This window comes from Eschrichtius robustus, chromosome 1, assembly GCF_028021215.1.
Source record: "Eschrichtius robustus isolate mEscRob2 chromosome 1, mEscRob2.pri, whole genome shotgun sequence".
Taxonomy (NCBI): Eukaryota; Metazoa; Chordata; class Mammalia; order Artiodactyla; family Eschrichtiidae; genus Eschrichtius; species Eschrichtius robustus.
Window position 1 is genome coordinate 184,024,116 of NC_090824.1, and position 536,218 is coordinate 184,560,333.

The 536,218-nt window shown below is 37.2% G+C and overlaps 3 protein-coding genes and 1 pseudogene across 25 annotated transcripts; 3 read left to right on the top strand and 1 right to left on the bottom strand.

Moving 5' to 3' along the window:
* The first annotated feature begins 72,645 nt into the window (after positions 1-72,645).
* Positions 72,646-115,787, top strand: ITGB1 (integrin subunit beta 1). 2 transcript variants are annotated; one of them, XM_068560882.1, is made up of 16 exons: positions 72,646-72,666; positions 90,212-90,278; positions 92,423-92,508; positions 95,136-95,358; positions 96,896-97,066; positions 97,609-97,847; positions 99,964-100,119; positions 100,899-100,994; positions 101,308-101,397; positions 102,878-103,018; positions 103,190-103,389; positions 104,877-105,115; positions 105,340-105,562; positions 106,231-106,463; positions 108,519-108,685; positions 114,557-115,787. In XM_068560882.1, exons 2-16 carry the CDS (start codon positions 90,212-90,214, stop codon positions 114,620-114,622), a joined length of 2,397 nt encoding a protein of 798 aa, XP_068416983.1. In that variant the 5' UTR covers positions 72,646-72,666; the 3' UTR covers positions 114,623-115,787. The 2 variants fall into 2 exon arrangements, with proteins under 2 accessions (XP_068416983.1, XP_068416988.1); XM_068560887.1 differs by lacking the exon at positions 72,646-72,666 and adding an exon at positions 72,954-73,093.
* Positions 115,788-163,768: 47,981 nt separating this feature from the next.
* Positions 163,769-482,971, bottom strand: CCDC7 (coiled-coil domain containing 7). Of its 21 annotated transcripts, XM_068560909.1 has the most exons (48): positions 482,773-482,971; positions 480,006-480,335; positions 478,748-478,840; positions 473,594-473,677; positions 446,054-446,074; positions 445,715-445,747; positions 444,016-444,179; positions 436,930-436,991; positions 435,788-435,844; positions 423,784-423,859; positions 414,307-414,337; positions 413,292-413,381; positions 402,162-402,247; positions 396,894-396,948; positions 378,862-378,927; positions 376,651-376,869; positions 362,845-363,090; positions 361,888-361,960; positions 353,798-353,887; positions 353,333-353,440; positions 352,737-352,862; positions 330,999-331,109; positions 325,985-326,095; positions 317,660-317,755; positions 298,480-298,590; positions 293,456-293,554; positions 290,419-290,529; positions 288,362-288,472; positions 261,616-261,726; positions 257,470-257,580; positions 256,991-257,122; positions 253,295-253,396; positions 245,654-245,770; positions 241,919-242,026; positions 225,683-225,766; positions 222,551-222,634; positions 220,295-220,378; positions 218,348-218,431; positions 204,608-204,691; positions 200,630-200,713; positions 198,426-198,509; positions 188,762-188,881; positions 183,955-183,990; positions 183,056-183,148; positions 173,522-173,738; positions 172,669-172,807; positions 169,337-169,465; positions 163,769-163,829 (listed from the first exon to the last, which is right to left on the bottom strand). In XM_068560909.1, exons 2-45 carry the CDS (start codon positions 480,282-480,284, stop codon positions 173,692-173,694), a joined length of 4,374 nt encoding a protein of 1,457 aa, XP_068417010.1. In that variant the 5' UTR covers positions 480,285-480,335; positions 482,773-482,971; the 3' UTR covers positions 163,769-163,829; positions 169,337-169,465; positions 172,669-172,807; positions 173,522-173,691. The 21 variants fall into 21 exon arrangements, with proteins under 21 accessions (XP_068417010.1, XP_068417029.1, XP_068417001.1 ...); XM_068560928.1 differs by lacking the exon at positions 163,769-163,829 and having other exon boundaries at positions 169,198-169,465; positions 362,845-363,000; XM_068560900.1 differs by lacking the exon at positions 163,769-163,829 and having other exon boundaries at positions 169,198-169,465.
* On the top strand, positions 304,465-305,383 carry LOC137761628 (vacuolar protein sorting-associated protein VTA1 homolog pseudogene; annotated as a pseudogene).
* A 7,176-nt stretch (positions 482,972-490,147) lies between the features above and the next one.
* Positions 490,148-511,976, top strand: ARL5B (ARF like GTPase 5B). 2 transcript variants are annotated; one of them, XM_068538561.1, is made up of 7 exons: positions 490,456-490,468; positions 498,067-498,109; positions 502,408-502,468; positions 504,041-504,188; positions 506,665-506,748; positions 508,070-508,221; positions 510,406-511,976. In XM_068538561.1, exons 4-7 carry the CDS (start codon positions 504,045-504,047, stop codon positions 510,452-510,454), a joined length of 429 nt encoding a protein of 142 aa, XP_068394662.1. In that variant the 5' UTR covers positions 490,456-490,468; positions 498,067-498,109; positions 502,408-502,468; positions 504,041-504,044; the 3' UTR covers positions 510,455-511,976. The 2 variants fall into 2 exon arrangements, with proteins under 2 accessions (XP_068394655.1, XP_068394662.1); XM_068538554.1 differs by lacking the exon at positions 498,067-498,109 and having other exon boundaries at positions 490,148-490,468.
* Positions 511,977-536,218: the final 24,242 nt, after the last annotated feature.

Genomic DNA, 536,218 nt, shown 5'->3' on the forward strand with positions numbered 1-536,218 from the left:
TGCATCTTCAGGTTTGAGGTCTGGAACCTTAAGTAGCACATGATAATATGGCGAGGTGTTTTCCTGCCGTGAGTGCAAGAACTTCAGTGGGTCCTGCACCGTTTCTCAGAGGGTTTCCCTTCCTCCCTGCTCCATTTTTTGATGACTGACTTAAATGGCTTCTCTCCTGACTGCCTCCAAGTCTTCCTAACCCAGGGCCCAGATCTGACCACTCCAGATATTCTAGAATAGAGCCCAGCATTCATGGGATTATTTGGGTGGAATAATTACCTAGAGCTCCTCAGAGTTAAAAGGCTTCACACATAGAGACAGAGACTTATTCAGTACATGAGAAGTTAAATTTAGTTGAAGAACACTGCTTTGTAAAACCAAGAGGATCATTTTGGGTGATCTCAAGATACCCCACCAACTCCAACCACAACTAAGGATCAGTTAACTTGAGAAAGACATTAACCTTTTTCCTTTAAACAGCATAGCTTTGGGAGTCTGTGTCACAGGCACTTAACCATTACCCTAACAGACTCTGATTTTCAGACTCAGGCACCTTACATAGATTTTTACTTCATCTTTATGAAAGCATGTTGAGGTAAGTATTGTTCTATTTTTTTATTTTTTTATTCTATTTTATTCTCTCACTGAGGCTGAGAGACAGTTTGTACCTTGTCCATAAAGGTAGGAAGTGGTGGAGCTGGGACTGACTTGAATTCAGGTCTGTGTTCCTTCAAGACCCTGGACTCTCTCGCCAACACTATGCCCCCTCGCTAGTAAGCAGCTAGTGTACAAATCACACGCAAAAGGAGGTAAGCAGAGTTCCACTAGCTATCAGCCCAGGGACTGCCGGTTTGTCCTGTCAAAATTCAGCCCAAAGCCCATTTCTTCTACAAAGGCTAAGCCCCTGCCCTTAATACTTGCAGGACTGATTGTAACCATTGATGGATATTTAGCTTTCAGACTCATATATAGTGATCTTTACAGGGACTTGGAGTCTCCCTAAATGGACAGTAAACTCTTCCGGGGCAGGACTGCCTTTGTACATCACCACCCGCGCGTGCCAGGTCCCGTGCCTCACGTGGACCGCTGCTCTCGGTGGGTGTTACTCTCTCTATGCAGGTGGCAAACTGGCCGCTGCTCTGTGACCCTGACAAACCCCAGGGGGGAGAGGCAATGGGGGGATTCAATCTTTTTGCATCTCAGCGTTCTCACTAATTCTGGGAACCTATCTCAGGGGAAGACCCATGTGGCCAAGCTAAAGAGTTCACATGCTACAAGAATAGGACTGGGGTACACTGCGCCATGCCGTAGGCTGAAGTAAAGCAACCCTGTGGATATTCTGCCACCCCCTTGGCTCTGTTGCTGACAGACATCTACTTTGTTTTCCTCTGTGACATGTTTGCATTTCACTCTCAATGTGTGCCCAACACAGAATTTTCCCTTCATAGCTGGACTTGTTATTGGTCTAATGTAATTCCTTCTTTCTCAGATTTTCAAACTGTACTTTGTCGTGAGCTAAATGGTGCCCAAGAGGGATCTAATAGTAAGCAAATACCTGAGAACTGCTCTCCCAGACCTCGAGTGACTGGGTTCTGCCACCTTGACAATCCTTCTCGCCACAGCACCTTCCAGTGACCAGCAAATATATATACACTACCAAATGTAAAATAGATAGCTAGTGGGAAGCAGCCACATAGCTCAGGGAGATCAGCTCGGTGCTTTGTGTCCACCTAGAGGGGTGGGATAGGGAGGGTGGGAGGGAGACGCAAGAGGGAGGACAGATGGGGATATATGTTTATGTATAGCTGATTCACTTTGTTATACAGCAGAAACTAACACACCATTGTAAAGCAATTATACTCCAATAAAGATGTTAAACAAAAAAAAAATCCTGCCTCCTTCTCCATCTCAAAACCTATTTTGCCAGCCTCCTGTAAGTAAGGAACTACTAGAAACCAACTTCTTAAGTCACTATTGGTTTTCTCATCACCAATATTTCTAAACCAAAATAACTTGTCAATGAAAAATAAGTCAAAAACTTCAGAGACATTCCCTGAATTAAAACTTCTCATTACAGAGTGGGTTCTGACCCTTATTAATCTTTATACCTCTAGTGACTAGCCTGACATTTACTAGATGATCAAGAAATGTTTGTTAATCTAAAATGATTTGCATCATTCCCTGCATCAAAGCAAGACAGCTGCCGCAAGTGGGAGCACACCGCCAGGGCTAGCCTCTGGGGACAGCGACTTCCAAAACCACACACGGTCATCCCACCCCCTGTACCCCCAGGAATCACCTGCCTCTCGCCCTTTACCGTGCTAAGAACAAATGCTGCATGTTGTGGTTCAAGATGCTGAGAGGAAGTCAAACGCCTTTAAATAATTAAGGTGGATTAAATAACTGAAATAAAAGATTTCGAGTGTCCTGTTATTTAGCTTTCTATTTAAATCCTCGGTGACTACCTGTTCCTCTACAAGCCATGAATCATGCAGTGAATAAGTGATTTAAGGTGACTACTAGATTATGCCCAGGAGGGCCTGTCAATATGGCTTGCTATCAACTGCCACTTTATATCAAGGCTAATGGAATGAAATGTAATACGAAATTCGGGTTTGGAGAAAAATAAAACAGTGGTTGTCCATTGATTAAATTGGCCTGAAAGTCTGACATAGTCATCGACCAAATGTTGTATTTCTTAATGAGTCATGTGCTTTTAAGAGGCTGCCAGTGAAATACGGCTTGCGTTTCAGACTGATCCCTGAAAGCTTCCGTTCCCTAGGTTAACTCCTGTGACCCTCACCTCCAAACGTGCCCAGTCAGGACTGCAGGCCTTGATTGATCCTGTCCATCCCAGGCTGAGGACCCTGGGCTTACACCACAGACCAGAGAGGGCCCTGGGGATAAGCTGGTCCGAAGCTGACATTTCACAGAACGGGACACCTTTCTGCTACACCGTCTGTATCCGTTTCCTGTTGCTGCTGTAACAAATTACCACAAACTTAGTGATTTCAAACAACACAGTTTTATTATCTTACAGTTCTGGAGTTCAGGAGTCTAAAATAGGCCCACGGGACTGGGTTCCTTCTGGATGTTCCAGGGGAGAATTCCTTTCCTCTCCCTTTCCAGCTTCCAGAAGCTGCCTGAATCCACATCCTTTGGCTCTTGTGTGCCTCGTTCATCTTTAAAGCCAACAGCATAGCATCTTCTCTCCCCTCTGACCTCCTGCCTCCCTCTTATAAAGACCCTTGTGGTTACATGGGGCACACCCAGATAATCCAGGACAACCTCCTAATCTCAATACCCTCAACTTGGTCACATCTGCAAAGTTCCTTTTGCCATATAAGGTAACATACGCCCAGGTCCCAGGGTTTAGATTGTAGACATCTCAGAGGGATGTTATTCAGCCTACTATGTTGTCAAAAGAGAAAATGTTGTAAACAAACCACTGAAAATATTTCTGTCCATTGACATAATCTCATCAGTCTCCAGTGAGCGTGGCGGTGAAAGCACAAAGCATGGGCACAGGGATCACACAGGTTCCGTCTGACCTTGTTCTGCCATTCACAATCTCTGTAAGCTCGGACCAAATGATTCATGAATTGTCATGTTGCTTAAACATCAAAACCTTGAAGGAAGTGGCAGGAAATGAGGCAGGAGAGACAGGGTGAGCGAATTGAAATATCATGCTAAGGAATTCCATGCCCAAATGTGAGTTTTCCTCTGCCCTGTGTACCCCTGTGTCATGGGTACCTGGGATAGCACTGCCATGATAAATAATTGACGAATGAAAGAATGAGTCTTCAATTTCATGAACCTATACTGTGGTGGCTAATATGGAAATGCTTTGTGCATCTCTGTCTTGCCCACTAGATTCTAAGCTCCTTGAGCGAGGGGGCCAAATCTTGTTCTATTTTACATGCTCACAACCCCTAATGCCTAATAGGTACATGCTTAGATGAACCTTGTAGGTAAGACCCTACTATATCCATGCTCACATGCACTTAATAGACTGCTAATAGATTTTAAATTAAATGCTCTCTCTGTTCCCACAGATAAATGTAAATGTGAAAGAGACCATCTATTTAGTAGCATATTTATAAACTTTCTCACCTTGTCTCTTTAGGAAATCTTTTTAGAAATAGATCCACTAGTTGTAAATATAAAATGAAAACAGACTCAAAAGAGAAATCTTAAAAATGCTGTCGACTACAGCTGACGTCAGGTCCTGCCCGTAGCTCCTCCGTATTCTCTCCAGTGTGTGCCAGCACTGTGACTCCCAAATGCAAGCTCCCTCCACTCCTTGCTCAGGGCTTTCTCTGGCCTCCAGCTGGCTGGGGCTGTGCAGATGTGCCGGGGGGTTCATGCTTCCTGCAGCGGGCAGCCAATGACTGACGGTCCATAGTCATTGCAGGATGGAGCCTCCGTGGCCCATAGTGGCATTCTCCTCAATAACACATTTTTGTTGGCTTCCTTTGTCTCAATTCCCCACTCCCTTACCAGTGCCTTCTGGAATCACCACCCAAGTAAACTCCCTGCATCAAATCTTTGTCTCGGGGTCTGCTTCTGCGGCCACAAGTCAAGGCCTACCCGTGGCCACGAGCAGCTGGAAGAGGCAGGGAGCAAATTCTCCACCAGGGCCTCTGGAGGGAGCCCAGCCCTGCCCACACCTTGGTTTAAGCTCTGTGAAGCAGATATTGAACTTCTAAGCCTCCAGAACTGTGAGAATTCATTTTTGTTGTTTAAAGCCACCAAATTTGTGGTCATTTGTTATGGCAGCCCCAGGAAAGGAATGCACTTTTACACAGAATTAGTCCTTCCTTTTAGGAAAACTGAAGCATCTTAGGTACTTACCTCTTTTAGACACAGGATTTAATTTCTCTGTTTTGAAATGGAAACTTACATGTTCAGAAGTAGTTACTTGAAGCAGATAATATTATTCTCCTGTACAAAATACTCCAGTGGTTTGCGTCCACCTTAGACTAAAATCCTGTCTCAAAGGGCCACGTGGTTCCTGCCAGCCTCCCCACCTCTTCTTGTCTACACTCTCCAGACACATGGACCTTCCTTCAGATCCTGTTCAAGCCTTAGAGCTGCTACACCAGCCGTCTCCAGCTGGAACCCTCTCTCCCTGCCGACTTCACAGTTAACCCCTCCTCTCCCTTCAGAGCTCAAACACCAGCTCCTGAGAGAAGCCTCCCTGGTTTCCTCTCTGAAGTCACCGTCAGATCGCCCTGTTCTAATTCTCCACAGAGCACAGTTCAGCGTCTTGTGCTTCTCCTATGTGATCACTCTTTGCTTAATGCTTTCCCACCCTAGATTGTAGGGTCCATTGCAAGAACCTTGTCTGTCTGCTTCACTGAGCTTTTCACCAATATTAGAATAGGCTGCAGCATAGAGTCAGGGTTCAACAAATATTTGTGAGTGGGTGAATAAAAGAATACACGAATTCTGGTGGAGATGTGGTTTAGTGGCTTTTAATAGTTCCTCTTCAATAAGGATTGCAAACCCAGATGCCTGCAGTGGAGATGCAGGGCATGCCTCAGTAAGAGAATGCATGGCTGGTCCACAGGGCTCAGACCCTGACCATTCCGCCACAGGGAACTGGGGCCGAGTGTGGCCAGAATTAGCTGATTTTTTATTGAAAGAGACACACCCCAAATCCAGGTTTTCATATGAGGCCATTAGCTTTTCAGTATTGTCTCAAAATATTTTACATACTGTTCAAGCCAACCGAGATATGTCTGCCAGTCAAATTCAGCCCAAGGATCCCATTTTGCTGTGTCTCCTCTTCAGTCTTCCTTAACTTCCGGGACAATAAGAGGTGGATATTGGATAAGTTGAACTGCTAGCTTATCAGAATTTATTACATAAAGGGAAGAAAAGGAGAACAGCTTCAGGAACCCGCACACGTGTAGAATTCTACACGGGTCTTAATGGGAATATCCGTGTTGGCCCCATCCTAAAAAAAAAAAAAAAGAAAGAGAAAAACTGAGAGCAGAAAGATCACAGCTTGGAGCAGGCTAGGCCTACAGTGAGACCCCAGCACCCAGAAAACACAGGCTTCTCGCTGTGCAGTGCTGCCGGTCAGTGAAGCAGGGCCCAATGGCAACTGTGGGTACCAGAGCCCTAAATCCTCAACCTGTGATGTTTAAGGCAACAAACCCTGCCTAGACCTTGCTGCAGTGCACTCTCTCCGCGATCAGTGTGCACTATGTGTTTACTCTTTATAGATATATTTCGTTCAGTCATGTGTCCTTCCCTTCATCCTGGGATTTCTGATGCCGAGTGTTACTGATCCACCCCCAGAGGTGCCCAGCGTACTCTCAGAGTTTCAGACCCAGTATGTGGTGCTTCTCTTTCACGTATAGATGTAAGGGGATGGAAATTTAGATCGGATGAAGTCCCTGACATCCCCCAGCTCAGGATGGAATGGTGAAAAACCCCAGGTTGGAGTCTCAGCTTTTCTGGTAACTATCAGGTGACCACGGGCAAGTCAGTGACCCTTTCTGGGCCTCAGTTTCCAAATCTGTAGAATAAGGGAGCTGGTGATGAAATGGCCTGCAGACCCCTCCGTGATGTGACAGTCTCGGCTTGTATGACTGGGTCTCACAGGTGATGCCACCTGCTCCTTCAGGTGTCACTTATGGACTTCGGTGATGCCCACCACACCTATAAGAGTAGAAGCAGCAGGAAGTGCGAGGATCCAGGAAAGCAGGTAATAGGATGGGCTTCCTCCACCCTCTCACATGACCAGATCAGGCTGATGGAGAGCAGACCCTGACACCTATTTGTAGCAGGGCCTCAGAGCCGCATGTGTCTCTTGGAAGGAAAAGAACCTTGTTCTGGACAATTCTGGGAAGAACACTGAGGAGGACTATTTTTGATCACAGACAAACTCCAAAACATATTTGCTTCTTAATCCTTTGAATAAATGATTCATGGAATGCATGCATTTTAAGGAGTTGAATGCTTTTTGGTTGCTTTCCTGGAACCCTCCATTTCTGAGTAGTCTCTGAAGACCAGTAATAAATATACACAGCCATATAGCTAAGTGATTATGAGCATGCCCTTATGTGTCTGTTATATTTGCTTTAGGAAAAGTAATTAATAAATAAACATTTTCCATAAACACGCCAGATAAAATGAAGGTAATGAGATTCACTTTTAACAAGTCAATACTAAGAATAACAAATGACGACTTTTTAGGGGGTTTTCCTGTAAGTTTCCTGGAAGACTCATAAATCTCTTCCTTCACCTCCTTTTGTCCATGACTCTATTCTCCTGACTAAAAATGTACCCTCCTACAATTAAAAATCCACAGTCAATTACACAGAGTTACAGCAAGATGGTGAGTGGAAAATAGCAAATAATCCTGGGAGTGAGTCTTCTTCACTTACAAGTTCCCTTAATGCCCAGAATGATCCAAGGCTGCAACCCTATGTCTTTTCTCAGGGCAACTGGTGTGGAGGTGGGATCGGCAGCCAGGGATGAAGTGTTATTTCAGGAGAGTTGGAAGTGCTTTGTGCTGAAACGACTTCCCACACCGACCCTGGCTTCTGTGCCTGCAATCCCCACAGTGTCTGGCACATCCTAAGAACTCGAATGAATTACTTAAGTCTTAATTGGCCAAGGCACAGGGTCACATTTGTTTTGTCCAACAAAGTGTATGCAAAGGTCCAGGATGGAGAAGGGAATCCCACCAGGCTTCCATAGCTTGATGAACATACCCTCTAAATTTAAAGTGGTCCTGGAAGAGGAAGGATTTAGAATCTTACAGACCTGATTGAATCCAAGCTCCACACTTACAAGTTATGTGACCTTGCACAAGATATTTAATATCCCTGAGCCTATATTTTATTCTCATCCATCAAATGGAATACTGGCTAAATCAAAGGATGGTTGAATAAAATATCATGTGTAAATTACTGAGCACAGAACTGAACACAGCCAGTGCTCAAGATATGTTTAGCTTTTTCTCACAACTCACCCCTACACGCTAACCCCTTGGCTCTGGTTCCTTTTGTTTTAATTCAGATTCGTCAAGTAATCCAAGTAGGAAAATAGTGTTTAACAACATACATGGAATTTTTTTCTCTTATTAAGTTCTTTGCATAGTGATTTATCAAAGTTTGTATTATTATTTGTTTTGGAACTTGGTGGTTAGAATCTAGAAAAAGGAACCATTCTAAGCTACAAAGAATTCTATCTATAAAGAGTTTGGGGATATGCATTCACCTTTTTAAAGACTGGCCCTTGTTTGGAAAAAACCTCTAAGTGTTCCTTTAATTTTATGGATCTAAAAGAATGTACTCTATTATTTTTCCTAGTACTTGGACATAACTATTGACATGAATGCAGTTTTAACAATGAGAAGATAATTTGTTTGAAAAATTGAAACATTGCTAGAATTAGTTGAACCAAAGCCATTTAAGAATTTCGTGCCTTTCGGTGGCGGGGGGCGGTACGTGGGGAATATTGAGGGAAGGGTGTCTGCAGTGTCTCTCAGCTCTGTGTAACTTCAGAGGGCAGTGTGCTCTGGAAACTGAGGAAAATCTAGGTTGGAGAACATTCTTCCTACCAGAAGAGAGTTCATGCTAAGCGCCTGGCCTGCACTTTGCACAGCCCAATGTGGACTTGGTATCACCTGTCATAAAAGATGTTACTAATGAATAAATAATCCAGAATAGACTGATATCAAGCCATTACACCTGTGTGTAAGAATGGGCTGTCTCTATGGGAAGTGGATATTTCTCTTGTTAATTACTGAAAAAAAAGAAGTAAATTCTGGGGCAGGAACCAAGAGCTCGGGAGTGGATCTTAGACTGGGCTGCAGGCAAAATGTCTCTTCTCTCCCTGTGCCTCATGATAGCCGGCATCAACTGTCCTGGGGGCCATCTGTGGAAGAAGACCAGTTCTGGAGCCACGGCAGAGCTTGCCCAGGTGGGGGCTATGAAGAATCAGCACCCAGAGCAACGGCCAGCAGCAGTAGAGGTGCTGGTACCGTGGTTCTCAGAGAAGGTGCTGCCCGAGAACGCAAGGACCCATGGAGAGCACACAGCACACAGCATCAGGGGACCCGCTCTTGTCTTAGGAGGGTAAAGATTCTTCATACGTAAGCCGAGGCTCAAGCCAACATCATTTGGGTAATAAAGGTAATCTAAGCACAGGATATATTCAGCTTGGGCTTGGATAGTTTGTTTACACATGAATCATTTTCCTAACCGTGCTCACATCAATTGATTTGGTTGCGACAGTTTGCAAGCTGATTCTAAAGAGCAGATCCTTCCATACGTAATCACCAGCACTGGCATCCATATCAGCCCACCCAGTGAGCAAGCCTGGAGTTCTCGTGCTTGCTCTTACAAGAATTTTTTCCGCATTCTGCCTTTAACACAAAAAATATGAAAGGGAAAAATATGTGGAGCCACAGTTATGTTATTATGTTAGTTCAGTTATGATATTATTTATTCACCAGATACAAATTATTTCTCCATTATAAATACGGTCCTGAATTATGCTTTAGCGGCAGAACTGGTGCTGTGTTTTATCCGTGGAAGAAGCCCCTGAGATCCCCCCAACCCTTGGCTCAGTTGGAAAGCAGGACACTTCTGTGCGGCTGTTCACCCTTTGATCACATTTCCAGACAGAGCCCCAGCAAAACGAGGCAGAAAGAAAATCACCGGGGCATATCTAATGCATAAGATAAACATAAGCTACTGGAAAGACGCGTAGGATCAGTAACAAGGAGAGAAAAAAAAGAACACAGAGCCCAGTTGGAACGGGAAGGAATCACTCACCACTCAGCAGGGGAAATCACTGCACTTCACTCAGGCAGGTGCGCTGGGCAGGTTTGCCTATTAAATCATTACGGGGATTTAAAGAGCCTGTGTAAGGCAATGCCACAGATTGATTCGCATGCTATTTATAATTCCTTAACAGTGATGTTTTGTAGTCAGAAAAATAGATCATGGGAATGGTTCACTGAAAGAAAAAAAAGTAACATATTTATTTAGTTCTTTGCTGAATAAAGTGGTACAACCACCTTTTGCATTTTCTCCAACGCCATAAAAATGTGTTTTTGTCATGCATAACACTATGTAACACACTGTGTGAGAGGATTCCTGCTTCTCCCCTGGCGGGAGTAGAGGAAACAGCCTGAGGATGGAAATCGAGCCTCGGGCCTTGCACAAACTATGCTCAGGGGCCCCATCCAGGACTCCGAGGGGAAGACAGTTGTCGTGAGCCTAAGAGTCTTCAGACTCGCCCTTACCAGAGGCCTGGACACCAGGAAAGAGGTGCTCAAGTTGCTCTTAAACCCTATTTCTGGAGAGCTCGGCCTGGGCCCCTTCACGAGGCTTTCTTGAGAAAGAAATCGAGGAGGATGATGGCGGTGAAGTTCATATGTGACCCTGAACCACCGCCCACCCCCCAGGGAACTGCAAGCTGACCACTGGCTCTGTCTCAAGTCCCCTTGGAGCCCCAGCAGGAATTCCTGTCCTTTACCAGAGGTTCACCTGGGATAAGAGTCGCTGAAATTTTACAAAGCACCTTCCTTTTCTTACCCCAGGTCTGCAGAGCTTGCAGGTGGGCAATAGCTATGTTTTCCCATCGCTTCTGGAGAGAGTTGAAGGATCCCCAGCTTGAGGAAAGGTATGGACATCTGCCAACCAGAAGCAGGCTTCCGGGAAAGTGTGTGCTCTGAGTCACCCAGGACCATCACTGGCTCTTTCTGTCCCCTTCCCTGGGCCTCCCTGCTGCATTTGACGCCGGGGACCTTCCTCAGCCGAGCGATACCTCAATGCTGGGTGAACCCAAGGGAAGAAGAAGGAACCTCCGCCCTCAAGAAGCTCACAAATTACAGCATAAATGATAAGGGTGCTGCTACCGGTTTCACTGGCTAGTGTAGGGAAATAAAGACAGAACTCCAAATCAGGAAGAGGGGCTAGGAAATCAGAACTCCTCCAGGACAGGGGCAATGTTCTAATGCGTACCATAGTGCCCTGGGCATAATACGCCCCTAATATTTGTTACACTGAACTGACCTGGAGCCTTCCCTCTGCCCAAACACTCCTTTCCACCAGCACTGCCCACCCCCTCTCCATACACTCCCTCCCACAGTGCCCCCAAGAATATGAAAGGCATGATTTGAGAAAACATTGCTGGAATGTGGGTTCAGATTCTGTAGGTGTAAGTTCTGTCTCGACCACCACCTGCCCTTATAAACTCGGACAAGTGATTTCTCTTTTCTGGGTCTCTTTTCTCACCCACAAAATAACAGGACTGTTCTAGGATCTCCAACATTGTTTTCATATAAAAGAAATCATTGCAGGACTGCTAAGACAAGAGGCCGTGAGTATAAACACGTTTTATTAATCACTATCCAAGCATCAGGCGTTTCTATGGACACAGAGTCCATAACACAACAGAAGAGAAGCAAGGTCAGTCCTCCTTCAAGCATCCTGCCAGGTGTTCTACATTCAAGAACCTCTAGCCAATTGTATTTGAGCTCCATGATGTTTTTTTTTAAGTTGTAGGTAAGTTCTGCCCACCATTTTCATACACGTGCATAGTTGTGTATTTTGCATTAGGCCCTTGGCAGTATTTTTTCCCATGTGCTCTCATGCAGGAAATCATGTTGCTAGGGCCTCACCAACCGCTGCCTTAGAGGAGAGGCTGCCTGTGGGAGATTTCAAATATGACTAAGAATCACCAGAAGTGGCCAAGCTGAGCCCTGGTTCTGATTTCACACTGCTGAACAAATCTGCACGTCTGCCCATTTTTTCAGATAAAAAGAGACAATGATCAAAGACTAAACCCTACAGAAATGCTTTCCGCGTCAAGCCTTTTAAGAAGTAGCTCTTATTTTATGACCTATAATGGTTCATTTTTTCCCCTCATGGTTAATTCTGAGATATGATTTGTGTTGCTATCATAAATCTATCTTCTCTTCTACATGCTAGTCGGTTATTGCAGGTGTGGTGAAACGCTACCCACCTCCTATCCAGAGCCTTGATGAATTCCCTCCTAGTTCAGAGTTGCCCGTTGATGGTCCAAGCAGAAAGTGAATAGCTAAAAGTCCACATTTAGGAGCTAGGCTTCCAGAGTTTTAATCCTGATTGACCGTTTTAATTTTAGAAAATATTTGTCAATATGATTTCAAATATTTCATCTCCTCCATTTGCCTTTCCACTGTTTCTGGGTCTCTGTTTACACAAATGTTATTTCTTTACTGTTTCAACTTCCTATAGCTTAGCTAGCCTCTTAATCTCTCTTTTTATCCCTTCCTGGTGCTTTTAGGAGAGCTTTTTGAGTCCATCTTTCCTCTTACTTATTCTTCAGCTATATCAGTTTTGCTATTCAGCCATCCACTAAATCCCTTATTTCAACAATTATATTTTCAAAGTCAGTATTTCAAATTGCTTCTTCTTTATAACTGCTTGTTCAGTGCTCTCCCGTACCTCTCTGGTGATGCCAGTTGTGCTTATTTTACATTCTCGGTCTGTTTCACGTGTAATTCTGCTTTCTCTGGGCGAGTCCTGCCCACTGGTTTTCTGTCTTCTATTTAGCCTGTATTCTTCACATCCCTAACCATTTCCCTTTTATCTTTTATCCTCTTAGGACTAACAATTTCCTCAGCTAGTAATGTCTACTGAGAGGAGATGAAAACCTCGGATCTAGTTTTTGTCCCATTGGGAAGAGGCTCAGGTCAACCTGCAACCTAACCTTGCAACTTTAGGCTGGCTTTCTTGCCTCATGATAGGTCAGAGACCTGCTAGAATTGTAATCTGTATTTTTTACTAAAAAAATCTGTAATTTTCTTTTACTTTTGAAATAATTATAGATTCACAGGAAGTTCCATAGACAGTATAGAGAGGTCCTGTGTACCTTTCACTCAGTTTTGCCCACTGGTTATATCTTAGGTAACTAGAGAACAATATCAAAAGAAAAAAAAAAACAGCAGGAAACGGACATAGGTGTACAGGGTTTGTATCCTTCTGTGTCATTTTATCATGTGTACATTCATGCAATCACCACCACAATCAGGATACAGAACGAATGTGTCATCTTCTGTCTCTGTGATAATGGCCTTGCGCTTGGGGATGGTGTAGAAATTTCCAGACCTGTCAACCTCCTGTAGTCAACTACTGACCTCCCATCCCCACTGGGCTCCTGAGCTGCCCTAGGGTAACCTAACCTTGCAGCTTTAGGCTGGTTTTCTTGCCTCAAGATAGCAATGGGCTTGACAGGAATCCCTCTTGAGAAGAAAAGAGGGTACAACTAGGAATTTGTTCTCATCCCCTCTCCCTTTCTTAACCCATGACCCTCTCCCACTCCAGGCCACCATTCACCCAGCTACTATTCTTCCCACACGAGGGCTCAGCTACCATTTGTCTTTCCAAGTTTCTCAATGGTTTGATCACTTGCCCCTGTGCCGAGAACTCTTGGATACATCTGAAGTCTCTCGCTTTGTTCATGTGAATGACGCAGAAATGGTCTTGAATTGTTGCTGAACCTCCTGGCAGGCTTCCTTGCCTCCGGTCTCTGGTCCCTCTCACCCCGCTTCTCACACTAGTTACAACCAGCTTAGCCATTCCGATGCATCACCTTAGCCGGGCACCTGCCCGTTAAAATTGTCTGGTGACACTTTGTTGTCTACATCATGAACTACAGATTTTCAGCCTGTCATTTCCACAAACGGATTTCATCCTATCGTCCCAGACTTTTATTTCTCCCTCTGAACCTTTTTCTCTCCAGCCCCCCAAACCAAATTTCCCCTCCATTGTGAATTTCCTCTTCAGGACTACCCTTTATTTCTACCTTTCACCCACATGCCACCCAACCAAGTTCAGTAAATGTTTGCGTGAGTCTCCCCCGCTGGGATGGTTCTTTCTGTCCCTTGAGTTCCTAAAACAAGGCTTCAAACACCTTAACTGAGGACATATCATTGATTGCTCTCTAATATATTGAAATGTCCTCATCAGATTATACATCCCTTTAGGGTAGGAGTGTCTGTCTTATCATGTGCATCTATCTCCCATAGTCTTGAACATGATGTTGTGCCTACAGTTGATGGAGGCCTTCAACTAATTTCACAACTAATTTCACCATTCATATGCAGACTTCCTCTGCATTATCTGGAAGCCTGGAGGCCAGAGTTCAGCTCACTCATTTTCTTTCTTCTCTCTCAGCATCATGCCCAGCACCCAGATATTTGAAGCACTATCTAATTCTATCCTTGACATCAGAAGAGCTTCAATTCTACAGCCAAATCTATGAATAAGTGCATGCCTTCTCTCTGGCATCTCATAATAAGAACCCCAAATAGTAATAATTCATTTATTGTGCCCTGTGCTAAAAAAAAAATGCCTTCCTGGGAGGTGTATGTGTTTTAAAGAACATAGGCTAAGTGAAATGACCTTGACTTATCAAAATAAGAATCTAGAAAGCAAACAGGACTCATCACACATGGGACTAAGCTTGCAGTTGTTGCTCAGAAGTAGATAAGCTCTGGAACAAATCTAATTACTTGATATCTAACCTGCCAGTTTCAATAGGTCACCCTTCATTACTTGGGATCTTAAGTTTATAAGACAATTGGAAATGCTAAAGTCCTGAATATCATGATTACTCACAAAATACTTTGGAAGTTTGCTCCTGAGCAATGTATATTTTTCTATTCACAGTCCCTATCCCTATAGTTTCAAAGTAGAAATAGAACATCTATATGTAACTATAGGGGCCTCAAATACCAATACATTGAAGCAAGAATTTTACCTCAAAATCATATAGTACATGAAAGTTTAAAATATTGTTACTCAAAAATCATAAGCACACAATTGCATCAATCATTTCTATCTTTGACCTGAGATGTTTAGCCTTGTCAAATATTTTTAAAAGTTGGGAAATTTTTATCAGTGTTATATAATGGGAAAGAATGAAACATTTGGAACTAAGGGGTCCCGGTTAAAATCTTGTTCTGATAATTTTCTAGCTGTATAACTTGAGACACATGCTTGAACTCTCATAGATCCATTTTCCTATTCTGTAAAATGTGAAAAATGATACCTATTTCACGGGATAGCTGTGAGAGTTAAATCAGATAATAAACGTGGAAATGATTAAATAGAGCACTTTGTAAACTAGAAATCATTGCACCATCACCACTTTTCTTCATTTAAAAAGTTATAGTGCCAATGTATGCATGGCCCTAAATTAGGTATCTTAATAGATCAAGAAAGAGCCCATTGAAAAAACATTGTATTTTGACATATTTTATAATTCAGTGGACCACTATCTCTAATACTCAAGGACACTTGTTTTACATTAACTAATATAGTTCAAACATTCAAAGCACTTAGCTCCCAAGGATACTGTCTAGAAATCTTGATATAGTCACCTAAGAATAATTAAATGAATGAGTGTAGCACCAGCAGTAAGAGGCCTCCTGGCCTTGCCAGGTGTTGGATTTATTCATTTATTTATTTATTTATTTATTTATTTATTGGCTGCGTTGGGTCTTCGTTGCTGTGCGCGAGCTTTCTCTAGTTTGCGGCGAGTGGGGGCCACTCTTCGCTGCACTGCTGCAGGCCTCTCATTGCAGTGGCTTCCCTTGTTGTGGAGCACGGGCTCTAGGCGCGCAGGCTTCAGTAGTTGCAGCACACGGGCTCAGTAGTTGTGGCTCGCAGGCTCTAGAGCACAGGCTCAGCAGCTGTGGCGCATGGGCCAGGTGGTAGATTTTTGATGTGTAAATTTACCCTGGGCTTTCCTTATCTGGTCCCTTGATACTTAGAGAAAGACCTCCTACTTTATGCAGAAACCACTCCAAAATTATCTCAGAAAGATGAGAATAGTATGTATTTTTTCAAGGGTAGGAGGAAATAAATAGATCATGCATATCAAGGCTAAGCAATCCAAGGTTTTTTAAGGAAAATGCTTTGTAAAACTTCTTTAAGAAGGAAATTCCTGTGAAAGAATAAAAAGAAATTATATCTCAAAGAAGAGAAGTAAAGGAAGAAAAGCTATGTATTCAGTGTTTAAAGTAACCTTGTATGCAGACTCTTCGGAACAATGTCTGTTCCCTTTGCTTATTTTGGTTATTCGGACTTCTCTAATAAGCTATTTTGAGGTCTTTTTAAAATTATTTTAATTATTATTAAGGAAAATTTTTTTAAATAAACATATTTTTCCACTATCTCATTTGATGGCAGAAGAGAAAGAAAGCAAATCAAAGACATATGGTAAAATTACAGACTATGGTTAAGTATCTCCAGTGGCCTGATAGGTTGTTCCAAGGTATATTTTATTTAATTCTACTGAGTGTTATTGAGCTGCTCAAACCAGAACTATGTGTTAAATTGTATTTCTTTATTTGCCCACATCACAATTCAATAATAGTTAATAATAAGAGTTACCATTTATCATTTACAATGGGCCATGCCCTATGTTAACATCTTTACATGTGTTATGTCCTTAAATCTCCAAAATGGCCTTTGAAGTAGACACCTTTCATATTCATACTTTCTAGTACGGAAAATTAAGTGATCATGCCCAAGGTCACACATCCTATAAGAGGAAGGTTCCAGGTCACGCTGGTAGCAATGTTAACAACTTAACACTTATGGTGCTACTGCATGCAGAAAGTGCCTATTGTATATTAGTTGATTATGGTTTTGACAGAATACAATGAAAGTACACTTACTTATAAAAAGTTATCTGCCACATGACTGTATTTTTGTAGACTTGAATTAAAAAACAAATTTGAAGCTATATTGAATGTATAATATTTGATTAAATAGTTTCAGATAGCCAAACTAAGTCTAGAATAGGAAAACTGTACCTCGATCTAGCTCTAATAAGTAATCTATATTCTGACATCATTTTACTTTTGAACAGTTAAATTACCTAGGGGACTAGAATCGGAGACAAGGTACTAAGGAGAATCTCTCCCATACTTAATATGCAATGATTAAAGGGTGAAATAGCCCCGACCTTGAATTCTCTCACAGTTTAGTTTATGCCCTGAACATTACATTTATGCTGTAATTTTGTTTCCTTTTGGTGTAAAGAAAGAAACTCCTATGGGCAATGCTTATTGAGCTGCTGTGGTCAAATATTTATTAAAAAGAGCATATTGATTTGCAGATTATGACTGACCACATATGAACCCTTCTTTCCAGTGACATTCTTATTTAAGGTATTGATTAAGGGCTTTTCATGCAGAAAGCATTTTTCTTGTCAGTTCAGTTATGCTGGCTTTTGTAATAAGCTAATTTGATTTCCTTTTTTAACCTTTGTTTGATTAGGGGAACAGACATTTGCATTAAAATTCAAGAGCGATGAAGTCTGTCATCGATCTTGACTTCCTCATGGACCTCTAGTACTCAGCGAAAGATGATTTAGAGAATGTCAAGAGTCTTGGAACAACCATAATTAGAGAGGAAAAAAAATTGCTTTAGACTTACACACCAGTAAGGGCTTATTTGACAGAAAGGGCAATTGCATTTGGTGGATATGTTTTAGAGAAATCAAATTCAGGAAGTTTAATCTTCTTCTTAGGCCAAGTCATTAAGAGAGCTATGAGATGAGCTGCCATTAATAAAATACTCCTTAGTTAAACCAAAACATTTCCAAACAACTGAAGAGGTTAAACAGAACATGTACATTGTTACTTGCCAGAAAAGAGGACAAAAAGTAAATTCTAATATTTCTTTATAAGCATGTTCCTGGTAAAACACTAACCTCAAGACAAGTTTGTGATTTAATCCCCTATTGCTGTCTCTGAGAATTGTGGGGATAAAACCCATATCAGCTCAAGTCTTCCACTGGTATACCCCAGGATTAATCAGTCCTCTTTTACAATAACACTCAAAGATATTTGCAAGTTCTTATAGTTGCCCTTGACTCTGGATCCTTTTCCTAGAGAGGAAATCAATGTATTTTGTGGCTTCAATAGCGTAGATGCATTGCTTATTCCTGAAATCCCCTCTAAAGATCTTTACTTGGATCTTTTCTGGAAATTAAGACTCCTACCATTTTCTGAGGAGTTCCACTGGGCTGGGGATTTTTAGTTCAAGAGGAATTCACCTACAATGAACCTAGGGATGTAGTAAATGTTCAGTGGGATACATGGAAACTATATTAGATGGGTCCACCGGTTCCTTTTGCTATAGGTACTCAGAAAGTTTTCCAGCTGATACAGGAGTTAGAAAAACCAAAAGACAAGAAAAGGAAACAACTTGCAAGCAATTGGCGCAAAATTTCTGATTCCCAACGTAATTGGGAACTCTCTTAACTCAACTGGATAAATTCTCATGATTCTACGTCGCTTGGTCAGCAGGTCTTTGCTAATTTCTTTCTTTCTCTGGAAAAGTCATTGATTATACTTACTGAAAGTACCTTTCCGTTATTCATTGTTCTGCCAGAGGTGGTTCATCTCCATTCCAAAGTTTCCTGATTTCACAACTTATAGTTGTGGTTTAACTATCTTTTTATATTAATTTTTAAATTAATGTAAATTGATGTATTTCTCCTTTAACATAACATAAGCTAAGACACTAGGAAACCAACTGCTTAAAATCTCAATTCAATTTGGAAGTAGATATTTGGCATTTGGCATTAGAGATAAATCTAGTGTTTCCTTTCTTCTGTGAGTAATATTATATAATTGTACACATTTTAAGGACTGCAGAAGAAATATGATTGTTCAAATGTGAAACATTTCTAAATTAATAAAATAATACAACTACAATTACTTTCCAATTCCCATGAAGTTAGGTTCTTTTACAGTAAAGATAGCACTATTTTTATTTTATTTCTAACAAATAATTGAGATGAAAAATGTTCCATTTATGGTACCAAGTTTTCATACCGTTAATGGTATGGAAGTAGATAATCCATAAAACATGGCAGAAGAATGTAAGGGAAGTATTTTCATATGTCCCATATGGGTAAATCATTAACTGTTCTTTCATGTTGTGAACCCAAAAGTATCCTTATTATATTTTATACTGTGTTAAAATCAATATAATGTAATATAAAATTCATCCAGAGGATAATATATTTGTGTATTCCTAAGGTGTTTTTAGTTGAGACATTTATTTGGACTTTAATTTTAAAAGAGTAACACTGCTTAGCTTCTACCTACATTGTTCCTCCCGTTTTATTGCAGCCCCCAGTCCTGGCACCTGGGAAATCCATCAGACTCATCCCAGTGGAGGTTTAGGGGGCAGACACATCATTTTTTAAAATCTTCAGTTGCCCTTCAAATCCACTGAACAGAATTCCTTATCTCCTAACAAAGATTTTACTAGAGTATTTTATGTGTAATTCATCAGGATAGCTGCCAAAATTTTCAAATTTATTTTTAAAAGGTAGGAGCTTTGTGGCAGACAAGCTCAAGGTTTAAAAGGCCTGATTTTACATGCTTTTCATTTTCCCTGTGGCCTCTGAAGTCTAGTTTATTGGTAACCACCACATTACTATTCCTGTCTCAACTGACTCCTCATTACTCAAAGCCAATAATAATTGCTAAATATGACTAATATCACGTGGAAGGTCGCAAAGTTCACTGCTAACCTTCATTCCAGCTCAAAATGTTTTCAAGGTTAATAGATTGATTTTGAGCTGAGATATGATGCATTTATAAAATGGGAGAAAATGAAAAATTTGGCATCACCAATATGTGGATAGTTTCAAATGATTCATTTGTTACATTTGGACTGTAGCCATGAAATTCATTTGATATATATCACATAGTTATATTCTGACCTAGACAATGGAAAATAAATTAATGATACATTTTAACATAAGACAATTTTACGAACACACACACTATTCCAGGATGAGAATTAGGGCATTGTAACTTACTGACTATTCCAGCTGAGGGATACCAGGCACCTAAGATAGAGCCTAAGCACTTTCAAAGATTGAGACTACACTAAAACACAGCTCAGTTAAAGCTGTAATTCTAAGAGGCTAGTTGCTGATTGCATCCCTTGGTGTCCTTGCTTGGAGGAAGGACAAATGAAATTCCTGGCCTCATCTCAGTTCTGTGCTTCCTGCACTTTGTGGCACCCAGGTTCTGGCCCACAGAATCTCCTGTTTTGCCCACACTCTTGATTGGACTTGACAAGGACTCTAGGGTCCCAGAGAGACCTTTACTACCTGCCTTTCTGATCCTGCCCAATGCCTGCTCTGAGCCCATTCCCACAACTTGTTTCTGAGTTTGAATTTCAAATTCAGTTTGATGAGCTTGGGGAGCCCTGGCATCTGGCCTGGCTTTGCCAGAACCTGGCCCACCAAACAGAAGGCAGAATTTCCTGGGAGAGTCTCCCAAGTCTCAGTAGGCTTCCTGGTCCTCATTAAGAACAAGTCACCGAGACCTGCGGTTTTTTCCTCTCAAATGTTGTTCAATTCGCCATTCCTCTTCATTCCATGAGGCCTAGATCACTAACCGCCCCCTCTAGCAGACGGCCTTTAGTTTCCTGTTCCTCCCATCTTACTTCCTGGTTAATTAGCCCAACCACAATGAATATCCTTGCCATCTTCTCCAGAAACAGTGCCAGTGAGCTCCCCTTGCCTACAGAACTGCACACAAACCCCTTGGCTTGCTCTCAGTTTTCCTACCTGTGGTTCCACATTCCTGCTCCTGCTGTTCTTGGGGAAGAGATGGGTCTGTGATCCGCCCTCGGCTCAGCTCTCCCCTCACTGCGTGAACGTGGGCCGGTCACTTAATCTAGCCAAGCCTTCCTTTCTCAGCTCTGTACAAAATAACACCTGCCTTTCACACTGTTGTGAGGATTAACCACACAATGCAGACAATTCCTAGCATGCTCCATGAATAAGGCAAGGGCTCCACGCACTTGTAAGAAGACTTTGTTACCGGCCTGCAACTCTCAGCACTGTTCGAAGGCTCTCTACCTACTTACTTCCCACTCACTCTTTAAGGCCATGTCAGATTCCACTGTGATGAAGACAAATAGACTCTCATGACACAGAGGTGCTTGATCACATCCTATTCTTATCATTTCCTAATTCTTCAGGTGTGACCGTCTTGTCTTCCCCAATAGATTACAAGCTCCAGGAGGGCAAACTAAAATCTCATCCTCTGTCACTCATTTTTTGTTGCTTTTTGGCCTCATCTGCTCTGCGCATTCAGCATCCCCTTGCCCCAAATATTTCTGAGGCCCTCTGGATGCATCTACAGCGTTCATTAACATTTCCCCCTTGTGGTCTCCAGCCTCCACTGAGCACCCTAGGCCTCGTCCTCCTCCAGGGCTTCCCACACCATCTCCACGAACCATTTCCACAGGCACTGCTGCCTCTGCAGTAGGTGCTGTCACCCCCCTTGTCCCCATCACGTCTGCCTTCCCTGGAGGTTGTCATGTCCACTGACCATCATCTCACTGTACTGGGGCCCCTGAGTCCTGCTCCTTGTGCCCCAGTGTCTCAGGGGAGCTTTTAGGAAAACAGTCCTTATTTAGGGAAACGTTTTTCATGGGATATGAGTTTATGGGAAAGCAGCCAAGAAAAACACAGAGTGACAGATGCAGAATTCCCTACTCCAACTGGTAATTAAGGCTTTGCTACTGGGTTAAGTCTGTGGATCTAGTTGCCTCTTTCCTGAGGCTGGGTTTGCTTCCAGGAGCCCTCAGTACCTCAAGCAAGCAGACTTCTGATGAGCCCTGTTCCAGGTCCCCAGCCAGGTCTCCTTTCCAGCACCAGCATTAGCTTAGGACAAGCGTCACAGTCCTTAACAGCACCCTGCTGGACACACATAGAAAAATCAGCTAAAGGGAATTCCCTGGCGGTCCAGTGGTTAGGACTCCTCACTTCCACTGCAGGGTGCCCGGGTTGGATCCCTGGTTGGGGAACTAGGATCTCACAAGCCTCGCGGCATAGCCAAAAAAAAAAAAAAAAAAAAAAAAAATCAGCTAAAGGTCAGTGGACCAAGTATCTTATCATGTAATATAAATAAAATAATTTGGGGCATTAAAATGAATCTGCACCATGAAATTTTATTTTTTTAATTCCTGTTTTCAATGTCTTAAATTGTTCGTCTCTTTTATAAAAGTAAGACTAAAGGAACATAATGTCTGTTATTCAAAACATGCATATAGGGCAATTTATAGCACATCTAGCTTCAAATAACCAGGTTGAGAAAGACTAAACTTTGCAAAAGCATATGTTCAAAAAAAACTGATTTTTTTTTTTTTTTTTTTGCACTTTAGATAGCAAACACCAAAATACTTCCAAACCCTACAATGAGGAGGCAGCATTAAAGAATTTTGCTAAGAATACTTCTGAAGCTACAAAAATTCCTCTGGCCCGAGAATTCAAACTGCTCCCTCACCATTTTGGTGTCATAATTTGGTGCAGGTGAGCCTCATCTCCAGTCTGGGATGCTTCCAATTCTTCTGTTAACTAGCCCTAACCTTCCCTGGGAAGGCCAATGCCATCCTAACAGGCATCAGGGGAACCTCGGTGCCAGAGGCCTGGTCTGCAGGAGTCCTCCCTGATTCTGAAAAAGAAGTAAGAGAGGGAGTGGGGTAGTTTGAAGAAAATAAAAAGTAAGGGAGAGAAAGCAAAGTACTATGTTGCTCTATGGCTGACACTCTGGTTTTTAGTCTCCTAAACACAATGGCTTTACCTGGTTACTTTAAGGCTTTCAAATCTGAATATAACATCCTACACAAACACGTACCCCAGACAGATGCATATACACACCTTCACACAGAATCTTTCAGAATTGAAAATATTAAGACGAACCAACAAGGGATTAATTTCACTGTTGTTGCCATTTTCTGGTGACGTAAATTGGGGGCAGGAACACTATGGAATTGAATTTCCACATGATATGATATACAGACTAGAAAATGGCATGCACAGAACATTAGAATCAGAAGTGACCTTTGAAATCATCTAATTCAATTTCCTCAATTTGCAGATAAAGAAACTAAGGTCACGAGAAATGAAGTTGTTTGTTCAAAGTCAGGGAAATATTCAAAGTTAAGGCTGGAATTAGGACCCATTTCTCTCTAAAATCTACCTCGATTTCCCCTCTGAAGAGCTGTAATCTTTTGCCCAATTTGGGGCCTTAAAGCTGAAGTTGACTTCTTGACCCTAATGTTGTACTAAGGTATTTGCTAAGAGGTAGCCTGCTCAGGTGTAAACACGCTTTGTGGTTTCCACACCTCCTGTGTTTAATATGTTACACAGTAACTGAAAGATTTGAAAGAAATTTAATTGATACTTTCCTTATTTCTAGTGTTCAGTACTTTCATTTTTGAATTCTCTCCCTCTACATCCCCCTGCCTTGGCCCCAGTTTTGTTGAGAAGTCATTTCTGAAGCTTGAAGTTTTAGTAACTTTAAGCTATTGTCAGGAAACACAGGAAAATCAGTTCGTAGGAACCCCATCAGCCATGCCTGCAAGTCCTGTTAAATTACGTGCTTGTTGCTTTTTGCTGTTTAATTCCATAAGATCATCCTTCTATCACTTACCTTGGGCAGAAACTTATGGAGACAATAGACAATCTTGGCAGAAACTGAAGAGAAACTGTTGCCAGCGGGTGGGGGAAAAATGGATGTAGCTGACAAATTACAGGGTTGCCTATTCAGTCATGAGAATGGAAACATGTCTGTGGATCAATGTATGAAAAGGCTATTTAACAGGATGGGAGAAGTCACTTTAACACCTGTTTCCTCGGCAATTGAATGCGCTGATGCCAATCAACTCACAGGCTGAATCTACTCTCCGAGCAGAAAATGACCTCATCCCTTACTCTTTAAGGATTGCAGCAGCTAACAGGGTCTATTTTTAACAGGACTGGGCGCAATAAGCATGGCATTGACTGCTAGGAAAATTTGTCTTAGAAGGTCTGGCCTGAGGCAGTGGGGAATCAGAGCCAGGAGAGAAGTTGTAAGCTTGTATGAGCACGAGCACTTGAAATGAGAAGGGCAGAAAATAAAAATTCTGAATAAAAGGCGAACTCATTTTACCCTGCAAGTTACTAAGCCTAGAGTCATAAATGCCTCTTCATCTTGCAATCCATTCTCGTCATGGAAAAGTTTGTTTTGAACTGTAGCTGTCTGTGTTGACTTTGGTAAGGTGGAAATTCAAGCTTATTTATAGGGAAAGGATTCAGAGTAACCTCGGCAGGGCTCAGCTCCGAGCTTCACACGTTCCCCATGGAAGGGCTCCCCTTACCAGGACCATGCGATGAAATCTTAATATAAGCCTATTTCTTTTCCACATTTCTCCAAAACTTTAGGCTTCCTCCATGCAAATGTGTCACGATTGCATTTCATCAGAGACTCTTACTGAGCTTGGTTTTATCCTTTTCCATGTACCTGAACCAGCACTGTGTCTGCAGAGAACACAATATCATGATTATCTTGGCCTCTGAAATGTATTACTTATGCTTTCTTTTAGCTTTTCTCTTTCCCCAGGGATGAATGATGCATCTAGAGCACAGTTCCAAGTAGCTTACAGCTTTTCTGAAATAAAACTCAGTCTCTTTATTGTATCCCAAGTTTCTGGCTGATTCTTGACTTACATTTGGTAAGAGCCTCTTCAGTTAGACACTGATACCCTTCAGGACTCAGTGGGGTCCTGAGTGAGGTGCATCTCACTCAGGTATTTCCCCCACATTTGACAGTACAGGGGGAGAGACACATAGACCTGCTGTAAAATGGGGGGAAATACCTGAGTGAGATGCAAAGTGGTAAGTTATAATCAAATAATATATAGGATGTTGTGGGAGCTTGAAGAATGTGGCAGTTAATTTGGTCTGAGGGAGGGAGTCCAAGGAAGGGCCCATAGAGAAGAGATGTCTGGGCTGGCTCTTGTGGTGGAGAGGAAGAGTGGGTGTTTCAGTCAGGAAACATTTGCAAAGGCCCAAAGGTGTGAAGATATGTGACACATTCAAAGAATAGCCAGTAGTCTGATCTGGCCAGAGTGTGAAGTGCATGGGGTAGGGAAGGGGCGGGCTGGGTGGGGAGCAGTAAGACCTGAAACCAGAAAGGTGGGTTGGAGCTGAACTGTAAAGTTCTCTCTACCAGGTGCCAAGGACTCTGAACTTCTTTTGGTGAAGAGCAGAGAAGCCCTTGACTTATCAGAGCCATTTTTCTTCATGGATGTGGACATCACTTGATTCTTACCTGTGGGGGTTTTGCCTCTATGGGTCTGGCAACGTGTTCTTTAAACCTTTTCATCTTCCTCTTAGGCACCCAGGAAGACTACACTTCACAGCTTCCCATGCAGTTAGATAAAGCTGTGTGACAGTCCTGGCTGATGAAATGTGGGCAAATACAATAGACATTGCTCTTAGAAACCTCAAGTGGAAAAGTCTGAGACTCCAAAAGATGGCAGGCTCACTAGATGGAAGGATCGTGGATCCCAGAATCACTGTGGGAGGCTATCCACCAAATCCCCAACCGGACTTGATTGAGACATAAACTTTCTATGCCATTAAGCTACTGAATATCAAAGATCATCCATTACAGTAGTTCACCTCTCCTGATTCAATGGCTGAGGAAATTCTTAGGGCAAAAGTAGCTGCTTGCACAGATGGAATATCCCAGTGTGTGGACAAATACCAGTGGCACCCACTCGCTTTTCTCCAGAAGGACTCCCCGAGTGTGGCCATTGCAGCAGATTCTCTCTGACTCTCACTTACTGACAATAGGTGTGTGCTGCTTCCCTCATCCTTTCAGCCCTGGTTGACCATATCCATAAGGCAATGCAGGACCAGCTCCATCAAATCAAATCATCTCTCCCCTTGTTCCTCCTACACCATACACATCATTCAGGGTGTTGGTTATGTTTTATGACTCTTTCCTCAAGGCCACTCTTGACTTCATTTTAATTTGATTTAATCTGTATATAAAGATATTTATTTAGGGAGCATTTGGGAGCTGCACTCTGTAATAGGTCTAAGCTTCATGCCTCTCTGGAGATAAGTCTAAATGCAATTTACAGAAAATTCTTCTACCAGACAAATCTGAGCCAGTTCTGAAGAAACGGGAGTGGTAAAAAGATGAAGAGTCAAGGATGAGGAGGAGACCATATTTGGAATTCTAACACTTGCCTGTGATGGGCTGGTAACATGTGGCTTTAATCACGGTTTTCCTGACCATGTGGTTTAACAAGAGCTGGATTCCCTTTGAATCCACTCAGGCTGATAATGACAAATCTTTTAGGATTTGTCCTAAAAGATTGCCTTATCTGGGGTAAGATTCATGAATTTGAACTCTTTTCATGATCTGATACCTTAAGTTTTCATATTCTCAGGTTCTGGGTGAAAGTGTAGCAAAGCAATTCACAGAGGAGGCTGAGAGTTTATTGAACATGCTGTGATTGGATTACCTTCATGGTTTCAATATCCCTGCATTGAGCTTTATGATCTCACAAGTTACAACTGGCATCAATTTAATGAATTATTTCTTGAGGAAATCCATAACATCATTTTACAAAGCTTTATTATTGCCATATTTGAGTCTTCTACTAAAATTGTTTTTATTAAAGCCTGCTGAAAATTTAGACAAGATGGTTTGGATAGTTCACAAAAATGAGAGCTCCCAAAGGAGGCATCTGGAAAATGATTCAGCATCCTGGAGTAAGACCCCCTAGGATCACATCTTGGCTCTACCACTAAGGACTCTAGGACTTTGGTCAAGGCACTCAACCTCTGTGTGCCCAATGTCCTTCTCTATGGAGAGAGTTACAACATATCTATCTCATGAGGCATGGAGATTGCACCATTTGTTCACAACTACCATTTCCTTCTCCTCTTTTCCAGTTTTCCCTGTAGACATCCTCATCCCACTGACTGGGGCTTGGCTACGTGACTTGCCAAGATGGTCCATAAGCAGATGAGCCATTTGCCTCATCTGAGCAGAGGTTTTTAGAGGCATTTTGTGTTCCCATCAGCTCTCATGTTCTGCCCCCCATCCTGACACCATCAAGTCTCATGCACTGACTACTTCTTCAGCCTAGTTCTGGAATCAGAAGACACATGGAGCAGAGCCAGAATGAGTCCAGCAGAGCTGCAAATGTCCAGAAATTCCAGAACTTTTAGGGTTGAAAATTGAAACTCTCAGTTCTCACAGGTAAAAGAGTCTCAAATTAAGACAAGGATTGGGCATAGATCCAACATGCCCATTGTTGAGTCTGCTCATTAGATGTATATGGCCCTAGTAAATTATCTCAGTTGACAAAATGTCTCTGGGAAAAGAGAGTAAGGTACAGTCATCTAAATCTTAATGAGATCAAAGTACGTTTGGAGGCATTTCTTGAGAAGTTATGGGAGTGGCTGTTGACTTACATGGACCTTACTGCGATCAAATTGATTAAAAATGAAAGCAGTTATGTAGAGAGAGATATTACTGAAAGCACCACCAGCCTGGATTAGAAGAGACTATAAGTGTTCAAATCACAAAATAACGCTTGGGTCCCCAACCTCTTGCAGATGTGAAGCAGTCTGAGACAGCTTCTCAGCCGCAGATGGCATGTTTTCCAATACTCATTTCAGGAGAGACCAAGAAGCATAATGGAAAAGGAAGAACTGTCCAGAAGGTGGAGTCAAGCACCATGGAGAACACAGACTTAGAAGTGACTCCCAGAGAGTGTAACTGGAAGAAATCAAGGAGCATTCCCTACCATCAGGGTCAGGGAGCTTGCAGCAGTCACTCAGTGGAATACCGGAACTGTATAAACCAGTGACTGGCATGGACCTCCCATTCTCCCCATTCTTTAATAAGGGGTCCCTACTCCACCATTGTGTGATCTTGAGTGTTTGGGAAGCAGGGGACAAACAACTTGTCAAATGTAAAATAGACAGCTAGTGGGAAGCAGCCGCATAGCACAGGGAGATCAGCTCGGTGCTTTGTGACCACCTAGAGGGGTGGGATAGGGAGGGAGGGAGACGCAAAAGGGAAGAGATATGGGGATATATGTATATGTATAACTGATTCACTTTGTTATAAAGCAGAAACTAACACACCATTGTAAAGCAATTATACTCCAATAAAGATGTTAAAAAAAAAAAAAGGGCAGAAAGCAAACATGATGTGTAGCTCCAGATTCTGGACTTCTGAGCCCAGTGCCTGGTAGTTTTGAATATCTTAGGGAGAGGTGAAAGTGTCTTGTGGCAGAGAAGCAACTGGGGGCAGATTGCGTTCTTTGTTCATAGCTTTTTGTCCTCTCCCTGCCATGGCCAACCTTCTCGGTAGATAATATGCTTGCTTGCCACACCTGCTTTGGGTGTGGCTGTGTGGCTTGCTTTGGGCAATGGGACAAGAATGGATGGGATGTTTGTCATGCCTGAACAAATGATTCCAGAAGCACTGCAAGTTTTCACCAGCCTTTGCTGTCCCAGAGAGCGGCCTCAACCTGGTTTTTAGAATGAAAAGAAGTTTGGAGGCCAGCACAGGCCAGCAGAGCTGCAGCTGACCCTCAGCCCTAATGTAATGAGCCTGAAATCAATATCTGTTTTTGTAATCCTCAGAGATATTGAACTTGTTTATTACAATACCAAAGTTAATACATGAAAATTTTGAAAATTTGATGTGATAATAAATGCCTAATACAGTGTGTGGCACATCCTACTTCAAAATAAATGGTAAATTCTGTCATTGGTGTCATCTCTATATCCCCATTAACCTACAATAGCTCTAGGAGCAGAAGTAGCATTCTTTAATATTTATTGAATGATTGGAGTTATCGAAACTTATACCTTTTGTAAAGTTAAATAAGGTTACTGAAATAGAGAATCCCTTCACCAATCCTTATAAAAATCTAGTGACACCTTGCAAATTGTAAGGGACATATTTGTTTGATCTATATTTGAAATACCTGGACCAACTCTGCCCATTCTGGAGGAATTCCCAACAACTTACAAGGCTCTGTCTCCTGCCTCATAGGCACTACCTGCAGTGGCTGGTGCAGGATGCCCATCCCAATGAGGATGAGTGATAGCCAGATCAAATCATCATGGGATGTAGTATGCAAAGATACTGCAAGAAAAAAGACAAAAAGAAACAGAGTGTGTGTTGGGGGAGTGGTGACAAATTAAAAAGCATTGCCAGAAATTACACCACAGACCAGGCAAAAAATGGCATCAAGTGTATCACCATGAATTCACAAAACTGATTTATACTGATTTATAAAACAAGAGTTTAAAGTTGGGTTATGAGAACCCATTAGGAGATGAAACAAACCCTCACAGAAATATGAAGAACTTTGTTTTTTTTGTTTGTTTGTTTTTAATTAATTTATTTATTTATGGCTGCATTGGGTCTTTGTTGCTGCACACGGGCTTTCTCTAGTTGCAGTGAGCAGGGGCTACTCTTCGATGCAGTGTGAGGGCTTCTCATTGCAGTGGCTTCTCTGTTGCAGAGCATGGGCTCTAGGTGCATGGGCTTCAGTAGTTGTGGCACGTGGGCTCAGTAGTTGTGACGCATGAGCTTAGTTGCTCCACGGCATGCGGGATCTTCCTGGACCAGGGCTCGAACCTGTGTCCCCTGCATTGGCAGGCGGATTCTTAACCACTGCGCCACCAGGGAAGTCCCAGTAATATGAAGAACTTTGGAAGGAGCACAAAGGAGAATAGATACTGCTGAGAACACAGTAAGGAATGTGGAAAACAAGAGTGAGAAAGTAAAATAGAAATAAACAAGAGCAGGAATGGATTGGAGATAAAGGATAAATATAGAAGACATATTAATGAGATCCAGACTTAATGGGAGACTTGAATCTAAATTTTAGGCACATCTTATTCCAGGAAAAAAAACTTACATCAAATTATCAACACTGAGACACATCCTAGTAAAGCTACTGGATAACAAAGAAAAAGAAAGATTTCCTAACAATGGGAACATTCTAAAGTAACAAAATTCAGAGGAAAAGGAGGATATAAAGAGGAAAGTAATGTAGGTTTAGAGAGTTCCTTATCTTTCACAGCCAGGCATCAAAGCTGATAAACCAATTAATAGTAGTTTATTTTAAAATAAACATTGGACTTCCCTGGCGGTCCAGTGGTTAAGAGTCTGCCTGCCAATGCAGGGGACACGGGTTCTATCCTTGGTCTGGGAAGATCCCACATGCCGCGGAGCAATTAAGCCTGTGCACCGTGACTACTGAGCCCGCACGCTCTAGAGCCCTTGTACCACAACTGCTGAGCCCGCGTGCTGCAACTACTGAAGCCCGTGCACCCTAGAGCCTGTGCTCTGCAACAAGAGAAGCCACCGCAGTGAGAAGCCCGTGCACCGCAACGAAGAGTAGCCCCCGCTTGCTGCAACTGGAGAAAGCCTGCACTCAGCTATGAAGACCCAGTGCAGCCAAAAATAAATAAGTAAATAAATAAAAAATTTTTAATAAGCAGTAAGCTCGTAGAATTTTTAAAAAAATAAAAATTGAGAAAAATAATAAAAGTCAAAGAAAATCAGCTAGTAGAGGGAATATTGGGGAGAGGAAGTGGACATTAGTGATTTCAACATTAATAAAGTAAGGAGTCAAAGAATGCTGATCAAAGAAACAGAGGTCTTAAGTATACTATATTTTATAAAAACAAACACCTAGATAAAGTATTTAAAATTTTTCGTATTATCAGCAAAAAGAAAACACAGACCACAGAGTGAAAGATAGAAATGGAAGCATTAATAAAAGTCAGAAGTATATCATTAATTATGACAAAATTAAGATCTGTCATATCCACTTCAAGAAATTTATCCTACATATATATTCATATATGTGTAAATGATGTATGTAGAAAGATGTCTACTGAAGAGTTCTTTGTAATATCAAAAGACTGGGAACAATTTCAAAGTCTATTAATGGCAACTGATTAAATAAATTATAACACATCCATGAAATGGAGTACTATACAGCAGCCAAAAAAATTGAAGCAGCTTTAAATCAAATTGTTAGCTTTCACAATAAGGTAGAGAGCACACAACCATTTGTATGAAATATCATATGCCCATATAACATAAGAAGCTCTGTATGTGTGTGTACAGGTGTAGGCATTGACTATCTCTGGAAGGATAAAGAAATGGTAAAAACATGTCATCAGAGAGGGAAATTGGGTCTGTGGGAGATGAAGACAAGAAGAGTTCGCCATGTACTCCTCTCTACTTCCTGAATCATGTGCCTGGGAACATTCTATCTAGTCAAAACCATATAAATTAAGAAATTTACAACCACCAATCTACTCTTGGTAGATTATTGATTGCCAGGGATGCCAGGAGAGGGAAATTGGGACTGTCAGCTAACATCTACGGGTTTTCTTTCGGGGATCCTGGAAATGGTCTAGAGTTAGTTTGATAGTTGTACAAAACTGTAAAATATTAAAAACTACAGAATTGTTTAAGATGGTTTAAATGGTGATTTATGTTATGTGAATTTTATCTCATTAAGAAACAGAAAATCTTTCTTTTCATAGGAAAATATATATATTTGTTTGTTTGTTTGGCCGTGCCTCATTGCTTGCAGGATCTTAGTTCCTGGACCAGGGATTGAACCTGGGCCACAGCAGTGAAAGCACCGAGTTCTAACCACTGGACTGCCAGGGAACTCCCATTCATAGGAAAATATTTTAAACTGAGTATGAATAAACATTATTTAGTTTTAACAAACACAAAAAAAATTAAGTAATTTACAGAAGGCAAAGATAACCTTAATCGTGTTATGCAAGTGCCAGTTTATAAAGGGTTGGGAAAGGGAGATGGTTTGACTCAGAATAATTCCCCACCAAGAATGCCTCTGAGTGCTGTGAGTGTCCAGTCTGCTTCTGTGTCCCATTGAGAGTTCAGGTTTCACTTTTGCCTTGGAGCCACTTAGAGCTTGACTTAGAAGGGACTTGAACCCAGAGATAACCCTTTGAACTAGATAGAAATGGTCCAGACCAGCAGCCTAATGCCTGCTTCAAGAGAGGGTAGAAAATGGACAAACTGTATGCACGCAAATCAGACACAAGGAAGCTGAGTGTAATCACACTGAAGCCACAGTTTGACAGAGGTACGGAGTGCCAGACCAGCCTGTAACGCCATTGCTAAGTGCTCTTCAATTTCTAACATTTCTAACTGAATGTCCACTCCCACTAAGAGCGCCCTTTTGCAGACTTCATTTGAAGTGAGAAAATGTCTTGCTTTGCCTCTAGTGTGTGGATTTTTTCAGCTTTCTGCTAATAGATTATAATCTCTAGACCTAGGTCTGAAGGACAATTTACACAAGACTCTTCAAATGGTAGTCCACAATTTGCTGTTTCAAGGCATGAAAAAATGAATCCCAATGCCTAGGAGGAAAAAAGAATTATAAGGGCAGCCTCCCTCTTGAGAGTTGAATTTGATCCTTTAAGGCTGGCAATTCAATCTTTTAAAAGGCACATCTCTGTTCTAATCAATCAAGCTTTCATTTCCATCAGCAATAACCTCGCCTAGGCACTCAAGAAATCAGAAACTAGAGTCTTGGACATGAAAAGTCAATATAGAATTTTCTACTAAGTTGACTTGGTCGTACAAACCTACCCAGGATTTTGTCAGCAGGAAATCTGATGTTCCAATATACCATGGGATGCCAACACCATCTATCAGCGCAAATCTGTCACATTAAATAGAAAAGATGTGGTTTGCATCCGGGGCTCAAGGAATAGAGTGATAAATTTGAGAAGAATCAAAGATAAGCAACAGCCTCCAGTGTGCTTTCCAACCTCTCATCTTGGGTTTATTGTTTTGTGATGACTGTATCCGAGGTTGATTGATTAGATATTCTGGGCCTTAGGTGTTCTGATCCTAGGTACTTAGCAAGTGGCTTTGCAGATGCTCTTGGCAAATAAAAGGGTCAGAAGCCATGGAGGTGATCCAAGTCCTCTGTCATCTTCATTAACTAAGCTTTGTGTGAAGTGATAGGAAGAGTCATACAATCTAGGTGACTCACACACAATGAAATTTACGGTACAAGACATTTTTAAGGGATGTTTTTCTCCAAGGTGCCACATTAGAAATTTGTTCAGGGGACATCCAAATTTCCATAAGACTAGAAGAAATAATAGTTTAGGCAAACATATTCTAAGGGTTGAATAGTCAATATTATATCATGATGGAGTTTGTATCTTAACTTACTGATGTCTGGGTAGTTAATGGATGTGAAGTCACATGGCGTGGCTTCAGGTCGAAGTCCTCACCCCCACCCAGACCACAGTAGGAGACATGTAAGATTTGGAAGCCATTTGACTTTCTAAGCCTGCAAAACAGGGATCAGAATAGCTGGTTTTCCGGGAGGGCAAAGGAAATGAAGTGTGTGATTATGTTCTGCATTCCGTAAAAGTTACGTCTGGGCAGTTTTCAGTGGTAGTAGTTCTGGGAGCCTCACGAGTGCACTGCATCTGTACGTTTTATGGCGATTTCCCAGTCAGATACAACTCTTTAAAAAAAAAAAACACTTTATTGATATATGATTGACATACAAAAAGTTGTACCTGTTTAATATGTATCCAACTTGATGAGTTTCGAGATAAGTATTCACCCATGAAACTGTCACCACAATCGATGCCAGAAACATCTCCATCACCACTGAAAGTTTCCTCCTGCCCTCATTATTTATTATTATTTTTTGTGTAACCTAAGGTTTACCCGCTTAGCAAAATCTTAAGTATACAATACAGTGTTGTTAACTACAGGCTCTGTGCTGTTAAGTAGAAGTCTAAGGACTTACTCATCTGTATAACTGAAACTTTTGGATCTAATTCTTAGTTGAAAATTTCTTGCCACTAGTATCATGAAACTTTTTTATAGCTTAGTTGGAAACTAATCCTCTTCATATGTTAACAGTATCATCATAAAACAAAGGTAACATTGCATTTCATGACCCTTTTAGATAAATTCTGATCATTTCATTAGACATGCAGTTAGAAAAAACACTTGTTAGGACTGCATATTTAGATTTTCTTTAAACAATCTAAGCCTCTCTCTACTGCTTTTTGTTCAATGAATACACAAAAGTATTCTGAGTCAGTAGAATTGCTTAACAATCTTCTTAAGCATTTATCTTCTAGGTATTTAATAGGACAAATTTCAGCAACGCCATCTCTCTGAATTGCTCAGCTGCATGTAGGTATGATATTTACCCTTTGCTACCGACTCGTCCTGCTGAGCCAACCACCATCGTAGGGCCTGAGCCAGGAACGCGAGCACCAGCATATCAGTGGAGGGATTTCATGCTGGCAAGTCTCCGAAGATGCACACAGGATGGAAAATGAATCCATCCTGTGGCCAGAGTTGGAACTACCTAGAAATCCTCCTGACTCCCTAACGACTCTGGTTAAGACAGCCTGGTAGTAGTTGTTTTTAATTAGCACACTGCGTGAGCTTGGGCACCCCAGGGTTCCTTTCATCATGTGAGAAGGGGCAGGAGACAGTTACATTCACAGTTACTTAAAGGTTTAAACAAGCACATCAGTCGCTTAATCAGAGGCTGTGCTGAAAAATGTTGTCGCCCAAGAACCAGTTTGTGGTTTTCAAACAGGACAAATGGGTGTGGGCTGAAAATGTGGCATAACCACCCAGAAAGAACTGAAGTTGCCAAACAGGAGGCATAACTACACACCCTGATGATATTCTGTTGCCTGGTCACTCCCTACAACATAAGCCCACGTCAGTTATCTGTAAGAAAATTAAGTTGTGTATCTGAAAGTAAAGAAGGGCTTAAGGCATGACTTCACCTATCAGTGCGGGTCTGAGGGCAGCACCAGGGGGAACCCTAGACATGAAGGAGACCCCAGTGCTCCTGCCCTGGCTCTGTCATTGACGAGAGCAAGTCTTGCAAATGCTCTGGGCCTCCGCATCCTCATTCATAAAATGGGAATAACCATCCAGCTGCATCTTCCTTGCAGAATTGTGCTGAGGCTCAAGAAAACCCATCATCAAGTATCTATGAGCTCCCAGTGTTCCCAGAAATATAGATCCTGAGGGGGGATGGCAAGTGGGTGAGAAAGAGTATCTGGCCTTGAGTATTTCACAACAGATTTTGTAGGAGATGGAACTCAAATCTGAGAAACAATAGTAAACCATTGGACAGTATTTGCCCAAGGACTCAGTTTCAGAATAGAACCTCTAATTTCTCTAAAATTTCACAGGTAAGGAGGGAGTCCACTGAGGGGCAACAGCTGGGCTGGATTCTGAATGATGAGAATTTGGCTGCACAAAAGGAGAGAAGGACAGGTGTTCCTCATGAGAGGAGCTGCAGTCAAAGAAGACTTGAAAGGAACAGGGACCAGGGTTATTCAAGGGGCTATGAAGCGACCGGCAAAAAAGTTAAAGAGTAGGGAATAAAATTGTATAGGTAGTGAGACCTGATTAAAGCAACAGTGAAACCAGATGGAAGAGGTATTTAGGAAGAAAGAGAAATAAGGTTCCAGGATAGTTTCAAGCAATAGTGACCCAGTGTTGAAGGAAGATTAGTCTGGCAAATAATACATAGGCTGGTTAGACCTAAGATGGAAAGGAATGTGGAAAATTATCTACTACCCATTCTTAGTAGTGGTAACAGAGAGAAATGGAGAGGTAACAGAAGCATGATAAAGGAAAAAACTGAAAAGCGTAAATGACTAACTGGATGTACAGGATAGCCTGGGTGATGACTGAAGTTCCACTCTGGCAGTACAGACTGAGACTACTTTGTTTGCTTTGCTTTCTTGGGCCATCATTTCAAGCCATTGCTCTCCATAGTATTGTGAATGCATTCATTGATGACAACAATTTTTCCTCTCTGCACACAGCTGTTCATCACATGGTTCTGTAAGTGGGATTTTCCTGATTCTTTCCATCTTGATTTAACATAAACTCCTGCTCTCCAGCTTTGCAATAAATGTTTATCATTGTGTCCTTTTCATTGTTTTTTTTTTCACATTATAGGGGTGCCAGAAGGAGAAGAGCGAGACAAGGGGTCCAAGACAATATTTGAAGAGAAAATAGCTGAAAACCTCCCAAACCTGGGAAAGGAAGCAGTCACCAAAGCTCAGGAAGCACAGAGAGTCCCATACAGTCAAGACACATTGTAATCAAAATGACAAAACTTAAATGTAAAAGAGAGAATACTAAAAGCAGCAAGGGAAAAGCAACAAATAACATACAAGGGAACTCCCAAAAGGCTAGCAGCTGATTTTTCAGCAGAAACTCTGCAGACCAAAAGGGAATGGCATGATATATTTAAAGTGATGAAAGGGAAAAGCCTACAACCAAGAATGCTCACTGTTTTTTTTAACCTGTGGAACTCTGAAGCTTGAAAGTAGACTTGTAGAATTCATCATTCTTTATCTGAATCACTACACTATTTGTATGAATTTTAGCCACTGGATCTTAGTGGCAAGATGCAATTCCAACTCAGTCCATTAGATGGCAGACAATAACTACATTTTCCCCATCCCATTCCAAAAAATAAAACGACAGGATGGAAAAACTAAGCACCATGGCTCACACATTTCTGTTTGTCCTCTAACCTCTTATAAGAAAACAAAAACTCTCATACCTACATCTATCTGCATTCCGCTGAAAAAGTGAGAAGGATTTTCAGACTATTGAGACCTGAGTACACGCACTTTGTTTTCCTGAAGTTTTTGGTTTGATTGACTGTTTGGTTTTGCCCAGGAAGGAAACAGTGGAGGGAACAAATAATGAAAGTGGTCTTGATGACAGTATGAAGTGAGATTATACTGATTATAATACAGTATTTATTGATTAATTTTTGCAGGGCAGAGTTGGGGGAGTTCCGGTGGGAAGGGCACAGGGGGAATATACAGATGGAAGCGATGATCAGGATGAACAGCAATGAGATTGTTCCCAAAAGCCATAGGTCATCATCCAAGAGCCTGTGCCACCGTTTCAGAAGAGCCCTGACACCCCAGGGCTGAGAAACCCCAGGTTACTTAAGGGAGACATTTAGTTTATCCTTCTGCATCTGGATAGAATTGTACTCAGTTAGTAGAAAGCAGCTGACAGTGGACTTCACACCTGACTCTAATATGGAATTGCTTTGAAGAGTGACCCAGGATAACTGCCCTGCGCGATTCGGTGAGATCTCGGGAGGGAGGGTAAGCACCTCAGGAACAGCAGCAGCAGCGGGGGCGCCGGGACCCGGCACCCCGGCCGGGACGGAGGACAGCAGGTGATGCCGCGCGACGTGGGGACGCGCCCCGGGGAAGCTGGCAGTTCCGGGCAGGCAGCGTGGACTGAAATCTCTCCAGGAAGAGGTAAGTCTTTCTTAATCGCCTCTCACCTTTTCACTGAGGAGGAGCTGCCCAGGCCAGCCGCAGGCTCCAGTTGGCGCTCACGTGATTTCTCTTTCCAGTTTTCCTCCGGGAAGCGCGCGCGGATCTGCTGAGCATTATTACCATATATAGAGAGAAACTGCCGGGCGAAAAACCCCGGGGAAGCCTGAGTCAGTTGCCTTAAGTAGGAGTGACTGGTGGTGGTGGGGGGGGGGGGTGTCAGGACAAACCTACCCTTCAGATCAGAAAAGGGAAGTGTTGCAAATGGAAATCTAACGGCAGGAAAGGTTGGTAAACAGTTATTAAAATTCTGGAGAACTAATGAAAGACAGTCCTTTCTCAACCTTGACTTTTAAAAATAAGTTCCTACCTTCTTCCTACATGTACTTGTTTTTTATTTAAAGAAAACAAAAATATTCTAAATGGAGTCCAGGTGATGATCTAGGACAAAATCTCTGCGACTGAAGTATTGCTGTAGGTTAAAAAATAATGCAAAGTACATATAAGGCAACCTTGCTGACCAGTCGAAATGATTATGGATGTGTACAGTAACTGCTTTGATGTTTGTGACATAATTGTTACTGGCAGACTGAAAAATAGAACTACCAGGGATTTTGACCAAAAAGATTTCAAAAGGAGGGAAGGGACTTTTGGATGAATGTCTGGAAAAGAATCAAAAGCTTTTACACTTCTTCCCAACGTTTCTATTTTGCCAGTGTGTCCATAGCTCAGACTACCTCAGTTTTCCACTCATAAAATGGTCATAGCATCTGTCTCTACTTAGTTTTTAGTACTCTATTAAATTTTTCTGTGATTATGCCCATAAAGCTTTTTGAACCTCTTGGAAGCAATATATACTCACTCTTTAAACTTTTCTGTCACAGCCTATTATCATCTGATCATCAATATATGGTTTTTTATGTTGTATATAGTGATATTATCAGATAACAATAATCAATATATAGTTTTTATATCATTATATTGATGATCAGATGATAATAAATAATGTCTGTAACATGGGAAATTTAAACATTACCAGAATGAGCCCATGGGCTTATTCTTGGATTCCATAAAATTGACCAGAAAGGGGTGGGGGGAATATCTATTCTGTGCAAATTAACTAGGAAAATACCTCTATAATGCTGCTAAGATTAAATGAGCAAGATAACATAGGAAACCAAACAATTACCCAGTAAGCATTTCCTTGCATAAAGTAATACTTTTGCAAATTTCCAAATATATCCAAAAAAATAATACTTTCCCACTAAATTGACTATCTTTCATTTCTTTAAGAGAAATTAACATTCTCATCATGGAAAAATCAAGCAGGACTGAAATGCAAAAATGAAAAATGTGAATATCCCTTATAGTCTCACACTCCCAGAGACCAGAGAGATCAAAAATATCCTACCAGACCTCTTTCTAAGGATAAACACACATGCACACACATGGATGTGATCATAATATAGATAATGCTCTGCAATGGAATTTCTTCACTTAACGAATTTTATATAAGTTTACAGATTAATATGTGTAAATCAACCCATTTTTTGTATTGGCTGCAGCCATTGACTGATAGAACTGCCTATCAGTTGTATCTCCTCCTAAAGAAGTCTTAGGGTTCCCCTCAGTGATGTTTCCTGATTACAAAAAACACTGCGGTGAGCATCTTTGAATTCTTACACACCCATGACCAAGTATTCCCCTAAAGGTATATTATACAAGAGGAATTTCTGGGTCAAAGTCAACAGACTTTAAAATGTTATAGTTTCATTTCTCTCCCTTTCCTCAAAAGCCTTTACATACCTACCTACTAAATTGTACGAGGGTCAATTTTCCGTTGTTGCTGTTTCTGCAGCTGAAGCTGTTGTTGAGATATGTTTGAAGTTTTACCAGTTTAACCATCATGGTATTATGATCAAAGACCCCTCCCCAGGTGTATCAGCTGATCCAACCAATCAGTGTCCGCTCCCTCGGCTTTCCACAGCAGGCGAAAAGACAATGGTGCCCACTTTACTCTTAGCTACATGGGTATTTAAACACTGAGCCCTGAAAACGCTCTCTCCGGAATGTGGTTTAGACATGAAGTGTGGGAGACGCCCTCACTCCCCTCCTGCCCAAGTCTGAATGGTGGGATTCTCACTTTCCCACAGTCCCAAGCAATGATGAGCTTGCCCAGTCGTGCATGAGAGAGAATCTGCAGAGCCTCCTCGGGCCCGGAGTCAGTTTACCCACCAGACACAGGGAAAGAAACGGTGAATGAGGTGATGTCAGCCATGAGCTCATGTCTTTTAACACCCAGTGCTTCGGTCCCCAAGTCCATTTTAACACCCAGTGCTTTGTCCTTTGGCACAGATGACTCTTCTGGAGGGGAAGCTAGGAAGGGCATGGTGGTAGGCAGGTCCCATGAGGGAACACTGCAGAAAGGTCCCCTCCCCTATTGTTTCTTCCTCCTCTCTCTTCCTCTTTTTTTATTTGAGGTATATTGACATATAACATTATATTAGTTTCAGGTGTACAACATGATTTGCTATTTGTATATTTTGTGACGTGACCACCCAATAAGTCTAGTTAACGTCCATCACCACACACAGTTACAGTTTTTTTCTTATGATGAGAACTTCTAAGATTTACTCTTATCTTCCTCTCATGATTTATCCTTCATTAGACCAGTTCTTGTATGTTTTTCTTTACTGACTAGGCAGTTCTATGTATTATTTTAGTTCTACTGGTGGTCACTATTATATTTTACCAAAGACATGTGAGTCTACATTTCTCTATCAGAATCTATGTCAAATTAAAACATTGTCCTGGACTTCCTACCCCGATGGGAACCCTTTGCAAGCTTTTATTTTTCCCTCCCTCCCTTCCTCTTTCCTTTCCCCAGGTTTTACTGAATAATCTGCCCAATTTTCCAGAAGCTCTAATAATTATTTTCTTACAATATGACTTCTTTTTCAAGATTACTTTTAATTGCATCACACTTCATTTCTCAAATTTTATTTAGATTTTACTCTAAATTTTATTGGATTTTTACTACTTAGTGTCCTTTCTTGTATATTGTATCTTTTCCCTTCCTATGATCTTTACTCTGATTCAGATTTTATTTAACTAAAGCATTTTCACAAGTAATTATCCAAAAAGTGTACACGGTTGGTATACTATTACATTCTGAATCTCTGAATATCTATGATGCTGAGTTATCATTCTTTTCATTGTTAACTTGTAACTCTGGTAAAACCTCACACCCTTCATGGTTCTTGATATTAGAAATGGGCTTTTGAAAAATAATGCTGTCATTAGTCAATGAACATTTTCAATCTGCAGGCACAATCCTTTCTCCAGCTCTGAAGAATTGCCTTTTATTATTTCATTGATTGTTCATTCTCTACTGCTTCCTTTTTTTTTTGCATTTAGAACTCTGATTATTTTTAGATTAGACTTCTAAATCTGTTCTCCAAAGTACTTTTCTCATGATCTCTCTTGTGTGTACACTCCATCAATATCATTCAGATTTTGGAATTGTCTATTACATTATTCACTGTCATTATTTAGATTTTTATTCTGGCAATTACGGTTTAAAATGTTTGTCAAAGAATTATTTTCAGAGCATTTATTTTGACAAAAACCTGGTTTGTTTGTTGGTTTGCAATATCCTCTCAAATCTCGTTGTGAATATGAACTAGGATGTTTCTTCCAAACTCTCTCCTGGTTCTTGTTTCATAGAGGTTCCTTTGTTCTAAATGGTCATCTTGGCGCTCCTCTTCTGACCGGAAGATTCTACTTCTGTAGTTAGTGATGTTGTGGCTGTCTAGCTTCTTTACTTGTATTAGCTGGAGTGAGTCTCTTTAGCACTCACATTGCTCTGGCTCTGGGATCTCCCAGGAAGAAACAGTCTCGACCAATAGCGAGTGAGCCTATTCTTAGGTGGGTTGGAGGTGAGGGCGTAGAGCAGGTGGATCCCTTTCAGGTGTGCCAGAGGAAAGCCAGCTGGCGTGCCGAGTCCTCTCCACAAGGCAGGCAGCCATGGGGCCAGCTGGGATTGGAGCTATTCCTCTGGCCAGCTGGAAGGATTTAGGCTGGTGAAAGGATGCCCTCAAACACTGATCTGACCATGGAGTCCAAGGGTTTCCCCGAGGAGAGGTGAGCAAGACCACACAGGCTTTCTTGTAATCGGACTCTCCCCTGTATGGCCTCTGTATTAGTTTTCTGTTGCTGCATAACAAATGACCACAAACTAATGGCTTAAAATAACACACATGTATTATGTGATAGTTTGCACGGGTCAGGAGTTCAGGCGTGTCCTCTGATCAGGTGCCGCCAGACCACAATCACAACGTTGTCCGTGGCTGCTGTTCCCACATGAGCCTCTGGCTCCTCTCCCAAGCTCATTAAGTGTATGGCAGAATTTGGTTCCTTGCCAAAGGACCGAGGCCCCTGTTTTCTTGCTGGGAACCGTGCTCAATTCCTAAGGCCACTTGCAGTCTGCTGCCACGTGGCCCCCGAAGGCAGGTCGCAAAGCAGCTGTTTGCAAGTTTCCAGGCCAGCAGAAGTGCATTGCTCTGACTGCAGTCTCCTTAGAGTCTTGCTACAAGAGTGTCTTATGAAACGTCATGCAATCAGGGGAGTGACTATCCATGCCATCAGCATTTGCCATGTGACACAATCTAATCAAGGGAGCAGCTACCCTTCGTATTCAAAGGTTCCCTTCACGTTCAAAAGGAGGGCATTATCCAAGCCGTGTACACCCAGAGGTGGGACTCTTAGGGAACCCTCTTAGAGTTCTGCCTTCCACAATCTCAAGAATGTAAGAATATGTTCCAGTTTCCACTGGTGGGATGAAATTTCTCCTTCTACATTACTTGAGTCACTTTAGCAAAAAATCAGGGAGGGAGAGTTGTGTTTAAGACACTACATCGTTATTCAGGTAATTAACTTTCTACCTAAATGAATTGATGTTTTTAACTTTTTGTTATTGTGTTTACCTTTTTAAAAAATGTTCTTCCAACAAATCAACTAATCTGAAATGTAAATAAAACTACTTTATAAGGTTGAGGCAGTGTATCTGTTTTAAATAATAGACTTTATTTTTTAGAGCAGTTGTAGGTTTTCTGAAAATGGGGCATGAAGTACAGAGAGTGCCTGTACACCCCTGTACCACAGCCCCCAACGCACAGTTTCTTCTATTATTAGCATCTTGAGTTAGTGTGGTACATCTATTACAATTGATGAGCCAGTATTGGTATATGATTATTAACTCAAGTCCATAGATTCCATTAGGACTCACTCTTGTTGTATAGTCTATGGATTTTGCCTGATGCACAATTGGCATTTGACATGTACACATGTACACAGCATCCATGACATGTATCTACCACTGCAGTACAGTACAGTATAGTTTCAACTCTGTATTTTTTAATCAAAAAAAAAATTTTAAATCCAACCTTTGTCCTGTCGTGGATCACTTATATGATCCTTTCAGGCAAATGTAGGGTGTCCAGATAGCTATGTCATGGGTTAGCACATAGCAGAGCCTTTTGTGACTGCATAGAGGTTGGCCTGAGAGCCCTGATATCCAAAATCAATTATTAGGCATGACGTGGTTCAATCTGTTTAAGAACACAGTCTCTAGGGGGGGAATTTTAAGACAGAGAGGGTAGTTTAGGTAATAATACTAATAGCATGATCCAGACCAAAGTCTAGCGGCACAGCAGAACAATGAGTTGCCAGAAATAAAATTATCTTGAGGATGCCCTGCAAAAGATTGTGGAGAGAATGAGAAGCCAGGGAGAAAATATTTCATAAGACACGTCTGATAAAGGACTGTTACCCAAAATATAGAAAGAACTATTAAAACTCACCAATAAGAAAAGAACCAGGTTTTAAAATGGGCAAAAGATCTGAATAGACACCTCACCAAAGAAGGTATATGGATGGCAAATAAGCATAGGGAGAGATGCTCTACATCACGTGTCATCAGGGAAATGCAAATTAAAACAACAATGAGATACTAACACACACCTATTAGAATGGCCAAAATCCAGAACACTGATACCACCAAATGCTGACAAGGAGCGTTTGAACTCTCTTTCGTTGCTGGTGGGAATGCAAAATGGTACAGCCACTTTGGTAGACAGTTTGGCAGTTTCTTACAAAACTAAACATACTCTTACCTTATAATTCAGGAATCACACTCTGGCATTTAGGCAAATGAGTTGAAAACTTATGTCCATATACCAAAAAAAAAAAGAGTTCTCAAGCCACGAAAAGACATGAAGGACACCTAAATGCATATTGCTAAGTGAAAGAAACTAGTTGGAAAAGGCTACATGCTGTATGACTCCAGTTACAAGACATTCTGGAAAAGGCAAAACTATGGAGACATAAACAGAGTGGTTGCCAGTGGTTAGGGGAGAAGGACGGATGGCTAGGCAGCCCCAGAGAATTTTCAGAGCAGTGAAGCTATGACACCACTTCAGGGCAGCTCTCTGCACTTTCTGCTCGATTCTGCTGAGAACCCAGAACTTTGGTTAATCTAAAAAACAAAGTCTATTTAAAAATTATCTTGAGGACAATGTGTTTCCAAACCGGTAACCCAGACTAAAGCCAAGCCCCACAGGATTTGTGAAGGCTGGCTTGAACACACGTGTGGCTGATGCTAAGTGTTCCTTCCAGCCCAGCCGCTCTGGCTGGCACAAAGCCTTTCCCCTGGAGCGCTGGCTGCGTGTGGCTGTATTCACTGTAGAGGCAGCTTGACTGAGCACAGAGCAAACTCAACTAAGCTCATTCTCTCTAGCACTACGATGGGGATCAAGACAGAGCAGTATTGTGTGGAGTAGACTAGCCACCTCTTTTGCCTGAGGGTGACAAATATGCCACAGAACTCCATTTGGCAGTGAGAAACAATGGCAGTGCTAAATTGTTCAGATATAAGTATTGTGCTCTCTTGGGTATAGGAATCAGACAGACGACCCTTTGAAGGACACTGAAACCCAAGGGGGGTGCTTAGGTGAACCACAAGGGTGATGGAAGGAAACACTGAAGGGAGGGTTAGACACTGATCTCCTAGATAATCTTGGAATTGGAGGTTTCCATTTATTTTGGAAAAGTAACATCCACTCACACATGACATTCCAGATCTAAGAATGTGTAATTTATTTTCTTCTGAATTCTTTGATTTTGTTGTATGTCCTTACATTTCCATCTACATATTTGGAACTCAAGAGTATACTTTGTGCAGGAGACGGGTTTGGGAAGCAATCCATCCACCTTAGAGTCTATATAAAAAATAGTTTAGTTAACATTGTATCCACAGAAGTTTTTATAAGGTTGCTTCAACCAGATATCCTACCTATGACTCCAGAGAACAACAGATTGAAATCATAGCGTATTTGGCGTATAACATAATCATGTGCCTCTGCTTTCTCATTAGTGTATGGAGATCCCTAGGGAATATCCACAGCAGGAGGTAACAAGGAAACCCTACAACAGCTGCTTAGATGGAGTCTCTGAGTTGCTTTGGTTCTACTTTAATGTCACTGGGTTCTTATGCTCGTTTGTTTCCTTTCTTCTTCAGCTTCTTACTCGATTAAAAACTAGTCAGGCCACACCCATCAGAAAGGCTATTATAAAAAAAAAAGAAAGAAAGGAAGGAAGGAAGATGGAAGAAAGGAAGGAAGATGGAAGAAAGGAAGGAAGAGAGAGAGGGAGAGGGAGAGAAAGAAAGGAAGGAAGGAACAATGTAATTGTTTGCTCTCCTCATTGTATATTTTTCACATTCAGATATAGATTTGATTCTGAAATCAGAGTATCACAAAACATGAAAGCTGGAAGAAAAATTATTTAGCCTAGTAAATTATTTAGCAAAGTAATATTTTTTTTCAAATAAAATTCTACAGGGTTCACTAATATAGCAAAATAAAAGATTAAAACTGGTACATAGCCTTCTTGGATAGTCAGTTTTCACGGCTGGGCCAAAAACATGACATCAATCGTGGAAGACTTAAGCATATTCAAAAGCTCCTGATTCCTGAGGTTCACCTGAGCTTTTAGGCATCCACAGAGCACAGGTTGAAACCCCATATCTAGTACTACCCCTTTGTTCTACAGATTTAAGTGATCTGCCTAAAACATATAACTTTTTTGTTGTGATTTTCAAAAAGTAGTTCTAAGTTGCAATTGAAAATTGAAATCGTTTATTCTTTTACTCAGTTTTATAAATCTGTAAAGCAATTGAAGATTAGAAAAGTCCGAATGTCAATGAGGCCAGTTAGGTCAATATGGTAGAGTACAAGAGTATGGACTTGGAGTCCAAAAATCTAGATTCTGGTTTTAGCTTTGCTGGTCACTAGTGTGTGACTAGAGAAGAATCAGCTCACCTTCCTGATCTTGATGCTGTGTTATGTCTGAAAGTAAGGATAATAATGCCCAGTGCACCTAGTGTCTGAGGCTACCACGTATGTGTGAGTTAAGTTGATATTTTTGAGGATGTTTTTGCCATGGTAGAAGAAAACGATAATAGCGATCACCAAAACGGCGTTCTTTTAAGTTTAAATAAGAAGGTGTATGCATTTAAAGCTGTATATTAATAAATGTTAAAAGTTTATGTTAGTCTAAATATTTTTAATTTATAAAAATACAGTGTTATCAATTTTTAAAAAGCCAAGTATAGTCTGTGAACAAGTTTTGAATTCTACATCTGTCATTGGGCAGGGATTTCTAGAGATTTAAAATAGTGGTTATTCCCGGGCTTCTCTGGTGGCGCAGTGGTTAAGAACCCGCCTGCCAATGCAGGGGACACAGGTTCGATCCCTGGTCTGGGAAGATGCCACATGGCCTCGGAGCAACTAAGCCCGTTCGCCACAACTACTGAGCCTGCTCTCTAGAGCCCGCAAGCTACAACTACTGAAGCCCACGCACCTAGAGCCTGTGCTCCGCAACAAGAGAAGCCACCACAATGAGAAGACTGCACACCGCAATAAAGAGTAGCCCCCACTCGCTGCAACTAGAGAAAGTTTGCACGCAGAAACGAAGACCCAACGCAGCCACGAAGACCCAACGCAGCCAAAAGTAAATAAGTAAATTTATAAAATAGTGGTTATTCTTGCATCAGTCAATTTCTCCTTCACAGTAAGGAAAATATAATTTATTGGTCCCGCAAATTTATGATCACTCCATCTACTCAGAGTTCAGATTACATAGTTCTTTCTCTTAATCAAATTTACATTTGGAATGCAGGGTTTTAAAACATTAAATTTATTATTCTATTAAAATAGTTCTATTAATGTAAAGATTTTAAGCTACATGCCTTGATAAGGTTATTCCTCTTCTGGAATGAACAGAAGCACAAAACAGGTAACAATAATTCTTATTTCATACTGATTCCTTTAGATAATCATCAAAACAACTAAAACAGAATACATCCCTATAAAATGTGAAATTATCTTTCTCTGTCATGGATTCTTTTTTTAATCAGCAATTTTTAAAGAAAAATCAGTGCTCTAGGGCAGGAATTGGCAAACGAAGGCTTGCAAACCAAATATAGCCCACTTCCTGTTTTTGAAAATGAAATTTTATTGGAACACAGCCATGCTCATTTGCTTACATTTTGTCCATGGCTGCTTTTGCACTATGACTGCAGTTGAATCATTGCTACAGAGACCATATGGTTTGCAAAGCCAAAAATATTTCCTATTTGATCCTTTGTGGAAAAAAATTGCCCACTCCTGATCTAAGGACTAAGTACAGGAAAAAGAAATAGATGGTCCACTTTCTTGCAGCAATGGTTTAATCAAAAGTTTCTAAAATATGAATATTCCGCACTGGGTTGAAAAAGAGGCATTCTGCCTAATGCTCATGAAAGCCTTACCTTGAAAGGTCACCCTGTGGTCAGTGTTCTTTACTGCTGGATGCCAGGAAGTGTGAGTTCCTTTCCTCTGTCTGTGGAAACAAAGACCAAGTAGCTGTGTCCAGACTTCATAGGTGATAAGATTTTTTTTTAAGGACAGACAACAGTGATATATAGACACCAAATAACAAAATGATGCAGGTCCTTTTCACAGATTTTTGGATGGGTGTTTGGACCACCTTGACCTTAATTGACTTTGAGAAGCTGCTTCTTTGAGGCCTCAGTTTTGGGGATGACAGAGGGTGGTCAGTGGCATCGCAGAGGTGTCTTTCCTGTGGTCCCCTCTCTGCAGTCTTGGGAGAAGACTCTCTCCTTTTGTAGGAGAAATGTTGACTGTACTGGCCACAACCTTAACCCCTGGGTACAGCCAAGCCTCATGCTGGTTCCACTCTTTTCAGACTTCGTCGCTATGTAAGGCAACACATTCCACTTTTGCTTAAGTGCTTTGGGTTTCGATTACACACAATCACAGCAGTTCTTCATCTGAATGGTCTCTGCAGCACTAACATCCTATGATTTTTTTTCAATTTTTATTGGAGTATAGTTGATTTACAATGTTGTGTTAGTTTCTGCTGTACAACAAAGTGAATCAGTTATACGTATATCCACTCTTTTTTAGATTCTTTTCCCATATAGGCCATTACAGAGTATTGAGAAGAGTTCCCTCTGCTATACAGTAGGTCCTTATTAGTTATCTATTTTATGTATATGTACTTAACGTCTCCACAGAGACTTTATTTTTTATTTTTTTAAAATTTATTTATTTTATTTAGTTTTGGCTGTGTTGCGTCTTCATTGCCATGCGCAGGCTTTCTCTAGTTGCAGTGAGCAGGGGCTACTCTTCGTTATGGTGCGCGGGCTTCTCATTGCGGTGGCTTCTCGTTGCAGAGCACGGGCTCTAGGCACACGGGCTTCAGTAGTTGTGGCTCGCGGGCTCTAGAGTACAGGCTCTGTAGCTGTGGCGCACGGGGTTAGTTGCTCTGCGGCATGTGGGATCTTCCCAGACCAGGGCTTGAACCCATGTCCCCTGCATTGGCAGGCGATTCTTAACCACTGTGCCACCAGGGAAGTCCTATCTATTTTATATATAGTAGTATATATATGTCAATCCCAATGTTCCAATTTATCCCCGCCCCCACCTTATCCCCTGATAACCATAAGTTTGTTTTCTACATTGGTGACTCTATTTCTGTTTTATAAATAAGTTCATTTGTACCATTTTTTTAGATTCCACATATAAGCAATATCTTATGATATTTGTTTTTCTCTGACTTACTTCACTTACTGTAATAATCTCTAGGTCCATCCTTGTTGCTGCAAATGACATTATTTTGTTCTTTTTTATGGCTGAGTAGTATTCCATTGTATATATGTACCACATCTCCTTTATCCATTCCTCTGTTGATGGACATTTAGGTTGCTTCCATGTCCTGATTTTCCACCCCCAGGAAGCTCATCTATGAGGGCTGCTGCTTGTGATGTTTAACATCAGACCTGCATTAAAATTGCAGCTCCACCATTTGTTCATTGTGTGAGCTTTTGAGCTTCAGGCCTTACCTCTATAAAATGGAGATAATAATACCTGCTTTCAAGATTGTTCTGACGGTGAAAGGAGATTGAATATTTGAAAAGCGTAAGGCATAGAGGAGACAATAAATATTCTGAAAGTGTTCCCCTAGTCGTCCTCAACCAAATCAGGAACAATGGAGTCAGAGGTCCCAACCCTCACCTCCTCCAACTCATCCTATGCATACTCGTTCTTCTAGAATTAAGTCAATGGTTTCTTCTTTGGGAAGCCTTCCCTGCCCACCCACCACTCACTAAGCTTAACTCAATGCCAGTTCTCAATGATCTTACAACCCTCTGAGATTAGCACTGACAACATTTATAGCACTTAACCCAGTTTTTAAGACTAGTTTTCCACTTTATTTATAGTAGCAATAGATGTTCATTATTTTAAAAATTGGAAAATATAGAAAAGTACAAAGATAAGCATAATACATGCACAAATCAGCCATATTCCCATTCCTACAATTCAGGCATAAGTGAGAGATAATTCCCTCTCTCTCTCTCTCTTAACCTACACGTATTGATATTCATATGCTTTCAGCTGCAAGTGAGAGAAAACCAGGACTCAATATTCATTTGTCTTAAACAATCAGAAATAATTGGCTCATGTAAGTCCAGAGATAAGGTGACTTCTTAAGAAGGACAATTCATTAAAAGTCAGTCTCAAGTTATAGCAACAAGGAACTGGGACTAAAACAAATTTAATATTCCTTAAGTGCTATTTTGAAGACTAAATGAAAATCTGTCAACTATATCTAAATATCTAAATAGTTGAAATAAGCGAGTAAATTTAGCAAATTGGCCATATGGGGAATTGATTACAGTGGGTGGGCATTTGATGAATTGACTTTTGGCCACTGACCTACGGTGGATGATGCCAAGGTTGAGTGACCAGTGGGTTAGCAGCTGCCCCCTCCCCTATCTGGGCCTTCCCATCTTCCCGCCTTCTCCTGGTGTCAGCTCCGCCCAGCCTCGCTGCATGGCAGCTGCATGGTGCAGACATCATGTGCAGACCCGCCAACATTTAGTAGAAACAAAACTTTGGTTTCTTGCCTCTCTTTTCAAGACGGAGGACAACTTTTCCAGAAGCTTCCTCCCCTCCCCAAACATTTCACTGGCCTGAAATGACCTCATACCTACCCATGTCTCAACCTACCACTTGCAAGGGGCATTCATGGCGACCACTGGTGATGGGCTCCCCAGAGCAGGGCTGCTCCCTGAAGCACACAGCTATGCAGAGGCAGGTAGAAACCTTGACAAAACCATGTTGTTAGGGAAGAGGAGGGAGATGGGGCTGGGAGGAATCAACAGTTCCTGCTACCACATCTTTTTGATTTAACACATATAAATTTCCCTATGACATTAAATGTTTTTGAAAACGTGAAATTAACTAAAAATATAATTGCACGAAAGCATCATAGTTTATTTAACAAGTTCCCTGTTGAATTAGGGCAATTCAAATTTTTCACTATTATAAATCACTCAGTGTTTTGTCCTAAAACTATCATATTAATGTTCATAAACCATTTCCTTGAAAAATGCTATTTCTCTTACTGAAATAAGTATTGCCATTGATAGTTAGGTGTCCTTAATTGTTCAAGAAAAAGTTGTATGTATAACTTATATTATACCTACAGCCTTTTGTAACCTTTACCACCAGCTCCTTTGTTGCCTCACTTTCCCCCCTAACTAGAAGAGCTCTTGGCCAACTCATTTCAACAAGTGTTTACCGATGATGTTGCCAAGCCCCACAAAATGAATAAGAGCTAATCTCTGCCTTTTTGAGCTTATAATTTAGTAGAGTTTTTCCTGAGTTAACCCTCAGCAGCTAGCAGTCTTTCGATGATCAGAACTGTCTGATCCATATATTTATTTAATATTTCTTGAGCATCTGTCATTCGCCAGGCCCTGTCCTAGGATCCAGGGGTGCAGTGTCCTCTTGGAACTTGCTAGCATCCCTAGGCACTGAGAAAGCAGTCCAAGTGGACCTTTCCAAGTTGTTCCTCCTACCTATTGTCCTCAGGACCTTGTCACTCAGAAAGGAAACATCTGGCCTCCCTGCCTTTTTCTGAGTACTTTTGAGGGAATGGATTCATATATATTTTCTTGCTTTTGGCCTTGTCACTGATGTCATGGATAATGTAACTTTCTCAACAAAGGCCTCAGTCAGAAACTTTAATTTGACAGTCTTTGTTTCCTAATGCAGTTGGTAGCTCACAAGCAAGGCAGGAAGTGCTGCTCACAATGAACTTGGCCAGCTGTGGCTGCAAACCGCATGGGAGAATTCAAATCCTGCTGACCCAGCCAGCCGACTGCATTCTCTCCCGGGACCTGGAACCTACCCAGGCAGTGAGAGGCCAGAGAGCGCTGGGCTCCGGCTTGGGACTTCCGTTCAGTTTGGAATTTTTCAGGACAAAATTTCATGCTTACAAATTTCATGCTTAAACACAAACAGTTCTGCAGTTGCCCAGGTGAACTCGTTTTTTTTAATTTTACTGAAGTATAGTTGGTTTACAAGGTTGTATTTAATTTCTGCTGTACAGCAAAGTGACTCAGTTATACATATATATATTCTTTTTCATATTCTTTTCCATTATGGTTTATCACAGGATATTGAATATAGCTCCCTGTGCTAGACACTAGGATCTTGCTATTCATCCATCCTGTATATACTAGTTTGCATCTGCTAATCCCAAACTCCCACTCCTTCCCTCCCCCACCCCCCCCCTTGGCAACCACAAGTCTGTTCTCTATGTCTGTGAGTCTGTTTTTGTTTTGTAGATACATTCATTTGTGTCGTATTTTAGATTCCATATATAAGTGATATCATATGGTATTTGAACTTGGTTTTTAAAAAAAGATATAAACATTTCATTTTTACCAAAATAAAATTATAAGAATCTTTCTACCTTTTTGTGGTCCACTTAAACCTACGCAGTTAATAATTCCTTTTTTGACTCAGGGACTTGATTGGGGAAAAAAATATCTTGATTCATAGAATTTTAGAGTTAGAAGGACCTTGGAAATCACCTTGTCCAATGATGCACAAGCCCGGCTGCCCATCCAAACCACATGGGGAGTTTTTATGAATATTGTTTCCCAGGCTCCACCGGGACCAAAGGAGTCAGATTCTCAGGGCATCAGGTCCCGGTGCCAGAAACATTGGTCCAAACCTCACATTTCACAGATGAGGAAATTATGGGCCAAAGATTTGTGGAGTCACACAGTCATATCATGTCACTGGGGTTAATACATTTTTTTACTCAAACATAAGCCTCTTTCTTTAGTTTATTACCCGAGAAATTTCAGTGAAGCTGGAAGAGAGGCACTGCTGAGTCTTGAATCCTCGTAAGGACATGGAGAGAGGTCAGTAAATGAACAGCAGGGGCAGAAAAAGCAGGAGAGCCAGGGAGGTCTGCAGAGTCGTCAGCGAGATGGCAGAAGCCATCAGCAGGCGGTGATCTGAGCGGCAACAAGGCAGTCTGTCCTGCTCCGGGAGCAAGGCCTGCCCCTGGCCCGCACCCCTCCTTTCCTGCACAGACTGCAGAGCCGGGAGGGGCTGAAGGAATGGGGCCTGCAGAGCCCCATCACGTAGAGATGCAGCAGCAGGATCTGACATCCGGTCTGGTGCCGGGAGAGCCTGACTCAGGGCGATGTAACCGTGACTCGGGCGGCTGCTCCGCTCACCCAGCGCACAGCCGGCACTCCCTGCCCAGCAGGCAGGAAAGAGGCATAGGTTCAAGGTGGCAGCACTACACACACCTTCAGCTGAAGCCCAGGCCTGCCTGTAGCCTCGGGCTGCTCTTTTCTGCTTAATGTAGATAAATACAGAAAAGGGGCATGATATAGCTTTTTAGTAGAAAAACAGCAAAGGTTATTATTTTTTTAATGATACATATTTTAAAAAGCAGACTTAAATAGAATTGAAAGGAAGATAACTTGCTGGGACTGAGTTCTCCAATAAGATGCATTTGTCCCGCAGGTATATATGGAGCACCTACTATGCACAAGGCAGTATTCCAAGCGTTGGTTTCTGGAGCTTACATTCTTAGAACTGAGATCATAAATATCTTGGTAATCAACAAACAAGTGCATAAATGATGGTTTCCTTTCCTTGGAGTAACAGCTTCCTGATGTTTTTTGAGCTCTGCTTATTTCAGTATTTAAAAGAGCAGCAATTTAATCAAATGAGAAGACCTGAAATAAAGATTGTGGCATCCTAGCAAATAGAAAGGAGGTATTAGGTTAATTGTGCTCTTACGTAGCATGTTAGATGGAACTCCATAAAGCCACACGTTATTGTGAAAAGCAAAATTTTGTAAAGTCCGACCAAGAGTCAAAATCCACAAAATATAATACTCCATGTGTTTTTACTCTTGTGTCAACCTAAAAAGTGCTGATATATAATTTTAACAATATTACCAATTGCTACAATTTATCGAATACTATGTGCCAAACAGTGTGCATTAAAAAAAAAATTTAATCCTGACCACAAGCTTTTGAGGCAGGTCTTATCCCCATTTTACAGACGTGATAACTGAAGCACAGAGAGTTTAAAAAACATGTCTATGATTCCACAGCTCTTGAACCAAATCTAAACCCAGTTAGTCTGATCCCCAAGTCCCCATTATTTACAAACAAGCTTGCGTGCCTCCCCAGACATCCTCGTGAATCTGTCACGCGTTATAGGTGGGAAAAGTAGAGCACAGTGGTTAAATGCCTGGCTTTGGTGTCAGGCACATCCTCTTTCCATCCTGGCTCTGCTGCCGCCTAGCCAAGCAGTGCCTGCCTCACTGACTTGTCCTGGGACCACAGGATAATCCATGTTAAGCACATGGTACAATTGTTGGCTCTCAGTTCTCAGTCCATGCTGACCACGATAACTATGGTCAAAAAGATGATGGTGGTGGTGACCGTACAGCAGCAGAACCTTGGCTTTGGTATGAAATCTATTTCTTAGTTCAGTCCTTCAAATTCTGAAGTTTGAGTTCCCAAATCTCCTAAAACTGATGGCAAATTGTCATCAGATTGCTGGCTTGTTCCTTTCTTAACTCATCGTCACCATTATTGACTTGGGAAATAGTAGAATGTCATTCTAAACAGCAAGCGCTTTGAAGCCAGGAGAGGGTGTAAATCTTTATTCTGACATGTACCTGATATGCAACTTTGGACTAATCATTAAATGTCTAAGCCCATACTTCTCAAGCTGTTTAAGGGAAGGATCAATTTCTTTCTTTCTTTCATCCTTCCTTCCTTCCTTTCTTTCTTCCGTCCCTCTTTCTAACTCCCCTTCCTTCCTTCCTTGTTTCCTTCTTCCTTTCCTTCCGGTTATTTCTAAAACTATTGTGGACCGATACTGTTGCAAAATACAGTGGAAATGTTTTAGCAATGTCAAATTGCTACAAACACACCTAAATGATTTCAATTTCAGTTCTAATCTCACTGAGGACATTAGCAGTTTGTGGACCTCAGATACATACTTCTCTTAGCTTTTATTTCATAATCTATAAAATTGGGGCCCTACCACTTTTTTCACATGATTGTTACGAAAAATCAAGTGAAATAATGTGGATAAAATTCTTGCCTAGTGTGTCATGAGCACTGAAGAATTGGGAGCCCCTTAGGAGTGCCTATTCCTGGCCTGTGCCAGAAACAAGGATAGAGAGACATAAGCAAGAGCTGTAAAAAGTAGGCATCTCAAGTATTCACAGCTAAATCCCATATGAGTCCATTTTCTCCCTGTCTCTCTGGGCAGCTGAGTTGCTCCTTGGGAAATATATTCTACAACTCCAGTTTTTTCAGTGATGTTTTAAAAGGGGTAAGTGACCAGCCTGGGCTAATCCCTGAGTCACGCCAAAGGCCTGTGCACTCTGAACTCAGCCTGTGGTTCCATTTTGCTCAGTATAAGGATAACCCTAGGACGTTACTAAAGAGAAGCAGTATGGACATCACCATGCCTGTCTAAGAGTGAGTGCATTATGGACAGGATTTCAGTTGTGGTTCAGAAGTGAAATAGCTCTGCCTGTAATGCCTAGTTAAATTAACCTGAGACAACACTGTTAAATTACATATTTAATAACTGTGTAATCACTCCGTTGATAGTATCATCCATTTGGCTTTAGAAGTGGGATGAACAGAGTTCCCAGTGGAGCTGAGAGAGGAGCTGGAGCTGCCCTGGAATGCTACCCACCAGAACAATTCCTATACTATACAGTGATGGGACAACCAAGAAGCGTAGCTGAGTCACATCAGCTATCTCCAGGCAACGTTCGAAGGCTTGGTGAGTGTCTAAGTGATTAAATCATGATGTTGACAAGAGACAGGATGACATCTCCTTGGTCATGATATTTAATTGAACCTGGCACAAGCTGCAATGAAAGCACCAAAAAACATAAATAGGAAGATGACAAACATCTCTAAGATTTGTTTGATGACTCTAGCCCAGACCTCTCTTTGAGCCCCTGGGTAATGATGAGGCCTTGGGGTAGTTCCAAAGTCAGAACCACAGACCTCAAGTCTGAGCAGCTCTTTGAAAACTCACTGCTCCTTCCTTGGTCCTTTCACGCCACGTAGAGAAAGCACCTTTAACCTTCTAGCTGTTTCACTTTGAGCCATCCTGTGTGTCTCTTCTGCCTTCGGTTTTGCCTGTCTCTTTCATTTCCGCTCTCTGGGATGGCTCACGTAGTCTTTGCCCCTCTCTCCAGCCTCACTTTTTAGGACAGTTTCTCTGCCCCTTATATTTGACTTTCAAGTTTCATAAACTGGGAAAGAGAAGAGCTATCAGTACATATTTCTGTGAAAGAGAACATTATCAGAAGTCCTCTAAGGAGAAGAAAACTAGAATAATACTGAAGATTGCACTTTCCAAGGGAACCTACAATAAAATCCATAAAAGATTTTTAACAATTTTATAAATAACTAGAATTGCTGTGGACTAATCAGCTGAAAAAGTTTGAAATGTTATATCAACATTTACTAAGAAAACACTACTCACAGTAAAAGATTTTGTGATGAAATTTAGCGGAGAAAAATTTTAAATTCTACACTGGCAACGTCGAAAGCTCAAAAGCAAACTGCGAATCTATCAATACTTGTAGCTAGAGGCAATATTGTCTTATTTTACAAATGACATTAAGATTACAGGAAAACAAGAGGAAAGGGAATTTATTTTCAATGAGTTACAGGAAGTTCAAAATTTCAAAATATAAGTACAGGTATCCAACCCAACACTGGTAACATCAAAATCTAATCAAAATGGAATAGTAACGAAAGCTGTTTTCCTTCCCATCCATTTTTGCATAACATCCTGATTGACCAGCTGCAAGCATTTTAGCATGCTTGAGATGGCAGCTCTAATTTACATCGCAGGCTGTCTCAGATTAGTCATCCTGCTGTAAAAGCTGTGGCCTCGAGTAAGTGTAATCTTTTATGAGAATAATATCGTTAAGTATCTCTTGTAACATCTGAAAAAAGTCTGCTTTCCGCTTTGTCAGCCTAGTGCTAGCCCCAATTTTTCTCTTTAATAGCCCAAGGGAAAAAGCACCCATAGCTCTGAAAATCTACACGTCTAGGGAGGGATGAGAAATCACGTAGCATGTTTCTCAGGCTTCCAGTCTGAATGACCTAAACTATTTAGTGGCAAATAAAAATATAGCCTGCTTGTGAAGATCTCCGGAGATGATTATGCAATGACTAATTCCTACTCAACAATTCTTTGTCTTATTTAACCAGAATCCAAGGGCTGAGTACATTGCATTTCTCCGCTGAGAAGCAGGAGAGCTGGACCTCCCCCCTGGATGGGACGGCAGCGGACTTGGGTTTCATGGGATGTGTTGTCTGAGATGGTCTGGATATGCCAGCAGGGCTGAAGCACTTCAGGGTTATCAAGTGTGAGGTGTTTTCTGTGCATAGATACACGAAATCCCCAGCCCTTCAGTCGTCCCTGAGCTTTGTCTCTCACTTGAGCGTTTCACCCTGGTGAGAAGGCTCACTTTTACTGCTTCCCCACGGAGCTGTCTCCTATCACGCCCCGGACTCCACCCCACTTGTACATTCAGATATTTAATTCAGCGCAGGCTTCCATTTTCTGTCTCAGAGCTATCGCTTTTGAGACCTCTTCATCCTCACAGCCACCAAAAGTTGACTTCTTTTCCTCCCTAGAGATGGGAGATATTTTTTTCACCCAAATATAAGATTTTTTTTCCCTTTTATTCAAATTACTCTTTTCAATGATAAAGAGAGAAGTTGCAGGCTGTGGTAAGCTGTGGCTGCTGACTCAGTCCTGAACGCCCGCCTGCAGGAATCCTAATCACACCTCAACAAAGGTGCCAGTGGCTCTAGTTTCTACTCTAGTTGCCGCAGCTAGTGAACACTGTAAATGCTACAGTGCTAACGCCAACCAGTCACTTCTGATAGCTCTGGGATCGGATTCCCCGCCCGGCTTAGGCCGGCTCTGAGCTGCAGAGACTACCATCTGACCAGCTATGCTGTCTTCTCCTCCTCTTTTTCTCTCCTCTCTCGTATTTTTTTGCTTCTTGGTTATATTCAAGTCTAATCTCTTGAAGCCCTGCTCCTTCCACACCCATTTTGGTCAGTAGGGTGTGGGTCCCCAGGTGCACCAGGGCAGAGTTAACATTTTTCAGAGCGCCACGGAGAACAAAGTTGAGTGGCTCTACTTTACTGAATAGCGTGGTGGCACTGGAATGCTATTTTCAGTAGTACCCAGCCTTTACTTTTCCTGGTTCAAGAATCCTACTTGCTCTGGTTTTTTCCCTTAGTGTTTTAGCCTTCTGTCCTTTAATCTTCCCTGTGGCTCCTCTCTGAACTTTTCCGATTGCTCTGAGGCAATCAGTGCTTTACACAGCATTCTTGGAAGGCTCTAACCAGCCCCTTAAGGAAATTACATGCCAAAGACAATAAGGAGCTCTTGAGTGTTGAGGGTACAGAGCAATGCCCCTGGGTAGTTGCCCCTGCCCAGCGGGGCCGGTGAGGCTGGAACCAAGGTGCTCACAAGTGTGGTCTTCTAAGATGTTTTAAAGGAAGGGAGTTCACATAGGTACCAGCACTACTATTTTCATCACAGATAGTATTTCATTTGACTTTTACATTATATATATTGTGTCATCTCCTTCATTGTCCGTAAGAACCCTAAGAAGAAGGTCACTGCATCTCCATTTAACAGGTGAAAAAGCCAAGCTCAGGGAGGAAGTATTAAAAATCAGAATGAGATTCCAGGTCTGTCTGACATCAGAGTGCAAGCTTTTGTACTAAATCATGCTGTTTTGCAAAATGCAGTAGGCAAGGAAAGACTTTTCTGCCTCAGAAACAGCCCACCAGAGTGCTTTTGGGTCCTCCTGAAATTCTCAAAATGGCATATTCATCCCCATAACTTTGCAGAAACCAGCAGCTTCTATTTTACCTCTCCTTCCCCAGCTGAATACTGCTTGGGAGGGTGGGAGAGGGAGGTGGAAATATAATGAGAGGCAGAAAAAACATTGATGTGGTATCAAAGATATAGGATTATTGTTGAAAATAGATTTTGAGATGCATGAATGGGATTTCTAAGAGACTAGATTCAAATTAATGGTAACTTGTCTATGCTAGGAATCTTCTTGATTCGTATAGCATGCTTTGGCTGCAATTTCTATACTAGTGGAGTCTGCAGGCGTGCCATTTTCAGACTGACATTTGTCAGGGGCTCTACACTGTCACTGTTCACCCATCTGTCAAATCTGTAGATAAATGGTTTCCATCTTGAGTGTATGTAAATTACCTTATGTTAATGTTGTCATTTATTCTTTCTGGGGTTTTCATTATTTTTTTTCCCTGACTCACTTTCCAATACACCAATCTGCTTTTGATACTAATTCTGTTTTCCACAATGTCAGCAATCCACACAGAGTACCAATAAATGAGTCTCCTCTGTACTGCCTAGGACTGACTATATATCTCTGACTGACTCAGATTCACTCCTTAAAGAAGGAAATTCAACATTTTAGAAGACAATTATGGAGTAAGTTGTGAACATACCTCATCATCTATATACCACACAGTATCTTCTCTTTTTTTAAAAAAGGGTGTAATTATAATCACCAAATATTATTTAATGTCCGTAAGGGTACAATTGGTGCTGTACTAGATTTGCTTCATTCTAAAAGCCAAGGTATTTGGAAGAATAAGTCTTTTCCTAGAATCATCAGAGTTTATTCTCCTGAAAAGTGGGATTTATTCTGAAGTAGGTACTTACTTTCAAAAATAGCTTCCAATTTTTTATGGTTATTAAAGGTTTATGTTTTGGGGGAAAAAAGAACATGAAGAGATCTATTTATATTTTTATAAATGTGTAATTTTAACAATTTTAAAGTATGAAAATTGCCTTATCATTTTTATTTACTCTGATTATGATTAAATTATATTTATTTATTTACTTATTTTTGGCTGCATTGGGTCTTTGTTGCTGCACTCCGGCTTTCTCTAGTTGCTTCAAGCAGGGGCTACTCTTCGTTGTGGTGCGTGGGTTTCTCACTGTGGTGGCTTCTCTTCTTCCGGAGCACAGGCTCTAGGGTGCAGGCTCAGTAGCTGTGGCACACGGGCTTAGTTGTTCTGCGGCATGTGGGATCTTCCTGGACCAGGGCTCGAACCCGTGTCCCCTGCATTGGCAGGTGGATTCTTAACCACTGAGCCACCAGGGAAGCCCGATTAAATTAAAATTAAAACTCTTTCTTGTTTCCATCAATTTGAGGAAAACCAATAGAAAAGATTAAGTGCAGTGGACAAATCTGTATAAGGCACAAAGTTAGAGTAAGATGGGAAGGAAATCCAGAAATATGGAGGGAATTTTATTTGTTGAAATGTTGAAATTGTAGAGTATGTTTTAATTTCTATATAGTTTAAAATGCAGCATTTGTAATACATAATAATTTTAACCCTATAACGTAAAAATTTATGAAAATACACAAAAGCAGAGACTAATATTATGAACCATGATACATCTTTCTCCTCTTCAAGTTTTCTTTTCAAGAATTTTACTTGTAAAAACCAGGTCAGTAGTCCTGTAGAGTATCCCATATTCTGGAGTTATTTGATGTTTTCTTGTGGTGTCATTTAAATTGTTCCTCTATCCCCTGTATTTCCTACTAATGTAAAGTAAGATCTAAATACCTGATTAGATTCTGATTTTTTTCTGCACAACTATTCCACAGGTGGTGCTTTGTACTACATAATGTATCACGTTAAGAAGCACCTGTCTGGTTGACAGACTTTTAGTAATGCTTAGATGACGTGAGTTCAGGTGGGAGAAGTCCAATCCTTCTCTTGTGCAGCCCTCTGCCAAACTTTACCTAATAGCTTTTAGAAGAATCAGTTATTGCAATAGAGATTGCCAAATAGTATTTTTTTCACTTTTATCATTACTTCTATAGTTGTTATTGATGGCTGTCGTTCTTCTGTAAAGAAGAGCTTTGCTTAATCAAATACACTAATATAGATACTTTGCCAATCAATTCAAACAAGAAAGGCAGGATAAATGCTTAATTCTTTTGTTCTAATTACCAGTTTCCAGAGTAAGAAGTTAGTACTCTGGCCACCTCCAATGGTGACCAAAGAGGGTCTTCTTTTGTTGTTGTTGTTTTTAAATTTTTGTTTGTTCACTTTTTAACCATTTCTGTTTCTTCTTTCTTAAAAATGAACTCATTACAAATGCAACAAAAAAAGAATTAAATACCTAGTAATAAATCTAAATAAGGAGGTAAAAGACCTGTACTCAGAAAACTATAAAACACTGATTAAAGAAATTGAAGACAATACAAACAGATGAAAAGATATACCATGCTCATGGATTGAAATAATTAATACTGTTCACATGACTATACTACCCAAACAGATTCAATGCAATCCCTATGAAAATACCAATGGCATTTTTCATAGGATAAGAAGAAATTTGTATGGAAACACAAAAGACTCTGAATAGCCAAAACAATATTAAGAAAGAAGAACAAAACTGGAGGTACCATGCTCCCTGATTTCAAAGTATATTACAGGGCTACAGTAATCAAAACAGTATGATACGGGCACAGAAACAGGCACAAAGATCAATGGAACAGAATAGTGAGCCCAGAAATTAACCCACACTTATATGGGTAATCAGTCTATTACAAATGAGGCAAGAATATACAATGGGGGAAATACAGCCTCTTCAATAAATGGTGTTGGGAAAACTGGACAGCTACCTGCAGAAGTATCAAACTGGACTACTTTCTCACACCATGCACAAAAATAAATTCAAGACAGATTAAAGACTTAAATGTAAGACCTGAAACCATAAAACTTTTAGAGGAAAATACAGGCAGTATGCTCTTTGACATGTCTTAGCAACATTTTTTTGGATATGTCTCTTCCAGCAAGGGAAACAAAAGCAAAAAAAAAAGAAATGAGACTACATTAAACTAAAAAACTTTTGCACAGTGAAGGAAATTATCAACAAAATGAAAAGGCGGTCTACTGAATGGGAGAAGATATTTGCAAGTGATATACCTGATAACGGTTAACATCCAAAATATATTAAGAACTGATACAATTCAACATCAAAAAACCAAAGAATCTGATTTAAAAATGGGTAAAGGACTAGAATAGACATTTTTCCAAAGAAGATAAACAGATGGGAACAGACACATGAAAAGATGCTCAACATCACTAATATAAGGGAAATGCAAATCAAAACCACAATGAGATATCACCTCACACCGTCAGAATGGGTGTTCTCAAAAAGACAACAAATAACAAGTGTTGGGGAGGATGCGGAGAAAAGGGAACCCTCACGCACTGTTGGTGGGAATGTAAATTGATGCAGCCACTGTGGAAAACAGTATGGTGATTCTTCAAAAAGTTAAAACTAGAACTACCATATGATCCAACAATTCCACTCCTGGGTATTTATTCAAAGAAAATGAAAACATTAAGATATATGCACCCCTATGTTCATTGCAGCATTATTTACAATATCCAAAATATGGAAGCAACCTAAGTAACCACCAATAGATGAATAGATAAAGAAGATGTGGTGTATATATGCAATTGAATACTATTCAATCACAAACAAGAATGAAATCTTGCCATTTTTGACAACACGGATGGACCTGGAGGGTATTATGCTAAAGGAAATAAGTCAGACAGAGAAAGACAAATACGTATGATTTCATTTATATGTGGAATCTACACAAACCAAACAAATGAACAAACATAGCAAAACAAAAATGGAGTCATAGATACAGAGAACAAACAAGTGGTTGCCAGAGGGGAGGGAGTGGGGGAAGGAGAGACGTAGGGGAGAGAGATTAAGAGGTACAAACTTTCAGTTACAAAATAAATGAAAAAAAATAATGAACTCATGAATTTTTATATATTCAATGTGTTTAAATCAATTGCAGTCATTTTTTCTCTTCAGTGCTCAAAATGTCCCATCTCTTTTCAACCCATCTCTGGTTCCTATGTCCTTTGATATGATCCAGTTAATCCTGATAGTTTCCTTGGTTTCAGGCACACATGTATACACACACACACACACACACACACACACACACACACACACACACAGAGTCTCAATCCATCTTGTACATTTCCTGTTTCAAGTTTGGAATCAATCATTTTCCAAGCACCTAACAGGTGGGGAATTTCCAGTAGACCACAATTTCGACACTACGGGTGATCATTGCTTCTAGGCTACCATTTGTCTCTAAGTCTTTTCAGTGTGTGAACTAGGAAATATGCATTTTTAAAAATTGTGTGAAACACAAAACATAAAATTTACCATCTTCACTATTTTTAAGTGTATAGTTCAGTAGTATGAAGTACATTCACATTGTTGTACAACAAATCTCCAAAATACTCTTCATCTTGCAAAACTGAAACTCTACACCCATTTGTTGTTGTTGACAACTCTCCATTTTCCCAACCCCTAATCCCTAGCAACCACATCTTCACTTTCTGTCTCTATGAATTTGACTATTCTAAGTACTTCATATAAGTGGAATCATACAGTATTTGTCTTTTTTGACTGCCTTATTTCACTTAGCTTGATGTCCTCAGGCTCATCCATATTGTAGCATGTGTCAGAATTCTCTTCCTTTTAAAGACTGAGTAATATTCCCATTGTATGTATATACTGTGTTTTGTTTATCTGTTCATCCATGGATAGACATTTGGATTGCTTCCACCACTTGACTATTGTGAATAATGCTGCTGTGAACATGGATGTACAAATATCTTTTGGTGACCTCGCTTTCAGTTCTCTAAGGTATGTACCCAGAAGGAGAATTGCTGGATCATATGGTAATTCTATTTTCGTTTTTTTTAAAAAACCACCATACTTTTTCCACAGCAGCTGCACCATTTTACATCCCTGTCAGTAGTCACAAAGCTTCCAGTTTCTCCACATCCTCAGCCTGTACTTTGTATTACTTTTTTCTATAGTAGCCATTCTAATGGGTTTAAAGTGGTATCTCATCGTCGTTTTGATTTGCATTTCCCTAATGATTAGTAATGTTGAGTATCATTTTATATGCTTATTGGCCATTTGTACATCTTCTCTGGAGAAATGTCTGTTCAAGTCCTTTGCCCATTTTTTATTGCATTGTTTGTTTTTTTGTTGTTGAGTTGAAGTTCTTTATATATTCTGGATATTACCCCCTTATCAGATATATGATTTGCAAATATTTTCTCCCATCCCATAGGTTGCCTTTATATTCTGTTCATTGTATCCTTTGATACACAGAAGTTTTAATATTGATGTAGTCCAATTTGTCTATTTTTACTTTTGTTGCCTGTGTTTTTGTTGTCACATCTAAAAAGTTGTTGCCAAATCCAATGTCATGAAGCTTTTCTCCTATGTTTTCTTCTAAGAATTTTATAGTTTTGGGTCTTATGTTTCAGTCTTTGATATATTGTGAGTTAATTTTTTTTTTTTTTTTTTTGGCTACATTGGGTCTTCGTTGCAGTGCACGGGTTTCTCATTGCAGTGGCTTCTCTTGTTGTGGAGCGTGGGCTCTAGGCACGCAGGCTTCAGCAGTTGTGGCACACGGGCTCAGCAGCTGCAGCTCACAGGCTCTAGAGCGCAGGCTCAACAGTTGTGGCGCACAGGCTTAGTTGCTCCGTGGCATGTGGGATCCTCCCGGACCAGGGGCTCAAACCCGTGTCCTCTGCATTGGCAGGCAGATTCTTAACCACTGTGCCACCAGGGAAGCCCTGTGAGTTAATTTTTTATATGGTAAAAGGTAAGGATCCAACTTTTGCATGTGGCTATCCAGTTTTCCCAATACTATTTGTTGAAGAAATTGTTCTTTCCCCATCGAAATAGTCTTGGCACCCTTGTTAAAAATCATTTGAGCACATATGTGAAGATTTATGGGCTCTCTATTCTTTTCCATTTGTCTATATGTCCATCTTTATGCCAGTACCACACTGCTTTGATGACTGCAGTTTTCTGATAAGTTTTAAAATCAGGAAGTTATGAGACCTCCAAATTTGTTCTTTTTTAAGACTATTTTGGCTATTCAGGGTCCTTTGAGATTCAATATGAATTTAGGATAATTATTTCTAAAAAAAAAAAGTCATTGGGATTTTGATAGGGGTTGCACTGAATCTACAGATCACTTTGGGTAATACTGATATGTTAACAATATTAAGTCTTCCAGTCCATGAACATGAGATGTTTATCCATTTATTTGTTTCTTCTTAATTTCTTTCAGCAACGTTTTATAGTTTTCAATGTACCTTCGTGGTTAAGGTTACTCCTAAGTATTTTATTCTTTTTGATGCTATTGTAAATTGAATTGATTTCTTAATTTCCTTTTTGAATTGTTCATTATTAGTGTATACAAGCACAACAAACTTTTGCGTATTGATTTTATATCCTACAACTTTGCTGAAAAGAACTAACAGTTGTGCGTGTGTGTGTGTGTGTGTGTGTGTGTGTGTGTATAATCTTTAGGGTTGTCTACAAATTAGATTCGTGTCCTCTAAAAACAGACATAATTTCAGTTTTCCTTTCCAATTTGGATGCCTTTTGTTTCTTTTTCTTGCCTAATTGCTCTGTCTAGGATTTCCAGTACTATGTTGAATAGAAGTGGTGAAAATGAGCATCCATATCTTGTGATATCTTGTGATCTTAGAGGAAAAACTCTCAGCCTTTCACAATTGAGAATGATGTTAGCTGTGGGATTTTCACATATGGTCTTTATTATCTCGAGGTAGTTTCCTTCTATCCCTATTTTGTTGAGTGTTTTTACCATGAATTAAATGGAATATTTTTAATAGCAAGATTTAGAATGAAAGCTGCAGTAAGCAATTGCTTTCAAAAATGTTATTTTAATGTTACTTTGTAATATTCCATGGTATTGAAATAATCATCATACTAGTTGCTAAATAAACAATGAATGATACTGGGACTTCCCTGGTGGTCCAGTGGTTAAGACTCCCTGCTTCCACTGCAGGGGGCACGGGTTTGATCCCTGGTCTGGGAACTACGATCCCGCATGCCGTGCGGCATGGCCAAAAAAAAAAATGAACAAGTACTTATTCATTCATTCAATGACTATTTCTTTGCTCTCTACTTGTTCCAGGCACTTCTGGGAGCTGGGCTAGGCAGACAAATTAGCTTCTCTTCTGGAGTTTGCACTTTAGTGGAAGAAGATAGAAAATTATCAAAGAAAAAATAAATAGAAAAATATCAGCTAGTGACTGGTGCCATGCAGAGAATTAAACTATGGCAATGTGATGGAGAGGGTCTGGGAGGCTACTTTAGGTTGGGGGCTAGAAAGACCTTCTAAAGATGTGATAGTTAAGCTGAAATCTTATTGGCAAGAAGGAAGTAAACATGTGAAGAGCATTTCAGGTAGAGGGAATGACAAGCACAAAAACTCCAAGATAGGAACATGCTTGGTGAAGTCATGGAAATATGGCTAAAGTATAGTGGGCAAAAGGGAGATGGTTTAAGATGAGGTCAAAGAAGACAGGTGGTGATTTTATTTTCAATGAAAGAGAAGCAATATAATCGTATATGTAAAGCACTATGTTAGACATATAAACACATCAGATACAGTCACTGCCCTTAAAAAAGATAGACTCTTATAAGACCTCTAACGAAAAATATGTACCTGACCAACATTGGAATAATTTGATTCAACAATCTCAGCTGTATGAGATTGCCTGTATGCTTGTTCGCATGATACATAACAATGACAATCTTGTGTCATCCTTTCCTTCTTGAGAAAAAAATATAACATCAATATATGTGTATGTATTATATATATATTTCAATTAAGAGGTAGACAAGGAGTAACATAGATGGAGATGAAAATGTCCCCTTATTATTATTGGAAATGCTGGTATTGGAGAACATGGGTTATATGTGCAAAGAGATTGACGTTTTATTCCTGACCTTCAGAATTACAGACTTACCTGACTAGTCGCAGTGGAGGTGGAACAGGGCAGACAATGTCTCTTGTGTAAAATCACAAAAGAGATCAGAGATGGTAAAGTGCAGTGAATAAACGTCTGGACCCTCGAGCCAGACTGCCTGCATACCAATCTTGGTTGTGTTACTTATTCGTTTTTCAAAGTAACCTCTCTTGTCTCAGTTCCCTTGCCTATAAATGTGGATAATACTAACACCGCTTCATATAAAGAATTACGCACAATGTATTCTTCATCTTGTTCGTTAAGCACACATAATATTTATCAAATATCTTTCCATAATCAATGCATTCAGGTCTAACTCATTCTTTTTTAAAGCTGTTGATTATTTCATTCTGTGGACGTATCAGAATTTATTTAATCAATTTTGCCATTTCCTGAATGTCACACAGTTGGAATTGTACAGGATGCAGGCTTTTCAAAAACTGTCTTCTTTCACTTAGTAACATACATTTAAGTTTCCTCCATGTCTTTTCATGGCTTGACAGCTCGTTTCTTTTTAGCACTGAATAATGTCCCATTGTCTGGAGGTACCGTGGTTTATTTACCCATTCACTTACTGAAGGTCATCTTGGTTGCTTCCAGGTTTTGGCAGTTATGAATAAGTCATTATAAACATTCGTGTGCAGGTTTTTGTGTGGACAGTTTTTCAACTCCTTTGGGTAGATACCAAGGAGGGTGATTGCTAGATCATATGGTAGGAGTATGTTTAATTTTGTAAGAAACTGCCAAACTGTCTTCCAAAGTGGCTGCACCATTCTGCATTCCCACCAGCAATGAATGAGAGTTTCTGTTGCTCCAAATCCTCGCCAATATTTGTAGTATCAGTGTTCCAGATTTTGGCCATTCTAGTATGTGTGTAGTGGTATTTCACTGTTGTTTTAGTTTGAAATTCCCTAATGACATATGATGTAGAGCATCTCTTCCTGTGCTTACTTGTCTTCTGTATATCTTCTTCGGTGAAGTGTCTGTTAAGGTCTTTGGCCCATTTTTTAATCAGGTTATTTGTTTTCTTATTAAGTTTTAAGAGTTCTCTGTATATTTTGGATAACAGTCCTTTATCAGCTATGTCTTTTGCAAATATTTTCTCCCTACTGGTGAAATTTTAATTGATGAGTTTCATTTCTACAGCCAGTGTTCTGACTGTAAGAGAAAAACAGTTTAGCTGACATTTTAGGCATGTGGCAGCCATAAGCAGTTATAAATAGGGAATTCTTGTGATCATAGACTGAAAAGCCTATGACATCAGCCAACAACAATGCAGAAATCCTAAAAGAGAAGAGCCACAGGGCTTGTTATTCTTAATACTAAATGGAAAATATTCTTGGGAAGTATAATTAAAATTAATTTAGAATTGTTCTCAATCTAATTAAAAATTTACAACAGTTTTCAATCAGGGTGATTTTTAGATATAATTTGAAGGCATTTAAGTCCTAGTATGTGAAGTTGGAAATTTGAAATAAAATGTTCTGGTTTTTCTTTGAAATTTATTTTACCTTGAAAAGTAAACACAAACGGCACACTCTTTAGTCATGCGGTTTGATCACAGAAGATTGTACTTTCTCTGTTCTACCTCCTACAGGTTAAATAACACTGCAGGGAAAATCTTATTATTGCAAAATATTTGAAGGTGTATCTGATGTTTAAAAAAATTGTTTTAGATAAGATTAATTAGTACACAAGTCAAGATTCCAAGCCCACAACAACAAAAAAATGTGTTTAGGCTCCTGGTCTATAAAAGGGACTGTGTTTAAAATAGTGATTTTTAATGTTTTGGGATTAAGATCCCATGAAAAACAGAATTATCTGCAAAAATGCAGATCTATGTGTTTAAGTGAAATTGTGTCTATAGTTTTGGGGGGCCATGGATTCATTGTTTCCCATACACAGGCACACGGCAAGAACTCTCTCTAAAATGTTATGGGGGTTAATTTGGGGGAGGAGGGCTGTATCACTTACCAAACAAACACACCTTTCAGCTAACCTACTCGTCCCACTCCCTGATGAATCTGGCCCCAAATCCAGCTGCTCCTAATTCAAATTGCCAAATTTTCTCAAGATACTCAAAAGTATTTAAACGAGGAGAGAAATAATGTTGTTTTATAGTCTCTAGCCATAAGTTGCTGGTAGCACCATCATTTCCTGTACTGAGTGACCCCAGTTCCTAAAAATACCTCCAGCACTATTCAACTGCTTACATTTGGCATATTCTTCATTCTTATTTGGGAAGGCACATTCCCTTCTCCAGCTGAAGAAACTCAGTGTCTGAAAAGAGCTGCCTAAAAACACTGTTCCCTCTGGGCTCTTAAAAATGTTCAGCCTCTGAAAGCTGGCAGGGAGTGCTCACACCCAGTGGAGGCAATACTCCATGGACTGAGCAAGAAAAAAATGGGCACGCTATATATGGAAAACAGGAAGCTGAACAGTTGAGGCAGCCTTACTCATACGTGGCCCATATTCAGATCCATAATCCAGCAACCGTGAACTGTCTAGAAAAGGAAAAGACTCAGTGGCTAGCCCTAAGCTAGAAGGGCAGACTGTTCTGACACTTTTCCAGCTTACTTTTAAATAAGCAAAGGAATAAAGCACTAAGTAAAGCCTCAGGATGGGCTAGTCCAGTACACTGCCACATACCGTACATACACAGTTGCTGATGACCTTGTGGCAAACTCATGGTTCCTCTGGCAGTTGTAACAGGGTATTGAGCAGCGTTCACTCAGTCAAAGCTCGAAGGACAAAAATAATAAGTTGCACAATAAGTGAACTTCCAGTTTCTTTGCAATATTTGATTATTTGTATGTTATTTGTATATTTGGAGACAGAAAAAGGAGGAACTGGAGGACTGTCTCAACATTCCTTGGTTTTCATAAATGTTAATAATTCCCAGGGCTATTTTTTTTTTTAAGCCAGGGCACACAGATTCACATTGTAATAGGGAGAGTTTAGTGTCTTAGGTAAGGGAATGAAGTTATTTATGATTCAGAAGCACATCCACATACGTATTATAGGGAATTATCGGAGACTTCTATTCCTTCTAACATTATGGGCTCATCTTTTTCTTTTTTTATGTTTAAAGAAGGTGGCAGATGAGAAAAATATATCCAGATCACTGTCTAGAAACATTTCTTAGAAAAGCAGCTGAAGACTCACCTAGCCACTGGCAATCAATCTGCTCCGGAAGCCATCACACACTTTTACAATAGTATTTAAAACCCAAGTCTGTTGATCAGCCAATCTACTTTCTAGGGTTTTCTTTCATTAAATCTTCTGGTAGGGCATCTTTATCACATAGGAACTGCCTAATTCATTTCACTTATCCCCACACAATTTTTTTCCTGATGATCAGTGTTGGAATTGGTCTTCACCTATAAATCTGGGATCTGATTTGCAATGTGTCCCTATGCATCCCCTTTGAATTGCTAAATTAGTTATTTTTTCCCTCGTTGTCTGGACACTCTTATTTATAGGGTGATGGTACAATCTATCATCTGTAACAGGATGTACTTTTGAGAATGAACAGGGGTGCTATTAATAATTATGCTTGGGCAACAGACAAATTGGGGTTATCTGGGCATACTGGGACACAAAGTCACACTGCTTTTTTTTTTTTTTAATAAATTTATTTATTTATTTATTTATTTTTTAATGCTTCGGAACTTTATTATTTATTTATTTATTTGGCTGTGTTGGGTCTTCGTTTCTGTGCGAGGGCTTTCTCTAGTTGCGGCGAGCGGGGGCCACTCTTCATCGCGGTGCGCGGGCCTCTCACTGTCGCGCCCTCTCTTGTTGCGGAGCACAGGCTCCAGACGCGCAGGCTCAGTAGTTGTGGCTCACGGGCCTAGTTGCTCCGCGGCATGTGGATCTTCCCAGACCAGGGCTCGAACCCGTGTCTCCTGCATTAGCAGGCAGATTCTCAACCACTGCACCACCAGGGAAGCCCAGTAAATTTATTTATTTATTGTTTTTGGCCGCGTTGGGTCTTCGTTGCAGCACACGGGCTTTCTCTAGTTGTGGCGAGTGGGGGCTACTGTTCGTTGCAGTGTGCAGGCTTCTCATTGTGGTGGCTTCTCTTGTTGCGGAGCACAGGCTCTAGGCGCGCAGGCTTCAGTAGTTGCAGCATGGGGGCTCAGTAGTTGCGGCACATGGGCTTAGTTGCTCCGTGGCATGTGGGATCTTCCTGGACCAGGGCTGGAACCCGTGTCCCCTGCATTGGCAGGTGGATTCTTAACCACTGTACCACCAAGGAAGTCCCCATACTGTTTATTTAAAACTGATCTGATATGGGTTGAGCCATAATGTGCCAGCCAACGGTCAAGACCAAAACATTTTTGTCTTGGGCATACTCCTATTCTCACAACGCAGGTATTCACCTTTGCTCTAACCCCATGGAGTCTTGCCCAAGTGATATGATTATTGCAATTGGAAAATCATTTATAAATGAATGTGTACTAAAATATTTGCCTGTAAAATGTTACACTGTTTAGAGGCTTTCCCACTCTCAAAAGATTGAAAAGGCTTCAAGTTATCATGGGATGATTTGTGGCTTACTGGACAGGATAATATTTGAAAGGCTGAGTCCCAAAAGTGTTCAAACTACAAGAGAAAGACAGCATTCCACTCCTGAGTCAACACTGACTCACTCCCACTCCCAGTTCTGTATTCCATAATCATGTGATTAAAAACAAGTGGAGTCATATTCCTGACATGTTTCTTTAATTTCTTGTTTCCTCAAGGCTCATGACTTCTGTACATAAATTACTGCTCACACTTCAGTTTAGCCAAATGTTCTGATGTGGTCCCAGGGGAGCAAAAGGACCCATTTATTCATTTATCAAATATTAGCTGAGCCCCTATTGTGTGACCTGTAACAGTGTTTGACACTGGGATTAAAAAGATGATTACACTGCCTTTGAACTAATTTAGCTTAGTGTTGTGCAAATGTGAACCTCATAATGTTCTTGTGGCAAATCACATAGGGATGAAAGTACTGGGAAATGTAGTGCAAATCAAGCATGGATAAATTACGCTTTACCTTTAGAACTGTAATCTATGCTGAGACCAGGCCAGTTCTGATCAATTTTGAAGTGGTACAACCAGTATCTTTAAATTCAAGAATGTTGAGGTCTGATGGCAGCCGCACCACTGGGTTATTAATATAGAAACATTATTTATTTGTTTATTTTTTTAAAGTATAGTTGATCTACAATGTTGTGTTTCAGGTGTACAGAAAAATGATTCGGTTATATATATAATATTTATGATATATATTATATACATATTTTCAGATTCTTTTCCATTATACGTTCTTATAAGTTATTGAATATAGTTCCCTGTGCTATACAGTAGGTCCTTGTTGTTTATGTTTTATATATAGTAGTGTGTATATGTTCATCCCAAACTCCTAATTTATCCTACCCCCATTCCCCTTTGGTAATAACCATGGGATTGTTTTCTATGTCTGTGAGTCTGTTTCTGTTTTGTAAGTAACTTCATCTGTATCCTTTTTTAGATTCCACAAATAAGGAAACATCATTTAGTCTCTTAGGTTTGGTCGTCCATTTAGTGGGAAAAATCATTCTCATTTCTTTAGAGGTTTCCAGAGATTATCTAACCAACAGATTCGATTTTGCTGGCGAGCAACGGGCAAAATTTCCATAGATGGGATTGTTTTGTTTTCTCTTATTTAAGATTGGCAGCCAAATGGGCATCGCGGCTTCTAATCTCCCCCAAATGAAACACCAGTTTCACAAATCTAATAATTCGAGTTCTGTGCCCAACAGGGTGCTACAGCTCACCACGTGGCAACACACATTTTCTGCTAACAGAGTGGCAGCCTGCCAGCAGCATATTCTGAGTTACCGGGTTTCAGTATGATGCCGGTTGGCACAAGTTTCAATCCTCTTATCAAAATGCGCCCAGCCATGCTCACAGTGAAATGTTTCACTTCTCTTCAATGTGCCTTCTCCAGCCCCCTGTCCACCTACTCAGAAAAGTGAGGATGAACAGAAACCGTATCGAGGATGAAACTTTTCCCTCTCATCCCTGTTCCCCATAAATGGAGCTCCCCATTAACCTAACAAAAGCTGCTCCCCAACTCACCAGTTTTTCTCTAAAACTTTCCTCATCTCCATCTTTCCTGGCACCCACCTCCTCCCCGAGTCTTCCCCTTTCTCAAAGACATAAGTCAAGCAAATCCTCACGCCAGAAAAATAATACCGGCTTTAGCCACTTCCCTTCCAAAAGGGAAACGTTTTTGGTCCCACGAAGCCTTGCAAGGTGAGTGACTAAGTGTCTCGATTTGTCGGGGACTGAGGCGGCTCCCCAGAGGCAGGGCTTCCAGAGTTCAAAACCGGGCAGTCCTGGGCCAGCCGGACGGACAGCGGGCCGGACACACGTGCGGCTTTGGGGAAGCAGCACCTAAGACAGGCCGAGAAGGAGGCTCCGGAATTCCCTCACGGGAGGATATTAAGGTGCGCAGGACCGCGCAAACCCTCCCTCTCCCGGCAGCAGAGGAAACTGAGGCACCGCGAAGGCCGCGGCGGAGTCTGTCGCCCGACCCGGCCGCTCCTTTGTCCCGGGGGCACCCCCCGCCCCTCCCCCAACGGGCGCGGCTGACGCGGCCCGGGAGGAATGCGCTTCCGGAGGGAGAGGGCGGCGGCGGCGGCCTGAGGAGCGGGATCGCCGCGCCTGGGAGGCGGTGCCGCGGGGGTCGTTTCCTGCCGGGAGGCGGCCCCAAGCCGCTGAGTCTCCTCCTCCCGCCCGAGAGGAGGAGGCGGAGCCGCCGCCGCCGCGCCCGATCCCGAGCCCGGGAGGCCAAGCCAGCCCTGGGGACAGGCCGAGCGGCAGCCGCGGAGCACAGGCCGAGCCGACCGCGGGGGCCGGACGCCGCGGGAGAAGGTGGGCCCGGGCGGGCGGCGTGCTCGGTGCGCGGCCGGGCCAGGGCCGCGGGGCAGGCGTGGGGGCCGCGGCCTCGGGGCGGATTCCAGTCGTCGGGCGGGGGAGGAAGTCGGGCCGCGCCCGCTCCCGGACCTTCCCGGCCGGGGGGCGTCGGAGGGCGCTGGCCTGCCCGGGCGCTGCCCCGCCGAGCCGCGGTCGCGGAGGCCCGGGGCCGGGACCCACCGCTCGGACGCCGGCCGTGGGCACGACCCCGCGGGCTAGGCGCGGACGGGCCTCCGCGGGCCGGCGTCCGGGGAGCGGCCTCGACCCCGGCTGCCCCGAGCCGCCGGCTGCTGGGCCTCCACGCGGGGACCACTAACCCTCGGCTCCAGTCTTGAGCTTGGGGCGTCGCTGAGCCGCCGGGAAACGGGGCGCGGGGTCGGCGCGTCCTGTGGGCCCTTTCCCCTAATGCTGGGTGTAGACGCCGCGGCGGTGTCCAGGGCTAATGCCCGCCCTGTGCTTGATTCGTGTCGTTCCTTATGCTTCAGAACAAGTTGTATTTTTAAGAATGCTAGTATTTAATGCCTGAGCAATTTTTGTTTCATCAGATTTGTGCTTTTGAGTCAAAACCTAGCGCTAGTAAATTACGCTTTTTAAGGTTCCAATTCCCCATCTGTGAAATGGGAAAAATACCTACACTAATAATAAAACTAGTAATTGTTATAATAACGACAGTAAGGGCCAAGCTTAGCTCTACGCACTTTACCTTTATTTTCTCATTTAATCCCGGAACCGGTCCAACGAGGTAGGTGCCGTTTTTATACCTATTTTACAAATGAAGAAACTGAGGCACAGGGAGCGTAGGTGGTCATCCAGCTGTATGACGACAACCCATGGGGTCTAGCAACCGATGTTTGAACCACAGGTAACTTTGCAAAAGTACAGTGTAGTGAAAAGCAAATGTAAAATGGAAGACACCTAGAGTAGTTGCTCAATAAATATTAACTCTTTTTCTTTCCTTCTTGGTGTATTAAAAAGATTTTTTAGAAAGTCTCAGCATGTGATTGGTAATGTTATTAGTAAGGTTTCTTTGGATCTGCGTTCCACAGAAATAGGTGGGTAGAATTACTGGATTATTTTTTATTGTTGTTTTGATTGTACAAAAATAACAAATGCTAATTGAATTTTGATTAGGCATCTTTCTTAAACTACATTCAGCCTTTACAGTAGGTTGTGTACTAGACGACTTTAGAAATGATTAAGGGATTTTAGTTGCAAGTTACCTATTCTAGATTTGTGGACATCTAGGCCCACGGGGTCAGGGCTTACTTAAAGAGTCCCACTAAAATGTTCTATTTGAAAATAATGTTAGTTCATTGATTAATAATAAATGAGGGACTGAAGATGATTAACTGATAAATAGAAAACACATGAAACAAATCAATATTTTGGTTACAGGCGTTTGAGGAGAAAGCCATTTTACTCACCCTAAAATTCATTCCCTAATTAAGAAGACGGGATGTGGTTAATACTTTACTCCTGTGAATAGAAAGCAAAGAAACTCCAAATTAAGTCATGTATGTTGACTTCACAGACCTAAAATTTTAAGTTTTTGTAATGTCGATTCTTTTTAAGAGAATGTTAAGTTCTCTATTAAGATTATTTTCTCAATATTCTGTGTGTGCAAAGTATAGAATCAGCAATATTGAAAATCACTGGATTTAGGTGGCTTTCTCCTCAACTTTCTGGTCAGTATAATTAAGAGCTGCCCCAAATTAGCATCACTGAATGACCATGTAGTTCTATATTGGGGTCGATAAATCCCTAAATCCTGGAGAAACTGGGGACATCTGGTTACTTTATAAAATAGTGAAAATTAACAGTTTCAGGTGGTGCTAGTTTTCATGGAATGCTTGCCGCTTAATAGCTTCATTGCTTGGCTTCTTGCCAAATTGTGGCTTACAGCGTCGGGGGTAATATAATATTCTATCTGAAGAAAATATATATTTTTTAAATCATTTTGTAAGTGCACTGGTTTGTTCTTAACTACTCTGCTGGAGTGATGAGATGAAACATCTAACTGGTAAAAGTTTCAGAACTTTGGAGTTCTGAGAATTGACTTTTCTGAACGTGTAACAAGCTGAATTAGTATCTGAGAGGATTCATGTGGACTGATTTCCCCACTCTGCATGGAGAGTTAGGATCTGTCAGGTTGTCCGTTCTAGAAGATCATATTGTGCAAATATGTAAATATCTTTTGTTGTGTTAGCAGGTCTATTCTGACTGGTTATATGTTGTGGGATTTTTGTCCTTTTATATTGCTATTGCAGAGGTGGGAGTCGGGGTCCGGAGGGTGGGCTTATAGGAGTATGAGTAGGGAAGAGTACATTAGTCTTCAGAACCCTGAAATGATAGCAGTATCTATAGCTGTAGAAAACTGAAAAAATTGTATGTATCTAGGTTACAGGAGGTGCAGTCCATGAAACCCCCAGAACATTAGCAGCCTTCGAATATGTCAGTAGATGGGTGAAAAAAATGTGGTATCTCTTGTTCAGGAGCTGTACGCAAAAGGAGCTAAACTATACTTTGTAAATTTCTCATCTTTTTAAAGATGGCTAATGATGAGACTTTTACAGAGTTAAGTTTTATTTGTAAAATAATTTTTTAAAAAAACCTCTAAGCTTTGTTTTTGGTTTGTGGCTTTGGAAGATAAGGTTAAGGTTAGCTATATTTAGCAGTATGGTAAAGCGTGTGTATATCATCTCATCATGAAATGTGTGTATATGAGTGAAAAACTGCTTCAAATATACATAGTACATACATGTGTAAACACACAATTATAGGACTAATCTCAGTAAACAGTCTCCAAAGTACAGTTTCCTGGATCCCAGGGATGTATAAAATAACTCACTGGAGTGTAGGAAGAAAATATCAGACTTAATTTTATATATATTTTTAATCTCATATTTTAAAGTTTAAATTTTTATTATGGTTTATAATATCTACTGTATTGCTGTAGAAGTACATGTATTTTAATTTATAAGTAAATACATATTTTGGAGTACATGTATGCTCAGGGTTTTTTTTTTTAATAATAAAGGTGAGTATTAAAAAGCTTTGGAGATCCTTGGTGTGGGGATGCCTTGGGTGGGGCTACGAGGACTACTTATTTCGGAGGGAGGACGGGTCAGACCTGGTGTTTGAGGTAAGAGAGGAGAAAGGAACTGAAGTGGCCCACGTCTCTGCTTAAGAGGTGCGCTCGGCCGAGGCAGGCAGCGTGACCAGCAGGGGGTGGTGCTGGTCGCCTGGAGGGAGGGGAGTGCTGAACTCATCCTACTGAGACAGCTGGGGTGTCGTGGAATATGTCCATTGCGAGCTCAAAACCAGCAGTCGGGCTGGGAGACTGAGATTGGGGAATTCCTAGTCTGTAAGTACTAGTTGACGCTCTAGGCTGCAGATGAAAATACTGGAGAGCGTGTAGAGTGAAAAGGGGCCGCGGAGAGGCCCTGGGAACACTTTCACAGTCAAGGGCCGGGTGGAGGAAAAGGAATCTAGAAAAGCATTTTCCTTCCCCAATTTGTTTGAACTTCTGATTCCTTCCTATGATAGCTAAGTGAGTGACCTGGATATTTTCAGGGATTTCCTGTGATGGGCATGTTTGAGGTGAAGAGAGAAGCATAATTAGGTAAGCAGTTGGATGTAGCAAAGGCTTCTTGATTGGGGAACTTGGGTTTTGGGCAGGCTGGGCCTGAACTTCTCTGGGACAATTGTTGGAACACCTCACCTGGAAAGGGCTTTGGTTTCTGCATCTGCACCATAAAGTGGTCTTTTGGTTTCTCCCTCTCCGTCACCGAAGAGCTGAAGGCCAGCTGTCGCATGACCTGGCCCTGCGGAGTGCAGGTCTTCCCTCTCCCGTGAGCAGCCATCCTCTCCTGCCCTCACCCCAGAGGATAGGTGCTGTGCCAAGTCGTGACTTTGAGAAGGCTGCCAGTGCTGGCGAGCCAAGTGGGTTACTGTTAGCTCTCTGTCCGGATGGAGCTCTGTTGTCCATGCCTTTTTTTTTTTTTTTTTTTTAAATAAATTTATTTATTTATTTTTGGCTGCGTTGGGTCTTCGTTGCTGCGCGCAGGCTTTCCCTGCAGCGAGCTAGGGCTACTCTTCGTTACAGTGCGCGGGCTTCTCACCGTGGTGGCTTCTCTTGTTGCGGAGCGCGGGCTCTAGAGTGCAGGCTCAGTAGTTGTGGCGCACGGGCTTAGTTGCTGCATTGCATGTGGGATCTTCCCAGACCAGGGCTCGAACCCGTGTCCCCTGCATTGGCAGATGGATTCTTAACCACTGTGCCATCAGGGAAGTCCCGTCCATGACATTTTAATCCATCAGTGTACTGAGTGCCACTTCCCTGAGCAGTGCAGTGCTGAGTGGATGTAGATCAAGAAGTTGACGTGCACCTTGCTGTTGAGGATACTATCTAGTTGGGACAAGTTGTGTTCAATCTAGGGAAACATAGCAAATACCACAGAATGTTTTACACAAGGTACTGTACCAGGTAATATTCTCTAATAGATTTTGAGGAAAAGACAAAAGACGGTATAGTTAGAAGGGAGAATACAGTCTAATTTAGCAAATAAATATTGTTTGACTGCTTTGATATATAATCATACATATATAAGTATATATGCATTTATAGTATAAATATATATACATAAAATGAAGGCTGTATAAAATGAAGGCCTGGATTCTTGCCCTCCAGCTCTAGTCTGGTGTGGTTCACAGACATGATTACAATTAGTTATAATAGAAATTTGAATTAAAACAACACTGTGTTATTGAGCGTCACTGAAGGTTTGTCATTTACTGCGCTAGACACTATCAAGAATATCTTTTGGGACAAAAAAAGGAGTAGTTAATTCGCTTATGGTGGTTGGTGAAGAGATTAAGAGCCAATGAAGGCCAAAAAAATTTCAGAAAGGTAGAAGAAAAATTAATATTTTATTTTGTTGTAGGGAATGTAGCTTCAGTGGAGTGATGAGGAAAGCATTTACATGAAAAATTAATTGTGTACCATTCGATGTATGGAGGTCACATTTCCATGTATAAATGTTTATTGAATGAATCTGTAAATAACTTAAGCTTTCATAGTCTTTGTGAAATTAGGAGTAATTACTTCTCCAATATTTTATAGTTCATTATTTATTTCAGATAGTAATTTTTTTGCTTCTTAGAAGGCGTGATGGTGGGTCATATCTGATTGTTGGAGGTAGAGATTGTAGTTTTAAAAGTTGCATTTAGTATTATGTTATTTTAGGAACGCACAACAGGAACACAATAGGGAGTGGATTTGTGCTTACTAAAGAAGCATGGTTTAAAAGGATTTCGAACCATTAATTATGTAGTCACTCAGGTTCTTATGTTTAGAAGTCAGTGAATAAGTTGAAGCAGTAATCAAGTAAGCTGTAATCTGTAGGTCACTGTAAAGATATTTGTGTTACATTCATGGTAATATTTTATCCTTGCAGTAGTCCTAAGGTAGACATTATTCCCATCTTAGTGCTGAGGAAAGTGAGAAATTAATTGATTTCTACCTATATTTAGTTAGGCTTTAAAACATTTTCTCTCTCTCTCTCTCTCTCTCTATATATGTATGTATTTAAAATATATTCAGCACTATGTTTGTTTCAATCCAGTACAGGGCAGAGAAGAGATGTGACAAAAGATATGGTCAAAATTTATTAAAGTTTGGATCAAGTAAGAATTTTGGAGTGATCTACCTAAAAAGTAGATAAAATTACACAAGGGAACATAACTTACAATTCTCCTTAATTGAAATTATGTGGAACAAATCTTGCTTTTAAGTGCTTTTTGATACCATTAATTAAGATGGTAAACTTTTTTTTGCTAGCTCCATTCATAGTTACCTTTGTAAACTTGCCCCAAAGTAAAATTTCTCAACCAAAGCAGTTGCTAACTTACGCTTCTTTTCCCTTCACAGGGAAAGGCAAAATCTATAGACATAGCCAAGTGTAAAGACGGAACAGCTCACTAGTCTGGTTTGAAATGTATCAATTGCTGAGTAATATGTGTTGAGTGGAAGGAGGATCTCGGAAGAATTAAGTTCAGGCAACTTTTCATGCTCATTTTGGATCAGCCCTTAATATTATGCCTTAATAGCTTTGTTTAAAGTGTTTATTTTTTGCTTGTATTTTAAGTCCTTTTGCAGTCTTTGAGTTTATTTTGTGCCCCTTCACCAGTTTTTGGAATTTAATGCTTAATTCATTTTTTTTTGGTCCTCATGTAAAGGCTATAACCTTTTTGATAGGGGAGGTGGTGGTGGTGGTATACCAGTTATCTACTTATTGGATCACTATTAGCTGTATCATAATGTTTCTAATTGCCTTGACTTATTTTGAATTCCCTGTGGTCAAGCCTGCTCTTCCTGTCATATTGATTCTGTTCCTCATGTGTCTGAGTTCTATAGAGGATTTCAACTTAAATTTATACTTTTCCTCTAGTTTTGTGGTTTTACTGTTTCTGATTGCTATTAAATCTATTTGAGATTTTCTAAATTCCTTGAAGAGCATAATGAGTTCATTCTCCTTTTTTTTCAGAGAAGATTCTTCATTTTCTTTCCACTTTTTCTGCTGTAGAAATTTTTCTTAGATGTTCAGTTCCGTGCCCTTATTTCTCCCCACTTCCAGCTTCTTTATCTTTGAGGCTTTTTATTTGCCCACTAGAAGTATGTCCATTCTTTATCTTTCCGTTGCAGTGTGTGGTGGGTGGTGATGATTGATCTTCCATGTTCTCATTTTCCTGGAGAAGGTGGGTAGAGTAGTCACTAATGATGAATTTTGTTCTGTCCGTTACTCTGTAATTAAAATATTAGCCCTGTTCTCAGGTTTCAAATTTTTTTGTAAGCCTGTAGCTTTGGAGCAGTTGAACCTTTGTTGTTGGAACTCAACTCAGGCTGTTACTACCTTTGGGCAAGAAGGGGTCAGTGCTCAAAAAAAAGCTTTTTTTTCTTCTGGGTGGGAGTAGTGAATTTTAGAAAGTTTTCTACTTCAGACTACTATTTATCGACCACAGTGGGTGGAAAAGGACTTCAAAGGGGGTGTTGTGTCTTTGCCTTGGAGTACTCAACCTCCTCTCTTTCCTGTTCCCTCTCTTTTCCCCCTTTCATCTTTTCTGCTAAGTTTTGTTAATCACTAATTCTAGCTTATTACTTGGGCCATAAGCACCTCCATGGTCACTACCACGCACCTCTTCCTGCCAGAGAGAGGGGAAAAATGTTTAGTTTTAATTGTTCTTCCTGCAAGGGGAAAAGGTGCTCTTGCCCTGGAGGAATTCATCCCCAAGCTCTCACTCTCAAATTTGATGGCACAGAGAAGAGCAGGCTCTCAGAGTTCCTTCCGTTTACATTCTCCCATCTGCTTGCTCTGTGTGGGGAGAAGCAGAATGAACCGCACGGTAATTCCCTGAGGCTTTCAGCTTGGCTCCGTGTTCCTTTTCTAGACTGTGTTGATTTGTAGATATTAATCTATTATTGGACTATTTATTTTCTTCCTTTTAAAAGCAGATACAGAAAATAGTGATGGTGGTACAGACTTGAGATGAATCCAACCTTGTTATATTTTTAGGAGAGGCTTATAATATATCTCAGTATAGGTATCTGAATCTTTTTCACCAGTAAGGTGAAAGGATTTAAAATGTTAGGATATAAAAAAGGAAGCATATTCTGTTCTCTGGAAGAGAGTATTTGACTGGTGAGAACCCTTAACCTTTCTTATTAGAAACCTACTTATATTGAAAGCTTGGGCTTTCGAATACTCCTGGGTTCCCAGCTTTGTCATCTGTGTGTCTGGTACATGGTAGCTATGCAATAGGTATTTATTGACTTGAATTTAATTAGTTGTATTGAATAAAAATGTGTTCTTGTGCAAAGATTTTGTAGGAATAAATCTTTTATGGATGACTTCCTTTTGTACTATGACCTTTTGGGCATAGTTGGCTTCTGGGCACCTAATTTTAAAACTTGAAGTAAATGTAACTCACCACATTTTTTTAAAAGTAATTTTTCTCTCAAGTGTAATTGTTTAATTTCTACAAATAAAGTACTTATAAAATTTCTGAAGATTTTATCTGCAAATGTAAAAAGAAATGCCAAATGAGTGATTTGTCACATTGTTAAAAACATTAATAGGTAATAAGTGTGTATTTAAAAGTTTGAACAGCTCATAAAACCACATTTAACCTTGGTGAATAAAGATGAGCTTACAGTGGAGATAAAAATAATTATGTACAGTTTTTGACAAGGGGAACAATTGCACATATTTGAGGTTGTTAACCACTAAGAGGAGATTGTTTCGGGGAGGTGTTTAACATTATTTACTGTTTCAAGGGATGAATTATGACTCTTTAGATAAAATTAAGCATAGTAAGAAATGATATCAGGATGAAATGCTTTTGTAGGAATGAGACCATAACTTGTGGGTATACTCATGAAATTTGACAGTTAAAATACTTTTGTTGGCCTCCAGTCACTTTGAAGGACTAAGAAATAAACTCACAGGACATTTTAAGTCCTTTCCATTTCTGTGCTCTGAGTCAGTTCTAACAGTAGAAGGATGTTCTTTTATCTTTAAAATAGTGACTGAGTAGGCCTTCAAAAAATTGTAGTTTAATGGAGCCCAAAGTCAGGTCATAGCTTCAGAATTCAGATGGTCTGGTTTCAGTTCTACCTGTGCAACTTTGGAGAAGTTATTTAACCTCTCTGTGGTTTGGTTTCCTCATATATAAAACAAAGGTAATATCATTCCCAGCCTTGTAGAGCTACATAGAGAAGATAGTTAGCTGTTATTATTTTTATTATTGTCATCATTATAGTCATTTGAAGGTGTCGGAATAAAAGTAAGATAACTTTCTGTTACAAATTACCTTAAATCATCAAAACCTCAGTTACTGTATTACTCTTGTCTGCGCCTGGTGCGCCTCGTCCGGCCTCTTCTGAATGAGCAGATCTCCTGTTTAAGTAGTCCTCAGCGGGCAGCAGTCCCTCAGTGAACCAAACTGGTACAAGCTTCTGATCCAAGTTTCTCCTATATCTTTTCAGGGCAGTTTCCTTCTTTCTTTTAGCCTCTCCTAGATTTGCTTCCCCATGACAGAAGAAGCCTCAAGTCATTCTTCCCTATTTCTATTTGTATTAGGTATGTTATCCTCCACCCTGACCTTTTTTTAAGGTGATTCGTGATACTAACATTCAGAAATATCTGTGCTTTATCTAATGTAGTAATAAAAAGCACTGAGGTTTTGCTGCTTTTACTGTTTTACATGCAATTTGTTCTAAATATAATTGTTAGAAAGTAGAATAATCCTACTTAAATGTGGAACCTAAAATAATTATCTAATTATACTTAACATAATAATTAGTATCTAATTAATATAATAATTAGCATCTGATTAAATCTTATTATATACAATATAAGGTTTTGATGTCATATCAAAATAATATTTGAGTGGCTATAAAAATCAACCTTCATCTATTGTTCGCAGTTGTGTTCTTTCTAACCCTTACACTTTATCCTTTCTTCCATATCTTGTGTTTCACCTAACATGGGTCAATTCAGAGTTTTTGGTTGTAATTATGATTGAAAAAAAAGCAAAACATTCAAACATGGTTACTTTTTTTTTTTTTTAATTGGGGTATAGCTGTTTTACAGTGTTGTGTTAGTTTCTACTGTACAGCGAAGTGGAGTTCCCTGCGCTGTACAGCAGGTTCCTGTTAGTTATCTATTTTATACATATTAGTGTATATATGTCAATCCCAATCTCCCAATCCATCCCACCCCCCCTTTCCCCACTTGGTGTCCACACGTTTGTTCTCTACGTCTGTGTGTCTATTTCTGCCTTGCACACAGGTTCATCTGTACCATTTTTCTAGATTCTACATATGTGCATTAATATACGCTCTTTGTTTTTCTCTTTCTGACTTACTTCACTCTGTATGACAGTCTCTAGGTCCATCCATGTCTCTACAAATGACCCAATTTTGTTCCTTTTTAAAACATAGTTACTTCTTTATTGAATCAAGTTGTTGAGCTCCAGCTGTAATGTGTAGTAATAATGATAACAAGTACCATCTAGGTAGTGCTTACAATGTGCCAGATGTTGTTTTAAATGCTTTATATTTACAACTCATTTAAACTTCACATAACCCCTATAAGGTAGGAACTACCTTGCCCATTTTAAAGATGAAGAAACCGAGGCATAGATTAAATAACTCTCCAGTATCACCTACCTCGTTAGGGGTTGATCAGAGGTTTCAGTCCAAGCATCTGGCTCCACAGTCCACACTCTGAACTCTGCTACGCCTCAGCGAACAGTGGTGGGCACAGCACAGCACTCTGCTTGTCCTCGTTAAGCTTACTTTTTTTTTTTTTTTTTTTTTTTTACCTCAGAATATCTGCAGTTATCTTTAGATTCTTTATTTATTAAATATTAAGATACTGTGCTAGGTACAGAGGACATGGAGAATTGACTTCTACAAGATGACAGTTCATAAGGCAGGTCAGCCTTACTACACATCTGTAGTAGATGGGTAAGAGTTACATACATCTTAAATACTAAATCTTTTAAACAGAGGTTGTTTGTGTTTGTCTTAATATATGTATATGTCTGTATGTGAATCACCCGGCTTAAATCCCCTCCCCAGTTCTTGCCATCATTGAGGCTCTCAGGAGTTCATGCAGGTGACACTTCTCACATTCTGGTCTAACACTTGCTCTTTCAACTCCCGTGGCTTTGAGCGCTGGACTAGGAACTTCTTCTGTCCTCCTCACTTCCTCCTGGCCGCCTCTGGGTCCGGCCGCTGCTGCTCAGAGCGGTTCTGTGACTCACTCTGGCTGACTGCATCTTGCCTCAGGTGCTTCTGTCTTTTCAACCCCTGGGGCTTCTCCAGCAAGCCCTGTCTGTCCCTAGGATGAGAAGCTGGCAGCAGCCTTCTGGGCTGCTACACTGTTGTTCTTGGAAGTGTGGTGCAGTTCACGCCCTTGGGGCAAACTTCTCCCTGTGGGGACTCGAGCTGACAGACGTGTGTCTTCACGGTGGTCCTCCTCTGGACACACTTTCTGCAGTTGTCCCTGGTATTCTAGGGGGACTGGTTCCAGGACACGCCCCGTCTGCCCCACCCCCGACCAAATCCGCAGAGGCTCAGGTCTCTTCTATATGATGGTGTAGTATTTGCATGTAACCTATGCACTTCCTCACATATGCTTTAAATCACCTCTAGATGACTTATAATACCTAATAAAATGTAAATACTATGTAAATAGTTGCCTGTGCAGGGCACATTCAAGTTTTGCTTTTTGGAACTTTCTGGAATTAAAAAAATTTTTTTTCCATCTGCCATTGGTTGAATCCACCAATGGAACCTATGGATTCTCAGGGGGTGAACTGTATACACTTCTCAGAACTTCTCAGTAAGACCAAGCCCCCAGGCACCCACTGTGGTAGCTAAAGCGCCCCGGCCTTTTCTCTTCTTGGTTTGCTCTCTTCAGCACCTCTCTGGTTCCCAGGTCACCTTCCGAGTGAGCTGCTAGCACACATGCTTTTATCTCAGGCTCTGCTTTGGGAACAGATCCCAGCTAAACCAGTTCCCATAGCTGTCTCCTCACCTAGACCTTTTACCCAACAGTGCCTGCCCCTGAAATGTTACCCCCGGCTCTTTAGCCCCTTTCTGTCATCTGCACCCTGATCTCTAGGCCTTTGACTTTGACCTCTTCTCTTCGTTGATGTTTTGTCCGCACTGCCACTGCTTTGACCCCTTCCTCCTCCTGCACTTGCTCTGTAAACAATGGAATTAATTCAGCAGTTTCAAATTGGAGTTTAAGGACCCATGGGAGGTAGTCTCAGCGATCTGAGTGTTTTTACAAGAATTTCTAAAAATTTTGGGCTTTTGTGCAAATAATTATAATAATAAGCAACCAGTATGTGGATTATCTGGTTGACCACCTTATAACTGAGTATGTATATATATATATATATATATATATATATATATATATATATATATATATATATATATATGTTATTTCAGTGCCTATGTTTGTGTTTGTTTGTATGTGTAAATGAATTGTGGTTCGTAATGTACAAGAGCCTGGAGCATGAGGCATTTTACATCTAGCTGTAAGTTGGCTTGCGTATACTTAAGCGAACTGAAGATTGTTATCCCTAGGGTATCTACAGTAACTGTTTGCTATTTAAAGAGGGTCTGCATAGTAACTAATTCTGAGAAACTCTTCTTTCCTGGGCTTCTAAATAATGTCCAAGAGAAATGTCATACAGTTTAACATATTTCAGCAAAAGTTTTTGAGCATTGATTTTATGCCAAGTACTTCTGGGTCCTGTGTTCTTGGAGCTTAGAACCTGTCAGGGCAGACGCTTAACAGGTAGTTTCAGGTGAGATGAGTGTGAGAAATGCGTCTTTATAGATTGGGGTGTCCGGTGCCTGCTGGGCCCTCATCATTGCTCTATAATCCTGTTGCATCTTCTTGATTTTCTTCAGTCTCCCAACTCCCCCCTCCCCTTTTCTCCCAGCACTTGTCCTTGCTTCCTATTTCCGGAAAAAACGTGAGCTGTCATGCGTGAACTCGCTCAGCTTTTTACCCCCTGCCCTGACTTAGAGAAAGATGCTGCACCTCTATTCAGGGGAATATGCCCCTTGTGCTCCACACCCCTTTGCTCCAGGGGGGCCTGGCTGCATCACTCTCTTCGTGTCTGCCTGCAGCTCTCCTCTCTTCCTCAGTATGCTTTTCTTCACAGTCTCAACCACCTTCGTAATTTCATTGCCATCCACAACTCTTGGGTATGTATCTCTAACCCTGAATTCCTGAAAGCTAGGCCCATAGGTCTTAATTTCCCAGTTTGTATCTTTCCTAGATTTCACACAGGCCTTTCACATTCCATATTTCCAAATCAAAATCAGTATTTTCTCCTTCTGTCTTCTTCATTTGAAAGTGATGATTCCCTTCTTCTCTCACCCTACTTATCTAAGCAACACTCAGATCCCTCCTAGTCTCTGATTTGTCTTGTCCATTGTTACTCTGAAACCTCAGCAGGAAGTTCTGTACCTGTCCGGTAGCTCCTGTCTTGCCATTCATCCTCTACCCCACTGATTTTCCGCCACTTACATGTTGTCCTGTTACTACCCTGTGCCATTTTTTTCCCGCTTCCTTGCTACATGTAGAATGGAATATAAACTCTTAACGTGAATGGCATTTAAGACTCTCTGTAACCTGACTGTAACCTCCTGCCTTGCTGGTATCGGTTTCTGTTATTTCCAGCTTATAATTTAAGTCTCAGAAATACCCAAGTACTTTAAGATTCTTTTTGGCCTTTATGATATTTTAAGATTTTAACATAATTTATACTTACTGTAGAAAATTACAGGGATAAAATAATCACTCATCCCACTGACCAGATTTAACTACAAATAACGTATAAATACATTTTTTCTAGTCTTTTTTCTATAAAGCTAGAGCAAATCAATTCCAGTTTGGGGGGAGAGAGAGAAGTCATCCAAACATGTATGTTTAGTGATAAGATTGGAAAGAAGTTACTACAGTTCTTCTCAGGACTCCGTGGCCTTGCACGTGCAGACCTTTTGCCTGGGGTGTTTCTCTCCAGTGCCTACCCGTTTCCTATGAGGCTGCGGTTTGAGCCACCATGAAGCCTCTGAACTTGCCCCGGCAGATTTTGGCATCCTCAGTGCACTTTGTCCTCATCTTCATTATAGAAACCACCATATCACATTGTAATTATTTGTATTTTTTGTCTTTGAACTGAAAATTCCTTGAGACAGCGATCTTTGTATCTCCAGTAGGGCACAGGGCCTGACAGAGTTGGCCGAGGAAGAACGTCCAGAAGGTAGGGGAGAAGCCAGTAAAGTTCGCGGGAATAGAGTGTGTTAATAAAGAACAGTGAGGTTTAGTGAGTGTTGCTGTGTAAATTCGTTGGGTGGTAAACTGAGGTACGTCCCCAGGTACGTATTGTAGGCAGGCACTAAAGTTTTGAATGAATGGATGAATGGATGCAGAGAGTAGGATAGGCCTGGGAAGTTTTCTTTTTCAAGAGCAGTTTCACATGCACGGTGGGAAGCGGGCACCCAGTTACACAGGTGGAGGAGGGAGACGGAGACCCAGGTAGACAACTATTTCTAGACCTTTGATCATGAAGACAGTGCAAGTTAGGATGAGGACGGGACCTGAAGGCATCTCTCCCTGGTGGCCTCTCCTCAGGAGCTGTCCTGTCTGGAGTGCTTTCGCGGGGACACTCCTCGGGGCACCTTTCTCGGCTGAGAGTCACCTGGGGTATAGGCCCCACCTCCCAGGATAGGGGTTTTCAGGCCTGGGGTTCTCCCTGGACCACACGCTGACCGGTGCTGCCGCAGGGCGTCTTGAAGTCTCAGGGGCTCTTGGGGTGCCATCCTTCCTCCCTGCCCCCGTCGCCCCACCGCCTCTTTGCTGCCTGCTCTCCTCAGGGCCGCCCCTCACTGCTCTTGTCTCCGCCTGGTCATCCTCATGGCTTTCCTTTATCCCTAATTGCCGCCGTCTTCTGTCTCCTAGGGCTTCTCTGCTTCCCGGGGAGAAAGCCTGGCCTTTGCAGGCCTGGCCACCGCCCTGGCGGGGCTGCTACTGGCCTCGGGCTGCCCTCCACCCTGGTCCTTTCGGTGGCTCTCCAGCCCTTGTGCTGCCTGCTTCCTCAGGAGGCTGATCTTTGGCGCATCAAGGTTTATAGAAGGAAAAGAAAAATGGCATTAAGGTAGTATTTTAAAGCTACGGGACCTAAGAATGTTAGGAAACTTTTTCTGCTACCACATAACTTTATCTTAGTGGTGCTTCTCTGAGTTGTGTAACTTTTCAAGGTTCCCCAAGGTAGTCTAGTGGTCCTTAAGGTGACCTGAGTTGTATCCTGAAGACACACGTATTAGAGTCCATATATGGAACAAATATTTGTTCTGTTCTCTTTGTATAGAAACTGCCCAGATGCTCCATTCATCACAGTCGTGCATTTCTTCGGGCGTCTTACTGTTCCAGGTCCTTTTAATCATAGCTTTGGAATTGATAACATTATGTGAATTGTTTAGAATTATACTCTGCATGGATTTTTTACACATTGAACCTTTCAGTCAGGCCTTAAAAGGTAAACTGTCAGGCATTTCACACTTCGGTGACCCGCAGCTTTTGTTGGGCTTTTGGATGCAGTCACAAGTAATAAAGTAAGCAAAACTATGGCATAACAGAACTGGCTGCTCTGAGCACAGTTGCAAAGTGGATGATTGTGCAAGTTATTCATACTGCTTTTCCCTGGGAAACCAGAAAATGTGAGCAGCATTTGACAGAGGAAACCCAGTATCCCAGGGGTGCTCAGAGCATAACTTTAAAGCATATTCTTGGAGCTGTGGGATTGTATCCTGGAACATAAGCCCTTGAAAATGAGGGTTTTTGAAAGAAATTTTTTTTTCTTATTAAAGGAAATTCACCAAGAAAGAAAAAAATTCCACACAGTACCCTGCCGTAATTGTTTTTACTAAGAAAGTGAAAAGAAGAAAACACTAAAACAATTTAAAAACAAACGAACCCATTGTCTTTATATTATGCTTATAACTCTGTCATCTCCAGGATTCTTTGGTTACTTTATACGTTTATATACTGTTATTTTTACATACCTGTCATCTTAATGTGTTCTTTGCATCCAAAAGTTATTCTATAAACCTTCTGATGTTACTACATTTTATTCTTTTGACTCTAGTAGTCCATCAAGTTGATACAGTTAGCCCTTTCCCCATCATTCTAGGGGACGTTGGCACTTTTGTCTGTTATAAACATGCTAGAGTCTATACTGAAAGTGTATGTGCATGTGTATCACTTTATATTTTAAATTATTAGGATGAATTCCTAGTAGCTCATTTACTAAGTCACAGGGTAGAAACAGTTTTAATGCTTTTTGATAGAGATTGTTAAATTATTTTCTCCCAAGTTATACCGGTTTACAGCCATCTCTGGTCTCTCTTAGCCATCTGCAGTAAGTCTTTGTTCTGTTGTTTTCTTGGGTTAAAAAACTTTTTTTTTTTTTTTTTCTGCTTGCTTGTTTACCTTACATTGCTTTAATTTATATTTATTTGCTAAGTAGTAAAGCTAAACTTTGCTTGGTGGGGGGGGGGTGTTATAATCTGCTTTTGGTGTTTTTGCATTCTTGTGGAAGGGGCAGGGGTTCATGCATAATATTAGACTGGCTGCTAGCCCAAGAGCAGTAGAAGTAGTTCAGGGACAGGGTCAGCAACCTGTGGCTATAGCCGTCTTTGACCAACTCTGGTAAGGTGTAGATTAATGTTGTGAAAACTTTGCTTCACAGAAAACAGTTACATACCTAATGGTTGGAGTTTGAGGTATCCTGCTTAATATACAGACTCTTACTTAATTTTTCTTTAGAGATTCTAAAAGACACTTAAGCCTCTTTCAGGTCTTCTTATGTCCCTCTCCCCCACTTTTGTGTAGTTTGTAGATCTAGAAATTGTAGGAAATTGAACTGAATATTTTACTAATTCCATGCACAGAAGTTGATTTTCTTAAGAAATAGTTACAGGACATCAAACTCAAAAATTGAGTTGGGGCCTTGTGCAGGATGTTGGTCTTAGCCTTAGAAGAAATAAAAACTATTGAAAAGCTGTAAGCAAGGGGATGACATGATCAGGATTTTGACAGGTTGAGGATTTTGACAGGTTCAGTGTTGAGGTAACTGAGGCATATGGATATGCCTGTTTGGCCCCCTAGGAGTCACAGGAGGTAATAGAGATTCCATGGGACAAAGACTTAATAGCTTTTAGGTGCAGGAATACTTGACACTTTTTTTTGTGAGCACTGTTAATTAAATATTAATGTATAATTGATGTGGAGAAAAGTAAGAGTGGATTCTGGGACTCTGGAGTGGAAGGTGAGGTACTGGGGGGAGAGGTGGATGTTGAGTGTGGAGAAGGGCTGGGGAAGAAGATGCATTACGCTTATAAAATCAGCGGACGGTCAGGTGAGTGGGAATGATTAGGCTTTATATGTTGTTTTTCCTTAATATAACATGGTACATTTTATATTTCAGATGAATTTACAACTGATTTTCTGGATTGGATTGATCAGTTCAGTTTGCTATGTGTTTGGCCAAACAGGTAAAAAAAGTTTCATAGTTGTCTTTTCACTTCAGTATCTTGTGTCACTTTTTGACCACTTTAGATGCCTGGAAAAACCTACATCAGGTCGTCTTGCTCCTTCTGAAAGCCTTGCCGTGGCCTCACCTCCCTCAGAGTTGAGGGCGGGGCCCTTCCAGTGCCTGCAAGGCCCTTTCTCAGGCTCTCCACCAGTCACCCAGAGTGACAACGGGAATAGGATGCACTGCACAGAGCTCTTTGGGGAATATCATAGAGTGTGTAAGTGAGCGTAGAGAAAGCAAAGGCGTGTTACATCTTTAGAAGGAAATGAACTAAATGTGTAGAACAGTGGATTATGAACTATCCACTACTATCTGAAAGAATGAAAGCAGGAACAGTTGGCTTTCCAGAAGATGTTCTTGCTCTTTGATCAAAAGTCTTGCAAAATGTTGGCGTCATGTAGGAGAGGAATGAAAAATAAAACTGAAAATATATTTAATCCTCTTATAAACCATGGTACATCCACATCTGGAATAACGGATGTCCAATTCTGTTCTCCAAATCTCAAAAAATACACTGCATAGAACAGTTGTTTGATATTAGGGTGGAAGGACTTACCACATGGAAAAATGAAGAAAGAAACCGTAAGGGAAGTTATTGATAAATTTAAATTACATAAAACCAGCAATAACATAAAAAACCAAAGTATCTATGTGTCAGAACACCATCGACAAAATGAGAAACTAAATAAGGATTTAATTTCACTTACAAATGTAGAGCTCCAATAAAAACAGATGAACATGATAATAGAAAATTTGCAAAAGATGTAACAGAAAATTTATAAAAGAAATGGCCGGTAAAAATACGAAAAAGAATGAAACCTTCAGTAACTGACAATTAACTTGATGTTCTTATTTATACCTGTTAAATGAATTAAAAAAAATCTTTGCATTAAAAAGGTGTTTCTTTCTGAGGGTGTGGTGAAATGGTGTGTGTACACTGCTTGTGGGAGTGTGCGTTTGAACGTTACTGCTGGAGAGAAGTTAGTGTGTATTGAGAATCTTTAAAAGTTAATACTCTTTGCCTCAGTATTTTTTTTTTTAAATTTGTGATAAGGAAATAATCAGAGTTTTACGTTACAAGAATGGTCATCAGAGTGGGTGCATATATATATGCATGTATGTGTATATATGTGGAGGGTTCGTGTGGCATGTGTGAACTATGCAATTAAAAACAATCTAAATTTATCCATCATTAAATAGGATACATTATTATAATGGAATATGTAATCATTAAAGCCATGTTTTTGAAGAATTTGGAATGAAACATTTGGATTAAGTATAAAAAGTAGTATATAAAATGTATATCCTTGATTTCATTTAAATAATGTCTGTATATGCCTGCTTCCTTGCTATTTTTTTATTTATCTGCTTAGAAAAAAGACTGGGAAGAAATATACAAAAAATGTTAACAGTAGTTATCTCTTAGTGAGCAGGTTTTGAGTGATTTTTAGTTTGTTCTTTATACTTTTACATATTTTCCAAATTTTTTATAATGAGCGTGTGTTAGGTTTATAATCAGAAAACATACATTGGAGACAGTCCATATTAGTACTTAGCACACGGCAGACATGCTGATCCTTACACGGATTTAAAGAGCTATATGGCGTACTTTGAACACAGACCTGAGAAATCAAAGGGTTGTGGATTGGATGAATATGGACTTTTCAAGTATTTAACAAACGAAAATGAAAGTGCCTGCTTGAGGGGGTGGGGTATGGGTGTGGCGGGATGAGTTAAATGAAGAGAAATAATACTTTTACCCAGTTGTAAGAACACTCCTGAGAATTAATGACCATCCAACATGAGAGAGCCTGAAATCATGCCTTTGGAAAAAAAGGACAAATGTATAGATTAAGGGTACCTAGTCTTTGCTATAGAAGACAAGAGAGATAACTGTGTCTTTTTATGGTTCTCTGTGCCAAGATGATCCAAAAATCACCTCTCTCTGGGGGGTAGGTCTGAATCAGCTTAGCAACGAGGTTCATAGTGTTTATATTTAACGTTTGTATATGTTGTATTATTTGTCATTGTGATCCAGATTTTTCACTGTTCTCTCTCTTGAAACTTCAAGTAAAGTGGTCTATTCTTTGTTTCTCCTGACAGATGAAAATAGATGTTTAAAAGCAAATGCCAAATCATGTGGAGAGTGCATCCAAGCAGGGCCAAATTGTGGATGGTGCACAAATTCAGTAAGTAAGATTGTTCAAGTCTTTCCATCTATCCTCTAGTCATTTAGTGTTGCCCAAAACTGTATCCTTGGGAAGTGCTCGATGTGACTTTTCACTTCCTCATTGTTGACTGAATAAGCGTCAGCTCTGTGTGTAGCCCTGAGTGATGCTCTGGAGCTGTGCTGCCCGGCACGGGGCCCGCTAGGCACGTGTGGTGCTGTTGAGCACCTGAGATACGGGTGGTCCAAACTGAGAATTGCCGTCAGCCTTAAATACATGCCAGAGATTGAAGACTTAGCATTTCAACATTAATGATTTTTGAAATCACTGACATTTTGTACATATTATTAATTTCCTGTTTCTTTTTTTTCTTCCTCTTGGCGTGGCTACTAGACAATTTAAAAATACATATGTAGCTCACCTTTGTAGTGTGCATTGTTTCTATTGGGCAGCTTCCCAAAAACCTCTAGCCATTTCATTGGACTGTTCTAGATTTTTCCCTTTTTCTATGGTGGGAGAGGTATACATTAACCCGCCTAATTGTGTCTTAATTAAACTAATATACACTTGATTTGCATCCTAATCAAAGCCCATTGAGGTTAGGCTTTAAATTTTATTCATTCTTGTCGTCTCTGTACGTTGCTTAACACGGTACCTTCCACAAAGCTTACTAAATATTGAATGAATGAATGAACAGATGAATGCTAAGTTGGTACTGGAGGTAACGGGAAGTCATTTTGAGGGTATATAATTTATTTACAGGTGAATAATATCAGAAGGTCAAAGGCTTATTGTTTGTTTTTACTCAGGCAGTTGACCCCGCAGTCAGGTGCCTGTTTTGTGGGCGTTACTGGTCAAATGTCAGATATTTCGTATGATTTGACCTATGAAAGACAAAATGAGAAGTTTTCGTTTTGTTATTTTAAAAATTTTCTACTGGCACCTTCTGTTCTCCTAAAAACGGTATTCTGGAATTAAATTGGAGACAGTGAAGGAAATAGGGAGTGCCTTGAGTTTGTCTCGGACTAGGCTTACTTAACTGAAACTCTTGGTTTTCTTACCTGGAAAATGAGCATGATCTGCCTCCTTTATCTGTGTTCTTACAAGAATCAAATGAACCTAAAGCAGTTTCACGTAGAAGGTTATAATAGTGGAACGTGCAGTTCTCCACAACAGCATCCATTTTATGAGGGTCAGTTTATCTGGGGTTTAGGGTTATCCTAGCCAAACTATTCTTTCAATAATTTAGCCATCTTTGTGGCATAATTCTTAAATTATTAAAGGTATTTTGGGATATCTTTAGTGAAATTTTACTTGAGTGTTGTGATCGTAGTTTCCTGGATTGGCTAATATTTGGAAGTGGATCCTGCACTGGGCCCCTGTGCTCTGGCAGCATTTTAGGTTTGACCACACATAAAAGTTGTGCAGCTTTGAACCGTCGGGCCCATGGTTCTCCCTTCCAGTTTTTCTAAGTACAGAAAGGCTCTCATTTAGTGCTATGTTTCCTTTAAAAAATAACTGATCAAAACCATTTTGTAATCTTTGTATATAAATATCCTCACTTTATTCAGCACCATGAAATTGGTAGATAATAGACAACCATACAAAACATAAAGTGACCCCAAATGAAAGGCATTTCCTCAATTTCCCAATGTCAAGATTTTAAAAAAGATTTTTGGCCAACTAAATACAAATTTTGGGGGGTATATGTGAAAAAGTTAAGTGTCTATTAGGAGTACACATTTTAAAATGATATACACACATATCCATGAATACACCGTCATTGTTCCCCTTCCTCACATTTATGAAAAACGTATTTAGAACCTTTACATGCATCTTAACAGCAGTGTTTTTGCTTTCACTTAGTCAGTCATCTGATAATAATAGCACATTTTAAAATCATGTCACTAGTGGAAATTTTAGCCCATGCCACAGGTACCATTCACGTACCATTACAACTTTTTTTATTTTTAAAAAGTTCACCCTATATATGTTTTTGACCCTGCCATATAATCATGTACTACGTTTTTTTTAAAAAGTAAGTTCTAAAAGGCTTGTTTACAATAATAGCCAATACCTAAAATATTTTTAAACCTCCAAGAGTACTTACTAAATTTGTGGTAAATTTCTTGCTCTCCTTTTTAAGAAAGGTTTTAGGGTGACATGTGTTCCCTAAACATTGAGCTGTTCAAAATATCCTGAAGGATGCTGCTATATAATATGAGAGACCCTAAGAAATTCTGGAAACAGTATTTGTCTGATACTTGGTTATACATATCATCAGTGGCTCTTAACCATGCTAAATAAGTAATTCCACCAAAGAAATTTCTTTGAGTAGATACTCTGAATTTGAACGTGAAACGGTTAAAATGTACACTTAGGTCAGGCCTCTAAGTATTACTAAAGTAATATGGTGCTAGTAATATATTAGCAATAACGGCATTACTTTCAAGGAAAAATTTTTGTTTTTATCTGTTTTGTTTATTATGGTTTGGATGAAGGGAGCATTTTGTTTAAAAACCAGAAATGAAATACGTTAGATGTGTTACCTGATTTTTGCAATTTAATTAGTTATTTGCAGTTACGATGATGTAAAAGGTTTGACCACTATACTTTTTATTTATACCTATATTTTACACATCGTGTAGACATTTTTACAAGAAGGAATGCCTACTTCTGCTCGATGTGATGATTTAGAAGCCTTAAAAAAGAAGGGCTGTCATCCAGATGACATTGAAAATCCCAGAGGCTCCAAAGATGTAAAGAAAAATAAAAATGTCACCAACCGTAGCAAAGGAACAGCAGAGAAGCTGCAGCCAGAAGATATTACTCAGATCCAACCACAGCAGTTGGTTTTGCAGTTACGATCAGGTACAGAAATCTGATTCTATGAATGCCTTTGTGTCTACTTGAGCTTTTTGACAACTTTCTGTAAGTTTCTGTTGAGGGTTCGTTTTCACATGTGGACTGACACTCAAATAGAAATGTTGAATACATTAACTTTTAGAAATTTTTTGCAGGTATAACAATTTGTAAGACACATGTACCTGAAGTAAATGTTACCTGTGTCTCGTGTAAATTCTGTTAAAGATTCAGAAAGTATGAGATTTAATGGGTTTTTAAAGATAAAAATGTCCATCTTCTGGTATAATTACATAATATAAAGGCAACATTTTAATCTATTTTTTCCTTTGTTTTTGTTCAGTATTGATAAAATATTAAGGTTTTCATAAGAATCTGGAGCAGTCCTGCATCTGGGAAAAAGAAAGACAAAACAAGCCCCCTTTCTCCTCTTCTAGTTTCCTGCCCCTTCCTCTCAGAGGACTGTCCCGTGCCTGCCTCCCCGCCGCCCCTTCCCCTCCTGCTCTCTCTTCAGCCTGGTGCCGGCAGCCTTCCACTTCTAGAGCTGCTCTGGCAGAGCTCTGCTGGCACCTGGAACCACCAGGCCTGGTGGACCCTCGTCAGGCCTTTTTTTATTAGCCTTCCTGCGATCCAAGCGATGCCTTCGAGCTTCTTGAAATGCTCCCCTTGCAGCTTCTGCGATAACATTCCTACTTTTCTTCTTATCTCTTAACAGCGCTTTCCAGTCTCCTTTCTGTGTCTTTTTTCTTCCTTCCTCTTTGTAGTCCACTTAATTGTTGGTTTTCCTCTCATGGCTTTAAAGCCATTTGTGGGCTGTAACACAGACTTTTAAGCTCCAAACCCAGTTATCCAACTGTCAACTAGAAGTCTATATAGAGAAAATCTGCAAGTTAAAAATTTAACGACTTTTCACCCAGACCTCTTCCTTCTCGTGTATTTTCTGAGTGGATTATATCTCACACCTCTGGTACATCTCTTCTCCTTCCTCATTGTTTCAGATCCTTATCATCTTTTTCTTAGATTTTTGCTATAGTTTCTTAACAAGTTTCTTTGTCTCTATAATCATCTTTAAAACTATTCTTCAGGTTTTCTACAGTGAAAATCAGGTTATGTTATTCACTGCATATAGTGCGTCCCATTAAACAAAGAAGAGTCTTCTTCACACTATAACGTTAGTCTCTAAAAAGTCTGGTGTCCCCTGTAGTGTATCTGCCTCACCCACCCAGTCTAGTTTATGTCGTTCTGGCTGTCTGTTTTCGTCTGTCATAGTTATCAACCCACTGTTTGCCTGTCTTGCCTGCTGTGGATGGGGAGTGGATGGGGAATGCTGTCTTTTTCACTATCCCCGGGGCCTGGCATTTTAAGTATTTGTGATTGAAATGAGTACACATCCATTGATTCAGTAACCTGTGGAATGCCCAGGATTTTGCAAAAACTATGTCGATAATACAGTTTATAGTGTATACCTTATCGATCGAATTTACTTGGTTTTTCTCATTTGCTTTTGATTGTTGGCAAGCTAATTTTCTAATCTCTGTTTGATTAGGGGAGCCACAGACATTTACATTAAAATTCAAGCGAGCTGAAGACTATCCCATCGATCTCTACTACCTTATGGACCTCTCCTACTCTATGAAAGACGACTTGGAGAATGTGAAAAGTCTTGGAACTGATTTGATGAATGAAATGAGGAGGATTACTTCAGACTTCCGAATTGGTAGGAATTTTGAGAAAATTAATAGTTTTCATTTGTATAAATACTGGCAGTTTTGTTCTTCACCACATGCAAGTGAGATAAATAGGCCAGGTTTTAGTCTTTTTTTTTTTTTTTTTTGAGAGAACTGATATTCCTGTCACACATCTAATAATTTTTCCGCCTCCTTGTTCCTCTGTTTCTGTAGGCTATCACGTTATTTGACACACCTTACACCACATAGGTAATAAAATGCTTGCATGTTTTCACAGGAATTTATGCATTGATTTGTTGATATATTTTATAAACATGTTGATTACAGTTTTTTTCATTACTAGTTAGTATGACCACACCTGCCTATACAGCCTTAATCTCACGTCAGACCTGGATTTTTCATACAGTGATCTCCTTTCCAAACCTAATTATTAAAACCCTTATTATTTCTTATTAAAGAAAAAGATTGACTTACAGGTGGTAATGTACTTGATTTTTTTCATGCAGTTTATCCATCCGTCCATCCATCTACCCTCCATCTGTCATCACTGTGTGTGCATTTTCCTTCGCAGGGTTTGGCTCATTTGTGGAGAAAACCGTGATGCCTTACATTAGCACAACACCAGCTAAACTCAGGAACCCTTGCACAAGTGAACAGAACTGCACCAGCCCATTTAGCTATAAAAATGTGCTCAGCCTTACTGATAAAGGGGAGGTATTTAATGAACTTGTTGGTAAACAGCGCATATCTGGAAATTTGGATTCTCCAGAAGGTGGCTTTGATGCAATCATGCAAGTTGCAGTTTGTGGAGTGAGTACATTCATTTTCTACAAAAGGATATTATTTGTGTGAATTTTGAGTGTGATTTTGCTGTCAGAAGAAATTACCTTAATTACTGTAGCATACTTGACTAATCCCTTAAGTTCCCTCCAACTACAAATGCTTGATAAAAGCATAGTTAATCATTATGCCCCTATTTAAACCAGGCAGTTAGTTCATTTACACAGGGTTTTAAAAGCCAGAAGGCTCACCATTTGAAACAGTGGGGCAGTTTAGGTTTAGCTGGGGCTCTAGGTTTTTAGAAGAGGCCCAGGAACCCTAGCTTTCCAGCTTTGTGCCTGAGATGGAATTGGGGTTATCTGGGACGTCTCCAGGAGCATTAAAAGTGCTCAAATGGACTATGTCTCAGACACCATTTTCCTCTGGTCAGTTTTCTTCTGCTTATCATCTTTGAGAGGTATCTTCCCCATGTCTTAGTCATTCAAAAAGAAAGAACTTTTTAAGTCTTAGTTTGAAAGCTATATGAGAACAGGTATTTTGAGAAGTCATATAATTGTAATTTTAATTGCAAGATTTTCAGTAGTAGTAAGCTGATCTCCATTGGACTAGTGGTTAGAATTTTATGACCCATTTACCAGGTGATGATTTTGAGGTGACCTTTTAATGATTCAGCTGAAGCTGAAACTAGAAAACATTGTGAGGTAGATAAAGTTTAAGTACCTGACTGTCTCATTCTCTCCCGCCCCTTTTTCCTTAGAGTACTCCTATGCTCTAGAAGACCTTCCTTGATTCCAGATGCTTCTTAATGGTTATTTTCCAACCAATTTTTAATGTGTAACTTGATACCCAAGATGGTAATATGGTGTAGTGTTTAAGAGAACAGTCCTTGGACTGTTAGGAAATGGCTTCAGATGTTCCCATCCCTGCTCATCCACTGGGCAGTTTCCTTGCCATTCTAGAGGGCCGTTTCCTTCTCCTTAAGAAGGGGTAATAACAGATAAACCTTATAGGGTTGTTACGAAGTTTAAGTACGGTAATCCATATACAGTGCCACTAAACACCCAGCAAATATTAACTACTAGATTATCGTTACTCTTGACTTCTCACCGGGGTAGTTGCAATTTAAGGATAGTCTCTGCTTTTAAAGGGGAAGAGAGTGATAATTCCAGGTAGTGCCCAGCCTGATGCCTGTTTTCTTTCCAGCCATTCGTGATCCTGTTATCAGCTCACTGTGGAGAGAGCATTCTCTGGGCTGCCTCTACCTGTGCCTTAGCCTTGGGATTAAAACAAGCCATAGAATCTGTGGCCGCTACTCTCGGTTTTCCTCATGCTGACTGAGAGTAACTGTTCCACTTACTTCTCTACATGAAAAAGAGACAGACATTCCACTTGGACTGCCGGCATTAATAAACTTAATTTCTGCCTTCAAGGATTTTATAGTCTTATGAGGATATATACAGATATAATTGAGTATTTAGACAGATGTGATTATAAAATTACCATAGAAGAGGATTTTACTGCTACTTTAAATTCTTTGCTGAATAAGGTGGAAAATAAAATAAATGAACAAATAAGCAGTACTGATGGGCTACAATGGGTGGAATTAAGCAGTGCAAGTCTTTGGAGAAGGTTCTTTTTTCTGTAATTAAAAAAGGAAGGCCTAATGTGGTGGCTGATAAAGGAAGTATACGCTACAGAATGTGGAGCAAGGATGGATGGGAATGAGACAGTGATATTTGGGCCAAGATGGGTGTGGGCTGAGACATTTGCATTTACTCATTAAGCACCTACTGTGTGCCAAGCACTGTGCTGACTGCTGAAGATGAGATGATGGGCAAAACCCGATGTGGTCCCTGCCCTGCACAGAGCGAGCGTACTTGCTAGTGGGGAGAGAGACATGGACTTTAAAAGACACAGTTTTTAAAAAAGCTGAGAGAGATGGACAGCCAGGCAAGGTGGAGTTTTACAGTGGGGTGGAGGAGTTTTATTCAGTGGTCTCTGTGCCTTCGTCAGCAAGGATACTGGCATTGTGAAAAGAGAAGATACGGAATTAGGTTGAGAGTACAGTGGTAGCCTACATAAAGATGAAAAGATTTATGCTGAATTGTGGGTAGTATTTTAAAATTGAAATCCTTTTCTTTTCGAGTCATTGATTGGCTGGAGGAATGTGACACGGCTGCTGGTGTTTTCCACGGATGCTGGGTTTCACTTTGCTGGAGATGGGAAACTTGGTGGTATTGTTTTACCAAATGATGGACAGTGTCACCTGGAAAATGATGTGTACACAATGAGCCATTATTATGTAAGTGCTCAGCTCCTTACATATTGAATGGATTCAGATTGAGTTTAGTGTCTAATACTAAGAGTATTGTGGGTGACTGGCTTGTGGGTTTTTCAGGGTTTGGGGTTTTGTTATTTTGGTAATTTGGGCCCTGACCTAATGTGCAGGAAAGCTCGTGTTGCTGTTTTGAGGCTCTGGCTTTGTGCTTGCTTCCTTCCGTGTAGATGAGGGCCTGGGGGTGAAGGGAGCTGCTGACTCCCGACACTGCGCCTCAGCCCAAAGCTCTGTCTCCTCTCACTTGCGTACGTCAAGGGGTAGCAAGCTTGATATTACGTCTAAACAAATCATTTGTATAGTCTTACACTCCTTGTCTTATTTATATATGATTTAAGAAAGCAGGCACCCTGCCTCTACTGAAAATAAAGATAGGCAAATTATTCAAGGTCTGGAAGAAATCTAAACCTTGCTGAATCTTGGTCTTTTTCTTAAGTGATACGTAGATAATATAACCTTTAATTACTGGCAGTTCTTTACTTTCATTGTTCTGACATTTAATATACACAGATAATCTTGCTCTTTAAAGTCTTTTTATTATGGAAATTTAAAATTTACATATAAAGATAGAAGAGGATTAGAAACCTACTAGACAGCACCCACTTCAGCAATAATTTGTGTTGTTTCAAGCAGTCTTTTGTAAGTAATCCAGTTGATATCTGCAAATCATTATTTTCAGAAAGTATTGAAAACCTGGAGTAGATTGGATGTAATTACATACTAAATTTTATTACTTAATTTCTTAGGATTATCCTTCTATTGCTCACCTTGTCCAAAAACTAAGCGAAAATAACATTCAGACGATTTTTGCAGTTACTGAAGAATTTCAGCCCGTTTACAAGGTAAACATATACATGTGAGATCAAAAGAGGAACACATTTCTAGACCCTTTTTGTTTAGTGATTAGAGGCAAAATGATATGTCTGAATTGAAATGCGGGAAAATGTCACCAGCTAGACAGACTGGATTTTACAAGAGTGGTGTATATTAATTTTAGTTACATTGTAAAGCTAGTTGTTTTTAGGTCTGACTCCTTAAGTTTATTTAGGAAATGTATCAAGAACTGTTATTTAAAAATAAATAGTAGGTACTCAGTAGATGCTAATTAGTTGAATGAGTAGTACTTGTATTTTATGTTTTATCTTTTAATTGCAGGAACTGAAAAATTTGATCCCTAAGTCAGCAGTAGGAACATTATCTGCAAATTCCAGCAATGTAATTCAGTTGATCATCGATGCATACAATGTGAGTGCATTTTAAATAAGATCTGTTTTGGGCAATACCCTGTGGAGAATACTTTTCTCAAAAAAAGTAAAACTCCTTTCATACACAATTTAGCAAGCCCCAGAAGACAACATAAAACTTAAATTCTGCATCTGGAGGAAAAACTCATATTCTCTTACAAATACATAATTATCTGCAGAGCAAAATATAACAAAGGCATGTGGGGAAAATTTCTAAATTCTGTTTTAATGTTGTTAAGTAATAGGTCTCCTTGCTGGAAAGCAAGTGTGAAACAACTTCTATTTAGATGTATAGGATGACCTCAGTCTTCTTTTTCCACCCCTTCTTTTTATAGATTCATCTATTTTGATGAATCGTGCCAGAAAAGCTTTTTTTTTTTTTTTTTTTTTTTTTTTTTGCCAATTCTTCTCTTGACATATATTCAGGGTATATAGTTCCCTGTTTTCAAGAGGTACCTCACAGTCATATATGCATGTACCATAAAGTATATATGAATGTATTTACATATATTTGACTTACCATTTTAATAAGATTTATAAGATTTTTTTTCCCCCAGATTGGAAGGAAGTTGAAATTAAAGAGGAATTTTCTCCATCTTGAACTTTAGTTCAGGGTGCTTTAGCGATGCTCACTCAGCATTGGTCAGTAACTGCTGTAGGTTGTCTGGAGGCCTTTGTAACCTAACAGTAACCATCCTGTGTGGTGTACACCACCCCAGCCTTTTGATGGGTTGAATTGTAGATATTTTCTACCTCATGCCAGGGGTTCCCAGAATGTTTTGGAAAGACCCTACTCGAAGAGAGAGAGGTTTTTACAAAGATTTTCTAGATTCTGGTTGTTCCCTGTTTCTCCCATAGTTGTTTTGTTCTCTGTCTTTACAGCATATCTTAATGCTTTCCCAACTCCATCCGTGCAGGAGTGTGACCAGGAGAGAGCTTGCTGCTGCAGCCTTCTCCGTCGGTCCTGAGTGGTCTGCTGTTCTAAAAACGCAGTGGCTTGAATCCTCCCACTGGGGGTTTTCTTGTTTTGCAGGGTGAGGGCGCAGGGCTGCAACTGCACCTGAGCACATTTGTTCCCAGACTGTGTAGTAGATCATTTACCTTAGTCCCTAGTGAGCTGAAGTTGGTAGGCCCAGAGGAGAGCTGTGTTGCCACTGGGGGAGGAAAGTGTTCTGAGTTCTTAGGACTCCTCATAATTAATATCAGCCCTCTGTGCTGTATCATCATTAAAATTTAACTCAGCAATTAAACCATAAATACTTTTTTCAGTCATGTACGTTATTTTGAAGAATGGATCCTTATTAATTAGAGCCCATTTCTCTGGGTTTTGTGTTTTCTGGTCACTCAAGATTTGGCTTCAGATATTTTATTTAAATGATACTGTTTCTTAACAGTTCATTTTACCCATTGGATTTATGCATTCAACTTATTTTATAGTAGCATTTGTTTGCCTTTCCTCTGTTTAATAGTCTTTCTTTTAGTCCCTGTCTTCAGAAGTCATTTTGGAAAACAGCAAATTACCAGAAGGAGTAACAATAAATTACAAGTCTTACTGCAAGAATGGGGTGAATGGAACAGGGGAAAACGGGAGAAAATGCTCTAATATTTCCATTGGGGATGAGGTATGTTATATAAACATTTTCTGGAGAAAAGAAAAAACTGCTTGTTTACAGGCAGTGTAGTTTATAATTTGAGAAACAGTTAAAGAAATATAATTTGGAGTGGTTTTTTGCAATTTTTTTAGTAGATTTAAATTGCTTAGTTGTTGCCTTATCTTCTTGTTTTCCCTTAAGGTTCAATTTGAAATCAGCGTAACTTCAAATAAATGTCCAAATAAGAATTCTGAAACCATTAAAATTAAGCCTCTGGGCTTCACTGAAGAAGTAGAGATTATTCTTCAGTTCATCTGTGAATGTGAATGCCAGAGTGAAGGCATCCCTGGCAGTCCCAAGTGCCATGATGGCAACGGGACCTTTGAGTGTGGAGCCTGCAGGTGAGCTGGGGCCATGGAGAGTGACGGGGTGCGGGGGACTGCGGCTGGGACGGCTGCAGGGGCAGAGGCTCTGTTTGGGTGTCCGGAGAAATTCTGTCTATTGGAGAAAATAAATGACTCTTGCAGCCACTGCTGCTCGCCACAGGATCAATTTGATGATCCTGTGTGAGCTATTTATGGAAAGCTCTTCCCTGCCTTTTTTTTTTCTTAGGCAGACTGTCCTTTACTGTAAAATAAAAGCTTTTATAGCCACCCAAGATGTATATTTAACAAATGGTTAAGGTAGCATTTGGGTTTTTCTCTCATTATAGCAGTCTGAATTCTCTAGAGCTAAATAAGCTTATATAAAATAATAGTGATTGTATCTGGGAAATGGAATTAGGAAGCAATAAAGGATGTTCACCGTGTATTACATGTACTTCTGAATCATTGGAATAATTTTTTAAAAAGCAATATACTTTGTAAAATTAAAAAGAAAACAGTATTTTCAGAACATAGAATCTACTACTAACAAAACTATAGTCAAATTATTTTAAATTTTATTTTCATACTGTGATTACTTTTTAATTAAAAATTAAAATTGAATGTACTCTGAATAATCTTTCTCCTTAAAAGAACAGGAGGAGGGAAGAATATTTTGATGCAGATGTCAGCCCCAAATGACTATGCTTTGAAGGGTATTTAATCATGAGAAAAATAGATGGCTGTATTTTGCCATCAGTTATTAGCTTTCTATTCTAAATAACAATTAAAATGTTACGTTTTTAAATTTTCCATGTCTTACATACCCTGACTGAATTGTGTAGATCCATTTTTAGTAAAATATTACTTAACTGAAAGATCATCTTGAAAATGTTTTGCCTTCCTTCTTTTTGTGTATTTACCAGATACAGAACTAGTGTCTTCAGTGTCTGAACACTAGGTGTTCTAAAAATACGCAGTGGGGCTGAAAAGTCTGGATCCATAGGATAAATTTATTTTTAAACAGTATGTTAGTTATATTTTCAAATGATAGGCTCAGTATGTTTTTCTTCAACTTCCATGCACCTTTTGGGGTGTGTTTATTGTATTTTTTTAGATTAACAATTGGACGGTTGCTTCACCTGTAATAGCAAATGTAATAAATAGTATATCATTTGAAAACATAGCACACTCTTTTAAAAATAAGTTTATCCTATGTTTCTAAATGTTTTGTTCACCTGTTCATTGCTAGATTGTATTTTCATCTTGATCAAAATGGTTACTTTCCTGAAGAGGGATTTTTTTCATAGGCCCCTGTGTAGATTCCACATGGATTTGAATGGCTCTGTGTGTGTGCATATGTACACTTTTGTGCACATCTGTGACGTGTGGCATGACGTGTAATAAAATTGTAGTTTGAAGATAATGTTCATAGTCTTACTTCCTCTCCCAGTCTTTCTCACAGCATGATTTGTTACTTTCACTTATTTTTATTTTATGTGATTGAAATTTTGGACTCTCTTTAGGTGCAACGAAGGACGTGTTGGGAGACATTGTGAATGTAGCACAGATGAGGTGAACAGTGAAGATATGGACGCTTACTGCAGGAAAGAAAACAGTTCAGAAATATGTAGCAACAACGGAGAATGTGTCTGTGGACAGTGTGTGTGTCGGAAGAGGGATAATACAAACGAAATTTATTCTGGCAAATTCTGCGAGTGTGATAATTTCAACTGTGATAGATCCAATGGCTTAATTTGTGGAGGTGAGAAGGGGTCTGAAAATGGTTATAAAATGTGGTCCTATCTAATAGAATAAAAAATGCTGAGAGTTTGCTTAGTGAATAAATAGAAAAAGGGCAGCATTGAAGGTCACTCCATCCCACAGATAGCTTTTCTTACACATTATTGCTTTTGTTTTCACTTTTCGGTCATTGCTCTGATTTTACATTTTTACCATTGTTATGAGAAATGATGTTTTTTATTGCAGGAAATGGTGTCTGCAAGTGTCGTGTGTGTGAATGCAACCCTAACTACACTGGCAGTGCCTGTGACTGTTCTCTGGACACTACCTCCTGCACGGCTGTGAATGGGCAGATCTGCAATGGCCGGGGCGTCTGTGAGTGTGGCGCCTGTAAGTGTACAGATCCCAAGTTCCAAGGGCCGACCTGTGAGATGTGCCAGACCTGCCTTGGAGTCTGTGCCGAGCATAAGTGAGTATTTCCGAATTGCTTGAAATGGGTGATAACCCGCTGTCTGTTGGCCTCTGTATCAGCACACAATACAGAGAACAGTGCTAACATCAGGTTACGCTGTAAATAAACTGTCACATTGAAGCCCACTTTTTAAATCTTAAAAATTCTTTCTCAGTAGCTGGTGTTTGTCACACGATATTGAAATGTGTCGTACGAGAGTGATGGTACAATTATTTCAATCCGAGTTTGCTATGTAAGTGAGTCCATGTGGTAACCTTTGTTAAATTAGCATTACCAATTGCTTAATTAACTATATCTTGACTAAACTAAATAAAATTGAAAGTTTTGTCCCTTGAAGAGAGAACTACTATTGTACCAGCAACACATTTCAAAAATTATTTTGGCTTTAAATTGTGTATTTAATATCTGATAGGGCTAGTTTTATTTTCCTACTCTCTTATTTCTTTTGGAGGATTTTAGTTTGAGCTGTAATAAATCTATATATCACTTGGGAAACTAGCATCTTTATGTTTAGTTTTCCCATCTAGAAATATGTTTCTTCATTTATTTATATCATCTTTCATTGCTCTTGGCTTAATTTGGTTAAATTTTGAGTCTAGCACACAAAATAATCTTTAAGCAAATATTATTTTAAATAATAAATGTAATCATTTGCATTTTAACAGAGAATGTGTTCAGTGCCGAGCCTTCAACAAAGGAGAAAAGAAGGACACGTGTGCTCAGGAATGTTCACATTTCAACATTACCAAGGTTGAAAATCGGGACAAATTGCCCCAGCCAGGCCAGGTCGATCCCCTGTCCCATTGTAAGGAGAAGGACGTTGACGACTGCTGGTTCTACTTCACATATTCAGTGAATGGGAACAATGAGGCCACTGTTCATGTTGTAGAGACTCCAGGTAGAAATCTGATCATTTCAAAATTCTTTGCATTTTCTTTTATGTCTTTTTACTGCTTAGGGCTATTGGCAGTTTCCCTAATATCTAGGAACAACTGCCAGCTGGACTGTTATATGTCCAAGTTGGGACACTTTTAATCTCTCAAAGCTTAAACTAGTATTTAATTAATAAATAAGGGAAAGAGAAAGCAGATTTTAAGTTTTATGAATGGAGAGTCTGAGGAGTAAATGCAGTAACCCACACAAAGCCCTCAGCACGGTGCCTGACAGCAGGTTCTCGGTAAGAGTACCATCATTATTCATGATATTTAAATATGAGCTTGATTTTAGGCTTGGACACTGGGAAAGATAATTTGTTAAAGGATATTATACAGCATGAATTTGTTCAGCTTCTCAAAAGATGAAACATTTTTATCTTGGTTTTTCTGGGTGCTTTTAATATACTTTGGAATTTTCTACATTTGTGGTCAGATTTGTATGGGAATGTAAGTTTTAATTTCTCCTGGATAAATATTAGGAATGGATTTTGGAGGCATATATTTAACTTCAGAAGAAACAGCCAAACTGTTTTTTTAAAGTCTCTGTATTGTTTTGCATATGTATTTTTCAAATACTGTCTCACAGTCTGTGCCTCCTTGTCTTTTCATTTTCTTAAGTGTTTTTTGAAGACCAGAAGCTTAAATTTTGATGAACTACGATTTACCAAGTTTTTCTTTTACAGATCTTGCTCTTTACTATTATGTCTTAGAACTCTTTGCCTAATTCAGGTTCATAAGGATTTTTCTCCTGTGTTTTCTTCTAAAAGTTTTATAGTTCCTGGTTTTCCATTTAGGTCCGTAACCCACTGTGAGCTGATCTTAGTATATGGAGTGAGGTCCAGTTTTTTATATGTAGATTTCCAGTCGTTCTTGCACCATTTGTTGAAAAGGTTGACCTTTCTCCACCTTGGTTGAAAATGAGATGAGCTTATATATGTGGGCCTGTTTCTGACTCTTGATTGTGTTCCATTAATCCAGGCATCTGTCCTTTAGCCAATACCACACTGTCTCAGTTAGTGTTGCTTCATAGCTAGTTGTGAAATCTGGTAATATAAGTTGTCCAACTTTGTTCTTTTCTGAAAGTGCTTTTGAAACACTTTCCTAGTTCTCCTACTTCTTTGTAAATTTTAGAATAAACTTGCTTGATATCTACACGTCCTGCCAGGATTTTGATTGGGATAGCATTGAGTTTATAGATCAAATTGGGGGAGGGACTTCCCTGGTGGCACAGTGGTTAAGAATCCGCCTGCCAGTGCAGGGGACATGGGTTCGAGCCCTGGTCCAGGAAGATCCCACATGCCGCAGAGCGACTAAGCCCGTGCGCCACAACTACTGGGCCTGCGCTCCAGAGCCCTTGTGCCACAACTACTGAGCCTGTGCGCCTAGAGCCCATGCTCCACAACAAGAGAAGCCACTGCAATGAGAAGCCCGTGCACTGTACATGTCAACGAAGAGTAGCCCCCGCTTGCCGCAACTAGAGAAAGCCCACACACAGCAACGAAGACCCAATGCAGCCAAAAATAAAAATAAATTAATTAATAAAAAAAAAATTGGGGGAGAATTGACATTTTAACAATGTTGAGTCTTCTTCTAATCCATGAACATGGAATCTCTCTCCATTTATTCAGGTCTTTTTTTCATCAGTGTTTAGTAATTTTTAGCATGTAAATCTTGCACATATTTTCTTAGATTTATACACAGGTATATCATGATTTTTGGTGCTATTGTAGAAAATACTATTTTCTAAATTTCAATTTCCAAATTGTAGAAATCAATTTCTATATAATACATAGAAATACATGACTTTTCTTTATTGATCATGTATGCTGGGGTCTTGTAAACCCATCTGTTACTTCTAGTATCTTTTTTATAGATTCTTTGGGATAGCGTACATTCACTTATCTTGGGATTTTAACTCCTGTGTGTTTTTTTATGAGACTGCCCAGCTTTTTGTAATTTTGGCTGTACCTTCACGTTCTCATCCCTTATGTGCTCATCCTTTGCTTCTTACTTTACAGAGTGCCCCACTGGTCCAGACATTATTCCAATTGTAGCAGGTGTGGTTGCTGGAATTGTTCTTATTGGCCTTGCATTGCTGCTGATTTGGAAGCTTTTAATGATCATTCATGACAGAAGGGAATTTGCCAAATTTGAAAAGGAAAAAATGAATGCCAAATGGGACACGGTAAGTTGGAAATCATCTAAAAAAAGGAGGGTGATTCATAAAGCAAATGTAACACTTCTAAGACTTATTAGCGCTAAAGCTGATTATTAAAGTCCTTTAAATATTTTATTCCCCCCAAAATTTATTATTCAGAAAACTGGCATTTAGTGAAAAATAGAAAAGTATATCTTTTAAGTATATCCCATTAAAACAAAACAATTATAAGAATGTTTCTTCTGGTTACTGTGGTCAATGTTTTTATTTCCTTAATAATTTTAATCTTAAATCTGCTCTTCTGCCTTTTTTTTTCTCATGTCAAATAGAATCCTAAATAATAGAAAGCTATTCAGTAGAAAGCTTTTTCTCTTTTTCTTTTCCCCCAACAAAGAAACCTAAGTAGAAAGCAGCCAGACTCAAAAGGCTACATACTGTATGATTCCACTTATGTGACAGTCTGGAAAAGGTAAAACTCTAGAGGCAGAAATGAGATCCAGTGGTTTGCAGGGGCTGGAGCTGGGGGAAGGGGCCCGAGGGATCTTGAGATGATCTTCATTGTGGGTGTGTTTATACATTTGAGAATTCATGGAACTATGTACTTAAAAAGGGTATTTTTATTCTCTGTAATTTTACAACTTAATAAACCTGGCTTTATAAAAATTTAGAAGCTATAAGTGATGAAAGTTGATGCCAGCATTTAGTGCTTTGAAGCGTGGGGTGAGAGGCCGCGGTGGCCAAGCGTTGGCCTTCGTGTATTCATCTTTTGATACAAAAAAGCAGTGACAATCTTCAGTATTGTTAAATTGTAAATGAATTTTAGTCATTTGCATTTTACTACAATTTGCTTGGGTTTTTAAAAAAAATTAATTTTGGAAGTGTAAAAATAGTAAAAATTCTCTTTTATAGTGTTTAAACACTATACATGTCAGCTTTTTTCTGATGAAATCATTAGAAACTATTTCTTTTACTTTAGCAAGAAAATCCGATTTACAAGAGTCCTATTAATAATTTCAAGAATCCAAACTATGGACGTAAAGCTGGTCTCTAAGTTGCCGTTCGTATTTTCTTTCATTTTCTGTCTTTGCATGTGAAATTTATCCTTTTTACTGCACTGTGTGTCCTTTATCACTATTGCTGCCTTTTTTTTTTTTTTTTTTAAGTCTGGCTTTATTTATATGGCTATACTATGGCTTTTCTTTTTGTGTGTTAATACAGAGTTAGTGTTTAGAGGGGCTTTGGATTAAGCTTTATGGTATAGAAGCAGCAGCTGTGTTGTAGTGAAAAGAGAATGTGCTTTGTGATCAGAGAGACCTGGGTTGAGTCCCAGCTCTTGCACTTAGTAAGTAGAATGGCACTGGGTCACTTCCCAGAGCTTTAACATGGAGTCAGTAGTGATACTGTTTGGTGTGGTTGTTCTTGGCTAATGACTGTAGTGTATGATAGCAGCCTGTCAGTTACAATCCTTACTAGAGTCCTTTGCTTTAGGTAGTATTATTATCCTTATAATAATATAACAAATTATTATATGTAAGTTTTAGGGTGAAACAATGAAAAGCGAACATGAAAACTAAAGCTCAAAATAGGAGAATAAATGTAACCTGGTATAACATTTGTATAATATATAACTACAGTGTCATCGTTATTGATTCTAGAAATATTTTGAAAATCTTTAGTTCTTGACTGTAACTTGAAATTCCTTTAAAAATCAGAACCTTTTATTTATATATATTTCTTCTTCTTAGTTATTGAATAATTCTAATATTCAAAGCTAACACTGAAGTGTTTTTGAAAGGTAACAAAGACTTTAAAGAGAAAAATCCTATTATAGTTTTAAATAAAAACTTAGTTGAAAATTTCATAGTGGTAATAAAGCTTGGTTAACGTATTCTCTAAGCTAGGGTAAGTTATTTTGGTGAGTGTATGCTTTACCTGGATGACAAATTTATCATTTTCTCTTTTAGCAGTAGCGGACAGGCTTCTTCCTTGTAACTGAATTTTCATGAAGTGCTTCTAGCATGTTTTAATATAATTATGTAAGCCCCTAAAACTCTCCGATAAAAAGATTGTGATTAGAACCAGTTCTCCTGACTGCTGATCCAGAACTCTTCTTTCCTTTCCTAACTACTTTTATTCTTATTTCACATATTGGAAAACTGAGGCACAGAAGGGTTCAGTAACTTGGCTAAGTTCGCAGGGCTAGTTAGTGGAAGAGCTGAGATTCAAACCCAGGCCCCTGGGCTCCAGGGTCCAGGTTCTTAACCACTACCTTGTATTAGTAGCAGTCAGTGTCTTCGGGAGACGCTGTTACCTGGTTAGGAAGAGGGAGATCACTCTTTACAGAAAATGACAGTTTTTGATATTTCTGGTTAACTTAATGGTGTTAGTGTTACTCTAGCACTACTGTTTTGGGCAGACATTGTAACTGGGAGATCACTTTGTTACCTAGAAACCAACACTGCAGATTTGCTTATTTACTCTGCTGAGAAGTGTACTTATAATAACAAGGTGTTAAAGTACAGGAATGTTTAATATTTTTAAGAGATACAGGAAGTACCGATAACATTAGAAACCATTACTTGTCAGATTTTTCTTTTATTTCTAAGCAGATTTTAAGACTTTTGAAATGGCAAAGTTAAATTTGATGGCAGAAAATTATTGTCAGGTTCATATATGGGTAGTTTGATACGTTTTCTTGTTAGTATGAGATTTGATACATTCTTTTCTTTCTCACTTAATGCTTTACAGAAAGTCATTTTTAGAAGGAAACTGATTTGCTGATTTCCCTCCCTCCCTGTCAAAAACAATCAAATATTGACACTTTCTTATGGTTACTTCTTATATGAGAAAAATTTCTATATCTCCTATTGAAAGGTGAAATTTTCACCTTTGCTGTATGTTAAATTGTGCTTTGAAGGAAATTATCAATAATTAATAGTGAAACTTAATGTTTTCATTGTTAAGTCAATTTTTGGCTACAGTATTACTTCTTCAGCCAAAATAAGCATTTTGAGCAATTCAAGCTGTGAAAGTTTTGTAAAAATTTCTTTATTCATTAGTGAAATCCAGGCAAATTAATGGCTACAGGTTATTTTGAGATGTTTTCTCAAGAAAAATTAAAGTAGAAATAAACAATAGAAATTAATGAATGAGCATTAAGAAATTAAAACAAATCATGGCTTATAAAGCACTTTTCCAATATGGCACCAAGGTTGCCAGTCAGTTAATTATATCATTAACATATTTCAGATAATAGGCACTCTGATTATTTCAGCACATAAGACCACTCATGTAGGTACATTAAAGAAATCAGATCGTCAGCTTTGTAATTGTTACAGCTGTTAAGCACACTAAATGTGGGCTGCTAATCCCCACGGTTGTGCACTGCATTTCTAATACACTACAGAAATGATGCTGTCACCACCGTGTCCGCCCTTCCAGAGGGAGCACGAGGATGACGTTTACTGAGAACAGAGGACGTCACTGCTGAACATAACCCTGTTCTCTTGAGTTAAATAGGCTTTGCTTTTTGTTGGGATGGGGAGGGGTTGCACTCTGAACATGGGAACTAATCTGCATTATTTTAGCTTACCTTCATTTAAGGTGATGCCCAACGCAGATAATTTAATTTTACCTCTAACCTTGCATGTTAAAATTTTGTTTGGATGGACTTTGAAATAATAAGTATAAATGTTTGTGAATATGAAAAGGCAAACTTTTCTCCAAAGGTAAGTTCTGCCATATAAATCGTACTTTGGATTCATCTATAACTTAGGTGTTTTTTTGTTGTTGTTGTTCTCCATTTTTTGTTGTTGTTGTTACCTCCCTTACAATTTTTAAGTATTAAACATTAGATTTATCTAATGCATTAGTTTAAAGAAACAATTAAATGGTAATTTATTTTCCTAGCATATTTGAAAGAATGGTCAGTCCTAGCCTCATGTAATAGGAAGGTGGAAATAAAGAATGTAACTAGCAGAATTTAACACACCATTGTAAGGCAATTATACTTCAATAAAGATGTTAAAAAAAAAAAAAAAAGAATGTAACTAACTTGTACTGATCACTCATTAGCAATGTAGTCGCCAGGATCCAGACTCCGGTCTCCATTATGAAATGTCTGCTACAATGTCTGTATAATCATATTTTAGCTCCAGTTGGGATTAGAGCTCAGAGTTTGATATCCTATGTGACTTTTTATCATCCAGATTATATGATGTTTGTCTCTGAGGGATCCTGAGTTCCTCCATGTTTCAGAAATGACTGGTCAAATTGTGTTTTGTGGGGTGGGGCTAAGGCACATTGTCACGTTTCAGTCGGTATCCAGGCTCACTGCTAAGCTGAAGTCATAGTGGTTTATTTGGTGTCTCTCAAGACCCAGCCCTTATATGTTTCATTTTCCCTCAGTGATTTCCTGTCTGCAAGATAAATTCAGTCTTTTTAGCATGGCACACAGGACCTTTCGTGATCTGGCGCTGTCTTCTTTCTTGTCTCCTTTCCCTTCCCCACTCCTCAAAACATACACATGCACCCTTAAAAACTTCTGAACTATGTATATTTCTACCTAACTGTGCCATTCTTTTCCCAACACCTTGACTGCATGTGTGTGTCTGTATACCTTTCAATGTTTTATCTACAGTTTCATTTTGACAATATCCCTGATCTTCTCAGAGTCAATCCCTTTTTACTTATACTGTTCCCTTTTTATGTACATAATTCTCTTTTGTACTATTTCAGAGCACCTTAATTTATCTTCATGTTTGTCATCCACCAAACTGTACCCTCCTAGGAGGCAGAAATTGTGGCAATGAAAACTATATCCAAATATAACCTGCAGTGAAGTGTGAATAAAATTTAAAAGCAAAAATTACTGTTTAGATGCTTCCTATATTTTTTGAAATCACCTCAAATGGTTCTATAGTAAGATATAAAACTAAACAGCATTTCAAAATCTTAATTTTTGCCTAAAATTTTAAATGTTTTAAGTTTTTCTTTAATATTTGTTTCATTTGTACTCACTGTTATTTCCTCTGAGATAGGAATATTTGGCCATATTTCTCACTTGACTTTCAAGCAGGAGAAAGAATGCTGTAGCAGATATTTAAATGTATCACTTAGCATAAGAGAATTTTTTAAGAAAATGATAGCATGGGGATGTATGTTATTTTCCTGTTTTAAAACATCAGTGTCAGTAAAGTTTTGGATATTGAAAAATCTCTTGTGTTTATGGCTTGGAGTCATTTACTGGGCTTGATTTCAGTACTCTTTAGTAAAATACAGTATTAACGATAAAATAAAACATTTCATCAGTACGATATTGAAGAATAGCAGTTATTTCATGAAGAATGGAAATTATTTTTGTCTAAGCAAATGCGGCAATGTGATGCCTTGGTGGAGGTACTGTGCCCGCAGTGACACTGTGACAGTCTTACCCCAGAACTCTCTGCAACTTTTGTGGCAGAGCCTCAGAAGAATATCTCCCTCAGAGAGATGAAAGCCAAGGAGTCTGTTCATTATCAAGCACCTTTGTGCACAGTAAAGGGTTACGAATCAGGCAGTTGATGGCAGAAGAATTCCTCAAGTTCAAAATTAGTTTCAAGACAGGCATTCAAAACCAGTTTAAAAGAGAGAAGCCGTTAACAGCACATCCTCCAGTGGAGGAATGGCTCAGAAAGGAAATAATGCCAGAGGACAGGGGTACCTTTAGACTTTGTAGGGCAAAGCCTTCATTTTCAACTTCTGTGTAAACTTTTTAATGCCTTTTAAAAAATTCAGTGTGATACCTGGACAGATAAAATGGAAATGACTTCTGAAAACGATCTTTACTTTTAATATTGTCTTATAAATAATGTTACATGACTTCAGTAGAGCGACTGATAACTTTTCTCTTTTTTTTAGGGTGAAAATCCTATTTATAAGAGTGCTGTGACAACTGTTGTCAACCCGAAGTATGAGGGAAAATGAGCGCTGCCTTTGCGTATCCACAACACTGAGTGCAAAGTAGTAATTCCACAGCCACAGTAAGGTAGTTTCAGGGCAGTGTTGCTGTGGTTCTCTCATGGGCAGGTTCTGAAAGTGTACAATATGTATAATTTGAAAATTTTTTAATTATTTTGAAAATAATGTTATAATCAATGCCAGGGACTGACAGAAGACTTGAGACAGGATGGTTTTCCTTATCATCTAAGGTTGCATTGTGCCTTTTTGACCTTTTCCTCCTGGACTGTTGAAATCCAGCTCTTAGTGGATTAAGCGATATTTCTAGAGTGATTGAAAGGGCAGTAGTTAAAGTAATGAGTATGATGAGAGTTTCTGTTAATCAAGTATTAAAACTGATTTCTCACTTTGCAGATATGTCACTTTTCAGTTATACAGAATCCAAAGTGAATGTCCTTCTAGCTAGTTTAGAATTGTTTTAAATTTATTATTTTGTTATTTTCCTTATTAGACATGACTGATGACATGATATATCTGAAAGATGAGTATGTTGGGAGTTACTCGTGTGAAATAATGAACTATTTGATCTACAAAGGCCATGGGAGAAGTCAGAGTTAGGAAGGGAAAACATAGCTTTAAAACCTGTGTGCCATTTTTAGAGTTACTTAATCTTGGTAACTTTTATGCCTTCTTTTTTTAAATTCAAGCCTTGGATAGAAGTATTGGGGAATTTTCTGCAAAAAAAAAAGTCCTTGATTTATATAAAGGCCTTAATTTACATAGTATTTGCTGAATTGGGGACCTCTGGGTGAATTTATTTTATTTTATTCATTTTATTTTGTTTAAAGCCTGGTGCTTTTTATCACCTCTTCTAATCATTTAATGTATTTGTTTGCAATTTTGGGTAAGACTTTTTTTTATCAGTACTTTTTCATTGATGTTTTAGCTGTACATTTGCCTTTTTAATGACCATGTGAAATTGTACTATGGCTTATGCAACAGCCATCAATTAAGCAATTCTTAATTTCAATTAGTGCTGTAACAGACCAGTGTATATTTACTTCTCACTGTTTGAATTTCCTGTTTGGTTTCATACTAGTCACATTCTTATTTTAAGTGCCTTTTAATTTTAACAGTTCACTTTTTACAGTGCTATTTACTGAAGTTATTTATTAAATAAAAATGCCTAAAATATTTAAATTGGATGTTTGGGTTTTATATATTTTGTCAGTTTGTGTGCCTAAAATTTTTATAGCTTAGAGAGATTGACAGAAGATTCCTGGTCATTGGGTATTTTACTTAGACTAAAAGAGAGAAGGAAAGAAGGAAGGGAAGGAAGGAGGAGAGAGATGGTAGAATAAAATTTCAGACTGTCTTTGGGCTCTCTATATAATACTGGATAAATCCCCTTCTCTCCACCCCCTTCTCTTCCCTCCCTAGGAGATAGGTTTCATCCCTATATTAAGCAGAATTGACTCTTTATGAACATCCTCATAGAGCTATTAACTAGAAGCTGGAAATTATATCATTTTATTTAAGATATAGACAGGGAATTGTTACGTTTCTGATAAGTAAGTTTTTATTTTCATTTGGCTTTGGTTTATTTATGTTAGAAAATATGTGTATCCATAAAAAATACTTGTGTGAAGCTTATTGAAAGAAATATATCCCTTCCTGGAACAATACAATAAGTGTCAAGAGATTTGGGGAGAGGATTGTGGTAAAAGTTTCAACTTTACCAGCCTCTCACATTTGCAGTGCCCCTCCCATTTTTAAAAATTGGTATCTTTTTTACCTGTTCCACTTAAATGTATTTCCTAGCTTAGACTAAATCATCTTTCAGTTGAGAATTATACATCTTTATGAGAAAAATTACCTCTTTCACGAACTATCCATTTCACCTGTTTCATTTTCCATTCCCACCACCCACACTGCTGCTTGGTTCAACGCATTTCCTTACACCTGAGGCATAACCAGATGAACTGAATTCCATATTTCTGCTCCACAAGTTTGCTTTTATAATGAGATTTTTTTATAAATAGGAACAGAGCCTATTTTCTGTTATATTCAATACATGATTCTTTTTCCTGGCATATGTTTTTGATGCTGAAACATGGTGAATTTTAAATTTTATATTATAATTTATAAACAGATTTTCTGACTATAAAAATCCCTTTATTTGGAAGCTGGAGGAATTGTATAGAATTTATTTCTCATGCTGACCATAACAGCATTGGCATTTGAATAATTTTAGGCTTAAAACTGGCAGTTTCAAAACACAGTCTAAGAGGTTGATAATTAGCTTTGAAACCACATAGAACTTTGTCACTAAAATATTTTTTATTTTCCTAGCAAATAGTACATTTTGACCTCCAGTGAAGTGCTTTCCAAAAATTAATGAGTCCTGAAAGAAAATAACAGTTGTAAATTTTTTTTTCATTCAAACTCTTTATTTTGAAAATTGATGAAATGTTAGGTATCATGTGTAAGTGTCAACAGCGGCATATTTTGCAGTGATTCTCTGACATTTTACAAAGTTTTCTTACTCTTTTGCAGAGGATAACTTTATAAATTCTTTGATAAACACGCCCAGATAAGACCTTGAGCCACAAGAACAGTTCATCATACTAGTTAAAAAGCACTGTGGTCAACTTTTGATTTTGGAATTGTCTTTTTCCCCCTCCACTGTTGCTCACTAGAGTTTGAGAGGTAACCTTATTGAATAGAGGCCATTTGTCTTTGTTTTTTTGCCTGTGTCCTTGAAAACTTGTTATTTCTGACCTAGTAAGTTCATAGGAGTTCAGAAACAGCAAGTATCTCCAGGACTCTTCTGGAGCCTATAGAGACAGTTCACTGGCTCTCTGGACAGCTCTCATGTCCCAGGATTCTCCTGAGAATTTAGGCCGATGTGGAAGTGGCTTCTGAGTGAGTGATCCATGGGAGCAGATTTTGAGGCTGGATTAGATTAGATAGCCCATTAAGCCTCCACCACTGTGAGGATGGTAAGTCGTCATACACATCAAAATGTACAAAATGCTAGGGTGAATCACAAGACGAATATTAGTTAAATCCACAGGTAGTAACTATCTTTTTATTTAATTTCCTTCTACAATCTCTCTAAGTCTTCACTGAATTTTAACTGTGTTAAGATCTTACATGAATTTTTCAAGGGTATAGAGTTTCCATGAAAGGTATTTAGTGGTATTTCATTTAATTTTACTTGTATTCTACCTACTCTGGGTTTTTGGTCTCAGGACTAATTCTAAAATAGACTGGTATATTAAGCAAGAGTTAATTAAGGATCACTTTGTGAGAGGAAACACTATTCTGAATATTTAAATCCCATAATTTTATTCAATACTGTAATAGTTTATAGAACTGTTAGAAGACAGCATTGTCTTCAATTTAATGTGTAGTAGGTGATATGTTGTTGATGTTACTTATTGATAACAATGTTATGTTAATGTTGCTTACTGATCAGAATTTTTCCTGGGCGATAGACCAACATTCAGGTCTCCTTCAGTAGCTAAGTAACTGGCCCCTCGGCAACCATTTTAAAACATGGATTTGATTATATTGTCCCAACGCCCCCATTTCCAGCTCCACTTTCACATCCTCAATCCTACCACACGTCCTTTGTAGTTGATGTTTCTGTCTTATCCCTAGATTTGATAGCTCCAAGAATATAGGACCCTGTGTGTTTTGATTCATCATTGAATCCCTGGAACAACGTCTGTCATAAAGTAAGTAGGTGACTGTAAGTATTTGTTGAATAGGTGGGATTCATTTCCCTAAGTTACCACTACTACCTACCTAGCAGCATTTGCAGTGATACACTCTGCCTTCCTGCCAGTTCTTATAAACTCTGTACTCCAAGGTCAGTCCTTCCACTTATATCTTCAGTACCATCCCCTCTTGACTATTAAAACAAACAGTGTGCTTCCCCTTTCCTGCATTATTGATTTCCCTCTCTCTTCTAGATCATTCCCATCACTAACAAATATGCGAGTTATCATCTGTTCTCTATTCCGTTTTACATCTCAGGAGAGTTGTCTAATGCATACACACATGGGCAGTTGATTTTCAACAAGGGTGCCAAGCCTATTCAATGAACAAAAAAGTCTTCAACAGATGATTCTGGCTAACTGGATTTTCACATGCAAAAGAATGAAATTGGACCACCCCATCTCACACCACATAAAAAAATTAGCTCAAAATGGATCAATGACCCAAGAGCTAATACCATAAGATTCTTAGAAGGAAACATGGTAAATCTTCATGACCTTGGGTTTGGCCACAGGTTCTTAAACGTGATACCACAAGCATGAGCAACAAAAGAAAAAAATGTATGAATTGGGCTTCATCAAAATTTAAAACTTGTGCATTAAAGGACACTTTATTAAGAAAGTGATAAAATGTACAGAAGGGGAGCAAATATTTGTAAATTAAATATCTGATAAGAAATTAATATATAGAATATATAAAGAACTACAACTCAACAACAACAAGACAAACTAAATTATAAATGGGCAAAGGACTTGAGCAGACATTTCTCCAAAGAAGATACAGAAATGCCCAACAAGCACATTTGAAAAGATACTCTACATAATTAGCCATCAGGGAAATGCAAATGAAAACCACAGTGAAATACCACTTCACACCTACTAGGATGGCAGTAATTTAAAAAAAGTGGAAAGTAACAAGTGTTGGTGAGAATGTAGAAAATTTAGAAGTCTTGTACATTGCTGGTGGAACAGATACTTATATACCAATACTTATTGCAGCATTATTCACATTAGCCAAAAGGTAGAAACAACCCAAGTGTCCATCAGCAGATAAATGGGTACCCAAAATGTGGCATATACAACCAATGGAATATTACTTAGCCATAGAAAGGAAGGAAGCTCTAATACATGCTGTGACAGGGATGAACCTTGAAAACGTTAAGTGAAATAAATCAGACATAAAAGGACAAATATTGTATGACTAATTATAGGAAATATCCTCACTAGGCAAATTCATACAGACAAAATAGGTGAGAAGTTACCTGGGGCTGGAAGGGATTGGAAAGGGGGAGCTATTGCTCATGGTTACAGAGTTTCTATTTGGGGTGATGAAAAATTTCGGAAATAGTGGTGATGGTTGCACAACATTGCAAATGTAATTTTTTTCTTTGTAACTTTTTAAAAACTTCTTTTCCTAACTTTATTGAGATATAATTGATATGACATCATGTAAGTTTAAGGTGTACAACAATGATTTTATCCATTCATATGCTGTAAAATGACCGCCAGAGTAAGGGTATTTAACACATCCATCACCTCACGTAGTTAAAATTTCTTATGTAATTTGGTGAGAACTTCTAAAACCTACTCTCTTAGCAACTTTGAAATATACAATGCAGTATTGTTAACCACAGTCAACAGGCCGTACATCACTAGAACTTCATCTTACAACTGTAAAGTTTGTGCCCTTTCACCATCTTCACCCATTTACCCCACCCCCAGCCTATGGCAACCACAGTCTGTTCTCTGTTGCTATGGGTTCAGTTTTCTTAGATTCCACATGAGTGAGATCATACAGTATTTGTCTTTCTTTGACTTATTTAACTTAGTATAATGCCCTCCAGGTTGATTTATTTTGTGGCAAGATTTCTTTTTTCATGGCTGAATAATATCCCATCATATATATATGCCACATTTTCTTTATCCATTCATCTGTTGGTGGATGCTTAGGTTATTTCAACGTCTTAGCTATTGGTAAATAATGCTGCAGTGAAAATAGGGGTGCACATATCTTTTCAGATTAATATTTTAGTATCCTTTGGATACATAACCAGAAGTGAAATTGCTGAATCATATGATAGTTCTTAATTTTTTGAGGAACCTCCATACTGATTTCCATAGTAGCTGAACCAATTTACATTTCCACTAGTGGTGCGCAAGGATTCCCTTTTCTGCACATCCTTTCTGACACTTATCTTTTGCCTTTTTCATAATAGTCATTCTTAACAGGTGAAAGGTATTGTGACTTTTTTAAAATTTAATTTTATTTATTTTTGGCTGCATTGGGTCTTTGTTGCTGTGTGCAGGCTTCCTCTAGTTGTGGCGAGCAGGGGCTACACTTCATTACGGTGCGTGGGCTTCTCATTGTGGTGGCTTCTCTTGTTGCGGAGCACAGGCTCTAGGTGCGTGGGCTTCAGTAGTTGCAGCATGCAGGCCCTAGAGTGTGCAGGCTTCAGTAAGTGTGGCACGCGGGCTCTAGGGTGCATGGGCTTCAGTAGTTGTGGCTCATGGGCTCTAGAAAGCAGGCTCAGTAGTTGTGGTGCACGGGCTTAGTTGCTCTGTGGCATGTGGGATCTTCCCGGACCAGGGATCGAACCTGTGTCCCCTGCATTGGCAGGCAGATTCTTAACCACTGTACCACCAGGGAAGTCCCTCATTGTGATTTTTGGTTTTGGTCTTTGTTTTTTTCTCTTCTTATTGAAGTGTAGTTGATTTATAGTATTATATTAGTTTTAGGTGTACTGCATAGTGATTCAATATTTTTATAGATTATACTTCATTTAAAGTTACTGTAAAATGTTGGCTATATTCCCTGTGCTGTACATTACATCCTTGTAGTTTACTTATTTTATACATAGTAGTTTATACCTCTTAATCCCCTTCCCCTATGTTGCCACTCCCCCAGCCCCTTTCCCCAGTGGTAACCACTGGTTTGTTGACTGTATCTGTGAGTTTGTTTTGTTATATTCTTTCATTTGTTTTACTTTTTAGATTCCACATGTAAGTGAAAACATACAGTATTTGTCTTTCTCTATCAGACTGACTTCACTAAACATAATACCCTCTATTTCTGCCCAGCAACACAGATGGACCTGGACCTGTTTTGTGGCTTAGCATGTGATCTATCCTGGGGAACATTCCATGTACATTTGAAAATAATGTACACATTCTTTTTCTATTTTTTCACTTTTTTTTCCCCTATATTTGGAGATATCTATTCCAACGGTCTGATGTGTCATTAAAGGCCCCTGTTTCCTGATTGATTTCCTGTCTGGATGACCTGTCCATTGATGTAATTGGGGTGTTAAAGTTCCCTACTGTAACTGTATTGTTGTCAGTTTCTACCTTTTTGTCTGTTAATATTTGTTTTATATATTTAGGTAGTCCTATATTAGGTATATATATGTTTAAGAATGTTATATCCTCTTCTTGGATTGACCCCTTTATCATTATATAGTACCCTTCTTTGTTTTTAGTTATAAACTTTATTTGGAAGTCCATTATGTCTGAATATGTATTGTTTCCATTTGCATGAAATATCTTTTTCCATGCCCTCACTTTCAGTCTCTGTGTGTCTTTAGCTCTGAAGTGAGTCTCTTATAGGCAGCATATGGGTGGGTCTTGTTTTTTTATCCAATCAGCCATCCTATGTCTTTTTAATGGAGCATTTAGTCCATTGACATTTAAAGTGATTATTGATAAGTATGCACTAATTGCTACTTCGTTACATGTTTTCTGGTTGTTTTTGTAGTTCTTCATTCTTTTATTCTCGTCCTTTATGGTTAGATGATTTTCTTTAGTATCATGTTTGTGTTTCTTTCTCTCTAGTTTTTGTAAATGTGTTGCAGCCTTTTTTTTTTTTAAATTTATTTATTTTTATTTTTAGCTGCGTTGGGTCTTCGTTGCTGCACGCGGTCTTTCTCTAGTTGCGGCAAGCGGGGGCTACCGTTCCTTGGGTGTGGGCTTCTCATTGCAGTGGCTTCTCTTGTTGCAGAGCACAGTCTCTACTAGGCACATGGGCTTCAGTAGTTGTGACACTCGGGCTCAGTAGCTGTGGCACATGGGCTTAGTTGCTCTGCGGCGTGTGGGATCTTCCCAGACGAGGGCTCAAACCCGTGTTCCCTGCATTGGCAGGCGGATTCTTAACCACTGTGCCACCAGGGAAGTCCCTGTTGTAGGTTTTTGATTTGTGGTTAACATGGGGTTCATATATGTTGACCTATAACTATACTTGTTTTAAACCAATAATAACTTAAGTTCAAACACATTCTAAAAGATGTACGTTTTTTACTCCCCTCCCCACTTTTTGTTTTTGACATCATACTTTATATCTTCATGTCTACTGTTTATTGTAGTTATGTTTGTTTTATAATTTCTGTCTTTTAATCTTTATACTAGTTTATTTAAGTGATTGATCCACAGTCTTTACTATATATTTGCCTCTATCCATTGGAATTTTTCCTTTCCTATAATTTCTTGTCTTGTAGCCTTTTCTTTTTCACTTAAAGAAGACCCTTTAATACTTCTTGTCAGATCAGTTTAGTATTGATGAACTCTCTTAGTTTTTGCTTGTCTGAGAAGCTCTTTATCTCCTTCAATTCTGAATGATAACCCTGATGGGTAGAGTATCCTAGGTTGTGGTTTTTCTCTTTGAGCACTTGAAACGTTTCTGCAGAAGAATGTGATAGTTTTATGTCATTCCCTTCTCTTGCTGCCTTTAAAATTATCTCTTTAACTTTTGCCATTTTAATCATGATATGTCTTGGTGTGGGTCTCTTTGGGTTCACCTTGTTTGAGATTCTCTGTGCTTCCTGTACTTGGAAATCTGTTTCTTCCTTCAGGTTTGGGAAGTTTTCAGCTTATAATATCCAATACATTTTCAACCCCTTTCTCTCTTTTCCTTCTGGGACCTCTATAATGTGAATGTTAGTACACTTAAAGCTGTCTCAGAGGCCCCTTAAACTATCCTTATTTTTTTTTTTTTTTTTTTTAAACCAGTGCCCTAGGGAATGTGGTACCTGGCTGATTTTTCCGTTTTTTTTTTTTCTCTGTTTTGATGACCGACCTTTTTTTTTTTTTTAATTTTTATTTATTTATTTTTGGCTGTGTGGGGTCTTCGTTTCTGTGCGAGGGCTTTCTCCAGCTGCGGCATGCGGGGGCCACTCTTCATCGCTGTGTACGGACCTCTCACTATTGCGGCCTCTCCCAGTGTGGAGCACAGGCTCCAGACGCGCGGGCTCAGCAATTGTGGCTCACGGGCCCAGTTGCTCCGCGGCATGTGGGATCCTCCCAGACCAGGGCTCGAACCCGTGTCCCCTGCATTGGCAGGCAGACTCTCAACCACTGCGCCACCAGGGAAGCCCTATCCTTATTTTTTTTAATTTGTTTTTCTTTTCGCTTTTCTGATTGGGTGATTTCCATTAGTCTATGTTCCAGATTGCTTATGCATTCTTCGGTATCACCTAATCTGCTGTTAATTCCTACTAGTGTACTCTTCAGCTCTTACAGGTTCTTTTTTTATATGTTCTAGTTCTTTGTTAAAATTCTCACTGTGTTCATCTATTCTTTTCCCAAGTTCAGTTAGCATTCTTTTACTATTGCTTTGAACTCTTTTTCAGGTAAATTATTTATCTCTGTTTCATTAGGGTTTTTTTTTCAAGGGGTTTTTTTCATTCTTTCATTTGAAACATATTCCTCTGTCTTTTCATTTTGTTTAATTTTTCTGTCTCTATGAAATTAAGTGAAACCATTACCTATCCTGGTCTTGAAGGTGTGTCCTTCTGTGAATGTCCCTATGTAGTCTGCATGTACCCAGCGGATTTGGTGTGAACTGGATCTGAAGTGAACACGGGCTGCGTCTTCCCTAGGGGTGTGCTGGCAGCCACCACCCTGGTGGGAGGTGGAGCTGGAGTTGGAGGGGCTAGAGCTAGAGCCAGGTGCAAGCCGGGCTTCTCTGCTCAATGGCTGTTACAGCCCTATTGGATGGGGGCCCAGGAGGCTGGAGCAGAACCCCTGACGGAGTTGGGTTTCTCCTGGTGTGATGGTAGTCTCCCCCTTGGTTAGGGTTGTGGCCAGGGCCTGAGGGCTTGGGGCTTCACTTCTGTGCTGGTTTCACTTTTTCACCCAGTATGCATGCCTTGGTTAGAGGCTGGGTTGGTGCCCACCTCTGAGCTGGCCCTCCTCCCTCCGAAGTGTGCATAGGGACTGGTGCCCTGGAGCTAGCCTCACCTCCTTCTGAGTGTATGCAGGGATGCACACTTTGGCGGTGGCCATCTCCACACCATGGAGCTAGCCTCACTTCCTCCTGAGTGTATGCACCAAAGCACAGGCTGGCAGTGGCTGTCTCCAACCTGTTCAGAGGCAGGGCTGGCATCTCTCCAAGTGTGCACACTCTTGTTGGCAGTGGCAGCCTCCACCTTAGTGGGGAGCAGCACTGGGGAAAGAGGGGCTGGAACAGGAGCCTGGTACAGGCTGGGGGGCATGCTGGAGGGGTCCATGCAAGCTGGCCAGGGCCCCAGGCAGTCTTCAATCTGCTGCCTTTGTGCTGTGACTGAGAGTAAGTGGGTCTGTGCATGTACTCTTCAAAAGCAGAGCCTCGGTTTCTTACACCCCTGTAAGTGCCACTGATTTTCAAACCAGCTAAGAGGGAGTTCCTCTTCCCAGAACTGTACCCCAGGGTTGGGGTGCCTAATATGTGGCTCAAAACCCTCCCCAGGGAGGATCCCAGTGCTGGTGATAGCCCCCTCCTCTTCTGGGTCCCCTGCCAAGGGTGCAGGTCCCAACCAGATCACTTCTCACCCCCACCCCCCAGTCCGGAACCAGACTCTGTAGATCTTTCTTTACATCCTTTGTTGTAGAAGAGCTGTTCTGCCAGTCTCCAGGTCATTTTCAGCAAGAGTTGCTCCACGTGTAGTTGTATTTTTGATTTGTTTATGAAGGGGAGGTGGGCTTGATGTCCTGCTCTGCCATCTTGATCTCTATCTCACTGTGGTTTTGATTTGCATTTCCCTGATGATTAGTGATGATGACCACATTTCATGTACCTTTGGCAATTTGAATCTCTTTTTGAAAAAACGTCTGTTCAGGTCTTCTGCCCATTTTTAAATGGATTAGTTTATTTTTACCTATACATTTTTTGTCATTGAGTTACATGAGTTCTTTATGTATTCTGGATATTAACTGCTTATCAGATATGTGGTTTGGAGATATTTTCTCCCATTCTGTTGGTTGCCTTTTCATATTGTTGTTTCTTTCACTGTGCAGAAGCTTTACAGTTTGTTGTAGTCCCACTTATTATTTTTTGCTTTTGTTGCTTATACTGTAGTTGTCATAAAGTATAATCCATAAAATTATTGCCAAGACCAGTGTCAAGGAACTTTTCCCCTTTTGTTTTCTTCTAGGAGTTTTATGGTTTAAGGTCTTACATTTAAGTTGTTAATCCACTTCAAGTTCATTTTTGAGTGGTGGAAGATAGGAGTCCAGTTTCATTCTTTTGCCTGTGAATATCCAGTATTTCCACCACCATTTATCGGAGAGACTGTCTTTTCTCCATTGAGTATTCTTGGCGCTTTTGTCAAATATTACTTGACAATATATGTGATGACTTATTTCTGGGCTCTTGATTCTGTTCCATTGGTCTTTTTATGCCAGTACCATTCCACTTGGAATACTATAGTATTTGTAGTATACTTTGAAATCAGGAAGTGTGATGCTTCCAGCTTTAGTCTTCTTTCTCAGGATTGCTTTGGCTATTCAGAGTCTTTTGTGGTTCCATAAGAATTTGAGATTTTTTTTTTTCTTTTCTGTAGAAAATACCATTGGAATCTTGATAGAGACTGCATTGAATCTATAGATTGCTTTGGGTTGTCTGGATATTTTAACAATATTCTTCCAGTTCATGAACACAGTATATCTTTTCATTTATTTGTGTTGTTTTTAATTTCTTTCACCAATATATTACAGTTTGCAGTGTACAGATCTTTCACCTCCTTGATTAAATTTATTCCAAAGTATTTTATTGTTTTCAATGTTATTATAAATGAGTTTGTTTTATTTAATTTTTGGATAATTTGTTGTTAATGAATAGAAATGCCACTGATTTTTTTATATTGATTTTGTATCCTGTAACTTTCCTGAATTCACTTACTAGTTTGGTGGAGTCTTTAGGATTTTCTATATATAAGATCATGTCATATCTAAGTAGACAGTTTTACTTCTTCCTTTCTGATTTGCATGCCATCTATTTTAATTTCTTGCCTGATTCCTCTGGCTAGGTCTTTTAGTACTTTGTTAAATAAGAGTGGTGAGAGTGGGCATTCTTGTCTTATTCTTGATCTCAGATAAAAAAGCTTTAAACTTTTCACCACTGAGTATATGTTAGCCGTGGGTTTGTCACATATGGCCTTAGTTATGTCAAGATATATTCCTTATAAATGCAGTTTGTTGAATATCTTTATCATGAAAGGATGTTGAATTTTGTCAGATGCTTTTTCTGCATCTATTGAGATGATCATGTGGTTTTTGTCCTTCACTTTGTTAATATGGTGTATTACATTGATTGATGTTCATGTGCTGAAACATCCTTGCATCCCAGGAATAAGTTTTAATTGATCCTAATATATAATTCTTTTAATATGTTATTGAATTCATTTTGCTAGCATTTTGTTGAGTACTTTTACATCAGTATTCATCAGGGATACTGGTCTTTGTAGTCATATAATTAGTTAAGAAGCATTACCTCTTTACTTTTTTTGAAGAATTTGAGGAGGATTTGTGTTAATTCTTCATTAAATGTTTGGTAGAATTCACCAGTGAAGCTGTCTGGTCCTGGAGTTTTCTTTGTGGGAAGTTTTTGATTACTGCTTCAATCTCCTTATTAGTTACAGTTTTGTTTAGATTTTTTATTTTTTCCGGATTCAATGTGGACAGGTTGTATGTTTCTAGGAATTTTTCCATTTTCTAGATTACCCAATTTGTTGCCATATAATTGTTCATAGTATTCTCTTACATTCCTTTTTATTTCTGTGGCATCAGTTGTAGTGTCCCCTGTTCATGTTTAATTTTATTAATTTGGGTCTTCTCTGTTTTCTTCTTAGCCTATCTAGCTAATAAAGTTTTGTCAATTTTGTTGATCTTCTCCAACAACCGATCTTCGTTTTATTGATTTTCTCTACTGTTTTACTATTCTCTGTTTATCTCTGCCCTAATCTATATTATTTCTTTCCTTCTGCGAGCTTTGGGTTAATTTATTCTTCTTTTACTAGTTTCTTAATATATAAAGTTAGTTTGTTGATTTTGTAATCTTCTTCAACGTAAGAATTTGCAGCTGTAAATTTCCCTCTTAATACTATTTTAACTGCATTCCATAATTTTTGCACTGTTGTGTTTTCATTTGTCTCTAGATATTTTCTAATGTTCCTTGTGATATCTCCTTTAAAAAATGAAATATAATTGACATACAACATTGTATAAGTTTAAGGTATACAGTGTGTTGATTTATATATTGCAATATGATTACCACTGCAGTGTTAGCTAACACCACTGTCACACCCCCACATAATTATCATTTCTTTTTGAAGTGAGGACAATTCAGATCTGGTCTCTTAGCAACTTAGAAGTTTATAATATAGTATTATTGAGTATAATCACTATAGTGCATTAGATCTCCAAAATTTATTCATCTACTAGTTGCAAGTTTATACCCTTAAACAACATCTCCCCAATTTCCCTACCCTCAGTCCCTGGTAAACACCATTGTACTTTCTATTTCTATGAGTTAGGCTTTTTAAGTTCCAAATATAAGTGAGATCATATGGTATTTCTCTTTCTCTGTCTGGCTTGGCTTACTTAGCATAATGCCCTTACAATTTGTCCGTGTTATCACAAATAGCAGGACTTCATTCTTTCTCATGGCTGAATAATATTTGTTGTGTGTGTGTGTACACAAACACACACACCCCCCCCCCCCCCACATCTTCTTTATCCATTCATCTGTTGATGGAGACTTAGGTTGTTTCCATATTTTGTCTGTTGTGAATAATGCTGCAGTGAACATGGTACTGTTCTATCTCTTGGATATCCTGTTTTTATTTCCTTTGGATATATACCCAGAAGTGGGATTGCTGGGTCATATAGTAATTATATTTTTAATTTTTTGAGGAACCTCCAATCTGTTTTCCATAGTGTATGTACCAATTTACATTTCCACCAACAGTACACTAAGGTTGAAGGTGTCCCCTTGTATGTAGCTAGTCTGCAAAGATTGGGAGAGCTGGATGTTCTTTCAAATGCCTGCATTTCAACAGAATGCATAAAAACTAACAGGGAAACGTGCAAAGGAAAAAAAATAATCTCCAGAAAACGGAAACAGAGATCTGTGACGTATAATTCAAAATAAAAGTCTTATAGATGCTCAAATAGAAAAGTAAATGCAATGAGGTAATCAATGCATAAACAAAATGAGACAATTACAAAGAGACAGAAACTATAAAAAGGAATCAAATTCTGGAGCTGAAGAATACTTCAACTGAATCAAAAATTCACGAGATGGTTCAACAGCACACTGTGACCAGGGAGAAGAACGAATGGATCAGTGAACTGGAAGATAGGCCATTTCAAGTGACCAACTCTGGGACAAAAAGAAAAAAGAATGAAGAAAAATGAAGGGATTTATGGGGCACCATCAAGTGGACATACGCTTTGTAGGAGTCCTGAAATGAGAGAAGGCGGCACAGGATCTGTCATGGACTGAATTGTGCCCCCTACCCCTGGCTTCCTCAAATTCCTGTTTGAAGCCCTAACCCCCAATGTGACTGTATTTGAAGGTGGGGCCTTTAAGAAGGTAATTATGATTAAATGAGGTCATGAGGATAGAGCACTAATAATCTTTTAGAACTGATGTTCTTATAAGAAGAAGAAACAGTTTTCTCTCTCTTTGTATGAGCCCTGAGGAAAGGCCATGTGAGGACACAGTGAGAAGACAGCTCCTTGCAAGCCAGGAATAGAGGCCAGAAACCAACCCTGATGGCACCTTGATCTTGGACTTTTTGCCTCTAGAACTGTGACAAAATGCATTTTTGTTGTTTAAGCAACCCAGTCTGCGGTATTTTGTTATGGCAGCCCTAGCAGACTAATACTGATTTTGGTACCAAGATGTGGGGTGCTGTTACTACAAATACCTAAAAATCTGGAAGTGGCTTTAGAATGAGGTGATGGGTCAAAGCTGGAAGAGTTTTGAGGTGCATGCTAGAAAAAGTCTAGATTGATTTGAAGGAACTATAAGCAAAAATGAATCAAAACTTGAAGATTTAAAAATTCTCAACCTGTCAGTATTGCAAAAAATGAGAAAGTGTGTTCTGGAGAGAACCCCAAGGGTGTGGCTGGACAGTCACTCCATAGAGATTACTCATGGATTTAATCAGCCATCTCAACTGAAGCCAGGAATAGAGGTGGGATTATACCAGCAGAAAAGGAGATGAAAGAAAGCAAGGCTTTCAGACTTCTCTGTTTCGGTATCAGCAGACCATAAAGCTATTTAGCTGCATGCAACTTTATCCTTCAAGAAAAGGGAAGAATGACCCCAAAGGCAATTCAGAGATCATCAGGGCTGCCACACCTACCACAAATACAGTGCATACAGGCCCAGTGAACAAGGATGTTTCCTCCCTGGTTTCAGAGAGTGGAGCCACTTCCTCAGTTTCTACAAACCAGGCTGCTGCTGTAAAGAGCCACATGCATGGGGCTACTGCTTAGGGGTGTGGGGGTAATTTTGCCTTCCCAGTGGGCCTGGAGGGTAGAACATCCAGCAAAAGAGGATTATCTTTGAGCCTTAAGGTCTAGTGGAATATGCATTGCTAGGTTTTTGTCCTTCTGGGGACACAGCACCATTTTCTGTTTCCCAGTTTCCTCCTTTTGGAATGGGAATGCCTATCCTATGCCTGTCCCATCACTGTATTTTGTAAACAGATAACCTGTCTAGTTTAACAGGTTCAAAGCTGGAGAGAAATTTTGTCTCCAGATGAATTGTTCCTAAAATCTCTCCCATACCTGTTGAGATGATATTTAGATGAGACTTTGGACTTGGAATTGATACTGGAATGGGTTAAAACTTTGGGGCTTTTGGGATGTGGTGTATGTATTTTTCATGTGAGAAGAACACGAACTTTTGGGGGTCAGGAGGCAGAATGTTATGAACCAAACTGTGTACTGCCACATTCATATTTCGAGCCCTAATCTCTTGATGTCACTGTGTTTGGAGATGGGGCCTTTAAGGAGATAATTAAGGTTAAATGAGGTCATAAGGTGGTGTCCTTATACAAAGAGGAAAAAACCCCAGTGAGCTCTGCTGTACACAGAGGAAAGGCCATGTGAGGATACAGTACGAAAGCAGCTGTCTACAAGCCAAGAAGAGAGGGCTCACTAAAAACCACCCTTGACAACACCTTAATCTTGGACTTAGTGCCTCTAGAACTGTGAGAAAATTAATTTGTTGTTCAAGATACCTACTCTGGTATTTTGTTATGGCAGAAATAGCAGACTGATAAGCCTATCTGAAGAAATTGTGGCTGAAAACATCACCAATTTGAGGAAAGAAATGGACATAAGAAATGCAAGAAATTTAACAAATTCCAAATAGGATAAAACCAAAGAGAGTCACATTGAGACATATAATCAAACTCAGAGGCAAAGAGAAAAGTGACTTGTGAAAGGGAGCTGCTGTAAGATGATCAGCAGATTTCTCAGCAGAAACCTTAGTGGTCAGAAGGGAGTGCGATGAGATTTCCAAAGCATTGAATGAAAAAACACCAAGAATATTATATCATATTGCAAAGCTGTTGTTCAAATGGGAAGGAGAAAACAAAGCTTTCCTAGATAGACAAAAGCTGAAGGATTTCCTCACCACTGGACTTTCCCTGTAAGAAATGCTAAAGGAAGTGCTTTGAGTTGAAATGAAAGGATGCCTGACAACAGCATGGGACCATATGAAAGTATAAAGCTCTCTGGTAAAGGTGAGTATATAGACAGAGGATACTGCGGTATTATTGTAGTGTTGGTACATAAATCATTTTTAATTATGGTATAGAGCTCAAAAGACGAATGTATTATAGCAAATCTATGTTACGGGCACACTATAAAAATATGTAACTTGTGACATCAATAACTGGAAGAGTGGAGACATGAAACAGTTTTTGTATGCAGTTGAATTTAAGTTCATTTAAAATAGATTATTTGAAGATTAAAAAATTTTTATTTTATATTGTAGTTGATTAACAATGTGTTAATTTCAGGTGTACAGCAAAGTGATTCAGTTATACATATACATGTATTTATTCTTTTTCAGATTCTTTTCCCATTTAGGTTATTACAGAATACTGAGCAGAGTTCCCTGTACTATACAGTAGGTCCTTATTGGGTTATCTATTTGAAATATAGCAGTGTGTACATGTCAATCCCAAATTCCCTATCTATCCCTCTCCCTGACCCTTCCACTCCCTGGTAACCATAAGTTTGTTCTCTAAGTCTGTGAGTCTGTTTCTGTTTTGTAAATAAGTTCATTTGTATCTTTTTTTCCTTTTTTAAGATTCCGCATGTAAGTGCTATTGTCTTTCTCTGTCTGACTTACTTCACTTAGTATGATAATCTCCATGTCCATCCCTGTTGCTGCAAATGGCATTATTTCATTCTTTTTAATGTCTGAGTAATATGTACCACATCTTCTTTATCCATTCAGCTGTCGATGGACATTCAGGTTGCTTCCATTTCCTGGCTATTGTAAACAGTGCTGCAATGAACACTGGGGAGCATCTATCCTTTTGAACTATGTTTTTCTCCAGATATATGCCCAGGAGTGGGATTGCTGGATCCTATGGTAGCTCTATTTTTAGTTTTATAAAGAACCTCCATACAGTTCTCCATAGTGTCTGTATCAATTTATATTCCCACCAACAGTGCAGGAGGGTTCCCTTTTCTCCACACCCTCTTCAGCATTTATTGTTTGTAGATTTTTTGATGATGGCCATTCTGACTGGTGTGAGGTGATATCTCATTGTAGTTTTGATTTGCATGTCTCTAATAATTAGTGGTGTTGAGCATCTTTTCATGTGCCTCTTGACTACCTGTAAGTCTTCTTTGGAGAAATGTCTATTTAGGTCTTCTGCCCATTTTTTGATTGGGTTGTTTGTTTTTTTTTTTTTTTGACACTGTGCTGTTTGTAATTTTTGAAGACTAATCTCTTGATGGTAGCATCTTTTGCAAACATTTTGTACCATTCTGTGGGTTGTCTTTTCATTTAATTTATGGTTTGCTTTGCTGTGCAAAAGCTTTTGAGTTTAATTAGGTCCCATCTGTTTATTTTTGTTTTTAGTTCCATTACTCTAGGAGACAGATCAAAAAAGATGGCTGCAATTTATGTCAAAAAGTGTTCTGTCTATGTTTTCCTCTGAGAGTTTTACAGTACCTGGTCTTACATTTAAAAATGTCTTTAATCCATTTTGAGTTTATTTTTGTGTATGGTGTTAAAGAATGTTCTAATTTCATTCCTTTAGGTGTAGCTGTCCAGTTTTCCCAGAACCGTTTATTGAAGAGACTGTCTTTCCTCCTTTGTATAGTCTTGCTTCCTTTGTCATAGATTAATTGACCATAGGTGCGTGGGTTTATTTCTGGGCCTTCTGTCCTGTTCCATGGATCTATATATGTTTTTGTGCCAGTACCATACTATTTTGATGACTGTAGCTTTGTAGTATAGTCTGAAGTCAGGGCGCCTGGTTCTTCCAGCACCGTTTTTCTTTCTCACGATTGCTTTGGCTATGTGGGGTCTTTTGTGTCTCCACACAAAGTTTTAGATTTTTTTGTTCTAGTTCTGTGAAAAATGCCACTGGTAATTTGATAGCAATTGCATTGAATCTGTAGATTGCCTCAGGTAGTGTAGTCATTTTGACAGTATTGATTCCTCCAATCTAAGAACATGGTGTACCTTTCCATCTCTTTGTGCCATCTTCGATTTCTTTCATCAGTGTCTTATAGTTTTCGGAGTACAGGTCTTTTGTTTCCTTAGGTAGGTTATTCATAGATATTTTATTCTTTTTGATGAAATGGTAAATGGGATTGTTTCTTTAACTTCTTGTTTTGATCTTTCATTGTTAGTGCAACAGATTTCTGCTTATTAATTTTTTATCCTGCAACTTTACTGAATTTATTGATGAGCTCTAGTAGTTTTCTGGTAACATCTTTAGGATTTTCTATGTATAGTTTCATGTCATCTGCAAACAGTGACAGTTTTACTTCTTCTTTTCCAATTTGGATTCCTTTTATTTTTCTTCTCTGATTGCCTTGACTAGGACTTCCAAACCTGTGTTCAATAAAAGTGGTGAGAGAGGACATCCTTGTCTTTTTCCTGATCTTAGAGGAAATGCTTTCAGCTTTTTCACCACTGAGTATGATGTTAGCTGTAGGTTTGTCATGCATGGTCTTAATTATGTTGAGGTATGTTCCCTCTATGCTCACTTGCTGGAGAGTTTTGAACTTTTTCAAAAGCTTTCTCTGCGTATATTGAGATGGTCATGTGGCTTTTATTCTTTGATTTGTTGATGTGGTGTATCATACCAATTGATTTGCGTATATTGAAAAATCCTTGAATCCCTGGGATAAATCCCACTTGATCATGGTGTATGATACTTTTAATGTATTGTTGGATTCAGATTGCTAGTATTTTGTTGAGGATTTTTGCGTCTGTGTTCATCAGTGATAACTGGCCTGTAACTTTCTTTTTTTATGGTATCTTTAACTTGTTTTGGTATCAGGGTGATGGTGGCCTCATAAAATGAGTTGGGAGTAGTCCTTCCTCTGTGATTTTTTTGGAATAGTTTCAGAAGGATAGGTGTAACTCTTCTCTAAATGTTTGATAGAATTTGACTGTGAAGCCATCTGATCCTGGACTTTTGTTTGTTAAAATCACAGTTTCAATTTCAGTATTTGCGATTGGTCTGTTCATATTTTTTATTTCTTCTGGTTCAGCCTTGGGAGACTGTACCTTTCTAAGAACTTGTCCATTTCTTCCAGGTTGTCCATTTGATTGGCTTATACTTGCTTATAATAGTCTCTTATGATCCTTTGTATTTCTGTGGTGTCCACTGTAACTTCTTTTTCATTTCTAATTTTATTGATTGGGGCCCTCTCCTTTTTTTTCTTGATGAGTCTTGCTAAAGGTTTATCAATTTCATTTATCTTTTCAAAGAACCAGCTTTTAGTTTCATTGATATTTTCTATTCTTCACTTTTGTTTCATTTATTTCTCCTCTGATCTTTATGATTTCTTTCCTTCTACTAACTTTGGGTTTTGTTTGTTGTTCTTTCACTGGTTGCTTTAGGTGTGACATTAGGTTTTTTATTTGTGATTTTTCTTGTTTCTGGAGGTAAGATTATATTGCTATAAACTTCCCCCTTAGAAGTTCTTTTACTGTGTCCCATAGGTTTTGGATTGTCATGCTTTCATTTTGATTGTCTCTAGGTATTTTTTGGTTTCCTCTTTGATTTCTTCAGCGAGGCATTGGTTGTTTAGTAGCACATTGTTTAGCCTCCATGTGTCTGTGTTTTTTTACAGTTTTTTTCTTTTTCTTGTAGTTGATTTCTAATCTCATGGCATTGTGATATGAAAAGATGCTTGATATGATTTAAATTTTCTTAAATTTACTGGGGCTCGATTTGTGGCCCAGCATGTGATCACTCCTGGAGAATGTTCTATGTGCACATGAGAAGAATGTGTATTCTGCTGCTTTTGGATGGAATGCTCTAAAAATATCAGTTAAGTCTATCTGGTCTAATGTGTCATCTAGGCCTGTGTTTCCTTTTTGATTTTCTGTCTGGATGACCTGTCCATTGATGAAAGTGGGGTGTTAAAGTCCCCCACTGTTATTGTGTTACTGTCAATTTCTCCCTTTATGGATGTTAGTATTGGGTTGGCTAAAAAGTTCGTTCAGGTTTTTCCATAAGATAGTACAGAAAAATGCGAACGAACTTTTTGGCCAACTCAATAGTTGCCTTATATATTGAGGTGCTCCTATGTTTGGTGCATATATATTTACAATTGTTATATCTTCTTCTTGGATTGATGCCTTGATCATTATGTAGTGTCCTTCTAGTGTCCTTCTTTGTCTCTTATAAGTCTTTATTTTAAAGCCTATTTTATCTAAAAGGAGTATTGCTACTCCAGCTTTCTTTTGATTTCTATTTACGTGGAATACCTTTTTCCATCCCCTCACTTTCAGTCTGTATGTGTCCCTAGATCAGAAGTGGGTCTCTTGTAGACATCATATATATGGGTCTTGTTTTTGTATCCATTCAGCCAGTTTATGTCTTTTGCTCAGAGCATTTAATCCATTTACATTTAAGGTATTTATCAATGTGTATGTTCTTATTGCCATTTTGTTAATTGTTTTGGATTTGTTCTTGTAGGTCTTTCTTCCCTTCCTCTTTCATTCTCTTGTGATTTGATGACTAATTTTAGTGTTAAGTTTGGATTCCTTTTTCTTTTGTGTGTGTGTTTATCTATTGTAGATTTTTGGTTTGCAGTTATCATGAGGTTTAGATATAGCCATCTGTGTATAATCAAGATTGTTGTAAGTTGCTGGTCTTTTAATTTTAGATGCATTTTCAATATCCTGCGTTTGTGCTCTCCTCTTCTCACAATTGCTGGTTTTGATATCATATTTGTGTGCAGATGATTTCCTACCTTTATTATATATTTGCCTTTAGCTGTGAGCTTTTCCAATCGTAATTTTCTTGTTTCTAGTTGTGGCCTTTTCTTTTCTGCTTAGAGAATTTCCTTTAGCATTTGTTGCAAAGCTGGTCTGGTGGTGCTGAATTCTCTTAGCTTTTGCTTGTCTGTAAAGCTTTTTGATTTTTCCTTCGAATCTGAATGAGAAACTTGCTGGGTAGAGTATTCTTGGTTGTAGGTTCTTCCCTTTCATCACTTTAAATATATTGTGCCACTCCCTTTTGCCCTGTGGAGTTTCTGCTGAGAAATCAGCTGATAACCTTATGGGAGTTCCTTGTATGTTATTTGTTGCTTTTCCCTTGTTGCTTTTAATATTTTTTCTTTGTCTTTAATTTTTGTCAACTTGATTACTATGTGTCTCGGCATGTTCCTCCTTGGGACTCTGCACTTCCTGGACTTGGGTGACTGCTTCCTTTCCTATATTAGGGAGGTTTTCAGCTATTACTTCTTCAAATATTTTCTCAGGTCCTTTCTCTCTTCTCCTTCTGGGACCCCTAGCATACGGATGTAGGTGTTTTAATGTTGTCCCAGAGGTCTCTAATACTGTCTTCATTTCTTTTCATTCTTTTTTCTTTATTCTGTTTTGCGGCAGTAATTTCCACCATTATGTCTTCCAGCTCACTTATCAGTTTTTCTGCCTCAGTTATTCTGCTATCGATTCCTTCTAGTGTAGTTTTCATTTAAGTTATTGTATTGTTCATCTGTTTGTTCCTTAGTTCTGCTTTGTTAAACATTTCTTGTATCCTCTCGATCTGTGCCTCCATTCTTTTTCTGAGATCTTGGATCATCTTCACTATCATTACTCTGAATTCTTTTTCCAGTAGATTGGCTATCTCCAATTCACTTAGTTGTTCTTCTGGGGTTTTGTTACTTCACCTGGGACATACTCCTCTGCCATGTCATTTTGTGTAACTTTGACTGAGGTTTCTGTTCTGCAGGCTCCAGAATTGTAGTAGTTCTTCCTTCTGCTGTCTGCCCTCTGGTGGATGAGGCTGTTAAAGAGGCTTGTGCAGGCTTCCCAGTGGGAAGGAAGGACTGATTCCTGCCCACTGGTGGGTGGAGCTGGGTCTTGTTCCTTGGTTGTTTGGCCTAAGGTGTCCCAGCACTGGAGCCTACAGGCTGTTGGGTGGAGCTGGGTCTTTGGGAGAAAATAGTGGCTTCCAGGAGTGCTCATGCCAATGAGTACTCCCAAGAACTACCGCTGCCAGTGTCTTGTCCCTGCAGTGGGCCACAGCCACCCCCGGCTCTGCTGGAGACCCTCCAATACTAGTAGGTGGGTTTGGCCTAGTCTCTTATGAAGTCACTGCTTTTTTCCCTGGGTCCTGGTGTGCAGGAGACCTTGTGTGTGCCCTCTAGGAGTAGAGTTTTTGTTTCCCGCAGTCCTGTGGAATTCCTGTGACCAAACCCCACCGGTCTTCGAAGCCAGATCCTCTGGGGTCTCCTCCTCCTGTTGCCAGACCTCAAGGCTGGGAAGCCTGACGTGGGCCTCAGGACTTTCATTCCAGTGGGAGAACTTCTGTGGTATAATTATTTTCCACTTTATGCATTGCCCACCTAGCAAGTGTGGGAGTTGATATTATCACCCTCCTACTGTCTCATTGTGGTTTCTTCTTTCTTTGTGAATGTAGGTTATCTTTTTTGTTAAGTTCCAGCATTTTTTGTAAGTGGTTACTTAGAAGTTAGTTGTGATTTTGGTGTTTTTGTAAGAAGGGGTGAGCTCGTGTCTTTCTGTGCTGCCATTTTGACACTTTCTCCTGACCATTACTATTTCAAACTTTAAGATGTTTGATGTAGTCCATGATACCATAAAGAGAATAGCTATAGAGTGGCCAAGATGGCAGAATAGAAGTACCCTAAGCTCACCCCCACTCAGGAGCACACCAAAATCCAACACTCTGCAGAACGATCATTGTTGAAAAAGACTGAAACCTACCAGAAAGATCCCCTGCAATTAAAGACATAAAGACATAATGAAAATGACACATAGGAGGGGCTGATTCATGATATAATCAAATCCCATGTCCCCCAGGTGGGTGACCCACCAACTGGAGCATAATTGTATTAGAGAGATTCTCCGACAGGAGTGAGAGTTCTGAGTCCCACATCAGGCCCCCTAGCCTGGGGGGTCTGGCACTGGGAAAAGAAGCCCCCAGAGCATTTGGATATGAAGGCCAGCAGGGCTTGAGTGCAGAAGCTACACAGGATTGGGGAAAACAGACTTCACTCTTAAAAGAGTACACATAAAACCTCATGCGCACTGGGACCAAGGGCAAAAGCAGTAGTTTGATAGGAGCCTGGGCCAGACATACCTGATGGTCTTAGAGGGTCTCCTGGGGAGTCGGGGTGCAGCTGTGGCTCACCCTGGGGACTTAGACACTGGTGGCAGGTATATCAGTGAGTGTTCATCTGCATGAGCTCTCCTGGAAAAAGTGCCACCCATCAGACAGGCTGCCTAAAGACTTCATGAGCACACAGCCACCTCTAGACACACTGCTAGACATCGCCTTGCCCCCCAGAGGACCAAGACTCATCTCCATCCACCAGCGTGCAGGCACCAGTCCTTCCCACCAGGAATCCTGCAGAAGTCTCTAGACTAGCCTCACCCACCAGTGAGCAGAAACCAGAAGCAAGAAAACTATAGTCCAGCAGCCTTCAGACTGAGTCCACAAATGCATGCCAGGGACCACCCTGGGACCAGCTGGCCCCCTTCCCTTGGGTGAAGAGAGGAAAGTGCACTTCTGGGACGCATAGGTTGTCTCCTATAGAGGGCCATTTCTCCAAGGTCAAACATAACCAACCTACCACACACATAAAAATACAAGTAACTATTTAGACAAATTGAGGTCACAAAGGAATATGTTTCAGAGAAAGGAACAAGATAAAACTGCAGAAGAACAACTAAGTGATGTAGAGATAGGCAATCTACACAGGAAACAATTTGGAGTAATGATCATAAAGATGATCAAAGAACTCGTGAGGAGAATGGATGCACAGAGTGAGAAATAAGAAGTTTTTAACAAATAATTAGAAAATATAACAACCAAAGAATACAATAACTGAAATGAAAAATACACTACATGGTATCAATAATAGACTAAATGAGGCAGAGGACCAGATCAGTGAGCTGGAAGACAAAGTAGTGGAAATCACTGCTGCTGAACAAAGACAAAATGAAGAGAAATGAGGACAGTTTAAGAGACCTCTGGGACAACATACAGCACGCTAATATTTGCATGATCAGGGTCGCAAAAGGAGAAGAGAAAGGCTTGAGAAAATATTTGAAGAAATAATAGCTGAAAACTTCTCTAACCTGGGGGAAGGAAACTGTCACCCAAGTCCAGGAATTGTGGAGAGTTCCATACAGGATTAACCCACAGAGGAACACAGCAGACACAGTGTAATCAATCAAAATGACTAAAAGAATATTAAGAGTAACAACATACAAGGGAACTCCCATAAGGCTATCTGCTGATTTTTCAGCAGAAACCTTGAAGGCCAGAAGGGAGTGGCAATGATATACTTAAAGTAATGAAAGAGAAAAACCTACAACCAAGAACACTCTACTCAGTAAGGCTCTTGTTCAGATTTGATGGAGAAATCAAAGCTTTACAGAGAAGGAAAAGCTAAAAGTTCACCACCAAACAAGCTTTACAAAAAATGCTAAAGGAACTTCTCTAGGCAGAAAAGAAGAGGCCACAGCTAGAAACAAAATTATGAAATGGAAAAGCTCGCTACTAAGGCAAGCATACAGTAAAGGTAGTAAATCATCCACACACAAAGCTAGTGGGGTTAAAAGACAAAAGTAGTACAATTATTTGTATGCAAAATAAGCAGTTAAGGCATACACACCCAAAAGATAGACTTAAAATATAATATCAAAAACAGTAATTTTGAGGGGAGAAGAGTACAAATGCAGAATATCTAAAATGTATTTGAAATTAAGAGGTCAGCAACTTACAACAAGCATGTATCAATATAGACTGCTATAGAAAAACCTCATGGTAACTGCAAAACAAAAATCTATAATAAATATAGACACAAAAAGAAAACGGGATCCAAACATAACACTAAAGATAGTCATCAAATCACAAGAGAACAAAAGAAGAAAGGGGGAAAAAAGCTACAAAAACAAATCCAAAACAATTAACAAAATTGCAGTAAGAAGATATGTATCGATAGTTACCTTAAATGTAAAGGGACTAAATGTTCCAAAACCAAAAGACACAGGCTCGCTGAATGGATACAAAAACAATACCCAAATATTTGCTGCCTACAAGAGACTCACTTCAGACCTAGATACACAGATGGAGAGTGAGGGGATGGAAAAAGGTATACCATGCAAATGGAAATCAAAAGAAAGCCAGAGTAGCAATACTCAGATAAAATAGACTTTAAAATAAAGACTGTTAAAAGAGACATAGAAGGACACTACATTATGATCAATGGATCAATCCAAGAAGATACAATTGTAAGTCTATATATGCACCCAACATAGGAGCACCTCAACATATAAGACGAATGTTAAAGACATAAAAGGAGAAATTGACAGTAACACAATAATAGTGAGGGACTGTAACACCCCACTTACATCAATGACAGATCATCCCAACAAAATAAAACACAGGCCTTAAGTGACACTTTAGACCAGATGGGCTTAATTGATATTTATAGAGCATTCCATCCAAAAGCAGAAGAATATATTCTTTTCAAGTGCACATGGAACATTCTCCAGGATAGATCACATGCTCGGCCTCAGAGCAAACCTCGGTAAATTTAAGAAAAATCATCAGGCATCTTTTCTGACCCCAACACTATGAGGCTAGAAATCAACTACAAGAAAAAACAAAAACGGGAATTACCTGGTGGTCCAGTGGTTAGGACTCTGAGTTTTCACTGCCAAGAGCATGATTTCGATTCCTGGTTGGGGAACTAAGATCCCACAAGCCATGTGGCACAGCAAACAGAAAAAAAAAAAAAAAAAAAACTTCAGAAAAACAACAACAACACGTGGAGGCTTAACAATATGTTAATAAACAACCAATGGCTCACTGAAGAAATCAAAGAGGAAGTTAAAATACCCAGAAACAAATGAAAATGAAAACACGACTATCCAAAACTTACGAGATGCACGGAAAGCAGTTCTACAGAGGGAAGTTCATAGCAATACAAGCTTGCCTCTGGACATAAGAAAAAATCTCAAATAACCTAACCTTACACCTAAAGCAACTAGAGAAGAAAGAACAAACAAAACCCAAAGTTAGTAGAAGGAACGAAATCAGAAAGGTCAAACCAGAAATAAATGAAATAGAGATTTAAAAAACAGTAGAAAAGATCAATGAAACTAAAAGCTGGTTCTTTGAAAAGATAACCAAAATTGATAAACCTTTAGCCAGGGTCATCAAGGAAAAAAAGGGAAAGGGCCAAAATCAGAAATGAAAAAAGTTACAGTGGACACCACAGAAATACCAAGGATCATAACAGACTACTACAAGCAACTATATGCCAATAAAAATGGAGAACCTAGAAGAAATGGACAAATTCTTGAACCAAGAAGAAATAGAAAATATGAACAAATTACCAGAATTGAAATTGACAGTAATTTGAAAACTGTCAACAAGCAAAAGTCCAGGACCAGATAGCTTCATAGGTAAATTCTACCAAACATTTAGAGAAGAGAGTTAATGCCTATCCTTCTCAAACTATTCCAAAAAATTTGCAGAGGAAGGAGCACTTCCGAACTCATTCTGTGAGGCCATTATCCTGATACCAAAACCAGACAAAGCTGTCACAAAAAATAAAGTTACAGGCCAATATCACCAATGAACATAGATGCAGAAATCATCAACAAAATATTAGCAAACTGATTCTAACAATACATTGGATTATATACCATCATCAAGGGGGATTTATCCCAGGGATGCAAGGATTTTTCAATATCTGCAAATCAATCAGAGTGATACACTACATTAACAAATTGAAGAATAAAAACCATATGATCATCTCAATAGATGCAGAAAAAGCTTTTGATAAAATTCAACATCCACTTATAATAAAACTCTCCAGAAAGTGGGCATAGGGGGAAACATACCTCAACATAATAAAGGCCGTATTTGACAAACCCACAGCTAACGTCATACTCAACAGTGAAAAGCTGAAAGCATTTCCTCTAAGATCAGGAACAAAACAGGGATGCCTGCTCTCGCCACTTTTATTCAACATAGTTTTGGAAGCCTTAGCCACAGCAATCAGAGAAGAAGAAGAAGAAAAAAGGAATCCAAATTGGAAAAAAAGTAAAACTAACTGCAGATGACATAATGCTATCAGAAAACTAGTAGAGCTCATCAATAAATTCAGTAAACTTGCTGGATACAAAATTAATATACAGAAATATGTTACATTTCTATACGCTAACAACGAAGTATCAGAGAAATTAAAGAAACAATCTCATTTACCATCGCATCAAAAAGAATAAATTCCTAGGAGTAAACCTCCCTAAGGAGGCAAGAAGACCTGTACTCCAAAAACTATAACACGCTGATGAAATCGAAGATGACACAAACAGATGAAAAGATATACTGTGTTCTTGGATTGGAAGAATCAATATTGTCAAAATGACTATACTACCAAAGGCAATCTAAAAATTCAGTGCAATTCCTATGAAATTACCAATGGCATTTTTCACAGAACTAGAACAAAGTATTTTTTAATTTGTGTGGCAACACCAAAGACCCTGAATAGCCACAGCAATCTGGAGAACGAAGAACGGAGCTGGAGGAATCCTGCTCCCTGACTTCAGACTATACTACAAAGCTACAGTAATCAAAAGAGTATGGTACTGGCACAGAGACATATAGATCAATGGAACAGGATAGAAAGCCCAGAAATAAATATACGCACTTATGGTCAATTAATCTATGACAAAGGATGCAAGAATATACAATAGAGAAAAGATAGTCTCTTCAATAAATGGTGCTGGGAAAACTGGACATTTACGTGTAAAAGAATGAAATTAGAACATTCTCTAACACCATATAGAAAAATAAACTCATAATGGATTAAAGACCTAAATGTAGGACTGGATACTGTAAAACTCCTAGAGGAAAACATAGGCAGAACACTCTGACACAAATTGCAGCAATAACTTTGTTGCATCCATCTCCTAGAGTAGTGGAAATAAAAGCAAAAATAAATAGATGGGATTAATTAAACTTAAAATGTTTTGCACAGCAAAGGAATCTATAAAGAAAATGGAAAGACAACCTATGGACTGGGAGAAAATATTTGCAAATGATCCTACTGATAAGGGATTATTTTCAAAAATATAAAAACGTCTCATACAGCTTATAAAAAAACAAAAAACCCAATAAAAAAATGGGCAGAAGAACTACATAGATATCTCTCCAGAGAAGACATTCAGATAGCCAACAGGCACATGAAAAAATGTTCAACATAAGTAATTATTAAGAGAAATGCAAATGAAAACTACAGTGAGGTATCACCTCACTGTGGTCAGAGTGGCCATCATTAAAAAGTCTACAAAGAATAAATGCTGGAGAGGATGTGGAGAAAAGGGAATCCTCCTACACTGTTAGTGTGAATGTAAAGTGGTGCAGCCACTAGGAAAACAGTATAGACGTTCCTTAAGAAACTAAAAATAGAGTTACCATATGATCCAGTAATTCCACATCTGTGCATATATTCGGAGAAAACTCCCAATTTGAAAAGATATACACACACCCATATACACAATGGAATTCTACTCAGTCATAAAAAAGAATGAAATAATGCCATTTGCATCGACATGGATGGAACTAGACATTATCATACTAAGTGAAGTAAGTCAAAGACAAATACATGATATCCCTTATACCTGGATTGTAAAAAAATTATACAAATGAACTTATTTACGAAAGAGGAATAGACCCACAGACACAGAAAACAAATTTACAGTTACCAAAGGGGATTTGGAGGAGTTTGGGATTAACATATACACACTAGTATATATAAAATCAGTAAACAACAAAGACCTGCTGTATAGCACCTACTGTATTCAATATCTTATAATAAGCTATAGTGGAAAATAATACATATGTAAAACTGAATCACTCTGCTGTACAAATGAAACTAAGACGACATTGTAAATGAACTATACTTCAATTTAAAAAATATCTATAGAAGATACACACAAGAAATTAAGGGAATCAAAGCATGTACATACCAAAAAAAAAAATCAATGAAACATCAATTAAGGCAGCAAGAGAAGAGGGACAAAAATGCTCTAAGTCATATAGAAAAGAATTAACAAAATGGAAACAGTAAGCGCTACTCTATCAGTAATTACTTTAAATGTAAAGAGTTTAAATGTACCAATCAAAAGATACAGATTAGCTGAATGGAGAAAAGAACAAAATTCAACTATATGCCATGTATGAGAGACTCACTTTTGATCTTAGGACATACATATGCTGCAAGTAAAAGGATGGAGAAAGATACTCCATGTAAATGCAACTAAAAAAGAACAAGAGTGGCCGTACTTATGTCAGACAAAATAGACTTTAAGACCAAAACAAGAAAAACATTATATAAATATAAGGTCAGAAAGATACAGCAATTATAAGTATACAGGTACCTAACATAGTAATCATTTCATGATGTGTACATATATAAAACATGTTGTGCACCTTAAATATATTAAGTTTTATCAATTATACCTCAATATGACAGAGAATAGAAAACCAATAGAAAAAAAATGAAACTAAAAGTTGGTTTTTTGAATAGGTCAACAAAATTGAGTAACCCTTAGCTACATTAAGATAAAAAATGAAGACAAATAAAATTAGATATTACAACAGAAAACACATTATTTTAGAATTAAATGACTCAATTATCAGAGGGCCTGGTAAAGCAGATTATTTGGGTGTGGGCTCTGGATTGGTTACTTTGTATTTGAACAGTGCTCTCAGGTGAGTTATCAACTCTAGGAATTGGTTAGCCCTGGGAGGGCCCCAGATGTCAAAGCATCAAAAATACAGAAAATAAAAAGGCATGATTAATATTCTTCTTTAATAATATCATATTAGTAAGGTACACTTGTCCTAATTAATGAACCAATATTGATATGTTGTTAATAACCACAGTTCATCCTAGATATTATGGACTGAATGTTTGTGTCCTCCAAACCCTATGTGACTGTATTCAGAGATTGGGCATTTATGGAAATAACTAAGGTTAAATGAGGTCATACAGATAGGACCCTGATCTGATAAGATTAGTGTCCGCATGAGGAGAGACCAGAGCTCTCTCACTGTTTGTCCACATGCCCTAAGGAAAGGCCATGTGAGAAGACATCCAGAAACAGAGCTCTCACCAGAAGAGGGCCAGAGAGAAATGTGTTTATGGGAAAACGGTCAGAAAGATATTTTTTTGAAGATGGAGGAAAGGGGCCATAAGCCAAGGAAATGTGAGTAGCATATAGAAGCCCAAAAAGGCAAGGAAATGGATTCTCTGGTAGAGCCTCCAGAAAGGAACACAGGACTGCTGACACCTGGTTTTTGGTCTAGTGCAACCTGTGTTGGACTTCTAGTCTACAGCACTGCAAGGTAATAAATTTTTGTTGTTTAAATGCTAACTCTGTGGTAATTTGTTACAGCAATAACAGAACACAAATAACAGTGGGTAAGGCCAAATAGAGGCCTCTGAAACTGCTACAGACCCATCTAAGATAGTAAGTTTTAAAAACCTAATGTATCTCAGGGGTAACAGCAGAAATTGATGTAAACCTTAATAACTCAAAGGATGCAGGCATGGTGGTCTTCATCATATGTTGTTTAATTTGCCAGTTTGCCCCTACTAGACTCAACTAGTAGGTACACTGGTAGTTGCTATGACAGATGTGATATATTTGCTAGAGCAGATTTTCATGGCGTCTGGTACATGGCCACTATATGTGCTCTTTTTTCATTTTTACCAGAAAAGAAGATCAGAAATAATTTGCATCCACTTGGGATGGACAACAGTATACATCTACATGGCAGTGTTTACTCTCTCACTCTCTCATAAACATCTGAAGAGATGTGATCCAGTTGGACATGATGATAAATATCACATCAGCTCACTGTGTCTTCAGAACTAAGTTCATTATTTCAGATGGTTAAGAGATCACAGTACATTGGATGCCTTCATAGCCATATGTACTCCAGGGGGTGGGAGACAAACCCTATAAATATTCAGTGGCAAACCAAATCAGTAAAGTTATTAGGGGCATGCTAAGATATCCCCTCAAAAGTGAAAGACAAATTATTACATTTCACAAATCTCACAATGAAGAATAAAAGAAAGTGCCTGGTAATCATATTTGGGTTCTGGAGGATGCATATTTGAAACTTGGAAATACTCACCTGACCCATATACCAGGTGATGCTGCCAGCTTTGAATGGACTCAGGAAAGAGCTCTGGTGCAGGTGCAGTCTAGGGTGAAGCAGACAAGATGCTTGAATCCTATGAACTGATAGGCTCTATTATATGAAGTGGTTGGAAAGATGAATATGGAGTTTATGGCAAGCTCAAGTAGCAGAATAAAAATCTATATCCTTAGGGCAAGGCTGACATAAAAAAATGGACCTTGATAGAGAACTACTGTCTGTGGGACATCAAGTTTCTATGGAACTATAACTGTTAATCATAATCTGGGTTTTGTCAGATGATTCACATTAAAATGACAGGTGGGTCCAATAGCAATCTATTCTAGGGTAGCTGCCGTGCATCCAAAATAGGGCATGAGTAAGGCCAGAGGGCTCAAGTTAAGCTGAATGAGCTGATGACTCAGACCTCCGTGTCATCCACCATCAGCACCTCCTCAGATCACATCCATAGATACATCAGTCAGAAGGTGGGAGAGTCCCTTATGTCTAGCTGATGGAAGAGGAAAAAAGCCAAACAAGATTCATGGAAGGATCACCTTGTATATGGACACAAGTTAAAAATGGATTGTTGCTATATTCTAACTCCATACTCAGGTGGTGCTGAAAGACAGGTAATCCTCCAAGGAGAAATCCTCCCAAAGGTCAGAGCTCAGGTTGTATGTGCTCGTCCACTTAGTATGTAAAGAGAAGTAGCCTGAGGTAAGAATACTTGCTCATTGGTAGTAGTGAATGACTTCTCTGGTTGGTCAGAAGCCTAGAAAGAGAAAAAATAGAGTGGGAAAAAGAAGTTTAAAAAGAATCAGATAGATAAACTCACAGGTCCCACAGTGTGTAGTATCCCATTTAATGCTCATCAAAGAACATCCACTATGAAAGAGGCTCTTTAAAGAATACAGACTGAGTGAATCTGCCAGTTGAATTTACCTAGACTCAGTCATCAGGCACTCTAGTGCTTCTGAATACCATGAATAATTATTAATTTGAGAAGAATCAGAAATCAAAATGTGAAATAATGAACCATACTACTACTAGAGAAATGCATCTTCTTTAAGTAGGCAGAAATTTCTAATATTGGAAACAAAAAGATAAATTTAAAAATTATAAATTGGTCTTCACTAAAATTAAGAACTTCTGTTGATTGAAATATTAATAGAGTGAAAAATCAAGCAAGATACTGGGAAATAAAATTTGGAATACATACATGTGATAAAAGATTTGTATTCAGAATATGTTAAGAATTCCTACAATCAATAAGTAAAAAGCAGACTAACCCACTTTGAAAAACTGGCAAAAGACCTGAACAGCCATGTCACTAAAGAGATCCAAATGATGAATAAACATAGAAAATGATGTTCAATGTAATTATGCAACAGGGATATGTATATTAACACCATGACTGCAATTACATGCTACTTCAAACACACCAGAGTGGCTGAAATGGAAAAAAACACGGTAATATCGACTATTCCCAAGAACGTCCAGCAAATGCAACTTTCATTTGTGGCTTGTGGGAATGTAAAAAAATGTTTGGCATTATCTAGTAAATTTAATCATATTCATAACTTACGGCCCTCAATTTCACTTCTAGGTGTTTACCCTAGATAAACGAGTACATAAGCCTACCAGATGTCATGTACAGATTGTTTCATAGCACCTCTATTTCTGACAGTCAACAACTTGAAGCAAACCAAGTGTTCATTATATGTTTATACAATGCAATACAAAACAGTGATTAAAGGAAAAAAGAATGAACTACTGATACACGCAACAACTTGGATAAATCTCACAAATTAATGTTGACTAAGAGAATACAGACACAAGAGTACATACTGTATGATTCTATTCATGTGAAGTTCAAGATAGACAAAATAATCAGTGGTGATTGAAATCAGAATGGTGATTAGTTTTGGGTGAGAGTGGGTGATGACTGGGAAGAGCAAAAGGAAAATTTCTGTGGTGATGGAAATGTTCTATATCTTGACTTTGATTTTGGTGGTAGATATATGGTTATATACAAATGTGAAAATTCATTGAACTGTATACTTTGGATTATGCCCTTTACTTACTTTACTATGTTATACCTCAATGAAAACAATTTAAAATATTAATTAGTACAATCTGCCATATTACAGAATTGAGGAACAATATCATTTGATAAACTTAATAGATGCAGATAAGTATTAAATAAAATTCAAAACATAGTCATGTTAAAAAAAACAACAACTCAGAAACTAATAATAGAAGGGGAGGAGGTCTTTATCTGATAAAGGGAATCTGCAAAAAAGAATAACTCAGAAAACATTACACTTAATTACAAAATATTGAAAGCATTTCCTCTGAGATCAATGACAAAATAAAAATGTTTCCTGTGAAGCAGGTCTCAAGACAGAATTAGAATTGTGCTAGATTTATTGGAGAAAATGCTTGTGAAAGATAAGGGAGAGATGGAGCAGATGTTGGCAAGGAGAGCCTTGAAATTGTGATGGAGGTCTAACACACGAGAATGAAGGAAGGAAGATTAGATAGAAGAGTGTCAGACTATGGTGCATCTTCTAGAAAGAGTCGTTCAGGCCAATGAGGAAACCAGATTAAAAATTGTTCATTAGCAGAGTCATGTGTAAGGCAGAAATAAACTGACTCTAGAAAATATAAGTAAAATTATAATAAATAGAAAATACAGTATAATATATAAGAAATAATAGAGGAATAAGCCCTAATGTAATAGCTGTTACAAAAATGGTAATTAGAGTAAAAAAGCTGCATCAAAATAGGTCATTTATAAGGGACACATTTAAAAGGACAGGCAGAGTTTGGCACACACACAAGAAAAGATGGAATGCAAGAATATTGAGAAGATCTAGTAATTAAATCCAACACTCTAATCAGCTAGTGGAGAAAATTCTAAACAAAACAAAAAGACGACCTACAGACTGGGAGAAAATATTTGCAAACAATGCGACCAACAAGGCTTAATTTCCAGGATATACAAAGAGCTCATACATCTCAATACTAATAAAACAAGCAACCCAATCAGAAAATGGGCAGAAGTCCTAAATAGACATTTCTCCAAAGAAGACATACAGATGGGCAACAGGCACGTGAAAAGATGCTCAACATCACTAATTATTAGAGAAATGCAAATCAAACCTACATGAGGTATCACATCACGCCAGTCAGAATGGCTGTCATCAAAAAGTCTACAAATAATAAATGCTGGAGTGGTTGTGGAGAAAACGGAACCCTCCTACACTGTTGGTGGGAATATAAGTTGGTGCAGCCACTATGGAAAACAGTATGGAGGTTCCTTGAAAATCTAAAACTAGAGTTAACATATGGTCTAGCAATCCCACCCCTGGGCATGTATCTGGAAAAGAGGAAAACTCTAATTTGAAAAGATGTGTGTTTGTGTGTGTGTGTTTGTGTGTGTATAACTGAATCACTTTGTTGTACGCCTGAAACTAACACAATATTGTAAATCAACTATACTTCAATAAAAATTAAAATCTCAGTAGATAGTTTTAAAAAGCATTCAGAGAGTGACATCAGCAAGATGGCAGAATAGGAGAAAATCCACTGGTAACACCACACAGCAACAATAATTTGGCAGCTATCCTATCCATGGACAATAGTGCCTTTGTGGGATCCAGGTAGAGATCCACATCTATGCTGTGGGTAGCAGGCCCTCCAACCTTGGTCTGGCTATGGACCCTTTTATCAGCCTGTTATCTGGCTCCAGCCACTTTCACCTGAGGTCCAGGAGTGATCCTGCCAGCCCAGAGACCTGCTGGGAGTCATGCCTGCCCATACCTGCAGCAGCAGCCATATGGTCTGGCTCCAAGCACACTTAACTGCAATACCAGAGCAAATCCCATCATCTAGGAACCCAACAAGAGAAGGTCTTTACCTGCTAAAACCACACTGTAAAGACTGAAAGTGGTGTTTGTGCCTTAAAATGCATAGACACCAATGCAAGATGATAAGGATCATGAAAATCAGGCAAACATAACACCACCAAAGGAAACTGATGCAGCTCTAGTAACTGACCCCAACAAAATGGAAATCTACTAATTGCCTGACAAAGAATTCAAACTAATCATCTTAAAGGAGCTCAATGATATGCAAAAAAACCACACTATAGACAACTAAATGAGATCAGGGAAATGCATGAACAAAATGAGAAGTTTAATAAACTAACAGAAACCATAAAAAAAGAACAGATGAAAAATCCTGAGGCTGAAGAATACAATGACAGAACTAAAGAATTCTAGAGAGCTTCAAAAGCCTATTGACCATGCAAAAGAAATAATTAGCAAACTTGAAGACAGACCATTTGAAATTAGAGTGGGGAAAGCACATGAAAAAGAATGAAGAAAGCAAATGGGGCTTATGGGACATAATTAATTAAACAAATGAATATATACATTATGGGAATTCCAGAAGGAGAAGAGAGAGAGAAAGGAGCAGAGGGTTTATTCAAAGAAATAAAGCTGAGAACTTCCCAAATCTTAGAAGGCATGACACCCAGATTCATGAAGCTTAAAGGACCCCAAGCAAGCTCAACCCAAAGAAGACTACCATGAGACACATTACAATTAAATTGTCAATAGTCAAATACAAAGGAAAAATTTTGAAAGCAGCAAGAGAAAAATGACTTGCCACATAAAGCCTCCCCTCCCCCCATAAGGCTATCAACAGTTTTCTTAGCAGAAACCTTGCAGGACATGAGAGTGTGATAATATATTCAAAGAGATGAAAGAAAACAAAAAACCTGCCAACCAAGAACACTATACATGAAAAAATTGTCCTTCAGAAATGAGGACAGATGAAGACATTCCCAGACAAATAAAAGGTGAAGGAGTTTATCACCATTAGAGCTGCCTTATAAGAAATGCTAAGGGGAATTTTTCAGGCTGAAAGGAAAGGACACTAAGTTACAACAGGAAAATATATAAGGTATAAAGCTCACTGGTAAAGATAACTATATAGTCAAATTCAGAATACTCTAATACTGTAATGGTGGTATATATAACAATTTTAACTCAGGTATAAACGTTAAAAGATAAAAGTATTACATGTAACTATAGCTGCAATAATTTGTTAATGGATACACAGTATCAAGAGAGTTAAGTGTGATGTCAATAGCATAAAAGAGGTAGGGAGAGAAGTAAAAGTGTAGCATTTTTGTATGCAACTGAAGTTGTCATTATCAGTTTAAAATAGACTGTTATAACTTTAAGATGTTTGTGATCCTCATGGTAACTACAAAGAAAAAAACCTCAGTAGATACACAACAGATAGAGAAATCAAAGCATATCACTTCAAAAAATCAATAACTCATAAAGGAAGACAGCAAGAGAGGAAGAAAAAAAAGGAACTAGAAAACAGTTAACAAAATGGCTATAACTCCTTGCCTATCAATAATTACTTTAAGTTCAAATGGATTAAATTCTCCAATCAAAAGACACAGAGTGCCTGAATGGATTTTAAAAAGCAGGATCCAACAGTATGCTGAGTACTTAAAGCTCAATTTAGTTTAAGGACACACATTGGCTGAAAGTGAATATATGGAAAAAGATATTCCATGTGAATAGTAAGCAAAGACAGTAGAGGTCCTATACTTTTATCAGACACACTAAACTTTCAGTCAAAGTCTGTCACAAGACACAAAGAAGAACACCATTATGAAGGAGTCCATTTGTCAAGAGGATATAAAAATTATAACATATATACCAAACATTGGAGCACTTAAATATATAAAGCAAATATTCTGACAGATCTGAAGCGGGGTAGAGACAGCAGTATAATAATAGTGGTTAAGGGATTTCAATACTTTACGTTCAACAATGGATAGATCATCCAGATGGAAAAATCAACAAGGAAACAGCAGACTTGAGTAACACTACAGACAAGTGGATCTAAAAGACTTATACAGACCAATCTATCCAACAGTTACAGAACACACAATTCTTCTAAGAGTACACAGAACATTTTCCAGCATAGATCATATGCTAGACTGCAAAACAAGTGTTAACAATTTAAGAAGATTGAAATCATATCAGGTATCTTTTCTGATAACAGTGGTATGAACCTAGATACCAAAAATAAAAGAAAAATTGCAGAAGTCACAAATGTGTGGAAATTAAACAAGATCCTGAACAACTAACGGGTCAAAGAAGAAATCTAAGGGATATCAAAAAAATAACTTGAGACAAAATTGGAAACACAGCATACCAAAACTTATGCGATGCAGCAGAAGCATAAACTAAGGCAAGTTTATAGCAGTAAATGCCTACATTAAGAAAAAAGAAGTATCTTAAATATCTTAAATAAACAACCTAATTTTATATGTCAAAGAACAAAGTAAGCCCAAAGTTAGCAGAAAGGAGATTCAAAAGATCAGAGCAACAAGAAATGAAACAGAACAAGAATACAAATGAGAATAGAAAAGATCAATGAAACTAAGAGTTGGTTTTTGAAAAGATAAGCAAAGTTGACAAACCTTTAGGTGGACTAACCAAGAAAGAGAGAAGACTCAACATACTCAAGTAATTAAAATTAGAAATAAGATGAGACATTACAACTGATACCATAGAAATAAAAAGGAATCATAGGAGACTACTGTCAGCAATCATATGTTAACAAATTGGAACCTGAAGAAATGGGTAAATTCCTAGAAACACAAACTACTAAGACTAAGAATCTGAACAGACCAATAATAAATAAGGGTATAGAAACAGTAATGAAAAGAAAAACAAAGCTGGAGGCATCACACTTTTTGATTTCAAACTATATTGCAAAGCTATAGTAATCAAAACAGTATCTTACTGGCATTAAAAACTGACTCATAGACCAATGGAAACAAATAGAGAGTTCAGAGATAAGCCCACACATATATGCCAATTAATCTTTCACAAAGATGTCAAGAACACACAATGGGGAAAATGATAGTCTCCTTAATAAATAGTGTAGGAAAATATGGATAGCTGTCTGCGAAGGAATGAAATTGGACCCTTGTCTTACACCATAAAAAATAATTAACTCAAAATGTACTAAAGACTTACATGTAAGACCTGAAACCATAAAATTCCTAAGTGAAAACATTGAGAAAATTCTTCTTGACATTGGTCTTGGCATTGTTTTTTTGGATATAACACAGAAACCAAAGTAAACAAAAGCAAAAATAAACAAGTGGGAATACTTCAAAGAAAAAAGTTTCTGCAACAGCAGAGAAAACATTATGGAAAACAACAGAGTGAAAAGGCAGTATATGGAATGGTAGAAAATATTTACAAGCCATACATCTAATAAAGGGTTAATATCCAAAATATATAAGAAACTCACACACCTCAATAGCAAGATGTAAAAATGGGCAAAGGATCTTATTTAGACATCATCCAAAGGAGACATACAAATATCCAACAGGTATTTGATTAGATGCTCAACATCACTAATCATCAGTGAAATGTAAATCGAAACAACAATGAGATATCATAACTGTCAGGATGGCTATTATCAAAAAGACAAGCACTCTTTGTGCTGACAGGGATGTGGAGAAAAGCGAAAACTTGTACACTTTTGATGGGAATGTAAACTGATATAGCCTTTATGGAAATCAGTGTAGGGGTTCCTCAGAAAAGTTAAAAATAGAACTACCATATGATCTAGAATCCCATTTTTGAGTATATATATATATATATATATATATATATATATATATATATATATATATATATATGTAAAGGAATTGGAATCAGGATCTTGAAGCGTTACCTGCACTGGTCCAATGTTCACTGCAGCATTGTTCACTACAGCCAAAATATGGAAAGAATCTAAGTGTCTGTTGACAGATGAATGGATAAAGAAAATGTGTGTGTGTGTGTGTGTGTGTGTGTATGTGTATGTATATAACTTGAACTCATACTATCTGAGAGTAGAATGGTTATTGCCTGGGGCTGGAAGGTGGGGGAAATGGAGAGATGTTGACCAAAGGGTAAAAACTTTCAGTTATAAGATGAATAAAATCTGGGGATCTAATGTACAGCATGTTGACTATAGTTAACAAGACTGTATTATATACTTGATATTTGCTGAGACTAGATCTTGGGTTCATATAACACACATACAAAGTGGTTAGTATGTGAGGTTATGGATATGTTAATAGCTTATTTGTGGTAATAATTTCACAATGCATACATATATCAAACCGTCACATTGTATACCTTATACATATATTGTACAATTTTTATTTGTCACTTATACCTCAATATGCTGGAAAAAAATTAAAAGACATTCTTGACTTAAAATGTCCATCTAGCAGAGGCCTAAAGCAAAAACATACTCAGTGGAAAAAATTTAGACTGATTTGCTTTAATACTGGCAACAAACCAAAGATGATCTCTACTCACTAGTGTTCCATAAAATGTAGAGCCTGTCAGACAATATGAGAGAAAATGTTTGCAAGAGAAATGACATACTCACTTCTATATAGGCAAACTATTAGAACCAGTAAGAAAGTTCAAAAAGATTGCCAGATAACTCTGCTAGTAAAATTCAATACATTTTAATACCAGCAATAACTCACTGGAAAAATATAAAATAAGATAGCAACAAAAATTAAGCATTAAGACTTTAACCTAACAAGGGTTAGGTTATGTATGTCTAACAAGGAATACATAAGACCTTAATAGAGAAATTGTTAAAGTCGCTTTTAAAATACTAAAAGAAGAAAAAAATGGATGGAAATATACCTCATATTCAAGGTGCAATGACTAATATGGTAAAGCTGCCACTTCTCTCCAGATTAACCTAAGAATTTAATGCAATTCCCATACAGATTTTATGTAGAAGAATAAAGGTCTATGAAAAGCTAGAGCAATTTTTAAAAATGAAGCTATGTAGGTGTCTTATCCTACCAGATAAATGGTACAATACAAATCGATTTAAAAAATAGTGTGATAGTAGTGTAAGAACAAATAGACTAGTGTAAGAAGCAAATCAAAGACCTGAAGAACATCCCATCTCTGTGGGAACTTAGCATACAATAGATGTGGCTTCATAAATCAATCAGGAAAAGAATGGTTCTTTTGGTAGATGGAACTGGAAAAAAATGACTCATAATATGGAGAAAAATAATATTGGATCCCTGTAGTATATCACATACCAAAATGATGTCTCATGGATTAAAGATCTAAACATGAAAGACAAAAGTATAAAATTAATAGAAATCAATGTAAAAGATATCTTTGTAATAACTTTTCTAAGGCTCCTAAACCCAAATCACAATAAAACAATTAATGTATTTCACTGCATTAAAAATAAAGATTTCTGATCAACTAGACAATAGAGACATAGTTAATGGCATAGGTGGCAGAAAATATTGGCAACATTTAAAACCAATAAGCAATAAATATCTAGACTATGTAAGGAACCCCTGCAACATCAACACAAATGGATAATAAATCAAACTCTTCCTTAGAACAGAATACCTAAATTGCTAAAAATGTATATGGATAAAAATATATACGAAAGGAAACGGTTGCTTAAAGATGATGATCATGATTAGAAAAGTACAATTTGGAATAATGAAATACCACTTTATGCTCACCTGATTAGGACAAATTAGAAAGCCTGGTAACATCAAGTGTTAGTGAGTGGTTGACTGACAGGAACCTTCAGGCACTGCCACTGAAAGTGCAAACTAGTACTGCTGCTTTGGAACAGCTGAGTAGAACTTCAGGAAAACAAATTATACCCTGGCCCCTGCAATCTCACTCTTGCGGTGTTCACCCTACAAACATGAAAAAGGCATGTGGTTACAAATAATTGGATCCCATCACCAGGGAACTGGATGACTAGAGCATTAGAGTGTGATGCATCAGTGAGAAGCAATGGCTCAGATATATTTGCAACTACAGAATAGTGCTTAAAATGTATGGCTGTTGAAAAGAAAAAAGTAAGAGATCTACAGTAGCACACTACACAAATTTAAAATACTTGCATAAAACATATATTTTTCAAACATCAAATTTATCTAAGGACACATTAAATACATTAGAGCAAATGCCTGTAGCTGAGTAGTAGAGGAGTGGGAAAAGGATAGGGATGAATGTGATAATGTAAAAATAAGAGAGGGACCTTGAATAAACTAGTGATGATAATATGCCACAGTATTAGTAGTATGATTAACTCAACTGTATCTCCCTTCAGTTAAAAAAAAAAAAAAAAGCAAAGTTAGAAGTGTTACACATTCACAATCCATTTAAGGAAAAGTCACTCAGTATTGAATTGTATCTTTCTATTTGAATACAGAAAAATAATGACCATTCAAGCTTACTGTTTTATGTAAAATTTTAATATTAAAATCAATAAAATGTAGGTAGAAAATTCAGTGATATCTCTGAGTTTACATTAGTTTATTGATGCTATTATTTAAAATTTTTTAAATATAATTTTCAAGAAAATAATTGCTAAAATTAAGTGACCCAGATATGAAATTTTGTTATACTCTTACCTTTATGCGACTTTGCTCTCCGTATCCTTTGGAAAACAAATTTATAAACTCTTCTAAAAGCTTTAAAGTCTTTGCTCCTCTAGAATATTTTCAAAGCTTATTCTTGTTAGATTTTCTTCATTTTTCTCTAAACAAATTAAATAGCAAATTACCTTGAAAAATTATAATTAGAAAACAATGTAAACCTTTGTTATGGGTAAAATATTCATAACATAAAATCTGTCATTTTACCTATTTTTAAGTGTACAGTTCAGTGGCATTGAGTACATTCACAATGATGTGCAACCATCACTATCGTTCATCTCCAGAACTTTTTTTTAATCTTTCCAATCAGAAACTTTGTCCATTAAATAATAACTCCCCATTCACCCTTTCCCTAGCCCCTGGCAACCATTCTAACTTTTGTCTCTATGAATTTGAGTACTCTATCTCATATATGTGGAATCATGCAGTATTTGCCCATTTGAGACTGGCTTATTTCACTTACATAAGTCTTCAAGGTTCATCCATGTTGCAGCATGTGTCAGAATTTCCTTCATTTTTCAGGCTGAATAATATTACATTGTATGTACATGTATCATTTTCTTTATGCATTCATCCATTGTTGGAGACTTGGACTGCTTCTATCTTTTGGCTATTGTGGAATAATGCTGCTATAAACAGGAGTATACAAATATCTGTTTTAGTCTCTGCCTTCGATTATTTTGGGTATATGTTTCATTATTTTCAGGAACTGCCATACATTTTCTACAGTAAACGTACCGTTTTACCTACTTGCTATTTTCTGTGATTAAAAAAAATTAGCCATTCTAATGAATGTGAGGTGATATCTCATTGTGGTTTTGTTTTGCATTTTCTTAATAATTAGTGATGTTGAGCATCTTTTCACATACTTGTTGGCCATTTGTTTATTTCCTTTGGAGAAATGTCTATTCAAGTCATTTGCCCATTTTTTAAAATAAATTTATTTTTGATTTATTTATTTTTGGCTGCATTGGGTCTTTGTTGCTGCACGCGGGCTTTCTCTAGTTGCGGTGAGCGGGGGCTTCTCTTCGTTGCAGTGCGCAGGCTTCTCATTGTGGTGGCTTCTCTTGTTGCGGAGCATGGGCTCTAGGTGCATGGGCTTTCAGTAGTCACAGCACGTGGGCTCAGTAGTTGTGGCTCACGGGCTCTAGCGTATATGGGCTTCAGTAGTTGTAGTGCATGGGCTCAGTAGTTGTGGCTCACAGGCTCTAAGGCACACGGGCTCCAGGGCACATGGGCTTCAGTAGTTGTAGCACACGGGCTTAGTTGCTCCGCGGCATGTGGGATCTTCCCAGACCAGGGATCGAACCCGTGTCCCCTGCATTGGCAGGCAGATTCTTAGCCACTGTGCCACCAGGGAAGTCCCCATTTGCCCATTTTTAAATCAGGGTTTTGTTTTTGTTATTGAGTTGTTAAGAGATATTTATATATTCTGGATATTAATGCCATATCAGATATATGATTTGCAAATATTTTCTCCCATCCTGTGGATTGCCTTTTCACTCTGTTGATAGTATCCTTTGATGTAGAAAAGTTTTCAATTTTGTTGAAGTCCAGTTTATCTATTTTTTCCTTTGTTGTCTGTGCTTTTCGCATCATTTTCAAGAAATTGTCAAATCTAATGTCATGAAGCTTCCCCCATTTTAAGAGTTTTGTAGTTTTAGCACTCATGTTTACATCTTTGATCTACTTAGAATTTTTAAATATGTGTAAGGTAAGGATCCAACTTTTTCTTTGCATGTGGATATCCAGTTTTCCCAGCACCACTTGTTGAAGAGACTGTTTTCCCCACTGAATGGTCTTGGCACCCCTGTCAAAATTCATTCGACCATATATGCAAGGGTTTACCTATGGGCTCTCTATTGTATTCGATTGGCCTATATGCCTGTCTGCATGCCATTACCACACTGTTTTGTTTATGTAGTTTTGTGGAACATTTTGATATCCGAAACTGTAAAACCTCCAAATTTTTTCTCCTTTTTCAAGATTGTCTTGGCTATTTGGGTTCCCTTGTGGATCCATATAAATTTTAGTATGGATTTTTCCATTTCTGCAAAAATGTAACTCAAATTTTGATAAGGATTGCATTGAATCTGTAGACCACTTGGGATAATACTGACATCCTAACAGTATTATCTTCCAGTCCACGAACATGGGAAGTCTTTTCATTTATTTGTGTCTTTAATTTCTTTCAGCAATGTTTTGTAGTTTCAGTGTACAAATCTTTTGCCTTCTTGGCTAAGTTTACTGCTAAGTATTTTATTCTTTTTGATACTATCATTAACAAAATTATTTTCTTCCTTTTCAGATTGGCCATTGTTAGTGTAGAAACACAACTGATTTTTGTGTGTGGATTTTGCATCCTTCAACTCTGCTAAATTTATTAGTTTTAACAGTTTTTCTGCACGTGGAATCTTTAGGGTTTTCTACACATAAGGTGATCATGTTGTCTAAAAATATAATTTGACTTTTTCCTTTCCAGTTTAGATTCCTTTTATTAATTTTTCTTTCCTAATTACTCTGGCCAGGATTTCCAGTACTATATTAAATAGAAATGGCAAGAGTCAGAATATTATCTTGTTCCTGATCTTAGACGAAAAGCTTTCAGTCTTTCATCATTGAGTATGTTAACTGTGGACTTTTTATATATGGCTTTATCATGTTGAGTTAGTTTCCTTCTATTCCTAGTTTTTTGGGTGTTTTTAATCATGAAAAGGTATTGAATTATGTCAAATACTTTTTCTGCATCAACTGAGATGATCATGTGTTTTTATTCTTTCATTCTGTTAATGTGGTACACTTCATTCAATAATTTTAATATGTTGAACCACACTTGCATTCCATTAATAAATACCACTTGGTCATGGTTTGTAAACCTTTAACTGCTGAATTCAGTTTTCTAGCATTTTTTTGAGCATTTTTACATTAATATATACAAGTGATACTGGTCTATATTTTTCTTCACTTGTGATGTCTTTGTCTTTGGAATCAGGGTAATGCAGTCTCTTAGAATGAGTGAGGAAGTGTTCACTCTTTCAATTTTTTAAGAGTTTGAATTAAGATTGATGTTAATTTTTCTTTAAATATTTGGTACCATTCACCCATGATGCCATCTGTTCTGGGGCTTTTCTTTGTCGGGAGGTTTTTGATTACTGCTTCAGTTTCCTTGGTATTATAATATGTTCAGATTGCCTATTTATTTACAATCACTGTTACTAGGCTTTTTCATTTTTAAATTTTTTTTAAAATTGAAGTACAATTGACTTACAATGTTGTATTAGTTTCAGATTTCAACATAGTGATTTGATGTTTTTATACACTACAAATGATCACCACAATAATCTAGTTACCATCTGTCACCATATAAAATTATTATATTATTGGTTATATTGCCTATGTGATACATTACATCCCTGTGACTTATTTATGACTGGAAGTTTGTATGTATGTCGTAATCTCCCTCACCTATTTAACTCAACCCCCTACCCCCCTCCCCTATGTCAACCACCAGTTTTTTCTCTGTATCTATGAGTCTGGTTCTGTTTTGTTATGTTTATTCATTTATTTTGTTTCTTAGATTTCACATATAAATGAAATGGTGTATAGTATTTGTCTTTCTCTTTCTGACATTTCACTTAGCATAATACCCTTTAGGTACATCCCTGTTGTTGCAAATGGCAAGATTGCTTTTGTTTTTATGGCTGAGTAATATTCAATTATGTGTGTGCATACACACACACATACACAAACACACATATACACATCTTTATCCATTCACAAGTGAGACTTTTGTAGGCAGCATATATATGCATTTTGTATTTTATCCAATCAGCCACTCTGTGTCGTTTTTTTAATTTTTAGCTGCGTTGGGTCTTCGTTGTTGTGTGTGGGCTTCTCATCGCGGTGGCTTCTCTTGTTGCGGAGCACGGGCTCTAGGCGCGTGGGCTTCAGTAGTTGTGGCATGCAGGCTCAGTAGTTGTGGCTCGCGGGCTCTAGAGCTCAGGCTCAGTAGTTGTGGCACATGGGCTTAGTTGCTCCACAGCATGTGGGGTCTTCCCAGACCAGGGATCGAACCCATGTACCCTGCATTGGCAGGCGGATTGTTAACCACTGCACCACCAGGGAAGTCCCTACTCTGTGTCTTTTCATTGAAGTATTTAGTCCATTTATACTTAAAGTAATTATTGATGCAAATGTACTTATTGTTTTCTGGTTGTTTTTGCAGTTCATTTTTGTTCCTTTCTTCTTCTTTTGCTCTCTTCTTTTGTGATCTGACTAGTTTCCAGAGCTCCTAAAATGTTATTTTAGTCAGCCTTTAGTTTTTTCCAAGCTTCTGAGTCCACCATCTTGCTGATGTCACTCCTCAAAGACAATGTAAATCTTGTAAATTTTTAACAAGTGTTAATTATCAATTAGTACCATTTTTCCCCTTCAATCACCTTAGCAATGTAAGGTACCTCTGGGAATTCCCAACGTCATTTCTTATTTCTAAGTAAGACTGCAATGAAATACGTTAAAAAAAAAAATCTTGCCAATCTAAGCATAACCTTAGGCCCTTTGAAATTTTTCTTTCTCCATCCCAGACCTACTTTAAACCAGGTTTCTCCACATTGGTGATGCAGTCTCTAAAGGTAAGTAATTGCGAACATGAGTTTATAATCTACCTCTTCAGCCAACTCATGACTTGAAATTGTCATCTTGCCCTATTCAGTCTTATTCTTCCTTTTTTGCTCTATATCTAAGCCCTTCAATTTCCATTTTGGACAACTCTCTTAAGTCAGACCTGTGTGGTGCATTCTTCCTTTGCCACTCAGCCATTAAATCCAATTTTGTTTTCAGACTTCTATTTGAACAGCCTGGTTTATTTTGTTTCTTACATACCTCATATCTTCATCACACTTTCATTGCTACTATCCTATTTGATTCTTACAGTCGTTGGGCATTAAGCTTTATCCAAGGCTTTTAATGTCAATCACTTTATCCTTACCTCTGAGGCATATATGATGTGTTCTATACACTTTGGAAAAAGGAAACATAATCTTGCAGTATTATGGTTAAATTATGAAAGCAAACATATATTATCAAAACAGAACCCTTAAAAGACAAGAGAAATCCCCTGAAAGAAAAAACAATGAAACAGACCTCTCCAGTCTACCAGATCCCAAGTTCAAAAAGGAGGTAATAAAAATACGGAAGGAGTTAAGAAAGGCTATCAATAGAAATGCAGATCATTGTAACAAGGAACTAGAAACTATAAAGATAAGCCAATTAAAATTAGAAAACCCATTTGCTGAGATGAAAGCTGAGCAAAAGGCAATAAATAGCAAACTAGATAATGCAGAAGAATGAATAAGTGATCTGGCAGAGAGGATAATTGAAATCACCCAATCAGAAAGCAGACAGAAAGACAAATGAAAAAAAATGAAAGCAACATATGAGACCTATGGGATAATATAGAGCAAGACAATCCACACATAATAGGAATCCCAGAAAGAGAAGAAAGAGAAAAGGGGATCGAAAATGTATTTGAAGAAACTATGGCTGAAAATTTCCGAAACCTAAAGAAGGAAACATATCCAGGTACAGGAAGCACAAAGAGCCTCAAACAAGATAAACCCAAACAGACCTACACCAAGACATATTATAATTAAAATGACAAAAGTTAAAGAGAGGATTCTAAAGGCAGCATGAGAAAAACAAAGAGTTAGTTACAAGGGACCCCCATAAGGTTATCAGCTGATTTCTCTAAAGAGAGAGATTATCATACTAAGTGAAGTAAGACAGAGAAAGACAAATATATGGTATCACTTATATGTGCAATCTTAAAAAATTATACAAATGAACTTATTTGCAAAACAAAAACAGACTCACAGACATAGAAAACAAACTTATGGTTGGTTACCAAAGGGGAAAGTTCAGGGTGGGGAGGGGGGGATAAATTAGGAGTCTGGGATTAGCAGATACAAACTACTATATATAAACAACAAGGTCCTACTGTATAGCACAGGGAACTATATTCAATATTTTGTAATAAACTATAATGGAAAAGAATATGAAAATATAAAAGTATATATATATTTACATATATATAGAAGTCTATACATACATATAACTGAATCACTTTGCTGTACACCAGAAACAAAACATTATAAATTAACAATATTTCAATTAAAAAAAGTGTTATACGTAGATATGTGTACTGTACATACTTATGTATTCACAAATTCTGTATATAATTCACCTTACTATATACATATTCATTTAACATGTTTCCCTCATTAGATTCTGAGTTGATGAAATGATGCTTGATTGGTTTACCCTTGTAAACCTAACAATTAACACTGTGCCTGGATATAATAAACACTGAATTTTAACTGATTTAATAAATGAATGGAAAAAAAAAAACCAAACAGAACCTGTTCTTCTGTCCAAATCTTAAATTTAGGGTTTCCTGTTCATATTCTCATTTCATTATACAAATACTCACTGGGTGATTACTGGAAAATGTTTAAAAAATAATTCTAGACTTACATACAAGTTGCAAAAATAGTATGAAGACTTTCCGACATACCCATTACCATGGGGTTTATTCTAGGCTTTCCAACTTACTTACCTATAATTTCTCTCTCCAGCACTGAGAAACCTGGCTCTTACATTCCATCATTCCTGTATTTATTTGTTCAACCCCAGTATACACGTATATTCAGAATTGGTAGCCTGTACTCCTGCAAGAAACAAATTTATTGACTAGAGTTTAGTGTTTACATACATTATTTTTGTCTTGAATTTCAGTTACCAGTATAATTTGATTTTCTTCAATCAATATTGTACTTAAAGGATTATTCTTAATTAAGAGAAGCTTATAAAGCATTTTCAATGGTTCTGATGATAATAATTAGGTCACCTTTGGTGCCAGGCACTGACCCAGGACTCTACTTTTAATATTGTCTCATTTAACTGCCTTTAAAATATTTTTCAGTTTTACTCAAGCTCCACCAACAGGAATAACTTATATGAAGGTAGAATTTGACTCGATGTTAAGAACCATTTCTGACACTGAGAGACTTCCTACAATCAAGAAAGCGAGACTATTGTAGCTAGATACACTAAGTAGAGGCCAAAAAACCATCTTTCAAATATCAAGTTGTACAGGGAGATCAGCTCTGTGTTTTGTGACCACCTAGAGAGGTGGGATAGGGAGGGTGGGAGGGAGGGAGGGAGGGAGATGCAAGAGGGAAGAGATATGGGAACATATGTATAACTGATTCACTTTGTTAAACAGCAGAAACTTACACACCATTGTAAAGCAATTATACTCCAATAAAGATGTTAAAAAAAAATCAAGTTGTAAAAGTAATTCTACATGGAGAAGAATTATATGTTGTATATGATTTGTTACAAGTTGTGCTCTAAAATCTAGGGTGTTTAAAGAAATATATTCTACAAAATGAAGGTAGAGAAAAGAGGATAAAATGTTATCCTTCCCCTACATCTCACATTCAGGTCTCACATTTATCAAAATAAATTACTGTGCTGATGAAATATATAGATATATACATATACATACATATAGTCTTAAAACTTGTATATCTGTGTATAAAATTTGTCAATCTGTGTATCACTGAGGTGACAAAGAAACCACTTTCAATCTGTCTCTGGGATCTATAATGACTGTATATTACATACTGAGTTCCTATAGGTGAAAGATTTTTTTTTTTTAACATCTTTATTGGAGTATAATTGCTTTACATGGTTGTGTAGTTGCTGCTGTGTAACAAAGTGAATCAGCTATATGTATACATATATCCCCATATCCCCTCCCTCTTGTGTCTCCCTACCACCCTCCCTATCCCACCCCTCTAGGTGGTCACAAAGCACCAAGCTGATCTCCCTGTGCGATGCAGCTGCTTCTCATTAGCTATCTATTTTACATTTGGTAGTGTATATATGTCAGTGCTACTCTCTCACTTTGGCCCAGCTTACCCTTCCCCCTCCCTGTGTCAAGTCCTTTCTCTACGTCTGCATCTTTATTCCTGTCCTGCCCCTAAGTTCATCAGAACCTTTTTTTTTTTTTTTTTTTTTTTTTTTAGATTCCATATATATGTGTTAGCATACGGTATTTGTTTTTCACTTTCTGATTTACTTCACTCTGTATGACGGACTCCAGGTCCCTGTTTCGTTTTACGGCTAATATTCCATCATATATATGTGCCACATCTTCTTTATGCATTCATCTGTTGATGGACACTTAGGTTGCTTCCATGTCCTGGCTATTGTAAATAGTGCTGCAATGAACATTGTGGTACATGAGTCTTTTTGAATTACGGTTTTCTCAGGGTATATGCCTAGTAGAGGGATTGCTGGGTCATATGGTAGTTCTATTTTTAGTTTTTTAAGGAACCTCCATACTGTTCTCTATAGTGGCTGTATCAATTTACATTCCCACCAACAGTGCAAGAGGGTTCCCTTTTCTCCACACCCTCTCCAGCATTTATTGTTTGTAGATTTTTTGATGATGGCCATTCTGACTGGTGTGAGGTGATACCTCATTGTAGTTTTGATTTGCATTTCTCTAATGATTAGTGATGTTGAGCATCTTTTCATGTGTTTGTTAGCAATCTGTATATCTTCTTTGGAGAAATGTCTATTTAGGTCTTCTGCCCATTTTTGGATTGGGTTGTTTGTTTTTTTGATATTGAGCTGCATGAGCTGCTTGTATATTTTGGAGATTAATCCTTTGTCAGTTGCTCCGTTTGCAAATATTTTCTTCCATTCTGAGGGTTGTCTTTTCGTCTTGTTTATGGTTTCCTTTGCTGTGCAAAAGCTTTGAAGTTTCATTAGGTCTCACTTGTTTATTTTTGTTTTTATTTCCATTTCTCTAGGAGGTGGGTCATCTTGCTGTGATTTATGTCATAGAGTGTTCTCCCTATGTTTTCCTCTAAGAGTTTTATAGTGTCTGGCCTTATATTTAGGTCTTAATCCATTCTGAGTTTATTTTTGTGTATGGTGTTAGGGAGTGTTCTAATTTCATTCTTTTACATGTAGCTGTCCAGTTTTTGCAATACCACTTACTGAAGAGGCTGTCTTTCCTCCATTGTATACTCTTGCCTCCTTTATCAAAGATTAAGGTGACCATATGTGCGTGGGTTTACCTCTGGGCTTTCTATCCTGTTCCATTGATCTATATTTCTGTTTTTGTGCCAAAGCTACTGTCTTGATTACTGTAGCTTTGTAGTATAGTCTGCAGTCAGGGAGCCTGATTCCTCCAGCTCCGTTTTTTCTTTCTCAGTTTGCTTTGGCTATTTGGGGTCTGTTGTGTTTCCATACAAATTGTGAAATTTTTTGTTCTAGTTCTGTGAAAAAAATGCCATTGGTAGTTTGATAGGGATTGCATTGAATCTGTAGATTGCTTTGGGTAGTAGAGTCATTTTCACAATGTTGATTCTTCCAATCCAAGAACACGGTATATCTCTCCATCTGTTTGTATCATCTTTAATTTCTTTCATCAGTGTCTTATAGTTTTCTGCATAGAGGTCTTTGTCTCCTTAGGTAGGTTTATTCCTAGGTATTTTATTCTTTGTTACAACGGTAAATGGAGTGTTTCCTTAATTTCTCTTTCAGATTTTTCATCGTTAGTGTATAGGAATGCAAGAGATCTCTGTGCATCAATTTTGTATACTGCAACTTTACCGAATTCATTGATTAGCTCTAGTAGTTTTCTGGTAGCATCTTTAGGATTCTCTGTGTACAGCATCATGTCATCTGCAAACAGTCACAGTTTTAATTCTTCTTTTCCGATTTGGATTCCTTTTATTTCTTTTTCATCTCTGATTGCTGTGGCTAAAACTTCCAAAACTATGTTGAATAACAGTGGTGAGAATGGGCAACCTTGTCTCGTTCCTGATCTTAGTGGAAATGGTTTCAGTTTTTCACCACTGAGAACGATGTTGGCTGGGGGTTTGTCATATATGGCCTTTATTATGTTAAGATCCCTCTCTGCCTACTTTCTGGAGAGTTTTTATCATAAATGGGTGTTGACTTTTGTTGAAAGCTGTTTCTACATCTATTGAGATTATCATATGGTTTTTATCCTTCAATTTATTAATATGGTGTATCACATTGATTGATTTGCATATATTGAAGAATCCTTGCATTCCTGGGATAAACCCCACTTGATCATGGTGTATGATCCTTTTAATGTGCTGCTGGATTCTGTTTGCTAGTATTTTGTTGAGGATTTTTGCATCCATGTTCATCAGTGATATTGGCCTGTAGTTTTTTTTTTTGTAACATCTTTGGTTTTGGTATCAGGGTGCTGGTGGCCTCGTAGAATGAGTTTGGGTGTGTTCCTCCCTCTGCTGTATTTTGGAAGAGTTTGAGAAGGATAGGTGTTAGCTCTTCTCTAAATGTTTGATAGAATTTGCCTGTGAATCCATCGGTCCTGGGCTTTTGTTTGTTGGAAGATTTTTAATCACAGTTTCAATTTCAGTGCTTGTGATTGGTCTGTTTATATTTTCTGTTTCTTCCTGGTTCAGTCTTGGAAGGTTGTGCTTTTCTAAGAATTTGTCCATTTCTTCCATGTTGTCCATTTCATTGGCATATAGTTGCTTGTGGTAATCTCTCATGATCCTTTGTATTTCTGCAGTGTCAGTTGTTACTTCTCCTTTTTCATATCTAATTCTGTTGATTTGAGTCTTCTTCCTTTTTTTCTTGATGAGTCTGGCTAATGGTTTATCAATTTTGTTTATCTTCTCAAAGAATCAGCTTTTAGTTTTATTGATCTTTGCTATCGTTTCCTTCATTTCTTTTTCATTTGTTTCTGATCTTTCTTTCCTTCTGCTAACTTTAGGGTTTTTTTGTTCTTCTTTCTCTAACTGCTTTAGGTGTAAGGTTAAGTTGTTTATTTGAGATTTTTCTTGTTTCTTGAGGTAGGATTGTATTGCATTAAACTTCCCTCTTAGAGCTGCTTTTGCTGCATCCCATAGGTTTTAGGCCATCGTGTTTTCATTGTCATTTTTTTCTAGGTATTTTTTGACTTCCTCTTTGATTTCTTCAGTGATCTCTTGGTTATTTAGTAGCGTATTGTTTAGCCTCCATGTGTTTATATTTTTTACAGGTTTTTCCCCCTGTAATTGATATCTAGTCTCACAGCATTGTGGTCGGAAAAGATACTTGATATGATTTCAATTTTCTTAAATTTACCAAGGCTTGATTTGTGACCCAAGATATGATCCATCCTGGAGAATGTTCCATGAGCACTTGAGAAGAAAGTGTATTCTGTTGTTTTTGGATGGGATGTCCTATAAATACCAATTAAGTCTATCTTGTTTAATGTATCATTTAAAGCTTGTGTTTCCTTATTTATTTTCATTTTGGTTGAACTGTCCATGGGTGAAAGTGGGGGTGTTAAAGTCCCCTCCTATTATTGTGTTACTGTCAAAACATTCTTAAATGTAGAAATTTAAATACCTATTGATTTTTTTTTTACTAAATCAGTAGCCTATCAACATAAGCACGTTTTGAAATGGTGCAATAATTCTAGATTCTGGAAAAAATCTAATTAAATACATGAGAGTATTATTTTATTTAGTTTTACTTCATTTCAGTTTTCAAACAGATAACGAACCAAAATATTTATTAATAATATTTAGAACTGTTAGAAGCTGATAAAAATATCCTAAAAATAAATAAAAGACATCTTCACATAAAAAGAGGCACATGATTAGATAATAATCAGTCATGAAAATCCATCAGTCTCAGCGCCAAAAGAGAAAACAAGGCAACAATAAAGATACTAGACTACTAACTTAATATTTACAAGTTTTTTCCTTTTATTCTTTTCAATGTTCCTTTAACACTAATACCAATTAAACTTGATATTAATTAATAACATTCCCACACAGAATAAGTTCTCTGAATTTATAAATAATGTCTTTTATAGTTCAGCTAGAGCTAGTAGTATGATTTGCAGTCTCACTAGGTTTAATAAATATTACATAAATAATAGCAACTTTGTTCTGATCAATGAATTTACAGTTTTAATATGAAAAAAACTAAAGCAAAATCTTTTCTAAATTCAGTTCCTCTATCTGGAAGTGTAAGAAATGTATGGCAGTGACTTTTCTCTATATAGTATCATAAAGAATAGACTTGCAAATAATTGACACAAATAATTATGACATTATCAAGACATGCAGAGCACAAATTTCATTTAATTGCTTTTACACCACACCAGAAGGCATCACAGGGACATGAGTGAATAGAAGCAAGTTGGAACTTCAACAGAGATCTCCTTTCTTAACATCAGCAACAGAGGCTTTTATCTTAGCTTCAAATTTGTTCCACATGGTAAAGAAGAGTTCTGAAAATAAACCAAGTTGTTATATTTTTCATTTAATTGAACTTCTAATATACACACAAGCATTTCTAAAACTTTCAGCTTTGTGCATCTCTCATCATTAGAGTAAATTCTACATAATTGCATGGCATTTTTCAAAATATTATCTAGAGATTTTGGTTTTCAAAATCAATGATCTTTCTCTCAATGCTTAAGAAGTTCATTTTAGCTGAACCTTGACAAAGAATCCCTCCTTTAGTAAACTTTGGTTGGGTTCCTCTAAGACCTCTTTTCAAGTAGGCCTCATACTTGGCCCTGTCCTTGGCCTGCCTTCAGCAAGAAGGCTGTTAGGGTAATTTAGTAGGAATCCCCCACCCCTGATGCCTCCTCTTAGTAATGTTACATCCACTGATCCACTCACTTACTCTGCTCATTGGCTGTAAATCCCCAGCTGTTTTTGCTATGTTTGGAGTTGAGTTCAGTCTTTGTCCCCTACTGCAATAGTGTCGAATAAAGTCTTCATTACCATTTTAAACAAATATCAGAATAATTTTTTTAAAATAACATTGTAAAGCTGGCTATTATGGACTATGGCCTTTTGGTGGGATATATACTAGAGATTAAAATCCTGGACTTTAGAGTCCAATTTTATGGGTTCCCATCCTTTATCTGCTGCTAATGTGCTCTATGACCTTAAGCAATTTAAATGAACTTGTGTCCTTGATAGTTTCTACCACTCTGACCCATGCCCAAACTGAAAGGCTTGGGAATTCTAAGATAGGAATTATGCTTGTATTTTGGGGAACTGAGAAAGCTGACCATGGGCACCCAGCCTGTAGCTTGCCATCTGCAACTCAGGCACCTGACTGGCTGTCTGGAAGGTGATAGGAGGGTAGAAAAGGTATGGGAGAGAGAACAATCACAATGCTTTTTCTCTTCCCAGTCTGTATGTTCAGAGATAGCAGTCTATGTCTCCGTGAAACTCTTTTGAGTTGTGTGTTCCTGCCATTCGATTAAAGCAATGATAGACTTCAAAATGTCAAGCAGCTGCATGGACCAGGATTTCACTCAATAAGAAGCTATCAATACCCTGGATGCTAGTGACCAATACCTCTATTCCCTGGCCCAGGGATTCAGCCATTTCTGTTGAAAATTCATATCCTGTAAGTTACAGTTACTGCCTACACCCTGTTTAAAAATTCCATTTTATTTGCCACTGCAGTGCTCATTGACCTAGAGAGGAGCATAACAAACTGAGAATTGTTTTCTAAATCAGAAAACAATTGCATGATGCTCCTGCCTCAGGAACCTAACTGTGTAATCTGGTATCTAGGAAACTCTACTCTCTCTCCGCACCTGAAATCATGGCCCTGTGCAAGAAGTTAGCCACCAATATACAGAGGGGGAAAATATGTTCCTTGAACCACGCCCCTCCCCCCAAGTAATCTCATGTTCTTGAAAAGAAAAATAAGGATTTTTGCCTCTCATCACATACTAAAATATCAAGTGGTTACATTTAGATTACTATCTGCTCCTGTTGTGCTCTAATCTCCTGGACCAGCTCTATGAGACATTTTGTAACTGAATGTTTAAGATACCAATAATATGATTTCAATTAGGGATTGTGACAAATAGAAAATGGAATGCTAGAGGTACTCTCGCCAACTGAATAAGCCTCAACAGCATGAATGATCACATAATTTTTATGAACAAAATATTATTCTACTACCTTCTGGACAGAGCTTGTTTATAAAGATGATATTCTCATTTACATACCAAAGCAGACCTCACATTAAACTTTGGATTAGGTAGTCCAGATCTCTCTTTAGCAGTACCATTTTTAGAACAACCATAGTAAAAAATATATTCAGAAGTCTAGAGAAATACTCACTGAGCCTTTTTCAGTTTACTTAAAGCATTAATATGATCTCTAAAAGTTTTTAGGTTTTGAGTGAATCACAATAAAACCAAAGGAATTATTGAATTTCTAGAGATCATTAGATATTCATTCTTATAACTGTGCCCTGACTACTAATTATCTGACCTCCTCAAGAACCGATGAGACTTGCCTTATCTTTGAAGGCAACTAAAGCCTTCCAAAGGCTGTAGCCTACTCACTTTTGCCCACTAATTCTGGCCGAATTTGATCTATTCAGAGTCCGTGGTTGAAACTGACATCGTCTGCTCAATATTAAGGGCCATCCTGCTATCCTAAGAAGCATTACATCTTATCCAACAGCTCTGCTGAAATACTACTCCTGCTCCTACTTCTCCTGGGAGATATATTTAGTTGTACTGGTCATTAATCAGTAAAAAGGTTTCCTATATGTCCTTCTGGATAGCTCACTGCCTTCCCAGGTCCTGATTGGTTGCTGGATCACTGATAATTCTTGAGTTGTGCTGTCCAATATAGGAGCCACAAACCGTATATTGCTATTTAGATTTAAACTAATTAAAATATACTAACCACATTTTAAGAGCTCAATAGCTGCATATGGCTCATAGCTCCCATACTGGAGGGCACAGATATAGAACATTTCCATTATCACAGGAAATTCTGTTGGGGAGTGCTTGGAGAGGAAGTCGTAATTGCCATGAACGAGGTGGTCTGGGAGAAGGAACATTTAAGTGAGCCCAATATAGACTGAATCTATTTATTGGGCCCCACTAGGCCAGTAGCTACAAGATCCGGATTAAAAAAAAAACACCAGCCACAACCATTTGTATATGGGCTGAGGTATCAGTTGATTGCCCTTATATCATCAAATAATAAGCATCATGGTGCTCAACTCTGGCTGCACGGTTTAATCACCTAAGGAGAATCTGGTTTAATTGGTCTGGGGCTGGGGCAGAGAATTGGTAGCTTTTAAAGCACCCCAGGTGAATCCTATTTTGTAGATAGGCTTGAAAAGCACTGATTTAGCACATATATTAGCTCATTTAATCAAATGATCACATAATTAATGTATAAATTATATTCACTGTTATCTGGATAGTCCACAGAAGCAAACTGAGAAGTTGGATTGGGTCCAGCAGTCACCATTCATAGGATCAGACTGCTATGCTGAATTTATGTTGGAAAAATAATTCTAGAGAGAAATATAAAATTTGCATTGCTCACAATCCAATTACTGGCAACTTGCAACAACAATTCTCCTATTCATTTCTGCATATATTCTCTCTAAAACCCTCACAAAAGTTATTAATACACATTATTTTTATATTACCTCTGGGACCTTTCGCAGTTTCAGAGAATAATCAGTAATTAGTGAAGAATTCCTCCATTTATTTTCTCTTGACTGATACTTTATGCTCACTCAATTGATGATTTCTTCTTGCCATGTAAGTTGTACTTCTTTTTTACTACTGTATAAAATGTAAATAATATTTTATAATGAGAGATTATAGAGGATAGCCACTATTTCATCAACTTTATTCTACTCTATATTGTTTCTGTAGAAATCCAAATTTCCTTATTAAATATTGATATAAAACATAACTCCAAAATACTAAGGTTAATATTTATTACTAACTGCTCTAATTCTTGCTGACGAAATACAGTAACATTCAAGGTACAAAAGGATTTTCTATAAGTTTAAATACCTATGTCAGTAATAATCCAGACTGGATTATAGACAGTTTCATCCAATAATATTTATGCTTCCTAGGGCACAGTAAAAATGTGGTTAAAAATAATATCTTAACTATTATTAAAATTGCTAATAACATTGACTGTTACATATATGTATACAATATTATACATTATTATAATAATAAGATTGTTAACAACAATATTATTAACATTGGTTGGCGAGATTCATGTCTTTAAAATTCTTATCACTTGTATTTTGTCTCATTACAAATTCCACAGAATATGCTCCAACACATATCAATTAGGTTATTGTCAAGGGGCATTTATGTTTATTTCCTTTCCTTTTTGAAATTGGTTGTGCAGTGTTTAAACATTGCTATTTTGAGTCAGGTGAATATTTTCATCATTTGTAATTTATTCAATAAAAGACAACTGTAACTTTTTCAAACTTAGGAAAAAGGAAAAGCCATTCAAACATTCAAACTCACCCTCCATGATCTGGGTCTACCCTGTTTATTCAGGATCTTTCTCATTATTGTTCAATAAGCAGCATCCACTCAAGGCAGTGTTATTTTCATAAGGCTTCCACTCTTGCAATTTCATTGCTGTCTCGACGAATTTGCTCATGTTATTTATTTTGCCCAGAATTAATTTATTCTCAAAAGTATGGGCGGGGTAGAGATTTTCGGGTAGCAGTATATGGCACTTTAAAAGAAAATTATTGTGTGATTAAAAAAATAGTTCTATTAAATTTCATTATAGTTGATATAATTTTTATTATATGTGACAGCATGAAAAACAGAATATTATATACAAATATTAACAATGGAAATGGAAAAGGAGTACAAAAATCTAACTACCTATGTTTCTATAGAAATGTTTCTCCAATTTTAGCCTGCATCAGAATACCCAGAGAACCTGTTGAACAAATTAGTGGCCTTGAACCCCACAGCTTCTATTTCAGTAGGTCTGGGGTGGGGTCCAAGAATTTGTATTTCTAGTAAGTTCCTAGTTAATGCCCAGGCTGCCAGTCCAGGGACCACACTTTGAGAAGCATTGATAGAGGACTTCAAAAAGTTCAAGTTCACTAGAATACTGCTTTTTGGAATACATAAAATGTATATGCTTAATATATCTATGCTTTTCAAAAAATCAGTCAGTTTTAAATAAGTCAATTTCTGAGCTGCAAAAGAAAGGAATCAAAAGAAATCAGTTTCAGGGAAGAAACAGTGGCAATTCCTTTTAGGTGGAAGACTCATATCTCTGAACTGATGGAGTCAAGATTGGATTATAAAATATCTACTGACTTCAATGATGTATGTTGCAACATTGTTATAGAAAGAAAACTGGAAACAACCAAAGTGTCCATTTAACAGAGGCCTAGTTAAGTAATACACTTTTACTGCCAATAATAACATACTTCCAGTATGCTCAGATATAAAGGACTTAAAAAGAACTAGGTTGATTTGGATATGCTGATGTGGAAATATTTTCAAGATATATTACTATGCTTTAAAAAGTAAAGGAACAAAAAAGATGCATGATTTATTTGAATAAATAATGATAGAGGTGATGTCAGCAAGACAGAGGGCTAGGAGGTCCCAATGCTTGTCTCCTTCACAAACAAGCAAAATAATAAACGAAAAACTGCAAACCAATGAAAATAGCTCTAGGAGAGTTCTGCACTACAAAGAAAAAGCAGCAGAAATCTGGAGGAGCTCAAAATCCAAGGATGGCTGCATAGAAAAATGCAGGAAGCATTTTACCTGAGTCACCTCATCTTCTAGCCCAGGCCAGCTAGGAGGGATCCCCTCAGAGGAATTTCACCCCATGAGGAAAAGGAGAGGAGAACCCCAGCAAGCCTCACTGCCATGGGGAACTCCCACATATGCACCAGTGCTAATCCCAAGCTGATGGAGCTGCCTGGAGTCCCCCCCGCTACCACACCCCTCCCCCATTACTCCCCAGGGTTAGAGCTGTCACCGTACTAAGACCTGTCCCCAGGACCCAGTTGCTGCTGTGCCCCATTCTCTGAGATTGGGAAGCCATAGCGCCTTACTGCCTATGGAACCAGATGAGCTGCCACTGCTCTGAGCCTCACCCCAGGTCCTAGGCTGTGGCTTTGACTCACCATTACCAGGCCAAGCTGCTGCTGCTCTGTACTCCACCCTCTGTAGCCACTATCTGGACCCACCTGGCTTTAATGGGTTATCAGCTGGATGCACTGCTGCTGCTCTGTGACTGCCTCCCTGGGCCAGAGTTGGGGCTTTGACCCACCATCCCCATGCCATGCTGCTACTGCACCCTGCTTCCTGGGCCCAAGCCACTACTGCACCCTGTCATCCCAGGGCCCATGCTGTAGCTGAGTCCCCCTCTCTCCCCAAGTCACTGCAGCAAACTGCAGAGACCTAGACCTCGGTTCCACAGGAGATGTGCACATGCCCACACCTCAGACTCGAGCGCCAGACAAGAACACTGTAAGAAAAGAAAGCTATAGGCCAATCCCTGATGACCATACATGCAAACATTCTTAACAAAATACTAGCAAATAGAATTCAAGAGAACATTAAAAGGATCATAAGCCACGATCAAGTGGGATTCATCCCTGGGATGCAAGGATGATTCAATATAGCAAATCAATAAATGTGATATGCCCCATTAACAAAATTAAGGATAAAAATCGTATAATCAATTCAATAGATGAAGAAAAAATTTAACAACTTTCAACACCCATTCATGATAAAAGGTTTCAACAAGTTAGGTATAGAAGGAATATACCTAATAAAGGCCATATATGACAAGCTCACAGCTAACATACTCAATGGTGATAAGTTAAAACCTTTTTCATCCAACATCAGGAACAAGACAAGGATGCCAACTCTCACCATTTCTACTCAAAATACTACTGGAAGTTCTAGCCATAGCAATTAGAGAAAAAAAAGAAATAAAACACATCCACATCAGAAAGGAAGAAGTAAAATGTAGTTGTTTTCAGATGACATGATTTTATATATAGAAAATCCAAAAGACTCCACAAAAAAAGTTAGAACTAACAAATGAATTCAATAAAGTTGCAGGATACAAAATCAACATATAGAAATCAGTTGAATTTCTATATACTAACAGTGAAACATCTGAAAGAGAAAATAAGAAAAAAAAATCCATTTTACAACAGCATGAAAAAAATACTTAAGAATAAATTTAAGCAAAAACATTTTACCTTGAAAATTATAAGACAATGATGAAAGGAATTAAAGAAGACACAAATAAATGGAAAGATATCCTGTGCTCTTGAATTGGAAGTATTAATATTGTGAAAATGTCCACACAAAGCCATGAAAAGATGCTCAGCCTCACTAATTATTAGAGAAATGCAAATCAAAAACACAAATTACCTCACACCTGTCAGAATGGCTATCATCAAAAAAGTCTACAAATAACAAATGTTGGGAAGGATGTGGAGAAAAGGGAACCATTGTACACGATTGGTGGGAATGTAAATTGGTGCAGCCACTATGGAAAACAGTATGGAGGTTCCATAAAAAACTGAAAATAGAACTACCATATGATCCAGCAATTCCTCTCCTGGGTATATATTCGGAAAAAAGTGAAAACACTAATTTGAAAAGACATATGCGCCCCAATATTCATAGCAGCACTATTTACAATAGCCAAGACACAGAAGCAACCCATGTACCCATCAACAGATGACTGGATTAAGTAGATGTGGTGGGTATATATACAGTGGAATATTAGTCATAAAAACAATACTACCGTCTCACTCCCTCTTGGGAGAACACCAGAATCACAACTAGCTGCTGGACAATCATCGACAGGAAGACACTGGAACTCACCAAAAAAGATACCCCACATCCAAAGACAAAGGAGAAGCCACAGTGAGACAGCAGGAGGGGCGCAATCACAGTAAAATCAAATCCCATAACTGCTAGGTGGGTGACTCACAGACTGGCGAACACTTATACCACAGAAGTCCACCCACTGGAGTGAAGGTTCTGAGCCCCACGTCAGGCTTCCCAACCTGGGGGTCCAGAAACGGGAGGAGGAATTCCTAGAGAATCAGACTTTGAAGCCTAGTGGGAATTGACTGCAGGACTTCTACAGGCCTGGGGGAAACAGAGACTCCACTCTTGGAGGGCACACAAAAAGTAGTGTGCACATCGGGACCCAGGGGAAGGAGCAGTGACCCCACAGGAGACTGAACCTGACCTACCTGCTAGTGTTGGAGGGTCTCCTGCAGAGGCGGGGGCGGGGGGACTGTGGCTCACCGTGGGGACAAGGACACTGGCAGCAGAAGTTCTGGGAAGTACTCCTTGGCGTGAGCCCTCCCAGAGTCTGTCATTAGCCCCACCAAAGAGCCCAGGTAGGCTCCAGTGTTGGGTTGCCTCAGACCAAACAACCAACAGGGAGGGAACCCAGCCCCACCCATCAACAGTCAAGTGGATTAAGGTTTTACTGAGCTCTGCCCACCAGAGCAACAGTCAGCTCTACCCACCACCAGTCCCTCCCATCAAGCCTCTTAGATAGCCTCACCCACCAGAGGGCAGAGAGCAGAAGCAAGAAGAACTACAATCCTGCAGCCTGTGGAACAAAAACCACATTCACAGAAAGATAGACAAGATGAAAAGGCAGAGGGCTATGTACCAGATGAAGGAACAAGATAAAACCCCAGAAAAACAACTAAATGAAGTGGAGATAGGCAACCTTCCAGAAAAAGAATTCAGAATAATGATAGTGAAGACGATCCAGGACCTCGGAAAAACAATGGAGGCAAAGATCGAGAAGATGCAAGAAATATTTAACAAAGACCTAGAAGAATTAAAGAACAAACAGAGATGAACAATATAATAACTGAAATGAAAACTACACTAGAAGGAATCAATAGCAGAATAACTGAGGCAGAAGAACGGATAAGTGACCTGGAAGACAGAATGGTGGAATTCACTGCTGCAGAACAGACTAAAGAAAAAAGAATGAAAAGAAATGAAGACAGCCTAAGAGACCACTGGGACAACATTAAATGCAACAACATTCGCATTATAGGGGTCCCAGAAGGAGAAGAGAGAGAGAAAGGACCAGAGAAAATATTTGAAGAGATTATAGTCGAAAACTTCCCTAACATGGGAAAGGAAATAGCCACCCAAGTCCAGGAAGCGCAGCAAGTCCCATACAGGATAAACCCAAGGAGAAACACACAGAGACACATAGTAATCAAATTGGCAAGAATTAAAGACAAAGAAAAATTATTGAAAGCAGCAAGGGAAAAATGACAAATAACATACAAGGGAACTCCCATAAAGTTAACAGCTGATTTCTCAGCAGAAACTCTACAAGCCAGAAGGGAGTGGCATGATATACTTAAAGTGATGAAAGGGAAGAACCTACAACCAAGATTACTCTACCTGGCAAGGATCTCATTCAGATTCGATGGAGAAATCAAAATCTTTACAGACAAGCAAAGGGTAAGAGAATTCAGCACCACCAAACCATCCCTACAACAAATGCTAAAGGAACTTCTCTAAGTGGGAAACACAAGAGAAGGAAAGGATCTACAAAAACAAACCCAAAACAATTAAGAAAATGGTCATAGGAACGCACATATCGATAATTACCTTAAACATGAATGGATTAAATGCTCCAACAAAAAGACGCAGGCTTGCTGAATGGATACAAAAACAAGATCCATATATATGCTGTCTTCAAGAGACCCACTTCAGACCTAGGGACACATACAGACTGAAAGTGAGGGGATGGAAAAAGATATTCCATGCAAATAGAAATCAAAAGAAAGCTGGAGTAGGTATACTCATATCAGATAAAATAGACTTTAAAATAAAGAATGTTACAAGAGACAAGGAAGGACACTACATAATGATCAAGGGATCAATCCAAGAAGAAGATATAACAATTATAAATATATATGCACCCAACATAGGAGCACCTCATTACATAAGGCAACTGCTAACAGCTGTAAAAGAGGAAATCGACAGTAACACAATAATAGTGGGGGCCTTTAACACCTCACTTACACCAATGGACAGATCATCCAAAGTGAAAATAAATAAGGAAACAGAAACTTTAAATGACACAATAGACCAAATAGATTTAATTGATATTTATAGGACACTCCATCCAAAAGCAGCAGATTACACTTTCTTCTCAAGTGCACACAGAACATTCTCCAGGATAGATCACATCTTGGGTCACAAATCAAGCCTTAGTAAATTTAAGAAAATTGAAATCATATCAAGCATCTTTTCTGACCACAACGCTATGAGATTAGAAATGAATTACAGGGAAGAAACTGTAAAAAACACAAACACATGGAGGCTAAACAATACGTTATTAAATAACCAAGAGATCACTGAAGAAATCAAAGAGGAAATCAAAAAATACCTAGAGACAAATGACAATGAAAACACGACGATCCAAAACCTATGGGATGCAGCAAAAGTAGTTCTAAGAGGGAATTTTATAGGTATACGAGCCTACCTCAAGAAACAAGAAAAATCGCAAGTAAACAATCTAACCTTACACTTAAAGGAACTAGAGAAAGAAGAACTAACAAAACCCAAAGTTAGCAGAAGGAAAGAAATCATAAAGATCAGAGCAGAAATAAATGAAATAGAAACAAAGAAAACAATAACAAAGATCAATAAAACTAAAAGATGGTTCTTTGAGAAGATAAACAAAATTGATAAACCATTAGCCAGACTCATCAAGAAAAAGAGGGAGAGGACTCAAATCAATAAAATTAGAAATGAAAAAGGAGAAGTTACAACAGACACCGCAGAAATACAAAGCATCCTAAGAGACTACTACAAGCAACTTTATGCCAATAAAATGGACAACCTGGAAGAAATGGACAAATTCTTAGAAAGGTATAACCTTCTGAGACTGAATCAGGAAGAAATAGAAAATATGAACAGACCAATCACAAGTAATGAAATTGAGACTGTGATTAAAAATCTTCCAACAAACAAAAGTCCAGGACGAGATGGCTTCACAGGTGAATTCTATCAAATATTTAGAGAAGAGCTAACACCTATCCTTCTCAAACTCTTCCAAAATACAGCAGAGGGAGGAACACACCCAAACTCATTCTACGAGGCCACCAGCACCCTGATACCAAAACCAGACAAAGACACTACAAAAAAAGAAAATTACAGACCAATATCACTAATGAATATAGATGCAAAAATCCTCAACAAAATACTAGCAAACAGAATCCAACAACACATTAAAAGGATCATACACCACGATCAGGTGGGATTTACCCCAGGGATGCAAGGATTCTTCAATATACGCAAATCAATCAATGTGATACACCATATTAACAAATAGAAGAATAAAAACCATATGATCATCTCAATAGATGCAGAAAAAGCTTTTGACAAAATTCAACACCCATTTATGATAAAAACTCTCCAGAAAGTGGGCACAGAGGGAACCTACCTCAACATAATAAAGGCCATATATGACAAACCCACAGCAAACATCATTCTCAATGGTGAAAAACTGAAAGCATTTCCTCTAAGATCAGGAACGAGACAAGGATGTCCACTCTCACCACTATTATTCAACATAGTTTTGGAAGTCCTAGCCATGGCAATCAGAGAAGAAAAAGAAATAAAAGGAATACAAATTGGAAAAGAAGAAGTAAAACTGTCACTGTTTGCAGATGACATGATACTATACATAGAGAATCCTAAAGATGCCACCAGAAAACTACTAGAGCCAATCAATGAATTTGGTAAAGTTGCAGGATACAAAATTAATGCACAGAAATCTCTTGCATTCCTATACACGAATGATGAAAAATCTGAAAGAGAAATTATGGAAACACTCCCATTTACCATTGCAACAAAAAGAATAAAATACCTAGGAATAAACCTATCTAGGGAAACAAAAGACCTGTATACAGAAAACTATAAGACACTGATGAAAGAAATTAAAGATGGTATCAACAGATGGAGAGATATATCATGTTCTTGGGTTGGAAGAATCAATATTATGAAAATGACTATACTACCCAAAGCAATCTACAGATTCAATGCAATCCCTATCAAATTACCAATGGCAGTTTTTACAGAACTAGAACAAATCATCTCAAAATTTGTATGGAGACACATAAGATCCCGAATAGCCAAAGCAGTCTTGAGGGAAAAAGACAGAGCTGGAGGAATCAGACTCCCTGACTTCAGACTATACTACAAACCTACAGTAATCAAGGCAATATGGTACTGGCACAAAAACAGAAACATAGATCAATGAAACAAGATAGAAAGCCCAGAGATAAACCCACGCACCTATGGTCAACTAATCTATGACAAAGGAGGTAAAGATATACAATGGAGAAAAGACAGTCTCTTCAATAAGTGGTGCTGGGAAAACTGGACAGCTACATGTAAAAGAATGAAATTAGAACACTCCCTAACACCATACACAAAAATAAACTCAAAATGGATTCGAGACCTAAATGTAAGACCGGACACTATAAAACTCTTAGAGGAAAACATAGGAAGAACAGTTTTTGACATAAATCACAGCAAGATCTTTTTTGATCCACCTCCTAGAGTAATGGAAATAAAAACAAAAATAAACAAATGGGACCTAATGAAACTTCAAAGCTTTTGCACAGCAAAGGAAACCATAAACAAGATGAAAAGACAACCCTCAGAATGGGAGAAAATATTCCCAAATGAATCAACGGAAAAGGATTAATCTCCAAAATATATAAACAGCTCATGCAGCTCAATATTAAAGAAACAAACAACCCAATCCAAAAACGGGCAGAAGACTGAAATAGACATTTCTCCAAAGAAGACATACAGATGGCCACGAAGCACATGAAAAGCTGCTCAACATCACTAATTATTAGAGAAATGCACATCAAAACTACAATGAGGTATCACTTCACACCAGTTAGAATGGGCATCATCAGAAAATGTACAAACAACAAATGCTGGAGAGGGTGTGGAGAAAATGGAACCCTCTTGCACTGTTGGTGGGAATGTAAATTGATACAGCCTCTATGGAGAACAGTATGGAGGTTCCTTAAAAAACTAAAAGTAGAATTACCATATGATCCAGCAATCCCACTACTGGGCATATACCCAGAGAAAACCATAATTCAAAAAGACACATGCACCCCAATGTTCATTGCAGCACTATCTACAATAGCCAGGTCATGGAAGCAACCTAAATGCCCATCGAAAGACGAGTGGATAAAGAAGTTGTGGTACATATATACAATGGAATATTACTCAGCCATAAAAAGGAATGAAATTGAGTCATTTGTTGAGACGTGGATGGATCTAGAGACTGTCATGAAGAGTGAAGTAAGTCAGAAAGAGAAAAACAAATACCGTATGCTAACACATATATATGGAAACTAAAAAAAAAAAAAAAAAGGTTCTGATGAACTTAGGGGCAGGACAGGAATAAAGATGCAGACGTAGAGAAAGGACTTGAGGACACGGGGAGGGGGAAGGGTAAGCTGGGCCAAAGTGAGAGAGTAGCACTGACATATATGCACTACCAAATGAAAATAGATAGCTAGTGGGAAGCAGCTGCATCACACAGGGAGATCAGCTTGGTGCTTTGTGACCACCACAAAGGGTGGGATGGGAGGGTGGGAGGGAGACACAAGAGGGAGGAGATATGGGGATACAGGTATGCATATAGCTGATTCACTTTGTTATACAGCAGAAACTAACACAACATTGTAAAGCAATTATACTCCAATAAAGATGTTAAAAAAATTTTACTTGGATCAGAGGTGAGGACAATCAATGCATATGATCCTCTTATTGTACAGAACATATATGTTCTCTGTGTGTGTGTATACGAAGAAATGTTTGGAAAAATATACTTGGCTTTGCTCCTAATATGTTGTCGGGAGGAGAGGGCCCGTAGGTTTGAGGTGATTGGTAAATGGAGTCATTGGAAACATAGTATAAGGTTTTATTTCATATATCTTTGCATAGCATGGATTATTTTACCTTTATAGATAGGTTTTCTAGCTGTAGCGATCACAGCAGGCAGAGTATCAAGTTCCCCTTTCTTTTTGTTTAAGGTCAAATTTTTTCGATGCCCTAAAAAATAATAGTGTCACTAAATTATACTAGAAATAACCTCATTTAAACTTTTAAAAAGTTAAAATAAATCTCATTAATCCACTTCTAAAGTACAGCTTCTGTATATATTTTTTTAATAATTTAGATAAAGCAGCTTTACTAACACAAATATTTTCTCTTTGATTTTTCCTTGCCAGGTATTTGATATTTATAAACATAAACAATAAGGGTGCAAATCAAGAAAAAGAAATAACTAAAAAACTATATAAAAATGTTAGAGAAAGAGCTTTTTAAATAGTATGTCAGTAAAAAAAATACTTAAGCAATCAAATCAATAAATTCTCAAGTAAAGTTTTTATCTCTATATATCTTTATCTTAAATAAAGCATATCTTTATTTAACAAAAAAAGAAGTTTGTATTCCTACAGTGAAAAATCTAGTGCTAGAATGGAGGGAGAGATGCTATAGAAATGTTATTTTAAAGATACATATTTTAAGCACTGTTAAAAATAAAAGTATGTAATAATGAAAACAGTTTCAGTATGCTCACTTAGAGAAAAATACATTAAAATAAAATGCAGAATGTGCAGTATTTAGATGGTACTTTCTCAAAGTTAGTAGAAAAGATTACATTAATGTGTTTAATTTCCACAATATGTATCCTGCAGATAAATAAAGCATGATTCTACAACACCACTGGAGCAATGCATAAGAAATAGGGTCTGTAAATTAGTTCTTAAATATTAGTGGATTAGATGGTTGGGAGATGATAATGAAAGGAAAGGAAGAAAATGAACATAATGTTTATTTTCCTTCATACTTACCCTCATGCTGACTCCTTCTATTGACCTTGCCTGGGACTGGACAAAAGAGGTATATATAAATATAAGGAAGAGGATTATAAGATGGGTTTATCTCAGTCATCTGTAGGATCTATAATAGTGTGTAAGAAAGGAATGTTGAGAAAAAACTCAAGTTCCAATTTAGTGGTGGTGGGGAAGGAAGAGCCATGCCAGAGACACCACTCATCCACTAAGAATGCATATATGTTCGATGAGCTTAATTCAGAATTTACTTTCACTTATGTTTTGCTAAACTGGTTATATGACTAAGGCGAGTACAATCTGGTAACTTCCATATAATTAAATCTTTATTCATTGAAAACATCACATTGTACACTAAAAATATTACAAATTACCTGAATGTTCTTTATTCAGTGAAGGAAAGTGGAAGGTTTTATAAACACTTGACCCAGCCCTAGATGCTCTATGAGTTACTTTTGGATGTTCAGTCACATGGGGTGAAAAGTACTCACAAGGTTCTTCCAGAAATATTTAGAAAATAAGTTAGCTGTAAGATGGATCACACTTATAACTATTTTTATTTTTAATACTCACACATTAAGTTAGTTGCCAATAAAAATAAAATTAAATAAATTAAAATAATGAACATTAATTTTTTGAGATAATTTAATTAAAATAATAAAGATGTATATTTAGAAGACTAGTTTGGAGATCAGAGCTAAGTAAAAGAAGCAAATCACAAAAGAACTCATAAGATTCAATTTCTGTGAAATGTCCAGCATAGGCAAATTTTATAGAGACAGAAATTAGATTAGTGGTTGCCTAGGGCTAGGGGAGTAAGAGGACTAGAGGAGAGAAGGCAGGGGGATTCTGTTTTCAAAGTGCTGAAAGCAAAAATTCACAACCAAGAATTTTATACCCAGAGAAACTATCATTCAAAAATAAAGATGAAACAAAGATATTCCTAAATTAAAAAAAAAAAAATTAAGAGATTTTGATCTTATACTACCAGCCATGTCTTAAAAGAAATGTTAAAGGGAAAAACCTCAGGCTGAAACAAAATGACAGCCAGATGGTAACTCAAATCCACATGAAGAAATAAAAAAGCACCTTAAAGGTAATTATATAGGTAAATATAAATGACAATATACATTTTTCTCTTTTCTTCAATTAACTAATAAGGACTACTGAATAAAACTGTATTGCTGGACATATAAAATAAAACTCAATTTTATTTCTATATAAGAGCATTGAATAATCCGAAAACGAAAATAGGGAAACAATTTTATTTGCAATAGCATCAGAAATAATAAAATAGTAATAAATTTAACAGAGGGGCACAGCTTTTACCACAAGTTACAAGACATTGCTCAGGGAAATTAAAGAAATCTAAATAAAGACATACATTCACTGGAATGAACAGTATTCCATTGTGTGTGTGTGTGTATACATATATATGAATATTGTATATTTTACAGATTAATAATATCATATATAATTATTAACACATAAAAATAAAACAGCTATTTTGAATTCTTTATTGGGTAAGTTGCAGACCTCCCTGTCTTTGGGGTTGGTTTCTGGAAGATTATTGTGATCCGTTGGTAGTATCATGTTGCCTTGATTTTTCGTGTTGCTTTGGGTTTCGTGTGCTGTCTTCACAGTTGAAGTAGCAGTCACTTCCTCCAGTCTTTACTAGTGCCTTCAGGGAAGAAATACCTTCCATGAGCACTGTTACAGACTCTGAGGCTTTCTCAGACCTTGAGTGGATACACCTACTCACACTTCTTGCTCCCTCTTGTGGCAGAATTCTTAAGCTTGTATATCTTTGGATTCTGCAATGCATCAGCCCCAATGCTGACTGCCACCCTTTTGTTTCCCTAAAGTGGTGCTACAGCTCAAGTTTCTGGTTTCTCTGTGGTCCACAGACTCTGGCCTGCTTTCTCCAAGTGCTCCCTAGCTGTCCAACAAAGCTTGCTCTGCCGCCACCCTCAGGGGCATCCACAGGGAGCTGGCTGCAGCGTGAGGGAAAGTGGGTGAGGCATGCCTGTCGCTTGGGGTGCCACAGGCTAGCCGGGGGGATCCGCAGGTGAGGCTTTCCCAGAAGTTCATGGGTGGGCTTTCTGATGGAGTTCACAGCATAGTCAGCAGGAACCGAATCCCTTTAATGCTCCCCCAAAATGTTACGTACCTCTCTCCTGATCTCTTCTCACCCCAAATTTAGCGCTCTGGATGCTGCAGGAGAGAAATGAGTCTCTTTGGCAGTGTCCTGGGCAGCTGGGGAAGCCTGGTGTTCATTCACTTGCTCTTCCTCCCACCCCACCTCTCACCCCCCTCACAGGATGGCCTTGCTTGGCCCTAGCTGTGTCACCTTGGGGAAGGTGGGCAAAGTCAAACTGTTCCTCTTATCCACTCTAATGTGTCCAAATTCTTATTTTTCGCTCCACTGGAGTGCTGGAACTTCTCCTCTAGAAACCCAGACTTCCATAAAGGCTCTCTTGTCTGCGGTGACTGCCCAAGTCGGGGTTATCCAGATGCTTCTGGACCATGGCCAAGAGGGGCTGGAACCAGTTCATAAGCTACTGAAGGGTCCACAGTCAGGATGGAGGTCTATCTTCCTATTATTTGATGCACAGGTGGATGAAACTCCTCTGGGTCCCTTGGCGTATGATGCTGGATCCCAAACTCCCACAAAGTCACTTTTGTTCATGGATGGATGTCAAATTTTTGTTGTTGAGAAGAGGAGAGTTTAGGAGGGGTATCTTATGCCATCATGATGATGATGTCACCTGTCGTACACTTGCAGTGAAGTCAGTTCTGTATGTCCTAGTCTGCATTCCCTCCTGGGATCTCCCAACATCCTGGTTTTTGAATGCATAGTTTTACTGAGAAAATTATAATTAACATATAATCAAATGATGGAAAAGATGACCTAAGTTTATGGATCATTGACTGCTATATGCCTCTGTTGTTTTTTTCCACCTTTTTGTAGGGGAGTGCCTACCGTGGAGTCTACCCTTGTCTGTGCTACTATATTGTTTGTTTGTGTGTGTGTGTGTGTGTTTTGCGGGAAGTCACATCACAGGAACTGTCTCTGAAAATGATTACAGATCACAAGACTGTGGTCTTTGGCACTGATGCCAAATTTTAATGAGAATCTGTGTAGCTCTTGGAAGAGCACGTGTATTTTGCATGCAGGGGGTAGGGATCATGGATATTTGCAAACAGAGGGAGCACTGGTGCACTGGATTCGATAACAGCCCCAACATGTCCTTGACTACCTGTATTCATGTCCTCTCACACAAGTCTGATCTTAGTATATGACTTTAGTGAATGCAAGAAAAGCAAACAAATGCAAGCAGAGAGTCAAAATTGCTTGTTCATTAAGGTTTGCCCCACATGCTGTGCTAAGAACCTGAGGTTACAACGTAAAGACCCCTAAGCCAACCAGCTGGAAGATGAGAGACATGTAGCCAGGTCACCTCCTGTGACACTTGAAAAGCTTATTTTCTCTTAGCTCCCAAACCACTCTTCTACATTCTGCTTTGTGGTACTGGATCTGGGATTCTAAAAACTACATTTTTGCTTTGCCAGGTAGCTCCAAGTTAGGCTGTGCAAATAGGGCAAGCTATACGTAGATTGCAAGTTTGGAAAAGAAACAAGGGATTTGTTTCTCCCACTTGGTTACCAATGGGCTTCCTGAGAGCTCATGTCCCTTTTCAGTTCTGGTGAACATCATGCCAACAATGTTTCTTTTTCCCAGGAGCAGAAGTTCTTTCCATGACACAAATGGTTTGCATTCTTTCCAACATATGCAGAACAAGTTTTATTAAATTCTCACCACTCGAGACACTAGCAGTGCCTCCTCTTCAGAAGTACATCTGAGACTCTTCCTGAAAAATCAGCCAAGTAACATCCTCTACACTCAGAGGTCTCCTTCAGCCCTAATGGTGGAAACTTCTCCTGAAACTGCTTTCTCCATGTTACCTTAGAATTCTTTTTACACTTTCGGCTACTTGGCTAACAATTTTATACTTAGTTAACTAGTTTTTTATTCTTGCTCTCTTTTCAAACAGTTAGTGTGGTCTCTATCTCCTGATGAACCCCAACTATATACCTGTATTGTACCAAATAACAGTGAGCCAACTGCTAGACAAGTGAGTGAAGCCACCGACCACAAGCTGACCAAAGATGTATAAGTTAGCCCAGCTCACAGCAGTCTACATTGCTAACTCCCAAATCGTGAACTGTATGAATAGTTATGCTTTAAGCTAAATAGTTTTTGGGTAATTATTTAGTAAAATAACACTAACAAATGTGGAAAAAATTTTTAAAAGATTCAGATATGATTTAATAACTCTAAGATGGGCATAAATGAAAAAAAACCCCACCAATCTGTATGGCTGATGGTTATGTAGAGAAAAGTATATTTTTCCCAAATTGCTGGTAAAAATGTTAACACCCTTTTAGGAAAACAGTCTCACAGTATCTTTTAATATTAAAAATTAATATACGCTTTAACACTAGTATCAATCCTGTGACACTACCCCAAAGAGATAAAAACATCAAATGTAAGAATATATATTCATGGACACATTTAGTAGTGAAAAGCTTAAAAAGTCAATGACCTTTAATAGAAGAATGATCAAATAAACAATTCTGCTAGTAAAAAGGATAATTTAAAGTTGTTTCATTTTCAGGCTTGCAAGGATTTATCTAAGATGTTTCTGAATAAAAAGATGCAAAAAGACTAAAATGAAAAACCATACCACAAGAACCATTCTAAGTAATTATATAGTATTTTATATCTTTATATATAATTTTTTACCTTCATCATCAAAGGGTGATAAATTAATCACTTTTGTTTTATATTTACTTGGTGCAATGTGCCTGGCGTAGAAATCTTCTTGATGTGAGAATGCATTTTTGTTTTTAAATAAACTCATACCTAAAATAAAGTTTAAAAACAAAAATTATATGAAGTCTGAATATTTACACACTACTCCTCAAACTCTATGTATTAGTCTTTATGCATTTGTAATGTTTCCTTCCCACAGTTTGGCCACTCATCTATTACTGTTACTCCAGTTTCTATAAACTATTTCATCCTTTCTTCTTCCTTCTCTTTATTCTGCGTTTCTTGGTAGCACCTTTTTTTCTCCCAACTTCACTGAGGTATACTTAGTATACAAAAATTGCGCATATTTATACATTTTGATGAATTTGAAAATATGCATACACCTGTGATGCCATCACCACAATCAAGGTAATAAACATATCCAACGCCTCTAAAAGACTACTCTTGTCTCCTTGCTTTTTTATGTGTATGTGGTAAGAACACTTCGCATGAAGCACTCCCTCTAACAATTTTTACATGCAAAAGACTGTATTGTTAACTATAGACATAATGCTGTTCAGAAGATCTCTAGAACTCACTCATGTAGTATAAATGTGACTTTACACCCATTTAACTACTACCCATTTCCCCCTACCCCCAGCCCCTGGAAACCACCATTTTATTCTCTGTTTCTGTGAGTTTGACTATTTTACATCCCATATAAGTGAAATTATGCATTATTTGTCCTTCTGTGACTGGTTTATTTCATTTAGCATTAATACCTTTCAGGTTCATCCTTTTTGTTGTGTATGGAAGGACATCCTTATCTTTAAAGACTGAATAATATTCTATTATATGTCTATACCACATTTTCATTTTTCCTCAGATTTATTGAGACATAATTAACAAAAACATTGTATAAGTTTAAGGTGTACAATGTGATTATTTGATTCATGAAAGGATTATCACAATAGGCTTAGTTAAAACCTCCATCACCACACATAATTACCTTTTTAAATTTTGTAGTAAGAACATTGAAGATCTACTCTCCTAGCAACTTTTAACTATTGTCATCACACTGTATATTAGATCCCAGGACTTATTCTTCTTCTCCCTAGAAGTTTGTACCCTTTAACCAACATCTCCCCATACCCTCCACCCCACAGCCCCTGGTAACCACTATTCTACTCTGTTTCTGAGTTCAGCTTTTTTAGATTCCACATATGAGTGATATCATACAAATGCTTTCTCTGTCTCACTTATTTCACTTATATAATGACCTCAAGTTCCACACTGTCCCAAATGGCAAGATTTCCTTTTTTCATATAGCTGAATGATATTCGATTGATTATCTGTCTTTATCTCTTCATCTGTCTTCAGACACTTAGGTTGTTTCTAAGACTTGGCTATTGTGAATAATGCTGCAGGGAATACGGGAGTGCAGATATCTCTTTTAAATAGTGACTTGACTTCTTCAGATATGTACCCAGAAGTGGAATTGCTGGATCATACGATAGCTCTATTTTTAATTTTTGGAGGAACATCTATACTGTTTTCCATAGTGGCTGTATCAACTTACAATCTCACCAACAGTGCACAAAGGTTCCCTCTTCCCCACATCCTCACCAACTTTTATCTTTTTGATAATAGTAATTTTAACAGGTGTGAGATGATAGCTCACTGTGGCTTTGATTTGCATTTTCTTGATTAGTGATGTTGAGCACCTTTTCATGTATCCATTAGCCATTCATATATCTTCTTTGGGAAAATGTCTATTCAGGCCTCTTCCCATTTATAGTCACATTGTTTGTTTGTTTTAATATTGAGTTGTATGAGTCCTTATATACTTTGGATATTAACCCCTTATCAGATAGATGGTTTGCAAATCTTTTCTCCCATTCCTTAGGTTGCCTTGTGATTTTCGATGGTTCCTTTTGCTGTGTAAAAGATTTTTAATTTGATGTTGCCCAAGCTGTTGACTTCTGGTTTTGTTGCTTGTGCTTTTAGTGCAATGTCCGAAATGTCATTGCCAAGGCCAATGTCAAGGAGCTTTTTCACTATGTTTTACTGTGGGAGTATTGAGGTTTTAGAGCTCACATTTAAATATTTAATCCATTTTGAGTGAAACTTTGTAAACAATATAAGATACAGGTCCAATTTAATTCTTGCATATGGATATCCAATTTTCCAAAACCATTTATTAAAGAGACTATCTTTTCCCCATTTGTAAGATATTCTCTGTAGATGATATATTTTTTTCTTATTGAAGTTGATTTACAATGCTGTGTTAATTTCTGCTGTACAGCAAAGTGATTCAGTTATATATATGTATACATTTTTTATATTCCTTTCCATTATGGTTTATCACAGGATATTGAATACAGTTTCCCTGTGATTTACAGTAGTACCTTGTTGTTTATCCATTCTATATATAATAGTTTGCATCTGCTAATCCCAAACTCCCAATCCATCCCTCCCCGATCCCCTCCCCCTAGGCAACCACAAGTCTGTTCTCTATGTCTGTGAGTCTGTTTCTGTTTCATACATAGGTTCATTTGTGTCATATTTTAGATTCCACATATAAGTGGTATCACATAGTATTTGTCTTTCTCTTTCTGACTTACTTCACTTAGCATGATAATCTCTAAGTCCATCCATGTTGCTGCAAATGGTGTTATTTCATTCTTTTTTACGGCTGAGTAGTACTGCATTTTATATATGTACCACATCTTCTTTATCCATTCATCTGTTGATGTACATTTAGTTTGTTTCCATGTCTTGGCTATTGTGAATAGTGCTGCTATGAACGTAGGGGTGCATGTATCTTTTTGTATTACAGTTTTGTCCAAATATATGCCCTGGAGTGGGATTGCTGGATCACATGCTAACTCTATTTTTAGTTTTTTTGAGGAAACTCCATACTGTTTTTCATAGTGGTGGCACCAATTTACATTCCCAGCAATGGTGTAGGAGGGTTCCCTTTTCTCCACATCCTCTTCAGCATTTGTCATTTATGGACTTTTTAATGATGGCCATTCTGAATGGTGTGAGGTGATACCTCATGGTAGTTTTGATTTGCATTACTCTAATAATTAGTGATGTTGAGCATCTTTTCATATGCCTGTTGGCCATCTGTATGTTTTCTTTGGAGAAATGTCTACTTAGGTCTTCTGCCCATTTTCTGATTGGGTTGCTTGTTTTTTTGATATTGAGATATATGAGCTGTTTGTATACTTTGGAAATTAAGCCCTTGTCAGTTGCATCATTTGGCAAGGCTCTTTTTTTATGGTCTTGACTCAAGCAATACGAGCCCCAGATTTCATGGCTGAATGGTGCCACTGGCTTTGCTCTGGTGAAGATCAGCTTTGCCTGCTGTACTCTCTGCTCAAGTGTTGCTTGGATACAAATCCTCCAAGTGTTCTGGCCAGGCTGTCTGGCCAGGAAGGGCCAGGAGCTACACTCAGGAGTGAGGCAAAATTGAGCTCTCCTGCCTGTGCAGAATGGGAGGGCCACCTGCAAGCAGGCCCCCTGGTCTTCCTGATCAGGCTTTCTGGTCAAGAGGGGCCAGGAGCTTTGTCCAACAGTTGGTGGGGGCTATTAATTAGCTCCCTGCCTGGGCCAAGCAGGGAAACTGACTCCAATCCCTCCAAGGCTCTTTGAAGCCTTGACTCAAGCTGACCTGCTCCCCAAGTTCCCTGGTTAAATGGTGCCACTGGACTTGTTCTATGGACAATCAGCTTTGCCTGCCATACTCTTCACTCAAGAAGTGCTTCATAGTTTCCAGGTGTTCTGACTCATCTGCCTGGTAAGGTGGGGCAAGGAGCTACTCAGCAGTATATAAAGCTAGGACTCAGCTCCCCTGCATGGAGGGGGTAGACAGGGCTCCAGAGCTGTCAAGGCTCTTCATGTGAGGAACCAAACCATACAGACCTGCATCTCAGGGTGTCACCTGGTGAGACTGTGCCACCCTCTTGTTTCTCCAGATGAGCAAAGCTGCTGGTCAGGACTACTGCTTGGGTACTGCGGGTAGGAACTTGGTCTGCCAAGATCCCAGTGCTGGTTGTTGCAAGCCCCTCCCCCTTCTCTGTCACGATCAGATTCCCAGTAGTTAAGCCCAGCAGATTACCCCAAAATCCCTGTGGTAAGAAGTGAGGGCTCTCAAGAAGTGACCCACAATGCTGGTAGAGCTGGAAATCCACGCTGGGCTCTTGTTTCAAACTGGAGGAATTGAGGGCTGAGGGGAGACTTCTTGGTGTGGTGCTGCACCAGCCTGGGGGAAGGGCAATATGGTCAGTGTGTAGCCGCTCCTCTTATCCATCTAATGTGGTGTGTCTTGGTCTCTGTTGTGCAGGGGGTGCGCTACAGCCTCACTCCCGTGTTCTAGGATTTTCTCAGTGGTGTCTGGTCCATGAATAGTTTTTAGTCATTCTTCTTGTGAGGAGGAGTGACATCAGGAATAACCTATGTTACATCTTGGTGACATCACTCCTCACCTTTTATGTTTCTGATCATAATTTACCTTTTGTTTATATTGTGTATCCATTACCGTAGTTGTAGTTACTTTTAATATTTTTGTCCTTTAACCTTTATGATAGATTTAACACGCCACCATATTACAGCATCAGAGTATTTGAAATTTGACTATATACTTACCTTTACTAGGGTGTTATGTATTTTCATATCACTAATTAGTGTGCTTTCATCTCAGCATGAAAAACTCCTTTCAATATTTCTTATAAAGCAGTTCTACTGGTGATGAATTCACCCAGCTTTCCTTTGTTTGTGAGTCTTATCTCACCTTCATTTCTAGAGGACAGCTTTGTCTGGTAAAGTATTCTTTTTAGGCAGTTTTTTTTTTTCTTTCAACACTTTGAATATATCATCCTACTCTCTCCTGGCCTGCAATGTTTTTGCAGAAAAAGCTTCTAATAGCTTGATAAGGATTCACTTGTATGAGAGAAATATTTTCCTCTTGCTACTTTTAAAATTCCATCTTTGTTTTTGATTTTAGACAGTTTCATTATAATATTTCATGGCAGATATTGTTGTGAATTGAAATTTGGGGGTGATTTATTAGCTTCATGACCTTGGACATTCAAATATCTCCCTAGATTTGGGAAGTTCTCAACAATTACTTCTTTAGATAAGTGTTCTGCCGCCTTCTCCTTATCTTCTCCTTCTGGGACTCCAATCATTTATATATTATTTAGCTTATTGTCCTATAGTTCACAGTTTTACTTCATTCTTTAAAAAATTTTTTTCTTTACTCTTCTTTGTGTAATTCCAAAGGTACTGCCTTCTGCTTCACACATTCTCTCTTCCGCTTGATCCATTATGATGTTAATATTCTCTACTGCATTTTTCATTTCATTCACTGTATTCTTCAGCCCCAGAATTTGATTCGATTTTAATGATTTCTACTCTCTGCTAAACTTCTCAATTTTATTTGTGCATTGTTTTCCTGCTTTTGCTGACCTCTCTTTCTGTGTTTTCCTGTAGCTCGCTAAGCTTCCTTAAAACAGCTATTTTGAATTCTTTACCAGTTAAATTGCAAACCTCCTTTTCTTTGGGGTTATTGGAAAATTATTGTATCTCGTTCATGGTATCATCATGTTTCCTTGATTTTTCATGTTCCTTGATGTTTGTACTGCTGTCGTTGCATTTGAAGAAGCAGTCACCTCCTCCTTGCTTTACTGACGGCTTTTCAGAAATAAATCCTTTCTATCAGCCCTGCTGAGGATTCTGAGGCTTTCTTAGACCTTTCCTATGAGTACATCTACTCTACACTTCTTGCTATCTTTTGTGGCAGAATTTGTAAGCTTGTATGCCTTCTTCCTATCCTGTAATGCCAGACTGGTTGCTGCCAGCTTCCATTTTGCCTTCCCTCTGGCAGTGCTGTATGTTCCATTTTGTGGTTTCTCCAAGGCCTTCAGATTTGGGCCTGCTTTCTGTGGGTGCTCACTAGCTGTCTGTAAAAGCTCATTGTTGCTGCCATCGGAACACACACAGGGAGCCAATCAAAGGGTGAGGGTTTGTGGGTGAGGTGCATGGAGTGTTGGAAATGTGTATGGGTCGGTTTTAGGGGGTTCACAGGTGAGGTGTTCTCAGCGGCTGATGTGTGGGACTCCCAGTGGAGTCCTTGACATGGTTAGCAGTATCCACATCCCTTTCATATATTCTATTCTGAGCCCTGGCTGCTGCTCTCTCAGCCACTCACCACTCCTAGTCATGCAGCTCATGACACAGTTCTCTGGATGGGACAAGAGAGAAATGGGTCTCTTGACAGTGTCCTGTACAGCTAGAGAAGCTGAGCAGTCACTCATGTTCTCACTTTCCCCCATGGGAGAAATCATGGGAGGAGAGGGCTCTTTTGGCACCGAGGTTTGCTGTCCTGGGGGAGGAGTGATGCAGGTAAACTGTTCTTCTTACCCTCTTCAATGTCTCCAATCTTGGATTTTTTTTCATTCCAATAGTGTGCTGAAACTTTTCTGCTTTAACTCCTGGACTTCCACAAAGGCTCTCTTGTCTGTGGGGGATTGTCAAGTTGGTTTTCTTTGGGTGGAAGATGGTAGAAAACTCCTGTTCTACCTTGTTGATGTCACCACTGTAAAATTCCTTCTCTCTTGCCAAATATTCTAGAGGGAATTTCACTCATTGTCTTAGTTCCCTGATTTGTCCAATTCTTTCAAAGTCATTTAGAAAGCTTTTTTCCTTCTGGTTGAGAAGATTCTTTTGTAAAGAAAGGTTCTTCTTTTATAGCATTTTGATGGAGTAACATTTTTAGTATTTGCAAACGCACATGTACAAGAGCTCTTCCTACTCTTCGTGGGTAAATTAATTAGCAGCAAAGCCCTCACTTTCTTTTTTTTTTTTTTAAACGGATATGGAGGGCGGCACACATGGCTTTTCTCTGATGGACAGTTTCCATTCTTAGCATCTTCCTTAATTTCGACCTGTATCCCAACCCTGTTTTACTTTGAAGCAGAATATTCACTTCTTTATTTGATCTGTACACTATATTTAGAAGGATGCATTTATAAGAATAGTTTTGGAGATCAGAGCTCTATGCATGAAACACTGGCTTCCCCTCACCCCATTCAATCAAGGTTCAGAAGATTTATTTTTCATATATCCTACTTATTATAAAAGTAATATGTGCTATTGTAGAACACTCCTATTTAAACAAAGATTATAAACCTCATCTTATTTTACCAGTGGCTAGAGATTAAACTGAAGCCACAGCCTGAGAGGCCGCTAAAGAGAAAATAAAATATTGTTGACACAATTTACTCCAGAAGCCATGACTCTAACCTAGCCATTCATATTTGTCAAATAAGATTCTGGGAAGGATATTCAAATTACTAAAAATAAAAGCCTTAAGGCATGTTAGGGTAATGGGGCCATACTGTCATGTTTATGTTTATTCTTGATTTTATTTTCATGAAAGCATCAAGCCTAGATTGTTTGTATGAAAATATTTTGGTACAGCTTGGTATTCCAATTTAAATGTAATTTTGAATGCAGTAGTATAGGAGACTAGCTATCCCAAATGACCTCTCTAATTCCAAGAACTAAAATGCTAGATTAAAAAATGTACTTTAAAAAGTATTGCTGAGATGGCATAAAAATATACTCTAGAGACCAAAAAGGAAGTAAAAGCAGTTAACTTCCGAATTTCTACTAAAAAGGAGTGTGTATGTATGTGTGTGTGCGTGCACACACATTTTTTATAAACTTGACTGACCTGCAGTAATGTGGGTAGTGGGGAGGAAGACAGGGTGGGAAATTCCATAATGAAGAATAATAAAAAATAAAGAGGGCACAATAAAATATTTTGGAATATATTTGTATAGAGCATCATTATATATTCTTTATGACTGCATATGATAAAAGCTGAGAAGGGAGGGATTGGGATTGTAACATCATAGATAGGGAACCATTAGAATGTTGTGTATTTTATGTTAGTGTTACATAATTTCTGGGTGTTTAAAATATTTCATAAAGAGTAAAATTTTAAAAGCATACTACAAAAAGTATTCTAAGTAGTTAGATATTTATTTTATATTGTTATATCTCTTATTTTGATTGTCAAAGGGTGAAAAATTGATCACGTTTGTTGAGAATTTACTTGGTGCAATGTGCCGGTAAAAAACTCTGTTTGATGTTGTGTGGACATATCTTTGCTTTTAAATAAATTCTCACCTAAAGTAAAATAAAAAAAAAAAAATTCACATAGACACCATTACTATTTGCACACTACTTCCCAAACTCCATGTATTAATCTTTGTTTCTGCAGTTTTTCTTCCCACATTTGAGTGTTTACTTTTCTATCACTCCAGTTTCTATAAACTAATTCTTCATTTTCTCTTCCTTTTCTTTGTTCTGTGTTCTTAGGTAGCATCTTACTTAGTTTTGACCTTTAATCTAACCACATTTTATCTTAAACAAGTATATTTATTTCTATATTTGATCTGTACTCTCCTTTCAATACCTTTTCTCTTAGCAATTTATATTGCTAATATAAAATTTTCTTTAGAGCATTTAATTATAAACTCATCATTAACAAGTATAAATAATTAATTTAATTAACTTAATTTTGTTCTGTGTAAGTATAAAATAATTAACTTAATTTTGTTGATAAAAGGCATGACATTTTAAATTGAATGGATGTAAATGAAAGCACTTTATTGCTGTGTCTAAGGCTGTTATTCAAAACTGACAAGGACTCCTATTAATAAGCAACACTGAAGCAAAAATTAATTGAAAGAACCTAACCAAAAATACTCTGAAAATTAAAGACATGGAAAAATGGCTTATCGTAATACACCAAATTTAACTGCTTGGTTCCAACAATTTCATTTTTACACCACCAACTTTTCCCCAGTTAAAAGCTGTTGGAGCAAGTAATATTTATTTGATTCATTTATAACACTACTTTTTTACAGGAATAAAAGCGAGAATATAATAAAAAAAAGCATTCAAAAGCAAAGTTTCAGAAATCTTGCCTTAAATTTCAGTGAAAACACATATTTTGGTGCTCATATCTGAGGATTCAGTTACTTTCCAATGCTAGCTTTCAGCATCAATTCTGTAAAAAGTTCATAACGACAGTATTTCTTGCAACAAAGAGAAATGTATCGAACCCTGTTACTCCAGGACTAAAGCACTAATCTGTGAATAATAAAACTCAGCTAGAGAACTCCACTCTAGTAGAGATATAAATTTACACGCCAACTTAATTATGTAGAGGAAATTGGTAATCAGTGAAATAACTGTTATAGTCCTCTTCTTATACCACTCATCAACTAGCTTTTTTGCTTTTTCAATATCAAAGCAATATTCCTTTCTAAGCCAGCAAGAAAGTGAGTAGAATCACAGCTATAAATACTTAAACCAAGCATATTCTAAGGTCATTAGAGAATTGGATTATATGGATTACTTTCCAAATGGATGAGATTACAACTAAAAAATATCCAGTTAAATTTCCATTCACAGTAAATACTAGAGTTTAACTAATTATAAGAGGAAATTCATGAAGATTACTGCCCATTAATACTAACATACAGTTACTGTTATCATTAATGATTCATAGTTAATTAAATCCCAGAGAAGACATAAACCATAAATATTAGACTTGGAAAATTCTTGTTCTTACCAGGGTGACTCTGATGATGTGTCTTGATTTCACCAACTGCTTTTTCTCTTCCAACAGTATCTCTCATGCGTTCTATACCAGTCTCTATAGATAGAAAACAAATTTCAAAACACATTGTAAGGTAACCATTAACACACATGTATGTGTGTCTTTATGCCTGTGTGTAGTACTAACTTAATTAGTACTTGTATTACAGAAGAGAAATAATATGTCTGCATTGCACAATCATAAAACATTAGAATTTGAAGGGCTCTTAGCAATCACATAAGCCTCATGATATTGAAGCTTAGAGATGTTTTGTGATTTGATTAAGAACACACACCAAGATAATGCAAAACTGAGTACAAGCTGATGCCCCATAATTCCTTAACCAGTGCTTTTCATACACAATGCACTGTCCCATACAAACTTTAATCATCTTGGGGAGTTCAAGTAAATGATATAACTGCCAAGATTACACTAAGAGGACACTCATACTGTAAGGATATACCTATGAGTGGAACGTGGCATTTTTTCCCCACTGGTCAAGAGACAAACCATGGTCCCACATCACGGAAAGTTACTACAAGGCAGAAATTCTTTGACTCTCTCAAGAATGTTTAATGCCATTTTTAAGGCTATGTAAATCAAGTAGACATCAAAGATGTAGAAGAGTAACAAGATATTCTGTGGTCTAAGAAAAACTGCCTATCAGGTCCTCTTACTATGTACACCTTGTAGCTGGGGAGGGGGAAATGGGTAAATCTGCAGCAGTACCAGCACTGGGACTGCATCCCATTCCATTTGAGTTTTTATGTGATTTGGACATTTGGCGGGATTTAGAAAGTACTAACTAGGTCAAAGGAGAGGAATAACATTCATCTATTTTGTTTTAATACATGAAAGTTATTAAAGAAAAATTCATATTGAAAAAGGGGTTAAGTAGGATTGCTGACTTGGGTCAAATTATGTGCCCAGTGTTTTGTGAATGAAAGCTAGTTACAGAAGAGCATGTACCAGAGGTTGGAAACCTATCCTGAACCTGACACCATAAGGTGGATCTTACTTTGTTGTAATGGCTGAGACCAGAAGTAAGTGTTAAAGATCCAACTAAGTCGATATAATTGAGGCTCTCTGGTTTTTCTCCAATGGGTATAGGTTAAGAATGACAGGCCCAGTTGAAAGAAGCATGTAAAGATGCTTATATAAGCAAGGAAGCATTAAGAAGAGCATTTGATAGCAGATAGAATTAACGATGAGGGAAAAGGGAGTATGTGCTAGAGAAATCTGCAATCTAGTAAGAATCACAATTTCCCTCCTCACAATACCCTCCCACTGCTTAAATTATTTTTTAGGCCTACCCTTCCTGAAGTTCCTAGTATATGATTCACACTTTACTGTTTCTTTGCATGTCTCATATTTTTGGGGGGTCTATACTGGGCATTCTAGACAATATCTTGTAGGAAATCTGGATACTGAGTTCCCCTCCCGTTTGGAGGCTTGCTGTTGCTGTTTGCCTGATTATTTATTTAGTGACTTGGCTGGAATATATTCTACTGTAGAGAAGTCTCCTTCTCTGCAGTGTGAATCTTCTAATGTTGCTCCTCTGGGGGCTCAGACTTGGGCATGGAAACAGTCACCTTTGGATGACACTTGTTTTTCCTGTTGACTGTCTCTTTCCCTCTTCTGTTAAGCTCTCTGCCTCCTTTAATATCACCCCAAAGATCAAGAAGCAGTGTGTCAAACACTGTAACACCAAGACAAGGGGAAGTAGTGTAAACTACGGACTATATAACAAAACTAAACACCTCTACTTCACCTGAGATACTGAAAATGTGCCGGGTATTTTAATTATATAGAGGGAATTAGTAAGCAATGAAATCTCTCTTTTAATCCCATTCATAAGCTAGACTTTCTGCTTTTGCAACTAGCCTGAAAAAGAAAGTGAGTAGCACTTAAAATGCTTCCATCAAGCATATTCCAAGCTCACTATACCCCTGAAATTGAGGATCACTTTTTAAATGAATGAGTTCTAAAATTCACAATATGTAAATCCATTGATAATAACTGTTGGAGTTCCAGTAATTATAGGAGGGAATTTATGAAGACATTGCACCGTGTAATAACAGCTTATAGGTACTGTAATCAGATTCAAACTTAAATAAACTTAAATAAACTCTAGATAAGATAAATAAGCCAGAACAGACTTGCAATATTGTTCTTACCAGGATAACTCTTGGATTGTGTCTTGATTTCACCTTTTATTATACCTTTTCCAGCAGCATCTGGGAAGCGCTCTGTATCAGTGTCTATAGAAATAAACAGTTTCAAAACACTTTTGTAAGGTAAATATTAACATGTAGTTGTGTTAGTTTGTTTGTAATACTCCTTTAATTAGCATTATTTTATTACAGAAGAAGAATTATAATGAAATGTCTTACTTTCAGAATCAGTACACGTTAGAATTGGAAGAGCCATTGGCAACCATATAAGCCTCATTATATTGTAGCTTAGAAATGGTTAGTGATTTGACCAAGACCACATAGTCAGGTAGCAATAAAACTGATCCATAAACTGATGCCTCATTAATTCCTTAACTAGAGCTTTTTCCATAAAATACAAAGTCTCTTGCAAGTTAATTCATCCTATAGAGTTTATCTTAATAAATATAACTGTCTTCTGTACATTAAAAGCACATTCATATCATAAGGATGTATCTGGTGAGGCCGGACATGACATTTTTTTTCCCAGACCAAATTGCAAACAATGGGCATCATAGTCACAGAATGTTACTGTGAGGCAGAAATTCTTTGACTTGTCCAGGAATATTTTAATTCCTTTTTTAAAGGCCATGTAATTATATGTCAGTAGACATCAGTGATGGAGAAAAACAAGTAATTTGTAGACTGGGATAAAGTACCCTCTCAGGTTCTCTTAGCCTGTAGACCTTCTACGTAGGGAGGAAGAAATGGGTAATTTGCAGGAATGTGAGCTTTGGTATTGCACTCCTTCCATTTGAGTCTTTATATGATTTTCACTTTTTTGCTGGATTCAGAAATGATGATATAGGTCCAATGATAGAAAAAAATTGAAATTTATTTAAAAGATTTTATTTGCAAAAGGAATAATTAGAATTGGTGACTCTGGGTCACCTGTTGGGTGAAGTTTTGTGTGGGCAAAAATTCTAACACAGCATGTAAGTGAAGTTGGAACCTGTCATATCCAGAATTTATAGACTGGAAGTCTTACTTCGGAGAAATCGTTGCGCCCATGAATATTTCAAATACTCTCTATTACTGAGGCAGCACAAATTTATCACCACTGCAATCTAAACAAAGGTGAAGACCACATGGGGCATCACTACTAAAATCAAAGACACGTTGGATTGGGCAGAACAAGTTTTTAGTAATTAAGTTACAGCATTTGTGAAAGTAATGTCTGCTATAGCAACACATAACTGGAGAACATCAGCAGACAAACTTTAGCCCTCTGGTCTTTCTCCAACAGATATAATTAGAAGAACTGATTCATTTGATCTGAGAAAGCAAAGGATTCTTAGGTGAGCAGGGAGGAAGTGAGAACAGCCCTTGAGGGCAGACTGAATTAAAAACTGGGAGCATAATAAATGATATGGGGTGGAGAAACCTCATCTATTAAGAGCCACAATTTTGCTCCTTCACAACATCCTCCCACTGCTTTTAAGTATTAAAAAAAAAATCCTACCCTGCTTGGAGTTCACTAAACTATTTTTTAAAAAAACATTTAACATACTATACAATATGCCCATTTAAAATGTGTAATCAATGGTTATTAATATATTCATAGAATGTGTAACAATCACCGTAGTCAATTTTAGAATCAACTTCAGATTCATACTAATTAAATTCCAGGTAAATGTAGAAACATGACTGACACGTAGTTTCTCTTATCTCCATTTTTGTGCTACTGAATTACATGTTACACGTATAAAATTAAAGACATTGTTAAAATTGTTCTTATAATTATTTCTTTATGAACCTTTATAACTTTTAAAGAAGATGAGAGACAAAAAATTAGAGCAAGTTTGGTATATATTTACACTGTTTGTTATATTAGCATTCTTATTTACAATCTTTGGTTCTTTTCATTGGTTCCTATGGACTCAAGTTACCATCTAGTGTAATTTTCTTACTTAAATTCATCCTTGTTCACACCATCTTCTTTGCACAGCTCTTGTGAAATATATTATATGTCTCTATGTTAGAGGCCCAACAATACATTTTATACCTATTGTGTTATACAATTGCCTTTTAAATCAGTTAAGAGACAAATATGCATTTATATGGTCTTTTGCAATACTAGAATTATTCTAAGCCATGTTTTTTTGTTTGTTTTGTTTATTTTTTATTTCTTTCTTGTGTATTCAAATTACTGTGTGAGATCATTCACTTTCAGTGGGAAAAACTTTCTTTAGCATTTCTTGTAAAGTGGGTCTGCTAGCAATAGATTCTCTGGAATTTTTCACTTGGAAATTTCACCATTTTTGAAAGATAGTTTGCCTGATATAAGTTTCTTGGTTGACAGATTCTTCTTTCATCATTTCAATATTCCATTCCACTGCCTCTGGCCTCCATAGCTTCTGTTGCTAAATGAAGGTTACTGGGATTCTGTTTTACACCATCAGTTGGTTTTCTCTTGTTGCTTTCAAGATTTTATCTTTGTCCTTGTCTCTCAACATTTTTACTATGATGGGTCTGGTTGTAGATTCTTTTGTGCTTATTCTATTTAAATTTCACTGAGGTTGAATGTGTAGATTCATAATTTTCACTGAATAGTTTTCACAATTTTCAGCCATCTTTTCAAATATTTTTACTGCTCCTTTCTCTCTCTGTTCTCCTAGTATTCCCATACCTTTAGTTTGCTGTTTCTTTCTTCAGACTAATCCAATCTCTTGAACCCCTTAGGCAATATTTTCATTTCATTACTGTACATTTCAACCGCAGAATTTGCTTTGGGTTCTTTTACATTAATTTTTATTTTTAGTTGATAATGTCTATTTGACAAAATATTTTCATGGTATCTTCTTTTTTTAAAAGTTTTTTGTTTTTGATGTGGACCATTTTTAAAGTCTTTACTGAATTTGTTACAATATTGCTTCTGTTTTATGTTTTGGTTTTTTGGCTGCAAGGCACGTGGGATCTTAGCTCCCCGACCAGGGATTGAACCCGCACCCCCAGCACTGGAAGGCGAAGTCTTAACCACTGGACCACCAGTGAAGACCCTCATTGTATCTTTGTTTTCTTCTTAAAGCAAGGTTTCCTTTAATTCTTTGAGCACATTTATAATAACTACTAGGTAGTCATTGTCTGCTAAGTCCAACATCTAGGATTCTCGCAAGCATATTTTGTTTCCTGCTTTTTCCTGCGCTTGGGTCACAATTTACTATTTCCTTACATGTCTTAATTTTTTTTTTTACTAATAACTGGACATTTAAGATAATATATCATAGCATCTTTGGACTCTGATTTCTGTTTCCCTTTCTGAGGCTTGTTGTTTAGTGTGCTTGCTTGCTTGTTTGTGTACAGTGATTTCTCAGAGGTATCTTACTAACATATCTTTCCCCTGAGGTGTGAAGTCTTGCACATGCTCCCAGAGGGCACATCCTTGGGCATGCACACAGCTGCCTGTTGATGTTTGTGGTTTTAACAGGGCTCTGTTTGAATGTCTATTTCCCTTTTTTCTCTATTTAGGTGTCTTCTTTCAACATCACAGAAAACACCATAAGAGAAATGTGTCTAACACTGTTACTTCAGGTCTAATAAAGAGGGAATTGATAACCATCTGTTATATTCGTCTTATCACATTCCTTAGCTAACCTTTCTTCATTTGCAAATTCAGGAGAACTGTCTAAGCTGAAAATAGAAAGTGAATAGAATGTAATTGGGCATATTTATTTGTACCAAGCATATTCTAAGTTTATTAAAGGACTGGTTTTTATGGATTAGCTCCTAAACGAATGAGCTCTAAAACTAACACTATGTAGCTAGTTTTACATTGATATTCAATACAAAAATTCAACTAATTAAAGGAAGGAGTTCTTGAAAACTTTTGCCCGTGTAATAATAAACCATAGATACTGATGTTATTCATGATTCTTAATTAATTAAACTCCAGAGAAGATAAGGAAACCTGAAATCTTAGATTTGTAAAATTCTTGTCCTTACCAGGGAGACTCATTGATTGTATCTTGAATTGTCCCTTTATTACACCTCTTCTAGTTTTATCTGTCAAGCCTTCTACATTAGTCCCTGTAGAAAGAACAAATTTCAAAACACTTTGCATGGTAACCATTTACATATAAACGTGTGTGTTTGCACGTGTGTGTGTGTCTGTGTGTGTGTAGCACTAACTTAATTAGCATTTGTTATTACGGAAGATGAGTTTTATTGAAATGTCTGGTTTGGAGAATCACAAAGCCTTAAATTAGAACAGATAAAGCAATTATATAAGTCACATTATATTGAAGTTTAGAGGTTCCTTAACCAGTACTTTTCTATAATTCCTTAACCAGTACTTTTTCCTTAACCAGTGCTTAATTCCTTAACCAGTGCTTTTCAATATAATGCTATCTCTTACATAAGTGGAAATCATCCCAGAGAATTTATGATGGCAATATAATTTCCAGATTTATATTAAAAGAACACTTATTCTGCAAGGATGTACCCGATGAGGCAGAACGAACTTTTTTTTTTCCTGACAAGACAAGATGTAAACCATAGTCTTCTTGGTCACAGTAACTTACCATGAGCCAGAAATTCTCTGACTTACCCAGGAAAATTTTAATTCCCTTTTAGGCTACGTAACTGTAAATCATGTATGTATCACTGATTTAAAGAGTAACGTGATATTCACTGAATTGAGAAAAAGTGTTTCTGAGATTCCTTGAGCATGTACACTTTATGTCTTGCAAGGAGGAAATGGTGAAATTTGTACCACAACCAGGACTCTGATGGGATCCATTTCCATTTGAGCTTTTATGTGATCTAAATTTTTGCTATAATTAACAATGATTAACTATGTTCGATGACACGAAAAATACATGAAAGTTATTATAAAGGTATTTGCACTGAGAAAGGGATAACTAGGACTGGGGACCTAAAGGGTACATCCTTGGGCATGCACACAGTTGCCTTTTGATGTTAGTGGTTTTAACAGGGCTCTGTTTGAATGCCTGTTTCCCTGGGTTAAAAGTTTAGTGCATGAAGTTGGTTCTAGTAGAGGCATGTAAATGGAGTTGGAAACCTGTCATGATCCTGACATTGTCTAGTAGAAGACTGCTTTGAAAAAAGGTCTGAGCCCATGAATAAATGTAAAAGGTCACACTATGATTTTGGCAGCCCAAATGTACCATATTGCATTCTTTACAGAGAGGATACCACCTGGGGCATCATTAACAAAATAAACAAAGATGCATCAGATTAGGCAGGCAAGTTTTCAATAAATAACAACATTTTGTGAAAGTAATAAAATCTATAGCCACACAAAATTAGGGAATATTAGCACATATATTTTAGCCACTCCGGTCTTTCTTCAACAGATATAACTAAGGTGAATGGAGTCATTTGAATCAAGAAAGCAGAGGATCCTCACATAAGCAGGGAGACAATCAGAACAGCATTTGAGGGAAGATTGGGTTAAGCACTAGGAATTAAAGGTATGCACTAGAGAAATCTTTAATCGAGTAAGAGTCACAATTTCTCTCCTTCACAGTATCCTCCCATTGCTTTAAATCTTTTAAAAATCTCTTAATTTTTGTAGTTCACTAAGCTATTTTTAAAATATATAACATACCATAATATTCGTCCACTTAAAGTGTGTCCAAATCAATGGTTTCATTAAAAATTATATTCAGAGTTGTGTAACCATAACCACAGTCAATTTGAGTCTACTTCAGATTTATATTATTAAATTCCAATTACATACAGAAATATTACTCCTATATAGCTCTGTTATCTCTTCCCCATTTTTGTGCTATTGTTATACATATTATACCTTTAAATATAAAACAGTTTGTAATAATTATTTCTTTATATAACTCTATGCCCTTGAAAGAAGCTGACAGAAGAAAGAAGAGCAAGTATATATTTACAGTGTTTGTTATATTAACCTTTTTGTTTACAATTTCTGGTTCTCTTCATTTGTTCCTGCGGATTCGAGTTAACATCTGCTATCATTTTTTACTCAAATACATCACCATCCTCATACATCTCCTTTGCACAGCTACTACAGAATATATCACTTTTCCATATTTTTATAGGCCCGACAATACAATGATATACATATTGTTCTATACAATTGCCTTTAAAATCAATTAAGAGAAGAAAGGACACAAAATATGCATTCATCTTGTCTTTTGAAGTACAGAATTCCTTTTTTAAACTTTAATCCATTTAGTTCTATTTTTTACATGAACTTGTTCATGCAGTAGCCATAAAGTACATTGGGAACATATATTTTGTTTCACAAAGAAGGAGAAAAAACTGAAAAAATATGGTTGCTTATGCAAAGCTGCAAAAGGGAAGGAGAAAGCAGGATGGAACAAAAGAGAATACAACCCAAGAGTCTTGCTCTTCAGACTATAGTTTAGGTTACTGTGTAAAAACAGTTTATACCTTGGCCATCAGGGCTGCTCTAATTACTTGCGGGTCTAGAACTTCAGAGCACTATTTTTGTTTCAGGTTTGTTTTCTGTTTCCCAAGTGAAACACCTTATTGTTTCTTATGATTATTAAAGTAATACATGGTTAACTTTTAAAATTCCACATATGAGTGAAATAATGTGGTACGTATTTGTCTTTCTCTGTCTGACTTATTTCACTTAGCATAACACCATCAAGGGTATTATGGGTTCCTCCATGTTGTTGCATATGCAAGATTTCATCTTTTACGGATGAGTAGTATTCCATTGTATATACACATACCACATCTTTTTTACATTCTCACCAACAGTGTATTAAGGTTCCCTTTTCTCCACATCCTCTCCAACACTTTTTGTCTTTTTGATAATGGCTATTCTGACAAGTGTTAGGTAGCATCTCTTCGTAGTTTTGATTTGCGTTTCCTTAATAGTAATAGTGAACATCTTTTCTTGTGCCTGTTGGCCATCTGCATGTCTTCTTGGAAAAATTTCTGTTCAGCTCCTTCTGTTCAGCTCTTTTTTTTAAATGGCGTTGTTAGCTTTTTTGTTTTTGAATTGTATGAGTTCTTTATGTATTTTGGATATTTAGCCCTTGTCAGATGTATCATTTGCAAATATATCTCCCATTAGGTTGTCTTTTCATTTTATTGATAGTTTCCTTGCTGTGCAGAAGCTTTTCAGTTTGATGCAACCTCATTTTTTCATTTTTGCTTTTGTTTCCCTTGCTTGAGGAGACACAAATAGATATTGCTAAGACTGATGTCAAAGAGCATACTGCCTATGTTTTCTTCTAGAGATTATGGTTTCAGGTCTTACATTCAAGTCTTTAATTCATCTTGAGTTAATTTTTCTGTATGGTGTGAGATAGTAGTCTAGTTTCACTTTTCTTGCCATGTAGCTGTCCAGTATTCACAATATCATTTATTGAAGAGACTATCATTTCTCCATTGTATGTTCTTTATTCCTTTGTCCTAAATTAATTGTCTATATATGCATAGGTTTATTTCTGGGCTCTCAGTTCTGCTTCACTGATCTTTATATCTATTTTTCTGCCAACACCAGGCTGTTTTATATTACTATGGCTTTCTAATATAGTTTGAAACCAGGGAGTGTGATACTTCCAGCTTTGTTATTTTTTCTCAGGATTGCTTTGGCTATTTTGGAGGAGTCTTTTGCGGTTCCATAGAAATTTTAGAATTTTTTGCTCTGTGTCTCTGAAAAATGTCCTTGGGATTTTGATAGGGATTACACTGAATCTGTGGATTGCTTTAAGTAATATGGACAGTTTTTACAATGTTAATTCTTCTAATTCATGAGGATGGAATATCTTTCCATTGTTAGTGTCTTCTTCAATTTATTTTAACAGTGTCTTATAGTTTTCAGTATAAGTCTTTTCACCTTCTTGGTTAAATTGATTCCTAGGCTTTTTCTGCCTTTTGTTGCGACTGTAAATGGGATTGTTTTTGTTAATATCTCTTTCTGCTAGTCCACTGTTAGCATATAGAAATGGAACAGATTTTTGTATACTGATTTTGTATCCTTTACTGTATTTGTTTATTATTTCCAATAGTTTTTTGGTGGAGCCTTTAGGGCTTTGTACATACAAAACCATGTCATCTGCAAATAGAGACAGTTCTACTTCTTCCTTTCTAATCTGGATGACTTTTATTTCTTTTTCTTGCCTAACTGCTCTGGCCAGCACTTCCAACACTATGTTGAATAAGAGAGGTGAGAGTGGGCATCTTTGAATTGTTCCTGACCTTAGTGGCATAGCTCTCAATTTTTCACCACTGAGTATGATGTTAGCTGTGGGTTTATCATATATTATGTTGAGGTATGGCCATTCTATACTCACTTAATTGAGAAGTTTTATAATAAACGGATGTTGAATCTTGTCAAATGTTCTTTCTGCATCTATTGAGATGATCATGTGGTTTTTATTCTTTATTTTGTTAATGTGGTGTATCACACTGATTCATTTGTGGGTGTTGAACCATCCTTGCATCCTTGGAATAAATCACACTTGTATGACCCTTTGATGTATTGTTGAATTTGGCTTGCCAATATTTTGTTGAGGATTTTTGCATCCATCTTCATCAGAGATATTGGCCTATAATGTTCTTTGTGTGTGTGTCTGTGTGTGTGTGTTGTATTTTTCTGGTTTTGGTATCAAGGTGATGCTGACCTCATAAAATGAGTTTGGAAGTGTTACCTCCTCTTCAATTTTTTCAAACAGTTTTAGAAGGATTGGGTATTAAATCTTTGAATGTTTGGTAGAATTCACTTGTGAAGCAGTCTGTTCCTGGACTTTTGTTTTTTGGGAGGTTTTTAATTACTGTTTCAATCTCTGTACTAGTGACTGGTATATTCAGATTTTGGAATTACAGAATTCTTTTAACGCATGCTCTTTTTTGGAACGGATTAAAATCACTGCCTAAGGTCCACTGCTTTCAGCCTGAAGAACTCTCATTATTATTTCTCATAAGGCAGGTCTGCTAACAAAGTTTCTCAGTGTTTATTTATTTGGGAATCTGTTTATCTCACCTTCACTTTTGAAAGAAAAAGTTCATGGTGACAATTTCTTCCTTCAGCATTTTAATACGGCATCCCACTGCCTTCTGGGCTACATAGTTTCTTTCTTTTTTTGGCCACACCTCACAGCATGCAGAACTTCCCTGACCAGAGATTGAACCCGTGCCCCCCTGCAGTGGAAGCATGGAAGTGCAGAGTCTTAACCACTGAACCACCAGGGAAGCCCCTGGGCTTCATAGTTTCTGATGCTAAGTAAGCTGTTAATCTTACCAGGGTTCTCTTTTTTTATGATGTGTTGCTTTCCCTTTGTGACATTCGAGAGTTTCTGTCTTTGTCTTCCATTACTTTTACTTGATATATCTGGTTGTAGATTTCTTTGTGCTTATTCTTAGACTTCATTTGGCTTGGATATCCAGATTCATATTCATCATCAAATGTGCTTCCAAACTGTCAGCCATAATTACTTCAAATATTTTTTCTGCCCCTTTTTCTCTCAGCTCTACTTCTTCTGTAGTCATTAAGTGTGGAGATTCTTTCTTTTGACAATCAAATCTACTCCTGGACCCCTCTAGTGAATTTTTCCTTATAGTTATTATACTCTCAACTCCACAGTTATCACTGTGTTTTTTTAACAAAAATAATTTCTATCTCTTTGTTAATATTCTCTATTTGATTAGACATTGTCATCAATATTCCTTTCTGTTTTAAGCATGGGTTTCTTTAATTCTTCAAAAATATTTATAACTGTTTTATAGTATCTCACATCTGGAACCACACTGTGGTCTGCTTTTTTCCCTTAGTTCATACTTTACTGTTTTTTTGCATGTCTCATATTTTGAGGGGGGGCAGTGTATCTAATATACTGTATGAAATCTGGATACTGAGCTCCCATCCCCTTTGAAGGCTTGTTGTTGTTTGCCTGATTAATTATTTAGTGACTGGGCTACACTATCTTCTGTCCTACTGAAGTCTCCTTCCCTGCAGTGTGCAGCTTCTAATGTTGCTCCTCTGTGGGCACAGCCTTGGGCATGCATGCAATCACCTTTGGATGACAGTTTTTAAAAAATTTTTTATTGAGGCATATTTGATTTACAATATTATACAAGTTTCAGGTGTACAACATAGTGACTCACATTTTTTAAAAGTTAACTCCATTTATAGTTATTATACAATATTGGCTATATTCCCTGTGCACTACAATACATCCTTATACCTCATTTATTTTAAATATAGTAGATTGTACTTCTTAATCCCCTACCCTTATCTTGCTCCTCCACCATTTTCTCTCCACTGGTAACCACTAGTTTGTTCTCTATATCTGTGAATCTGCTTTTTTGTTATATTTACTAGTTTGTTGTATTTTTTAGATTCCATATATAAGTGATATCATACAGTATTTGTCTTTGTCTGACTTACTTCACTTAGCATAATGCCCTCTAAGTCTATCTATGTTGCTGCAAAAGGCAAAGTTTTGTTCTTTTTCATGGTCAGTAGTATTCCATTGTGTGTGTGCATATGTACATCTTCTTTATCCATTCATCTGTTAATGGATGCTTAGGGTGTTTCTATATGTTGGCAATTGTAAATAATGCTGCTATGAACATTTGGGTGCATGTATCTTTTTGAATTACTGTGTTTGTTTGTTTTGGACATATACCCCAAAGTGGAACTGCTGGGTCATATGGTAGCTCTATTTTTAGTTTTTTGAGAAACCTCCATACTGTTTTCCACCTTGGCCACACCAATTTACTTTCTGACCAACAGTGTAGAAGGGTTCCCTTTTCTCCACACTCTTGCCAACATTTGTTATTTGTGATCTTTTTGATGATAACCATTCTGACAGGTGTGAGGTGATATTGTGATTTGATTGGCATATCAGTATATTAAGTAGTGATGTTGAGCATCTTTTCATACATCTGTTGGTCAACTGTATGTCTTCTTTGGAAAAATGTCTATTCAGGTCTTCTGCCCACTTTTTAATTGGGTGTTCATGTTTTTGATATTGAGTTGTATGAGCTGTATATATATTTTGGATATTAACCCCTTAACAGTTATATCATTTGCAAATATTTTCTCCCATCAGTAAGATGTCTTTTCATTTTGTCTCTGGTTTCCTTTGTTGTGGAAAAGCTTTTAAGTTCAATTAGTTCTCATTTGTTTATTTTTGCTTTTGTTTTCTTTGTTTTAGGAGACATATCCAAAAGAATATTGCCACCATTTATGTCAAAGTGTGTTCTGCCTAAGTTTTCTTCCAAAGTTTTATGGTTTCCAGTCTTACATTTAGATCTTTAATCCACTTTGCATTTAGTTTTGTACACGGTGTTAGAGAATATTCTAATTTCATTCTTTTACATGTAGCTGTCCGGTTTTCCCAGCACCACTTACTGAATAGACTTCTCTTTTCTCCATTGTATTGTATATTCTTGTCTCCTTTGTCATAGATTAATTGGCCATAAGTGTGTGGGGTTATTTCTGGACTCTCTATTCTGTTCCTTTGATCTATGTGTCTGATTTTGTACCAGTATCGTACAGTTTTGATTATTGTAGCCTTGTAGTATAGTCTGAAGTTAGGGAGCATGCTACCACCATCTCTGTTCTTCTTTCTCAAGATTGTTTGTCTATTCAGGGTCTTTTTTGTTTCTATACTATTTTGAAATTATTTCTCCTAATTCTAAGAATGCCTTTGGTACTTTGATAGGGATTGCACTGAATCTGTAGACTGCCTTGGGTAATACAGTCATTTTAACAAATATTAATTCTTCCAATCCATGAACATGGTATATCTTTCCATCTGTTTGTGTCATCTTCAATTTCTTTCATCAGTGTCTTATAATTTTCTGATTTCAAGTCTTTTACCTCCTTACGTAAGTTTATTCCTAAGTATTTTATTCTTTTTGATGCAACTGTAAATGAGATTGTTTCCTTAATTTCTTTCTGATAGTTTGTTGTTAGTGTATAGAATTGCAACATATTTCTCTATATTAATTTTGTACCTGAAAATTACTGAATTTATCCTTGAGCTCTAGTATTTTTTTGGTAGCTGTTTTTAGGATTCTCTTTGTTTAGTATCATGTTGTCTACAAAGTGACAATTTTACTTTCCCTTTTTAATTTGGATTCCTTTTATTTCTTTTCCTTGTTTGACTGTGGTGGCTAAGACTTCTAATAATATGTTGAATAAAAGTGGCAATAGTGGGCATCCTTGTTTCATATCTTAGAGGAAATGCTTTCATCTTTTCACTGTTGAGTATAATGTTAGCTATGGGATTACCATATATGGCTTTTATTATGTTGAGGCATGTTCCTTGTATATCCACTTTCTGGAGAGTTTTTATCATAAATGGATGTTGAATTTTGTGAAAATCTTTTTCTGTATCTACTGAGATAATCATATAGTTTTTATTCTTTAATTTGTTAATGTGATGTATCACACTGATTGATTTGCAAACACTGAAACATCCTTGTATCCCTGGGATAAATCCCACTTAATCATGGTGTATGATCATTTAAATGTATTGTTGGAGTCAGTTTGCTAATATTTTGTTAAGGGTTTCTGCATCTACTTTCACCCATGTAGTTTTCTGTTCTGTGATATCTCTGGCTCATTTTGGTATCACGTGATGCTGGCCTTACAGAATGACTTTGGAAACATTCCTTTCTCTGCAACTTTGTGCAATACTTTGAGAAGTATAGGTATTAATTCTTCTTTAAATGTTTGGTAGAATTCCCCTATGAAGCCACTTGTTCTTGGACTTATGTTTTTTGGTTATTTTTTTTTATTACTGGTTCAATTTCATTACTGATAATTGGTCTGTTCATATTTTCTTTTTATTCCTGGTTCAGTTTTGGGAGATTGTACATTTCTTTTAGGTTGTCTGTTTTATTGTCATACGGTTTTTCCGAGTAATGTCTCATGATCAGTTGCACTTCTGTGGTGTTTGTTGTAACGTCTTTTTCATTTCTGATTTTATTGATTTGGGCCCTGCATCTTACTCTTGATGAATCTGGTTAAGGTCTGTCAATTTTGTTTATCTTTTCAAAGAAACAGGTTATAGTTTCATTGATATTTTCCATTTTTAAGCCACTATTTCATTTGTTTCTTCTCTGGTCTTTATGATTTCTTTCCTTCTGCTAACTTTGTGTTTTGTTTGTTCATCTTTTTCCTAGTTCCTTTAGGTGTAAGTTAAGTTGTTCATTTGAGATTTTTCATGTTTCCTGAGGTTTGTTTGTATCAGTATAATTTTTTATTTTAGAACTGCTTTTGCTGCATCTCATAGATTTTTGGATCATTTTCTGTTCACCTGTCTCTAGGTATTTTTTGATTTCCTCTTTGATTTCTTCATGATCCATTGGTTGTTTAGTAGCATGTTGCTTAGCTTCTGTGTGTTTGTGATTTTTGCAGTATTTTCTTTTAGTTGATTTCTAGTCTCATAGTGTTGTGGTGGGAAAAGATACTTGATATGATTTCAGTTTTCTTAAATTTACCAAGGCTTGTTTTGTGGCCTAACATTCCTAGAGAATGTTCCATGTGGACTTGAATGTGTGTTCTGCTGCTGTTGGATGGAATGTTATATACCTATCTATTAAGTCCATATGGTCTAATGTGTCATTTAAGGCCAGTGTCTCCTTATGGATTTTCTTTTTGGATGATCTGTCTGTTGACTTGAGTGGGCTTTTAAAGTCCCTTACTATTATTGTGTAACTGTCTGTTTCTCCCTTTATGTCTGTTAATATTTGCTTTATTTATTAAGGAGCTCCTATGTCGAGTGCGTATATATTTTCAATTGTTACATCTTTTTCTTGGATTGATCCTTTGATCATTACGTAACATCCTTCTTTGTCGCTTATTACAGCCTTTGTCTTAAAGTCTATTTTGTCTGATATAATTATTGCTACCTGGGCTTTCTTTTGATTTCCATTTGCCTGGAATGACTTTTTCAATCTCTTCACTTTCAGTCTGTGTCTTTAGATCAGAAGTGAGTCTCTTTTAGGTAGCATATATAAAGGTCTTGGTTTTGTATTCATTCAGCACCTCCATGTCTTTTGATTGGAGCATTTAGCTCATTTAAATGTAATTATTGATATGTGTGTTCTTATTGCCATAAGAATAGTTAATAGTAGTTTTGTTAATAGTTTTTGGGTTGTTTTTCTAGGTCTTTTTGTTCCCTTCTTCTTTTGTTCTTTTGTGATTTGATGACTATCTTTAGTGTTACGTTTGGATTACTTTCTCTTCTTTGTGTATCTATTACAGAATTTTTGGTTGTGGTTACCATGAGGTTTATATACAGATATCTATCTATCTATCTATCTGAAGTTCGATCTCTTAATTTCAAACACATTTTAACTATGCTTCATTTGTACTCTCCTCCCCTCATGATTACTATTTTTGACATAATTTACATCTAATTATTTTGTGTATCTGTAACTTCTTATCGTGGTTATAGATGACTTTATCATTTTTGTCTTTAATCCTTCTTATGAGCTTTGCATATGGTTGATTTTCTACTTTTACTATATATTTGCTTTTACTGATGAGCTTTGCCTTTCATAATTTTCATGTTTATAGTTGTAGCCTTTTCTTTTTTGCTTAGAGATGTCCCTTTAACATTTCTGGTAAACCTGGCTTGGTGGTGTGGAACTCTTTCAGCTTTTGCTTGCCTGTAAAGCTTTTGATCTCTCCATGAAATGTGAATGAGAGCTTTGCTGGATAGAGTATTCTTGGTTCTAGGTTCTTCCTTTTCATCAGTTTAAATATATCTTGCCACTGCCTTCTGCCTGCAAAGTTTCTGCTGAAAAGTCAGCTGATAGCCTTATGGGTGTTCCCTTGTATGTAACTTGTTGCTTTTCCCTTGCTGCTTTTAATATTCTCTCTTTAGCTTTAATTTTTGCGTTTTAAATTACAATGTGTCTTGGTGTGTTCCTCTTTGGATTGGGACTCTGTTCTTTCTGGACTGGGATTTTTTCATCTCCCTAGTTAGGGACATTTTCAGCTATTATGTCTAAATATGTTCTCTGTCAACTTTTTTCTCTCTTCTGCTTCTGGGACCCCTCTAATGTGAATGTTAATATGCTTGATGTTGTCCCAGAAGTCTCTTTAACAGTCTTCATTTCTTTCCATTCTTTTTTTCTGCTAAGCATCAGTGATTTCCACTACTCTGTCCTCCAGCCCACTGATCTGTTCCTCTGTACCATTTAGTCTACTGCTGATTCCTCCTAGTGTATTTTTCATTTCAGTTATTGTATTTTTCATCTCTGTTTAGGGGTTCTTTATATTTTCCAACTCCTTGTTAAAAACTTCTAATTTCTCACTCTGTCCATCCATTCTTCTCCCAAGTTGTTTGGGATCATCACCCTGAATTCATTGTTGGGTAGTTGTCTATCTCTACTTCACTTAGCTCTTCTTCTGGGGTTGTATCTTATTCCTTCATTTGGACCATTTTCCTCTGTCGATTCATTTTGTCTAACTTAATGTTTATATTTCTATGTATCTGGGAGGTTGGTTACATTTCCCAACCTTGGAGAAGAGGCCTTTTGCAAGAGACTTCCTATGAATCCCAGCAATACACTGCTCTCTCGTCATCAGAGCTATATCCTCTAGGAGTGCCCCTATATGTGCTGTGCGGGTCCTTCTGTTGTGGCAAGCTGATGGCTATGGGTGGCCTGGTTGGCTTGGTTGGCCCCCAGTCTGGTTGTTTGCCAGGACCTTCCTGTGTGGAGGCTGCCGGCCACTGGTTGGCAGGGTTGGGTCACAAGGTGGCTGGCTGTAGAACCCTGGGGAGCCCCGGGGTTAGTTCTGTATCACTGGTGGATGGAGTCAGGTCTAGGAGATCCTGAGGCTGGGGCCAGCCCACCAATGGATGAAGCCAGATCCAAGGGACAGTGCCAGCCCAAAGGCAGGCAGTGACAGGTCCTGGGGTCTGGCTGCAGGGCTGAGGGCTTCCAGAGATGGCAATGGACTGTTGGTGGGTGGGTCTGGTTCCTTACACAGTTGACTGTGGGGTCCATGGGTCCCAAAGCTTGTGTTGCCTTGTCAGCAGGTGGGGCATGTCTCAGCCAATCTCAGAGATGGTTCTGGCCTTCTGGTGGGTGGGCTGAGTCTGCAGGCTACAGGGATGCATTTTCCTGCATCTGGTGTCCACCCACTGGTGGGTGAAGCTATAGCAGAGATGTCATTGCCTTGGGGCTGGTGTCCCTCCGCTAGTTGGAGAGGCTGGTCCTGAAGCTAGAGCAAGCTTATTGGTGGGTGCAGTCAGTGATTCTGGGGCTGGTGCCTGCCCACTGGTGGGTGGACCTGGGTCTCTGGCTGCAGGGCCCTGGGGGTCCTGGGTCTACTGCCTGCACATTGGTGTGTGGTGCCAGGTCCTAGACCCTCTGGTGTGCAGGTATGTGTCCAGGGGTGGCTTTGGGCTCAGAAAGTCTTAAAGCAGTCTCTCTTCTGATGGGTTGGGCTGTGTCACTGCCCAGTTAGTTGCTTGGCCTGAGGCTTCCCAGTACTGGTGCCTACAGGTTGGTTGTTGTTGGTGGGGTGGATTCCAAAATGGTGCTGCAGCACCAGTGGTAGAACGAGCTCTCAAGAATGGCTACTGTCAGTGTCTATGTCCCTAGGGAGACTCTTCAAGATTAGCAGGTAGGTTTGACCCCAAATCCTTTAAATTACTGCTTCTATGCTGGGTCCTGAAGCATGTGAGATGTTGTGTGTGCCCTTGGAGAGTGAAGCCTCTATTTCGCAGAGCCCTCTGGAACTCCTAAAAGCAAGCCCCACTGGCCTTCTAAGTCAAATGTTCTGGGGACTCATCTTCTTGTTGCAGAACCTCCAGACTGGGCAGACTGATGTGGGGCTCAGACCCCTTACTCGTTGGGGAGAATCTCTGCAACTGTAATTATTCTCCCATTCATGAGTTGCCCAAGCCAGGGACCTGACTATACTGTGACTCTACCCCTACTACCTGCCTTGCTGTGGCCCCTTTTTTATATCCTTAGTTCTAGAAGACCTTTCTTGGTAGGTTCCAGTCTTTTACATCAATGGTTGTTCTGTAAATAGTTGTAATTTTGCTATGCCCATGAGGTAAGGTGAGCTCAGGGTTATTACTCTACCATTTTCAATGACAGTTGTTTTTAAAAGGATTCTGTTGACTGTCTCTTTCCCTTATTTTTCTGTTAAGCTCTCTGCCTCCTTTGGTATGACACCAATCGAGAAGAAGTGTGTCAAACACTGTTATGCCAACACAAGGGGCATTAGTGTGAACTATAAACTATATAACAGAACTAAAGGTGTCTACTTCACATGAGATATTGAAAATGTGTCTGATATTTTAATTATATAGAGGGAATTAGTAACCAATGAAATAACTATCTGCTAAATCCCTCTTTTAATCCCATTCATAAAATAGCCTTTCTGCATTTGCAAATACAAAGCAACTATACTTCTAGCCTGAAAAAGAAAGTGAGTAGAACAGCACTTGAAATGTTTCCATCAGGCATGTTCCAAGCTCACTGTATCATTCAATTTTTATGGATCAATTTTTTAATTGAATGAATTCTAAAATTAAAAATATGCAGCTAATTCTCCATGGATAGCAACTGCTAGAATTCCAGTAATTATAGGAGGGAATTTGTGAAGACGTTTTATCCTGTAATAATAGAATATAGGTACTGTAGTCACTAAAGATCCAAAGTTAAATAAACTTCAGAGAAGATAAAAAACAGGAAATAGACGTGAAATATTCTTGTTCTTACCAAGACGACTCTTGGGTTGTGTCTTGAATTCACCCTTCATAATACTTCTTCCAACAACATTTGGGAAGCGTTCTGTATCAGTCTCTATAGAAATAAACAGTTTCAAAATACTTTTGTAAGCTAAATATTAACATGTGTATGTTTGTGTGTGTGTAGAATGTGTGTATCCTTTAATTAGATCTTTTTATTGTAGAAGAAGCATTATAATGAAATGTCTGGACTGCAGACATAATACCTTAGAATTGGAAGAGCCATTAGCAGTTGTACAAACCTCATTATATTGAGGCTTAGAAATGCTTAGTGATTTTACCAAGACCATATATCCAGGTAAAGACAAAACTGACTCATAAACTGAGGCCTCATAGTTCCTTAACTAGGACTTTTTCCATAAAATACAAAGTCTTTCGCAAATTTAAGTCATCCTAGAGAGTTTTTCGTAATAAATATAACTCTCCTGTGTATATTAAAAACACATTCATATGGGAGGGATGTACCTGGTGAGGTGGGACAAAACACTTTTTCATTTTTGTATTTGATCAGTACATTCATTTAAACTCCTTTCCTCATAGCAGTTTCTGTCTTTCAAATTTTATTTAGTGTTTAATTATAAATTTACCATTAATAAATATAAAATAATTAATTTTATTGTTAAAAGGCATGACTTTTTTTTGTATTTTATTTTATTTTTAAACATCTTTATTGGAGTATAATTGCTTTACAATGGTGTCTTAGTTTCTGCTTCATAACAAAGTGAATCAGCTATACATACACATATATCCCCATATTTCCTCCCTGTTGTGTCTCCCTCCCACCCTCCCTATCCTACCCCTCTAGGTGGTCACAAAGCACCAAGCTGATCTCCCTGTGCTATGTGGCTGCTTCCCACTAGCGATCTATTTTACATTTGGTAGTATATAAAAGTCCATGCCACTCTCTCACTTCGTCCCAGAATTGAACGGATGTAAATGAAAGCACTTTATTGCTGTGTCTAAGGCTGTTATTCAAAACTGACAAGGACTCCTATTAATAAGCAACACTGAAGCAAAAATTAATTGAAAGAACCTAACCAAAAATACTCTGAAAATTAAAGACATGGAAAAATGGCTTATCGTAATACACCAAATTTAACTGCTTGGTTCCAACAATTTCATTTTTACACCACCAACTTTTCCCCAGTTAAAAGCTGTTGGAGCAAGTAATATTTATTTGATTCATTTATAACACTACTTTTTTACAGGAATAAAAGCGAGAATATAATAAAAAAAAGCATTCAAAAGCAAAGTTTCAGAAATCTTGCCTTAAATTTCAGTGAAAACACATATTTTGGTGCTCATATCTGAGGATTCAGTTACTTTCCAATGCTAGCTTTCAGCATCAATTCTGTAAAAAGTTCATAACGACAGTATTTCTTGCAACAAAGAGAAATGTATCGAACCCTGTTACTCCAGGACTAAAGCACTAATCTGTGAATAATAAAACTCAGCTAGAGAACTCCACTCTAGTAGAGATATAAATTTACACGCCAACTTAATTATGTAGAGGAAATTGGTAATCAGTGAAATAACTGTTATAGTCCTCTTCTTATACCACTCATCAACTAGCTTTTTTGCTTTTTCAATATCAAAGCAATATTCCTTTCTAAGCCAGCAAGAAAGTGAGTAGAATCACAGCTATAAATACTTAAACCAAGCATATTCTAAGGTCATTAGAGAATTGGATTATATGGATTACTTTCCAAATGGATGAGATTACAACTAAAAAATATCCAGTTAAATTTCCATTCACAGTAAATACTAGAGTTTAACTAATTATAAGAGGAAATTCATGAAGATTACTGCCCATTAATACTAACATACAGTTACTGTTATCATTAATGATTCATAGTTAATTAAATCCCAGAGAAGACATAAACCATAAATATTAGACTTGGAAAATTCTTGTTCTTACCAGGGTGACTCTGATGATGTGTCTTGATTTCACCAACTGCTTTTTCTCTTCCAACAGTATCTCTCATGCGTTCTATACCAGTCTCTATAGATAGAAAACAAATTTCAAAACACATTGTAAGGTAACCATTAACACACATGTATGTGTGTCTTTATGCCTGTGTGTAGTACTAACTTAATTAGTACTTGTATTACAGAAGAGAAATAATATGTCTGCATTGCACAATCATAAAACATTAGAATTTGAAGGGCTCTTAGCAATCACATAAGCCTCATGATATTGAAGCTTAGAGATGTTTTGTGATTTGATTAAGAACACACACCAAGATAATGCAAAACTGAGTACAAGCTGATGCCCCATAATTCCTTAACCAGTGCTTTTCATACACAATGCACTGTCCCATACAAACTTTAATCATCTTGGGGAGTTCAAGTAAATGATATAACTGCCAAGATTACACTAAGAGGACACTCATACTGTAAGGATATACCTATGAGTGGAACGTGGCATTTTTTCCCCACTGGTCAAGAGACAAACCATGGTCCCACATCACGGAAAGTTACTACAAGGCAGAAATTCTTTGACTCTCTCAAGAATGTTTAATGCCATTTTTAAGGCTATGTAAATCAAGTAGACATCAAAGATGTAGAAGAGTAACAAGATATTCTGTGGTCTAAGAAAAACTGCCTATCAGGTCCTCTTACTATGTACACCTTGTAGCTGGGGAGGGGGAAATGGGTAAATCTGCAGCAGTACCAGCACTGGGACTGCATCCCATTCCATTTGAGTTTTTATGTGATTTGGACATTTGGCGGGATTTAGAAAGTACTAACTAGGTCAAAGGAGAGGAATAACATTCATCTATTTTGTTTTAATACATGAAAGTTATTAAAGAAAAATTCATATTGAAAAAGGGGTTAAGTAGGATTGCTGACTTGGGTCAAATTATGTGCCCAGTGTTTTGTGAATGAAAGCTAGTTACAGAAGAGCATGTACCAGAGGTTGGAAACCTATCCTGAACCTGACACCATAAGGTGGATCTTACTTTGTTGTAATGGCTGAGACCAGAAGTAAGTGTTAAAGATCCAACTAAGTCGATATAATTGAGGCTCTCTGGTTTTTCTCCAATGGGTATAGGTTAAGAATGACAGGCCCAGTTGAAAGAAGCATGTAAAGATGCTTATATAAGCAAGGAAGCATTAAGAAGAGCATTTGATAGCAGATAGAATTAACGATGAGGGAAAAGGGAGTATGTGCTAGAGAAATCTGCAATCTAGTAAGAATCACAATTTCCCTCCTCACAATACCCTCCCACTGCTTAAATTATTTTTTAGGCCTACCCTTCCTGAAGTTCCTAGTATATGATTCACACTTTACTGTTTCTTTGCATGTCTCATATTTTTGGGGGGTCTATACTGGGCATTCTAGACAATATCTTGTAGGAAATCTGGATACTGAGTTCCCCTCCCGTTTGGAGGCTTGCTGTTGCTGTTTGCCTGATTATTTATTTAGTGACTTGGCTGGAATATATTCTACTGTAGAGAAGTCTCCTTCTCTGCAGTGTGAATCTTCTAATGTTGCTCCTCTGGGGGCACAGACTTGGGCATGCAAACAGTCACCTTTGGATGACACTTGTTTTTCCTGTTGACTGTCTCTTTCCCTTTTCTGTTAAGCTCTCTGCCTCCTTTAATATCACCCCAAAGATCAAGAAGCAGTGTGTCAAACACTGTAACACCAAGACAAGGGGCAGTAGTGTAAACTACGGACTACATAACAAAACTAAACATCTCTCCTTCACCTGAGATACTGATAATGTGCCTAGTATTTCAATTATATAGAGGGAATTATTAAGCAATGAAATCTCTCTTTTAATCCTATTCATAATTCCATTCATAAAATCCCATTTAAATCCCATTCATGTATTTGCAAATACAAAGCAACTATCTTTCTAGCCTGAAAAAGAAAGTGAGTAGAGCAGCATTTGAAATGCTTCCGGCAAGCATATTCTAAGCTTACTACAGCACTGAATTTTTATGGATAAGTTTTAAATGAATGGGTTTTAAAACTTACACTATGTAACTAATTATCCATTTTTAGTAACTGCTAGAGTTCCAATAATAATAGGATGGAATTAGTGATAACCTTTCATTCTATAATAATAGCATATAGGTACTACAGTCATTTAGATCCAAACTTAAATAAACTCCAGAGAAGGTAAGTAAAGCAGAAATAGACTTGAAATATTCTTGTTCTTACCAGGATGACTCTTGGATTGTGTCTTGATTTCACCCTTTATTATACCTCTTCCAATAGCATCTGGAAAGCTCTCTGTATCAGTGTCTATAGAAATAAACAGTTTCAAAACACTTTTGTAAGGTATATATTAACATGTGTTTGTGTGTGTGTTTGTGTATAGTACTCCTTTAATTAGCATTTTAAAATTATAGGACAACAATTATAATGAAATGCCTGGACTGTAGGCTCACAGGACCTTAGAGTTAGAAGGGCCGTTAGCAATCATACAAGCCTCATTATATTGAGGCCTAGAAATGGTTAGTGATTTGACCAAGGCCACAAATCTAGGTAACAACAAAACTGATCCATAAACTGATATCTCATAATTCCTTAACTAGGGTTTTATCCATAAAATACAAAGTCTTTTGCAAATTTAAGTCATCCTAGAGAGTTTATTTTAATAAATATAACTTTCTTCTCTACATTAAAAGCATATTTGTATCATAAAGATATACCTGGTGAGGCCAGACATGACATTTTTTCCCAGGTTAAATTGCAAACAATGGGCATCACAGTCACAGAATTTTACTGTGAGGCAGAAATTCTTTGACTTGTCCAGGAATACTTTAGTTCCCTTTTTTTAAGGTTATGTAACTGCTTGTCAAGTAGGCATCATTGATGGAAAAGAAAAACAAGTAATTTGTGGGCAGAGATAAAGCACCCTCTCAGGTTCTCTTAGCATGTAGACCTTTTCTCCCCTGTGGAGGAGGAAATGGGTAATTTGCAGGAATGTGAGCACTGATATTGTACCCCTTTCCATTTGAGTTTTTACACGGTTTTTACTTTCTGTTGGATTCAGAAATGATGATCTAGGTCCAATATCAGAAAAAAATTTATTTAAAAGAATTTTATATTGCAAAAGGAATAATGAGAATTGGTGACTCTGTGTCACCTGTTGCGTAAAGTTTTGTGTGGGCAAAAATTGGTTCTAACACAGCATGTAAGTTAAGTTGGAACCTGTCATATCCAGAATTTATAGATTGGAAGTCTTCCTTTGGAGAAATGGCTGAGTCCATGAATATTTCAAATATGCTCTATCACTGAGGCAACACAAATTTATCACCACTGCAATCTAAACAGAGGTAAAGACCATATGGGGTGTCACTACTAAAATCAAAGACACGCGGATTGGGCAGAACAAGGTTTTAGTAATTAAGTTATGGCATTTGTGAAAGTAAATTCTGCTATAGCAGCAGATAACTGGAGAACATCAGCAGACAAACTTTAGCCCTCTGGTCTTTCTCAAACAGATATAATTAGAAGAACTGATTCATTTGGTTTGAGAAAGCAAAGGATCCTTAGGTGAGCAGGGAGGCAGTGAGAACAGCCCTTGAGGGCAGACTGAATTAAAAACTAGGAGCATAACAAATGATATGGGGTGGAGAAACCTAATCTATTAAGAGCCACAATTTTCCTCCTTCACAACATTTTCCTATTGCTTTTAAGTCTTTTAAAAAATCCTACCCTGCTTGGAGTTCGCTGAACTATTTTTTAAAAAACATGTAACATGCTATACAATTGACCCATTTTAAATGTCCATTCTATGCTTATCAGTATAGTCATAGAACTGTGTAACAATCACCATAGTCAATTTTAGAATCTACTTCTACTTATACTAAACAGATTAAATTCCAGGAAGATTTAGAAATGTTATTTTCATATTCTACATATATAGTTCTCTTTATAACTTAATTCTTATAATTTTTCCCATTTTTATATATGAAACATATAAACATAAATTCATTTATTACAATTGTTTGTTAAACTATTTATTTACATAATTTTGTGCCATACAGAGAAACTGAGAGGAGAAGACAAAGCATGTATGTATAGTGTTTATTATTTTAACCATTTTATTTATAATATCTGGTTTTCTTTTCTGTCATTATTTAAAATGATATTTTCTGCTCTTTAATGCCTCTGCTGTCCATGCTATATTTCCATACTTTAAATTTGCTGATTCTTTCTTCTGACAGTGTAAAAATACTGAACACCCCCTACTGGATTTAAAAAATTTCAGTTATTGTACTTTCAACTCCTGGATTTACATGTGTTCCTTTTCAAAATAATGTATTTCTCTTTGTATATATTCCCTATTTGATGAAACACTATCAGACCTTCCTTTCCTTCTAAATAATGTTTACATTTAGTTCTTTGAACATATTTATAATAACTGCTTTTTAGATTTGTTCTTTAAGTCCAATATCTAGGATTCTCACAAGCAGTTTTTGTTGCATGTCTTTTTCCTTGTTATATGTCACATTTTACTGTTTCTTTACATGACCCATAATTTTATGCTGAAAACTGAATATTTTAGATATATAATATAGCATCTCTGCATACTGACTTCTTCCTCTTACAGGGCATATTATTATTGTTTTCTTGTTTATATTTTTAGTTATTTGGCTAAAATGTTTTACTGAAGTCATTTCCCTTTGCAGTTTGAAAGCACAACTGTTGCTCCCCAAGGGAAAAAGCCTTGGATAACAGTGATTTTAGGAGTGCTGTCTCTGTCTCTTTCTGTTACTCTCTGTTAAACTGTCTGCCTCTTTTGGTGTCATACCAGAAGTCAAGGGCAGTGTGTCTATCCCTGTTACAAGAGTAAAGGCTGTAGTACAATCTCTGAACTACGTAACACAACTAACGACTCTACCACAGATGAGTTAGGATAATATACCTGATATTTCCATCAAGTAGAGAGAAATGGTAACCAATGAATTAACTATCTGTTAAATTCCCCTTGTTATTATCACATTCATCAGGAAACCTTTCTCCTTTTCCTTCTATCTAAGCCAGTAATAGTAAAAGATTAGAACAGAACTGAACATACTTGCATCAAGTATATTCTAAGGCCACTATAGCATTTAATTTTATGGTTTAATTTTTAAATGGATCATTTCTAAAAATCATAATGTCTAGCTAACTTTTAAAGTTCTAGTAAATACCATAGTACAATTAATTATGAGGGTAATCACGAAGACTTTACCTATATAATAATAATATACAAGTACTCTTATCATTAAAAAATTCATACTTAAACTCCAAAGAAGGTAAATAAACCATAAAGATTAGACTTGGAAGGATTAGACTTACCAGGGACACTCTTTGGTTGTATCTTCATTTCTGCCATTAATAAACGTCTTCCAACAGTATCTTTCAAGTGTTCTAGATCAATTTCTGTAGAAATAAACAGATATCAAAACACTTTCTAAAGTAACCCTAACACATGAGTGTGTGTGTGTCTCTGTGTTCATGTGCGGTACTATCTTTTATATATATATATATATATATTTTTTTTTTAAATTTAATTAATTTATTTATTTTTGGCTGTGTTGGGTCTTCGTTGTTGCGCGTGGACTTTCTCTAGTTGTGGCAAGCGGGGGCTACTCTTCGTTGCAGTGCACAGCCTTCTCATTGTGGTGGCTTCTCTTGTTGCGGAGCATGGGTTCTAGGTGTGCGGGCTTCAGTAGTTGTGGCACATGGGCTCAGCAGTTGTGGCTCACGGGCTCTGGAGCGCAGGCTCAGTAGTTGTGGCGCACGGGCTTAGCTGCTCTGTGGCATGTGGGATCTTCCTGGACCAGGGCTTGAACCCGTGTCTTCTGCACTGGCAGGTGGATTCCTAACCACTGTGCCACCAAGGAAGCCCCATGTGCGGTACTATCTTAATTAGCCTTGTTATTAATAAATATGCATTATAATGGATTATATGGGTTGCAGAATCATTAAACCTTAGAATTGGAATGGCCGTTAGCAATCACTAAGCCTCCATATATTGAGGCTTAGAGATGTTAATGACTTGACCAAGATTGTGTATCCAGATAATGACAAACTTGATGTACAACCTTCCAACTTACAATTCTTTAACCAGTGCTTTTTCCATACAATGCTATCTCTTACGCTAAATTAAAATATCCGGGAGAGTTATGATAATAATATAACTCTTAAGTGTACATTAGACTCATAATCATACTGTAGGGATATATACCCAGTGATGTGGAATATAACAGTTTTTTCCTCAGATCATGTTGCAAACTAGGGTCTCCATGGAAATTTACATGGAGCAGAAATACTTGGACTCATCCAGGAATATTTTAATGCCCTTTTTATGTTACTTAAGTGTAAACAAAGTAGGCATCAGTGATGGAAAAGAATAACAGAATGTTTTATAGACTGAAAAAATGTGCTCTCTCAGGTCCTTTTAGCATGTAGACCTTGTAGCTTGGGAGGAAGAAATGGTTAAATTTGTAGAAGTACCTGGATTGAGACTGGGTCTCTTACCATTTGAGTTCCTATGTCATTTAAAATTTTTGCTTGATTTAGTAACTGCAATTAGGTCCAATTACAAGAAAAATACATGAACATTATTAAAGGAGAGTTTATACTGAAAGGGAATAATTAGAAATGATCAACTATTGGGTCTAAAATTTTGTGGTGAATTTGTTTCTAGCAGAGCGTGTACCTGAAGTTAGAAACCTGTCATGACTAAGATACCCAGATGGAAGTCTTTTTTCAGAGAAATGGATGAGTCAGTAAGTATTAAAGGTTGTGCAATCTGTGTAGAGGTGGTTACCTGCTGCAGCACCATTACCAAAATGAAACAGGTGTGTCAGATTAGGCAGAACAAGTTTTCAATACTTAAGTAGCAACATTTTGTGAAAGTAATAAGATCTATAGCAAAACAAAACTGGGGAATATTAGCAGTTATATTTTAGCTTCTCTAGTTCTTTCTCCAACTGGTATATGTAAGAAGGACTTGCTCATTTGAATTAAGGAAGCAAAGAATACTTAAATAAGCAAGAGGCAATGAGAACAGCATCTGAAGGAAGGTTAGGTTAAGTACTAGCAATTAAAAAGTATGTGCTGGAGAAATGTATAATCTAGTAAAAGTCACAGTTTTCTCCCTTATCATACCCTCCCACTTTTCAAATCCTTTTTTATCCTATTCTTCTTGGCATTCATTGAGCTAGCTTTAAAACATATGTAACGTATTATACAATTTGCCCATTTAAAGTGTTCATTTTAATGTTTTTAAAGATATATTCACAGAGTTGTATGACCATCACCACAGTCAATTTTAGAAGAGACTAGGCAATGTTCTTACCACAAAAAAGAAATGATAATTATCTGACATGATGGAGGCATTAGCTAACACTAGGGTGGTCATCATGTTGCAATATACAAATGTATCAAATCAACACACTGTAAATGTTAAATACACAATGTTATAGGTCAATTTTTTCACAATGAAAAAAGAATCTACATCAGAATTATACTAAGTAAATTCCAGTAATTCCAGTGAGGTATAGAAATGCTACCCTCATATAGCATCATTCCCTCCTCCACATTTTTGTACTGTTGTTATATGTAATATAATAACCTATAAACTATAAAGTCATTTTTAAAACTTAACATTATTTGTTTAATTATTGTTTAATTATTGCTTTATTTCTTTACATATATGTATTTATACTATCTTTTGTAATTACAGAATTACTTTTACCCAGTCTCTTTTTTAGGGGATTCAAATTACTGTCTGAGGTCACTTGCTTTCAGCCTGAAGAACTTTCCTTTGTACTTGTCATAAAGTGAATCTGCTAGCAATGAATTTTCTCAATTTTTTATTTGTTTTAAAATCTCTTTACTTCACCTTTATTTTTGAGAGATAATTTAGCTGGATATAAAATTTGGGGTTGACAGTTATTTTTCTTTTGCATTTTGAATAGGCCATCCTATTGCCTTTTGGTCGCCATAGTTTCTGATGAAAAGTCAGCCATCAATCTTATTGGAGTTCCCAATAAGGAGTATAAATAACAGTTTTCCAGTATGTGCATATATCAGTTTATACTACTACCAGCAGTTTCTGAAAGTTCTGTAATAGTTGCTCTACAACATTACCATGACTTGATTCTGTCATTCTTTCTGATTTACGCTCAATGATGGTATGTCATAGTATCCTCATGAATTTAACTCCAATTTTCTAGATTACTAATAGGACTATAATTTTCAAGTGTTTATTAGTCATTTAGATATCTTCTTTGGTGAAGTACATGTTTAAGATTTTGACCATTTTTCTATTGGGTTTTCAATTTATTTCTTATTTCTATGTTAGAAATTCTTTAAATATCTGGTTGAAAGCTTTCTGTTGGTTATTTGTGCTGCAAACCTACTCTGTCATTTGCTTTTTTTTTCTCTTAAGGGTTGAAATGATTTATTTTTAATGTTTTCTTTACAGCATTGGGACTGGCTAGCTAAAACTCAGTTTATAAGGGAACATATTGATCAACCATGGCCCTGAAAATTAAGTACTGAAACTATTTTAACAAACCAGGAATTTAAGGCTAAAGTTTAACTCCACAGCAACAAAGAATAATTCCCTTTGTGCTAATTAACCTTTACTGCAGCTCTTTCATAGACGACCTGCTAAGTTTCTACTTTGTGGAATTGTGGATGAACAGCCAATTCTTTTTTTTTTAATTAGTTATCTATTTTATACATATTAGTCAATCCCAATCTCCCAATTCATCCCTCCACCTCCCCCACTTTCCCCCCTTGGTGTCCATACGTTTGTTCTCTACATCTGTGTCTCTATTTCTGCCTTGCAAATAGGTTCATCTGCACCATTTTTCTAGATTCCACATATTAGCGTTAATATACGATATTTGTTTTCCTCTTTCTGACTTACTTCACTCTGTATGACAGTCTCTAGATCCATCCACATCTCTACAAATGACCCAATTTCATTCCTTTTGATGGCTGAGTGATATTCCACTGTATTTATGTACCACATCTTCTTTATCCATTCGTCTGTCAATGGGCATCTAGGTTGCTTCTGTGACCTGGCTATTGTAAATAGTGCTGCAATGAACACTGGGGTGCATGTGTGTTTTTGAATTATGGTTTTCTCTGGGTATATGCCCAGTAGTGGGACTGCTGGGTCATATGGCAATTCTACTTTTTGCTTTTTAAGAAACCTCCATACTGTTCTCCATAGTGGCTGTATCAATTTACGTTCCCACCAACAGTGCAAGAGGGTTCCCTTTTCTCCACACCCTCTCCAGCAGTTGTTTGTAGATTTTCTGATGATGCCCAGTCTAACCGGTGTGAGGTGATACCTCATTGTAGTTTTGATTTGCATTTCTCTAATAATTAGTGATGTTGAGCAGCTTCTCATGTGCCTCTTGGCCATCTGTGTCTTCTTTGGAGAGATGTCTATTTAGGTCTTCTGCCTATTGTTTGATTGGGTTGTTTGATTTTTTAATATTGAGCTGCATGAGCTGTTTATATATTTTGGAGATTAATCCTTTGTCCGTTGATTCATTTGCAAATATCTTCTCCCATTCTGAGGGCTGTCTTTTCATCTTGCTTATAGTTTCCTTTGCTGTGCAAAAGCTTTTAAGTTTCATTAGGTCCCATTTGCTTATTTTTGTTTTCATTTCCATTACTCTAGGAGGTGGGTCAAAAAAGATCTTGCTGTGATTTATGTCAAAGAGTGTTCTCCCTATGTTTTCCTCTAAGAGTTTTATAGTGTCTGGTCTTTAATCCATTTTGAGTTTATTTTTGTGTATGGTGCTAGGGAGTGTTCTAATTTCATTCTTTTACATGTAGCTACCCGGTCTTGCCAGCACCACTTACTGAAGAGACTGTCTTTTCTCCATTGTATATCTTTGCCTCCTTTGTCATAGATTAGTTGACCATAGGTGCATGGGTTTATCCCTGGGCTTTCTATCCTGTTCCACTGATCTATATTTCCGTTTTTGTGCCAGTACCATATTGTCTTGATTACTGTAGCTTTGTAGTATAGTCTGAAGTCAGGGAGTCTGATTCCTCCAGCTCCGTTTTTCTTCCCTCAAGATTGCTATTCGGGGTTTTTTGTGTCTCCATACAAATTTTAAGATTTTTTGTTCTAGTTCTGTAAAAACTGCCATTGGTAATTTGATAGGGATTGCATTGAATCTGTAGATCGCTTTGAGTAGTATAATCATTTTCACAATATTGATTCTTCCAATCCACAAACATAGCATATTTCTCCATCTGTTTGTGTCATCTTTGATTTCTTTCATCAGTGTCTTATAGTTTTCTGAGTACAGGTCTTTTACCTCCTTAGGTAGGTTTATTCCTAAGTATTTTACTCTTTTTGTTGCAGTGGTGAGTGTCATTTGCTTTTTAAATATCTTAATGGTGTATTTTAATGGATATAATTCTGAATATTAAATCCAGTTTTAAAACATTTGCATTTATAGTTAGTGTCAATTGTATCCTGTTTAAAAAATATCTAATCCAAAGACAGAAACATATTTTCCTATAGCATTTTCTAAGAGGCCTATTATTTTATAATATGCACATGAATAGAATTATTTTGAAAAGAATATTTTTTTTACTGTTGTTACATGTTTTCTTCTTTGTCTTCAATACATTTAAGTTTATTTATCTATCATTGTACCAGTAGCAAACTGCTTTTATTATTGTATTTTTATAATAATACCTGATACCAGGTACTTTACCTTTCAATTTTAGTCTTCTTTGCCAAGATTGTATTTCCTACTTTGGCCCTATGCATTTCTATATAAATTTTAGAATTATCTTGTCAATTTTTAGAAAAATTATTGCTAAAATTTTGATACTGACTGCATTAAATACATAGATTAATTTTCAAGAAATATGTTCTTTAAAATATTGAGTCTTCTAATCTATAAACCTGGAATATAGTTCCATTTATTTAGTTCTTTAAAATTCTCTAAATAATGTTTTGCAGTTTGCTGTGTTGAGACTTTGAACATCTTTTTAAACATTTTAATAGACTTTGTTTTTTTAGAGCAATTTAGGAGTTCAGAGAAATTGTGCAGAAACTACAGACAGTTCATAAATACTCGCTTCCACCAGTATAGTTTCCCTATTATTACCATCTTGTATTAGATCATATGCTTGTTACAATTGATAATCCAATACTGATACATCACTAATAATTAACACCCATGATTTACATGAGAGATAACTCTTATTTTGTACAGCACATTATGCATAATGTGCATAAATGTACATTATGCATTTTGATAAATGCATAATGTCTCGTGTTTACTACTACAGTATCTTACAAAATAGCTTTGGCACATTAAAAATTCCCTGAGCTCCAACCATTTATCCTCCTGTACCCTGAACCTCTGGGAACTCCTGATCTTTTTACTGCCTATAGATTTACCTTTTCCAGAGTGGTATACAGTTGAAATTACACAGCTTTTTCAGATTGGCTTGCTTTCACTTAACAATATGCATTTAAGTTTCTGCCATGTCTTCTTGTGGCTTGATAGTCCATTTATTTTTATTGTTGAATAATGTACCATTATATGGATGTACCACAGATTGTTTATGCATTCACTTACTGAAAAACATCTTGTTTGCTTCCAGTTTGGGGCAATTATAAAGCTGCTGTAAACATTAATGCAGGTTATTGCATGAACATAAGACCTTAACTCATTTGGGTAAATACTAAGAGCACAACAGTTGGATTGTATGGTTAGAGTACGATGAGCTTCAAAAAAATGCAAACTGTCTTCCAAAGTCGGTATAGAATTTTGCATTCCCAACAAGAATGAACAAGAGTTCCTGTACTCCACTTTCTTGACAGCATTTGGTGTTGTCAGTGTTTTGGATTAGCCATTCTCCTAGGTGTGTTTCATTAGGTATCTCATTATTGTTTTAATTTGCAATTATCCAATGACATATGAGTTCACACACTTATTAGCCATCTTCACATCATCCTTGATGAGGTGTCTGTTCAGATATTTTGAGAGTTTTTAAATTGGGTTCTTTTTTAAGTGTTGAATTTAATCTTTTAAAATATATTTCAAATACAAGTCCTTCTTAAGATATGTATTTTGTAAATCTTTTCTGCCAATATGTGGCATGTCTTTTCATTCTCTTAGAAGTGTCTTTCACAGAGTATAAGTATTAATTTTAAACAAGTCCATCTTATCAAAAATTTTCTGCCATTCCTTTTCTAGTTTACTAAGGTGGAGATTAGATAATTGATTTTTGATCTTTCTCCTTGTCCAATATATGCATCAAATGCTATAATTTCCTTTTAAGTACTTCTTTCACTGTGTCACATAAATTTTTATTAGTTGTATTTTCATTTTCACTTACTTCAAAATATTTTTGATTTCTTTTGATACTTCTTTGAACATGTGCTATAGAAGTGTATTGTTTCATCTTCAAGTATTACGGGATTTGCCAGCTACCTTTCTATGACTGATTTCTAGTTTAACTCCATTGTGGGCTGAGAGCATAATTTGTGTGATTTCTGTTTCTTAAAATCTTCAAGGTATAATTTGTTTTGTAATGAGGTCTATCTTTCTGAGCAGAGTATGTGAATTTGAGAGCAATATGTATCCTTCTGTTGTTGGAGGAGGTATTCTAATAGACATCAGTTAGATCCAGTTGATTGATGGTGTTGTTGAACTCAACTGCTGTTACTGATTTTTTTGCCTGCTGGATCTGTCCATTTCTGATAGAGGGGTGTTAAAGTTTCCAACTATAATAATGGATGTGTCTATTTCTCCTTGCAGTTCTATCAGTTTTTGTCTCATGTATTTTGGGACACTATTGTTAAGTATATACACATTAAAGAATGTTATATCTTCTTGAAGAATTGATTCCTTTATCATTACCTAATGCATGTATTTATTCCTAGTACTTTTCCTTGCTCTGAAGTCTACTTTGGTAATAATATAGCTACTCATGTATATCTTTCTCTAAACCTTTACCTTCTGTGTGTGTGTGTGCCTCTTTGTGCATATATTTATTTTTTTACAGCTTTAATAAGGTATAATTGACAAAAAACTGTAATATATTTAAAATATACAAAATGGTGATTTGATATGCATATGTATTGTGAAATGATTCCCACAATCCAGTTAATTAGCACATCCATGACCTTACACAGTTACTATCTCTCTTTTTTTTTTTTTTTTGGTGAGAATGCTTAAGATCTACTCTCAGGAACTATCAAGTATACAACACAGTATTACTAGATATAGTCATCATGCTGTACATTAAATCCTCAGAAGTTATTTATCTTATAACTAAAAGTTTGAACCCTTTGACCAACCACTCTCCATTTAACCTACCACCCCAGGACCTGGCGACGACCATTCTCCTCTCTGTTTCTATGAGTTTGACTCTTATTTTAGATTCACATGTAAGTGATACCATACAGCATTTGTCTTTCTCTGTCTGGCTTACTTCAGTTAGCAAAATGCCCTCCAGTTTCATCCACATTGTTGCAAAGGGCAGTATTTCCTTCTTTTTTATGGCTAGATTGTGTGTGTATAAAACACATATACATACATATATATATATATACACACACATATATGTGTATATATAACACATAATATATATTACACCTTATATATGTGTATATATATCATAAACATGGGTGTACAAATGTCCCTTCAAGAGAGTGATTTGATTTCCTTCAGATATATACCCAGATGTGTGACTGCTGGACCATATGGTAGTTCTGTTTTTAATTTTTTTTGAGGAAACTTCATACTGCTTTCCATAGTGGCTGCCTGGGAGGCAGCATTTCAAGTAGCCCTGAGAGAACTGCTCCGAGGAGGTGAGGTGGGGAGCTAGGTTATATAGAAGTTTTGTAACAAAGGGCAGGTAGTCTGAACTTCAAAAGATTATTGTTAATTAAAGAAAACCAGATGTCCCAAGTTAAGGAATTTAGCGCTTTTCTATGTATGGGAAGAGGCAAGAGTCTGGGCTCACTGAAATCATTCCTCTGATACGCACCTCAGCTATCTGGGGCCAGTGTCCTGTGTTTTCACATCCTGAGTTTCCTCAGGGCTCACTGTAGGGAGTGGCTACAGTCTGATGGCTGCTAGATGGCAGGTATTCTTTCCTTCCTGAGTTTCCTCAGGGTTCACCGGCTCACATTGGAAGGCTGCAATCGCTGATGACTGTGACATCCTATGCTTACTGATATGACAGGCAATATTCCATTTATCAATTACAATGTGTCTCCACGTGGGTCTCTTTGTAGTCATCTTACTCAGTATTGTTTGGGCCCCCTGGATCTAAATGTCTGTTTCTTTCCACAGGTTTGGTAATTGTTAGCCAGTATTACTTTGATTAAGTCTTCTGACCCTTTCTCTCTCTCTCTTCTCCTTCTGTGACTCCCATAATGCATATATTATTTCACTTTATGGTATCCCATAAGTCCCTTATGCTGTCTTCACTCCTTTTCATATTTTTTCTTTTTACTGCTCTAAGAGAATGATTTCCACTGACTTATCTTTGAGTTCACTCATCCTTTCTTCTGCTTGATCTAGTCCATTACTGAATCCCTCTACAGACTTTTTTCAGGTCAGTTAATTTATTCTTCAGCTTCATGATTTCTGTTTGATATTCCTTTATGTCTTCTAGCTTTTTGTTGAAATTCTCACTTTGTTCATACATTGCTCTCCCAACATCAGTGAGAATATTTATGATCTTTATTTTTTGAATTCTCTGTCAGGTAAATCACTTATCTCTGTTTCCTTAGGGTCAGTTTCTGGAGATTTGTCTTTTATTTGGAACATATTCCCCTGTTCTTCAGTTTCCTTAATTCTCGGTGTTGATTTCTGTGAATTACATAAAACATCTACCTCTCCCAGTCACGACAGACTGGCCTTGTGTAGTGGGTGAACCTTGCCAATCAGCCTGACTTGATCTTCTGGTTGCCCCTAAAACCTTTGTTTTTGTCCAACCTGCTGTCTTTGTTCTTAGTGGTTCCCAGGAGATTAGTTTGTGCCAAGCCTAGTCAGTGCCCCAAAGACATGGAAATTCCCCCATACCCATTCATGCTTTTGGATGACTACTAACTGCCTTCCCCTTTACCTTATCAATACAGGCTAACTGGAAGCCCAACCATCAGGCTGAGGCTGGGAAAGTTAGAATATTAGAAATATAGCTGCTCCTATCAGGGAGAAACTGGGAGCTGAGGGGTTTTGCCTACTCATTCTGTGCTGATCTAGAGAGACTAGGCACTGAGAGTTCTTTTGTACCTATATATAGCTTCATCTTTGATCTCTCTGGGCCTAGGGGACTCAGAAATGTCAAGCCCCATCAGCTCCCAGAGCTAGGTGACTTAGGTGACAATCCCTTGGGTGGCAGACATATAAGTTGGGATGTTAGACATCTCCTTTCAGAAAGAAGCTAGAGACTAGGTTTTAACCCTGAGATGAGCCATGGGAAGGCACAGGGAGTCCCCATGTACCCATTCCAGCCTCCAGAGGACTACTAATTAGTTTAATGTGGTTGTGGGAAACTCACAAAAGCCAAACACTGTTGGTTCTTAGAGCTAGGTGATTTGGGGGCCCACACCCTGGGTGGCAGCTGTAAAAATTGGGGCACTACATGTGTGAACAAGTTCCTTTTAAGGAGAAGCTGGAGACTTAGTTTTACTGTTAGAGTAACCTGCAGGGAGAATGTAGGGGAAATGCCCACAAGCTCTTTCAGGTTCCCAGGAGGATCCTAATCAGCTCCCAGATGAGAAGCTGATTAGAAGCTTGACCTTCAGGCAGCAGCTGGGAAAGAATGCAGCCAAATCTCTTCCAGGAAGAAACTGAAAGCCTTGCATTTTTGCCTGTTCCTTCTGTACTGAGCCCAGGAGGACAGCTGTGTGAAGTGCTCATGCACCCACTTCAAAATGGCCCCCTTTTAAAATTTGCTCCTGAAGAACTTATGAATTCTGAGCCCCACTGGCTCTCCAAGCTAGGTAATTTGGGAGCCAGGCACTTGGGTGGCAGCGCTACAAGCTAGGGTTCTAGATGTGTGATCCAGACCCTTTGCTCCCTCCAGTTGTTCCCTCCGAGTTGTAAGTGTCTGTGCCAGGGGTGGGGTTTATAGCATGAGCTGTCTCAGCTTTTCCTAATTGTTTCAATGTGGGTGTTTTCTCAGTTGACTGATGTACAGGAGTCACTCAACTAGTTACTAGATTTCTTCCAAAGGGAATTCATGTGTATGTAGGTTTGTATTCAGTGAAATCTCTGGGAGGAGGGAAAGTAATGAGCCTCCTATTCTGCCATCTTGCTGATGTTCCCTTATCTCCATCCCTTTATTTTAAATCTACGTGTGTCATTATATTTAATGTGGGTTGCTCATAAACAACATATAGTTGGATCTTTTTTTCAAACCGCTCTGACATTTCTGTCTTTTAATTAGTGTATTTAGACCATTAACACTTAAAGTGATTATTGTTATAGATGGATTAATATCTACCATATTTGTTACTGCTTTCTATGCAGGCCCATGTTCTGTTTCTCTTTTAAAATATTACATTTTCCCTCTTCTTATCAATTATACTTCTTTTTTTATATTTTTAAGTGGTTTCCCTAGAGTTTGAAGTGTACTTCTACAACTAATCCAAGTCCATTTTCAAATAACACTATAGCACTTCATGGGTAGTCAGGAACCTTGTAATAGAAATTATTCATAAGCAATAATTTTCCCAATATATTGCTGCTATTATGATTTTGAGCAAAATTTTATCTGTTAGATCAATTAAGAAGAAAAAAATGAAAAATTTTATTTTACCCTCACTTCTTACATCTCTAATTCTCTTCCTTTATTTATGTAGATCTGAGTTTCTGACTGATACATTTTTTCTTTTCCTTGAAAAAAAGTTCTTGCAAGTCAGTTCTACTGGCAACAAACTTACTCACTTTTTGCTTGACCCAGATAGTCTTTATTTTTTCTTCTTTTTAAGTATAATTTTGCTGTATAAAAATTTTAGGTTGGTGAGGTTTTTTGTTTGTTTGTTTGCTTTGAACACATTAAGTATTTCACTCCATTCTCTTCTTGCTTGCATGGTTTTTGAAGAGAAGTCCTACGTAATTTTTTACCTGTTCCTCCACAGTTAAGGTGGGTTTTTCTCCCTCTGGCTTCTTTCCAAATTTTCTCTTTGTCTTTGATTTTCTGCAATTTAAATATGTCTAGGTATAGACTTTTTGGTATATATCCTGCTTCATGTTCTCTGAGCTTTCTCTACCTGTGGTTTGGTTTCTGTTATTAATTTTTGAAAATTCTCAGCCTATATTACTTCAAATATTTATTTTTCCCTCCATGTCTCCTTATTCTACATTTGGTATTCCCATTACAAGTATGTTATACCTTTGATTTTTGACAGTTTTTAAAATACTGTTCCACGTTTTTCATTATTTTTCTCTTTGCCTTTCAGTTTGGGAAGTTTCTATTGCTGTATCTTCAAGTTCACTGATTCTTTCTTTGGCTGTGTCCAGTCTACTATGGAGCCCATCAAAGGCATTCTTAATTTCTCTTATAGTGCTTTTGATTTATAACATTTCATTTTGATTATTTCTTAGAGGTTTAATCTCTGCATACATTATGTATATGTTCTTTCATGTAGTCTACTTTTTCACTAGGGCCCTTATTATATTATAGTTATTTTAAATTCCCAGTTTGATAATTCCAAAATTTCTGCCATATCTGCATCTGGTCTTGATGCTTGCTTTGTGTCTTCAGCCTGTGTGTTTTGCTCTTTTATCATGCCTTATAATTTTTTGTTTAAAGCTAGACATGATGTATCAGGTAAAAGAACTTAAGTATATACGGTTTTATTATGATGTTTTATGTTCATCTGGAGAGGAGTTAGACTGTGTTTTCTGTTTTATTGTAGCTGGTGTCACAGGCTAAAATTTCCTTTATTTTCCTTTTTTGGTCTCCCCTATTGTCTTTGGCTTTCCCTAGAAAATATTTCTTTAATGGAAGCTGATAATTGCAGTTTTTCCATCTGTAACCCCCTATTATCCATGGGCCTTGGTGAAGTGGTGGTAAGGTATGAGGGAGCAGAAAAGCATTATATAATCCTATGATTAGATCTCGGTCTTTTATTGGCAGTCTCCTCTGGTCTGTGACTTTCACAATTGCTTCTCAGCTTGTTTCCCCCAGAAACGAGATTCTTGATCCTTTTAGATTCTTGATTCTTCAAGATTCTTTAGACAGAAAGGCTAAAGGGGGCTGGACTTGGATATCTCCCTTCCCCAATGTTGAAAGTCCAAGAGGCTGGAGTTTGGAATTTCCTTTACCTCACATCTGTTAGGTTCTAGTAAAGTAGTTTTTCTTGAAGGCAGGACTTTAAGAAGAATGCTATTGGTGTATTTCAAATGTTTACTTTTCTCCTCCCTTTGCTGAAAGCATGAGCAGATTTTATTTCTGATACTCAGCTAAGGTACCTGGTAGGGCTCCTGGAAGCAAATTTCATGAAAGTGTATGGCATATCCAAGGCTGTGTCCTAGAACTTTATTGCTCAACCTAGTTCATGTTCAGTTTCTGGCAATTATTCAATTATTCTTAAGTTTTCCTACTAATTGCTGGCTCCAGTGTTGGTTTCTATTCCCAGGAATATGTAATTTTCAGTATTCATCTATCTCCACAGATTGAGAGTGGCAGTTTGCCCTGTGACTTCAATTCTCTGATGGGCTAAGAAGAGTTGTTGACTTTCAGTTTTTTCAGCTTTTTTTGGTTTGGAGTGCAGAAGTGAGGACTTCCACGTTCTTCACATGTTAAAGTGGAAGAGAGAAGTCTTGCATATCTTTAAAAAATAACTATTCCTAGAATTTTAATTTGTTTTGGTGCTAATACAAAATTTCATCGTTCCTAAAAAATGTTCATTTTCTAATTTTGTGTTCTTAGTATATAGAAATAAAACTGGGTTTTATACATTTTTACTTTATATTCAGTAATTTAAATAAATCCAGTTGATTAAGAGTTTATCTGTAGACTACAGATTCTTTTAGATTACATACCTGCACAGTTACATCATCTGCAATTTATGAGTTTTATTTCTTTCTTTGAATGCTTACAAGTTTTATTATTAATTTTTTGTAATAACTATGGTTGCCAGTACAAAAATGAGTAGAAATAGTGATAACACACATTTATCTCATTCCCAATATTGGAGGAAATATTTTACTATAAAATTGCTGAAATTCTTTTGTATTTTTTAAAGATACAAATGTCAAATAAGGAAATATTATGAAGAGTGTTTTATTGAGAGTTAATGATTTTTTTTCTTTATTCAATAAATATAATGCTTTTTATTCCTGTAAAATTGGCAGTAATGTTCCCAATTTCTATTCTGATTTAATAGCGTGAGTCTTCTTTCTTTTTTCTTCATCAGTCTAGTTAAAGTTTTGTCAATTTTGTTGATCTAATGTGAGTCTCTCATGGATAGCATATAGTTGGATTTTTTTTTTTATCCATTCTGTCAATCTCTGCCTTTTGTTTAGAAAGTTTAATCCATTTACATTTAAGGGACTTATTTATGCCATTTTGCTATTTGTTTTCTGTATTTCTTATATTATTTTTGTTCCTCATTTCCTCTAATACTGCCTTCTTTTGTGTTCAATTAATTTTTTTTTTTTTTTTTTTCGCTGTGCCATGCAGCATGTGGGATCTTAGTTCCCCAACCAGGGATCAAACCCATGCCCCCTGCATTGGAAGCACAGATTCTTAACCACTGGACTGCCAGCGAAGTTTGTCAATTGATTTTTTTAAGGGACTAGTTTTGTTTCCTTTCTCATTTCCTTTGTGTATATTCTACAGATATTTTCTTTTTGGTTACCAAGAGGACTATGTATAACATCTTAAAAGTTATAAAAAATCTAGTTTAAATTGATGCCAATTAACTTCAATAACATCCAAAAGCTGTACTCCTATATGGCTCAATCCCTCTCTTTTTGATACTGATGTTATGAATCGTAACTTTATACACTGTGTGCCCAATAACATAGACTTATAATTATTTTTCTTTAAACTATTATATAAAATTAAAAGTAGAGCTCCAAACTAAAATTACAATAATACTGGCTTTTATATTTGCCATGTACTTACCTATACCGTAGATCTTTCTTTCTCCATACAGCTTCAACGTACTGTCTAACATCCTTTCACGTCAACCTCAGGGATTTCCTTTAGCATTTTCTATAGAGCAGGTCTAGTGGTAATCCCTTCAATGCTAGGAGTGCTCCTATTCTTTGTAGTTTTTTTTGTGCTGGGCACTGCTTCACATTTCCACAAAATTTTCTTACCAGTTTGAAGATGGCTTTTTCTTAATTGGGCATTTCTCTTGGTTACTGTAAACATTTCACTGTTTCCCAATGCTCTGACAAAGTTGGTTCTGATGGCTTTCTGCTTTTTTCTTTTCTTTTTCTTTTTTTTAATGTTTCTGTCAGGGAGCAAGAGCTTAGGGCCTCCTAGTCTGCCATTTTGCTGACATCTGCTTTAAAGTGGTTGTTTGGAAGCTGCTACAGAACACTTAAATTTATCTTATTGCAAAGTACTTAAGTACTTAGTCCTTTGGCCACACCAGCTTTAGCATAGGTTTTTTTTTTGGCCGTGCTGTATGGCTTGTGGGATTTCAGTTCTCTGAACAGGGACTGAACCCAGGCCATGGCAGTGAAAGCCCTGAATCCTAATCACTAGGCCACCAGGGAATTCCCTAGCATAGGTTTTTTAACTATTAGAAATTTGCCAACTTTGTGATAGGAAGATCACAAAGCAGCCATATTGCCTATCTAGTGATAGTTCCATTTTTTCATTGTCTTGTTATCATAAAAGATGATATAAGTAACGAAAATTGTGTTCTCTGAGGAACTGATAATATAGCATCTAGTCTATGTCATGAAAATTCATAATGTAGGGAAAAGCCTATATATATTTTTTCATGAGCAGATAAACTCTTAAGCATTACCTAATTAATGTTTGTTTGGTGGAGTAATGAGCACATGATAAATTCTTTTAAAGATACATATTAATTGATATATCAATTGATTAATAAAATAATGAAATTATTACAGTTGTCCCTCGGTATCTGCAGGGGATTAGTCCCAGGATCCCCTGTGGATGCCAAAACCTGAAGATGCTCAAGTCTCTTGTATAAAACAGTGTAATATTTTCCTATAACCTATGCACATTCTCCTGTATACTTTAAATCATCTCTAGATTACTTATAATACCTAATACAATGTAAATGCTATATAAATACCTATAAGTGCTATGTAGATAGTTGCCAGTGCATGGAAAATTCAAGTTTTGCTTTTTGGAACTTTCTGAAAATTTCTTTTCAGAATATTTTTGATCTGTGGTCAAGTGAATCTGTAGATGTGAAACCCATGGAATCAGAGGGCCAACTGTATTAAATTGAAAAAGGTTGTCCTATGTTTGAATTTCTTGTTTTCTTTTAATAAGTGTACTACACAGTTGAAATACTTTAACTCTTAGAAAGTGTTCTACTGTGTGCAAACATTATAAATCTCTACTTACCTACCACTTTGTTTAAACCTAATTGAAATATTAGGTCATTAACTGATGGATTCACTGCTGGAAGATTTTCTGCTGTATCTGGATGTTCTGAGGCTGCTTCATTTTTAACTGTAATAATAATAGATTGCCAGATTAGTTGATTTAAAACTAACATTTTGTTGGGGTAAAATATAAAGTTAATTAGAGCGATATTACCGTATAATTATTTAATCTTGTTTAATTAACAATTTAACATACTGCTTATTCAATTAAATACAAATATGTCTAAAAATTTTTTTAAATTTACTAGCTACTAGTTGCCAGATATTATTATATCTGTACTTTTCAAATATTATCTCATTTAATCCTCACAAGAATTCTAGGAAGTAGGTATTTTTATTCTCATTTAACAGATGAGGAAAACAGAGCTTAGAGAGGTTATGCATATTTTGGAAGGTCACATACTTACTAAGCGCAAAAGTTTGAAATGAATTTTGTTCCTTTAGACTCTAAAACCTACACTCTAGCTAGTAAACTCAAATGTCTACTGGGACTGAGTATGTAATATGAGTGAAATAAACCTGATGATGTTTGGAGTGGCATGAATAGCAGAAATGAAATGCAGAGTACAGGCATACCTCATTTCATTGTGCTTCACCTTTATTGCACTTTGCAGATACTGCGTTTTTCACAAATTGAAGGTGTGTGGCAACTGTGCATGGAGCAAATCTATCAGTGCCATTTTTTTAACAGCATTTGCTTACTTCATGTCTCTGTGTCACATTTTGGTAATTCTGGCAATACTTCAAATGTTTTCATTTTTATTATATTTGTTATGGTGATCTGTGATCAGTGACCTTTGATGTTACTATTGCAAAAAGATTACAATTCGCTGAAGACACAGATGATCGTTAGCATTTTTTAGCAATAAGGTATTTTTAAATTAAGGTATGTACATTTTTTTAGACATAATGCTACTGTACACTTAATAGACTACAGTATAGTGTAAACACAACTTCTGTATGTACTGGAAAACCAAAAAATTTGTGTGACTCAATTTATTGTGATATTCACTTTATTGCAGAGGTCTGGACCGAACCCACAATATCTCTGAGGTATGCCTGTACATATTTTATATAAAGCTATTACTCCCACTGATTGTTACAAATGTAGGTCTGAGGTTCCTGGGTCATCTAAATTTGCAAGAGAACCTAGAAAGGTAGTTAGTTATAAGAACTCCAAGATTTAAAAATATCTGCAAGTAATTTAAAAGTTTTAAGCATGTTCGTAGGATAAAACAAATCATCAATTATTGCCACAAGAGAATTACCTAACCTGGGAAAGGATTAATTCTAACACGTGGGTGGGATTTGAAAGCCAACAACTGGTTATATTTCTTTGGAAAACATCATCCTTTATCCACCAATATATCTCTATCATCTAGGAACAGAAATAAGATTTAAAATCTAGATGAAATTGGTACTTTCAAAAGAAAAAAAAAAAAGCAAGATATGCCAGGAAAAAAATGGAAAGAACAATTAAAAATTAAAATGTGCAATTAAATTAATCACTTTTGAAAACTGCCAAGAACAAATATTTTCATGGGTAGAATTCTTCATAAATCTTAAAGGATTAAATCCTATGCTATAGCACATAAAAATGGAATTTTCTATTTCTTTTACAAGGTCAAAAATACAGTAGTCCCCCCTTATCTGCAGTTTCAGTTATCCGTGGTCAACCCTGGCCCAAAAATGTTAAACAGAAAATTCCAGAAATAAACAATTAATAAGTTTCAAATTGCGTGCTGTTCTGAGTAGGGTAATGAACTCTTACACTGTCCTGCTCTGTCCTGCCTGGGACATGAATCACCCCTTTGTCCAGCGTATCCATGCTGTGTATCCTGCCCATTAGACACTTAGTAGCTATCTTGGTTATCAGATCGAGCGTCATAGTATTGCAGTGTTTATGTTATAGTAACCCTTATTATACTAATAATGACCTATTGACCATCAAATAAATTATGGACAGGAAACACAGGAAAAGACACAGTATATACAGGGTTCAGTACTATCTGCTGGTTCTCAGGCATCCATTGTTTTAAAGTATTTCATATAATTCCTACAATTATTTTGTGAGGTACATACTATTATTAGCCCTATTTTTCAGATGAAGAAACTGAAACATGGAGAGATTAACTAGCTTACACAGTTAGTAAGAGACAGAGGTAGGCACCAAAGACAGGCAGTCTATTTCCAGCATCCGTACTTTTAAACACTACCCCTACCATTACCTCTCATAAGAAGATAGGCATCTCCTAATGGAAACAACACAAATATTCATCCACAGGAGAATGGGCAACTTAATTATAATATATTCATAAACCAGGTCAATATACAGCAATAAAAATAAATGAATAAGAACTAAAATTATCAACAGTGATCTTGAACCAAAAAAGCAAGTTGCTTAAGAAAGCATACAGCATACTACAAATAAAACAATAGCATAAATCCTTTACAGATGAAAACATACCTAACAAAAGTATAAAGAAATACATATGGTAATGATAAACATCAAATTCAGAACAGAAGGAGGCAATAATCTGAGAGGAATAGAGAGGGTCGGACTTAGTATTTAACGTGTATTATATTTATTAAACTGGGAAACAGACACACAAGTGTTCATTACATTAATTCTTATTATACCTTTCTATATTTCAAAATAAATTAAAAGTAACAGAAACAACCTAAAACACCTAGGTTTTATTTGGTTCTTTTTTTTATCACTTGAAAATATTCTTTTTTTAAAATTAATTTTTATTGGAGTATAGTTGCTTTACAATTTTGTGTTAGTTTCTACTGTATAGCAAAATGAATCAGTTATACACAGACATATATCCCCTCCTTTTTGGATTTCCTTTCGATTTAGGTCACCACAGTGCATTAAGTAGAGCTTCCTGTGCTACACAGTATGTTCTCATTCCTTATCTATTTTATACATAGCATCAATAGTGTAGATATGTCAATCCCAATCTTCCAATTAAGAAGCACAAAGATAAACCAAATCTTCTGTTACTCCAAATAAAAAATTTCCAATCTTTCTAATAATGCCCATTTTTCCTCAAATCCATTTTTTAAGCAAACAGAAAAAATAAACAGATACATAAATTTATTTAAAATATACAACAAAAAATACACTAATATCAAAGAACTGTAGTAGAAAATATATAATGATATCAAGAGTAAGATCCAATAGATAAAAAACAAATGTTGCTTTTCTCTTCTTGAAACCATATAACAATATAAAGAATAGGTCTACTAGATAATAACAAATATTTTTAGCAGATAATGTACTTGATAAGATTTGAAATGTGAATGCTGGGTAAACATCATACTTTTAAAAATGAAATAACTGTAATAGCTCCATAAGATTCCTAGAAAAGCATCTCCTAAATTTGTTCTCTATGAAACACTACTCCATAAAAAGAGAAAGGCAGGGTTTCTTGCTCAATAAATTTAAGAAATACAGTATAATAATTAGAATATTAAAGACTACAAGAAGGAATGGGGGGTGCTAATATCATTACAACATTTATTAGTTCTGCAGAATTCCAATTTTTGTTAAATTGTGTTCTAAAATATCTAACCTAAGGAAAAAATTCACCTATAAAACATTAATTGATGCACATTTAAAATATATTTTAAATTGTCAAGTATTTTATGATGACTTTTAAAATATGTTTATCAATATCATTCATACCTCTCAATTTTTGAGACTCATAAACTCCACTTGTTTGAATTTTATCCTTGTATCCTTTAGCTAGTACTAGATCTTCAAGTATAAAATTCTCATCTGAGAGTTCATCCACATCTTGATCTACCAAGATGAAGAAAACTTTCAGTAAACTAAATACAGAAACACTACTGAAAGCCACATACTATGGCTTAATTCCAAGAAGATTATAATGTTTGGAGGTTAGGAAGATATTCTTAAATCAAGTAAGAAGAGAAAAATGATTACTCAATAAATGTCAGAAGTTCATTTAATAGATTTCAACATCTACTCTTGATAAAACTCTGTGAAAAATTAGAACTATAGCTTTACTCCTAGACATTACTCTCTTAATATAGAATATATTTCTGTCTCAATCCAACAGATAACACCTTGATTTATGGTGAAGCACCAAAAATATTCTTATTAAAATTATAAACAAAACCAGAATGTGAATCATTATCATTTTAACAATTACCTAGTTCTGGTAAATATGAAACTATAGAATAAAAGGTAGGGAAGAAGCTCCTTGACACTGGTGATGGCAATGATTTTTTTTTTTAAATATATGACACCAAAAGCACAAACAACAAAAGAAAAAAACTCAACAAATGGGACTACATCAAAGTTAAAACCTTCTGCACAGTAAAAGAAACAATTAATATAGTGAAAAGGCAATCTTTGGAATGGGAGAAAATTTTGGAAACCATGTATCAGATAAAGGGTTAATATCTAAAATATATAAAGAATTCATACAGCCTAATAACAAAAAACCAAACCATCCAATTGCAAAATCGGCAGAGAACTAAAGAGTTATTTTTCTAACAAAGACAACCGGACTTTCCCTGGTGACGCAGTGGTTAAGAATCCGCCTGCCAATGCAGGGGACACAGGTTCGACCCCTGGTCTGGGAAGATCCCACATGCCCCGGAGCAACTAAGCCCGTGCGCCACAACTACTGAGCCTGCACTCTAGAGTCCACGAGCCACAAATACTGAGCCCACACGCTGCAACTACTTAAGCCCGTGCACCTAGAGCCCATGCTCTGCAACAGAAGCCACTGCAATGAGAAGCCCGTGTACTGCAACGAAGAGTAGCCCCCACTTGCTGAAACTAGAGAAAGTCCGTGTGCAGCAATGAAGACCCAACGCAACCAAAAATAAAATAAATTAAAATAAATAAATTAATTTAAATAAATAAGACAACCAAATGGCCAACAAATATGTGAAAAGATGATCAACAATATTAATTATCAGAGAAATGCAAATCAAAGCTACAATGAGATATCATCTCACACATGTTGGGATGGCTATCATCAAGAGGACAAGAGATACAAATGCTGGCAAAAATATAATGAAAAGGGAATCTCTGTACACTGCTAGTGGGAATGTAAATTGGTCTGCCCACCATGGAAAACAATATGGAGGTTCCTCAAAAAATTAAAAATAGATCTACCATCTGATCCATCAATTCTGCTTCTAAGTACATACCCAAAGGAAATAAATACAGGATTTTGAGAAGATATATGCACTTGTATTTTTATTGAAGCATTATTCACAACAGGAAGATATGGACACATCCTAAGAGTCCATCAATGGATGTGGATAAAGAAGATGTGGTGTATATATATACAATGGAGTATTATTCAGCCATGTGAAAGGAGGACACCCTGCCATTTGAGACGACATGTATGAATCATGACTACATTATGCTAAGAGAAATAAGTCATACAGAGAAAGGAAAATACAGTATGACATCATTTACATGTGGAATCTAAAAATGCAAAACTTGTAAAAACAGAGAAAGAAATTGTGGTTAACCACAGGACACGGGGTGGGGTGATAGAACCAATGTTGTTTAAGAGTACAAACGTGAGTAGTAAATAGAGATCTAATGCATAGTACAACGAATATAGACAATATTGTACTAAAATCATCAAACTTGCTAATAGGCTAGAACTTAATTATTCCAACCAATAAAATGAAAGAATAATTAGGTAATGTGATACAGGTGCTAATTATCACTACAATGGCAATCATATAACAATATATAAATGTATCAAATTAACATGTTGCACACCTTAAATTTACATGTTTCATGTCAAATGTACAATAAATTAAAAACGAAAAAATGTGTACATGAAAGGCCGCTAAATCATAAATAATAGAGTTTAAATCATACAGGATGTTGAAATGTTAAAATAATAGTAGTGAGAGGACTTCTATTTCTTGTATGACATGTAAAGAGCTTGGAAGTCACTACTTCCACTCTCACAATAAGAAAAAAGCTTAGCAAACTTTTTAAATTAAACATTCTTTTTCTTATCAAAGTCAAGGCAAAATGCTGCCCCCCAAAACTGGAGAGAGAGGTGGATAAAAGCAGCACAGTTTATTGGCAGCTGAACCCCAGCAGCAGAAGCCCACTACTGAAGTCAGGACTAGTAGGAACACTTAAACTGTGATTGATGAATTGCTGAAAGTTCAGTATATACTAGCTTGAATCTTACTGGTACCCCCATGTTACTATGAGTTTCATGTCTAGGAAACCCAACCACGTTCTCAGGATGAAGATCAGAGGAAAACTGCCACATGCTTCCAACAGGGGGAGGGGAAAGTAACTGTTTTTAAACATGCCCAGAGCTTTCTGTTCTCCTTAACAAAAGACTGCCCTCAAGGGAAACTATTTTACCAGAGCTTAACCAAACCACGGTTTACCAGAACCTAACAGACCTTAGGGAAGGGAAATATTCAACATGGGGGTGAGCAGATATAAAATTTCAGCCCCTTCTAGCCTTCCTGTCTTACCAAACAATTAGGAGAGACATGAGAAACACTTGTGAAGGTGGAAACCTAGAGACACAGGCTTACTAAAAGACTGAGACCTAATCAGAGGATTACAGAATGCTTCCCCTTCCCTGACACCTTACCACCACATTAATAAGCCTCCTATATAATTGCAAGTTACAGCTAAAAGGACAGCAAGCCTCAGACCTTATTTAAGGAATCTAAAGGGAAACCCAAAGATATCAGGGGAGACCAAAAAAAGGACAATATAGGAACTTTTAGCATCTGACACCTACAGCTACAGTATACAAAAAATACAGCCTAATACCTAGCCAGATAAACAAGAAGCCTCACACTAAAGGCCTATATAAGCCTCAGTTCCTTTTACCCAATACATCATGTCTAAATTTCAACAACAACAACAAAAATGCAAGACATGCTAAAAGTAAAAACCTAGTCTGAAGAGTATGAGCACCAGACTCACATGACAGAGATCTTAGATTTATCATACTGTGTATGTGAAGTAATTATGGCTAATATGCTAACAGCTCTCATGGAAAAAGAGACAGTATGCAAGAACAGAAGAGTTATATAAGCAGAAATCTGGAATCTCTAAGAAAAAATCAAAAGGAAATGTTAGAAATCAAAAACACTGCAACAAAAATGTAGAATTTCTTTGATGTGCTCATCAGTAGATTGGATACAGTCAAGGAAAGACTCAGTGAGCTTGAAGATATGACATTAGGAACTTCCCAAATTGAAAAGAGAAAATAAATGGAAAAAAATGAACAAAATATCAGAGATCTTTTGGACAATAATAAAAGGTGTAATATACACATAATGAGGACATCAGAAGGAGAACAATGAAACAGAATAAATATTTAAATAATGGCTGAGAGTTTTCCAAAAATAATAACAGACATCAAATCAATGATCATAGGAACTCACAGAACACCAAAAAGGATAAATACCAAAAAAAGCTACACCTATTCATATCATATTCAAATTGCAGAAAATCAAAGACAAAGAGAAAATCTTGAAAGACTCCAGAGAAAAACAAAAACAAAACACAAATATACCTTATCTATAGAGGGACAAGGATAAAAATATCTTACACTTCTCATCAAACTAAGCTAGCAAGAAGAGAATGGAGAGAAATATTTAAAGTATTGAAAGAAAAAAATCAACCAACCTAGAATTTTGCATCCAGAAAAATTATCCTTCAAAACTTGAGATATAATGACTTCCTCAGATTTAAAAAAAAAAAAAAAAAAAAAAAAAAAAAAAGGAATTTGTTGCCAGTAGGCCTGCAGTGAAAGAAAATGATAAAAGAAGTTCTTCAGAGTGAAGGAATAGGATACAGATCAGAAACCTAGATCTATATAAAGAGAATGGCATTAGAGAAGAAATAAATGAAGGTAAAATAAACTTTTCTTACTCTTAGTTGATATAACAGATAACAGTTTATTCATAATAATAATAGAAACAATGTATTCAGTGATTATAGCTTATAGGTAAGTGAAATGAATGACAACAATGCTATAAGTGACAGGAGGAAGGAATTGGGATTACAGTGTTATCAGATACCTGCACTACCCATGAAGTGGCATAGTGTTATTTGAAAGTACCCTTAGATTAGTGGTAAATGTATACTGCAAATTTTAAGACAATCACTAAAAATTTTTTTAAAGAAATATAATTGATATGCTAAGAAAGAAAAGGATACGGAATCATATTAAACATGTAGTTAAAGCCAGAGAAGGTAGGAAAAGAGTGGAAGGTGAAAAATAAAGTACTAGGGCATTGAAGAGAAAATAGTTACAAATATGATTAATATTAAATGAAATACCAATAATCACTTTAAATGTGAATGGTCTATCAATTAAAAGACAGAGACTGTCAGAGTGATTAAATAAACTAACCCAACTATAAGCTGTCAACAAGAAACTCATTTTAAATATAAAGGTAAAGTAGACTGAAAATAAAGGGATGGAGAAAAGTGTATCATGCTAATACTAATTAAAGCCAGAGAAGCTATATTAATCTGACAAAGCAGACTTCAGAGCAAGGAAATTACCAGGGATAAAGAGAGCACTACATAATAATAAAGGGGTCAATAGCTAAGAAAACATAACAATCTTTAATGAGTATGCACCTAACAACAGAGCAACAAAATATCAATACACGAGGCAAAAACAGAACTGCAAGGAGAAACAGACAAATCTACTTTTATACTTGCAGCTTGCAATACCATCTTATCAGTAACGGACAGATACAACAGGCTGAAAATCCATACCTTAACAAATTTTAAAGAATAGAAATCATATGAAGTATACTCTCAGATCACAATAGATTTAAACTATATTACTCTAATGCCAAAACTAGACAAAGAAATATCTCTCACAAATAAGATGCAAAAATCCTCCACAAAATATTAACAAATTGAGTGAAACAATGTATAAAAATAATTATATATGATGACCAAGGAGGATTTATTCCAGGTATGCAATTCTGACTCAATATTTGGAAATCAATTAACGTAACTCAACAGACTAAAGAAAAAATCATTTGATCAATCAGAAATGCAGAAAAATTATTCAAAAAAATCCAAAATCCATTCATGATAAAACTGTCAGCAAACCAAGAATAGTGCGAACTTCCTCAATTTGATAAAGGGCATCTACAAAGAAACCAATAGATAACATCACATTTAATGGTAAGAAACTAAATGCTGTCATCCTTGGATTAGGAATACATCAAGGATGTTTCTTCTCACCACTCCAATCCAACATCATACTGGAACTCACAGCTAATGTAATAAGTCAAGAAAAAGAAAGAAAAAGTATATAAATTGAGAAAAATAAACAAAACTATTCTTGCTGAACAACAACAGCAACAAAACTCCTGGAATTATAAGCTGGCTATAGCAAGGTTTCCAGATACAGGTTTACACAAGTCAACTGATTTCCTGTATGTCAGCAGTGAACAAGTGAAATTTGAAATTGAACACAATACCATTTATATTAACACCAAAAATGAAATACTTAAGTATAACTCTTCAGACACAAGTGTCATCAAAGATTTAATGTAGAGATCTTCCATGTTCATGGATAGGAAGGCTCAATATTGTTACGCTGTTAGCTCTTCCCAACTTGATTCAATGCAATCCCAGGCAAAATTCCAATAAGCTATTTTGCGGATATTGACAAACTGGTTCTAAAGTTTATATGGAAAAGCAAAATACCTACATTAGCCAATACAATATTGAAGAAAAACAAGGTCAGAGGACTGATGCTACCCAACTTCAAGGCTTCCTACAGAAATCAAGACAATTGGTGAAAGAATAGATAAATAAGTCAATTGTAACAGAACAAAGAGATATAGACCTATAAAAATATAGTCAATGATCTCTGACAAAAAAGCAAAAGCTATTCAATGGAGAAACGACAGTCTTTTCAACAAATAGTACTGATACAACTGGACAGCCAAATGTAAAAAAAAAAGTGAATCTAGACACAGACTTGACACCTTACCAAGAATTAACACAGAATGGCTCATAGACCTAAATGTAAAATGCAAACCTATAATTCTCCTAGACGGTAACACAGATGAACATCTAGGTGATCTTACGTTTGGTGTTGATTTTTCAGATAGAACACCAGAAGCACAATCCAAAAGAAAAAAATTGATAAGCTGGGTTTCATTAAGAAAAATACACACACAACTTCTGCTCTGTGAAAGACACTGTTAAGAGAGTGATAATACAAGCCACGGGCTGGGAGAAAATATTTACAGAACATATATCTAAGATCTGTTATCCAAAACATACAAAGAACTCTTAAAACTTGACAATTAGAAAACAAATAACACAATTACAACGTGGGCAAAGATGTGAACAAATAACTTACCAAAGAAGTCATTTAGATGGCAAATAAGCATATGAAAAGATGTTCAGCATATACATCATTAAGCAATTGTAAATTAAAACAACAGTGAGATATCACTACATACCTATAGCTAAAATCCAAACACTGAAAACAACAAATGATGTCAGGAATGTGCAGCAATGGGAAACCTGATTCGTAGCTGGCAGGAATGCAAAACACTACAGCCACTTTGAGGACGGTTTGGCAGTTTCTTACAAAGTTAAATTATAGTTTTACCATATGATCCAGCAATTGTGCTCCTAGGTACTTACCTAACAGTGTTGAAAATTTATGTTCCCACAAAAGTTATGCAGTAACCAACAGGTACTAACTTGTTTGTACACAACTAATTAATAAAGAAACTGTTGGGCTTCTCTTGTGGTTTAGGATCATTATGAAAAAATTACTGAGACCATGCAAAACACCACGAACTTCTGTCTGAACTGTTTACAGAAGACTGTGTAAATACTTATCATAAGAAAGCAAACATGGCTACATTATTATCAAACAAAATAAACATTAGGCAAAAAAAAAGTATTTTTAGAGATAAACAGTGTACTTTTACAGAGATAAACAGTGTACTTTTATAGCTCATGTTTACCAGGAAGATATAACAAGTATAAATTTGTACACATTTAATAACATCATTTCCAAATATATAAACCAATCTGGCAAAACTACCAGTAAACACAAAGAAGTCCATAATCACAGTGGGAAAATTTAACATACATCTCTTAGTAACACAGAATAAACGAAACTTCAATGGAATTAAAAAAGAATTGACTAACACAGTAAATATATTTGATCTAATAGATTTATACAAAAGATATGAGTAAACATTCATAAACCTAAGACAGAGGGTTTTTTTCACTTACTTTAATTAAAAATAAATCAATAATATTGAAATTTATCATACTTACTATTTAGTGCTTTCATTCTGACAGCTCTAAGTTTCTTAGTTTGAGATTGGCTTTTTGACAATTCAACTTCATCCTCGGGTAATACGTCTTCTGCTTTCTGAGCTACAAGAAAGATGCTTTTAATCCATTAAATAGAGAACTGGATTTATTGAAAATCCTCTGTAATTCAAACACATGTCAATTATCCAGGAATATTTCTTCTCATGGTTTGAAACAATAAAGTCAAATACCACGTTATTGAGATAGTGAATTACAGAGTGAGTATGCGAAGTGTAGAGACAATGGGAGTACTGTTCAAAAGAATAGTTTTATAAGGTATTCACATTTTAGGATTAAATGCAATATTTTCATAACAGATATGAGTGAGAAAAAAAAGAAATGATAAATAATACATTCAAAATAAATTTAGAAGATTCAAAAGCAGATCAGGTAAGAAAGACAGAAAATACAAGCAATGGTATACTTACCTCCAAAATATCCATACTTCCAGGAAATACAAATGTATTCAATGCTCCATTTAAAGCATAAAGAGTGTTACATTGGATTAAAAAATAACCAATTATATACAGCTAAGTCATAAGAATAGAAAAAGTTTAAAAATTAAATGATGAAAAAATTATTCTATGCAAGTAGTTACATAAAGAAAGATACCACGCCAACATCAGACAAAATAGACTAAAGGCACAAAAAAATTACTACAAAATGTCCATCATAAAGACAGAAATTTCAGTTCACTAAGAATATATAACAATTTAAAATGTGTATATTTATTATATATATATATCTGTATGTAATATATAATCTATATGTAATACAGATTATGTATCTGTATATTTTTATATATAATAAAGCTTTAGAAACACAATTAACTTCATCTAATGGAGAACATACATACACAAACACGTTGTATATGCTATGTATATGTGCACCTATATGTATATATGATACACTATATAGCATGTATTTCTATGATCAATTGAATAAATATTAAACAACTAGAGAAATTTAATTAAAAATCATTATATGATATTCTTACTACAAATCCTCACTTTTCTGGCAGTTCCAAGTGTCTTAATTTGAGATGAGTTTTGTAAGATTTAAACTTTTTCTTTACATGAAAGATTTCACCTGATATCCATTTTCTCAGCTACAAGTATAGAGGCTCTTAATCCAATAAAAAGTAAAACAGCTGGATTGTAAAACCTCTAGATTATTAATGTATACCAAGAACAACTTAGTTTCCATCCAGCTTTACAACAATTTAAGCAAATACACACAATTTAAACAAATGATCAAACCGTCCTCCCCTTGCCCACCCCACCTCCAATCCTCTGGTGCATTTTCAAAATGGACTATGAAATTAAGCATAAAAATCATCAGAGTGCTCTCCTCAAAGTATGTGGAAGACTCTTGTTACTGAATACATACACCTAGAAAGTTGTAATTAGGGACTTCCCTGGTGGCGCGGTGGTTAAGAATCCGCCTGCCAATGCAGGGGTCATGAGTTCGATACCTGGTCCGGGAAGATCCCACATGCTGCAGAGCAGCTAAGCCTGTGTGCCACAACTACTGAGCCTGTGCTCTAGAGCCTGTGAGCCACAATTACTGAGCCCACGTGCCCACGTGCCACAACTACTGAAGCCCAGGCACCTAGAGCCCGTGCTCCACAACAAGAGAAGCCACTGCAGTGAGAAGCCCGTGCACCGCAACAAAGAGTAGCCCCTGCTCACCGCAACTGGAGAAAGCCTGTGTGCAGCAACAAAGACCCAACGCAGCCAAAAATAAATAAATAAAATAAATAAATTTATTTAGAAAAAAAGAAAGTTGTAATTAGACTTTACTGTACTAAGGGTATTAATATTTTAAAAATATTAAAATATTTTTAACAATGTATATGATTGATTTAAAAGTTAAACTAATTAGAAAGTAATAATTCAAAAATAAGGAAAGAAAATAGAAAGAAACCTGGATCAGGTAGGAAAAATAGAAAGTGCCCAAAAAAGGAAATATTTAAATCTAAATATATTAGTAAGTACAATAATTATAAGTGGATTACATGTTGTACGGAGAGACAAAGACAGTCACACTGGATTTATAAGCAATTTAACTATAATCTATTTATAAGAGGTCACTAAATTATAAGAATATAGAAAATTGGAAAGTAAGGAAGTGAAAAAAGATATGCCATGCAAATACTAACCAAAATAAATCTGCAGGAGTTATGTCAATGTCATACAAAATAGGATTTTAGTCAGACGACCTTACTGGAGACAGACTAAGATGGTACCTTTTATAAAAAGAAAATGTTGAGTCCATAAGGACTATCAAATATTTTTTTTTGTATGCATCTAACAACATAGACAGTATAAGGAAAAAGGACAACACTACAAGAAGAAATAGATAAATCCACAATCATAGTGGGAGAATACATTCGCTCCATAATCGACAGAACAAACAAAATTCAAGGAAATCAAGAAACAGGAATTTAAATAACACAGTAAAAATTTGACTTAGATGTCTGTAAGCTCACACATTCATGAACGTAATTCTGCTTAAAACAATTAAAATGTAAAATAATTTTATAATACTCATAATTCAGCATTTACAACTTGAGTCTTTTCTTTCTAGCAGTTCCAAATGTCAGGCAAAAGACTTTCATCTGATACCTCTTCCCTTTTCTGAGCTTCAAGAAGAAAGGCTCATAAAAGCACTAAATAGAGAACCAGATCTGTGGTGGAACCTCTATATTTACAATATATGTTAGTTACCCAACAATATTTTATCTCATCTTTTAATGATATATACAAATCACTATTTGAAGTGTAAACATCATGTGAACACACTTCTCACACGTGTATATATAAGCAGTCATTACTTTTCAGATATACAGAAGCATTAAATGTATTTAATTTAGAAATATTGTTATTATAAATACTTATGTTTTAAATTATTATTTTGTTTTACAGTATTCATACTTTTGAATAAAGTTCAAATTTTTGGTATTAAATATGGCTAATGAAAAATATATATAATGATAAAGAATAGAGTGAAAGAGTGAAAGAAACATCAGATACAAAAAATGGTGGAATACAAAATGGTGGAATTACACTTAAAAATATCAATAATTGGTTTATATATGATTATGAGAGATAATTAAAAGATCAGGCTGAATTCTAAAATATAGACAATCATAAATTTCTTACAAAAGATAGAGCAAAATCATAAAGACACAGGAAAATTAAAGCAACATGATAGAAAAAAAAAATGTATCATGCAAATACCAACCAGAAGAAAGTTTATGGAGCTACCCTCATAGCAGATAAGGTAGTTTTAAAGGAAAATAAACAAATAAAAACTATAAAAATGATGAAGTGGGTCTCTTCATTAGGATAAAATGTTCTGTCCCCCAAGAATGTTATCAATTTAAAATTTATATGCACATAAATAATAGAGTATCATAAGATATAAACCAAAGCCTGCCACGACTACAAGAATAAATAGAAAAATCCACAAAGTGTAAGATTTAACATATCTAATTCAGTGATTATAAAAGAAACAGATAAATCATCAATAAAGATCTAAAGTATGATGGGAATAATTACTAAAGAAGCAAATGGTTGAAGATATATTCATGAACAAAAAAGTGTTCTGAATTTAATTAAAAACAATTTATAAAATTTATGTATAATTACTTACTATCAAGATTCTCCTGTCTGATAGCTCTAAGGTTCTTAGTTTGAGACTGGTTTCTTGAAAATAAACCTTTCTTCTCAGGAGGTAGATTTTCAAGTGTTATCGTATCGTTTTTCTCGTTTTGAAGAGGAAATGCTAAGTAGAAAATGATATATGTATAATGGAACTTCTGGATACGCCAAATAATCAAATTTTCTTTCCATAAAGGTGAACTGAGAAAAATCATGTGAATAGTTTTCATGAGTGTGTGTGGAAGTAGTCAGTCTTGTTACTTAGTAATTATTGACTGCGCAAATACCAACCAAAAGGTATCATTACTTTTGCTTTTGTTCTCTAATTATCTTAGGGTATTCACACTTTAGGTCATTTATTTTTACTTCTATGAAATATATGCTCAAATACATATTCATGAACCAAAGGAAAAAAAATCTTCTGATGAGTTTAATTTAAAATAATTTAAAGTTTCCTTTTATTATACTTACTATTGCGTCTCTCCTCTCTGGAAGTTATTTGTTTCTTTACTTGCATTTGGGGTTTTGAAACTGAAACTTGTTTCACAAGCACAGGATTTTTATCTGGTACTCCATAATAACCTATATAAAGAGATGCATTTAGTCCACTAAATGTGCAATCTCTAGATTTCAAATTTATAACAAGTGTACAGTAGCATTTTGTCTCATTTTTATAAAGTCATAAGTCAATTATTATAATGCTAGATCTGTCATAAAACTGGATGATGCTGAAGCTGTCTCATTATTTCATAAATATTCCTAAGCAACAAATACATTTTATATTGGTCTTCAGGTTTCATGGTTATTTATGCTTTAGTTTAGTACATAATAATAGACCAAACAATGAAAATGCCTATGCAGAAGACCATTCATTAATTGCAAAACACTTACAACCATATCTACATGTTCAAGCACAGGACATTGGTTGAATAAACTGATATATATACCACAACTATGGTATTGGTATAGTATAAGTACTGCTACAATGGTAGATAATTAAATAGATAGATAAGATAGTATATAAACATCTGTATGCAGAGTGAGATATTCCCCTCTGTACTAATACATCAGATGTTTGCTGGATGACGTTTCATGGGGAAATGAAAGACTAGTTGAAACACTGGTGGAGCTCGTGCCCTTTCATGTTTAGACTCTTACTTATATTATTGCAGTAAGTGAATAAAGGCTTGTTACTTTCAATTTGGTTCGTTGTCTTTATAGACCACCTTCACAACTGGTAGCTCTCTCTCAGTGACAAATGGTGGCAAGCAGGGTGGCCCAATTAAGCACAATGCCTTTCTGGAAAAGTAAAAAGCATGAAGATCCCCCAGGGCATTTTGGGGAGATGCTAGAGAAGACTACAAGGCTTCTTGGGAAGTACTAGCTGGTCATTTGCAGGAGTCTGAGGGTCCTAAAATGCACTTTGCCTGCCACAGCAATGAGTCTCAGGAAGTGCTATGTCAAGAATGCCCTGGGGCACTGCTGGAGAGGGCTAGCAGATTGTTTATGCAAGCTTTTGGGGTTAGAGAGGTAACAGTGGTCCTTCTCTTTAGTCCCAGACTCCCTGCCAAAATGCCTGGTGGGTCAAACTAGGGACCCAACAGAGGGGCTCTGGGAAATCTAGGGAAGCAATTCCCTGGCTACTGCTATTGTCCTCTGATGAGAGTACTAAATACAAGCTAAGCTGCACCCAACCATTGCTGTCAGCTTTAATGAGGTCCCAGACAACGATGGACAGCCTACAACACAGTAAGTTATTGAGACTCATGATTTAATTAAATAAATATAGAACTCCTTGGGATTGCTTTGCCCAGTGATGTAAAGAGACCTTAGAGACCTGGGTTGTTCACTTGCATGGTGAAGGAGGTAATCGTAAACTTCGTGAGGGACCATGGTACTTTGTGGGTTGTGGTCACTCTAAAACCCCTTTTTAAGTCTGCCCTGACAGCAGAAAGTTTGCTCAAGGAGGAGGAAGAAAGAGGGAAGATGAGAGGCAAATACCGAGACGCTCTCCTTCCTCAGCTGGGAACTGTTCATGCTCTGACGGCTTTCCGCCTTAACCTATCACTAAAATCATGTTTGGACCACCAATGCAGAGTCTAGAGCAGCCCTGTTAATCATGCTATAATAATGAGTAAGAACAGTAGATAAGATTGTTAACCAGCTCACATGTCTAGATTTATTTGTGCTACTCCTGTTGGTTATCGAACTAAATCAAACTTTTTTTTAAAAAAATAATTAATTAATTAATTTATGGCTGTGTTGGGTCTTCGTTTCTGTGCGAGGGCTGTCTTCTAGTTGTGGCAAGCGGAGGCCACTCTTCATCGCGGTGCGCGGGCCTCTCACTATCGCGGCCTCTCTTGTTGCGGAGCACAGGCCAGATGCGCAGGCTCAGCAATTGTGGCTCACGGGCCCAGCTGCTCCACGGCACGTGGGATCCTCCCAGACCAGGGCTCGAACCCGTGTCCCCTGCACTGGCAGGCAGATTCTCAACCACTGCGCCACCAGGGAAGCCCTAAATCAAACTTCTTCATCAGGTCAGGTGATAATGTTCTGCAACAAAATCCAGAACCTAACTGACATCTTTTCAGGCACGGAGAAAACAGCTTCTGCCCAAATAGTAAAGACTGACTGGCAAAGAGAGCAGTATAAAACGGTAGCCGTGTGCTCTCTCCTGGATGATGCTTCTAGAGAAGCTCTCTGAGTCTGGTTATTCAAAGAGGAGGTTGATGGCCAGATATTAGGCCATAAGGGCCACAAAAGGTAGCCCCATTAGGGTCTGCATGTTAACAAGTGCTATGATTAATGAAAGTGTTATCCCCTCTGCTTCTCCCTGTGAATATGGAGATGAATAGGTGAGCCCTTCTAACTTGTATTGCGAACTCTCAACTTTCAACAACAAAGACCAGGTCCCAATATCCCCAGTAGGGACCAGAGGTTGTATCCCAGGGTCAGAGTTCAATGGGGAGGTAGGGAAGAATTATATCTCTGGGCCTTTTGGATACTAGCGCAGAGGCGACTGTGACGCACAAACCCCATCACCAGAATGAGGGGAAAACAAATAATGTCTCTGATTTTGGGTCTGAGGTCACTACCAGTTGGACCCTTACCTAGACCCACTGTGGATGGGTCTCTTTGGCCACCTCCAAACTCCAAATAAAACCTTTTTATGGCATTCACTACTGAATGTACTACCAATATAGATGTACTGTCTAAGTGAACACCTGCTCACATTTGCCCACAAGCCCTGAAGAAAACTGCTCCAGTTAACACCATTTTAGTGGGGCATATGGAAGACCACAAACCTCCCTGACTAGCAGCCCCTAGTGCTGTTGTTTATCAAAAAGAGTAGCAACTGCCTAGAGTGAAAAAGAAAAAAGCAGTGCCTTCATTGCTGAGTTTAAGAACAACAAAGTTCTTCATGAGACTAATTCTCCACTCAATAGCCCTATCTGACCTGTGCACATGGCCTTAGGAGCATGGAGTCTCAAGGGATTATCGGCAGCTCAACACTGTAGTAAAACTCTAAGCACTGGCAGTACCTGACTTTGAAACTGTCACAGAGGCTACTGCCCAAGATAAAGAAACTTGGTGTACAACAAATGACACCACTGTCCACGTGGATAATCCAGGATCAGTTTAATTTTATGTGGAATGGGTTGCAATATACCACTAACATCCTTCCACAAGTCTACCTAAATTCCCCTACTATTTGTCATCAGATATGATAAGACCTAGAAAAAGTCTGGCTACTGGAAGGAACACTAGCCTTGCACAATACTGAAGATGTCTTCCTGGTGGTCCCAGACAAGGTCATTACCCAATAAGGACTGGTCACTCTGCAGCCTCACATGGGGCAACATGACTGAGCCATTAACACAGACAAGGTACCAGGATCTATCATCCAAGTGAAATTCCTAGGCATGATCTGGAAAGGGTGACAACATCCTATTCCAGAGGAGATGATTGCCAATATTTGATCCTCTCAACTCCCCCAAATAAAAAAGAAGATCCAGCAATTGGTCGTACTTTCCTGGTACTGGCACTTTCCACGCAGGGAACTTGATGGCACCTATCTATGAGGTTACCAAGAAGACCTTGCCCTGTGTGGGGCCCGATTAACAGAATACCCTGGTGCGGGGGCGGGAGTCTCTAGCAAGCCTCCCAGGCTGCCCTTCCCCTAAGCCTCTCTGATTCCTATTTGCTGTTTTAGCTACAGATCTCAAAAACTTCTCGGTTTGTCAGTTGGAGCCTATGGCAGAATGGCCCTGATACTGGTCAGAAGTGCCCACTGGGCATAATTTCCTGGAACCTGTAATCTCCCAGAATCATCTAAAAGGCACACACACTTTGAGATACTATTGGACAGTTATTGGTCCTTGGTGGATACTGAGTGCATGTCCTATGGCTGTTAAAATAATCTTATGACTAGAAATTCCAATCTGAAGGTATTAACACTTTTGATTTTGTTCTCTAGTTATCTTAGGGCATTCAGTTTAGGTCATTTATTTTTACTTCTATAAAATATACACTCAAATACATATTCATGAACCAAAGAAAAAAGACCTTCTGATGAGTTTAAAATAATTTAAAGTTACCCATAATTATTATACTTACTATGACTCCTCTCCTTTCTGTAAGGTATTTGTTTCTCTACTTGCATTTGGGGTTTTGACACTGAATCTTGATTTACAAGCATAAGATTTTCACCCAGTACTCCAATATGACCTACGTAAAGAGATCCATTTAGTCCACTAAATGGGAAAACAGATCCATTGTGAAATCTCTAGATTTCAAATTTATAGCAAGTGTACAGTAGCATTTTCTCTCATTTTTAAAGTTATCAATGAATTGCCATAAATGTTAGGTCTTACATGAAAATAAGAAAAGTTTTAATGGGTGCTACTGAAACTGTCTCGTTATTTCATAGATATTTTGAGGAATCAAATATATTTCATACTAATCTCTACTTTTGGGGTATGTATACATTACGTAAATATACAATATTAGATGAAACAATAAAAATACATATGTACAAGGTTATTCATTACAGTATTATTTGTAATTGCAAAATATTTTAAACCACCTAAATGTTCAAGAATAGGATACTGGTTGAATAAACCAAGGTGTATACAATAAATTATGGTATAGTATAAACTATGGTATATAATGTGGTACTATTTTACATATTTATGTAAAAATTTTAAAAAGATTTTTATAAACTACAGGGAGGAATTTCTAGGAGGTAATGTTAAGTGGAAAAAAAATTTTAAAGGGTATCTAGTAGGCTAACTTTTGGTTCAGAAAGCAGTAATTGGAAGAAATGAGAAAAAGAGAGATATTAACTTTACAAGATGAAGCACAGAAAAGATAAGCAAAAAAATCATGTAGTTGGTTACCTGCCAGAAGACAGGGTGGGAGAGAGGACTGGGGAATGCATGGGAAGGACTGGGGAAGAAATGACGCTCTTAAGTATACCTTTGGTATATTATTTACTTCTGGAAGTAGGTCAATGTTCCATACATTCCAAAAATAAAACGAAATCAACAAGGATAAGAAGAGGAAATGAAAAAACATAATGAAATGAACCTACTGAAGGGTTAAAAAAAAAGCTGATTCAAATTAGTCATAAATAGTGTTTGAAACATACCCTCAGTCTTGGGCAAGAGTATGGGGGACAGACAGAAAGCAACTCACTAAATCTTCCTAGTAGGCTTTTTTTTAGTGGTATGTGCTAAGTAATTCTGTAACAAGGGTTGAAGCATTGTAGGGTTGAGCAAATACATAAATCTGCTGATGTTTTAAGAGTCAGGATTAACACCCTGGAAGAAAGGACATACACATATGAAATGGAGGAAGGCAAGGAGGAGACCTGAAGGACTAGAACTGAAGGTGTTTGAGAGTCCTCATGATTTCTAAAATATATGTGTACATAACATATGCATATATAGGTGCACATGCACATGCATGTGTGTATGAATATATGTACATGTGTGTAAAAACTAAGGAGTGTGGGGGATTAACCAAGATGGCGGAGTAGAAGGACGTGCTCTCACTCCCTCTTGTGAGAGCACCAGAATCACAACTGGCTGCTGGACAATCATTGACAGGAAGACCCTGGACTTCACCAAGGAGGATACCCCACGTCCAAGGACAGAGGAGAAGCCACAGTGAGATGGTAGGAGGGGCGCAATCAGAGTAAAATCAAATCCCATAACTGCTAGGTGGGTGACTCACAGACTGGCGAACACTTATACCACAGAAGTCCACCCACTGGAGTGAAGGTTCTGAGCCCCACGTCAGGCTTCCCAACCTGGGGGTCCAGAAACGGGAGGAGGAATTCCTAGAGAATCAGACTTTGAAGCCTAGTGGGAATTGACTGCAGGACTTCTACAGGCCTGGGGGAAACAGAGACTCCACTCTTGGAGGGCACACAAAAAGTAGTGTGCACATCGGGACCCAGGGGAAGGAGCAGTGACCCCACAGGAGACTGAACCTGACCTACCTGCTAGTGTTGGAGGGTCTCCTGCAGAGGTGGGGGCGGGGGGACTGTGGCTCACCGTGGGGACAAGGACACTGGCAGCAGAAGTTCTGGGAAGTACTCCTTGGCGTGAGCCCTCCCAGAGTCTGTCATTAGCCCCACCAAAGAGCCCAGGTAGGCTCCAGTGTTGGGTTGCCTCAGGCCAAACAACCAACAGGGAGGGAACCCAGCCCCACCCATCAACAGTCAAGTGGATTAAGGTTTTACTGAGCTCTGCCCACCAGAGCAACAGTCAGCTCTACCCACCACCAGTCCCTCCCATCAAGCCTCTTAGATAGCCTCATCCACCAGAGGGCAGAGAGCAGAAGCAAGAAGAACTACAATCCTGCAGCCTGTGGAACAAAAACCACAGTTACAGAAAGATAGACAAGATGAAAAGGCAGAGGGCTATGTACCAGATGAAGGAACAAGAAAAAACCCCTGAAAAACAACTAAATGAAGTGGAGATAGGCAACCTTCCAGAAAAAGAATTCAGAATAATGATAGTGAAGATGATCCAGGACCTCGGAATAAGAATGGAGGCAAAGATTGAGAAGATGCAAGAAATGATTAACAAAGACCTAGAAGAATTAAAGAACAAACAAACAGAGATGACCAATACAATAACTGAAATGAAAACTACACTAGAAGGAATCAATAGCAGAATAACTGAGGCAGAAGAACGGATAACTGACCTGGAAGACAGAATGGTGGAATTCACTGCTGTGGAACAGAATAAAGAAAAAAGAATGAAAAGAAATGAAGACAGCCTAAGAGACCTCTGGGACAACATTAAACGCAACAACATTCACATTATAGGGGTCCCAGAAGGAGAAGAGAGAGAGAAAGGACCAGAGAAAATATTTGAAGAGATTATAGTCGAAAACTTCCCTAACATGGGAAAGGAAATAGCCACCCAAATCCAGGAAGTGCAGAGAGTCCCATAAAGGATAAACCCAAGGAGAAACACACAGAGACACATAGTAATCAAATTGGCAAAAATCAAAGACAAAGAAAAATTATTGAAAGCAGCAAGGGAAAAATGACAAATAACATACAAGGGAACTCCCATAAGGTTAACAGCTGATTTCTCAGCAGAAACTCTACAAGCCAGAAGGGAGTGGCATGATATACTTAAAGTGATGAAAGGGAAGAACCTACAACCAAGATTACTCTACCCGGCAAGGATCTCATTTAGATTTGATGGAGAAATCAAAAGCTTTACAGACAAGCAAAAGCTACGAGAATTCAGCACCACCAAACCAGCTCTACAACAAATGCTAAAGGAACTTCTCTAAGTGGGAAACACAAGAGAAGAAAAGGACCTACAAAAACAAACCCAAAACAATTAAGAAAATGGTCATAGGAACATACATATCGATAATTACCTTAAACGTGAATGGATTAAATGCCCCAACCAAAAGACATAGACTGGCTGAATGGATACAAAAACAAGAACCATATATATGCTGTCTACAAGAGACCCACTTCAGACCTAGGGACACATACAGACTGAAAGTGAGGGGATGGAAAAAGATATTCCATACAAATGGAAATCAAAAGAAAGCTGGAGTAGCTATACTCATATCAGATAAAATAGACTTTAAAATAAAGAATGTTACAAGAGACAAGGAAGGACACTACATAATGATCAAGGGATCAATCCAAGAAGAAGATATAACAATTATAAATATATGTGCACCCAACATAGGAGCACCTCAATACATAAGGCAACTGCTAACAGCTATAAAAGAGGAAATCGACAGTAACACAATAATAGTGGGGGACTTTAACACCTCACTTACACCAATGGACAGATCATCCAAAATGAAAATAAATAAGGAAACAGAAGCTTTAAATGACACAATAGACCAGTTAGATTTAATTGATATATATAGGACATTCCATCCAAAAACAGCAGATTACACGTTCTTCTCAAGTGCGCACGGAACATTCTCCAGGATAGATCACATCTTGGGTCACAAATCAAGCCTCAGTAAATTTAAGAAAATTGAAATCATATCAAGCATCTTTTCTGACCACAACGCTATGAGATTAGAAATGAATTACAGGGAAAAGAACGTAAAAAAGACAAATACATGGAGGCTAAACAATACGTTACTAAATAACCAAGAGATCACTGAAGAAATCAAAGAGGAAATAAAAAAATACCTAGAGACAAATGACAATGAAAACACGACGACCCAAAACCTATGGGATGCAGCAAAAGCAGTTCTAAAGGGAAGTTTATAGCTATACAAGCCTACCTCAAGAAACAAGAAAAATCTCAAATAAACAATCTAACCTTACACCTAAAGAAACTAGAGAAAGAAGAACAAACAAAACCCAAAGTTAGCAGAAGGAAAGAAATCATAAAGATCAGAGCAGAAATAAATGAAATAGAAACAAAGAAAACAATAGCAAAGATCAATAAAACTAAAAGTTGGTTCTTTGAGAAGATAAACAAAATTGATAAGCCATTAGCCAGACTCATCAAGAAAAAGAGGGACAGGACTCAAATCAATAAAATCAGAAATGAAAAAGGAGAAGTTACAACAGACACCGCAGAAATACAAAGCATCCTAAGAGACTACTACAAGCAACTTTATGCCAATAAAATGGACAACCTGGAAGAAATGGACAAATTTTTAGAAAGGTATAACCTTCCAAGACTGAACCAGGAAGAAACAGAAAATATGAACAGACCAATCACAAGTAATGAAATTGAAACTGTGATTAAAAATCTTCCAACAGGGCTTCCCTGGTGGCGCAGTGGTTGAGAATCTGCCTGCCAATGCAGGGGACACGGGTTCGAGCCCTGGTCTGGGAAGATCCCACAGGCCGCGGAGCGACTGGGCCCGTGAGCCACAATTGCTGAGCCTGCGCGTCTGGAGCCTGTGCTCCGCATGCAACAAGAGAGGCCGCGATAGTTAGAGGCCCGCATACTGCGATGAAGAGTGGTCCCCGCTTGCCACAACTAGAGAAAGCCCTCGCACAGAAACGAAGACCCAACACAGCCATAAATAATTAAATAATTAAAAAAAAAATTCTTCCAACAAACAAAAGTCCAGGACCAGATGGCTTCACAGGTGAATTCTATCAAACATTTAGAGAAGAGCTAACACCTATCCTTCTCAAACTCTTCCAAAAAATTGCAGAGGAAGGAACACTCCCAAACTCATTCTGTGAGGCCACCATCACCCTGATACCAAAACCAGACAAAGACACTACAAAAAAAGAAAATTACAGACCAATATCACTGATGAATATAGATGCAAAAATCCTCAACAAAATACTAGCAAACAGAATCCAACAACACATTAAAAGGATCATACACCACGATCAAGAGGGATTTATCCCAGGGATGCAAGGATTCTTCAATATATGCAAATCAATCAATGTGATACACCATATTAACAAATTGAAGAATAAAAACGATATGATCATCTCAATAGATGCAGAAAAAGCTTTTGACAAAATTCAACACCCATTTCTGATAAAAACTCTCCAGAAAGTGGGCATAGAGGGAACCTACCTCAACATAATAAAGGCCATATATGACAAACCCACAGCAAACATCATTCTCAATGGTGAAAAACTGAAAGCATTTCCTCTAAGATCAGGAACGAGACAAGGATGTCCACTCTCACCACTATTATTCAACATAGTTCTGGAAGTCCTAGCCACAGCAATCAGAGAAGAAAAAGAAATAAAAGGAATACAAATTGGAAAAGAAGAAGTAAAACTGTCACTGTTTGCGGATGACATGATACTATACATAGAGAATCCTAAAACTGCCACCAGAAAACTGCTAGAGCTAATTAATGAATATGGTAAAGTTGCAGGATACAAAATTAATGCACAGAAATCTCTTGCATTCTTATACACTAATGATGAAAAATCTGAAAGAGAAATTATGGAAACACTCCCATTTACCACTGCAACAAAAAGAATAAAATACCTAGGAATAAACCTACCTAGGGAGACAAAAGACCTGTATGCAGAAAACTATAAGACACTGATGAAAGAAATTAAAGATGATACCAACAGATGGAGAGATATACCATGTTCTTGGATTGGAAGAATCAACATTGTGAAAATGAGTATACTACCCAAAGCAATATACAGATTCAATGCAATCCCTATCAAATTGCCAATGGCATTTTATACGGAGCTAGAACAAATCATCTTAAAATTTCTATGGAGTCACAAAAGACCCCGAATAGCCAAAGCAGTCTTGAGGCAAAAAAATGGAGCTGGAGGAATCAGACTCCCTGACTTCAGACTATACTACAAAGCTACAGTAATCAAGACAATATGGTACTGGCACAAAAACAGAAACATATATCAATGGAACAAGATAGAAAGCCCAGAGATTAACCCACGCACCTATGGCCAACTAATCTATGACAAAGGAGGCAAAGATATACAATGGAGAAAAGACAGTCTCTTCAATAAGTGGTGCTGGGAAAACTGGACAGCTACATGTAAAAGAATGAAATTAGAATACTCCCTAACACTATACACAAAAATAAACTCAAAATGGATTAGAGACCTAAATATAAGACTGGACACTATAAAACTCTTAGAGGAAAACATAGGAAGAACACTCTTTGACATAAATCACAGCAAGATCTTTTTTGATCCACCTCCTAGAGTAATGGAAATAAAAACAAAAATAAACAAATGGGACCTAATGAAACTTCAAAGCTTTTGCACAGCAAAGGAAACCATAAACAAGACGAAAAGACAACCCTCAGAATGGGAGAAAATATTTGCAAACGAATCAACGGACAAAGGATTAATCTCCAAAATATATAAACAGCTCATTCAGCTCAATATCAAAGAAACAAACACCCCAATCCAAAAATGGGCAGAAGACCTAAATAGACATTTCTCCAAAGAAGACATACAGACGGCCACGAAGCACATGAAAAGATGCTCAACATCACTAATTATTAGAGAAATGCAAATCAAAACTACAATGATGTATCACCTCACTCCTGTTAGAATGGGCATCATCAGAAAATCTACAAACAACAAATGCTGGAGAGGGTGTGGAGAAAAGGGAACCCTCTTGCACTGTTGGTGGGAATGTAAATTGATACAGCCACTATGGAGAACAATATGGAGGGTCCTTAAAAAACTAAAAATAGAATTACCATATGACCCAGCAATCCCACTACTGGGCATATACCCAGAGAAAACCGTAATTCAAAAAGACACATGCACCCAAATGTTCATTGCAGCACTATTTACAATAGCCAGGTCATGGAAGCAACCTAAATGCCCATCAACAGACGAATGGATAAAGAAGTTGTGGTACATATATACAATGGAATATTACTCAGCCATAAAAAGGAACGAAATTGAGTCATTTGTTGAGAAGTGGATGGATCTAGAGACCGTCATACAGAGTGAAGTAAGTCAGAAAGAGAAAAACAAATATCGTATATTAATGCATGTATGTGGAACCTAGAAAAATGGTATAGATGAGCCGGTTTGCAGGGCAGAAGTTGAGACACAGATGTAGAGAATGGACATATGGACACCAAGGGGGGAAAACTGCGGTGGGGTTGGGGATGGTGGTGTGCTGAATTGGGCGATTGGGATTGACACGTATACACTGATGTGTATAAAATTGATGCCTAATAAGAACCTGCAGTATAAACAAACAAACAAACAAAACAACTAATACTAAACTTTCATTGGGTTATTTGTATGGAAATATGTTAATATAAATGTTTCAGACATTACATGAAATTTCTAAAAATCTTATATGTTCTGGTATAATGTTATAAGTAATAATCCTAGTTATTACTTTAAAATGTATATCTCAGAAATAACTAATTTTCTTGTCAACTGCATTATTATGAACTTTCATCAAATCTTTAACTGTGGTCATTTTTAAGTCTTTTGTCATTTACAGACAGTTCTGGGTGTACTCTGATGCTTTTGCAAATATGTTCCTATAAAAGGGTTTCATCTTCAAGAAATTCATGGAAAAGACTCTGACAAGTACAGGTTTCTGGTAACTGACTGTACTGCTGAACTGAATGAATAAGCATTTTCAGAACTCTAATGAAAAACTGATGAACTCAAAAAAGTGCTAACAAAAGATCAAGATGAAAAAAAAAAATTTAATTACATGGGACTGAGTGAACTGATGAGGATGAGTATAATTTTTGTGACTTTCTGTCTGAATTAAAAAAAAAAAATCCCACAAGGACTCAGAGGCAAAGAATATACAAATCAATTTTCACTGCAAAGTAAAGGAGCTGTTACAGTGGAGGATTACTGGACTGAATGTCAATATTATGACATAGTATGAGTGTTTCAGGTTTGGTAATTGCAATCATTGTTGCTTTTGTTGTGGTCATCAATGTACAATGCTTGGTGTCAGTCTATTTATCTCTTGTAAAAATAAAATACAGTGTGTGTGTGTGAAAAAAAAAAACAAAAAAAAACAAAACTAAGGAGTGTGGATCCAAGTAAAAATCCTATGTGTCATCTTACCTGGCAGTTACCATGGGAGAAAGCTTCCTACCCACACTAGACCGACTGCACAGCCAGTATATTCATGGGTTCAGGCCCCTCCAGGCCAACCACAGTCTTACACAGCCCCAGTTAAGGGCTCAAATGAGGCACTGTACTGTTCAGGTGACTCTGCTTTGACAACCTTATTGGGGAGCCTTGAAGACAATTTTCTCCTATCTGACTCAGTTTTCACTACTTTTCCACTCCTAGCCCTTCCTGCATTCCCTACCTCCTGGGTCCATAAAATGGCAAGAGCCTTTAGTTTAGGGCTCCTTTGGCAATGAAACCAACCATTTCTGATAAAACATCTCTTACCTGGGGCCTTCAGTGGGGAAAAATGGAATAATAAAGCTGGGACCTTTCCTGTTTAGACTTGTACTTATGCTATCACAGTAATCAAATAAAGGTGTAATTGTTACTTTCAGTTTGGCTTGTTATAATTGACCAACTCAACAACTGGCAGTGCTTTCTCTGACAAATTGGTGCAGTGAGCAGGGTGGATAGTACAGGCACACCTTGGAGATGTCACGGGTTCAGTTCCAGACCCCCGCAACAAAGCGAATATTGCAATAAAGTGAGTCATATGAATTTTTTTGTTTCCCAGTGCATATATAAAAGCTATGTTTACATGATACAGTAGTCTATTAATTGTGCAATAGCATTATGTCTAAAAAAAACAATGTACGTATCTTATTTTAAAAATACTTTATTGCTACAAAATGCTAGCCATCATCTGAGCCTTCAGCTACTCCTGATCTTTTTGCTGGTGGAGGGTCTTGCCTCGATGTTGATGGCTGCTGGCTGATCAGGGTGGTGGTTGCTGAAGGCTGGGGTGGCTGTGGCAATTTCTTAAAATAAGACCACAGTGAAGTATGGCTCATTGGTTGACTCTTCTTTTCATGAATGATTTCTCTGTAGCATGCAATGCTGTTTGACAGCATGCAGAACTTCTTTCAAACTTGGAGTCAATCCTCTCAAAACCTGCTGCTGCTTTATCAACTAAGTTCATATAATATTCTAAATCCCTTGTTGTCATTCCAACAATCTTCACATCATCTTCACCAGGAGTAGATTCCATCTCAAGAAACCACTTTCTTTGCTCAACCATAAGAAGCAACTCTTCATTCATTAAAATCTTGTCATGAGATTTTAGCAATTCAGTTGCATCTTCAGTCTCTACTTCTAATTCTAGTTTTCTTGCTATTTCCACCACATCTGTAGTTACTTCCTCCACTGAAGTCTTGAATTCTTCAAAGTCATCCATGAGGGCTGGAATCAACTCCTTCCAAACTTCTCTTAATGTTGACATTTTGACCTCTTCCCAAGAATCATGAATGTTCTTAATGGAATCTAGAGTGGTGAATCCTTTCCAGAAGGTTTTCAATTTACTTTGCCCAGATCCATCAGAGGAATCACTATCTATGGCAGCTATAACTTTACAAAATGTACTTCTTAAATAATAAGAGTTGAAAATCGAAATTACTCCTTGATCCATGGGCTGCAGGATGGATGTTGTGTTAGCAGGCATGAAAACATTAATCCTGTTGTACAGGTCCAGAAGAGCTCTTGGGTGACCAGGTGCATTATCAGTGAGCAGTAATATTTTGAAAGAAAACTTTTTTTCTAAGCAGTAGGTCTCAACAGTGGGCTTAAAATATGCAGTAAACCATTTTGCAAACAGATGTGCTATTATCTGGACTTTGTTGTCCATTTACAGATCACAGGCAGAGTAGATTTAGCATAATTCTTAAGGGCCTTAGGATTTTCAGAATGATAAATGAGCATTGGCTTCAACTCCAAGTTACCAGCTGCATTAGCCCCTAACAAGAGTCAGCCTGTACTTTGAAGTTTTGAAGACAGGCATTGACTTCTCCTCTCTAACTCTGAAAGTCCTAGATGGCATCTTCTTCCAATAGGGGGCCGTTTCATCTACATTGAAAATCTGATGTTTAGTGTAGCCACCTTCATTAATTATCTTAGCTAGATCTCCTGGGTAACTTGCTGCAGCTTCTACGTCAGCACTTGCTGCTTCCCCTTGCACTTTTGTGTTATGGAGATGGCTTCTTTCCTTAAACATCATGAGCCAACTTCTGCTAGCTTCAAACTTTTCTTCTGTAGCTTCCTCACCTCTCTCGGCCTTCACAGAATTGACGAGAGTTAGGGCCTTGCTCTGGATTAGGCTTTCGCTTAAGCAAATGTTGTAGCTGGTTTCATCTTCTGTCCAGAACACTGAAATTTTATCCGTATCGGCAATAAGGCTGTCTCGCTTTCCTATCATTTGTGTGTTCACTGGAGTAGCACTTTTAGTTTCCTTCAAGAACTTTTCCTTTGCATTCACAACTTGGCTATAGTTTGGAGCAAGAGGTCTAGCTTTTGGCCTATCTCGGCTTTCAACATGCCCTCCTCAGCGTAATCATTTCTAGCTTTTGATTTAAACTAACATGCAACTCCTCCTTTCAGTTGAACATACAGAGGCCATTGTAGGGTTATTAATTGGCCTAATTTCAATATTGTTCTGTCTGAGGAAATAGGGAGGCTGGAGGAGAGGGAGAGAGACGGTGGAGCAGTCAGAACACACATAACGTTTATCGATTAAGTTTGCCATCTATATGCGTGTGGTTCGTGGTGTCCCAAAACAACTACAATAATAACATCAAAGGTCACTGATCACAGATCACCATAACAAATATAATAATAATGAAAAAGTTTGAATATTGTAAGAATTACCAAAATGTGACACAGAGACATGAGGTGAGCAAACGCTTTTGGAAAAATGGCACCGATAGACTTGCTTGATGCAAGGTTGCCACAATCCTTCAATTTGTAAAAAATGCAGTATCTGCGAAATGCAGTAAAATGAGGTGTGCCTGTAAAGCACAGTGCCTTTCTAGGAAAGCAAAACTCTGAAGATCCCATGGGGCACTTTTGAGAGGTGTTAGAGAGGTCCATCAGACACTCTCAAGTGATACTAGTGGATCACATGCAACAGCCTGAGAGTTCCATGGGTGCTTTATCAGTCATGCTAATGTGTCTCAAAAAGTACTAGTGTACCCTGGGGTTTCTTTGGGGAGGGCTAGTGACTTTTTACATAAGCTTTTCAGGTATAAGAGGGAACAGCGGTCCTTCCCTTTAGTTTCCACCCCCTTGCCCAAACTTCACTCAACTCCATGAGTCAAATTACAGATCCAAAGGAGACACTCATAGGAAAGCTAGGGAAGCAATTTGCTAGCTACTGATGGGAACAAAATTCGTTCCTCCAGTGATGGGAACAAAATTTGTCAGAGACCCTGAATTGCATCCCAATACTACTGTTAACTGTAAGCATGTCCCTGGCACCAAAAGACAGCCTAAAACAAGTGAATTTTTGTTGGGACTTATGCCTAAAATGTAAAATAATGAAGAGCCTTTTGGGATCACTTCACCCCAGCAATCTGAAGCTCTCAGAGACTTGGGTAGTTTGCCTCCAAGATGGAGGAGGCAATCTTGTTTTACTTAGTAAGTAAGAGAATGGTACCTCTGGTATGTGACCCCCACTTTCAGAGTACAAAACAGCAGCTACTTTGCCTAAAGAAGAAGATGGCACTGGGATGAAAGGATACAAGCACTCAAGATCATTTACATCCTCAGCTGGGTATTATTTGGGTTCTGAGAGATTTGACCCGTGCACCATGAGTTCCTTGCCACTAAACGGCATGGCTGAATTATACTTCCAGTGGATACAGTTTCCTTGTGAGCCACCCTAGTGGTGTCTTAGATGTACAAATGTGGGGTGAGAACAATAGATGATGAGACTGTCAACAAGGCTCAGATTTCCAGGTTTGTTCATGTTAACTTCTTCTGGTTATTGAGCCCAATTAAACCTCCTCACAAGGCCACATTGATCATTCTGTGACAATCCAGATCTTCACTGACAACTCACTGAGTTAAAAAAATGTGGCTACTGCCCAGAAGGCAAAGACCGACCAGTAGAAAGAGCAATGTAAAAATAGTAAGCCTGTTCTCCCTCTTAGACCATTTGGGCTAGATCCTTCCCAAAGAGATCTCTGGATCTAGGTTACTCAACAAAAGCTTCCCAGAGAGGAGACTGATGGACTTTCCCACCAAGAACTTATGGTCACAGAGTGAGTGGGCCATGGGATCCACTAGGCTGCTCCACTAGAGTCTGCAAGGCCATGGCCTTACGATTAATACAAGTGCTATTCCCTCTGCTCCTCCCAGTGAACCTGGGGGTAAGGGTGGGGAATTAAAAACCCCTATTAACTTTTAACCAAGTTTTTCAGCTTTTAAAAATAAATAAGACTAGCGGTTGGGCCAAGGTTTCTATGTCTCTAGTGGGGAACAATGGTCCTATATCAGGTTAAGAGTTCAATGGGGAGCTAGGGGAGAACTGCATTTATTGGGTCTCCTGGATACTGGTGCATAGTTAACTGTGCCCTCCACAATCCCTGACACTACAATGAGGGGGTTATAGGTTAAATTGTTCCCACTTCCCCTCTACCAAGAGGGAATTCTTATCCCACAGTACCTTAGAATGTGACCTCTTTAGAAATAGGGTCTTTACAGAGGTAATCAAGTTAAAATGAGGTTATTAGAGTGGGTCCTAGTCCTTATAAAAATGGGAAATCTGAGCACAGAGACAGGCAAACATATGGGGAGAGCACCTTGTGAAGATGAAGGCATAGATCAGGGTGATGAATCTACAAGCCAAGAATGTCAAATATTGCCAGAAAACCACCAGAACATAGGACAGAGGCAAAAAACAGTTTTTTGCTCGAGTCCTCAGAAGAAAACAACCCTACCAATATCTAATACCAGACTTCTGCCATCCTGATTGTAGGACAATATTTTTTTAAGCCATTCAGTTTGTGGTCCTTTGTTATAGCAGTCCAAGCAAACTCATATAGATTTCTGGTACTGGGAAGTGGGCTACTGCTGTAAAAAAATATTTCAAAATGTTGAAGCCAAAGAACACCAAATATTGCCAGCAAACCACCAAAAGCTAGAACAGAAGTATTGAACAGATTATCAATAACAATCCCTCAGAAGTAACCATCCCTGCTGACACCCTGATATCAGACTTCTAGCCTCCAGAACTCTGAGACAATAAATTTCTGTGTTTTAAGTCAATGAGTTTGTGGTACTTTGTTATAGCAGTGCTAGGAATCTAATACAAAGAAGAAACAAACAATGCTCTCTGGTTTTGAGTCTCAGTCCAACACCACCAGAACCTTTATCAGGTACAACTATAAGTGGGCCCCACTGGACAATTACAATTGTTATGGCCACCACTGTAATGGCTCCCACTATTGAATATATATTGGTACAGATGTACTGTCTAAGTGTATCCCTGCTTGAATTCACTCCAAAGTCCTGAAGGTAGTTGCTGCAGTTAGGGACATTTTATGGCATGTGGGGACCATAAACCTACCCTCCTAACACTGTGCAGTTCTACTGTTTACCAGTAAAGTATCAATGGACTAGCAGAGAAAAGATACAGCTATCCTAACTGCTGAGCTTAATGGAGCCACAGTTTTCTGAGACTAATTCTCCATTCAGTAGCCCTGTTTGACTTGTGCGCCTGGCCTCAGTCGTGTAGAGACTCAACTGATCGTGGCTCAGTGCTGTAGTGCAGCCCTGGGCACTGGCACTAACTGACTTTGGGACCGTCACAGAGGCTGCTGCCCAAGATGAAGAAGCTTGGTGAGCTGCAACTGACACCTCAAACTCCCTCTTCAGTATCACTGTCCACACAGATGATCAGAATAGGCATAGATACAGGAATAGGTATAGGTATACATATAAAAACTGGGGAGAGTCTGACTCCAGGCCAAAATTCTATGTGTGATCTTTCAGGCTCAATCATGGACAATTACAGAGGCCTTCTCTGGCAGCTGTCATGCGGAAAAACTTCACACCGCGCACTATATTTGAGGCAGAGCCAGTGCACTGCAGGCGTTGGAGGTAGCTGCAGTCGTGGACTAAGACCCATCCGGACTGGCATATCTGCATTCTAGCTCAAGTGTATCCACTGGGAAAACTCCTTACGAGGCAGAGGAGACCTCAGGTGAGGCATTATACTGTTCAGCACTTCTGCCTAGACCATCTTACTGGGTGGCCTTAAAAACTCTTTCTCCATTCTGGTTCAACATTTTTTCATTCTAAGCCCTCTCTCCTCTACTTCCTCATGGCACTTGGGTCCATAAAACATCAAAGGCTTTTGGGGGGACTTCCTCCACAGTAAGATGTTCCTCTCATCTGCTCTGATGCACATGACCCACCTCTGGGCCATTCTGTGGGGAAAAGTAAACATTGGTGGAGCTAGAGCCCTTTCCTGTTTAGGCTCTTGCTTATACTATCTCAGTAAATAAATAAATACTTAATTGTTACTTTCAGTTAGTCTTAATTGACCAACTAAAAACTGGCAGCTCATTTTTTGACAAACTGACACACTGAGCAGGTGGTCAATGAAGCACAATGCTCTTCTAGAAAAGCAAAATACTGAAACTTTTACTGGGCAATTTTGGGAGATATGAAAAAAGTCTTTGGGGTGCTCTGACGTAGTACTAGTGGATTACTTGCATGAGTCCAACAGGGCTCATTATCAGCTATGCCAGTGATTCTCAGACAGTGACAGTGGATGCCACAAAGCACTCTTGGAGAGTTCTAATGGATTGTTTACGTAAGATTTTCAGTTCTCAGGGGAATGGTCCTTCCCTTGAGCTCCCGACTCCCTGGCCGAGTTCCCATAGTAAGTCAAATTAGAGAACCAACAGAGGGACTCTAAAAAAGCTAGGGAAGCAATTCCCTAGATGCTGATTATTGTTCTCTGATGATGGATCCAACAACCAGAGACTCTGTGAGTTGAACTGTATCCAATGACTACTGTTATCTCCAAGCACATTCCTGGTGCCAAAAGAGAGCCCAGAACACAGCAGTTATTAAAACTTGTCCCTTTAATTAAAAATAATGTAGAGCCCTTTGGAATCATTTTTTTTTTAAATTTTATTTATTTATTTATTTATTTATTTATTTATTTATTTATTTATTTATGGCTGTGTTGGGTCTTTGTTTCTGTGCGAGGGCTTTCTCTAGTTGCGGCAAGCGGGGGCCACTCTTCATCGCGGTGCGCGGGCCTCTCACTATCGCGGCCTCTCCCATTGCGGAACACAGGCTCCAGACGCGCAGGCTCAGCAATTGTGGCTCACGGGCCTAGTCGCTCCGCGACATGTGGGATCTTCCCAGACCAGGGCTCGAACCCGTGTCCCCTGCATTGGCAGGCAGATTCTCAACCACTGCGCCACCAGGGAAGCCCTGGAATCATTTTATCCAGTGACCTGAAGAGACCTTAGAGCCTTGGGTAGTTTGATTCCTTGATGAAGGAGGTAATCTTATTAAACTTAGTAAGAATGGTGCCTGGTGGTATCCATCAATACAGATCCTTCCCACTTTTACTCAGACCTCTAAGCTTTCATAAATAAACGTGACTAGAGGTTAGACAAGGTCTCTATGTCTCCAGTGGGGAACTGAGGACATATGCTAAGGTCAGAGTTCAAACTGTGGAGGGGAAATACTGCATTTCTTGGGCCTTTTGGATACTGGTGAATAGATTTCTGTGATCTTGACAGTCCCTTATAAAAGGATGAGGGGGAAACAGATAATTCTCTGTAGTTTTAGTCCACCCACCACTAGGACTCTTTTCCAAACCCAACTGTAAGGGAATACCCTTTGGACTACTACAAACCTCCATTATTGTGGTTTCTACCACCGAATATGTTATTGGTAGAAATGTACTTTTTATATCAAGCAGCACTAACCAACCCCCACCATGATAAGATTTAAAGTTAGGGTATTTTAGTGGGGTACGTTAAAGATTATGATCTACCAAACTACTGGCCACTAGCACCTCTGTCTACCAAAAACAAAGTCACAGGCCTTGGTAATAAAAAGGGGCAACTGCCTTCATTGTTGAGCTTTCAAAGGCCAACAAATATTTGTAAACTATTTCTCCATTCAGTAACTCCACCTGGCCTGTGTGCAAGACCTTTGGTGCCCAGACTCTAAATTGATTAGGGTTACACAAAGCGTTAGAACTACCTATGGCACCAGTGGTAGCTGACATTGTGACAGTTATAGAGGTTATCATCCAAGATAAAGAATCCTGGTGTCCTGTGGTTGACATCACAAATGCCCTTCTCAGCATCCCTCTCCATGTGCATGATCAGGATTAGTTTGTTGTACGCAGTATGGGTTGTATTACACCACTAATGTCCTTCCATGAGACTCCCTAAATTCTCTACCTGTAATAATGCATAGCTAAAGACTTGGAAAAAGTCCTGCTCCTTGAGGGAGCACTAACCTTCCACTCTATTGATGAAATCATCCTAGTGGGCTCAGACAAGGGCACTACCCAAAAAGAACTGGATGTCCTGTTCACCTACAAGTATCACATAGCTAGGCTGTTATTAACAACAAGGTACAAGGACCTAAAAATGAAGTAAAATTCCTGGGCATGATCTGTAAGGGGCATAATCCAGGGAAGATGACTGTCATGCTTTAGGCCCTCTCTGTCCCCCCAAGTAAAAACCATCTGAGCAATTGGTGGGACTATACAGATACTGTCACACTCTCACAGGGATCACACAGCACCCAACAATCAGGTTACCATAAAGATGACCACATTTGACTGGGGCACTGATGGACAGGGTCCTCTGGAAGCCATTCAACTGACTAACCCAGATGCCCTTTTTGTGGACCCCTCTGATTTTCATTTGCTGTTTCAGTTAGGACTCTCAGTAACATTTCTCTTTGCCTACTGGAATCTATGGCAGAAGGCCACTACTATACATCAGAGGCATTCAATGGACTTTGGGTCCACAATCTGCCAGAGCTGGCTGAAAATTGCATATCCTTTATGAGACAGTTAGTGCATATCCTTTATGAGACAATTATTGGTCTGTTATTGGCCTTGAGAGCATGACCTTGGTCATGTAATAATCTTAGGACAAGAAATTCCAACCAAAACATAGAATACATTTGCTTTTGTTCTATAGCTTTGTTAGGGTATTCATACTTTATGTCAAAGTTTAAAACTTCTATAAAATATATGTTCAAAGACACATTCATGAACCAAATAAAGTTCTTCTGATGTATTTAATTTAAAACTATATAGAAAAGGACTTGGGATTAGCTCAAGATGGTGGAGCAGGAGGACATGATTTCACGCCCTTCTTACAAAAGCACCAAAATCACAACTAACTGCTGAACAACCATCGACGAAAAAAAGCTGGAACCTACCAAAAAAGATACCCTATATCCAAAGACAAAGAAGAAACCACAACGAGATGGTAGGAGGGGCACAATCACAATAAAATCAAATCCCATACCCGCCATGTGCGTGACCCACAAACTGGAAAACAATTATAAGACAGAAGTTATCTCACAGGAGTAAAAGTTTTGAGCCTTCCCAGCCTGGGGTTACGGCAACAGGAGGAGGAGTCCCCGGAGAATCTGGCTTTGAAGGCCAGCGGGGTTTGATCACAGGACCTCCAAAGGACTGGGGGAAACAGAAACTCCACCCTTGGAGGGCACACACAAACTCTCATGTGCACCAGGACCCAGGTGAAAAAAGCAGTTGACTCCATAAAAGACTGGGCCAGACCTACCTGCTTAGTATTGTGCGATCTCCTGTGGAGGCAGAGGGCAGCTATGGCTCACTGTGGGGACAAAGACACTGGCAGCAGCAGTTCTGGGAAGTACTCATTGGTGTGAGCCTCCCTGCAGAGGCCACCATTAGCCCCACCAAACAGCCTGTAAGCTCCAGTGCTGGGTCACCTCAGGCCAAACAACCAACAGGGTGGGAACACAGCTCCACCCAAAAGCAGACAAGAGGCTTAAAGTATCAATGAGCATGGCCCTGCCCACCAGAGGAACAAGACCGAGCTCCACCCACCACTGGGTAGGAACCAGCTCCTCCCAAAAGGTAGCCTGCACAAGCTTCTTAGACAGCCTCATGCACCAGAGGGCAGACAGCAGCAGCAAAAATTACAATCCTGCAGCCTGTGGAATGGAAACCAGAATCACAGAAAGTCACACAAAATGAGACACCAGAGGAATATGTCCCAGATGAAGGAACAAGATGAAACCCCAGAAGAACAACTAAGTGAAGTAAAGATAGCCAACCTACCAGAAAAAGAATTCAGAATAATGATAGTAAAGATGATCCAAGATCTTGGAAAAAGAATAGAAGTAAGGATCGAGAAGAAGTAAGAAATGTTTAACAAAGACCTAGAAGAACTGAAGAACAATACAATAACCGAAATGAAAAATACAGTAGAAGGAATCAATAGAAGAATGAATGAGGTAGAAGAATGGATAAGTGACCTGGAAGACAGAATGGTAGAAAACACTGCCGTGAAACAGAAAAAAGAAAAAAGAGTGAAAAGAAATAAAGACAATGTAAGAGACCTCTGGGACAACATTAAATGCACCAACATTCACATTTAGGGGTCCCAGAAGGAGAAGAGAGAAAGGACCTGAGAAAATACTTCAAGAGATAATAGCTGAAAACTTCCCTAACATGGGAAAGGAAACAGTCACCCAAGTCCAGGAAGTGCAGAGAGTCCCAGGCAGGATAAACCCAAGGAGAAACATGTTGAGACACATAGTAATCAAATTGACAAAAATTAAAGACCAAGAAAAAATGTTAAAGGCAAGAAGGGAAAAGTGACAAATAACATATAAGGGAACTCCCATAAGGTTATCAGCTGATTTCCCAGCAGAAACTCTGAAGGTAAGAAGGGAGTGACATGATATACTTAAAGTGATGAAAGGGAAGAACCTACAAGAATATGCCACCCAGCAAGGCTCTCAATCAGATTTGAAGGAGAAACCAAAACCTTTACAGAGAAGCAAAGGCTAAGAGAATTCAGCACCACCAGACCAGCTTTGCAACGAATGCTAAAGGAACTTCTTAAGTCGAAAAGACTACAACTAGAAACAAGAAAATTATGGATGGAAAAGCTCACTGGTAAAGGCAAACATACAGTAAAGGTAGGAAATAATCCACACACAAACATGATATCAAGACCAGCAATTATGAGAAGAGGAGAGCACAAATGCAGGATATTGGAAAAGCATTTAAAATTAAAAGACCAGCAACTTAAAACAATCTTGTTTATATATATACTGCTATATCAAAACATCACGGTAACCACAAACCGAAAATATAATAGATACACACACACAAAAAAAGGAATCCAAACACAACACTATAGTCATCAAATCACAAAAGAGAATAAAAGAGGGAGGGAAGAAAAAAGACCTGCAAAAACAAATCCAAAACAAGTAGCAAAAAGGCAATAAGAACATACATATCGATAACTACCTTAAACATAAATGGATTAAATGCTCCAACCAAAAGACATAGACTGGCTGAATAGATACGAACATAAGATCCACATACATGCTGTCTACCAGAAACCCACTTCAGATCTAGGGACACGTACAGACTAAAAGTGAGGGGATGGAAAAAGATATGCCATGCAAATAGAAATCAAAAGAAAGCTGGAATAGCAATACTCCTATCAGACAAAATAGACTTTAAAATAAAGACTGTTTTAAAGCATCAAAGAAGGACACCACAATAAATAAAGAGACAAAGAAGGACACTGCATAATGATCAAGGAATTAATCCAAGAATAAGATATAACAACTGTAAATATATATGCACCCAATATAGGAGCACCTCAATATATAAAGCAAATACTAACAGCCATAAAGGGAGAAATCAACAGCAACACAGTAATAGTGGGGGACTTTTAACACCCCACTTTCATCAATGGACAGCTCATCCAGACAGAAAATTAATAAGGAAATACAGGCCTTAAATGACACATTAGCCAGATGGACTTAATTGATATTTCTAGAGCATTCCATCCAAAAGCAGCAGAATACACATTCTTCTGATGTGCACATAGAACATTCACCAGGACTGAACACATGCTGGGCCACAAAGCGAGCCTTGGTAAACTTAAGAAAACTGAAATCATATCAAGCATCTTTTGTGACCACAGCACTATGAGATTAGAAATAAACTACAAGAAAAAAAAAACTGTAAAAAACACAAACACATGGAGGCTAAAAAATATGCAACTAAACAACCAATGGCTCGCTGAAGAAATCAAAGAGGAAACCAAAAAATGCCTAGAAACAAATAAACATGAAAGCACAATGATCCTATGAGATGCAGTAAAAGCAGTTCTAAGAAGGAATTTTATAGCAATACAATCTTACCTCAGGAAACAAGAAAAATCTCAAATAAACAACCTAAAGATATGCCTAAAGGAACTAGAGAAAGAAAACAAACAGAACCTAAAGTTAGTAGAAGATCAGAGAAGAAATAAATGAAATAGAGATGAAGAAACAACAGAAAAGATCAATGAAACTAAAAGCTGGTTCTTTGAAAAGATAAACAACATTGAAAAACCTTTAGCCAGACTCATCAAGAAAAAAAGGAGAGGACTCAAATCAATAAAATTAGAAATGAAAGAGGAGAAGTTACAACTGACACCACAGAGATACAAAGAATCATAAGAGACTACTACAAGCAACTATATGCCAATAAAATGGACAATCTGGAAGAAATGGACAAATTCTTAGAAACGTACAGTCTCCCATGATTGAACCAGGAAGAAATAGAAAATATGAACAGACCAATCATAAGTACTGAAATTGAAACTGTGATTAAAAAACTCCCAACAAACAAAAGTCCAGGGTCAGATGGCTTCACAAATTCTATCAAACATTTAGAGAAGAGTTAACACCTATCCTGAAACTGTTCCAAAAAACTGCAGAGGAAGGAAAACTCCCAAACTCATTCTATGAGGCCACAATTACTGTGATACCAAAACCAAACAAGGATACCACACAAAAAAGAAAATTATAGGCCAATATCACTGATGAACACAGACACAAAAATCCTCAACAAAATACTAGCAATCTGAATCCAACTATATAGTAAACAGATTGTACACCATGATCAAGCGGGATTTATCCCAGGGATGCAAGGATTTTTCAAGATCCACAAATCAATGAGTGTGATACATCACATCAACAAATTGAAGAATAAAAACCATATGATCATCTCGATAGATGCAGAAAAAGGTTTTAAGAAAATTCAACACCTATTTGTGATAAAAACTCTCCAGAAAGTGGGCATAGAGGGCACATACCTCAACATAATAAAGGCCATATACGACAAACCTACAGATAACATCAAACTCAACGGTGAAAAGCTGAAAACATTTCTTCTAAGATCAGAAACAAGACAAGGATGTCCACTCTCACCACTTTGATTCAACATAGTTTTGGAAGTCCTAGCTACAGAAGTCAGAGAAGAAAAAGAAATAAAAGAAATCCAAATTGGAAAAGAAGAAATTAAACTGTCACTGTTTGCAGATGACATGATACTATAGATAGAAAATCCTAAAGATGCTACCAGAAAACTACTAGAGCTCATCAAAGATTTTGGTAAATCTGCAGGTTACAAAATTAATACACAGAAATCTGTTGCATTTCTATACACTGACAATGAAAGATCAGAAAGAGAAATTAAAGGAACAATCCCATTTACCATCACAACAAAAAGAATAAAATGCCTGGAAATAAACCTACCTAAGGAGGCAAAAGACCTGTACTCTGAAAATTATAAGACGCTGATGAAAGAAATAGAAGACACAAACAGATGGAAAGAGATACCATATTCTTGGATTGGCATAATCAATACTGTCAAAATGACTATACTACCCAAGGCAATCTACAGATTCAATGCAATCCCTATCAAATTACCAATGGCATTTTTCACAGAACTAGAACAAAAAATCTTAAAATTTGTGTGGAGACACAAAAGACCCCGAATAGCCAAAGCAATCTTGAGAGAGAAAAACAGAGCTGGAGGAATCAAGCTCCCTGATGTCAGACTATACTACAAAACTATAGTCGTCAAAACAGTATGGTACTGGCCAAAAATAGGAATATAGATAAATGGAATAGGATAGAAGGCCCAGAAATAAACCCATGCACCTATGGCCAATTAATCTATGACAAAGGAGGCAAGACTATACAATGGAGGAAAGACAGTCTCCTCAATCAATGGTGCTGTGATAACTGGACAGCTACATGTAAAAAAACAAAGTTAGAACACTCTTTAACACCATACACAAAAATAAACTCAAAATGGATTAAAGACCTAAATGTAAGACTGGACACTATAAAACTCTTAGAGGAAAACACAGGCAGAACACTCTCTGACATAAATGGCAGCAATATCTTTTTCAATCCGTCTCCCAGAGTAATGGAAATAAAAACAAAAATAAACAAATGGGACCTAATTAAACTCAAACTTTTGCACATCAAAGGAAACCATAAACAAAACAATAAGACAACTCACAGAATGGGAGAACATATCTGCAAACGAAGCAACCAACAAGGGATTAGTCTTCAAAATTTACAAACAGCTCATGTGGCTTAATATCATAAAAACAAACAACCCCAACAAAAAAAATGGGCAGAAGACCTAAATAGACATTTCTCCAAAGAAGACATACAGATGGCCAAGAGGTACATGAAAAGATGTTCAACATCACTAATTATGAGAGAAATGCAAATCAAAACCACAATGAGACATCACCTCACACCAGTCAGAATGGCTATTTTTGCACCAGTACCACACTGCCTTTATTACTGTAGCTTTGTGGTATAGTTTGAAGTCAGGGAGCCTGATTCCTCCAACTCCGTTTTTCTTTCTCAAGATTTCTTTGGCTATTCGGGGTCTTTTGTGTTTCTATACGAATTGTAAGATTTTTGGTTCTAATTCTGTGAAGAATGCTATTGGTAGTTTGATAGGGATTGCACTGAATCTGTAGATTGCTTTGGGCAGTATAGTCATTTTCACAACACTGATTCTTCCAATCCAAGAACATGGTATATCTCTCCATCTGTTTATGTCATTGATTTCTTTCATCAGTGTTTTACAGTTTTCTGAGTACGTCTTTTGCCTCCTTAGGCAGGTTTATTCCTAGGTATTTTATTCTTTTTGTTGCAATGGTAAATGGGAGTGTTTCCTTAATTTCTCTTTCTGATTTTTAATTGTTGGTGTATAGGAATGCCAGAGATTTCTGTGCATTAATTTTGTATCTGGCAACTTTACCAAATTCATTGATTAGTTCTAGTAGTTTTCTGGTGGCATCTTTAGCATTTTCTATGTATAGTATCATGTCATTGGCAAACGGTGACAGTTTTACTTCTTCTTTTCCAATTTGTATTCCTTTTATTTCTTTTTCTTCTCTGATTGCTGTGGCTAGGGCTTCCAAAACTAAGTTGAATAAGAGTGGCTAGAGTGGATATCCTTGTCTTGTTCCTCATCTTAGTGGAAATGCTTTCAGTTTTTCACCATTGAGTATGATGCTTGCTGTGAGTTTGTCATATATGGCCTTTATTATGTTGAGGTAGGTTCCCTCTATGTCCATTTAATGGAGAGTTTTTAATCATAAATGGGTGTTGAATTTTGTCAAAAGCTTTTTCTGCATCTATTGAGATGATCATATGGTTTTTATTCCTTAATTTGTTAATGTGGTGTATCACACTGACTGATTTGTGTATATTGAAGAATCCTTGCATCCCTGGGACAAATCCCACTTGATCATGGTGTATGATCCTTTTAATGTGCTGTTGGATTCTGTTTGCTAGTATTTTGTTCAGGATTTCTGCATCTATGTTCATCAGTGATATTGGTCTATAATTTTCTTTTTTTGTGATATCTTTTTCTGGTTTTGGTATCAGGGTGATGGTGGCTTCGTAGAATGAATTTGGGAGTGTTTCTCCCTCTGCAATTTTGGAAGACTTTGAGAAGGATTGGTGTTAGCTCTTCTTAAAGTTAGTGAGGAACAGTGGCACTTCATGGGTGGACTTCCTTAAGAGTGTCCTGACAGCAGAAAGTTTGATCAAGGAGGCTAAGAGGAACACTCAAGTCCTTCTTCCTCAGCTAGAAACCATTTGGGCTGTGACAGCTTTGGCCCACCAGTGATGGGTTCTCTATGACTAAAACACATGTTTAGACCAAGTTTCCAGAGGACAACAGCCCTGCAAACTACACTGGTGGTCCCTTGGTTCTACAATGAGAAAGTGACAGTGGTGGATGATGAGATTGTTAACAAGACTCTAGGTTCATTAGTGCCACTCCTGCTGGTTATCAAGCTCAATTAAAGCTCCTCATAACATCAGGTCCGTCTGTTAGTGATATAATCCAGATCTTAACTGACAAATTCTTGGTCAGGGAAAATGTAACTACTGCCAAAATAACAAAGAGAGACCATCACAGAAGGTGACATGAAAATGCTAACTGGCACACACTAGTGGAGAATTTGGGTAGTGCTCTCCCAATACCTCTGCGTCTGTTTTTTAAATAGTGGGAGCTCAAAAGAAGAGATTAATGAGTTCTCCACTTAGGAACTCATGGCCAAGTAGCGTGCCTTAAGGGGCCAAATGGCAGCCCCTATAGGGTCTGCCAGGTAATGACCCCTATGACTATTTCTTCTCCTTCTCCCAGTAAATTCTAAAATGAATCATAGAGCCTTACCAACTTTTACCCAAACTTTTTGGATTAAACAAGACTATGAAATGTCCAATGTTCCTAAGTCCAGAGTGAAGAAGTGAGATCCTATGCCAAGGGTCAAAGTTCAGAGTACACATGAGGGAGAACTGCATTTCTTGGCCCTTTTGGTAATGGTCCACAGTTGATGGTGACCCCCAATCCCCTGGGATGAGAATGAGAAAATTGATAATGCTCTCTGATTTTCTGTCTGAAGCCAATACCACCAAGATCCTTACCCAGCCTGACTACAGGTGTAACATATCATTATTGTGGCAACACTACTGAATGGATTATTGTTATAGATGTATTATCGATATGCATACCGGATTGCACTTACTCTAAGGCCTAAAGGATATTATTGCATTTAAGACCATTTTAGTGGGGCATATGGAAGACTGTAAACCTACCAAACTACTACCTGCTAGCAGTATTGTCTCTCAAAAACAGCATTAATTGCCTCAGGAACTCAAAAACAAACAAACAAAACTGTCCCCATTGCTGTGCTTAAGGAAGCCAAGGTTCATTATCTGAGCTTTGCAAAAGGCCTTGGGTACCTGGAAACTCAAGCAATAATCAGGCTCAGTGATGTAGTACAACTATGGCAATAGCATTACCTGACACTGTGACTGACATAGCTTTTGCCCAGGCTGAGGGAAATAGGTATGAAGCAATTCACATTGCAAATGCCCTTTTCAGCATCCCTGTCCGCACAGATGATCAGGATCAGCTTGCCTTTGGTGTAATGCGTTGCAATACACCTTTAATGTCCTTCCACAAGGTCATGAGCAGGAAGAAGTCCCACTCCCAGATGGAGCACTAGCCTTCCACATACTAATGAATGCCTCTTAGTGGGTCGAGGAAAGGGTACTACTCAACCAGGACTGTATGCCATTTTGACGCACATGTAGCAACATGTCTAGGACATTACTATGGACAAGGCACAAGGGCCTATGAATCCTGGGAAATTCCTGGGAATAAACTGGGAAGGGACAGTAGCTCTCAGTCCGGAAGCAATAACTGCCCAGTTTTAGTCATGCTCAGGCTCTCAACCCCAACAAACACAAAGGATGCCCAATGACTTGTGGGACTATTCAGATACTGGTACTCACAACTTCCCCTACAAAGCCACCTTGATGACAGCACCCATCAATCAGGTTACCAAAAAGACCTTTACCCTGAGTGGGGTCTGACAACAGGATACCCTGGAGACCCTCCAACGGGCTACACAGGCAACCCTTTTCCTTGCCCCCTTGAATCCACCGCCTTTTAAGTTGCGGGTCTCAGCAACCTCTCTGTTTGCCAATTGGAGCCTGTGGCAAAAGAACACTGCCACACATCAGAGGTGCCACCTGGCTTCGGACTCATAATCTCCTATTGTTGCCTGAAAGTAAACACCCTTTGAAAGACTACTGACCAGTTACGGATCTTGGTGGACACTGGGTGCAGAAGTCCCGCCATGAAGTAGTTTTATAACAAGAAATTCCAACCAAATGTTAAATGTTTCTTCTTCTCTAGTTGTTTTATGGTATTCACATTTAGATCAAAGTGTAAAATTGCTATAAATTATATGCTCAAATACATATTCATGAACTAAAGAAATAAGTTCTGATGTGATTAATTTTTTTAAATTTAAAGGTACCTATAATTGTTATACTTACTACTGTGTTGTCCTCCTCTGGAAGTTATTTGTTTTTGTACTTGCATGGGGAGTTTTGACACTGACTCTTGATCTTTAAGGATAGGATTTTTGTCTGGTGCATCATCATGAGCTACATAAAGAGATGCATTTAATTCCTCCATGGAAAAACAGATCTAGTATGCAATCTCTAGATTTCAAATTTATAACATATATACAGCAAAATTTTCTCTCATTTTGATAAAGTTATAAGTAAATTACCATAATGTCAGATGTGACATAAAATGTGAGAGGATATTTTTAATGGGTATTTGTTAAAGAAGGTGTAACACTAACATTTCTAGGCAATATCTATTGATCTACCTATCTATATATATCTGTATGTGTGTGTGTGTGTATATATATAAATATATATACACACACACATACATACACAAAATATTCCTGCCGCGGGTGGTGATCTGAGCATGTATGCCAAGGTCAGAATTCAAAGTGGGGTGGGGCACTGCTGCATTTCTAGAGCCCTTAGGCTACTGGTGCACAGGTGACCATGATCTCCATAACCTCTGACACCAGGTGCTGGGGGAAAGAGATAACGCTCTCTGGCTTTTCATCTGAGGCCGCCACCAAGGACACCCTTGGTCAAACACTACACTGTGAGTGTATCCTTTCAGGCAACCACAAAACTCCATTTTTATGGTCCCCACTACTGAATGTGTATTGATGTAGATGTATTTTCTATGTGCACCCACACTCGAATTCAGTTCCCTCATGGGAACTGCTGTATTTAGGGGCATTTTAGAGGGGCACGTGGAAGACTGAGAACCTCCAGACTAAACAGTGCCTCCCACTTGTGTCTCCCTAAACTAATTCCTGGGAAGAAAAAGACAAACTGCTCTCACTGCTGAGCTTAATGAATAGTAATCTCTCCATGAGACTATTTCCCATTTGAATAACTAACTTGATCTTTGCACACAGCCTCAAGTACATGTGACTCAACTGATTTTGGTAGGTCAATGCTATAGTACAGCCGTGAGACCTGGTGGTACCTACACTGTAACTGTCATACAGGCTGTTTTCCAAACTGAAGGACCTCAATATGCAGCAACGGACAAATCAAATGCCCTTTGCTGCATCCCTCTCCACATAAATGATCCCAGTTTTTAGTTTAACCTTATATGGAAGGAGTTGCAATATCCTACTAATGTCCTTCACATGGCCATCATATTGCTCAAATATCTATAATCAGGGCACAGCTCATGACGTCTAAGCAGCCTGCTCTCAAAGGGAGGACTAGTTTTCATTCAAGTGGGCCCAGACAAGGACACCCCCAACAAGGAGTAGATGCACTGTGAACCCACCAGCAGCTCTTGGCTGGGCCATCAGTACACACAAGGTACAGTTAGTTACCTGGTAACTTAGTGAAATTCCTGGACATGGCCTCTAAGGGGCATGACATCTCATTCCAGAGGAGAAGACTGCCATGCTTGGGCTAATCAACTCCGATAAATAAAAAGCAGTCCAGCAATTAGTGACACTCTTTGACCACTTGCACTCTCATTTGCCCATGTGGAGCCCTTGATGACACCCATCTATGGGGTTACCAGAAAGGCTGCTTCCTTTTAGTGAGGACACAACCGAGAGGGTGCCCTAAGGACCCTCCAACAGGCCTCGTGACCCCCATCTGATGCTTGATTTACAGATCTCAGAAACATCTGTTTGCCATTGGAGCCTATGGCAAAAGGCTGCTGTGACACGTAGAGGAATCCATTGGACTTCTGTACCCATAATTACCTGGAGTCTGCTGAAAGGCACACTACTTTGGAGAGACAATTATTCACCTGCTATTGGGCCTTGGGGCATTCATCTTCTGGTCATAAAATAATCTTAAGAACAAAAATTCCAACCAAAGGGTTCAAGATTTCTGCTGTTATCTCATGGTATTCGCACTTTAGTCAAAGTGTAAAATTTCTATAAAACATATGCTCAAAAAATACGTATCCGTGAACCAAAATAAAAACATCTTGTAATGAGCTTAACTTAAAATCACTTGAAGTCTTCTGTAGTTTTTGTACTTACTAATATGTCTTTCCCCTTTGTGAGGGCTTTGTTTCTTCACTCGAATCTCTGATTCTGACACTGAATCTTGATGCTCAAGCATATGATTTCCATCTGGTACTTCATCCTGAGCTACATAAAGAGACGGATTTAGTCTATTAAATAAAAAAGAGATCCCTAGATTTCAAATTTAAAGCAGAGAACACTGGTATTTTCTCCCATTTATATGAAGTTATAAGTAAATCACCATAATGCGAGATCAGATGTGAAAACTATGAGCCGTAATGAGTGTGTGTGGAAAATATTTTTTCATATCATTAATATTCCTAATTTTAAATATATTTTATATTAGTCTCTCATTTTCTGAGTTTTCCTGATGTTTTCAGTTAATAAACACTGATAGACCAAACAAGGAAAATAGATATGTTCAAGATTATTCATTGCAGCATACCTGTAATTGCAAAATACTCAAAACCGCTTAAGCGTACAAGCATACGAATTGGTAAGCTAAAGCAGTGTATGTAAACTATGAAAATATAAACTATGGGATATAATGTAGCACACACAGCTGTACAAATAGGTATAAGAGGAAATGAAAAACATCCTGACAAACTGACTTGGGAGCATTTCTAGGATATAAGGCTTAATGAAGAAAAAAAACCTGAAACAATATTTAACAGGCTAACTTTTAAGAAAGAAAGAAGAAAAGGGAATTAAAAAAAAAAAGACAAAAGATAACTTATCTTTAAAAGATGAAATAGAGAAAATATAAACCAAAAGACAACCTGGAGGGTCACAGAAGTCACTGCAGAAAGTGCTGGCTGAGTTGTACCCAGTGACTACTATTAACTCTTAGCCTGTCTCTGGCACTGATGGATAGCCCATGATACAGCAAGGTTTTGAGACTCACGTCTAATGAAAAAGGATCCAGATTTCTCAGTTTCACTTGACCAGCAACCTGAGGAGACTACAGAGACTCCACCATGGAGGAGCTATTCTTGTTAACTTCGTGAGGGACAGTGGCACTTTCTTGGTGGTGTCCCAACAGAACCCCTGGTTCTGAGTTCCCTGACACGGAGCACTTTGTCCAAGGAGGACAAGGAAGGGGGTGGGGAAGAAAAGACACAAACACCTAAGACACTCTCTTTCCTCTTCTGGCTGACATTTGGTTTCTGAAAAGTTCCACCCACCCATGGTGAGCTCCCTGCCACTGGAAACACTGTCTAGTTACCCAGCAATGGAGGCTCAAGGATGGGATGGATGGACTCTCTAGCAAGCATCCTGTGGATAGGTACTGAGCCATGGGGGCCAACACACAGCCCCACGAGAACCAAAATGGTGATGACACTTATTACTAACACATGTGCGATCCCTTCTGCTCCTCCCAGTGGTCTCAAGATGAAGTGGAGAACTCTATTTTTACCCAGAATGCTTGGCTTATAAAATTACACAAAATTAGGGATTAGGCCAAGTCCCTATGTCCCCTTTGGCACCTAAGAATATATGCCAACTCAGAGTTCATAGGGGCAGTGGGGGGAGATTGCATACCTTGGGCCATTTGGCTACTAGTTTACCAATGACTGTTACCTCCACAACTGTGACGCCAGGATGAGAGGAAAACAGTTAATGCTTTTTGACATATACTTACACCTGGCCATGGTGGGGGGTGCCTTTGGACACTATATACCTCTATTTTATGGCCCCCACTACTGAATACATAACGGGTACAGGTGTATTTTCTATGTGAACTCCAACTCACATCAGCACCAAGCCGTGATGAGCGCTACTGCACTCAGGGTCATTTTAGTGGGGCATATGGAAGACTGCAAACCTACCAGACTACCAGTGCCTAGAGATTCGTCTCTAAAAACAACTATTAAGCAAAGAAAAACAAATGCCTGCCCTCTTTGCTGAGTTTAAGTAAGCCAAACATCTCTGTGAGATTACCTCTCCATTCAATAATTGAGTGAACCTGTGCATATGGCTTAACATGCCTATAGACTGGATTACAGGCAGCTTAATGCTGTGGTACAGATCAGGACACTGGCCCTACCTGACACTGTGACTGCCACAGAGGCTCTTGCCCAAGCTGAGGGAAATAGGTATGAAGCAATTCACATTGCAAATGCCCTTTTCAGCATCCCTGTCCACACAGATGATCAGGATCAGCTTGCCTCTTGTGTAATGGACTGCAATACACCTTTAATGTCCTTCCCACAAGGTCATGATCAGGAAGAAGACCCACTCCCAACTAGCTGCCCAGTATATTGGTGGCATCCTCCTGGTGGGCCCAGGCATGTGTACTACCCTACAGGGACTGATGCTATGTTGACCCATACTCAGCAACGCAGCTGGGTCATTAATAGGGACATGGACAAGGACCTTGTGGGAAAGCACAATACGTATCATCTTGAGGAGATAACCACCAATATTTGTCCTCTTAGTCCCAACAAATACAAGAGTCCCAAAACTCTGTGGAGCTATTCTGCTACTGGCACTCTTACATTCCCCTCAGTGGGATCCTGACTGCAACCAACTATTAAGTTCCCAAAAATGCATCTACATTTGAATGGATCTCAAGCGACAGGATGGTCTGGAGGCCATCCAACAGGCCTCCCAGGTCACACTTCGCCTTGGCCCCTCTGATAATGCATTGAGATACAGCTCTCAGCAACTTCTCTGTTCATCATTTAGAGTCTTTGGAAGAAGGCAATTCCACAAGATAGTGGATTAATTTAGGCTTCTGTATGCCTAACTTCCTGTAGTAGGGTGAAATGTACACACCTTTTGAAAGACAATTATGTGCCTATTATTGGTTTAGTGGATACTGAGTGCATGAACCATGACTATGAAAAACATTACAATCAGAAGTATTGACCAAAAGTTTCATAACTTTAGCTTTTATCCTCTAGTTATCTTAGGGTATTTATACTTTAGGTCAAAGTATAAAATTTCTCCAAAATATATATTAAAATACAGATTTACGAACCAAAGAAGAAGATCTTTAGCTGTAATTAATTTTAAATAACTTAAAGTTATCTGTAGTTAGTATACTTACTTTGTCTTTTCTCTCTTTGTTTCTTTAGTTGCATTTGGGTTTTTGACATTGGTTCTTGATGCTCACGCATAAGATTTTCATCTGATGCTTTATCATGAGCTACATAAGAGATATACTTAGTCCATTGAGTAGAAAAATACAACTATTATAAATCTCTATATATAAAATTTATAATAAGCATACAGCAACATTCTCATTTTTCTGAAGTTATAGTGAAGTTACCATAATGCTAGATCTGATAAGACTGTGAGAGGAGTTTAATAAATAGATGTGTTTTGACTCTTTCTCATTATCTCATAAACATTTCCAGGCATTATACATAGTTTATATTTGTCTCTATTTCTCTTAGGTTATTTATATTTTACAGATCATGTAGACTTCATAGACCAATCAACAAAACGCATGTGTACAATTTGCTAATTACAGCATTATTCGTAATTGCATATAAATGTTCATGCATAGGAAACTAGATAAACAAGCTAATACATATACTATAAACTTTGTAAATTATGGTAAATAACATGGTACAAACTGTTGTATGTAGAGATGTAAAAGGAATCAAATGAACCTCTATAAACTGACTTGGAGGGATTTCAAGGAGATAATATCAAGTGGAAAAAAAAACCCCAAAGGTGAAAAGTTGTGTGGTACCTTCTAGGTAAGGAAGAAGGGGAAATAAGAGACAGAGAGAGAGAGAGAGAGAGGGAGAGAATTAGAGAGATACTTACCTTTACAAAATGAAAAACAAGTGAGATAGAAAACAATGTAGTTGTTTACCCATAGCGTAAAAGGGAGAGAACTGAAGAAGAAATGGTACTCCTCTAAGTATACCTTTTTGCATAGTTTTTACTTTTGGAAGCAGGGTCCACATGTTTCAAAAATAAAATTAAATAACAAAAGAGGAACTAAAACTGAAAGCAAATTTAAAGAAATGAACCTACTGAAAGAAAAAAAGTACTAATGCAAGTAACTCATCAATACAATATTTGACATATACCCTCATTCATGGGCAGAAGCGTGGAGAGACTGTAAACACATGACAAAATATTTTCAGGAGGCTTGTTTTTCCATACCTATAGGCGAAGAAATTCCAGAATAATTTTAGAGGCATAACAAGATGGAACAAATGAGTAAATGTGTTATATTATTCAGAGAGAGTATTCACGAAGTGGAAGAAAGGACATACACACATTAAATGGAAGTAGGCAGAACAAGCCCTGAGGGGATGAAGTAGAATTGAAGGTTTCCAAGATTTATCATGAATTCTAAATATGTCTATGCAGGTTTATATACACATGTGTAGGTATACAGGCTAATATATGTGTATAACTACATATGTATGTACAAGTACATATATAAAAATGTGAATATACTTAAGAAACCTGACGCCAGGCTGGATCTCATGTGTGATCGTTCAGGCACAATCACAGACAATTATAAAGGCATTACCTGGCAGTTACCATGGGGAAAAGAAGCTTCTCAACCCACAGAGACTTGATGCATAGCCAGTGCACTGCAGGCACTGGAGGTGGTTGCAGTCACGGACACAGCCCTCCCACCCCCATCACTCTCTCAAGCATACTGCATTCTTCGCCCAGTCACCGCCAACTGGAGGCGGGGGTGGGACTTGACTGGGACACTGTATTGTTCGGGCACTGCCACTGCCTAGACTACCTTATGGGCGGTGGGCGGGGCTTGAAGAAACTTTTCTCAGTTATGATTCAGTATTCAGGATATTTCTACTCCCATCCCTCCCACCACTACCTCCTGAGGGCGTAGGACCCATAAAATAGCAAGAGCCTTTTGTCTGGTGCTCCTTCAGCTGTGAGATGATCCTCTCCTGCATCTCATACCAGTTTGCACTGATACATCTAACCCTCACCCACTGCCGTTTCAAGTAGGAAAATAGAATATTGCTATAGCTGGGGCCCTTCCTGCTTGAACTATTGAGGTAAGTGAACAAAGGTTTGTTACTTTTAGTTTGGTTTGTTATTTTAATTGACCAACTCAAAAACTGGCATTTCTCTCTCAGACAGATTGGAGCAGCAAGCAGGGTAAGTGAAGCTCAATGCCTTTTTGGAAGGCACACTTTGGGATGTGCTTAGTAAATCAGTGGGACATTTCTGGAGTGATGTGGTCTGAGAGGGTACCATAGGATCATTAGCCAGAGTCTGAGAGCCCGCTGGGGCAGCCAGGCCAGTGTGCTTTGGACAGGGCTAGCAGACCACACAGGGTGCTCTAGGAGAGTGCTATTTTATTTTTATAGGCTTTTCAGTTCTGAGGGGGAGCAAAGTTTCTTCTCTTTAGACCTTGATTCATTGGCCGAGACACCTGCTGGGTCAACCAAATTAGAGGTTCACCAGCGGGGCTCTGAGAAAGCTAGGGAAGCAGTTTGTGGCTACTGCTTATGGTCCACCAGTGATGGGATCTCAAGTGGTGGGAGACCCTGCATGACCCAGTAGCAAAAGAAATCTTAGAAACCTGGTAGTTTGCCTCCATATTAAAGGGATTAATCTTGTTAAACTTGGTGAAGGAGAAGGTCTCACACACACTGTTGGGCCTGTCACTACAAAACACCTCCTTTAGAGAGTCTTGACAGCAGTCATATTGGCTGAGGAGGTGGAAGAAAAGTGGGGAATAAAAAAAGCAAACATCTGAGACTCTCTCCTTCCTCATCTGGGTACCATTTTGGCTCTGACAGGATGACCAATCTGTGATGAGTTCTCTACCACTGAAAAACATGTTTGGATCACCACTGCAGAAGTGACAGTGTCCCTCTGTGCTACGCTGGTGGTCCCAGGGTCTACACTGATAGAGTGAGGAGAGTGAGATTCTTAACCAGACTCAGATTTCTTGATTCATTCATGCCACCCTTGCTAGATAGGTATCAAGCTCAAGTTAGCCTCCTCATAAGGTCAGGTCATTTGGCACTAGACAATCTGGATATTAACTGCCAAACTGTTGGACATGGAATAGCACCTACTGCCAAGGTAGCAGTGACTGACCAACAGTAAAAGCAATGTGAAAACAGTAATCAATAACCTACTCCTGGACAATCTAGACCTAGATCTCTATAAGAGATCTATGGGTGAATATCCAATAACGAGGTGTCAAAGAGGTAGGCTGATGGGCTCATTACCAAGGAACTCATGGCCTGGTAGTGGGCCAAGGGATGCCTGAAAGGAAGCTGAACTGGGGTCCATGCAGGGATGACCCCTATGACTAATACAAGTGCTATTGCTCAGCTCTTTCCATTGAATCTTGACATGAGACTGAGAGCCCACCAACCTTTATCAAGAACTCTCTGCTTTCAAAAATGAACAAGACTATGAGTTAGACCAAGTCCCTTTGTCCTCAGTAGGAACATGAGGACCTATGCTAAGGTCAGAGTTTAATGGGGAGGTAGGAAAGAACTGCATTTCTTGGGTCTTTTGGATACTGGGGCTATGTGACTGTGATCTCAACTCCTGACACCAGCATGATGGAGAAACACATAATGTTCACTGGGTAAGGGTGAGGGATCTGGGTAAGGGTCCCGGGTCATTGGGTCTGAGGCCATTACCAATGGGATCCTTACCCAGATCCAACGATGGGTGTTTCCCTTTAGATCACTATAAATTTCCATTGTTATGGCCCCACTAATATACGTTATCATTACTATAGATGAACTGTCAATGTGAACCCCTGCTTTGTATTAACTCCTGACAGGAATTGCTGCAGTTAGGGCCATTTTAGTTGGCATGTGTTAGACTGTGAACCTATCCAATTACCAGTGCCTAGTGCTTTTTTCTCCCCAAATACCTACCTGGGGAAGAAAAATGACTGCTTCATGGAGTGAAAGTTCTCCATGAGACTATTTAACTATTCAATAACTCAGTCAACTTGTGCCCACAGCTTTAGATGCAGAGACTCATTCGATATACACAGCTCAGTGTCATAGTGTAGCCCTTACACCTATGGTATCTGACATTGTGACTGTGATACAGGCTATTGTCTGAAGTTGAGGGAACTTGGTATGCAGCGGTTGATATAACGAATGCCATTTTCAGCCTCCCTTTATTGTGGATGATCACGATTAGTATACCTTTTTGCGGGTTGGTCTGCCATACACCACAACCATACTTCCACAAGGCTACCAAAATTCTCCAAATATCTGTCATCAACACAAAAGTGATGATATGGAAACATCCCACTCTCAGAGGGTGCAACAGACTTCTACTCTATTGATGACATTGTCTTAGGGCCCAACATGGGTACTATTAAACAAAGACTGGATGCCTCACAGACCCACATATGGCAACTCAGTGGGGTCATTATTATAGAAAAGGTAGTTATCTGGCACCCTAATAAAATTCCTGAGCATGATCTGTAAGGTTCATGATATCTCATTCCAGAGAAGTGTGCCAAGCGTTGGTCCTCTGTACTTCCACAAATGAAAAGAAGGCCTAGCAATTGGTGGGACAATTAAGCAACTTACACTGTCACATACATTCCCCATGTATGGTCCATGATGGCACCTATCTATGGGGTAACTAGAAAGGCCGCTTCCTTTCAGTGGGGTCACGACCAAGAGGATGACATGGAGATCCTCAGACAGGCCACCAGGCTGCCCTTCCCCACCCACCCCCTGCCATTTGCTCTTTGAGTTACAGAACTCAGCAACATTTCTGTTTACCAGTTGGAGGTTGTGGCAGAAGACCCCTGACATAGGTCAGAGGCACCCCTTTGGGCTTTCAAACCCATATCTCTAGGAGTCAGCTGAAAGGTAAACACCCTTTAAGAGACATTTACTGACCTGTTATAGGGTCTTGGTAGATACTGAGTGGCTGACCTACGACCAAGGGATCAGAAATACCAACCAAAGGGTATGAATAATTTTGCCTTTGTTCTCTAGTTACCTTAGGGTGTTCACACTCTAAGTCAAGGTATAAGATTTCTATCAAATACATGTTCATGAACCAAAGAAAAATAATCTTCTGCTAAGTTTAATTTAAAATAAAGTTATCTATAATTATTATACTTACTATTGAGTCTTTCTCCTTTAGAAGGTCTTTGTCTCTTTACTTCCAGTTGAGTTTCTGACATTGAGTCTCCATGCTCAAGCACAGGATTTTCATCTGGTACTTTATGATGAGCTACATAAAGAGAGGCATTTAGTCCAATAAAAGGAAAAACAGATACACTGTTTGATCCTATACTTTCAAGTTATTGACAAATGTACGTCAGCATTTTCTCACATTTTCAAAAGTTATATGTAAATTACTATAATGCTGGATTGATATGAAAATGGTGAGAAGAGTTTTAATGGATGTGTACTGAAACTGTCTCATCATTTCATTAATATTCATAGGTTTCAAATATGTTCCAGTTTGGTCTCCAGTTTTCTTAACACTTTAGGGTAAAACATAGTCATAAACCAAACCACAAAAAGGTATATGCACAAGATTATTCATTACAGCATATCTGCAATTGTAAAATACTCAAAACCACTTAATGTGGAAACGTAGGAGACTGGTTCCATAAACCAAGGTATATACTATACACTATGGTAATATCAACTATGCTGTACAGTATGGTCCAAACAAATGTACATACAACTGTAAAAGGAATGAAAAAGATCCCATAAACTAACATGGAGGAATGTCTAGTATATAATGTTAAATGAAATAAAAAACTGATAGAATATCTAGTATATTATCTTTCAGGAAAGAACAAAAAGAAAACAACAAAAAGATAGAGAGACAGATAGTTACCTTTACAAAATGAAACATAAGAAAGATAAACCAGAAAACAAAATAGTTTGTAACCAAAGACACTGCAGACCATGCTCACTGAATTATACTCGATGACTACTGTTAGTGCTAAGTCTGTCCCTGGCATTGATAAGACAGCCTGTAAGGCAGTGATTTTCTGAGACTCATTTTTAATGAAAAAGAATGTAAAGCTCTCAAGATTGCTTTCCCAGTGACCTGAGGAGACCAGTTAGACTGGGGTACTTCTCCTCTATCATTAAGGAGGTAATCTGTTGCTTCCATGACCTGACTATTGTAAATAGTGTTGCAATGACAATGGCATGCATGTGTCTTTTTGAATTACCGTTTTTCTCTGGGTATATGCCCAGTAGTGGGGTTTCTGGGTCATATGGTAGTTCTATTTTTAGTTTTTTAAGGAACCTCCATACTGTTCTTCATAGTGGCTGTATCAATTTACATTTCCACCAACAGTGCAAGAGGGTTTCCTTTTCTCCACACCCTCTCCAGCATTTATTGTTTGTAGATTTTCTGATGATGCCCATTCTAACTGGTGTAAGGTGATACCTCATTGTAGTTTTGATTTGCATTTCTCTAATAATTAGTGATGTTGAGCATCTTTTCATGTGCCTCTTGGCCATCTGTATGTCCTCTTTGGAGAAATGTCTATCGACAGGCAGAAGAATGGATAAAGAAGATGTGGTACATATATACAATGGAATATTACTCAGCCATAAAAGGGGACGAAATTGGGTCATTTGTAGAGACGAGGATGGACCTAGAGACTGTCATACAGAGTGAAGTAAGTCAAAAAGAGAAAAACAAATATCGTATATTAAGGCATATATGTGGAATCTAGAAAAACGGCACAGATGAACCTGTTTGCAAGGCAGAAATAGAGTCACAGATGTAGAGAACAAACGTGTGGACACCAAGTGAGGAAAGGGGGGGTGGGCTGAATTGGGAGATTGGGATTGACATATATACACTAATATGTATAAAATAGATAACTAATGAGAACCTGCTGTATAGCACAGGGAACTCTACTTCACTTCGCTGTACAGTAGAAACTAACACAACATTGTAAAACAACTATACCCCAGTAAAAAAAAAAGGAGGTAATTTGTGAAACTTGGTGAAGAGATGTGTCACAACAGACTCCCTCTTTCAGAGTGCTTTGACAGCAACCACTCTGCCCAAGGAAGGGGGGAGGGCAATGATGTGAACACTTGATTCCCTCTCCTTCCCCAGCTCCTTTCTCAGGTTTGGCCCACTTACGATGAGTTTCCTGACACTGAAAAAAGGTGTTTTAACCACCCGTATAACCATCTGGAAGGTGCCTGACAAGCCACTCTGATGGTCCTTTGGTTCAACAACAAGCAGCAAAAACAGTAGACGATGAGACTGGTAACCAGACTCAGATTTCCAGTGTCATTTGTGCCACTTTTGCTGTTTTCCTAGTTCAATTAAACCTCCTTATAAGGTGATGTCAATTGGTTTACAAGACAATCCAGATCTTCACTGATAAATTTCAGGGAAAGGAAGAACCAGCAACAGATAGATATCATTTGGCCAGTGAAGAAAGTGACCTAAAAATGGTAATCAGGAACCCACTTATGGATGACCTGTTTAAGTGGTTTCCCAAGGAAATCTCTGGGTCTAGTTACTCAACAACGGGAACTCACAGAGAACACTGATGGACTCTCCACCAAGGAATTCATGGCCAGGTAGTGGTCCATAGGTGACCCAACACACAGACACTCTAGAGTCCAAATGATGATGACATCTATGACTAACACAAGTGCTCTTCTCTCTGCATTTCCCAGTGAATCTTGAGATGAACCCGAGACACAACGCCCCTGCCATTACTTTTACCCAACCTCTCAGTTTTCTATAGAAACAAGAATTAAGGCTAGACTAAGATTCTTATCTCCCCAGTTGTGATATGAGGATATGTGCTAAGGTTCAATGGAGAGATAGGTGAGCATTGCATATCTGGGCCTTTTGGACACTGATGCACATATGACTAAGATCTCTATAACCACGGACACTATGATGAGGAGAAAACAGATAATGCTCACTGGTTTTTGGTCTGAGCTCACCAAATGGGATCTTTATCCAAATCCAACTATAGGCATGTCCCTACACGCCACTAAAAATCTCCATTGTTATGGCTTCCATTACTGAATGTATTATTGGTATAGATGTATTTTCTATGTGCATCTCACCCCTAAGCCCTGATGGGAACTACTGCATTTTAGGGCCATTTTAGGGGGGCATGCGGAAAACCAGTGCCTAGCACCTTTACCATCCAAAAACAGCTCATTGCCCTTACTGCTGAACTTAATGAAACAAAAGTTCTCCATGAGGTTATTTCTCCATTCATAAGCCCTTTCGGTCTGTGTGTAAGGCCTTGGGTGCCTAGAGACTCAATTGATTATCGTTGGCTCAATGCCATAGTACAGCTCCAGACACTGGCATCACACGGTCCTGTGACCTTCACAGAAGTTTACTGCTCAAGGTGAGTCAAGTAAGTATGCAGCAATTGATATCACAAGTGCCCTTTTTAACATTCTTGTTCACACATATGGCCAGGATCAGTTTGCCTTATGTGGAATGGGTTACAACATACCTTTAATGTCCTTCCACAAGCCCATGACCTAGAAAAACCCCTGCTCCAAGATCGAGTACTAAAACTTCCACTATACTGATGACATCCTCCACTGGAACCAGATAAGAGTACTACCCAACAAGGACTGGATTCTATCATGACCCACATGTGACAGCACAGCTGGGTCATTAATGTAAACAAGGTACAAAGATCTAATACCCAACTGAAATCCCTGGGGGCAAAGTGGAAAGGGGTACACTGTCACTCCAAGCTCCAAGGAAACTAAGTTTTCCTTCTCCATCCCCCCCCAAGATACAAAGGAAGCCAAGCTTTTTTCAAGCACTCCAAAGAGCCAAGCTTATTTCTGTCTCTACCACAACAAACACAAAGGACACTCAGTGTAGGTGTGCGTATGAATATCTGTATGTATATGTGCATATATAGGTATACATATGTATATATAGGAGTTCAACTCCAGGCCAAAATCCTGCTTAATTTCGCAGGTCCAACCATAGACAATTACAAGGTCTCTACCTGAAAGTTCTCATGGGGGAATACTTCTCACCCCACACCAAATTTGATGCACACCCAGTGAACTTTAGACACTGGAGGTAGTTGCAGTGGAGGACTAAGGCCCATCCATACCATGTTCTTATGCATTCTGGATTCCTATACAGGTGCCTCCATCAGAGGCCTCCTTGTGAAAGGGGGAGGGGTCAGCTGATACACTGTACTTTTCAGGTGCCTCTGTGTAGACCACTTTACTGGGGGAACCTAAAGATACTTTCCTCAGTTACTACACAGTATTCAGGACTTTTACACTCCTAGCCATCCTACATCAATATTCACAAGGTTCCTGAGGTCATAAAAGGGCAAGAGCCTTTCGTTTGGGGCTCCTTCAGATATGAGATAATCTTCCGCCAACCCCTACTCCCATCCGCACTGATACATCTGACCCTTGCCTGGTTTGGTTGTATGGGGAAAATGAAACACTGGTGGAGCTGGGGCCCTTTCCTGTTTAGACTCTTGCTTATACTATTATAGGAAGTACATAAAAGCTTAACTGTTACTTTCAGTTTGGCTTGCTATCTTAATTGACCAAGTCAAAACAGGCACCTTTCTCTGACAGATCAGCATAGAGAACAAAGTAGTCAATAAAGTAAAATTCCTTTCTGTAAGGAGCACTTTGAGAGGTGCTAGTGAGACTCTTTCAGGGCATACTGCTGGATCATTTGCAAGAGTCAAAGGGTCCCACAGGGCACATCATCAGTCAGGCTAATGTGTCTCCAGAAGTACTAGTGGACACCATGGGGCTCTCCAGGAGAGTACCATCGTATTGTCTATGTGTAACTCTACTCTCATTCTTCCAAGCCCTGGTGGCAATTACTGCACTTAAGGCCATGTTAGAGGAGCATAAGAAGATTGTGAACCTACCCGATTACCAGCACCTAGTACCTCTGTCTCCCAAAAATCTGCCTGGGAAAGAAAAAGGAAAAACTGCCCTCTTTACTGAGCTTAATGCAGCAAAAGGCTCCTTGAGACTATATCCCTATTCAATAACTCACTTGACTTGTGTACCTGATCTTGAGTTCACAGATACTCAATTGATTTTGGCTGTTCAATCAATAGGACAGCCTTGGCATCAGTGGTATCTGACAGTGTGACTGTCGTAGTAACTTGTCCAGAGTGTGGGAACTTGTTATTCAGCAATTGATATCACAAATGCCCTTTTCAGTATCCCTCTGAATGGGAATGATTCCAGTCAGTTCATCTTTATGTGGAATGGGTACAATTCACCATTCATATCCTTCCACAAGTCTACCTGAACTTCCTATCTGTCATCAATGTATCAAAGCCTGGAAAATCTCCAGATTTTCCAGAGGAGGGACTAGCACTCTACTCTACTGATAATGTCATCCTATTGAGTCCAGAGAAGGGAGCTGGACAACAGCCCAACAAGGGCTGGACACCCTGCTGACACACAGGTGGCAACTTGCTGGGTCACTTTTACAGAAAACGTACAAGTACGCAAGTGAAATTCCTGGGCTTGATCTGGGTATGGAATCTCATTGTCTCATTCCATGGGAGAAGACTGGCTTTCATCCTTTCTGCTCCAGCAATTAAAAAGGAGGCCCAGGGACTGATGGAGCTCTTCATCTACTTGCATTCTTAATGCCATCCATCTAAAGGGTTACAAGAAAGGTCATTTCCTTTCAGTGGAGCCACAGCAAGGAGGATGACCTGCAAGCCCTCCAACAAGCCACCTAGGCTACCCTTCCTTTTGGCCCCTCTGATCCATTTTGCCATTTGAGTTACAGATCTCAGCAACTATCTATTCACCAACTGGAGCTTAAGGCAGGACACTGCCACGGGTCAGAGGCATCTGTTGGGGTTTTAAATTCATCATCTCTAGGAACAGCTCGCTGAAAGGTACACACCCTTTAAGAGACAATTGTTAGTCCAATATTGGGCTTCAGGGGATACTGAACACATGACCCACGACTGTGAAACAGTCTCAAGACAACAAATTCCGACCAAAAGTTATCAATAGTTTTGCTTTTGTTCTCTAATTATCTTAGGGCATTCATACTTTACGTCAGTGTAAAATTTCTATAAGAACATGCCCAAATAGGGTTCCTGGAGTGGAGATGTCCACGCTTGCTCCGCTTCCCCCACTGCCCCCACAGTTTAAGAGCGTATGGCTCTTTGAGGATGGCTCAGAAGCATGACAAGCGGGGCCCCCCTGTGGTGGCTTATTACTGTTTGTATGCAATGCAAACAGGAATGAAGGTTGATAGTAAAACTCCTGAATGTCGTGCATTTTCACCAAAGCTAATGGATCAGTAAGAAGCTCTTATGAAACAGCTGGGTGATAATGAAGCTGTTACTCAAGAAATAGTTGGCTCTGCCCATTCGGAGAATTATGCTTTGAAAATGTTTTTCTATGTAGATAATGAAGATCATGCTGGGCGATTTCACAAAAACAAGATCAAGTCCTTCTACACTGAAAGTCTTTTAATAGATGTCAAAATAGCGTTTGGAGAACTCACTGATGAAAACGTGAAACACAGAAAGTATGCAAGGTGGAAGGCAACATATATTCATAATTTTTTAAAGAATGGAGAGACTCCTCAAGCAGGGCCTGGTGGAATTGAAGAAGATAATGATGTTGAAGAAAATGAAAATGCTGGAGCAACCTCTCTACCCACTCAGCCCCTCAGCCGTCATCTTCAACTTATGACCCAAGCAACATGACATCAAGCAGCTTTACTGGAATACAAATTCCTCCCGGTGCCCGCATTCCTGCTAATACCCCAGAAGAAGTTCCTCACAGCACAGGTGTAACAAGTAACACTATCCAGCCTACTCCACAGACTATTCTGGCCATTGATCCTGCACTTTTCAGTACAGTTTCCCAGGGAGATACCCAACTAACATCAGAGGACTTTGCTAGACCTCAGAAATACTGCAAATAACTCTAGCAGAGCTTTGCAGTATGAAGATGTCAGCACTGCAGTGCAGAATCTACAGAAGACCCTCAAGTTACTGACCACAGGCAGAGAATGAAGTCTTTGTAGAACAGATCCATGCATTTTTGGCTTAAAGAACTAACAGTCCATTACTCTATCTTCAGCCTATCAGAAGCACAGTTTTAAGGAAGACTTCAGTTCCACTGACTATAACAATAAAATCTGTGTCTGTGTATCAGATTCCTGTTGAAGCTTTCATCAACAGCCTCGACCAATTTTCATTGTCCATTTAGTGGATCCAGTAATCTCTGGGTATACACAGGGCTGATGCAAGCAAGATCCTAAAAACGTCCACTGAACCCTGCTTGTTCAAAAAATGAAAACACACTTCTATAAAATATACTAGGAATCAGCTTTGTTTCTTAATCTAAATAAATTAAGGAATTTTTAAATCCATAATTTGGACAAATAGACCATATTACTTTGCTATAAAATTCTAAATTTAACTTTTAATAAAGACTGCAAGAATATTCTAGATTAGAGGTCACGTTTTATTTTCTTCAGGACTTATGAAACAGATATGAACATCCTAAATTGTTAGATGAATCTGAAAGAGATTAAGTTTCAATTTATATTCATATTAATTATAGCTACATTAAAAGTTAAAATGTTCATGGAAAGAAATATAACAAGGTAAACAGGTAGAATCAGTTTTAGATGTAAGAATAATGTTGGTTTCCCAATTGTTTTCCCTTATCCATTGGCGCTTAAGGTGAATTGGTATTTGCTTCATAGGCAGTTTGACTGCATGTATCAGAGAATGAAAACAAGACATTTGCAGTAATGCCTGGAAACTTGGTGCTTTGAGTTAAGGTTCTCCTCTGCTACTATGGAATGGATTCCATAGAGTGTATAGCTATGAATGACGCAGATTTTAAGAACATAGATTCTCAGTTGATAAGTTAATAAGTTTTGTGAGGAATTATGGATTTACTGTGTCACCTGCATTTGTGCTGTGTAAAAAATAAATACAAGGATTCTTTTAACTAGTTCAAAAAAATATGCCCAAATACATATTCGCGAACCAAAGAAAAAGGATCTTCTAATGAGTACAATTTAAAATAATTTAAAGTCATCTATAATTATTATACTTACTAATGAGACTTTCATCTCTAGAAGATTTTTGTTTCTCTGCATGCATTTCTGTTTCTGACTTTGAGTCTTGATGCTTAAACATAAGATTTTCATCTGACACATGATCATGAGCTACATAAAGAGATACATTTACTGCATTAAACTGAAAAACAGGTCTATTGTGAAATCCCTATATATCAAATTTATACACATGTTTAGCAGTATTTTCTTTCATTTTTATAAACATAAAATATAAGTAAATTACCATAATGCTAGACCTGACATAAAAATTGTGAGGAAAATTTTAATGTGTGTAAGACTCACTGTTTCCTAAATATTTGTTGGCATCAAGTATTAGTCCCTACTTGTTTTAGATTATTATAGCTTAGGTTAATATATACTCATAGACCAAATAATGAAAATGTATATGTAAAGGTTATTCATTACACCATATTTTTAATTGCAAAATACTGAAAAGCACCTAAATGTACTAGCATGTGAGATTGGTTGAAAAACAAGGTACATACTATAAATTAGGGTAATACAAATTATGGTGTATGATGTGGTACAAAGAGTTACACATAAAGCTATAAAAAGATACTTATAACCCAACTTGGAGGGACTGCTAGGAGACAGGTTAATTGTAGAAAAAATGAAAAGAGAAGGTATCAAGTATGCTATCTTTTAGGAAAGAAAAGAATGGGAAATGAAAAGAAAATATAAGATACTTACCTTTAGAAAAGGACATACAGGAAAGATAAACCAGAAAACAATGTAGTTGGTCACCTAAAGTTGCATGCAGAATAGGACACAAGGACTACTGTTAAATCTAAACATGTCCCGGGCAGTGATGACATCCTTGATGCAACAAATGTTTATCACATTTAATGAGAAAGTAGGTAGAGCCCTCAGGATTGCTTTGCCCAGTGACCCAAAGAAACCAAAGAGATTTGGATAGTTTGATTCCACCACAAAGAAAGTAATCTTGTTAAAATTATTTAAGGACAGAAGCACTTTTCTGGTGTGTTACTGCAGAACCCCCTCTTTCAGAACATCTTCCATGGCCACTTTGCCCAAGGAGGATGAAGAAGGAGGTAGGTGGGAGAAATGTCATGTACACCTGAGACCTTCTCCTTCCTTTACTAGCTATTATTTGCTCTTGGACTGGTTTGGTCCAATCGTGGTGAGTTCTCTGACACTGGAAAACTTTTTTGGTCTACTCTTAACGGCCACCTATAAGGGGCTCTGCAAGCCACCTGATAGTTCCTTGATTTGACAATGAGAAGTAAGAAAAGTATATGATGAGACTGTTTACCAGACTCAGATTTAAGTTCATTCTTGCCACTCTCACTGGTCACCTGTTTCAATTAAACCGCCTTTTAAGGTGATGTCACTTGGTTCATGGCACAATCCATGTGTGAAATGAAAAATTTCCAAGCAAAGAAAAAGCAGCTACTGGCAAGACACTAACTTTTCACTAGTAGTCAGAGTGATGTAAAAATGGTAATTGGGTACTTACTCCTGGATCACTGGGTTAAGGTCTTTCCCAAAGACATCTGTGGGTCTTGTTATCCAACAATGGGTCTCAAGGAGGAGACTGACAGACTCTCTATCAGATACCTGTGACTAGATAATGGCCACTGGGGGCACAACAGAGTCCACATACTGACAACTCCTATGACTAATATAAATAATATTCCTTCCAACCCTCCCAGTGAATCTTGACATGAAATCAGAGTGCATCTCTCTACTTTTATCCAAACCTCTTAACTTTAAAAATAAACAAGACTATGAGTTAGGCCAAGGTCCCTATGTCCTCACTGGGAACATGAGGACATTTGCCAAGGTCACAGTTCAATGGGGAGGTGAGGAAGAATTTCATTCCTTGGTCCTTTTGTACCAAGATGAGGGAAAACAATATATATATATATATATATGTATATTTATATAGTCTAAGTGTGCATCCTTAACACCCCATCCTTATCTCCAAGCCATGATCATAAATACTACAACTGAGGCCATTTCAGTGGCTCTGGTAGTCTGTTAGGTAGTCTGAACCTAACAGTCTACCAGTACCTAGTCCCTTTGACTACCAAAGCAACTCCCTAGAGGATGAAAAGAGACAGCTTCCTCATTACTGAGCTTAATGAAGCAAAAATTCTCCATAAGACTATTTCTCCATTCAGTAGCCCCATCTGGCCTGTGGATTAGGCCTCAGGTGTATGGAGATTCAATTGATTATTAGAGGCTCAATGCAGTCACGCAGCTTGAGCACTAGTGTTACCTGAAATTATGACAGCCATAGAGGCTGTGGCCCAAGCTGAGGCAAGTACAAAGCAAATGACATTACAAATGTCTCTTGCAGCATCCCTGTCCACAGGGATGATCAGGATCGGTCTGCCATACGTGTAATGGGTTGCAACGCACCTTTAATGTCCTTCCATAAGGCCATGACCTGGAAAAAGTCCCACTCCCACATGGAGCCCTAGCCTCCCCCTATATTAACAATAACCTCCACTAGGCCTAGGCAAGGGAATTACCCAACAAACACAGAAAGCATGTGGACTTACATGTGACAGTTAAGTCTGGGCCATTAATACAGAAAAAGTACCAGGACCTGGTACCCAAGTGAAATCTCTGGGAGTAAACTGAGAAGAGGCAGTATGTCTCATTCCATAGGAGACAACTGCCAAGCTTTAGTTCCTCTAAGCCCCCACAAACACAAAGGAGGCGCAAGGGTTGGTGGAACTTTTCAGCTACTAGTACTTTGACATTCACCATGTGGTCATCTTGATGGCATTTGTCTATTAGGATACCATTTTTGGTCTCTACCTTTGAGTAGGACATGGCAACAGGATGTCCTAGAGGCCCTCCAACAGGTTTCTGACTCTGTCCATCCCCTTGGCCCCTCTGATACACATTTGTGTTTGGGTTACAGATCTCAGCAACCTCTCAGTTTGCTGATTAGAGCCTATGGCAGAAGGACACTGCCAGAGGCCAGAGGCGCCCATTAGGCTTTTGGTACCATAGTCACCTGGAGTCAGATGAAAGGTACAAACCCTTTAAGCGACTACTATTGGCCTGTTATAAGGCCTTGGTGAATATTCAGTATATGACCCATGGCCATGAAATAGTCTTATGACTAGAAATACCAACCAAAAGTTATGAATAGTTTGGCTTTTATTCTCTAGTTATCTTGGGGTATTCACACTTTAAGTCTAAGTGTAAAACTGCTATAAAATATATGCTTAAATACTGATTCATGAACCAAAGAAAAATATCTTCTGATCACTTTAATTTAAAATAATTTAGGAAGTGACATCAGCAAAATGGCAGGCTAAGAGATTGCAGTCCCGTAGCCCACGGAAACACTGATTTAACAATTCATGGATGAAATACATTTATGAGAGCTTCAGAGTCCACTCAAGAAGTTCCAGCATGCTGGTGGAACATAACATCCTAGATAGCTGCATTTAAAAGGGTAAGAAGAACAGTTTTGCTTTACCTATGTCACCCCTCCACCAAGTCAGCACAGCTCAACACAGGGAGAGATTCCCTCACCCACAATTTTTCCCATGGAAGAAAGAGAGAGGGAAGTGAGTATAAGGCTCTCAAAGCCTTTCAGGGTGCTGCCTGAGAGGCCCACTTCTATCTCACCTTAATTAGAACACTGAAGGAATCAACATAGCTGGATTGTCTGTGGGCAGCTAGAAAAAAGACCTCAAATAAAAAACCTAACTTTACACCTCAAGGAACCAGAAAGAGAAAAATAAACTAAACTCAAAGTGATCAGAAGGAAGGAAATAATAAAGGTTAGAGCAGGAATAAATGAAACAGAAAACAGAAAATTTTTCTAAAATTTTAGCCCATTCATGAATGGGTTAATCCCATTCATGAGGGCTCCATCCTCATGACCTAAGCACCTCCCCACTCCTAATACAATTACATTGGACATTAGGACTTTAACACATGAATTATGGGGGGGACACAAACATTCACCGATAGAAACTTCCAAATTCATTTTATGAGGCCAGCATTACCTAGATACCAAAGCCAAACAAAGACTCCACAAGAAAATGACAAGCCAATATCCCTGATGAACTCAGATGCAAAAATTCTCAACAAACTACTAGCAAACAATTCAATAGCACATTAAAAAGATCATACACCATGACCAAATGGTATTTACTCTACTCAGGTAAGGATGGTCCAACATCAATCAATGTGACACATACACCACATTACAGAGCAAGGGATAAATACTACATGATCATCTCAACAGGAGCGGAAAAAAAATCTGAAAATATTCAATACTTTTTCATGATAAAAACTCCCATAAATTAGGGATAAAAGGAATTTACCTCAACCCAATAAAGGTTGTATGTAGAAAATCCTGAAGACTCCACCAAAAAGCTGTTTGAACTAACAAATGAATTCAGTAAAGGTGCAACATACAAAATCAATATAAAAAAATAAAAAATCAATTGCATTTCTATACACTAACAACAAACTATGAGAAAGCAAAGTTAAGAAAATAATCCCACTTACAATGACATCAAAAAGAAAAAAATAAATTTGACAAAGGAGATGAAGTATTCATACACTGAAACTATAAAATATTGATGACAGAAATTAAAGAAGACAAAAATAATGGAAAGATATTCCACGCTCGTGAACTGGAAGAATTAATATTTTTAAAATGTCCACACCACCCAAAGCAAGCTATGGATTAAATGCAATCCTTATTAAATTTCCAATGGCATTTTTCACAGAAATAGAACAAAAAATTCCTAAAATTTGTATGGAATCACAAAAGATCCTTTATAGTCAAAGCAATCTTGAGAAAAAAGTACAAAGGTGGAGGCATCATACTTCCTGATTTCAAACTACAGCTGACCCTTGAACAACATGGGGGTTAGGGGCACTGACCTCCCTTCCCACCTACACAGTAGAAAATCCACACAGAATTTTACAGTTGGCCCTCTATATCCATGGCTCTGCATCCACAGATTCAACCAACCACAGATTATATAGTACTGTAGCATGTATTTACTGAAAAAACTGTGTATAAGTAGACTCATGCAGTTCAAATCTGTGTTGTTCAAGGGTCAGTTGTGTATTACAAAGCTATTGTAATCAAAACAGTATGGTATTGCCATAAAAATGGACATATAAATCAATGGAAGAGAACAGGGATTCCAGAAATAAACCTACACATATATGGTCAATTAATTTATGACCAATCAGCCAAGAATACACAGTGAGGAAAGGACAGTCTATTCAATAAATGATGTTGGGAAAACTGGACAGCTACATGCAAAAGAATGAAACTGGACCACTATCTTACACACACAAATCAATGCAAAATCAACTAAAGACTTGAATGTAAGACCAGAAACCATAACACTCCTAGAAGAAAACATAGGCGGTAAGGTCCCTGACATCATCAGTCCTGGTGAAGACTTTTTGGATTTGACACCAAAAGCAAAGGCAACAAAAGCAAAAATAAACAAGTGAGACTGCATCAAACTAAAAAGCTTCTGCACGGCAAAGGAAAACATCAACAAAATGAAAGGCAACCTACAGAATGGGAGAAAATATTTGCAAATCGTGTATCTGACAAAGGGTTAATACCCAAAATAAAGAAATAACTCATACAACTCAAAAGCAGAAAAAAAATCTGATTAAGAAATGGACAGAGGATTTGAAAGGACATGTTTCATTACAGGTGGCCTACAGGTACATGAAAAGGTTCTCAACATTATTAATCGTCAGGAAAATGCAAATCAAAACCACAATGAGATACCACCCCACCCATACCTGTTAGAATGGCTATTATCAAAAAGATAAGAAATACGTGTTGGTGAGAATGTGGAGAAAAGGGAGCCATTGCGCACTGTTGGTGGGAAGGTAATTTGGTGCAGTCACTGTGGAAAACACTATGGGAGGTTCCTCAAAAAACTAAAAATAGAACTACCTTACAATCCAGTAATTCCACTTCTGGGTATTTTTCTAAAGGAAATGAAAACACTAACTTGAAAAGATATCTAAACCCCTACGTTCACTGCAGCATTATTTATAATAATAATATAATAGCCAAAACATGGAAACAACCTAAGTGTCCATGGACAGATGAATGGATAAAGAAAATGTAGTATACATATATACAAAGGAATATTATTCAGCCATAAAAAAGAAGGAAATCTTGCCATTTGGGACAACATGGATGCATTTTGAGGGTCCTATACTAAGTGAAGTAAGTAGGTGAAAGAAAGACAAATACTGTATGATCTCAATTATATGTGGAATTAAAACAAAAACAAAACCAATATCAAAACTCATAGAACAGATTGGTGGTTGCCAAAAGCAGGGGGTAGAAGGTAGGTGAATGGGTGAAGGTGGTCAAAAGGTACAAACTCGCAGTTATAAAATAAATAAGTACTGGAGATAAAATGTACAGCATGGTGACTACAGTTAATAATACTGCATTGCATATTTGAAAGTTCCTAAGAGAGTAGATCTTAAAAATTCTCATCACAAGAATAAAATTTTAACTATATGTGGTGATAGATGATAACTAAACTTATTGTTGTGAAATTTTTTGTAATATATACATATCTCGAGTCAGTATGTTGTACATCTGAAACTAATGTTATGTGTCAATTATGTATCAACAGAAAAATTAAATTACAAAGGATAAGAAAAGGAACTAAAACTGAAACTAAATTTAAAGAACTGAATCTACTGAAGGAAATAAGAAAGCACTAATGCAAGTAAATCATCAATATAGTATTTGATGTACACCCTCACTCCTGGGCAAAAGAGTAGAGGGGTGAACTGTAAACAAATCACAAAATCTTTTTCCTCTTTTTCAACTGTAAGTTAAGATGTTTATTGGAGAATTTATTTTTTTAATTTATTTTATTGAAGTACAGTTGATTTACAATGTTGTGTTAATTTCTGCTGTACAGCAAATTGACTCAGTTATATATATATATATATATATATTTCATATTCTTTTCCATTATGGTTTATCACAGGATATTGAATATAGTTCCCTGTGCTATACAGTAGGGCCTCGTTGTTTATCCATCCTATATATAATAGTTTGCATCTGCTAATCCCAAACTCCCAGTCCATCCCACCCCCACCCTCCACTCCCTTGGCAACCACAAATCTGTTCTCTATGTTTGCAAATCACAGAATCCTTTTAGTAGATTTGTTTTTCTAGGGTTCTACATTCTGAAATAATTTTAGAAGCATTATAAGATAGAGAAAATGAGTAAATGTACTGATGTTGATCAGAGTCAGATTCACACTGTGGAAGGAAGGATATACACACCGGAAATAGAGAAAGTTAAGAACAAGTCCTGAGGGGAGAGAATGAAATTGAAAGTGTCTTTGAGAAACCATGATTTCTAAATATGCCTGTGAATATGCAGATACACATATATGTGCACATGTTTATGTATGTAAGCATATGTGAGGATGACTATATGGATATGTATATCCATATATGTATATCATGTGTACCTGTATGTGGACATGCATATGTGTTTACACTGAGGCACTGACAACATGCCAAAATCTTCTGCGTGATCTGTCAGGCCCAACCTTAGACAATTACAAAGGCTTGATCTGGCAGCTGTCATGGGGGAAATCTTCATACTCCACACTAGACTCTGAGACACAGCCAGTGCACTGCAGACATTGGAAATAGTGCAGTCATGGACTAAGGCCATATGTGCATTCTTCGTCTGAGTGCCTCAATTCTGAAGCATTCTTATGTGGGGAGGACTCAGCTGAGACCCTGTACATAGACCACCTTTTCATTGGACCTTGTAGACATTTTTATTATCTCTGACTCTGTTTTCAGTACTTTTGCACTCCTCCTAGACCTCCCACTTCTACCTCCTCTCAGATCTACAGAACAGCAAGAACCTTTTGTTTGGAGCTCCTTTGGTTGTGAGATGATCTTCCCCCACCCAAGCCCTGTCAGCACTGATGTATCTGACCCTCATCCAATGATGTTCTGTGGGGGAAAATGGAATATTGGTGTGGCTGGGAACCTTTCCTGTTTAGACTCTTATACTATTACAGTAAGTGAATAAATGCTTAAATTTACTTTCAATTTACTTGCTGTCTTACTTGACCAACTCAAAAACTGGCAGCTCTCTCCCTGACAAGTTAGCACAGTGAGCAATGTGGTCAATGAAGCACAACTCATTTCTGGAAGGGGCACTAGTGAGTCCTCAGGGCTCTCTAAGGGCGCACTACTGACTCATTTGTTAGAGTCTGAGGTTCCCACAGGGCACATGACCATTCAGGCCAATGTGTCTCAGGAACTGCTGACAGATTGTGTGACATGCTTTAGGAGAGAGCTATTTTAATAGTCCTGCTTTGCTGGCCAAGATGCCCAGTGGGTGGGTCAAATTAAACATCAAACAGAGGGATTTTGACAAAACTGGGGAAGCAATTCCTTGGCTACTTACAGTTTCATCAATAATGGGATCAAAAGTTGTTGGTGACCCTGCATGCTGAGTTGCACTCAATGACTACTGTTAGATCTAATGCTCCTGGAACTTACGTTCAGCTTTTGCCATAGTGGTTACTGCAATTCGTGATTTAATGAAAAGGAATGTAGAGTGCTGAGGATCACTTTACCCAGTGACCTGAAGAGACCTTATAGACGTGGGTCGTTCATCTTCACATTTAAAGGAGTATCTTGTTAAAGAAGTAATCATGTAACCTTGCCAGGTTGCTAATACAGAAACATTTCTTGGAGAGCCTTGACAATGGCCACATTGCACAAGGAGGTGGCATAAAGGAGTATGAAAAAATACAGACATCCAAGAATCTCTCCTTCCTCAGCTGGGTACTGTTTTGGATCCGACAGATGGCTCATCCTTGCCTTTGTAAAACACGTTTTAACTATACTTGAAAAGGCAATAGTGACTCCATGAGCCACACTGGTGGTGCCTAAGATATACAATGAGGGAAAGAGGACAGCAGATGATGAGATTTTTTTTTTTTTTTAACCAGATTCAGGTTCCTAGGTTCATTTGTGCCACTATTGCTGGACATCAAGCTCAATAAACATCCTAATAAGGTCAGGGCAATTGGTCTACGACACAATCTGGACCTTAACTGACAAATTTCTGGACAAGTAATAGTGAATAATGCCAAGATAGCAATGACTGACCAGAAGAGAGAATGATGTAAAAATGGTAGTCTAGTAACCACCCCGGACCATCTGGGCAAAGGCCTTAAAGAGATCAAAGGGTGTGTTATCCCCAAAACAGGGTCTCAAAGGAGTAGATTGATGGGCTATTTACCAAGGACCCAAAGGCCAGGTAGTGGGATAAGGGAGGCCCAACAGGCCACTACTGTGGCCTATGACTAACACAGGTGCTATGTTTCTGCTTTTTGCAGTGATCCTTGCCATGAATCAAAATGCTCTGCCAACTTTTACCAAGACTTTACGGCTTTCAAAATAAACAAGACTATGGGTTAGGCCGGGCCCCATATATCCAGTGGGAATGTGAGGACTTATGATAAAGTTAGAGTTCAATGGAGATGTGCAGAATTGCATTCCCAAGCCTGTGGGACATGGGTGCATAGGTGACTGTGATCACCACAACCCCTGACACCAGGATGAGGAGGAAACTGATAATGCTGAGGTGGTACTCCATGGCCGCCACCAACGGGAAACTTACCCAGACCCCACAACAGTGTACCCACTCAGGCCACCTCAAAATTCCATTGTTATGGCCCCCACTGTTGAATGAATTATTGGTATAGAAGTATTGTTTACATGAACCCCTACTTGCATTCACCCCTAAACCCTGATAGAAATTACCACTTTAGCAAGATAAGTGGAAGACTGTGAAACTACTCAACTACCAGAATCTAGTACTTTGTTCCTCAAAAACAAATGCCTGAAGAAGAAAAGTAAATAACTGTCCTTACTGATGAGCTTAATGAAGCAGAAATTCTCCCTGAGACTGTTTCTTCATTCAGTAGCTCATTGGACCTGGGCATATGTCCCTGTGTGTGTAGAGACCCCACTGATAATTGGCAGCTCAGTGATGTAGTCCCCAGGCACTAGTTGTATCTGATATTGTGACTGTCATGGAAGCTACTGTCTATAGTGAGAGAATTTGGTATTCTGTAAGAGACAGTGCAAATACCCTATGCAGTATCTCTTTCCACATGGATGATTAGGATCAGTTTGTCATATGGGGAATAGATTGCAATGCCTCACTAATGTCCTTCCATAAAGCTACATAAATTCTCCAACCATCTTTCATCAAAGTCATGACCTAGAAATGTCCTACACCCAGAGGGAGCGCTAGCCTTCCAGTCTATTGATGACATCATCCAAATAGGCCCATACAAGGGCACCACTTAACAAGGACTAGACGTCCTATATACCAATATGTAGCAACATGGCTGGACCATTATTACAGATAAGACATAGTTACCCAGTACCTAACTGAAATCCCTGGGCAAAATCTGTGAGGGGCACAACATCTCATTCCAAAGGAGAAGACTGCCAAGCTCTGACACACTCTACTTGAACAACTGAAAATGAGGCCCAGCTACTGGTAGGACTATTTGGTTACTTGCACTCTCATAGTCCCCATGTGTGGTTCTTGATGGCATCCATTACATCCATTACATCCATTACTATTAGATTACTTCAAAGGCCACTCTTTTCAGTGGGGCCACAACCAAGAGGACGCACTTGAGGCCCTCCACCAGGCCTCTCAGGCTATCCTTCCCTTGGGGCCCTCTGATCCTCATTTGCTGTTTGAGTTACAGCTCTCAGCAACATCTCTGTTCACCAAGTACAGTCTGTGGCAGAAGGCTACTACCACAGGTCACAGACAGACACCCTTTGGAGTTTTGGACCTATAATCTGCCAGTCTGCTGAAAGGTATGCATCCTTTGTGAGAAAATTATTGGTCTATGATTGAGCCTTGGTGTCTGAGTATATGACCTATGGCTGTGAAATAATATTACAACCAGAAATACCAATGAAAGTTATGAATACTTTGCCTTTTGCTCTCTAATTTTCTTAGGGTATTTACAACTAACGTCAAAGAAACTATAAATGTTGCATAAAATATAATCTCAGATGCATATTCATGAACCAAAGAAAAATATCTTCTACTGAGTTTAATTAAAATAATTTAAAGTTATCTGTAATTATTATACTTATTAAGGTATATTTTACCTTTGAATGTTCTTTGTGTATTTACTTGCATTTTTGTTTTTGATATTGAGTCTTGATCCTCATAGAGAAGATTTCCATCTGGTACTTCAAACTGAGCTACATAAAGAGAAGCATATAATCAAATAAATAGAAAAACAGATCTATTGTGAACCCCTAACTTTCAAATTTATAACAAATGTACAGCATAAATTCTCATTTTTATAGAATTATAAGTAGATTACCAAAATGCTAGATCTAATATGAAAAGAGAAGAGTTTTAATGGGTATATATTGAAACTGTCTCATTATTTCATTAATAATTCGAGGCATAACATGTGCTTTCTATCATTCTCTATATTTCCTACGTAGGACTTTTATACTTAAGTTAAAACTTAATTATAGGATAAAATATCAGGAAGATGGAGGACTAGGAAGTTCTAGACCCTCATTACCCCATGGAGACACGAAGTTAATAACAATATACAGACCAAAATACCATTATGAGAACTCTAGAAACCAGTTAAGAAGCTGCATCACCCAAGTGAATTACTGACCAAGAAAAACTGTACCAAAAAGGGTAGGAAGGGTCATGGCATTTTGCCCAGCTTAGTTAGCCCCACCACCTCCCTGGCACAGTGTGCCACAGCGTGCCACAGTCACAAGGAAGTGTCGCAATTTCCAGATCCTCCATTGGGATGAAAAGAGTGAAACTTGCATCCAACTTTCTGGAATGTCTAGGCACTGCCTGAGTCACTGGTTGCTGTCTTGCCTGATCTGGAAAGCTGATGGGGACAGTTCCATGGTTAGATACCAGGTTGGAGGCTGCTGAAAACAAAGGCAAGTGCCGTCACACATTAGAGCTGCAGGGGTTATGAAGTTCTGCAAATGATGGAGGAGCAAGAGATTACAGGTGGAGGAATACAATAGAAACCAAAACAAAAAGCTCCTGAGAAGAAACAGGAGAGAGCCTCTTAGGGAAATTAGGAGAGTTAAAAAAAGTCATATATACTAGAATAAAAGAGTACAAACAAGCCCGGAGAAGATACATCCCCAGAGAAGGTTTGAGAGGTATCAGAACCTCCATGTCAGGCTGATTAGTCAAGGTGTTCCCCTGTATCTAAAAAGACAGAGAGATAGCTATGTTTTCAAATTCCCAAATCTCAACAACATATGACAAAGCATACAAAGAAACATGGAAACATGTCCCAATCACAGGAATAAAGTTCCAGAAACCAACCCTAAAAAACCACAGGTCTGTGAATTACCTCACAAGGAATTTTAACAACTGTCTTAAAGATTCTCAATGAGCTGAAAGAAATATAAACTAAATGAAATCAGGAAAATGAAGCATGAACAAAATTAGAATATCAACAAAGATATAGAAACTAAAAGAAAAACAACTCTGGTGCTGAGCAATATAATAACTGAATTGAAAAATTCACTAAAGGGGTTCATCATCAGACTTGATCAGGCAGAAAAAAAAATCAGCAAACTGGGAGACAGGTCATGTGAAATCATTGTATCTGAGGAGCAAAAAGAAAACAGAATTAAGAAAAGTGTAAGAGAGCATGAAGGATTTATGGGACCCTATCAAGTGGACCAAGGTATGCATTATGAAAGTCCCAGAAGAGAAGAGAGAAAAAAGGGAGCAGAGAGTTTATTTGAAGAAATGACAAAACTTACCAAATTTAAAAAAGAAATGGATATACAAATTCAATAAGCTTTATAAACTCCAAACAGGAAAAACCCAAAGAGACCAACACCGAAACACAATGTAGTCAAACTGTCAGAAGTCAAGGAAAAAGAGAAAATCTTAAAAGAGGCAAGAGAAATACAATTTGTTATGTGCAAGGGAGCCTCTATAAGATTATAAATGAACTTCTCAGAAACCTTGCAGGTCATAAGACAGTGGGATGATACTTTCAGAGTGCCAAAAGAAAAAAACTGTCAACCAAGCATATGATATTTGGCAAAACTGTCCTTCAAAACAGAAGGGGAAATTAAGACTTTCACAGATAAACAAAAGCTGATGGAGTTCATACCACTAGACCTACTCTACTAGAAATACTAAAGGAAGTCTTTCAAGTTGAAATGAAAGGATATTAGATGGCATCATGAAGCTGTATGATAATATAAAGGTTTTGGTTAAGGTAAATATATGGACAAATGTAGAAACCTAGATTACTGAAATTTTGATGCATAACTTCCCTTTTAATTCTTATATAGAATTAGGAGAAAAAGCATAAAATAACTATAAATCTATGTTAATGGGCACACAATATACAAAGATGTAATTTGTGACACCAATAAATAAAGTGAGGGGAAAGAGCTTTAAAGGAGTACAGTTTAGTGACTGAAGTATGTATGTGTTTGAAGTTAACTTGTTACCAGTATAAAATAGATTATTGTAACCATAATGAAAACATTTATAGACTATTCATGTTATGGATACATGTTTATATCCCCCAAAATTCATATGTTGAAGCCCTAACCTCCAATGTGATGGTTTTGGAGATGGGGGGAGGGAAGTAATTAAGGTTAAATGACCTCATAAGGGTAAGACCCTGATCTGATGTGATTATTGCCCTAATAAAAAGAGACACCAGAGCTTTCATTCTCTATCTCTCTCTCTCCATTTGCACACAAAGAAGAGGTCATGTGGGTACACAATAGATGGTGGACACTTATGAGCCAAGAAAAGACATCTCAGAATGAAATCTAACTTACTGGCACCTAGATTTTGGACTTCACCTACAGAACTGTAATAAATAATTTTCTGTTTTTTGTTTTTTAAGTGACCCTGTCTATGGCTTTCAGTTATGGCAGCCTGAGAAGACTAATACACAAATGGAAATAAGAAGAGAATTAAAGCATGTCACTACAAAAAAAAAAATCAATGAAAGACAAAGGAATAAAGTAAAATAGGAAATGAGGAGCAAAAAATAATGAGACATACAGGAAATAATTAACAAAATGTCAAAAGTAAGTCCTTTCCTATCCAATTGTATGCCAACTAATTGGATAACCTAGAGAAATGGATAAATTCTTAGAAACACACAACCTACCAATGTAAGTGGGTTAAACTCCCTGGACACAGAGTAGCTGAACGTGTAAAATATAAGATCCACCTATAATGCTGTCTACAAGAGATTCACTTAGGTCTAAGGACATATATAGACTGAAAGTGAAAGGATGGGAACAGATACTCCATGCAAATGGTAACCAAAAGAGAATAGTGATGGCTATACTATAATATCAGACAGAAGAGACTTTAGTCAAAACCTGTTAAAGAGACAAAGTAAGACATTATATAATAATAAAAAGGTCAATTCTCCAGGAATGTGCAACATTATAAATATAAATATAAACATTACAGTGTTTACATATATAAACATATATTCATCAGACATGAGAACTCCTAAATACATGAAGAAAACATTAACCAGATTGAATGGAAAAATAGACCATAAAACAAAAATTGTAGGAGACTTCAATACCTCATTTTCAATAATGGAAAGAACAAGCAGAAAAAAGATCAATAAGAAAATTAGAGGATTTGAACAACACTATAGTCCAACTGGACATTATAGATATATGCAAAAAAAACTCCACCTAACAACATCAGAATACATTTTTCTCAAGTACACATGGAACATTCTCCAGGATACTGATATTATGCAAAATAACTTTTCTGATCACAATGAAAAGAAACTAGAAATTAATAGTAGCAGAAACACTTGAAAATCCACAAATACATGGGAAATATAAAAATATATTCTCAAAAAAACCAATGGGTCAAAGTAGAAATTGCGAGAGAAATTAGAAATTATCTTGAGACAAATGAAAATGAAAACACAACATAACAAAATATATGCAATGCAATGAAAGCAGTGCTAAGAGGGAAATTTATAGCTATGAATGCTTACATTAAAAGAAGAAAGATCTCAAATAAACAACCTAACTTTACAACTCAAGGAGCTAGAAAAAGAAGATAAAACTATATCCAAAGCTAGCAGAAGGAAGGAAATAATAAAGATTAGAGTAGAGGTAAGTGAAACAGAGAAAAGAAAAACAATAAAGAAAGTGAATAAAACCAGGAGTTGGTTTTTTGAAAAGACCAATGAAATTGAAAACATTTAGTTAGATTAGCTAAGAAAAAGGGAAAAGACTCAACTAATTAAATAAGAAATGAAAGAAGAGGCATTACAATCAATGCCACAGGAATAAAAATTATTATAAGAGAACATTATGAACAACTGTATGCCAACTAACTGAAATACCTAGAAAAAAATGGATGAATTCTAAGAAACACAACCTACTAACTGAATCATGAATAAACAGAATATCTGAAAGAACGGTAACTAGTCGATTAAATCAGTAATCAAAAACCTCCTGACAGGTAGAAACCCAGGACCAGACAGCTTCACTGCGGAATGCTACCAAACATTAACAACAACAACAACAAAATTAACACTAGTCCTCATCAAACTCATCCAAAAAAATGAATAGGAAAACTTTTAAACTCATTCTATGAAGCCAGTATTAACCTGATACCAAAGTCAGACAAAGGGATTATATGAAAGGAAAATCACAGGCCAGTATCCCTGATGAACACAGATGCAAAACTCGACAATATATTAGCAAACAGAATTCAAGAGCTCATTAAAAGGATTAAATACCACATCCAAGTGGGATTTATTCCTGGAATGCAAGGTTGATTTATTAATACATGAAAATCAATTAATGTGACACATCACATTAATAGCATGAAGGAAAAAAAAAAACCCACACATGACCATCTCAACTGATACAGAAAAAGCATTTAACAAAATTAAACATCCTTTTATGATTAAACAAAACATTCAACAAACTAAGATTAAAAGAAAAATACCCACATATAATAAAGACTATATATGCAAAGTCCACACCTAACATCATACTCAATGGTGAAAAACTAAAAACTTCCTTTGAGATCAAAAATAAGGCAAGGATGCCCACTCTCACCACTTCTGTTCAATATAGTACTAGAAATCCTAACAACAGCAACTGGGCAAAAAAAGAAATACAAGATATAAAAATTAGAAAGGAAGAAGTAAAATTATCTGTTCATAGATAAAATGTCCTTATACATAGAAAACCCTAAAGATTCACACATGCATACACGCACAAAAAAAACCCATGAGAATTAATAAATGAATTCAGCAAAGTTTCAGCATACAAAATCCACATGTAAAAATCAGTTACATTTTTATAAACTATTAATGTACAATATGAAAAGTAAACTATGAAAACAATTCATCAAAAATAATAAAATATGTAGGAATAAGCTTAACCAAGGAGGCAAAAGGCATGTACACTGAAAACTATAAAACACTGCTAAATAAACCTACCTAAGGAGGCAAAAGACCTGTGCACACAAAACTATAAAGTACTGATGAAAGAAATCAAAGACGATACAGATGGAGAGATATACCATGTTCTTGGATTAGAAGAATCAATAATGTGAAAATGACTATACTACACAAAGCAATCTACAGATTCAGTGCAATCCCTATCAAATTACCAATGGCATTTTTCACAGAACTAGAACAAAATTTTTGCAATTTGAATGGAAACACAAAAGACCCCAAATAGCCAAAGCAATCTTGAGAAAGAAAAACAGACCCAGAAAAAAAAGAAACAGTAAAAAAATAAAAATAAAATAAAACGGAGCCAGAGAAATCAGGCTCCCTGTCTTCAGACTATACTACAAAGCCACCGTAATCAAGACAGCATGGTACTGGCACAGAAACATAAATATAGATCAATGGAATAGGATAGAAAGCCCAGAGATAAACCCACGCACCTGTGGTCACCTAACCTATGACAAAGGAGGCAAGAATATACAATGGAGAAAAGACAGCCTCTTCAATAAGTCGTGCCGGGAAAACGGACAGCTACATGTGAAAGAATGAAATCAGAACACTCCCTAACACCATAACACAAAAATAAACTCAAAATGGATTAAAGACCTAAATGTAAGGCCATACACTATAAAACTCTTAGAGGAAAACATAGGCAGAACACTCTTTGACGTAAATCACAGTGAGATCTTTTTTGACCCACCTCCTAGAGAAATGGAAATAAAAACAAAAATAAACAAATGGGACCTAATTAAACTTAAAACCTTTGCACAGCAAAGGAATCCATAAACAAGACGAAAAGACAACACTCAGAATGGGAAAAAATATTTGTAAACAAAGCAACTGACAAAGGATTAATCTCCAAAATATACAAACAGCTTATGCAGCTCAATATCAAAAAAACGACCCAATCAAATAATGGAGACCTAAATAGACATTTCTCCAAAGAAGACATACAGATGGCCAACAAACAAATGAAAAGATGCTCAAAATCACTAATTATTAGAGAAATGCAAATCAAAACTAAAATGAGGTATCACCTCACATTGGTCAGAATGGCCATCATCAAAAAATCTACAAACAATAAATGCTGGAGAGGGTGTGGAGAAAAGGGAACCCTCTTGCATTGCTGGTGGGAATGTAAATTGATACAGCCATGATGGAGAACAGTATGGAGGTTCCTTAAAAGTCTAAAAATATAACTACCATATGACCCAGCAATCCCACTACTGGGCATATACCCAGAGAAAAACATAATTCAAAAAGCTATATGCACCCCAATGTTCACTGCAGCACTATTGACGATAGCCAGAACATGGAAGTGAAGCCAGAAAGAGAAAAACAAATATCGTATATTAACGCATATATGTGGAATCTAGAAAAATGGTATAGACGATCTTATTTGCAAAGCAGACACAGAGACACAGACTCGAGAACAAACGTATGGATACCAAGGGGGAAAGGAAGGGGATGGGATGAATTGGGAGATTGGGATTGACATATATACACTATTGATACTATGTGTAAAATAGGTAACTAAGGAGAACCTACTGTATAGTACAGAGAACGCTACTAAATGCACTGTGGTGACCTAAATGAGAAGGAAATCCAAAAAGGAGGGGATATATGTATACGTATAGCTGATTCACTTTTCTGTAGAGTAGAAACTAATACAACATTGTAAAGCAACTACACTCCAATAAAAATTAATTTAAAAAAACACTGCTGAAAGAAATTAACGAAGAGACAAATAAATGGAAAAACATCCCATGTTCCTGGATTTGAAAACTTAATATAGTTAAGGTCTCAGTACTACCCAAAGCAATCTACAGATTCAGTGTAATCCCTATAAAAATCCAAGTGCATTTTTTGCAGAAGAAATAGAAAAATCCATGCTAAAATTTATACAGGATCTCAAAGGATCCCAAATAGCCAAAAAATCTTGAAAAAGAATAACAAATTTATAGGTCTAGCATTTACTAATTTCAAAACTTATTACAAAGCACAAGTAATCAAAATAGTGTGGTAGGGGCATAAAGACAGACATATAGACCAATGGAATAGATTAAAGAGCTTAGAAATAGACCCTCACATGTATAGTTGATGACCTTTAATAAGGGTGTCAAGACCAATCAAAGGGGAAAGAACACTGTCTCCAAGAAATAGTTGAATAAACTGATATCTACACGTAAAACAATAAAGTTGGATGTTTACCTTACATCATACATAAAAATTAATTCAAAATGGGTTAAAGACTGAAACTTAAGACCTAAAACTATAAAATTTCTTGAAGAAAACATATGGAAAAATCTCATGACATTGAATTTGACCTTTCCCCTTGGTCCCTGTGATCCACATTTTCTGTTTGAGTTATAGGTCTCAGCACCTCTTTGATCACCAACTATAGGCTATGACTAAAGGACACTGCCACAGACAGGTCAGAGTCAACTGCTGAACTTATGGACCCAAATCTCCTGGAGAGAGCTCAGAAGTGTACACCCTTTAAGAGTCAGTTGATGGTCTGTTATTGAATCATACTGAGTACATAACCCAAGGCCTTAAAATAATCTTAGTACTAGAAATCCCAATCAAAAGGTATCAATACTTTTGTTTCTGTTCTCTAATTATCTTAGGGTATTAACACTATAGGTCAAAGTGGAAATTTTCTATGAAATATATGCCCCGGACTTCCCTGCTGGTCCGGTGGTTAAGACTCTGCACTTCCACTGCAGGGGGCACGGGTCTGATCCCTGGTTGGGGAACTAAGAGCCCACATGCCACGCAGCGAGGCCAAAAAATTAAAAATAAATAAATTGACTTAATTTAATTTAAAAAATAAAATAAAATAAAATATATGCCCAAATACATATTCATGAACCAAACAAAAAAGATCATTTGATGAGTTTAATTTAAAATATTTAAAAATTATAATTATCATACTTACTAGTGTGTCCTTCCCTTCTGAGATTTCTTTCTTTCTTTACTTGCTGTTGGATTTTTGACACTGAACCTTGATTCTCATGCATAAGCTTTTTATCTGGTACTTTATCATGAGCTACAAAAAGAGATACATTTACTCCACTTAAATGGGAAAATAGATTTATTGTGAAATCTCTAATTTCAAATTTATAATAATTATGCAGCAGCATCTTCTCTCATTTTTATAAAGTTTTAAGTAAATTGCCACAATGCTAGATCCACATGAAAATTGTGAGATCATTTTTGATAGATGTATGTTGAAACGGTCTCAGTGTTTCATAAATATTCCTAGGCATCAAATATGTTTTATATTAGTCTCTAGTTTTCTTGTGTTATTTATACTTTAGGTAAATACATATTTATAGGCCAAACAATGAAAATGTGTATATACTACCACATGTAAAATAGATAGCTAGTGGGAAGCAGCCACGTAGCACAGGGAGATCAGCTCGGTGCTTTGTGACCACCTAGAGTGTTGGGATAGGGAGGGTGGGAGGGAGACGCAAGAGGGAGGGGATATGGGGATATATGTATATGTAAAGCTGATTCACTCTGTTATACAGCAGAAACTAACACACCATTGTAAAGCAATTATACTCCAATAAAGATGTTAAAAAAAAAAAACCTATGTTGACTTCTTAAAAACAAAAAAAGAAAATGTGTAAGTACAAGTTTTTCATTACAGTATTATGTGTAATTGCAAAATAGCTAAAACCAGCAAAATATATACGCATAGAAGATTGGTTGAATAAATTAAAGTATATATTATAAACTACGGTAAAGTATAAATTATGGTATATGATGTAGTATAAACAAGTGTACCTACTGCTGTAAAAGAAATGCAAAAGATCTCTATAAAACGAATTGGAGGGATTTCTAGGAGGCAACATTAAATGAAAAAAAAAAACTGAAATAAAGAACATCTAGCATGCTATCTTTTTCACCTTTTGTGAAAGAAAGGGACATAAGAAAGAAATACATAAAGAGGAAAAAAAGTTATATTTTCAATGAAACACAGAAAAGACAAACCAAAAAACAATTTAGTTGGATACCTACTAAAGGAGGGTGAGGACTAAGGAATGTAGGGAAGGAATAAGAAAGGAATGATGCTTTTATATATTTTTTGCATATTTATCACTTTTAGAAAAGGTTCATGTTTTACATATTCCAAAAATAAAACTAAAGTAAAAAATAAAAAGACTAACATTGGAAACAACCTTAATGAACCTACTGCAGGAAAAAATAAGCACAAATCCAAGTAGTTCATCAACAGTATTTGACATATACTCTCAGTCTTAGGCAAGAGATTGGGACGCAAAAAAAAAAAAAATCACAAAAATTTTAGTCGGTTTTTTCCCTAGTGGTATCAGCTAAGTGACTGTGAAACAATTTTAGAAGTATTATAGGATGGAGTGAATATATAAATGTGCTGATGTTGCTCAAAGTCAGGATTCTCACTGTGGAAGGACATCCACATATAAAACGAAGGAAGGCAAAAACAAGCCCTAAGGGTATAAACTGGAATTGAAGGTGCCTGTAAGAACTCATAATTTCTAAATATGCCTATGTATGTGTATATGCATATATATGTTCACTTTTATGTGTATGTAGGTATAGGTACGTATGAATGTGTGAGTGTGTGTGTGTGTGTGTGTGTGTGTGTGTGTGTGTGTATACATACACTGAGGTTCCAATTGCAAGTCAAAACCCTGTATATGATCTTTCAGCCCCATAAGCAATTACAAACCTACCTGGCAATTCTTATATTCTTATAGGGGAAAGCTTCCAACCCCACACTGACTTGATGTATACACTGCAGGCACTAGAAGTAGCTGCAGTCAGGCTGACCCTTAACCTGCACTTCTAGATGACCATGATCTTAAATTTATCTGCATTCTGGCCTAGGAACCTCCATTCAGAGGTTCAGATGTACTGAACCGGTACTGTTCAGATGCCTCTACCTACGCCACCTTAAAGACAGACCTGGAAGACACTGTTCTCAGTCTGATTCGGTGTAAAGTACTTATCTGCTCCAAACTCTGCCTCCTCATTCTTCCCCTGGGCCCAGCGTCCTTAAAACAGCAGGAGCCTTTTGTTTGGGGCAGTGAGATGTTGCCCCCACTCTCTCCTGTCTATAATGGTACACCTGACCCTTGCCCAGTGCTGTTCTGTGGGGAAAATGGAAGACTGGTAGAGCTTCAGCCCTTTTCTGTTTAGATTCTTGCTTACACTATCAGAGTAAGTGAAAAAAGGCCGAATTTTATTTTGTTTAGTTTGTTATCTTAATTGGCCAACTTGACAACCGGCAGCTCTCTAGCTCTCTGAGAAACTGGTACAGTGAGCAAAGTGATCAACATAATGCTTTTCTGAAAAAGTAAAATCCCTGTAGATCCTACAAAGCACTTTTAGGAGGGGTTAGAGAAGATTTGGGCCACTCTTAGACTGAGCAAATGGATCAACTGCAAGAGTGTGAGGATCCAATGGGACACTTAGCCAGTGAGTCTCAGAAAGTGCTGGTGGAGGCCACAGAGCACTCTTAGAAAGTTCTCACAAATTGTTAAATAAGACTTTCAGTTTGAAGGGAACATTGGACCTTCACTTTAGCCTCCAAACTCTGGTCAAGTTCCACTGCTGAGTCAAATTAGAGATCTAACAGAGGGACTCTTAAGAGAGCTAGGGAAACAATTCCCTAGCTAATGGTTATGGTTCTCCAGAGACAGACCTAAAAGTCATCAGAGACCCTGAAAGCTAAGTTATACTCTATGACTATTGTTAGTTCTAAGCCCTGACACCGAGACTCATGCCTTTAATATAAAAGAATGTATAGGACTTTGGAATCACTTTGCCTAGTGACCTGGAGAGAACTTAGACTTGGGTCTTACCAGACTCAGATTTCTAAGTTCACTTTTGTGAATCCTATTGGTTATCAAGCTCAATCAAATTTCCTCATAAGTTGTGTCAGTCAGTTGTGATACAGTCAGATCCTAATTGGCAAATTTTCAGGCATGCAGAAATTGCTGCCCAGAAAGAAAAAGTGATGTAAAAATGGTAATAATGCTCCCTCTACTGGATGTTATGGGCAATGACCTTACCTAAAAATCTATGGGCCTAATTACCATACAGTGGGGTCTCAAAGCAGTAAATTAATGCTCTCCACCAAGGTACTCATTGTTAGATGACGGGCCATGAGGACCCAACATGTAGCCCCACTATGGTCCACTTTGTGGTGGCCGCTATGAATAATGCAAGTGCTATTCTCACTACCGTTATCAGTGAATTCTGAGATGGATCAAAGAACTCCACATACGCTTACCCTGATCACAGTTTTCAAAAATAAAAAACAAGATAGGGTTATACCAAGGTACCTACATCCCCAGTGAAGATATATGAGGGCCTATTCCAGTACAAATTGCAGGCAGGCGAGAATTACATTTCTTGGGCCTTTTGGATGGCGGTACACTGACAACTGTAATCCCCACAAGCCCTGGCACCAGGATGAGGGGAAAACAGATAATGCTTTCTGGTTTGGGGCCACCACCACAAACAGAAACCTTTTCCAGGCCACACTACCGTACAGTGCATTGTTACGGCCTCTACTACTGAATATATTGTCGGTATAGATGTATTATTTACGTGACCCACCACTCACATTCACTCTCATGTTGTGACGGGATTTGCTGCAGTTAGGATATTTTAATGGGGCAGGTGGAAGATCCTGAGCGACCCAACTACCAGAACCTAGTGCCCCTATCTACCAAAAACAGTACTGACTCCCTGGGTGTAAAAAAGAAATAACTGCCCTTGTTGCTGAGCTTAAAGAAGCCAACAAATTCCATAGACTATTTCTCCATTTAGTAAGCCTGTGCACAAAACGTCAGGTGCCTACAGACTAAGTGATTAAGGCTGCACAGTGTTAGTACCAACCTGGCACTGGCATTGTGACTGTCATAGAAGCTATTGCCCAAGGTGAAGGAACTCGGAAGCAACCAACAACTTGAACTCTCTTTTCAGCATCCTTCTTCATCCAAATGTCCAGGATCAGTTTACCCTTACGTAGAATTAATTGAAATATGCCACTAATGTCCTTCCACAGGGCTCCCTAAATTCCCCATCTGCTTATCTTCAATGGATAGAGCATGACTTAGAAAAAGTCCCACTCACAGAGGGAATAATAGTTTTCTACTATATTGATGACATCCTTCTGGTGGGCCCAGGCAAAGGCACCATCCCACAGGACTGCACACCCTGTTGATCCATATGGGGCAACATGGCTGGGTCATTAATATAGACAAGGAATTAGGATCCAAGTGAAATTCCAGGGTAGCAGATAAAAATCTTACTCCAGAGGAGATGTTTGCATATCTTTTGGCCCTCCCTTCCCCAAATTATAAAAAAAAAAGTCTGAATATTGATGGCACTCTTTGACTACTAACACATTTGCATTCTGCCCACAGGGGTTTGATGGCACATATCTGTGGGGTTAGCATAAAGGCTATTACCTCTGAGTGGAGACCCAACCAACAGGATGCTCTGGAGGACTTCCAATAGGCCATTCAAGCTGCCTTCCCTCGGACCCATCTGATCCCCATTTGGTTTTTAAGTTACTGACCTCTTTTCACCCATCGAAGCCTATAGCAAAAAGACACTGACATAGGTCAGAGGCACCCACTGATCTTTTGGAGCAGAAATTTCCCAGGTTGGCTGAAAGGTACACAGCCTTAGTGAGACAACTATTGACCTATTATTGCCCTTAATGGATATTGAGAATGAAATAGTCTTACGATCAGAAATTCTAACCAAATTGTATCAATAATTTCAGTTTTGCTCTCTAGTTGTCTTAGGGTATTCATACTTTAAATCAACATGTAAAATTTCTGCAAAATATATGCTGAGACAAATCTTCAGGAAACAAAGAAAAAAGATCTTCTGATGAGTTTAATTTAAAATAATATGAAGTTATTTATGATTATTGTACTTACTAGAGAGTCTTTCCCTTTTGAGAGTTCTTTGTTTCTTTACTTGTGTTTGGGTTTTTGACACTGAATCCTGATGGTTAAGCATAAGCTTTTCATCTGATGCTTCATCATAACCTACATCAAGAAATGCATTTAGTCCACTGAATAGAAAAAATATATCTATTGTGAAATACCTAAACTTCAACTTTATACAAGTGTACAGCAGAATTTTCTTTCATTTTGATAAAGTTAAAAATAAATTACCATAATGCTAGATATGACATGAAAATTGTGAGGAAAGTTTTAATGAGTGTTTTGAATATATTTCTATTAGTCTCTAGTTTTCTTGGGTTATTTATACTTTAGGTTACAATCATAGGCCAAACAATGAAGACACATATGCACAAGGTTACTTATCAGAGCATCATTTGTAATTGCATAATATTCAAAACCACCTAAATATTCACAGACTATCGCTTGAATAACCTAAGAAATATACTATAAACTATAAATATACAGCTGTAAAAATGAATGAAAAAGTTCTCCAGAAACCGACATGAAAGAATTTCCAAGAAAGAATGTTAAGTGAAAAATAAAAGTGAAAAAGCAGATATCTAGCATATTACCTCTGAGGTAAGAAAGAAGGGGAAGGGGGAAAATTAAGAAAAATAGAGACACTTACATTTACAAAATGAAATACAGAAATAATAAACCAGAAAACGATATAATAGATGGTTACTTGCAACAGAAGGGGTAAACTGGGGAATGTAGGGGAAGGGATTCAGGAAAAGATGATCTCTCTCTCTCTCTCTCTCTCTCTCTCTCCGTCCCTCCCTCTCCCTCTCCCTCTCTCTTGGTCTCTTTTGAAAGTAGGTTGATATTCTATATATTCCAAAAAATTATACTAACAAGGATATGACGAGTGCACTAAACATGAAAGCAACTTAAGAAATAAATCAACTGAACTTAAATAAAAAAGGCACTAATCCAAATAACTCATGAATACAGTACTACATTCTCAATCTTGGGTAAGAGAAATAAAATCATGAAATATTTTACATGGTTTGTTTTTCTAATGGTATAAGCTAATCAGTCAGTTCTAAAACAATTTTCGAGTTTTACAGGATTGAGCAAACAAGTAAATAGGCTGATGTTGTGTGAAGTCAGGATTTACACTATGAAAGAAGGGACATGCACACAGGAAGTGGAAGAAGGCAAGAAGAACAAGCCTTGAGGGGATAGATTAGAATTGAAAGTATCTGTAAGAAACTCATAATTTCTAAATATGTCTATGTATATATATATGCACACATACGCACATGTGTGTGTTTGTAGGTATACGTATGTACGAATATGTATATGTATGTGTGTATAAATATATATATATATACACATATATACACACACGTGTATTTGTATTTTCTAGTCTGACTGCTCAATGTACCTCAAAGCTACCCCAGTACCAATGGGCACAATCAGTTTTCAGATCTTGGTTTCTAATAACATTTCCCATTTAAAAAAATCAAGGTTCCTAGGAAAAACAGTTGATTCCAGCTATGAGACAGGAAATGTGCAAGACAGGAAATGTGCAAGACAGCATGGGACATCTTGTCATACTAAACAGTAGGGAATTTCTCAATGACTACTAGTACTAGGGTCATGTCATAAAGCCATAGTAATTATCTTAGATAAATTCCTACTTGCTAATGCTAGGATAATCTTAGAACTAAAAAAAGAAGAATAGTATGAGTTATAAAATCATACAAAGTAATTTAATTAGAAGTTTAAAAGAAGAGAGTGTCAAGGGCACAGTCCACTTTTCACCAGTTAGAATTAGAATTCATGATTTCTGTCTACTCTGATTTCAGGAGAACGATTGTTCTGGAATTTGAAGAAGCATTAGAAGCCTGTCAATAACACAGTACTATTGTTATTAGTGTTGTTATTGTTCTGTAAAAAGCTAAATTTTTAAAAAGGGAAGGAACTACGTTGGACTCCATCAGAAACTTGTGAAAATTTCTGTCTGGGACCACTTTAAGTTCTCAAGTTTATGTCTTAATTATCAGAATGATTCTTTGAAGCACAAAATATTATTCCTTCATCTGTACATGAGAAAACTGAGGGACAGAGAAGGTAATTAGTTTAACCAAAGTTATAAGATTAATAACTGGCTGAGCTTGAATTCATACCCAAGAAGTTCAGCTCCAGAGCCTGAGCTCTAAACTACTACTTTTACTTCTTCTAGTGAATACAAGAAATACAAAAAGAATATAACTATAGAAAATAGAAGATATTTTAAAATTATAAGACAATATTTTATATATCTTTGTATCAAAAATATGTCTAGACAAAGTAAATAACATTCTAACAAAATATGTATTACCAAATATATTTAATGAAATGCAAAAGAACTTGAATAGACTAATATCCTCAGGGGAAAATACTGAAAATCTACTCCTAAAAATGTCATAAGGCTAAAGAGTTTTAGGGGAAATGTCTATGAAACCATCAAGGATTACAGAATATCTATGCTATATAAACTATAGAAAATTTAGAAAAAGACACATTTTTCTCCATTTCATTTTACAATGCTAACAGTACCCTGATGCCCAAACTAAAGAAGAGCAGAACAAAAAATCGGCCATATCATTTATGATTGTATCATTGCAAACTGTATAAACTGAGATAGGTGAGTTTATGTTGAAGTAACAAACAATTGTAAAATTCCAGTGGCTTAAATACAAAGATCTATTTCCTACTCCATGTTCATTAAAGTTTACCTAGAGATTCTGCTCAACATTATCACTTTAGAACTAGGGCTGATATAAATCTTACTATCTGCAACATTCCTAGCCACAGCAGCAAAGGAAAAGAGAATGAAGGGAAGCACACACTGGCCCCTAATGCTTCCACACATGACCGATTCATGCTTCACTGACCTAAGAAAATCACATGGCCACATCTAAGTTAAGAAGTCAAGAGGGTGACATCAGGAAGATGGCAGAACAGAAAACCCTAGACTCTCCTCCCCATGGAGATACCAATTCAACAACAATACAAGAACCAATTCTCTTTGTGAGAAATGCAGAGACCAGGTGAGAGGTTCCTGCACAATGGGTGAAGATGAACCAGCAACACAGAAGCCAGAAAGTAAATTTGTGACGCCCTCTAGCAATAATCCTTCCTCCTATCACAGCACCACTCATCAGGAGGAAAATGTCAGCTCCCAGCTTGCCCCTGGGAAGTGAAGAAAAGGACTGAAACATGTGTCCAAAGTTCAGACTTTTGGGGGGCTACTGTGGGACTGGTTTCTGTCTGGCTTGAATCTCAACACTGAGAGGAAAGGGCCCAAGGTTGGGAGCTGCTGAGAACAAAGGTGATAATATGAGCTAGTAGACACTCAATGAGTATACACTCAATATGAGCTAGTATACAAGCAGGCAACACCCCCACCCCAATCCCAGCTTCTTCCTGGGGAGGGAAAGAATTGGAACATTCACCCACATTTCAGCTTTTCAGGGAGATGCCTGAGGCCCTAGCTTCTGTATTGCCTGTCTTGATGTACTAATGGGACCCAGCATATTCTAGTTGTTTAGGGACCACTAAGAACAAAGATGACAGTTTAGACTAGTATGCACTCAAAAGTCAAAGCTCCTCTCCCCAGCTCAGAACAACGCATTTGAGAAAACAGTTCCCAGATTCTCCCTGGGGAAGGAAGGAGAAGACTCAAATACATGTCCAATGTTCAGACTTTTCAAAGAACTATGCCAAGGGACTGGTATCTGTCTTGTATCTCTCAGAGCACTGACCAGCCTCCACATACACTACATGCCTGGGGACTGCTGAAAACAAAACCAACAAACAAACAAGAGTTGGGTGGTATGCTGCTGCTCCACAGGGTCTGCAGAACAGCAGACAGATACCAGAGGGAGCAAGAGATCATGAACTCCTGTAAAAAAGGGAACCCCTTCTAATTAAGAATTTATATACACAAGTCCAGAGAAGACACATCAACACAATCGGTGTGACAGGTCTCCAGAATCTCTATCCAGGCTGATTGGAGAAGGTTTTCCTCTGTATGAATCCAGTCTGTAGAGAGGTGGTAGATTTTTCACATGTGCAGACATTAACACATAGTGTCAAGGAACAAGAAGAAAGAAACATGGCCCAATAAAAGGCTCCAGAAACTTATCTTAAAGAAATGTATGTATATGAATTACCTGATAAAGATTTCAAAATGCCCATCATAAAAACTCTCAACTACCTCAGTAAAATGTTGCAAGAACAAAATGAGTATTTCAACAAAGAGAGAGAAAATACTTTAAAAAACACCACACAAATTTTGGAGCTAAAGAATACAATAACTGAAATTTAAAATTCAGTAGAGGGGTTCAATATGAGATTTGATAAAACAGAAGAAAGAATCAGCAAACTTGAAGACAGGTCATTTGAAATTATCCTATCATAGAAAGCAAAAAGATAAAAATGAAAAAGTAAAGAACTGAAAGGACAAATGGGACATGATAAAACAAAACCAGTATACACATTACAGAGTCTCAGAAGAAGACAGAAAGGGACAGAAAGTTTATTTGAAAACAATCGCTTAAAACTCCCCAAATCTGGGAGATAAAATTGATACCCCGTTTGAAGAAACCTAAATGTCTCCAAAAAGGAAACCTAAAGAAGTTCACACCAAGGCACATTATAATCAAAGCATCAGAAGTCTAAAACAAAGAGAGAATTTTGAAATCAGTAAGAGAAAAGTGACTTCTCACATACAAGGAACCCCTACAATACTACCAACAGATTACTCAGCAGAAACCCTGAAGACAAAAGAGGAGTGGGATGATATTTTAAAAGTGCTGAAAGAAAAAAAAATCCTGCCAACTAATAATACTATATCCAGCAAAACAATTCTTAAAAAACAAAGCAAAAATAAAGACTTTCCCAGATAAACAAAAGCTTGAGAGCTTATCACCACTAGACCTGCCCTATAAGGAATACCAGAGAGAGTCGTTCAAACTGAAATTAATGGAATCTAACCAGAAACACAAAAGTATACAAAACATAGACTATAAAAATATGTTAGTAAATACAAAATATAAAAAAGATATAATTTGTGACAACAAGAACATTAAAAGGAGGGGAGTAAAACAGTAGAGTTATTGTGTGAAATTGAAATCAAATTGTTGTCAATATAAAATAGACTGTTATAACTATAGAATGCTTTATGTAAGCCCTATAGTAACCACAAAGAAAATATCTATAAAAGATATGTAGGAAAAAATAAGAAAATAATGAAAACGAAAATTTTAAAAAATCAATAAAACAAAAAGGAAAGAGCAAGAGAGGAAAAGAGAGACAGAAAGCTAAAAAGAGACCAAAAAAATTAACAAAATGATCAGAGTAAATCTTTCCCTATCAATAATGACTTTAAATAAAAATACACTCCCCAGTCAAAAGATACCTATTTTTGACACACACACACACACAGAAAGATACCAATTTTTAAAAATGGAATTAATTTTTTTAAAGACCCATCTATATGCCATCTATATAAGAAAATAACTTTATGTTTAAAGACATAAACAGGCTGAAAGTGAAGTAATGAAAAAGATATTCCATAAAAATGCTAAGTGAGAGAAAGAGTGACAAAACTTGTATCAGACAAAACAGAGTTTAAAACAAAAACTATCAAAAGATACAAAGAAGGATATCATATAATAGTAAAAGGGCCAATTCATCAAGAAGATATAACACTTATAAATATATGTGCACCCAATATCAGAACCTCCAAACATATGAAGCAAACATTGACAACTGATTGGAAAAAGAGACAGCAACATAATAACAGTGGATTTCAATACCCATTTTCAATAATGGAGAGAACATCCAAACAAAATATCAATAAGAAAACAGAGGAGTGATATCATCAAAATGGCAAAGTAAGACTTTTCTACCCTCTTCTCCCCAAAGGACACTAATTTTTACAATTACCCACAGATGAAAGTGCCTTTGTGGAAGTCTGGGAGTACAGCAGAGAAGTTCCGGCACAGTGTTGGAGCCACTACAACAACAAAAATCCAAGATTTGATGAAATAAAGAGAATAAGAAGACTAGTTTCTCTTTAACTGCATCACTCCAAGGAAGCAAAGCTCAGTTCCAAGAGAGACTTTCTTGGCCTATGATTTCTCCCATGGCAGAAAGTGAGAGCATGTGAGTGAGTGACTGGCTTTCCCAGCTATTCAGGATGCTGCCAAAGAGCCCAACTTCTTTCTTACCCTATCCAGAAAGGTGAGGTGTCCTTAAAAAAACTAGAAGGTAGGGAGGCGCTTGGACAACAGCATCCAGGACTCTTGGAGGCATCAAAGCGATGTTAATCCTACTAACCACTTTGTGGAATCATCAGGAAGCCCATCCACAAGCCACTGGGAAAGCCTCACCTGTGGACACCCTCATGTTGCCGTGGGCACCATCAACACTAAGTGCACCTCACACACACACACACACACACCACATGGCTGGATCACTTTGTGTACACTCAGTGGGAGCAAGATTGAGCCTTTGTAGATAGTGAGCATGTTCAGAAAGCTTCCTCAATTCTGCCAGATTGGGAGGAAGCACATAAAATTTTATTATTCAGCACCACTCTAGGGAAAGTAAACAAACAGGAGGGTGTCAGCACATAGCCTGGCTTTGTAGGACTGAGAGAAGGCATATAATCTTAAGAATTCCCCCTCCCTAAAAATGTGACAAGAAGTGTGGAGCAGGAACATCCCTAGAAAAAGCCTGAGAAAGCCCCAGGATACCAAGCAGATTGGACATATGAAGGTATGTCTCTCATTAAGCCAATAAGTAAAGACTGAAGGAGGTGCCTGCTCATTCAAATGCAAAGCCAGGAAAGCAAGATGCCAAGGTACATGAAAAATCAAGGAAACATGACGCCATCAAAGAAACAAATAATTCTCTAGTAACCAACCCCAAAGAAATGAATATCTACACTTAGCTTGAAGGATAATTCAAAAAAATTTTTAAGGAATCTCAGTGAGCCAGAAGAAAACACAGACAGACAATCCAATAAAATCAGGAAAACAACACATGAACAAAATAAGAAGTTTAACAGAGTGACAGAAAACATAGTAGAGAATCAAACAGAAATTCTGGAGCTGAAGAATACAATTAATGAAATGAAAGATGTAATAAAGAGCATCAACATCAGAATGGATCAAGCTAAAGAAAAAAATCTGTGAAGTAGAAGATGGATTGTTTTAAATTATCCAGTAAAAGGAAAACAACAACAACAAAAGAATAAGAAAGTGAAGAAAGCCTACCTGAACTATGGTATACCATTAAAAGAATCTATGCATTATCGGAATTTCAGGAGAAGAGTGGGAGAAAGTGTAGAAAGCTTATTTAAAAGTAATGGTTGAGAACTTCCCATCTGGAGAGAGATTTGGACATCCAGGTTAATGACCTAATAAGTCACCCCAAAATTTCAACCCCAAATGATCATTTCCAAGACATTATAATAAAACTGTCTAAAATCAAAGACAAAGAGAGAATTTTAAAACCAGCAATAGAAAAAAAAATTCCTCATATACAAGGGAGTCCTCATAAGGTTATCTGTGGATTTCACAGCAGAAGCCTTGTGGGCCAGAAGATAGTGGGATAATATATTCAAAGTTCTGAAAGAAAAAAAAAAACTTGCAACCAAGAATATTTTAACTGGTAAAGGTATCTGTCAAAACTGAAGGACAGACTGTCACAGACAAACAAAAGCTGAGGAAGTCAATCATCACTAGACTTGCATTACATTAGAAATGCTAAAAAAAAGTTATTCAACATGAAATGAAAGAATGCTAATTAGTAACACATGAACATATGAAAATATAATACACACTAATAAAGATAGATATATAGGCAAACTCAGAAAACTCTAATACTGTAACATGGTGGTGTGTTAATCACTCAGCTCTAGTATGAAAGCTAAAGGACAAAATTATTAAAAATAAGTATAGTTACAGTAATTTGATAATGGATATACAATACAAAAAGAGGTAAACTGTTACATCAAAAACATAAAATATTGGGGGGTAGTAGAAGGGTAGCATTTCTATATGCAATCAAAGCTAAGACATTATCAGTTTAAAAAGATTGTTATATCTACAATATGTTTTATGTAAGCCTCATGAAAATGACAAGCAAAATCCTACAGCTGATACATAAAAAATAAAGAAAAGGGAATCAAAGTGTACCACTACAGACAATCATTAATTCACAAAGGGAGACAGCAAGAGAGGAAGAAAAGAACATGGGAAATACAAAATAACCAGAAAACAACAAGACACATTAGCAAGTCCTTACCTCTCGATAAATATTTTAAATGTAAATGGAATAAATTCACTAATCAAAATGTTCAAAGTGGCTGAGTGGATAAATAAAAAAACAAGATTCAACTACATGCTGCCTCCATGAGACTCACTTCATCTTTAAGGACACATAGGCTCAAAGTGAAAAGATGAAGAAGACATTCTATGCAACATGGAAACCAAAAGGGAGCAGGTATAGATATACTCATATCAGACAAAATAGACTTTAAGTCAAAAACTGTAACAAGAGACAAAGAAGGTAATTATATGATGATAAAGGGGTCAATTCATCAAGAAAATAAAACAATAAATATAAATGCTCCCAACATCAGAGCACCTAAACATGTTAAGCAATACTAACAGATCTGAAGGGAAAAAAGAGAAAATACTTCTGTAGAAGTAGGGGACTTCAATACACCACTTTCAACAATGGATAGATCATCTAGACAGAAAATCAATAAGGAAACATTGAATTTGAACTATACGTTAGACCAATGAGCTCTAACAGACATATACAAAACATTCCACCAATAGCAGCAGCATAATACACATGCTTTTCAAGAACACACAGAACATTCTCCAGAGTAGATCATATGATAGGTAACAAAACAAATCTTAGCAAATTTAAGAACACTGAAATCATACCAAGTATGTTTTCTGAACCCAATGGTTGCAGAAAAGAAATCAATAACAGGAGAAAAACTGGAAAATTCACAGGTAAGAGCAAATCAAACAATACACTCTCAAATAACCAGTGGGTCAAAGAACAAATGGAGATAAAATAAAAAATTATCTTGAAAAAAATGAAAATAAAAACAACATGCCAAAACTTATGGTCATGAATCAAAAGCAGTTCTAAGAAGAAAGTTTAAAGCAATAAACATCTATATTTAGAAAAAGGATCTCAAACAAACAACCTAACTTTACAACTAAGTACTAGAAAAAGAAGAAAAAAATCCAAGCTCAGAGTTATCAGAAGAAAGGAAATAAATATCAAAGCAGAAATAGAGACTAGAAGAATAATACAAAAATCAATAAAGTAAGAGCTGGTTTTTTTTAAAGTTAAACAAAATTGAGAAACCTTTAAACTGAGAAATAATAAAACAAAGACTCAAGCAAATAAAATAAAAAATCAAAGAGGAGAAATTATAATGGATACCACAGAAATAAAAAGGATAAGAGAATACTACAAAAATTGTACACCAACATTGGATAATCAAGAAGAAACGGATAAATTCCAAGAAACATACAGTCTATCAACACTGAATCATGGAGAAACAGAAAATCTGAACAAACCAATTAATACTAAGGAGACTGAATCAGTAATAAAAACCTCCCATCAAAGAAAAACCCAGGGTTAGATGGTTTACTGGTGAATTCTATGAAACATTTAGAGAAGAATTAATACCAACCCTGCAAAAAGTTTTCCAAAAATTGAAGACGAGAAAACACTCCCTAATTCATTTTATGAGGTGAGCATTACCCTGATACCAAAGCCAGATAAGAACACTACAAGAAAAGTTCTCAACAAATTGAGCATAGAAGGAACTTCCCTCAACATAATAAAGACTATATGACAAGCCCATATTAACATCATAGAAACCAAACTCACAGAAACCAAGAGTAAAATGGTGGTTACCATGGGCTTGTAAGTGGGGGAAATGGGAAGATATTGGCCAAAGGGTACACATTTCCAGGTATAAGATAAATAAGTTCTGAGGAGCTAATGTACAGCCTGGTGACTATAGTTAATGACAGTGTATTACATACTTGAAAGTTATTAAAAGAGTAGATCTTAAATGTTCTTACCACAAAAATATTTCAGATGATGTGTTAACTAACCTTATTGTGGTAATTATTTTGCAATATATGTGTGTATGATTATCATGTTTTATTCCTTAAACTTACAAAATGTTACATGTCAATTATATCTCAATAAAGCTGGGGGGGTGTAAAAGGGTGAAAAAAAAGGAAACAGAAGTCTTATATGTTAATCATACCTGAATAACAAATAAAGAAAGAAAATCAGTCAAGAAAATAAACAATAGAAAGCCAGTCTGTAAAGAGAAGGAGAGGAAATAGTTTTTTCAAATATGCAGATAGCAACACAGGTGTCAAGGAACAACAAGAAACAGGGAAATATGACCCCAAAAAAGGAACAAAAAAAGTCTCTGGAAAACAACCCTATAAAGTTGTTGAGGATTTCAACACCACTATAGTCCAACAAACGTACATACATTTCACCCAGCAGCAGAATACACATTATTCTCAAGTGCACACAGAACCATCTCTAGGATAGATTACATGTTAGGTCAAAAAGAAGTCTTAACAAATCTAAGAAGACTGAAATCTTCAAGTGTATTTTCCTACCACAATGGAATGACACCACAAATTAATAGCAAAGGGAGGTCCCTGGTGGTCCAGTGATTAGGATTCAGTGCACCCAATGCAGGGGGCCTGGGTTCAATCCCTGGTCAGGGAACTGGATCTCGCAGGCTGCAACTAAGAGTCTGCATGCCGTGACGAAAATCTCACATGCCACAATGAAGATCCTGTGTACCGCAACTAAAAGATCCTGCATGCCGCAACTAAAAAGATCCCACATGCCACAACTAAAAAGATCCCACATGCCGCAAAAAAAAGATTCCACATACCGCAACAAAGATCTCGCACGCAGCAACAAAGATCTTGCGTGCCACAACTAAGACACAGGGCAGCCAAATAAATAAATAAATATTAAAAAGACAGAAATTAATAGCCAAAAAAACCTGGAGAATTCACAAAGATGTGGAATCTAAATACACACTTTTAAACAACCAGTGAATCAAAAGCAAGCCAAAAGGGAAATTAGAACAAACCCACACATATATGGTCAATTAATTTATGACAAAGGAACCAAGAATATACAATGGGAAAAGGACAGTCTCTTCAATAAATGATGCTGGGAAAACTGGAAAGCCATGTGCAAAAGAATGAAATTGACTACCATCTTACACCATACAAACTCAAAACTTGATGTAAGACCTAAAATGATAAAACTCCTAGAAGAGAACATAGGCAGTAAGCTCCTTGACATTGGTCTTGGAAATGATTTTTGGGGTTTGACAATAAAATCAAAGGCAAAAAAAGCAAATATAAACAAGTAGGACTACATCGAACTGGAACGCTCTGGCAAAGCAAAAATCCAACAACAAAACAAAAGGGCAACTTATCAAATGAGAGAAAATATTTGCAAATCATGTATCTGATAAGGGGTTAATATGTAATATATGTGAAAAACTCATACAGCTCAATAGCAAAACAACAAAATCTAATCTGATTAAAAAATGGGCAGAGGATCGGAATAGATACTTTTCCTAAAAAGATATACAGATGGCCAAAAAGGTACATGAAAAGAGTCTCAACATCACTAATTATTAGAGAAATGCAAATCAAAACCACAACATAATGTACAGCATGATGACTATAATTAAAATACTGTATTGAATATTTGAAAGTTTGCTAAGAGAGTAGATCTTTAAAGCCCCCACCACAAGAAAAAAAGTTTTGTAACTATGCATGGTGATGGATGTTAAGTAGACATATTGTGGTGATCATTTCACAATATACACAAATATCATTATGTGGTTAAAGACCTAAATGTAAGACTGGATACTATTTATAAAACTCCTAGAGGAAATCATGGGCAGAACACTCTTTGACATAAATTGCAGCAATATTTTTCTGGATCTGTCTTCTACAGTAATGGAAATAAAAGCAAAAATAAACAAATGGGACCTAATTAAACTTGAAAGTCTTTGCATAGTAAAGGAAACCATAAACCAAATGACAACACAACCTACAGGATGGGAGAAAATATTTGCAAACGATGCAAGCAACACAGGATTAATTTCCAAAATATATAAACAGCTCATATAGCTTAATATCAAAAAACCAAACAAGCTAATCAAAAAAGGGCAGAAGACCTAAATAGACATTTCTTCAAAGAAGTTATACAGATGGCCATCACACACAGAAAAAGATATTCAACACTGCTAATTACTAGAGAAATGCAAATCAAAACTACAATGAGGTATCACCTCACATCAGTCAAAGTGGCCGTCATCAAAAAGTCTACAAATAATAAATGCTGGAGAGGGTGTGGAGAAAAGGGAACCCTCCTACACTGCTGGTGGGAATGTAAATTGGTAAAGCCACTATGGAGAACAGTCTGGAGGTTCCTTGAAAAACTAAAAATAGAGTTACCATATGATCTAGCAATCACACTCCTGGGCATATATCTGGAAAAGACAAAAACTCTAATTCAAAAAGATACATGGACCCCAATGTTCACACCAGCACTATTTACAATAGCCAAGACATGGAAGCAACCTAAATGTCCATCGACAGAATGGATAAAGAGGTGGTGTGTATATATGTATACACACACACACACAATGGAGTATTAGTCATAAGAAAAGAATGAAATAATGCCATTTGTAGCAACATGGATGGACCCACTGATTATCATACTAAGTGAAGTAAGTCAGACAGAGAAAGACAAATATCATATGATCTCACTTATTTGTGTAATCTTTTAAAATGATACAAATGAACTTATTTATAAAACAGAAATAGACTCACAGACATGGAAAACAAACTTATGGTTAACAAAGAGAAAAGGCAGGGAGAGATAAATTTGGTATTTGGGATTAGTAGATACACATTACTATATATAAAATAGATTAAAAAGGGCTAACTGTATAGCACAAGGAACTATGTTCAGTATCTTATAATAACCTATAATGGAAAAGAATCTGAAAAAGGATACATGTGTGGGGTTTCCCTGGTGGCGCAGTGGTTGAGAATCCACCTGCCAGTGCAGGGGACATGGGTTTGAGCCCTGGTCTGGGAAGATGCCACATGCTGTGAAGCAACTAAGCCCACGTGCCACAACTACTGAACTGTGCTCTAGAGTCTGTGAGCCACAACTACTGAGCTCGCGTGCTGCAACTACTGAAGCCCACGCGTCTAGAGCCCGTGCTCTGCAACAAGAGAAGCCACCGCAATGAGAAGCCCGCACACTACAATGAGAAGCCCGTGCACCGCAATGAAGAGCAGCCCCCACTCACAGCAACTAGAGAAAGCCCGTGCGCAGCAATGAAGACCCAACACAGTCAAAAATAAATAAATAAAATAGATTAAAAAAGAAAAGAATGTATGTGTATGTGTGTATACACATATACATATATATATATATATCTGAATCACTTTGCTGTACACCAGAAACTAACATTGTAAATCAACTATAATTCAATAAAAAAATTTAAATTTAAAAAATCATTATGTTGTATATCTGAAATTAATGTTATATATTAACCAATTATATTTCAATAAAAAGCCATAAAAAAGAATAAAGTACCTATGAATAAATTAAACCAAGGAGGTGAAATATCTGCACACTGAAAACTATAAGACACTGATGAAAGAAACTGAATAAGACACAAATAAATGAAAAGATATTCCGCCCTGATGAATGAAAGAACTAATATTGTTCAAGCATTCATACTACTGAAAACAATCATCAGGTTCAATGAAATCCTTATCAAATTTCCAATGGCATATTCACAGAAATAGAACAAACAATCCTAAAATTTGTAGGGAACCACAAAAGACTATTTATAGCCAAATCAATCTTGAGAAAGAATAAAGCTGGACGCATTCTGCTTCCTGATTTCAAACTGTATTGAAAAGCAATAGTAGGGGACTTCCCTGGTACTACAGTGGTAAAGAATCCTCCTTCCAATGCAAGAGACACGGGTTCAATCCCTGGTAGGGGAACTAAGATCCCACGTGCCGCAGGGCAACTAAGCCCACACGCCACAACTACTGAGCTCGCGCACCTCAACTACAGAGTCTGCATGCCACAACTACAGAGCCCATGTGCTCTGGAGCCCACGTGCCACAACTACAGAGCCCACGCGCCCTGGAACCCACGTGCCACAACCAGAGAGAGAAAACCCACATGTCACAACTAGAAAGAAGCCCACGCTCCACAACGAAAGATACCGCATGCCTCAGTGAAGATCCTGCATGCTGCAACTAAGACCCGACACAGCCAATAAATAAATAAATAAATAAATAAATAAATAAATAAATAATTTTAGAAAATTAAAAAAAAAGCAATAGTAATGAAAACAGTATGGAACTGACATGAAAACAGACACACAGATCAATGGATCAGAACAGAGCGCCCAGAAATAAACCCACACATATATAGTCAATTAATTTATTATAAACCAGCCAGGAATATACTGTGGGGAAAGGACAATTTCTTCAATAAATGGTGTTGAGAAAACTGGACAGACACATGCAAGAAAATGAAACTGAACCACTTTCTTACAACATACACAGAAAATTAACTCAAAATAGACTAAAGACATGAACATTAAACTGAAAACATAAAGCTCCTAGAAGAAAAGATAGGTGGTAAGCTCCCTGACATCAGTCTTGGTGAAGATTTTTTGGATTTGAAACCCAAAGCAAAGGCAACAAAAGCAAAAAATAAACAAGTGGGACTACATCAAACTAAAAAGCCCCTGCACAGCGAAGAAAGCCATCAACAAAATGAAAAGGCAACTTAATGAATGGGAGAAAATATATGCAAATTACTTATCTGAAAAGGGTTAATATCCAAAATATATAAAGAACTCATTCAACTCAGTAGCAAAACAAACAAACAATATGATTAAGAAATGAACAGAGGGTCTCTATAGACATTTTTCCAAAGATGACATATAGATGGCCAACAGATACATGAAAAGATGTTCAATTTCACTAAACAGGAGGGAAATGCGAACCAAAACCACAATGAGATACCACCTCACACTTCTTAGTATAGCAATTACTAAAAGACAAGAAATAACAAGTGCTGGTAAGGATATGGAGAAAAGGGAATCCTTGGGCAGTATTGGTGGTAATGTAAATTGGTACAGCCACTATGGGAAAAAGTATGGATGTTCCTCAAAAAAATTAAAAATAAAACTACCATATGAAACAGCCATTCCACCTCTGGGTGTTTATCTGAAGAATACAAAAATCACTATATGAAAAGATATATGCACCCTGATGTTCATAGCACCATTTACAATAGCAAAGATATGGAAACAACCTAAATGTCCATCAATGGATAGATGGATACAGAATATGTGGTTTATATAGACAATGGAATACTACTCAGCCATAAAAAAGAATGAAATCTTGCTATGTGCCACAATATAGACCGTGAGGGTACTATGTTAAATGAAATATGTCAGAGGTGAAAAACAAAAATCATGATTTCACTGATATGTGGAATCTAAAACAAACAAATGAACAAATAAAAACAAAAGTAATTTCACAGACACAGAGAACAGATGGTAGTTATCAGAGGGGAAGGGGGATGAGGTGTGGGTGAAATGTCTGAAGGGAGTCAAGGGTATTCGGTGATGGCAGGTAACTAGACTTTTGGTAACTATCACTTGGTAATGAACACAGATGTTGAATCACAATGTTGTACACCTGAAACATATAATGTTATATACCAATTTTACCTCAATACAAAATTAGTAAATTGTTATATAGTCATTGTGTTAGCCAGCCTCAAAAAAAAAATCATGTGATTATCAGATACAAAAAAAAATTTGAAAAAAATTCTGCAATCTTGCATGATAAAAACACTCAGCAGGGCTTCCCTGGTGGTGCAGTGGTTGAGAGTCTGCCTGCCAATGCAGGGGACACGGGTTCGAGCCCTGGTCTGGGAGGATCCCACATGCTGCGGAGCAACTGGGCCCGTAAGCCACAACTACTGAGCCTGCGCGTATGGAGCCTGTGCTCCGCAGCAAGAGAGGCCGCGATAGTGAGAGGTCCGCGCACCGTGATGAAGAGTGGCCCCCACTTGCCGCAACTGGGGAAAGCCCTCGCACAGAAACGAAGACCCAACACAGCCATAAATAAAATAAATAAATAAATAAATAAATAAATAATTTAAAAACTTACTTAACTTGTTACTTTAAAAAAAAAAAAAACACTCAGCAAACCAGTAACAGAAGAAAATTTCAACATAATGCATGCCATAAGGGAAAAGCCCAAAGCTAACATCAGACTCAATGGTGAAAAACTAAAAGCTTTTCCTCAGAGATTAAGAGCATGGCAAGAATGTCCATTCTTGCCATGCCAATCAACTCAGTAGTGGAAGTCCTAGCCAGAGCAATTAGGCAATGAAGATATATAAAAGGCATCCAAATCAGAAAGGAAGAAGTAAAACTATCTCTATTCACAGATGACATGAACGCCACAAAAAACTTTGGGGGTAGTAAACAAATTCAGTAAAGATGTAGGATTCAAAATCAACATACAAAAATCAGTGGTATTTCCATACACTAACAATGCACAATCTGAAAAGGAAATTAAGAAACAATCCCATTTACATTAGCATCAAAAGGAATAACATCCTTAGGAATAAGCTTAGCTACGAAGGTGAAAGGCTTGCACACTAAAATATAAAAAATATTGGTGAAATAAAGAAAACACAAATAAATGAAAATACATCTCGTTTTTATGGATCAGAAGACTTAATATTGTTAAAATGGCCATTCTACCCAAAGAGTTCTACAGATTCAATGCAATCCCTATCAAAATCCCAATGGCATTTATAAAACAGAAACAGAAAAACAATCCTAAAATTCACGTGGAAGGGTAAGTATCCTGAATAGCCAGAACAATCTTGATCATATTTCCTGACTTCAAAACACATTACAAAGCTATGGTAATTAAAACAGCTGATACTGGCATAACAGCAGACACACAGGCCAATAGAAGAAAATAGCTAAAAAATAAACTCATGCACATATAGTCAACTGATCAGTGACAAAGGTGCCAATAATACACAATGGGGAAAGGATAGTCTCTTTAAGAAATGATGTTGGGAAAACTGTAAATCCACAAGAAAAAGATGAAATTGGACCCGTACCAAAAAAATAAACTCAAAATGGATTAAAAACTTAAATGTAAAACCAAAACCTATAAAACTCCTAGAAGAAACCACAGGAGAAAAGCTTTATGATGTTGGTCTTGGCAATGATTTCTTGGATATGATATCAAAAATACAGGCAACAAAAGCAAAAATCAACACGTGGAACCAAACTAAAAAGCTCTGCACAGCAAGGTAAATGATAAAAAGAGTGAAAAGTCAATGTATAGCATGGGAAAAATATTTGCAAACCACATATGTAATAAGGGGTTAATTCCAAAATATATATAAGAAACTCCTAAAACTAAACAACAATAAAACAACCTGATTAAAAAATGGGAAAAGGACCTGAATAGATATTTTTCCAGAGAAGAGATAAAAATGACCAATAGGTATTTAAGAAGGTGCTCAACATCACTAATCATCAGGGAAATGCAAATAAACCAAAATGAGATATCACCTCACACTTGTTTGGACGGCTATGATCAAAAAAACGAAAGATAAATGGTAGTGAGGATGTACACTGATGGTGGGAATGTACAAGGGTATAGCCACTATGGAAAATGGTACAGAGGTGCCTCAAAAAATTAATAACTACCATACAATCCAGCAATCCTACTTTTCTGTATAATATCCAGAGGAACTGAAATCGGGATCAATAAGATATTTGTTCTCTCATGTTCATTGCAGCGTTATTCACAATAGCCAAGATGGGGAAGCAGCCTAAACATCCATCAGTGGTGAATGGATAAAGAAAGTGTGGTACATAAATAAAATGGAATATTATTCACTCTTTAAAAAGAAGGATATCCATGGGACTTCCCTGGCGGTCCAGTGGTTAAGACTCTGTGTTTCCACTGCAGGGGGCGTGGGTTCAATCCCTGGTCAGGGAACTAAGATGCCGCATGCCAGATCCCACATGCCGTGTGGTGCAGCAAAAAAAAAAAAAAAAAAAAAGAAGGAAATCCTGTTATAAGTGACAACATAGGTGAACCTCTCAAGCATCATGTTATGTGAAATAAGCCTGTCACAGAAGAACAAATACTGCAGGATTCCACTTATATGAGGTATTAAAGTAGCCAAACTCCTAACCAAAGAGTAGAATGGTGGTTGCCATGCGCTGGAAGAAGGGGGAAATGAAAAGTTGCTGTTCAGTAAGTATAGTTTCAGGTATGCAAGATAAAAATGTTCTAGATATCTGCTGTAAAACATTGTGCTTATAATTAACAACACTGTACTATAAACTTAGTATGATTTTCCATCTAAATTTCCAAAATAATCAACTATTACAATTGACAGAGTCATTAAAATAACAGAAGCCTCTCAACAGGGGCAGAGAGATTTCATTACACTTAAGAAAATCTCTGTCCAATCACTATCTGACTACTAAGCTAACTGTGCAGAGACTTCAGTGGCCACATACAATGAAGAATACAGCCTTTACAGTCTAGTCCAATAAACTTACTAAACAATCAAATAAATAAAAAAAACAAACTCCGGGGAAGAGGAGTAATCTGATTTCCATAGTTGCATGTTATATTTAAAGTGGCTAGTCTTCAATCAAAAAAATATATGAGACATGCAAAGAAACAAGAGAGTGGCCAGTACACAGAACAGAATAAAAGCAGTCAACAGAAACTCTCAATGAGGAAGCCCAGACACTAAACTTACTAGACAAAGATTTTAAACGAGCTTTTAAAAATATGTTCCAATAACTAAAGGAAACTATGTCTAAAGAATTAAAGGAAAGTACAGAAATTATATCTCACCATCAGCTAATATCAATAACATGATAGAAAGAATTCTTTTAAAAGAATTTTAAAAATTCTGGAATTTAAAGAACAATAACTGAAATGGAAAGAGAGAATCAAAAGGGTTAAAAAGGCAGAGAATCAGTGAAACTGAGCAGAGGTAAATTGAGATTATACAGTCTGAGGATTAGAAAGAAAAAAGAATAAAAAATGAACAGAGCCTCAGAGATTAGTGGAAACAAGAGTATCAATATATGTATAATGGGAAAAGGAGAGAAAAGGAGAGAAAGAATTTGTGAAGAAATAATGATCATTAACTTCCCCAATATTATGAAAAACATTAATCCTCACATAAAGAAGCTCAACAAAACGAAAGTAAAGCACACTCAATGAGATCCACACATACACATATAGTCAAACTGTCAAAAACAGTTTTCTAGAACTTGCAAGATTCTTAATTTCAGATGGAATTTTTGAGGTTAAAACTTTATATTCAGGTGAAATATTTTCAGCTGATATCCATTTTCTCAGCTATAAGAAAAGAAGCTTTTAATCCACTAAAACATGAAACTTTCATTGTAAAGCCTCTGAACTATTAAGATATACTAAGTACCACCTAAAGTTTCCATTCATTTTTATAACAACTTAAGCAAATGACTACAATTTTTTAAATGATCAAAAAATAAGACTGGACTATGAGGTTAAATGTAACCATGAGAGTGTTTTTACTGAAAGCATGTATAGCCTCTCTGTTATTTCATATACATGCTTCGAAAGTTTAAGGTACACTTCATTTTTCTAAGCATATTCACATTTTTTAAGTTCTCACATTTCAAAACATAAGATTGATTTAAAAAATGGAATAAACAAAAATAATGATTCAACATAATTGAAAAATGAAAAATGGATTAGGCAGGAAAAAACAGAAAGTACCCCAGAATATTTAAATCCAATATATCAATAGTTTTAATAATTATAGACAGATTCCGTGTTCTAGGAACAGACAAGAAAGTCACACTGGATTTATAAACAATCTAACTATAAACTATTTATAAGATACACCACACCAAAGCTCAATGATACCGAAAGGTGGAAAGTAAATAGATGAAAAAAGATATGTATGCATATATTAATCAAAATAAATCTGCTATAGTTATGTCAATGTCAGACAAAACAGGATTTAAGTCAAAGAACCTTACCAAAGATTAAGATGGTCTCTTTAATAAAAATAAAAAGTTGAGTTCCCCAGAAATATGTACTTTTAAAAAATTGTATACACCTGATAACAGAGACAGTATAAAGAGGCCAGTAATACAAGAAGAAATAGAAAAATCCAAAATCATAGTAAAAGAATTCAACATGCATGTTTCAGTAAATGGTAGAATCAACAAAAAATTCAAGGAAACTGAGAAATAAAAAATACAAATAATATAATTTTTAAAAACTTGACAGTGATATTTGTAAGGTGTATCAGGCTACATATTCATGAACCACTTAATTCAATTAAAATCAATTAATTCAATTAAAATAATTTAATACTTTTTATAATGATATTTACTACTGAATTTTTTCTTTCTAGCAGCTCCAAGTATTAGGCAAAATATTTTCATCTGATACTTCATCCATACTCTGAGCTATAAGACTTTTAAATGCACTAGAGAACCAGATCAGTTGTGTAAGGACTGTATACAATATGTTAATTGCCCAACAATATTTTGTCTCTTTCTTAATATAAGCAGATCATACTTTGTGGTAATAACTATTAGAAGAGACTATCTATTGAAAAATAAACACATGTGACTACATTTTTCACTTCTGCAAATAGAATCAGTCTTGTTACTGCTTAGATACTCAGAGATATCAATAATGTAAAATTAATAATAATTTAATATTGGTTAATATTAATATTAATTATTTAAAATATTATTTAGTTTTATTGGTATAGTCACACTTTAGAATAAAGTTAAAATTTGAGGTATCAGATATGTCTAAGAAAAAAAATGTAATAATATAAAAATATACAGCAGAAGAGAGAGTAAAAGATACTTATCAGACAGTAAGAACAGGAAGCACAAAGAAAATGTAACTTAAATCTCAAAATACCAAAATTTGATGAAGTGTGATTATGAGTGCTAATTAAAAGACAAAGATACCAGACTGAATTTGAAAAATACACAGCTATAAGCTTCATACTAGAGATACAGAAAAATCATAATGATACAAAAAGGTTAAAGCAACAGGACAGAAAAAAATGTGTCATGCAAATTCCAGCCAGAAGTTGGAGCCACCTTAATAGCAGGCATGGTAGTTTTTCAAGGCGAAAAAAAACCAAACAAAAACTATAAAAATGATAAAGTGGGTCCCTTTATTAGGCCAAAAGGGTCTGTCCTCTAGGAAAATTATTAATTTTAAATTTATATGAATGTTAATGATAAAGTATCATAAGATATAAGACAAAACTTGACACAACATAAGAAGAAACAGAAATCCATAATCATAGTAGGAAATTTAACCCATCCAACTCAGGAATTATAGAACACACAGATAAATCACCAATGAACAAAATGGTTGTAGATATATTCATGAACTATGGAGCAAAGATCTCCTGAATTTAATTGAAAATAATTTTCAAGATTTTAAATTAATTACTTACTATCAAAACCGTCACTTCCTGTAGCTCCATCATTAATTTGAGACTGGCCTTTTAAAATTAAAGCTATGTCCTCAGGCAATTGATCTTGAATAGACAGCATATCCTTTGGCTGAGTTATAAGAAATGCTAAGTAGAAAAATGGATCTATTATAAAACTTCTGGATATACCAAGTAATCAGCAAACTTTCTTCTAATGTGTGCAACATTAAAGGAAGAGGACTGCAAAGCTACAGCAGTGAACTATATATTTAAACAGACCCTGGAAGTGAAGTGAGAAATTTGTGTGGGTAGTTTTCATGAGTGTTGTGTGGAGGCACTCTTGTTACAGAGTAGTCACTGACCATGCAAATAGCAAACAAAAGGTATCAAAGGTTTCATTTTAGTTTTCTAGTTATCTTAGGGTATTCACACTTACATCAAGGTGTAAAATTTCTGAAAAATATATGTACAAACATCTATATAGTGTTGTTCAATTATTCTGTTTCCACCTTGATCTTAGTTGCTTTATCCATTATTTAAAGAAAACCAAAGAAAAAAGATCTTTTGATGAGCTTAACTTCAAATAATTTAAAGATCTATAAAATTATCATTCTTACCATTGCGTCTATTTGTTCTAGAAGTTCTTAGTTTCAACATTTGTGTGTTAGTTTTTGGCACTGCTTCATTCTCAAGCAGAAGATTTTCATCTGATTCTTTATCAGGAGCTACATAAAGAGATACATTTTAGTCTATTAAATAAAAAAAACAGATCTATTGTGAAATCTCTAGATTTAAAACATATATACAGCAGCATTTTCTCTCATTTTTATAAAATTATAATTAAATTACCATGATGCTAGATCTGACATGAAAATTGTGAGAACAGTTTTAATGGGGTTGTGTTTTAAACTGTTTTATCATTTCCAGGACATAATGTTAAATTAAAAAAAGGATATCTAGTATGTTACCTTTTGAGTAAGAACAAATGGGAAATAAGGGGGAAAAAGTGGACAAAAATAGACACTTATCTTTACAAAATGAAACACAAGGAAGATAAATCAGAAAACAATATACTTAGTTACCTTCAAGGGGGTGACAGGAGGACTGGGGAGTACAGGAGGAATGATATTTCTCTAAGTACAGCTGGCCCTCTGTATCTGTGGGTTCCACATCTGCAGATTCAATCAAATGCAGATTGCAAATATTCAGAAAAAAATTCCAGAAAGTTCCAAAAAGGAAAACTTTAATTTGCCATGTGCCAGCAACTACTTACATAATATTTCCATTGTATTTACAACTATTTATATAGCATTCACATTGTAGTAGTTACTATAAGTAATCTAGAGATGATTTAAAGTATTCGGGAGGATGTGCATATGTTATACGCAAATAGAACACCATTTTATATTAGGGACTTGAGCATCTCTGGATTTTGGTATCTAGGAGGGTCCTGGAACCAATCCCTTGTGGATACCAAGGGACAACTGTATACCTTTTGCACACTTAGACTTTGGGAAGTACATTACTGTTGTACATATTGCCCCCCAAATAAACTTAAATCAACAAAATAATAAAAGGAAAGTAAGACTGCAAATAATTCTGAAACAAATTTAGCAGCATTATAGGATATATCAAATGAGTAAATGTGTTGATGTTGTTCAGTCAAGTACACACGGTAGAAGAAATGACATACACATACAAAACAAAGGAAGGAAAAAAGACCTGAGGAGATGGACTGGAACTGAAGACATTCATGAGGACCCATGATTTCTAAATATATCTATGTGTATATGCATGTATGTTTATGTAGGTATATACGTGTATGAATATGTGTATATCTATATTTGTGTATGTACATTGAGGAGTCCAGCTCCAGGCCAAAATCTTGTTGTGGTATTTCATGACCCACCATACGCAATTACAGACAGACATTTCAACAATAATATTTGGAGGCTTCAATACCCCCAATTTAAATAATGGATAAAGCAACTAAGATCAAGAAGGAAACAGAATAATTGAACAACACTGTAAATTAACTAGAGCTCTGCAGAGGTCTATAGATTTCTAGAGAACATTCCATCCAACAAAAACTGAACACGTGTTCTTCTCACACGCATATGGAACATTCTCCAAGATATACAATATGCTAGGCCATAAATCAAGCCTCAATAAATTTAATAGGTTTGACATCATATAAAGTATGTTCTTTAACCCCTGTGGAATGACATTAGAAATCAATAATAGAAGGAGATTAAGGAAATTCACAAATCAGTGAAAATTAAACACACTCCTAAATGACCAATCAAAAAGAAATCACAAGGGAACTAGAAAATACTTCGAGATGAAAGAAAACAAAAACATGTCATACCAAAATTTATGGGATGCAGATAAAGTGATGCTTACAAAAAAATGTACAGCTTCAGATACCTCTTATTTTGAAAAGAAAAGAGACCACCATCAGCAAACAAAGTAAACCCAAAGCAAGCATAAGGAAGCAAATAATAAAGACTAGAGCAAAAATAAATAAAATAGAGAAGAGAATAACAATAAAAAAATCACATAGAGAATATCTAAGGAATATACACATACACACACACACTCAAAAAAACCAAAACCTATTTGAATAAATAAATTCAGCAAAGGTTAGAGATAAGATCAATATACAAATTCAGTTGTACTTCAACACACTAGCAAGAAATAGTCAGAAATAAAATTAAGAAAAACGATTAAATTTACAATAGTATCAGGCTTCCCTGGTGGTGCAGTGGTTGAGAATCCGCCTGCCAATGCAGGGGACACGGGTTCGAGCCCTGGTCTGGGAAGATCCCACATGCCGCGGAGCGACTAGGCCCGTGAGCCACAACTACTGAGCCTGCGCGTCTGGAGCCTGTGCTCCGCAACAAGAGAGGCAGCAACAGTGAGAGGCCCGCGCACCACGATGAAGAGTGGCCCCCGCTTGCCGCAACTAGAGAAAGCCCACGCACAGAAACGAAGACCCAACACAGCCAAAAAAAAATAATAATAAATAAAAAAATAAATTAATTAATTTAAAAAAAATTTACAATAGTATCAAAATCAATAAAACACTTAAGAATACATTTAACAATAAGTGTAAGACTTCTACACTGAAAACGACAACATTGAAAGTAATTAAATAAGATATAATAAATGGAAAGACAACCCCTGGTTATGGATTATTAGACTTAATATTGTTAAGATCACAATACACTCCAAATAATCTACAGACTCAATTTAATCCCTATCAAAATCCCAGATGGCTATTTTGCAGAAATTGATAAGGTGATACTAAAACTCAAATGGAAACTTAAGGGACCTAGAGTACCCCAAACAATCTTGAATAAGAATAAAAAAGTTGGAAAACTCCCACTTTCCAATTTAAAAACTTACTATTGCATATATATTGATAGAATAGAACTGAGTTCAGAAGTAAACTCTCACATTTATGATCAACTGATTTTCCAAAAGAAAAATCAGTGGGGAGAGAACAGTCTTCTCAGCGAATGGTGATGGGAACAAGTGAATATCCACATGTAAAAGAATGACGTTGGACTCCAGTGTCACATTATATACAACTCAAAGTGTATTATAGACATAAATGTGAGTTAAAATTATACTACTCCTAGAAGAAAATATGAGTAAATTTTTATGACCTTAGGTTAGGCAATAGTTTCTTGCATGTGGCACCAAAATTCTATGTGACTAATAAAAACACAGACAAATTGGACTTCATCAAAATAAAACTTTTGTGACTGAAAGGACGATGTGAGCTAGAGACTTCATCACTCACATGTCTGCCTCAGCTGGGACTGTTGATAAGAGGACCTATATGTGGCCTTCTTGTGACTTTAGCTTCTCAAGACTGAGCAAGCTCCAACAGAGCCATGAAGAAGACATACAGCGTCACTTAAACTTTATTCTATTCATGCAAAGGGATTTATCATACTAATACTAACTAAAACAAAGTTGGTGTGGTTCTACTAATACCAGATAAAGTGGACATAGTTAAATTTGTGTTATTAGTTTCTAGATTTATTGTACTCTGGTCATAAGACAGTGTACATGACTTTAATCCTTTGACATTTCTTGATCCTTGCTTTATGATCCAGTATATGTTTAATATGTGTATATGTATGTTTGATAATCTTGTTGTTCAATTCTTCTTTTTCTTTACAGAGAAATCTGTTAAAATCTCCAGCTGTAAATTATGGATCTTCTATTTCTCCTTTTGGTTCTATTACACTTTGCTTTATATATTTTGAAGCTGTATTCTTGGTTGCATATAAATTTAGGGGTACTCCAGTTGAATTTACCATTTTACAGTTAGAAAATGTTCCTCTTTTCTAGTAAATATGCATGTCTTCCACAGGGAAAAGTATAAATTATTACTGAAAGAAGTTTTAAAAAAAGTATAGAAATAGAGCTATGTACCATGTTTATGGGTTGGAATAATTAGTACTGAAAAGGTATCAATCCTCTCCAATGTGTGTGTGTGTGTTTGTGTGTATTTTAAAAATGCAATCTCGGACTTCCCTGGTGGCACAGTGGTTAAGAAGCCACCTGCCAATGCAGGGGACACAAGTTCGAGCCCTGGTCCGGGAAGGTCCCACACGCCCTGGAGCAACTAAGCCTGTGCACCACAACTACTGAGCTTGCGCTCTAGAGCCCGCAAGCCACAACTGCTGAGCCCATGTGCCACAACTACTGAAGCCCACACGCCTACAGCTCGTGCTCCACAACAAGAGAGCCACTGCAATGAGAAGCCCACACCCCGCAACAAAGAGTAGCCCCCACTCGCCACAACTAGAGAAAGCCCGCACACGGCAACGAAGACCCAATGCAGCCAAAAATAAATAACTAAACAAATTTATTTTTTAAAAATGCAATCTCAATAAAAATTCTAGCAGGTGTGTGTATGTGTGTGCATGAATGTACATTTTCTTGTACATTTCCAAACTTATTTTATGAGGCTAGTATCGCCCTGATAACAAAACTAGACAAAGACAACATAAGAAAAGAACACTACAGACCAATATCCCTGATGAACATAGATGCAAAATTCTCAATAAAATACTAGCAAACTGAATTCAACAGGATATTCAAAGGATCATACACCATGACCAACTGGTATTTATCCCTGAGATGCAAGAATGGTCCAACATATGCAAATCAATTAATGTCATATACCACGTTAACAGAATGAAAGATAAAAGTCACATGATCATCTCAAGTGCAGAACAAAACATTTGACAAAATTCAACAATCATTTATGATAAAAAAAAACCTCTCAACAAAGTGGGTATAGAGAGAATGTACCTCAACATATGAGTCTAAATTTTGATCCACAGGCAAATTTTTATCTCCTACATTATCCGTTTTCTGTTCTGCAAAAGTACATGGTTTTTGCCCTCAGATAACCTAGGTACCTGGAAAACTTTGAAAAAGTATGTGACCCTTCCTCATGGAAGAGGAAGAGTTACACATGAAAGAGTTATATTTTCTCATTATAAAAACATATATGAGTTTCCAGTATGCTCCTTTTTAGCATGTGTACAGTGAACTACAAAGGCTAAGTGTACAAACTGTGATAATAAATCAATGGTCTATGAAAATTGAATCTAGATAAAATATAGGAAGCAAATGCTTTTGGGCAGTGGAAACAGAGAGCACAAGACTGTGATCCCTTGGAGCAGAGAAACACATTATTCATCTTGGTGGTCTTCTCAGGGTGCATTCCTAGTAGTACAGATAAGTACAGCTCAAATACAGGAAAAGGATCTCACTGAAAAGAGACAAGAGATCAAGGTTTGGGTCTAATGAGGTAAACAGAATTTGTGGAACAGGGTACCATATAGAAAGGTATAAGCATAGAGCGCTTGAAATTTGCATAAAGTCCTTTGAGTCTTTGGGAAGACACTAAATTGCCCACAAACAATACAAAACACAATAAAGTCTGGAAGAAATAAATTATTTTGGAGCTGTGAGCTGCGTGGAGTTTACAGATATTGCATAGTGATGGGAGACACTGGGGTTCCAATTATTCAGAGTGGAGAAACCTTGTTAATATCCAAAATGCTTAGCTTAGAGCTCAAAAAGGCCACTTTTTAGGAGTAGGGCTACTCTAGCCCTAAAGAAAGGACTAGTCTAGGCATGGACTAACAAAGCCCAAAACCAAGCTTCAACAGGACAAAGCTGAGCCACAAGTAAGTTAAATGCCTTCAAAAACTAAAAACAGTATTCTTCAAAATAAGAAAACATTATTGAGAGTTAAAAAAAGTAGAATCCATAGTAAGCAACATGTAATAATAATTTTAAAAATACTAGACATGCACATAGGAAAATATGACCCCAAACCAGGGGAAAAAATAGTTAATAGAAATAGATCCGGAGATTATGCAAATATTGGAATTAGCCAAAAAAGGACTTTGAAAAAAGCTATTATAAATATGCTCATGGATTTAAAGGAAAAGATGGACATTGTCAGTGAACTGATGGTAATTCTCAACAGAGTAAAAGAAACTATTAAAAAAAAACACTGACTGGGAAGGTGATGTCAGCAAGATGGAGGGCTAAGAGGTCTCAACCCTCATCTCCCCAACAAAAACAACAAAATAAATAAATTATAAACCAACAAAAACAGCTCTGGGAAAGCTCTGGACTCCAACAAAGAAGCAGCAGAAACCCCATGGAGCTCAAAAACCAAGGATGGCTGCACAGAAAAATGTAGGCAGCATTTTACCTGCATCACCACATCCCCCAATCCAGAGCAGCTCAGTGCCTAGAGGAATGCCCTGAGAGGGTTTTCATCCCATAGGGAAAATAAGAGCAGGAGAACCCCAGCAAGTCTCACCACCGTGGATATGAGAGGAACCCCACAGCCTTCACCAACACAGAAGCCAGCTGACAGAGATGACTGGAGTTCATGCCACTGCAACTCCTCCCTGGGGCTGGAGCTGTCACTGCAGTGAGACCTACCCCCAGTGACCCCAGCTGCTGATTTGCCCTGCTCTCTGAAATCAGGAAGCTACAGAACTTTACCATCTATGGGACTGGAGCTGCTGCTGCTGCTCTACATCCCATGTTCAGGTCCCAAGTCACTGCTTTGACCCACCATTAATAGGTATGAGCTGCCATCTGTGGACAAAAACCATATACTTTTGCAGAACATACCATACACAACAAGCAACTCAAACTAAATTCATAAATCTCTTAGAAGAAAACACAGGGATAAATCTCTATTACCTCGGATTTTGCAATGGATTCTCATATATGACACCAAAAGCACAAGGAACAAAAAAAGATAAATTGGGCTTCATGAAGTTACAAATTCTTATCCAGCAAAGGATATTATCAAGAAAGTGAAAAGACAACCTACAGAATGAGAGAAGATATTTGCAAACCATGTATCTGATAAAGGTTTACTACCCAGAATATATAAAGAACCTCTACAATTCAGCAACAAAAGACAAACAACCCACTTAAAAAAAATGGGTGAAGGAGTTGTATAGACATTTTTTCCAAAGAAGATATACAGATTCCCAATAAGCACAAAAAAAGATGCTTAACATCTTCAGTAATTAAATAAATGTGAATCAAAATTACAAAGAGATACATTTCATACCTACTAGAATAACCATAATTTAAACAAAAAGGAAAACAAGTGTTGGCAAGGATGTGTACCATTGTACATTGCTACTGGGAACATAAAATGGGTCAGCCACTGTGGAAAACAGTTGTGCAGTTGCTCAAAAAGCTGACCACCTAGAGGGGTGGGATAGGGAGGGTGGGAGGGAGGGAGACGCAAGAGGGAAGAGATATGGGAACATATGTATATGTATAACTGATTCACTTTGTTATAAAGCAGAAACTAACACACCATTGTAAAGCAATTATACTCCAATAAAGATGTTAAAAAAAAAAAAAAGCTAAACCTAGAATTATCTTATGATCCAGCAAATACACTCCTACCCAAACAATTGAAAACAGAGATTTAAACAGATACCATACACCATGTTCATTGTAGCATTATTCACAATAGCCAAAAGTGGAAACAACCTAAATGTCCATCAGCAGATGAATGGATAAACAAAATGTGGTATGTACATACAACGAAATATTATTCAGCCATATAAAGAAATGAAATTCTGACACATGCTACAATGTGGGTGAACCTTGAAAATATTATGCTAAGTGATACAGGCCAGGCACAAAAGGACAAATATTATATGATTCCACTTATATGAAACATAATAGGCAAGTCCATAGAGACAGAAAGTAAGTTAGAGGTTACCAGGGGCTGGAAGGAGGCAGGAATGGGAGTTGTCGTTTAACAAGTTTTTTGGAGGGGGTGATGAAAAGTTGTGGAAATAGACGTAGTGATGGTTGCACAACACTGTGAATGCAATTAATGCCATTGAATTGTATACTTTATTTAAAGATGATTAAAATGTCAAATGTTATGTATACTTTACCGCAATGAAAAAAATTTTTGTCAACTGATTAAAATGAGTTCAACTGCTGGTTAAAAATTCATAATAAACTTTGAACAAAAGAAAACATCCTGACCATAATAAAAAATATTTATCTCAGATAACCAATCATCACAGGTGAAAGTGTAGAGGCACTCTCTGTTCAAAGCACAAAAGAAGAGTGATACTCCTGCACTCTACATCACAACCATTTAATTTGATTTTGGAAGTTCCGGCCAATGCAATAAGACATGGGTTGGTTATAAAAGCTATACATGTTGGAAACGAAGAATAAACTTACATTTAAAAAAATATATTATACATCAAACACCCAAAAACCTTAGCTAAAATATTACTTATTTATAACACAAATCATCTTTTTTCCTGCTTACCCCCTGATGAATTTTTGGTATAATATTACGTTAAGAATTCATAATGCCATATACTGTTATTTGGTTGAGACAAAGCTATCACTTCCCTTTACACAAATTTTAGTTAAGATAGACTGAGCAATATGTTAACTCACCAAATTAATTTTTATGTATTGGTCAATATATTTGTATATTATCTCATGACTGTCTAAGAAGTTATTTCTACATTTAGTAATGTTCTCACTTCATTTACTTATAATACGGGAACACACAATCATTAACATTTTTATCTTACAAAACAGAAAATCTTTTTACCTTGAAATTCTCTTGCTTCTTCGTAAGTTTGTTTTTTAATCTTACTTCGTAAATTCTCTTCTAAAATATCAGCCTTAATTACAAAAGTTAAAATAAGTAATTAAAAATTATACATCTTAGAACTCTAATTACCTTCTTTTATATCTACAATGTCATTACAGTAACATTTTACTTTTCATTATTTCCTGAATGTATCAAATTTAAAAATGAGAACAATTAATGGATCTGAGAGACATTTGGGAACACTTAATGGTGTGGAGGGACCCACCAAGCAATATTGTGATTCTTCCTCATAAATAATTCCAAATACATCATGTTAATAATTTTTTATTATGATTCTAGTTTAGATTTATATTTTCACCTGATTCAATCTCTAGAGAAACTCAAATGGCTTAAAAAAATTATTTTTATAAGGCTACTTTAATAACTTATATGATAAAAAATATTATGAATATATGTTAAATATGTACAGCCATTTTATCATTTCCCTTTTTCCCCAAATTTTAAAATAAGAATTTTCTAATTAAATAGTATTTTAACAAAGGCAATTCTAATAATTTTCTAGGGCTTGTTTAAGGCATATAAAATTATTTCAAAACGACTATGCTTTCACAAATACCTTAATGTATAAATAATGTACATTTTTGTAGATGAACCTGAAATAAAAATTTCCCTGTCTCAGTTAGAAATTGAGTATCTTTTAATTTATCATTAAAACTATAATCTAAGCCACAAATTCTTTGTTGGTATAGATTAGAACTTTTACATTAAAATATTACTTTGATTCCCAAATATCACTTTAAAATTCTAAATATAAAACAGGTTGTATCAAAAGGCAAACTTTTTATTCCACTTAAATAAGAAAATATTGATGTTTTTAATTAACATTTATTCAAAATATTGAAGGAGTATAGCAATTAAAATAAATAGCTTTCAAGTTATTGTACTGTATCTTACCTTTGAGATGTCAGTACCCAGAGTCTTTATTTTAACAACAGGGGGTGAAATGAATGATGCTGTCACTGTTTCATTCCCTTGAAGCAATGTTCCAACAGACTGTGAATCTTGAATTTCTTTGCTCAATAATATTCTTGTAAGTGATTTATCATGGGTCTTTGACGAAAGTAGATAGGACAGATCTTCATCAGTTAAAACTTCATTTGAAGTGTTTAAAAAAGGTGATCCATCTTGAGACTTGAGGATCTGTGAAAGATCTGAAATAGCAGGGCTAGCTCTTTCCTTCTCTGAGCTTTAGAATTACGAAACATCTGCTATTAGATTATATGAACAACATTTATTTGTAACTAAAGAATCATTTTCATAATCCATAAGAATATTAAATAAGCAATTATAATTATTCACTAATAGTAATACAAATGTGAAATTGATGCTAGATAACAGGCTAAGGATAATATATCTCCTGGGTTTTAAAAGGCACACAGAGGCTCAGCTTGGCCAAGATGGCAGAGTAGGAACACCCTGAGCTCACCTCCTCTAATGGGCACACTAAAATGACAACTATTTACAGAGCAACCATTGACGAGAAAAACTGGATGATTAGCAGGAAAGATCTTCTACTAAAGATATAAAGAAGGAACCACAACAAGACAGGTCAGAGGGGTGGAGTCACAGTACAGTCAAGATCCATAGCCCCAAGTGAGTAACCCACAATGGGAGGATAATTACAATGGCAGAGGTTATCCCTAAGAAACGGGAGGTCCAAGCCCCACACTGGGCTTCCCAGCCCAGTAGTCCTACACCAAGAAGACAAGCCCCCAGAATATTTGGCTTTGATGGTCAATGGGGCTTACTTTCGGTAAAGTCACAAGGCTATGGGAAATAGAGATTCTCCTCTTAAAGGGCACAAACACCATCTCACGTGGCCCAGGAGTCATGATAGAAGCAATAATTTGAAAGGAGTCTGGGTCAGACCCACCTGCTGATCTTGGAGAGCCTACCAGAAAGTCAGGAGGCAACTGGAGCTCACCATAGGGACACATCAACTGGTGTCAGCCATTTTGGGGAGCTCTTTCTACCACATGGACACTGGAAGAACAAATGTCACTTTGGAATACTCCCTCTAGCTTATTAGCACTGGGACCCAGCCTCAGCCACCAGTCTGTCAGAACCAGAACCAAGGTTCTCAGGCCAAGCAACGAGCCAGGCAGGGACATACCCACTAGCTACCTTAAGATCCCCTGAGCCCACAGCCACCCTGGGACATAGCTCTATCCACCAGCAGGCAGACACCAGCCCCAGGACCACTGCAGCCTGCAGCCTGCCATGGTAGGACCCAGCCCACCCACCAACAGGCAGGCACCAGCCCTGGGACCCCCTGGGCCCCAGCCCCACCCACTAGCAGACGAACACCAGGTATTAGCCACCTCAGGCCCATCAGACAGGCCCATTAGACACCTGGCCCCACCTACCACCAGACTGAAACAAGCTTCAGGACATCCCAGATCTTACAGCTAGCTATGTCATGAACCAGCCCTGCCCATCAGCAGTCTGACACCACTTCTGGTACCCCTAGGTCCAAAAGCCAGAGACATCAGGACCTACCAGTGGCCTACCAGTGGGTCAGAACTAGGCCCAGGATGTGGATTCACACACTGGTGGGTGGGCACCAGCCCTGGGATCCCTTGAGCCCTGACCCACACCACCAGTGGGCAAATGCCAGCCCAGGATCATCACAACCCTGCAGCCTACCTTATCAGGATTCAGCTGCCCACCAGGAGACCAGCACCTGTGCTGCAACCCCCTGGGCCCTGGACCTACTCACCAGCAGGCCAACACCAGCACTGGGACACCATGGGTTCCATAACCAGTGGCTCTGGGATCTAGCCCAACCTACCAGTGGGTAAACACCAGCTTTGGGACTCGCAGGGACCTACAGCCAGAGACCCAGGACTTACCCAGGATTCAGCTCTGCCCACCAGTGAGCCAGCACTAGCCCTAGGACACCTTGGGCCCCAGCCCTGCCTAACAGCACACTGACACCAGCTCCAAGACCCCAAGACCTGGTGCCATCCACCAACAGGCCAACACCAGTTATGAGATACTTTGGACCCCTCAGCCAGCCCTGTCAGGAACCAGCCCCACATGGCAGCAGGCTGACACTACATCTGGGAATACCAGCCCAGCAAACACCCACCCCAGAACACAGCTCTGCCCACCAGTGGGCCAGGACTAGCCCTAAGAGCCCCCAGGGTTCCACAGCCAGCTACCTCATGACCCAGCCCTGTCAACCAATGGCTGAGAGCCTCCACACATGGCAAGGCCTGGCAACCAACCAGACCACATAGGGGTCACTCCTAGAACAGACAGCTCTGGTGACCAGAGGGGAGTGTGCTGCTGGGACGCATAGGACATCTCCTACAAAAGGCTCCTTCTCCAAGATAAACAGAAAGAAAAACAGAAAATTAGGCAATATGAGGCAACAGAGGAACATGTTCCAAACGAAGGAACAAGATAAAGTCCCAGAAGAAGAACTAAGTTAAATGGAAGTAGGCAATCTACTCAACAAAAAGTTCAAGGTAATAATCATGAAAATAATCAAACAACTTGGGAGAAGAATGAACACAGTGAGAAGTTTAACAAAGTTAGAAGATAAAAAGAAGAACCAAAAAGAGCTGAAAACTACAATACCTAAAATTAAAAATACACTACAAGGGAGGCTTCCCTGGTGGCACAGTGGTTGGGAGTCTGCCTGCTAATGCAGGGGACATGGGTTCGAGCCCTGGTCTGGGAGGATCCCACATGCCGCGGAGCGGCTGAGCCCGTGAGCCACAACTACTGAGCCTGCGCATCTGGAGCCTGTGCTCCGCAACAAGAGAGGCCACGATAGTGAGAGGCCCGCGCACCGCGATGAAGAGTGGCCCCCACTTGCCACAACTGGAGAAAGCCCTCGCACAGAAACTCAGCCATAAATAAATAAATAAACAAATAAAATTTTAAAAAAAATACACTACAAGGAATCAATAGGAGATTAAATGATACAAAGAAATGGAACAGTGAGCTGGAAAAGGAATAATGAAAATCACTGAAGCTGAAAAGAAAAAAGAATAAAAAAGAAATTAAGACAGTTTAAAAGACCTCTGAGACAACATCAAGTCTATTAACATTGGCATTAGAGGCATCCCTGAAGGAGAAGAGAGAAAAAGGGGCAGAGGACATAACTGAAGACATAATAGCTGAAAACTTCCCTAGCCTGGGAAAGGAAATGGACATCAAGGTCCAGGAAGCACAGAGAGTCCCAAACACAATCATCCCAAAGAGGACCACACCAAGACACACTGTAATTAAAATGAGAAAATATAAGATGAAGAGAGAATATTAAAAGCAAGGGGAAAGCAACAAGTCAGGTACAAGGCAGCTCCTATAAGTTTATCAGCTAACTTTTCAGCAGAAACTCTATAGGCCAGATGGGAGTGGCATGGTATATTTTAAATGATGAAAGGGAAAACCTACAACAAGAAATGCTCTACCCCACAAGGCTTTCTTTCAGATTTGATGGAGAGAGCAAAAGTTTTACAACCAGGTAAAAGCAAAGAGTTCAGCATCACCAAACTAGCATTATAAGAAATGTTAAAGGAACTTCTCTATGCGAAAAAGAAAAGGCAACAACTAGAAACATAAAAAGTACAAAAGGAAAAAGCTCATTGATAAAGGCAAATATACAGTAAAGGTAGTAAATCAACCACATACAAAGTTAGTAGGAAGGTTAAAAGACAAAAGTAGTAAAATTATCTATATTCACAATAAGCAGTTAAGGGATACATAAAACAAAAAGATGTAAAAGATGATGTCAAAAACAGTAATCATGGGGGAAAGGAAGTAAAAATACAGGGTTGTTAAAATTCATTTAAAATTAAGAAATCAGAAATTGAAAATAATCATATATATATTGAGAGATTCCTATATATAAATCTCATGGTAACCTCAAACCAAAAACCTATTATAGACACACACACAAAAAGAGAAAAGAATTCAAACATGACACTAAAGATTGTCGTCAAATCACAAAAGAACAAAAGAAGAAAGGGGAAAAAAGACCTACAAAACCAAATCCAAAACAATTAACAAAATGGCAATAAGAACATATTAATCAATAATCGCACTAAATGTAAACAGAATAAATGCCCCAATCAAAAGACACAGAGTGACTGAATGGACACAAAAACTATATATATATATATATATATATATATATATATATATATATATATATATATATATATATACACACACACACACACACACACATATACATATATATATATATATATATATATATATATATGGTGCCTACAAGAGACTCACTTCAGATCTAAGACATACAACAGACTGAAAGTGAGGGGATGTAAAAAGGTATTCCATGTAAAATGGAAAGCAAAAGAAAGCTGGGGTAACAATACTTATATCAAAAATAAATAGACTTAGAGATTATAACAAGAAGCAAAGAAGGGTATTAAATAATGATAAAGGGATCAATCCAAGAAGATAAAACAATTGTAAATATATATGCACCCAACACAGGAGCACCTAAATACATAAAGCAAATATTAATAAACATAAAGAGAGAAATTGGCAGTAACACAATAACAGTAGGAGACTTTAACATCCCCCTCACATCAATGGACAGACGATCCAGACAGAAAATCAATACGGAAACACTGACTTATATTACACATTAGACCACCACTACATTAGACCACATGGACTTGTTTCTACTCCCTCATGCTGCAGCATGAGTCCCAATAAAGCCTTGCCTCAATTTCTTGTCTGACCTCATCAATTTCTATTCATTAAAGAGTCCAAGGACCCTGGTCAGCAACAGTATCTCACAGAAAGGAGCCTGTACACTCGTCTGGAGCCCCAATTTTTTGACTGCTGCCCAGGACACCTCCAGTTTGCCCAGTTCTGGGGGCCAGCAGGGCTTACACTTGCAGTCACATGGGACTGTACATATTTGCATCCTTTAAAAGCTATCAGCGGAGGGTCTCACTTCAAATCAGCCTGAATCTAGGAATGAGATTTCCCCTCTAAGACACTGACTGGTCTAGGAACACCCTCAATGACTGAGAATTATTACAACTAAAATAGGCTGCTTGGACAACAACAAAGGTTTGAGAGACAACCCAGACCTAAGGCAGGGTTGAATGACAAGGTCACCTTACACAAGGCCAACCAAACAAAAATAACATTCAGAGATACAAACCACTACGTATAAAATAGATAAGCAACAAGGATACACTGTATAGTACAGGGAAATATAGCCATTGTTTTGTAATAACTTTAAATGGATTATGATCTATAAAAATATTAAATCACTATGTTGTACATCTGGAACTAATACAATACTGTAAATCAACTATACTTCAATTTTAAATAGACAGAAAAAACATTAATGAAACAGTGATAAGTAATACCTGAGAAAGAGTTCAAAGTAATGGTCATAATAATATGCTCACCAAACTAAGGAGAATGGAACACAGTAAGAACTTGAACAAAGAGAAAGAAAATGTAAGAAAAATCCAAGAAAAATCCAAACAGAAGTCATAGAGCTAACATCTCTAATTATTAGAGAAAGGTAATCAAAACTACAATGAGGTACCACCTCACACTGGTCAGAATGGCCATCATTAAAAATATCTACAAATAACAAATTCTGGAGAGGGTGTGGAGAAAAGGGAACCCTCCTACACTGTTGGTGGGAATGTATACTGGTGCAGCCACTATGGAAAACAGTATGGAGGTTCCTCAAAAAACTAAGAATAGAGTTGCCATGTGATCCAGCAATAACACTCCTGGGTGTATATCTGGACAAAATTATAATTCAAAGAGATACATGCACCCCTATGTTCATAGCAGCACTATTCACAATAGCCAAGACATGGAAACAACCTAAATGTCCATCGACAGCTGAATGGATAGAGAAGATGTGGTACATATATACAATGGAATATTACTCAGCCATAAAAAAGAACGAAATAATGCCATTTGCAACAACATGGATGGACCTAGAGATTATCACACTAAGTGAAGTCAGAAAGAGAAAGACATACCATATGATATCACTTATATGTGGAATCTAAAATGTGACACAAATGAACTTACCTACAAAACAGAAACAGACTCACAGACACAGAAAACAAACTTATGGTTACCAGAGGGGAAAGAGGGTAGAGGAGGGATAAATTATACAGAATGGATAAACCACAAGGTCCTAATTTATAGCCCAGGGAACTATATTCAATATCCTGTGATAAAGTATAATGGAAAAGAATATGAAAAAGAATGTATGTGCGTGTGTGTGCATGTATATATATATATATATACATGCACACACACACACGTATAACTGAATCACTGTGCTGTACAGCAGAAATTAACAAAACATTGTAAATCAACTACAGTAAGTCCCTTACATATGAACCTTCAAATTGCGAACTTTCAAAGATATGAACATGCGTTTGCATGTCCAATCACGTAAGTTAGCTCACATGTCTGGTGTACACTGTCATGTGTGTGCATCCTCTACAAGTGGTTGTGCTTTTGTGTACTTTACTGTACAGTACTATATAGAGTACAGTAGTACAGTATCTTTATTTCAAGCCCAGGATGTCCGGAAGCAAGTGTAAAAGCAGTGGTGATGTAGCTGGTACTGCTAAGAAGCACCAAGCAATAATAATGGAAACAAAAGTGAAAATAATTGAGAGAGTGGAGCGACAAGAAGAAGTAACTGAAGAACTGAAGAGATTCACAATGCAGGAAATGGCAAGGGGATTTTCTTTATTTGAGGAAGCAATGTTAGTTTTTGAGGCACAGGACCTGAATGTAGAACAGTACACACGAAGGTTGCAGCAGCCATTCAGAATGCAATCCAGAGCTACCATGTCATCTATGATGAGAAAAAAAGAGCTACTAACCAGACATCACTGGAACCTTTTTTCAAGAGGGTAGGTAGACTTGAATCCAGCAAGGAATCAGAATCTGTGTCATCAACGTCAGGCGTGAGTGAAATTGCAGCTTGCCCTCCTTCTCCTATTTCTGATGATCCTTCAGCTCTACCATCTCCCACCTCCACTCCCTCCTCCAGTCTATAACTCTTCTTGCCTGTTCGTTTGATGCCAGCTGTTGTACTGTTCTACTGTACTTTTCAAGGCACTGTACTATAAGATTAAAAATGTTTATTTTTTGTGTTTGTTTTTTTATGTATTATCTGTGTGAAAAGTATTATAAACCTATTACAGTACAGTACTATATAGACAATTGTGTTAGTTGGGTACCTAGGCTAACTTTCCTGGACTTATACCAACAAATTGGACTCATGAACATGCTTTTGGAACAGAACTCGTTCGTATGTAAGGGACTTTCTGTATACTTCAATAAAATAAATTTTAAAAAATAAAAATTAAAAAAAAGAAGCCAGAGAGCTAAAGAATACAATAACTTAACTGAAAAATACACTAGGGGGGTTCAAGAGCAGACTAGATGAAGCAGCAGAAAGGATAAGAGAACTCAGACAGGGCACAGGAACCCACCTAATCAGAGCAGCAAAAATTAAAAAAAAATTTTTAAGTGAAGATAGCTTAAGGGACTAACAGGACAACATCAAGTGGACTAACAGTCACATTATAGGATTCCCAGAAGAAGGAGAGAGAAAAAGCAGAAAGCTTTTTTGAGGAAATAATGGGTACAAAACTTCCCTAAGCTGGGGAAAGAAACAGACATCCAGATCCAGGAAGGCCAGAGAATTCAAAATAAACTGGACTCAAAGAGATCCACACCAGGACACGTTATAGTTAAAATGGGAAAAGTTAAGGACAAAGAGATAATTTTAAAAACAGCAAGCAAAAAAAAAAAAAAACAAAAAACAGCAAGCAAGAAAAAAAAAGCAACGGGGCACCTCCATTAAACAGTCAGCATATGGACTTCCCTGGCAGTCCAGTGGTTAAGACTCCACTCCGTGCTTCCACTGCAGGGGGCACGGATTCGATCCCTGGTCAGGGAACTAAGATTCCACATGCTGCATGGTGTGGCCAAAAAATTAAAACAAAAGAAAAAGAAAAAAAAGGAGTCAGCGTATTTTTCAGCAGAAACATCACAGGCCAGAATAGAGTGTTGTGATATACTCCAAGTGCTGAAAGAAAAAGATTCCCATCCAATACTCTACCTGGCAACATCTTTGTTCAGAATTGAAATAGAGATAAAGAGTTTTCCAGACAAGCAAAAGCCAAAGGAGCTCATCACCACTAAACTACACTAACAAGAAACGTTAAGTGATTTCTTTAAGCTAAAGAGAAAGGGTGCTAAATAGTAACAAGAAAACATGTGAAAGTGTAAATCTTACTGGCAAAGGTAAATATATAGTAAACGTAGTGAATGAATCATTTATAAAGTTAGTGTGAAAGTCAGAAGTCAAAAGCAGTAAAAATAACTGCAACCACAATAATTAGCTAAGAAATACACAAGACAAAAAGATGTAAAATGTGACATCCAAAACATGAAACATGGCAAGGGGAGAGTAAAAATGTAGAGCTTTAGAATGTATTTAAACTGAAGTTGTTATCAACTTAAAATAGACTGTTATAAATATAACTTGTTACATGAAAGCCTCAAGGTAACCACCATTCAAGAACTTATAGTAGATACACAAAAGATGATAAGACATGAATCTAAGCATACCACTAAAGAAAGCAAACCACAAAGGAAGAGAGAAAGAGAAATAAGACACAGATGGTGAAGGAATGGGAAAAGGATATTCCATGCAAGTGGAAACCAAAAGAAAGCTAGAGTAGCTATACTTCTATCAGACAAAATTTGAAACAGAAACCGTAACAAGAGACAAAGAAGGGTATTACATAATGATAAAGGGGTCAATCCAACAAGAGGATGTAATATTATGCATGCAATATAGGAGCAACAAATATATAAACCAACTATTAATTGACCTAAAGGGAGAAATATATAGCAATACAATAATAGTAGGGGAGTTTAATACCCCACTTACATCAACGAATAGATCATCCAAACTGAAAATCAATAAGAAAGCATTGTCTTTAAATGACATATTAGATCAGATTAACTTAACAGATATATATAGAACATTCCATTCAAAAGAAACAGGATACAGATTCTTCTCAAGTGCACACAGAACATTCTCCAGGATACATTACATGTTAGGCCACAAAACAAGTTTTAACAAATTTAGGATTAGAGTAAAATCATATTAAGTATCTTTTCCAACCACAATATTACGAAAATAGAAATAAATTACAAGAAGAAAACTGGAAAATTTAGAAATATGTGAAGATTAAACAACATGCTACTGAACAACCAATGGGTCAAGAAAGAAATCAAAACCAAAATTAAAATAGTACCTTGAGACAAAAGAAAATGGATATACAACATACTGAAATACAGGGGATGCAATGAAAGCAGTTTTAAGAGGAAAGTTCATAGTAATAAATGCCTAACTCACAAATAAGAAAAATTTCAAATAAATAACATAAATTTACACTCTGAGGAAAAGAAGAACAAAGCCCAAGTTTCGTAGAAGAAAGGAAATAACAAAGATCACATTGGAAATAAATGAAATGGAGTCTAAAGAAATGACCGAAAAATAATCAATAAAACCAAGAGCTGGTTCTTTGAAAAGATAAACAAAAATGACAATTAGCTAGACTCACAAAGAAAAAAAGATAAAAGGCTCAAATAAATAAAATCAGAAATAAAAGAGGAAACATGACAACTGATATCACAGAGATACAAAGGATCCAAAGGGACTGCTATGACAATTATACACCAATAGTATGGACAATCAAGAATAACTTCATAAATTCCTACAATATACAACCTTCTAAGACTGAATCATGAAGAAAGAAAAATTGAACAGACTGATTACTACTATTAAGGATAATGAATCCATAATTTTATTTATTATCTCTGGAAATTGGCATTGTCAGAGATATTTATTCTTTTCTTGTTATTTTCTGAATATTTTAAATGTTCTACAGAGAGTACATGCTGTTACAATAAATACATACAAGTAACAGTATAGAAAAGAAAATAGTCTTGTGGGTTCTTGCTACTACTAAGTTTAACCTCACATTCAGTAAGTTTATAAAGCTAATGATCATTTTCCCTGGAACCTATCAGATTTTCCAGTGTTTGTTCACAGTGATTTCTTCAAATCCAGATACTTTTACTGAAAGCAGAGAAACTGTCTACAGTAAAGATGCAGGAATAAAGATGCAGACATAGAGGATGGACTTGAGGACACAGGGAGGGGGAAAGGTAAGCTGAGACGAAGTGAGAGAGTGGCATGGACATATATACACTACCAAATGTAAAACAGATAGCTAGTGGGAAGCAGCCGCATAGCATAGGGAGATCAGCTCGGTTCTTTGTGTCCACCTAGAGGGGTGGGATAGGGAGGGTGGGAGGGAGACGCAAGAGGGAGGAGATATTGGGACATATGTACACATATATAGTTGATTCACTTTGTTATACAGCAGAGACTAACACACCAGTGTAAAGCATCATACTCCAATAAAGATGTTTAAGAAAATAAATAAATAAAACTCCTTACAAACAAAAGTCCAGGACCAGGACACTTCCCTGATGAATTCCATCAAATATCCACAGAAGAATTAATACCAATCTTTCTCAAACTCGTCCAAACAATAGAAGAGGAGGGAATATTTCCAAACTCGTTTTACAAGACCAGCATTACTCTGATACCAAAACCAGACAAGGTCACCACAAGAGAAGAAAATTACAGACAAACATCCCTTAAAAACATAGATGCAAAAATCCTCAACAAAATGTTAGCAAACTGATACAACAATCTATTAAAGGGATCATACATCACGAGCAAGAGGGATTTCTACCATGGCTGCAGAAATGGTTCAATATCTACAAATCAATCAATGTGATATACCACATTAACAAAATGAAGAATAAATGTTGTATGATCATCTCAATAGCTGTAAAAGAAAAAAACATTTCACAAAATTCAACATTTATTTATGACAAAAGCTCTCAACAAAGTGGGTATAGAGGAAACGTACTCAACAAAAAATAGGCCATGTATAACAAACCCACAGATAATGTAATACTCAAAGATGAAAAGCTGAAAGCAATTCCTCTAAAATCAGGAAGAAGAAAAGGATGCCCACTCCTGCCACTTTTATCAAACATATTATTGGAAGTCCTAGCCACAGCAATTTGGCAAAATAATAATAATAATAAAAGGCATCTACATTGGAAAGGAGAAAATAAATCTGTCACTATTTGCAGACGACATGATAGAGAAAACCCTAAAGACTACCAAAAAACTATTAGAACTATAAATAAAGTTGCAGGATGCAAAACTGATTAACAAAAATCTACTGCATTCCTATACAATAAAAATGAACTATCCAAAAGAGAACTTAAGAAAACAATGCCACTTACAATTGCATCAAAAAGAATAAAATAGCTATGAATAAATTTAACAAAGGAGGTGAAAGACCTGTACACTGAAAACTATATGTCCTTGATGGCACAAGACACAAATAAGTGGAAAGATATTCCATGCTCGTGGATTGGAAGAATTAATATTGTTAAAATGTCCATAATACTGAAAACAATCATCAGGTTCGAGGCATTCCTTATCAAATTTCGAATGGCATATTCACAGAAATAGAACCAACGATCCTAAAATTTGTATGGAACCACAAAAGACCCTGAATAGTCAAAGCTATCTTGAGAAAGAAGAACAAAGCTGGAGGCATCATGTGCCCTGACTTCAAATGATATTACAAAGCTATGGAAATCAAAACAGTATGATATGGGGGGAAAAACAGACATCGATCAATGGAACAGAGTAGAGAGCCCAGAAATAAACTCATGCATATATGGTCAATCAATTTATGATGAAGGAGCCAATAATATACAATGGAGAAAGGACAGTCTCTTTGATAAATGGTGTTGGGAAACTGGAAAACCACATGCAAAGAATGAAACTGGACCACTTTCTTACACCATACACAAAAATTAACTCCAAACGAATTAAAGACTTGAATGTAAGACATGAAACTATAGAACTTCTAAAAAGAAACATAGACAATAAGTTCCTTGACATAGGTCTTATTGAATTTGGGGGGTTTGACACCAAAAGCAAGGCATCAAAAGCAAAAATAAACAAGTGGAACTACATCAAACTAAAAAGCTTCTGCAGAACAAAGGAAACCATCAACATAATGAAATGGCAACCTATTAAATGGGAGAAAATATTTGAAAATCATATATCTAATAAAGGGTTAATATCCAAAATACATAAAGAACTCATAAAACTCAATTGCAAAAAAAAAAATAGTATCAATCTGAGTAAAAAATGAGCAGATGATCTGAATAGACATTTTTCCAAAGAAGACATACATATGGCCAATAGGTACATGAAAAGATGCTCAAAATCACTAATCATCAGGGAAATGCAAATCCAAACCACAATGAGACATCATCTCACACCTGTCAGAATTGCTATTGGCATAAAGACAAGAAATAACAAAGTGTTGGTGAGAATAGGTAAAAGGAAACCCTTGTGCACTGTTGGTGGGAATGTAAATTGGTGCAGCCACTATGGAAAAGAGTATGGAGGTTCCTCAGAAAAACTAAAAATACAACTACCAGATGATCCAGGAAATATTCACTTCTGGATATTTTTCCAAAGTAAATGACAACACTAACTGGAGAAGATATATGCAGTCCCATGTTTACTGCAGCATTATTTACATTAGCCAAGGTATGGGAACAGCCTATGTGTCCACTGTTGGGTGAACGGATAAAGAAAATATTATATATATATATATATATATATATATATATATATATATATATATATATACATACATAAGCACGTGCAAGCACGTGCACACACACACACACACACACACAGTAAAATATTATTCAGCCATGAAAAACAATGAAACCTTGCCATTTGTGACAACATGGATGGACCTTGAGAGGATTATGCTAAGTCAAATAAGTCAGACAGGGAAAGACAAATACAATATGATCTCACTTACATGTGGAATCTAACACAAAATAAAACAAAAACTAAGCGCATAGATACAGAGAACAGATTGGTAGTTGCCAGAGGCAGGAACTGGGGGCGGGGGGGTGGGCAAAATGGGTGAAGGGAGTCAAAAGGTACAAACTTCCACTTATAAAATAAACAAGTCTAGGGGATGTAATGTACAGCATAGTGATGACGGTTAATACTGCACTGCATATTTGAAAGTTGCTAACAGAGTAAATGTTAAAAGTTCTCATTACAAGAAAAAAAGTTCTGTAATTATGTATAGTGATAGATGTTACCTAGACTTGTGGTGATCCAGTTACAATATATATAAATACTGAATCATCATATTGTATACCTGAAAATAATATAATGTATGTCAATTATACCGCAATAAAAAATGTTTAAAGATAAAACATTATTTTATATCTGACAAGTCTGTATTGGATCAACTGTCCTGAACAAAAAAGGAAATATCTGGATTACCAAAAACCCACAAAAATCAATACACAGTTAATTTATAGATTCAAATTCCAGATAATAATGAACTGACATAACCAAAAGGCAAAAGGCAAAATTCCAAGCAAAAGATAGTGCATAGAAAATTTTTAAAAATAATATACAAATGAAGTAAATAATAATATAAGAGGTTAAATTTCTTACAACACTTATTACTGTTTTGGTTATTTCCTTACCTGTGGATGTTTAATTTTATCATTTTTTTTTTGTCCACCTGAATCTGCCACTAGTGTTTTTCTTGTGTCTTTCTCCAATGGTATATATTTTGAATCTTCACCTTTAACTTCTATTTTATCAATACCCATTTCTGTTGTCTTGGTCTTTCCCTCACTTTTAAGTAACTCCATTTCTTGATTTTGGAAATAGCCAAGTTGCTCCTTAGCTCTTTCAGCTTCCTGTTTTTAAAAAAGTAACTTTGTCAAGCATTATTTCTATGACATTTTCCTGCCAACGTGACAACTTTCAGGAATCTTCATATATTCATGCCCACACTGGTTCTTAATTTTATTTTTACAGAGTTAGAGGAAACTAAGTTAAACCACTGGTATAATCCATAGTTTAACAGATCCAAATTAAAATTAAAAACTATGAAGAAACCTCTTCTACTTAAAGGGCTATTTTTATACGCCAAGAGGTTCTACTGGCCACTGTTTTTTAAGGCTCTAATTATAATACAGGCACAATAAAAGTTAATAACATGCATACATTATACATAGAATGTACCCAAGATAATTAAGATCTGTAATGTCAAATAATAAAAGAAAATGTGAAGAGTAATTTATTTCTTCTACAATAAATTTTTTAATGTCACTTGTAATATTAACAAAAGTTATTTGTGTGAAAGAAAGAAAAAAGTTCACAGTCTCACCACAAACAGAAAGCTCACTGTTAACATGTTGATATATACTCTTTTTAAGTATTTCTAATTATAGCTAGTGCATATGTGTATATGTATTTTTAAACTTTTATCTAGATTGGATCATACTATACATAGAGGCATAATATGCTCTTTTCATTAAATAATGTCATAAGGTATGTTTTCATGATGATAAATATACATCCAAATCAGAGTAGCTAACAGAAGTACATTTTAATAATATACCTTAATTAATTTAGCAAATTTCTTATCAATGGACATATTGGTAATTTAAAAAAATTTGCTATTAAAATTTTTCTATTCTACATACTTGTACAAAATATCTGTACATTTTTTTCTTTTTTACAATAAATTTTTAGAAGTGGAATGGTTCACTGTAAAGACTATGTCTTTCCAAGACTTTTGTTATGTATTTTCTTCCAGAAAAGTATCAATCCATACTGACAATAGAAGTATGTGAAAGACAGCTCATTGCAGCACAAATCCACAAATATTGGATATTTCTGTTCCTTAAATTTTTAACAAAATGGTAGGTAAAAAATATGTATCCCTCTGCTATTTTAAAATGCATTTATTTGATAACTAGTAAGGATGAATATATTTGTATGCATTTATTGGCCATGTGTGTTTCCCAATTATGACTTGCCTATTTGTGTCCTCTGTCTATTTAGGAGGAAGAATATCCATATTTCCTGTATATTTGTAAAAGATCTTGATATGAAACATTTTGTAAAGATTTTCCATTTATCTTTATATCTCATGAATTTTTTAACCATAAAAAGTTTTATTTTATATATAGCCAAATATATTAACATATTCCTTTATGGTATAATGCTTAGGAAGCCTTGTTCTAGCCAAGACATGTAATTGTTACTCAGTGTTTCTTCCAATATATTAATAGTTCAGTTAGCACTTTTGGATCTCAAACCAATCTGCAACTTATTTTAGTGTATTACATTAACTAGAAACCCAACAATGTTTTCACAGTAGTTTACTTTTGTGACTATTTTATCCTTCTATGAAAAAATTTTAATAACTAAAACTATAAACTATAAAATTACTACATTCATTTGAATCTGTTTCTGGACTTTTCATTCAGTACCAAATCCAGAACCACACTGCTTTAGTTATTGTGTTTTTATATTTTATATTGATTTTTGGATGAGCAAATCCTCCTTAATTGTTCCTCTGTGAAATCACCAGTTTCTTATTTCAATATATCCTATAATAATTATGCTAATTTCAAAAAAAAAACCCCATTTGTATCTAGAAATAAATTGCTTTAAGTTTGTATATCAATTTTCTTTCTAGCTTACTGTTTTGGAAAGAATACATACTAAATTTTATTAATATATTTCCATTGCATAAAATGAGAATACTTTAAACCTGGCAAAATAATACAATATATAGACCTATTAGTTTACAAAGTTAAAATTATTCATTTAAAAAGTTGTTTATAGATATTTTCTTCCCTTGTTAACAATTTCAAGGGAACATGATATCTTTTTACCTGTAAAGCTTGTTTCAGTTGTTCCCGAAGAACTCTGTTCTCAATTTTCAGAGCATGTGTTACTTTCTAGGATGTAATATGGGGGGAAAGTATTCATTTAGTATTTTTGTTTTTATTAATTTATTGTCATAATTATTACCTTTCTAAAGTGCATAGATAGCCAAGATGATGATTTGAGCATAAACATTTACTGCACACTTCTCAGGGAGAATGGTGGAACTTCTGTAGCTATAGCTTCCTATTGATTTTCCATAGGAAAAGTGACTTTGAATCTACGAAATTATAACTACAGTAAACATTTCATTACTCCTTTTCTCAAGGCCTGACGTATTTAAATACAAATATTTCAAATTTTAAGAAAAGAAGCAACTCTACTCTTAACACAAAAGAAATATAGTTCTGATTTTGTGAGAATGAGTAGATTCTACTATGCATGGAAAGTCTCAAGAATTCTCCATCAGATGGAAGACAGTTTGAGGAACCATATCTAAAGTCCCCAGTTTCTTTCTTTCCTTTTTTTTTTTTTTTGATGATAGCCATTCGGACTGGTGTGAGATGATAATCTCATTGTAGTTTTGATGCATTTCTCTAATAATTAGCGATGTTGAACATCTTTTCATGTGTCTCTCGGCCATCTGTATGTCTTCTTTGGAGAAATGCCTATTTAGGTTTTCTGTGCATTCTTTGATTGGGTTGTTTGTTTTGATGATATTAAGCCACATGAGCTGTTTGTAAATTATGGAGACTAATCACTTGTCACATCATTTGCAAAAAAAAAAAGTGATACAAATGAACTTATTTACAAAAAAGAAACAGGCTCACAGAGTTAGAGAACGAACTTATGGTTACTATGAGGGAAGGGTGGGTGGAAGGGATAGTTAGGAGTTTGGGATTGACATGTACACACTGCTATATTTAAAATGGATAACCAATAAGGAACTAGGACAGGGAACTCTGCTCAATATTCTGTAACAACCTAATTGGGAAACGAATTTGAAGAATAGATACATGTATATGTAGCTGTAGCTGAATCACTTTGTTGTACACCTGAAACTAACACAACGTTGTTAATCAACTATACTCCAATATAAAATAAAAAGTTAAAAAAAAATAAAGTCCCCGGTTTTGATTCTGGTATAGCAGAGCAAGTTCCTACTGGACAAACCCTGCCACACATAACAACCACAAACTCTAAACAAAATACAAATATCAACACTAGAGAGCAAACAAGAGTAGGTAGATTCTTGAGAGAAGCTGACACTTGGAAGAAGGGAAGAGTCCTACATAAGATCCTTGTTTCCTGGCTTCTAGTCTGAGGGCAAACCCTCAAAGCCAGGCAGAACCCTAATAGCTAATTCAAACAAACAAACAAACCTGAGTTTTTAGACCTTACAAACCAGGGTACAGAGTTCAGGGCAACCACAGCCACTGGAAAGGTTAGGGGAAATCACACAAAGAAGGGAGCCAGAGAGAGGGAGCCCCAAACCATCTGTACAAACAACACAAATCTACCCCTGACCCCTTAAGCATATATGCATAAGGAAGATTCTAAACAGCCTAGCAAAAGCTACAAGAAATGAAATGTGATTTAAGCTGCTGCCTAAATACAGAATTTTCATTTTGTACCCAATCATGTTAATAATAAATTAAGGCAAAATAAATAAACAAAAATAGTACCAATCATAAGAAGAATATAGCAGAATCCAGAGCTTCAACAACATGACATTCACAATATCCAAGATAAAATTAAGAATTATTTGAATCTGAAGAAACAGGAAAATGAGACTTACTCTTAAAAGAAAATTTACAGGGAAGGTGGTTAAAGATGGGGCACAGCAAGAGCCTGGACTTACCTCCTACCATGGAATCAGCAAATATATACCTACATACAGATCAGTTCCCTCTGAAAAGAACTTTAGAACTAGCCAAACAAGCGCTCCACAACAAAGAATAAAAAGGGACTATATCAAGACAGGTAGGAGAGGCAAAGAAACACTCTCACCAGAAACCCTACCCCCAGCATGACAGCACACTTTACAGAGGGATCTCACCAGACAGGCACTTTCCCCAGAGGAGCAAGGGATGCTTCCCATATCAGGCACCCTGGCTCCTGGGATCTACACCAGAGAGAGGAACCCCTGAAATGCCTTGCTTTGAAAACCAATGGGGCTGACATCCAATGGTCCCAAAGTGCTATAGAAAACTGAGAACCCCCTCCCCCCAAAGGGCTGACATATGGTCTCACTCACCTGGAGACCCAGGGAAATAATAGCGGTCTGAAAAGTGCCATGATTATATGTGAAGAGGAGTCATTTGCAAATCTAAAAGCATCAGCTGGAGGGGTGGTGGACAGTAGAAACACTCCCCAGAAACAGCAGCACCGGCAGACACCATTACTGCACTCCCCACCTAACCTGCTAGCACAGGCTGCAGAGCTTGGATGCAGGGGTGAGCCAATCATGGCAATACCCCACTGCACTACTGAAGCCAGAGAGCTCCAGAGGCTGCAATGTTCCCCCACTCCCTGGCTAGGATGGACAGGAACAAATGGTCACAGCATTTTCCTGCAATCTAGCTAAAGTCTGCAAGTGCAGGCAACTACTATACTCCCCCTCCCTCTGGCTGGGGCTGGTGAGTGCAAGCAGTCATGGTATTACTCCTCTCCTAGCCTAAAGCTGACTCAATACTCCCCTGCCCCCTAAGCTGAGGGTGGCAAGACTGAGAAGTCAGGGTCTAAACCCAATGCATGCACACAGACAAGGCACTCTCAATGCTGCATTGCTAAAGCCTGTGGGCATGCAGTCAGGTCATTTTCCCACGGCCTTCCTGAAGCAAGAGAGCAAGACCCGCCCCCTACACTCTCCAGCTACCCAGCTAAAGCCAGTGGGAGTACACAATCCACACAAGGGAAACCCCCTGATCACTTAGCCCCAGTGGCCCATGGGGCTGGTGTTCCGGAGTTCCATGGGATTGTAACATGGAGACAGTTATTGGCAGGCCACCACCCCCAGGAAAAATAGGCCTTTTTCAGTTTTCCTGTGAAAAAGGCCTATTTACTTAGCCTGGAGCTTCACCCTGAGGGACAGGCTTCAGGTTTACCACACTTTTGGAGGCTACGGACACACTCCCAGGAAATATAACTGGGGAGACATCATGCTTGTGTACCCCCTTGGCCTCACCACAGCTTGACAAGACTCCCGAGAAAGAAGCTTATATACTCATCAGGAGCTTTGCTTTTTGCAAATGTCGCCCAGGGGACACCTCCAGATCTCCTGGTCTGGAGACCAGCAGGGATTACAATTGTGGCTCCACAGCATAGTATATATCTGCACACTTTAAAAGCTACTACCTGAGGGCCTGGCATCCAATCAACCTGAAACTAGGTGTTAAATCAGATTCCTCCCCTTGGAACACTGACAGGGCGTGGCACACCATCGATAACAGAAACACTTCAAGAATTAATCAAGCAGCACCCCCCACAAAACCAGGATGGGCAAATGTTCTGAGCCTTGCTCTGCCCATGCAGTAAACAGGCCACAACTTGGCCAGGCAAGCGCCCCAAGCCCCACCTAGCCCACACAGAGACCTAGCTACAACCAGGACAGGCAAGTGACTCAAACCTGTGCACCAGCCTTGGTTGCATCACAGCTGGTGGATGCAGCCCACCGTGAGGGATGCCCATGAAGTGCCTGACTCTTGTGGTCAGGGATGATTGTGCTTTTAGGCCACACAGAACAGCTCCTACACAAGACCACTCCTTCAAGACTGCAGGAGGTAGTCACTTCCCCTAATACCTATAGACAAACACAGAGAGACAGGCAAAATGAAGAGACAGAGGAATATATGTTCAACACCATAGACCAAGGCGAATCCCCAGAAAAAGACCTTAATAAAACAGAGATGACCAACCTAAAAGAGTTCAACCTAAAAGATTTTAAAGTAATGATCATAAAAAAGCTCACCAATTTCAGGAAAGGAATGAATGAGCATAGTGAGACCTTCAACAAAGAGACAAAAAATATAAGAAAATACCAAACAGGAAGTTATAATGAACTGAAAAACAAACTAGATGGGTTCAACATCAGAATGGATGAAAAAGAAGCACAAATAAGCAAGTAGGAAGACAAAGCAATGGAAAACACCCAGAAAGAGCAGCAAAATGAAAAAAGAATTTTAAAAAGTGAGGATACCTTAAAGGACCTCTAGGACAACATTAAACAAAATAACATTTGCATTTATGGGGGTCCCCAAAGGAGAAAAGAGAGAGAAAAGGCCAGAAAAATTACTTGAAGAAATAATGGCTGAAAAATTCTCTAATCTGGGGAAGAAAACATACATCCAGGTCCAGGAAGCAAAGAGAAACACACCGCTATACTTTGTAATTAAAATGGTACAAGTTAAAGATAAAGAGGGAATCTTAAAAGCAGCAAAAGAAAAGCAACTTATTAGGTACAAGGAAAACCCCATAAGGCTATGAAAAGATTTTTCAGCAGAAACTTTGTAGGCCAAAAGGGAGTGGAATGGGGGCTTCCCTGGTGGCTCAGTGGTTGAGAATCTGCCTGCCAACGCAGGGGACACGGGTTCGAGCCCTGGTCTGGGAAGATCCCACATGCTGTGGAGCAATCAGGCCCGTGAGCCACAATTACTGAGCCTGCACGTCTGGAGCCTGTGCTCCGCAACAAGAGAGGCCGCGACAGTGAGGCCCGCACACCGTGATGAAGAGTGGCCCCCACTTGCCGCAACTAGAGAAAGCCCTCGCACAGAAACGAAGACCCAACACAGCCAAAATTAAATAAATAAATAAATAAATAAATAAAATTAAAAAAAAAAAAGGGAGTGGAATGACATATTCAAAGTACTGAAAGAAAAAAAAAAAAACAACCAAGAATTCTCTTCCTGGCTAGGTTATCATTAAGAAATGAAGGAGAGATTAAGAGTTTTACACACAATCAAAAGCTAAAGAAGTTTATCACCATTAAACCAGCCTTAGAAGAAATGTTAAAGGAACTTCTCTAAACTAAAAAGAAAAGGAACTAATTAATAGTAAGAAAAAATATGAAAGTAAAAATCTCACCAGAAAAGGTAAATAAATAATAAAGGTAGTGGATGGTTGGTCCACTTATAAAGCAAGTACAAAGGATAAAAGACAAAAGTAGTAAAAGTAATTAAAATACAATAATTAGTCAAGGGATACATAGAATTAAATTTGTAAAATGTGTCATCAAAAATATAAAAACCTTGGGGGGGTAGTAAAAAATATAAAGCTTTGGAATGTAACTCATAATTTACTATCAACTTACAAGAGACTCTTATATACATAGGATGTTATATGAAAACCTCACAGTAACCTCAAAGAAAAAACTTATAGTGGATAAACAAAAGAAAATGAGAAAAGAATCTAAAAATAAAACTAAAGAAAACAATCATATCACATGAGAACAGAGAAAGAGAGGAAGAAAAGAACAGAGAACTACAAAAACAGCCAGAAAACAATTAACGAAATGGCAATAAGTACATACATATCAAATTTACTTTGTGAAAGGACTAAACTCTCCATTCAAAAGATATAAGGTGGCTGAATGGATTAAAAAAAAATTATATATGTGTCTATAGGAGACTCACTCAAACCTACCAAATGGAAGTGAAAGAATGGAAAAAGATAAATGATGCAAATGGAAACAAAGAGACAGCTGGGTAGCAATACTTATATCAGACAAAGTAGACTTTTAGAAAGACTGTAACAAAAGAGATCAATCCAACAAGAGAATATAACACTTGTAAACTTTATGAATGCAACATAGGAGCACCTACATATATAAAGCAAATATTAACAGAAATAAAGAGAGATATAAACAGCAATACAATAATAGTAGGGGACTTTAATACCCCCACTTACATCAATGGATAGAAAATTCAGACAAAAATCAATAAGGAAACACAGGCCTTAAATGACACATTCAATCAGATGAACTTACTAGATATATACAGAACATTCCATTCAAAAGAAACAATATACATTCTTTCCAAGTGCACATGGAACATTCTCCAGGATAGATCACATATTAGGCCATAAAACAAGTCTGGATAAAATTAAGCAGACTGAAAGCATACCAAGCATTTTTTCTGACCACAGTGGTAGGTAACCAGAAGTTAATTACAAGAAGAAAACTAGATAAAAACACAAACACATGGAGACTAAACAACATGCTACTTCAACAACCAATGTGCCAATGGAGAAATCAAAAAGGAAATCTGAAAAATGAAAAACAACTTTCCAAAATCTATGGAACACAGCAGAAGCAGTTCTAAAAGAGAAATTCACAGCAATACAGGCCTACTTTAAGAAACAAGAAAAATCACAAATAAACAATATAACTTTATATTTAAAGGAACTAGGAAAAGAACAAACAAAGCAAAAGTTAGTAGAAGGAAGGAAATAATAATTATCAGTACAGAAATAAATGAAATAGAAGTTAAAAAAAAAATAAAAGACCAATGAAACTAAGAGGTGGTTCTTTGTAAAGAAAACAAAATAGACAAACCTTCTGTCAGAATCATCAAGAAAAAAAGAGAGTGTGTGCAAATAAATAAAATCAGAAATTAAAGAGGAGAAATTATAATTGACACCACAGAAATACAAATAACCATAAGAGAACAGTATGAACAATTATATGCCAACAAATTAGACAACCTAGAAAAAATTTCTAGAAACATACAATCTTCCAAGACTGAATCAGAAAGAAATAGAAAATATGAATAAACCAATTTATAATAATGAAATTGAAATAAAAATTCTAAAACTCCCAACAAAATTCCAAACGTGATGGCTTCGCAGGTGAATTCTACCAAATATTTTAAAAGAGTTAATACATATACTTCTCAAATTACTCCAACAAATTGAGAAGGAGGGAACACTTCCAAATGCACTTTACAAAGCCAGCATTACCCCAATACCAAAACCAGGCAAAATCACTCCAAAAAAGAAAATTATAGGTCAATATCACTGATGAACATAGATGCAAAATTCCTCTACAAAATACTAGCAAATGAAATTCAACAATACATTAAAAGGATCATACATCATGATTCAGTGGGATTCCAAACAGAGATGCTTGGATGGTGTAACATCCAGAAATCAATCAATGTAATATACCACATTAAAAAAAAAAACAAAGAATAAATATTACATAATCATCTAAATAGATGCAGAAAAGCACTTGACAAAACTCAACATTTATTTTTGATAAAAACTCTCAACAAAGTGGGTATAGAGAGAATGTACCTCAATGTAATAAAGGCTATATATGACAAACATATAGATAACATCATACTCAATGGTGAAAAGCTGAAAGCCTTTCCTCTAAGATCAGGAACAAGACAAGGATGCCCATACTCACCACATTATCCAACATAGTGTTGTAAGTCCTAGCTAGAGCAATTATGCAAGAAAAATAAAGTAATCCAAAGTGTAAAGGAAGAAGTAAAATTGTCATTATTTGCAAATGATGTAATACTATTATAAAAACCCCCAAAGACTTCACCAAAAAAACTATTAAAGTTGCAGGATACAAAATCAGTATACAGAATAACAAGCTATCAGAAAGAGAACTTAAGAAAACAATGTTAATTATAATTGCTTCAAAAAGAATATAATACCTAGGAATAAATCTAACCAAAAATATAAAAGACTCATACTCTGAAATTTATAAGAATGATGAAAGAATTTCCACAAATGGAAAAATGTTCTGTGTTCGTGGATTGGAAGAATTAATATTGTTAAAATGACAATACTACCCCAGGAATTCAATGGATTCAATGTCATCTCCATCAAAATATCAATGGCATTTTTCACAATAAGAACAAATAATTCTAAGATTTCTATGGTAACATAAAAGATCCTGAATAGCCAAAACAATCTTGAGAAAAGAAGAATAAGCTGGAGGTATCACATCCCCTGATTTCAAACTGTACTACAAAGCTATACTAATTAAAACAGGATGGTACTGGAGCAAAAACAGACACATAGATCAATGGAACCGAACAGAGAGCCCCAAACTAAACCCACACTTATATGGGCAATTAATCTAGGACAAAGGAAGCAAGAATATACAATGAGGAAAAGACTGCCTCTTCAATAACTGGTGTTTGGAATACTGGACAGCTGCATGGAATAGAGTCAAACTGGACTATTTTTCACATCATATACAAAAAAATCCACCTGAAATGGATTAAAGGCATAAATGTAAGACCTGAAACCATAAAACTTCTAGAAGAAAACACAGACAGTAACCTCTTTGAAACTGATCTTAGCCGTATTTTTTGTATACGTCTCCTCAAGGAAGGGAAACAAAAGCAAAAATAAACGGAATTACATCAAACTAAAAAGCTTTTGCACAGTGAAGGTATCAACAAAACAATAAGGCTACCTACTGAATGGGAGAAGATATTTGCAAATGATATATCGGATAAGGGGTAAATATCCAAAATACACAAAGAACTCATACAAGTCAACATCAAAAAGACAAACCGATTAAAAAAAATGGGCAGAGTACCTAAAAAGACATTCTTCCAAAGAAGACAGATAGCCAATCAGTTCACGAAAAGATGCTCAACATCACTAATCATCTGGAAAATACACACAAAACCACAGTGAGATACTCCCTTATACCTGTCAGAATGATGATCATCAAAAAGACAAGAAATAACAAGGGTTGGGGACATCCCTGGCTGTGCAGTGGTTAAGACTCCACACTTCCACTGCAAGGGGCACAGGTTCAATGCCTGGCTGGGGAACTAAGAGCCCACATGCCGTACAGTGCAGCCAAAATAAATAAATAAATAAATATATAACAAGGGTTGGCAAGGATGTGAAGAAAAGGGAACCCTAATACACTGTTGGTGGGAATGTAAATTGGTACAGCCACTGTGGAAAACAGTAGGGAGATTCCTCAAAAAAATTAAAAATAGAACTGCCATATGATCCAGTAATTTCACTTCTAGGTATTTACCCTGCCAAAAAAACCCACTAATTCAAATAATATATGCACCCCTATGTTCATTACAGCATTATTTACAATAGCCAAGATATGGAAGCAAACTAAGTGTCCATCAACAAATGAATGGATAAAGAAAATGCGAGATGAACACACACACATATATACACATACACAATGGACTATTACTCAGCCATAAAAAATGGAATCTTGCCATTTGCAACAACATGGATGGACCTAGAGTGTATTATGCTAAGTGAAATAAGTCAGACAGAGAAAGACAAATACCATATGATCTCACTTATATTATAATCTAAAAAACAAAACAAACAGACAAAATGAAATGAAAACAGACTCGGATACAAAGAACAAATGGGTGATTACCAGGTTGGGGGGAGTGAAATAGGTGAAGGGTATCAAGAGATACAAAACTCCAGTTAGAAAATAAATTAGCCATGGGGAATGTTACATACACTGAAGGAATATGGTAAATAACATTGTAATAACTTTGTATGGGGACAGGTGGTTAATAGACTTATCATGGTGATCATTTCATAATGTATGTAAATGTGGAATCACCATGTAGCTCACCTGAAACTGTCATAATACTGTACATCAACTATAATTTAAAAAGAAAAACCCACATAAACAAATTGCTTCAGGAGAAATTAAAGGGAAAAAATAAAAGAACAGACCTAGGAATTATAATATTCAAATATCAGTTCCAGAGGGATAAAAAGAAGAAGAAAGATAAACAATAATAAAATAAATAGGTAAATAAAACTTCCTTGAGATAAATTTTAAAATTTAAGATGTAATAAAAATTTCTAGACTTCAATGAGAAATAAGAGCAAGAAGTAAAGAGACGGGGTCCCAGAAACATCAAACTATTATACCCACCTGAAACCACTTACCCAAACTTTCAATGAGAGGAAAATAATATTCTATCTTGTTTAAGCCATTGAATTATATGGGATCTCTTTATATAGCAGTCTAGCCTATTTTCTAACTAATAAAGGTACAGAGAATTAAAATAACCTAGATGTAATTGAATTTTGTAAAGAGAGAAAATAAAAGGAGGACAGAAAGAAAGGGAAAAAATATATACCCCACTGTGGCAGACTACAAATAGCCATAAATTCTCTGCAGTAGCTTCCAAAGGTGAAATCTATCTCTTCACCCCTTGAAAATAGGCTGGCCTGTTGACTTGCTTTGGCCAATAGGATGCAATGCAAATAGCACTATCTGAGGTCTGAGTTTAGGCCTCAAGAAAGTTTTCCAGCTTTGTTTTGTTCTCTTTCCACTGACAATCCTTCTGTAGACTACCCAGGGCTGGCCTCCTGGAAGATAAGACTAAAAGAGGTCCTATCTGTCCTAGATGCCCCAGCTGGGATTCCATACATACCATGCCTGCCCAGAGAGAACACCTATCCAGCCACTAAGAGAAATAATGAGTATCTGCTATTTTAAATCACTAAGTCTTGGAGTAATTTGTTATTAAGGAAAAGTTGACTGGTATATCTAGCAACAGAAAATGTGCACTATGTCATTAGAACATTTACAAAAATTGAATATTGTGTTGGATTACTTCCATAAATGGCTGCAGACAATTTCTCCTACTCTGTGCCACTCCTCCCCCTGAATACGGACTAGCCTAATGACTAGGACTTCCTTACAGAATATGCTGAAAAAACTTCAAGGGTTTATAATCCCAGCCTGTAACAAGCTTAACTGTTTTTGCTTTTGCCTGCTTGGTTCCCAGTCACCATATAAAGAAGATTGGGCTAGACTAGTGAATGATAGGGCACCAGACATGTGAGAAAAACTATCTTGGACATTTCTAGCTCTAGCTGAGCTCCCACATGAATGCAGCCACTTGATAGACCTTAAGCAACATGACATCAAACAGAGACACTGCCCAGCTGAGTGCAGCAAACCCATGAATTGTGAGAAATAATAAATCATTTCTGTTTTAATTCACTAAATTTGGGGGTAGCTTGATATGAAGTAATAGAAACACCTGCAAGCAAGGTGATGCAACAACAAAAACTAAAAACATTTAGCACTGGCTTTGGGTCCAGCAGGTAAGCAGAAGCTGAAGGGTGGTAAAGACACTATTGCTGGATACCAGAAAAGTAGGAAGAAGTCTATAGGTGAAGCCGGGAGGAATAGCAAACAATCTGTTAGTGGAGGCTATAAAAGGCAGTGAGGTTAGAAAACTGATACTGGGGACTGGAAAAGGGGGAAGGAACTCTTTTATGCAGTGACAGAACAACTAACAAAACTCGGGGCTGGAGTAACTTGCAAGGTTAAAAACACACCTACTAAACTTGTGGATGTGGCTAAGGAAATTTCCAGCCAGAATGATAAAAGAACTGTTTGGCTTATACTAGGGTTGGATATATAATAAGGTACTGCAAGAAGAAAGGAGAGCTAAGAAAGAACTGATTAATTCTAAAGCAAAAATTAGAAAATATATAGAGGGTCCAGGACACTATCTCTAGTTCTCAAAAAAAATTCTCAAAGAAAGAAATTACTTTAGGGCAAAGATCAAAACCATGGTATTGACAATAAAATGTAGCTTCAGAGTAAAAGTCAAATCAAGGGTGTGCTATAAAACCCTTTGTTAAAATCTCAGAAAGATTTAAATATTCTTCATAAATCCTCCTAATTAGACAAAAGAACTTAAAATCTTGAGGGTACTGTCCTGCAGAAGCCTGACACAACTTAAGTAAAATAAGATCTATCTTGGAAAGAATCATGGATGTTGACTTTTGGGTAAAAGAATACACATATGACACAAATGAACTTATCTACAAAACAGAAACAGACTATAAACACAGAGAACAGACTTGTGGTTGCCAAGGGGCGGGGGAGGGATGCAATGGGAGTCTGGGATTAGCAGATGCAAACTATTATATATAGAATGAATAAATAACAAGGTCCTACTGTACAGCACAGGGAACTATATTCAATATCCTGTAATAAACCATAATGGAAAAGAATATGAAAAATAATATATATACATATATGAGTGTGTGTGTATGTATATATGTATAACAGAATCACTTTGCTGTACAGCAGAAATTAACACAACACTGTAAATCAACTATACTTCAATAAAATAAATTTTAAAAAAAAGAATGCACCACAATAACATACAGGGAAAACAGTTTTTAAGAAAAACACCATCATACTAGACTAAAAGGGACAGGGACATTTCAAAATGAAAAGAAATCTCCAGATCCCTAATTTTTTATGAGCAGAAAGCAGGCTGAGAGAATTATTCCACTGCAAACATGGGTCATTTCTTACAGAAAAAGAATGATGAGTCAGACAGTGGATTCAATGTACCATACCATAAAATCAAGGGCTACTTACAACAATGAATTAGGAAATCATTCCCAGGAAGCAAAACTAGACCCTAATCTAGGTACATTCCCCACCCTGAGAGTCAAGAGAACTAGTGACAATTGTCTGGTTGGATTTCAGAATTGCCCTGAATCATGTGCTTTCTGTTTTCCCCTCTTTTGAATAATAGTGTCTCTTGCAGTCATCTTATTCTTTTCTCAGTAATATGTTAGGCATGTGTTGGAGGGTGGTAAAAATACAATAAATTGCCTTTTTATTTATTTTTTTCTGCTACGTTTCCTGTGCTGTACAATATATCCTTGTAGCTTATGTATTTCGTACATAGTAGTTTGTAACTCTCAATCTGCTACCCCTATGCTGCCCCCCACTGTTTCCCTCTCCCCACTGGTAAACACTAGTTTTTTCTCTATATCTGTGAGTCTTTTTCTGTTTTGTTATATTTATTTATTTTATTTTTTAGATTTCCAATATATATGGTAACATACAGTATTTGTCTTCCCTGTCTGACTTACTTCACTAAGCATAATACTCTTCAGGTCCATCTATGTTGTTGCAAATGGCAAAATTTCATTCCTTTTTTATGGTTGAGTAGTATTCCATTATATATAAATATATAAATATATATATACATACATACACACATATATATATACCACGTATATATATTATTGGTATATATATATATCAATAATATCTATTCATCTGTTGATGGACACTTAGGTTGTTTCCATATTTTGGCTATTGTAAATAATGCTACTATGAACACAGGGGTGCATGTATCTTTTAAATTAATATTCCTGTTTCCTTTGAATATATACCCAGGAGTGGAATTGCTGGATCATATGGCAGTTCTACTTCTAGTCTTATGAGGAACCTTCATACTGTTTTGCACAGTGATTGCACCACTTGCCTTTTTAGATAACACATCTCCAGATCAAAAGGAGCTGTGCCAAGAAGACTCATCCATATCTAGACCTGGTATAGATGATAAGACCTTAGACTTCAAGATAAAACTAGAATGTAATGAGATTTTAGAAGGAAGAGGTGAGTACATTTTGCATGTGGGAGAAATATTAACATGTAGCCAGAGGGAAGACTATCATAGACTATTTCCAAAAATGACCATCTATAATTTGTACCACCCCTACCTACATATGCCCTTTCTCCCATCAAAAAGTAGAATATATTTTCCCTCCCTTTGAGTCTGGGCTGGCCCCTAAGCAGTAAAATGTGGGGAAATTATGTTCTAAGGCTTCTGAGCACAGGTCTTAAAAGGTCTTGCGGCTTCTTTTGACCTATTGGAGTCCAGCTTCCATGTAATGATACGTGGGCTTGACTACTAAATGATGATCAACCACATGAGAGAAAGATTCAGCCCTTAGCCATTCCACTTACCACCAGACATTTGAGGAAGCCATCTTAAACATTCTAAAGCTGAATGAAGCTACATGAGTGACCCCAGTACAACATGAAGCAGAAGAATCATCCCAGTAAGCCCAGCCAACCCAAAAATCAATGAGAAATAATTAACTATTGGTGTAGTAAACCTCTAAATATTGGTGTACTTTGTTATAGAGTAATAGAAAACTGAAATAAACATATGCACTTGATCACAAAAAATACCTTTGAAAACTTTCAAAAAGTATGGACTTTCTATGTACTATTTTCTGATGTTAATTCTATAAAAAGGTAAACCAACAATGAAAAGATGAACTAAAAACATTTTTGTGGAACAAAGAAAAACTCAAACACCTATAAAATACAAATGAAGTTGTATTCAGTGAAAAATGTGTAGCCTCAATATTGTTTACTGTAATTAAACAAATGTAAAAATAAATTAACTACCTATATAACTAATACAGATTTGAAAAGAAACTAAAAATAAACCAAAGACAAAAAGTGGCAGAAGAAATTAATAACAATAAAGGTTAGAGTAATTAAGTAGAAAACAAACAGTAACAGCAACAAGAAATAAAACAGTAAAATAGCTAAGTGAAACTCCAAACCTATTTTTATATAAAAATTATAATCCCCTGACAAACCTGATTAAAAGGAAAGGAAAAAAAAAAACCCAAATACTTCTGTAAATGGAAAAAGAGATTAGAAAGAGAGATACAGAAAAAAAAACATATAACGTAAAATTCAAGCAGTACACTTGAAAAACCATTAGAAATGGATAAATTTATATGAAAATATAAACTACAAAAATAGATGCACCAATAATCTCAAAAGGAATCTGGAAACTGGTCAAAGAGCTACCATTTTTTAAAAGGCTCCCAGGTAATTTTACCGGTAAATTCTACATAATCTTCAAATGATTTCTCCCTTTTAAAAAAGTCCTTTTTGAATTCTGACTAGAAATGCAGTACATTTATTAATTTTAAGGGATTAATATTTTTATAAAATTAAATCTTTCCATTTGGCAACAGTAAAATTTGCATTATAAGAAATACTATTTACATTTCTATCTTAATACATTTAACTTATAATTAACTAGTTTATCACTGAGTTATATTATTGCAAAAACTCTCTAATTGTTCTCCCTGACTGCAAAATCCAATCCATACTCTAACTAATGAACAACTAATAAAAAAACTATGTCATGTAAAAAAACTAAAATATAGTTTTACATGACTTATTAAAAATTTTTACAAACATTATACTTACTTGGACAGATAGATAATAACACCAACTGATTCTAATATCCATGCCTGCCTGAGGAAGCAAAACTGAATACATTTTCCCTAAAACTGACCCTTGAAAAACATGGGGGTTACAGGAACCCACCCAATGGAAAATCCACATATAAATTTACAGTTGGCCTTTTGTATACATGGTTCCACACCTGCAGATTCAACCAACCACAGATTGTGTAGTACTACAGTACATATTTATTGGAAAAAATCCATGTATAAGTGGGTCCTCACAGTACAAACCCATGTTGTGCAAGGATCGACTGTAATTGCAAATGCTAAGCAGTATTCAGAGAGCCATGTTTGCAATTCAGATTTCAGTACCAATTTGTTCTCTAAACTAAGCAAGTCACATTTTAGCTTCTATTGGTCTCTGTAAAACGGTCTAGATCAGTGATAGTTCAAAATGGAGTTTTGGAGGAAGGAGATAAATTCCCAAATTCCTTTAAAATTCTCATTAAATCCACAGACCTTCTCCAGAAAAAGTTATACCCACACAAAAAATTTTTACTTTAAATTCAGAAAAAAAAAATTTTAATGACACTATCTGCTACAAATGGAATGCTTGTGCCCCCCAAAATTCATATATTGCAATCTAATCCCCAATGTAATGGTTATTTGGAGGTGGAGCCACTGGGAGATGAATAAGTCATGAGGGTGGTACTCTCATGAATGGAATTAGCACCCTTATAAAAGAGATTCTGGAGAGCTCCTTTGCCATTTCTGCCATGTAAAGACACAGCAAGAATATGGCCATCTATGAACCAGGAATCAGGTTCTCACTGGACACCAAATCTGCTGGTGACTTGATCTTTGGACTTCCCTACCTCCAGAACTGTGAGAAATAAATGTTTGTTATTTAAGCTACCCAGTCTAAAGTATTTTGTTATAGAAGCCTGCTATGGTCCAAATGTTTGTGTCCTGCTCCCAAATTTATTATGTTGAAATCCTAATGCCCACCGTGATCATATTAGGAGGCAGAGCCTTTGGGAGGTGATTAGGTCATGAGGGCAGAGCCTTCATGAATGAGATTAACGCCCTTATAAAAGGGGCCTGAGAAAGCTCTCCTTCTGCCATATGAGAATACAAGAATTCTGAAACCCAGAAGAGGACCCTCACCCCATCATGCTGGTACTCTGATTTTGAACATCTAGCCCCCAGAACTGTTAGAAATAAATTTCTGTTGTTTATAAGCTACCCAATCCCTGATATTTTGTTAAAGCAGTCTGAAGGGACTAAGACATGGCCCAAATGAACTAAAACACTAGTTTCAAGACTTATAATATTAATAATAAAATGGAATTATAATACATGTTTTTAAAACACACACAAAATGCTGTTCTATATAACATCACCTGGTATGGTAGGCAGAATTCTAAAATGGCCTCCATGATCTCCATCCCTAAAGTTATGCTCTGTATAATCCACTCCTTTTAGTGTGAATATAACCTGTGACTTGCTTTTAGCCAACAGAATATTGCACAGTGATGAGATGCCAATCCCCTTATTAGACTGCATTATATATTTGACCTGTGAACAACATGGGTTTGAACTGCATGGGTCCACTTATACAAGGATAGTTTTCAATGAATATTGTACCTATATTTTCATTTTACAGATCTTTATATCAACTAAGTATAGGGAAAAGTGTGTTCGATTAGAGATCACAATATGTGGAATCAAAAGAACTAGGGTTTGAGTCCTGACTCTATCCAAGCTGCTTTGCCTTCCTGCTCTTTGGTGAGTCATTTATCAATTCCTTTGTTTTTGAGGCAGAGATAGCAGTATGCAAATTTTCAACTGTGAGGGAGGGGATGGCATCCCTAACCTCCATGTCGTTCAAGGATCAACTATATAGCTGAGGTGATAAGGTGTCACTCTCATGATCATATTATATTGCATGAGACTCTGTCTTAGCAAGAAAGAGAGACTCTTTGCTGGCCTTAAAAAAGAAGTGAGATACTATAATGTAAACTGCTTATGGAGAAGGCCACATGGCTAAATGCCCCAGTCCCACAACTGCACAGAACTGAAATTTGCCACATCTACTTAAGCTTGGAAGAGGACCCCAAGTGACCAAAAAAAGCAGAGCCTAGCCAACGCCTTGACTGCTGTATGGTGAGGCCTTGAGCATAGGACACAGATAAGCCATGCTCAGACTCCTAAGCCATTCAAAACTATGAGACAATTTAAATTGTTTTAAGCTGCAAAATGTGAGGTAACTTGTTATGCAGAAATAGAAAATTAATACCATAAAGTTGTTCATTTTACATTCAGTATTTCAAGCAGTACTCTCATTTTCTTTGCAAATTTATGTTATTTGATTCTTGAATCATGCAGGTACATACTTGTAGGACACTTAAGTCCAGCCACTCACGGGATGAGAGTGACCAAATGGGTGACATGGTGCTGTGATGGTGAAGAAGTTAACTTGTAGCAAAAGAAAGTTTACCAAAGACAAGATGAAACAAAGGGTTACTTGTATTCTTTTCATTGGATCACATAAAAAAGAGTGGGCTATATTTACAATCTCTGAAAATTTTTCCTATTTGCTTCTTGCATCTCTTATACCTTCTTGAAATAGATAGGGCAGCTATTGTTTTACTCATTTTAGTGATGAAAAATATGAAGTTCAAGTAGGTTAAAGGGACTTGTCCAATGTCGCTTAACTAGTAAGTCTGCTCTGACTCAAAATATGATGTTCTTTCCTCCATGATATTGCCTATAATTGAGTGAACTATGGTAATTTTCATAACCTTGACAGTAAATGTGTCTAAATTTGCCATTTGGTTTTTGAAACTTGCTGAGAAAAGTCAACTGACAAGAAAGAAGTATCTTAGGAAGAAATTTAGTACACATATACACACACAAACATACATACCTATATTCATATACATACTAATATTGTCTATACATACAATTATCAGAGCCTTATTAATCAAATTTAGATGCACAGAGAGAGATTCTGTGTTACCTGGACTTGAGGCATATCTTCTTTTACTTTAAGCTCTTTCACTATAGACTTCTTCCTGAAAAAAACAATATGTTTTTAAATATATCATGATATTTTATGATATTTGCATGACTACTTTGCTTTCTTGATGAGTACTTAAACCATTTTAAAGAAGTGAAATTTTGAGAGGTGCACCCAAAATGATGGAGTAGGAAGAGCCCGAACTTACCTCCTCCTACAGGCACACCAAAATTACAACTATTTACAGAGCAACTATTGATGAGAATGACATGAAGACTACAAGAAAAGACTGTCCATAAGTAAAGATATTAAGAAGTAACCACAATGAGATGGATAGGAGGGGCAAAGACTCAGTATAGTGAAGACCCACATTCCTGGGTAGGTGACCCACAAATGGGAGGATAATCACAATTGCAGTTGTTCTCCCCCAAGGAGTGAGGGATCTGAGCTCCACATCAGACTCCCTACCCCAGGGGTCCAACACTGAGAAGATGAGCTCCAAGAACATCTGGCTGTGAAGGCCAATAGGGCTTGCACATTGGAGAGCAGGAGGGCTATAGGAAACGTAGATCCCACTCTTCTGGGACATGCGAAATCTCACATGTTCTGAGTCCCAGCGTAGGGGCGGTAATTTAAAAGGAGCCAGGATCAGACCCATTTGCTGATTTTGGAGAGCCTCATGGAGAGGTAGGAGGCAACTGGGACTCCCCTTGGGGACACAAAGGCTGGCAGCACCCATTTTGGGGAGCTCATTCTACCATGAGGACAAGGTGCTCTCAAGCACCATTTTGGAATCCTCCCTCTAGACTATTAGTACCAGGGGCTTACCCACTCACCAGCAGGCTGACACTAGCCCAAGGAGCCCCTGACCACCAGCGTGGGTACCCAGCCCTGCCCACCAGCAGGCCAGAAACCACCACATGAGGCAGGATCTGGCATCCTACCTCAGGAAACAAACACACAAAATCTCAAATAAACAATCTCACCTTACACCTAAAGGAAGTAGAAAAAGAAGAAGAAATAAAGCCCAAAATTAGTAAAAGGAAAGAAATAATACAGGTCAGAACAAAAATAAATCAAATAAAGACTAAGAGAAATAATAAAAGAGGTCAAGGAAACTATGAGCTGGTTTTGAAAAGTTAAACAAAACTGATAAAACTTTATCCAGATTAAACAAGAAAAAAAGAAAGAGCGGTCCCAAATAAATAAAATAAAAAATGAAAGAGAAATTACAACTGACACCACAGAAATACATAAGAGATTAGTACAAACAATTATATACAATAAATGGACAACCTAGAAAAAATGGATAAATTCCTAGAAATGTACAATTTCCCAAGACTGAATCAGGAAGAAATAGAAAATATGAACAGAGTAATTACCAGAAATGAAATTGAATCAGTAATCAAAAAACTCCCAATGAACCAAAGTCCATGACCAGATCACTTCACAGGTGAGTTCTAACAACCATTAAGAAAGAGTTAACACTTACCCTTCTCTAACTATTCAAAAAATGTAAAGAGGAGGGAACACTCTGAACTCATTCTATGGGGCCAGCATCACCCTGATATGAAAACCAGACAGAGACACCACAAAAAAGGAAAGTTACAGATCAATATCACTGATAAATATAGATGCAAAAATCCTCAACAAAATATTAGCAAACCAAATTCAACAATACATTAAAAGGATCATACACCATGATCAAGTGGGATTCTAACTATGGTTGCAAGGATAATTTGACATCCGAAAATCAACTAACATGATAAACCATATTAACAAAACAGAGAATAAATATCATATGATCATCTTCATAGATGCAGAAAAAGCCTTTGACAAAGTTCAAAATCCATTTATGAGAAAAACTCTCAGCAAAGTAGATACAGAGGGAACATACCTCAACATAATAAAGGTACTATATGAAAAACCCAAAGCCAACATCATATTCTACAAGAAAAAGCTGAAAACATTTCCTCTAACATCAAGTATAAGACAAGGATGCCCATCACCTTTATTCAACATAATGTTGAAACTGAAGTCCTAGCCACAGCAATCAGACAAGACAGAGATATAAAAGGAATCCAAATTAGAAAAGAAAAAAATAAAACTGTCACTGTTTGCACATGACATGATACTATATTTAGAAAATCCTAAAGATGCTACCAAAAGAAGACTATTAGAAATAACAAGTGAACTCAGTAAAGTTGCAGGATACAAAATTAATATACAGAAATCTCTTGGGTTTCACACACTAACAACAAACTATCAGAAAGAGAAATTAAGAAAACAATCCCACTCATAATTGTATCAAAAAGAATAAAGTACTTAGGGATAAATTTAACTGAGGAGGTAAAAGACTTGAACCTGGAAACCTGTAAGAAAGTGATAAAAGAAATTAAAAATAACATTAACAAATGGAAAAATATTCCATGCTTATGGAGTGGAAGAATTAACATTGTTAAAATGACATACTACCAAAAGAAATCTACAGACCCAGTACAATCTCTATAAAAATACCAATGGCATTTTTCACAGAACTAGAACAAATAATTGTAAAATTTCTATGGTAACACAAAAGACCCCAAATAGCCAAAAAAATCTTGAGAAAGAACGGAGCTGGAGATATCATGTGCCCTGATTTCAACCTATACTACAAAGATATAGTAATCAAAACAGTATGGCACTGGACAAAAACAGACACACAGTTCAATGAAACAGAGAGCCCAGAAATAAATTCATACATATATGGTCAATGAATCTAAGACAATGGAGGCAAGAATATACAATGGGAAAAAGGCAGCCTCTTCAATTAATGATGTTGGGAAAACTGAACAGCTACATGTATTGTAGAAGAATCAAACTGGACTACATTCTCACACCATATACAAAAGTAAACTCAAAGTGGATTAAAGACTTAACTATAAGGCCTGAAACCGTAAAACTCCTAGAAGGTAACATAAGTGGTACACTCTTTGACATTGATGTTAGCTGTATTTTTGGTATATGTCTCCTCAGGCAAGAGAAACAAAAGGAAAAATAAACAAAAGGAACTACATCAACTAAAAAAAGCTTTTGCACAGCAAAGGAAACTATCAACAGAATGAAAAGTCAGCCTACTATACGGGAGAAGATATTTCCAAATGATACATCTGATAAGGAGTTAATATCCAAATACAAAGAAATCCTACAACTTAACATCAAAAAAACCAAAAAATCTGATTTTAAAATGGCAGAGAACCTGAATAGATATTTTTCCAAACAAGGTGTCTAGATGGCCAACAGGTGCATGAAAAGATGCTCAACATTACTAATCATCAGGGAAATTCAAATTAAAACCTCAATGAGATATCACCTTACACCTGTCAGAATGGCTATTATCAAAAAGACAACAAATAACAAGTGCTGCAAGGATGTGGAGAAAAAGGAACCCTTGGTGCTTTGTTGGTGGAAATGTAAATTGGTGCAGTCACTATAAAAAAAAGTATGGGAGTTCTTCAAACAATTAAAAATAATACTACCATATGCTCCATCAAGTCCACGTCTGGGTATTTTTCTAAAGAAAACAAAAACACTATCTCAAAAAAATACATGCACCCCTATGTTCACTGCATCATTATTTATAAATGCCAAGATATGGAAGTAACCTAAGTACCCATCAATAGATGAATGGATAAAGAAGATGTGGTATGTATGTGTGTATATACAGATATAGATATAGACACCATATATATGATGCAATATAACTCAACCATAAAAAAGAATGGGGCTTCCCTGGTGGCGCAGTGGTTGAGAATCCGCCTGCCAAAGCAGGGGACACGGGTTCGAGCCCTGGTCTGGGAAGATCCCACATGCCGTGGAGCGGCTGGGCCCGTGAGCCACAATTACTGAGCTTGCGCGTCTGGAGCCTGTGCTCCGCAACAAGAGAGGCCGTGATAGTGAGAGGCCCGTGCACCACGATGAAGAGTGGCCCCCGCTTGCTGCAACTAGAGAAAGCCCTCGCACAGAAACGAAGACCCAACACAGCCATAAATAAAATAAATAAATAAATAAAAATTAAAAAAAAAAAAGAATGAAATCTTGCCATCTGTGACAACATGGATTGTCAGACAAAGAAAGACAAATACTGTATGATTTCACTTATATATGGAATCTAAAAAACAAATGAACAAACATAGCAAAACAGAAGCAAACTCATAGGTACAAAGAACAAACTGGTGGTTTCCAGAGGGGAGGAGGGAAGGGGGATAATTAAAATAGGTAAGGGAGATAAAGAAATACAAAATGCCAGTTATAAAATCAATAAGTCATGGGGATGTAATGTATAGCATAGGGAATATAGTCATTAACATCATAATAACTTTGTGTGGTGACAGATAGACTTATCATGGTGATCATTTTGTAATGTATTACAATATTGAATTACTGTGTCATATACCTGTAACTAATATAATAAGCCAATTATACTTGAATAAAAAAGAAAGTAAAATTTCATAAGAAATTCATATTTTTAAAAGCCATAAAATTCATAAAGGTTAAATGATAAATAATTGAATAACATTTCTCAAACTGACATCTCATTGGTATGATTAAAATATGGTACGTTGAGATGGGAAAAGGATTTCCAAAGTACATTGGTCATTTTTTCTTCTCTGGTCATCTTTTCTTCTCTCAAGAAAAGGCCATTTGTCTGATGAATTTCTTTTCAGAATTTGTGGAACTCTATAAAGTACGAATTCATAGCTTTGTTAAGCTATATATTTACATTAGGGTTTGATCAAGCAAATTCCAACTGCACAAATTATTTTATATTAGTAAAGAAAATATTCTCTTGGTAAGGCCACTTTACAATAACCCATATACATTAAAAACAGATACTTTTTTTAATAAAATAAGACAACCAAGAAGTACAGTAAAAAGGAAGAGCCCAGACTGGGGAGAGGGATTAACATACAAATTACAAATCATTAGCTAAACCATAAAGAAAACATTGTAAGTCCTTTTTTCCCTAAAATTATTTGTATTTGATTGTTTACCTATTCCTGAATATCTTGTGATTTCTTCTACTCTAACCCATTTTTAGTTCTTTGCTCTTCCCTTCTCAGCTTTCTCCCATAATCATATCCTGGTCTGCTTATAAAACTATATATTTGTTAATGCTATGCTTTTTTAGAAACCTGTTAATAAGTTATGTTTATATGACCCTAAATTGTATAAAATGAAAATATAAGTTTATAAGTAAAAAATATTAACAGTATCTTTATATCTTACTCTTCTGAATCTTCAGATATTCCTTCGTCTTTTTTCTTCTCCATTTTCATAGTTTTCTTTCGTCGCTCACTTGCAGCCTTTGTTTTCTATGTAGTTTTATATCAGCCAGAAATAAATAGTTAAGGAGACCATAAATTATAGGTAAATACATGATAATACACATTACTAAGATTGCCATTTTACTTCGAGAATCACTATACTATGTTTCAAGGGAAATTATCTGAATAAAAGCAAAACAAAATTAATGATATAGGCTGAATGTTTGTTATAGTGCTTTACAGACTGTAAGTTGCAAATAAGCTAATACATATCAAACAATTAAATTCCTCTGACAAATTACAGTCAGTTCCGCTATAACATTGCATACAACATCCTGAAAATCACCTCACTGTGAAAAATCATATGATAAAAACTGCAGGATATACGGGGAAAATGGGGTAAGGTGCACAGAATGCAAAAAAACTGTTGATGATACATTAAAAAAAATAAAAACCTAATAAGAACATTAATCCAGTTTTATACAGTTAAATGATTAAGAAATACATACTACGAGAAACATAGCTCTTTACCTTGAATAAGACATGAAGCTTGTTTTTGGAAATGAGCATCAAACAGATTTCAACTTGTGAGTTATTATGCAGTATGGGAAGGAAGGCTATCTGAAATTGGATAAAAGTTGTAACACCATATGTGGACTGGTGTGGTACACAAAACACATGGTAAACCGAGGTAGCTTGTAGAAGCTGTTTTCCTACGTTCACCTAGTACTATTTTCAGATGAATTTGTGCATAAGCAAATGTAAAATTCACATTATGCTCAAACTGTTCTGTCATGTTGTAACAAATCTGCATTTCAAAACAAATATTAGAGCAGAATTGAGCACAGGTTTTAAAGTATTCTTGAACTCCTATGTAGTACTGGATTATTTTCTACAATAAAGTACAGAAAAAATTTGACAATTAGATTACTGAAAATTTTAGATGAGCTTAATAATAGACACTATTAGGTATTGGGAGATCATTTCCTATTTCAGACCACAACCTCCAACAGATACCAAATTCACTGTAGCAAAGTTCTCACAAGTTAAGCACCAAATGTAACAATTCCTATAAAATATAGAAAGTAAGTATAATAATACATTTTTAATGAGAATTGTTAAGGTCGCCAAATAATTTTCCAGTTTAAACACGAGTTTTGGTACATATTTCCTATTTAGAAAAATCTAATATACTGGCAATCAAAACATACTAAAATAACGACAGGGAAAAAAGACTAAAAAATAACAAACAGATCATCAGTGAGTTGTGGGACAACTTCAAGTGGATTAATATACTTACAGTTGGAATGCATGGAGAGAAGGGGTGGGAAAAGAGAATAACTACTCGAAGAAATAATGGCCAATTCTTTTCAACTTTGATGAAACCTGTATATCCACAAATCCACAACAGCACAAGGAAAACTACCCCCCCAAGACACATCATAATCAAATTATTTAAAAGCAGCAATAAAAAGAAAATCTTAAAAGCAGACAGAGGAGAAAAGCAGAATACATACAAGAATAAAGAAGAAAACAGATTTCTTGTAAGAAATAATGCAAGCCTGAAGACAAAGGAGCAGTATCTTTAAACCACTCAACCTAGAATTCTTTACCCAGGAAAAATATCTTTCAAAACTGACGGCAAAAGAAATTTTTTTTTGTCTGGAAATCAAAGAGGTGAAAGAATTCAGCAGCAGCAGCCCTGCACAACAAAAAAGATAAAGAATCCTTCAAGGAAAAGAAAAATGATACCAGATAGAAATAAGAAAATACACAAAGAAGAATACCACAAATGATAATTATGTGGGTAAATATACAGACTGTTTTCTTGTTATTTAAATCTCTATAAAAGGTAATATTTTACAGCAAAATTAATAATGTGTTGTGCAGTTTACTGTTATGCAGTAAAATGTACAAAAACAATTGCACAAAGGCCAGAAAGGGACAAATGAAAGTATGTTTTAAGATTCTTATACATGAAGTGATTCAATGTCATTTGAATAGAGACTGCAGTAAGTTAAAAACAAGACTGTAAACCCTAAAGCAGCCAATAAAGCAACCCACTGAGCAGCAAATTAAAAAGTAATATAGATTTTGCTACCTGAAAGTAGGGTGCTGTTGCAACACATAACTAAAACTACGGAAATGGCTTTGAAATAAGGCAATAGTGGGCAGAGGCTGGAAGAGTTTTATGGAGCATAAAAAAAAATATTCATGAAGAAATATTATGAGAAGAGGAAAAATCCTTTAACCTGATACATGGTTTTGAAAGAGAAAGAGAGACAGAAAGGCAGGCTGACTAATCACAAGAAACAAGAAAACATTCCCCTTAATATCAGGAACAAAAAAAAAATGCCTGCTTTCATAATGTCTAGTCAATATTATTCTAGAGGTCTTTCCCAGTGTAGCAAGGCAAGAAGAAGAAAGTATTACAAATTGGAAAGCAAGAAACTTTAGGCTATCATTTACAGATACTTCAATTATGCAAGTAGGAAATAAAAATCTAACCATTATGATAGTGTAGCTAGGTTTGTAGATGGAAAATTCAATATACAAAAATTTGTTACATTTCTCTAGCAATAGCTTTAAAATATTTTAAAAGATACAAATAACATAGCATAAAAATACAAAGTACCTAAGATTAACCTAACAAAAATGAATAATAGCTTTATGAAGAAAATCATAAACACTGATTGTAAGCATTACAAAACTTTCCAAAATTGAGACATTTAATGTTTGTAAACAAAAAGATGTATCTTGATATCCTATATGTAAATCTCTCAAATTTGATGTACAGCTTGAGTGCAATAGTAGAATTTGACAAATTAACTCTAAAATTTAAAAGAAAGTGCAAAGACCAAGAACAAATAAATTCTCATATATAACAAGGTGGGTTAACTTGCCCACAAAATACCAGGACTTACTATAAATATATAATCATTAAAGATCTCAGGCATTGGTGTAGGAATACACAAGGCCAATAGAACAGAAGAGAAAGAACAGAAACAAATCTTTTTATGCAGTAATATTTTCTAGTAATAGCATACCAAAATATATATATCTAGGAGTTCCTATTTAGGAAGCTATAGTAGAAAGCCAGGTGATGGCAGAAGTGGAATAAATAAGGAGTCAGGCTAATGTAACTGTGGTTGGCACTCTGCAGAGGCAAGGGGAGCTGCAGGTACAGTCGCAGCGCTCCTATTATTTTCCCAGCCTTTGCCCTGTGTAGTGATGAAGATGCCATAAAAAAATTGGCAGGAGTCGCTCCCATCAGGAAGCTTGCACAAGCTTCTTAGATAGCCTCATCCACCAGAGGGCAGACAGCAGAAGCAAGAAGAACTACAATCCTGCAGCCTGTGGAACAAAAACCACATCCACAGAAAGACAGACAAAATGAAAACACAGAGGACTATGTACCAGATGAAGGGACAAGATAAAACCCGAGAAAAACAACTAAATGAAGTGGAGATAGGCAACCTTCCAGAAAACAGAATTCAGAATAATGATAGTGAAGACAATCCAGGACCTCGGAAACAGAATGGAGGCAAAGATCGAGAAGAATGCAAGACATGTTTAACAAAGGTCTAGAAGAATTAAAGAACAAACACCTAGAAGAATTAAAGAACAAACAGAGATGAACAATATAATAACTGAAATGAAAAACACACTAGAAGGAATCAATAGCAAAATAACTTAGGCAGAAGAACGGATAAGTGACCTGGAAGACAGAATGGTGGAATTCACTGCCGTGGAACAGACAAAAGAAAAAAGAATGAAAAGAAATGAAGGCAGCCTAAGAGATCTCTGGGACAACATTAAACACACCAACATTCACATTATAGGGGTCCCAGAAGGAGAAGAGAAAAAGAAAGGACCTGAGAAAATATTTGAAGAGATTACATTTGAAAACTTCCCTAACATGGGAAAGGAAATAGCCACCCAAGTCCAGGAAGCGCAGAAAGTCCCAGGCAGGATAAACCCAAGGAGAAACACGCCAAGACACATAGTAATCAAATTGGCAAAAATTACGGACAAAGAAAAATTATTAAAAGCAACAAGGGAAAAATGACAAATAACATAGAAGGGAACTCCCGTGTGGTTAACAGCTGATTTCTCAGAATAAACTCTACAAGCCAGTACGCAGTGGCACAATATATTTAAAGTAATGAAAGGGAGGAACCAAGATTACTCTACCCAGCAAGGATCTTATTCAGATTCGATGGAGAAATCAAAAGCTTTGCAGACAAGCAAAAGCTAAGAGAATTCAGCACCACCAAACCTGCTCTACAACAAATGCTAAAGGAACTTCTCTAAGTGGGAAACACAAGAGAAGAAAAGGACCTACAAAAACAAACCCAAAACAATTAAGAAAATGGTCATAGGAACATACATATCGATAATTATCTTAAATGTGAATGGATTAAATGCTCCAACCAAAAGACACAGGCTTACTGAATGGAATACAAAAACAAGACCCATATATATGCTGTCTACAAGAGACCCACTTCAGACCTAGGGACAAAGACAGACTGAAAATGAGGGGATGGAAAAAGATATTCCATGACACTGGAAATCAAAAGAAAGCTGGAGTAGCAATACTCATATCAGAAAAACTAGACTTTAAAATAAAGAATGGGGCTTCCCTGGTGGCGCAGTGGTTGAGAATCTGCCTGCCAATGCAGGGGACGCGGGTTCGAGCCCTGGTCTGGGAAGATCCCACATGCCGCGGAGCAACTCGGCCCGTGAGCCACAATTACTGAGCCTGCGCGTCTGGAGCCTGTGCTCGGCAACGAGAGGCCGCGATAGTGAGAGGCCCGCGCACCGCAATGAAGAGTGGCCTCTGCACCGCGATGAAGAGTGGCCCCCGCTTGCCACAACTAGAGAAAGCCCTCGCACAGAAACGAAGACCCAACACAGCCATACATACATACATATATACATAAATAAAAAGAATGTAAGCAGACAAGAATATCATTAAAAAAAATTAAAAAAAAAAAAAAGAATGTTACAAGACACAAGGAAGGACACTACATAATGATCAAGGGATCAATGCAAGAAGGAGATATAACAATTATAAATATAATATATGCACCCAGCATAGGAGCACCTCAATACTTAAGGCAAATGCTAACAGCTATACAAGAGGAAAATGACAGTAACACAATAATAGCGGGGGAATTTAACCTCTCACTTACACCAACGGACAGATCACCCAGACAGAAAATGAATAAGGAAACACAAGCTTTAAATGACACAATAGACCAGATAGATTTAATTGATATTTATAGGACATTCCATCTGAAAACAGAAGATTACACTTTCTTCTCAAATGCACACGGAACACTCTCCAGGATAGATCACATCTTGGGTCACAAATCAAGCCTTGGTAAATTTAAGAAAATTGAAATTATATCAAGTATCTTTTCCGACCACAACGCTTTGAGATTAGAAATCAATTACAGGGAAAAAAATGTAAAAAACACAAACACATGGAGGCTAAAAAATACGTTACTAAATAACCAAGAGATCACTGAAGAAATCAAAGAGGAAGTCAAAAAATACCTAGAGACAAATGACAATGAAAACACGATGACCTAAAACCTAAGGGATACAGCAAAAGCAGTTCTTAAGAGGGAAGTTTATAGCTATACAATCCTACCTCAAGAGACAAGAAAAATCTCAAATAAACAATCTAACCTTACACCTAAAGCAACTAGAGAAAGAAGAACAAACAAAACCCAAAGTTAGTAGAAGGAAAGAAACCATAAAGATCAGAGCAGAAGTAAATGAAACAGAAACAAGGAAAACAATAGCAAAGATCAATAAACTAAAAGCTGGTTCTTTGAGAAGATAAACAAAATTGATAAACCTTTAGCCAGACTCATCAAGAAAAAGAGGGAGAGGACTCAAATCAATAAAATTAGAATCAAAAAGAAGTTCCAGTGGACACCGCAGAAATACAAAGCATCATACGACACTACTACGAACAACTCTATGCCAATAAAATGGATGACCTGGAAGAAATGGACAAATTCTTAGAAGGCATAACCTTCCAAGACTGAACCAGGAAGAAACAGAAAATATAAACAGACCAATCACAAGTAATGAAATTGAAACTGTGATTAAAAATCTTCCAACAAACAAAAGTCCAGGACCAGATGGCTTCACAGGTGAGTTCTATTTAGAGAAGAGCTAACACCCATCCTTCTCAAACTCTTCCAAAAAATTGAAGAGGAAGGAACATTCCCAAACTCATTCTACAAGGCCACCATCACCCTGATATCAAAACCAGACAAAGATACTACAAGAAAAGAAAATTACAGACCAATATCACTGATGAATACAGATGCAAAAATCCTCAACAAAATACTAGCAAACAGAATCCAACAACACATTAAAAGGATCATACACCATGATCAAGTGGGATTTACCCCAGGGATGCAAGTATTCCTCAATATATGCAAATCAATCAATGTGATACACCATATTAACAAATTGAAGAATAAAAACCATATGATCTCAATAGATGCAAAAAAGCTTTTGACAAAATTCAATGCCTTTTATGATAAAAGCTCTCCAGAAAGTGGGCATAGAGGGAACCTACCTCAAGATAATAAAGGCCATACATGACAAACCCACAGCAAACATCATTCTCAATGGTGAAAAGCTGAAAGCATTTCCTCTAAGAGAAGGAACAAGACAAGGATGTCCACTCTCGCCACTATTATTCAACATAGTTTTGGAAGCCCTAGCCACGGCAATCAGAGAAGATAAAGAAAAAAAAGGAATCTAAATTGGAAAAGAAGAAGTACAACTGTCATTGTTTGCAGATGACATGATACTATACATAGATAATCCTAAAGATGCCACCAGAAAACTACTAGAGCTAATCAATGAATTTGGTAAAGTTGCAGGATACAAAATTAATGCACAGAAATCTCTTGCATTCCTATACACTAACAACGAAAGATCAGAAAGAGAAATTAAGGAAACAATCCCATTCACCATTGCAACAAAAAGACTGAAATACTTAGGAATAAACTTACCTAAGGAGGTAAAAGACCTGTACTCAGAAAACTGTAAGACGCTGATGAAAGAAATCAAAGATGACATAAACAGATGGAGAGATATACCATGTTCTTAGATTGGAAGAATCAACATTGTGAAAATGACTATACTACCCAAAGCAGTCTACAGATTCAATGCAATTCCTATCAAATTACCAGTGGCATCTTTTGGAAAACTAGAACAAAAAATCTTAAAATTTGTATGGAGACACAAAAGACCCCAAATAGCCAAAGCAATCTTGAGGGAAAAAAACAGAGCTAGAGGAATCAGACTCCCTGACTTCAGACTATACTACAAAGCTACAGTAATCAAGACAATATGGCACTGGCACAAAAACAGAAATACAGATCAATGGCACAGGATAGAAAGCCCAGAGATAAACCCATGCACTTATGGTCAACTCATTTGTGACAAAGGAGGCAAGGATATACAATGGAGAAAAGACAGTCTCTTCAATAGGTGGTGCTGGGAAAACTGGAGAGTTACATGTAAAAGAATGAAATTAGACCCTCCCTAACACCATACACAAAAATAAACTCAAAATGGATTAAAGACCTAAATATAACACCGGACACTATAAAACTCTTAGAAGAAAACGTAGGAAGAACAATCTTTGACACAAATCACTGCAAGATCTCTTTTGACCCACCCACTAGAGTAATGGAAATAAAAACAAAAATAAACAAATGGGACCTAATGAAACTTAAAAGCTTCTGCACAGCAAAGGAAACTATAAACAAGACGAGAAGACAACCCTCAAAATGGGAGAAAATATTTGCAAATGAACCAACAGACAAAGGATTAATGTCCAAAATATACAAGCAGCTCATGCAGCTCAATATTAAAAAAACAAACGACCCAATCCAAAAATGGGCCGAAGACCTAAATAGACATTTCTCCAGAGAAGATGTGTCTTCTCCAGAGAAGACATGTCTAAGACAGATGGCCAAGAGGCACATGAAAAGCTGCTCAACATCACTAATTATTAGAGAAATGCAAATCAAAACTACAATGAGGTATCACCTCACACCAGTTAGAACGGGCATCATCAGAAAATCTACAAACAACAAACGCTGGAGAGGCTGTGGAGAAAAGGGAACCCTCTTGCACTGTTGGTGGCAATGTAAACTGATACAACCACTATGGAGAACAGGATGGAGGTTCCTTAAAAAACTAAAAGCAGAATTACCATATGACCCAGCAATCCCACTACTGGGCATATACCCTGAGAAAACCATAATTCAAAAACACACTTACACCCCAGTGTTCATTGCAGCACTATTTACAATAGCCAGGTCATGGAAGCAACCTAAATGCCCACTGACAGATGAATGGATAAAGAAGATGTGGTACATATATACAATGGAATATTACTCAGCCATAAAAGGAACGAAATTGGGTCATTTGTAGAGACGTGGATGGACCTAGAGACTGTCATACAGAGTGAAGTAAGTCAGAATGGGAAAAACAAATATCATATATTAACGCATGTATGTGGAATCTAGAAGAATGGTACAGATGAACCTATTTGCAAGGCAGAAATAGAGACACAGATGTAGAGAACAAACGTATGGACACCAAGGGCGGAAAGCGGGGGGTTGGGGTGGTGGTGGTGGTGGTGGGATGAACTGGGAGATTGGGATTGACATATATAGACTAATATGCATAAAATAGATAACTAATAAGAACCTGCTGTATTTTAAAAAAATAAAGTAAAATTCAAAACAAAAAAAAAAATAAGGAGTCAGCAAAGTGTAGGCCAAATCTGCCCTGCTGCCTGTTTTGTAAATAATATTTTATTGCAACACAGCCATGGTCATTCAGTTATGTATTTTCTGTGGCTATTTTCATATCACAGAAGCAGACTTGAGTAGTTGCAACATAGACCCTATGCTCTCCAAAACCTAAAATACTTATCTTGGCCTTTACATTAAACTTTTCTGACACCTGAAATAAGTAAATGGCTAAGATATTAATTAGGGTAACATTACCAAGTAAAGTGGACACCAGATATTTGTGCCCCGTATCCTTTTTCCATTCTGTTAAGAAACAGCACCAGATTTAGAAGTGTTCTTCAACTCCCTCATCTCAAACTGTCTTGGTGACATCTGACCCCAAGCAAGGCCAGTGAGATACAATCATCTAAAAATTGACATTGTGGAAGGGAAGTAGTGGAGCTTAGTAATTCCAGAACCAGTATCCAAAGGGACGGGAAGAAAACAGGCATAAACTCCCTCTCTAAAATTCCCCTGAAAGGACAGAAGTAGTGGCTATCCATGAATTTGTTATTTTAACTCTAAGAGTTGTCCTGGTTCTATCTCTCACCAAACATGTTGTTCAATTTTCCCTCAATTCTTTGAGTTACGCTACTAGCCATCCAATAAATTTCTTGCTTTAAATAGTGTCAGCTTCTCCTGCTTATAAAAAGTAAAATAAAACCCTTAACTGACACACATTAACATTTGGCAGACATGGCTCTTGATTACTAAAGTTGGTTGCCTATGAAAATAAAATTATTAAGAGATAATATCAGTTAGGAAAGCGAGCTTACTCTGGAAGAAAATTGATATAGCTGTTATTAGAAATCCTGACTTCAACATAATTCTGTAGCCATTATTCTCTTCCTACCATCCCCTTCTCTGAAAACAGGCTCTCTCTCAGATCCCTTGGTCACCACCTTTGTGTGGATATAATATTGCTACTATATATGCAGTAATGCTCCTTCCACATTTCTCATTCACACTTCCATACTTCTTTAGGTTTTCACATGCAAAATCTAAAGAAACAGTACAAGAAAGTAAAACCAGAAACTGCTGCAACATTTTCAAGTCATGTATGAAGCTCCAAAGATTTTGAATGTGGATCTAACAGTGCATGATTAAGTGTTGAATTCTTACACTTGGCCAGACTATTCAATTATTTACTATGACAATTTACTGCTTTATTTTTATTTTCTTTTTTTATTTTTATTCCTACTGGGAACTATACCTAGATGAAACTATTCCTAATTGAACTTATGTGACAGCCCTGGCCTTATATTTGACACTTATGTAGGATCACTGCTTCTCTAACTGATTAAGTAGCAAATCTGGTACTACTTCTGCTTCCTCCTCTACTAAGGAGGAAATACCAAGTAACCAACATTAGTAGACTGAAGAGTATTTTTCCTCATTCTATGTTAATTTTGTGTCAAAACATACATCTTATATTTTTACGTAGTTAATAAAAATTTGCTTCCAATCCACCATTTGACTTCATTGTGTATAGTTTGAATTTATAAGCTATATAAAAATGGCAGAGGAGGAGAAAAAAAAAAGGAAACAAATTCTATCCTTGGTATTTCTATTCACTCTATGTGGTAAGAGTGAACTGGGACACACACATTACACAGTTGCAAAGAATACAATAAAATGCATTTAAAATACGTTTGAAAACCTCATTTATTGATATTTTAATAAAGTTAAATATTTGGCTTAGAAATACCTTTCAGAATGTTTCAATTTTATGTCTGCTTTTCATAGCATCCTTTCAGTTTTGATAGCTAATATGGTAATTTAGGACTTCCTTGGTGGCGCAGTGGTTAAGAATCTGCCTGCCAATGCAGGGGACACGGGTTCGAGCCCTGGTCCGGGAAGATCCCACATGCCGCAGAGCAGCTAAGCCCGTGTGCCACAACTACTGAGCCTGCGCTCTAGAGCCTACAAGCCACAACTACTGAGCCCACATGCCACAACTACTGAAGCCCACACACCTAGAGCCCGTGCTCTGCAACAAGAGAAGCCACCGCAATGAGAAGCCCACGCACCGCAACTAAGAGTAGCCCCCGCTCGCCGGAACTAGAGAAAGCCTGCGTGCAGTAACAAAGACCCAATGCAGCCAAAAATAAATATAAAATAAATAAATAAATTTTTTTAAATATATGGTCATTTAGAATATAGCATTATCTTATTTTTTTTAAAGCACAGCTGCTACCAATTATTAATATTGGTATGTATGCCATTTTCAGACACTAAAATTAACTAACCTCTGTACTCTTCAACTTTTGTAGTTCATTTTCCAGCATCAGTTTCTCCTCTGACAACACTTGGAGGTCACTTTGAATCTGTGTGTTTTTCTAAAAGAAATATTATAACTTCATTAATAATGAAAAGCAAACATATCAATATAGAGAGGTTATTTGGGCACTTATTTATTAAAGTAAGAAAGTCTTCATTAACTCATAAAAATAATGAACCATTGGTATTAATCTGCATAGTGAAGTTATAAGTGGTGCTGAAAGAGGCAAAGGAACTATCAGTGATAATGGAATTTCAAAAGACTGTGGGAATGGAATATTACTCAGCCATAAAAAGAAATTAAATTGAGTTACTTGTAGGGAGGTGGATGGACCTAGAGTCTCATACAGAGTGAAGTAAGTCAGAAAGAGAAAAACAAATACCGTATGCTAACTCATATATATGGTATCTAAAAAAAAAAAAAAGAAAAAAAATGCTTCTGAAGAACCTAGGGGCAGGACAGGAATAAAGACGCAAACGTAGAGAATGGACTTGAGGACACGGGGAGGGGGAAGGGTAAGCAGGGACGAAGTGAGAGAGTGGCATGGACATATATACACTACCAAATGTAAAACAGACAGCTAATGGGAAGCAGCCACATAGCACAGGGAGATCAGCTCGGTGCTTTGTGACCACCTAGAGCGGTGGGACAGGGAGGAGGTATGGGGATATATGAATATGTATAGCTGATTCACTTTGTTATAAAGCAGAAACTAACACACCACTGTAAAGCAATAATACTCCAATAAAGATGTTAAAGAAAAAAAAGACTGTGGGATGTTATAGTTCAGTATTTTAGAAGTGAAGTGTTTCTGAGTGACAATGAAGTCTAATAAAATCAAAAGAATAGACAAAGTTTTCCAGCTCACATATGCATAACACTCTTGAATAAACTGACTCTCTTGACATATCCTGACAATTTCTAGACTCTATTAACAACATCAAGGACAAAGTACAATTTCAAACTGAAAGCACTATACTTACAGCCTCTAACAAAACTTGCTCATTCATAGCTCTGAAAAACAAACCAAAAATATCTATAATGTATTATAATTTTAAATTTATATTTTTATTTATGCAATATCCTTATACATTTTCTTTGTAAAAACCTTAATAAGGTTAGAGTAAACTTTGACTAGCATTCCAAAAATTCAATGCTCTTCCTAGAGATACTGTTAGCTTGCTGTGTCTCTTCCCAGAACTTGTTCCATGGATTTATATAACACTTCACGTACCCATTCAATTCTATACTTTTTGTTAGTGGGCTGGATGTCTGTTTTGTTTTCTTTTTCACATAAATGATATCATATATGTTGTTCTCAACTTTTTCACTTAACACAATTTCTGAAATCTATTCATATCGGTAAACATAGATTTCCCTCACTCCTCTTAAATACAACTTCTTATTCCATAGCAGGATTTGGCAAACTTTTTCTGTAAAGAGTCAGATGGTAACTATTTTAGACTTTACAGGCCAGGTGATCTCTGTCACTACTACCCAACTCTGCAAAAGCAGCTACAGATGATGGGTAAATGAATGGGTATGGCTATGTTCTAACAAAACTTTATTTACAAAAATAAGCTGCAGGCTAGATTTGACTCATGGACTGCAGTTTGCTGACAACTGTTCCATAGTATGGATAAACTATATTTTTGACTAATGAGTTTTTTTATTCATTATAATCAGAATTTTTTAAAGCTTTATTAAGATATGATTAACATACCATAAAATTCACTCATTTAAAATATACAATTCAATGGCTTTTAATATATTCACTAAGTTGAGTAACTATTACCACTATCTAATTTTAGCACATTTTAATTACCCTGGAAAGAAACGCTGTAGCCATTAGCACTCACTCTCCATTTCTCCCAGCACTGCCTCAGCCCTGGCAGGCATCAGTCTATTTTCTGTCTCCACAGATTTGCCTATTCTGAATATTTCACATAAACAGAATTGCACAGTATGTGGTCTTTTGAGACTGTTTTCTCACACCTAGCATAGTGTTTGTATCATGTATCAGTACTTTGTTCCTTTCTATTGCCAAATGATATTACATTGTATGGATATGCTCATTTTATTTATTCATTCATCAGTTTATGGACATTTGGGTTGTTTCCACTTTTGGGCTATTATGAATAATGCTACTATGAACATACATGTACAAGTTTTTGTGTGGACCTATGTTTTCATTTCTCTTAGGTATAAACATAGGAATAGAATTTCTGGGTCATATGTTAACTAAATATTTAACATTTTGAGCAACTGACAAACTGTGTTCCATAGCAGATGTACCACTTACATGATGTACCAGCAGTGTATGAGGGTACCAATTTCTCTACATCCTTGCCAACAATTGTTATTGTCTCATTTTTATTATAGCCATCCTAGTGGTTGTGAAGTGGTATATCATTGTAGCTTTGATTCCCTAATGACTAATGACGTTGAGTATCTTTTCATGTGCTTATTGACCATCTGTATATCTTGTGTGGCAAAACGTCTATTCGGATTATTTGCCCATTGTTAAACATGGTTATTTATTCTTTTTATTACTGAGGTGTAAGAGTTCTTATGTATATTCTGGGTGCAAGTCCCATATCAGATACATGATTTATGAATAGTTTTCACATTCTATGAGTTGTCTTCTCACATTCTTAATGGTATTAAGAACCTGCAGCACAAGTTTTTAATTTTTATGTTGAGTTTATCTATTTTTTTTTTTCTGTTGTTGGTTGTGCTTTTGATATCTTATTTAAAAAACCATTGACTGGGACTTTCCTGGTGGTCCAGTGGTTAAGAGTCCACGCTTCCAATGCAGGGGTCCTGGGTTCCATCCCTAGTCGGGGAACTAAGATCCCATGTGCAATGCAGTGTGGCCAAAAAAATTAAAAAAAAAAAAAAGAAAGAAACCATTGACTAAGTCAAAAATATTTACTCCTGTGTTTCTTTAAGAGGTTTATAGTTTTAGCTCTTAAATTTAGGTCTTCGGTAATTTTGAGTTAATTTTAGTGCATGGCACAAAGAAAGGATCCAACTTAATTCTTTTGCATATGGATATCCAGTTCTCCAAGCACAGTTATTAAAAAAACTATTCTTTCCTCACTGAATTATCCTGGCCTCCATGTTGATAATCAGTTAACCATAAATAAATGTAATGGTTTATTTCTGGATATCATTTCCATTCATTCTATTCCATTGATCTACATAGGTCTATCCTCATGCCAGTACGACATTGTCTTAATTACTACAGGTGTATTTAGTTTTAAAATCACTAAAGTGTGAGTCTTCCAAAGTTGTTCTTCTTAAGATTCCTTTGACTATTCTGGGTTCCTTGTATTTCCACATGAATTTTAAAATCAGCTTGCCAATTCATGCGAAAAGAAAGTTGGGATTTTGATAGAGATTGCATTAAATCTGTAGATCAATTTGGGAAATACTGCCGTTTTAAGATTAGTTAAGTCTAACAGTCCATGAAAATGGGATGTCTACCTGTTTGAGTATTCTTTAAAGTACTTTCAGTGTTTTGTAGTTTTCGGTGCACAAGTCTAGCACTTCTTTTGTTAAATTTATTCTCATTCTCTTTGGTGCTTTTACAAAATGGAATTGTTTTCTTTATTTCATTTTTGGAATGTTCCTTGCTAGTGTATTACTTTCCTAGGGCTGCTATGACAAGGTATCACAATCTGGGTGACTGGTGACTTAAAACAACAAGAATTTATTCGCTCACAGTTCTGGAGACTATAAATCTAAAATTAAGGTGTTGGTACAGCCATGCTCCCTCTGAAACCTCTAGGGGAGAATCCTTCTTTGCCTCTTCCAACTTCTAGTACTCCCTAGCATTCCTTGGACTGTGGCAGCGTACTCCAATCTCTGCCTCCATGACAGTCTTCTCTCTGTGTGTATTTGCCTTCTACAATATTATTATAAGGATACCAGTCATATTGGATTAAGGGCCCATCCCCCTCCACTATGACCTCATCTTAACTAATTACATCTACAATGACCCTATATACAATTAAGTTCATTCTGAGGTACTAGAGGTTAGAGCTTCAACATGTATTTGGTGGGGGGGGCACAATTCAACCCATAACAACTACTGTATTAAAATATAATTGATTTTTATTTATGAATTTTGTATATTGCAACCTTGTTAAGTTACTTCTAATAGTTCTAATAGATCCCTTAGGACTGTCAATAGATAAGGTCATGACATCTGCAAAAAGAGGTAGTTTTCATTTCCTTTTCTTCTCTAAATGCCCTAGATAGAACCTCTACTACAATGGTGGACAGAAGTGGTAAGAATGTCCTATTTTGTCCCTGATCTTAGAGAGAATATATTAAGTTTTTTCACCATTAAGTTTTTTCATTAATATATTAGAGAGAATATATTAATTATGATGTTAGTTATAGGTATTTGTAGATAGTCTATCAGATTAAGAAAGTTCCCTTCTATGCCTAGTTTGTGGAGTATTTTTATCATAAAAGGCTACTGGATTTTGTTAAATGCTTTTACTTTGTCTAGTAAGCTAATCACGTGATTTTTTCTCCTTTATTCAATCAATATCATGTATTACATTTATTGATATCTGCATTTTATTTATTTTATAAATTTATTTATTTAATTTATTTATTTTTGGCTGCCCTGGGTCTTCGTTGCTGCGTACGGACCTCCTCTAGTTGCAGCAAGTGGGGGCTACTCTTCATTGTGGTGCACGGGCTTCTCACTGCAGTGGCTTCTCTTGTTGCAGAGTGCAGGCTCTAGGCGTGCGGGCTTCAGTAGTTGTGGCTCATGGGCTCTAGAGCGCAGGCTCAGTAGTTGTGGTGCATGGGCTTAGCTGCTCCACGGCATGTGGGATCTTCCCGGACCAGGGCTCAAACCTGTGTCCCCTGTGTTGGCAGGCTGATTCTTAACCACTGTGCCTCCAGGGAAGCACGATATTTGCATTTTGAACCAACTTTGCATTCCTGGGATAAACCCCACCTGCTTGTGGTATATAATCTTTTTTATATGTTGTTGGATTCGATTTGCTAGCATTTTGTTGAGTATTTTTGTGTTCATATTTATAATATATTGGTCTGCAGTTTTCTTGTGACACTGTGGTCTGACTTTGGTATCAGAGTAATACTAGACTCATAGCATGAGTTGAGAAGTATTAACTCCTCTTCTACTTTTTGAAAGAGTTTGTAAAACAGTGATATTAATTCTTCTTTAAATATCTGATAGAATTCATCAGTGAAGCCATCTGAGCATTTCTTGTTGGGAAATATTTTAATTAGTAATTGAATCTTTTTACTTGTTTCAGTTACACTCAGATTTTCCAGTTCTTGAATCAGTATAGTCCGTGTTTCTAGAAATTTGTGCATGTCATGTAAATTGTCTAATTTGTGGTCATACAGTTGCTCATAGAATTCCCTTAGAATCCTTTTACCACAGATGATTGAGCCATACTCCTACTAACAAAAAATGAAATTCTTTCTAGATTTTTGCTATTATCGCAGTGATATGATAAATTTCTTTTTACATATGCCTCCTTGAGAATAGTCCTTTCTCTAGGGTAGATTAAAAGAGGTTTCATGTATAATAAGGCAAACGTTTTGTTGCTATTGTTAAATAAACTATGCTAAATTGTTCTTGAAAGTGGGCAATACCTATGGTACTAGCAATTTAAGAGTATTTATTACACTACGTCTCTGTCAAGACTTGATATTAGAAAACTTCTTTTTGTTAAACTGATGGGGAAAAAAATGTATTGTTGCTGCTTTGCTTTCTATTTCCCTGATTACATATCAGATTGAGCATCTCCTAAAATGTTTATTGGCCATTTTTTGTCTCTTCCTTAAATATCTACATATATATGTACTTCGCCTATTATTTGAAGGTTGTTTGCCTTTTTGTGGAATTATATATTCTTATTATCACTCCTTTCTTCTATATGCACACATTTTTTCTCCCATCCATTGCTTATCTTTTAACTTAGATTCATTTCTGAAGATACTTTTAATTTCAATAGTCAAATGCCTTCCCTATATTTATGATTGTTTTCTGACATTTATGTCTGTAATAAACATTAAATTTAATTTTTTGCATGGAGTGAAGACTCTGTCATTATCTTCTAACCAAATGGATGCCTTTTGCCTTGCCAGTGCCCTAACTGGTCACTGATATTCATTCAAGACTTTTAATTTGCCACCTTGGAATTATGATAATTCCACCTTTGACATAACATACCTACCTGTGATACATGTACCTGGGCTAAAGACAGTTTGAAAGGCAAGACAGCTTATTATCCTTCCTTCTGACTCTTCTGCCTCTTTAGAAAAAACATCATGATAGATTTCTTAATAGGCCTGCTGTCCCCTCAGGACTACACATACATGATTCTGGTGATGGGCAATATTGTCACCAATGTTGACAACTTCATTCCCAAGATCAGTCACCAGATCTAAACACCCTCTTCACCAAAGAGGTACTATGCCTTGGAAAAAATACCCTGCAATCCAATCTCTACTTGGAATCCCAATATGGCCCATAATTGAAGAAAGAACTTTTCAAGGTCCTCTGAGTCTATGCTTACTTGTCCATTTCCCACTATCCACAGACCAAACGGCTAGACAATGCATTGACCAAATCCTGAAAAAAAGGTATATTAGCTTTCCCCAAGGACTAGCATGATTGCCCTAACTTGTTACTGTATAATTCATCCATAATAACGAAATACAATCCTTTTTTCTAAATGTTATCCTATATTATGGTTTTCATCCCACCACATCTGCTTACCACTACTTACCACTAAGCACCTCATAGGTAGACCCCACTCCTTTTTCTGGGAACCCCCTGAGCCTACCCCTCTGAATTAGTATAATTCCTGAGAAAGCTTACGTGACCATAAGCCTTAGATCAGAGCTGACTGGTCCAGAAATAGGCACCTGCCTCTGGCTGCACTGACAATTTTCTCACCAAGGACTTTTAGACTTGGGAAATTCAAATATTATCCCTCAGAGTAACTAAAACTGAAAGATTAGATTTGGGAATTGTCAGCAGTCATGGCCTCCCACCTACAGGCAAAAAGTTAAAAAAGAAAATAGAAGGAAGAAAGAGATCTGCAATAGAAGAAAATGAAGCTCTTGTACAGAGGGGGAAAAAGTGTCTTGATAGTGTTCAAGTTCTGGTTTATACTTGTTTCTGAAATTGAGCCATATTGCTGTTGCCTTCTTAATAAAATTCATCTTTTGCTCAGACCAATTTGAGTTGGGATTTTGTCCCAAGCACTCAGCCACATGACAGAAGTTCAATAAATACAAGATGCTCTTAAAATGTTAGTTTTAAGCTTAAATGACTTCAGAAGTATAAATGCTACAAACTTACCCCCCAAAATAAACATTTGAAAGTTTAATTATTTCCATTCTTTAACACATTTAGTTTTGTGAATTTTAAACAATAAATTAATTTTGTTTCAGTCTCTCTGACTGAATATGGAAAATGCTGACCCAAACAGAATTTAACCAAAAAAATTTACTATTCAAAAATTTTTAAATAAGTACAAAAGAAATGTACATAATCAAATATCAAAATGGTGTCTTTTGAACAGCTGTATCATTATAGTCCCAAAATTATTAATTCTTAAAACTGCACTAAGACTTCTGCCACAGCCTGTTAAAGGATACAACTGTAACAGGTTGTTAAATGGAGGCATCAATTAAGACTCTACGCCCACTGCTTATATCATGAGGAAGATTATATTCCAATAAAGATGTGAAAAAAAATGCAAAAAACAAAAAAAACCAAGAAGAAAGAAAAAAAAGAGGGACTTCCCTGGTGGTGCAGTGGTTAAGAATCCGCCTGCCAATGCAGGGGACACGGGTTTGAGCCCTGGTCCGGGAAGATCCCACGTGCCGCGGAGCAACTAAGCCCGTGTGCCACAACTACTGAGCCTGCGCTCTAGAGCCCACGAGCCACAACTGCTGAGCCCACGTGCCTAGAGCCTGTGCTCCACAACAAGAGAAGCCACCGCAATGAGAAGCCTGCGCGCTGCAAAGAAGAGTAGCCCCTGCTCGCTGCAACTAGAGAAACCCCGCGCAGAGCAACAAAGACCCAATGCAGCCAAAAATAAATAAATAAATAAATAAATTTATTTAAAAAAAAAGAAAAGAGGAAGAAATGAGGCAGGTGACCATTACCACTGAAAAAAACAGTAGGCAGCCAAGGGAGAGTGCTAAAACCTTTCACCCACATGGATAATATAAAAGGGTCAGGAAAGAAGATTTAGAAAGAGTACTTCTAAATACTCTTTACAGAGAGCTGTCTGGTGCCTTGAGCCCTACTCAAACACTTAAGGGAGAGGTGGATATGATGGCCATTATTAGAGAGAGGCACTTTAAGGAGAATACTCAGAAAACTGGTTTATGTTATTTGAATTTATGGAGAAGGAAGGCAGTGACAGTCAAATAAGACCTTTCTTGTATACCTTACCTTTCTTCCCAGAAACATGGAGAACAGAAAATACAAATAGTTAGTGAGAAAGGAGGTAAGAAAAGAGAACAGCCAACCACATCCCCCAGTAGGCTCTAGGGAAAGGGGAGAGAATCCTAACTTGGAATGAAAATGAAAATATTGACTGTAATATCTGACAGGGGATTTTAATTTCCAATTCAGGACAGTGCTTATAATTATATTTAAATTAATTACCTAAGAGTGATCAGAAAAGTCATGGTACTACCCTAGTCTTTTTCTAGAAGCAGAGGGAAAACTAGCCCCAGTAAGCAAATATAAATGAATATAAGGAGTCTGAAAAAAGTTGCTTTGTGATTTTATTCTACACGCCATGCTTTTCAACATAACAATTGTGAAACTAATATAGCCACCTGTAAGAACTGTAGGTCATCCACAATGACTTTCAAGATGCTTCTCGACAAGCAAGCAATGTACTGAGCATATTCTGACCAGAAAATTATACAAAACTTATTCTCTGTATAAGACAATTCAAGTTGGAAATCCTCACCTTTATAGTAACCCATTCAGCTAATCCTTCCCACTGCTTTCTTTTATGCCCAGGAATTTTAAAACCAGTTATAACTAGTACCCATAGTCTAATATGAGGAGCTAGAATAAATAATAGTAATATATATGACTGCTTTAATACCCTGTTCCAATGGAAAGAATATTCATGGAAATCAGCCTCCTACTTTAAGAATGCCCCTAGAACATGCTAAAAGCTTTCATCCGACAAATTTGTGAAAGTTCTTACCCTACCCTTCTGATAGGGAGGACTCTAATGAGATAGAAGAGGGAAAAAGGAAAGTAAGGCCTAACTTGATTACATACCAAGTACCTGACCACCAATTAATGTAAGCCGTTAAGTTCTTTAGTTCCATTTTCAACAGCTGCCCAGGATATCCTTTTCTTTACATTTTATCTGTTATACTCTTCTATTAAATCTTGATCCTTGGACTTCATAATTAAAAAATCTGATCATGTAAACTTTCTCAATTTTTCAGTGCTAATCTAAAGAAAGTTCTTTGAAAATGCTGTGACGTGAGCTTGTCTGAATATGTTTTACTTTAATTTAAAACATTTATTTTAAAAAGAAGTTTATGAGTTTACAAAGAACTATAACTAAGTGAAACATCTATACACAAACTACATTTTGTATGATTATATTTTTTTACTTTTTTAAAACTGTAAAATACACATAAAATTTACCATATTAACTGTTTTTAAGTGTTCAGTTCAGTAGTGATAATTATATTCATATTGTTGTACAATCAATCTCCAGAACTCTTTTCATCTTGCAAAATGGAAACTCTATACGCATTAAAAATAACTCCACATTCCTCATTCTTCCCAGACCCTAGCAACTACCATTCTACTTTCTGTCTCTATGAATTTGACCACTCTAAATGCCTCATATAAGTGAAATCATACAATTTTGTCTTTTTATGACTGGCTTATAATTACTCAGCATTAATATCCTCAAGATGCATCCATGTTGTACCATATGTCAGAATTTCTTTCCTTTTTAAGACTGAATAATATTCCATTGTATGTATATAACACATTTTCTTTATCCATTCATCCATCATTGGACACTTGGGTTGCTTCTACCTCTTTGCTACTATGAATAATGCTACAGTGAACATGGCTGTACAAATATTTCTTCAAGACCCTGATTTCAATTTTGGGGGGTATATTCCCAGAAATGGAATTGCTGGATTTCCATTCCATGATCCAAAAAATCGATCATATTTTTTGAGGAACTGACATACTATTTTCCATTGTGGTTATACAATTTCACATTCTTTATGATTATAATTTTAACTTTTAAAATTATATATATCATAAAAATTAACAACACTAAATTTTTTAATAGTGGTTTTATTTTCTTTTCTATGTTTCCAATTTATCTGAAATAAATATGCACTTGTATTTATAATGATGAAAAGGAGTTATTTTAAAAGCTTACCTCTCTAATTTATTTGCCTGATTTTCAAATATTTTCAACATGGTATTCAATCGATTAGTCATTGTAGAAGTTTCTACTGTTAAAAAAAAGAAAAAGAAAACATTTAAAGGTATTATAAATGGCAGAAGTTATACCTTTACATTGCTATATATGAGAACCAGATAAAGAGGAGACAACAGAAATGTGCAACATATATCAAGGGGACCAAATAAATCAAGTATATCAAGAAACCAAGTAAACCAGAGGGCTTCCTTTGGGAGGGTCAGTACTCCCTAAATAGTCAAAGAGTATACTGGGAGAAGTCAGCTTTAGAAGAAAGAATCAAATTCAGAATTGCTTATAGGCAAGAGAGAGTAATTAAAAATGTTTGCATAGAAAGTAATATGGCACAATAAACAATATTTTAAAATTAATCTGATAATAGTGTAGGACATAATTTTAAATTATGCTTTGTATACAGTAAAGGGTTACAAAGAACGTTAACTATTATTCCTGTCACAATTTGAAATTACAGTTCGCAGGAGGGAGAAAAGGCTCTGCTATGGACTGAATATTTGTGTTCTCCCAAATTCATATGTTAAAACCCTAATCTCCAATATGATGATATTTAGAGATGGGGGTCTTTGAGAGGTAATTAAATCATGAGAATGGAGCCACATAAGACACAAGAGAGCTCGCTTGCTCTCTCCCTGCTCTCTCTCCATTATTTGAGGACACAGCAAGAAGACAGCCATCTGCAATACAGGAAGAAGGCTCTCACCAGAACGTGACTATGCTAGAACCCTGATTTGAACTTCTCAGCCTCCAGAACTGTGAGAAATAAATTTCTGTTGTTTAATGCACTCAGTCTATGGCAATTTGTTATGGAGGCCCCTAAAACAGGCCCATCTCTACGATTCTACTAGTTTAGGAATTACAACTCAGTAGCATAGAATGTATAGATGGGAACATTACACTTCCATTGCCAAATGCAACAGCTTGGGTCCAACTGCTTCTTCCTCAAGTTCTCATTATGAATAACTTTAAAACAGAAGAAAAGAGATCAGAGAACCCATGTCTTATTGAACTGTTCTAGTTAAGGCCCTTTCCTGAGCAGAGTGCCTCTGGTTAACAAAGTGGCTTATACAGTCATTCTGAAGAAGCCAAAATGGTAAAGGGAGATCCAGTTGTTTGCTGTGTATTGTGGAGGGAGGAGGACCTCTCTTCTCTATTATAATAAAGCTTCAGTATTTTATTGATAAGTAAAAAATATTAATAATGCATGCATATTATTTATCAATGGATAGGTTTTTCCTCTTGGGAAAAAATATGAGACAGTCAACATCTAGGATGCATGTTATATATAAAGATTATAAAAACGGGATAAAATGTACATATAGTGCTTTTATCTTGTTTTATCATTTTAAATATCAAGGAAAATGTTTCTAAGCATTTTATATAAAAGTATCTTATTCCTCCTAAAAGCTACACAGCACTCCATTGCTATGAATGTACTGTAATTCATTTAGCCAGTCCTAAAAATGCACGTTGTTACTATGTTTTTACTCTTACAAATATGCTAACAGTAGTACTGTTTATGGAAATAGAAATATAGAAATTATCTATATGAACGTCAATAGAAGAACAGTAAATAAATTATGGCGTAACCATAAAATGCAATACTATATGGCCATTAAGCCTCTTATACATTCATGCATTAATTTGCATTTCCCTGATACTAGTTAGGTCAAGCATCATTTCATATATTTTTGGACATTTTTATTTCTTCTTCTGTAACATGCCTGTTCATATGTTTGTCCATTTTCCTCCTGAGTTGTCTGCCTTTTTACTACTGATTTGTAGAGGCCAATTAATACTAGCATATAGTGTGTAATACAGTTAACAGTCTACTATTAATTATATACTTACTGATATTTTCTAATGTACAGAATTTTTATACTTAACCAAATCTATTGATTTTTTTGTTCTATAGTTTCTAGGCTTTGCTTCATTCTTTAAAAGTCCCAATATAAATAAATTCTCTTAATATTCATTTGTATTTTATAATCATGAGCTATATTATACTTATCAAAACATAAATAAAAATATATTTATAGTTTAATGAATAATTACAAAGCAAACATCCACACAACCACCACTCAAGGTCAACAATTAGGCACCTGGGATTGCCAATATCCTAGAAGCTCTCTATGTGGCCCGCCCCATTCATAACCCTTTCCTTCACCCTATAGGTGCCTACTATCCTTTTTTTTCTCATCTTTATATCTTTTCTACCCTTGTTAGTATCCTTAATGAACAGAGTTAAGTTTTCCTGGCTTTTAACTTATCATAAATGAAAATACTCTACATATTTAGGACTTCATTCAGTCAATAATATGTTTGTAAGATGAATGATGTTATCAGCAGCTAGATTTCAAACATATTCATTATGATATGCTTTTCCAATGTATGAATAGACCACAACTTATTTATCCATTCTACTCATCACAGATATTTGAGATCTCCAATTTGGGAACTATTACAAACAAAACTGGTATGAAAATAGTCCAAGAGTTTAAGGACATGACATCACCAAGACAGCAGAGTAGGAGACCCTAGCCTCTGTCCCCCAACAAAGATCAACAATTGACGGTTTAACAGATTAACAATCAACAGTTCCCAGTGACCTGCTCCACTGAGGAGCCCAGCAGCTTTTACGGCTGAAGAAACCAATGGCCAGCACAGCTACTGCAGACCCCCGCAGAACTCACCAGCTTTCACCCCACAGCTGATACCAGCTGCCTGAGTCCCTCCCTACTCCTCTGCCCCAACCACCACCATCACTGGAGCCCAGTGGCCAACCCAAGCCTCCGTGGCTGAGTGAGTATGAGACACCAGCCTAAACCTCTGTGGCTCATGTAGACCATCACGCGCTTACACAGGGCTAAGCCGCTCCACCTGTACACCTGCATGCTCCCAGCCCAGCTCATCACCAATCGCCACTGCCCTATGCATACCCATCGGGAGACTGTGCAGTCACAGGAGAGCACACCAACAGCCAGATCCCCATAGCTGCTTGTGGGCCCAGATCAGGCCCTGTCTTCTGTCACTGACCTGCACCACTGTACTCACTTGCAGCTAGCCCCTCCAACTGTGCACCTGCACACCCGTGGCCTATCACCAGCCTCCACTGCTGTATGCCTGTAGTGAGACCCAAAAGCCACAGTGGTGCACACTGACCACAAGGACTCCTGAGCTGTCCGTGTGCCCATAGGTGACTCCAGCCCTTGCTGCCTGTCCTGGCCCCCGCCACAATGTGTGTGTTTGTACCTGGCCACTGCCGCTACACAGGCACTTGCGGCTGGCCCTCACAACTGAGCGTGTGCATACCACCAGCTCTGGCCACTCCCACTGCCTGCCCTGGTCCCTTGCTGCTGTACCTGCAGACAATGCTGAGGACCCCAACAGCCTGTGCAGCCTCTGAAGACCCCCAAGACACATACCAAGGACCACACGGTTGTCAGTGCTATGGACTACAATGGCCTGAGCAAGTGCGTCACAATGCCCCCAGCCAATCCCACCACATGTCCCCACACCTGGCACCCACAGCACTACATGTGGAGTGATGGCGTACTTAGGCTCTCCCCCACCTGTGGTTGGAAATCCTTCCTTACTGAAGTCACTCCATAGAGTCAGGAAGAGATGACTGCTTCTTCAAATGTGCAGGTGCCTACGCAAGGACACAGGGATCACAACAAATCAGGGAGACATGACTCTACCAAAGGAATACATTAAGCCTCCACTAACTGGCCCCAAAGAAATGAAGATACAGGAAGCGCCCAAAAAAGAATTCAAAATAATTGTTCTGAATATGCTCAGAGAGCTAGAAGAGAACACAGAAAAACAATTTAATGATATTAGGAAAATAATACAAGAACAAATGAGAAGTTCAACAAAGAGACAGAAAACATAAAAAAGAACCAAACAACTTTTTGAGCTGAAGAATACAATGAAATATATATATTTTTTAAAAAGTGAAACTACCTCAGACTAAAAAGCTTCTGCACAGAAAAGGAAACCATCAACAAACTGACAAGGCAGCCTTCCGAATGGGAGAAAATATCTGTAAACCATATATCTCATAAGGGGTTAATATCCAAACTACATAAAGAACTCATAAAACTCCATAGCAAAAAAATAATAATCTGATTAAAAAATGGGCAGAGAACTTGAATAGACATTTTTCCAAAGAAAGCATACAAATGGCCAACAGGTACATGAAAAGGTACTCAACTACACAAATCATCAGAGAAATGCAAATCAAAATCACAATGAGATATCACCTCATACCTGTTAGAATGGCTATTATCTAACAGACAAGAGATAACAAATGGTGATGAGGATGTGGAGAAAGGGGAACCCTGATGCACTGTTGGTGGGGATGTAAACTGGTACTGCCACTATGGAAAACAGTATGGAGGTTCCTTGAAAAATTAAAAATAAAACTACTATATAATCCAGCAATCTCACTTCTGGGTGTATATCCAAAGAAGATGAAATCACTATCTCAATGCGATATCTGCTCTCCTGTGTCCACTGCAGCATTTTTTTGGCCGCACTGCATGGCTTGTGGGATCCTAGTTTCTTGACCAGGGATTGAACCCAGGCCATGAGTCCTAACCACTGGACCACCAGGGAACTCTGACTGCAGCATTATTTATAATAGCAAAGACATGGAGACAACCCAAATGTCTACAGACAAGTGAATGGATAAATATGCGCACACACACACACACACACACACGGTGGAATATTATTCAGCCATTAAAGAGGAAATCTTGCCATTTGCAACAACATGGATGGACCTTGAGGGAATTATGCTTAGTTAAATAAGTCAGACAGAGAAAGACAAATACTGTATAATTTCACTTATATGTAGACTCTAAAAACACTGAAATGATAGAAACAGAGAGCATAATGGTGATTGCCAGGAGCTGTGGGGTGGAGAAAATTGGGAAATGTTGGTCAAACAGTACTTTCAGTTATAAGATGATTAAGTTCCAGGGACCTGAGGTCACAGCATGGTGACTACAGTTAATACTGTATTGTATACTTGAAAGCTGCTATGGGAGCAGAACTTTAAAATTCTCTCCATAACAATGCCAACAACAAAATGGTAATTATGTTAGATAAAGGATATGTAAAAAACCTTATTTGGTAAGCATTTCACAATATATATGCGTATCAAATTGTTATGATAAACACCTTAAACTTGTACAATGTTGTATGTCAATAATATCTCAATAAAGCTGTTAAAAAGAAAAAGAGTTTAAAGGTATGCACATCCACAACTTAATTAGATAAAGAAAAGCTATTTTTCAAAGTGATTGTGCCAATGTATACCTCACTCACAGTTACATATCCTTGCCAACACTTACTGTTGTCAGACTTTTTTTTTTCTGGCCACACCACACAGCCTGAGGGATCTTAGTTCCCTGACCAGGGATTGAACCTGTGGCCTCAGCAGTGAAAGCATGCAGTCCTACCCACTGGACTGTCAGGGAATTCCCTTTCTGGTACTGATTTTTAATTTAATTGTTTTGGGGTCTGAAGGCAGACATTATATGACTTCTATTTTTTAATTTATTAAGGTGTATTTTATAGCCTGGAATATGATCTATTTTGGTGTATGTACCATGTGAGCTTGAGAATAATGTATATTCTGTTCTTGTTGCATGAAGTAGTCTATAGAGGTCTATTTTATCCAGCTGAATGATGGTGTTGTTGAGTTCACTAAGTCCTTACCAATTTTCTGCCTGCTGCACCTGTCTACTTCTGATAGAATGGTGTTGAAGTCTCCTGTTATAATAGTGGGTTCATCTATATCTCCTTGCAGTTGATCAGTTTTGCCTCATTTATTTTGACTCTCTGTTGTTAGGCACATACACATTGAGGACTATTGTGTCTTGTTGCAGAACTGACTCATTCAGCATTAAATGCCCCTATTTATTCTTAATAAATTTTTTTTGCTCCAAAGTCTGCTCTGTTCAAATTAATATAGCTACTCCTGCTTTCTTTTGATAAATGTTACCATTATCTTTATTATTATTTATTATTAACTTTATATTTAAAGTTGTAGACAATATATAGTTAGGTCCCAGGAAAAAAAAATCAGTACCAGAAAGACAACATGAAAATCCCAACATATTTTGGCGATTAGGTAACATACTAAATAGCGCATATGACAAAGAAGTCTCAGAGAAACTAAAATACATTTTGAACTAAATTAAAATGAAAATGTAACATCAAATTTTGTGAAATGCAGTAAAAGGGAAATTTATAGCATTGAATGAATACATCACAACAGAAGGAAGATCTTAAATCAATAATCTAAGCTTCTGCCTTTGGAAACCGGGAAAAAAAGACCAAATTAAATCTGAAGTAAGAAGAAGAAAAGAAATAAAAATTAGAGCAGATATCAATGAAAATAGGAAATTACAGAAAATCAATTAAACCAAAAGCTGATTCTTTAAAAAAAATCAAGAAAATGCGTAAGCTAAGAAAAAAGAGATATGACACAAATTACTAACATCAGAAATAGGGGACATCACAACAGATCCCATGGACATCAAAAAATAATAAAAAGATTATGAAAAACTTATGCCAACAAATTTGATAATTTTGATGAAATGGACCAATTCCTTGAAAGACACAATTTACCAAAACTCACAGAAGGAGAAAAAGATATTCTGAATAGAATACATATTTTATATATTAAAGAAACTGGATCAATAATTTGATATCCTTACAAAACAGAAAGCACCAGGATCAGATGACTGCACTGGCAAATTCTACCAAACCTATAGGAAAAATTATACCAGTTATCTACAATCTATTTCAGATGACAGAAGCAGAAAAAACATTTCCTAACTCATTTTATGAGGCCAGTATTACTCTAATACTAAAACAAGACAAAGACATTACCAAGCAAGGATAATCACACACCAATATCTCTCATGAACACAGATGCAAAAACCCCAACAAAATATTAGCAAATTTAATCTGACAAGGTATGGGACAAATTATACACCACAACCAAGTGAAATTTATCCCAACTGTACACGGCTGGGTCAATATTTGAAAATCAGCTAATATACCTATCATATCAATAGTCCAAAGAACAAATATCATATGATCATTTCAAAAGATACAGAAAAAGCATATGACAAAATCTAATACCCATTCGTAACAGAAACTCTTTGCAAACTAGAAACAGAATAAAACATCCTCAACTTGATAAAGAAAATCAAACATAATACCTACAGCTAACACCATACTTTTTAACTTTTTTTTTTTTTTCGGGATTGATAGATCCCTTCTTCTTATTATTAATTATTTATTTATTTATTTATTTATTTATTTATTTATTTATTTATTTATTTATTTATTTTTGGCTGTGTTGGGTCTTCGTTTCTGTGCAAGGGCTTTCTCCAGTTGCGGCAAGCGGGGGCCACTCTTCATCGCGGTGCGCGGGCCTCTCACTATCGCGGCCTCTCTTGTTGCGGAGCACAGGCTCCAGATGCGCAGGCTCAGTAGTTGTGGCTCACGGGCCTAGCTGCTCCGCGGCACGTGGGATGCCCCCAGACCAGGGCTCGAACCTGTGTCCCCTGCACCGGCAGGCAGATTCTCAACCACTGCGCCACCAGGGAAGCCCAACATTTTTATTTTATATTGGCGTATAGTTGATTTACAATGTTGCATTAGTTTCAGGTATACAGCAAAGTGATTTAGTTATACATATACCTATTCTTTTTCAGATTTTTTTCCATAAAGGTTATTACAGAGTATTGAGTAGAGTTCACTGTGCTATACAGTAGGTCCTTGTTGATTATATTATATATAGTAGTGTACGTATATTAATCCCAACCTCCAAATTTATCCCTCTCCCCACCTTTTCCCTTTGGTAACCATAAGTTTGTTTTCTAAGTCTGTGACCTACAGCTAACACCATACTTAATGGTAAGATACTAAATGCTTTCCCCCTAGATCAGGAATAAGACAAGGATGTTCCTTCTCACCACTCCTATTCAACATCATGCTAGAAGTCCTAGCTAATGCAATAATACAAGAAAAGAAAAGAAAAAGTATAAAGTTTGAGAAGGAAGAAGTAAAGTTGTCTTTTTTCACAGATGGCATGACTGCCTGTATAAAAAAGGTGATTCCCAAAGAATCACCAAAAATCTCCTGCAATGAGTAAGTGATTACAGAAAGATTACAGCATACGAGAGTAATATACAGAAGTAAATTGCAATTCCTTTCTTATATGCCGGCAATAAACAAGTAGAATTTGAAATTATAAACACACCATTTACATTAGTACCAAAAAACTCAATACTTAGGTATTAATCTAAATAAATATGTACAGGATTTATATTAAGAAAAAAAACTATCTCATGAAAGAAATCAAAGAAGATACACATAAATGGAGAGATATTCCATGTCCATGGACAGGAAGACTCATTACTGTTAAGACATCAGTTCTCATCAATTTGATCTGTAGATTCAATGCAATCCCAATCAAAAACCCAGCAAGCAAAAAAAAAAAAAAAAAAAAAAGGGGGGCAGACTTGCCTGACGGACCAGTGGTTAAGACTCCAGGCTTCCACTGCAGGGGGTGCAGGTTCGATCCCTGGTTGGGGAACTAAGATCCCCTATGCCACACAGCATAGAAAAACAAAAAAACAAAACAACAACAACAACAAAAACCCAGCAAGTGATTTTGTGTGTATCAACGAATTGATTCTAAACTTTAAATGAAAAGGCAACAGATCCAAAGAATAGAATACAATACTAAAGAACAAAGTTGGATGAGTGACACTATCCAAATTCAAAAACTTACTATAAAGTTACAGTAATCAAGACAGTATGGTATTGGCAAAGAACAGAAAAACAGATCAATGGAACATAACAGAGATCCCAGAAATAGGCCCACACAAATACAGTCAACTGATTTTTGGCAAAGAAACAAAGGCAATTCAATGGAGAAAGGTTAGTCTTTTTAACAAATAGTGCTAGAAAAACTGTACATTCACACGCAAGAAAAATTAATTTAGACACAGACTCAATTCAAAATGGATCATAGATTTAAATGTAAGAGGCAAAACTATGAAATTTCTAGAAAATAACATAGGAAAAAGTCCAGGTTACATTGGGTTTGAAGATGACTTTTAGGCACAACAACAAAAGCACAATCCATGAAAGAAAAGTTCAACTTCATTAAAATTCAAAACTTCTGTCCTGCAAAAGACACTGTTAAGAGAATGAAAATATAAACCACAGACTGAGAAACACATAGCTGATGAAGAACTTGTGTCAAAGATATTCAAAAAAACCCTTAAAACTCAACAATAAGGAAGCAACTGATTCCCCCATTTAAAAATAGGTAAAAGATCTGAACAAATACCTCACCAAAGAAGATATACAGATGGCAAATAAACATGTGAGAGGATGCTCAACATCATATATCATTAGGGAATCACAAATTAAAACAATGAGATAAAATTTAATTTAATTAAAAAAATGATATAACACTATGCACCTTTTAGAATGGCTTAAATCCAAAATTCTGACATCAAATGCTGACAAAGATGTAGAGCACCAGAAATTCTCATGCTCGTTTCTAGTAAAAATACAAAATGATACAGTCCCTGTGCAAGACAGCTTGGCAATTTCTTACAAAACTAAACATACTTTTACTATATGATCTAGCAATTGTACTCCTTAGTATCTACCCAAATGAACTGAAAAACTTCTGTCTGTAGAAACACCTTTGTTTATAGTAGCTTTATTCATAATTGCAAAAACTTCGAAGCAACATAGATGTCTTTCAACAGATGAATAGATAAACTATGGTACATCCATACAATAGATTACTATTCAACAATAAAAATAAATGAGCTATAAAAGCATAAAAAGACGTGGAGAAACCTTAAATGCATATTGCTAAGTAAAAGAAAGACCGCATAATTTCAAATATATGATATTCTCAAAAAGGCAATATTCTAGAGACAACAAAAAGATTAGTGGTTGCCAGGGATTCAGTGGATGGAGGGAGAGATGAATAGGTAGAACATGGGATTTTCAGGGCAGTGAAACTATTCTGTATGATACTGTAATGGTGAATACATGACATTATGCATTTGTCACAATCCATAGAACTGTATGACACAAAGATTAAACCCAATGTAAACTATGGACTTTAGTTAATAATAATGTATAAATACTGGTTTATCAGTTTTAACCAATGTACCACACTAATGCAAAATTTAATAATGGAGGAAATTTTGTGTGAGGAGTGGAGTGGAAAATGGGTATATGGAAACTGTACGTTCTGCTCAATTTTTCTATAAACCTAAAACTTCTCCAAAAAAAGAGTTCATTAATTATGAAATGAAGCAACATCAAGATTAAATGATAGTCTAAAAACAAAAAACAGAATGAAATTCAAAGGTAGCTTTTGTCTTATTGATTAGGCTATGGAATCTAATAGAATTTAGGGAATGAGAAGGGAAGAACAGAATAAAATTTCACTGGAGAAGATGAAAAAGGGTACTTTTAAGAGAAAAAGAGTATACAAGTGAACAGGCAGTACTGAGAAAGAGTAGACATATACCAGTGGAGCCCAAGGACTGAGACAGCTGCCATGGGAAAAGAAACTGAGGAATTTGCAAAAGGGTTTTCTCCACACTGTACAATGTAACCCTGTCCTCTGCTTCCCTTAAAAATTACGAGTAAAATTTCTACTATTACACTTTATTATTTTAGAACTTGGTTTTGTGATTGGACAATGTGTTCCATTGGCCTATAAGTGGGCACAGAGGCTTCTGTTTTTGTCCATGATGGCGCATCAGGGACCAGAGTTACCTTTTCACTTTAAACCAATTAAAAACTGGACAAAATATATAAAACAGCAATATTCAGACACTGGAAAACAGAAGGTGCAATGCAGTAATTCCTCACAGAAGGAAAACAAAGGATGGCTCTATGATGACCCCAGCTTACTGTCTGGAGTTTCCAGGCCACAGCATAAGGAAGGGAAACCCAGACAAAGTTTACTGGTTTCCATGAGTTCAGAGACAAAGTTTAGAGTCTGGGGAGGCCAAAGCAGCTAGAATTCACAGCGCACAGTATCAGACGGAAGACAGCTGCACAGACTGAGGGAGAGAGAGCTGCACAGATGTGCAGAGGGTTCCCCTTGATGCAGAGAGAGGCTTTTACTATCTACTCCAAAGCTCTAGACACCTTTCTACCCCACCTAGTCAGGCAGGGCTGCCTCAGATCAGAAGCCTCTATAGGTCTTGGGAGTAATGTAGAATGTATAGCTACCCTTCATTTAAACATGGCAACGTTAGGGTTTAAAGCTGAAGTTGAAAGAGGGAAGGATTTCCATCAACTTTTTTCAACCAAATCTTATTTTCTATTTCTAAAAATATATTCCACAGCATACATTACATGATTGTTTCAAAATTCTCTCCAGTATTAAGACATAAGTAAAGCAGTTTCTCCTTTCTGTTGACAAGTAGTCAGAAGTTTGAATTCTAGAAGTTTGAGTTCTAGCAGCTCTTTATATTCACAAACTGATAGGTACTCAGCTGCAGTCAAAGCACCAGTATATATGAGATAATCTACAGTTCATAGAAACAAGATGTGCAAATGACCTCTTAAATTTATCACTGCTCCACCTCTAAGGCCTACCACCTCTGAAACATTTTTGTAGCATATTCTCATTACAATAAAAAATCCTCCATTCCTAGTAATAACATGGTACTCTTTAAAAATGAGTCTATTTTTGGAAGCAAGTAGCTAACTGGGAATTTCAGTATTTGCTTGATCGCCAGCTCAACTGTATGGCTCCAAACTCCAGGGAATTTATGTTGTAACTTCATAATTATTACTTTAAATTATAGAAATTAATACACTCAACAGAAGTTATTAATACAATGATGCTTAATGAGTGGAAACTTACGTGGCTCAGTCGCAGAAACACCTGTAATTTCTTCAGTTGAGTGTGTTTTTATGAATTCTGAAATAACAGTGAATTTGTCATGAGTTTCAATATGAATTATACTTATTAACTGAGTTTAAATTTTATAGTTTTTATTTTAATAACTCATTCAAGAGAACAAAAATTTTAAGAAAAACAACTGAGCTGTCTACACTGTAGACCCTTCCAATCAGGCAACAAAGTGTAACATCTAAAAAAATGTGTGTAACAACTGAGTGATATGAAATCATCATTTTCTCAACAAAACTTGTTTTTCCTCTTATATTCTCCTAGTTAATGTTACCATCATCTAATCTCCCTTCCTTTCATATCCAATCACCATGTTTTGCCAATTTTATCCAGTAAATATTTCTCAAATCTTCCCCTTTTCCTCTATTTGTGCTCTAATATAGGCACTTATCACACATTTAAGGTACAGCAGTAACTTCCATTTCCTACTCCCAATCCCCAAATCTAGCTTCTCAATGTGGCCAGTATAATCCCTCTAAAGTAAAATTCAACATGTCACTTCCCTAGAAAAAATCTTCAATGATTCCCTATTATATATGGGGGAAAAAATAAAAGTATTCCTAAAGCATTTAATCCCTCTGCCTAGGCTCTTTCTTATCTTACCCCTACCTATTACTTCACACTTTAATACCATTCCAGTGGTATTTCCCTATTTATGCTGTTTCTCATGCTATACCCTCTTCTTAAAGTACCAAATATCTCCCATCTTCATTTGACAAAGTCCTATTCATCCTTTAAGGTTGCATAAAACCTAAATAACTCCCTCAGGTTGAACAAGCTGGCTTTCTATGGACTCACTGCAAATTACACATACCTTTATCATGCATTATACTATATTAAAATGATACATAATGTGCTTGTATCCTTACTATGTTGTGGATTTTGAGGGTAACAACCAAGTGTTATTCATTTTATACACTCCCAGAATCTGGAACATAATAAGAACTTTTATTGAAAATATCAACTGCTATTGAATATCTTTGAATTTATCATTGTATAATTTTTATGGCTATAAATTTTTAAACTTTAAGTCTCAAAATGTTGGTGTATTTAGGAAACCCTATAAAGGCTGGACTTGTATAAAATATTATCACCTTCAATTTTCTGCTGTACAGCTTCATAAGTTTGCACTTCTTCTGGTGGAATTTCACTATCCCTGTTAAGATTTCAATAAATTAAACATACTTATTTATTATCAAAGATTAAGCATTTAAATTACACTTAAGAACTAGAATATATGCTCTAGACATATGCAGTTTATAAAATAAAATTTAACATGTTCTTTAACCTTTATTCACAGACATTAAGGTAAATTATCCAGTAGCAAGAAAACAAGTAAAAAAGTCAAACTATGTAATTCTATGAATTCTATGTATTCCATGAACATAATTAGGTATACCAACAACAACATGAACAAAAATAATAAAACTGTATTTGGTAGAAGCATGAGAATTCTTTTTACCAATGTATTATTAATGGTGTAATCAATTGTTAAGAGCACAAGTTCTAGAGTCAAACTGCTTGGCTCAACACCTGCTGTAAATTACCCACTTACTAATTATGTGGCCTTGGGTAAGTCACTTAACCTGAGCCTCAGTTTCTTCATCTATCAAAATTGGGGTATTAGAGTACTTATCTCCTAAAGTATTATAGTTGTAAGGACCAAAGAACAGACGTAAAGTTACTAGGAAAATACCTAGCACATATCAGACATTTAAATTTCAGGTATTAATATTAATATATAGCCTGAAATTAATTTCATGCCTCACAATAGATAGCTCAGGTTAATATATCTGAACCTCTGAACCAAGGCTCTATTATGCAGCTCCCACTGAAGCCAACTCAAGTATCACTGCCTTCATTCCTTTAAGTCTAGTCATTGACAGATGGAGAGATCAATAAAGTAACTTCATAATAAATAGTAGCCCATCCTAATTATGGGTACTTTCTATTTTAACACTGTGAAATAAAAGGGTTCTGTGTATGTTTAATGCTAAAAAAAGGTTGTTTAGAAATGTGAAGTTTTACTTGGGTAAGTTACTATACTAGATATGGTTAGGGATAGGGGAACAAATGACTTGGAGTTGATTTAATTCAGGTATTCATAAAAATTACTCATATTTATTTACTGTTTATTACATGTGATAGGAAATGTGTAGATGTGCGTGACTGGTTCTGATCTTGAGGAAGTGACAGTCTTGACAGGAAAACTTACACATGAATGATTAAATTAATAGCTTATTAAGTTAAATTGGTAGCTAATTATTGATTAATTCATAACAAAATTATTAGGTATATTATTTGATGCCAAACAACAGGGGACAAGAAAGAAGTAACAAAGGAAGAGATCACTGTAGGATGGGTTTCTCAACCCCGGCACTACCAACATTTTAGACTGGATAATTCTTTGTTGTGGGGGACTGTCCTGTACATTTTAGAACGCAGCATCTCTGGCCTCTACCTAGTAAGTGCCAGTAGCATTCTCCCACTCCTAGTTGTGACAACCAAAATGTCTACATACAAGTGTCCTCTGGGGCACAAAATATCCCCCATTTGAGAATCAATGCTATAAGGGAATAGCTCTACCATGGCACTCTATCAACATTACACAGATCCACAAAGGCTTGACAGCAGTCAGACCCAAATCTTAGTAGAATGCCCTGAAATTTCTGCTGGAGAAAGAGAAGATAAGCCTGGTGAAGAGTCTCCATGAGGCAGTTTTCCATTCCTGTCTTGTGGAAGACTAACACAAGCTCACTTCTCATCTATCTCCCTAATTTCAGTTGAGCACAGAGCTTTCTACCCCTCTCTTCTTTACAGCCCAGTTGAAGCCCTCTGTTAAGACTATAAAGCTGCATACAGCAGAAACTAACACAACATTGTAAATCAACTCTACTCCAATAAAAAATAATTTAAAAAAACCCTAAAAAGCTGCATGGATGTAGTTTACATTTTGCTCCTTCATGGCAGAGCAACAAATCGCTTGTGTGGCCTGTCATCTGGTCCCTCCTGCTCTGTGTCGTCCTGTGGAACTAGGAACACAGGGAGCTGACACCATGCTGATCTTGCTCTTGCTGTCTGTATAAGTAATTCAACACCATTTGTGCCCACTGTCTCCGTACCAGCCTAATATTTGGAAGTATGACAAGCCAATCTCATAGCTGCCACTGTGCTGCCACTTTGGGTCTGCCTGACTGCTTGCCAATCATGTAAACAAAAGCATGTTTAAAAAATAGTTTTTAAGATACAACAATGAAAGGGGATAGAAAGTACCGAAGAAGTTTAGCAGAATGAATTGGAAAGAATTGGGTAGATTACGAAGTTTATAAAGATTATAACTCAGATCTACTAAGTGAGACATCTCAAAATATGAATTCTGTTCAGGCTGACTTCTTGCTAAGGGAAAAAAGGTCTGATACTCATACAGATATTCATATACTGGTATGACAGTAACACTGAAATTCTCCTGATCCAATCGGTAAATAGCTCTGCCCCATGGTAAATGGGTAAATAGCCAATCAAGTGTCTGCCAACTGCCCTCACCCCTTGACCTTCCCAGGATCCAGCACCTAAAGGAGTAATCTTTAGCACAACAAATGGTATACAGAACCCTGCTTCACTGCTAATATTTATTCTAATAAGTTGGTGCCCATATTATCCTGGTTCTTCATATTTTTGGTATTCACCAAGAACAAGACAGTATATGCCTGAAGAATATAAATTACATACACGCACACATGCACACCATTTTTTTTTCTAGTACCAAAAAAACTTTAAAAAGGAAACTTTAAAAAGGACTGGAAATAAAAGCACAGTAGAACTGTCAAATAAAGAAGGGAATAGACTAAGAAGGGCTGGCAGCAAAGCAATGGATAAAAATTACAGCAAACCAAGGAAATAAAGCTATACTAAAGATTCCTGTTAAACTAAGTAAAATAGAATTATACATTTTCCTAAAATATCTGATACCACAGTAAAATAGTTTCTTGCACTCTATATGGCTGGCTAAGGGTGATTTTATGAATGATTCATTACAACAGATAGGATATTAGAAATAACTGGGTAACTAAATTGGTTGAATAGAGACAACGGTATTAAAGACACATCTTACTCCAAATGCATGATATCAAGTAGGCCTTCAATATCACCAGGTAGTCAAAAGATATGTCCCTGTCCATTCACTCTTCCATTTAGTGACTATTACAAATTCTCATCTCTCTTCTCAAAACTCCTATCTTATCCTCACTCTCAGCTGATAACCTTTCTTTCTACTTCCCTGAGAAGACTAAACCAACCAAAAGGTAACTTCCACAGGCTTCTACACCACATCTACCCTATATCATCATCTGCACCCTGATACTCTGCCTTCCTACCTGGTTTCATAGATAATTATCCAAGCCCCTATTCCATCTCCACTCACATATTCAAGGATACTGTCCCAGCAATTCCTCTTTGACTCTTTATATCATAAATCTTTTCCTGTCTAATGGGTCATTCCTATTAGCATACAAACATTCTGTTAATTTTCCTAATTTATAAGAGCCTTATTTTGTCCCCACTTCCCTTCAGCTACTATGCTATTTTTTCCCCCTTTTGCAGCAAAATCACTCCAAAGCATTGTCTATGGTTACTGTCCCCAACTGCCCTCCGTCCAGAGATTTCTCATAACAACTGCTCTTCTCAAGGTCAACAAATGACATCCTTTCTAAATCCATTGGTCAGTTCTTAGTCCTAATCTTCTTGACTGATCCACAGCATCTGACATCATTGACAGTCCCTTTGCATAGTCTCCCTTCTTCATTTATCTTACAGGACAGCACATATACTGGTTTTCTTTCTGCCTCACTAGGTCACTCCTCATTCCCCTTTGCTAAACCCTCCTTTTGTCCCAGACTTCTTAATGTTGGAAGGGTCCCAGGGATCAGTCCCTGGTCCTCTCTTCTCAATTTACACTCACTCCCTTCAAGATATATCTACCGTTAAGTTCCATCCATATGTAAACGGCATCCCAATTCCTATTTTCAACTTACATCTCTCTCCTGAACACCAAAACATATATGTAATGGCTCACTCAAATACACCTAACATTTCTGACAACTCAGAATATCCAATATCTTCAAACCAGAACCCCTGATCTGCCTCCTCAAAACTTGCTTCCCCTACAGCCTACACCAGTGAAGGTAGTATCAATTCCATCCTTCTGGCTGCTCAGGCCAAAAGCCTTGAACTCATTCTTGGCTATTTTTCCTCTCACATGCAACATCCAATCCATCAGGAGAGTTTACTGACTCCACCTTCAAAGTATGTCCAGAATCTCAAAGCTCACCAACTCCACCACAACCACTACCCTGACCTGAGCCACCATCATCTCTTCCATGGATTACTGCAAAAGCCTCCCAACTGGACTCCCCATTTCTACTCCTGACCCTGTATAGTCAATTTTCAACACAGCAGTCAGAATGGTCCTTTTGAAACATATGGCAGATCATGTTACACTCTGCTCAAAACCCTCCAGTATCTCCCCAATGATAATCAGAATAAAATCCATTTTTTTTAAGAAGACCTAAAGAGTCTTCCATTTATTTCCTGTCAGGACCTTTTCAAGTCTGGAATAGTTTGAGATCAGGAACAAGACAAGGATGCCCAATCTAGCCTCTTTTATTCAACATAATATTGGACATTCTAGCCACAGGAATCAGACACAAATCAGACAGCAATCAGAAATAAAAGGAATCCAAACTGCAAAGGAAGAATTAAAACTGTCACTGATTGCAGATGATATACTATACATAGAAAACTCTAAAGACTCCACCAAGAAACTATTAGGACTAATAATTAAATTCAGTAAAGTTGCAGAATACAAAATTAATATACAGATATCTGTTGCATTTCTATGCACTAATAAAGCTCTATCAGAAAGAGAACTTAAGAAAATAATCCCATTTGCAACTGCATCAAAAATAATGAAATATCTAGGAACAAATTTAACTAAGGAGGTGAAAGACCTGTACTATGAAAATTAAGAGAGCGATGAAAGAAATTTAAGATGACACAAATAAATGGAAAGATATACCATTCTCATGGATTGGAAGAATTAATTGCTAATGTGCCCATAATAATCTAAAGCAATGTATGGATTCATTGAAATTCCTATCAAGGTACCAATGACATTTTTCACAGAACAAATAATTCTAAAGTTTGTATGGAAACACGAAGAACCCAGAGCCAAAGCAATCTTGAGAAAGCTAGCAGTATCACGCTCAGCGATTTCAAACTATGCTACAAAGCTATAGTAATCAAAACAGTATGGTACTGGCACAAAAAGAGACACATAGATCAATGGAACAGAATAGAGAGCCCAGAAATGAACCCATGCTTATATGGTCAATTTTCTACAACAAAGGATGCAAGAATATACAATGGGGAAGAGATAGTCCCTTCAATAAACGGTGTTGGAAAAACTGGACAGCTACATGAAAAAGAATGAAACTAGACCTCTTTCTTACACCATATACAAAAATAAACTCAAAATGGATTAAAGACTTAAATATAAACCCTGAAACCATAAAAATGCTAGAAGAAACACAGGCAGTAAACTCTTTGACAGTGGTCTTACTAATATTTTTTTGGATCTCTGTCCTCAGACAAAGGCAACAAAAGCAAAAATAAACATATGGAATTATATCAAACTAAAAAAAAAAAAGCTTTGCAAAACAAAACAAAAAGGCAACCTAATGAACGGGATAAGACATTCACAAATGATATACCTAGTAAGAGGCTAAAATTCAAAATATACAAAGAACTCATACAATAGCAAAAAAACAATTCAATTAAAAATGGGCAGAGGACCTGAATAAAAACTCTTCCAAAGAAGACATGCAGATGTCCAACAGGCACATGAAAAGAGGCTCAACACTGCTAATCATCAGGGAAATGCAAATCAAAAACCACAGTGAGAAATCACCTCCCAACTGTCAGAATGGTTATCATCCAACAGACCAAAAAAATAACTGTGGGCAAGGATGTGCAGAAAAGGGAACCTTCATGCACTGTTGACAGAAATGCAAACTGATGTAGCCACTATGGAAAACAGTATGGAGGTTCCTCAAAAAATTAAAAATAGTACTGCCATATGATCTAGTAATTCCACTTCTGGGTATTTTTCCAGAGAAAACAAAAAAACTAATTCAAAAATATATATTCTCCCCAATGTTCATATGTTCATTGCAGCATTGTTTACAGTAACCAGGATATGAAAGTAACCATCAATAGATGAATGGATAAACAAAATGAGTTATATATATATACTTAGAACCAGAAAGCAGAATGGTGGTTGCCAGGGGCTAAGGGGGATTGGGGAAATGCGGTGATGTTGGTCAAAAAGTACAAACTTCCAATTATAAGTTGAATAAGTTCTAAAGATCTAATGTTTAGAACATTAGGATGGTGTTTACTGTTCATAATACCATTGTATTGTATACCTGAAATTTGCTGAAAGAGTAGATCTGAAGTGTTCTCACCACAAGAAAAAATAACTATGGAGGTGCAAAAAAATCACTGAAGATATTCTATGATGATGATTTATTCATCTATTTAATTTCAAGACAGATAAACCTCTAATATCAAACATGAGTGTCAACAGATAATGGAAGTATTATTGTAATCATTCATCTGAATCTTCCTCCCACTTACCAAAAAAAGGATTTTCTCAACTAAAAAGTACAAATTTATTCTTTGGAACATATCCCTGTCCCTAGGCAAGTTTTAATGATGGTGTTCTTGAACAATGAAATATTTCACTACACCTTAAATATATTATGGAAGCTACCTAATCAAACTGAGAGAAGAGTTTATAAGCCAGATATTTCAAAGCCAGCAGTGTCCAACAGAACTTTCAAACAATAGGCACATGTGGCTACTAGGCACTTGAAATGTGGCTAGTGTGACTAAAGAATTGGTTTTTTAATTAAATTTAATTGAATTTTAATTTTCATAGCCACATGTGCCTAGTCCCATTTCAAACTATTAACAATTTCAAATAGGAACAAGCTGACTAGATCTTCTGATTTGATTTAGAAGCTCTATGTATAGTACAAAATCTGAACCACTATCTTCCATTCATTACTAATTATATACCTACTCTTACTGTTTAATTCTTTTAACTCTTACATTTTACTTACTTGGGTTTAGATGACATGTCTTTGAAGGAGAATTTAGACCCTTCTTTAAGGCGATTTTTCAGTTCTTCAAGTTTGTGCACCTGCTTTACTATTTGTGCAATGCTTAAACTGACTGTTTTATCAGGTGCTGGAAACTCTGCTGAAAAAGTTTGATCTTTACTTATCTAAAATAATAAAATTAGCCAGTTACTTAGGAAATACTCATTTTTCTCCCATACCTCAAAGAAATTTCATCATTTATCATATATAAATAAATGTTGTATTATTCTTATCTATCTATAGCTATAATCACATACTAATATTTCACAATATTAGTGAAATTATATGAGCAATTGCCTAGCAACAGAATTATAGCTAAGTGTTGGCTTTTACATGTCAGAGCTCAAATTCAATCTTCTGTTTATTATTTTAATATATAAGAATTTTAAGCAAGTTAAATAACAATTATAACATCATCAGTTTAAGGCAATTCAAAATATTTAAAAGAGAACTCTAATCCTTATGATGGGAGGAAGAGCTGAAAAAAGAAAAGTAGTCAAGCCATAGTCTTAGGACACAGCAAAGAGAAATTCTAACATTAGGAATTTAAAACAGAGACTTCACTTTAGTAATGGTTACCTGAATGGGATTAAGATATAACAGCAGGAAGTAAGTACTGGGCAATGTACTGGAAGTCTGAGACTGTGGGATGCAGAACAAGTGGAAGGGAAGCAGAAGTTGTATGAATACTCTATGGACAAAGGCAAGATCCCTAATAAGAGGACATCAATCATAAACTGAACCTAAAAAGTGACACAGCAATCAGCTACAATTATCAATTTATTGCCTCTCATCTAAAATCCATTCTTCATTGTCCTGTTTATAGTAGTGGAACATTTCTATCTTGACAGGCAGCATGATGTTAACTTTTGTCAGCAGAGGGCCCTAGACACTAGAGGAGGAAGAAGCTTTTCTTCCAAGTTCTGCCATCTCTCTCTGTTTAATCCTAGGGCAGTACACAGTGTAGCTAGTAGTACTCACCTCCAGCAAGTTTCAACAGCACCACCCCTATGGATGGTTTCCTGGCAAGGTCCCTGGCATGGCACATTCCCCACAGGCAGCTTCTCCCAAAACTTTAAGGACTAAACCACAAACATAGCCAAGGTAGAACTAGAATAATTCTCTAACTCCCTAAGGCTATCCTGGAAATCATTCTGCTATATTAACAGCACACATAAAATCTTTTCCAAAATAAGGATAGAGACTAGTATTTCTCAAACTGGTGGCAAAGCATGTGAAAATAAAAGTATAAAAAACTCATTAAAATAACATTAAATTTAACGAAAACCAATATATAATTTTATGAATAAGCATATATCATATTATGCATGACTTTTTAAATACAGGAGAAATATTTAAGTTGATAAGTTTTCTCTTGCCACTTATTTACTATTTTATGTAAATTATGGAAAGAATAATAATTAAATTTCCATTTTTCAATTTTAGGAGAAAGAATGGGTCAAATTCAGAGTAGACCAGATACATGCACGAGTATTGTATATAAATCACTAAGAAACATTTTAGTCTACCCATTTATTCCTTCTTTACCTAAATAAAAAGATTATAACCAATGGTTATTAAAAAATTTTAACTTATACCTCAAATTGGTTTTCAAATGAGATAAAATATTAACTTAATTAACAAGAAATGCTACACTTACCTCTTCCATCTGATTGACCTGTCGCTGAAACCACTTTAAATAAAAGAAGGAACAGAAAGGAAATAACATTGACAAGTCAATTTCTGCAGTGAAATAAGTGAGTACGTGTGTGTGTGTGTGTGTGTGTGTGTGTGTATCAAATATTAGCCCTACACCAAACATCATTTTATCTTAGGGTTCAGAATGGGGCTAAGGCAACATGTAACTGAAACGTAAAATTTTTAAATATATATAGCAGCAAGTTTGGGAGTTATTTTTACTTCCTCAAAACTTAGAAAACTCTTTTTCACTTATATGTATTTCTGTATTAAATTTTAGTAGGTAATATATTGAACATACCTTAAAAAGAGATTCCAAAATCTGGAAAATAAAGTTTTAATGAAAACATTTAAAAATAAAATTCCTCACAACATATGATATAATAAAATATTTAATTCAAGTCTCTTGTGATTTTCAATCACCAAAATACACAAGTTTCTAAAATATAACTATAAATCTATAATCCAATCACAATATTTTTATATTTACAGTTTTTAGTACATCTTGCATAGACAACTTAGTTCTACAAAAGAAAAGAATTTTCCATTGTTACAGATCTACATTAAAAAAACCCAAAATAATTCACATATATGATTTCATCTATTTTCTTAAGATAGGTAAGAAATAAAATTTAAGTTCTTCTCAGAAGAGCATTATTTTTTTTCATAGAGCTGAGAGTACAATAATGAAAAGCATTATCTTACGAACATTATTTCTTCAATATAACTTTGCTATGCTAAAAGGTCTAAGAATCAAGATATAAAATATTACACTACTACTTGATTTTTTTAATGGAAAATGCAAAGAACTGGTTTGGAAGGTTATGAGAGAAAATGAATATACAAAACCTATCACACGGTCCAAACTACCAATATTTACCATTTACAAAATGTAACGCTAAACTGATTACATTTGCCACAAAAAACAACCAAACCCACTCTATTACAACCAAATAAAAGTTTTGAATTACATTATTAAAGAAAAATTTTATTACATGCATTCAGGCAGAAGAAAAGTTGCTTAACCGAAAAAAATCAGGCTAGTCTAAATTTCTCTTCTTTGACACTAACTCTAGATCAACAGTTCAAAAACTGTGACACCACAACCAAAAGCATCAGCATCACCTAAACAACCATATTTGTTAGTAATGCAGATTACCAGGCCCCGCCCCAGCCTACTGACTCCAAAGCTCTGGAAGTAGGACCCGTAATTCGTATTTAAACTATCTATCCCTCCAGTTGATTCCTTTGCATGCTAAAGTTTAAGAATCACTGCACTAAGTAATAAGAAAGCACAGGTCTAAGCAAAAAGGGCTGAGACCCTCAAGAAAACATACCACAGCAAATTAATGTCCACATCTGAAGGAAAATATTTTCAGCTGTATAAGGATTTAGAAAGTAATGTCCAATAAGGCATACTACCTTGCAATAAAGTCATTCTTTCCACTATCCGGAGAGATTCCAAGGTTCTCAAAATCTCCTTTCCTGTCTGGGAAGGTAATGGGAATCCCTTGTATATATCAATTTAATCCACTTATTGCAGTCAGGGTTCTACAATTACTTAAACCACTTAAAGCCTGGAGAACAGTGGCTTTCTTAACTACTGAACCATCAATAACACACCATCAGTTACTACTGGTACTGCTGAATGTAGGACATTATTGATAAAAATAAGTGGAATATGAAAATTGACCAGAAGTGAGGAAAACCAACATTAGACACATAACACTAACCAGAAAAAAAATTCTATGATACTATGGAGCAACGTCTATAACGTTCTTGGGGGAAATATTAAACCTCCATTCTAATTTTAAAGATATTATCATTTAAATGTGAAGCCAAAATGAAACTATCTTCAAGAATTCAGATTTAGAAACTATTTTACCACACATTCTAACCTAGCAAAACAAAAAGTTAATCTCAGAAAAGTGAACACAAGAAAAAACTATAAGCAAAGTAACAAGGAAATACCCCACTCCACAAAATTGTTGTTAATGGGGCTGGCATTTAATGTAGCTGTTATAAAAAGCTTCCTAAAGAGAAGATAGATAGCATAATGTTTAAAATTTAAAAAGGAAAATAGTATTAATATGAAACTGATATACCAGATAGACACAGGGTGTCATAGAAGCCAAGGGAAGGGCACTTCAAGAACCAAATGGTCAAAAACGTCAAATTTGCTGAGGTGTCAAGAAAGATGCACACTTGATTTAACACTATGGGAGTCACTACTATCTTCAGATGGCTAGTTCAATGGACACTGGGGGCAGAAGACAAACTGAAGTACAGATAAATGGGAGAAATATGAAGTAAGTATAAGAATATTTTTGAAGAGGACTGTGTGGGAAAAGGTAGAGCAATGTTGGGCAGTACCGGAAGGAAATATGCAGTCAATGGAAGAATTTTATAAAACCTTGTTTAAAAGTCAACATTTTGTTTTTTTATGATGTTAACATCCATAATCACATTCCCTGGATACTAAAAATTACTAAAAGGGTAGAATACGTCTTGATATTTTTATGGGCTATTTGTATTTCCTCCTTTGCAAACACCTTTTTTATTTCCTTTGAGCATCTTTTATTGATTTACCTTATACTTATCGACAGGTAAATGTTATCTATATACTCTGGATTTCCTCTGTCTAATATATGTAATCTAAGTATTTTCTCCTATTTGAAAATTCTCCTGCACTTCTCTTTATGAATTTTTTACACAATAGAGGTTTTAATTTTAATATACTCAAATTTAGCAATCTTTCCCTTTATGACTTATATATTCTTCTGTAATTGTTCCTTGCTCCAGTTCATAACGACAGCCTCCTATATCTGTTTCTAAATATGTTGTTGCTTTTGATTTTTGTATACACTATAAAGAATAAACTTTTTTTACCTTATAAATAACCACTGTTCCAGGGCCATTTATTATGCTACTACTTCTCTATCATTAATAAAATTTTCCATATATAAAAGGGTCTATTTCTGAGCCTTTATTCAATTCCATCGGTCTATCTAACCTTGCACCAAAAGCACACAACCATAATTAATATAGCTTTCTAACAAGTCTTGATATCTGCTAGGGCAAGTCCTCTCACCTGTTCTTTGTCTTCAGAACTCACTTGGTTATTCTTGGTCCATTTAACTTCTATATAAAATTCACAATCAGTTGCAAATTTCCACCAGAAAGAGAAACCTATTGGGGGAATTAGGGAGTGATGACAGCAAAACTGGCTGTAGAGAGTCCCAAGGGCCTATCCTTCACAGAAACACTGAAGAAAAATAGAGCAAAAACTGTTACAAACAACTTTGTGAAAACTCTGGGAAACAGTGAAGGCTTTACAGGAGCCAAATAGTGATGGATCAAGAAAAACGCAGGTTAAACAGTCTAGGAGACCTTTGCGGCATTTAAACCTAGCCTTGCCCCACCCACTTCCCCAGAGCACTGGCAGTCTTAAAGACAGCAGCCTCCATTCCTGGTGTGGGTATATATTATAGTTCTGGAGGAAAAAGAGGAATTGTGTTTTTCTGTTTTGTCCTGTCTACAGGTTCCTTGAAGGACTTGTAGCTTTTACCTTTGTTTCATCTCAGAACTCTCTCAGGGCAGAAAACCAGCAAAGTGAAGAGTATTCCACAAAAAAACTGAAAGGTAGTTAAACAAGCCACTGCTCCCTGGAGAAAATGATTATAGTTGAGGCAAACAATATACATGTCAAAGCCTAGAAGGAAAAACTGGAGAGAGTTACTTTGGAAAAATAAGGATTTTGAAATTCCCATATATTAGGGGCAATCTAGTAAGCTGCACACTTGCCCAGGGCAGGACTCATGCTCAGAAAATATTGTAGTAGACACTAAACTTTCACTTCTGCCTGGTCTTTAGCTCCACACAAGTAGAAAATGAAGGCTAAGGCAGAGCTGTAAACAGCCTGGCTAAGTTTTAAAGAAGTGCCTCAAAACAGAGCCAGTCTTCAAATGCCAGGAGAATATTTTTTTCCTCTTTTTCTTTATGTTTTTGTGGCTCCAGGCACTTAAGGAAATCTCTGTCAAACCCACTAATTGACCACATTTATAGGAACAGAAACCTGAGAGATGAACACAACAAAAACTACAAACTTGAAAAATAAATAGTTTAGATTTCTATTTTCCAATTTGGCATGTAAGGAGCCTAGATTCACCACACTGTCCTAACAACAAGTAAAAAGCTGAACAAATTAAAAATCAACAAATCTTCTTAAATCTATCACAGAACTAAAGTCACAGAGCAAAAAACATGGCCCCCAAAATTGGAGAGACAGGCAATACAGGAGAAGAGAGAGAGAAAGGACCAGAGAAAATATTTGAAGAGATTAGAGTCGAAAACTTCCCTAACATGGGAAGGGAAACAGCCACCCAAATCCAGAAAAAGCAGAGAGTACCATACAGGATAAACCCAAGGAGAAACACACCAAGACGTATAGTAATCAAACCGCAAAAAATTAAAGACAAAGAAAAATAATTGAAAGCAGCAAGGGAAAAACAACAAATAACATACAAGGGAACTCCCATAAGGGTAAGAGCTGATTTCTCAGCAGAAACTCTACAAGCCAGAAGGGAGTGGCATGACATATTTAAAGTGATGAAAGGGAAGAACCTACAACCAAGATTACTCTACCCAGCAAGGATCTCATTCAGATTCGATGGAGAAAGCAAAGGCTTTACAGACAAGTAAAACCTAAGAGAATTCAGCACCACCAAACCATCCCTACAACAAATGCTAAAGGAACTTCTCTAAGTGGGAAACACAACAGAAGAAAAGGACCTACAAAAACAAACCCAAAACAATTAAGAAGATGGTAATAGGAACATACATATCGATAACTACCTTAAACATGAATGGATTAAATACTCCAACCAAAAGACACAGGCTCGCTGAATGGATACAAAAACAAGACCCATCTATATGCTGTCTACAAGAGACCCACTTCAGACATAGGGACACACACAGACTGAAAGTGAGGGGATGGAAAAAGATATTCCACGCAAATGGAAATCAAAAGAAAGCTGGAGTAGCAATACTCATATCAGATAAAATAGACTTTAAAATAAAGACTATTACAAGAGACAAGGAAGGACACTACATACTGATCAAGGGATCAATCCAAGAAGAAGATATAACAATTATAAATATATATGCACCCAACATAGGAGCACTTCAATACATAAGGCAACTGCTAACAGCTATAAAAGAGGAAATCGACAGTAACGGAAAAATAGTGGGGGACTTTAACACCTCACTTACACCAACGGACAGTTCATCCAAACAGAAAATTAATAATGAAACACAAGCTTTAAATGACACAATAGACCAGATAGATTTAATTTATATTTGTAGGACATTCCTTCCAAAAACAGCAAACTACACTTTCTTCTCAAGTGCGCACGGAACATTCTCCAGGATAGATCACATCATGGGTCACAAATCAAGCCTCAGTAAATTTTTAAAAATTGAAATCAGGGCTTCCCTAGTGGCGCAGTGGTTGAGAACCTGCCTGCTACTGCAGGGGGCACGGGTTCGGGCCCTGGTCTAGGAAGATCCCACATGCCGTGGAGCGGCTGGGCCCGTGAGCCACAATTGCTGAGCCTGCGCATCTGGAGCCTGGGCTCCACGACAAGAGAGACCGCGATAGTGAGAGGCCCGCGCACCGCGATGAAGAGTGGCCCCCGCTTGCCACAACTAGAGAAAGCCCTCACACAGAAACGAAGACCCAATGCAGCCATAAATAAAACAAATAAAATGAAACTTTAAAAAAAAAATTGAAATCATATCAAGCACCTTTTCTGACCACAACACTATGAGATTAGAAATCAATTACAGGGGAAAAAACATAAAAAACACAAACACATGGAGGCTAAACAATACGCAACTAAATAACCAAGAGATCACTGAAGAAATCAAGGAGGAAATCAAAAAATACCTAGAGACAAATGACAGTGAAAACACGATGATCCAAAACCTATGGGATGCAGCAAAAGCAGTTCTAAAGAGGGGAGTTAACAGCAATACAAGCCTACCTCAAGAAACAAGAAAATCTCAAATAAACAATCTAACCTTACACTTAAAGGAACTAGAGAAAGAAGAACAAACAAAACCCAAAGTTAGCAAAAGGAAAAAAATCATACAGATCAGACCAGAAATAAATGAAATAGAAACAAAGAAAACAATAGCAAAGATCAATAAAACTAAAAGCTGGTTCTTTGAGAAGATAAACAAATTGAAAACCCATTAGCCAGACTCATCAGGAAAAAAAGGGAGAAGACTCAAATCAATAGACTCAGAAATGAAAAAGGAGAAGTAGCAACAGACACTGCAGAAATACAAAGGATCATAAGATATTACTATAAACAACTATATGCCAATAAATGGACAACCTGAAAGAAATGGACAAATTCTTAGAAAAGCACAACCTTCCGAGACTGAACCAGGAAGAAATAGAAAATATAAACAGACCAATCACAAGCACTGAAATTGAGACTGCAATTAAAAATCTTCCAACAAACAAAAGTCCAGGACCAGATGGCTTCACAGGTGAATTCTATCAAACATTTAGAGAAGAGCTAACACCTATCCTTCTCAAACTCTTCCAAAATATAGCAGAGGGAGGAACACTCCCAAACACATTCCACGAGGCCACCATCAACCTGATACCAAAACCAGAAAAAGATATCACAAAGAAAGAATACTACAGACCAATATCACTGATGAACATAGATGCAAAAATCCTCAACAAAATACTAGCAAACAGAATCCAACAACACATTAAAAGGATCATACACCATGATCAAGTCAGATTTATCCCAGGAATGCAAGGATTCTTCAATATACGCAAATCAATCAAAGTGATACACCAAATTAACAAACTGAAGAATAAAAACCATATGATCATCTCAATAGATGCAGAAAAAGCTTTTGACAAAATTCAACACCCATTTATGATAAAAACTCTCCAGAAAATTGGAATAGAGGGAACCAACCTCAACATAATAAAAGCCATATATGACAAACCCACAGCAAACATCATTCTCAGTGGTGAAAAACTGAAAGCATTTCCTCTAAGATCAGGAACAAGACAAGGATGTCCACTCTCACCACTTTTATTCAACATAGTTTTGGAACTCCTAGCCACGGCAAACAGAGAAGAAAAAGAAATAAAAGGAATACAAATTGGAAAAGAAGAAGTAAAACTGTCACTGTTTGCAGATGACATGATACTATAAAAAAGAATCTTAAAGGTGTCACCAGAAAAACACTAGAGCTAATCAATGAATTTGGTAAAGTCACAGGATACAAAATTAAGGCACAGAAATCTCTTGCATTCCTATACACTAATGATGAAAAATCTGAAAGAGAAATTAAGGAAACACTCCCATTCACCACTGCAACAAAAAGAATAAAATACCTAGGAATAAACCTACCTAAGGAGACAAAAGACCTGTATGCAGGAAAGTGTAAGACACTAATGAAAGAAATTAAAGATGATACAAACAGATGGAGAGATATACCATGTTCTTGGATTGGTAGAATCAATATTGTGAAAATGACTATACTACCCAAAGCAATCTACAGATTCAAGGCAATCCCTATCAAATTGCCATTGGCATTTTTTACAGAACTAGAACAAAAAATCTTAAAATTTGTATGGAGACACAAAAGACCCCGAATAGCCAAAGCAGTCTTGAGGGAAAACAACGGAGCTGGAGGAATCAGACTCCCTGACTTCAGACTATACTACAAAGTTACAGTAATCAAGACAATATGGTACTGGCACAGAAACAGAAATATAGATCAATGGAACAGGATAGAAAGCCCAGAGATAAACCCACACACCTATGATCAACTAATCTATGACAAAGGAGGCAAGGATGTACGATGGAGAAAAGACAGTCTCTTCAATAAGTGGTGCTGAGAAAACTGGACAGCCACATGTAAAAGAATGAAATTAGAACACTCCCTAACACCATACACAAAAATAAACTCAAAATGGATTAGAGACCTAAATGTAAGACCGGACACTATAAAACTCTTAGAGGAAAACATAGGAAAAACGCCTTTGACATAAATCACAGCAAGATCTTTTTTGAGCCACTTCCTAGAGTAATGGAAATAAAAACAAAAATAAACAAATGGGACCTAATGAAACTTAAAAGCTTTTTCAAAGCAAAAGAAACTACAAACAAGACGAAAAGACAACCCTCAGAATGGCAGAAAATATTTGCAAATGAATCAAGGGACAAAGGATTAATCTCCAAAATATATAAAGAGCTCATGCAGCTCAATATTAAAAAAACAAACAACCCAATCCAAAAATGGGCAGAAGACCTAAATAGACATTTCTCCAAAGACATACAGATGGCCAAGAAGCACATGAAAAGCTGGTCAACATCACTAATTATTAGAGAAATGCAAATCAAAACTACAATGAGGTATCACCTCACACCAGTTAGAATGGGCATCATCAGAAAATGTACAAACAACAAATGCTGGAGAGGGTGTGGAGAAAAGGGAACCCTCTTGCACTGTTGGTGGGAATGTAAATTGATACAGGCACTATGGAGAACAGGATGGAGGTTCCTTAAAAAACTAAAAATAGAATTACCATATGACCCAGCAATCCCTCTACTGGGCATATACCCAGAGAAAACCATAATTCAAAAAGACACATGCACCCCAATGTTCATTGCAGCACTATTTACAATAGCCAGGTCATGGAAGCAACCTAAATGCCCATCGACAGACAATGGATAAACAAGATGTGGTACATATACAGAATGGAATATTACTCAGCCATAAAAACCAAAGAAATTGGGTCATTTGTAGAGATGTGGATGAATCAAAAGACTGTCATACTTAGTGAAGTAAGTCAGAAAGAGAGAAACAAATATCATATATTAACGCATATGTGTGGAACCTAGAAAAACGGTACAGATGAACCTGTTTGCAGGGATGAAATTGAGACACAGATGTAGAGAACAAATGTATGGACACCAAGGGGGGAAAGCGGCAGGGGGGGTGGGGTGTTGGTGTGATGAATTGGGAGATTGGGATTGACATACATACACTAATATGTATAAAATGGATAACTAATAAGAACCTGCTGTATACAAAAATAAATAAAATAATATTCAACAAAATAAACAGAAAGTTTAATAAAACAATATATAAAATAGAAAAATTTTAAAAATAAAAAAAAGCTAAAGGAAATCAAACACAAGGAATTAAAGGAAACAAAGAGCAACGTTACAACAAATATCCATAAAGATACAGAAATTATTAAAAGGAACCCAAAAATTCTAGAAATGAAAATTTCAATAACTGAACAAAAGGAACAATAACTGAAATAAAAATTTCTCTAAAGGTTTTAACAGCATGTTTGAGCAAATAAAGAAAGAAACAATGAATTTAAAGGCAGGTCAGTTGTAATTATCCAGTGTGAGGAGAAGAAAAAAAAAAGAAATAAAGGAAAAAAGAAACAGTGCTGGGCTTCCCTGGTGGCGCAGTGGTTGAGAATCTGCCTGCCAGTGCAGGGGACACGGGTTCGAGCCCTGGTCTGGGAAGATCCCACATGCTGCGGAGCAACTCGGCCCGTGAGCCACAATTACTGAGCCTGTGCATCTGGAGCCTGTGCTCGGCAACGAGAGGCCGCGATAGTGAGAGGCCCGCGCACCGTGATGAAGAATGGCCCCCGCACCGCGATGAAGAGTGGCCCCCGCTTGCCACAACTAGAGAAAGCCCTCGCACAGAAACAAAGACCCAACACAGCCATACATACATACATACATACATACATAAAAAGAATGTAAGCAGACAAGAACAGCATTAAAAACATGTTTTTAAATTAAAAAATAAATTTATAAAAAAAAAAAAAAAAAGAAACAGTGCTTAAGAGACCTAGGGAACATCAGCAAGTATACCAATATACACATAATAGGAGTTCCATAACAGGAGAGAGAAAAGAGGGCAGAACGGATATTTGAAGAAATAATGAGTAATAATTCCCAAATTTGAGAAAAGATATGGAGCTACATTTCAAAATCCTAGTAGAATAAATATGAGAAGATCCACACCAAAACACATTATAATCAAACTGTTGAAAGTCAAACACAAATAGAGAAGTTGAAAGCAGCCAGAGAAAAGTGAAATGATACGTACAAGGAATCTTCAACAAGATTAACAGCTCATTTCTCCTCAGAAACCATGGAGAGCAGTAGACAAAGGGTCAACATATTTTAAGTGCAATTAATGGGGAAAAAAAAGCTATATACAAGTTACATACCTGGAAAAATTATCATTCAAAATCAAGGAGAATTTAGGACATTTCCCAATTTTTTTTAAAAACTGAGAAAGTTTGTCACTAGATTTGCCATACAAGAAATGCTAAAATGAAAGCTGTATGAAGAAATAAAAACATTGTTACAGATAACTATGTACTTAAATATAAAATACAAAAAAAAGTGTTTTTGGTTTCTAAACCCTTTTTCCTGTACAAAAGACGAAAGCATAAATCAATAATTATATATCTTATGTTAATAAACACAACATATAAAGATCTAATTTATGACGATAACTAAAAGGGGGAAGATGAAGATATATAGGAAAAGAGATTTTCTATAATTTTGAAGTTAAATTAGTTTTTATTCAAACTATACTAACTTTACAATGTTAGTTGTAACACTAAGATAACCATTAAGTAAATAATTTTTAAATATACAAAAGAAGGAAGTGAGAAGGGAATCAAAACAGTATACTACCAAAAAAAAGTCAATTAAACGAAACAAAGGGAAATAATGGAGGAAAAGAGTTGAAAAAAAAAAGTATGACATAAAGAAAATAAGTAGCAAAACTGCATAAATTAATACTTCCTTGTAGGTAGTTACTTTAAATAGAGATTAAGCTCTGAAATCAAAAAGCAGAGATTGACCAAACTAATTTTTTTAATGATTTAACTATATGTTGTCTACAAGAGACTCACTCTAGATCCAAAGATACAAATAGGTTGAAAGTCAAAGGATGGATGAAGATATTCTATACAAACAGTAAGCAAAAACAAGCTAGCAGGATAATAAAAATATAAGACAAAATACTGTTTGTCAAAAACTCTTGCAGGAAGCAAAGAATGACATTACATATTGATAAAAAGGATTGAGTCATCATGAAAATATAACAGTTGTAAATATATATGCCCCAAACAAGTCACAAAATATGTGAAGCAAACATCAGCAGAACTGAAGGAAGAAATACAGTTTTACAATAATAATCAAAAGGATCAATACCTCACTTTCAATAATGGAAAGAACATCCAGATAGAAGAACAATAAGGAATTGGAGGACTTGAACAACACTAGACCAACTAAATCTAACAGATATATATATATACACACACACAGAACATTCCACCCAACAACAACAAAATACACATTCTTCTGAAGAGCACATGGAATATTCTCCAGAATAGACCACCTGTTTAGTCACACAAAAAAACTCTCAATACATTTAAAAGAGTGAAAGCATACAAAGTATCTTCTCTGACCACAGTGGTATAAAGCTAGCATCAATAACAAAAGAAAAACTGAAAAATTCACAAGTATGTGGAAATTAAACAGACTCTTAAACAACTAATGGAACAAAGAACACATGAGGGAAATTTTTAAACAAATTTAGTTTACTTTTTAAATTGGGCAGAAGATTGGACCAGACATTTTTCCAAAGAAGATATACAAATAGCCAAAAAATATATGAAAAGATGCTCAACATCACTAATTACCAGGGAAATGCAAATCAAAATCACAATAAGATAACACCTCACATCTGTTAAAATGGATATCATCAAAAAGACAACAAATGACAAGTGCTGGCAAGAATTTGGAGAAAAGGGATCCCTTGTACACTTTGGTCGGAATGTAAATTGTTGCAGCCACTACAGAAAATAGTATGGAGGTTCCTCAAAATTTTTAAAGATAGAAATACTGTATGATCCAACAATTTCACTTCTGGGTATTCATCACAAGGAAAGGAAAACACCATCCCCAAAATATATAAACACCCCCATGTTCACTGCAGCATTATTTACCTTAGCCAAGATATGGAAACAACTAAGTAAACAGATAAAGGAAACATGAGATATAATATTACTTGGCCATAAAAAAGAATGAAATCTTGCCATCTGTAACAACATAGATGGACCTTGAGGACATTATGATACATTAAAAATTCAGACACAGAGAAACAAATTATCATATAATCTCACTTATATGTGGAATCTGAAAAAAAAACAAGCTTATAGATACAAAGAACAGATTGGTGATTGTCTGAGGTGGGGGTTGGGAGGTAGGTAAAACAGGTAAAGATGATCAAAGGGTACTAACTTTCAGCTGTAAAATAAATAAGTCATGGAAATGTAATGTACACCACGGTGATGACAGTTAATTATCCCTTACTGCAATTTGAAAGTTGCTAAAAGAGCAAATCTTAAAAGTTCTCATGACAAGAAAAAAAATGTACCTATGGATGATACTGTATGTTAACTAGACTTGTCCTGGTGATCACTTAGCAATATTTACAAATATAGAATAATTATGTTGTACACCTGAAACTAATATAAGGCTATATGTCAGTTATATCTCACCAGAACAACAAACTGGCAAACCTTTAACTATACTAAGAAAACAGAGAAAAGACTCAAATTACTAAAATCAGAAATTAAAGTGGAGACATTACTACTGATCTCTTTTTTTTTTTTTTTTTTGGCTGCATTGGGTCTTTGTTGCTGCGCATGGGCTTTCTCTAGTTGTGATGAGCTGGGGCTACTCTTCATTGTGGTGCACGGGCTTCTCATTGTGGTGGCTTCTCTTAATGTGGAGCAAGGGCTCTAGGCGCATGGCCTTCAGTAGTTGCAGCACGTGGGCTCAGTAGTTGTGGCTCACAGGCTTAGTTGCTCTGCAGCATGTGGGATCTTCCCGGACCAGGGATGGAACCCGTGTCCCCTGCATTGGCAGGTGGATTCTTAACCACTGTGCCACCAGGGAAGTTCCCACTACTGATCTTAAAGGAATAAAAAATATTATAAGAGAACACTTTGAACAATTATATGCCAACAAATTGGATAACCTAGATGAACAAATTCCTGGAAATACACAAAATACCAAAATTGACTCAAGAAGAAATAGAAAATGTGAACAGACCTATTAAAAAGTAAAGATAATGAATAAGTAATCAAAAAACTATCAACAATGAAAAGCCCAAGATGAGATGGTTTCACTAGTGAATTCCATCAAACATTTAAAGAAGAATTGACACAAATCCTTTTCAAACTCTTCCAAAAAGAAAGAAGATGAAGGAACAATTCCTAACTCATTCTACGTGGCAAGCATTACTGTGAGGCCACAGCCATACACGTATGAAATGGACGAAGGCAAGAACAAGCCCTGAGGTGACAGACTGGAATTGAAGATGCCTGTGAGAACTCCAGATTTCTAAATATATCTATTCATGTATATATGTATGTATATGTACACTTTATATATGTGTAGGAATATGTGTGTATGAAATATGTATATGTATATGCATATGTGTGCATACTTGCATGCATTTCCTAGGTCTGTCTACTGAAAGGGAGTAGAAGCAAAGACACTCCAGGATCAAAGGGCACAATGAACCATCAGATCGTGGTTTCTATTACCATTACCCCTTAAAACGAAACAAGGCTCCATCAGCAAGACGGCAAATAGGAAGCCAAGATCTTTCTTCCCCCACAAAGACAGGGAGTTAAAATCAAACAAACCAAATGCCTCTGTCAGAAACAAGTTAAAAGGTGTTGCACCCCAGGCAAGGACAAAACCAAGCGCACCAAAGCCCAGTCGGAAAAGTTTTTGACACTCTCCACTTTAACGTGGGAGAGCCCCTCCCTACTCCAACTTCAGCACAATTGGGACGAAATCCCCAACTTCCATCTTCCCCTTGGGGATGAAAAGAAATAGAACACACGTCCAGCATTCTGACATTTAGGGGAGCTGCCTAAGGGACTGTTTTTTCCCTTTCACGTATCCAAGTACTGACGGGAAGAGGGTGCTAGGTTGAGGATCTCTGAGAACAAAGACCATCAACCATGCACCAGAGTCTGCAGTACCTAAGACAGACCAGTAGAGCACCAGTACTGTGATTTACAACAGCACCAGAGAGGCTGCAATATCAGAGAGACACCAGGGGGAGTGCCTGAAATGAAACCTACAAACCTCTTCTAATAGATTATATGCACAAGCCAAAAGGGAATAGCTACCCCAAAAAGGTTTGAGAGGGCTCCAGAATCCAAATAGGCTGAGCAAGAAAAGTCCTCCCTATAGGAAATGAAACCACAAAGTCTTGGAGAATTGGCTGATTCTACAGTTGCCAAAATCCCAACAAAAAATAACAAGACATACAAAGAAAAGGGGAGCCATAACACATTCAAAGAAACAAATCTCTAGAAACTAGCCTTAAAGAAACAGATATATGAATTGCCAAAAAAAAAAGTTCAAAATTTTCATCATAAGAATGTGTAATGAGTTAAAAGAGAATACAGACAGACCACTAAACAAAATCAGGAAAATGATGCATGAACAACATGAGAATATCAACCAAAAAACCCCAGAAACTATGAATAAAACAAAACAGAAATTCTGAAACTAAAGAATACAATAACTGAATTGAAAAATTTGTTCCAGGGACTCATCATAAGACTTGACCAGGTAGAAGAAAGAATCAGCAAACTCAAAGACAAGACCTCCAAAATTACTGAGGAAGAAAAAGAAAAAGAAAAGAAAAATGAAGAGAATCTAAGGTATTTATGGGATATCATGAAGCAGAACAATACAAACTCATGAAAATACAAGAAAAAGAAAGAAAGGGACAGAAAACTTACTTGAAGAAACAAGGACTGAAAATTTCCAATTCTGAGGTGAGAAATAGACATACAAATTCAAGTAAATTAAAGAACTCCAGATAGAAAAATATCTAAAGAGATCTACACCAAGATACATCACAAACTGTCAAAAGTCACAAAGAGACAGAGAATTTTGAAAACAGCAAGAGAAAACTGACTCATAACATACAAGTAAGTTCCTAACAGATCATCACAGACTTCTAACCAGAAAGCTTTCAGACTAGAAGGGAAAGAAACAATATATTCAAAGTACTGAAAGAAAAAATTGCCAAAAATACTAGATGTCGTAAAACTGTCCTTCAAAAATGAGGGAGAAATCAAGACTGTTCCAGAAAAATACTGTTGAGGGAGTTTATCACCACTAGACCTTCCCTACAAGAAATGCTGAAGAGAGTCCTACAAACTGAAGAGAAAGAACAATAAACATCAATACAAAAACCATATGAAAATAGAGCATTCCCTGGTAAAGGTAAATATATCAACAAATACAGAATCCTAGAGTATTGTAAGGCAAGTGAGTAAATCACTTATAAATCTGATACAGAATATTTATTAAGAAGTATAAAAACTAGTTATACATTTATATTCATGGAAATGCAATTTAAAAAGAGGTAACTTGGGCTTCCCTGGTGGCACAGTGGTTGAGAATCTGCCTGCCAATGCAGGGGACACGGGTTCAAGCCCTGGTCTGGGAGGATCCCACATGACACAGAGCAACTGGGCCCGTGAGCCGCAACTGCTGAGCCTGCGCATCTGGAGCTTGTGTTCTGCAACAGGAGAGGCCGCGACAGTGGGAGGCCCACACACCGCGATGAGGGGTGGCCCCCGCTCAGCGCAACTAGGGAAAGCCCTCACACAGAAACGAATACCCAACACAGCCAAAAATAAATTAAATACATAAATAAATAAATTTAAAAAAATAAAAAAATAAAAAGAGGTAACTATCATCAGTAACAAAGAAGGAGGCAAGGGTGTAAACTAGTAGAGTTTTTATATGCAACTGAAGTTAAATATAATCTGTTTAAAAGAGATCATTATAACTTTACAAAGTTTTATGTAATTGCAATGGTAACCACAAAAGAAGTATCTATAGAATATACATAAAGGTAAATGAGAAGGTAATCAAAAAATGTCATTACAAAAATCAACAAGGGCTTCCCTGGTGGCGCAGTGGTTGAGAATCTGCCTGCCAATGCAGGGGACACGGGTTCGAGCCCTGGTCTGGGAAGATCCCACATGCCGCGGAGCAACTAGGCCCGTGAGCCACAATTACTGAGCCTGCGCGTCTGGAGCCTGTGTTCTGCAATGGGAGAGGCCGCGATAGTGAGAGGCCCGTGCACCGCGATGAGGAGTGGCCCCCGCTTGCCACAACTAGAGAAAGCCCTCACACAAAAACGAAGACCCAACACAGCCATAAAGAAGGAAATAAATGAAATTTTTAAAAAAATCAACAAAACACAAAGGAAGAGAGCAAGAGAGGAAAAGAGGAACAAAACAGCTACCAGATGAGCAGAAAACAATTAGCAAAATGGCAATAGTAAGACTTTCCCTGTCAGTTATTATAGTAAATGTAAATGAATTAAATGCACCAATTAGAGAACAAAGATTAGCTGAATTTTTTTTTTTTTTAAAGATCCAACAATATGCTGCCTGGAAGAGACTCACTTTAGATCTCAGGACTCACACATGCTAAAAGTGAAAGGCTGTAAGAAGATATTCCATGCAAACAGGAACCTAAAGAGAGCAAGAATAGCCATTCTTAGGTCAAACAAAATAGAGTTTAAGACAAAAAACTGTTAAAAGGACAAAGAATGACATTATATAATGATAAAAGGGCCAATTCAACAGTAAGAAATAACAATTTTAGGGACTTCCCTGGTGGTTCAGTGGTTAAGGCTCCACGCTTCCACTGCAGAGGGAGGGGGTTCAATCCCTGGTTGGGGAACTAAGATCCTGCATGCCGCACAGCATGGTCAAAGTGAAATAATAATAATAACAATTATAAATATATGTACCTAACATTAGAATACTCAAATAAATGAAGCAAACAATAAGAAAACTGAAGGGAGAAACAGATAACAACACATAATGAGAGGAGATTTCAATACTCCACTTTCAGTTATGGATAGATCAATCAGACAGAATAGCAATAAGAAAACAGAGGACATAACAATATTATAAGCTAAATACACATTACAAACATATACAGAACACTCCACCCAACAACAAAAAATACATGTTCTTCTCAAGCACACATGGAACATTCTCCAAGATAGATCACATGTTAGAACACGGAACAAGTTTTAACAAATTTAAGACACTGGGGATTTCCCTGGTGGTCCAGCGGGTAAGACTCCACACTCCAAAGGAAAGCCCGGGTTCGATCCCTGGTCAGGGAACTAGATCCCAAATGTGTGCCGCAACTAAGAGTTCTCATGCCACAGCTAAGAGACTGCTTGCCACAACTAAAAGATGCCGCATGCCGCAACGAAGATCCCTGGTGTCATAACTAAGACTCAGTGCAGCCCAAATAAATAAATAAATAAATATTTTTAAAAAATACAATGAAAATCATATAAAATACCTTCTTGAACACATGAAATAAAACTAGAAATCAATGGCAGAAAGAAAACAGGAAAATCCACAAATATGTGTGAACTAAACAACATGCTCATAAACAAACCAGGTTTCGAAGAAAAAACTCACAAAAGAATTCAGAAAGTATACAGAGTCAAATGAAAACACAAAGTACCAAAACTTATAGGATTCATCAAAAGCTGCACTAAGAGAAAGTTTATAGTGGTGACTGTTTACATTAAAAAAGAATTTCTCAAAACAACAACCGAACGTTACACCCAAAGGAACAATAAAAAGAGGAACAAACTGAACATAAAATGGGCAGAAAGAAGGAAATAATAAATGTTAGAGCAAAGTTAAAAGAAATAGAGGAAAGAAAAAAAAATCAATGAAAACAAGAGCTGATTTTTTGAAGAGTGACAAAAGTGACAAGCCCTTAGCTAGATTAAGCAGAAAAGGGAGAAGACAAATAACTAAAATTAGAAATGAAAGAGAAGATATTACAATGATGTCCACTGAAAGACAAAAGTTCATAACAGACTACTATGAACAATTGTCTGCCAAATTATTGAATAACCCAGAAGAAATGGATAAATTCTTAGATAAATAGAACCTACCAAGATCAAACCATAAAAAAATAAAAAATCTGAAAAGACCTATATCACTAATGAGGAGATTGAAACAAGAGGCAAAACCTCCCAACAATAACAACAGTAAAAACCCAGAACCAGGGAGGAGTCAAAATGGCAGTGTGGGAAGATGCCAAGTTAGCATCTCCCCACAACTAGTGTGCCCGCCAGCCGCTGGTGAGGGACCCTGATGTCCAACTAGACGGGAGGAACCCCCAAGTGAACTGGTAGGACATGGGGGGACTGAAGGGGGGAGAAGTGGAGGCCAGACAGGATTGGCGCCCCTGAGGCCGGGGAGATCAAGCGAGGCAGGTGGGAGGGGCCTTCCGGGAGGAGCAGGAGAGGAGCGGAGGGCAACTGCCTCACCCACAGGAACGGGGAGCCTGCTGAGCTACCAGGCCAGTCCCCTGCCCTCCAAGGCCCTCCCCTCCCCCCCAGTGGCATTGGTCCTGGGGGCATAGGAAGGAGGCCGAAGCGAGAACAGGAGAGGCAGGTGGGAGGGGCCCTCCAATAGGAGCAGGAGAGGAGCAGAGGGCGATTGCCCTGCCCACTCAGGCCTGGGGAGCATACTGGGCTCCCAGGTGAGGTCCCCCGCCCTCTGAGACCATGGATGGGGGACACGCCTGGGCCCCTTCTGTTCCTGGAGCCTAAGCCCCACTGCCCACAGTCCCCAGGGCCTTTTCCAGCCACATGGATCCTAACCATATGCCCCGCCCACCACCCAAACCTCGCCCTTGCTTAGGCCCTGCCCTCCACAGCCAAGGCCTTTCCCCCCCTTTTCTTTTCCCTCTTCCTCTTTTTTACTGTTGTGGTACTGATGAAGCTGCTGGTTGTTGATTTATCTATATTTTTATTTTTATATTCTTTCTAACATATCTATTAGTTTCCTAGCCTAATTTTATTTTTTACTTTGTAATTGTTCTTTTTTGTTTTTGGCACCCCACACGGCTTGCGGGACCTTAGTTCACGAGCCAGGGGTCGGGCCAAAGCTCCTGCGGTGGGAGGTCCAAGCCCGAACCACTGGGCTAACAGACAACCTCAGACCCCAGGGAATATTCATCAGAGTGAGGTCTCACAGAGGTCCTCATCTCAGCACCTAGACCCAGCTTTACCCAATAGCCTACAAACTCCAGTGCTGGAAGTCTCAGGACAAACAACCAGTAAGACAGGAACACAATCCCCTACATTAAAAAAAAAAAAAAAAAAAATGAGACCATAAAAAAATATGTCACGGTGAAGGAGCAAGGTAAAAACCTACAAGACCAAATAAATGAAGAGGAAATAGGCAATCTACCTGAAAAAGAACTCAGAGTAATGACAGTAAAGATGATCCAGAATCTCGGAAATAGAATGGAGGCACAGATTGAGAAAATACAAGAAATGTTTAACAAAGATCTACAAGAACTAAAGAACAAACAAACAGAGATGAACAACAAAATAATTGAAATGAAAAATACACTAGAAAGAATCAATAACAGAACTGAGGCAGAAGAACGAATAAGTGAGCTAGAAGACAAAATGGTGGAAATAACTGCTGAGGAGCAGAATAAAGAAAAAAGAATGAGAAGAATTGAAGACAATCTCAGAGACCTCTGGGACAACACTAAAGGCACCAACATTCAAATTATAGGGGTCCCATAAGAAGAAGAAAAACAGAAAGGGTCTGAGACAATATTTGAAGAGATTATGGTCGAAAAATTCCCTAACATGGGAAAGGAAACAGTCACCCAAATCCAGAAAGCACAGAGAGTCCCATACAGGATAAACCCTAGGAAAAACACACCAAGACACATATTAATCAAACTAAAAAAAAAAAAAAATTAAATTCAGAGAAAAAAATTAAAAGCAGCAAAGGAACAACAAAAAATAATATACAAAGGAATCCCCATAAGATTATCAGCTCATTTTTCAGCAGAAACACTGTAAGTCAGAAGGGCATGGCAGAATATACTTAAGTGATGAAACAGAAAAATCTAAAACCAAGATTACTCTGCCCAGCAAGGATCTCATTCAGATTCGATGGAGAAATCAAAAGCTTTTCAAACAGGCAAAAGCTAAGACAATTCAGCACCACCAAACCAGCTTTACAACAAATGCTAAAGAAACTTCTCTAGGCGGGAAACACGAGAAGAAAAAGACCCACAAAAACAAACCCAAAACAACTGAGAAAATGGTAATAGGAACATACATATCGATAATAACCCTGAATGTAAATGGATTAAATGCCCCAACCAAAAGACACAGCTGGCTGAATGGATACAAAAACAAGACCCATATATATGCTGTCTATAAGAGACCCACATCAAACCTAGGGACACATACAGAGTGAAAGTGAAGGGATGGAAAAAGATAGTCCATGCAAATGGAAATCAAAAGAAGCTGGAAAAAAAAAAAAAAAAGAAAGAAAGCTGGAGTAGCAATACTCGTATCAGATAAAAATAGACTTTAAAATAAACACTGGTATAAGAGATAAGGAAGGACACTACATAATGATCAAAGGATCAATCCAAGAAGAAGATATAACAATTATAAGTGTTTATACACCCAACATAGAAGCACATCAATAAATACGGCAAATGCTAACAACCATGAAAGGAGAAATCGACATTAACACAATAATAGTAGGGGACTTTTAACACCCCACGTACACCAATGGACAGATCATCCAAACAGAAAATAGTAAGGAGGGCTTCCCTGGTGGCGCAGTGGTTGAGAATCTGCCTGCCAATGCAGGGGACACGGGTTCGAGCCCTGGTCTGGGAAGATCCCACATGCTGCGGAGCGACTAGGCCCGTGAGCCACAATTGCTGAGCCTGCGCGTCTGGAGCCTGTGCTCCACAACAAGAGAGGCCGCAATAGTGAGAGGCCCGCGCACCGCGATGAAGAGTGGCCCCCACTTGCCGCAACTAGAGAAAGCCCTCGCACAGAAACAAAGACCCAAAACAGCCATAAATAAATAAATAAATAAATAAATAAATAAAATTAAAAAAAAAAAAAATAGCAAGGAAACACAAGCTTTAAATGACACAATAGACCAGATAGATTTAATGGATATTTCTAGAACATTCCACCCAAAAGTGGCAGAATACACTTTCTCTCAACTGCACAGGGAACACTCTCTAAGGATAGATAACATCTTGGGTCACAAATCAAGACTTGGAAAATTTAAGAAAACTGACATTGTATCAGCATATTTTCTGACCACAATGTTATGAGACAGGAAATCAATTACAGGAAAAAACTGTAAAAAACACAAATACATGGAGGCTAAACAATGAGCTACTAAATAACCAAGAGATCACTGAAAAAGTCAAAGAAATTTAAAAATACATAGAAACAAATGACAACAAAAACAAGATGACCCAAAACCTATGGGACACAGCAAAAGCAGTTCTAAGAGGGAAGTTTAAAGCAATTCAACCTCACCTCAAGGAACAAGAAATATCTCAAATAAACAATCTAACCCTAAACTTAAAACAACTAGAGAAAGAACAAAGAAAACCCAAAGTCAGTAAATAATAAAGATCAGAGCAGAAATAAATGAAATAGAAACGAAGAAAACAATAGCAAAGATCAATAAAACTAAAAGCGGGTTCTTTGAGAAGATAAACAAAATTGATAAACCCTTAGTCAGACTCAACAAAAAAAAAGGGAGAGGATGCAAATCAATAAAATTAGAAATGAAAAAGGAGAAATCAAAACTGACACCGCAGAAATACAAAGGATTATGAGAAACTGCAACAAACAACTAAATGCCAATAAAATGGACAACCTGAAAGGAATGGACAAATTCTTGCAAATATACAATTTTCCAAGACTGAACCAGGAATAATTAGAAAATATAAACAGCACTATCACAAGTAATGAACCTGAAACCATAATTAAAAATCTTCCACCAAACAAAAGTCCAGGACCAGATGGCTTCACAGGAGAATTCTATCAAACATTTAGAGAAGAGCTAACACCCATCCTTCTCAAACTCTTCCTCAAAATTGCAGAGGAAGGAACACTCCCAAACTCATTTAACAAGGCCACCATCACTCTAATACCAAAACCAGAAAAAGATATCACAAAAAAAGAAAAATATAGACCAATATCACTGATGAATATAGATGCAAAAATCCTGAACAAATTAGTAGCAAACAGAATCCAACAGCACATTAAAAGGATCATACACCATGATCAAGTGGGATTTACCCCACGGATGCAAGGATTCCTCAATATATGCAAATAAATCAATATGATACACCACATTAACAAATTGAAGAATAAAAACCATATGATCATCTCAATAGATGCAAAAAAGCTTTTGACAAAATTCAACACCCATTTATGATAAAAACTCTCCATTAAATGGGCATAGAGGGAACGTACCTTAACATAACAAAGGCCATATATGACAAACCCACAGTAAGCATCATACTCAATGGTGAAAAACTGAAAGCATTTCCACTAAGATCAGGAAAAAGACAAGGATGTGCTCTCTCACCACTGTTATTCAACATAGTTTTGGAAGTCCTAGCCATGGCAATCAGAGAAGAAAAAGAAATCAAAGGAATACACACTGGAAAAGAAGTAAAACTGTCACTGTTTGCAGATGACATGATACTATACATAGAAAATCCTAAGGATGCAACGAGAAAACTACTAGAACTAATCAATGAATTTGGTAAGGTTGCAGGATACAAAATTAATGCACAGAAATCTCTGCCATTGCTATACACCAACAACGAAAAATCAGAAAGAGAAATTAAGGAAACACTCCCATTTACCACTGCAACAAAAAGAATAAAATACCTAGGAATAAACCTGCCTAAAGAGACAAAAGACTTGTCCTCAGAAAACTATAAAACACTGATGAAAGAAATCAAAGATGACATAAACAGATGGAGAAATATACCACGTGCTTGGATTGGAAGAATCAATATTCTGAAAATGACTATACGACCCAAAGCAATCTACAGATTCAATGCGATCCCTATCAAACTACCAATGGCATTCTTCACAGAATTAGAACAAATAATTTTACAATTCGTACGGAAACACAAAAGATCCCAAATAGTCAAAGCAATCTTGAGAAAGAAAAACAGGGTTGGAGGAATCAGGCTCCCTGACTTCAAAGTATACCACAAAGAGACAGTAATCAACACAGTATGGTACTAGCACAAAAAAAGAGAAATATAGATAAATGGTACAGGATAGAATGCCCAGAGATAAACCCATGCACATATGGGCACCTAATTTACGACAAAGGAGGCAAGAACATACAATGGAGAAAAGACAGCCTCTTCAATAAGTGGTGCTGGGAAAACTGGACAGCCACATGTAAAAGAATGAAATTAGAACACTACCTAACACCATCAACAAAAATAAACTCAAAATGGATTAAAGACTTAAATGTAAGACCAGACACTATAAAACTCTTACAGGAAAACACATGAAAAACACTCTTTGACATAAACCACAGCAAGATCTTTTTTGCCCACCTCCTAGAGTAACAGAAATAAAAATAAACAAATGGGACTTAATTAAACTTAAAAGATTTTGCACAGCAAAGGAAACCATAAACAAGACAAAAAGACAACCCTCAGAACAGGAGAAAATATTTGCAAATGAAACAACAGACAAAGGATTAATCTCCAAAATATACAAACAGCACATGGAGTTCAATATCAAAAAGAAAAACAAACAATCCAGTTAAAAAATGGGCAGAAGACCTAAATAGACATTTCATCAAGGAAGACGTACAGATGGCCAAGAGGCACATGAAAAGATGCTCAACATCACCATTAGAGAAATGCATATCAAAACCACAATGAGGTATCACCTCACGTCGGTGAGAATGGCCATCATCAAAAAATCTAGAAACAATAAATGCTGGAAAGGGTGTGGTGAAAAGGGAACCTTCCTGCACTGTTGGTGGGAATGTAAATTGATACAGCCACTATGGAAAAACAGTATGGAGGTTCCTTAAAAAACTAAAAATAGAATTACCATATGACCCAGCAATCTCATTACTGGGTATATACCCTGAGAAAACCATAATTCAAAAAGAGTCATGTACCACAATGTTCACTGCAGCACTATTTACAACAGCCAGGACATGGAACCAACTTAAATGTCCATCGACAGATGAATGGATGAAGAAGATGTGGCACATAGATACAATGGATTATTACTCAGCCATAAAAAGAAACGATATTGAGTTATTTGCAGTGAGGTGGATGGACTCAGAGTCTGTCATACAGAGTGAAGTAAGTCAGAAAGAGAAAAACAAATACCGTATGCTAATGCATATACATGGAATCTTAAAAAAAAAAACAATGGTACTGATGTACCTAGTTGCAGGGCAGGAATAAAGATGTAGACATAGAGAATGGACTTGAGGACACAGTGTGGGAGGGGGAAGCTGGGGCAAAGTGAGAGTAGCATCGACATATATACACTACCAAATGTAAAATAGATAGCTAGTGGGAAGCAGCCGCATTGCACAGGGAGATCAGCTTGGTGCTTTGTGACCACCTAGAGCGGTGGGATAGAGAGGGTGGGAGGGAGATGCAAGAGGGAGGGGATATGGGGATATATGTATACATATAGCTGATTCACTTTGTTATACAGCAGAAACTAACACAACATTGTAAAGCAATTATACTCCAATAAAGATGTTGGAAAAAAAAAGTCAGTTGCATTCGTATATGTTAACAACGACCAATCCAAAAAGAAAATTAAGAAAATAATCCAATTTACTATAGCATCAAAAAAGATAAAAATATTTAGGAATAAAATAAACCAAGGAGATGAAAGATTTTAACACAGGGAACTATAAAACATTGCTAAAAGAAATTAAACAAGATACAAATAGATGGAAAGACACCCCATGGTCATGGATTGGAATACTTACTACTGTTAAAATGTACATAATAGCCAGTGCAATCCCTATCAAAATCCCAATGGCATTTTCTGCAGAAATAGAAAAAATACTAACATTCATATGTAATATCAAGGGCCCCCCAATAGCCAAAACAATCTTCAAAAATCAAAACAAAGTCATAGGCCTCAACCTTCCTGATTTCAAGATACACTACAGCAACTGTAATTAAGACAGTGCTGTACTGCCATAAAGATAGATACATATGTACACCTAAAACTAATACAGTGTTATATGTGAATGATATCTAAATTTTTTAAAATAAAAATAAAAAAATAATTTAAAAGATACATAAACCAATGGAACAGAATTGAAAACCCAGAAATAAACCCTATCATATATGGCAAAATGATTTTATACAAGAGTACCAATGGGGACAGAACAATCTCTTCAACAAATAATGCTGAAAAAATTAGATATCCACATGCAAAGAACAAAGTTCATCCTTCCCTTACACTATGTATAAAAATTAACTCAGAATGGATCCATAACCTGAATACAAGATCTAAACCTATTAAACTGCTGGAAGAAAACAGAGGGGAAAAGTGTCAGGAAATTGGATTTGGCAATGATTTCTTGGACATGACACCTAAAGCCCAAGCTTAACAAAAGCAAAAATAAACTAATGGGGGACTTCCCTGGTGGTCCAGTGGGTAAGACTCTGCGCTTCCAATACAGGGGGCCTGGGCTCAATCCCTGGTTGGAGAACTAGATCCCACATGCATGCCACAACTAAGAGTCCACATGCCGCAACTAAGAAGTCCACATGCCACAACTAAGATGTCCGCATGCCACAACCACGAAGCTTGCATGCCGCAACTAAGACCCAGTGCAGCCAAAATAAATACATAAATAAATACATAGAAAAAAATAAAACTTTTTAAAAGAATGAAAAAAATAAACAAATGGGTCTACATCAAATTAAAAAGTCACCACACATGAAAGGAAACCATCAACAAAATGAAAAGGCAATCCATGGAATGGGAGCAAATATTTGCAAACCATATATATTACTGTAAAAAGGCTTAATATCCAGAATATATAAGGAACTCATGCAACTCAATAGCAAAATAACAAATAACCTGATTTTAAAATGGGCAAAGAAATAGAAAAATAGACATTTTTCCAAACAAGACATACAAATGAACAATGGGTGCAAGAAAAGGTGTTCAGCATCACTCATCATCAGGGAAATGCAAATCAAAATCATATGAGATATCACCTCACACCTGTGAAAATGTGTATTACCAAAAAGACAAGAGAAAATAAACACTGATAAGGATGTGGAGAGAGGGAACCCTCATGCACTGTTGGTGGGTATGTAAATGGATATAGCAACTATGGAAAACAGTATGTAGGTTTCTAAAAAAAAATTAAAAATATAAGTACCATATGATCCAGCAATAACACTTTCAGGTATATATCCAAAGGAAACAAAATCAGTATCTCAAAAAGATATCTGCACTCCCATGGTCTTTGCAGCATTATTCACAATAGCCAAGATACTGAAACAGTCTAAGTGTCCATCAATGGATGAATGGATAAAGAAATTGTGATATACATACAAAATGGAATATTATTCAGGCATTAAAAAAAGAAGGAAAACCTGCCATTTGTGACAACATTGATGAATCTGTAAGACACTATGGTAAGTGAAACAAGCCAGACACAGAAAGAAAAATATTGCATGACCCCACTTACACATGAAATCAAAACAAACAAAAACAACCCCTCATAGTAACTGAGAGTAGAATGGTGATTACTAGGTGCCAAACAGAGGGGGTCATAGGAAGTTATTGTTTAATGCATACAGTTTCAGTTTTGCAAGATGGAAAGAGCTCTGTACTGGAAGGCAGTGATGGTTACACAATATAAATGTACTTAACACCACTGAACTGTACACTTAAAAATGCTTAAGATAGTATACTTTATGTTCATTTTCCAATTAAAAAATTAGAAAAATGTGTATATAAATATATATGTGTGTGTGTGTGTGCATATATATATATATATAGCAAAACACGAGAAAGTATATTTTATAATGTTACTAATGCTTATGCATCAGAGTAACATTGCACATAATTTATTTTCCTATGTACTTTTCATACTTCTTCAAATGTTCCACAATAATACTTTCAAAATCAGCTAAAACACAATGAATGTTACTTTTCAAAACTCACAAAATAAGAAAATGTATTACCAAATAATACATATGGTATTATTTAATTTCTAAAGAATAATATGTATAACTATGGAAAAATAGGAAGGTAAACAAAAATATGTTGACAAGAGTTATCTCAGAGAAACAGGATTATGATGACTTTTCTTTTTGTATGCCTTCATTTTTAAATTTTCATTATTTATGCCATTACTTTTGTAATATAAATGTACTTATTTAAAAAACACAGTAAAATATAAATACTACATATGAAAATATTAATGACCCAGTCAATGCTGTACATAAAGGACAATTCACAGACATAAACGCCTACGATAAATATAATGCTTTCCAATGCTCTTTATAACTACTTAAGGCACTATATCTAGACTAATATTGCTGACTGGATTATCATATTCAAGATCAAACAACCAATATAACTTTAAATATTTTATTATTAAAATGATTGTTAATAATAATGAATAGTAATTTAATTAGTAATTATTATCAGTTTATCTTGTTTTATTATTAATGAATATTATTAGTAGCTTATAATTAAAATATTAAGTAATATTTTATGCTTAGAGTTTACACAGAATACGTACATTACGTTCTTCCTTAGCTGCTGCTTCTAACTGAGCTGCAAATTGTGAACAACATACCAAGAATGAATTCAGATCATCCCCAACCTTATGAAAAAAGGAGAAAGTTACTTTTATTTCAGAATTCATACACATATCCATCTATCTTTTAGTATATTTAACTACTTTTGAAAATAGTTTTGTGTATGTAATTTCTGTCCCTTGAAATGCATAAAATGAGAAACCATGTTCCAAATGCTATACTAGCAAATTTTCCCAGAAAGAAAGTACATTCTGGGGAGTGGCTCAGTAATGACATATACCCAGCTATGTCTCTCCTCGCATTCTCCTCTACACAGGTGTAGAAAATCAAGAATTCCAGCCTTAGCCTTCTGAAATTTAGGGGTAGCAAAAAAAAGTACACACTTAAATATATGTTAAATAACGCTTTGTGTTAAAAAATGACTGCTAATTATGACTTCTGATTATAACTATACTTGCCAAGAGATATAGTCTTTCACCCTTACTTAATGAGCAACAGAAAATTTTGAGGAAAAAAGTTACATATTAAAAAGTCACAATGACTGAACCTCTTTTAGTAGAGCAGTGATCTGTAAACCAGACAACTGACCAAAGATAAATAAATCTCAGATGCTTATATACAGTTAGAATTCTGACAGAATGTTCTCCAGGACAAATATGATCCCTCAACATTACATTTTAAACATACTCAGAGGTTCATATATTTTTATCATGGTAAAACCTATAATCATATAGGAGACAGAGGGGGAAACTAAAATAGTCATTCAGGAGAGTGGGAAAATGAATTAACTAGAGTTACTAATCACAAATATAAAGTGAGACCATTAGCAGACTTGGGGATTTTCTTCCACCCACATTCAGGTGCCACAAATAGACGATGAACATCAATTTGATCACGATACATATTCTTTTCAAGTGCACACAGAACATTATCCAGGATAGATCACATGCTGGGCCACAAAGCAAGCCTCGCTAAATACAAGAAAACTGAAATATCAAGCATCCTTTCTGACCACAACACTATGAGGCTAAAAATCAACTACAAGAAAAAACTGCAAAAAACACAAACACATGGATGCTAAACAATATGCTGCTAAACAACCAATGGCTCAATGAAGAAATCAAAGAGGAAATCAAAAAATACCTAGAGACAAATGAAAATGAAAGCATGATAATCCAAAACCTACGGGATGCAGCAAAAGCAGTTCTACAGAGGGAAGTTTACAGCAATACAAGCTTACCTCTGGAAACAAGAAAAATCTCAAACAACCTAACCCTACACCTAAAGCAACTAGAATAAAGAACAAACAAAACCCAAAGCTAGTAGAAGAAAAGAAATCATAAAGATCAGAGCTGAAATAAATGAAATAGAGATTAAAAAAACAATAGAAAAGACCAATGAAATCTAAAGCTAGTTCTTTGAAAAAACAAACAAAATTGATAAAACTTTAGCCAGACTCATCAAGAAAAGAAGGGAGAGGGCCCAAATCAATAAAATCAGAAATGAAAAAGGAAAAGTTACAACCAACACCACAGAAATACAAAGGATCATGAGACTACTACAAGCAACTATAAGCCAATAAAATGGACAATCCAGAAGAAATGGACAAATTCTTGAACCAAGAACAAATAGAAAATATGAACAGACCAATTATCAGAACTGAAATTGAAAGAATAATTTAAAAACTCCCAAAAAACAAAAGTCCAGGACCAGATGACTTCACAGGTGACTTCTACCAAACATTTAGAGAAGAGTTAACACCTATCCTTCCGAAAATATTCCAAAAAACTGGAGAGTAAGGAAGCCTTCTGAAGTCACTCTATGAGGCTACCATCACCCTGATACCAAAACCAGACAAAGATACCACAAAAAAAGAAAATTACAGCCCCATATCACTGATGAACATAGATGCAAAAATCCTCAAAATACAAGCAAACCTACTCCAACAATACATTAAAAGGTTCATACAATATGACCAAGTGGGATTTATCCCAGGGATGCAAGGATTTTTCAATATCCACAAATCAATCAATGTGACACACGACATTAACAAATTGAAGAATATAAACCATATGATCATCTCAATAGATGCAGAAAAAACTTTTGATAAAATTCAACATCCATTTATGATTAAAAAAAAACTCTTTAGAAAGTGGGAATAGAGGGAACATACCCTCAACATAATAAAGGTCATATATGACAAACCCACAGCTAACATTATACTCAACTGTGAGAATGCCCACCCTCGTCACTTTTACTCAACATAGTTTTGGAAGTCCTAGCCACAGCACTCAGAGAAGAAAAAGAAAAGGAATCCAAATTGGAAAAGAAGAAGTAAAACTGTCACTGTTTTCAGATGACATGATACTATACATAGAAAATCCTAAAGACACTACTAGAAAACTACTGAAGCTCATCAATGAATTCAGTAAAGTTGCAGGATACAAAATTAATATACAGAAACCTGTCGCATTTGTATACACTAACAACAAAAGATCAGAAAGAGAAATTAAGGAAACAATCCCATCACATCAAAAAATAAAATAAAGTACCTAGGAATAAACCTACCTAAGGAAACAAAAGACCTGTACTCCAAAGACTATAAGATGCTAATGAAAGAAACTGAAGGTGACACAAACAGATGGAAAGATATACTGTGTTCTTGGATTGGAAGCCTCAATAGTGTTAAAATGACCATACTACCCAAGGCAATCTATGCTTTCAATGCAATTCCTATCAAATTACCAATGCCATTCTTCACAGAACTAGAGCAAAAAAATTCAAAAATTTGTATAGAAACACAAAAGACCCCGAATAGCCAAAACAATCCTGAGAAAGAAGAATGGAGCTTGAGAAATCACTCTCCCTGACTTCAGACTATACTACAAAGCTACAGTAATCAAAACAGTATGGTACTGGCACAAAAAGAGACATATAGATTAATGGAACAGGACAGAAAGCTCAGAAATAAACCCAAGCACATATGGTCAAATAATCTACAACAAAGGAGGCAAGAAGATACAATGGAGAAAAGACAGCCTCTTCAATAAGTGGTGCTGGGAAAACTGGACAGCTACATGTGAAAGAATGAAATCAGAACACTCCCTAACACCATAACACAAAAATAAACTCAAAATGGATTAAAGACCTAAATGTAAGGCCAGACACTATAAACCTCTAGAGGAGAACATAGGCAAAACACTCTTTGACATAAAACGTAGCAATATTTTTTTGGATCCCTCTCCTAGAGTAAAGGAAACAAAAACAAAACTAAACAAATGGGACGTAATTAAACTTAAAAGCTTTTGCACAGCAAAGGAAACCATAAACAACAAAAAGACAACTTATAGACTGGGAGAAAATATTTGCAAATGATGCTACCAACAAGGGATTAATTTCCAAAATTCACAAACAGCTCATGCGGCTTAATATTAGAAAAACAAACAACCCAATCAAAAAATGGGCTGAAGACCTAAATAGACATTTCTCCAAAGAAGACATACAGATAGGCATATGAAAAAGAAAACATACAGGCACATGAAAAGATTCTCAATATCGCTAATTATTAGAGAAACACAAATCAAAACTATAATGAGATATCACCTCACACTAGTCAGAATGGCCATCATTAAAAAGTCTACAGATAATATATGCTGGCGAGGGTGTGGAGCAAAAGGAACCCCCCTACCTTGTTGGTGGAAATGTAAATTGGTGCAGCCACCATGGAGAACAGTATGGACGTTCCTCAAAAAACTAAAAATAGAGTTACCATATGATCCGGCAATCCCACTCCTGGGCATATATCCAGAGAAAACTCTAATTCAAAAAGATATGTGGGGACTTCCCTGGCAATCCAGTGGTTAAGAATCTGTGCTTCCATTGCAGAGGGCACAGGTTCGACCCCTGGTCAGGGAATTAAGATCCCACATGCCGCATGGCACAGCCAAGAAAAAAAAAGAGAAAGAGAGAGACAAGGAAATTAAAACATTCAGATTGGACAAGAAGAAGTAAAACTGTCCTTATTTGAAGATGACATAATTGTCTATGTATAAAACCCCAAAGTATCTACAGAAAGATTCCTAGAATAAAGAAGTACATTGAGCAAGGTTTCAAGATGTAAGATCAACACACGAAAATCAATCATATTTCTATATACTAATAACAAACAGGTGGAAACTGAAATTAAAAATATAATGCCATTAAAAATCATTCCAAAAAACATGAAATATTAATGTATAAATCTGAAGAACAATATACAGGATCTTTATGATGAAAATTACAGAATGCTGAAGAAAGAAATCAAACAGGACAATGAAATCAATCAAATAAATGGAGAAACATACTATGTTCATGGTTTGAAAGACCCAACATAGGTATTTTATTACATGAAGCCAAACTCAATCCCTAATTAACAAAACTAATTATAAAATAAAAGAATAATGAACAACGAGTACAGTGTATTAAAGTATAGTCAACTATTAAGAAATATGTAAAAATAATTTGTCTCATCAATAGACTGAAGGTGAACCACATAATCACCTTAATAGTTATATTATTTCAATATATACAACAAAGACATTTATTAAAACTCAGTAATCTCTTCAATGTTGGGGGATTTTTATTTAGCAAACCATAAATAGAAGAATACTTTCTTAACACAATAAAGAATATACATTGCAAACCAACAGCCAACCACAAGCTTACATATTAAACAAGAGATGCATTAGCATCAAAAGTAGGCTCAAGATAAAGATATGTGGTGGTGTGAAGATTTGGGAGGTTGGGATTGACATGTATACACTGATGTATATAAAATGGATGACTAATAAGAATAAAAAATAATAATAAAAATAAATAAATAAAATGTTTAAGAACATATACAAATGAATGGAAACAAATTTAAAATTGAAATCCAATAAATACTTTTGTAATAAAAATATATATAGATTTGCCTTAATTAAACTTTAAGATAAGTGTTGGCAGAGAATGGAAAAATCAGTACACTACTTTCAAGTTTCCTAGGAGGATCATTTTCATGGATGGGGGATTCATTCTGAGAACATACACAGACTCTAAAAGAAAATCTTAGCCCTTTTCAGCATTAATGTCTCTACGTTAGCGTTACATATACTTACAGGAAAGGTTAATCCTTCATGTACAGGCTTCACAACTGGTTCTTCTCCATTTGGAATGCTAAATCCATAGGTTTCTTCCAAAGTAGAAACAACCTATGAGAAAATCAAAGCAAATTATGTACTTATATAGGGTAAAAATATTACATTAAATCTAAAAAGATATTTAATCAACTATGTCAGAACCATTTTAGCAGTAAGACTTATTTCTACCAGTACCATAAACTTAAATTTTCCATCTCATGCCCCACCTCATATCATCCTGAAGAAGGAGTATGAGCAATAGGCCTTGATCCCTCCCTAGCAATGAAGAAAGGCCCTATGACTCTTCCATTTCTGTGTTGAAGGGAGTCTATGAACAGCTGAAGCATCAAATCTACTTACCACCAAAGTTTTCCGCAAAATCTAACTGACTTGGCTTTCCTCTTTGAAGAGAGTGGGGAAAATAGAGAGATGGAGACCAGAAAGCAATACATTTTTAAAGGAAATTCTCTGAGCTAACCCCCTGAACTTTGAGCAAACTTGTATTTTGGAAGTTTGATGAACTATATATTTTTTGTATATTTGTGCTATTCTTCATTGTTCTCCCTTGGTATTTGGTACATTTACAACTCGATTCTGGATCACTGTGCAAGGAAGAAACTCAGAAAAAAGGAAGATTTTTTTTCCCCGACACTAAGAGCTAGAGTTTCTAAAGTGCAGAGAAGAGCTAACAGAGCAGGCACGAGACTTAGAAAAGACTACCCTTAGAAAGATCTGCTTGTGTCTCAGAACTTGGATTTCAGGAGGGTTCCCACTATTCATTGACTGATGACAGTGGCTCACTGTCCCTAAACTCATTGTACCAACTATATGATTTATGCTGAACACCTGCTTTCCTTCAGGGAGTCTGGAATTTTGGGACATGCTAGGCAGAGAGTACCTAGGTGACCAACCTCCAATAAAACCCTGGGCACTGAGTCTCTAGTGAGCTCCTCTGGCAGACTTTTCACATGTGCTGTAACAATTTGTTGTTGAAGGAATTAAGCATGTCCTGTGTGACTCTAAAGGGAAAGAAATCTTGGAAACTTGCACCTGGTTTCCTCGAGACTTCACCCCATGTGCCTTTTCCTTTTGCTGATTTTGCTTTTAATCCTTTCACTATAATGTATCTTGGCCATCAATATGACTATATACTGAGTCCAGTGAGTCCTCGAAGGAAATCACTAAACCTGACGATGGTCATGGGAACCCCCAACCCAGGCACCAACAAGTATCTTACCATCTTCAGATGTTTGGTAATTTTCCTGATCAATTCATCTTCTGCTATTAACTCCTTTGTCTTACTTGATGGAATGGGCAAAGCATACCTTATGATGGATTCCCCTGTTGGTGGAGATCTTAAGACCACTGGTTCAAGTTTATCACGTACTAATTTTGTACTATGTTTTTCTTTTGGTTTAGGCGACAATGGTGAATTAAATACTCCTCTTTTATATGTTAATTCTGGAACATTTGCCAATTTACTACTAGATGCCAACAGATGCTTTACTGGCTTCATTTTGTTATTTACTTAGCTTCTGAATTATAGATGAAAAAATTTTATTCCTCCCTGTAAATAAAACATTAAGATTTCAGATTAAAAATGATGGCAGATTAAAAAGAATGAAATAATGCCATTGCAGCAACGTGGATGGACCTGGAGATTATCATACTAAGTGAAGCAAGTCAGACAGAGAAGGACAAATATCATATGATATCGCTTATATGGGGAATCTATTATTTAAAAAATGATACAAATGAACTTATTTACAAGACGGAAACAGACTCCTAGACTTAGAAAACAAACTTATGGTTACCAAAGGGGAAAGGTGGGCGGGGGGGGGGTGTGTAGATAAATTGGGAGCTTGGGATTGACATATACACACTACTATATTTAAAATAGATAACCAGGGACTTCCCTGGTGGTCCAGTGGGTAAGACTCCGTGCTCCTAATGCAGGGGGCCTGGGTTCGATCCCTGGTGGGGGAACTAGATCCCACATGCATGCCACAACTAAGAGTTTGCATACCACAAAGAAGTCCGCATGCCACAACTATAGATCCCGCATGCGGCAACTAAGCCCCAGCACAGCCAAAATAAATGAATAAGTAAAACAGACAGCCAACAAGAACCTACTGTATAGCAAAGGGAACTCTACTCAATATTCTGTAATAACCTAAATGGGAAAAGAATTTGAAAAAGAATAGATATATATACATAAAACTGAATCACTCTGGTGTACACCTGAAACTAACACAACATTGTAAATCAACTATACTTCAATATAAAATAAAAATTTTAAAAAAGAAAGAAAAATGATAGCCAGACTATCAATTGCCATGAAGATGGTGAATCCCAAAATCAACTCTGGAGGAATTACAAAATGGAGAGGGAAACATTCCTAACAACAAAGAAAAAAAAAAAAAAACCTGTGAGAAACCCCTAGAAGTGTGATTTATGTGTGGGCATTCAGGACAGGAGCTGCAGGGAGGGAAGAAGACAGTGGCAGCAGTGAAAGAACGTATTTAGAAAACTTTAAAATTTTATTTTTACCTTTCCCCCCCATTCTTGAGCTAATATAGGCCCTTTATATATACCACTATTTCCATAGACAGTAATAGCCTATTATTTGCTGATCCCAGGGTATCAGAAGAGTAATACCGGGGCAGCGCCAATGTCATGCTAGAATAAGGAAGTATAGACTGGGTAGGACTTATTAAGCTTTCATTCTCCTACTTCTCTCTTTCCAAAGCTGATTAAGACTCAGAACAATGCCTCCTCCCATGGGAATTGTCTGATAGACTGGCAAAATTAAGATAGAATAGCATTGGCTCTCTGTTGTCTGCAGTGCTCCACACATAGACTAGTCCCATTGTTGTGGGTTGAACTGTGTCCCCCAAATAGATATGTTCAAGTCCTAACCCCTGGTACCTGGGAATATGACTGTATTTGAAAATACAGTCTTTGCAGATGTGATCAAGTTAAAATGAGGTCATATTGGAATAGGGTGGGCCCTAAATCCAATGACTGGCATCATTATAAGAAAGCCATGTGATGACACTTGTACACATACAGGGAAGAAGGCCACGAAATGGTAAGGGCAGAGATTGGAGGGGTGCAGCTGCAAGCCAAGGAATGTTAAGGATTGCCAGCACCCACCAGAAGCCAGGAAAAACCTTCAGGGGGAGCACAGCCCTGCCAACACCTTGATTTCAGATTCCTAGACTCCAGAATTGTTAGAGAATAAATTTCTCTCACAATAAATCGTTTTAGGCCACCCTTTTTGTGGCACGTTATTACAGCAGCCCTAGGAAACTAATTTGCTGATGGAAATGATTCAGTAGAAAGCAAAAAGTATGACTGGGAGAGAGGGAGTTGCTGTGATGATACCCTTGAGTAAACAAGAAGAAATGGGTTTTAAGGCACGAATGGGTCCAACGCACTTTAGACAGGAACAGGGAAACTTTACCTAAGGTAGCAGACAGGAAGGCAGAGATGTGGGCTACCTCAAGAAACCAGCAGAAAAGGATGGGGCACTCACCAGGTGCTAGAAAACGGCCTAATAAATGGATCCATGAAAGTTCACAGAAACTTTAAGAAAAAAAAAAAGTTACCTGCAGTGAACACTTATAAAAAAATACTTAAGGATTTTACACTTTTGCTCCATTTAACTCTCCTAACAATGCCAGGAGGTGGATACTCTATCACCATAAAATTACCCAAGTTTATCAGTCACTTTCCACCACGAAGACAAACGTTTTCTGGTTTCCCTTCAAGGATTAGCTTGATATCCATTTCAAGCCCTTTAACGACACATTATACAAAACTATGGGGGTGGGAGGCATAGGGTTTACGGTCCTTAAATTCTCCATCAAGACAAGCAGCTCAGCCACAGCTGAGGCAGTCACGCGGGGGGGAAATGAAGAGAGAAGCAAGGATGCTTCGCCCAGGGAATCTAGTGAACACGCCCACAGCTGACAAGGGAAGTCCCCCACCACTCGGTATACCTGCCGAGGCTGCTGGCAGTCAGGCTACTGGGTGGTTTGGCCCTGGCGAGGCTGGCTCTAAGGTGAAAACGCTGGAAATTCTGCGCCTCCCAGGCTTCCTTAATCCTGCAGACTCCAGCCCTGCTGTTTTACAAACGGACATTTGCGCTGCCAAGAAACGCCGGGCTTTAGCGTCCCCGGACGGCCGCAGCGAGGCTAAGACGCCAGCCACCGGGCGGCCGCAGCGAGGCTAAGACGCCAGCCGCCGGGCGGCCGTTGACGTCACGTCACGACGCCGACGTCCTACGTCAGACGCCGCGGGCGCGAGCCGCCCATCCCACGCGGGCGGGGAGAGGGGCGAGGGCTTCCGGCAACGGCGGCGTGTTCGAGAGCCTGCGTGTGTCCACCGCGCCGTCGGTCTCCTGTGCGATTCCTTCCAGACGCTTCACACGCGGAGATGCTTACAGGCTTTTGGCCTCGAGAAATAACGTCCCGTTTAGTGCTGTAAGAGCTTGGGCTACACCGACAAAACCTGAGCCCCAGGCCCTCCTCTGCCACCGTCTAAATGTTTCACTGCGAGGTGTTGTGGAGTCAAATTTTGTTTTTTAGACTATTAAATATTTTGTTGTTGTCGAACTATAGTTGATTTACAATGTGTTAATTTCTGGTGTACAACAAAGTGATTCAGGTACATATGTTAAATACCATGTACCATGAACATGTACCACTTACATTATTCTTCAAGGGATAATAGGAAGATTTCTGCTTCCAGCAAACTGGTGTAACAGGGACTGGGTTCATCCTCCTAGCTGACCAACTGAAAAATCAGACAAAATGTAAGAAACAATGAATTTCAAGATATTGGCTATCAGGCAATTAATGACAGTGATCCCTGGGTAACAGGAAACAAACAAGATGAGCCCTGTGATTTCCTAAACTTACTTCCTGAAGAGAGGAGTTTCCAAATCATAATGCAAAGAGCGGGGAACCCAGGGAGACCCCAGAAGTCTCCCTGAGTTGAAGAAAAGATGTCCAGTAAGGCCAAGGAAATTTGAGTTAAGAGGAGGGAATACTAAAGAAGAGATTGAAAAAGAGTGAGAGAGCTCCATTAATTCTCAGAGGGACCCCCTTCAAGTCCACAACGGATTAATGTCACCGTATGCATGTATGGGCACATACATGCTAGGCTAGGGAAAGAGCCACCTAAAAGCATCAAAGGGTACAATACTCACAGGTCACAAAGAGCTGGAAATATTTTATATTCTCACCAGCTAGAGTGAAAAGCTTTATAATTTATGGGTACTCCCTAAGTACTCACAAGGATTTTGCCACAGGAGGTGGTCAAAACTAGTCTTACACTAAACACTTCTCTGGACCTGACAAATGAATCTTCAAAGTAATACCTGAAAGAATCAAACATTTCCAATAACTTTACTGAGACCCAGAACAGAGCTCAAGAATATTTATACGCATGTCAAAACATCCAGCACCCAACAAGGTAAAAATCACACTGTCAAGTATCCAATCAAAAGTTGCAGGGGAATTCCCTGGCAGTCCAGTGGTTAGGACTCTGCACTTCCACTGCAGGGGGCACAGGTTCGATCCCTGGTCTGGGAAGTAAGATCCCACATGCTGTGCAGCACAACCAAAAAACAAAAAGTTGTAAATCATGCAAAGAAAGAGGAAAATACGATATACTGATGTAACGGGCTAAAAATCAATCAGTCAAAATGACCCCAGTCATGACAGATGATAGCATTGGTAGACAGGACAAAATAATTATTACAACTGTATTCCATATATTCAAGAATCTAGGGGAAAGATTGAACATGTTAAGTGGGGAGATAGAAGATATGAAAGCACTCAAATCAACTTTCCAGAAATGAAGATTACAATGTCTGAGAAGAAAAAATGCACTGGCTAAGAGAAACAGTAAGTTAGCAATCATAGAAGAAAAGATTCATGAACCTAATAGCAAGATAAACCACCCAGAAAGAAAGATACAGAAAAGATTCTGTGCGGGGAAAAAAAAAATTCAGGATTTCTGTGAGCCACAGAACAACTTCAAATGACATAATATACGTGCATATGGGTTCCTAACTATTTTTCTAAGTATGATGAAATGTATAACTCCACAGATCTGAGAAGCTCAATGAACACCAAGCACAGGAAACATGAAGGAAACAAGACACATCATAATCAAATTGCTTAAAAGCATTGAAAAAAGGAAAATCTTTAAATAAACCATAAGGATAAAAAGGCACATTACAAAGATAAAGTAACAAAGACAAAGATGACAACAGAGTTTTTGTCCAAAACAGTACAAGACAACATTATGCTAAGTGAGATAAGCCAGATAGACAAAGACAAGTATTGTATGGTATCATTTACATATAGAATCTAAACAAGTCAAACTTTTAAAAAAACAGTAAAATCATGGTTACCAGAGGATAGGGGAATAGTTTGATGTTGTTTAAGGGTACAAACTTAGTAGTAGATAAGCCATAGAGATCTAATGCAAAGTATAATGAATACAGACAATAATATTGTATTATGATTATGTAACGTGATAGAGGTGCTAAATATTGCCACAGTGGCAATTATGTTACAATATATAAATGTATCAAAACTTTATTTATTTATTTACTTTTTTGGCCTTGCCCCATGTCTTATGGGATCTTAGTTCCCAGACCAGGGATCGAACCCAAGCCCCAGCAGTGAGAGCGCGGAGTACTAACCACTGGACTGCAAGGAAATTCCCTCAAAATTTATAAAATGCAATACTGGAGATGACAGAGCAACATTATTAAAGTACTGAAAGAAAAAAATGGTTAATCTAGAATTCTTTAGCCAGAATAATTATCTTTCAAAAAACAAGGTGAAACAGAGAATTTGTCAGACACACAAAAGCTGAAAGAATTAATCAACAGCATACCTGCACTAAATAAATATTGAAGGAAGTCTTTCAACCAGAAGGAGAATGATACCAGTTGCAAATCTAGATCTGTCAAAGAATTGAAGAGCACTAAAAATGGAAACTACGTGAGTAAACATAAAGATATTTTTCTTATTTAAATCCTCAAAGGTAATTGTTTAAAGAAAAATCAGTAACGATGTAATGAAGAATTTAGAACATAGGTGAAAGTAAAATGTATAATAATAATAGCACAAAAGCCAATTGGGAGAAATGGAAATATAACATTGTAAAGTTCTTATTCTATATGTGAACTGTTATAATACCACTTGAAAGCAGTCTGTGATGTAGGCTGGATAATGGCCCCCAAAGATAAAAGGTCTTAAACTCTAGAGCCTGTGAACATTCATTACCTTTTACGGCAAAGACTCAGCAGACGTGATTAAGGATTTTGATATGAGATTATCTGAGATAATCTGGGCGCCACAAGTGTCCTTATAAGAAAGAGGCAGAGGGGGACTTCCCTGGCTGTCCAGTGGTTAAGACTCCACGCTTCCACTGTAGGGGGCACGGGTTTGATCCCTGTTCAGGGAACTAAGATCCTGCATGGCACAGCCAGAAAAAAAAAAAGAGGCAGAGGGAGATGTGACATAGAAAAAGAGAATGCAGTATTACCAGGGAGGCAAAAGACGCGAGTGACGTGGTCATAAGTCAAGGAATGTCAGCAGCCACCAGGAACTGGAAGAGGAAAGAAGCAAATTCCCTTCTAGAGCTTCTGGAGGGAGTGTAACCCTGCCAACACTTTGACTTTAGCCCAATGAAATATTTCACATTTCATGAGAGAATATATTTATTTTGTTTTAAGCCACCAAGTAATAATTTGTAACAGAAGTCATAAGAAACTAATACATGTAATAAGTTAAAGATGTATACTCTAAAACCTAAAGTGAACCATAAAATAAAACAGAAAAGAGTTGTAGCCAGTGACTCAAAAATAAAAAGGAGCTAAAATGGAATTTTAAAGATACCCATGGGAGGTGAAGAAGCTGGGGCCATTTGCTGCTATTTCCAATACAGAGAAGTACTATTAAGAGAATAGCAATCAAACTGCAATCAAATCTGTGTATCAGATAGCAACCCAGGAGTCAGTTAAATTCAAGGATCTTGCAATAGTTTGGGAGAGCTGCACTAAGGCATTATCCTCTGTGAGGAAGAGTCTTGGAGCTGTTCTAAAAGACAAAAGAATATGAATGTCCCTTCATTTCCCTGTACTTCCCGGTGTTTAAGGTGCTCCCTCCCCAGGTGCTTGTTTTTTCTATCCTTCCATTGCCACAAAATAAATGTGTCCCATTCCAGGAACAAAAACTATTGATATTTCTTTCCAATAATCCTTTACTTTCACCCAAACTTTTCATCTGGAAGAATCAGTCAGGAGCAAGAGGGACAAGAGGATTTTCATAAAACTTATAAAGACCCATTATATCCCCATCTTTCAGCCTGTGGGGGCCAGTACAGGGGAGAGTATAGATGCAACACAGGGCAATAAGTGCCCAAATGCTATACAGTGCTTCATCTGTGATTTCCCATGTGATTTTCTCTATCTCAGGAACTTTCACTAAGAGGGCCAGAGAGTGCCTTTATGGTCAAAACCCACTTCAAGAAAACTCTGACTTTTTACTGTCATCTCTGAAAGGATATAAGATTGGCTTGATAGAATTCAGGAGAAGTTGAGCTTAAGAGGGCCAAGCTATTCCCATCCCTCCTTAACAAATATGTGTGCCTTCCCCTTATCTCCCAAGCTAACCAGCCAAAGCTCTATAGATTTGCAAGATTTCTGCCCATAGCAGACATAAATTTCCCTCTTTTTGCATTTGGCATTGGTGAGTGTCTCTGTAATTGTTGTATGAAAGGATCAGAACTTTCCTCTAACCCAGGGTGGATCTTAGCATTGGTTGTTATCATAGGATGGGTGTGAGGCTGACCATCAGATCGACCCTCTAGCCCTCACCCCAAGGAGAGATAACAAGAATCAAGTCATGAACCTGCCTCCCAGTACTCAGCCTGCAGCCATCTCCCTAATTCCTCCTCAGTGACAGAGAATGGAGTGGAGGATTACTTATTGCTGGATTGAATAATATGGCTGTTATTAAATCCAAGGACTTCCCTCAAATCATGTTAAGTGAACTAAATGGACTGTGGAGAGGCTCTCTTGTATTTCCTGTTCCAGGAAGCCATGATGTGTCAGTATTCCATCTTCGTCACTGAAACTGTCAAGAACTGTGAAGGGTCTACAGTTTTCCTTATTTGTTAGAAAACAAGTCAGCCTACCACAGTATCATAGACACTGGGGCAGAAGATATGAGACTCCTGGGCCAGAGACAAAGAACAGTTTATTAATCACAGCAATAGCAGCAGCCAGAGTAACAACATTTGTGCTGGTTCCCGAAGCCCTGACTCCTGTAGAGCAAAGCAACAGTGGCCAGCTGATGCCTGTACACTCAGTGAGTTAGGTGCCTTGAGAGGAATCCTGTTTAGGAAACTCCGATCTTCCCCCCCCCCCTCTGGGAACTCACCTCCCTGAAGCTCAAGGAGGGCCCTGTTGGGGCCGATTTTGGCCCTAGTCTCACACCTTTCCATGAGCCATGGGGTAGAGTGACTAAACCCACTCAGCTCACGGCCCCACCCATGAGCTTCCCTCCACCCTATCCCTAATCTTTTCTGAAAACGCTGCTAGCAAACCTTCTCATCCTTTTTCAGGTGGGAGACATTGTCTTTGTTATCATGATCAGCCAATAAATCCGTCCTCTGCCCCAGAGAGAGAGGCTAAATTTCTCAAAACTATTTGCTATACAGATATCCTTGAAAAGATAGTCCAGAACAAAAAGGTATCAGAAGATATGCAGAAACATGAAAAGACTCATGGAGAATTCTAAAGTCACAGTGAACATTCTATGCATGCACGCAATGTTTCTTAGTTAATTGAGTAATAAATTGAATTCAATTCCAGCTGTAGCCAGTTCTTCGAAGTTTTATCTATAGTTTGTAATAGTTCATTCTGAGGGATATTAGATATACGTACTTTTCAAAATTTTTTCATTCCCTAGTTGTTTGACTTTTTTTTTCTTGGAACTAGGACTAGAAATGTCCCTTTAAGCCTCTATTTACACAAACACAAAATCATTTAATTTATATATATAATATATATAATTGGCCCATAAATATAATGGGCCAATTCATGGTCATGAATGTTAAATTAATTTTCATAGGCTTAGTACATACTTGCCTTTAGTATCAGAATGTTTAATATCAGAATGTTGAAGCACACTGCCTTACGTATAAGTCTTAAAGGGTTTTTGAACCATAACACCGGGAAGACATCATAAGTCATACACTTTTACTTGTACAGGTAACGAGACTATTGGTGTGTTAAAAGCCCACGCTGCCAGGGTTCAAATCTACCACTTGACTTACGTCCATAGTCTTTTCAATTAATTTCTCTCCTTAAACTGGTTTCAGGGGAATTTGTTAGGTTTCATCCTAGTCTGTGAAGCTTTTAAATTTGTTAGACCCTAACCACGGAAAAGAAAATGGAAATGAAACTATTATGCAGCAGTGTCTTATATATAAGCAGGCTTCTTAGTTAACTGAGTAATAAATTGAATTCAATTCCAGGTGCAGCCAGTTATTCCAAGAATTTTCTGAAATTAGTTTACAATAGTTCTTACTAAATATTATATATATGCATTTTTAAATTCCCAAATTGTTCAAATTTTTTCGTTGAAATTTCAGTTTCTGTTTTGCACTTTGTAGCTTTTTCCTCTATTTTGTTGAACTGGAAAGAGCGATTCCTAGAATACCATTTTAATTAAAGGAAGTTATTTCCAACCAACACTTCACAAAATACGTTTTCTTATTTTGTGGACTGAGGAATCCAAGAAAATACCGAATAACAGCAAAATTGGGGGACCTGAAGTTAATCACATAGCTGAACTCTGTGGCTACTGGCATTCCATGGATCGTCTCGCAATCAATTCTATCCAGAACTAAGAATCACGGCAGAACCCTAAGCCTGCTCGCCAGCCTGAACTGGGTGATAGTTGAGAAAAAACACCCCCCACTTCTGTGTAGCAAAAATGCAGCAAACGGCGGCTGCTCAGAATAACTGCAGTCTGTCTCCAGGTTTAGGGGCCAGGGATGCACCAGCTAGACAGCAGAAACTCAAGAAAGGGAACCAGCAACCGCTTCTAAACAGGACAAGGGAAGAAACGCTCACCCAGGGAAACTCCGCGACTCCCACGCACACCCCCGGCCTCCACCCCTCTGGCACCTCGGAGCCCGCCCACCGGAAGTAAAACTGAGGAAACGCCACTTCGAAGGAGTGGGCTGACGTAAGCGCGCCGACTTCCGGCGCCGTCCTTCCGGAGATGGGTGGTCCTGGGATCGGGAGGGGAGGCGGAGCGGAGGCGGGGTTTGGGGCTGGTTGAGGCTCTGGTGGGTAGGTGGGTTCAGACCGAAGGGACTACGGGTCGGCGTTGGGCTCAGTGGATTCGAACAAAGGACTCTCGGGCAGGGACTCGGCACGGCGTTTTCTGACGGGTAGCTGAGCGGCCGATCGCGGCTTCTCCGCCAACCAGTGCTGTCGCCGCGTGGTCCCAGTCGGTTTCTTCTTGGTTCCCCACGGCCAGCGCCGCGGTGGGGGGCCCGGCGCAGCGGCACCTGCTGCTGAGGGAACCCCGTGGCCCGCCCAGGTGCTCATGATGGGGCTGATCTTCGCTAAACTGTGGAGCCTCTTCTGTAACCAAGGTGAGAAGGATGGAGCTGCGCAACGGCTCGAATCCGAGGCAGAGGGTCTAGCCCCCGAAGGGGACAGCCGAGGGGAGACAGGTTTCTAGGTGGACACAAACGTTCTGAGACTCAGAGAAGTGACTTAGTCGAGGAGGTGGGTAGAAACTCACTATTTTAGGCTGGAAGAAGGTGCAACGTGATGGTTGGGAGAAATGGAATGTCAGAAGAGGGGGCATTTGGTGTCCCTGGATCCAAACCAAGAATTTGGGGATTTTAGCGAAGGAAAGCGGAAAGCACCTAATGATACCCGGAGGCACTTGGAGGGCCTTTTCCATCTCTATTAAGCATCCTAAGTCTTGCCCCAGGATAAGTGTCCACCCAGAAAGCAATCAACTTTTTTTTTTTTTAATTACTAATGCTTTTTTGTTTTGCGCCCTGCTCTTTAAGCCAGTGCGCCTTCACGTTCTCTCTGATTTCGCCTGCTTTCCAGGACTCGGGAATGAGTTGTCCTATTGAGATACACCGGTTTCTGGAAATCTTCGTCCTAAACCCTTTATTCCTTTCTTCGATGTTGGAAAACGAAATTCTTTTGTTTCTATGTAGGATATTGCGTATCCGTAATTAGTCTAGAACTGGTTCAGAGACGTCTAAAAGTTGCAAGTCCAAAGGGCCAAGAAGTTGTAAAACCTGTTCTGAGTCAGAGTGAATGAGATGTGATGGCTTCTGAAGAGAGAAAATACCCAGACAGAAAGGGCCGGGAATAGGTAAAGTTTTAGTCATTCTTTTAACGGAGTGTTTTCTCAGAAACTGAAACCAGTTTTAAAACTCAAATAGTTTCATTTTGCATTTAATACCCGGGCGTAATAAAAGCCAGTGTTTTATGATGATACCAATTTTTTACTGCTAATGCGGTTTTTTTTCTCTGGATTTAAGAAGTTATGAACAGAATGAAATGGTTTTAGTCACTTGTTCCGTAGGTCGATAAGAATACTAAAATAGCCTTTTTCAAGGTTACAAGTTAATAAAAGATAGATATATGCATATGCATATACACGTATACGCATATACATGTATACGCATATACATGTGTGTGTATAAACGAAATTACTGCAGATAGCACTTATCAAGTGATTTCAAAGTGGCCAGAGTTTAACTCCATATAGATATTATCCATAAATTTAATACAGTTTTTTCAGTAGTTTATATTTTCTAATCCTTGTTACATGAATTTACTATGTAAAGCAGCTTTCTAAGACATGTTTAAAAGTATAAAGATTAATAATCACCTGCTTATCTTTTCCCATAGTTTAAGAAATAAAACATTACCAAAGTCGTTGGTTCTCCCTGTGTAACTTGTCCCATTCCCTTTTCTCTCCTCTCTGTTTTATTACTGTTGTTTATCTTTTTGTTTTTTTTTTTTTAGTCTTTCTTAATCAGACTAGAAGGGAATGAAGGATGTAGAGGGAAAATTCGGCAGATGATGAAAGACATTCATGGGCTACTTTTGTAGTCACATAATTGTTTAGTCCTCGTAAATCCCCATTACTGTTTAGAATTTTTCTTTCCCTTTAACTTCCTTGTTGAAAATTCAGAACTACATAGTGGTTATTCTGTCATTTTATTCCCATTTATTCATGCAACTAACATTTAGTCATAGGCCATAACCCAGTCATCAGAGTTAGGCCTAGCAGACGGCAAAGGTTAAATAAAATACAGAAAAGTTACATAGTTACTTGCTCTCAAAGTACTCAAGAATCAGTAAATGAGACAGATTGGGGAAAAAAAGATGCAGCATGGTAAATTATTTCACAGGTATGTATAAAAGCATGGTGATGGTCAACAAGAAGGAAGTGATTGATTTTTTCTCAGGTGGTTCCTGGAAGACTTTACAAAAAAAGGTATACTTGAACTTTAGCGGTAAGTAGGTGTTTACAAGGCATGCTATGTTATTCTAGGCAGAAGGACTAATACGCAAATGGGAGAGGAATGAAATAGTTTGGTGCATTGAGGGAAGCTGAAAATAGTTTAGTTTGGCTGTATTTTAGTTGGCCTGTGGGGGAGTCAGAGGAGATGAGGTTGGAGAGGTAGCTAGGAGAACCAGATCACAGAGGGCCTTGTGTGTAGACTAAGACGTTGAACTGCAAGCCATGGGAGCCGAGCCATTAGAGTTTGGTCATGTATGTTGTTTTTAAAGCAGGGGAATAATGTGATCAGATTGATACTTTAGTCCTGTATTTTTACTTTCGATATGTATCACCTGACAATCTCAGCATTTTCCATTTTTACCACTGTGACACATCTAATCCAGTGATACTCAAATCACTCAGTCTTGGTCACATAGTATGCCCAGTGCCCCACCTCAGATCAGTTAAATCAGAATGGGGTGGAGCGCCCTGGGCATCAATGCCAAGATGACTCAAATGTACAGGCAGAGTTGACGACGGCTTTTATTACCTTAAATACTCCTTTCCCTTATCTTTCTTCCAACATTTTTTCCCTGTAGTATTTTAGAGCACCAAGCATCTTCTCATAAATTTGATACCTTTCTGGGAATAAGTATACTAAAGCATGTATCGTCTAAATAAAGCTGTTACAAACTACGTTCTTAGTCTCTGTGATTTTGTATTGCTTGATTTTAAGCTAGAAGACTGATTACTTCAATGCACTTATCAATTGAAGGAAATAATTTCAAATCTGATTATCTTTGCAGACATTATTGTATATATCTTTGTGTTTGTTTATGTGTGTTGTACAGGCATACCTCAGAGATACTGTGGGTTCGGTTCCAGACTACCAAAATAAAGCGAATATTGCAATAAAGCAAGTCACACAATTTCTTTTGGTTTCCCAGTGCATATAAACGTTATGTTTAGGCTATACTGAAGTCTATTAAATGTGCAATAGCGTTATGTCTAAAAAACAATGTACATATCTTAATTTAAAAATACTTTATTGCTAAAAATTGCTGTCATCTGATAGCACAGGGTTGCCACAAACCTTCAATTTGTAAAAAAACGAAATATCTGCAAAGTGCAATAAAATGAGGTTATGCCTATATAAAAAACATACGTGTATATCTATCTTTAGATGCACCTCAGAAGTTGAGCGTTCCTTTTTTTTAAACTTCTTTTTAAACTTTCACAGACCTTGGTCTTTTTCTGTCAGTTATTTCTTGCTTTATCCAGAATTAAGAATGAATGGAATATGATTTTAATTGTAGTTCATTTTCAGAACCAAAAACAATGACATTTTAACTTAATTTCATTATCTCATTATTTCTTTCTCATTGGTGAATTTCATGGTATCATTTTGAGCACTGATACCCAATTTGTATGTCATCGTTATTGTTCTTCACTTCTGATGGCTTACATCTGATGTCTCCTGTTAGTATTCTGCTCTTAATTCTGTTCTTTTTGCTAGTTTCAAACACACCAAACTTAAACTTACCACTGTCTGCTCCCTGTTTTCCAGAACCCGCTTTATTCATACCTTCAAATGGTTCAGACTTCTGATCAAATGTCACTCCTCAGAGAGCCCTTTCCTTCCTTGACCACTCTTACCTCCCCAACATTCAGTCTCTATGTCTTAACCCTTTGTTTTTCTGAGTAACGTTTATCACTACCTGTAATCATATAAGTTTATTTGTTTACTTGTTGTCTGCTTCAATAGAAATAAACTCTTTGAGGCATGAACTTTGTCTTATTCGCTGTTATATCCCCAATACAAAAGCTTTTGTTCAATTTTTTGTTTTGTTTTTCAAACATAAAAATTTTATATCGAAGTAACACATACATATTCTTTTTAAAAAGTTATATAATGCTAAAGTCTGAAAATGATGTGTGTTTGTCAGATCTCTTTAATCTCTTAACTTTTTTCCCAACATATACTTCCACATTTCTGGATAATATATGTATGTGGAAATTTTAAACATTGTAATTTTTTTTTTAAGAATTGAGATATAATCAACATATAACATATTTTTTATCCCAGTATAGTATTTTGGCTTAATCCACACTCTATCTTTTCATTTTTGTGACTATAAAGTTTTGTTACTACTGAGCCACAATGTGCTGTAATTATGTTTCCCTTTTTTCTACAGCTTTTTTCCCCCTAGAGTACATAATCATATCTCATTGCCTTAGTTTTCTTTGTACATTTGGCTAAGTCATTTCGTGCCATCCAAAAGCTCTCTGTACAGTTTCCACACATCACACCTATCAGATGATTTATCTTTCCTACCCGCCCCCTCAGTATTCCATCCTGCTCCAAATTGGACCTGTTTTTCCTCTGTGCCTGCCACACAGCTGTTCTGGACTTGTCTTTGCTATCATTCTAGGAATTTCCTTTGCTTTTCTGTTTTATTAGAACTTACGTTTTTCTTGCTTTACCCTTACTTTGATGAAGTACATCCTTCAGAAATTTCCTGCAAAGTTGCCCAAAGTGGTCATTTTTTTTGTGATTCCAAATATCTGAAGATATATTGGTCTGTCCTCACTTCTGATTTATAATTGGGCTGGATATAGTTAAGTTGAAAACGTTTCTTTCAGAATTTTGAAGGTACTCTCATTGTCCTCCAGCTTCCAGTGTTGTTAAGACCAGTATCATTCTTTTCTGATTTTTTCCCTCTCTTTGTAGTAGATATTAGAATTTTCCATTTATCCCTGGTATTTTTAAATTTGAAAGAGGTGTGCCTTATTGTGTCTTCATTCATTGGACGTTTTCAACACAAAGTTGCACCTTTTTCCATTGTAGGAATTCTTTCCTTCCTTCATCCCTCCCTCCCTCCCTCCCTTCCTTCCTTCCTTTCTTAAATTTAGGATTTCTTCCTCTGCTTTTCTGGAAATCTTATTGGTCATATGGCACTAAATTGATTATCAATTATCCTTTTCCATTTTTCTGGTTCTTTTTTTTTGAGTTCTGGGATATTTCCTTTGTCTTCCAATCCTATTGACTATTTTCAGCTATCATAATTCTAATTTATAAAAACTTTATTTGCTAAGTTTTTTTATTCTTGTGGCGTTGCTTCATAATGCTGTCTTCTAAGTGTCTTAGTTTTTTTTTTTTTTCTGTTTCTATTTATTTTTATATTAGCCCTTCACACTGGAAGCTTTCCCCATAGATCTGTTATAAGTAATTCCATGCATGAATATACCACAGTTGTCTATTCATTTGCATCATGATGAGTTATAATATTGTGAAACTGTTAGATTGTTTTCTAAAGTGGTTATACCATTTTTATACTTTCACCAGCAACATTTGAGGCTTCGTTGCCAGTATTTTAATTTTAGCTATTCTGTTGGATGTGTACTGTTATTATCTCATTTTGGTTTTAATTTGCATTTCTGTGATGATTTGGGGGTGTTAAACACTTCTTCATGTGCTAATTGGCCATTTGTATATCTTCCTTTGCAAAATGTTCAAATCCTTTGCCAGTTTTTTTTTTTTTTTTGGGTCAAAAAAGTTATTCTTTATAATTGTTTCTATATCCCAGAATTGAGTCTTTTGTCAGATATGTTTTGTGAATATACCCCCATCCCCACCCCCAGCCTGCAGCTTCCCTATTCATTTTATTAATGGTGATTTTTGCTGAGTGGAAGTTTTTGGTTTTGGTGAAGTCTGATTTCTCTATATATTATTATTTTTTTTAATGGCTGTTACTTTCTGTGTCCTGTTCCTTTCACCTAGAAGCTTTAGCTTTTATGCTTAGGTCTGTGAGCCATCTCAGATTATTTTGAGGTTATGATGTGAATAGGGGTTGGGCTTCATTATCTTTTTACACGGATATCTGCTTGTCCCAGTATAATTTACTGAAGACTTTTCTTTACCAGTGAATTACTTTGGAGTTTTTGTTGAAACTCAGATGATTCTTATCTCTAGACTTTCTCTTCTCTTGCAGTGACTTCACGGTAAATTTTAAAGGTGGTGTCAGTCCCATCTTTGTTTTGTTAAATCTTTTCAAAGAAAAGATTTTAATTTTCTCTATTGTTTCTCTGTTTTCTAATTTACTAATTCTTGTTGTTTATTTCCTTCCATCTGCTTACTTTGAGTTTGCTTTACTCCCCTCCCCCCACCTTCTTAAGGGTTAGCTGGGCGTCATTGTTTTTCTTTCTTTTTCCTTTCATATATAAACATCATTGTTTGTGTTTCTTTTTCCTTTCATATATAAACAGCTGTAAATATTCCTCTTAAGTACTGCCTTAGCTTTATTCCATAGATTTTAATATATTGTATTTCATTCAGTTGGAAACATTTCAAAAATTTTTTCTTTTTGATTTCTTCTTTGAACTATGGCTTATTTATGAGTGTTGTTATAGTTTCCACATATTTGTTTTTCTTGATAGATTATTTTTGGTTCCAAATTTAATTCCATTGTGGTCAGAAACACGCTCTGTAAGCTTTCCTTTCTTTTTCCCCCCCAAACTTATTGAGACTTTCTATAGTTCATCTAAATGGTCTGTTTTGGTGCATATACCATTTGCACTTGAAAAGAATGTGCATTCTGCATTTGTCTGCAATGTTCTATAAATGTTTATTAGGTTAAGGTGGTTGTTAATTTTGTTTAGACATTTTATATCTTTATGTGTATCTCTTATAGAGAGCATATGTTGGGATCTTGTTTATTTTGTCTGGTGTGAAATTCTCTCCCTTTTAATTGGAATGTTTATCCAATTTATTAGTGTGCTTAGATTTATGGCATGGTGAAATGTTAAGGTATACTGTTTTATCATTTGTTTTCTGTTTGTCCCATCTGTGTTTGTTTTGTTATTACTCTATTCTTCCTTTCCCACTTTCTTTTGGGTTGACTGTTAATTTTTTTAAGAATTCTATTTTAATTTATTTATTGACTTTTTAAGCAATTCCTTTTCACATTATTTTTATGGTTCTTCTAGGGATCGCAACATGCGTTCTTACCTTTTTGCAGTCTACTTAGAGTTAATAATGTAACACTTGTAAAGTGTAAGAACCTTGAGACTGTATATGTAGTTGGATACCCTCTTCCCTTGTCATTTATAACCATACAGCTTACATGTTATTTGTATTGTATCTACATATGTTATAAACTGCACAATACAGTGTTGTAATTTTTGCCATAGACAATCACATGTTCTTTAAAGTTTTAAGAGAGGGTAAAATTTTCTCTTATATTTACCCACATTACTATTTTTCATGTTTTGAATTTCCATCTTGTGAATTTCCTTTCAAGCTGAAGAACTCTACCATTTTTGTAGTGTGGTTTTGCAGGTAAATGAATTCTCTTAGTTTTCTTTTATCTGAAAATGTCTTTTTTTTCCTTCATTCCTGAAGTGTATTTTTGCTGAAAATAGCATCTTGGGTTGATTTTTTTTTTTTTTTTAACTTCATAGGCCTGTAATTTCTTTATCTGTAAAATATGCAAGGTGGCCCAGGTCAGTAGTTTTGTGCATTTTTGGAGACCTGGGTTCCTCAAAGTTGCCATATAGGTAACACATTTGTTGATGAAGAAGTGGGAGAGAAGGAGTAGATCTCACGTTCTGCAGTCTCTTCTAAGCTATGATATTTTATGATTCTATAATTAGTATAATATAAGACAGAGTTTTTTATAGCTCTCCTTTTTCTTTCTTTTTGTTCTTTCCAAGAGGCAGACTGCTCCTCGTTGCTGTCCAGGCCTTCAGATCTCAGGTTGTGACATCATATCCTCTGACATTTTACTACCTACCTATTGCAATAATGCAAACTTATTTTCTGTAAATGCAATATTTCAAATTTTAATTCACCAGATTTGGCATAGGGCATTTTTATATGTTTAGTTATATAGCTGTTTACATACTCTGTTCACATAGGGCTTGTTCTCATTATATAACAATTTTAGTGCAGGTATTATGTATCTAGAAGGTAGCAATCCCTATTTCATGATATTTGGGTGGCTATCTTATATCTCAAAATTAAAAGTTAGTCATTTTGTCATACATTTTAACAATATCCAATTTTAACATGATAAAATAAATGTTAACATATTATTTCACAGTTTATTAACACTGCCAATATTTAGTGCTTCTCTAATGCTTTTCTCATGTTAGTCTGTTTTCATTGTAAAACTACAAATTCTATTTGTTTGGTATCTGTACTAAAACTACAAACTGAGTTTATAAAAGAATTTTTTTAATTGGGTAAAGGGAGAAACTTTTTTTTCTTCTACTTATTTTTTTTGAAGTTCCTTTTTCATCATTTTTCTTGTTAGCCATTTAACCTGTATTTGTCTACAAGCAAGTGAGCTTACTAATTTTCTTTGAAGCTTCATCCTGTATAGTATTTATGTCTTTATGCCTTCCCTAAAAAAAAAAAAAGAAAAGAAAAGTAAAGCCAGCTTTTAAGGAAATCCAAGAGACTAAACACCAAAGCCAAGCCAATAGAGAAACTTATGTGTAAACACTTGGTCAAAATTAAACAAAAGCTCTGTGATGGGACCTTTTCCTTCATTTGATGTAAATAAACTTGCTTTGTGTTGGGCTCTGGAGATGCATCGTTAGTAACACTGGAAATACTCTTCTCACACCTTGGTTGTGAGGAGAGGTGCAGCTTGGTCTCCTGGAAGAGATTTCTCGTGAAATAAGATGCCCAAAGTGACCATCTCGTGGTTTGCAGACATACTTTTAAAACATTTGGATTCCTTATAACTGATTCTTACGGTAATGCTTAACCCAAAATTATTCAGCTATCCACAAATCGTCTTAAATTGTACACACCCCGTCCCCAACACACACATTCCTACCCCTAAGCATGGTCAGCCTATTACTCTAACATCATATTTTTTTTTCATAATGTTATTGGAAAACATTGGGAAAAAGTAAATTTTCTATAATTACATTTGTGAAGTCCGTTCTAAATAAAGAATGTAGTATTACCCATGTTATAGTTTGCCCTCTTTAAGGTTAACTGAGAAATAACTGTTTCAATCCATCAACTAAATATTTTGTTTTCATGGAGAGTAATTTGAAGAGTTGGAAGTTAAGAATATATGGCTTACATATACATATTGAGGAGCAGTTGAAGTTGTAAAAGTATACAATTGTATAATTTTCTCCTCATAACTTTAGAAATTTCAATTTTAGTGAAATGGAAATCTCTGCTTCCTGCTCTGTAAATAAAAATGATGTTAAAACGTTTCATGTTCTTCTCAGTGGCAGCAATTCACAATTTGACCTTTGGCATAAAGGCTTTCTCACCTTAATTTGAGACTGACTTGAACCATAACTGATATATTTTGAAAGTTTTTTTTTTAACCTATTAGATAAATACATAATAAACCATCTTTCCACATCTGCTTTAGTTTATTATGACAGGCAAAGGAAATTGTTTTTATCAAAGCTACTCTATAGGAAATCACTCTGACAGTTACATAGCTTAGTTGATCTTTTGTGTTTCAGTACATAAAATAAGATTTGTATATGGCCTGTTGATTATGCCCAACCAGAAAGACAGCAGTACAGAACAAGCACCCCTGTGTCATGTTTTTCAAGCGTGAGGGCCCCCTTTTAACATCAAGTAATATGCACTACTGTGTGATCGTAGCTATGCTTTTGGTATGTATTGATGTGAAAATTTGATAGAGCACTGTGATTCAATGATACCTTCAAGAAACTTTATACTTGATTAATCTAGACACCACTTGGGGACATTTAAAGCAACATATTAATTTTATTTTCAATAAAAGGAGAATATGTGTCACTTTCCATATTTTTCTCATTGTTCCTTGAATAGGTAAAAACTTTACTAACATTTGTGAACTGAATGAAGTCTTTGGTCACTGACATACTCAAGTAGCCGCTAAGTACAACAGAGGCATTTGAAAAAAGAAGGAAGAATTACAGTTGTGCATAGAGTACAAACAGCTTTTATTTTGTACTTGGTTTTTTAGTAAATGCTCTTTGAACTTGATTTTACTCTTATTGTATAGATAATGTTAAAGACATTTTTCAAAGAAAAGATTTAAAATAAACTTCTGGTTATTTCATGCTTTTAAGCACTTAGCTGTTCCTTTATTGTTAATGGTGCTTTTTTATATAAACTCAATTTTAACATCAGAAGATAGGTCTCAGTTTACCTGAAGGATAGATATACATACCTTCATCATAAGACAGAGTTGAAATTTTGTGTTTTGTCTTAACCCCTAACTTTCCTATCAATGAGGAGGAAAAGTCACCTTAAAAAACCTTAAGTTAATCAAACATTTGAAACTTTAATAAAATTCATACTCTATCTACATTCAGGGTTTGTCATTCCTGACTTAGTTTAAACTGGGGACCAATCTTTCAAAATGATGCATTATTTATGAGTTTTACCATTACAGGCCTTCAGTACTGTGATCATCATTATAATACAAATGTGAAGCCAGGGGCAGGCATGTTTGAAAATGGCCCTGGTGTTCACTTGAGTTCAACAATGATGGTACTATCTGGTACTATCTTGCCATTCCCTCCTCCCAGCAGGAGTATCTGCACCCAGGTTGAGATTACCTTTATACTAGTGGCTTCCTTCTCAAGCCGCTGGGACCACGTGGTCTCCAGATCCTGGATAGGTGGAGTTTCCAGCTGTCACCAAAATTTCACCAAAATTTAGAATGTTTGTTCCTCCACTGATGAGAGTGCTCTCATTCTTACACTGTAAGGGACAGAAACAGGGCAACACTTCGATTGGCTCCATTAGAAATTAGGGGATACAAATCAAAAGAGTCAGAGAGAATGATAGTGAGTTATAATAAGTAAACAAGTTTTATTTCTTTTTTTACAAAGTAGCGCCTGCCATAGTGAAAATAGCCCTTCCAGAGGACCATGTCATTTGTCGTGCATTAGTATAGACAGTGCCTACAGCATGCAGGTCATGAGAAGATAGAAAGATGGTTTGTCATATAAGAACTTGTCTGTGAACTATGGCTCCTCTTTTTGACTGATGCAATATTGATACTTTAGGAATATCAGCTGATATTTGATCAGATGTATAATCAGAATTTTGATATTCATTAGAGGTTAACAAGAGCAGCAGGGATCTGGTATGAAATGTGTCAAATTCACTACAAATCAGTTGATTATGTGCAGAGGTTCTTATGGTGACTTCCTTGCATACCCTGCTGAGTTTCACTAGTAACTTTTTAAGCATTCTGTCCTGGGGAAGAGGAAACTTCAATGTATTCTGTATAGTTTAAAATCTAGAAAAGATGACCTCTGAGTTCCAAGGACGTTTCAAAATATCTACCAAGTAACAGAATAATTAGATGGGCCTTAAAAATCCTTATGAAAGAAATGATACTTTTAGCCCATGGCACCAGAGGGAACTGAAGAGGTTTTGTTGTATACAAAGAGTGGAAAGAGTATCTGCTCAAAAGAGTTATAAAACCCAGATTGAAAAAGCCTTGAAGACTAAGTAATTGCTTATTTATCTGTAAATTAATGGAAGGAATGAAAACTGGTTGAAATTATGTGTCTTATTATTGACAGGGAAAACTCTTTAGTTTTATGTTTTCAGTTGTATTTTAAAGTGAAAAGAAAAAATCTTGGTACATGTAGGTTGGAAAACATCTGGCTGTAAAAACAACTTGATAAAAAGCTAATCTGATTGGTAGAGAGGGCAAGCAGGTGTGTAAAACACTTTTTTTTTTACTTACATTTTAAGTCATAATGTCTCGTCAAGTTTAGTATTTGGGTTTTTCCCCCCAAACTCAGCAAAAGTGACAGAGTTCTCTTGTGCCTCCCTCTTAGCCATCTCCCTCATTCTTTTATAAGAGAGAACATCATAATAGATTGCCTCACTTAAGGCAAGTAGCCTTGACATCATGAAGTTCTCTTTATTTCTGGTATCTTATTCCAGGAATAAACATCCAGTGAATGATTCTCATTAGAGAGCTAACTAATAATCATTGTTGAAAGCATGTAATTGAAGTATGCCGCAGTGTTAAATGCTTATGGTTTGCTTTCTTTTTGTAGAACACAAAGTAATTATAGTGGGACTGGATAACGCAGGGAAAACCACCATTCTTTATCAATTGTAAGTATGGGTGTTTATTTAAACAGTTTTTATTATTTTTGTTATTGGAGCTAATTTTGTATCATTAATAAGAATGAGATACCATTATAATATAATGGGAAAACTTAAACACATGGTTTTGTGTTTTACCAAACACAAAATTTATTAAAAAGTGAGTAAGGTAAACTGCTGTATGTTTGCTACAGTCAAAAACATTCATCTTTTTCCAGCCTTGAAAGAAAGAATTAATATTAAACTAAAAATAAATGAAGCACACATTCTAGGGCTGGAAGGAAGGAATAAAGTACATTTCGCTTAGTTCTTCCCCCTCTGAAGTCCATGTAAATAGATTGATATCGATCTAGGAAGCTATTGCTACTCTCCTGACTAATAGTTCTGGAATTCTTTAACATACCCAGACTTGTCAAATCAAAAGAAATGAAGATCGCCCCTGAAAATATTGCTTTGGTAGCTTGCAACAGAGAGAGGCTTAAGACTTTCAGAGAAATACATTAATACTTTAAGGAAATTTTTTAACAGCCACTTGTCAGACAACCTCCCATTATCCTTTCAGTGCCAATGAAATGATCCTTGTTAAACAGTGGAAGTGGATCTGTGTCCCAGGCATTTAACAAATCGTTATAAAATACAGTGCTCCACTGCGTGCTTCTTATCTCTTCCCACCTCATCTTAAGTACATCAGCTGACAGCTCTCCAGAAATACTTCAATTAAGCAGTACTTAATGTTTTTTTCAGCTACTCTGCTAAAAAGCCACGAACTTATGGCTTGTTGTTTCAGAGTTGAATAACTACTTGTTTTTCTTTAAAACATTCATTCATTGGCCATTATGTAATTTAATATTGACACAGCCTTTGGACATTAGAAATAAACATTTCAGAAACCTGTCATTGTTGAAATAATTTTGCACACAGCTTCAAAAATACATATATTAAACCCAAATGAGAGTTGCAAGCTTCTTCCAACATAGTACTGACATGTTATAGGCAAATATGTATTTGTTGAATGAATTAATGCTTAACCAATGATTATGATAATACATGTGATATGAGCATCAGTGTTCTAAATAAATTTTCATTTGCCCATAGACTGTAGTTTTGGTTAATAGGCATGCACTGATTTTTATGGTTGAGCCAAGTGTCTTTTCTCACATAGAGAGTCTTTAAAATGATAGCCTACTATTCAGTGGTTACTACTCTGCAAGTGTTGATGACACAGTCACCTGGAAACTTGCTCTTTCAGGATGGGGGATTGGTTCTGCTCTAACTGATAACAGGGCACGGGGTTATTGGCATTTTGGCCACGAAAATGCAAACTCACACCACACAGTTCCCTTCTATCCAGATCAAGCCTGTAGTTTATTCCATTAAAAGAACAAAAAAACTGCCTTTCTTCAGGAGTTGTTCTTTGTCTAGGTATTTGTTTGCACAAATGTTCTCCAAGGTTCTAGTCTTGTTGCTAGTGATTACCATCATTCGTGCAGGTAAGAAAGATTGATTCGTATAAAAATAGAGATAAAACATGCTTCAGTTTCTCAAGATTTACAAAAGAGTTTTTATGGTGTCTTTTAACAGCTTAATGAATGAAGTGGTTCATACATCTCCAACCATAGGAAGCAATGTTGAAGAAATAGTTGTGAAGAACACTCATTTTCTTATGTGGGATATTGGTGGTCAAGAGTCACTGCGATCATCCTGGAACACGTATTACTCAAACACAGAGGTATACTAAAGTTACTTCCGAATTTGAATGAAAAGAACCAAGGGGTAAACCCAGAAGATAGATAGGCTGTACATAAGGCATAGTGACAGCTCCCTTTTAATAAGATCGTTTTTTGTAAGGAATTTGAGGTTTTCAAATAAAAGAAAAAAGGCAAGTCAGAAGAGTAACGGGAGCTATTATTAGTGGAGTGCTTACTGTTGTCAGGCTCTCTCAATTCATCCTCAGGGCAACACTATAATCTCTCCATTGTTGGAGAAAGCGGACACTAAGATAAATTATATAACTTTTCCCAACTTTATAAGAGGCCCTAGTTAGTTAGAGGAGGAATAAAATATTTTAAGAATAATTTAATATAGGATTTTCAAATAACATGAATTGCACATTCAAATTTTTGGTGAGATTATAATTAAAAAGCAAATGATTTGCAAGCCATCCCCCTAGCATTCTCTGTCACTTATTTTCATCATTGGAGTCAACCTGGGGAACAAATCTGGAATATCTTCTATATCTGTTTTTATTTCTTCTCAGATTTTTTTTTAAAACCATGCAGTGCTATTGAGAGAGGTTTATCTTCAGGAATACTAATGCACAATTGCATCTATAATTTTTCTTTTCAAAGAGGTACACCAAACCAATTACTTTTTCTATAATGAAACCTCTTAAAACTTGGTTTTTTTTTTTTGAGGGGGATTGCAGAGGAGGTGGAAGTGTTGATGCAAGGAATTTTTGGTGAATAAGTTGCCTTTTAAAATAAAAAACATGTATTCCTCTAGATTTATATTGTAATAGCCTACGTGTATGTGTGTATATATTCCAGTGCAGTGTATGACTGGTCAAACCAGATGGCATATCGTAGATAATCAGCAGCTGTGGCAGCACTTAATTTTTTTTCTATTTGCGGGGGAGGATAGGTTGGTAAGCTAATATTTATGGTTATAGGTTAGTTTAATATATATTTCTACAGTAAAATAACGTTCTGAAACTAAAATGTGTTAGAGAGTGAGGGAAGAACAACATTTTAGCATAACTGTTGTTATTTTTCAGAGCTCAGGATTAACCCCAAGTGTGAAAAGAGCAGTTATCTTCGGTGAATAGGTCAAAGTTGGTTCTAACTGATCCATGTATATTGATAGCATTACTAAATGGTAGTTTTTTGAAATTATCAACACTCTAGAAGATTTCACATGGGTCCAGAAAGACATACATTGTTAGTGACGCCATTTATATGAAATGTTCTTATAAACTATTTCTACAAGAATATCAAAATTACTACAAAGATCCTTTGACCTTTCATGTAGCACACCAGCATGGCACACAGCATTTGCAGTCTTAGATTCCAGGTAGGGATCTTATCTATGTGGTGTTTCTCCGACCACTTTGTTCACCCTTCTTATCTTGCTTCTTAAATTCTTTGCATGGAGGCATCATCCAAAAGCTGAAATGTCTCCCTTTTAATACAGCAAGTTACAGTTGTTGTGTAATTTCTGACACCTTCCTCTCATTAACTTAGAGTTACTTCCCCATATTCTGTCTATTCTGACTTTGCCATGTTTCTTATATTTATCCCCTCTATTTTCTTTCCTTTTATCTCTTTCTAAGCCCTTGTTAGTTTATATTCAGGTTACTCTAGTTGTCTCTTTCCCTAATTGTAAAGTCATTTGAACAATCTGATTCTACCCTTCCTGTCTGTTTATTTTACTCACTCCTCTTCTATAACCCTCAAAACCACTTAATCTCATTTCTTAACTTTTTCTTCTGCATAAAATTTTCAATTTAGGGGCCCTTTCTCACTGTATCTTCTTATTTTTCTTATCAAAGATGCTTTATTTTGAATGTGTAACACACATTTTTTCATTTACACCATTACCAATAGCTTTCTCCTGTTCTCTTTGCACTCTTCTTTAATTTCACCTGCATCTTCTTTAGAGTATTATTAACAACCAAGTATATATATATTTCTATTTAGCACATTTTTCTTGCCTTTTTATTGTTGATATTTTATGTAAAAATGTCTTATTCATTAGTTGTTTTAAAAATGTGTTTCTCTTTTTCTTTGAAACTAACTTCTTTCTAATAGGCAGGAGACTGTCTTAAATAATTATTGTTTGCTTGAATGACTACAGAGTACTTTTAAGTTTTAGTGAAAGAATAAATTACTGTGACTTTCTTTTTAAAAATTACTTTTTTTACCTGCATTTTAAAATAAATCTTAGTACATATTAGGGCATATTGTATATTCAAACATCACCTTTTCCAGCATGGTTTTTATTTGTTGAAGTTTTGAGTTATTTTTCTTATTAACATTTGGATTTTACTGCTTGATGTGATTCAGTATAATATAAACTCTTTATGATGAAAAAGCAGTGGACCATTTTATAGTGATGATGTTGTCATAATAGAAAGTACTTCTAGCACTTAGTTTTGCAGAAAACTTCAACATCCTATTTAATTTTCTTTCTTTTTACTTGTCTTCTAGTTCATCATTCTTGTGGTTGACAGCATTGACAGGGAACGACTAGCTATTACGAAAGAAGAATTATACAGAATGTTGGCTCACGAGGTAAATTTTGAAAAGCAAACGTAAAACAAATGGAGTAAGATATCTGTACACTGGTTTAGCTTTTTCACAAAGATTAATGTCCTCTGCTGTTGATTATTTCATCATTAACAAAGCTTTATATATCAAATTGATTAAAGTCATGAAGTCAAAAATTTGTAATACTTTTTCAAACTTAAGAAAACCCAACACATTAATTTGGAGACTAATACCATTACTGAAAATATTTTTCTAAGTTAGAACTACTTAGTCATGCCTTTAAAAGTCTGATAAATTGAGGCAAGAGAAAGGAAAATTTAAGGTTTTTTTCCTCCCTACAGTTTATAATAACTGAAAATTCTTTAGTGAATAATTTGGGATCATTTAATTCTAAATAGTTCATATATATGAAAGACTTAGATAATAAAACACATTCATGCACCCACTAGTCAACATAGGTATTAATTATCTTATGAGACCTCTTCAGTCTGATTTCCTTCCCTTGTCTCTCAGAGAATGCTAAAAGAATTCCACCATCCTAAAAGTAGTGATTATTATTCCTGTGCGTATTTTTATATTTTTACTACATTTTTATGTACTTGTCAGTTCTACAGAATATTATATTTCATGTTCATAAAACTTTGTATGATGGTATTGTGTGTGTGTGTTTGTGTGTGTAGTCTTTTTGTAACTTGGTTTTGGAGGGTTTTTGCACAACACAGTGATTTATCCATGGTAGTACGTACAACTTTAGTTCATTCCTTTTAACAACTACATAGTATTTCACTGTAAGAAGATACCACACTTGACCTGTTCTTCTATTAATGAACATTTAAGTTACTTCTAATGTTTTGATAGTATAAACAATTCTGCAGTGAACATTAATCACTGAGCTTAGGTTGTACAAAGACTTTAAGTAGTAAGTATTGCCCAGCCCTTACCTTCAGTACTCTCCTTTAAATTTTGGAGAAATTCTGTAGTATTTGGCAGTGTATACTGTATTTGCCTATTAGAATATTGCTCGTATAGTTTTAAGTCATTATTTCAGATTCAGGTTTATTTTACTTTTAGTTTGACCCATTTGGCCCAACAGTAGAAAAATAATTTTTAATATCTAGTTTATATTAATCTGTCTTTGTTAGAGTAAATCATTAAATCATGGTTATTTGAGGTCATTTATTTTTATTTCAACAAAATTTTTATATTACATAGTAGTGCCGGATTATTTTAAAGTAGAGAGATTTCATTATAATTGTTCAGTAGGGCATATTTTATCCTCCTGCTTCATTACTTTAATTTGAATTGTGATATTTCACATATTAGAAATATTTCATGTTGATTGCAGGATTTACGGAAAGCTGCAGTCCTTATCTTCGCCAATAAACAGGATATGAAAGGGTGTATGACAGCAGCTGAAATCTCTAAATACCTCACCCTCAGTTCAATTAAGGATCATCCATGGCACATTCAGTCCTGCTGTGCTTTAACAGGAGAAGGGTAAGTACTCATCAGTGTGAGCGGAGGTATGACTTCTTTCAAATTTCTTGCAACTTTTTTCGGCCAACTTGCTTTCTTCTTTGAATCCTGTTCCATTTTTGTTCTTAAAGATAGATTTTATATTGTGTCTCAGGCTTACAAGGTTGGAATAATTTTAGTCAATTACTATTGTTAAATTACAATTCAACAAAGTTACTGACAAATTTTTTGTAACGTTTAGTGTAAATGGAATGTTTCACCAAAAAAGGGCAAGAACAAACTTTTGAATTAAGTTTTCACAATCTAGATTTTCAGTTGTTGTTCATTTCTTGCTTTTATCATTCACTAACTGGGAAAAAACTGTAATGTCACCTGAATGAAAGAGGAAGCTTCAAAAAAATTTCACGTTTTCTGCAAGGGCTTAATTAAGCCTAAACTCCCAGCTTTCCACAAGAGTGCATCTTCTTTATTATCAGGAGTCATTTTGGGAGGCATGCTTCTAAACAACAAACATTTAAGATAAACGCCATTCTAATGTATTCCTCCTTTCCTAAGAATTTGAGTTTGGACATAGTAGGCCAAGGAGAACCCAGTGTGTTATATATGGTTTACCCAGTTTATTTCTAGGAACTTATTTATCTCCAAATCAAACTGACCTTCTCATTATTTCTCATACTAGAAATAGCTTGTAATGTAATAGCTGTATGTTGACTTTTTTGACCTGTACTTTTAAGACTAGGCCATAAGCACTCCATTCTTTAGCATTTAGGAGAGTAGGGTGAAATTCCTGCCATCTTTCTATTAGTGGTTTCAGTTTAGTTAATTTTTTTAAATTTTTCATAAATAAGCATTTATTTATTAATAAATCTTAATATTAAACATAAATAGTGCTAGCGCTGGGTTCTGGGATCATCAAAATGAATAAGATCTCATCTGTATTCACAGTCTGATGAATTCACAGTCTGATGGTTCAAAAAAGGGAAACATTACAATAGCCAAGACATGGAAACAACCTAAATGTCCATCGACAGATGCATGGACAAAGAAGATGTGGTACATAGTACTCAGCCATTAAAAAGAATGGAATAGTACTCAGCCATTAAAAAGAATGAAATAATGCCCTTTGTAGCAACATGGATGGACCTAGAGATTATCATACTAAGAGAAGTAAGTCAGACAGAGAAAGACAAATATCATATGATATCACTAATATGTGGAATCTAAAATACAATACAAATCAACATATCTACAAAACAAAAATAGACTCAGATATAGAGAACAGACTTATGGCTGCCAAGGTTGGGGGGAGGGGAGGGAACGAGAGTTTGGGATTAGCAGAGGCAAACATATATATAGGATGGATATATATAGGATGGATAAATGATAAGGTCCTACTGTATAGCACAGGGAACTATTATATATTCAATATTCTGTGACAGACCATGGTGGAAAAGAATATGAAAAAATTTATATATATGTATATATCTGGGTCACTTTGCTGTACGGAAGAAAGTAACACAACATTGTAAATCAACTATACTTCAGTAAAATTAAAATTTAAAAAAAAGGGGAATCAGTCCAGACAGAGAAGTGTCAGTGTAAAAATGTATACTGCATCCAAATATTGGTGCCTCCATCTTCTGGCCATGGAATGGCTGTAGCTCTTCGCACAAGTTTCCAAGGAGGAGGACCAGGGAGGCGGCATCACATCAGGATCAGCAGAGGCCTGATGTGGGCAAGGTGGCTGCAGCGTGGGAGACCCCCGGCTGGTCACTCAGCCACGTGGCCACCATTTTCTCCCGCATCCATTCACCAAGCCACCAAGCACGCAGTGCGACATCTGCCATTCCAGGTGCACCTCGCCGCTGGGAGCAGAGACCCCCGAACCCTGAGCCCCCAGTTTAGTTAATCTTAAGGCGGGGGTGGGATAGTTATAGTCTTAATGGCAAAACCCCCAAAGCTGTATCTTCAAGATGAGACTAAAGCAGTTTCCCACAAATCTCAACTGATTTAGTACCATTTTGTTTATATAATCTTACACTTAAAAAGTCTACTTATTATAGTGTTACCTGAATGTTGGCAGTTAAATGTATGAATAATTACTGTAGTACCAACTTTTGTGTAAGACTTGAAAATAATAAGTATGCTTTCAATTTTTAAGTATAAAGTTTTTCATTTTGAAAATACCTTTGTCTTTTGTTTCAGGTTATGCCAAGGTCTAGAGTGGATGACCTCCCGGATTGGTGTGAGATAACTTTTTGCTCGAAAGAGACTCTCTATTTATTCTGTGACATGAACATTTTTCCTAGTACCTTTGGCTGCTAAGGCAGCAGCATGTTTAATTTATAACAACACAAACCTCTATGAGCAACACTTGAATCAAGTGCAGCTGAACTGGAACATAAAAGATTTTTTCTTAACTTTTTTTTTAATGCACTAATCTTCAGTTGGATGAACATAATGTATAACTATTTTCAGCAACAGAATTCTTCTGACTGCTTATTCTAATTATTCAACGACTGCCTTGTGAGAAATGTTTATCATATGTTTAATGTTTTCTGAAGTATTGTAATAACTTTAATGACCAGTTTCTTTCATTTCTTGACTGCCCCCTCCCCCACCAGATAATTACTGGCTTGACAGACTAGTAGTGGAAATTATCAGGTACTGTTTGCAAACTTACCCAGCACTAAATATTTGCTCCCTCTGTAAACTACTTATCATTTGGACAGAACTTATTGTATATGAGAAAGAAATATGCCTAGAAGATATATATATAAGGGGGAGGATGAAACATCATGAGAACTGCCTTTAAATGAGTTAATGTCCCCCACATTATTGCAAGTCATGGAATAATTTTAAGTTTCTATTAGCATGGAAATTAAGTAGGCTATTTATCTAAAAGAATTAAGTTCACTTTTCTGCCTGCAGCACAGGATTAGTTTTGATTAAAAACTAATCAAAATAAAATACTTATTTCAAAGCCCAACTTTGATAGTAAATATTTTGAATAAATCTGGTATTTTTAAGAATGTCACATTATTCAATGCATATATAACAATCGGAAGTTACTAAAGCATACCAGCACTAAAATTAAAACAAGACACTTGGAATATATTTTACTATCAATTACAAACAACTTTATTATCAGCAAAAATTTCAACTATTCCATTTGCAGGGGGCACCACATCTGCTTTGGGCAATAGCTAAAGCAGGAATACAAGCAGTTCATTTTATTTCTTAGAATTTGAAATTGTATCTATTACAGCATTTCTACCACCAGCAGTATATTACTTAAAAAACCATATGGCTTTCCTTGAATTTGTTTGAGGTTGTAGTGTAATACGCTTGAAACAACTGACATTTGTATAATTATGCCTCATGTTCTAAAATCTTTTGCTGGATAATAGGAAACTGCTGAATTTAATCATGGCTTTTAGAATCTTACTGTGAGACTCAAGTGTAATACACTAACAACTTAAAAATTTTTTAAACAGTTAAAAACTCATAATCTAGCAAAAGTATACTTATTGGATAGCATTAAAACATTTTCAAGGCAGTCGTCTAATATGAACAATAATCTAAATAGTGCATACCTTAAGAGGGAGGACAGGTATTGTAATTTTGATCCTCTTTATTTCAAATGTGTGACTTTGCTATTATGAAAGGGATAAAACACATACATAGAGAATACTACTTTATTTTTACAGTATTTTTCTTTCATCTGGGTCAAAAATAGGATTCAGTGTTCATAAGAACATCAGTACCTGTTCAAAAGTAATACTTTAATTTTAATATTTTTTATCATAAGTTGGTTTAAATGTTGCTGTTTTCAGTTATACTTGATTTATTATATTTAGTCTAATTAATTTAGTTGAATGTGGTAGCATTTTTCTGATTTCTGTTTAGTGGTAGCACACCCTGGAACTGGAAATGACCAGAGGAAAGCTTTCTGGGCTTTGGGAAGCAGTTGTTCATTAACCTTGTTCTGAACCTTTTTCTTAGTGATTCTATACCAGGTAGAGGATAAATTTTGTTTTTAATATAATGCATAATCAAGAACATGAGAGAAAAGCAGACATGAATCAATATGGATGCTTTGTGGTGTGTATGTGGTGGTGGGGCAGGAGAAATTATGATAGCACACTTTGCCAGAATTTCTATCTTGGTTGTATAGTTTAGCCATGAATACTGAGGATAATTCTCTGAATTCTGTCCTGAGAAAAATCGTATTTAATATTCCTGTATTTGTTGTTATGAAATCTTTCTTGTATCTAATAAGATTGGCTGGCTCCATTTTCTTCTGTCAAATTATATGGTTATTTTTTTATATTACCGCATCAGCATTATATTGAAAGTGTTAATAGTTGATTGTATTTTGTCAAACTACTAGTATAAACTCAAGTTTTCAATTTGATTTTTAAAATACAATTTATTTTATTTTCTAAATCCTTTTTGAAAAACAGTTTGTTGTTTTTGGATTAGAAATAATTTATGTTAGCTGTGTGTTGAAGATGAAATCAACATCCAACTAGGTTTTATGCCAACGATTGGGAAAAGTTCGTTAGAAAATTCATGTAAGACTTTTTAAAAGTATTTTATAGGTTCTCATTAGATATTTCCTCTTACAGTAATATGAAAACTGATTACCCTTTACTCCAAGAGAATATTTTGACTCAAGCACGTATCTAGCACTAAAGCATTGATTCTGACATTTATTGAAAATCAACCAACTATAAGATATTGTCTGATGAAAAATGTAAATTTGTGATTAGTGCCTTTATTCATATTTTGAGATAAGTTCTCAATTTTGTATTATACCTGTTCTTTAGAAGTCATATTAGCAGGTAATTAATTTAACAATGAAATAGTTTGGCTTTCACCCTCCCCAATCAATCCCTCAATTGCCTAGCGAAGTTTCTAATAAGTGGTGGAAAGCAGGGGATCCACCCATGTTACTTTCGGGAGATTATTCTACATTTTGTTTTTAATTTGAAGATAAGGAAACTAAATTTTAACAAACCTTTTGTTATAACTAAAATGTAACTGCTACCCTTGTAAGTTCAAGGCATTTTTCTTAATTTTGAACATGTTGCATTCTTCATATTTAAACCCATCTTTCTTATTGAAGCCCATCTGAGAACTCTTTTAGAATTAATAAGCCCTTTTATATGGGAACATACTGCATATTTTGTATTGTTAGTGTAATTTAATTCCTTAAAATTTGAAATAATATATCTATAATCTATTGAATAACACGATTAAATACAAAGTTTTGCTTTTAGGTTCTTTGGTAGTATGCTTAAAGGTATAATTTTATTCTATATTCATTAGAGGAATGATAATAAATTGAAATTTCATTGTTAAAAATCATTTTTAAAATGGATGCTACTTCTGTAGCTGTAGTCATTTTGATTAAGCATAAATTAACTTTCATTATCTATAGCATAAAGAGAAAATAATTATTTTCCTATGGAAACAGTGAGTGATATAGGCAGTGCTGTAAACATTATTCTCTGAAGAGTTATGGGGAGTCACAAGGCAAAGAAAATTTTAAAACAATAAAAGCTTTATTTTTAAAAAAATATTTTTGATGTAGTATCCTAGGACAAATTATAAGTGGAATTGTCTCTGACTAGCACTCATTTAATTCTTAACTATGTAAAACAATACCAGTAGAAAAATGTACTGGTATCATACCTAGAATAGATGAATTCCATTGACATTTATCTTTGAAGACCAACTTAATGAACCTAACTTTTCATCTATGGCTTTGGATCCAAAACATTTCATATCTAGTTCCCTTCTAAAGGATCTTTTATATTTTGTCAGGGTAAAGTCACTTCAAGATACAGCATGATGACTTGTATCTAGTGGAATATTGTGCTGGCTATCTAAAGAAGTAGGTTTGAATCTTAATTTGGCCGTGACCTGTTTTACCTTAGACAATTACTATCGTTCATGGCCTTCCTACTAATTTTCCCATACTGAGGAACTTAAACTAGAGCACCAACACATCTTTTGGCTTTAAAATCCTGAACCTTTATACACTACTACTAAAAACTAAAAAACAAACACAAAAAACAAAAAACAAAAAAAACAAACCAAATGAGGGAAAGACATGTAATATGAAATTACGTTTATTTTTATCTATTATTTGATTCCCACCTCATTATCATTTCATTTAGTATATGAATACAATCAAATAAGAAAACAAAGCATCAACTAGTAACTGCTACTCCACTTAAATTGAGCTAATAGTTACTGACAATGCAAATAAGAAAATAAGCCATATTGCTAAGAAGATGATATTTAATCTACTTATAAAACACCAGTGTATATTGGAAATACTCTTTTCTAGAAAATATCTTGCTTATTTTCCTGGCTTTTACTAACTGGATGCAAGTGGTTAGTTTGTTCAGAGTTTATTGGCTTTAGAGGCTGCCCCAAGCTCCAGTTCTGTTTGACTTTCCAGTACTGAAAAGGATAGTGCAGTGAGGATGTCAATATTTTACAAATGTCTGTATAAATCTGAAAGTAGTTTATATTCAAGGTTAGTGTTTTCAGTAATGTCTCATCCTTATTCATTTAGCATTATTGTGACGACTGAAATCTAAAAGCCAGTTTCCCAAAAAGTATTTTTTAAGAGTTTCAGGTAACCAGAGCTAAATAGAGAAGGCCAATAAAAAAAACTTTTTTCAGCTACTTTGTTTTAAATTTAAAGTAGAAAAAATATTGTGTTCCACAGACCTAAAATCAGCTTTAAATGTATAAGGTCTAGTGAAATGTTTGGGAAATGTTAATTGGAGGTTTAGAGGCATACCTAGAAACAAAAGTCAGAGAACTTGAGAGTAAAGATTAATATGAGATAAAAAATCTTCAATAGAAAATTTGAATGAAAACACTGAATTGCCCCCATTCAAGGACTTAAAATTACTAGAAAATTCAGTATTTTACTATAGAACTGGATGGCCTATATTATTTTTAATGTGACCAAAGGACTGAAGACTGATCAGGTTTCTAGAATTTGGGAGTGTAGTCAGAGAGTGGCACCTTTTGCATTTTTATAAACCAGTAATCTACCTTCTTCCCTAGAAATGGAGAAATAATAAAATGCGCTGTGCATATCTTTTGGAATAGAAAACAAAATTCTAGAAGAATGGAAATGTTCTCTTGCACAAACTTGTAAATTTTTAATTAAAAAATTACCTCATTTTTCAGTCCATAAGGTGCTTTGCTCCAGTCTGTGGGATGTTGCACAATCCCATAAAAATCCCCTTCACCCAAACTGTATTTGAAATATGCAAAATTCACAACTAAGGGATAGCATTCCTTGGAGATTTTGTTTTCTTTTACTCTTGTTTACCACTAGCAGGGCTAACATGGTGTAGCAGATCCACATACTGTCTTCATTAAAGCACATGGGCAAGTGCATAGTCAATATTTAATCAGTTTAATTAAAATCAAGTAAGGGAAAGGAAAAACTCTAAAATTTGATTGATTTTATTATACTGTGAATATATTTCCATCAGTGTTGGTAAGATATCAAATGACTATCAGTTGGTGTTGGTTATGTTTATAATTTATTTGCATATTTTAGCCCTTTTCATAAGAGACTATAATCATTTTAATCTTCTTACATTTTCCTTCAGGAAATGCAGGGATTCTACAGCCCCTATTTTGTTCTCTTGGAGTAAACTGTTCAGTGTAGTTATGAAGACTTTTCATTTTGACTTTTTTAAAAAGTTGAGCTGCTATTTCATTAAAAGTGTGAAATAAAATGATGGTTATGATATTTCCAATTATGTAATAGTTATAAATTTTACCCTATTCATCTATTGTACAGAGCATGGTTAAAAAAACAAAAACTAAAACTAAAAGCAGTTACAGCCTTGCTCTTGCGATTGTTCTATCAGAAAATAATGATTATAATTACACATTGCCATCTTAATATAAATTGGTGCTTTAGAGCATTAAAGAGGAAACAGCAGGCCCTATATACTTCTTGCCTCAGAATGTAAAACTACATTAAAGTGTCTATTTATATTTATGTTCATTTCTTAAGGTTTAAATACAAATTATTGTTATCCATCAAGCTTCAGGCTTTCTGCAAACACTGTAACAATATCTTAGCTAATCAGCTTGGTCAAATGAAGATGGTGTTAATAAGGCCAAAATTATGAATTGGATCTCTCTGGGGGCCCCCTGGTATCGTACAGAGGAAAAAAATGTCTTTCAGAGCCACAAACTGTGCTTCTTAAACCCAACCAAACAACTGAGATGTGTGCTGTTGGTTCAATATATAAGCATTAATAAAATTAAAAGAACAAACAAATTAATGCATTCACATCATCACTTCTTGAAAGTGGTTCAAAGCACGTTCTTCTAATGGTGGGTTGTTGAAAAGACATGTTTTAAATTTTTAATAACTTTATTACTGTCATAAAATGCTTCTATATGTTAAGTTTAGGTTACTGGTACTCATAATTTTTTACTTCTGCAATTATGCTGTAATGAGTTGCTTGCATGCCTACTTACCCAAGTGAAAGGATGCTGTTTGCTCTGGAATGTTCATCTTTTAGACAGGTTTTGGCTCATTTGCAGTCATGGTGCAATACAGTGTAACATTCATTTGTTTTCAGTCAACAGTTTTATTTTTGTCATAATAAATAATTACTTTTCCAATATGACGTGAACCGTGTTTTTTTTTTAAGATAAAATTTGTTTTAACAATCTCGCTGCAAGTGATAGAAACTCACCTAGGCAAACAAAGAGAGGAATTTTTATGATTAAGAATGAGGTGGGACTTCCATGGTGGCGCAATGGTTAACAATCCGCCTGCCAGTGCAGGGGACATGGGTTCGAGGCCTGATCTGGGAAGAGCCACATGCCGCGGAGCAACTAAGCCCATGCGCCACCACTACTGAGCCTGTGCTCTAGAGCCCACAAGCCACAACTACTGAGCCCACGTGCTGCAACTACTGAAGCCCGTGTGCCTAGAGCCCGTGCTCCTCAACAAGAGAAGCCACCACAACGAGAAGCCCGTGTGCTGCAATGAAGAGTAGCCCCTATGTTTGGTTGGAAGCACAGGTAGCAATCTGAACTCTGGATCGGCATGTGAGGGGGAGTGGGTGTTGAAGGTTTTTGGTACAGCCTGTAAGCTGTGGGATCTGATGCTATATCCAAGTAAATAGTGTCAGAATTGAGTTAAATTATAGGACATCAAATCAGTGTCTGCTGAGAAGTGGAGAATTGCTTGGTGGTGTTGGAAAAAAACACAATGGAGTATGTACTCCATTGACAGATAATTGGGATAATCTACACATTGTACTTAAGTTGTGTTCTTATTTAAAAAGTAGAGATGTAATCTAATTTGTGTGGGATAAGCAATTTTCATTATATTCTTCATATAGATTCCGCTAAAGTAGTGATTTTTAACTCCTTTTTTCAAAAACCTCTGAGAATATGATGAACGATACCTACGTTGAAGAATTACACATATGTACAAAGTTCACATTTTGTATGGAAGTTTAGGAATTTAAGGTACTTCAACTTAAGAGTTCTGCTATGCTCTAGGACTTCAATGGCTGAACATTCCGATTTCTTCTGAGAAACATACCCAAATAAGGTTTCATCCTGCCTGTTTTTTAACAGCTTTATGTCGATATAGCTAACACATATTAAACTGTACATGTTTGAAGTGTACAATTTTTTTTTTTTTGGCTGAGCCACACGGCATGTGGGATCTTAGTTCCCCGACCAAGGATTGAACCCGTGCCCTCTGCAGTGGAAGCTTGTAGTCCTAACCATTGCACCGCCAGGGAATTCCTAAAGTGAACAAACTGAAAAGCTTTGGTGTGTATACACCTGTGAAACAATCACCACAATCAAGATAGTAAACATATCCATCATTCCAATTTTCCTAGTGCCCTTTGTAATTCCTCCCTTCAATTCCACTATCTACCTCCAGATAACCACTGAGTTGCTTTCTGTTGCTTTACTTTCATAGAATTGTATATAATCTCAGCACAATTATTTTGAGATTTATTCATTTCATTGTATCAATGGTTCATTCCTTTTTATTTCTGAGTAGTATTCCATTGTATAGATGTATCACAATTTGTTTATGTACTCCCTGTTAGTGCACATTTGGGTGGTTTCCAGTTTCTAGCTATTACAAATGAAGCTGCTAGATTGCTAGAATGTTTACATGTAAGTCTTTGTATAAACATTTACTTTTACTTTTCTTGGGGAAACTAAGAAAATTAGTAGTGGAATGGCTGGGACATATGGTAAGTGTACACTGAACTTTTTAGGAAACTGGCAAACTTTTTCAAAGTGTACTATTTCACATTTCCCACTATTGGTGTATAAGGGTCCTAGTTGCTCTACATTTTTACCAACATTTGATCTGGTCACTCTTTGATTTTAGACATTCTAATCGGTGTCTCGTTGTGGGTTTACTTTGCATTTCTGTAATGACTAATGATGATGAACATCTTTTCAAGTGCTTTTTTGCCATCTTTAGATCTTGGCAAAGTTTTCAAATATTTTGCTCATTTTTTAATTGGATTTTCTTATGATTGAGTTTCAAGAGTTGTTTATTCTGCACAGAAGCCATTATCAGATATATTATTTGCAATCTTCTCCCAGTCTGTGGCTTGCCTTTTCATTCTCTTAATATCTTTTTTTAACATTCTGCCTATTTTTAACACTACTTCTTAATTTACAGATGACCAAATATAAGAGCATCAAAATGTGGATTATGGCTAATCACATGGTTAAATTTACCTAACAGATACCTATATAGCCTCCACATGTAATTTTTATATAGTTCTGTTAATATCCATGCGGTTTTCTAATAGTGAACCCAAGCTTGCTTGGAACATACTTCATAGGAGCAAAATTTTTTGTTTTTCCTTAGCAGGGAAGCCTGATGTCAAAGTATAATTTTAAAAAGTTAAAAACAACTTATGTAATTATATTGTGATCACTTAAAGATTTATTTAAGTCAGGATTAAGGAACCAGCAGGCTCCAAAGCTGATTCAAAGGAGTATAAATCTGAAAAACTTGTAAACTAATTTTCTACACATTACCATCGAACTTTATGGAGTCTGGGGCCTAAGTGATAGTAAGCAGAAGTCAGTTACATCTTCCTCTAGAAAAATTAGATGATCTTTCAGTGGACTTGGTGGACAGTGCCCTAGTATGACTTTGAAAGAGTATGGTAACATTTTTGCCTTATTTCTAAGTTTTGGATTAATTAAAAACAAATTTTTTTTCATTTTATTAAAACTCTGGTCCATCAAAATATGGAATACAAAGTGGGCTGCAAAGAAGGGAATCAACCAACCAGAGACAGATCTTTTTTGGTTCCTGAAATCCAATGTAAATACTAACTAGTGCAGAACAGGTTCTCTGACTTACCATTTCAAAGCGCAGGATGGTTCAAACTAGGCTGATTATGCAGAGAATCTCCTGCAACCAACAGCTGCTGGGAAATCAAACTAGAGAACTCTGGTCAGTGGTTTGGTTACTAACCTACACTCTCCCAAATTACAATTGAGTCAGAAAGTGGCCAAGTACCAGCACGATAGATAGTTTTGATTCTGGACGTTCCTTTACCTCACATGAAGGACTGACTCATTCCCCAGAACCTGTGACTATGCTACCTTACATGGTAAAAGGATCTTGAGACGGGGAGATTATCCTGGACGGTTTAGGTAAACCTAAATGTAATTGCCAGGGCCCTTAGAAAAAGGGCCCGGGAGGATCAGGATCAAGAGTAGGAGAGGTGAAGAAAGAAGCAAGATTTTGGAGTGAGGTGAGGAAGGGGCTAGGAGCCCAGGAATGCAGGAGGCCTCTGAGAAAGGCAAGGAAGGCTTGTCCCCTGAAGTCTCCAGAAGGAATGCAGCCCTGCTGGCACCTTGATTTTAGAATACAGTTCTGGAACAAATTTTTGTTGTTTTTAATCACTAAATCTGTGGTAATCAGTTACATCAGTAGGAGGAAACTAAAAGAGGACCACATTTGCTTTCCCAAACTATTTGAGATCCGTGAACGAGAAGGTCTAGCAGAGGTTTTACTTGGGTGAAGCAGTCAATTTGTGGTTTCCATAGCTCTTACTCACAGAAAAAGCTGTGTAGGTATTACATTGAGGTTTATAAATTTTAAAACCTAATTGTTCCTTACATCTTTAAGTTCAACTATTTTTTTCTTTCAGTTTTATTGAGATATAATTCACATACAGCACTGTATGTTTAAGGTGTACAGCATAACGACTTACATGTATTGTGGTAATTATTTAATTACCACAGAAAGTTTAGTTAACATTATCTCATACAGATACAAAAAAAAAAAAAGAAACACCAGTACACATTTATCTTATAACCGAAAGTTTGTACCTTTTGTCCACCTTTATAAGTTCCACTTATAAATCTTAAGTTCATCTTCAAAATAACTGTTAAAATGGACTAAATTATTTACCTATTAACAGTTATTTTCAAGATTATTATTTATCCCATTATTAAACATAGTTGAATTGTCTTAAATAATTTTAAAATGTACTTTTAAATTATTTGAATATTGTAAATACTTCAAATCTTACTAAACCTTCTCACATATTTAGATAATTCTAGTAAATCTAACATGTAGTTAATGTAATAGATCCTCCTTTTCTTAAATATCCACTCTCAGCAAATTTTCTAATAACTTTTACCTTAAAATCAACAAATCTAACATCAATCATCCATTTATGCATTTTAAGTTAGAATCATAAATTAGTATGTTAGTCTCTAATATAACAAATCTTAAATATTACATCTATTTTACATACTAAATAGGCATGGAATATTCTTAAACCTAACACGAAAGCATTATACTATGGGTTTGATTTACTTAATCCTTCATATATTGAGTCTTGGTTTAAAAGACCCTTCTTTATTCAAACAGACCCTTCTCACTGAGAAAACAATTATATAATCCTAAGCAAAGCTGATTTACCATTTCAGTGGGCTGAGATCTCTGACCTGAGATTTTTGTGGGGATTTGGAGACGTGGTGCTGTAGTCATCTAGGAGGATTCTTCTGCAGCAGTAACAAAGGCAACATGAGTTCTATGACAGAGGATCAATGCCCTCCAAATGGGGCTGGTTATTTCATCATTTCTTTCAAATTAATCACTTTATTTTGGTAGATGAGGTATAACTCAAAGTCAGGGTACATCTTAACTCGATAGGAATCATCTAATCTATCTATTGCTTGATTCTATGCTGAATTATTTTCACATTCCATTTAAATTAGAGCCTATTGAATTCTGCCTAACTAGAAAATGAGATTATTTCTGGCACTGGATCCAGCTGCTAAGCCAACAGGAGATGGGAAGTCAAATATAGCCAGTTACTGTGGAACTGGTGGAGAGATGAGATGCAAGCCACAGTATTTAAGAATGTGTTGAGAGGATCAGATAACTAACTGTCATAAGTTAACAATGACATCTACTATTTTGAGCATTCCACCTACCAGGCCTTATGCTAACCACTCTATTACATTAACTCATTTTTCCACAATAACCTTATGAAGGTAAATGTATTTATTCCTAGTCTGTAATAAGGAAACTGACTCAGAGAGGGAAAGTGACCTGCCCAAAGTCACAAGTTTAGTAAGTGGCAGAGCCAGGATTCAAAAGAGGTATATGTCATTTTAAAGCTGTTAACTATCAATGGAGAAGGTTCTAGAAACTTTAGCTCTGGATTCATTTTCTCCTATCAACAGAATGAAGGGGAAATGAAAGAATTCCCTGCGGATATGCTTTGCCCAGAAAGAAGGTTCAGGAGATGCATAGGCATAATGGAAATCCCTTGTCTAGCCAAGAGAGTTTGGATTCAAAAAAGAGACCCTGTGGTCAGAAAAGGCTTGGAGAAGGATTTCATATTCTGGGGATAAATCAGTTGTATGCCTCACTGAGCTAAATAGGGACTCTGGATTCTTCTGCTTCATAACAAAACAAAAAGCAAACGTAAACCAGGTCTTTTTTGTTCCTTCCTCATTAGTGTTATAATTTCCTTTTTTGTGAATTCTTAACTTTAATAAAGTTCATAAAACAATGTGCACAACTTAATAGAATGAACATATGTACCCACATCTTGTCATTGTCCTCTTGGTCCATGCAGAATTCCCCCCTGGAAACAAACACCTTCATATGGTCATGGCTACCACTCTCATGCAATGTGTTTAAGACCATCTTCTACCTCCAAAGTTTTCCCAGGGTGGGCTTAGGGTTGTGACTGATCCTCCCCCCAAAGAACCCACAGAGTTCCCCAGTGATGGGTATAAGATATAGGGATAAGGAGAAATCTAACAGGGGAAAGATTTTGATCTCCTATTAGCCCCTTTTATTTCCTGGAGCTTGAGACATGGAGATAACTCAGATCTGAGCTAACAGAGAAAAACAAAGAGAATCAAAACAACTGACACTGATAAATGTTACTTAATGGGGAAATCCTCAGTAGCAGTGGATGCCAATGAGTTATAACTTCCAAAGACCCCCCCACTGGATTCCATCTGCACGTAGACCCCTGCATTTCTAGTGAGAGTCCCTTGGTGATATCTTCTGCTAAGAGACAACTTTCGATGCACATCCTTTTGGGAGAAACCAGACACCCCTGCTTTTGAAAGGGGAGGAACAATCTGTGTATATGCCCATGAAGGTGAGAATAAAAAGTTTTTATGCTCCAGATTCAAGAAAAGAAGTCTGTCCTTTTGCTACAGTGCCACAGTGCAGGGAGTGTGCTGCCCGATCCAGGAGACCCTGCTAACGTAGAGCACAATCCCATGGTGCCTCTCTAGCGCCAGGCACTGCTGTAGTGCAAGCTATTGTCATATTTGTCCCCTAATTGGGCATGTGCACAGTCTATTCTTGCTTTCTTTCTCTCTGCACTCACTGGATCAAGTGCAATCTTTCAAAAGCACAAATCTGATTATCTAAATCCTCTTCCTGAAACTCTCCAAAGCTTGCTCATTGTCTGTCATGTGGCCTCCTCGTCTCCAGATGACTAGACCCCATGCAGCCTAAGCAGACTTATCTCACACCTGTTTCTCACTGATATTTTAGTTCCACCAGAGCATCAAGCTGCCCTCCTACCTCAAGGCCTTTGCAAGTGATGTTTACTCTCCCAGGAATGCACTTTTCTTTCTGCTTTGCTTAGATAACAACTATTTATCTTTTGGATCTCTATTTGAAAGTAACTTCTATAGAAAAATCATACCTGCTCTTCTGGACCAGACCAAGTTCTGTTCCCACTAAATTCTTTCTTTGTCCCCTGTACTTTCATAATTTCATATGGCTCTGATTAATGTTTCATCTCCAGCAGACTGTTAGATTCTAGAGAGCAGGGGCTGTGTTTTTTTTTTCACGCGGCATTTCCTGCTCAGTGTCTATCACAATGCTTAACTTAGTAGGTAAGCGCTAAGTATTTGTTGGATGAATGGATACACGAAATGAAAAACATCGGATTTAAGAGTAGGCAATGTGGGCTTCCCTGGTGGCGCAGTGGTTGAGAATCTGCCTGCTAATGCAGGGGACACGGGTTCGAGCCCTGGTCTGGGAAGATCCCACATGCCGTGGAGCAACTAGGCCCGTGAGCCACAACTACTGAGCCTGCACGTCTGGAGACTGTGCGCCGCAACAAGAGAGGCCACGATAATGAGAGGCCCTCGCACCGCGATGAAGAGTGGCCCCCGCTTGCCGCAACTAGAGAAAGCCCTCGCACAGAAACGAAGACCCAATACAGCCAAAAAAAAAAGTAGGCAATGTGTGTTATCATGAAAACTCCACTAATAACTAGCATGTGATCTTAGAGTTATAGAATCTCTTGATCTCAGTTTCTTCTACTGAAAAATGAAGTAATTAAAGTAGATCATGTTTACTGTTGTTTCAGTTATAAAGTTCTCTGAGTACAGGCACACCTTGTTTTCTTGCACTTAGCAATATGAGAAATTGCTGCGGAATTCTGGAATGAATCATTTGGAGAGAGTCAAGTTAGAATATTATCAGAAATATTTGAGATTGCTGATTGAGTCTGATGAGGTCAAACCTGGATGCCCCAGATAACTCTGGTAACCCCCTGGCAGGCACAATGAAGGCTGTGCTCTTTACCTTATGGTGGCCAGGAATGTGTTCTTAGGGGATGTAGCTGTGGCCTGGGTGCTGCATTTGCAAGTGGCCAATGCCTTGGAGGCCAGATGGGGCCAAGCAAATTTGGTAAAGTGTAAAACCTCAATTTGGTGCATATCTAATCCACAGGGTTTTTTTTAATTGCTTTTAAAAATGTTATTTTCTTCTCTATGGTGAAATCTGATATAATGTCGTAGAGCAAAATACTCCCCTCCACCCTTTTTTAAAACAATATCTTTTTTTATTTTAAGCTTTAGGGGCCATTAAAGACAAAATATTTTCTATGCCATTAGTGTGTGTCCTCTAGATGGCAGAACAGGATTTCATTTTGCACAGTTGAATCCTCTTGGCTATTTAATTGAAGTTTCCTATTGCGGAAAGTTCTTAGTTATTTGGTAACTGAAAGACTCAATATGTGTTTAAAAATTTCTTTTCTTACAGATAACATCTCACCTATCCAAAGTCACAGGAATGAGAGGCAAGGTACATTAATGGAAAATCTGAACAATACATTTTTATTTTTATTACTTTTTTAAAAAATTTGTTTATTTATTTATTTAATTAATTAATTTTTGGCTGCATTGTGTCTTCATTGCTGCACACGGGCTTTCTCTAGTTGTGGCTAGTGGGGGCTACTGTTCCTTGCGGTGCGTGGGCTTCTCATTGCGGTGGCTTCTCTTGTTGTAGAGCACAGCCTCTAGGCGCACAGGCTTCAGTAGTTGTGGCTCATGGACTTAGTTGCTCCAAAGCATGTGGGATCTTCCTGGACCAGGCCTTGAACCTGTGTGCCCTGCATTGGCAGGCGGATTCTTAACCACTGCGCCACCAGGGAAGCCCTGAACAATACATTTTTTAAAAGTCCAAAATATTTGATGTTCTCAAGTTGCATGTTATCTTGAATAAATTGCTAATTATCTTGCCAAAATGTAGATCCTACTCTACCAGCTTTAAAGGATAGATAAGACCTTTTGTTAATTGACATTTATTGTTTCGACTTAATGAATGTCACTGGAGTCCTTGAAAATTATTCTCTTACTCTCTAGGTTAAAATGTTGTTACATTTCCCTTTATGTTGCAAATTTGCTCACTGACACATTTTTTCCCCCAAAGAACGTTCAAAACTAAACTTTAGAATAGACCTGGCTTTGTTATTAGGAATTTTGGATGTCACATCCAAAAGATGGAATTTACATAAGGCTCCTTAAGCAATCATCATTTATAAGAGTTTATGATATTATGAAATGTCATCTCTGAATACAGTTGCCATCAGGGACTATTAGCTTTCCCATCTCTTAATAACCTATTCCTACCAGGGAATATATTTTCCACAGCAGACACAATAAATACTTATACATATGAGCAGACTTAAATACAAGTCACATTCACAGCTTTGATCTGAAATATCCAAGGTGATGTACTTGAGAGTTCAAGTTTAATCTTTCTTTTACAGAGGATCATCTTTCTGCCACAGAAAGCTTGGATCTCATGTTTCCCAAATGAAGAGCATTCTTTCTCCACTAACAGGGAGGTAAAGTAATCAAGGCTAATTTCTGGATTTTAGTTTTACATATATTGAGGTCTGCGTTCTATATTTTTTGTTTTAGGTAGTGAAACAGTGCTTTCTCAGTCTCTGATAATTTTGCCCAAGACTGACTAAAATAAGCAAAAATGACAAATACATGTTGTCTAGAGTAATGACAGCTGTGGCGTTTAAGAGAGCATTGCTGAGGATTCTGGGGCCAAGTCTCGCTTCAGAAGGAAAGGACACTATGATTGATGAGCATTTTCTGTCATGTGAAAGAGCAGGGAGGAGGGACAGGAACACAAATTTGCCTTCTCATCTGGGTTCTGGCTGCATTATCAGAGGGATTTCAAGTTCATTTCTTCAAAGGAATTCAACAATGTGACTGCATGATTAGACTAGCTCCACTAAGAGGTCTTTTTGAGTCCACTCTGCTTATAGTTTAGGCTAGAGATGAACAATTCCAAATTTCTAATCTCTTTATGCCTTTCTGAAGGCTTTGCCAGGCTTCTCACCAATTGCTCGTTTTTGTTTTTTTGTTCTTCCCTGGTTAGCATGCAGGTAGAAGGTATTAGCTGGAAAATATATCTCATTACACATTTTAAGGACCAGTAGCACTGATTCTTTTCAACTGAGGAATTTGGTCATTCATCTCAGCCACAGATACTTGTTTAAAAACTATTATGCAGCATGGCACTTTGTTAGGTGAGGGATTCACAGTGCTGGGAAAAAACACCCTTGCCCTTCTGGAGTTTCCTTTTAGATTTGAGTTCCTCTAAAATTACTTCATTGAATGGCTCTTCTGTGTCCACTTACTCCACCTATGTGCCAGCAGTTATTCTAGGTGCTGTGAACACAGCAGTGACTAAAACAGACAAAGTTTCTGCTTTCATAAGTCTTTCATTTTAGGGGAAGGAATAAATGAATATACATATGGTATAATATCAGTGATACACGCTATAAAGAAAAACAGGAGAAGGTAATAGGAGTGGAAAACTGGTCAGGGAAGGTCTCTCTGTAGATTTTTAAAATTTAAGCAGAGATATGAATGAAGTGAAGGAGACACCTATGTGAAGACCTATGGGAAGAGTGCAGAGGGGCAGTAGGTTACAAGCTGAGGCTCATGCTGGGTGAGTGCAATGATCATGGAGGGAGCCACATGATCCAATTCTGTTGAGCCCCTAAGGGGAAGTGGTAAGATAACAAATTAGACATGTAGCCAGATGTGAAACCATGGTAAGGACTTTGGCTTTTATTCCAAGCCTTTTGGGGCATATTGGAGGGTTGTGAACAGGGGAAAGGTACAATCTGAATTTGTGTTAAAATATTCACATCGATAGAGTAAAGGCCAGGGAGGAAATGAGAGTAAGCATGGAGACCAGATAATAAAACTCTACTGTAAAGAGTGATAAAAATTATCATAAAATTCTATTTTAAAATATTTTAGTACTTTATATACAATTATATATATATATATTATTGTCAAAATACTTAGAGGTTAAATCCACACACTTTTTAAGAAATTCTAAGCTTGCTAGCCCTTGTCTTATGTTGTCTAACTCAAACATCTATATATATCACATGATATTTTAGAATTTAAAGAACATATAAAAGACAGTGATTTCTTTTTTTTTTTTTTTTTTTGGCCACACCACGTGGCATGCGGGATCTTAGTTCACTGACCAGGGATCGAACCCGCGCCCACCTGCAGTGGAAGCATGGAGTCTTAACCGCTGGACTGCCAGGGAAGTCCCCAGTAATTTCTTAATTTAGGTACAAAAGAAACACCCAGGCCCCTCACCAGACTGCATAGACACCAATGATGCTCAGTTTGAGATTACGGGGGACAAATGAAAATATGTCCAGGCCTCAACAAAACCTACATCTGGGCACCTGAATGTCTAAGCAGTTTGGCTGGCAGTTCCAAGAAAATATAGGGTGTTAAGAAAGAATATTAATTGTTATTATTACAAACCCCCAATTTGAACATATTAGTAGGATTATTTGACCTTCAAGTTGGAAAACAAAGATAAAAGTTTCCTCACAGTGATATTTGCTGAGGTTTTGGGGGTAGGGGGGCAATGTTTTCATTAGTGTTATTTGCAAACATTTCTAGTTCATTCCCATTCTGGGCACATGAAAAAAATGGGACTTTCTGACTCCTTGTGATTGGGAAGCCACATTAGTAATTCTGAGCAATGAACTGAGAGTAGAAATGATGCCCATCACTTCTGGGCCAAACCTTTAATGCTCATACAAGATATTCCAGAGCTGTTTTCCCTGGCATGGAGACCAATACTTGGGGTAGTGTTTCCCAATCAGCTTGAGTCTCATAGTAGCAACAATGAGCAAATTCTACCCCCCTGCCCAACCTCATTCCCTCCATCTCAGCTCTGGAGGACATACAGTAGGAACAGGAAATGAATCTTGGTAGTTTTATGCCACTTAAAATTTAAGATTACTTGTTAGTCCATATAACCTACATCCTGATAGGGGCAACAAAGTTCTCTATGAGTGGAAATATCATTTAAACGTCATCGCTAATAAACTGTCACACTTTCATTCAATTTGGCTAATAGGCCATTTCACTTATCCAAAGATACTGTTATTGACAGAGTAGTTATCAGGTGGGATTTTAAAAACCATCAAGTCCTGTAAGAGAGTTATTAGGAAAGTATATATAACATAACAGCACTAGATAGCTGAAGAAAAGCTCTACTTCTTACTTTTTAGATGACTTACAACTTGGATCTACTGCAGTTTTCAAAGATTGAGTTTTCACTATTTTCATCATCTTTGGGCCACGTTCAACATCATGACCAGGAAAGAAAGTCACACCCAAGGTTGCAAAACTTATCTGATTCATAGCACTAAAGTGACCCTACTGGCCTAAACTTGAAAAGAAAATATGAAACAAAATAAAAGAGTTGAAAAAGGATAACCCCAAATAAGATGGCCTGGAAGAACATCTGTGGTAAGCAACCTCCAAGATGGCCCCCCAGTGACCACTGCCTCCTCGTGTTCATGCCCTTGTGTAATGCTCACCCCTTGATCGTGGGTTGGACTTAGGGATTCACTTCTAATGAATAGAAAGTGACATATATGACTGCCACTTCTGAGGTTAGGTTACAAAAGACTGTGGCTTCCATCTTTGGTTGCTCTCACTTGCTCTGAGGGAAAAGCCAGCGCCCGTGTTGTGAGCTGTCCTATGGTGACACACTTAGCAAGGAACTGAGGGAGGCTTCCAGCCCACAGCCAGTGAGGAACTTGGATCCTCAGCCCAACAACCTGAGAGGAACTGAATCCTGCCAATAACCATATAAGTGACCTGAGAAGCAGACCCTCCTCTAATCAGACCTTCCCAATGTGTCCTCACCCCACGCGCCAGTGTGCCTGCAAGCTCAAGAAAGGTCTTAAGCCAGAGGCACACAGCTAAGCCACATCCAAATTCCTGATCCACAGAAACTGTGAGATAATGAATGTTTGCTGTTTCAAGCTGCTAGGTTTTAAGGTCATTTGTTACGTAGAAATAAACAATATGATACTTTAAGTATATCCTAGCATACAATGCCAAAGAATATAAATGCAAAGCTATGGGTTTCTGAGAGTATATTTTAAAAGTGTCTGGACTAAATCCAATTATCATAAAGGAAATAGTCCTTTCAGCTAAACCATCAAGACCATGTGTCAAAAAGCAGAATTGCTTGATAAGACCAAACTGTACTGTGGTAGAAACAGTTAACACTCATATTCACATGTTCCCTCTTCATTTCTCATCTTTTCTTACAGTTGGATTCACCATGTTATGAGTTCTGTCCCATGGAATGTAAGTAGAAGTAAACTGTTTTACTTCTGGGTTTATTCCTTCCCCCAATATTTCAACTAATCTTTAAGCCAGGAGATGGCAAGACTCCAGGATAGAAGAGGCATGTGGCAAGAGGGAGAAATAAACTTGAATTAAGCCACTAAGATTTCAGGTTTTATTTGTTACCATAGTGTAGCCTATTGCAGATCCTGGTTACTATACCCAGGAATAGTCACAATGCAGTTTCTAAGTATTCTGACTGATCTATATGTGGAGACAGTATCACTAGTCCAATTTGTAGGACAGATTGTGTATTTTCGTTTTTCTCCAATTGGGAAGGCTCTTCTCGTCCTCTACAATGATCTGGTTACATAGTCCAGAGTGGACTGAGATGCAATCTGTGCCATGGAAATTGATGTCACTTGCATTTCTGCTCATTTCCATCTAAACTTGACAACTGGTTTACTTGTATATGAAACTTCTGTATTTTTAATATTATTCTGTGTGCTTGTTTGCTTTCCCTTTAGGATATAGTTAAATTCTTGGATCGCTTCAGCTCTTTAGAAGCTGACAAATGGTCAAAGTATCTGCTTTAATAAAGAATTATGTGCTTTAGGGAATTCCCTGGTGGTCCAATGGTTAGGACTCTGCACTTTCACTGCCAAAGGCACGGGAACTATGTGCTTTAACAAAGAACATTCCTTCCTAGCCTAGATTGGTGTGGAAACAACCCCATATAAAAGGTGGGGCTTTTGGTTTCACTTTTATCTTTTAGGCCACATTTATACGCCTGGGTGTCTAGACGTGGAATGTTCTATGGAGAAAGCCCTATGATATCATGTTTCTAAAAGCAACTGTCTCCTGGTGCCAATTCACAACCACCTGTAAAAGTGCATCAACATGCTTGAATTCATCCATTCATGTTTCATCAACTAATTCAACAAATATTTATCAAGTGCCTAAAATGTGACGGGCCCTATGTTAAGGGTTAGGGATGAAAAGATAAAGAAGACTGGGTCTCAGTCATCATGGACCATATAGGTCATGGGAAAGAGCCACGCTGAAAAACCATTACAAGTATGAAGAGCATTACAGAGGAGGTCTGGGGGCAATAGTGAAAGTGTAAGGGTGTGAGGGAAGGAAACCTGGGTAAGAGGGCGCTGTCTGAGATAATCACTGTGAGGGAGTGATGTTTAAATTGAAATTAAAGGAGAAGTGGAGTTAGCTTTTGGGGGGAGAGCATGGAGAATGTTTCAGGTTGAGAGGAGGACCAGTGTGATGGCTCTGAGGTGAGGAAAAACTGAATGAGTTAGAGGAACTGAAATAAGACCAGGATGGAGGCAGGTGGATCTTCCAGGGCCTAATATTGCCAACAGCATCTTATCACGGTCAGAGAAGCTTTGCAGAAGAAATAGACTCCTGACTAGAAGTTTCCAAATTCAACAGAGAAAATGAAAGAATTTTTTCCTTTCTGATTCTGACTGCTCTCTTCAATATTGTCCGTGTTCTCGAAAAGGAAGTTGATCAAATGCACTCTTTTCTTTTTTTTCTTTTTCAACTTTCACTGATGGTTGAGCTTATTGTATCAATACTTGGCTCAAGCTCCCCATTCCTGGACATTTTATTTATTTAGAAGCATCAGTGACATATTAACACGTTGGGGAAGTTGAGAGGTTAAATGCTCAAGCTTTAAACAGTTGTAGAATAAATTCCGTGGTAAAGATGATGCTTAATTTTCACTGTGAAGGTTAATCAGAGGATTCAAAGTCCTTGTAAAATTCTCACTCTAAAGCCATGTTTGTGTCTCTCATCTGACCCTGGAAACTCTCATCCTCAAACTTTAGTCAAAACACAGTCTTTTACTTTCTCCTGATTTCATTCTGGAAAACATGAGAGCTACCAAAATGTTCTATTATTCTGTCTGCACTATGTGATTATGTTTGCTAGTGCCCTGGAAATGAAACAATTGGACTGTTTTAGAAATGATCTCTTTGTAAAAGCAAACCATAGAATAATATGAGAGTATTTTGTTTGATGACAATCAGTGACTGGCAAAGCCATGTAGCCTGAAACATGGAGACTGCCAGGTGCCATCCACCAAATCCTGGGTGCCAAGAGTGATTTGCAGAATGACACTGCTTCTCCCTGGGCTCATCTACATGTTGTGGCGGACACCCTGTGCCGGCAGCTCATTTATCAGGAAGCAGTGCCATTCGCATCGATAATGTCTGCTATTAGAGCATATTAGTCCTGATTGAAAGTGAGGCGTCAAAGGTATTATGTAATCTGAGGAAGAGAAATAACATCTGGAGTCCTGTCATCTCAGTGGAACAGAGTAATGAAAAGCTGGGGAAGAGTAAATGTGAGCTTTTGTAAACAAGAAGTTGTGGGGCATTTTCTTTAGAGATCAAATTCCGTATAACTTTGTAGATCTTTAACAATACTAGTTAGCATTTATGGAGTGCCACAGGGATGGTGCTCAATGTTTACATGTGTGAATCCCAAATCTCACCACAGCCCTGTGAGAGTCATTACTATTCTCATTTTACATTTGGAGCTTTAGAAACAGGGGATGAATAAATGAATCAACCACCCATACAGGGCCTAAGGATGGGGAGGCTGAGGCTGGAATGGCTGACACTGGACCCAGGTCTTTTGGTTCTCCACCCATATGTCTTTACCCTGCACCATATTTCCAGTTCGCCAACAGAAACCAAGGGGACAGGGACTTTCCTGGCGGTCCAGGGGTTAAGACTCTGCGCTTCCACTGCAGGGGGCATGGGTTTGATCCCTGGTCAGGGAACTAAGATCCAGCATGCTGCACGGTGCAGCCAAAAAGAAAATAAATAAATAAATAAATAAAGTCTCTAAAAAAATTGTTCTCAGTATAAAAGAAAGAAAAGAAAGGAAGGAAGGAAGGAAGGAAGAAACCAAGGGGAGGAGGACCCTGAACTTTCATGAAAAATAGGAAGCAAGGCTGGCTAAATATAAGAGGACTAGGTGCTCATCTATAGGATTTTTTACCAAGGATATGTTGGGGAGGAAGGAATTTTCCTCTTATGCTTTTAGCTTCCTCTGGCTGGTCTAAGAATTAAACTGAACTGAGACAGATTAACAGGAGAAAATCAAAGTTTAATAGCTTGTATACATGGGAGAGACCCAGGAAAACTGATTAACTCACCAAAATGGCTGAAACCTTCACCCTTAAATACCATCTTCAGCTAAAGACAAAGAGGACATTGAGGGTAGGGATTTGGGACTTTAATGGGGAGAAAGGCAATTGACATGGAAAAGCAAATGTTTGGTAAACAAATGTTTGCTGGGCCTTGCAGAGACAGTGGGACACACAGAGGAATTTTAACACAGACTTTGCTAGGTTCTTTTCTGTCTACCACACCTAGTTTATGCTATAGTTATCTATGGTGATAGCTCTAGTCCTGTAATAGGCCCTTAATCTAAATTCTGTAGGCAGCTAAGGGGGAAGGTCAAAGTTTCTTTCTGAGTCTTTTGGGCCTTGTTTGTCTTCAGCTCAAAATAATCCACATGCCAGAGACATTTTGGGGTGGCAAGTTTTGCTTCCCTACAGATGAGATGCTTGGACATCCCCAGGTATTTTCTTCTACCTGCTAACTGATACTTGAAATTCCAAAGCCTTCAGCCTCAGGCTCTAATCTTGTCAAAGTATTTTTTTTCCTCCTGTTATAATGCAGGAAGGGTAGATCTTTAAGCTCTAAATCAGTCATGGTATTTGTATAATATGAATGAAAGGCAAGAGATCTAGTTTTCCCAGGAAAAGGGGGCACTGGGAAGGAGTGGAAGAGGCTATAAACAAGAAAGAAAAGGAGGAACACAAAGTAGGAGCATTTATTTAGACTACACTGTGAGTGGTGTGTCCAGAAGTGCCCAACATGGTGGTGGGCAGGGAGTCAGGGCAAAGTGTGTGTGTGTGTGTGTGTGTGTGTGTCTGTGTGTTTGTGTTCAATTGAAGATGAACTGAGGACATATTTTGCTTCCTTGTCAAATACTTCTTATTGCAGTTTTCGAGGCATTTCCATGCTCAACTTTAAAATTTGCCCTACTATTACACTGGGCTGAGTTTAAGAAGGTTTCTGAAACCTGAGCTGACCTACATATTCCCTACCGTCAAATAGTCTTAACAACTTCTCCATATTGTGACCACAGAGAACGTATGTGACATCAATACTCAGCATTATTCCATTTGGTTAAAAAAGGAAAAATATAAACTATCAGCCTCAATAGTTCATGAATATTTTATTGAGATTTGATTAGAATGGGAAAATTTTTAAAATTTGCTTAGCATCAAAGCTACAAAAAAATTAGTCTTTTAAAAATTGTTCCTACAGGCAACGTGCTTTGAATTATTACAAAGCACAAAAAAACAAGGGCTATGCTAGGGCCAGATGATAGAAAATGAAAGCTACATGTGGTTTTTCTAGCAAGCATTCCCGAAGGGGCCTTGATGGCTGGGTACATACTTTTGATTAAATTCACTGAGTTTCCTCTATTGTGGCTACAATCCTGAGCTGGTTACTAAATGTGTCGCTTTCATGGAGATTTGTGTATTAAAAATCACAGAAAGGTGTTCTCTGAATATGTCATATTATATGAATATTTTATAACATTATGTGAATGTTGACCATTTTGGATACGGATTTTAACTTCAAGATAATTACACCCATTGTACCTAGTGTGGGCATCCAAAGGTTAGCAAGATGGAAACTACATTTCATTCGCCAGTTCCTGAAGGTTCCTTCTCCTTGTGGCATGTGTGAAAAGCCCCTTTACTGAACTGTATTTTACTGACAAGTATAGACATTAGAGTCAAACTGCCTGGATTTGAATTCTGGCTCCATCATTCATTAACTGCTCAACTTTGGGCAAATTATTTAACCTCTTTGTGTCATGGTTTGCTCCTCTGTTAGAATGAGAACGATAACAATACCTACCTTGTTGAACTGTGACAATTAAATGAGATAATATACACTAATTGCATGGTACATAGTAAGTTTTTAATAAATATTTATTCTTACTATTGCCCTTTCTAGTTTTCTTTTCCTAACCCTTTTCCTCAATCTGCCCTCCATCACTCTTGCATCAAACATTTCTTAAAATACCTTACAACATTTACTGTTTGATCTTTAAGTTTCCCTCCAACTATGAGCTTAAGGTTCTAGGATTCTTTTACATGTCAGGCATTGCAATAGGTATGCTGGAAAGTACAAGATGAGTAGTAAGATGTGTTCTCTACTCTCAGATTACAGCCCTGCAAAGGAGGTAGGACAGTCTTAGCTAATTGCTGCATTAGGCAGAATGTGATGTGTTCTTACAAAAGTATAAAATGCATTGGTAATACTGGAAAAGGGAGGAAAGATAAATTTCAATAGGAGAATGAAATATGATCCAGGAAAGCTTTTCAGCCAGAATGGACTTTGCATTAGATCTTGAATGAGGACATTTTAAGATGACGGAACACATGAGCAAAGGCACTGAGGCCGGTAAGCAAAGAATGAGTCTGGAGAATTTGAGTAATTCTTTGAAATTGGAACCTATGTAATGATGGTTGGCAATGCAGCCCAGGAATTAGTGATTCCTAGGGAATTAGCATGACATGTTAAGGACTTTGAAATTTATTTTACTCTTAATGAGAAGCCATCAAAAGTTAAGAACAAGAAGGGGAAAAATAGCTCATTGTTTTTTCTTTCTTTCTGTTCTATTCCCTCTCCTGTTCCTTCTTCATCTTCACCACTGATTAAAGGGTTGCTTTTCGTTAAAGCACTAGGTCAGTCCCACCTAGTCCTTCCCTTTGCCTCACTAGACTTGCCATAACTCTCTGCACAGGGAGCACTGTATCCTCTGTTAAGGTTGTTTACTCTCGGAGATATTAACTTACATCTACATATTCTCAGTGACAGATGCAAAAAGAACATCCTCGATAATATATATTCTAATGACTTGAGCTTCTTCAATGATTCGTTTTTGAATAAAAACATTGTAGATCAAATTGGCCTTGGGTCAAATGTTGACAATGTAAGCTAATTAGTGGATTTTGGTTTATATTAGCATAAATAGGCATTCTTTTGAACTAGTGCTCCCTTTTTGAGTACTCGCATTACAACTCTATAATAAGCACAAGTTTAAGGTAACTACATATGGAAAGAAAATTGCGTTCTGAATCTACAAAAAACAATGAGATTTTCTGTTTTACAGTTGACCCCTGAACAACACAGGGGTTAGGGGTGCTGACCCCTGCACAGTCAAAAATCCACATATAACTTTTGACTCCCCCTAAACTTAACTACTAACAGCTTACTGTTGACCAGAAGCCTTACCGATAACATTAACAGTCAATTAACACATGTTTTGTATGTTATATGTATAATATACTGTATTCTTACAATAAAATAAGCTAGGAAAAAGAAAATGTTATTAAGAAAATCATATGGAAGAGAAATACATTTACAGGACTGTACTGTGTTTATTGATACCATAAGTTTAC

Excerpts from the sequence above, each read along its gene's own strand:
- ITGB1 (XM_068560882.1), top strand. The coding sequence starts at position 90,212 with ATGAATTTACAACTGATTTTCTGGATTGGATTGATCAGTTCAGTTTGC. Across the intron at positions 100,995-101,307 it reads AATTTCAGCCCGTTTACAAG|GAACTGAAAAATTTGATCCC; the intron begins GTAAACATATAC and ends TTTTAATTGCAG. Across the intron at positions 103,019-103,189 it reads ATATTTCCATTGGGGATGAG|GTTCAATTTGAAATCAGCGT; the intron begins GTATGTTATATA and ends TTTTCCCTTAAG.
- ARL5B (XM_068538554.1), top strand. The coding sequence starts at position 490,420 with ATGATGGGGCTGATCTTCGCTAAACTGTGGAGCCTCTTCTGTAACCAA. Across the intron at positions 506,749-508,069 it reads ACAGAATGTTGGCTCACGAG|GATTTACGGAAAGCTGCAGT; the intron begins GTAAATTTTGAA and ends TGTTGATTGCAG. Across the intron at positions 508,222-510,405 it reads TGTGCTTTAACAGGAGAAGG|GTTATGCCAAGGTCTAGAGT; the intron begins GTAAGTACTCAT and ends CTTTTGTTTCAG.
- CCDC7 (XM_068560909.1), bottom strand. The coding sequence starts at position 480,284 with ATGAAGCCAGTAAAGCATCTGTTGGCATCTAGTAGTAAATTGGCAAAT. Across the intron at positions 473,678-478,747 it reads ATGAAGGATTAACCTTTCCT|GTTGGGGATGATCTGAATTC; the intron begins GTAAGTATATGT and ends TTTTTTCATAAG. Across the intron at positions 188,882-198,425 it reads ACATCATCAGAGTCACCCTG|GTATGAGTTTATTTAAAAAC; the intron begins GTAAGAACAAGA and ends ACTTTATTTTAG.